General features: G+C 40.3%; 2 protein-coding genes and 1 long non-coding RNA gene across 3 annotated transcripts; 2 read left to right on the top strand and 1 right to left on the bottom strand.

The window, feature by feature from the left end:
- Nucleotides 1-5,441: 5,441 nt before the first annotated feature.
- On the top strand, nt 5,442-105,573 carry USP13 (ubiquitin specific peptidase 13). The gene is made up of 21 exons (XM_063442697.1): nt 5,442-5,689; nt 35,009-35,134; nt 52,559-52,619; nt 68,969-69,087; nt 69,742-69,884; nt 70,852-71,036; nt 71,438-71,532; nt 73,122-73,309; nt 75,382-75,453; nt 76,126-76,219; nt 78,198-78,323; nt 80,309-80,462; nt 80,786-80,960; nt 82,384-82,472; nt 82,598-82,720; nt 87,652-87,678; nt 89,071-89,214; nt 100,549-100,709; nt 101,168-101,327; nt 102,865-102,949; nt 103,689-105,573. The coding sequence occupies exons 1-21, from the start codon at nt 5,579-5,581 to the stop codon at nt 103,774-103,776; spliced, it is 2,526 nt and encodes an 841-aa protein (XP_063298767.1). The 5' UTR covers nt 5,442-5,578; the 3' UTR covers nt 103,777-105,573.
- A 5,150-nt stretch (nt 105,574-110,723) lies between these two features.
- On the top strand, nt 110,724-113,236 carry LOC134586830 (uncharacterized). The gene is made up of 2 exons (XR_010086593.1): nt 110,724-111,037; nt 111,122-113,236. It is a non-coding gene; the product is annotated as an uncharacterized LOC134586830 (long non-coding RNA).
- A 21,012-nt stretch (nt 113,237-134,248) lies between these two features.
- PEX5L (peroxisomal biogenesis factor 5 like) lies at nt 134,249-410,419 on the bottom strand. Its single transcript, XM_063442701.1, has 17 exons — nt 410,076-410,419; nt 203,335-203,400; nt 200,501-200,605; nt 193,353-193,382; nt 177,162-177,273; nt 171,682-171,894; nt 163,479-163,602; nt 162,601-162,697; nt 156,261-156,335; nt 149,541-149,636; nt 146,310-146,426; nt 144,442-144,585; nt 143,241-143,311; nt 141,589-141,786; nt 139,999-140,164; nt 138,451-138,608; nt 134,249-136,083 (listed from the first exon to the last, which is right to left on the bottom strand). Exons 1-17 carry the CDS (start codon nt 410,094-410,096, stop codon nt 135,879-135,881), a joined length of 1,998 nt encoding a protein of 665 aa, XP_063298771.1. The 5' UTR covers nt 410,097-410,419; the 3' UTR covers nt 134,249-135,878.
- Nucleotides 410,420-576,716: the final 166,297 nt, after the last annotated feature.

Consider the following 576,716-nt stretch of genomic DNA (forward strand, 5'->3'; position numbering starts at 1 on the left):
CATGCTTCTTGAGTTTACTTCCACTAAGCTGAACAACCAGGTAGTAACAGGATCAGTTGCCTGAATAACAGCCAGGGTGTGTGACAATGTTAATTTATAAATGTGCTATTTTCTATAGAAATCTGCACTTTTTTGTTAAAAAAAATAAATAAAAAGAGGATACACTCTTCACACATAAAGGAGAAAAAACTTACTTTAGAATTATTTGTCGTTGTCATGCGTAAGGAGACAAGGAAGGGGTGGGGGATGGGAAATAGGACCAGTCATATGCTGTGACTTTGTAAATTAAGTGGCACTAACTACATCAAACACATATCACTGAAAATTGAACAGTTTTATAAAAACTAACGTGTAACATTTACAACCTGCAAACATTCATGTGTTCTTTGACCTGTATCAAGGGACATAAGAGTTACGTTTATTAAAGGGACACTATAGTCACCTGAACAACTTTAGCTTAATGAAGCAGTTTTGGTGTATAGAACATGCCCCTGCAGCCTCACTGCTCAATCCTCTGCCATTTAGGAGTTAAATCCCTTTGTTTATGAACCCTAGTCACACCTCCCTGCATGTGACTTGCACAGCCTTCCATAAACACTTCCTGTATAGAGAGCCCTATTTAGGCTTTCTTTATTGCAAGTTCTGTTTAATTAAGATTTTCTTATCCCCTGCTATGTTAATAGCTTGCTAGACCCTGCAAGAGCCTCATGTATGTGATTAAAGTTCAATTTAGAGATTGAGATACAATTATTTAAGGTAAATTACATCTGTTTGAAAGTGAAACCAGTTTTTTTTGTCATGCAGGCTCTGTCAATCATAGCCAGGGGAGGTGTGGCTAGGGCTGCATAAACAGAAACAAAGTGATTTCACTCCTAAATGACAGTGAATTGAGCAGTGAAATTGCAGGGGAATGATCTATACACTAAAACTGCTTTATTTAGCTAAAGTAATTTAGGTGACTAGAGTGTTCCTTTAAGGTGATCTGGTGGCCATGGAAGGCAGGAAAAAGTGAGATTTACTTACCTTAATCTGTCCCTTAATGGGCACCGCCATCCTTTTTCTTCTGCTCCTCTCCAGTTCCAGGCACTCGTGCATGTTCGAGTGTGAAACATTGAGGTGTATGGAGGATGCTGCAGGATCCTCCAAAGATAGAACAGAATTTATCTACTGGAACCAATGACAAGGGTTGACAGCGATATCTCTGCCTTGTGTCAACCTTTATCAAGAATAGGAAAAATACCACGATAAAGTAGACCTCACTTTGTCTCAGTATATTTTTTTTGACAGGGTTGGAATTTCAGCATAAGATTATATCTCTATGAAATACTCACTTTGGAGAGGGGATGTGGTGACAGTGCCGCCTTAATTTACACACATACACATTTACTATCATACCATTTTATTTTCATGAATATTATTTTTTTTATTTTTACAACTTTGTGAGTGAATGGAAATGTGGGTTACTGATTTTGTTTTTATTTCTTAAAATTTACAAATTCGTGAAATGAAAAAAAAAAGCTACTGCTCCTTATCATATTTAATTGTTCTGCATTTATGATAAACTTAAACCTCGTCACAAAACTGAACATGGTACCATCTGTTGCAAAGTTTTTTTTATTCTATATATAGTCCAGAGAGAGTAAGACAGGGTTCTACACAATGTGTGGATAGCAGACAGGTGGCTAACGATGGACATCTGTTGAGTCTAAGATCGAATGCGTGTGCATCATTTTCCATAGTTAAAGACACATATACTATATTACACACAAGAAATATAGAACTTTTGGAAAAGAGTAAGAATGATATGAGTACAAAGCAGGGACTATTCCCAGTAGAGAGGTGTGACGTATGTGCTTCACAAGCAGACAGTTGATCATTTGCTGACCATTGGAGAGTGGGCTGTAGGATACTAGAGGAGTGTTTGAGACAAATGTTTCCAAAGAAAACCATTACATTTCAATATATTGATTTTAGTACTTTGAGTGTTCCTTAAAGGGACACTGTAGGCACCCAGACCACTTCTGCCCATTGGAGTGGTCTGGGTGCCAACTCCCACTACCCTTAACCCTGTAAGTGTAATTATTGCAGTTTTTTATAAACTGCAATAATTACCTTGCAGGGTTAAGTCCTCCCCTAGTGGCTGTCTATTAGACAGCCACTAGAGGGAACTTCCTGCTCTATAGCACAGGTTTTCTGTGCTAGAGCGTTGCTGGACGTCCTCACACTGTGTGAGGACCTCCAGCATTGCTCAATTCCCCATAGGAAAGCATTGAAAATAATTTTCATTGCTTTCCTATGGGGTGCGCTAATGCGCATGCGCGGCATTGCTGCGCATGCGCATTAGGTCTCCTCGGCCGGTGGGCAGGATCAGTCTCGTCCACCGGCCGACGTAGGCAGAAGGTGGAGCGGCGGGGGAGGAGCAGGCAGCGACGTGGGACATGTCGCTGCCTCAGGTAAGTCACTGAAGGGGTTTTCACCCCTTCAGCAACTGGGGATTGGTCGGTGGGAGGGAGAGGAATCCTGCAGTGCCAGGAAAACGGATTGTTTTCCTGGCACTGGAGATTCCCTTTAAAGGAAAACTCCAAGCACCATAACCACTACCAATCTGCTACAATTTTATATTAGTGATTTTCAAGCTGACTGGCTAGCCTGTAAACACCTTTATTTAAAATATTCATGGGGTTATAGAAAGTAAGTTTACACACTATTGATGCATTGATTATCAATGTCCTGCTTCATTCATGTAAACACTGTACTGCTTCTGCAGATGTTGGTACAATATGAAGAGGATGGTAAAGCGTGATCAGTACCAGCCTTTTCCTGATGATTGCCATTGGAAGTCCATCAAGAAGCCAATGGGGTTTGAAGGAACAAGTGTCTTGTCTATTTGGCCCTGCATAATAAAATAAAATATCTGGGTGTACTCATTCCATTTAACATGGGAACTTCCAATAACATGTCCCTTGCTCTCAATGAGACATTTCAGACACTTATAGAATGGCAGTATCTTCCAGTTTTCTATCTGTGAAGATGCAATTTGATGAAAATTGCTGCTTTGGCTGTTTTATCTATTATAGATGCTGTACATAAGTCAGAGGCAGAACTACCACACGCTGGTGGATCCATGTACTTAAGGTAAGACATCCAGAGGGCACTGCTTATTATCCAGGATATCTGTATAAAGGACTGATGATTACTGTTCCCATTCACGTGGAGTCAGCCAACCTATGACTCCAAGGAACTGGTTTCCCACTTGCTCTGTCCAATGAGGGGACCCTGGCTGGCGTTACTCTAAGGTGAATTTGCCATTAGGCAGGAGCACTGGCCAAAAGGTCAGTATATTACCTTTACAGGACTATCATTGCTTACTCATGTGAGGGAGTTTGTGGTCCGCATCTCTGGCTTATGCAGATGACTGCCATATTTCCCTCTACATATGGCATTTCTCAATGAATGAGAGTGCTGGGTTACCCATTTAGCAGGATTGGAACAAACACTGAGCGACAAGCTCCAGCCACCAAGCCACCCACCACCAATCATGTTCCTTTCCTTGCTAAAAGGTTTACCAATAGGAAGTGAGCATTGGCATTTTGTTTTGTATATGGGGTGGTAATGATTTATCACTCCCTATGCCTGATTTATAAACCTGCCTGTGAAAGCTTATATGGGACTTATTTTTGGTAGCTTATGACAACAACACTAATAAACTAACACACACAATGTTTCGAATAGCATATTCTACACAGGAGGCAATGAGATTTTAATAAAAGATGACAGGACATCTTTAAATCCTGACATCATACCTCTATAGCTCCCAACATTTGAAATGGATAAAGATGGTCACTTTTACAAGGTGTAACTGAAGATGTGGTCAGTGAGGGGAGGGGGGTTGTAGGACAGCGTTGCTGACATCATAGCCTACAGATAGCCTTTTAGCTATTAAAAAAAATAGTTGAGGACACAGACGGAATTGTTTTATTCTCACTATTTTATACTTTTAATTTAGCTTAAAATAACATTATAATACATTGTATTGATGTAAAGTGTTAGAATTACAGTTATTGTCACTGGAAAGTCACAGTTATTGTCAAACCACTTAACAGCTTGACAAAAACTTGGTGTGAGCCCCAACGAATCACTGCACTCTATCCACTACAGTAAGCTGTCCCTATAGTGGGACAGCAAAATAAAATCAGCAGCCTACTTAAACTGTTAGTCTGACAAGTCTCCTGTATGAACCCTTCAAAATACATTTAAATCGACCAAAAGGGAATGATATGCTCCAGAAACAAATTAGCAGCTACTGGAATAATTAAAGGAACACTATATTGTTAGGAATATAAATATGTATTCCTAACAATATAGTGCTGGAGTGGCTGTATGGGTGTTTTCCCCCTTCACCCCACCTCCTTCAGATTGCAGTGAAAAATGTAGTTTTACTCACCTTTTCTCCCTCGCTGCAGGTGACCCCATCTCCACAGCTGAGATCATCAATCTTGATGATCCCAGCCAATACTATAGTTTCCCATCTGAAAGCATTGTGAGGCTATTGTGCATGCACAGCAAAACACTTTGCTGCACCAATAAGCATCTTCTTATAGAGATGCCACTAGAGAGGCCTTACTAGGCAGCAATGTAAACACTCTGAAAAGGCAGTGTTTTACATTGAAAAGCCTGCATGGACATGCTATAGACACCAGAACCACTACATGGAACTGTAGTGGTTCTGGTGACTATAGTATCCCATTAAAGCCTAAAGCTTTACTTTATTAAAATTACCTGCAAGTTTTTCTTCAAGTGCCTAGAAAACGTTAATGTAAAAGCTTTACATCACAGATTGGGAATATAATAATGGCACATTATGTATAACCATTAGAATGTAGGCTCATTTGAAAAGAAGCACTCAGCATCTTCTGTTCCTGTATGTCCAACTTGTCTTGTTGCAACTACTTGTTTGTTAGTCCACCTATTGAATTAGTTGGTGTTTTATAAAATATATAATTATGTAATACTATAATAAAATATAATATAGTGTGTGTGTGTATATATATATATATATATATATATATATATATATATATATATATATATATATATATATAGACACACTCTCTCCTCACTCAGAAATCAGTGTAGTTACCATATGGGGGGTATAATACAGTAGATTACATTTTTACCCAATGTTTACTTGGAAAACAAAAAAGAAAAAGTAGATACTAGGGACACCTTAGAGGTATACCTGTGGTATAACTGTCTACACAGGTTTAACCCATTTTAACCCACAAAGCCCAACAGGAAACAGATGCGATGTGTGCAACACGCATGTCTACAATGATAACCAACTGGCCATGGCTGCGAGCAGTCCTATAAATATAAATAAAAGTTGGCTTCTATAAATAGCCAGGAGCACTGACAGCAGTTACCCTCCCTCTCCCCCGTCTCTCTCCCTCTCAGCAGCAGGACCCAGAGCTGGTGAGATTTGCTATTGGATTAAAATAGCATCAATCCGTCCTTCTCTGTATTGCCTGGGCCGCAGGGTGCAGCCGCAGCGTTGTTTGGGAGCAGCAGGAATGTGAAGATGGCTGCAGATCTGGGAGAGCTGCTTGTCCCTTACATGCCCACCATCAGGGTACCCAAGTCAGGGAACAGGGTCTACAAGACGGAGTGCGCTTTCTCCTATGAATCCCCTGTGAGTGAGCTTGCTTTGTGCTCTCAGCCCCCCTCTCCCCGTACTGATCCCCTCGCATGCATCTTGGTTTTAATCAGGCGTCCGAGTCATCACAGACACGTGAAGGGCTAGAGGAGCTGGTGCACTGGTTCTGCTCTTATTAACGAATTGCTGGGGTTCTGAACAGTCCCGAGTGTTCTATGGTTAGATTCCCACGTGGGTTGCTGCACTGAAACATAGTAACTTTTCTAGTAGACCCAGTCAGTCGTGTGGGGCTCCTTGTGCTAGCATAGTGGGGTGTCACAGCTGGAGCTGGCTGTGTTTGTTATGCTGTCACAGGCACATACTTCGTTTTAGAAAGCCTGTATGTATGGAGTGGGTGATTTTTTTAAATTTTTTTATTTTATTTAAAACTTTTTTTTTTTATTCCAAAACTGACAAGGAAGTCACAGAACAGTGCTGGACTGGCCTTGGTGACTAGAAAGTAAATGATTTCGAAGAAAATGTATAGACCATACGATTTTGGATTAGTATTTGGCATTGCACTGCTTTTTATTTATTTATAAAATGAGATTAATTGACTTTTGGTCCTGAAATTGTTTCATAATTTTTATATATTTTTTTTATTGAGGGATCATATATTTCTATATAAATGATCGTTCAAGAAAAAAATTTATCTAGTATAAATCCGGTAGGTTTATACATTAAGTATCTTGTTTGTTGTTTATTTTTACATAATTGCTGAATTTTATTATTTTTATTTGAATTTAAAAGTGTTATTCAGGTTGTGGCAAGGTTGGCAGTTTATGTCAAATGACAAAGGAGTTGCAAACATTATGCCAATAAAACAATAATTTGTTTTCCGGTTTGGCAATTTTTGATCTAAAATTTTTCTCCTTTTACGATTTACAATAGGAAAATCAAAGGCCTGACACTTTCCGTGGTTAAAATGTTGAGGTAAATCTATAAAAGCACTTTTAAAAACTGCAAAAAAGGTTGGCAGATACATATTTTGTTGTCATATATAAAACTATTATTCTTTAAACTTTATTTTGCAAGCTATTTCTTTATCAGTGCTTTTAGTTTCTGCATTTTAAGCACCCCAAATCTGGTTTAAAAGTGACTCAGCTGTCTGGCGTTTATCACACATGCTCGGCCAGTTATTTTTATCCCTACACTTCAGGTCTCAAGTGTCAGTCAATAGTTTAACCATCTAGCAAAATCTCACAGTTTAAAGATGCCTTTAGGTACCCATACAGCACAGTAACATTTTCACATCAGAGTTGTCCATAATATTTATTTATATTTCTTTCCAAACATAGATAAATCATTCATTATGGTAGACTGGGGCACTGTAGTTGTATAGGATCAAAAATGGGATTTTTTTTTTTTTTATATATTTTATTCATGTTTCTTTCTTAAACTCTGACCTTCCATTTTCTGCTCACCTCTATTCTGTCTTGTTTAGTGACTTAATCCCACAATAATCAATGTACACTGCACAGGCAATTCAGCAAAACAAACGACATAATCTTTAAATAAACATCAACAAAATGTGTATTAATTGGGCTTTAGCTTTATTATGAGAGGCTTACAAGATAAATATTTGAAAACCTTCTAATAATCATCATAAATCATTCATCCATTAAATACAACCTCAATTCATAACTTAAACAAAACTGTATTGGACCTACTGTAAATCTTTCATCCACCCCTTAAAGAAACACTCCAGGCTCCACTACTCCAGGCTCCGCTGTAGTAGCTATGGCACCTTGGCACCTTCTGTTTTTGTAAGTAGTAAAATCATTTTAACTGGTTTGACTTGTTACCTTGGGTCTGCCGTTTCTTAACTCCGCTACTTTGGTTGGAGAGATGGAAGCTTCTAAGCCTAAATGTACTATTGCTACAGCACATTGTTTGTTTGGGTTATGGCCCTTTAATGTGAGGAGACCTAGCCCCAACTTAAAAAGGCTCCCTATTCCCACCACAAATGCACACCCTCCCCCCCCCCCCCCCCCAAATAAAGTAACTATATTACCAAGACAAAACTCGGTCCTATATTTTTATGCCTCACAATGTATAATTTCAACACAAAAAAAAAAACACCACTTTTTAAAACCACAATGACAAACATTAAGTAAAAGTTAAAATAGAGGTCTCACTGGAAGACTCAAATACTCAACATAAATGTGAGTGTGTGTGTATATATTTCATTTTTTTTTTTAATACTTTATTTTGAGTTGACACCGTTACAAATATCAATCACACAAAGAAAGTAGGTTAACACATCATACTATCATAATGTATCTTAATACATCAGTATGTTCGTGTAACCTACATCTGCATCAAAGCTGTCTATTTTTGATTTTATAAAAGTAAAACATAATAATAGTCTAGAAAGAACTGTACGCTCGTTTGAGCTGGGCCCTCATCTACCTATTGTTCCTGTGTCACTGTAATTGTCTCATTTATTGTAAATTTCCCCCTTTCATAATATTGTAAAGCTCTGCAGAATTAGTTGGCACTGTATAAATACCAATAACAATAATAACTGGGAAATGCAGTATAGGGAATTTATTCCTCCACAACTTCTATGCTAATATACCCTGTGGTCTTACATTGAAGCAAGTTGTTTACCATATATACACAGTGTTCCAAGTTGTTGTGAGGAGATAGGAGAAGAGTGTATATATAATATTTCTATCTCTCCAGGAGGGATGCACTCCCCTATACATGCATACATTATGAGGGTACTGCTGGGGCCAATACCTACAAAATACAGTGAATGTGTGAGTGTTCTGATGGTCTGGGTGCCATGCATGTGCTGTTTTAACTCTGCAACTGAAAACATTGCTATTTTGCAGGAACAGTAATGTTACACTGCAGTGTTAAAATTCCTTTTGCCAAAATAACAGTGTTAAACTCCGCTTTTTCGATCAGATGGTCTCGTAGACCATTTGATTGGTGCAGTGTGGCAATTTTGCCGTGCATAAATACTAGTTTTCCAATGCTTTCCTGTGGAAAAACGCTCTCTCTCTCTGTCTCTCTCTGTCTCTCTCTGTCTCTCTCTGTCTCTCTCTGTCTCTCTCTGTCTCTCTCTGTCTCTCTCTGTCTCTCTCTGTCTCTCTCTGTCTCTCTCTGTCTCTCTCTGTCTCTCTCTGTCTCTCTCTCTGTCTCTCTCTCTGTCTCTCTCTCTGTCTCTCTCTCTGTCTCTCTCTCTGTCTCTCTCTCTGTCTCTCTCTCTGTCTCTCTCTCTGTCTCTCTCTCTGTCTCTCTCTCTGTCTCTCTCTCTGTCTCTCTCTCTGTCTCTCTCTCTGTCTCTCTCTCTCTCTCTCCTATAAACTCTGAATTTTAGCAAAGTAAAATTGAACAAAATTTAGGCTAAAATCGCTAATTTTTTCCAGGTCAACTGTTTTATCCTTGGTATAGGAATTTTTATTCACTATGATTCAGAGTTTAACCCCTTAAGGATACATGACATGTATGACATGTCATGATTCCCTTTTATTCCAGAAGTGTGGTCCTTAAGGGGTTAAGGAATACACCTGTCAGTAACAAGACCATACAATCTATGGCGTGTGTATTAGAGCGCTTTACAGCAATGTGTATGAGAGTTTCATAGAGCCACACTGCAATGAAACTTGTCCAAGCTGTCCCTATAGCTGACTAGGGGAATTGTTTCAGATCAGCTGTTTTAGCCTAAGTGCTGCGGTTGTGAGTTGTTCGTGAATTGCAGAATTCCACATTAACACAATAATGGGATACCTTGTGGTGTTTGTCACACAGCCTCACAGCAATAAATATCACAGATATATGAAGTGTGAATTAGGTCATCAGAAAGGAAAGGTAGGTCCATTTAAAAACTTTAAAAGCATCATTCAAGCATGATATGGGAGTACCACACAGAATAAACGTTGTCTGCCAAAACTGAGCGGGGTCACAAATCCTAGGCACCAGGACTAAATTCCTGGTCGCCATGGGATTTGTCAAGACCTGGTATATCAACATGTATAAAATAGCTGCAATAGGGCGAGGTGTTAAAAAAAACTTAGCAATGTTTGCCTTTTAATATTCAAATGCATGCTAATTTACATATTAATTTGACATGCTCTTTTGCGTTATGATTTTTATATTTATTTTTTTCCATTGTGAGTCTGCCCTTCTGTGCCCTTACATTTCTATGCTGTGAATAGGGCATAAAAAAAATTTGTTTAGGAAGGGGTCAGGTAGATTTTCTGTCTTGTTAAATTTGTCTTATTTATTCTCGGTGGGCTTTTTGTGTGCATTTGTGGTCGGAATACGGTGCATTTTCAAGTGGGGACTAGGTCTCCTCGCATTAAAGGACCATAACTGTTGGAAAATATTCCTGTCCTTGGTGATCAGCAGAATTACATGCCAGAATTACATGGTCTTGTAGTTCTTTCCAGAAAAAAAGGACAATGGTTTTATAATGACACGCAATAAAGGGGAGTCTCTGCGAGTATCATTATTTACCAATCAAATATTGACAACTATTAACTGAACAGAATAGACAGCTTGTGCTTATATCATGGTATGGGCATGAAACAAATTATTGCTTTAAAAGTCACTTATCTAGGGGGCATTACTCAGTGGAGACTTCTTAGAATAGGAGGATATAAATGTAGTAGGGTCAACTTAGAATTTTTTTTTTTAAGATGGTCATGTGCCAAGACTATGTATGTGACATCCTTGCAATGTACAAGGTTGTTCGTGGCATGATTCAGCCAAACAACAATTAACCCTATCAATAACCCAGACAACGTGTTGTAGCAATTGTATATTACCTGCGATTGGAAGAGTCCGGCTGTCCAGCTGAAGTAGTGGAGTTGTTAAGACAGATAGTCTCGTGTAAAACGCCAAACTACTTACAGTGGGCATCAGAGAAATCCTGGTACCATCAGCACTACACACTGGGTTCTAGTAATTGCGCTTGGATGTTTCTTTATTTGCTGAAACGTTGCCTGTAAAATTGTGCAGTCAGCGTAATTCTTTATGTCCTCTGAAAGTCTAATATGCTCATTTTTTTTTGTTGGGCGCACCTCACTACCCTCACTATCTCCCATTGTTTGGAAAAACTCAACTACTTTGAGTAGTAATAATGCAGAGCTCTGCAATATACACACACTCACACACAATGCTTTGTGACCCAATTTACTGTGGAACTCTGATACAAGTACCCAATGCGCACAGCATAGATTTTATCCTGTAAAGCTTTGTGATATTGTATACTCATTACTGTAAGCATGGGGGTGGAAAATCTGGACACCCAGGAACAAATCTAGGATAGTGGGATAGGAGCCCGAATTCAAGAAGATTTTGAGGGATCCGGTATACTTGGTAGGTATGTGTCATGCCCAGTGGATATTGTCAGTCATTGATATGTGTAGTGGATGCATGGAATGGCTATTCAGTAGATGTGCCATAATAGTCTTATGAGGTGAATTGTCAGATAAAAATGGAAGTTAGGAAAAAGTGCAGAAACTATTATGGTGCTACTATCACCTAGTGTGAATCACTCTAACACACAAGAATATACAAAGTGCAAATCAAAAGAATGGTGAGAGCACGCAATAAAAATTATGAAAAGTTTACCAATACTGATCTGGACATGTATCTAAAATAACAAAATATAAAAAGAGACCATAGGGTAATATTGTTACAAACAAATATAAAAAGCCATTTATAACTGGTCAAACTCACATATTACTGAGTCACTTAAAAAAGCGGACTCAAACTTAACGGTCTGAATGAATCCTTCTGGATGTAATCGATGTAATCAATCCAGGATACAGGAACAAATGAACACTTCTTTATTGATATAAATGAAATAAAAAAACAATTACAGAATAATGTCCTTAAAATATACCACGATGCGTTTCGGCAATAGTGCCTTTCTCAAGTGGTGCTGTCCGTCCATCTCCGTATGCCTCTCTTTATACAGGAAATTTTGGCGCCCTTCGTTGAAATTTCTATGTCTTCCAGTTTCCGTTTTCGTCATCTTTCGTCATCCGACGTCTTCATTGCGTCTCTTGCGACATGACATCACTCCAGCGACGTTTCCCGGAAGTATTGCTGGCGACATTTTAAAAAGTCCGATATAAGTCCAAATGCCAGTATTTGCCAGGTTCTTATAATTAATAAAGTGCAAAGACATAAACCTCCTTAGAAAAAAAAGAGTATAGAGAAAATATCAACAGAAGAAATTGAATTAAAAATGGCGCCTGCAATACTTCCGGGAAACGTCGCCGGAGTGATGTCATGTCGCAAGAGACGCAATGAAGACGTCGGATGACGAAACCGGAAGACGTAGAAATTTCAACGAAGGGCGCCAAAATTTCCTGTATACAGACAGGAACAGCGGAGATGGACGGACAGCACCACTTGAGAAAGGCACTATTGCCGAAACGCGTTGTGGTATATTTTAAGGACATTATTCTGTAATTGTTTTTTACTTCATTTATATCAATAAAGAAGTGTTAATTTGTTCCTGTATCCTGGATTGATTGCATTGATTGCATCCAGAAGGATTCATTCAGACCGTTACAGAAGTCCTGGGTTACAAAGTTTATCTCCGCTACGTTTAAGTTTGAGTCAGCTTTTTTAAGTGACTCAGTAATATGTGAGTTTGACCAGTTATAAATGGCTCTTTATATTTGTTTGTAACAATATTACCCTATGGTCTCTTTTCATATTTTGTTATTTTAGATACATGTCCAGATCAGTATTGGTAAACTTTTCATAATTTTTATGAGGTGAAATGTTTATGGGAAGCAGTGTTTACATCTTCTTGATGTACAGCAATTTTGTTTCATCCATACTCTGGACTTCTTCAGGGGAAAAGAGTTAAAGTCTGTGTAGCTCCAATCTGTGCATAAGTCTGAGCTACACAGATTTTAAGTCATATATTGTATGCTGCTTGAAATGATACTTCACCTTCTGGACATCATTTTGATGGGAGTTTCAAGTGGAGATTGGTGATAAGCTGTTATTCTTTTAAATCTTGTGAGTGCAAGCCAATACATAGAGGTATTTTATATGTAAAGATCTACTCTGTGTCCCATTTTTGCTTTGTTTTATATGGGGTTTTGCTACTTGGAAATCTGAGAAGAGTGAAGATTTTCCTGGTGCATGATTATATTTCCTTCTATCAATAGTTGTTTGTGAGCGCTATACTTACCAATTCCCACTTTAGACTTTTTATCATTACGGTGTTACATTATTTTAGTTTTTTTGTATTTATAGATACTGGTGTTTTATATGTATTAGGGTTTTGTGTTAACTTTTTAAAATGTTCTGTCTGTTGGTGTATGTAATTTGTAACATGGTTTGTATTTGTGTGTACTGTTCTTTTTATTCATAATAAATGCCTTTTAAGTTTTGCCTTTGTCTAATATAAGAATGTTACATATGAGACATATTGTGGTTTCACAGCACTGCAGGGGTGGGGGAGGTGGGCACTATAGGGAGCTACAGTGCCAGGAAAACTACTGTTTTTTTCCTGGCACTACAGTTTCCCTTTAAACTAGTGATGTAGATATCTTTGTTTTGGTTTATTTTGACTTCAGCTTGAACCTGTTGCAGTGTAGAATATCTGATCTCCTCTTATATAGCCAATTAGTGCTCTGACATAGCAAGGTACAAACACATGCAGGTCACATGATATTCTCTATTTAGAATATTGGTGGGCAGGGGCGTACCTGGAGAATTTGGCACCCGGGACGGATCCTATATTTGGCCCCTCCCACCCCCCCTTAAAAATGTAAAAAAAAAAACACCTGCCCATTTTTAATGTCTTTAGCACTGAGCAGTGTTTTTATTTTTATGTATTTAGCACCAAGCAGTGTTTGTGTGTTTGGATTGTAACAATTAGTCTGTAACAGTTTACCGGTGTGTATCCAACGTGTGTTCACCCCGCCGTCTCTTGCGGTTCATTGATTGGTCACAGAGCAGCCAACCCAGTTTATGATTGTGTTGCTGCTTGGACCATGTGACCGCAGGCTATTACGGTTCAATTGGGTGATACCCACGTGGGAGCGTACTGCTGCACTTGGGGGGAGTGGCTTAATCGCGTCAATCAGTGACGCCGTTATCTTTCAGAGTAAAGCCTCCCATACAGTATGCAGTCTTAAATCTGATCCCCTAAAGGATCCTCTGGTGACGCGGACTGTCATACTTAGTAAGACCTCCCATATTATACGTGTCCAGAACGACCCGTCATAATACTCTGACGGGGAATTTGGTACATAGACGGGTAGGTCGCAAGGTGACAAGTCCATCAAACCTACCTATGGCTGAACAAGCCAGGGTTAATGGTCCAATTGCCACAGCATCCTAGTAGTACTTATACCATTACTAGGACGTCATTAAAGAGGATCCTTATAACACATAGCCGTGTAAAAATGAGTGTTCCCAACATAAACAGAAAACATATAAACGAGAACCCTAGTGATGGGAGTATAATGGAGCCTGCTGTGAAGGAATATTAAGAATTACATACGTCTCTATTATTCTCCCTGTTTTGCAGCATGACAGGTGAACCTAGTAGATTTAGAAAAATACATACAGGAACTGTCAAATTTATGGTCCCTATATTAAATCTCACACTAGAGTCCTCAGTAAGCAAAGCATGCAGAGGGTAATATATACATTTACTTGAACAGTGACTGTATACAAGTGTCCTGCCTACTTACTATATGCATAGGACTTGTTAGGGATGTCCCTAACTATATATTACATCTAAAAGAGTGATCATAAAAAAGCAGTAAATGAGAAGCCCTCGTTTAGTCCAGCGGGGGAAAGGGTCTTCAGTCTATAGATCCAGTAGGACTCACGTTGTTTCAGTTTCGTATCCCAGTCACCTTTTCTCTGAGTCTGAGGGATATGCTCAATTCCCATAAACCTCAATTTTTTAGAGGAATTTTGATGGTGTATTTTAAGGTGACGGGATATGGGAGTTTCTAACGGTCTCCTAACTGAGTTAACATGTTCCCTGATCCGCAGTTTAAATGCTCTAAATGTTTTCCCCACATATTTGATACCGCACGAACAGGTTAGTAAGTAAATCACGCCCTCTGTTCTGCAGTCAAAAAATGATCGGACAGGGAAAACATCTGTATTGTTACTGTCAGTGAATTCCTTGGACTTTCATTCCATAAATTCACATGCGCTACAATGCCCGCATTTAAACGAGCCTTTCGGTAGATAGTTATTGATGCCTCTTTTCCTGGGTGCCAGGTGACTCTGAACCAGAGTATCTCGAAAATTTCTTCCCCTTCTTGCCGTTACTGAGGGGAAAGAAGTAATTACTTGTTTCAGGTGTGGATCCGACTTAAGGATCGGCCAATATCGCTTAAGAGAGTCCATCATATAGTCCCACCCAGCGTCGTATGCGGCGATGCATCAAATCAGTTTTTTGTCTCCTGATTGTGCATTCTCGTCAGTGAGGAGTGTGTCGCGATCAGTCTTAATGGCTCTGGTATAGGCCCTACGTAGGACCCTATTCGGGTATCCCTTTTCCTTAAAAGCTCTCCTTAGTTCCCAGGCTTTGATTTTAAAGTCCTCTGTGGACGAACAGTTACGTCTTAATCGGAGATACTGGCCTATTGGGATGCCAGCCTTGAGTGGCTGTGGGTGGTAACTAGTCCAGTTCAAAAAGCTATTTGTAGCTGTTTGTTTCTTGAACAAAGTTGTTTGCACCACTCCCCCTTCCTTTATTTTGATAGTGATATCCAGGAAGTTAATTATATTACCACCTAGCTCACTGGTAAATCTTAAATCAAAGTCGTTTATATTCAGAATTTTGACAAAATCTTCAAAATCCTTGGCAGACCCTGTCCAGACAATTAGTACGTCGTCGATGTACCTTTTCCAGCATGATATTGACTCAGAATATTTCCGTAAATGTGGCGCTTTTAGGATTTGATTCTCCCAAGTCCCCAGGTAACGGTTGGCGTAGGACGGGGCACACGAAGTCCCCATAGCTGTCCCTTTTATCTGTTGATAAATAATGCCATTAAATAGGAAAATATTTTTGGTCAGTACCATTCTGAGTACATTTGAGACGAAATCAATATAGAGGTTTGAGGACTGGGGCTCTTGTTCCAAAATGGCTTTGATATTGTCAATGCCCTTCATGTGTGGGATGGAGCTATATAAGGATTCCACATCCAGGCTACATAAGCATGCTTGCTCTGGTATGCATAGGTCCTTCAAAAAGTTTATCATCTGCTTGGTATCTCTTATGTGAGACGGTAATTTTGACACCATAGGGGACAGGATTTTATCAAGATATATATACTCAAGTTCTGAGTCAAGTTGCCACAGCCCAATACGATTGGTCTACCCGATGGATTATCTAGAGACTTGTGAACTTTTGGCAAGCTGTAAAATGTTGAAAGTACTGGCTGTTTGACCAGCATAAAATCAAACTCATTTTTAGTGATTACTTGGTCTATTAAAGCTTGATTCAACAAAGTTTTAATTTCAGCAAAATATTGTGAGGTGGGGTCATGACAAAGGATCTGATAGGTTTCCCTATCGTCCAAAAGGTGTTGTGCCATTTGGATATAGTTAGACCGATCCATAAGCACTATATTCCCACCCTTATCGGATGGTTTGATCACCAGGTCATCGTACTCAATCAGTTGTTTTAATGCCATTTTTTCTTTATTGGTCAGGTTGCTGAAGATTTTGATATTCTGATCTCCCAAGTCTGCTTTTTCAATATCCCTACAAACCATATCTAAAAAGACTTCAATATTTTTGTAGTCCTTCAGATGAGGGGTAAATCGACTCTTAGGTGCGAGGTTCGTGGTTGGAATATTGTCTACAGGGTCATTAGACCCTGTTCGATCAAGAAGTTCGATCAAGGTATCTAGGCAGTCCATGTCTGTGACTGTCAGTCCTAGGCTTAATGCTTTTACTTCTTTTTTGTGTGTGTGATACTTATGTAAAGCTAACTTGCGGGCGAACAAATGCAAATCCTTTGTCCACATGAATTTATTAAAAATTGGGGTAGGTACAAAGGATAGACCTTTAGAGAGTATTTTGGTTTGTACTTCTGTTAGGGTAAGTGAGGATAAATTTATAACCCTTAGATCACCAGTTACTGACGTCGGTATGGTCTCCGACCCCTGCCTCTCTGTGACTGTCTCGTTCTGGGACGTTGGACTTCGTCCGCCTGTCTCAACCCTAAAAAATCCACCCCTTTTCTTAATATACTTTTCGGTGCTGCTGGTACAGAGTTACTAGTTATATTGTCACCTTCATTATCTGTTGACTCGTATTCAGACGTGCTAAAATGATCTGAATCAATTCTAATTCTCCTTTTCGTCTGACGATAGATTTTGCCTGTCTCAAAATCTGAGGTGTCTCTTACAAATTTATGGTGTTTTTTAATTTTTATTTGATAAGAGAACTTATCCAGATTAGATTTGAGCTTTACTTCTAGAGTCTGGAACTGAGGTTCATCTTTAAACCTTTGAATGTTTTCAATCTCATCATCTAAGTTTTTTTGAATTTTAGCTAGATGTAATGTCTCATATTTACATATAATTGACATAAACGTGGTGGAGCATTTAGCTGCTGCGTCCTCCCATTCTTGATTAAAGCCTTCTATTTCAATATTCCTAGATGGTGGAACCAGAACTCTTAGTCCTCTAGGTATAATCTTTTTAGTAATGTATGTCTCCAAGGTTGAGATTTCCCAACTTGTTTTAATTTGTTGTTTGAAGACCTTTGTTAGTTTGTTAAAACCACTCTGTATATCTACTGGAGGTAACGTTTTAGGTGGAGAATTGGTAGAAAAAATGGCATCCGCATCTGAGCACCATTGTTTATGATCTACTTTGTTTGTAAGGAATGCCGCCATGGACTTAAATAGGCTAATTAATCAAGTCGCTTTATAATATGCTCTATAAAAAAGATGTTGAGGGCTAAGATTGGTGCATAACACCTGTATTGGGAAATTGTACGAAAAAAGTGAGAAAGCCCTACTAACTCCTCCCTGCTGGGGAATAACCCACAATTATAAACAACAAAAAATAAATAGGTGTGGAACCAAAAAGGTCCCAAATTGGGAGAGTTATAATAAGAAAGGAGTCCCTACCTTTAATAGTCCTAGGGATATAAGGGGATAAAAAATAGTCAGGAAGAAAAGACAGGGCACAAGGAATAGATGTGTAAGTGCACATGCAATTCCAAACAACTACTAAACAGGGAGATTGCCAGACCCAATGTGGTTGGTTCAAATACCTCCAAACTGTAAGGTTGTAAAAGTATGGGTAGATAGAGGACAGAGTAGAGGGTTAGGGGGGAGGGACACCTCCAAGGGGGGAAGGTAGAACAAAATCCCCCATACAAAATCCCCAATCCCAGAAAGGAACCTACTCCCTAAGAGAGGGTCCTAAAACTATTTTACCTCGGCACAGTGAAATTCACAAGCGCCTACCTATTACCGTTCCGTCTTCCTGGCTAAGTAGCTAAAAATACAAATTAACTTAACAAAACTAATCCATAAGTGCTACCTAAGTGAACAAACTGAACAAAATAAATAAAAATAAATGAAGACTCGACGCACATTTCAGCGTGCTAACACGCCGTCGTCAGGAGTAATAAACCTCTGCATGGCTTCATGCTCGTTTATATAGGGATTGTAACAATTAGTCTGTAACAGTTTACCGGTGTGTATCCAACGTGTGTTCACCCCGTGTTACAGACTAATTGTTACAATCCCTATATAAACGAGCATGAAGCCATGCAGAGGTTTATTACTCCTGACGACGGCGTGTTAGCACGCTGAAACGGGCGTCGAGTCTTTCATTTATTTTTATTTATTTTGTTCAGTTTGTTCACTTAGGTAGCACTTATGGATTAGTTTTGTTAAGTTAATTTGTATTTTTAGCTACTTAGCCAGGAAGACGGAAGGGTAATAGGTAGGCACTTGTGAATTTCACTGTGCCGAGGTAAAATAGTTTTAGGACCCTCTCTTAGGGAGTAGGTTCCTTTCTGGGATTGGGGATTTTGTATGGGGGATTTTGTTCTACCTTCCCCCCTTGGAGGTGTCCCTCCCCCCTAACCCTCGACTCTGTCCTCTATCTACCCATACTTTTACAACCTTACAGTTTGGAGGTATTTGAACCAACCACATTGGGTCTGGCAATCTCCCTGTTTAGTAGTTGTTTGGAATTGCATGTGCACTTACACATCTATTCCTTGTGCCCTGTCTTTTCTTCCTGACTATTTTTTATCCCCTTATATCCCTAGGACTATTAAAGGTAGGGGCTCCTTTCTTATTATAACTCTCCCAATTTGGGACCTTTTTGGTTCCACACCTATTTATTTTTCAATGTATGGGTGTGTTTGCACGTATTAGCATTTGAATGCAGGAGTGCATTTTTCTGTAGTGTGGTTTTTGAATATGGTGATGTTTTTTTGTAATGTTGACATTGGATGCAGGGTTGTATTTGTGTGTAGTGTAGGAGAAATGCACATATACATACATACATATACACACACAGGCACACATACACAGACACATAGGTACACACATGCAGTTACATAGAAACAGACAAACACTGGCACATACAGATACAAACACACACACATACAGACACAGAGAGAGAGACGCACAGACACACATACAGATAAGAGAAGAGAAGAGAAGAGACAGCTCAGGTGGGGGCTATCTGCTCCCGGAACTAGACATATATGGTCTTAAGTGTCATTTTAAGCATCACGCCTTTCCCGAGTCTAAGTTAGCCAATTTTTGACATAGCTTGAGCCTTGGAATCAAAGTAAATTATATCACACCCCACATACTGTAACCACTCCTGTACTGTTGGATGATTTGGTTGCTTTTAAAAAAAACGATTTGCTTTTTATAATTAATTTATTTCTACAGGCAGTTACATTTCAACAAGATGCAAATCTATCCATGTTAAGGCTGAAAAAATGTAATATACTTTAAAAATTGTTGAGATTGTGTATGTATATAAAATGCGGTCAGGTAGCGTAAATGGACCTATATCTGTTAGGAAGATCTGTTCTACCCCCACCCCTATGCCAATGTGAGTGAGATATCGATCCATTGAAGGAGAATGTTGCAATTGTTTTGTTGAGGTCTGTAAAATGTTAAAACTATAATTTAAAAATATTATAGATGCGTAAAAATATTGCGGAAAGTGATTGCTGGGTTGGATATCACAAAAATAGTTATTGACAAAAGTTGCAACCTTGAGGTGTAAACTGTCTGCAGTTAAAATCATGAGGTTGGCTTTTTCTTGTACCCTTGAGAGCAGGGGGTTAAGTGTTTTGTTTTTTTAAAGGTTACAAAATGGGGCCTGTTATCATGGCATTCTGAAAGGGATCCTACTAGAAAGATAAGCATCTTGGACCAAGTCCAAGATAGACTAGAACATGCTGGAGGTATACCACGCATACTCTGTCACATGCTTTTTATACATCTGTGGAAAGAAATAAAGGCACTGGGTACCCCATGGTTGTGCAAAGGACTCTCATGCTGGCAAAACATTAGGGGAACTCCAATATCTGGAGTGCCGAAGGTTGTCTACCCCCGCTCTTTCTTGAATGTTGTGGTATTCTTCCTAGTACAAAACCCACCTCATAAGGATGGCTGAGAACTAGTAGAGATGCGGCTTCAGTCTTAAAGCAAGTATTTTAGCATTAAGGGACATAGGGAGACACTCTCTCATATGGTATTTAAGGCATTTTCAAAAAGTGGAGATGTGTATTATGAAACTGTTCTGTCACAGGCACTTTTGCCTAGTAATAAGTATGTAATTATAAGCAAACTTATAAAAAGTGAATTTTCTCCTAGCAATTTGACAACGAGCAAAATCCTAGTTCAGTGTACCCCAAGGAATATGTCTCCTGAAGGAACGCTTTTGTTGTTTTTTACTGTCACACCAAATTGGCAAAACCTTGTGTGAACATTATTAATACTCTTAACACTTAATTCAAAAGGCAGAGACGCAAACTGCAATAGGAACAGAGTTAACTGTTTTTTGATTTGGTAACCGGAAAAGCGAGAGAACATATAGGTATGGATCCTAAATACCACTGGCACCTTACAGCAGGGCTGCCATCAGGTGACAACCATGACCCGGCCGCCTGGGTCCCCCGTGCAACCGCAGAACTGCCGCACGCTGATAGGGCTTACCGGGTGGCCCAAGCATTACCGGGTGGCTCACCCGATGGGCCCTATATCTTCAGGGGCCCGGTCAGCGCTGGGGGCGCGTAATTGCGCGACCGGGCCCTTTTAAAAAATATTGCAGCTGCAAGTAGTGCTGGGAGGAAGTGATTTGAACCTGTTACAATGGTTGAACAGATCCTCCTAATGATGCATTAGCCCACTGAACTATCTCACCAGCCATCTTTAAAGAGAAGGTTCAGTGCCTCCATGCAAAACACGGGGCCTCTGAATGTAGGTGCTGCTCATTGTACAGCATTGAGATAGGCGTCACTTTAGTGGCTGTCATTAAGCAGCAATGTATGGGGTTGTACAATGTGGCAGTCACAAATTTGTTGTCTGGGAGACTTCAAAACCAACAGCGTTAAGGCAGAATATCCAAGATTAACTGATGAACCCTAGATGCTAATGTATCTCTTTCGGGTGTCCGCCTCTTGGGAGAGGAATTAAATATTTTTTTTCTTCTATGTATCTGGTGAGTAAAAGAAGGCGATAATCTGAAAAATAAATTTCCAGAAGCCGAAGTGCCGTGCAGAAGGATGATAAATCATTTGGATGCCACAGTGTGTGGAGTGTGCCCACTTTTTGGACCGTTAAGGAGAAGGAGATACCAATACTGAGGTTTGGCAGTGGACATAAAGTTTTGAGGGATTTTAAATTAGTTATCACTTCCAGAGACGTGACATTTCCTTATTCCTTCACCTCAGTAAATGCAATTTTAGGGGTAAATAACACAGCAAAGGTAAGCGGGGAGGGGGGAAAACTTGCTTTGATTGCAATTCCACATTTTGGCGAATGACTTAAAAGGAAACTATAGCTTCCCCCTCTGCCAAAGCCCCCCTCGTGGTGCAGAAGGACTTAAAAACCTCTTTTGTCACTTACCTGGATCCAGTACTGATGTCCCTCGGTGCTGGCTCGAGTTCAGACATCAGCCGGCAGGGGAGACGTAATGCGCATGCGCAGCAATGGCAAGATGCACTATAGCAGGGATAGGCAACCTTCGGCACTCCAGATGTTTTGGACTACATCCCCCATAATGCTCTTACACCGGTAATGCTGTCAAGGCATCATGGGAGGTGTAGTCCAAAACATCTGGAGTGCCGAAGGTTGCCTATGCCTGCACTATAGGAAGAAGGCTTGCCAGCAGAGGCAGTGTTATGCTCTGGGCAATATTCTTCTAGCAAACCTTGGGTTCTGGCATTCTTGTGGATATTACTTTAACACGTACGACCTATCTAGAGATTGTTGCAGACCATACACACTCCTTCAGGGCAATGATGTTCCCTGTTGGCAGTGACCTCTTTCAGCAGGATAATGCACCCTGACACACTGCAAAAAAAATGTTCAGGAATGGCTTGAGGAACATAACAAAAAGGTGAAGATGTTGACTTGGCCTCCAAAATCCCCAAATGTGAATCCGATTGAGCATCTGCGAGATTTGCTGGAACAACAAATCCGATCCATGGAGGCCCTACCATCGCAACTTGCAGGACTTAAAGGATCTCCTGCTAACGTCTTGGTACCAGATACCACAGGATACGTTGAGAGGTCTTGTGGAGTACATTCCTTTTGTGTGTGTATGTATGTATGTATGTTAAACTATTATGGTTTTCATTTAAGCCACATTTAACCCCTTAACGACGCAGGACGGTTCAGGACCGTCATCGGCATTTTTGCATTGCCGACCGACGACGGTCCTGAACCGTCCTAAATTTAAAATGTACTTACCCGATCGCCGTCGTTCCCCCGGCGGCGATCGGCGGTGCTCCCGTTGTGGGGAGACTGCCTGCAGCCCAGACAGTCTCCCCATGGCGGTTTAGGACCCCTGGGGCCATGTGATCGCCCAACAGGGCGACCACATGGTCACAATAGGTGTCCTAGACTCTGCCTGCAGGGGGACTGTCTGTGCTGACAGGCAGTCTCCCTGCAACTGTAAAATCAAAAAAAAAAATTAAAGTTATAGTTAATAAAAAAATATATATTATTATATATGTGTATATATATGATATATAGACATATATTATACCTATATAATATATGTCTATATATCATATATATAATGTCATGCTAAGTGTATTTTTATATTAATATGTACATATATTAATATAAAAATACACTTATAATTAATTTGCACACGTATATATATAATATATATAATAACTATATATATTGTATATATATATTATTATAAAATACGAATAATAAATAATTTAAATTAAATTAAAAAAATTAAAAATAATAATAAAAAATTGAAAAAAAATTATATATCTATACGAAATTTTATTCTAACTGTATTTTGATATTAATATATATATATTTATATCAAAATACACTTAGAATGAAATTGTATATATATCTATGTATATTTAAATAAATAAAAAGAATGCGAACTATTCATATGTCGATATACAAAATTACATAAATAATTATATAAATATACACGTAGACTTCAAATATATAAATATGCATATATATTTAAATTCTACGTGCGTATTTAGGTAATATTTTTACATAATTAAGTTATTTTATTGATTGCAATTTAAGGGACCTGCCTGCCAACCCAGGCCGAAAGACCAGAGAATTTAATTTGATATCACTGTATTTTACCCTGTAACGTTCTACGACACCCTAAAACATGTACATGGGGGGTACTGTTTTACTCGGGAGACTTCGCTGAACACAAATATTAGTGATTCAAAACAGTAAAACATATCACAGCGATGATATTGTCAGTGAAAGTGACTTTTTTTGCATTTTTCACACACAAACAGCACTTTTACTGATGATATAATTGTTGTGATACATTTTCCAGTTTTGAAACACTAATATTTGTGTTCAGCAAAGTCTCCTGAGTAGAACAGGACCCCCCATGTACAGGTTTTATAGCGTTTTTGAAAGTTACAGGGTCAAATATATAGGTCAAATATTTTTACATTGAAAATGGCCAGGTTGGTTACGTTGCCTTTGAGAGCATATGGTAGCCCAGGAATGAGAATTACCCCCATGATGGCATACCATTTGCAAAAGAAGACAACCCAAGGTATTGCAAATGGGGTAAGTCCAGTCGTTTTTAGTAACCACTTAGTCACAAACACTGGCCAAAATTAGCGTTCAATTTAGTTTTTTACTTTTTTCACACACAAACAAATATGAACGCTAACTTTGGCCAGTGTTTGCGACTAAGTGGCTACTAAAAAAGTCTGGACATACCCCATATTGAATACCCTGGGTTGTCTACTTTTAAAAAAATATGTACATGTGGGGTGTTATTTAGCAATTTATGACAGATAACAGTGTTACAATGTCACTATTGATACATTTTAAAAATGTATGTTTTGAAACCGCAATATCCTACTTGTACTTATAGCCCTATAACATGCAAAAAAAAAGCAAAAAGCATGTAAACACTGGGTATTTTTGAACTCAGGACAACATTTTGAATCTATTTAGCAGTTTTTTTCATTCGCTTTTGTAGATGAGTAAAAGATTTTTCACATAAAATTCAAAAAACGTGTATTTTTTTCAATTTTTCATCATATTTTTTCATTTTTTTAAAATTAAATTAGATGAGATTATATAAATAATGGTATGTAAAGAAAGCCCCTTTTGTCCTGAAAAAAACAATATATAATTTGTATGGGAACAGTAAATGAGAGAGCGGAAAATTACAGCTAAACACAAACACCACAAAAGTGTCAAAAAGATGCCTGGTCGCAAATGTACAACATCGCAAAAAAAGTCCAGTCCTTAAGGGGTTAATATATAAACAGTGGAAGCCCTACATCCAAGAAAAAGCTGTTACATGTTTCTATTGCTATTTATAACTGTGTATGTTTCTACAAACAGCCCAAAACTAATTTCTGTTTCTGACCTACATCTATTCTGACCAGTGCTTGTATTTGTGCTTTTAATGGATTGTTATTAAGATGAAGAGAATGTTTTCTGACTCACAACAGTAGTAACAAGATGTAAATAAAATCCTAGCCATAAACAGCATTTTCCAAACTCTGATCTACTGACAAGACATGTATGACTCTATAACGTGTATGACAAATTTAACCTAGATCATGTTGAAGACCAAACAAGGTCTTGATCATGTGCAAGACAGATGTTTGTTTATTAAGACAAGGAATATTCTTGGCACATGTAGAAGAATATTATGAGATGTGATGGTCAGACTATATTCATGAATTGTTACTGTGCTGTAAGTCAGCCTAAACCAAAAAAAGCTATGCACTATCCTAAATATGACCATTTAAATAACAGGCTTTTGGTATCATTGCAATTACTATTAAAGTGAATGCTTACCTTCCACTGCCAAGACACACCTCTTGAGTCCTAGCTAACACCTCAACTTGCTGTATCTGCTACAGTGTTTCCCTACAAATTTATTGCACTAAGCAAGGGATACACTTGGAAGGTTACAGCGCTGAAACAAGGCTCTATATTCTAAAGCAAACACAGAATTTAACTCTATGCTCAAAGCTCCCTCACATCACAGCAAGGTGGAGTGTTGGTATAAGACTCACCTAAGGCCTCACCTATTATGCGAAGGTACTTTTTGATTGCATTGTTATCCAGTAATGTTGCGGAAATCCGTGTCCATAAAGCACTTTTACCAGTGCAAAAGCAGGCATGAGATAAAAAGGGTTGCGTGACGCTATATGCTAACGGATCTTGTAGAAAGAGCTGAGCAGTGTTTTTCGTGATGACCCAATGCAAATCTCTACTTTACAATGGATCTTAGATACCTGAGCATGACACATGAACTGCTAAAGTGTTTATTCATTGATTTATAGTGAATTAAAAATATATTGAAAATTCTAGCCTCATATAGCCAAGCTGTGACTATAGTTAATTTAAAGTATTTAAATTCTATTGTTTGACTGTTGCTGTTTAAAGTTTAGTGTTCAGCTAATACACCATTGTATCTTGGACTCTTAAAGTTCATGGTTATATCTTTCCAAGAAATATCTTAAATATCTGCTCAGGTAAATATTTTTTTTTTTTTTTTTTTAAGCAAAGTTGGAATTGAACCATTTAGGCATATGGGTAGATCTTCATTATTACAAACTTATCAGAGTTTTATAACAAAAATAAATGATCACAGTACACAGATATCTTAAAGAGACACTAAAGGTACCCAGACTCCTTCATCTCATTGAAATGGTCTGGGTGCAGTGTTTCTGTCTCCCTAGGTCCTGCAATGTAAATCATCGCGGTTTTAGAGAAACTGCAATAACATTGCAATACTAAGACTGCCTCTTATGACTGTCTATCAGACGGCCACTAGAGGCACTTTCTGGAGTTTCACAGAGCTTGACTCCGTGACATGATACTGGACGTCCTCACGCTTTGTGAATAAAGGTTTTAGAGGCGGCTCTAGACTTTGCGAGGCCTTAGGCGAAACTCAAACATGAGGCCCCCACTAACACCATTAGTGAAAAAAATAGGGGTTGATTTGTGTGTGTATAAGGAGCTGTAGATATAATGAAGGGCGGGCTTGCAGCAATGGACACAGAAAGGTAATCTCTGTATTTTTCTTCAGAGGCTGGCATTGTCATGGCTCCCTATGCCGCTGCGTTGTGAGCTCTTTGAATGTAGTTATGGCATAATTTGCTATTATTGCTAATCATTTATACATGATTGCTGGGTATGGTTGTATAGCCTGGCAGTCGTGTATACATAAGTGGCAGTGTAAATGAGTTGTTTGAAACAAAATTAACATTTTGGTTGGGCTTTTAAAAAAGTATTTACCAAATAATAATGTTACAGATAAGAAAACAATGTCATAAACATGTCCCCCACATATATAGGATTCTATAAAGGATTCTATAATCCTTAACATGTATATTATCAGATATGGATTTCCCTATGTATTGTATATGTATGTATGTACATATGTATATATATATATATATAACAAGAAGTAGTGATGGTAGCACTCACGGTCTTCAGTTTAAAAATCTTCTTTATTTGACAAGAATTAAAACATAAGGTCTAGGATCAACGTTTCAGTCCTCTCTCAGGACTTTCATCAACTTTTCATCGATATTGATCCTGATGAAAGTCCTGAGAGAGGACTGAAACGTTGATCCTAGACTTTATGTTTTAATTCTTGTCAAATAAAGAAGATTTTTAAACTGAAGACCATGAGTGCTACCATCACTACTTCTTGTTATATAGCTGTAAGAGATCCTGATGAAAGCCATGTATGTTGGCTGAAACGTCGATCAAGTTTTATACTATGAAATAAAGGAATATCGTTTTAAAGTTACCAGAAGACCGTGAGTGCTTGCCTCTTGTTCCCTATATATGTATATATATAAGCTATGTTTTATGACTTTGTGTGTATTATGATTGTCTTCAGGGGTGTATTTCTGAATGTGTCTGGCATTGTCTACCTGTGTATGTGCCTGAGAGTGTGTGCACTTTCTTTATGGTGAAGCCATGTTTTATGACTTTGTGTGTATTATGATTGTCTTCAGGGGTGACTGACAAGGTGAGTAAATGGGTAAATGTGGCAGGGTTAGTGTGACGGGGTGAGTGGCTTAATGAGACCAGTTTGGGGGGTGGGTATCACAGGGTTGGGCTGTATATGTCATTATTGGAGTGAGTGTGATAGGGCAAGGGGAGGTGAATTCATTGGGCAGACTAGATGGGCCAAAGGGTTCTCATCTGCCATCACATTCTATGTTTTTATGAATCTGACAGAAATAAGGGGATTCATTGACAGGGTGAGTGTGGCAGAGTGATGGGGGTGTGTAACAGGATTAGAGATGTTAATGTGACAGGGTGAGTTGGCAGGGTAGGGGGTGAGTGTGGTACAGTTGGAGGAGGGAGTTTGAAAGGAAGAGGAGTGGGGAGCATGAGAGTGAGAGATAAGGTGAGTGTAACAGGATTAGGGGGGGTTAATGTGAGTGTGGCAGAACGAGGAGAGTTGAGTGCGGTTTGGTTGGAGGGGGTGAGTGAGACAGGATCCGGGGGGTTAAAGTGAGTTTGGCAGGGTAAGGGGGTGACAGTGTGTGGAGGGGGATGACAGGGGGTGACAGGGTGTGTGCAGGGTGTGTGGAGGGGGATAACAAAGTGCGAAATGGGCTGACAGAGTGTGGAAGGGAGGGAATAAGTGTTGAGGGGGTTGGCAGAAAGTGGAGGGGGTGACAGGTGGCACATTGAGGGGATGACAGGGGGCAGAGTAAGGGAACGAGGGGGTGACAGGTGGCAGAGTGAGAGGGGTGACAGGAGGCAGAGTAACGGAAGGAGGGGGTGACAGGTGGCAGAGTGAGAAGGGTGACAGGTGGCAGAGTGAGGGGGTGACAGGTGGCAGAGTGAGAGGGGTGTGACAGGATTAGAGGTGTTAATGTGACAGAGTAAGTGTGGCAGGGTTGGGGGTAAGTGTGACAAAAAGAGAATTGGGGAGCGTGAGAGAGAAGGTGAATGTGACAGTATTAGGAGGGGTTAATGTGAGTGTGGAAGAACTAGAGAGGGTGACAGGTTGTGGAGTGGGGGACAGTGCGTGTGTGCATGGAGGGGGGTGACAGAGAGTGGAGGGGGCGACAGAGGGTGGAGGGGGGTGACAGATTATGGAAGGGAGGGACAGGGGGCAGAGTGAGGGGGTGGCAGGGGACAGAATGAGGGGGGTGACAGGGGGCAGAGTGTGGGAAGGAGGGGGGATAGGGCTGAGTGAGAGGGTGACAGGGGGCTGAGTGAGAGAGTGACCGGGGGTATGAGTAAGGGGTGACAGGGGACAGAGTGAGAGGGTGACAGGGGGCAGAGTGTGGGAAGGAGGGGGGATAGAGCTGAGTGAGAGGGTGACAGGGGGCTGAGTGAGAGAGTGACAGGGGGCTGAGTAAGGGGGTGACAGGGGACAGAGTGAGAGGGTCACAGGGGGCTGCCTGAGGGGTAACAGGGGGCTGAGTGAAGGAGGGGTGTTAGAATGTTATAAATACCTTTTATTTTTTAAAAAAAAAACCATTTCTGTTGGTCTAGTGTCCTGGCTCCCTCGTGGTACGGTGGACTTCCTATCCGGTCTGCAGCTCCTCTGGGTGCAGAGCTGCAGACCATGTGATAGGAGTCTTGCGATCTTCAGAAATCAGAGCATTGCCTTGGTAACCTGCGGCAACGCTCCTGATTGGCTGGGGATCGAGAGACATTTCACAGTCTGCAGCTCACACCCGGCGGAGCTGCAGACTGTGCTGTCTCTCTACACGGGCAGATTGGAGGGGCTGGCTCTCTGGGCAAACGGGAGGGGCCTCGCATCCGGCGACACACCGGGCAAGCTGCCGGGTCCCCTCTTGCTGTCTGGTCCTTGGTCGTGGAATGAGGACCCGCCTTGTAAGTTTGCCCTAAGGCGAATTAGGTGGCCGCGAGGCCCCAGCCAGCGTGAGGCCTTAGGCAGCCGCCTAAATCATGTAATTAGAGAGCTGCCTCTGAAAGGGTTAACCCTTTACATAGCTGAGAGATGGGGGTGTGTAGTGTTTGGAATACACTAACTGCTTTCTGCTGCTAATACAGCTGAACTTGGAAATCATTATCAAATAAAACTGGAATATGGGGACACTCTAATAAAGAGGTTTTGGTGTATAGATTATGCATATATAATCTCTGTGACAAAACCCCATATTTCTTTGTCCCAGTTATTTTTCCCTGCATTCGGTAGACTAATTTACTGAACACCGACCACCCCCCTGGCTCATTTGGCTTAGTGCTCTCACTGTGTGGCCGCCGTTCAAATAACTGAACAACACGTGCGCTGGAAAACGGCGGCCATCTTGTCTCCCGAAAGCAGTCAGCAGTACCTGGTCATTTAGTGACACTAGACCCCGCGAACCCTGGTGATTTGGTTGAACGTCTGCTTCTTTCCACGACGAACCAGGAGAGTTCTGTTTGGTAGGATTGTTCGCACGAACAAGGCGGACAATCGCTACCTATGAGCCAGGGGAACCCTTCGGATTTTGGTTAGTTTGGGAACTCCCAATGGTTACCAACCGCTACCACTGATTCTCTGGAGCTGATTTGGGCACACGCCACGTTTGCGGTCAGTCAAAGCTTTACCCCAGTGGCAATTCGGCTGTGTTCGTGGGATCCGAGCAAAGTACACTAAATTATCTCCCAGACACAGAGACTCCTGGACGTGTTTTACTATGTCTTTGCTTGAGACCCCATGCTGTGGGTGTGTGTTTATAAGTGGGCCATCTGGCCATAATAAAACATTCCTGTTGTACCCTTCATCAAGTCTCAAATGATGCTTAGGTATGCGAATTATGAAGCGATTGATTTGTTCTCAATTGGATTTCGGGAGAATATGAACTAGCATATTAGGCAAACAGGCAATAATCACTTAATCCTCTAGCATTTTGTGAGTGTGCGAACGAACGTACTTTATGAAGTACATGAAGTTCGTTACAGACGTACTGCTCAATTCTCTTCCATGTAGGAGTTACATAACTTTGTTTATGCAGCTTTAGTCCCACCTCGCCAGCTATGGTTTACACAGCCTCCCTACACACTTCCTGTAAAGAAAGCTAATTTCTAAACTTTATTTTATTGCAGTCTGTTTAATTTAGAATTTCATAACCGTTGCTGTGTTAATAGCCTGCAGGAGCCTTCTGTGTGTGATAAAAGTTAATTGAACATAGCAGGAGATAAGAACTTTTAAAGTAAATACACTGTTGTGGCAGAACCTACTGTCAAATTCGTATTAGTTTTTAGTGTTTTAGATTTTTTCCGAACAAGTACCACCCTGGTACCCCATTAGAATGTTCTCACCTTGTAACTTAAGTGCGAAACCGCAAGAGAAGTAATTAATAAATGCTTCCCCTGGGTGGCTGCCATTTCGTATAACCGAATGCACGTGGTCGACAAAGGAGTGCTGGCCATTTTGTCTCCTGAAATTTGGGCAGCGACACTTGGTCGTCGAGTGCCTGGAACTCTTTTAGGCTAGGCACCCTGGTAGACTGCTGCCTGTTCTACTTCCCGACCAACTATGTGAACGACGTTCGGAAGATGGGAACTACCGAACAGGGGGAGCACTCGTACCCTTAAATTAAGAGAATCCCTTGCATGGTGTTCGCACAGGAACCCCTGAACAGAGACCGGCTGGGACACCTATTTGCTTGGAACTGTTTTTTTTTACCCCGGTGGCATTCCAGTTTCACCTGAAACTATCTGAGTGACATTTTGTTTTACAGTCAGATCAGGGCTATCCTGGTATATAACTTTTGTGGGGTTCCTAGTTATGGTGGTGGTTGTTTTTGGGTACTGTATATTTTGTGTAGATTTATTGTACCTAAGATATACTTGAATTATAGTTTTCTCACACAATTATATCTCCGGCACAAAGGATCCTGGGAATGAAAACCCTGTGTTATTGTGTTGGAGACCCCATGTAGGGGTCTGTGCATAAAAACGTGTGTGGCTTGAAATAAATCAGTTGACTTCCAGAACTATGTTTTATCTGGTTACTGGGGGAATAAATGTCTGCTTTTTTTTTAATGGTTCCAGATTGGCTGAGAAAATAAATTTGTGGAGGTAACCAGTCGGGTAACCCGTGGTCCGCTACAACTGTGCTGTAAGATCTAAATGAAACCATTTTGTTCCACGTTGGTTGTGCAAGTCACAGCCAGGGAAGATGTGGCTAAGGCTCCAGCAGCGAGACTGTAAGGGCATGATCTTTACACTCAATCTGCTTCATTAAGCTGAAGTTGTTTGGTGCTTAGAGTATCCCACATTATGTCAAGATTAATATGCTGACTTTGGGAGGTTAAGAAGAAACAAAGGTCTTTATTCCATTCTGTAGACAAAACTCAGTTGATAATTATCAACTGGTTTTGAGCGATATTTTTTTTATTGCAGTTTGACTGGATTTAATGCCAGGTGAAATACTGGTAGTTGAACCCAATAAACAGGTTTGCTGGTCAAAAAAATCCTCTGTTATAAAAAATCCTCAGATATAAGTCATTACAAAAAGAAATGAAAGTACAGCATATGGGGGTCATTGTAAAAACATTGTAAAAATATTGGTTTAGAGTCGATTTTTTTTTGCTTTACTAATTTGGATTTATTTTTTATACAAATCGGTTATGATTTGCACATCAACTTGAAACTTGGTATTGCATTACTTGTACAATGCATACAATAAATTAAGGAGCAAAGTAAAGAAAATTGTGATAACAGTGAGCAGGGGGGGCTGGCAGCCTTAGGCCTGGGTGGCAAATCCAGTCAAGTGCCCCATTGCACCACCAAATCAGTTCACCATCCATGCCCGCCTTTTCCTGGTTTTATAACGGATATTGATGTTATGAAGCAAGACAAATATGATACAATGTGGTTTATGTGGTGGTGATGGTGAGAGGGAGGGGGTGATGGTGTGTGGGAGGAAGGTGATGGTGTGAGGGAGAGTGGTAATGGTGAGAGGGAGGGGGATAATGGTGTAAGGGAGGTGGGTGATGGTGAGAGGGAGGGGGGATGATGGTGAGAGGGGGTGATGGTGTGAGGGGGGGGTGATGGGGTAATGGAGGGAGGTGTTGGTGTGAAGGAGGGAGGTGATGGTGAGAGGGGGGTGATGGTGATGGTGTGAAGGGGTGTTGGTGTGAGGGAATGGGGTGCTAGTAAGAGGGAGGGGGTGATGGTGTGAGGGGGGTTGGTGAGAGGGAGGGGGGATGATGGTGAGGGGGTGATGGGGTAAAGGAGGGGGGATGGTGTGAGGGGGGTGATGGTATGAGGTATGGGGTGATTGTGTGAGGGGGGTGAAGGTGGGGGGGTGATGGTGTGAGGGGTGGTGGTGAGAGGGAGGGGGTGATTTAAGTGGGAGGGGGGATGATGGTGGGGGTGATGGGGTAAAGGAGGGGGGTGATGGTGTGAGGGATGGGGTGATGGTGTGGGGGGTGATGGTGTGATGGAGGTGGGTGATGGTGTGAGGGATGGGGGTAATGGTGAGAGGGAGGGGGGATGGTGAGAGGGAGGGGGCTGATTTGAGAGGGAGGGGGGATGATGGTGAGGGGGGTGATGGGGTAAAGGAGGGGGGTGATGGTGTGAAGGAGGGGGACCAAATACCTTTTGTCATTCCCTGGTGGTACAGCGTGGGCTCCCTGGTAATCCAGTGGGCTCCCTTGTGGTCCGGTGGTGATATCCGGTCTTTCGTGAGACACATGGTCTGTAGCTCTGCACACTGTGGAGCTGCAGACCAGCGGCAAGGGCGCTCTCCGGCCGGGCAGGACAGCCTGGAGTGGCCTCACACCGGCGGCATACTCGCCAAGCTGCTGGGCCCCCTCCTGGTGTCGGATCCTTGGTCACTGACCAAGGACCCGACACAGTCTGCCCTAAGGCGGTTTAGGCAGCCCCGAGGCCTTAGGCAGCCGACTAAACCACGTAATTAGAGAGCCGTCTGCAGGTGGATGCTTTTAAAATGATTTAGGGCAGCCTGGGGGGCAATTGCCTCCCTGCCCACCATCCCAGCCAGCCAGCCCCCGATAGTGAGACATAGCTTAGCATATGTGATGTCTTATTTGGATCTTATTTCCACCCTATTCTCCTAGGTGGACCAGAACCACCACAGGATCCAGGTTTTCTTGAATGATCTGGTCTTTGCACCTTCCTAGCTGAGAGTCCTGTTGTATAGAAGAATTTGGGAACATTGGCAAAAAGATTGTTGTTGACTAACTGTATGACTGATTGGCTAGCATGGATGGAAGTACCTAGGAGGTGAATTGAGTCATTTGAGGTGACCTTGGCTTTTTGGCCTGCAGTGGATCTCTGTTTGTCATTTTTGCCCTTTGACGCTGACTGTTCTGGTGGAATAGATATCATAGAAACAGGATGAACTTGATGATTCATACTATGACCCTATATTCCAGGCTGAAAACTGGTCTTGAGATGCTAATTCCTATTATCTCACGACAGTGGCCTCTTGGACAATACTCCCAAACCGTTGCACATTTATACTCTTGGATAAAAATCAGTGAAACATAGCTTGTATGTGCCTCCTTTTTATCTAGAGATCTGTTCAACTGGACTTACTATACTTTGCTCCATTGATACAGTGACAAGAAATGTGTGTATTTGTTGGCGTTTTATAAATATTAATAATAATAAAATAGTAAGAAACGTAACTTCCTAGTCAGCTCTAATACTGCATTTACATTTGACCAAATATGATATTAGAGATGCTGTTAGTTTGATATAAAAAGAGGAACTATATCTTGAATGTTTCAAGTATTTAGTAAATTACTGCAACCTGCAGATCAATACATTCCAACTGGCTGCTCTTTTCCACAGGTGTTAGTAAGTTCTACCAACCAGCCGTTACTCACTTATGGATCTGTCACTCAGTTTGTGGCGGTACTCGCGAACGGGGAGCAGGCAGTTCTACAGTTCTACAAAACACAAGGAATGAAACACAGGGTCAAGCTAGGGGAAACACACGAAAGGGATGTCAGTACAGTAACACACATTGCGGGGTAACCAGGGCAATTCACAGTTTAGCGGGGTTCCGCTACAGTCTCTACTCCATCCTTTATCACGGTGGTCCAAGAGAAACCCAGCCTCCTGTATCCCTTTAATTTAAATGGTCCAATAATGGGGTAAAGGAGATAACTAGTCTCCTGGGCTCGTTCAGTTTATATGGCTCAAGGTAATATCCATTCTCTAGATCGCTTTATAAATAATGGCCCAAGAGATGTCCAAACACCAGAAATAGTCTATCCGTAATGAGTTTCCCCCTTCCTCCTATCCCCAGTTGGCTAAGCATCAACACCCTAGTACTCTCACAGGTTTATCCACTAAAGTGGGAATTAAAAGTGAATTTATAATTTAAGATCAAAATAACTGAACCGGATAAATTCTCTAATTCAGCTCTTCTTCCTGGTTCAGCTACTTGGCCCCTAAATTTGAAATTCACATTGAATTCTCACTTTAGTTAGCTTACAATTTCCCAAAGTGATCAAAATATATATTGATGGTATACATTTTCTATGCTTATTGGCACTTAATAAACTTTTAAATATGTTATTTTACTATTTCATTTCACAACTACTATGGTATTTGTATTGAATTCATAAATGTTATATTATAGATACCACTCTCAACATTGTATTATTTTCCTTTTTTTCTAGTTATCTGATGGAGGTCTCTATGTGTGCATGAGCACATTCCTGGGATTCGGAAGGGAACATGTAGAAAGACATTACAGGAAAACTGGACAGTGTGTTTACATGCATTTAAAGCGACATCTTAGACCGGTAAGTTCCTAGAAAACAGCAGGCAGATTTAATAACGGATAAAGGAGAAACAGAAAGTTCAAGTATTGTGTGTCTATATTTTTTGATATTATGCTATTAACTAGCACATAGTAGTTATTTATATACAATCATGGGAGTATTATGTTGTAAAGTTGAACAATCACTATGGCAATACCTTTTTCCCTTGTCACCCCCTGACCCCCCCACAATTTTCCACTTCTAGAACTTTTTATAAATATTCATGAACTTCCATGGGGGAATAATAACTAATACTTTTTTATTTTATTAAGTTGAGTTTTATTAATCAGGATAGAAAAAAATGGTAGAATATTGGCAATATAATATATTTTCTTAATTATTAAAGTATATTCTCTATGGGTGTTATTCTTTATTCCATTCCAAGGCCAAAGACATGCCGTGGTAGGATTAAACAAGAGTTCAAAATATATATGTGACTGACACTTTATTGAGCTCTGTTTATGATTTTAATTACAGCTTGCAATAAATGTGGGGAGGAAAAAGTATTTGCTGTTGATATTGTTATTTACTGATGATAGGGGTGAACCTAACATCACTATGGACATGGATGGTTATTGTTTATGCTGCTTGTCTTTATATTTTTATCTGGAATTAAAGGGACACTATGGGAAGACGGACAACTTCATCTAAGAAACTGCAATAATTACATGCAGGGTTAAGACTGCCTTAAGTGGCTGTCAATCAGACAGCAACTAGAGGCACTTCCTGGCAAGCCTCTAGTGGCTATCTGACAGCCACTAAAGGCAGTCGACTTTTGGTTACCAAACTGATGCTGGACATCCTCACTCTCTGCATGAAGACATCCAGCGTCCATGAAATCCCTGTAGGAAAACATTGCTGCAATGCTTTTCTATAGGGAGGGCCTAATGCGTTTGCCGTGCATGCGCATCAGCACCTCCCTCTCCCCATCGCTTGACGGAGGAAGTGAAGTACCAGCACAGTGCCGATGGAGATTGTTGCTGGAATTGTGTAAGTACATTTTTAACCCATTTTTAACCCTTACAATGTGAGGTGGGGGCGGGGGGAGGTACAAGGGAGTGGGGGTGGTAAAGGGAGCGTTAGTGCTAAGAATACATTATATTTGTATTCCTAGCACTATAGTATCCCATAAGATAAAGCTCAGGTATACACATTAGGTTCAGGCACTGGTAAAAAGCTAATTGCCTATGTGATACACAGACATTGATTGGTCTATAAATCGAGCTCTCGTAATTTTTAATTTTAGTTGTATTTACATCCGAGTTCCTCTGGCATTGAATCCAAAAAAACAAAGCAACAGAAACCGAAAAATATGGCTTGCAAATATTATCTTGGTGTCTGTTTACATTTAGCTATTGAAACACTGGAATTATGTACAAGCTATTTAGGCTCAATGGCTGGTGTACATGAACTTTCCACAGTCAGGCAGATTCTTGGCCTGCAATGTAAACACCTGTTACCGTTTCATATTATAAAAACAACTTCTAATCCGGTTTAACCTTATCACCAGTGGATAGAATTTAAAAACTAAGTAACAAAAGTTAGTTCAATGTGTTTTGACATTCTGAACATTTAACAGCTTCATGGTAAGCAGACTAAATTATTATTTCTATATCATTAAGATTGACAAAATGTTATAAAAATATAAATTGTATAATTTATATAGTTACATAGTTACATAGCTGAAAAGAGACTTGCGTCCATCAAGTTCTGCCTTCCTCACATATGTTTTTGCTGTTGATCCAAAAGAAGGCAAAAAACCTAGTCTGAAGCGCTTCCAATTTTGCAACAAACTAGGAAAATATTATTTCTTGACCCCAAAATGGCAGTTAGATATCTCCTTGGATCAAGCAGCTATTACCCCACTAATTAGAAATTATATCCCTGTTTATTGTGTTTTTGGAAACATCTCTATGGACTCTGATAAAACCACCTCTTCAGGCAGAGAATTCCATATCCTTATTGCTCTTATTGTAAAAAAAACCCTTTCTTTTGCTTTAGATTAAACCTCCTTTCTTCCAGCCTAAATGCGTGAACTTGTGTCCTATGTATAGCCCTGTTTATGAATAGATTTCCAGATAAAGATTTGTACTGGCCCCAAATATATTTGTATAATGTTATCGTATCCCCTCTCAGGCGCCGTTTTTTCCAAACTAAAGAGATTTACATTTTTTTAAATGCTCCATTCCTTTTATGTTGTAGCTCGACTTTGCACTTTTTCTAGTGCCATGATATCCTTTTTTAGAACAGGTGTCCAAAATTGTACAGCATATTCAAGGTGTGGTCTTACCAGTGATTTCTAAAGAGGCAAAAGTATATTTTCATCCCGAGAATTTATGCCCCTATTTATACATGACAAAACCTTACTGGCCTTAGCAACTGCAGATTGACATATTGCTACCTAATTTGTATATAACAATTCCCAAATCCTTCTTGTGTGTGGTTATCCCTAATTCACTACCATTTAGGGTGTAAGTTGCTTGTGCATTCTTGACCCCGAAGGGCATTTCTCAACATAAAATGTAATCTGCCATTTTAGTGCCCAGTTTCCCAATCTATCTAAATCCCTCTGCAGCAAAGCAATATCCTGCTCACATTTTATTACTTTACAAAGTTTTGTGTCATCTGCAAAGTCATCACTTACCACTTTTGTCCAGTTTGCAAGTTTACCATTAATGTCAACTCGTTGTACTCTATACTATTCATCTAGACCAATTTCTTTTAGTTTGAACACTAACCTATTGTGAGGAACCGTATCAAATGCCTTGTCAAAATTCAAGTAGATCACATCCACTGCAACACCCTGATCTATACTTCTACTTACTCCTTCGTAGAATGCAATTAGGTTAGTTTGACATGGCCTATGTTTCACAAAACCATGCTGATTATTGCTAATAACAAAGTTCTTCCCAATGAATTCCTGAATATTATCCTTAATAAACCTTCAAATATTTTCCCAGTCACAGAACTTAAAGCAGCACTGTCATGGCCAAATCCTGTTTTTTGTTAACCCCCCCTCCCGACTCCACTACATCTTACTGACCCCCTAGTCACCCCCAAATGCCCCCCAGCCCCCTATATTACCTATTTTTAAATCTTTATTTTGTATCTGGACCTATGTTCTGGGCGCCGCTATCTTTGTGTAGGTAGATTAAGTTCCCGTGGGACATGTCATCTGCCCACACTAGATAGCGCTGCGAGATTCCCGCACATGCACAGATTCCCGCACATGCCCAGTTAAACACTTGGACATGCGAACAGGAATTTCATCCATTCATTCATTCGTCAGAAAGAGGAATGAATGAATAGAAATGTCAGATGAACAAACAAACACTGGATATCAGTGTTTGTTTGTTTGTGCGTTCAGTTTATTACAAGGAGGGAACTACCGGCAAGCAGCTCCCTCCTTGTAATATGTAAAGATAGAAGCGGCAGGGAGCTGTGCTCCCCGCCACTTCCTAAGCCTCCCATGTCCCCCCTTACTCTGTGAGGGTCAATATGACCCCCATAATAGCATAAGGGAGATTAAAAATGTCCTGAATGTCTACTAAACAGTGAGCACCCTGTTGCCCTAGTACCCCCCGGCCCCCACCCCTGAGCGGATGGTGGGTGCCCTAAAGGATAATGAGGGGGGAGACCTATTGTCCTCTCCCCCGGCCCCCACCCCTGAGCGGTGGGTGGGGGCCATAAATAACAATGGGGGGGACCTATTGTCCTCACCCCTGCCCCCACCCCTGAGCGGTGGGTGGGGGCCCTAAAGGATAATGAGGGTGGGACCTATTGTCCTCACCCCCGCCCCCACCCCTGAGCGGTGGGTGGGGGCCTTAAAGGATAATGAGGGTGGGACCTATTGTCCTCCCCCCTGACCCCCACCCCTGAGTGGTGGGTGGGGGCCATAAATAACAATGGGGGGTACCTATTGTGTCGCCCCCGGCCCCCACCTCTGAGCAGTGGGTAGGGGCCATAAAAGACAATGAGGGTGGTCCTATTGTTCTACCCCCGGCCCCCACCCCTGAGCGGATGGTGGGTGCCCTAAAAGATAATGAGGGGGGGAGACCTATTGTCCTCCCCCCCAGCCCCCAGCCCTGAGCGGTGGGTGGGGCCAAAAATAACAATGAGGGGGGGACCTATTGTCCTCACCCCCTGCCCCCACCCCTGAGCAGTGAATGGGGGCCCTAAAGGATAATGAGAGGGGGACCTATTGTCCTCCCCCTGGCCCCCACCCCTGAGCAGTGGGTGGGTGCCATAAATGATGATGAGGGGGAGATCTATTGTCCTCCCCCCCGGCCCCCACCCCTGAACGGCAGGTGTGGGCCAGAAAAGACAATGACGGGGGGGACTTATTGTCCTCCCCCCGGGACCCCACCATTGAGCGGTGGGTGGGGGCCATAAATAACAATGGGGGGGCTTGGGGACCCCTAGTCACCTTGTAAGGGGGGAGGGCAATAGGTTCCCCCATTATCATTTATGGCCCCCACCCACCGCTCAGGGGTGGGGGCCAGAGGGGGGAGGACAATAGGCCCCCCATTGTTATTTATGGCCCCCACAGCTCAGGGGTGGGGGCCATAAATGATAATGGGGGACCTATTGTCCTCCCCCCCAGCCCCCACCCCTGAGCGGCAGGTGAGGGCCTTAAAAGACAATGAGGGGGGGGACATATTGTCCTCCCCCCGGGCCCCCACCCCTGAGCGGTGGGTGAGGGCCATAAATAACAATGGGGGGCCTATTGTCCTCCCCCCTCTGGCCCTCACCCCTGAGCGGTGGGTGGGGGCCATAAATGATAACGGAGGGGACCTATTGCCCTCCCCCCTTACAAGGTGACTAGGGGTCCCCAAGCCCCTAGTCACCCCCACCACCCAAATAAAAAAGAATCCCCTACCTTTACAATAGTGAGGGGGGAATAAAATGACTAACTACCTGTAAAAAAAAAACCCGACGAGGGCACAGCGCAGACTCAGTTCCGCAGAGCGGGAAAGGCTTATAAAGCCTTGCCCCGCCCTGCAATTAGGGTCAGAACACTGATTGGATGGCTTGAAATCCGCCCAATAAGAGTGCTCTGTGTCATTTTACACAGCTTGGGAAAATTCCAAAGAATTAAATATGACAAAGAATAAAATGACACAGAGCACTCTGATTGGATGAATTTCAAGCTGTGTAAAATGACACAGAGCACTCTGATTGGATGGAGTTATTTTATTCCCCCCTCACTATTTTTAGGGTGAGTGTGGTAGATAGGGGTTTATTTTTTATTTGGGTGGGGGGTAACTAGGGGCTTGGGGACCCCTAGTCACCTTGGAAGGGGGTGGGGGCCGGGAAGGGGGCAGGACAATAGGCCCCCCCCTCATTGTTATTTATGGCGCCCACCCACCGCTCATGGGTGTGGCCGGAGGGGGAACAATAGGTCCCCCCCATTGATGTTTATGGCCTCTGCCGCTCAGGGGTGGGGGCCAGGGGGGAGGACAATAGTTCCCCCCACCCTCATTATCCTTTATGGCCCCCACCCGCCACTCAGGTGTGGGGGTACCAGGGCTTTTTTGTTATAGCGAGTATAGCGAGTAGGGGCAGAATTTACTAATACTAAGTAATCTTTACTTACTATTAGTAAATGTGGATGAAAGACCAATTTAGGTCTTTCACCCTTTTGGTAGATAGCTCCCTAATATTGTGGGAATTAGGGAGTTATCTACTAAGCGGCTGCAAGATGCAGCCACGGCAGTAATCAGATCGGAGTTTCATTCATTTGAATGAAATTCTGATCCGAACAAAGTCTCGAATTGCGTTCTAACACGAATGGAGAAACTGTTCTCATTCTGTTAGGACGCAATTCGGTAGTTTTGCCAGCGTCCTGTCTAAGTGACAGGATGTTCGGGAACACTGACAGGATGCATCGCGGGAACAGGGAGGAAAGCTAAGAATTGTGGGAAAATTTCTCTGACCACAGGAAATGAAGCACACTTTGCTTCTCCGCTGGTCAGAGATGGTCATGCGTAGGAAACCTCCATAAGACAAGTAGTCTCTACTTTGTCTTATGCTTTAAAGAAAACTAGAGCAGATAGGAAGAAATGAAGAACAGATCCTAACAGAGGGAGAGAAGAGGAATCGATTAAAGAAAAGTAAGTTCGGCATGACAGTGCCGCTTTAAGCTCACAGGTCTATAATTTCCAGGCAAGGATTTTGAACCCCTTTTTAAATATAGGAATGACATATGCCTTCCTCCAATCCTCCGGTAAAATACCTGAAACAAACAAAAATAAATCTTGAAATATTCACTTATCTTATCTTTCTATTGATGCAATAACATGTAAACTAATCGGATATGAGAACCAATCCAGTCAGATATGAGATAAATATTTCAGAGTAAAGCAGGAAATTAGTATCTTATTTTTATTTACGAATTGTATAACCAATAACCAAAAAGGGTTATTTACAATACAAAATATAGCTAAAAGAACAAAGAGTAGTATTGTACAAAAATTGGGGTGAAGTGAAAATCTAAGAGATGCACTCAAAGTGATTGAAGGCATATCACTTATAATGGTAGAAAATCTCCGTGACAGTTCCAGTACATACGGAAGGAAAGGAAGAAAGCAATAATAGTGCAGAGTATCCAATCACATTAAAGAGCTTTAATAAAGGTTGCACTTACAAGATGAAGGCAGTATTCAAGCACATCAAAGGTAATCGCTGTAGCAAAAAGGAACAAAGCTCCTAGCAGGATCGTTCCAAGATGAGGAGGATTCCTCTTTTATTCATGAAAAGGCAATAAAACAAACATTACAAATGTGAATGGAAAAAGCTAAACAAACTGTTGTCAGCCCTATGCGTTTCGTTCATTTGCATGAACTTCCTCAGGGACATGCTAGTAACAGTCCCTTTCAATTAACATGTCAGAAAGTTATGAGAAATGTTCGTGACATGTGCACAGTCGTCCTTGTCGGCATATGCACAAAACCCCCCACCACATACTTAATTATAATAATGACACTGACACCTGGGTTTTGGCAAAAGTATATCACAGCTTTTATTTATTATTAACATAGAATTATAAAGGTCATTGTCACACAACAGGCCCACGTTGGCCTGCACAGTTTACCACATTAATTTACAATTTAACCCCTTGACAATGACCCACCCCAACGTAACATCATAACATAATACCAACATTGTAACACATTAGCTTAATCTGAAACATGACCATTGCCACCGAAGGGCATCAACCATTGCCACCAAGGGCACCATCCATTGCCACCAAAGGGCACCACCAGTGTAGGGGCATACCGAGACACCCCTACACACCCTGGTTCGGAGCTACCTACGAGCTCGAACCTACCAAACCAGTCCAAAGGCCTACCTATTAGCCCTGAACTCCAAACTGTCCCCCCTAAACTCTTTTCTCCCCCCAACTTTACTCTCCATCCCCCGCCACAGCTCAGAGCTCGACTCCTCGAGTTCCTGAGCGACACCCCCCCCCAGGGAAAATATTGCCCGCTGGAGGCCCTCCTGGAAACCTAACAGGAGAAAATCTAAGCCCACGTCTGAGAGGTGAACCCCATCCCGCCTGAAATAGCCTGGCAGCATATCCTCCAACTCCCTGTGCCTAATTACAACCCCCCCCACTCGCCTCACATATGCCGCCATGATTTTGTTGACCTTACCCTTGATTTTCGCCACCGCGGAAGGGTTCCGCGCGTGCCGCCAATAAAACCTTGGAACCATTTCCGACCACACCACTATAACCCCTGGCACTAACTCCTGCAACTTGTCTACATCCCTCTTCATACTCTCAATCAAAACCTTCTGCGGCAATGACCCCACATCATTGCCCCCTGCATGCAGTACCACAATGTCCGGGACCTGGCCCAACAAAATTTTACGAAATACCTCCCCACAAATAGCATTCCAACCCCAACCCCGGTATCCAAACCACCGGAGTTGCACCACGGAACTTGGAAAGCCCAGCTGTAGACCCCGACGTCGAACTGCAGCTCTCCGATGTGCCCAGTAAATATATGAGTGGCCAACCACCCATGCCGTCCAACCTGTAAAACATAAAACACAATTCCAACCGTGACACAACATTAACATAACAAACCCCTCTGAACCACCCATAGGCCTCACACCAACTTGTCTGGCCTAACATACGACCTGAACCGCAGGGACTCCCACCTGCCGATCCTTTTCACCCTATCATCACCCAACCCCAGCCTCGCCGCTTCCGTAGCCGCACCAATCCTGAAGGAATGGGTCCCAAACTGCCTTGGGTCCACTCCCAACTTGTCCAAAACCTTCCGCATCACCTTGAGGAACTGGAACTTCGACAGCGAAGAACCATCCTCGTGTCGAAAATATGAACCTCCGGCCGCCGCCCGGACTCCGTGGAAGGCCGTGGCGCACTTGACCGGGCACGTGCCCCCACCTGGGAGCTCCCACAGCGTAACCAAGGTCCCCTTCCCCATCATGTCTGTTTTGGACCGCCTCAAATTGATCACCACCTTGCCATTCCACACCTCCACATCCGCTGCCTGAAGCCCCCCCGCCCCTTGGCGGTTGCTGCTGACCAGCTCGCTAATCCGAAACGCCCCGAAAAAGGCGAAACTAAAAACCACAGAGAACAACTGAACTTCGTAACTCGAAAAACACACACCGGGCAAGGCCCCCACAATCCGTTGCAGCAGCTCAAACGACACCGGCCTCCTGGAGTCCACCGACACTTTCCCCCTCCTTAGCCCTTTCAGTGCCTGCCTCACCAGAAAGTGTTTCGTGGCGTCCTCCCAACCATTGAATTTAAACAAGAAAGCTAGCGCCGCCAGCTTTCGCCCTATCACCGCTGCTGAAGATCCTTTGGTAACCGATCTACACACAAGCCACAACAGCGTGTCCAACCGGCCCTCCCGCGAGGGCTGGCCCCCCAACTGTTGCACCAAGTCCTCCCATTCCCCCCACACCTTACTGTAAGCCGTCCATGTAGCGGGGGCCAGGGAGTCCCGTATCAGTCCACCAAGCATGATGTCCCGAGCCGCCACATCTCTTCCGGGCAAGACATCCCCTCCTCCTGTGCGCCCGGCGCCGCCTGCCGAAACCTCTCCCACTGCGAACGAGATAACGCATCGGCAATCACATTCAACAGACCGGGCACATGCCGGGCCCTAAAAACAATATTGAAACGCATACACAACAATACAAAACGGCGGAGAAGCCGAACCACCGGGATAGAGGACGCTGACAGCCCATTCACTGCGTCCACCACTGCCATATTGTCCGAAAAGAAAACGACCTTCTTGTCCCTCAACTGCGGACCCCACAGTGACAGTGCTACGACTAGCGGGAATAACTCGAGGAACGCCAAGTTGCGGATCAGCGGGCTGACCCTCCACTCCATTGGCCAAGTCCCCGCGCACCATTGCCCGGAGAAGTAGGCCCCAAACCCAACGCTACCTGAAGCGTCCATGAACAGCTCCAGTTCCTGAGACGAAGCCACCGGCTCCCGAAAAAACACCTTCCCATTAAACTCCCGCAAGAATTCACCCCAGACCTCCAGGTCGGCCTTCATGGCCGCCGAGACCCGGATAAGGTGGTGCGGGAACGCCACCCCCGCTGTCGCCCGGGCCAGGAACCTGTTAAATACCCTGCCGACTGGGATCACCCGACAGGCGAAGTTAAGCCGGCCTAGCAGCGACTGAAGCGCCCGGAGCGTGACCTTCTTTGCTCCTCGTACCTCCGCCACTGCCTGCCGCAGCGCCACCAACTTATCCTGCGGCAGCCTACACTCCCCTTTGATCGAGTCGATCTCCAAGCCCAAGAAGCTCAAGCACGTCGTGGGACCCACCGTTTTGTCACCCGCCAGGGGGACTCCAATAACATGCGCCACCCGTTCCAGAGTCCTCAATCCCCTCCTGCACTCCTCCGAACCGGGAGGCCCGACGCACAGGAAGTCGTCCAGGTAATGGACCACCATCCTAGTGCCCGCTTCCAACTTCACCACCCATTCCAGGAACGTGCTAAACTTCTCGAAGTATGCGCACGATATCGAGCACCCCATGGGTAAACACAAGTCCACATAGTAAGCCCCCTCAAAATGACAACCCAGCAGGTGATGGCACTGCGGATGGATAGGTAAAAGGCGGAAAGCCGCCTCAATGTCCGCCTTAGCCAACAACGCCCCCCGTCCCGCTCGCTGCACCAGACTCACCGCCTGATCGAACGAAGCGTACGAAACCGAACAGAGGGCCTTGTCGATGTCGTCGTTGACCGACGACCCCTTGGGGTAGGACAGGTGATGTATCAAGCGGTACTTGCCGGGCTCCTTCTTAGGAACCACCCCCAACGGTGAAACCCTCAGATTAGGTAAGGGGGCTCGCTGAACGGCCCCGCCACCCTTCCCAACTGCACCTCCTTAAACAACTTTTCCCTAACCACCCCCGGAAATTCCCTGGCCGACTTCAGATTGCGAAGCCGTGGCACCCCGTCCCGGTCCCGAAACGGTATTACAAACCCCTTGGAAAACCCCTCTTCCAACAACCCAGCATCCGCCCTGTTAGCGTATTGCTTTAGCCAGGGCAGCATCGCGTCGACTTTCACTGGCGTTGCTCCCAGTGGCAGGGGACGCGGCCGAACCTCCGCCCGCTGCGGGAGCGGACTTCCCCTTCTTAAAGCATCTGTGGAGGCCGTGAGTTCCTCCGCACCCTGAGCACTCGTGCTTAAAGCGACAGGTGGCCCCCCACTTGCACTGCCCCTCGTTGAATGACCAACAGTAGCCCCGTTTCTGGTTGGCCGACACGGCGGTAGAAGCGCCCGTGCCGGCCCCGGACTGAAAGGGGGACGCTTTTTGCGCCATCATTAATTTTATCCAGAGCGGTAGGTCCATCTGGTCCCACCGCATCCCCCGGATTAGCGGCCAGACGCTGACGAAATTGCTCGTCGTACCGCCACCATGCTAGGCCCCCGTACGTCCTATATGCTTCCCAAACCCCGTCCAGGTAACAGAAGAGCTGCGAACAGCGCTCAGCCGCCTTCTCGCCCATCACGCTGGCCAAGATGCAAAAAGCTCTGAGCCAGTTCCCAAACGTTTTGGGAATCTTCCTGTACCTCCGTTTCTTTTCCTCCTCCTCCTTTTTTGCGTCTTTTTTATCCTCCTCCTTGAGGTCAATGTATTCCTCAAGGGGGAGAAGCGAAAAGAGCTCCACAAATTCCCCTTTCCAGATCCTCTCCTTCACCTCGGGCTTGAGGTGACAGCCTAAAGGACTCGCAAACGAAACGTGGACGTTCTGTCTCGCCGCCTCCGGGACCCCCCAAGCAAATTCTCACCCTCGGTCCCTACACTGGAAGCCTCCGCCGCGGGGGTCGCGCCCCCGCCTCCGTCTACACTGCCCCCGGCCCCGGAAACCCCCGCTGGACTAGACCCGAGGACCTTCCCTTGTGGAGCCCATACCTGACTACAATCCCCTTCCTTCCTATTCCCCTCACCCCAGGAATCAATCAACTGTCTAATGCCCGCTAAAAGCTCCCCCGACTGCTGCAATGACAGTGCCTCACCTTCCGAACCCCTTGCCGCCGAAGGCCGTGGAGTTGTCATCCGGCTCTGTGCGACCTGCCCCAAGCGTTCAGCCTCTCCGGGCCGTGGGCCAGTGGCGCTGGGTCTCACCCGGTCCACGGGCGACCTTGACGACTCCTGTCCTGCTGCCCGGTCCGCCTCGCCCGCCGGCGACCGCCTGGAAGTCCTCGCTGCGTAGGGTCGCGCCCCCTTGGCGGGTGACCGTCTGCGAGACCTGCAAGGAGAAGAAGACATCTTGGGTAGGCTAGTCGTAGGAACCCTGCCCCGTCCTCCCTCCTCCTGGGACCAGTCACCCAACTCCCTTCTATTCGTCCGCCTTCGAGGGGTAAGAGCCTGCGCCGCAGTCCGCACTCCCTCCGAGGAACTCCCACTCCTGGAACTATCGTCCCGCAGCGTCCGTCCCCTACGCCTGGCGGGGGGCAACCTACGCCGCCCCCGGGTGTGGACCTCCCCGCAGGGGCCCCTGCCGTCCGACTCTGATCCCCTCCGGTGGTGGCTCCGCGACCTGTGTCTCCTAGCTGCTTGCGCTCCGGCCCTGCGGGCCTGCCCTTTAGCGGGCGCCGATCTCCAGCGCTGTCCCTCGCTGGCGCTACCATCCGTCAAGTCTCCGCCTTCCCGACCAGCCTGACTACGCCCCCGGCCTAGTCGCACGGGAGACCCTGGCGAAGCGCTGCGCTCCTGCCCTCTGACTGGGGACCCCCCATGGCGTCTCGCAGTGCTGAATCTGTCTTGTTCCCTCCGAGCCCTAGCAGTCCCCTGCTTACCACCTGCCACCCTACCGTCACCAACCATGCCAGTACCGGGACCCACCCCCGGGGTAGCCCGTGGGCTAGCAACTGAGGGGGCAGTAGCGTTGGAGGGCGACTCACCCGGGCGATTCGCAACCGTGGCTCCTGCTCCACCAGCAGCACTTCCAGCACTCCCGGAACCTGCTGCCAAGCCTGAAGTACCGCTCCTCTTCCGACCGCTGGCCTGCGCCTGCAATGGCCGCTTCCTCGAACTCCTGGCAACATCAGAAACTTCTCCGTCCCCTCCTGTAAAAGAGGACACAAAAAACGAACGTTCGGCAGTTTTGCTGCTTCCACGTTCGGCAGCCGAACGGCCGGCAGTAGAGCTACCTCTACGCTCAACCCCCGAACGTTCGGCAATGGTCTTGCCTCCCCGTTCGGGAAACGAATGTTCGGCAGTATTAGCACCTCCACCTTCGTCTCCCGAACGTTCGGCAGTTTCGGCCCATTCGCCAGATCTCCTACCTCCACGTTCATCTCCCGAACGTTCGGCAGTTTCCGTCCGCACAGCGATCCGCCTACCTCCACGTTCGCTCCCTGAACGTTCGGCAGTTTCCGACTCGGTTCCTGAACCTGCGGCCTGCGATTCCGGCCTCGCCTGACGGCCGTTTCGTGCGGCCACACCGCGACGACGCCCGCGGCCGGTTCCACCTGCGGCCTGCCCGCCAACCGCCTCACTGCCGCCCCGACGACCTCTGGAGGGGCTCCTCGGACGCCGGGAAGCTGGAACCACGCTGGGGCTCAGCCTCTGCGGGGGCCTCGTCCTCCTCACCGGCCTCTGACCCTGGGAGCTACCAGATCCGGACGGCAGAGCATCACCAAGACGGTCCCTCAGCCACTCGAGACCCCTCTCCTGCACAGCAGCCCTGACTCCTTCCAGCCAATCTTCCATCTTCCTGACAACCTGCAGAGGAGACAAAAGAAAACAAAGCCACACAAATCCTGCTACAACGAACAGGTAAGTGTAACTTTGGATTAAAAGTGCCGTTAGACCTAAGATGGCCGCTACTTATACCCCCCTAGTAACTCCTCCCTACTCCATGCCTTAGACCAGCCCCCAACTACTGACAACTAGCTGCCTGCCTCCTGGCAATGTCAAGGCCCATTCCCCTTAGCTGCGCTGCTCCATGGGCTTCAAATATGAGAACAATCAGAGAGCAAATAAAGAGAGATAAAAACTCAAATATGTAATACAGAAAAAAAATCTAATTAAAATAGAATTAATAATGTAAACACTTTGTTAAGAATCATAAAAAACAGACCAAATCAAAATCAGCATTTAAACCCCTAGGGTGCAATGCTTGTAGCCTACGGATCCATAACCATTCTCTCTTTCTCAATTGGATCATTAGGTCTCCTCCTCTATGATCCAAAGACACCTGTTCAATGATGGTAAAATTGAAACTGTTCATATTGAAATGAGAACATTTATTGCAGTGTATGGGAACTGAATTAGAGGATAGACAAGGCTACAGGGAATTGACCAGTCAAAGGCTTCAAATTGCGAAGCCTCTGTGCTGCAGTCATGTGCACGCCATTGCCGATTCCTATCCTTCACAAATAGGGCAGACTCCTGACATATGGAGCACTTCAGCAAGCTAGTGTGCTTTGTGTTTGGGAGTGTTCTGTTAATAATTTGCTGAGTATTGTTGGGTATCCAAATACATCACTTACTGCCAATAAAGGCTCATACTACACCTTTCCCAATTGGCATGAAATCCAGTACCATTCTATGCTTGTTGCTATCACTTTCCAGCAAGCCAGTAATATTTCAAATGACTGTTGGTAAAGGCAGGGCCAAATTTACCCTCCTTGCTGCCCCAAGGCCAAATTTCTCAATGCACCCTCTGCCACCTCAGTCCCTGTACACACATGCATATTAATTAATGCGAGTAATAGTATTTTTTATGTAAAAAATATTTTATTTTTATTTTTGTAATACATATAGATATTAATATTACAAAAAAGATAATACACATATACTAATATACATGCTACATGTGTATATATGTACACATACATAATATTCTACCACAATTTAAAAGTATTTTATTTATTTATTTATATGAAAACTTTGTCCTTTGTACAGAATTCCTGCAGCATGCCCCCTCTTGACTTTATGCCCAGTGTTGGAACCCATGGCATGAGAATGGGCTGTGAAGTCAGGCCATAGCTTCAGTGGCCTTGTGTGTAAAGCTGGGTAAAGCTGGTGACTAGCGGCTGTTAGCAACTGGTAATTAGTGGCTGCGTATGGACAATGGCTTGGTTTGGGATGTAAGCATTTTCGTATTGCAAGTGTTTATTTTGTATTCCTTGTGAATGAGCGCTGTGTGTTAGATCGTATACTGTATCTGTATGATTCAAAGTAGAAAACCATGAACACAGAACGAGTTATTAAATCATTTAAGGCAGACCTTTTAGCAAGTCTGCACCAAATACATGCTACAAAATACTTTACATGGAAGAAGAAACGAGGAAAATACGTTTTGCCAAGCTCGCTGGTACCAAACAAAATTGATCCAGGAAACTTGAAGAGCAGGAACATCGTGTGTGTGTGTGTATATATATATATATATATATATATGTATATGTATATGTATATGTATATGTATATATATATATATATATATATATATATATATATATGTATATGTATATGTATATGTAGATAGTTAATACATTGCTGAACACAAATACACACACCAGTCAAGTCATAAGACTTGCTTTTCCCACAGAAATGTTACTTTAACAGTGCTCTCACTACTGCAAGGGATTCTGGGTAGGCGTATGCAAATGAGCTCATGTGTATATATGTGTGTGTGTGTATATGTGTATATATATATATACATAGACAAATGCTGCTTGAGTCATCCCATATTATAAATGGGTCCTGTTCTTCCTCACTGTATTATTTTGCAGCAAAGAGACAAATTTAAGGCCACTCTAGCAAAAGGAAGAGTGGAAAATCTAGGTGTAGGATCAATTTTTTTCTCTCGCTGACCGGAATGTTGCCTGTATCTTAAGACTGAGCGCCGGGTAGTCACGTGCCCACGGTGTTCCTACGCAGAGGGCGAGTAGGGAGTGACTCCGGGCTGGCTAATATCTGTTCTGTGCGTACAAACATATATTGTCTGTACTTATGCTGACGGAAATCTAATTGCGGCACAGTTCCCTTCATGCCATCCTGTGTCCTGCCTTAGCTCCTTTGCCATGAAATCCCTCCCGCTGCAGTGGGACAGAGTGATATAATGTAAGTAGGATTGGCAACTGGGGGAAGTGTTTCTTTTTATATATTAATAAAAAAAAATGGAGGTAGGGAGAGGCATTCCAACATGGGTAGACATTTGTAACCCATGCTGACATGCCACCCCCCATGTTATGCTCAGGATGAGCTTTTTTTTCTTTATTTTTTTTAGCTTAGGTGTGGTTGCTATGACATCTTTTTGGGTGGTAAAATATATATATATATATATATATATTTATTATTATTATTATTTTTCCTCTATTTCTATTATAATATTTTTATATAAGCATTTAAAATTATTTTTTCAAAATATTAAAATATCAAATATAAATAATTTATCAATGTTAAGATATTAATCCAAAAAATATTAAATCGAGGTAGAAATAAGTCGGAAATTAGTAGCTAATAGTTAATAGCCAGTGACTGTTGTTAATTGTGACCAATTAAGCCAGGTATCTACTGACAAGGGCTTCAATTTAATTAGAGCCGATCGTGTTTATTGGCTCTCAATACGCCATTTAATGGTTTAGATCAGGAGCTGATAAATATCGTTAGAAAAATAGGAACAGATACCTACATTGTCCTGTTGTATAGTGCCAGTACAGTAGGATCATCCGGTTGAAGTTCTAATATCTTCTGTTTGTGAAAGCTGTCCTCCTCCTTTAAGCTTTCTAGCTGGGTGGTAGAAAGTTGGGGCAAACCAGACTGTGAATGCTTCCAGGTGGCATTCTCAAAACCTGTGCTAGAGATCACTGGTTCTGGAGATGGTGATATGTCCAGGAATGGACCCACATGTTGCCTATGCATTCCACAGGTTCCCACACGCACCAGTGCACTGCCTGGGAACAATGTTGGCAACAACATTTTTCATTTTGAAAGTATAATTTGTTTTTTCTCTTCAAGACTCCACAAGGCCTTAAAATCCCCCCAATGCAATCAGTCTTTACTATTTACTTTTTATGCCTATATTTATTTCTGTGGCGAATCATGTTTTCACCGCTGCCATGTTCTCTGCTTCCTCTGCTCTTCCTGCTCCATGCCGTTGGATCTCATACTACCTGTACTCTAATGGTCATGGGAGACCCCATATATGAGCCTGAGGGATACGACAAGCAGGTAAATATTCTAGGAAAAATTCTAAGTGGTCTTCCTACTACATCCCTCTTGTTTGTAACTCTGCACTTCCTTTGGATTGGCAATGTTTTACATTGCAGTGTTTAAATGTCTCTGGTGGTTGTCACCCTGACAGCCACTAGAGGCGCTTCCCACGGAAATAGCCGAGTGAAACATGGCTATTTCAATCAGATGGTCTAATAGAGACCATCTTTGGCACAGTGCATAATTTTGCTGTGCATGCGCACAAGCCTTTTCTGTACAATGACTTAGAATTGTACGTGGTGGCTAGGCCAACCTGGAGTGTACCTATTATCTAGTGAGTTATGTTTGTAGTCAGTTGAACCTGTGTTGATTAACGGTTCCAATCGATATTCTATTTATTAATGGGATGATGTCCTTGTATAACTTTTCACCCTTGTCTGTATCATATACAGGGTGAAGGCCATGCCAGGTTTCTAGAGCCGTGTTTATTAATAGCAAGGGCAACATCCTTTAAGGACTTACTGTGAGAATGTATTTAAGAACTGTTCTTGTATATAGATGCAACATTTTCTTACTGTAAAATCCATAACGTAATGAGTGTGTAAACCCCTAAAATAATAAAATAATAAGAAAACATGATAATAAGTGTTTATTCACTTAGTTGCTGAAAAAGGTTTATTTCCATTTCATCTGTTTACTGATAAATTGCTTGTATTGATTTCCAGAAAGCAACCGGTGCATCTGGTGGAGCCCATCCAAGATTCATAAACGGCAAGGTATTTTTAGGTAAAGTAGAATTTTAATGTAAATGGACATTTTTATATCTGCACCAGTAATTAGAATAGATCACATTAGAACATGTATGTATCATTTTAAGAGGGATCTGTCAGCTGTCACCACACCACTGATATATTTTTAGAAGCATGTGCTTTTTGTTGAACATAAACAGTAGTCTTAAAGCGTTTTAGAGGTCCATTAACTACTCAAAATGTGGATAGAAGACTGGCAAAATGAAAAAAAATTATAATTTTCACAATTATTTTATGCTGTTTACTAAAAACCTGAAAAATGGCATAAAATGGGTTTCCATAGCTAAGCTAGTCTGCAGTAGTCAATAATCACCATGGATTGCAAGTGCTGGAGTGATTTCATGTTTGCCATTGGATACTGGAATAAGGAAGACATGTTCTTTGAAGTGATGAACGTAGTTTACCATCTGGGATATCAATTATGTCTGGGTTTGGTGACATAGAAACCTAGAATGTGACGGCAGATAAGAACCATTCTAGTCTGCCCAATTTTCGAAATACTTTCATTAGTCCCTGGCCTTATCTTATAGTTAGGATAGCATTATGCCTATCCCACGCATGCTTAACCCCTTAAGGACCAAACTTCTGGAATAAAAGGGAATCATGACATGTCTCACATGTCATGTGTCCTTAAGGGGTTAAACTCCTTTACTGTGTTAACATCTACCACTTCAGCTGGAAGGCTATTCCATGCATCTACTACCGTCTCAGTAAAGTAATACTTCCGGATATTATTTTTAAACCTTTACCCCTCTAATTTAAGACTATCTCCTCTTGTTGTAGTAGTTTTTATTCTTTTAAATATAGTCTCCTCCTTTACTGTGTTGATTCCCTTTATGTATTTAAGTGTTTCTATCATATCCCCCCTGTCTCGTCTTTCCTCCAAGATATACATGTTATGTTCCTTTAACCTTTCCTTGTAAGTTTTATCCTGCAATCCATGAACCAGTTTAGTAGCCCTTCTCTGAACTCTCTCTAAAGTAAAAAAAAGTTACCTGCACTCTCTCCTTAATCCCTATGTATATTTAAACAAATGGAGGTCATTTAGTTACTCCAATGGCTACTGGAGGGAATGCCTGCCTGCCAACGTCAATGCAGACTCCCCTAGACGGGTCCTACTTTCACCATTCACCTTGCTTCCTTGAGCTTTTGGCAAAGATATCTCTAATGAGACAGAAGGGGTCATTGTTTATATACACCCCTATATACTTATTAACTCTTAATAGGGAACACATGGGATGGGCGGCAGCATTGTAACCTAGCTGTGTGATACAAAAAGTGAATACAAATACAAAAATAAAAGTCCTGCGCTCACTCCCAACACTCCTGGGTGGCAGCAAAGACCAAAGTACACATCAGCTCCAATACATATAGTAAAATCCATAGGAAAAAAGTTACGTATAATAAAAAGGAGGTTCAATTATTATTTTGTATTAATGTTTCTTTTGGATATGATACTGGAACACAAGGCTGGTTTTTCTCTTTTCCCTTAAAAGCTAATGACCATTAACATATCAAAGAAATCAACCCATCAATTAAGAGGTAGATGCCATATGGCTGAAGTCAGCTAGTTTACTTTGGAACCAGACATCCAGGAATCCCTGCAGAGCCTTTAATTAATCAAAGGATCAATCCATGTTGCAAACCATCTGCCCCCCTTCACATTCCTATACCATTTACATAGAAACATAGAATGTGATGGCAGATAAGAACCATTCGGCCCATCTAGTCTGCCCAATTTTCTAAATACTTTCATTAGTCCATGGCCTTATCTTATACTTAGGATAGCCTTATGTCTATCCCACACATGCTTAAACTCCTTTACTGTGTTTACCTCTACCACTTCAGCTAGAAGGCTATTCCATGCATCCACTACTCTCTCAGTAAAGTAACACTTCCTGATATTATTTTTAAACCTTTGCCCCTCTAATTTAAGACTATGTCCTCTTGTTGTGGTAGTTTTTCTTCTTTAACCCCTTAAGGACGGAGGACGGTTCAGGACCGTCATCGGCATTTTTGCATTGCCGACCGGTGACGGTCCTGAACCGTCCTAACCGTCCAATGTACTTACCCGATCGCCGTCGTTCCCCCGGCGGCGATCGGCGGTGCTCCCGGTGTGGGGAGACTGCCTGCAGCCCAGACAGTCTCCCCATGGCGGTTTAGGACCCCTGTGGCCATGTGATCGCCCAACAGGGCGACCACATGGTCACAATAGGTGTCCTAGTCTCTGCCTGCAGGGGGACTGTCTGTGCTGACAGGCAGTCTCCCTGCTGCTGTAAAATAAAAAAAAAAATTTAAGTGAAAGTTAATAAAAAAAAATATTATTATATATGTGTATATATATGATATATAGACATATATTATACCTATATAATATATGTCTATATATCATATATATAATGTCATGCTAAGTGTATTTTTATATTAATATGTACATATATTAATATAAAAATACACTTATAATTAATTTACACACGTATATATATAATATATATAATAACTATATATATTGTATATATATATTATTATAAAATACGAATAATAAATAATTTAAATTAAATTTAAAAAATGTAAAATAATAATAAAAATGAAAAAAAAATTATATATCTATACGAAATTTTATTCTAACTGTATTTTGATATTAATATATATATATATTTATATCAAAATACACTTAGAATGAAATTGTATATATATCTATGTATATATAAATAAATAAAAAGAATGCGAACTATTCATATGTCCATATACAAAATTACATAAATAATTATATAAATATACACGTAGACTTCAAATATATAAATATGCATATATATTTAAATTCTACGTGCGTATTTATGTAATATTTTTACATAATTAAGTTATTTTATTGATTGCAATTTAAGGGACCTGCCTGCCAACCCAGGCCGAAAGTCCAGAGAATTTAATTTGCTATCACTGTATTTTACCCTGTAACGTTCTACGACACCCTAAAACCTGTACATGGGGGGTACTGTTTTACTCGGGAGACTTCGCTGAACACAAATATTAGTGATTCAAAACAGTAAAACATATCACAGCGATGATATTGTCAGTGAAAGTGACTTTTTTTGCATTTTTCACACACAAACAGCACTTTTACTGATGATATAATTGTTGTGATACATTTTCCTAATATTTTTTTTTTAATTCTTTATTTTTGAAGTGCAAATAATTTACATACAACTTGTCACGCCCCAACAGCTTGTGACAGAAGACAAAATACACAGCTTGTAATCAGTAAGGCAGTGAGAAAACATGCACAATTTTTAAAGTTACAAAGACAAGAGTAGGTACATGCTTGTTATCGTTATTATAGAGTGAGATTAAAACGTAGATTCTTAGGGTATTCAAATCTATCTAGACTCAATAGCGATTGTAAATGATTATTTATATCTTTCTCAAGCAATATAGATTCGATCAGGTTGTTAGTTAAAGCGATACATACTAGCAAAAGTCGTTGTTACAGGAAGTGGATTAACATGACTGGCTGCAGTTAGTGGCATGCTGAGTTGGTACCTCATCCTAATGGGTTAACAAACTATGAGGGTGCATTTCGTCATATATATACACACATCGCTCTCTATCAGACTGTACCATATATGTTATCAAAATACAGTTATGCAGTTTAGCAATACCAGAATACATTTGCTAGGGTTTTAGTCATGAAAGGCCGGTGAAGGGCATAGTACCCAGGCTAAGCAGTGGGTCTAGACACATAATTTGAGTCTGCATCAGTATATGTGGAGATGCCTAAGGCTGCAATGTGGCTGACTAGGCGTTAAAACACATATAGGCTAGGCAATAAACGATGACTGGCATACCGCACAGCGCTCCAGAGGCAACGTGGGGGAGAGCACCGAGTCCATGTGCGCTGTAAGGCCTTTAGTGCGGCCGGTGGCTACCCCCCACAGGTAATCAGTCCAGTGTTGGCTTAACCGACACCCATGTCCGGTATGCTCCTGCTGCGGGCGTTTGACTTCTCCAGGGTCAAGGTGCGTTTTGGGCAGCACTCACCCTTTCGTTGGCTTCGGGTCGGTTCAAGGGCTGGCAACTTCGGGCTCCAGGCCCCATGACCCAGAGTGTCCAAGTCCTGATTTCTACGCAGGCGGTGGAGGGTCCTGTTGCGTGCTTGTTTCTTGCGGCGGGGTTTTTTCCGCCCACTTGGTGGTCTCTGCTGGGTAAGCGCCCCTCTGACCCTCGGTTTGCGTGGGCTGGTCTTGGGCTTGGTAGATTGCTGGGTAGGTTTTGTGCCTGTTTGATAGCCTTCAGCGTTTGGGCTTAGGCCTCTCTGGGTGTCCCTTTGTCTGGGTCGCTGTGTGGGTTGCATTCGCCTCTCCAGCTTGGCCCAGAATCGGGCAAATATCTCGTCGATGCCCTGGAGTGTTTGCTCCACGTGGTCCGCTGATGTGTGTGAGGTGAGTATGTCCGCCATCTTGGGCAGCCCAGGGGAGCGTAGCTGCTGCTGGTCTGAGTCAGCCTGTCTTTCATTGTGGCAGGTGTCTGCCGCCCGGGTGCTTGCCAGGTAGGACCGGGATAACCCCCGCCGGTCCAGGGGCGGAGGGGACCCCTTTAGTCGTGTGTCACCTCCGGTTAGTGCCGTGGGGGCCCAGTGACCGGTAGGCCGCAAAGCCCCGAGTCCGGTTTGCCAGCGGAGGAGCGGCCCGTGAGAGGTATCCCCGGAACCGCCGGCATGTCAGGATTAGGTCGGGTAAGATTCTGCAGCCCGGTAGGCTTTTGGCTCGTTTTGCTGTCGAGTTTAGTATGCCAGACACAGGAGCTCATGCGGCACACGTCTGGACTGCTCCGTGGTCAGGCTCCGCCCCATTTTCCTAATATTTGTGTTCAGCAAAGTCTCCTGAGTATAACAGTACCCCCCATGTACAGGTTTTATAGCGTTTTTGAAAGTTACAGGGTCAAATATATGGGTCAAATATTTTTACATTGAAAATGGCCAGGTTGGTTACGTTGCCTTTGAGAGCGTATGGTAGCCCAGGAATGAGAATTACCCCCATGATGGCATACCATTTGCAAAAGAAGACAACCCAAGGTATTGCAAATGGGGTATGTCCAGTCCTTTTTAGTAACCACTTAGTCACAAACACTGGCCAAAATTAGCGTTCAATTTAGTTTTTTACTTTTTTCACACACAAACAAATATGAACGCTAACTTTGGCCAGTGTTTGCGACTAAGTGGCTACTAAAAAAGTCTGGACATACCCCATATTGAATACCCTGGGTTGTCTACTTTTAAAAAAATATGTACATGTGGGGTATTATTTAGCAATTTATGACAGATAATAGTGTTACAATGTCACTATTGATACATTTTAAAAATGTATGTTTTGAAACCGCAATATCCTACTTGTACTTATAGCCCTATAACATGCAAAAAAATAGCAAAAAGCATGTAAACACTGGGTATTTTTGAACTCAGGACAACATTTTGAATCTATTTAGCAGTTTTTTTCATTCGCTTTTGTAGATGAGTAAAAGATTTTTCACATAAAATTCAAAAAACTTATATTTTTTTCAATTGTTCAGCATTTTTTCATTTTTTTAAAAATAAATTACATGAGATTATATAAATAATGGTATGTAAAGAAAGCCCATTTTGTCCTGAAAAAAACAATATATAATTTGTATGGGAACAGTAAATGAGAGAGCGGAAAATTACAGCTAAACACAAACACCACAAAAGTGTCAAAAAGATGCCTGGTCGCAAATGTATAACATCGTAAAAAAAGTCCGGTCCTTAAGGGGTTAAATATAGTCTCCTCCTTTATGGTGTTGATTCTTTATGTATTTAAAGGTTTCTATCATATCCTCCCTGTCTCGTCTTTCCTCCAAGCTATACATGTTAAAATCCTTTAACCTTTCCTGGTAAGTTTTATCCTGCAATCCATGAACCAGTTTAGTAGCCCTTCTCTGAACTCTCTCTAAAGTATCAATATCCTTCTGGAGATACGGTCATATGTCAGTTGCCACAACTCTGACCATTTTTCTAGTTTACCTAAATAATTTGCCATTTGGCTTATCCCCCTGGAACATCAACCCTATTACATATCTTAGTATCATCAGCAAAAAGACATACCTTATCATTAAGACCTTCTGCAATATCACTAATAAAAATATTAAAGAGAATGGGTCAAAGTACAGATCCCTGAGGTATCCCACTGGTGTCAAGCCCATGCTTCGAATACACTCCATTGACAACAACCCTCTGTTGCCTGTCACTAAGCCACTGCCTTACCCATTCTACAATATTGGAATCCAAACTTAAAGATTGCAGTTTATGGATAAGCCTTCTATGTGCAACAGTGTCAAAAGCCTTACTGAAATCTAGGTAAGCAATGTCTACTGCACCACCCTGATCTATTATTTTAGTTACCCAATCAAAAAAATCAATAAGATTAGTTTGGCACGATCTCCCTGAAGTAAACCCATGTTGTCTCTGATCTTGAAATCCATGTGTTTTTAGATGTTCAACAATCGTATCCTTTAACATGGTTTCCATTACTTTTCCCACTACTGAAGTAAGGCTTACTGGCCTGTAGTCGCCCGACTCCTCCCTACTACCTTTCTTGTGAATGGGCACAACATTTGCTAACTTCCAATCTTCTGGGACTACTCCTGTTAACAACGATTGGTTAAATAAATCTGTTAATGGTTTTGCTAGTACACCACTAAGCTCTTATAATATCTTTAGGTGTATTCTATCAGGTCCCATTGACATATTTGTCTTTACTTTTGACAGTTGAAATAGAACCTCTTCCTCTGTAAACTCACACGTAACAAATTACTCATTTGTCCTTTTTCCTAATTGAGGCCCCTTTCCTTCATTTTCATCTGTAAATACTGAACAAAAATATTCATTGAGGTAGTCAGCTAGACCTTTATCGTCTTCTACATTCCTTCCTTCTTTTGTTTTTAATCTAACTAATCCTTGTTTTACATTCCTTTTCTCATTTATGTATCTAAAAAATGTTTTGTCCCCTTTTTTTATTGACTATTTTCTCTTCTGTGTGTGATTTGGAAGCTCTTATAACTTGCTTAGCCTCTTTCTGCCTAATCTTATAGATCATTATGTCTTCCTCACTCTGTTTTTTTTATAATTAATAAATGCTAACTTTTAGTTTTTTAATATTTTGGCCACACCTGCGAGTACCACAGGGGTTTCTTGAATTTTTTGCTTTTACTGACAAGCCTAATGCAATTTTCTGTTGCCTTCAGCAGTCCAACTTTGAAATAATCTAATTTCTCTTGGACTCCATTAAAATTGCCCCAGTCTGATAATGACTCATTTACACATATTCTAATTTTAGAAATGTCTGTTTTTCTAAAGTCTAAAACTTTTGTTTTTGTGTGGTGTGACTCAGCACTGTTCTTATATTAAACCACACTGACTGATGATCACTGGATCCTAAACTTTCACCTACAGTAATATCTGATACAAAATCTCAATTTGTTAACACTAAATCTAGTATGGCTTCTTTATGAGCTGGCTCTTCAATGACTTGTTTTAGAGACAATCCCATAAAGGAGTTTAGAATATGTGTGCAAGTTCATGGTTCTTATTCTCTAAACTGCAAGAATTTGTAGACATGACTCTAAGCTTATCATTTTTTAACACACTTGCTACAGGCACCTTCTGTCCTTGTTTTTTTTTTTGGGTGGGGGGGGGGGGGGGGGCAATTGGATTGATGTTTTATCACCCTTTTGCCCCCCCCCCTCCCTCCTAGTTTAAATACATCCTAGCAAAACCTCTGAACTGCTCACTGAGAACATTTGTTCCCTTTTGAGAAAGATGCAAACCATCTTTTTTACTTTTTTATACAGTTTATTTCCATTCCATTTTTCCATTTCTACCATGAGAAATGAAGCCAAATCCTTGCTCCCGACACCATTCACCAAGCCACATGTTAAAGTCACCAATACTCATCCGCGTGTCATTCTGAGTGTTATGCACAGGTAGAACTTCAGAGAATAACAGTGTGGAAGCAACCTGCCATATATCATTGGCAAAAACACTAAAAACTTCCTTTACCTCTGATACCTCATTGCATAACACCACTACACTTGGTGCCTGAGCCTGTCTCCACAACACCACTACCGTCAGTGCCTGAGTCTGTCTCCACAACACCACTACCGTCAGTGCCTGAGCCTGTCTCCATAACACCACTACCCTCAGTGCCTGAGCCTGTCTCCATAACACCACTACACTTGGTGCCTGAGCCTGTCTCAATAACACCATTACACTCTGAAAGTGCTGAAAATGAATAATGTAGAGCAACTGTGCAATATGCCTTTTATCCACAAATCTAAGTCTACCAGATCCTACAAGAATCCATCTGCCATTCCTAGTATGTCTCTGCGGCAGTGGCTTTGTAGCAGTTCCAGACTGAGTTTGTTTACCAGATAATTTACAAATCTCAGACTTCAAAAATGCAATCTCCAGCTGCAATATAGAGAACTGTTTACAGATCAGACAGCATCCAAATCTCCAAAAAGTGGAACGTGAAACAAATTCATAACAACTATTACACTGAACTAAGTCTGCCATTTTAATGAGGTGAATAATTTAAAATCAAACAAATCTTAATTTTCTGTAAAAACTTTTTTGTCCTCCTCTATACCTCAGATTACCTTCAGTTTATCTCCAGAATATCTCCAATCACACACTTTGATGTCAGCAGGGCCGGATTAACATAGGGGCTGATGGAGCTGCAGCTCCAGGCCCAGGCCCATGGAATAGGCCCATTTAAAAAAAAAATAGATATATATTTTTTTGTTTTTTTTTTCACACTACTCTGAGTGGTATTTTAAAGCACAGCCGGTATTTGAGGCTGCCTGGCCGTGAAGCTTTTGCAGTAATACCGGCAATACAAATGCAAATATTCTTCTCAGTATAAACGGAGATTACTCTGCAATACCAGCACTGGCCAGTAGGGGTCATTGTGTATGGAGAGAGGCAGGGATAGGAAGTTACAGCTCTACTCACTGATCCATGGGGGAGCAGCCACACAGCACAGAGAGTCCAGACAGCAGCTCCCAGCCTGCAGAGACAGACTACAGCTCAGGTAAGTGTAGGATAGAGGGAAAGGCAGCAGGGAGACATGGGGTCACTGAGACACTAGGGGACACAGAGACGTGAGGACACTGAGACACTTGGGGACACTGAGACACTAGGGACACTGGCTGGGAGGCATGTGGACACTGGGAGACATGGGGACGCTGTGAAACATAGGGAGACACATTGGGGCACGGATACACTTGGGACACAGTGTCTCCATGTCTCCCAGTGTCCCCATGTCTCCCAGTGTCCCCATGTCTCCCAGCCAGTGTCCCTAGTGTCTCAGTGTCCCCTAGTCTCCCAGTGTCTCCTAGTATCCCAATGTCTCTGTCCCCATTTCTCCCAGTGTCCCCATTTCTCCCAGTGACCCCATTTCTCCCAGTGTCCCCAAATCTGTGTCCCCATGTCTCCCAGTGTCCACATGTCTCCCAGCCAGTGTCCCTAGTGTCTCAGTGTCCCTATGTCTCCCAGTGTCCCCAAATGTCTGTGTCCCCATGTCTCTCAGTGTCCCCATGTCTATGTCCACAAGTTCCCCTATGTCTCAGTGTCCCCATGCCTCCCAGCCAGCAACCCTAGTCTCCCAGTGTCTGTGTTCCCATATATCTGTGTCCCTAGAGTCTGTGATCCCATTTCTCCCAGTGTCCCCATGTCTACCAGTGTCTCCATGTCTTACAGTGTCCCCATTTCTGTATCCTGAAGTGCCCCCATTTCTCCCAGTGTCCCCATTTCTCCCAGTGTCCCCAAGTGTCTCAGTGCCCCCAAGTCTCCCAGTGTCCCCAAGTGTCTCAGTGTCCCCGGGTCTCTCAGTGTCCCCATGTCTCACTGTGTCCCCATGTCTCTCAATGTCCCCTAGTATCCTAGTGACATGGGACACACTGAGACATGGGGACACTGGGCAACATGCGGACACTGACACTGTGATACATAGGGACACTGATGCCAGGCTGGCCTTCAAATTCTTTGGTCAGACATGCCCCCTTTTTGGGCATGTTCGCCCCTTTTTGGCAGTTCTGGTCACGCGATTCGCGTCAGTGGCCCACCCTTTTACCTCGCCCATTGACTTCTGCTTCACTGGACACTGCTGTTAGGGGGTATGGATTTACTTGAAAGATTAAAACATAAATTAGAGAGAGATTAGCATAGAGTATGTGTTTTCTTATAGCTGCATCCTTTGAGTTTGCCTCCAACACCAACTCCATCAGATACATGATGCTTGAGAGGTATGACTGTTTTAGTGTTTTTGGTCGATAAGATTCTGTAATTAGGCCCATCATAATTGCCAGCACCAGGCCCACTGGGCTCTTAATCTAGCCCTGGATGTCAGCCAATCTCATTGCGTTCCCCTAGGAAAGCATTAGATTGGCTGAGATTGTCAATTCTGATTATGTCAACTAGGGAGCCTTGCCGGGATGGAGCCAACCACCACCCTGGCCAATCAGGATCTCGTCATAGAGATGTATTGAATCAATGCATCTCTATGAGGAAAGTTGAGTGTCTCCATGCAGACCATGCAGAATAAATTTGTTTAGTAATCAGTAAATATTGTTTTTTCTAAATGACACTTTAGTTGCATAAATTATTTGTAAATCATCTACAATTACTTAGAACAGCCCAGCCCCTAGACACAACCCAACTCATATGCCTAAAATTAAAGTGCCCCTCTTTGTCCATTTTAAGTATTGGGAGGTATATAACCTAGCTCTTTTATACCTCTAATGACCATGTTTGGGCAAATGCCTTGACTTTGTGATAATAAGAAGAGATTAATGAGTCGTGGATAGTTTTTGCTGTAGAAGATCTGCTTTTATTTATTTTTAAGATGTCACTCACAAATCCCCTTAATCATTTGTTAAAAAGAACCATATTTCTTTTAATTCAGGCGTAAGACTCTTCTAGTTGCTCTCTAAACCATCACTGTAGCTTTGAGTACCCAGCGATGCGTAGATAGAAGCTTTCCTGAGTCAGATAACATTTTTAAACTGGAAACAACAGGAACTTTTCTTATCTTGTGTGTCTTTCAGTATGTGATACACAGGAATCTAATGATAGATACTGTCTGTTGGGCCTTTCAGTTGGTAACAGATCTAATTCTGAGTGTGTATTTCCAGTTCAGCATCACTTGCCCTCCCCTTATTTTTCCAGTACGTTCTGATACTTACACGTTAAGTCAGCTGCTGAATTCCCTCAGCACTCACTCTGCACAGTATTTCCTAAAGCGTATCCTGACGCCCAGAATTAAATACACAATTCCCAATAAATGCATTTATATGTTTTTTTCTTTTCTTTTTTTTTTTTTTTTTAAACAGATGCCAATAATCTTTTAGGAGTCTATAGGCATTGTGTTGAGACCTCAAAACGTAACTTGTAAAACTATGTTCTCAATTTAATATTGTTTGATAAGTTTTCCAGATGTTTTCCCCTGGAAGTTAGTGGCGAAACATGCGTCGCGACAGTTGTGTATGAGGGTGACTGAGGATTTGGGACAATGCTGCAGCTTACATTTTGATTGTGTAGACTGCCACCTCATACTATTATGTAGTATTTGTTTGTTTTATTATTTAATTTACACCCACCCCCTTTTTTTCTTATTACCTTTTATGATACTCTAGTTGTGGTTAGGGGTTGGCCATTAGCTTTAGATCAATCGATTTTCTTCCTTCATTATAATAGATAGAAGGGAGGGGGGCCTAGCCTTTTTTAAGGGGTACCCTTGAAGGCACGATAGTAGTATAAACTAGCTTCTCTATACAGTTCTATATTTTGTTTCCACTCATCCACCTCTTCTCCTCCTACATTTCTGTACTTCATTATATATCTTATTAGAACAGCTATATTTCTCCCTTATTTCCACAGCAGACCAATTTTTTTTACTTTAGTTGTTATTTTTGTATTTAGTTAACAGACACATTCGATGGTTTCTTTTTCCTTTTCCTTTCATACCTTTTACACGTTTGAAAGTTACACTGTATTTAATGTCTTAGTCATGGATAATTTCAGATATTGACATTACATTTATTCTCATAATCTTTTTAGTCCCATTAATAGGACATTAGCCAGGATTTACATGACATATTTTTCTTTGGCTATTTTCATATGTTTTAATAAACGTTTATTTTATTATTATTCTATGGGTTGCTTCCTGTCATGAACGATATGGTTGGAGTGGATCTTTCTAATCTCCACTTCTCTTTCATGAGTGGTCCTTAGGTTTCTTCTCATCATTATATTTAGGGGTTACCCTCCATCTTACATCTAGCAACCTGACACATGCTTCCTAAATCAACTCATTTACAGCAAGTTTTCCAGATTTTATATTTTTGGATAAACTTTTTAAAAAATGTAATATTATGAAAAATACCCCCCAAAATTTAATATTTTTATATTTTTAAAAATATACTGATATATCTTTTTATATATACATATATGATGTGTTTTTTTTGACATTTTAATATGTTGAAAAAATAATTTTAAAAGTTTATCCAAAATTATTAAATAATTTGGAAAACGTTTCCATCAATATTAAATTGAGACCTTTTTAGAAAGCTACGTTTTTTGTAATTGTTTATCAATCTCTCACATTTAAATGTTTGCTACAAAAATAACATTTGAGATATATGAAACACAATTTATCTTGGAAACATACTGGGTCAGTGTTTCACTGTTTGTTAATATTTTTCATGCGATTTACCCCAGTTATAAAGAAGTATGTTTCATTTGACCAATATGGAAGATAGAAACGTTTTTGCTACTTTTCATGGGACAATACCACATCCAGCTCACTGAGCTTGGCTGTTTCTCTCTTAAAACACCCAGTACAACGAAAATATTTGAACACATGTCAGACTGTTTGCTGTGTTTAGTACTACAGAACCATAAAAATGTGACTGACACACTTGACCAGGACAGTGGTGATCTGAGACTATACAAGATATAGTTGTTTGTTTTGTTGTGGTTTTTGTTGCATCCATTTATGGATTTGTTTTTCTTGTTCCCTAGTTCATGTTACTATACTAATTGCTGTTTTTCTGGTAGGGTTACTAGATAGCCACTTTCAAGAGTGGCAATATTTTGCTTTCCATATGGTAAAGTGGTAATCCAGATATGGACCCCTTTCTCATGCAGCCTAGAGGGATTTCTGCTATATCTCAATGACAAGACCTAATAACACATAACAAGACTGAAGCGATTATCTGGGGTTGCTCTATCTCTTGTGCATAGGATGCCAGCCTGCATTTTGGGCTGGATCAGTCTGATATGCTAATGGTTTAGGTTCTCTCTGTAATGGCACAAGATGTGCTAAAACCAGTTTGAGAATTAATAGGGAACCCACCAAAGGACACTCTATTTCAGCTGTTGTCTGTCTTAAATATCCTCTTGCATTCTGTTTAAATATTGGCTTTAAAACAAAACTGTCAATGCTGAAATTATACTGTGACAAACGCTCCTTACCCTGGACGTTTGCCATGAACTCCTGGATGAGTGTGGAAGCTGGCCTCCTGCCCACTGAAAATATCATTCGACAGTTTGTTCGTATGGAACTCTCGAAAGTGACCAATCACTACCACTATTTCTCTGGAACTAATTTGGGCAGACGCCACGTGTACGGTCGATCAAAACTTTACCCCTGTGGCGATTTGACTGTGTTCGTGTGATCTGAGCACTATTTGGACAGCTTGGGTTCTCAAATCCAGGCTATCCAGGGATATAATATTTGTGGGTGTTCCTATATGTGTTATATGTATTTTTAATATTTTATGTTTTATACTTTGTAACTGTAGTGCCTGGGAGATAATTAGTTTAACCCCTTAAGGACCAAACTTCTGGAATAAAAGGGAATCATGACATGTCACACATGTCATGTGTCCTTAAGGGGTTAAGCAATGTACACTAAATTATCTCCCAGACACAGATACTCCTGGGTATGTTGTGGGATTGTCCGGGGCATGTTGTGGGAGTAATTTACTATGTTACTGCTGGAGACCCCATGATGGGGGTCTGTGTATATAAGCTGGCCACTGAGCCATAATAAACTAGTCTTCTTGTAGAGAGCAAAAAACGGGTCGCAAGAGTATTCTGAGAACGGACAGCAGCTGAAATAGCCTGCCCTTCGGTGGGTCCCCGCTCAGAACTCAAGCTGGTTTAAGCTCATCTTGTGCCATTACAGAGAGAACATATCTGAAGCATATCAGACTGGTCCTACCCATACGGGCAGTCCAGATCCGAAATGCCAGCAAGTTCTCTCTGCACGAGAGATACAGCAACCCCAGACGATCGTTTCAGCCTTGTTAGGCATCATCAGTGAGGCATAGCTGATATCTCTCTAGGCACCGTGAGCAAGGGGTCCACGTCTGGATTACCCTTTAAACTTATGGAGAGCAAAAAACGGGTCGCAAGAGTATTCTGAGAACGGACAGCAGCTGAAATAGCCTGCCCTTCGGTGGGTCCCCGCTCAGAACTCAAGCTGGTTTTAGCTCATCTTGTGCCATTACAGAGAGAACATATCTGAAGCATATCAGACTGGTCCTACCCATATGGGCAGCCCAGATCCGAAATGCCAGCAAGTTCTCTCTGCACGAGAGATACAGCAACCCCAGACGATCGTTTCAGCCTTGTTAGGCATCATCAGTGAGGCATAGCTGATATCTCTCTAGGCACCGTGAGCAAGGGGTCCACGTCTGGATTACCCTTTAAACTTATGGAGAGCAAAAAACGTGTCGCAAGAGTATTCTGAGAACGGACAGCAGCTGAAATAGCCTGCCCATTCGGTGGGTCCCCGCTCAGAACTCAAGCTGGTTTTAGCTCATCTTGTGCCATTAGTCTTCTTGTACCCTTCATCAAGTCTTGGCTGATGTTTGGGTGTACCAGAGCTATAATCACTGCTTCACTGGGGAATTACAACAGAGGTACTCAGTTGGACTATAGGGGATCCGTTACATATAACATTTAAGAAAAGATCATGAAAACCACCTACAACATGTCCTACCTTTTCTGCATGTGGTTCTCCATTTCTTTTCTTAAGTTATCCATTACATCGGATGAAAAAAGACTTTAAGTTCAACCTTTATCACATCAGTTTTTACTGTTGATAAGCTCTTTCCAATTTTGCAACAAACTACGAAACATTTCCTTCTCAACCCCAGAATGACAGTCAGATCTCTCGTTTGATCAAGAAGCTATTTATGATTAAACGTTTTTCACATAACATAACTTTCCAGGTTGGTCCAGGCATAGCCAGGGCAGAGTATGCAAATGAAGAGGTGAACAGAAAGACTGTTTCATATTCTACTCTTCCACTATGTTCCATGGTTGTTAGAGAACCAAGAGAGATGTGGCTGGTTCCAGAATGTACATGTGGACATGTACCTTTAGTTTTACTTTGCATGCCTCACAAACATATCTTTGGTACATATAGGGGAAAAGTAAATAGAATATTAATAATCCTAGAAAGTGACAATTCCACTTGTTTAATTGCCCATTTGGCAAAACTAGTCTTAGGCTGTTTCTCCAATTCTCCATAAGCAGTTTTGCAATTATTACAAAAGGCATCACTGGTTTCAAAATGTAAAAACAGGGCTGATATCATAAAATGACAAGAAGTTCTTCAATTACTTTTGTCCAAGACACAATGATATTTAACACAATAAGAAGAGATGTCATGCAACTTGCCGACTCTGTCATAATTATTAGGTCCAAAAAAATTGACTGGCAACTTAAAAATGTCAAATGTCAAAATGTCAAAATCCTTTGAAGTTTTTGTTATTAGCTTTTTTTTTCCCTGCTGGCTCTAAGATTGGATTGATTGAGATTTCAAGCTTTAAAATGCTTGGATGCTCAGAGTCTGGCCGGCAGCCACAGACAGTGTTAAACAGATTACTGAGAAGACTGGAAGGAGAGCGAGCAGTGTCACATGAAAACCTAACTCAAATCAACCTTGCAACAGTTATGTGTTATGTCCACCCAGAAGTATTCAGTGTCAAAGGCCAGCTGCATAACGTCCTTGCATTTTTTTCCCCTGTGGATATTAATGCCTGTTTTGTAAATTACACCATGAAGCTTCCTCGATGAGTATGTCAGTGATGGTTCCAGAGATGTTCTAACATAATGTACACGCTAGCTGAGTGTAATGTGAGCGTAGTTCACAAATGTTTACAGTGAATTTTATAGAACATAATAAAAACATATTCAACTATAAACGTTTTTCAGGTTCCATTAATAATTGTTTCTTCCTTTTTCAGATCTAGAAACCACAGATTTGAATGACGAGGATTATGAGTATGAAGATGACGCAAAACTCGTTATATTTCCAGATCATTTTGAAATTCCTTTACCCAACATAGAAGAGCTTCCTGCCCTAGTGAGTGTGGTTGTCCTTGCTACCGCTCTAGGTTTATTGATTAAAAAAAATAAAAAAAATATATATTATTTCTTTAAAAAATGCGCCAGCCCATAATCCTGGATTGGACGGGTAGATGTTTATGTGTTATAGTTTGGATTGGATTAGATTGACTTCATTAGGGTTCACAAAAAAAAAATTGACTTCACCAGGATTCACAAAAAAATTATTATTTTCTGTTGTAAGATTAGTGATACTGATTGTTCCACTTAACACTTACTTCTGTTGAATTGAAAATTAAAATGTAAAATTAACTCTAAAATTTCCAAGCTCTATCTATAGCTGAGATGGAAAATTATTTGCGAAAATGGCTAGAGTGTAAACTGGAGAATTTTTCCATTTTGACCTTTTCAGACTAAAATGTAAAATACCCAAGCCAATAATGTCCATTCACTTCCCAAATAAGCTTTGCATTGCCAATGATATATATTCAAAGACAAGAGCAGTAGAATGTATAAGAGAAATTGCAAAACAGAAATAGTTTAGATCCTTCTAGAACAAAAATGGTTTTATATTTAAAAAAATAATTTCTAAGCTTGTTTTTGACTATGCTCCATATTAACAAGATCTGTGTGATTGCCTTCTGTTCCTCTATTCCTCTGTGTTTCCGTGCAGGTAACAATAGCCTGTGATGCCGTTCTTAATTCAAAGTCACCGTACAGGCAACTGGATCAAGATTCGTGGGAGGAAGAGTTGCAGGTTTCCAAATTTGCTAATAATCTTGTACAGATAGACAATGGTGTAAGGATTCCACCAAGGTAAGGAACACAGAGTAGTATTGCTTGGTAAATCCGTGGATAGGGTGGTAGTAGCAGGTAGAATTTTAGCTTTATAATTAATTGTTCATCTTAAATAAATGTTTTAAATTAATTTTCTTGCATGAGATTTCAACTTCAAAATTTCTGCAACACCATGGGGTCAGGGAGATTCACCAAGAGTTGGAAAACAAATTATACAAAAAAATGCAAAAACATTTCTATGACACCTACTCAACCTCTGGAAAATGACACTTCTGCAAATTGCTATTCATTAATTTTGGAAGCACCCTTTGCATGCATCTTTTGAAGATATTAAGCATTAAATATACATACTGAATTGGAGAACTTTCTATTGTTTTGGCTATTTTGCAGGCGGCAAAAGGGATATCCAGGTAACTATGTCTTTTAGATTTTCAATGGCATAATAGGTAAATAAAATTTGTATAACATTCCTGAAACTGACTTTCTTATCCACAAGTTTTGTTGCGGGTGACAGGGTTTTAAATGTGTGACCAACATATCTAGAGAGGTCAACTAGCATTGTGTTCTGAAAAGTGGCCTAGAGTGCTAAACGTGGGGCAGTCACCATGGAAACCTGTGGAATGAACAGGCACATTGCATTGACGACTCCTCTCCTTGTTCATGCTTGCATCACTTTACACAGCAGACTTTTATACATTATCCTCAGTCCTTCTTCATGTTTAAATACAGTCTGACACTGCCCCATACACTTTATCTTTAAAATGCATCTACTGGTAGTGTCTTCAATTTAGACCATGGTTTATGATAGGATATGCTTGCATTTTGTGTATTATACGACATCATAAATTAGATATTATTTTGCATTACGGGTTCTCCTGAATTAAATGGCATTTAATGAGGTTTAAAACAATAGTTAATTATACTTCTTAGGTTATTTTTTTTTTTTTATTCAAGTAGCCCACTTTATTTATGAATTGCTTTGCAGTGGCTGGAAGTGTTCGAAATGTGATCTTCGAGAGAACTTGTGGCTAAATCTGACAGATGGTTCCATCATGTGTGGGAAGTGGTTCTGCTCGGGCAGTGGTGGAAATGGACATGCACTAGAGCACCATAAACAAATGGGATATCCCCTAGCAGTAAAACTTGGTACGATCACTCCAGATGGGGCAGGTGAGTGGCTAATTATTCAGCAGGATGTTTCATGTGTGCATAAGCTCAATCTATGGTTTAATATGCGTGCAATCTTCAGTTTTTCTGAGTCTCACAAATGCAATGTAATTCTCCAACAATCCCAATTTCGAGTTCCTCATAATGTGAGTCTAACAAACAGTCATTTGTTTCCACAATGCAAAGTTCCCTATATGCAATATGTAGAGTAACTGTGGATTGTGAGGTGTTTTATCATTTTATATTGTGTAGTTTTAGTAATACAAAACCCTTTAGGTATGGATTTTAGGAACTGCTTATTCAGCTTCGTGTGTGCATTTCAGGCTGTATGGTTGAGCTGCAATATCTCCTCTCTATGTACTGTTTTAACAGTGACATTGCATGTTTTTTGTTTTACCTTTCAGATGTTTATTCATTTGACGAAGAAGAAGCTGTTCTAGACCCCCATTTAGCCAAGCACCTAGCTCATTTTGGTATTGACATGTTACAGATGCAAGGGGTTTGTATAACAGTCATCTGCTTCATCATTTGCATTCATTGTATATAGATTTTAAATGCTATTGCGGAACTACATTTAACATACAAATATTCCACATAGGCAGTCTATATAATACTTACATATGGTGTACCTCCATTTTGTTGGTAATATATTGCTATTTTTGCTGTTTTTGTATGTCACATTTGAAGGTTTTGGAATCATGTCTATATTTCTAAGACTATTAAAAACAATGTGGGATTATGTGTTTTTTCTCTCCCACACAAGTAAAACAGATGCAAGAGACCCCTAGTAAAATGCATACAATTCCTGGGTTTCGCATTATAAACGTGTTTTAAATGGTATAAAAAAATAATGCAAAGTCAAAATCAATATTAGATGCAAAGTGAGTTGTTAGCATACTCTAAGTTAAGAAAAAAAAATTAATTACTTGAAAATAGTGTATATAAAGAAGTATATAAACACTAGCAAATCAAATGTGTATGGCAACTAAAAGCACGGAAGGTAGTATGTTTACCTTCTTTGCATTCTGTTTTTCACGTTGTGTGTAAGGGATGCTCAAGATTTAAAGGAACACTCTAGGCACCCAGACCACTTCAGCTTAATGAAGTGGTCTGGGTGCCAGGTCCAGCTAGGGTTAACCCATTTTTTTTTTATAAACATAGCAGTTTCAGAGAAACTGCTATGTTTATTAATGGGTTAAGCCTTCCCCCAAATCCTCTAGTGGCTGTCTCATTGACAGCCGCTAGAGGCGCTTGCGTGATTCTCACTGTGAAAATCACAGTGAGAGCACGCAAGCGTCCATAGGAAAGCATTGTAAATGCTTTTCTTTGCGACCGGCTGAATGCGCGCGCAGCTCTTGTCGCGCGTGCGCATTCAGCTGATGGGGCGGAACGGAGGAGGATCGGAGGCAGAGATCTCCCCGTCCAGCGCTGGAAAAAGGTAAGTTTTACCCCTTTTCCCCTTTCCAGAGCCGGGCGGGAGGGGGACCCTGAGGGTGGGGGCACCCTCAGGACACTATAGTGCCAGGAAAACGAGTGTTTTCCTGGCACTAGAGTGGTCCTTTAATTAGAAAAGTTAATTTAAAATGTGCCTCAAGTATTGCTCTAATCTAGGCTCACCATCTGATGGTCTTTTCTGTGAATACTTTCCAATTGTTATATCTTTTTATACTGAACTCTGGACTAAAATACGTCTGTTTTTTTTATACTGTTCGTGTTTGTCATTTTGTTCTTATTTATAATATCAGCTTTATACTCATTTTCTATAATCGTATTTATTCAAACCTACTTTATACATCAGAGTCCAATATTTTCCACTTACCACTACCCATTGCTTAGTGAAAATGTAGCCCTGACAAGTTAAAATTTAACCCTGCCTAATAGAAATTCATTCATCTTGGTGAGCTTGCCATGGTCCTCCCAGATTGCAGTCAGTGGCAAGTAACATTTTAGTCTTGGCTAGTAGCACATTATGGAATACTAAGAAGATTCAATAAACTGGTAAATAGCACAAGTAAAAAAAATATTTCATAAAATGATGACCATGTGAGTATAAGAGATGTTTGATCTGTTTATTGCCTAAATTCCTAGAATGAGAATGGAGTTTTGGATAATGATGTCAAACCAAGGATTAACGAATGGGAAGTCATTCAGGAAACTGGCTTGAAGTTGAAGCCAGTGTTTGGCTCTGGGTTCACTGGTATTAAGAACCAAGGAAACAGTTCCTACCTCAGCACAGTGATGCAAGTCATCTTCAGCATCCCTGAATTTCAAAGAGCGTAAGTGTTGCATCAGTAGATATTTTTTTTTTTGTGATGCCAGATGCATATATAACAATCCGTAGATTGAAGTAAACCTGTCACCTGAAAAAAAAATATTATATTAGTAAAACTGAGTAAAATAACATTTTTATAAATGGATACCTGCGTCGATATAATGGATGTTTAAATTACCGTATATACTCGAGTATAAGCCGACCCGAATATAAGCCGAGACCCCTAATTTTACCCCAAAAAACTGGGAAAACTTATTGACTCGAGTATAAGACTAGGGTGAGAAATGCAGCAGCTACCGGTAAATTTCTAAATAAAATTAGATCCTAAAAAAATTATATTAATTGAATATTTATTTACAGTGTGTGTATATAATGAGTGCAGTGTGTGTATGAGTGCAATGTGTGTGTGTATGAGTGCAATGTGTGTGTGTATGAGTGCAGTGTGTGTGTGTATGAGTGTAGTGTGTGTGTGTATGAGTGTAGTGTGTGTGTGTATGAGTGCAGTGTGTGTGTATGAGTGCAGTGTGTGTATGAATGCAGTGTGTGTATGAGTGCAGTGTGTGTGTATATGAGTGCAGTGTATGTGTATGAGTGCAGTGTGTGTGATGCAGAGTGTGATGCAGAGCCTTGGTGGGGGGTGGGCAGTTTTATTATTTTTTAATTATTTTTTAATATTAATTGTTTTTTGTTTTATTAATATTTTTTTATTATTATTATTTTTTATTTTATTATTTTTTTTATTATTATTATTTTATTATTATTTATTTATTTTTCGTCCCCTCTCCCTGCTTGATACATGGCAGGGAGGGGGGCTCTCACTCCCTGGTGGTCCAGTGGCATTGGCAGTTCAGTGGAGGGGGCTGACAGAGAGCGTTTACTTACCTCTACTGCAGCTCCTGTCAGCTTCCTTCTCCTCCGCGCCGGTCCGGTCAGCTCCCAGTGTAAGTCTCGCGGCCGCGCTATGACCCCGCGGCTCTCGCGAGACTTACACTGGGACTTGCAGAGGGAGCTAACCGGACCGGCGCGGAGGAGAAGGGAGCTGACAGGAGCTGCAGGAGAGGTAAGTAAACGCTCTCTGCCAGCCCCTTGTCTGTATTTTGGCAATGTAAGTTGCCATAATACAGACATTGACTCGAGTATAAGTCGAGTGGAGGTTTTTCAGCACAAAAAATGTGCTTAAAAACTCGACTTATACTCTAGTATATACGGTACATTGCTGCCATTTCCTTTGTAGAGTTCTGAAGTTTATTGCATTTTAATTATCTTGTGTTTGAAGGATTTTGTTCCACATATTTCCTACTTGTAGGATTAGACAGTGGTCTTACTGTTTAGTCTTCGATCAGGCAATGAATGACCCACACACTGTTCCTGGCAAATGTGCTCTTACTCGGTACCCTTCCGGTGTGTATGTGCTAAATATTTTCTTGTTTTTTAAATGGGAGTAGAAAATACACAACAACATGCTGTTCAATGTATACAGCACCCTTAATATTTACTGTAGAATAATAATTTTTTCCATAGTGGATACAAGTTTGTTTTAGGGAGAGTTTTTGTGATTGGTGGAAAAAATGTTTTTAGTGGGTCCTTGGATTTATTTATTTCTAGGCATATAATTCTAGGTACTGGCTATATAGTGCCCAATGCTTGGTTCTTGAGGGATAAGTTGAGAGTTAAATGGGTAAAGTCAGTAATGTCATATTTGTTACAGAAAAACAAACTAACCATGAACTATCTGTGTGAGTGTTAAGGCAGACTAGAAATCTGTATTGGCAAGTCACAGTATCGAGTAATGATCTCCTACTGACCTTATGTCAAGCAGAATGTTTTACAAGATCTTTGTTTACCCTGCTCTGTACACCTGTCTACATTGTATGCCCATAATTCATAGACTTTGATACTCTTGGTATTTGTCAAGCGTGTTTTTTACATCAGTGTGCTTTAAATTTGTTTACACTACCATTGGCATTAGATATGCCATTTTGTTACATTGGTAAATCTGCACTAAATAACAAATATTAATCAAAATGTAATTTCATGAGATTTTTCTTTCTTTTTTTTTTTTTTTAACCCCGCCAGTTATGTAGGAAATCTCACGCGGATATTTGACTTTGCTCCACTGGATCCAACACAGGATTTTAACACACAAATGTAAGTATGCAAAACTAGTTTGCCAAAAAAATTATGCTGAAGGAATCTGTGTCAGCACATTAGGCTGCAATTCATCACTGTAAAATGCGGCTGAATGTAGACTGCCTGCCAAGTGTCTTTTATCTCTGAAAAGTGGTAATACTTACTGATGTGTGGGTCGAACAGCAGAACAGAAAATGACGTTAACTGACCCGAGTTAGTTCGGAAACAGCTTGCTGTAATTGTGAATATTTATACTTATACTACTCCAAATATGCATCATCTGCCTCTTAGCATTACGTTAGCATTGCTATCATTTTTTTGTAGATTGGATTGGAAATTATATTTTTTTTAAAAAGACATTTCATTTACAAATATATCATTTGAACTTTTTGCTGTGTGTAGACATTTCGCTCAAAAGGTTTCACTATTTTGAATCGTGTTGCCATTTTTAGTAAGCTGTACCGTGAGTAATGCAGCCAGGATCCTTACAAATACATAAAACATGATATGTGACTATATTTTAAATCTCTGGTATATTTGACGCACCTAATGTATGTGTAGAAAATTTGGTTTTGTATATGGAAGATAAATCCTGTTTTAAAATGACACAGGGCTATTTATTAAAGTTTGATTATTAGGGATATTTAGTGTATGGTAACTACATTATTTACTTATTTTGTTTACTTACAGGGCTAAACTTGGACATGCCCTACTCTCTGGACAGTTTTCCAAACCTCCAGTGAAATGTGAGCTGATCGAACAGGTGATGAAAGAAGAATACAAGGTATTGCATTCATTAAATACTAACAGTTTGTTTGGTCAGGTGCCACGATATTCATAGTTGCACTATTTATATAATTTGATTGAAGCATCCAAAATGAGGTGTTTAACTGTTAAATAATAATAAAAGATACTTTAAATGATTTTGTTTTAGCTTTTAAAAGTCATTTTGCTGAAAAGGACAGCAGTAAAGAAGCCATCTTTTTTTCCCATTTAGTAAGGCTATTAATGTAATTTTTATCATGTCACAGATCTTCGAGATATTTGAACGGGGTGAGGGTAACTGTAGTGGAACAGTCATTATTAAACCCTCTGCTGGTTTCTGTAAGAAAGTTTTCCCTCCTCTTAACGGACCCTGAGATTGACTGCATTGGGTGTGATTTGATATGCGTGGTAGCCCACGCTGTGGGCGTAATTGAAAGTGTTCAGGAATGATCCTTCATGGGATGGGGGCAGGGAAGAATTCAGCTTGGCAATGAAAAGATAAACAAAAATAGCCCATCCTCTCTCTGATTTCAGTAACACATAACAACACCAGCAATGTTCTAAGTTCTTGTTGAAATGTTTGTACTCTGAAACTTTTGGGTTGTAGGGTGCTCTAACCCCTCAAATGGAATACTGGTGACTCTCCTGCAGATATATACCCAATTATATTGTCCATCTCCTACTCAGCAAGGGCATCTCAGGACACCCATATGTCGGTCAGCAAAACTGATGCGCGTATCATCTCCTTTTTCCCCAATGCGCTATTAATGTCTGAGTATTGATTTTTCATAATTGAAAAAGCCATATAGATTGTCTTAACCTTTTTTTCCATATGACGCTCCGTTTTCTTTTAAATTTATATTAAAGATTTAACAACTGACATCACAACCCAGTTCATGCAAAGCACAGCCAGGGCACAAATTGCAAATGAGGAGGAAAATAGAAAGATTATTTAATTACCCACAACTCTATATGCCTTGTAACTGACTGCCAGGTGCAAAGTACAGAACATATGATTAATGATAACTATGACTGACAGGGAGCCAAGATGGAGGGGACCAGTTGAAAGTTAGAGGTGTGAATTTGTATTTTTATATTATTTTTACACCTCACAATAGATATAAACATACTACTTTAAATCCTGTGAACTTGCTGTCCTCCATTTTTTTAACAGCTTGAAACAAGTGCAGGAAAAATGAAATGATTTGTAATCTAAGTTTATTTCTTCCATATTAAATGTGTATGGATCACACATTACATTTCTGTATGCTTAGAGGACTTTCTGTTTTAGGCACATTTATTGTAACACCATTGGTTGTTATAGAACTCAAATACAATACATGTTGGAAATTATAATATTTAGCCATTTCTCCTGATTCATAATATATGTTGATACATAGTGTCCTGGTTTGTGTCAGCTGCTTATGGGGATATGTGTGACTAGCAGAGGGCAGTTTTTTTTTTTTTTTTTGCAATTCTGGAAATGAGCAGCAGGTGGCATGATTTTGATTAATCACAAAAACTAGGCTCTGTAGGAAAAGGTTAGTGCGGAGTTGTGTTCAGCAGCAAATGGTGTGAAACTTGCCAATACTTTTAACATTAAGCAAATGTCCTACTTTTTAATGTTTAACCTACTTAAAAATTGTTACAAAAATAAAACAAAAATTAATGAACTGAAATTATGAACAGTACCCATTTGTTAAAAATTGCTGGTTTCAAAATTACAGATTTTCAAATTACTGATTGTGGTAATATGCACAATTGTTACACAGGAAAGGATGAGCAATTACATACATCCTGTATAATTCTGTTTTCTTAGTGATGTAATATGACAAGTAGTGTGTGCCACATGTTCGTAGTCCTTCCTGTCTGAGCATTTTAGAATCACTGAGATCCATAGGGATTTTATATGGAGATACAGTCTACTTAAATGTAAATGCCGCCTTTGGATGTCTAACATGTTCCGATCTTTTTATCTTTTTTTTTTTTTAAATAAGCAACAGGCAAAAGGCATCACAACTCGGATGTTCAAGGCACTGGTGAGCAAAAGTCACCCAGAATTTTCATCGAACAGACAGCAAGATGCCCAGGAATTTTTTTTGCATCTCATAAACTTGGTGGAGGTATGCCATTTTCTGCAATCTTAAAACAGTTTCTGCTTTCGGCAACATTCTAATCCATTGTTTATGTCCCCCTAGAAAAGGCTAAATAAAGTTTTAAACTACGTTTTTACTTAAAGGGACACTATAGTCACCAGAACAACTACAGCTTATTGAATTTGTTCGGGTGAGTAGAATCATTACCTTCAGGCTTTTTGCTGTAAACACTGTCTTTTCAGAGAAAAAGCAGTGTTTGCATTACAGCCTAGCCTAGTGCAGACACTGAACTTTCCTCATAGAGATTCATTGATTCAATTCATCTCTATGAGGAGATGCTGATTGGCCAGGGCTGTGTTTGAATCATGCTGGCTCTGCCCCTGATCTCCTTGTCAGCCTCAGCCAATCCTATGGGGATGCACTGTGATTGGATCAGGCTACGACTTCTGATGATGTCAGCAGACTGCTTGTTTTTTTTTTTTTAGGCAAACAGCATGCAGAGTTACAGCTTCAGGCTTGAATACAGTAAGAGTTTGCCATATTTATGGAGGCATGAGGGGCCCAAGGGGGCTAGATGGTGGTTTTAACCCTATAGGGTCAGGAATACATGTTTGTGTTCCTGACCCTATAGTGATCTTTTAACTTATTCCAGGGCTGGGTTAAGCTCCCAATGCTGCATGGGCAGGGCTGCCATCAGAAATTTTGGGGCCCCTGACAAAGCACAAGGTCTGAAAAACAGAATTGGTCGTAGTGATTGGAGTGACCCTTTCATGTTATAATGTGGATTTAGTGTTACATGTATCAGTTGTACATATACATTGTTTTATGTAAAGCTTTTACAGGGGCTATAGAAGACAAATAGATTACTGGAAAGTTCTCCTGTTTATGTCAGTTAATAAACATTGATGGATAACATTACCATTATCTGACTTTTCAAGCAAAAACTATGTAAAATATTTGCATAGGAACCTCTTACAATGACTAACCAACTCAGAAGACAAATACTGTTATGTTCTGGTTCTCCTGAACTGGCTATCTATGCAAAAAAAAAAAACAGTAAACAACAAAATACATGTTGCATGAACTTCTATAAGGTTTCAGACACCAAGTATCTCATGCAGACATTTGCTGACAAATTGTGTGTGGTGTGAATCCAATAACAATAGATTGATTCGAGCTGGATAATAAAATGAAGCCAGACCAAGTATTGCAAGCAAAGGTGAACCCTCTATGTGCCGATCTGTTTATAAATATGTTAATATGACTCTTCAAAGTAAAAAAAAAAAAAAAAAAATAGTATGGAAGAGTGAGCCTTGAGCATTGTATACCTACTAAATCTGCAGAGTGATGATACTATTTATTAACCTAATTGGTTCTAATTAATATTATTAGCATGTATATAGTGCCAACATATTTAAAATGGCAATATTCGATAACATAGACAAGAGGTAAAGTAGGCCTTCCTTAAACGAACTTACAATCTATGATTGTCCGCATAAAATATGGTCTTAGATACCAAGAATGACTGTGTAAAAAAGTAGATATGAAAATTAACTATATATATATATATTTTTTACTTTTGCTGCATATTTTAATTCAGCATAGCGTGTGTGGCAGGCTTATCTTCATAAAACGGAGTTTGCATTGTTAGTGGGTGAATTGTACAATACAGGCACCAGTTATGTTCCTTTTAAAGATTATGGTGCAACAAGACCCAGGGGGTCTCCTAGTACAGGGTCTCTTAACACCAAAGATGTGAAAAATTACTGCAGTATTTAATTTGCCCATTAGTATTTGACATCAGAGCAACAAGCTATATTTTGCATTTATTTTGCCAGAAATTGTAACTGACATCGAACAATTCACATATGCGACAACATGCCAGAGGAATGTATTACTGGATGTATATTCTGCCATTACAGTCTAAACTTTTTGGCTGTCTTAGGCTATTCTTGAACATTGATCTCCATTTGTTTCATTTTGTTTTTCTTTCTTTCTATATTTGTTTGCAGAGAAACAGCATTGGGTTAGAAAATCCCAGTGATGTCTTCAGGTATTTAGTGGAAGATAGAACACAGTGCTGTCAGTCTAGAAAAGTGCGGTACACACAGAGAGTCAGCTATCTTATGCAGTTGCCTGTGGCCATGGAAGCGGCTACAAATAAAGGTGATCAATAGACACATGCATTATGCTTTTATAAACTGTCTAACACATGGGTCCTCAAACTCCGGTCCCCCAGATGTTGCTGAACTACAACTCCCATGATTCTTTGAATTACATAGATAGCCAGAGAATTGTGGGAGTTGTAGTTCAGTAACATCTGGGGGGCCGGAGTTTGAGGACCCATGGTCTAATAGTATCCAAGGTCCGTACTGGACACAAAAATCACAGATATCAACTAACACGCACCGTGGAAAGGTAGTACATATGTAGTAATTGGAGTATATTAAACATGAGTAATAACCAGCTGTTGGGTTTCTGCATAATAGATGAATTGATTTCCTATGAACTGAAACGAAGAGAGGCAGAGACTGCCAAGAGACCTGCTCCTGAGTTGGTGCGTGCCAAAATCCCATTCCGTGCCTGTCTGCAGGCTTTTACGGAGCCTGACAATGTAGATGACTTCTGGAGCAGTGCTCTTCAAGCAAAGTCTGCTGGTATTAAGTGAGTTATCTTCATATGGCCATGCATTATGTGCACGTTATGTTCTGTGATTTCTAAAGGAGAATGTTCAGGATATTAAACCCTTTTTCTTTTATTGAGACCACAACTAAGACCATAACAATATATACATAAATCCTCTATTTTACACTCCATAAATAGTTAAAACCATCCTTCCTTAAATGACCTTCCAAGTATACAACACGCTATAATATGTTAGCACTTTATATATATATGTCTGCAAAATGGGGATTATTCATTAAACCCAGGATTTGACATTGGAAATCCAAATTTTAGGTAAAAATAGCTGAATTGTAATTCTGTTGTTTTCAATTCAGCTCTTTTGGCCTACAACTTGCCATGCCGTTATAAATACTCCCCATTTCTTAAATTACTGATAAACCCCCAAAGTAAATGTACAAACATGTTAAACTATTTAAAAAATATTGACTTATGTAGAACAAAAAACAAAGTCCATGCAACATTAATGCTGTGTTTCACACTCACCCTTAACTAACGTTAATAAGAAAACAACACAAGTGATGAGTGATATTTTATAAGAAAGTAGTTATAGGGTTAATTGAACCCTAAATTAATGCAGTAAGTGAGTATGTTTCTAAAAAAAACAAAAACAAAACATAATATAAAGTCCTCCTATAGTATGAATAAATTGCAGTAACTGTACTTCTAATAGAACACTACTCAGTGATCTGCACCTTGGCTGGATGGGCAGAATGAGGCCTTGTGTTTAGTAGTTAACCAGCACTTTAGATTTTTGAGATGTGTCACCAGGGTTTTGCTGTATTCTATAATCTGCTGTATAATCCCTCAAAGCTTGTACATCATCCCTGTACGTGATTTGGAAGCTTAACCTAAATTTGCTCTTACAGTTTCACACAAACCGATAGTTGCAAAAGGCAGTTAGGTTACACGGCAGTTGATCACATGAATCTGGCCCAATATGGCTGCTCAGACAGATAAAAAAGTTAAATGTTCTCAAAAATAATTCAATATACAATGTTAACAAGTCTCACTGTTTGATTTAATGCAATAAACTGTTATAAATGAGAATTGAAAATGTGATTACTCTTGTCCTTTAACCCCTTAAGGACACATGACATGTGTGGCATGTCATAATTCCCTTTTATTCCAGAAGTTTGGTCCTTAAGGGGTTAAATTGTGGTTATGGGGTTATTGTGGACAGTACACTTTTATAACCTGTGCTGTAATGATGCGCTCTGTTATAAAATAGGGATGCAACAAACATTAAGGTGCCGTTGATGTAATTACACACACCATTATAAATTAGGCTTTTTGACAGAAATATTTTCAATGTAAATCATATCACAATCACGCTAATAGCACCATTTTCCTGTAATTGACTCTATCCTATTATGCGCATATCTAACTTTGCTCTCTTTCTCAGAACATCTCGTTTTGCTTCATTCCCTGAATATTTGGTAGTCCAGATTAAGAAGTTTACGTTTGGCCTTGATTGGGTACCCAAGAAACTTGGTAAGTATTTTGTATCTGATTGCTCAGTTGTAGGGTAATATGATTACACATGGTTTAGTCGTACAGGTATTAAATATTTCTGGTTCTGTGGAAGAATAAATATTCTATGCTTTTCCTCTCGTTAGATGTATCAGTGGATATGCCAGATATACTTGACATTAATCATCTCAGAGCTTCTGGGCTTCAACCTGGAGAAGAAGAGCTGCCAGATATTGCTCCCCCAATAGTCATTCCTGATGACCCAAAAGGTATATACATGAAAAGCTTTCTATATAAATAACTATGTCCTCAAATACTGCACCATAACAACGGATACAATTATTTAAACCATTTTAAACTCCCAGTTTTGAAAGCCATGTGTATGAAACATTGAAGGCGGTGTTGGGAAATGTAGTCCTGAAAGAGATTCCGGGTTTGCTACTCCTGTACAAAGGGGTTACTTTTAAAGGAACACGATAGCTGTATTCCTAACACTGTAATGTCTCTCTGCCTCATGCCTCCCCTATCTCGCCGCGCCTACAACCAGCAAAGCATTAAAAACCCTTTAAATACTTACATATTTCCAGCACCAAGATTCTTCCATTACTTCTGAAAACAATGCAAGGGGGGAGGGAACCTAATGTGCATTAGGTCTTGCCACTAGGAAAGCAATGAATCAATTGTGAAGATTCTGGACAACCTCACGCAATGCAAAGCATGAGGACGTCCAGCGTCATTTCACGTAGTTAAACTCCGTGAAACTGCAGAAAGTACATCTATAGGCTGAGCGGCGAATGTCGCCTCTCTCATCTGAGGTTTTTTTTGTTTGTTTTTTTATATTATTATTATTATGATTATCATTCGTATAGTGCAAACTTAACAATTATAAAAAGTGGATATTTAGAAGTGAAGTAGGTCCTGCTCAAATGAGCTCGCAGTCTATTGGATTTTGAAGTAGGCTGATGTATCATTTGGTGTAATGTCCATGGACACTTACTGTTGATGTGGTCTGACTGAGATTCAGACCTGGGTGTCCCAGATTTATTTATTTTATTTATTATTGCCATTTATATAGCGCCAACAGATTCCGTAGCGCTTTACAATATTATGAGAGGGGGATTTAACTATAAATAGGGCAATTACAAATAAACTTACAGGAACAATAGGTTGAAGAGGACCCTGCTGAAACGAGCTTACATTCTATAGGAGGTGGCGTGTAAAACACATTAGGACAGGAATTTACAATCAAATAAGGTGGGCTGCCCTTTAGGAGAGGGCAAGAGACAGGTATGTGAGGTAAGGGTTAGTCTTGGAGGCCATAAGCTTTCCTAAAGAGATGGGTTTTAAGGCACTTCTTAAAAGATGCAAGACTAGGGGAGAGTCTGATGGCGGTAGGCAGGCTATTCCATAGGAAGGGAGCCGCCCGTGAGAAGTCCTGCAAGCGCGAGTTGGCCGTACGAGTGCGGACAACGGACAGGAGGTGGTCACGGGCAGAGCGGAGAGACCGAGAAGGGACATACCTATGGATCTGTGAGGAGATATAAGAGGGGCTAGAGTTGTTCAATGCTTTATAGGTGTCAGTTAGTACCTTGAATTGACTCCTATAGCATACAGGAAGCCAATGTAAGGACTGGCAGAGGGGTGAGGTGTGAGAGAAACGACTAGAGAGGAAAATCAATCTAGCAGCAGCATTCATTACAGACTGTAAGGGTGCAGTACGGCTATTGGGAAGACCAATCAGGAGAGGGTTACAATAATCCATGCGGATTACTAGAGCATGGACAAGCTCCTTGGTAGTATCTGGTGCAAGAAAGGGGCGGATGCGGGCTATGTTTTTAAGATGGAATCTACAGGATTTGGCTGGATGTGAGGCTCAAAGGTGAGACCAGAGTCAAGTATGACGCCAAGACAGCGCGCTTGCAAGGATGGACTGATGTTGGTACCACAAACTTGGAGGGAGAGGGAAAGAGGAGGATCAGTATTAGGAGGAGGAAAGACAAGGAGCTCAGTTTTTGAGAGATTGAGTTTCAGAAAGCGGGATGACATCCAGTCAGAGATGGAAGAAAGGCAAGCAGTGACACGTTGCAGGACGGCAGGGGAGAGGTCCGGGGAGGAGAGATATAGCTGGGTGTCATCAGCGTACAGGTGGTAGTGAAATCCAAAAGAGGTAATAAGTTTGCCAAGAGAGGCAGTATAAAGAGAAAATAGAAGGGGACCAAGGACGGAGCCTTGGGGAACTCCAACCGAGACAGGGCAAGGGGAGGAGGTATCATTAGAAAAAGAGACACTGAATGAGCGTTGGGAGAGATAAGAGGAAAACCACGAGAGGACAGAGTCACAGAGACCAAGCGATTGAAGAGTTTGAAGAAGGAGAGCATGATCAACGGTGTCAAAGGCCGCTGAGAGGTCAAGAAGAATTAGTATGGAGTAGTGGCCTTTGGATTTAGCTGCGATTAGGTCGTTAGTAACTTTAAGTAAGGGCAGTCTCTGTAGAGTGGAGAGGGCGGAAGCCAGATTGAAGGGGGTCAAGGAGAGAGTTGGAATTGAGGAAATGAGACACACGGGTAAAGACAAGTCTTTCCAGAAGCTTTGAGGAAAAAGGGAGCAGAGATATGGGACGGTAGTTAGAGGGGGTGGATGGGTCGAGGGATGGTTTTTTTAGTATAGGTACTACAGTGGCATGTTTAAGGTCAGCAGGGACGATGCCAGAAGAGAGCGAGCAGTTGAAGATGTGTGTTAGAGAAGGCACGAGACAAGTGGAGAGAGATCTAATAAGGTGAGATGGGACAGGATCGAGCGGGCAAGTGGTGGGGCGAGAGGAGCAAAGAAGAGCAGCCACCTCTTGGTCAGTAGCTGGGGAGAATGTCTGAAGGGTAGGAAAGGCATGATCTATGTGTGATTGAGAAACAGAAAGGCAAGGAGGGGAGAATTCTTTCCTTAGCTGTTCAATCTTGTCAGTGAAGTAACATGCAAAGTTATCAGCAGTAAGGTTAGTTTTGGGGGTGGCCACAGCAGGGCGAAGAAGAGAATTAAAGGTGTGAAAGAGACACCTGGGGTTGCGGGAACATGAACTAATGAGAGCGGAAAAATAGGACTGTTTGGCAAGGGCAAGGGCTGCACTGTATGAACACAATATGAATCTATAATGGAGAAAGTCTGCCTGGGTGCGGGACTTCCTCCAGGAGCGTTCAGCACAACGGGAGCATCTTTGCAGGTAGCGCGTTGATTTAGTATGCCATGGTTGGGGGCGGGTCCTCCTCGAGGTGCTTGTTTGGAGTGGTGCTGCAGTGTTCAAGGCAGATGTAAGAGTAGAGTTATATATGGAGATTGCCCGTGAAGGACAGGAGAGGGAAGGGATGGACAGCAGTTGAGAATCAATGTCAGCTGACAACTGTTGGAGATCAAGAGAATTAAGGTCCCTCCTGAGTTGAGGGGGGTTAGGCTGAGGTTTTTGGGTGAGGGGGTATGTGAGAGCAAATGATAAGAGGTGGTGATCAGAGAGTGGATATGGAGTGTTGCAGATATTAGATACTGTACATGCATAAGTGAAGATTAGGTCAAGGGTATTGCCAGCTACATGGGTGGGAGAATTTGCCCACTGCGATAGCCTGAGGGAGGAAGTAATTGAAAGTAGTTTAGTGGCTGCAGAGGTCAAAGGTGGGTTTATAGGAATATTGAAGTCCAGATCTATGGATATATAGATAAATCCAGTAGCCAAGTAAGATGGTGTCAAGAGTGCCCTGGTGCCCTCCCAGTGTAAGTTGTCACCTTTCAAAAGAATAGTTTGACAGCTAAACTGGTGTCTGCCAGGCGCCAATCACCCTCCGCCCAGGAAGGAGCTTCCTTTAGCTCCCCTCAAGAAAAGCCCTGCCCTCCCCTGAGAAAATCCGTGGCTGAGAATGTCCGCTGAGTGTTCCAATTAGCTTAGACCTGGACCTGCAAGATCAGGGAGCTCCTGGACTGCTGAAAAGGAGGTGACCGGTTTCCTGCGGACATCAGATAAGTTGTCAAACAATTCTTAAATGATTTGAGTACTTATACAGAGAGCTACCAGGGCACTTCCACCACCATAATCACTAAAGTGGGCTCCAGATTCTCTTAATTTACAGACAGATCATACTAAGTAAATTAATTTGATCCACACACTGCTGTATGTATGCATCTATACATGTGACACTATGTGAAGAGTAACAAACAATAAAAGACAAGGTTATTTTACTAAAGTTAATTTAAAATTAGGCCAAAGTAGTTGAACTTTGAGCACAGGTGGCTTAGAGAAATATTCCAGTATGGCTGTTTTAGTCTTTGAATTCTCATTTTAGTAAACAAGCTTGAGAGTGAGCTCTTATGCCAGTGTGCCTGGGACATCATGGGGTGAGGACCTTTAAGCTTACATGATCTAAATTAATTTGATCTGGAAATTTCAGGTTTTCTGGAATTGTTCATAGTAAATGTCGCCATTTAAGAAATTAAATCAAACTCCTTTATGTGGGAAATACTGAAGAAAAGGTTGATAAATCCTCTGTGTTTACTAGAAGATGTTGTATATTCATACATTTTAAAACTAATTTAAAACATTTTGCTGAAAAGTTTACATAAAAGTTTTGGCAAAACTTTGATAAATCCCCCCCCCCCATTCTGTCAAAAGAAATGATTAATTTCTCAATTTAATAATCTGCCTGAGTGAGATTATTTTAAGGTAGTATTGTTAGGAAAAAAAATGTTGGTGAGCAAAAAGTCATACATGGTTGATATTTGCTATAAAGGAGGTTTGACTATTATCAGAGTACATGCTTCTATTCTATGGCAGCATATACAAAATGAAGAACTGAACCTTTCTTTTTTTGTATATATAAAGTCTTTGAAAATATTCACGGTGGTATATTTTTTGAAGTGCTAAATTAGCAGGGATATGGGGTATTTCAATGTCTATGTTGCATGATAAACCATCTCTTTTTAGCTCTTTGTTATCCCGAAACCTAGACTAATAGCTGGTTAAGCAAAATATCGCTGTTTGGGTCTCATAATATTTCTCAGCTTAACAATTGGTGTTTCATGTAACATTATTGGTAAAAACAAGGTTTTGGACTAAAATTAATAATTATATGTACAGAATAGAAGAAGGACTATTTTGTTATATAGCTTGCGTAAAGATTGAACGGTGTGACTCAATGCTATTTTACTTCTTGTCTTTATACAGATCGTTTTAGAAACCACTACATGGAGCGTAAGTATGCGGACTAAAATATGTTTCCATATATAAAAATCTTCCAAAGAGATAAATGCATTTTATTCTACTAGTCATATTAACTTTATTACCACAAAATGTAATTTTGTCTGATTTTATATTTATCAGAGTAAAATCTCAGAGGGTAGCCCTGTACTTAAAGAAATAACGTTAACCCCAGGACCCCTTCATTATTTCTATGGAAGTAATTACACACTATTTATATAGAAACCTCTACCCAGTCAATGAAATGTCACCCATTGGGTACCATGGATGGATATCAACAGTGGGTAAACTTGCAATTAATAGTTTTATGTAAAGGGCTAAATGGATATTTAATATAGCATTTTACACTAAGGAATCAAAGTCTTTACTAAGCAAAAGCAATTTTGTACAAATTAAATTTTTTAATAAAGTGTACATTTTAGAGATTGCAAGTGATATTGAGGAGATGCTCATCCCTGGGCACTCAGTGATTGATGGTTTCCATATGGTTACCTATCATGATTAACAAGTAAATGTTTTTTTATAAAATATGTCATGTCATTACCTGCATAACGAATACCATGGAGGGTATGCCACCTTGAATAGATATTCTAGCCAAGTTAAGCCATCCTTTACACAACATCAGACATACAATTACCAAATGAGAATGATGACTTTCATAGAGAACTTGTCAAACTAGAGGCATAAATAATGGAAATTGTGATGATGACACTTTACTTCTCAGTGTACCTCCAGTTAAAACCACTCCTATTGGGGCTCACAGATAAATGGATCATACATTTAAGAGTCCCACATTATCAGTTAATCCACGATAGATGGTCATTCCTTAAATTAGATAAATAAATCAAATACTGATTTAATCATAGAAATCATAGTACTCAAAATAAAGTTATCATGTTTATTTTCATTTATGTGAATAATGGCTTCAGTTCCTAATGCAGTGTAGTTTATGTTAACCTTTTTTAAAGCCTAAACTTTATTTTTAACGGTCTTGTTCTACACATTGCTGGATACTATTCATTCGATACATCTCCTTAATTTGAGCTGCTCCTTTAGGTGCCAGCAGATGGCCACTGATGATTAAGGGAAGATTCAGTTTTCATGTACAGATTGAAGTTGAAAGGGAATCTAAAACTGCATTTTATTTGAGTACACATGTAAATAGTTACTGTACTGATATGGTGACTTTAAAATACAATGCATAGATTTCTTGCTCCCACTGTGACATTGCTCATAGTGAAAAGGGTTATACCACGCTATTGTTTGGAACAAAGTGATGGCTGAGATCAGGTACCTGTGTTTTATATGCTATCTTAGTTGGTACATTATGTAGCTATGCATGTGAGCAGCGCAGACTTAAATGTTGACTTCTGCTATTGACCTCAGCTCCTGACATTGACGAGTCTTCAGTGATGCAACTGGCAGAGATGGGCTTTCCCCTAGAAGCCTGCAGAAAGGCAGTTTACTACACAGGGAACCTGGGAGCTGAAGTAGCCTTTAACTGGATAATTGCACACATGGAAGAACCAGGTCGGTCAAACACACACAAGGAAAATCCGAACAAACAGAATTATAAACACACATCAGTGCTGTTGAAACATGTGTTGCCTCTGTTGTTACTGAATGATAAAATGATATCCTTAACCCCTTAAGGACCAAACTTCTGGAATAAAATGGAATTATGACGTGTCAGACATGTCATGTGTCCTTAAGGGGTTAAACAATATGTACAGTTGGATATATAGAAACTACAAGACAAAAAACCTGTACCTGGTTGAAAAATCAATAAAAATATGAATGTAGTTTTTTTTTGTGAATTAAGTTTTATTCAGATTTTCAAGAATAAATTTGCAAACAATAATAAAAGTAAACGTCTCAAGTGTGGTTCGGTGAAACACGCAGGTTTCCAACAACTGGCAGGTACAGGTAATGGGGCACAGTGTTAGCGACTCTGAAGTGTCGGTAAAATAATGCAGGGAAACGCGCAGGTTTCCAGGTCGAAACATGCGTAGTTAAGCATTTAATGGTATACCTGTGGTCTGCTGTATCCTGGTCCGGCTGCGCGGCCCGCAAGTCCACCCGGGAAGGGGGGGGGGGGCGGGGGGGGGGGGAGGGATGGGAGAAAAAATGGGGGGGGGGGATCCCACAGCGTTTGAGAAAGCGTCCTCCCTGCCCTATAGGTTTATGTGGTCCTTCGTCTCTGTCAGGGCCAGAATTGTCGAGTGAACTTCTGTCAGTGGTAGCTTTATGTATGACGTGCGCTGTCTTTTCGGTCATTCCTTATCACCCCTACCCATCGTCTCGGGTCATGTCCCCACTGGTGTCTACTTAGTCTGTGATAAGCGTCTGGAAGTCGGGTTTCGTCGTGGTCAGTATCCAGTGTGTCCAGGTCGTCATATACGACTGTTCTCTCCCCTCTGCGTGTGAGGTGAGTTCCTCTAGTGCCCTGAGCTCTTCCATGCGCTTAAACCAGGTCGACACAGGTGGTGGGGTCTTTTGTTTCCAGTATAAGGGAATGAGACTCTTTGCTGTGTTTAAGATCCTGATCGTTAGGGATTTTTTGTAAGCTGAGCTACGGGTGGAGGTGTGGTGCAGGAGAAAGGCTGCTGGGTCTAAGTGGGGGGGAGTGTCAGAAAATTTGGTGATGATCGTGTGGATCGCTGCCCAGTAGGGTCGTATCAAGGGGCACGTCCACCAGATATGGAAGAGAGTGCCTAGGGCTTTCTCACATCTCCAACAGTTGTTGGTGGCGGTTGGATCGTAGGAATGGGTGACCAGTGGCGTGCGGTACCAGCGAGACAGTACCTTATAGGCCGTTTCTTGTATGCCACTGGATGTTGAACAGTGAAGGGACAGGGTACAGATCTTTTCCCATTGGGCTGGCGAGAGTGTAATTCCCAGGTCGGTTTCCCATTTACTCATGAAGCTCGGTGGGGGAAGTCTCTTTGCGTCCATGAGGAGGCTGTAGAGTGTGGACAGTCCCCTGGCCAGTGGGCTTGGATCATGGCAGAGCCTTTCAAAGTCTGTGAGCGGCCTGTGAGCCTGGATGTCTTTGGTGACTATTAGTAGGTAAGCGGATAGTTGTTTGTATCTGAACTGCAGCATGAACGTCGGTCTCCCCACGGGCAGCAGGGACTCAAGAGTCCGTATCGTGTCATTGGTGGTAGCGTGGCAGAGTCTAGGTAGCGAGTTTCCTAACATTTGTTGGAACGGGCCTGCGTCTAGTCCAGGTGGGAAGGCGTCATTATGCGTCAGGGGTAAGAGTGGTGAAATGGGCGTGGTGAGGGAGGAGGGTGTCCCCACTTTGTGCCAAACCATTAAGGTCGCTCTAATTAGCGGGTGTGGGTTAGCCAGCTGTCTGCCCTGGTGGTGATCTAGCCACGGTAGGAGCCCTATTGGTCTGGATATTTGGTCTGACTCTATTTCCTTCCATAACTTGTGGACCTCCAATTTGGACCATTCCATCACCCTCTGGAGATGGGTTGCCTTGTAATAAACCTGGAAGTCTGGGAGGGCCAGGCCGCCCTTCCGTTTTGGTAATGTGAGAGTGTCGTGTTTGACCCGTGCCTGTAGGTTGTGCCATGTGAATCTGAGTGCCATGGAGCGCAGCGTTGAGAAGTATGCCTCAGGTATGTGAATTGGCAGTGTCTGGAACAAGTAGAGCAGCCTGGGTAGAATGTTCATTTTTAACACTCCAATGCGTCCAAACCATGAAAGGCGGACTTTAGTCCATTCCTCCAAGTCTCTGCGTATTGTGGTTAGGAGGGGTTGAAAATTAGCGGTGTATATTTGTGACAGGTCTCTTGGTATGGAGGTGCCTAAGTATCTTATAGTAGTGTCAGACCATTGGAATGGGAGCGTGTGTTTCAGGGCTGCAACTCTATTGGGTGGGATCGAGACATTCAGAACCGAAGATTTGGCGAGGTTAACTTTGAAATTCGATAATTGGCCGTAGAGCTGGAACTCTGCCATAATTGCTGGCATTGATGTTTCAGGCTGAGTGACATAAAACAGCAGATCATCTGCAAAGGCAGCCACTACGTGTCTCGTCTGCCCTATCTGTATCCCTCTTATGGCTTGGTTGTCCCGGACAGAGTTAAGAAAGGGCTCCAGTGCCAGTACAAACAGCAATGGGGACAAGGGGCATCCCTGTCTTGTGCCGTTCCGGATGGGGAACGGGTTCGTGAACAGTCCGTTCACGCATACCCTTGCTGTGGGTTTAGAGTACAGTGCTCGTATCCAGCTCATCATGTGCGGGCCCAGACCTATCTCTTCCAATACCGCCAGCATGTAGCCCCAATCTATGCGGTCGAAGGCCTTCTCCGCGTCTGTGGAGAGCAAGAGGAGGCCCTCTCGACCGTCTTGTGCCCTGTGGATGAGATCTAGTGTCCTGATGGTGTTGTCTCTTGCTTCTCTCTGGGGCGTGAACCCTGCCTGGTCTCTATGTATGAGATCAGGGAGGTAGGTTTGTAGTCTGCGGGCTAGTATTTTTGTGAAGAGTTTAAGGTCACAATTTAGTAGGGAGATAGGTCTGTAGCTCGCACAGAGTTCCGGGTTCTTACCTTCCTTTGGGATTAAGGAGATGTTGGCCTCTAGAGTCTGTGTGGGTAGGCTGGCTCCGTCACGTAAGGTGTTAAGGGCAGTCAGGAGATGTGGGGATAGTACGTCAGCAAATTTTTTATAGTATCTAGTGGGGAGACCGTCAGGGCCCGGGCATTTGCCCAATTTCGACTCTTTTATGGCCCAGGCTAGCTCGCGAGGTGTGATCGGTTCGTCAAGAGCATTCGTAGCTTCCCTGGGAAGTCGGTTATGTATGCGTGTGTGTAGGTATTGTCTAGTCTCTGGTAAGGCGTCACCTTGGCGTGGTGGCTCCCTGTCGGGGTGTATGGCATAAAGCTCCGCATAGTATTCCCGTATAGCCGCCGCCATGTCTCCCGGGAGTTGTTTCAGTCGCCCTTCTTTATCGCGAATTTTAGGTATGTAGGATTCTGCTCTCTTTTTGGCGATCATACGGGCCAGCAAGGTCCCGCATTTGTTGGCGTGTGTGTGAAAGAAGGCTTTGGTGCGCAGGTGTGCCCTTTGATGGTAGGCATTCATGATGGATGCCAGTTCCCTGCGTAGTGTCAGTAGCTTGGCACCATCGCTCTGGAGCCGTGTAAGTTTGTGCCTGGCTTCCACCACCTGTATCTCCGTGATTATGGTCGCCAGTCTGGCAGCCTTTGCTTTTTTCATGGCTGCGCTTTTAGCTATGAAGTAGCCTCGTATAACGCATTTGTGGGCCTCCCACACGCAGAGGGGTGTCACATCTGGGGTAACATTGTCAGTGAAGTATTGAGTAAGTGCGGTTCGGGATTCCGTGGCTACTGTTAGGTCGTTAAGTAGGGCTTCGTTCAGTCGCCAGTTGCTGCACGTCGGCTTATAGAGGGGAGACGTTAGCGTCATGGTGAGTGGTGCGTGGTCTGACCATGTCGCTGTTCCAATCGTCACAGACTTAACATCTGTCAGGTAGTAGTGTTGTAGGAAAAAGTAGTCAAGTCTGGAGTACGTCTTGTTTGGATTGGAATAGAAGGTGAAGTCTCTGTCGTCAGGGTGTGTCGCTCTCCAACAGTCGGTCAGGCGTTGGTCTCTAAGGGTTTTGTTGATAGTGGTCAACACATGTCTGGGTATCGTCGAGGTGCCCGTAGAGGTGTCTAGGCTCGGTTGTAGGGCCACATTTAGGTCTCCTCCCATGATCAGACAACCCTCCGTAAAGGCCATGATGGCTTTCAGTGATTTAGTCATAAAACGGTGTTGCGCAGTGTTAGGAGCATACAGGTTGGCTAGCGTGTACGTACGGTCAGCTATCGTTCCCTTAACACATATATACCTTCCCCAGTCATCTTTCAGGGTTGCTGTGGGTGTGAAATGTAAGGATTTATGAAGGAGGATGGCCGTGCCTTTGGATTTTCCTAAGGGGTTGTTGCTGAGATAGCATTGGGCGAACCGTTTGTCAGTCATTCTAGGTGTCAGACCTTCCTTGAAATGTGTCTCCTGTATGAATACTATGTGGGCTCTTTGGCTGTGAAAGTGGCGGAACGCCTGTGATCGTTTCTCAGGTTGGTTAAGGCCCTTAGCGTTAATAGAGATAATGTTGATGTCTGCTCTGGTTACCGGTTTCGGGTTCTGCATGACGGAGCACCTGTGGACTACTCTGGGAGGGGTAGTGCGGGCAGATAAATGGTGGGCCTACGGGTTGCAGTACTACTCAGGTGTTGGGTGGGTTCAGGGGAGGAGCGTGTCAGAGGTACAGGGAAAGGGTTTTACCTGGACGGGTGGTCCTTGATGAGGCCCCTTCCCGAGTCCCCACGCGGACACCGCAGCCGGACTTTGAGTGCCTAGGAGTAGGTACAGAGACAAAATAAAATAAACACTATGTAAACAATAAGTAAACAATGAACAATAAACAACACTATACAAAATAATGGCTCGGGTGTAGGCCGAGGTGGAGTCGTCCCGTCCGTACTAGCGGTTCGGTCGAGTCCCCTTGCCTTTCTACCTGACACCCCGACCAGGTGGGAACGTGGCCTACTGGTTACTGAATGCCTCTCGGATATACCCGGTCTCTCTCTGGGGTCCCGGTTCAGAGAGGGGAGAGGAAAGGATAAAAAAGAGAAAAGAAACGAGGTGTTTCCCCGCGGGGTCACCTACAGCGGTGACAACAAAAAAAGAAAAACTCCCACGTGGAAGGCCCCTCTGGCTACCCCCTACCCGCCCCGCCCAAAAAATACTCTAGCCCCTAGGTTATCTGTGGTCTTGTGAGTGGGGTATCTTAAAGATTATGCGTGTCGTGTGGACCAGGCTTCGAGCCTTGTGAGTCGTGTGTGTGTGTGAGCATCATGGCGTGTCAAGTTGGGTGGCGTGTCGTGGTGTGGCCCTGAGCTCTAGCGTCAGGCGTGTGTGTGGTGGTTGTGTCCTCCTCCTGCCTACCCTTCCCCATGATATATACCCATCCACTTCAATAGAGGGGGAGGTTGGGCCCTCCGACAAAGACCCTATATCTCCGTTACTAGTAGTCACAAAATGTGCCGGTGGCACCGAGTCTCCACGTCTCTGCGGCTCGTATTTGGTGGTGTGGCAATGTCAATCCCTCTATGGTACCGCAGCTGGTTAAGAGAATGTTCCCCTTCTGAGTGGTAGTCGGGGCATAGCGTGAGCCGCAGAGTCGTCAAATCCCCCGTTTCAGCCCCCCACCCAAAAGTGTAACAAGAGAGGGAGTCCGGCAGTTCAGTGTGGTTTGTGAGATACCTTATGGGAAGCTCCCCAGCGGGTCATAGTTCATAGGCAGGTACCTCAAACCGTGGGTCTCAGAGTCTCTTAGGAGCCGTGGAACTCAACGGGTGTTGCCGGCTGGTCGCGCCGTCTCCATTCTAGATCTGGTTCTTCTTTGTGGCAGTGGGTCGTCTCGTGCCGGCCTCGGTGGGCCTACGTAGAAGTCTAACGGGTCCGGCCAAGGCATGTTTAAGGGTGGTAGCTGGAGCTCAATGGTGAGATCTTGCAGGTCCTGTTGGTTGCGTACCGGCATGGGACCATTAGGAGTGTGAGCAATTAGGCCGGTCGGGAAAGTCCATCGGTATCTCACCTTCTGAGCCGTCAGGGCTCGAGTGAGGGGTTTCAGAGCCCTGCGGTAGCCCAATGTGGCCGGGCAGAGATCAGGAAATATCTGGATAGGGTGATCCTCATGGGTAATGGATCCCGCATTGCGAGCCGCCTGCAGTATGTCTTCTTTGAGGGAGAAGATAGTTAAGCAGCATATGACATCTCTTGGCGGCGCTCCTTCAGGGCCTCTGGGTCTTAGTGCCCTGTGTGCACGGACAAAGTCAATCGGCGTGTCCGTAGGACGGCCTAGAAGGTCGTTGAATAAGGTGGTAAGTGTGTCGGTGAGCCGGGTTGAGGGTTCTTCGCCTTCAGGTAGGCCTCGGATCCGCAGGTTGTTTCTGCGGCCCCTGTTGTCGAGATCTTCTACATGGCGCGCCATGGCTTGCAAGTGGGCAGTGTGGCTGAGAAGCGTGGACTCAGTGGTTGTGTGGGCCACAGTGAGGTTGTCTTGTTCCTCTTCCAGCCGCGCCATGCGGTCCGCCATACCCTGCATGTCCGCTCTCATCAGTTGGAGGTCGGCCCGGATCGAGGCATGGAGGGCTGATGTGGCTTGGGTCAGATCAGCTCTGGTAGGCAGTGCTCTCAGCAGGGCCATCCAGTCTGCCGGCGGGTGTTCTGTGGGTTCTCCACTCGCGTCGCCGACCTGGGAGTTCGGGCTCATGGATGAGGCCTCCGAGTACAGGAAGGCCTCAGCGGAGGCCTGGGATGATGGGTCCGGCTGTGTGGTCATGTATTGCCTGACCGATGCCTGGATTGCAGGTGGGCGGGTGGCCGCTGGTTTGGGGGTACCCCCAGCCTTAGTGTGTTTCCCCATATTTGCGTTTGGGGCAGCTTTCTAGCGATTTGCAGGGCGAGTACGGAGGAGCTCAGAGATTAGGCAGCCATTCCGCTCCGCTGCTAGGCCACGCCCCATGAATGTAGTTTTGTGCATAATATAGAATATCACATCAGTATTGGTAAAAAAAGAAAAAACCCAGCTCATCACACTGTATCACTAGCAGATAGTATATAAACGGTGAAGCTTTAAATGGTCTTGGAGTAACATACACTATCAGAGCAAGCTTCACATGCCTTTCCCAATTTCATGAATCGTCCATATTGCTCACTCAATGTTCTAAATCTCTTCTTATATGACATATTATGTTAGTAAGAAGAGGCATTACAGGTGATATAAAAACATCATATTGTAATGGGGAAAAAAAAACTCTTTTTTTTTTTTTTTTTTTTTTTACTATCCATTAAATAAAAGTTTACTATCCACTAAACTTTTTTAATTTGTGTAAACGTATGCCTTTGAGATGTGTCTGTTTTAATCAAACATGTTTATGTCCTTTTAAATATTAGTCCTGCAGCTTCCCCCCTTATTATGACCCTCTATTGCTGCTATGGAGAGTGAAAAAAAGCATGAACAAATGTATGGTCATTTACCCAAAAATCTGATTAAATCCTATGAGATGTTGTGTAAATCACACTCATTGGCTGTCTGACAGACACTTGCTGTTCCCAATGCTTCATGTTTGGGGCAGTAAAAATGCTGCCCTAAAAGACAGGCCTGCTTACTGGGCTGCCATAGGCTGTTAGCACCAGTGTCTGGAGTTGGCAGATGCATCCAACATTTGACTCCATGAAGCAGTTTGAATACATAGCTGGAATGTGTAAGCAGGAGGGCTGGGGAGAGCTGTCAAACACAATATCTTCACTTTTCACACTGTGCAGCCCTGTGTATAAAAAAATGAAAGAACAAATGGATGAATTAATAAATTAAGCTGTATGATAACGAGGGGAAGAGCATGAGAAATGCTCATATGACAGTGTTTCAGTGGAAGTGAGGGATTCACAGTATGAAAATTGAAGATACAGTGTCTGACTGCTCTCCCCGACCTCCATGCTTTGAATGCATCCCTGCACTTTCTCCCCTACAGTCTCTGATAAACCTCTCATGGCTTCATGTTCTGAGTCCCTTACTCACTCTCTCCCCTGCAAAAAACTCTCCACTGTAGTCTCATCCAGACAAGACATTTTTAATAGTGACCTCAGATAGTAATGTATCACCTTTAGCGCTGCAGTGCTTGCTGAACACATTTCTCATGAGACTCAGCAAACCATTTAGCTAGTTTATTAAAAATAGAAATGTCATGTATTTGAACTGAAGTGTTACTGGTAAGTAGTGATGTCCCGAACTGTTCGCCGGGAACCGTTCGCCGGCGAACATAGCTTGTTCGTGGCGAACGCGGCGGGCGAACATATGCGCTGGTCGCTCCGCCCCCTATTCGTCATGGAGGTGGTAGGGTCTGGGAGGGAGGGTCGGCTGCTGATTGGCTGGAATGTGTTTGCTGACTGTGAGGTACAGGGTCAAAGTTTACTCAATGGTGACGAATAGGGGGCGGACCGACCATCGCATATGTTCGCCCGCCGCATTCGCCACGAACCAGCTATGTTCGCCGGCGAACAGTTCCCGGCAAAAAGTTAGGGACATCACTACTGGTAAGTTATAAAGGTTCCCTCTCATACTGCACTCACACTGTGCAGAGAGCTCAGAGAGCCCTCTGTACTGTGTGAGCTAGAAAATCCCTCTGCTGATGTCAATACTAACATCAGCAGAGGGAATACCTTTAGAGGTGGGTTAAGTACTAAGATGAGAGGACGGGATTAGGACTAAGATTATAGATGGGTTATGGGTTAGATTACGATTAGATTTAGGGCTGGATTATGGGTTGGATTATGGGTAGGATTAGGTTTCAGATTAAAGCTTGGAATAGGGACAATATTAGGGGAAGCATTAGGGTAAGTTATACATATAGGGTATAATTGTACTTGAGAACTGTGGCTGAATATATTTATGGGGTGTGTTTACAGCAGTGGGACATTTGTGGTCTGTGTTTTTCCCCCCACAAAATCTAATCAAACAAAAAAGAGATGTATTTCCTTTTAATATATACTATTGTGTAGTTTTTGGGATACTGTGACTACAGATTTTGCACAGTTTTTGCAATATTTGTTTTATTACTTCTAAAAATTAATTAAAATTCTAGGTGTATTGGGCAGTTAACAATCAGGACTAATTCGTGAATCTAATTTGAGTTTGTTTTCTTTATTTGGTGTGTAAAAATTATTAATGGAAAACTGAGAAAAATAAATATTTTTTTTAATCCCCCCCCCCCCCCATTTAAAAAAAATATTTTATTCCTTTTTAGTCCTTTTTAAACAAAAGGAAAATAGGGCCAATCTGTATAGCCACAGAACAGCCGTGGGAATATCAGAAAGATCCTAAAAGAAGCCTAACGTAGAGCTATAACAGGGGGTAACCCAATAGTAGTACAACAGAAAAAAAGGGGGTCCTGAAATGTAGCTCAGTAATCACAAAGACGCCCTAAATCTAGTATATAACTAGAATGGGTTAAAGACTATAAGCAGGCATAAAGGGGAGGGAGGAGGAGGAGGAGGGTATCAAGTCCCAATAACAACTGTCAGTCACCCCTACCCTTTAGATATCTCAAACGAGTATAGAGTAAAAACTCCTGCCCATAGTAATGAACCCCCCTCCACACATATGGAATGAAGTGCCTAATATAGGATATAGGTAGATCGAGATAATGACAGCCTCACCTAAACATAAGGGAAACTAGCCCTAATGGTACTCCTGTACCTAGGAGAGCAGCACTTTTTGTACCTGCCAAAAGTAGTACTAAAGGTAAAATAACCTTATATATACCTTAATATTGCGTTATGTACACAAATAGGGTGTCAAAAGAAAGCCCTCTTTATATAGTTACATAGCTGAAAAGAGACATGCATCCATCAAGTTCAGCCTTCCTCACATATGTCTTTGCTGTTGATCCAAAAGAAGGCAAAAAACCCAGTCTGAAGCGCTTCCAATTTTGCCACAAACTAGGAAAAAAAATTCCCTCTTGACCCCAAAATAGCAGTCAGATGTCTCCTTGGCTCAAGCAGCTATTACCCCACTAATTAGAAATGATATCCCTGTATGTTATGTTTTTGTAAGTATTTATCCAATTGCAGTTTAACCCCTTAAGGACACAACTTCTGGAATAAAAGGGAATCATGACGGAATAGTTCTGTCATGTGTCCTTAAGGGGTTAAACATCTGTATGGACCACCTGTTCAGGCAGATAATTACATATCCTTATAGTTTTTACTGTAAAAAACACCTTTCCTTTACCTTAGATTAAATCTCCTTTCTTCTAGCCCAAGTGCGTGACCTTGTGTCCTATATATAGCTCTGTTTATGAATAGATTTCCAGATAATGGTTTGTACTGGCCCTGGATAATTTTGTATAATCTTATCATATACCCTCTGAGGAGCCGTTTTTCCAAACTAAAAAGTTTTACATTTTTTTAACCTTTCTTCGTAACTAAAGTGCTCTATTCCTTTTTTTTTTTTTTTTTATCAATTTTGTAGCTCGTCTCGGCACTTTTTCAAGTGCCATGATATCCTTTTTTAGAACGGGTGCCCAAAATTGCACAGCATATTCAAGGTGTGGTCTTACCAGCAATTTGTAAAGAGGCAATAATAATAATGATATATAATATATAATATTTATGGGTGCACTTAAACACAAAGGGGGGAAAAGCCTGGGTCCTTATGGGGTTAAAAAAAGCATTTTGTTTTATAAAGTAATATATTTTTTTTTTGTGTGTGTGTGTGTGTGTATACACACTGAGTTGCATTAACAACAAAACAGCTGTCCATAGTAGTACATTGGTTTTGCATCTCTTTCTGAGCTGTGTTTCAAAGCTGTTGTATACAGCAAGCATAATCTCCAAGGAACCCATGTTTAAAGTGGAATAGTGAGGCAAAAAGTTGATTCATTGTTAAACTCATTTGCATAGGCCCATCCAGAATCCCTTGCAGTAGTAAAAACATTTGAGATTTTTGTGGGAAAAGCAAGTCTTATGGCTTGACTGGTGTGTGCAGATCTGTGTTTAACAATATATTGACTAGTCTCTGTGTATATGTATGTGTATATGTATGTGTATATATAACAAATTGGGTGCTAGGTAACACTGTAAGTAATAAGATCCTAAGTATATTATTGATAGAATATGAATATTAACACATTAAGTGGGCAAAGTCAAACAGGTTAGAGTCATTGTTTATGGAGAGGGGATCAAATTACAAGGGTGGAGCCTAGTGCTCCTCCATCTAAAAAGTTCACCAGCTGTCACTTGTTGTGGTATAATGAAATTCCTTCTTGTGTGTCTCCTCAGATTTTGCAGAGCCATTATCTATCCCAGGCTGTGCTGCAGCCTCTTCAATATCATCTTATGGACAGAATGTTCAACCAAACCAGCCTCCAGAAGAAATTGTAGCACTCATCTCATCTATGGGCTTCCAGAGAAACCAAGCTATTCAAGCACTGAGGGCAACCGTGAGTGAAACTGTACTCAGAATCTTACTGAACTTGTTCAATGTCCTCAAGTTCTAAATATCTACAGAACTAGCATTTTCCACCTGATGGGACATTTCTGAAACCAATGGAGAGGCTTCAATGGGCCTTATTGATATATGATTTGTAGAGTTAACTTATAGTTAATGTGTTATGGTTTATTTTGTATCTGGCCCACATAGCAATACTGATGTGCATGGTTTTGTAAAATAGCAAATAGAACTGTATAAAACACTTTTTTGTGGATGAACCCTGTGTTATATATATAAAAAAAAACATAATTATTGTTTGTGTTGGATTTAGAAATACACTACATGTCAGACATGACAGTCCCTCCTTAAGAAAGTCATTTCCTAAAGAAATATATCAGTATATTCATATGGCAGTAATTATCCATAAATGTATAAAACAGGCAAGCAATTTTTTTTTTCCACACGCAGAATAACAATTTGGAGCGAGCTTTAGACTGGATATTTTCTCACCCGGAAAGTGAAGAAGATTGTGCGAACCCTTCAGAATCTGTGGACGCGGACAACAATCAAAATAGTATAATCACCCAGAATGAGGAGGAGGGACCTCAAATCAAGGATGGGAGTGGAAGTAAGGAGAGCAAATGAGAATTAATTTGATGTAACCTTGTGCAACCCTTTCTGAGGTTAACAAAATGAGTACTGTATAGCTGGGTAATAGTATCATCATATAAATTAAAATCTATATTATTGTTATTGTTAGTTATATTTTACTATTACTGCTATTTAATGTAGTTTCCAAGATTTCTTTTAATTCTGTCTATCTGTCCATCTGTCAGTCTTAAGTCATTTCGCTATAGCCTCTACAGACATTATAGGGATAAGCTTTTATGCTAACCTCAATACACTGCCGCCTTCCAGGAATCTCACTTAATTAAGGAACGTATATCAGATCACGATTGCAGTTATTTATTAGTCCATTGAAGCCCATGTAATATTACATGTAATCACTGCTGGTCTTATCAATACAATTCAATACAGGATTAATAACCATTGTATATTGCCTTAATAAAGATACGTGTCTACTGCATAAGTGCTGTTATTCATGTTCCTTATATACACATGATTGCATGATGGTGGATGTGCAGTTCTATCAGGATGGAGCACTAGGATGTATATACTAAAGTCTTAAACCTTTCATTCACTATAGATTTGATAGCCTTGTGGATACCATCACAGTTCTGATCTATAAAATGTAGTCATACTATAGTCACTAAAACAACTTTAGCTTAATGAAGACTTTTGGTGTATAGATCATGTCCATGCAGTCTCACTGCTCAATTCTCTGCCATTTAGGAGTTAAATCACTTTGTTTATGCTCCCTGCACGTGACTTACACAGCCTTCCTAAACACTTCCTGTAAAGTGCAATTTAATATTTATACTTCCTTTATTGCACAGTCTGTTTAATTTAGAATTCCCACTGGGAAGAATTCCCTCATAACATATAAATCCGGCACATCCCATGTGGCTTGTCTGCACCTCTAGAAACCCACCTACCCACATATGCTTTCCTTGACTTGGATAGGTTGACATCTTTTCCATAATTTGCTATCCTCTTCTCTAGTGGATTTTTGTCCAGCTTGTGATCTTATTCCTTCCTCCCTTATATTTCCAGGAGGGCACTCTGATACACATTTCCATGGCAAATACTTTTCATTCCACCATAATCACCTGGGTCTACTACTAGTAAATGATCTATTACCTGCTTAATAGAATACCCGTCTTTATTCATCTCATCAGTCGTACTGTCTATTGCTCTAAAATCACAGCTTAGAAAGTCCACACCTGGACCCAGTAATTGTGCATTTTCTTGACTTTTAAAACCGCAGTGTGTTTCCTTATGTTATGTCCACAAATCGGTCATAAAGTTTCACTACTCCATACGATCTGCACAGACATTAATAACAATATACATAGAAGGGCAATACATGTAAAAAATGTTTAGCAAACATGGAATCCATACCATCTTTTACTCAAGTGGTTCATGTAAGGATTTTTTTTTTCTCCTTGATTCCAATTTAGAAATTATTTCCTTAACAAATGTACAAAGGCTACATTTTTCTCTTACTGATTTTGCTTTTGTTGTTTTGTTTTTTTCCCCTTCAGCCTATGAACTATTTGGTTTTATCAGCCATGCGGGGACATCAACTATGTCAGGACATTATGTCTGTCATATCAAAAAGGAAGGCAGGTAAATATTTGCAGGGAAACATTGGTTGCCTGAATGTGACAATACCTTTTTCAGTAATTCTACAGAAGTTAGTGAATCTGTCCTTGGTCTAACATAGGATCGTAATTGCTTTTTTGCAGTTAGTGAACGTATAGGTTAAAGGAAAGCTGTCACTACTTCCCAGATTACCTTTCTGAGTGCTACAATTTAAATGATCTTCAGTCAGATGCAGCACCTACCTGATTGAAGATTGCTGGGTGTTGTTAGCTCTCTACTGAGCTAACCGCATACAACAATGAAAGCTGATGTCTTTGTAAAGTAAATGTGACAATGGGCAGAGTGACAGCTTAAATGACAACGCTCTAGGTTGGAGGAACTCTGAGCAGTAGTGATAGTATTCTGTTAAACCAGAATTAAAAGGGAGCTTTATCTAATAATGTATATATTATGATAGGAAGAACATCTTGGAAAATATAGGTAGGGCTATTCTCCAAATTCACAATGAAAAATGAGAGCACATTAATTTTTAGAAGTTTCAATGTAATTATCACAGTGCGTGAAGACCATAGGACTCTAGCCACTGGACAAGACTCTTTCTAAAATGTTAATTCGTTTAAAGGACATTCTTTATGGTTTATTGAAATACATTTTTTAAGCATAACATTGCATATGAAATCTTTTTTAGTTAACTTTTATATTAACATAAGTCAGACGCCGAGCGTTGATTTGTAGAATGACTCCAGTGCCTTTTGTCTTTCAGATGGGTGATCTATAATGACCATAAAGTTACGTCTTCTGAGCGACCTCCAAAGGAATTGGGATACATTTATTTCTATCACAGGATATGATGCTCATTCTAAAAAGATGTGGAGGCCTGTATAAAGCCATACAGTTTCTAAATCCTCTGCAGAGATACACACATAGAAATTTAAATGCAGTAATATGGGACAGCCAGAGCACCTCAAGATATCTAAAATATTTATAGTTTATCAAATGTGTTCTTAAAAGTTAAACTGGGAATTTCTATTACACAAATATATAGGTGTTTTATTTATTCCCTTTACTGCTAAAGATCTGGAGTTCCAAGTGAGTAGAGCAATTAATTTTAAAATAAGAAATTACTGCTAGAAAAGAAAATGTATGGAGCCTTTGCCTTTTAATGAAAATTTAAAATGTTTTAATTAAAATTGTAAATACACTAAGCAGTATGCCAACACCTACTAAAAGCTCTGGGTTATAAGTGCTCTAAATATGTTTTTAAGGAGAATAGCCTATTTGCTGCAGTTATTATAAGCAAACAGTAGGTGGTGGTATTGTCACAACTATTTACATGCAGTGTAAAGTAGAGCATTTGATTTTTCTTGTATTGTTCAAGATACAGCAAACACACAGCTCCAGTTAAATATTACTTTTTCACATGTAGACAGGCAAACTGTGTATATCCAGTCTTTCATCTCCTTTATTATTTCAGCAATTGTAATCCCAACTAAGTCCTTGTTAAATCCTCAATCTGCAATCTGTTTACTTTGCTGGCAAAGTTGGAGTAGCCGCTCTGGGTACATTCCCATTGACAGTATCACACTGACACAGAGTTTTATTAGTACAAATATGAATAAAAAAAAAACATAGCTTGAGTGTAAAACATTTGAGGAAATTAAATGGGATGCCTTAGCTGGTTTACATGTTACTAAGAAAATAGAATATTAGCAGACCACGCTATATCCAATATAAAATGCATGTGAAAAAATGACGTTTATTGGTCAAAAAGGCTAGAAGGCACTATGTGCTCCTGCGCATCGAGAAATTTCAGCATGCTTAAAATGTCATTTGAGTCATTTTGAGGTTGGAGTGACAAGACACAAATGGATGAAAAGGGATGTCTTGGAAGTTGATGGGCTATTTGAGTATTGGTGTTATTGGGTCGGGTGCCAGCTATGTTTCTGGCATTCCATTGAGTGTTTCACAGCCTCACTGGTTATTCTCAAAGATCTCAAGTAGAAGTTATTTGAACTATAAAATACACATGTATGTGCTTAAAGGTGACATGAATGAAATTACAGGAAAAAGACCAATGTATTACGTTTATAACAAGGCTTGACAGTTTGTCATATAACCTGAAGCATCAAATTCTATTTTTTTTTCACTGTACTTTAGTTACACATAAAAATGATCTCTAGTGAATCTCTGTTACCTAACCTCCCTCCGTCTATGCAGTGTGTTAGCTGATATTCCCAATAATGTAGGTGAAGTCATTGGGAACTTTCAGGTTACTGATTGCTTCTAGAACGAGGCTTCACTGTCTCAAAATGCGGAGAGTATTCTACCAAAAATGACAAAGACCCCAAGTGCTCACATTTTTAGATATTTACTTTATCAAATATAAGCACATGGAAGGGCTATTTGTGGAATAGTGTTAATGTTGTTGTTGGTGTTTTATGACACGAATATTAGCCAACATTGGCCTCAATTTAATAAGCTTTCCAAATCTTATTAAATATTTCCAAATGTTTTATCTACAGAAAGCATCATTAAAGTCTATTGGAATTTTTTGTAGATAAACCATTTGGAAATATTTTATAACCGTATGGAATTATTTGGAATGCTTATTGATTAATGCTTATTATTTAAATGACCACTATAGACACCCAGACTTCAGCTCAATGAAGTGGTCTGGGTGCCAGGTCCCTCTAGTTTTAACCCTGCAGCTGAAAACATAGCAGTTTCAGAGAAACTGCTATGTTTACATTAAGGGTTAATCCAGCCTCTAGTGGCTGTCTCACTGACCGCCACTAGAGGCCGCTTCCACGCTTCTCACTGTGAAAATCACAGTGAGAAGATGCTGGACATCCATAGGAAAGCATTGAGTAATGCTTTCCTATGGGCGGTTTGAATGCGCGTGCGGATGCCGTGCATGCACATTCCTGCCGCGCATGCACATTCAGGGGCAGGAGGAGGAGAGTTCCCCAATGCCAAAGGAGCCCGGCGCTGGAGAAAGGTAAGTGGCTGAAGGGGTTTTAACCCCTTCAGCCCAGTGGAAGGGGGGGCCATGAGGGTGGGGAGGACCTAAGGACTACCTAGTGCTAGGAAAACGAGTTTGTTTCCCTGGCACTATAGTGGTCCTTTAATTCTTGCCTGCTGTACAGTTACAGTTACTTTTTTACTTATACGTGCCAGTGTAAAACACTTAATTATATCTGGGATAAATGTCTTCTTTTATGTGTGTTTGTGTTTGTATAGATATTAGTGTGTGAGTGCGTGGATGCATATTTAATAACTATATATATATATCTATGCAATGATTCTCAAATATACTCGTGTGCAGAATCTCCCTGTAGAAAGTGAAATAACACACTGACACAGCAGATCTCTGTTTTCACAGCTCCCACAAAGCTATGTAGAGTTAGACCACATTTTAGATTTTCATCCCACATTTCTGTAGGCTCCCTTTCAGTACAGATTTTTATGTCAAGATATGTGTTAAGGCCTTAACAAACCCCTTTCTACTTGTTTAAGGCTTTTTTGACCTTTTAGTGCTATTGTCTCTAAATAGAATTCTGACAGCTTGGTGGTAAGCTGTAAAGGAACACTGTAGGATTTGGAATACAATCCTGCATTCCTATCTCTGTAATGTTCCCCTCTGCATTTAGTTTCTCTCCTCCCCCCCTCCCCCATAAATCTTAATTAAAAAAATGGAAAAAGCATCAATATCCAGTCCCTGCAGCCCATCGATCCAACTCTCTTGATGTAACGTTGATTTCTCTTCTTGTCCAACGCAATGCTCTGCAGAGAGGATCATTGGGGACAAAAACACTGCACTCCTCCAAATAAATGGAGGTTAGCTATGAGAACTGCTACCAGGGGCGTAGTTAACCCTGTAATGTAAGCATTGCGGTATCTAGGAAATCCCAGTATTTTACATTGAAGGGTTAAAAAGTTGTAGAACAGTAATTGCACCCAGACCTCTCCACTTTACAATGAATTAAATGCAGTATCGTTTTGTTGATATTCCTTTAATTCACTAGGCAGAATGTGATTTTTGAAAGTGATTTAGATATTAATAAAATACTACATATCTGCATAGAGCACCAAAAGGTCTGAGGATTATGAGCCAGAATGGACAAGTGCAACTACTGGAGTTGTGTATAAATTGTCAGTTCCTGGCAAAGTTCTAAAAGCTGTGCAATCACCATGGGAAACCAATGGAACATATTTTTTGAGATGAATAGCTCTGGGTGCCTTTAGTGCTCCTTTTAATAAGGTTGCAGTGAGACACAATAACTGCAAAATTTGTATTACATGCCACTTTTTGGCAAGTTTGCCAGCGATTCAAGCAGTGTGGCATGACACAAACTGAGAGTGTTATTCAAATGCTTTAGAATTAGGTAATACGCTGCCCAATAAGGTGGTCAACCCAGGTTATCTACATACAGAGAGATTACGAAGCTGTGATGAGTGGGCTGAAATGCCCTATAATTGTTGTTTTGCGAAGCGCAAGTAAGTGTAAACATACATTCACGCACAGCAGTACATTAGCATATTTACTTTAGCCTGGAAGCTTTTCTCACAAATTGATTTTAAAATACTATACATCAAGATGTTATATTAAATTAAAGTCAGATGTTAATTTAAAAAAATAAATATGATATTGAGGGTATATTATACATATAATGTGAGTGCAATTGTCCCCTGCTGTAAGCTAAAAATCACAATGACATATTTGAAAAAAGCTTTCTTGGTAAGATCAGCATAAGAAATATTGGTTATTAATTATGTTTCAACTTGACAAAAGACTTACATCACCAACCCACTAATATGTAGGTTCAATTTTAATATTAAAAGATTAAAAACAAAAACAAATGCAATCTCTTACAAATGATTCTAGAAAGCTTCTTTAATATGGTCTTGTGAAAAATGCATTCACAGAACAGGAGAAATATGTTTTTGATAATGTTGCTATAACAAACATCGTCTGCATATCATTACTTTATAGTTCGCAGACTACATCAAGGGCCATATCACAAAGATTCTGTTCTGTAGAATGTAGAATTTTTTTTCTTGCATTTTCTGCTATCTTGAAATGCCTTACAGCAAAATCCAAAAATGCCAAACTTATTGCAGTCTACTACTAATCCTCATGTGCAAGAAGATACAAAGACGATAGAGGGGTTGTTCACTGAACATTGAATTGTAATTAATTGAAAACCAAATTGCACGAGTTATTTATAAACTCGTTATTTCTGCCTAAATTTTGCAGTCCGGCTTTCAGTTCGCTATGGTTCGATATTTAGGAAATAAAGCCACCCAGTGCATATCCAACAGATTTTGTTTTACATGTGATAGTAAATTCTCTCATTCTGCTCTGTCTACATGTGCTTTTGCTGAGTCAAATTTAAATGAAAGCAAGGTACTTGCTCAGATCTCAGATTAATGCCCGTCTGTGCAGGGAAGCAGATGCTTTAGCTTGATTTTATTGGCATTGTCATGTCAAATGTGTGAGAATAAATGCTGTATTTTGGAAACATTTACAGACTTCGCTGCTGCTATCGCTTGTCAGGAAAACATGAAGCAGTATGGCTAACAGACTTGTCTATAGCAAAACATTTAGCAAAAGGTCAAAGCCACACTGTCACCTTGCAAATAATATTAAAGGACCACTCTAGGCACCCAGACCACTTCAGCTTAATGAAGTGGTCTGGGTGCCAGGTCCAGCTAGGGTTAACTAATTGTTTTATAAACATAGCAGTTTCAGAGAAACTGCTATGTTTATCAATTAGTTAAGCCTTCCCCCTAATTCTCTAGTGGCTGTCTCACTGACAGCCGCTAGAGGCGCTTGCGTGATTCTCACTGTGAAAATCACAGTGAGAGCACGCAAGCGTCCATAGGAAAGCATTATGAATGCTTTCCTATGTGACCGGCTGAATGCGCGCGCAGCTCTTGCCGCTCGTGCGCATTCAGCCGACGGGGAGGAACGGAGGCGGAGAGGAGGAGGAGAGCAGGAGGAGAGCTCCCTGCCCAGCGCTGGAAAAAGGTAAGTTTTTACCCCTTTCCCCTTTCCAGAGCCGGGCGGGAGTGGGTCCCTGAGGGTGGGGGCACCCTCAGGGCACTCTAGTGCCAGGAAAACGAGTATGCTTTCCTGGCACTAGAGTGGTCCTTTAAGCTACTTGCCAACATTTACTGGGTTATACTCTAAAGTTAGGATTTCCTGGAATTAAACGTCGATTCATATAAAATGTCAATATTTTAAGGCCAAAATAGCCAACCTGCAAACCGAATTTGTCGTGAATTTTTACAATTGCTTTAAATTCCCAGCAATTCTCCATTTAGTGAATAACCCTAACCATGTTAAAAACCACGTTAAGTAAAAAGTGTCCCAGTTACGGCAACAGCACAGCTTGCTTGGGCATCAAATCCAATGCAGAAATGTTGGACACGTGCATGCACAATCAGCAGTTTCTCTAGCACTGCCGAATGTCTGTATGCGTCATTCAAAGTTTATTAATTTACATACTATGCTGGTCTTTGCCTGACAAAGAATATAAATGATAAAAAAAAATAAAAAAATTATAAAGGCTTTTAAAGTAATTGTAGAGCCATCGTTTAGTTAGCCACTAGGTTGTTCTCAAATTGACAGCCCCTCATTAAGTTCTGCTTCCAAGTTGACCGTCGTTGAAAAGGTGTCTGTGAACACAAGTTGTAAATGCTTGTGAATATGTGTCCCCAAGCCAAACTGGCAATATTTGAGTAACCAAAATAGCAGTAGCAATCATTCAAATTTTGTTATATTGACTTCCTGTCAAGTAAAACGTCCTGCAGAAACAAATCCACTGGAGTCTGTTACAACTGACTCACTAAAGTAATTTAACCCCTTAAGGACACATGACATGTGTGACATGTCATGATTCCCTTTTATTCCAGAAGTTTGGTCCTTAAGGGGTTAAAGAAGATATAAAATACAGAAAAGCAGATCCCAATACAGAATTAGACAATACAATGAGCTTGATCTAGCAGTGTAGGCTACCGAGGCAAGTATTCCACCATTTATCTTTCTACAGAGATCTGAACTGTTACAGGCCGTTCTATCCAAGGGTCCTGTAAATAATTTAATCTGTCTAAATAGGTAACTTTATTTTATTTAGTGGATATACAACATGTTCAGTACACCTTCACACAATATCATCTCTCAGTGAAAAAAATATAAATCAATGAAGTCATATGCTTCTCAGGAAGGTAATCTAACTCTCTGTAGCAGTTAGTTGGGACATTTCAGTGCCATCTGACCTAATATGTATTAATGTTGTAAGGCTGGTGTTTGTGAGTGATATTTTACTAATGGTAGCATTGGGTATGTCTTGTGTCTGAAAGCATTTAACATTTTTATAGATACTGGGGATTATCTTACAGTCATGTACATCAGAGTTCAGACAATTTGCATAATGGTTTACGGGATTGAAGTCGGTGGTTTCTAACTCAGTAATAGTCTATCCCCGGGAACTCTCTTGTCCTTGACGTGATTGCATGTCACGTTTTTTTCTGTTTCACCCAGCAGGTAGGATCATTTTCACAGCTGCTGCCCTGGATTTGCATTTACTGAAAGAATAGGAAACTGCACTGTCACTAGAGGACAGCAAAGCTGATCAATAAAATGACGCAGCTCTGCAGAAGCTGCTTTGAAAAGGCGAGAAAAACTAGAGAGCCTAGGATTACTTAGAAAAATCTTTATCTTCTCAAGGTGAATTTGGGATTGAAATTAAGTAAAAGAAACAAACGAGAAAATTAAAAGATAAATAGAACCACTGCCTACATTCACAATTATTTCTATTAATGTAGTGTTTTTCTAGAAATGTATAACCTAGCAGAATACATCTTAGTGCTTTGATGCTTGTCTGTGGTTGTGATTGTTTTATCACTCATATGTTAAAATAATATTCTAAAACAAAACCTTTGGTGATGTCACATTGCCTCACACAGCACATTGGATGTCGGATGGTGATGTCATAGTGCTTCACACAGCACATTGGATGTCTGATGGTGATGTCATAGTGCTTCACACAGCCATAAAATGTCTGATGGCGAGATCATATAACCTCACAGCACATTGGATCTCTAATGGTGATGTCATATTGCCTCACACAGTACATTGGATGTCTGATGGTGATGTCATATTGCCTCATACAGCACATCAAATATGTTAAGGTGATGTCATATTACCCAACACAGCCATCCAATGGCTGAAGGTGATGTCAGCATGACCCAGTCAGTCTTCTAATGACTACTGGTGAAGCCACAGCTATCAAATATCAAATCATCAAATTCACAATAGATCTTTGAAGTTGTCATGGTGTATGAGTGCCCTTTTAAAGGGAACTCATAGCAACTTCAGTAGTGTCATTCAGTCATTCAATAGTTGTGAGGACATGGTTTTTACTAGTGTTCCCCAACCCAGTCCTAATGGACCACTAACGTTTATGTATTTCCCTTTTTTATTCCAATGGAGATACTGACAAACCTGGACTGTTGGTGGTCCATGAGGACTGGGTTGGAGATTACATGGTATACATTACACCAAAAACTGGATTATGAACTGCTTTCTATAGACCGAGGTTTGCTAATATTTTTAGATAAAATACAGCAAATGGCCACATAAAATCTGTTGGTTTTTGGAGTTACTTGATATTATGCACAGCTATCCGCTATCAGGTTATTCACTAAAGGGGAAGTTACTTCAACTGTAGGGTCAAAGTAGCTGAACTGGAAAAAATCTCTAAGCCAGCTATGCTTTCCATTTAGCTGCTCTGGCCATAAATTTGAAATTTCCTTTGAATTCACCTTGAATTCTCACTTTAGAGAAAGGCACAATGGGCTGTTGTGGAATTGCCATAGTCTATCCCATTGCACAAAACTCAAAACTTAAAGTCCTATACCACTAGCCAGGCTTAAAAATAACTCACCACTACAAGCCCAGAGAGTCCGTGACACAATCACAAGTAATATATTTCTACTTGTCAGGGCTGAATTGACACTAGCCAAGACTGGTGTGAGCAGATATCTCAAGCCTTGGTCTAGATTCTAGACCAATTGTGTAACGTTAGTGAGAATTCCTTTATGATGTAGTGTGCAGCTCACCATCATTTTCTTGATAATGAAACATTTTGACATGCATTGCTACTTTCAAACTCCTGTATTTATTTCACCTGAATATAAGACTGTGTAGTTTCATGTACTCTACAAAATTACTTTTACTTTACATTTTACTTTCAATATATGAACAGCATATCAGTTGTAAAATGTATCATTCTGGTGACATTTGGTGAATTTGTTATCTCCATAAATTAAATTGCCTTTTTAACACAACAAGCAGATAGCAATGCATAGAATGACACTTTATTTTGTGAAAAGATACCATTTTATATTTTGAATTTACTTAAGTTTACACTGTATATTGTGTGCTTTTATTTCCACATTCTCTTTTGAAAGACAATACGCAAGAAGTTATTTAACCAATGTCATTCAATGTCACTTAAAACAGGAAAGGAAATAGTTAATTGAAGATGCAAAAAACAATTTTCAAATGTTACACATATGTACCTCATAATTCTAAATGGCATTTACTCCAACCTAGGGCAAATGTAATAATAATGTCTGTAAACCGTTAACTGGTGATCTGTGTGTTTTCAGTGTGTTCTTGGTTAATGAAAGGCAATGAAAAAGGAAAAAGATGAGATTAGATTGTAAAGATAACAGTACTATTTATGGCTATTTACCTGTGCTAAAATGTGTGATGCAATAATGGAAACAACTTTATTCATTAATGAACATCTTACAAATTTCTAAGACTTTTTACTGTGTGCGTGTCCCTTCTAGGCCTCTTACAATTTGGCAAGAAGAAAAAATAAAGTATCGCAAAAGATAAGTGCTTCTAGCCTCCAAACTCTGCTTTACCTGCATATCTGTAAGATTCACCTTGAATGTCAGGTACAAGCAGTCAGATGGAACTATACCACCCTACTGCTTCTCTAGAGTTAGTGCTCGAGTAAAGAGAGTTGAGGATGCTGCACAAAGTTACAGTGCCTGATTGGCCACTTAGTTGGCCGCCATGTTGCATACTATGCAAAATATTGAGATTAAACCATCTGTATTAATACATCTGGTATTCCCAGGAAAGTAAGACCCAGTATTGTCTAACACACTCTTGTACTTTTCTTGTAATTCCTCTGTACCACCAATATTGCAAGAAATGAAACAACATTTTATTCTGGAAAAAAGTAAAATATTGCAAATGTTTTAAATTAAAAAGTTTTTTTTTCACAACTATGGCTTTTCTCTTTGTGTGCTGAACTTTGTTTTGTTTTTGTTTTTTAACCTTCTTGAACTGTAATGAACAAACCGTTATCAACCAAGAATGTTATAATTTCACCGTAACTATTGAATCTTTACAAATCCCCAACCAAAAAAGAGTTTCTCACTTATGTAGTTGCTGGATATTCCATGCTGGCACAAAGGGTTCAGGGAATGTAATTAGAACATAAATACGCACTGGATCCTTAAGAACTGCTTGCAGTATAATTGAGTAATGTTTTATTCCTTAATTATAGAAATACAGTAGAACTGAGAATATAGGAGACCAATGGCACAATGAATGAACAATAGAACCAAAATATTAATTCATTATTGCAAATCGTGACTAGTATCAAATCTGTACTCCAGGCTTGAATTGACCCATCATTTTTTCCATGTATAGAGCATTTTAAAATCAGCAGAAGGACCAATTGAAAATACAAACAAATAAAAAGATAACTACTTTTAAAGTTGCAATAGTTTGCGCAGGTATCCAAACATGTTATCAGCCTTTAGAATTTCCCACTCCGGGAACTACAGGTGATACTCGAAAAATTAGAATATTGTGAATAAAGTTCATTTATTTCAGTAATGCAACGTAAAAGGGGAAACTAATATATGAGATGGACGCATTACATGCAAAGCAAGATAGTTTAAGCTGTGATTTGTCATAAGTGCGATGATTATGGCTTACAGCTCATGAAAACCCCAAATCCACAATCTCAGTAAATTAGAATATTACATGCAATCAATAAAACAAGGAGTGTACATAGAACAATATCGGACCTCTGAAAAGTATAAGCATGCATGTGGACTCAGTACTTGGTTTTGGCACCTTTTGCAGCAATTACTGCCTCAATGCGGCGTGGCATGGAAGCTATCAGTCTGTGGCACTGCTGAGGTGTTATGGAAGACCAGGATGCTTCAATAGCGGCCTTCAGCTCTGCATTGTTCGGTCTCATGTCTCTCATCTTTTTCTTGGCAATCTTGCAGTGTGTGCCTCTCCCTTCTTCCTCCAGACTCTGGGTCCTTGGTTTGCAAATGAGATGCAAAAGCTGCTCTCATCAGAAAAGAGGACTTTGGACCACCGAGCAACAGACCAGGTCTGTTTTTCTTTAGCCCAGGTAAGACGCTTCTGACGTTGTTTGTTGTTCAGGAGCGGCTGTGTGTGGTGGCTCTTGATGCACTGACTCCAGCCTCAGTCCACTCCTTGTGAAAGCCCCCAACACATTTGAATGGCCTTTTCCTGACAATCCTCTCCAGGCGGCGGTCATCCCTGCTGCTTGTGCACCTTTTTCTTCCACACTTTTCCCTTCCACATAAATTTCTATTAATGTGCTTTGATACAGAACTTTGGGAACATCAAACTTCAATCGCAATTACCTTTTGAAGCTTTCCCTCCTTATGGAGGGTGTCAATGATGCTTTTCTGCACAACTGTCAGGTAAGCAGTCTTCCCCATGATTGTGATTCCTACTGAACCAGACTGAGAGACCATTTAACCCCTTAAGGACCAAACTTCTGGAATAAAAGGGAATCATGACATGTCACACATGTCACGTGTCCTTAAGGGGTTAAAGGCTCAGAAACCCTTTGCAGGTGTTATGGCTTACTTAGCTGATTAGAGTGGGACACTGTGAGCCTAGAATATTGCACCTTTTCACAATATTCTAATTTACTGAGATTGTGGATTTGGGGTTTTCATGAGCTGTAAGCCATAATCATCGCACTTATGACAAATCACGGCTTGAACTATCTTGCTTTGCATGTAATACGTCTATCTCATATTTTAGTTTCCCCTTTTATGTTGCATTACTGAAATAAATGAACTTGTGCACGATATTCAAATTTTTCGAGCATCACCTGTAGTTGGCACAATTAGAGCCTCTCGGACTTGATTAACTCAGCACTGCAAGGGTTAAATGGCAAAATGAGCTTGAGCAGTTTGACTCTCTTTGTAGGGATTATATTAGGAAAATATGGGGTTTCAGTTTATTACTAAATTAAAAGGATACATAGCCATAGTACTTGTAACACTGTATATTTTGTAAATATGTTTCACCGCCTACTTGTCTAATAAGGTAGTAAATAGCAGATTTCAAAGATTCTTCACAGAGCAGGGGAAATTGGGATACAAACCTGTGTTCCTAACACTATAGTGCTTTTTGATCCCCCCCTTCCTTCGTGCCCCCGGCAGATAAAGGGTTAAAGAAACCTTTATTTATGCTCTGACATCATCAGATGAGGGACCTAATGTGCATGCACAGTGTGTGTTGTGAGCGTATTAGACCCTCCCCATAAGAAATGCTACAGGGATTTCACGGCCGGTAGATGTTCTAATGCAGAGCGTGAGGACGTCTACTGTCATTTAGGGGACCCAGGGTCCTGAAAACTCCCAGAAGCTCTGCTAGTGGCTGTCTGGTAGCTTCAATGGGATGAAGTGATCAGGGTGACTATAGTGTCGGTTTAAATATTTTTGTTTTGTTTTATGTTTGTTCTTTGATGGAAATTCAAAATGAATTCAGAGTGAATTTCAAATTTAAGACCAGAATAGTCAAACTGAAACTGATTTGGCTACTTTGGCAATTCTGACTTTAGTAAATATGTTTTAAAAGGTATAAGGAAAAGAAAAATTAAAGGGACACTATAGTCACCTGAACAACTTTAGCTTAATGAAGCAGCTTTGGTGTATAGAACATGCCCCTGCAGCCTCACTGCTCAATCCTCTGCCATTTAGGAGTTAAATCCCTTTGTTTATGAACCCTAGTCACACCTCCCTGCATGTGACTTGCACAGCCTTACATAAACACTTCCTGTAAAGAGAGCCCTATTTAGGCTTTCTTTATTGCAAGTTCTGTTTAATTAAGATTTTCTTATCCCCTGCTATGTTAATAGCTTGCCAAACCATGCAAGAGCCTCCTGTATGTGATTAAAGTTCAATTTGGAGATTGAGATACAATTATTTAAGGTAAATAACATCTGTTTGAAAGTGAAACCAGTTTTTTTTTTTTCATGCAGGCTCTGTCAATCATAGCCAGGGGAGGTGTGGCTAGTGCTGCATAAACAGAAACAACGTGATTTAACTCCTAAATGACAGTGAATTGAGCAGTGGAATTGCAGGGGAATGATCTATACACTAAAACTGCTTTACTTAGCTAAAGTAATTTAGGTGACTATAGTGTTCCTTTAAAGAAAAAAAATACTGGCAATGTCACTTTACATTAAACCACAATACATACAATAAAAATTAAAATTAAAAACCAAGTGATCCTTATCCTAGAAATTCCCCAGGTTTTGTATTTTTGACTGCAGCGTCCATTTTCATATACAGCCACTCGGGATTCTGACAAAAGAATGTTGTTCAGTACGGGAAACTTGTTTTTTACATTGTACCTAGAGAAATCCTAAGATACTGGAGGGCTTACAGACTCCAAGGAAAGATTTTGCTTTGTCTTACACAATAACAGTAATCTATAAAAAAAAAACTATAAACTATAAAACTATACAAATATGAGCTTAAATCTGACCTGCAGTGGGTATATGATGTACTGAATACTAAAATTCTTGAAATACTAATTTCCTAGAGCACTGTAGACTCCAGATGTGAATCATGTTTCCTTGCAAATAATCATTTTATGACATATATGTTAATTGTGCTTTCTTTATTGTTTGTGCATTAAATGTACAAACTTACTTACTTGTATTAGAAAACTTTCCACATCTCTTGAAATTGTTATTTTGTGATTTTATTAAAAATTAGGACTTCCTAAAAATAATTCAAGGGTTTGTTCACTAACCAGGAAGTATGCCGATTGATGAACTGATCAGTGAATTATAAACATTTACACTAAAGTTACAAATTCCCTTTGTGAATTTACTTGGATCTTTCTTCATTAAACCTGAATTGTAGGAAATTTAAATGGCAAATTTAGGCTAAAATAGTTAAACTGAGACTATAACCGAGTTGGAGAATTGTTCCACACAATTCATTGCTTAGTAAATAACCCTGATGGTCATCTGAACAATGTCTGATTGTTAGAAAGCTCCTAAATTCTTAGTCATTTTTATACTCCTTCCAATATGAGATTATTTATATAGTGCAAAATATTCTGCAACACGTTACAATTCTAGCAAAAAAATGTATATTTGAAGGCCCTGCTCAAAGAGTTTACAATCTGTGAAGATTTGAGGTATGCTAATATAAATCATTTAGTGTCTTGCCCAAGGAAAGTTACTAGTAAGGCGGTATGACTGGGATTCCACTCAGCCGATAGACAGACACAATGTTGTGAAATTGCATTACATTTGGGCCACTGACCCTATTCAATTCCAAATGTACCTTTCTAATGAATTTTTCTCCATGTATTATGCCTGCCACGTTTTTTTTTTCATGAATGGATATAAAAAAAAATAATTACTTGGCAGTGAGTGGATTCATTTAATATATAGGGTCACTTTAAAAGATGCTGTATGTCAATCTTAAGCATTCAGATATTTAACTTAATCAGTGCTTGAGGATAAGAAACCCTTTGCTGAGCATATGTTAATGGTACATTTCACATTTTACACAAATACACTTGCAGTGCCAGATGCAAACACTTCCCGCTCAGCAGAGCCAAAGGCTAGAAATCTTGCCTGTTCATTACTTTAAATTCTAGAAACTGGGCTTTTTAAAACGGACATCTGTTAATAGAAGATTGTAGTAAACGCAGTCAAGGGAGACATGGAACTCAGACAAACAGTACCTTTAAGCAATTCACATGAATTGTCATCTGCTTTCATAAATAATATGACTGGTTTAAAAAAATATTAATAATTGAAAGTGACATCCATCTAAAATAAAATATATCTCCCTCAAATGGAATTTAATGATTACAAAGACACAATATCTACAAGTGTAGGAAAGAAACCATACATAGAGTAGAGGAACTTAATGATCGATGTCTCTTTTCTTCTCTAAACACTTTTCATGTGTCCACCTGTCTTCCTGAATCCATGCCTCTCTCTGTTAATCGATGTCCACATTACTGCTCCAGTTTAAAATATACCTGTTTAGGGAAGCCCACTACAAACTGCCTCTCATACCTTTATAAGGTTTCCACTCTATCAAGCTAATTTCTCTTTTTTCTTTATGACCTTTCTTCTCAGTTTGGCCTTCTTCTTCCAATCATCATCTTTACTTTTTCTCCCTGTTGGCAACTAAATTATAACCCTGCAATTAGTGCCTAGAATCTATTTTGTATAAATCTATTTTGGTATATTATAGTTCTTGGAATGTTTCACTGTATGTCAATGTATGCCAGGGTTCTTTTACATAGCACTGTGGAATTGGAGGATGCTTTGAAAAACAATCTGTAAATTCTTATCATAGCAGTTGTCTTTTGATGTGATATCTTTATTGCTTTCACAGTTTCAAAGTTTTCCCAGTTTGAAACCATTTAGTCCAGGGTTGTCCAATCTGACAATCTTGAATTGTCACAGAGTTTGTCTTTTCAGTGATCCTGAAATCCTTGGGGTAATGACACGCTACCCCAAACAACCCCAACTGCATTACCCATTCTTCAATTATATTATTAGGACTCTGACTTTGGAAATTGTAGATTTGGCTCATTTACCTCTGTCCTTTCTTGACATTTTGGAATTGCCTAATAGTGTTCCATTTATATCTGGGAATACAATGTGATAACGCTAAAACCAGAGAATAGGGGATTGTATTTTATAGACGTGCATTAAAATGTAGTTTATTCATTTGTTAAGGGTGGGTGCTTAGAATTTCGTCTTCTTTTTTCTCTTTATTTAATGTTTTCAAAAACATAAATATACAATCAAACACATATCAAATCATACCAAATACATACATAGATAATATTACACATACACATGAGAAGACTGTTGGCTGGACTCTCTGGGTCGTCTTATCAACATTTATTTTATAATTTGAAATCTTGTTGAATTGCTCAATGCTCATTCTTTAAATATTTGATAGATATTATAGGGTCAGACAGAGTAACTAGCGTATCGTCAGCGTACAAAAATAGTTTCAAATCATTCAAAATTGTTTAATAGATGAATTTATTCCTATTTTTGTGGCAAATGGCTCCCTGGACAATATCTAAAGCAATGATGAGAGAGGGCATCCCTGACGGGGGCCATTACTCAAATCAAACCATTCAGAGCATAAATCTCCAGCAGTTGGACATTGATATATTGATTTTATTGCATTCATTATCCATCCACAGAAACCAAATGCTTCCAAAGCTTTAAACATATATCCCCATCCGACCTTGTCAAAGGCCTTTTCAGCTTCCAATGACAGGATCAGAAGGGATTGCCACTACTCTCTCCCCAATCCATCATATCAATCATGCACCTGGTATTAAAACAAGCTTGTCTATTTGAAACAAAACCAATTTGATCTATTATACTATATATAACTCTGCTCTAGTGGCCCCCCCTTTCCTTGTTTATTTTATTTTTAAGTTTAATCTAGTAGCTTCTGATTATGGCTTTAAAAGCACAACACATCATTGCATGAGACATCCCTTCCGTTACATTCTCTTTAAAATATTGTTCCATAAGGTTTTTAATGTATTCTTGGTTGTCAATTTTAGAAAGTATATTATCATCAAGGCGCCATGTACGAAATGGCTTATATACTTTTGAATCTTTCAGAACAAATATAATATAACTATGATCTGCCCAAGGATGGTCTTTTATCAAAATGTCGGTAGTCTCTTCCACCAAGCTATTTCCCTCTAATATTAAATCGATTCTAGAAAAGGATTGGTGTACCCTAGCTAGATGCATATAGTGTTTTTCGGATGTATGATTTACCCGCCATATGTCTAATAGGTTGTTTTCTTTCATAATATTATTTAAGGAGTTAAATTGGTTTTTAATTTGGTTATTCACCTTACGATTGTGTTTGATCTCTTTATCGAATATGTTTGGGACAAAGTTGAAATCTCCGGCCATAACCAAAGTTCCCATTTTAACCTTTTGTAGCGTCTCTATTACATTTGATTGTCAGAATATTTGGAAGGTAAAGATTAACAAAAGTATACAGTTGAGAGTTCAGTTTACAAACCAACATTTGAAATCTTCCTTCAATATCTAGTTCTGAATTAATTATCTCTTTCTGAACCCTATTTGAGAAAATTATAGCTACCACTATTTTTTTTACCCATATAGCTTATATCCCCACCTTATCTTCTCTTCTCTTTTCCAATGCATCTCTTGTATAAGAGCAATGTGAATACATTCCCTTTTTACCAAATCAGATAAGAGATTTATATTATGTGGGGTATTAAGCACATTACTTCTCTCCCTCATTTATCATTCTCATGAGCCCAGCCTTCCTCTCAGACAAAACATATGCAACAATGAAAATATACACATATCATGCTGAAAACATAGGTGAAAACCATACATCCCAGACCTAGTTAGAGGACCCAAGAAATGTCCTCCTCTTATGTCTCATTGCACTACTCCCAAGAGTGCTCATGTCTATGACTGATCTGCTTTCAGAACTTGAGGCAGGGTACTGATCAGGATTGGTGAGGCGACCTAAACACAATAAAAAAAAAACAAGAAGGGGCGGAGCCAGCTACCGCACTGTTCGGACGCACATCTAAAGAGCTCCGAGCGAGCCTGCAAAAAAACCCTAAAAATCAGCCCTTCCAATACAGCACATCACCGCCAAACGAGTGATATCAAACACACTCGAGATGGGGCGGAAAACTAAAAAATATAAAGCGGATAGGATCCCGACAACCGCCGATATCAGGGATCTCCTGAGGAGGCCGCTAGGAGCGGTGAAGCCTGTCATGGCGCCTCTATCAGACGGACTTTCCTATTCCTCCAGCGAAACATCCCTCCCGGACATGGAGGAGCTGGACACCAACACTAACAGACCGAGAGCCCACCTACCTACTGCGCGGTCGGTGAGCTCTCCAGTGACCGAGGGAACCTTGAAGGCCCTCTTGGACGACCTCCGCCGCAATCTAGCTGCCGACATCAACTCCTTCAAGGAGGAGATCAGCGGGGTGTTGCGACGCCTCCAAGACACGGAACTTACCACAGCTGCTCATGAAACCCGCATATCAACCTTAGAACAAGAACTACGGGAGATGCGGCGAGAACAGGCCCAGACCAAGAGCCGCATGGCGGCAATGGAGGACCGCAGGAGGTGGTAGAACGTCAAGATAAGGGGCATATTGGACCAGATTGGCACAGCCGAAATTCCCCACCTGCTCCGTAGATTATTTACACAGCTTTTCTCAGCCAAGCAGGCCAAACTGATGGCCCTGGACGGATGCTATAGACTCCCTGCGCCCACGACACACTCAGCCGAGGCAAACAGGGATGTCATCGTCCGCTTTCAACATGGTCCAGACAGGCAAATGCTCCTGACAGCGGTGCAAAACAAATCGCCGTATCCCTTTGTAGGTCACAAGCTAGCATTCTTTCCAGACCTATCCAGAGCAACAATGGAGTGGCGAGGGTCCCTGAAACCGCTGACAGCGGTATTGATCCACCACAAAATATCCTATAAATGGGGCACCCCAAAATGTCTGTTGATACCCCGGGACACTGGCAACCTGAAAGTCCAAGACGCCTCGCACATCACTGAGACCCTCCGGCAACTGGGACTACACGCGAACCCGGAAGGCGCCTTACCGACAACACAGAGGCCACATCCACACACTTGGGTTCACCCATTTGTTCCGGCTGCCAGACGAGGCAACGCCGACTCAGCTGCTATCCCCTGAAAACCGCAACATTATTATTTTATTTAAGTAACTGTTTGTTTTCATGTTTAATTCACTGTTGAAATGCCGTTCTATCATTATTATCAGCTTAGAAGACTCCTGTCACTAAGCGCAATACCAGGTGATGCCTAATTACACATACCTGCTAAACGGAGGAAAAACCTCTAACCACCCCTCCCCCACCCCACCCTTTGATCTTACATCAAGGCCATCAAGACACCCAGCGGGTGACAGCCTCTTGTATAGAAAGACACACACTGCTCCCCTATCCACTAAATCAGGAGGCAAAAGGCCTATACCGCCCCGAAAAGTCCATACCAGCACCCATCCACTAGCACATACGAGGCGTTAGGCCTAACAAATACAACACCAGGCTGTATGATCCAGCTTTCTTTGCTCCCACAACTATGTAAATACAGGCCTGGATTGCCCTTCTTACTATACTTATAAAATGTGCCATTTTCACACATGCCATACCTTGTATTTACTATGTTTGCCGTTATTCCACTTGCACCTGCTGTCATGGCAGACCAAGTGTTGTTGTTATATCTTGCACAACAAAAATAAAGAATTAAAAAAAAACAAAAAAAAACCAAGAAAATCAAACAATTTCGCCCTTTCTCAACTACTAATAACTAATTTCTCCCCTCCTACCCCCCGAGCCATTGGTTTAATTCTCGTGGGAATGTCAGAGGGCAGAAGCAGAGGGAGAAGGAAAAAGCAGCTGGACATGAAAAGAGAAAAGATAGAGTGTATGTTATATGTTAATTAGCCAACAAGTAAGAGAATTGATTTCCTATGTAACAGAAAACTGAATATTGACCACTTTGAAAAATAAAAACCTTTCTGGCCCATATAAAGTAGCAATGCATTCACCTTTACCCAAGTCCTTTGGGGCAACGTATAGGTCAGGTTACAAGTAAATATGCTAGATTTAGTGGTTTAAAGATTAAAGTGCACATTTCCAGTACCGCAGTGCTATAATTTCCCATCCCCTTCTTCCACTACAGCACAAACTGACTCACTGATTGATGGCTGTCTAGATAAGGTATTGAAAGCAGCTGGGCATGTGTAGAATTCAGGGCGTGTGGGAAATCTGTCCAGCCTGTGAGCACGCGTCAGACATCGAACTGGATGCTACATAGTTACGAACTGGATGTATGTTGTATTAAATGTTAAAATGTCCTTACAATCCCATTCAAAACCACTCATTTGGAAGTAGCCTTAAGATAGAATACTAAGCTAGTAATGCAAAGGTTGTGAGTTTGAATTCTCAAATGATAGTTGTTTCTTTCTGCTCATCCTGTACACATCAGATTCAAGGTTGTGATTGCAATCCATGCATTGCTATTTTTTCCGCTCATTCTTTATTTTAGTGTAATGTAGTTATTAAGTTCAGATTTTCTTAATATATTTAGTGGATGCTCTTATGGATGCCCCCCCCCCCCCCCCCCACATAATTAAGTAATATTTTTTATCTCCAAGCATCAAAACAGTTAGAGATAAAAATAAATTACGTACAGAACAGATAACAGAACTCTGAACATTGATTTCGTCTTCTGTGATATGAAAGTGGTTTTGTAATATTTTACCCATATAGCAGAAGCTACATTGTCACTAGTCTGAGCATCCTTTCAGTTTTCTTTTTTAAATCTGTCTGTCTTGTCACCAACTACATTCTATCCATCTCATCATCCTTTTATCTTCCTGCTGTCATAATTTATTTATATCATGTTGTCAGCATCATGCTGTGTTTTTTTTCCTGGTAACACACTGACACATTGCACCTCTATGCACATCAGCTAACTTAATGTTTTGCACATTACGGCTACTTACTTGATGCCGATGTGACTTCAGAAGGGAAAGTTGTTATAAATCATAAATGAAAACAGCATTCCCGGAACTGTCCTCACCTTCAGAAAGTAACACATCAAAAGCTGCAGGGTACATCAATAATTAGCCTACGCTTTTAGATATATAGACGACTTTGAAGTGAAATAATGGAAAGTATACATTACAGTTTGTCACTTTATATCAGTACAGCAAGACAACAACAAGTATTTTCAAAGTTTAAATTTTGTCACTAACACTTGGCCTCACACTATAAATATAGAGGAAAAACCTAGGAGACCACTCTCATGGAGAGTGACCACTAGATTAAAATCCCAGTCCAATCTAGATAAAAGGTCTTTAAAAGAAAATAACAAAAACCTTATTAATAAGACTGAAAATACTGAGGTAAACCATAGAGTATAACCTGGTAGAGCAAAGGCAACAGTTAGGAGAGGTGCTAGATGCCTAGCTAATACGTACTATATCTGGTCAGAAAAGTATATGGTATTAGCAATATAGGACAAATAAGCAATGATGAATGACAGCCTGATCCTACCTAATTGCTGTTACCAGCTAATGGAAGTAAAACCCAGCCCTGGCTAAAAATAGCTTAGTATAGAAAGACAAAAGTCCATTAATAGGTAGAAAAGGCAGCAAACAATCCCTAAACACAGGGAACATGAACAGCTACAGAGTTGTAAAAGGAGAAAAGGGTATGACAAGGATAGCCATAAATAAGTAACTACTATACTGACAAAATCAATAATATACATCCCTATTGATAAACCCTATAACTCCTGGAAACACCTTCGAGTGTGTTCTATATAAATGCTGAATCTGAAGTGACAATTCTGTAATCCTATAATGCTACCTCAGTATCAAAAATAGAAGCAAAAATAAAAATAAAAAAGTAACCATAGTGTGCTCAAAAGGGAGATAAAAATGAAAAGCCCAATGCGCATTTCAGCGTGAAACCACGCCGTCTTCAGGGGCAAACAAACTTGGCCTCACACACTGTCAGATTATCAATACAACTCTAATAATTTTGGGTCGGTCACAGGCTTACAGTGAATTCTGGGTGGTGTAGACCAATAACATCTAAGGGTCCACTGTTAAACATCCCAGAGCTCGCAATGTGCAACTGCACAAGCTGAAACATTGAACAACAATGGCTATGTATTAATGTATCTACTGTGGTGTAATCCAGAACAATATCCTTTGAGCTACCTCTCTAGGACCATCTGCTGGCCTCATCGTAATATTCGCAATTTCTTTCTCAATGCTGAGTAAATAGAAATTTGTTGCAGCAATTCTTCCTGCCTGATCAGACACACTGTTATTAAATCCAAATAGTCTGCTAGCCAAAGGACCCATAGCATATTCTAACAGTTCTGTCCATTCTTCTAAGTTAAGACCTCCTTTTTTCGCTCTATTTGCTCCCCTCATAAACCAATGTGTAAAGGTGTTAAAGTCGTCAGTTGGCATACTTCCCCACCATTTCTGGAAATTATCTTTGTCTGTGATTGACATAGTCCTTGTCTGTCTAGAGAAGCTAGTAGGCATTTCTCTTACATTAAAATGTTCAGTTATTATTATAGGGGCTTGTGGGACACAATTCACAATTGGCACATTTCCATTGTGTTTTGTTCCCACTACTGGTTCTTTAATAAAATAAGACTGGCCTGGGCATACTCTAGGAATCTCCTTATCCCATTTATTTGTGTTTTCTTTAATTTTCATTTTATATTCCATGACTAGGTCTTGGAGTTCAGTGATCTTAGCACTATATGCATCTCTCTGTTGTTCTATTTCTCTTAACTCCTTTTCCAACCCCTCAATCATTTTGTTTGTTCTTAGGGCAGCTATTTTAAAACAATCTCTTTCATCAAGAGCATCTTCCATTTTATTAGTGGTTACTAAATTAGCTTGCTGCAATTCGAGTACCATGCTTGCCAAACCCCTTATTGCAGCAACAACCGCTTGTGCCACCAAGCTTTTCCTTTTCTTAATATTGCACTTTTTATTAGTAACAATCTGTGTCAAAACATCCATAAAACCTTCATATTTTCCACAATTGGGGCCTGCTGGTTCTGGAAGCTCATATGGTCCATCATGTTTGTCAATGTCATTCTTGAAGTACTCTAGTACTTCTACAGAAAAATACTTAGTACCCAGAAATGACATTTTAAAACTGAGCTCTCCCTGAGTCTTTAAAACTGGCTCCAAAGAGATTAAACCATTTGAGAAACTTAATTACATTAACCTATTCAAACAAACTCTTGTCTTTTAAGAAAAAAAACTTCAGTTTCAATACAACAAATGCTCACAGATAGCAAAACACAAAACCACCCTTCTGCCTTTGTTTAAGGGGAGGGGGTGGGTGGTTTACAAATAAACATAATGATTTAAAGGAACTGGAAAAACAATCTAACATAGGCACACCTTTACTTTATTTACCTCAAATACAAACTGTTCATTTTCTATTAAACACACTCCAGTGTCACAATGCAAATTATATTTACCTTAGTATGGTGAAGGTAATACTTGCTAATTAACTTCACATGGAAGCCTATTATAATGCAGGGCTAGGCCTGTACTCTGATATTCCAAACACAACAAAACTCAACTTGGATATTTGAAAATATATTCAAAATTGAGGCCTGATGCCCAAGCTTGTATATTAAAATGGAGGTCTGCACTAGGATACAAAAGAATCAAATCAGCATTCAAATACAAAACAAAGCCGCATGGAAGCCTTCTATAGTGTATTAAAATGCAGGGCTAGGCCTGTACTCTGATACCTCAACTCAGATATTTGAAACCCACAAAAACAACCTGTATTATACACCTTTGTTTTATGTATCAAAATAAGCTAGCACAATATAAAGGATTAAAAACAATGTATTCAAAATTGAGGCCTAATGCCTAAGCTAGTATATTAAAATAGAGGTCTGAACTAGACTCCAACCACAATCAGCCCTTGATTTCCCTTGCAGAGGATAATTAAACAAAGTACTTTTTTTTTTTCCTCCCCCCCAAAAAAATAAATCTGACTATCTATTAATGTGTTATTACCTCATAAATAACCTTTTGTAGAAGTCTAAAATTCGTTGGTCGCCATATGTGGTGTAATCACCAAATTAATATAAATATTACACAAGGTTCGTCTACATTAAAAGGTATTTATTTAGAAGGCAACACACAATACTATAAATATATCACAAACACACAACCCAGACCCACGGAGCAACAACCCTTTTAAATCTATCTATCTATATAGTAATCCCCTTCCCCACACGTTTGATCTCACCCACGGTTAGGCCTTCACCATCCACCAAGGAAGAAAAGGAAGCAATAGAGTATAACAGGGTTCACCAAGATAGCACGTGGCGTCTGCACACGTCTGCTCTGCAGCAGAGCCAAAAAGGAACAGAGAGAAATGAAGATAGAGAGGAGTGGCTATCTCTCTCCTGACTTGTAAAGGTATTGAATTACCTACTTAACATATCAAAGGGTAAAGCTTATCCCCCTGTAAGAAAGATCTACATGAACTTGATCACATGACCCCTGGTCACCATGTTAGTTTGATGACAGAATGTCACCACATCTACAACAGGCTATAAAAACAGTCCTTAAAAACTGATTAGTTAGTGGTTTACATGGCAGTCCATATTTGGATCCCTGCAGCACCTTTAGCCCTATTGTAGCTGTACGTGATGATCAAATGAAAGCATTAAAAATATTAAAATACAGCGATAGAGACTGAATGTGTTTTACAATCTCATAAGCAGTTTCTCAACAGTAACTGCTTAGAAATCAAAGATCAAAGACTATTGAATGTATGAATTTCATTAAATAATACACAGCTGTTCCGTTGGTATAATAATATACTGAAAAATACCCAGAGGATTTAAACTGAGGAACTTTCAGGTTTAGCCTGATTATAGCTGTAATCAGGCAGTGGGATTACTTGTTACTCTGGTGACTAGGTTGCTATGACTGTGGAACACTTATTCTGCTTGCCATGAATTGTATTTCATTTGAGTAATTCATGACTCTTCTTTAAAATACCTAGTGTTATAGTAAAAGTAATAAAAGTGCCACAACTAGAACCATCTATGGGCATGATGACGTAACACGCGCACCTCGTGAGGGGAGGGGAACGCTTCAACACGGAACACGGAAGTTAAGGGAAGAGTAAGGGAGAAAGCGGACCACGAGGCATGCTGAGACGCTTAGCCCGAGGAGGAGAGAACATGACTAACAAAGGGGCTTTGGCGAACACCGGTGTGCACTACTATCCCAGACTGATCTCAAAGAGTACGATACAGCAAAAAGGGTGGCTGGAGGAATTTAAAGGTTGTAAAGAGGTACTTTATCGAGACGAAAACAGACCTGCAAGGTATGAGTCACTGCTGATTTCTGTTAAGAGCTTATTGCTACAGAAATAGTCAGGTACAAATGTGTTTTATCATATTACTTGTGGAATAAAGTTAAAAGCACAAATAAAGTGAAAGACGTCCTGAAACTGACAAAGGGATTAAGTTAATGAGACACTACCTAAAAAGAAGAATATCCATAGGCATATCCCTCTAAAAGTGTGACACATTAAGGAAACAAAACAAAGATAGAATCAAAGCAACAGCTCTATTCTTGACCCTGTTATATTAACTACAAAGGACAAGAGCTGCAATTATAATTGAAATTTAAAAAAAGATGGTAAAAATGACATCCAAGAGAATGCAAGAAAATAAATCCAATTTAAAAATTAAGAAAAAAGGACAAAAACAAGAAAAAAGGCTTTCATCCTTTTTTTCCTATACAAGATTCTGAAACAGTGGAAAAAAATACTGCAGATACAACTCTGACACTACCTCAAAGCATACAGCCTCATGCAGCAGAAAGTGACACTGTCTCTCCAAGCTTCCTAAAAGAATGTCTCAATATAGTACTCAAAGATCTCAAAAAATGAAATAAATAATAAATGCATAGATCTGAAATCAGATGACTTGTCTCTTAATCAGAGAATTCAAAATCTGGAAAAGATGGAAGAACAGAGAAGAAGCCGGTTCCAAGATATGCAAGAAAAGCAGAACAAGATGGAATCCAAAATAATACCGCTAGAAGAAAAAATAGATGACCTTGAAAATAGGTCAAGGAGAGCAAACTTAAGATATTGAAGACAACAAATTAAAGGATTTCTTAATGGAACCGTTCAGATGCTTAGAAGTCTCAAATGATAACCATGAACAGAAAATGGACAGATGCCATAGACTCCCACATAATAGCTCAACGCTAGAACATTTTCCACGTGATGTTATAGTGGCCTTCTATTCTTATGATTGTAAATTGAGATTTATACAAGCATTGAAGAGAAGTAATTAATTGGAAGATAAATTTAAGGACTTAAAAATAATGCCAGTTACCAGTTACCAGTTACCAAAAATAATGTCTGTTACCATACGCGTGCAAAGAGAAGATCTTTTTCCTCCATTTTTCCAATTATAAAGCAACAAAATCTAAAATTCAAATGGGGATTTTTAACTTCCCTAAGAATTATGTATAATAGCAATTGATATACATTTCATACCGATGCACAAGTTATTGAATGGATGAAAAATAAGAAATGCTTGTAACATTGAAAATAAGTTAGGGGCTTTGGGAGAGTTTGGAGATGGGGAGAGGGGAATGATGGGTGGGGCATAGGGTGTTAACTAAGGGAGACAAAGAATTGTCACTATAAAAGTTAATTTAATTTAATAGAACTACCCTTAGTTTATAACAGAGAAGTTTAACACAAAGAGAATAGAAAGGTAGATTAAAAGTATTCTAGGATGGTAGATTTATTGGGTGATATACACGAGTTCACTTATTGTGAAACTTAAAAGTTTCACAATATAAACCTCTAGCAGAGGATATATACCTATATATACACTAAGTTATAAGATAATAAATGAATATTTACATGGTAAGATGAAGATTAAAGTTTTAGAAAGACTAGAAAGTTTTTTTTTTTATATATATTTAGAAATAATGTAATAAAATAATTTAAAAAGGGTACGCCACTAATATGATATAACTAATTAAATCACATTTAGGAATTTTTCTTAGTTGATTACACAGGCAAATGTGTGTATAGAAATAATGTTTAATGTATAACAAAATTACTGATTTATTGAAATCACTGTCATTAACCTAAATCTATATCGATATGTTTATGTTTTCTTAAGCGTGTTCAGATCTAACACTTCCGCAATTTTGCCATCTTAGTTTGTTATCATGCTTATTCATCCTTTAATTGATTCATAATTATTGTTGATGTTGCTTGCACACATAACCATTTACTCAGGGTGTTAGTGGTGTTAATTCTGCTCACATGCACACACTTTGCAAATTTAATTTGTCGATAACTCTTCTTAGGAGAGATTGTGATGACTTAATATCGGCTACCTATTTCATTGAACTGATAATGTTAAGTAAATGTCAAAAAACATTAAAGAACGTGATAAGTGTATCAACATCATGACTCATTAGCAGTCGTGAAGGTTTCAATCTTTTTGAAACCATATATTGTAATTAACCACACATAGACAAACAGACCCAAATATCATTACTGGCATAAAAGATAAACAGAATAAACCTTGGTGATAAGTTCCGAAAAAAAAAAAATATATAGATATAACAAAATATAAGAAAAAGACAGTCTCGAAACACACAATTAAAAGTGAAACAGTTTTTATTATCTGAGTGATTTAATCAGGTATGATGCTTATATTTACATTTAAATACAATTTTAATGCATGCTTTGGGTTAATATGTTGGAAAGACACAAATGCGAACTCATGCGTGGTACCTGAGGTTATTGTCATATTCTCTTTACAAAAAAACTAATCTTTATACACTTTGGATGCCGTGGCCCATCAAAGTAGTCATACTTTAAAAATATAGATTTATTATTGTAAATATCACTCTGATTACTCTATTATAGAAATACCATGCTAAATGTAACATGTTGGATTTGTCACAAAAATGCATTCATAAATAAGTCAGATATAGATACATGGCTTTTAAAGACAATGGAGTGCTTTATTAAAGAGGGAAAATAAGGGACAATACTTTAAAATTTTTGTGTCATTTACATACTGGTCAACAAAACCAAAGATTCATTTAAAATTCCCCTCTGCAGCTTTTCCCCAAATAATTGATCTACCCAGTGTCAGACAATGGAACTTATCGCACCATTCTCATCAGAAGAGTAACATATTGGTAGTTCTTGAAATTAACAAGTTTAATCTGTACTGTTTCTTTAGATTCTGATTACCAGTGAAAAGATCTGCTAGGCATAAAACCTATGTATTATAACCAATATGCTGCAGTGGAAGCAAGGCCAGCACAAATGTTTTAGTGCGTTGGAAGGCAGTGCCTGAGTGCTCTACAAGAGTTGTTGCACTACTGATTTTTAGAGCTTTATATTGTGTAGTATTATGTAATTTTAGTAGAAAATATTTCTTATTAGTTGTGGAAAAATGATGGATGTGCAATGTTAAGGCCACCAGATTATTTATTCGTATTAACATTTTAGTTTATTATGGAAGAACACACTATATGGGTGTAAGTTATGTTGGCAGTGAACTAATAATAGGAACAGTTAAGTATAATGATAAATAAATCCTCATTTTGCAATCGGGGCGCTGTAAGTCGTAACTCTACATTGGAATGTTTTCTGAACTCAGACAAACTCGTTCAGCATTCAATATAATGTACGATCAGCACATTTCTTATATTCAATGAAGCATTGCCAATATTTTGAGACTGTTCTGAAGATTATGAGGGCTGATACTACACCATATAGCACAATCACTATATGGAATTTTAGGGCCATATGTTACCTGTTTTAACAAAGATAGATACATATTATCTTTCTTATGTATGTAACCTCATATATCTCTGTGCATAGAATCAACTTTATATTAACAAACAGTGCACAAACATGCATATCAACATGCAATCATTCCACATGACTGTGGAAAGTAACATATGTAACTTTTTTTTTAACACACATACATCAGATACAAGCTCCTGTGTAAAACACACAAGGTGGCCAATGTATTTCAGCATTTATTCAGTTACTTATGATATATTTTCCATTTTAGTTTCATATCTGGTGCCATGGCTGCATAATGGACCACTCGTAGCAGTTAGTACACCAGCTTGCCCCAGAAAATGGCAGTAGAAGTACCAACAAAACAGAACTGTGTTATATAATGCCACGGTTAATAAACATGTTAGATAATAATAATAATAATAATAATAATTCCTAATAGACATATAATAGTGGGAAATTTGCCAATATAAGCCAGATGGAATACCTGTTAGCTAGCAGCAAGTCCTAGCCATAGCATTTAAAGTATTGTACAAGCTAACCTTTAAATATATTTTTTAATCATTCTCCAAGACTCAAGTTGTGCAAAGAAAACCCTATGTTGGATTTCACTCATAAGTAAAGTTGTTATCTAAAGGGAATCTTGCTTTGTATATGAAAATGAACAGCCAGTTCTTGAATTTCATGTGTTGGAAACAGGAAAAATGAGGCAAGCGAAAAGATCTGAGTGTCTTTGGCAAGGGTCAAATAGTGCATCTCCAGAGCATCTCCAAAATGGTAAGTATTGTGGGGTGTTCCCAGTATGCAGTTGTTAGTACCTATCGAACGTGGTGCAAGGAAGGACATTCGGTTAACCGGCATCAGGGTCATGGATGCCTGAGGGTCACTGATGCAAGTAGGGAACGAGAACTAGCCTGTCCTGACCAATCACGCAGAAGAGCTACTGTAGGCCGAATTGCTGAAAAACGTAATGCTGGACATGATAGAAATGTGTCAGAACACACATTGCATCCCAGTTTTGTTGCATATGGGGCGGTGTAAATGTAGACTGAGCACAGGGCCATGATGACCCCTGCCCTCAGACTACTCTTCTGCAACATGGTTGGTTTCAAGATTATGTCATCAGACAGCGCCACGCAACTAAGTCTGATATAAGCCGACACACAAAATGTGAGTTTATATTAAGCACCCCACTAGGGGATTTATTGGTGGAGGTCACTTTACCCAACACCCTACATTTTGTCTTAGCATTATCATGGAGACCCATTCTTCAATTGTAATGAACAAATGTTTGCAAATCACCTTCAGTAGAATTTTCACATTTTCAGAAGGTTCTCATAGGACTGAAGAAGATACAGTTGCTATAATGTATGGAGGGCATGTATGTAGGGTCAGAACAAAATGTTCAAAACTGTGGAGATAACTAAAAACAGCATACAGACCACCTTTAGGGCCCTGACTTCTACAAACTGCTGTTATTATTGCAGCTATTGTAGTGAGATATAAAAATCAGGGGTACCATGTAAATATTCTAAGATTATTTAATTTGATAAAAGGCATTAAAAAGAAAAATACTGGAAAGGTAAGAACCAGACAGAGGAAACTATTTGCTTAAAGTGCCTGATAATGTGTTCATTGTGCCAATAAGAGATGGTAAGAAATAATAATGTATTTTCTTCTGTCAGTTATACTATTCAAATGTGCAGATTAATTTTTTGTGCTTTCAAAACCTCATCAAAACTTCCAGCAACAAGTTTTCTGCCAGGAAATATTTCCTTATCCAAATACTTGACATGTATTCAAAGCATGTGAAATTCGCAATAAGCCCTGGTATACTGTATAAGAACAAGGTGTTGGAAAATAAACTGGCAATTAAAAATAGAGACGCAATCAAAGGAGTGTTATTTTTAAGACCGTCAAGGCAATCACGGTCTCACAGCAAAGCAGAAAGAGGTAATCAGAAAGACGAGTAAGACAGGTCTGGGAAGAGACAAGGACGGTAAAAAAATGCTTGTTAATCTAGGTACAAAGAAACTTTGTCCTGATTAAAAGGAGAACTTCAGATAGGAGGGTATAGATTGGGACTTTGATCTCCCATGCTTACAAAGTAGAATACGTTTTATGAGTACAGAGATGATTTTGGAATATCTTACACAGTTATAAATGCCATAAACCTTAAAATGTAACATTGGGGGCTTCAAGAAAGAGGAGAAGGAAACTAAGTTGTCAATTCTGTAGAGCTCTGTATTAACTGTGAAATATTATTGCAATTTCTGGCAAAAAAAAGTTTGTTTGAAGTCTATATAAACCATTAAGATATTTGAGCTGAAATTCCTACTTACGGTAATTCCGCCATTAATCTGATTTTGGTTTGTACAAATATCTTAATTCTTTAAATGTGGCTGGACCACACAGGACCCATCTGGCTTTAGAAATGTGTTGTTGGAAAGTACACATAACAGAAGAGAAAAAAATATTATGAAGAAAAGAAATTCAAAACAATCACAAATTGTTCCCGAAATGTATCTGAAAAAAGAATTTTAAGGTATTTCAGAAGTGAATTGCAAACAATAAAAAGTACAGGTTTTGAAGGTATAAAAATAGCTCTGGTGTTGAGTATTTACAATTCTGTTTTATAGTAATCTTTAGTAAATAATAGTCAACTGTCTTCTCAATGTTATGGTGAGAATTAAGTAATATACAATCTATTACTAAATTATTAATTGATTATTAAATAATCATCTGTGTTATAACACTTTGCCAATCTACGGAATGCATTTTGTCTGAAATGTTATTGAAAATTTATATTTTGGTGATATTACGGAAACTGGCAGTGATTGATTGGCCTACCTTACTACACAAGATATTGTGTCTTACTATTATATGAAAATATAAAAAGATATGTTCTTTAAAAGATCTATTTTAATTCTTCATGTGTATATTATTAAAAACTAAGCACTTATTGAACCGGTTTCCATCTTTCGGTTGATGTACATGATTCACATATATTTTGTTTTGTTCTAAATTAACTTACATGGGATTCATTGTTTGAGTACAAAAAAACTTAAGCAAAATATTATTTGGTCCGACGTGCCTTATTGGCCAGGATTATTTAATCCTTTAACATTACTTTAAAGGAGATTATTTGCATAAATAAAGGAAAAAAGGCTAAAGTGCACGTGTATAGCCACGTTCAAAATTAGTAGTCTGAGAAAGTTAGTGCAACGTACTCTTTCATACGCTCAACATCCTCACTGTCATCTATAGCAAATTTGCCAGTTGGCCAGCCCAAAGAACAAGACACATTGTCGTGAAAAGACAGCATCTCTACCTCCTGACTTCAGTCTCATCGTTGTGGCCCGTGTTCTCTCTAAAGTGAGCAATCCAACCTGAAACAAGGATTCTGTCTGTATGCATTTTGTAGGTTTAGAAGGACCAAATGCAGATTGGAGGGTGACTTTTGTATAATACTATTTTAGAAGTTTCTGTATTGTACAGCTTACCTTAGGGGGAACAGCACTTGTGGTCCCCGATTACTGTATAGTGTTATTAGGTCATAGAAGTACTGTTATAGGTCCTCAGAAGAGCAGAAGTTTTAAAAACAGTACTAATAAAACTACTCAATATCTATAAACATGTCTAATTATCTTATCAAGTGTATGCAATTATTTTAAGAAGTAAATAGATCTTCATGCACATATCTATCCATATCTCTCACATCATGCATTGCATGTGATCGTAGTCCCAGTTTGTCTATTACGCTCCTTCCGAACAAGGCCTCTGACCAAGCAGCGAGAGGTATTTCATGTAGTTGGAGAATTCGTCTTCAGCCAAATGCCTCCATCTTTTCCCAGAACCCATGAATATCCATTGTTGCTCTAAAATAGTCTTATTTTTATGATTATACATTGATTTATTTGTATGAGTATTACGTTTATTAATATGTTCATCACCATTCTTCATGGTTTTGTGCTTTTTCTGTATCAGACATAACTTGGCAATCTTTGGGGAGGGGGCATAAAAAATATGCCAAGCTATGATCTAGTGGAAGTGCTGAATATCGTGTCTTTCTGTAATTCCAGAGAAAGCCAATTCATTTGTAGAACTGTCATTGAGATACAGAATCAAATTCAAGGATCTATATTGAAAGCTCTCAAGAGAATATCCAAATCTCCTACGTTGGCAGCATGGAAAAGTTCTGGTTTGTCCATCATGGAGAGCGCTATTCTGAGTGCTGCCCAAACATTACCTGAGATCACCGGAGGGTGGAATTGCTGCTGAGTTCTGCTTTTCCTCTGAAGGCTTAAAGCTGTGAGAAAGTTGCTAACGGCTTCTCTGTAATATACAAGAAAGGATAAGAATCATAAAGAAGAACGCCAGGTTAAAAAGCCCACATGGAAATGTATACGTTATATGTTATAACACACAGATTTATACCAAGTAAGAACACATAGATCATAAACAAAACTGCATGTACGTAATGTCTTCTGAATGTTCTCATTGTAAAACATAAATACTAAAAAGGATAAAAACAAATGGGTATTTCACAACTATATTGCAGCAAATCGAAAACATACCTATAGTCTATTAAAGAAATAGAAATGCAACAGTTGGTATATGTACCCCCAATGAAAACATGCATGAAATTATTGCTGTATTTTTTCATTGGGGGTAAATCAGCTTGCAAATGTTGCAAATCTGCTGTCTTCAGCCATTGTAAGCCCTCCCATTCTTTCCCATTCTTTCCCAGCCCAGACTTTCTGTAGCTATCCAATCACAGACTTCCCAATGCAGCTCAATCTTTGCAAGTCAGGTTCTTTGCGCAATTGTCTGTCTTTTCAGTTTAGCTCTTTGGAGCTAACCAACCACAAAGTAAAACGATAGCCTGCTGATTGACTGCCGTGGGGGTGTAACAAGGTTAATTTATTAAAGCGCCAATGTCTATTAAATCTGCACTTTTTGTAAAATGAGCACACTCTTTGTGAGTTAACACACTCTTCACATATAAGGCATTTCAGCAAGCTAAACTGCTTTAGGAGTTTGAAGTGCTCCTTTTATGATATTTTGTTTACTTTACGTGTCTTATGAAGGGGCGGATCCAGAGCCTTATCTCGGGAGGGGCACTCATAGATTATTTAAAGAAACATTCCAGGCACAATAACCACTACAGCTCTCTGTAGGAGTTATGGTTTCAGGAGTGCCGTGGTGCCCTCCCAGAGTAAGTGTGTGTACGGGAGGTAGGGCATATGCGAGGGGTGCAGTGTGTGTGCAAGGGGTGCAGTGTGTGTGGTGTGTGTGTGTGTATGTGGGACAGTGTGAGTATGTGAGACAGTGTGTGTATGTGGGTGCAGTGGGAGCACTGTTTGTAGGAGGGGCAGTGTGTGTTTGTGTGAGGGGTGTAGTGTGTGCATGGGAGTGCAGTGTATATTTGGGTGCAGTGGGAACACTGTGTGTGTAGGGCCAGTGTATGTATGAGGGTGTAGTGGGGACAGTGTGTGTGTGGAGCAGTGTGTGTGTGTGGGAGAAGTGTGTATGGGGGTACAGTGGGGGCAGTGTGTGTATGGAGATGTAGTACGTATATGAGGGTGCAGTGGGGGAAGTGTGTGTATGGAAGAGAAGTGTGTGTATGGGGGTACAGTGGGGGCAGTGAGTGTATGGGGGTGCAGTGTTTGTTTTGGGAGACAGTGGAGGCAGTGTATGTATGGGGGTACAGTGAGGGCAGTGTGTGTATAGGGGAGAAGTGTGTGTATGGTGGGACAGTGGGGACAGTGTGTGTATGGGGGTACAGTGGAGGCAGTGTGTGCATGGGGGTGCAGGGTGTGTGGAGGGGGCTATGGGGGCAATATGTGTGTAGTTGGGGGAGGGGCTGATTAAAACAAAAAAGTATTTTTTTAATTTAAAAAATATGCTTTATATCTCCCCCTCCCTTCTGACCTTTGCCCAGGGTGGGGGGATATTAATTGTGAAGCCCTGGTGGTCCGGTGCATAATCCCTGGCGGTTCTAGTGGAGAGTGAACTCTAGTCTGCAGTTCCTGGGCTAGAGTTCACTTTCGTGAGAAAGGAGTGTTGCGCAATTCTCCGAGCTCGTGAGAGGAGACCTGGCGGAGCTGCAAGCTAGAGCTCACAGGTCTCTTCTCCCTCCCCTGCCGGCTGACAGCAAAGTGCCTGCATACCGGTGAAGGAGATCTCTGATCTCCCCTCTGGTCCGTGAAGGCACCCAGCAGGTGCCACTTGGATAGCACCGGCCCTGCATGAGATAGCATCGGGTCTCGGGGGGAGGCAATTGTCCCCCTCACTGGATCCGCCACTGTCTTAATGGCAAATTCTTGTTCTCATAGTTATAAACAATCTGTCAAAAAGAACAATGTGCTGGTTCATTATTTTTTTGTGGGAGAAACCTAAAAATTAACAAGTATGTTTGAGTTCAGATTTTTACTTACGTGAACATATTATAAAATCAATGAATTAGTTAATCTGCCGTTTGTTTTTAATCTCATCACTTATTAAATATTTTTGAGAACATATTGTGAATGAAAGTGAGGCAAGCACATGCACAATACATATATAAATACCGATATCTCTATTTTTTGTTGGATAAATAAAGACACAAAAAACAAACCATGGGGTGGAACCTCTCATGCAGCTACAAACACTGTTTTGTTTAATAATACAGAAGTCGATAAGTTTTGGATTTTTACTGACCTGTAAGCACCAAGGTTTATGCAGCTTATCCCCAAGTTGTATCGGGACCTGATGAAACCTGGCTGTATTTCCAGTGCTCTTGAATAGGCTTCCACAGCTTCTTCACTTCTGTCTCCATTTGCCAGTGTTGCACCAAGGCGATTCCATAATGAATAGTCCTGGCAAAAAATAATTCCCTTTCAATAGTCATAATTGCAAACACAGATTGCAAACTTCAGATATTGACCATTGCCACTGGATTAAACACTTGTACTGGTTTATTTAGAATTTTGGTTTTATCCATCATACAAATAAAATAGTATTTTGTCACCTGTGAATGAATCCAATGAATGTATGTGTCAATGAATGGAATATTTGGTGCCAGGTATACTGTGCTCTATACACGTCTTCAGAGGACTTTAGGTCTCATGCTAAATAGCTTTTCGTTTTCCTTCACACTCCCTAGCTTTCTATATACAACTTTCCTACCTCACTTCCTGCTCACCCATATTTTACGTGCCTCTGTCTAGCAGCTGCAGGCTTCTTCTCTCTGCAATTGAACTACTTGTTTTGGCTGCATTTTAACTTATCATCCTACCCGGTGTTTTAATGTCTTGTTAAATGCTTTATAATATTTGGTGCCAGCTAGTGCTGTTACCAGTTTGAAATAAGCCACTGAAGACCAAGTTAAACATCAAAGATTAACATCACGTCTTACTACAAAACATAGAACTGTATATAATTGGATTTGAGTTCTATGACATATCATTTTTGGCATGTCAGCTGTGAGATGAATCCTAAAACGAGCATTCTTAACGATTGTAGGAGCAGTATATGCTCATGGAGTAAGTTTGTACACTGGCTCTTGGAGACATGTGGACAGTATGTGTTCTGGCAGTGATTAGATGGTAAGCACTGCAAAGAACTCAGGGAAACTGATCAAAATGTTCCCAGAAATACAGTAATATACTGCACTGTGCCTCTTTAATGCAATAATATTAGTTTATTGTTAATATATATTTTTAAGTCAGAGTTTCACTCTGGGAAAGTGTGTTTAAAGTATGTCAAAAGTATGTAAAAAGTACTTCTCACATTGAATTACTGAATACATTTTAAAGGGATACTGTAGGCAACCAGACCACTTCAGCTCATTGAAGTGGTCTGGGTGAAATGTCCCATGTAACTTAACCCTACAGTGGTAATTATTGCAGTTTTGGAGAAGGGTTAAAATCCTCTACAAGACAGCCACTAGATAGACTTCCAGGTGCTTAGATCATCTAAACGACGTTGGACGTCCTCATGCTATGCACACTAGATTCAGGTAAGTGGCTGAAGGGGTTTTAACCCCTTCAGTGATGTGGGATGGGGGGCAGGAGGGAGGGGGCACTCTAGAATTCTACAGTGCCAGGAAAACTTTGTTTTCCTGGCACTAGAGAATCCCTTTAAGTAGTAGCCCCTTCTTTCTTACAAGAATTAAATGCAATATTGTTAAAAGTTGTTTCATCAGGGCATTAAAGTGTTATTAGAGTAACATGGATTAAGATGCCTGAATCTTCATATTCGATCTACCTCTGGTCGAACCATTAAGGCAGAGTTGAAAGCATCAACGGCTCTGCCAAACTCTCCACTGAGGTTGAATAAGACTCCGAGTCCTGTCTGTAGATCTGGATCTACCAGATCCCCATTCTGGTGTGCTGCTTCCAAGTACAGCTCCTTTACCTCTTCCAGAGATGCACTGCAAAAATAATGATTTGGGGGTCACAAAATATTTACAAAAAGAATCCTAAAAAAATATTGATTTAAACAAAACAGGCCCTCAACCCAATATATCACTTTGAAGCAACATTGTCTGTCAGTCAGTCAGTCTGTCTATCTATTAATTAAAGTGGCTCTGTCACGTTTTTTTTAGGTTAATATGGCCCTTGTATTTTAATGATTAAACTCCTATTTTTGCCACTTGCCATTATTTTTTGTTTTTTGTCTTGCCCCGCATCATAAAACCTGGGAGCCTCCATTTTGTTTTCCTCTGTACATGATGATGGTAGTTTCTCCTTCTGTTGACTGATGGATTGTGAGTAAATTAGCTAAGTAAGAGAAATGGAATTTTGCATACCTTAATACATTTACTTCCCTTGAGAAAAATTAGTCCCTACCTTTTGTTTTGTACAACTAAAAAAAATAAGGTGAATTTAAAAAAATAAAGACCAAGAGAAACAGAGGGACAAAACAGAATTAATTTAAAAACCTGCAAAATGACAAAGCCGCTTTAAGCATTGTAGCAAGTGTCTAGAATTGTGAAAATAGCAATGCAAACCTCAGCACATTATCTAACTTCTAATTAGCTATATTTTCAAACCAATATTAATGAACACATCTAGGCAGTTTACAGTCCATCACACTCAGTCAATCCTGGATTAGTTCCAACATCAAATGCAAATTCATCATGTTTGGGTATATATTACACAAGCTTGGAATGTATAGACCGTACTGCAGTGTGCCCTGCTACTTCTACCTCTAACACAGAATAAGACACAATTTTGTCAAATATGAACATATAATAAAGTGCATTATACACTTTTCATGTAGAATAGCAAAACAACCATATAACGTCACTAAAACACTGTTAGTAAAACTGAAACGATACAAGATATGTGTAGGGCGTCATTAAATAGCATTGCATTTGTACATTGCAGCCATATAACTATTAGAGAAGCTAGGGTGAAATAAATGGTTTAAATTCATATATTTTTTTTTACCAGAAGCACTGTACAGTTTACTTTAGTGTAGCCATTGTTAGATACATTTGTCTGTCACCTCCAACAGAATAATTTTTATAAACATCCTTTATAATCAGATTATGTAATATATATTGGCTAGTTATAGTAGTGGTAACATCACAAGACACCTAATGATATATATCCACCTAAATCAAATATCCTACATCTATCTGTATCTATCCTCATAGATTGTAAGCGTGGTTGGGTTCTAAATATCTCTTTCTATAAATGTAATGCGCGGCAGGACATGTTGGCACTATATAAATGCTAAGAATAAATAAACATGGTGCCCAGTTGTCACCACGGAACTGTAAAACTAAAGAGTCGGCCTACCCACCCGCACACAATACATTTTATTTGAAAAAATACTAATGTTTCACACCTGTCACATATAGCTTTTGACATTTTCCTTGTTGTTGTTGGGGAAGCAGATTTGCTCTTCACAAGGTGCTTATATTTAGGGTTCTGCTTTATCCAGCTTTTCAAAGCTTCGTATGCCTCTTGCTGATGTCCAATATTTGTGTAGCTAACTGCTAAAGCCATAAGAGCTTTTAAGTTATTTGGTTGTAGCTGTAAGCACCTGTGGGATGAAATAATAGTCCTGTTATGCAATGTATTTAATACAGGTAAGTGAAAATCTGAACATTGTCACTAAATTGAAAGTGAAATGTTTTCTTAAAAGGTCACTATAATGACCATCACATACAGAGCACCATGAGCCAACTCAGCTCTGAAAGTTTCCTAGAACTGCTTGTTAACATTGCTGCAACTCTAAGTCTGAGAGTTGTCAATCAGTCTGCCTGAAACAATAGTTCTACACAGTCTCTGTTAACTCTGCAAAACATGTGTGTGTTGTCTGCATGCTGAATACACACAACTTGGGCTGATCTCTAACCTCCCAGGTTCTGCCAATGCCGCACTAAACAGCGAACGTGATTATGGGTAAATTGATAGCAGATGCAGTACCACCACAATCAGTATAGAGAGTTAACTATTGACACTTACCTAATAAACAGTATATTATCTGATAAATTAATACATACATAGAAATTCACTTACACACATGCTCGCATATACACACGCACTCCCACACATGCAAGATACACTCATAAAAACACACACATAAACACACAGACACATTGACAGAAGCAAAACCTTATACACAACAAAGACTGGCACACAGATACAGACAAGCAAACACTTATATATAGTGTACACTAATTGTCCCCCCCTCCTCCTGAGGCTGCTCATCTGTCAGTCTCATCCATGGCATCTAATGGTGTCTAATGGCATCCCTGGTGTCTAATGGGGTCTAATGGCAATGACCAGGGGAGTTGTGCACCATGGAGACCAAGAGAGCACAAAGAAAAGGCTTTGAGATTTTTACAAAACACACAAGCACTGCACACTAATACTCTGTGCATCAAAACAAATCTCACACAGCACAGACATACCCCATAACATCACACACATACAAACACAACACTTGTATACCCATGCACATCATACAAGTCTCCACTTTATCCACTCACAGACATCCTTTATACACACACAAACACACACACACATCCAAAGAAACACAACTCTGTGTTTTCAAACATATGCAACTACACTCCACAAAAATAAAAGCCTGCTTTGGGGAAAGGCCATTACATTTTATTTTGGGATTAGGTCTCTGGTATTTTCTTTAACCTTGAAACACCCTTGTGACCACTGCAATGTCATTGCCTCAATATACTCTGTGGGGTCTTTGGCATCTGCAGTGTAACTAAGCAGGGATATGTGTGCACTTTAGCCTTACTTCTATATCGCCATATACGGTATGTGTGGCACTGTAGGGGTTAAGTTGATTTACACTGTAAATCTGGTGGTGCTAGGACATCCAGGTAAAAAAAGAACAAAATTGCTCAGGTTTTTTTTCTGTTTTTTTTTTTTTTTAAAGGATCATATAAATATCTCAGATATGGCAATTCTGCAATATGATTATAATAAGGAGTGAAGGCATGTCAGATAGAGTATACTGGCTGCATTTACCTCTGAAGTGACACAATAGCAGCCTGTTCATTCTCATTCTCAGCTTGTGTGATCCCAAGGTACTGCCAGGCCTGCAAAATAGTTACACGAATAACCAGAAAATATATAAATATATATTCCAGCTAAAATCTATATATTGTATGTGAGACAGAGCATTCCTTTAAATGTTCTTATGGACTAAGAGTATATTTCAATTCTAATATTAAACTAAAATAAGGCCTTCAATGCTACAAACTACAAGTGTTAATCTTTTATCATTCTACAGTGGAAACCTATTTAAAGGTTCTATCAATCGCCCTGTTTGCAGAGTCAGAGGGGGATTTATTTTTCTTAGCTTATTGCTCTGCTACTTGTTACAATAATGTCAACATTTACCTACTTTACTTATGGTTTCTATACGATTCATAATGATGACCTTTACATTATGAGAACATTCCATTGACCGTTTTGGGGTTTCTGTAGACAACAATAATCAATCACAAGATCAAAGGACACTAGCATCTTATAAATGTCTTCAAAACCCCGAGTAAATGCTCATCATCCACTCTCTCAATATACATTTCACTACTGGAAGATGACAGAATTAATCTGGTGGCAACCGAATAGGAGCTTCATGATTTTCACTTTTACTAATCTCAGCAGACTTGGACATGTGTGTATATTAGGGGTTCCCGCATTGCACTTGAACTTAAACTGGACATTACACTGAATAATGTACTGATAATGTCTGTCCTGTCTATCTATCTACCACTCTAGTTATCTGATTTTAAATGAGTAATCTTTTTTCATGGGTCTCTTAATGAGGGCCGAGTCTAAGCTGTTTCCACCCTGAAGTTGTCATTACCTGGATTAACTGGGGTGATTTCCGACACATTGATTCACTAATTGGTTTTTATACTTTAATACTTGTAACACAGCCTCGTTGAGCTTTCCAATTTGCTTTTCTTGTCTTATTAACATTCAAGCTTTTAACTGAAAGTCAAGAAAACCTAAGCAACCCTTTTTTATTTTCAAAGAGGCTTAGCCTGTGATGGTTATGTGGTGTTTTGTGTTAATAAGGAAAACACATGAGGAGGGATAAGCAACAGCTATCATGTGAGTTTCTAAGCCTGTGACTGACTGAGTCTGACAGGTTATGTGTTCATCGGAAGCCAAAGTGTCCTAGCACGCCTATCCCTAAACTGGAATAAATGTGACATACCTCTGCATCGTTGGGATCCTGTAAAATAGCAGCTTCTAGGTAGAGTATGGTTAGAGGCAAATCCCCTTCTTTCAGTTTCCTCATCCCCTCCTCAAAGGCCCCGGAGCATTCCCTGAAAGGATTTTCCATGTTAAAATAATAGCCCTGAAACACAATAAAATGATTTTGAAGTTTAACTTGTAATTCATTCATCCATCATTTTTAGCTGTAGGTTCATTCCAGAAGAACATGGAGGGTGGTTTATTTACTTTTATCCAAAATGACAAACAGTTCGGGAACTGTAGACCAAAATGGCCGAATACCACATTACAGAGCTAAATTAAAATAGAAGTCCTAGGTCAGCGTGTTACAGCTCAGCTAGTCTATTAGAATTTGCTTAAAGGGACACTATAGTCACCTGAACAACTTCAGCTTAATGAAGCAGTTTTGGTGTATAGAACATGCCCCTGCAGCCTCACTGCTCAATCCTCTGCCATTTAGGAGTTAAATCCCTTTGTTTATGAACCCTAGTCACACCTCCCTGCATGTGACTTGCACAGCCTTCCATAAACACTTCCTGTATAGAGAGCCCTATTTAGGCTTTCTTTATTGCAAGTTCTGTTTAATTAAGATTGTCTTATCCCCTGCTATGTTAATAGCTTGCTAGACCCTACAAGAGCCTCCTGTATGTGATTAAATTTCAATTTAGAGATTGAGATACAATTATTTAAGGCAAATTACATCTGTTTAAAAGTGAAACCAGTTTTTTTTTCATGCAGGCTCTGTCAATCATAGCCAGGGGAGGTGTGGCTAGGGCTGCATAAACTGAAACAAAGTGATTTAACTCCTAAATGACAGTGAATTGAGCAGTGAAATTGCAGGGGAATGATCTATACACTAAAACTGCTTTATTTAGCTAAAGTAATTTAGGTGACTATAGTGTTCCTTTAAGCATTTAGTATGGCGACATTAATTATTGAAATAAAAAATAAAATGCACAGGTCATGAAGAATAAAGAGAACATACCGGTAGATATATACACATTTTACATCCAACATTTATTTATATAAATTGTTCAAAAAGAAAAATATCATTAAAAAAAACAAAAAAAAACAAAACGGTAGACAATACCTTTTTAAATAGAGAAATTAATTTCCAGATTTGATGGCATAACTTCTTTAAAACGATAGTTATTGTATATAAAACATAACAAACAAGACAATATGGGTATCTTGAGTGGATTATTTTTCATTGTATTAGACTATTCTAACAAAAATTTAACGCAAGTATAATTGCTAGAAAATGGAGAGAAACTTTTTCCAATGTTCAGAAGGTATCCTATTTATTACAAAGAAATACGGTAAAATTAATGTTGACCTACTTCAATATTTCTTAGGTTTCAGTTCTGGACAGTTATTCCAGGCAGGTAATACAGTCTCTTCACTCCATTTCATTCCACTCTCAAGAGCTATTAAAAGATTTTAAGGTTGTTCCTGTTAGATCCCTGTTAAGGCTGTGGAACTGACAGCAACACCAATTAACCAAGGCATGCTTGGTCAAGGAGATCCTAAAATATGAGCTTTTAATAGCCCTTGAGGAGTTGAGAACTATATTGCTGATATAGAGCTCACATTTAACCAAGCCATTGTTGTTCAGGGTCTAGCAATACAATGTCTTTTTCTTAACATGCTGTAATCACCAGAAAGGACCCAGAGGATTCTTATCACTCTGGCAATTTGGATGCTTCATGTTGTAAAAAAAAAAATGCTTACTTAAATTTTTTTACAGACAGTAGGAAGCTGTTCGAGTTTAACAATAGAAAGTAAAAAGCAACATTCAACGAAATTTGCAGCAGAACCACATCGAATTCATTTTGCTAATTTAAATACCGTTTCTTTTGACGATGTTCCAATCTGACTCGCTGAGTCTGCATTTTCTGAAATCCAGTTTCTTCGTGCCATTTCTTCCCATTCAGCTTGCATCTTATCCCAAAATTCAGTATCTGACTAAGAGAGATATAATTGAGTCTTTAGCTCACTTCTTCAATTACAAGGCATTTTATTCATGGCATTAACAGTACATACATCATTAAAAGCCACATCTGTCATTAAAAGGAACACCTTAAAATGGTTCAGCCACCTTTTAATGCATTGTAAAACACAATGTGTTAGCAGTAACAAACAAAGCAAACATGTCTTTACTGCATGTTTTCTCATCTGCCTTCTCTCATCTATGCTTCTCTAAGCTATCAGAGAATCTTTCAGGGTTCCTAGACAATCTATGATGTCTCATTGAGGTAAAAGGGAGAATCCCGAAGCTTTCATAAACAAATCTATGGGAGCCTTTCATAGCTCATCCATCGGTACACCAAATGCAGTGCTGCAGCTATCACAAGTAGGCTTTAATTTCCTATCTACCTCACTATCAGACGTATTGCACTATCCTGTTTTGTATCTGTTTTTTCCACATACGAGTGAATTCCTAAGAAGGAGATCAACAAGGAATTTTCCCCTGACCGTGGATCTACAGACTTCCCATTCTCCATAGGAGCATATTCTAGATAAGACTTTCTCTTTTTACTTGGACTAATTGTCGTTTATATATTGATTTCCCCTGGCGCAGCCTTTTTTGTTTTTTCTTTTGTCTTTTAAGGGTATTTGAGGGATTCCCTTATTAGGTTGCTGCCTTTTTGTTACTTAGCGCTTACTCTCTCTCATTGATATAATTTCTTATTATATTTTTATTAAAAAAAGTTTGGTGGCAACATGACATTAAAAAGTATCTAATTTTGTTAATGTCTCCCCTACTCATCTTGGGGATGAAGGTCTACATGTGGTGTTTCACAGACCTGGACCCTTCTAACCTTTGCACCTTTCAGATTTTAATTTATATGTGGCTGTTCTAACCTGCTTTCATCTTTAACTTGTCTTAACGAGCACCAAACATCTTACGTGCCATGTCACACATGTCCAACACATGGCTCAGATGAGCAGGCCTTCCCAGGATTTTGTACAGTCCACTACCAAAAAGAATCCCGAGCAAGGGTCCAGGGGAGGAAAAATTGTCAGTATAAATGGGCAAACAACCTATCTGCTAGAACGCTGTTGGTATTTGTGGAAATATAGTTCCTAAAATGCTATCAGGATGTTAAAATAATGTCTATATCTAGCATAATACTATAATCAGGGATCTATACTATAATGCAGGCAGCTATTGCAGGCTGCAAGGTAATCCTGATGTGGGCTCCTATGACTGTTATTTCCTCAACAATAAAGTGCTTATATTAATTACATTTTTATAAACCCAATATCTAGCTTAATTACCAGTACCGTTTTGCATTATTATTATAAAAATCTAAAGTGCAGACAATTTTCTACATACAGATGCTCTTACAGAATCATTGTGGATGGCTCTTTTTGTTTTGTTTTCATTTGCTAATCAGCCGTCCTTCCAAATATCCATACATTAATATACAGTGCATTTAACACCAAAGAAGAAACATCTTTTTAGGCAGGGTGTCAATTTCACAACACATATTTTTAGATGGCAGCAGTTATTCTTTCTCAGATGTGCAGCAATAATTTGTCACTTTGATATGAAATCTAATCTCTCATTTCCTGCTTGAAAATTGTGCAGTGAATAACATAGCTAAACTTGATCCTATCTGTTTATACCTTTTCTGTCTCCTGGAAAAAAAAATGTTCCATGTGCAGTTTGATTGGCAGAATATTTTACTTTATGATTCTTTTCTGAAACCTGCATATATATGTTTAAATATATTCAAGCATGTAGCATTATATTGTACATACTCCTTGCTGGATTTATTGTACAGGTGTCAGTTTTTACAGTGTAAGTCTTTACAACATGGGACATTTTAAAAAATGAATTAACTCCTATCAGTTGAAAGGTAGAGAAAGTGAAAGCTTAATAACTTCTACTGCTTCTACTTGACAAATAGCAATACGGTATATAACATGACCTCTATTAACTTTTTCTCATGTTTGATTAAGGTTCCAGGATATTGTTTTGTTCTGAGAAATTAATGATCAGAATGAGATGGAATGAAATAACCAGTATTGTAGTCATCCCACCAAGTGCAGACATTTTCCATTCCGGTCTAAAAATACTTCTATTCTGCCTAGCAAAAAATAAATGAAAATGAAATAAGATAATATACAACCCAAATTGTCAAAGTGAACACAAATGATTTTACATAACTGTGGCAAAGTTATAGTTCTCTAGAATTCAACAGACAATGCTTCCATACCCCTGTCATTTTTAGAAAGCCTCCACTCCCCCAAGCATTTTTGAGATATACAATTAGTAGTATACGTTATATGTGGGAAGTGACAGGCTGGTAATCTCTCTTCGGATCTGGCACTAAAATAAGGAAATTTAATATCTGGCTAAGGCATGGGGGCGAGAAGCTACTGTGCAGAGCCATGGATTGGTTGGGGAAATAAAAGCCTCCAGTAACTGGATTTCTGTTCTGTATTCTAAACCTATTTGTCCAAGCAATGAATTTATTATGATAAGGATGCAACGGAAGAGGCTTGTGCAGGCAGAGGCACAAACATCTTCTCCTCTTGGTCCTTGATCACCAACTACCGTGTCCTTCAAGCAAGAGCAGGTGAGACAATAAGTCCTGAGTAGGACTTGTGAGTGACAAACTGGTAATTTGCCTATTGCGGCAAATGCAATCATCCAAACAAAATCACACAATTTATTATGTAGTCAGCAAATAAGACAATGAGTGCACCTTTTTTGGGCAGGGTTCAATAAGATTGACTTTTATAAAAGAAAGTATCAAAGTCTACTGGGATTTGTTAACATGGAAATGATGCACTGGGTCTTTTCTTTTAAATTGTTTTAGAAAAAAATAAAAAGTTTTTTAGCATATAGCGCTAGAATTTGAAAATAAGCAGTTTTTAGTCTTTTATTTCAATTCAACTTTTATTTTTACGGTTATTACATTATTCTCGATATTTCAGCAAATTACTCAAGCTATTACTATCTGAATTATATGATGAACGCATACTTCATTCTCTTTTTGGTATTGTTAGAAATATTAGAGCTATTGATTAGATTATCTGAGATATTGTAATAAACAAAGAATGTACCTCAACTGCAGCTTTCGCTCTTTCAAATTCTTCTTCTAGCGATTGGTTTCTGGAGAGAAATGCTCCCCCCAACCGAGACTCTCTTGTTAGTTGCCCCTGGAAATGATCAATAAATTAAATTTGTATTACGCATGAAGCTAAAAAAAAAACAATAATTGGAAGTGATTTTAATTAAATTGACAGCTAAAAATACAAACAAATCAACATGAAACAACTGCACCAAAATTCACAACATTGTAAACTTTAGACGTTATAGGCACCCAGACTACTTCATCTCAATAAAGTGGTCTGCTTGCCATGCCCCTGTAGTTTTAACCCTGCAACCTTGGCTTTATATAGAAATGCCAGCGCAACCTTTTAAACCGGCACAACCTTTGAAGCCCACACATGGCAAAATCAAGAAAGAAAAACTTTGAAATGTTTATAATACATATTTATAAACTTACTATAAACCTGGTCAAATTGCAATATCAGGCTCATCACTTAGCTATGTGAGTTTCTTCAGCCTCCTCCCCCTCCTCCTCTTACCCACCTAGCTCAGTTACAGACCAGTCCACTAGTGACCAAAACAGGTGATTATTGTGCAGCAGTAAGAGAGAGCAGCCTGTCAAAGGAACATGCTCTGCATGATCACGCCGATCAGACTCCCTCTCTTCTCTCTTGTCAAGATGTTGCAAGGTGAAGAGATCTTTCACATGTGCAAATCTGTCAGACACATTTACAGCATTCCTAGGGACAGGACACTCATTGGTTAAATCAGTGTTACCTCTGGAGTGGGTGCGGAAAGCATAAGAAAGAAGAAGCAGTGAAACGTGACAAAATAAATCATATTTACCTGCTTTTTTTCAGCCTACAGAGTGAGGTAACTGAAAGAGACAGTTATCTCTGAGTGATGCATGTCCCCCTAAACACTTACCGACATTATATTTATTTTGACCTGCTGACATTAAAAGGGCACTATAGTCACTACAGCTTAATGAAGTTGTTCTGTGTATAAAGCATGTCCCTGCAAGCTTTTCAATGTAAAGTCTGCCTATTCACACATGTGCATGGAGATACTGAACATTCTCCATACAGCTACATTGATTCTAGGCATCACTCTGAGGAGATGTTGAACGGCGCAACACAGAGTTATGCCACGAGATGATCTCAGCCATGGAGGTGGGGCCAGCCACGGCAACACCAGTGTGGTGTTGGAGAAAAGGTAAGTTTAAAACCTTTTCACTGCAATCTGATGAGGGCCGGAACCTAAATTGATACTCCAGCCAGTGGTGTATTTCCAATGTGGCTAACAATGCATTTGCCTTGGACGGCACTTTTAGGGGGTGTCAAAAAAAGCAACCCCTTAAGTGCCCTGGCAGATGCCTTGTTAGCCTCTTTCATGGGGAGCCCAAGACTTGGCAAGCTAACCACATCAGGCCCACCTGAGGCTTTCAAAGTGCGGCCAGGGGGAGCGCGAGGGTGATACTTGGAGTGGGATATGACGTTACTCCGGCTCCCAACATCACTGAGCGGCGCGCAAGTGAACTGAGCAGGAGGAATACAGCTCCCTCGCTGCTACAACTATGCACCTGCCTGCACGCCCTGTCGCCAGCAAGCCCAGCCACCAACAGCAAGGGCTCCAAGCCCAGCCACCAGTAGCAAGCCCTCCCAGCCCAGCAGGAGCAGCCAGCACTCCCAGCCCAGCCACCAGTAGCAAGCCCTCCCAGACCAGCAGGAGCAGCCAGCCCTCCAAGCCCAGCCACCAGCAGCAAGTCCTCTCAGCCCAGCAGGAACAGCAAGTCCAGCAGTCAACCCTCCAAGCCCAGTCACTAGCCCATCAAGCTCCACTGGACCCCACGGAAGAATACACTGGGTGGATTAAAATTAAAATGTAAAAAATATATATACTACATTGTGTGAGTGTGGGTGTGTCAGTATCAGGGTGTTTGTCAGTGAATGTGTGTGTGTGTCTGTCAGTGAATGTGTGTCAGTGAATGTGTGTGTGTAACTGTGTATGTGAGTGTGAGTGAATGTGTGTGTCTGTCAGTGTATCTGTAAGTGAATGTGTGCATGTCTGTCACTGTATGTCCGAGTGAGTGTTTCTGTCACTGTGTCTGTGAGTGAATGTGTGTGTCTGTCAGTGTATGTCTGTGAGTAGGTGTGTCTGTCAGTGAATGTGTGTGTTTGCCAGTGTGTGGCAGTCAGTGAATGTATGTCACTATGTATCTGAGAGTGTGTGCTTGTCAGTGAATGGGTGTGTCAGTGTGTGTCTGTCTGTCAAACTGCGTGTTCATCTTAAACAGGTAGGGAGGGGGCAAATTTAGATGGGGAGTTTTGTCCTGCCTAGGGAAGCACTGATCCAAAATACACCACTGACTCCAGCACTATAGTGTTATAATTTGTATTACATTTATTTTGGCCTATTCTACATGATTTTTGTAGACCTCAGAAATCTGTCAGGCTTCTGATGAAATCTCAATACAAAAAGGTGTATAGTAGTATGAGGGAAAATAAAAATCAGGAAATCCAAATCAGATTTTAAAAAAACAACCCTCCAAGAACCATAACTACTATAACAGTTTGACTTCTTATCTGGGGTCCATTGGTCCATATCCCATCTCCACTTAAACAAACAGAGAGCCAGAGGTTCCTATGCAGTAATTTATCTTAGCTCGCCAGAGTTAAATCCTGCAGATGACCATTTTCAGCCAGTGAGCTAATAATGAGCTAATCTCACATTTTAGTTCACTGTAATACGACTCTGTAATTTACTAAAATGAGAATTCTAAATATTCAAAGTGAATTTCAAATTTGAGGTCATATTAGTCGAACTGAAAGCATAGCTGACAATTTTTTCTAATGTTTTGACCTTAATATAAAATTGACGTTGTATTCTCTTTGAAGTGTCACTTTAGTAAATAACTCTGTAAAAGTTCCATATACAAGATAATTGGTTGTGTTTTTGCTATACAAATTGGTGGCTATTGGTAACTCATTTCACACAATACTATTGTGATTTTTGTGCACAACATTCAACATTGAAATTATACACTGAATTTCAAAATAACAGTAGACACGGTTCTGCCTAGGAGACGAAAATTCACCGTGCTTTTTGAGGTTACCTTAAATCAATGAGAAATTGCCATGTTGTTGTGTAGTTCTTTACAAATATATTATATCCTTCCAATAAATGTTATGGCTCTGAAGTACAGGGCAGGGTTTATAATGATCAAAGCTCAAAGCAGTGTGTGTATTATTGTGTGTGGGTTTAGGCATGGGTTTGTGCGTAAGTGACTGTAAATGTGTTTTTGTTGGGGGGGGGGGGGTGTGGGGGCATTTGTATTCAATCAGAATTTTAGGTGACACATTCAACTGAGACAAGAAGATGAACGTGTTTTAGCTCTAAGTGATCAGATTGTTTGTAGTCGTATATTGTATTGGCAATGAACAGAAGGATATACCCTTCCTAATATAGCTGCAGTTTAGAACGCCATCAATATTTCATGATTTACTCCATTACTAACCACAGAATGCAAAGGTCACTTTTCAAGACGTAAAACAGCCACTTCTTCAAGCATTAATAAAACAGCCTATTCTTCAAGCATTACAGCATCAGCTAAAAGATATCAATTCCCATTACAGCTGTTTGTGACCCTGTGGCACTAAATGTATGCTTTAGCTGCATTTGGTACAGCAAAACATGTATCACAGACAAAAAAAGAAACACGTGGATCAGATATATATGTCAACATATATTTTTTGTGCTTCTATGGCTTTCTTCACTAAACAGTGATTTTTGGAGAACTACACATAATCTGCAAAATGTAGACAAATGTTTTCCAAGTTGGAAATATTGATCAGTTTTAATAATTTGGTCCTATATGAAATAGAATATCAATGTAACACAGCACATCAGAACCCTCTCCTTTCATGCATAGTTCAACATTGTTAACTCCATATTTATGAAAATAACCCACTGAGAGAATCATCACTGATATTAATAAATTCCACAACAATATTTTAAGAATGTTTAGGGATGTATTCATTAAACATTGGTTTGATGGGAAGTGACATCTGATTTGTAATATTTAGAGAGATAAGTATTTAACGTTGCTAAATTTGAAATATTTTTCAGATGAGCTATTTTGTTGCAGACTTTGGAAACTACGCAACAACTCAACCAAACTCATTCAGCAGCAACCGTGAGGGCCATCAACTGTGGCCCAGAGAGCTGTCACCCACTGAACCACAGCAGCACTTCACAATTTGAGAAGATAAAAATACCGAACCGAAGGAAGCAAACTGTCTCTGCACTTTGCAGTGACAGAGACAGCTTTCACAGATCCCTTGCAATGATATGAATGTTATAGGAAAGAGTGATAAGAGGAAATCTGATATCACATTATACTATCTCTCAGTGTAGGAATGCATGTGGCGTTTGAAAGAATCTTTTTTCTTCTAGGATGTGCAGAGACAACCTATGTCCTACTTTAGACACCAGTGAGAATTTAAATTGAATTCAAGGTGAATTTCACATTTAAATGGATTCAATAGGCATCCAGGCATTTCAATGAAGTAGTCTGCCTCAGTTTTACCCTAAAACTGAAAACATTGCTGCTGTTCTGTAGGAATTACAATGTGTTCATTGCAGGGTTAACCTGCCTCTAGTGACCGATAGTCACTGCAAAATAATGGAGTTGAACTCCACTATTTTAATCAGATGATGTCAGAGAGACCATCTGATTGATGCAGTGCAGCACTAGATTCTATGAGAAAGCATAGGATTGGCTGAGATCACCAGTCTTAATGATCTCAGCCAAGGAGGTGGGATGGCAGAGCAGAGAGCAGCCCTGTAAGAAATAAAAGGTAAGTAAATCACCTTTCTTCTTCAGAGAGGGGTAACCGGTAACCTAACTAGTTAGAAGGGTACTATAGTGTAAGGAATACATGTTTATATGCCTAATGCTTTAGTGTTCCTTTAAGGCCAGAGTAGCAGAACTAAAAGCATAACTGACTTAGGAATGTTTTTCTTTTCAGCTGTTTTGACCTATTTTGAAAATTCACTTAAAATTCATTTTTTAATTCCAACTTTAGTAAATAACCCTATATCTGCCTCTTTCCTGTTGCTTGGGAGTGGGAGAATGCCAATCTTTAACAATCCATTGAAATAGCCAGAAGAAAGTAGCCTCTGTACGTCATAATTAAGTTTGAGCAGTGACCGACGAATACCTTTATAAATAGGCATTTCTTCTTAATCTCAAAGACTGCTTCATACTTAAAAATGGGAGCCACTGCCCGAAAAAATAGATTTATTTTTAGTAAATAGAGTTGTGATGAATCTACAGTTAAATTGCAAAATAAAGATCAGTTTAATCAAGTTGAATAAAAAAGCTTGAATTGATCAAGATGTGGTTTTTGTAACACACACAACTGTGTAAATGAAATGAAATGTGTTTCACTCTAATTGCAATTAGAAATAGATTTCTCAAATTAAGTAAAATTGTCTTAGGAAATTCTAACCACGGACTACATTTGGTATTTAGTTAATAGATTTTTTTTTTTCAGGACTGGCTTTTTAACAGTATTTCTTTGAATTTATCAGCACAGATATACTATGCTTCATATCTTGTATGCACCTTGAATTCTCATTGCTAATAAGAACACGATGGCAAATCCTAGGGATGGATGTTGAAATGACATATCAATAGGTTAGTGTAAGGATGCACCTTAAAATATCCAGAGCTCCCTTAATGCTTTTTGCAAGAATCTCTTGGCATACTGCTGGCAATGCAGTGCAAGTGTTATGGAATCCTTTGAGATCATATAATGATCCTTATTTTTCCGGAAGGCAGAAACAACTGCCTATAGGGGATTGCTTCTGCCTTTACTGTAAAAATACACAAGAGTATACAAAATGCTGAATAGATAACGCCAGCTGTATTACGTTTGGATGTAAGGTTCTCCTTAGATACAGGTAGCCACTAAAATGATTTCAGTAAATAATTTAAGAATCTAAACATTTGTCTATTTACCTTGTACTCTTTAAACATGCAATGGTATATTGTTTTTAAGATAAAATACAATATATATAAATAAATAAAAATATGTATATGTTCACACTATACTAACAGTCTGTTTTATGTCTAATCATGTAATGTGTTTATTTTCTGCTTATATGGCATAGCAATGGTTTAATTAGACAAAAACATATTTTTGGGATGGTTATTTTGGTTATAATGTTATTTTGGTATATGCTGTATTTATCCGAGTAAATAATATTATGTATATTATTTCGATAAATGCATGCAGAAGTGCATATAAAATCTATTTACCTCAACTGATTCAATTCCTACATTGAAATTCCACCAGTTTTCAAGCAAATCTGTATTTCCCATGATCTCCCATGTTTCTGCAAGTTGTATCATATTAGGGAGATAAAGTCACATGGAATAATTTGGTTTGGGAGTTTACTCCCTTATTATTACAGAAATTGGTTCACAGAGATTAGCCCTAAATGTTCAAATTCACTCTAGATCACTTTGATGTATACCAAAAACGCACACGTTGCTTCTCTTCCGTCTCCGATTGAATGTCCTCACGCTTTCCGCTTTCTAAAACTCAATCTTCTTAAAACTGAGCTTCTTATCTTCCCTACTTACAACACTAATCCGCATTTGTCACTCTCCATGCAAGCTAGCTAAGAGTGCATGCATCAGCCCATCCATGCAAGCTTGTTACCTTGATGTTATCTTTGATTCTGGGTTCACCTTTACACCTCACATCCAGTCTGCTGCCAAATCCTGCCAAGTCCACCTTGAAAACATTACACAAGATGCTAGTAAGGAGCTGCTTTATGCTCTCATGATATTGTGCATTGACTTCTGTTATACAACTGGTATGTCTTTCTAGAAACCATACTGTTGAATGCAGTTACCATCTTTGTTTTTCTCTCCCGTTGCTCCTCTCATGCATCACCCCTCTGTCAATTGTTGCATTGACTTCCAGTGACCCATTGGATTCAGTTCAAAATATAAAAAATTGTGACAGTTCCACATCTCATACCTACAAAGCTGTGAGCAACTCTACCCCCAGCTACATTTCTTCACTAATTCATAGATACAGCCGTTCGTAGCCATTCCTCTCTGGCAGCAACTTTCTCCTTTTTGCAGCTCGCACCTGTACTACTAACTTGCATTTACATGACTTTTTGCCGGCACTTACACACACCTCGTCAGAATAGTATTTGGAGTTCCAGGCTGTTAAAGGATATATGCTAGAACATTTTAATATTATTCTATTACACACACTGTAGGTCTCAATTAAGACCATGCATCATTTTTATATAAAACATTTTTTTCAATATTTTGTCTCACAATTATCCCAATTTTATCAGTGGATCAATTCTTCAGTTCACCATCCAACTCTGCTACTTTCTCATCCTGTCACTTGGTTGCTATCCCCCATACTGCCTTCCGACTGTGTATTTATATCTCACCTCTTCAAAATTGTAAGCTTGTTTAAGCAGGGTTCGTTCATTGCTTTTGTAATAGTTTGTCTCATTTGTACTTAATAATAATAACAACCACTTTATAACATTGTAAAACACTGTGTCGATGCTATGTAAATGCCAATAGTAAGAATATTCTGACATTTAGAAAGCAACAAATTGCTTCCAACTTTTAAGGTTTGGAATTTTTGGAAGTTTTTGTTTTTTTATGCAGAAAGAAGATTTGAATATATATAATTAACTGGCAAGTGGACCATACATAAAAAAATACATATAAACTTAACCTAATAATAATTTGGAAAAAAAAAACATAATTGGGACCCACATCTCCACAGTGGAGCTTAAAGGAGCACTATAGGGTCAGGAACACGAACATGTATTCCTGACCCAATAGGGTTAAAACCATCATCTAGCCACCCTGAGCCCCTCATGCCTCCCTAAATATAGAAATATTACTGTATTCAAGTCTGGAGCTGCTGACTCTGTTCCTGTTTCCTTTAGACCTGCCCACCACTGCCTGCTGACTTCATCAGAAGTGGTGGCCTGATCCAATCACAATGCTTCCCCATAGGATTGGCTGAGACTGACAAGGAGGCAGATCAGGGGCATAGCCAGCATGATTCAAACACAGCCCTAGCCAATAAGCATCTCCTCATAGAGATGAATTGAATCAATGAATCTCTATGAGGAAAGTTCAGTGTCTGCATGCAGAGGGAGGAGATACTAAATGTTTGGATGCATTTTAGGCAGCCATGACCCAGGAAGGATCTCTAACAGCCATCTGAGGAGTGGCCAGTGAAGTTATCACTAGGCTGTAAGGTAAACACTGCATTTTCTCTGAAAATACAGTGTTTACAGCAAAAAGCCTGAGGGTAATGATTCTACTCACCAGAACAAATCCAATAAGCTGTAGTTGTTCTGGTGACTATAGTGTCCCTTTAAGGGTTTAATGGGAGGTCTGAAAAATGACAAACAGCAGGTGAAAGCCACTATCATCGGACTCACATCCACCAACCTCCTGCTTGTAGTTTTGATCTGTGTGTAATTAAAAAACATCCTCTACAGCAGCTACTATTGTATTTTCTTCCTCTCACTATTTTTTATATATATATATATATATATATATATATATATATATATATATATATATATATATATATGATTACAAACTGAAGCAACTATACCTCTTAAACTACAATCTGGTATGGTATTGTAATTTAAGACCAATTATTACACATTTTTATAATTCATCAGTGTTTGTGTTGCTGATGGTTTTCCCATTCTCTTTAACTGTAATATTTAGTTTTAGCTTTTTTTATGCACTTTTTTACGACTTTTTTTACGATTTTATTTAGTCTTCCTGTAAATTGGGCACAATGAAATTGTTTGCAAAATTTGTTAATTAACTGCTTATCTGTTGATACATAAACAGTGTTATATGTTGCCCTTACAACGTCGAATAGTTTTGCTTTTTACCAATATTGGTTCTGATAAAATTCTTATATGTTGGACCTTGACATCTGTTTGGATATTTTACATTTTTCTATACATCACTGCGTGTTAGCGGTTCTAAGTCACATTCTGAAACACTCGCTATAAATTCTCAATATTTGTAACACTCTATTACTATTAAACTAATTGTTTTTCCACATTTCTAAATGATCCCAAGGAGATATTTTACAAGCATTGACATGTGAATATTGCTTTGCCTCAGGGAAACATTGTATGACTTCATAATGGTTTAACATCTCTCCATCACCAGGTATTTATGGGTCAGTTTGGTGTTATACTGTAAAGCAATGCAAAGCAAAATGTTAAAAAATATACCTCATTTACGCTTCTTTCTACATTCTAGTTCTCATGCTCTCCTGACAAAGTAACATATTTGTCTACAGTAGTTCCAGTTAGTTCATTTGCATTATGTAGGGGAACTGTAAATTATAATATTCACCTTTTTTCATACTATAACGGTGTCTGCGAAAGTTCAATAAATTAAAGGAACACTATAGGGTCAGGAACACAAACATGTATTCCTGACCCTTTTTGTTAAACCCACCATTTAGGTGGCTTGCCCACCTCCTACCCCCTTAAAAGCAATTAAAACTTACCTTATTTCCAGCGCCATGTAGGTCTGTGCAGGCTACGCCCCCTTGGTGACATCATCCCATTGGGAAAGCATTGGATTGGATAAAACTGGCAAGAGGGCGGGGCCAAACACTGTTTTGGCAAATCAGCACCTCCTCATAGAGATGCATTGAATCAATGCATCTCTATGAGGAATATTCAGCGTCCCCATGCAGAGCTTGGAGAAGCTGAATGTCAGGGCTGCTTACTGTGCAACTATCAATTGCTATGACAGGTGTTATGAATTATACGCGTGATCCTATAGACTGTAAGCTCGTTTGAGCAGGGTCCTCTTCAACCTATCGTTCCTGTAAGTTTTCTTGCAATTGTCCTAATTATAGTTAAATCCCCCATCTCATACTACTGTAAAGCGGTACGGAATCTGTCAGCGCTGTATAAATGGCAATAATAATAATATTAATATGTAGCAAATGCATCCATGTGGACTCTAAATTCTCGCAGCCTTTGAGGGTGCACATACAACGTTAAAGACAGCCACCATGCACAGTACAATATGAGTACTATGCAGTGTCTTGGAAACAAAAATAATAAAAAAAGACAATTACAAAGCATAACAAACAGAGCTTGGCATTAATAGAAAACAAGCAAACAAAGAAAAACTAAAAATAATATTTGTATTGTGGCTGTTTTGGGCCTACTTCAAAGTATTGGCCTGGAGCTACTGCTCCAAAAGCCTCTAGATTAATCAGGTCCTGAATAATGTCTGTCTGTCTGTATGTTTTCCTTAATGATCAGATTCCTTGATGCAAACTTTAAACCCTGTTTTTGTTTTCACAGTGAGAAATGTTTATTTTATTAAAAATAGATTTTGTACATGGATGCAAAATCTATGTTAAGTTAAACTTTTAAAATGTTTAAGTAATTATGTAATTACTTGCAGGTAGCTCTAAAAGGATGCAAAACGTAGACTTAAAGATATTTTACTAATAAGAACAGATTGATTCTAGCTCAGCATTTTAGGTACTTGAACAAAACAATGCAATTTTCCAATGGGGAGTCATGACAAGCATACAATCCATTACATTTCAATTCCAATCTACACAAACTTCAGAAGTTCAGAATTAAGAAAGAAGTGTCATGCAATACTCTATCTTTATCACTACAGGAGGCTGATTGTGTCTGCCATTCTACAATCAAACTGGGTGTTCTCGACTTGTTGGGACTAGCCTTGAATTAACTGGCTCCTTGCCATAGAACATTTACGTCAAAATTCATGTTTAGCAATTTTTTTTAGAATTAAAGAAAATTGGATTAACTGCAGGTGTAAGGGGAAATTATTTTAGAATGTATACAGCTAATTCAGACTTTTATTTAACACATTTATTACAGAAAAAAAACCCTAGCTGTTTTCAGGACTCATAATTAATTTACCATAAATAACCAGTTATTGTGAATGTTAGAAAGGTGAAAAAATGAACATCCAATATAAATATAATAAATAAAAAAAATATTAAAAACAACATTTTATACAACTGTTATTGCCATTAAATAAATAACACTAACTGTAATATAGCCCACAAAATAAACAAAGAATATATGGTAGCCACCTCCCACCATCCCACCCCAAAAAAATAAGGAACAGTGACATTTATGCTTCTGACATTTTATCCAAAATTATATTCTCGATTTGTTTCCCATTAGTTAATTTATTTTTTTGAGAACTTGGATTGTGCTCACACAAATCATATTTTTGTTCTTACTGAACTAATAACTTAGCAGCATTTTAGGGTTTTCATAAGTGTCTCCATTTGTATCCACCCAGAAAGTCTTGTTATAGATGTCAAGCGTTGTTTGAATGCCAGTGAAATGGAGCTGCATTAATAAGAGAGCAGTGTCATTAGAACACCATTCATAAGGTTTAGTTTTAAATAAGAAGGACGAAAAGATTGTCCGGGGTTGCTTTATTTCTCGTGCAGAGAGAAATTGCAGATATTTTGTTTCTGTACTGCCTTTATGGATGGCATTAGTCTGATGTGCAATGGTACAGGTGCATTCTGTAACGGCACAAGTGAGCAAAAAATATTTTGAGATAATAGCTGTGGTTTACCGAAGGACAAGCTATTGAGTTTCTCTGAGTTATTGTCCGTTCACAGAGTTCTCATATTCTCTGTTTTTGTTGGTTTCAAATAACAACAGATTTCGGGTTGAAAGCTTAGCATTGAGGGTGTTAAGGTTAGGACGAATCATGAAATTATCTATATCTGTTTCTTTCTGTTCTTAATGATATAGCGGTACTTATTCATTGTACAACAGAGGCATTGAAAGAATATAGATCAATGCAACTTGTTTTACACCTGGGTCAGCTTACAATTACAGAATAGAACTTCAGATATAAGTTTGCTTAAAACGCATTTGTTTTTTTGGTAAGAATGCTGCAAAAATGTGAACCTTTCTTGTTTCTGTTTTGTTATTTTACAATTTGTTCACCTCAAAAGAGTTTGTGACACACGGTCACAAAATGATATCAGCAGCACTAATGACGATGTCATTATATCAGGTTTGTCTAATTGTAATGGTACGTAATTGTAGTCCAGGAAGCTTGTGTAGAGTTTAGCTCTGCTACACAATGACCAGGTGAACTGGTACTGGAAGATAAGGCAATATGCACATGTGTGAATTTGTTAACACTGACATACTTTTGAAATAGTATTGTAATAAATCAGCTTTGAATTTTTACAACGCAAACAACGTTTGATGTTTTGAAAAAAATAAATTCCTATTACTTTGCAAAGACTGAATGACCATAGTTATGTAGTGAACAGATGCTACAGCAAATCAAAAGGGATTTTTTTTTCATTATAGTTTTCTGTTAATGTTTGTCAGAATGTTTAATATACATGTACAGTATTGTCCTGTCCTATGGCTGTGTGTCCTAATTTTGCCTCAAGTTAATTGAAAAAGGAAATAACATGTAAATGTGCAACCACTGTATTCCAAGTCAGTAATCAGTTTATTGTATAGGACCCAGTCTACTGGTGTAGGTGAAATCTCCACAATTAAAGTTTCTATAGATATCCTCTGTTTGTTTTTTGGTTCAGTCCTGTTATGAACTTCTCACGAGTGATAGATATCTAGCATGGTGAGTGGGAAGGTCTATGTGCAAGAGCTCCCTGTAACTCCATCATACCTGTTGGGTAGTATAAATATGAGACACCTTAGATAACAAGTTTTCAATCTGTAATGTTCCTTAACTTGAAATTCAACCCATGAAATGTCTCCGTTCAATTTTCTTTGAATGTATTTTTTTTTATATTTAATCCCATTTTGAAATACACGTCTCTTTATGATATTTTTCCTGATCCTTATTTTTAAGCCTCAAATCCTGAAGTTCAATGCTTACCAGTATGATCTCCGAAAAAGGAAGCAATTGCAGGAAGCACAAATATAGTGTGATTGTTATATTTCAATTATTGTAATGTGGCTTACTTTTGTAGAAGGTGCCAATTCCAACTCAGATGCCTGTTCCATTTCTATCTCATTATTTCCCATCGCTGAATCCGCTTGTTGTCTACTGTCTGTGCACCTAGAACCAGAGTTAGAATCACACAGTGATGCCCAAACTAATGCCAATACAGATGCAAATAAATAAAATACACCCATATATTTAAATTCGTTTTTATTGTAAATATATTTGACTGCTATTGTGTAAAATGAAATGACAGACAGACAGATAGACAGACAGACAGACAGGCATACAAATAGATATATTTATATAATGGTTCACTACCAGTTTATTAGTCTGGTCTAAATGTTATATGCCATGGTAAATTCCTCCTGAATCGTGACCAGCAGGAAAGCATATGGCAGTAGGGCATTTTGCCAACCTGTCCCCAAACATCTGACAATTAATTGCACTAGCATATGTGTGCATATTAGGAGTTGCAGAATGCTCAGCAACATAATTTGAATACTCATTAGTTCCACATTTCTTGTTAAGGCTCAACATTTTCACTTGCTAATTGCTATTGCGGTAGCTGAAACTTTGAGACCTGTAAAGATGTACGGAACACAGCTCTAAACATTCCACTACATCACTGTACAACTAACTAGTGCAAGAGTATAAGAGTTCCCTCACATTATTGTGTTCATGCGTTGAATGAGGATGCAGGAATATGATATATCATTGCAGCCTCCATTTCTTCTAGCATTGATTGGGTAAGAAGTGAAGTGTAAGACACCTAAGCCAACAAACACATTTACCTATTGCTCTTTTTAACTAGAGCACAAGAATGCAATCTTTTTGATATGTTTGTCTTTTTCACCAGTATTTTTACATTTTCCATTATAGGTCAACAATTATTTACCATAATAGTTCTTTGGAAGCCTCTTTAGATGAAGATTTTCTTTCTCGTCCTCGAAGACTCTCATTGTTCTTATCTCCTCGAAATCGCCCATCACCCCATTTTTCTAACTGTGTTTGAATGTGTACTAAAAGTAAACAATATATTTTTTACAAACAGGGCAAATTACAATACATCAGTTTATAGAGAAATAAAGGAAATTATTGCATCAGTGTACAAATGAAAATTACAATACATGGTTTAAGGCTATATAGATTGATGTTCTTTGAGGCTCAGGTTTAATGTTGAGAATGTCAAACCAGTCTTCAAGATCTTGTTTCTATCAATCTCCCTGTCTGAGGGCTGGATCCCATTACATGAGATAAACGTAATCTTGTAACTGAAAAAAAAAGCTAATTCTGGAAACTGAATAGCAGTTCTCCTATTGATATCTATAGTGAAATTATTATTACTTAAAAATTAAAAACTAATATTAAATACTATTAATATAATACAACAACCAGACATATGCTTAATAAGCCACCCCTGAATCAAGCAATAACTTCATTCTGAACTCTTGGTGGTCAATATGAATGTTATGGTTTAGTGTGATCAATTATCTACAATTTCATGTTGAGTGATTAAGCCTTGCGAAGAGCAACATGTTTTTGTCTTGCTATTATTTCCTTGTCCATGCTGAGCTTTGTCCAATGAAATCCTTATTATGAGAGGCATTGTGGACAAATCACACTTGAGTGACTGTCCTAACTAACCAATCTAATGAGTTTAATGGAAAAGCATTGGAAGGCCTTTAGAACAAGTGCTAGAGTCAGAGGAGATGGATAATGGCAGGAAAATGAGCTATTTAGTATGGACACATATATATGCTAAAGGGCAAATGGTTCAGATGTTTAAAATATGGGTCCCAGTTGTAACATTTGGGCCAGTATTTTGAGTATTCGGATCCAAATTTTAGTTTTTCAGTTGCGTCTGTACAGGCTGCAATCCAGGCAAAATTCATTCTGGCTCATTCAGAGCTGATATTGCAAAATGTGGACATTGTTAAATAGTGTGAACAATATTAATATTATTATTTTTTTATTTTATTTTTTATTTATAAAGTTCCAACAAATTCTGCAGTGCTGTATTGTAGTGGACTAACCGACAAGAACAAGGCGAGTTGAACGCTCGGGAACAGAGGGTGTTGAGGACCTTGTTCAAACAACTTACATTATAGAGGGAGTGGGGTAAAGAAAGGATGTACGAGAAAAAGTAGGTTACTAGAATAGTTTACAATGAAGGGTCAGATTGTGTGGGAAGGTGTGGGAAGAGAAATCTATTAACAGTTTAATTGATATGCTTTCCTAAAGAAGTGATTTTTCAATGATAATTTTAAGGAACAGAGACTCGATGAGAGTCTAATGGAGCAGGGAAGGGTGTTCCATAGGAACAGCAACGCCCTAGAGAATACTCCCGGATGGATCTGGATGAGTTTTGCAAATACAAACTGGGGAATTTGGATTTTAGGGAATAACCCAATCTCTATTTCAGGAATAATTCAGAGAGCTATTGTGGATTCTAAAGTTTATTATGGAGTTTAAAATTGAAACCATGATCTCCCAATACCAGACAGCAACTCATTTTAAACATAAATTATTCTTATTAAATTATCTGTAAACAAAACATTTTATCTGCCCAATATTTCTGTACAGAATAAACAATGAAAAATTAAAGTTACATTTTTCTCATCTCAGGTTGCCAATAAATGTTACTTATTAAAACATGCTAGTAAATGAGTTAAAGATGTGAACAGCTTACATGTTTCACATATTTGTAAATTAGCACGGTTTTAAAAGGATTCCTGCTTGGACAGAGACTAATTTCAAAATACCCATGGCACTGTTTGGATCACAATGAGTTAAGGAAGATGAATTCTTAAAACCTTGCTGATATTACCATTGAGCTTTTCTTTTGGTCATGTGTATTTCCAACATGTAAATGGTTAATATTTTTCCCTTCAATGTAAAATTGTGTTTATATAGTTTTTGTTTTTCATTTCTCTGAAAGGAGGCTTTGAACTTCAACATGGTTTGAAACGCTTTGATAAACAGATATATTGCTTGCTGTGCATGACTAGTAAAGCGTTGCAGGATAACCTGCCAGGGATAGATTTTTTTTTTTTATCCTGTGGTACCCTGATTGTATATTTAGCAGCTCTTTCAGCTCTTACTTGCATAATGTTTTTTTGTTAAATGATCCCATAAAAGACATCAAAGTAAGTGACCAAAACCAACTGCATCTATTTCCATTTGGCTGCATTATACTACATTTTAAAGGGACCTGCACAGGATATCTAATGTGTGTCTATGTAAGTACCGTATTTTTCGCTCCATAAGACGCACCTAGTTTTTAGAGGAGGAAACCCAGATATTTTTTTCTGAACAAACTGTCCCATAGTGTTTCTTAACACCCCCCTCCCCTGTCCCAAAGTGTTCTTTACCACCCACTCCCCTCTCCTGTCCCATAGTGATCTTTAACCCCCCTCCCCTGTCCTATGGTGATCTTTAACCCCCCTCCCCTGTCCCATAGTGATCTTTAACCCCCCTCCCCTGTCCCATAGTGATCTTTAAGCCCCCTCCCCTGTCCCATAGTGATTTTTAACCCCCCTCTCCTGTCCCATAGTGATTTTAACCCCCTCCCTGTCCCTTAGTGTTCTTTAACCCTCCCCTCCCCTTGTCCAACAGTGTTCTCCTCTCCTCATCCCATAGTGTTCTTCCCCCCTCCCCTTGTCCAATAGTGTTCTCCCCCCTCCCCTCATCCCATAGTGTTCTCCCCCCCTCATCCCATAGTGTATCCCCCTCCCCTTGTCCCATAGTGATCTTTCCCTCCCATAGTGTCTCCCCCTCCCCTTGTCCCATAGTGTCCTTTAGTTACTTACCTGTATTGTAGCATGGGCCGGCAGAACAGCGCGCACCGCGGTACAGGAACTTAAATTTCAGTTTCTGGTTTCCGGATGGACTGAAAGGAAGTGTGCACTGAAATTTAAGTTCCTGTACCGCAGTGCGCGCTGTTCTGCCGGCCCATGCTACAATACAGGTAAGTAAAGCTTCACATTCGCTCCATGAGACACACAGACATTTCCCCTCCCTTTTGAGGGGAAAAAAAGTGCATCTTATGAAGCGAAAAATACGGTATGTATGTGGCAGTGTATATGTATATTTGCATACATCCCATCAATCAAACACCAACACTACATGCAAACACACCCTTGCAATCAAATGTAAACATTACATACAAATGCAACTCTGCTGTCAAATGCCAAAACTATATACAAATACGTCCCTTTATTCAAACACCAATACTACACACAAATGTATACCCACATTTAAAAGCCATGCTATATACCAACATACCTCTGCATTCAAAAGCAAATAATTGATTTAAGTGACAACAGTATATACAGATACACCGTACATGCACAAACACATACTCCATACAATAACATGATTACATTCAAACGCACAAACACTGCTCACAAATAAAACCTTGCATGGATGGGCAGATGGTAGATCACCACTAGCTTAGGGTCGTGGAGGTTTAACAACAGATGGGGATTTAGCGTTTGGCCTCCTTTGCGCTATCGGGGGCCCCAACAAGAATTATCTCATCAGGGCACTCTCTGCGTTAGTTCCACCACTGGTATAATCCATCTGATTATTATTTGGAAAGAATTGTTACAATTAAAATTCCAGTTTGCAAATACAAGCTTAACGTTCACAAGAAACGTTTCTCCTCTTCTCCTTCAAACACTGTAATTATGCAACATGAAATGCTTGGTCTGCGAAAAATAACATGCAAGTGTATAACCAGCATTTTATTGCATAAAATGAAATAGCATTGTGTGGTTTGGGAGTTACCATCTTTAAGGTGATGGGTGACCCATCAAAAACTAATGACCTGTAGCAGCAATATTACAGGTTGAGAACATTGGGATTTCATTTCCCACTATCTGTACTTGTTGTCTCTATGCTTCATTAATCAGGGTAATAAATGGAGCTCTTCTGTACTCTGGTTTCAATATGCAGCGTCTATAAATAATAAACTGGAAAGCAGTGCTAATTCATTATCGGATATTCATTATAGGATTAGCTTAGCCCTATTTTTGTAGCTATTAGTCTTCAAGTGCTTTGGAAAATTAGCTTTAATCCCGTGACTTTTCTTGTACAGGTGACAAAGCATGATTTTCTCATTTTTAACACATGCTGAAATAACTGTAAATGAATTCGGCAATAAAATAATTTTGTTTGCAGTACCATTGAGGATATTATGTTAAAACAAGGTGCGAGCATAGAAATGTATTTGGGTGCAGAAGTAGTTTGTGAGGTTATAGTAAACAGCTAGATTTCAAAGCCACACTCTAGGCGTCATAACTACTTCATTTAATTTAAGTCATCTGGTGCCATCCTAATTTTGAATATTAAAAAGTTTTTAATCAGTTTAACACTAAATGAGGTTATACATAATTTGAGTGGTGCATACATCAAGTAAGTATTCCCATTGGGGTGCTTCAGGAAGGGATTGCAGACACCAAAAAGCTACACTGGAAAGTAAAAATCAGCCCAGGCATACCCAGTAGTTTTGACTTTTATTAAGGGACAGTGTACAGCAAAGTTTTTGCCCTAAACCAAGCTTTTGATTTGAACATACAAACACTCCAGCATATACAGTAGCATTATTAGAAATCATTAGTAATAATTAATGATTGTGCATACCTGATTAGGGTTATATTTTAAAGGCCCACATGTATATCAACTCAAACTGCAAAGAGCAATGACGTCATGCGTTCTGGCATCATGGCTAAGGAAATAAATAAAGAAATAAGAAAAATATGAAAAGACAGGCAGTTGTTCCCTTTAATGAGCATCTTTGGCTCTTTTTTTAGATTGAATGTCTTTTCTTAATTTTCTTGTCTCCTTATTTTTTAATTGCCGTGACGCCTAGAATGCGTGATGTCACTGCACTTTGCACATGGTGCCGGGCATCTCAGCATCGCAGCCGAGTTGGCATGCTTGGGGCTTCTGAATACTACTCATGGTCAGGTATGCACAATCATTAATTACTACTAATAATTTCTAATTATGCTACTGTATATAGTGGGGTATTTTCATGTTCACATTAGGCTTGAACACTGTTCCTTAATCAAATTCTGCCTGACTGATGAAACTAAGAGATGTGCCTGGGCTCCTTTTTACTTTCCAGTGACAATAAAGGGTCCCTGCCTGTCTGAAACCAAGCTTATCTTTGCTGCTAGGGCTAATGCTCCCATTGCTGGTATGAGGTCCAGGACCGGACTGGCCCACCGGGATACCGGGAAATTTTCCCGGTGGACCGCGGCTCATGGGTGCTGCACAACTCTAAGAGGGAGCCCTGCGGCCATTTTCAGTAATATTGTGGCCCTCAGCCGCATGTAGGTGCTGCTGGGTGGCACACTCTGAGGGGGCCAGGGGTCGACCATGTTACATAGTTACCTTGTGGCCGGTGGCCCCATCTCATGTAGTGTATGGTGGGGGTGCTGCAGGGCCGGGTGGCCGCTTAGCTGGTCTGGCGGCACACTCACTGATACTAACGACAGTACAGCTGTCTGCACAGGAGGACTGAAGGAGGGGGCAGAGTGGACTATCATGCTCCCTTGTGGTTCCCACAATTCCCAGTACAGCCACATCATAGAGTAGTGATTACTCTATGATGTGGCTGTCCTGGGAATTATGGGAACCGCAAGGGTGCATGATAGTCAGCTCTGCCCCCTCAGTCCTCCTGTGCTGTCTGACCGACTGTCAGATGACAAGGACAGCATCAGGGGGTGGTGAAGGGTAGACATAGACACAGGGGACAAAGAGACAGAGGGGTAAGAGAGAGACACGGGGGGGGCAGAAAGAGACAGAGGGGGAAGAGAGAGACACATGGGGAGGAGGGACAAAGAGACAGATGGGTAAGAGAGAGACACAGGGGAAGGGGCAATAGAGACACAGGGAGGAGAGAGTCACACAGGTGGAATAGAGAGATAGAGGGTGGATAGAGTGACACAGGGAAAGGGGGGAGAAAGAGACACAAAGGAGCAGCGAGGGGAATAAAGAGACACACAGAAGGACTGGGGGGGAGACAAAGATGCACACAGAAGGTTTGTTGGGGTGACAAAGAGACATACAGAAGGGAAGGGAAACAAAGTGACACACAAGGTTTATGGGTGGCAAAGCTGGGGGAAAAAGAGACAATGAGTGGCTGGGAGAAGAGAAAGAGGGACACAGAGAGTCTGGAGTTAGAAAGAGATATACAGAGGGTATTTGAAAGGGGAGAAAGAGACAAAGGGGTTGGGGCTAAGACATACACAAAAGGGGCTGGAGGGAAAGAGACATACAGAAGCTGGAGATGAAGTAAAATATACACAAGGGAAGCTAAAATAGAATAACAAGAGAATTACAAGGGTGGCTGTAAGAGACAAAGAGGAGACAATTGGAGACAAGATACACTAAACGAGGTAAAAAAAAAATCAAAGGATGGAATAAGAAACAAAAAAAAAAGGAAAGAAATTCAAAAGGGTGTTAAGAGAAACACAAGAGAAGATGCATTTGTGTTGTGCACGAGAGTTTATGCCAAAGAGCTAATTGACAGGTGAGAGAAAGACCTCTTATCAAATAGAATTTACTTCCAATATATACATTTTGCTAGCAATCTTGGTAACACAATGTAATTCTGACTGTAATATATATATATATATATATATATATATATATGCATGTATATTAATGTGTGTATTAGTAATATATAACTATGCCTATAATATTTACACATATATTAATATAAATGTATATTTTCATAATACACACATAAATTTAATTAATATATAACATATATGTAATGAGCACGTATTGGCCCAGTCTTGTTGCTGGGTGCACACTCCAGCACAATAACATATTCAAAGTGAAGAGTGCACCCATAGGACTTCAAAATAAACAAGATAATTTTATTTTTTACAGCTGTGTAACCGCATACATTCACCATTTCAGTCCCATTACTAAAATGTTCTTAATATTTCAAGGTAGTTGGACTGAAACATTGATTACATGCAAATGTACGTCTGCTTAAAATAAAGGGGCTCTTTTGTTTATTTTGAAGTCCTATATGCTTTCTTTCGTTGGAGTAATAGTTTTAAATTTTAAGTTATGTTTCCCACCTCTATTTCAGCACACTATGCTGGCGCGATGCATTATTGGGCTGGTATAGAATTTTTTCCAGGGCTGCTTTTAGTTCCCAATCCAGCCCTGATGAGTCAGCACACCCTCCAGCGGAGGGCAGAGCCAAGAGTGGCAAGGGACTATCATTCAATGTCCGATTGATCAAAAACAGTCTAACAGTGAGACAGCATCTGGGGACTCTGGGCGGTAATAGTGCCTTATGTGTCATTTTTATAGCAGTTTCCAATAGACCTGTTCCTAGCTGGTACACAGTAAAACTATAACATAACAAAATGAGCTTTCATGGACAGTGTAACCATTAAATGGACGCCAGCCATGATATGCATCTGTGTACTTGCAGTAAAATGTGTCTAAGATATTGCACCTGATCTTTACTGTGAAAGATGGATGTATTAAGTTGAAAATTAATTTCCATTTTAGAATCATCAAAAGTATTTAAACGCTCTAGACCAAATGTGATTTTGATGCCTCTCTTCCTTGTACTACAAGGAAATACTTTAAGTTTGGGATGAAAAAACCTTACCAAAGTAAGTAAACAATTACTCCTTATAGCTGTTATGCAAAGCATTGATCTAGCAGACCCTATTAAATTACTCAGAACCTATTGATTTGTATGCCTAGGGACCTTATAGAATCAGTTGCCATGTGTACTTTCCATTCATATCTAATATAGAGGCAATAGAGGCAATAATTGGGTGAGCATGGACCATTAGGGGTACGTAAACTACAAACACTGAGTTGGAATATTTGGGCTTGAAATAAGGTAAGTAAAACTTTTTTATTATTTAATTTAATTTGGAGGGTAAACATCTAAATAGTGAGAAGAACACAGTAGCACTAGGAATACAAGTGTGTATTCCATTTCCTGAGGTTATAGTGTTACTTTAAATAAAAAAGTGCTGTATGATATATTGTATAGATCTGTATATACTTCCCATATATAAACAAAAAAATAAATAATAATTAGTTGTTACCTAAATCCAAGGAAGCCATCTCGGGCATTCTGACACTTTTTGGAACTTTCTCTGTCTCTGTTTTAATGAGGTCAGTCTCGTCCACTTTCTTTTTTATGATTTGACCTTTCGAAGTTTCCCCTTTTAATGCAACATCTGACTTTTTTCCTTTACTTGGAGTAGGCGTGACTGGCTCACTCAGATCTAGGAGGTCCAGCCCGGGTGATGATAATACTGTCAAACATCACATGGCACAAAATGACAGTGAGTCAATATTTCTTCACCCATAACAAACCAAATTAACATATAATCATTGCCATTATTTTGCTTCTGTGCTGTAAACAATTTTGGAGTAAGGGTAGTGTTTTTGGACAGGTTCAATTAAGTCTTCTGAGATACAAGTAAGGATCTTAAATGAATATTTTACTAACCTGAACAATGATGTGAAACTTATAGTAGTATATAAATAATAGTAATATAAATAAGTAACTTGCTTTCAACAGCTTGTAAGTATAAGTATTACAATTTGAACACGAGCATTCAATATAAAGTTTTTAGCATAAAATACAATAGCATATTTACAGTCTTTAAGACTTTATGTGTATGCATTGATATGAGTACCACATAAATAATCTCAATTCTGGCTTGTCCTTGCTGAATTTAGCTGGGATTAGAGGGATGAAAAACAATTCATACAAATTGTGTAGCCTTTACAATTACGCTCCATTGATTAAAGATTTGCTCCAAACAAAAAAACTATGTTTTTCCTCAGAGAAATCAATATTGTACTGGTCCACCCCCTCACACCATTATTTTAAAAAAGCTAAAACTTATCGTCATTCCAGCACTGAAGCAAAGGGACACTAAGGAGGTATGTCATGGTGTTTGGAGCATCCCTTTAAGAACACTGCGTAAATAGTGTTTGTACACTAAAATATTGAGAACACCAGAAAAAAAGGACACTGGTACAAAAAAGCGTGTATTTTAACAAATCGAGTGCCCTACACAAGAAGTAATGCAAAATAAAGAATGATGGAAAAAGTATATTTAAGAAATAGTGGAAAAGATCTTTAGAACTGATAATTAACACCGTAAATAAATCCAAGAATAGTAGCAGGTAACTCAGTAACACTTTGATTTACAGTTGCAAGAAAAAGTATGTGAACCCTTTGGAATGATATGGATTTCTGCACAAATTGGTCATAAAATGTGATCTGATCATCATCTTAGTCACAACAATAGACAATCACAGTCTGCTTAAACTAATAACACACAAAGCATGAAATGTTGCCATGTTTTTATTGAACACACCATGTAAACATTCACAGTGCAGGTGGAAAAAGTATGTGAACCCTTGGATTTAATAACTGGTTGAACCTCCTTTGGCAGCAATAACTTCAATCAAACGTTTCCTGTAGTTGCAGATCAAATGTGCACAACGGTCAGTAGTAATTCTTGACCATTCCTCTTTACAGAACTGTTTCAGTTCAGCAATATTCTTGGGATGTCTGGTGTGAATCGCTTTCTTGAGGTCATGCCACAGCATCTCAATCGGGTTGAGGTCAGGACTTTCTGTTGTTGATTTACTAAGCCATTCTGTTGTTGATTTACTTCTATGCTTTGGGTCATTGTCCTGTTGCAACACCCATCTTCTGTTGAGCTTCAGCTGGTAGACAGATGGCCTTAAGTTCTCCTTCAAAATGTCTTGATAAACTTGGGAATTCATTTTTCCTTCAATGATAGCAATCCGTCCAGGCCCTGACGCAGCAAAGCAGCCCCAAACCATGATGCCCCCACCACCATACTTTACAGTTGGGATGAGGTTTTGATGTTGGTGTGCTGTGCCTCTTTTTCGTCACACATAGTGTTGTGTGTTTCTTCCAAACAACTCAACTTTGGTTTAATCTGTCCACAGAATATTTTGCCAGTACTGCTGTGGAACATCCAGGTGCTCTTGTGCAAACTGTAAACGTGCAGCATTGTTTTGTTTGGACAGCAGTGGCTTCCTCTGTGGTATCCTCCCATGAAATCCATTCTTGTTTAGTGTTTTACGTATTGTAGATTCGCTAACAGGGATGTTTGCATTTGCCAGTGACTTTTGTAAGTCTTTAGCTGACACTCTAGGATTCTTCTTCACCTCATTGAGCAGTTACCGCTGTGCTCTTGTCATCTTTACAGGACGGCCAGGACGGCCACTCCTAGGGAGAGTAGCAGCAGTGCTGAACTTTCTCCATTTATAGACAATTTGTCTTACCGTGGACTGTTGAACAGCAAGGCTTTTGGAGATACTTTTATAATCCTTTCCAGCTTTATGCAAGTCAATAATTCTTTATCGTAGGTCTTCTGAGAGCTCTTTTGTGCGAGGCATCGTTCACATCAGGCAATGCTTCTTGTGAAAAGCAAACCCAGAACTGGTGTGTATTTTTTATAGGGCAGGGCAGCTGTAACCAACACCTCCAATCTCATCTCATTGATTGGACTCCAGTTGGCTGACATCTCACTCGCATTAGCTCTTGGAGATGTCATTAGTCTAGGGGTTCACATTCCTTTTTCACCTCCACTGTGAATGTTTACATGGTGTGTTCAATAAATACATGGCAACATTTCATTCTCTGTGTGTTATTAGTTCAAGCAGGCTGTGATTGTCTATTGTTGTGACTTAGATGATGATCAGATCACATTTTATGACCAATTTGTGCAGAAATCCATATCATTCCAAAGGGGGTCACATACTTTTTCTTGCAACTGTACCTCCTTCTTTCTATTCAAACAGAGCAAGAGGAGCAACATCTTACCCCTTATTGCAGGAGCTCAGCGTATCACTTGTTATTTAAAATGTTTTTAGTGTGGTATCTAAATAGTAACAAGTTATTTCAAAATGGAACTATCACCAGTAATTATCTTAAAATGGAATTATACATTTAATATGTACATTTTACTGGTAAGATAACATTCTTTGATTAAAATATCCCTGAGAATCCCTTCTTCCTCCCATGAATGATAGAAGGAAACACACTGGGAAGAAGGGAGTGCCACAGTTCTATGCCCAAATGATGTGCTTGGCATCCCACAATGCACAAGGCTTACCACAGTGGAATATTGTTGCTTTACTTGGGGGTGCAGTGACTCTCAGGGTTATTCACTTAAGTGAGGATTCATCATGAATTCAAAGTAAATTTAAAATTTAAGATAAAAATAACCATATAACAAGCCGAAAAAAAAATCTAAGTCTGCTACGCTGTAAGTTCGGCTACTGTGGCCTTAAATTTGAAATGTGAACTTCACCTTAAATTCTCTGATGAAAAACCCTACCTGTGAATGCCATTTGTGAAGCAATCACAGGTGCGCTGTAAGATATACATTAGAATTGATCTTTCCCTGTTGTTTTTAAAATTAAAAATATACCAGAGTTTACTGCTGGATAGCATACTGTAGTGATGGGAGGAGGTTTCATTGATTTGCTCGAGTTCTATAGAGCCAAGAACAGGAATCCAAAACCTGTATCATACACACAATATGTCTATATGCACAGTATCTTTATAGTATAATGCAGTTGAGAAGCCAGATAACATTCTGCAAAGTTTGTATATTGAGTCTCCCAAGATGACATTAGCAGCTTACATGTGTTCATACATCTGGACTGTTCTGGGCATCAGACAACCTCTCAAATTAAATATGTAAACGCAACACTTTCTTGCATACACTGGAAGCATCTGGTCCAAGTCATTTGGGGCATCACAGAATATTAAATCCAATAAAACAGTTTTGCAGTAGCATGGTGCTGTTATTATTATTTTATGCAGACTAAACAAGTGTCGTTCCATTAGTGTTAGTAAAAAGAGCTTATTTAAACATGACAGGAATTCCCACTGTGCTTTGAGATCACAGAATTATCTACTAAATTGTGTTACCTTTCAGAAAGAAAACTGACAGGATTATTTACCCAAACACCATTTTTTAGCAAATTAAATCCAAATGCCAAAATTCTCCAACTTGGCTAAATTTTAAAGTTTGGCTATTTTAGCTTCAATTTTCCCATTTGTATTTATTTGCCAAAATGTTCAAGGTTATTTACTAAAGGGATAATTTGAAGTGAAATCTTAAATTTAAGGACACAATAGTTGGACTTTAAACATTCTCTAAGCTAACTATGCTTTTAATTAGTCTACTTTGACCTTACACTTGAAATTCATTTTGAATTCTTACTTTAGTAAGTAACTCTGTTTGGGTTTAGTGAATAGCCCAATTAAATATAAAGTTTCAGTGTTAATCTACGAGGAATCAACCAGTCATCATCTCAAAATCTAGGCTTTATAGAATGCTAAATCTCAATATCCAAACCCAAGGAGGGCCCAGTGCTCACAGCATAGCATTGCTGACCAAGGTTATGTAACATTTGTTGGATAATCCTGAAATTATTTTTCTACAATAACTGGGTGGCTGCAGATGGGCCAGGTTTGGGTGCCATGGTGAGTGGTAATCCAAAATGTTTTGAATGATGACAGGGGATGGCATCCAAAGAAGAATGGCACTATAACCACAACAATGAACGGTGGTGGTTATGGTGCTTTCAATTTATCTTTAAACAAATATAGAGACATAAAAAAAATACACTCTCCATTTAATGGTTCTTATGGAATATATGGGTTAAAAAAACTATACAGTTACTTAGTATGATTGAGCTCACAATATCAGTGCAGTGGTTAGCTCAAAAAATAAAGTTGCTGAGGAGGTTGCCTTTTTTTGAAGACTTATAACAAAAAGAATATGTGTTATGTGGAGGCCCAGATCCTATGGTCATATTAAAATACCAATTCATACCAGCAATGAGTGCTGTGATAGGCTGAAAGTGGTCAGCTGACACTGTCAGCCAATCACAGCTGATTATTGCTGTTCAGGCTAGTGCTTCCTCATTAGCCCAAGCAGCACAGAGGGGATGTTTAGCATTAAACCGTAAAAAAAATGTTTAATTCTGAATGGAAGGACAGCGTTGGGAACTTTAGGCACTATAGATAAGATTAAGCAGTTACAGTGACTAAAGTGTCCATTTAAAAACTGCAATGCCATAAACTATTCAGAACATGGCAGTACAGATAAAGCAGAATGGCTTAACGATTTACCCATTTTTATAGTTTTTTACCAAACACATGAAATGATCACTCAAATTAACCTGAGATGGATACCCACCATTAAGGTGACTGCTTGGGAAAGTTCACTTTAAGAAAACCTGACTTTTTTCAGGCTGTATATTGACAGTACTTGAGTTAAACCACTGAAACATCAGACAGTTCTGTCAGATTTTCTGCACACTATAAGACACATAAAACTCTGGTACACAGCCTACCGTGACCCACTCGCAGCGCACTTGTCAATCTGCTTAGCGTAAATTGGTTTCTATAATTATTGTGCTACAAATTGTGCACAACAATTCGTGTGAGCAAAAGCTGTCATAAGGGATTACTCTATCCGGGAGAAAAGAGTTGATTAAACAATACAATTACCTGCTGTATTTGAAGTTACTGGCCTGGCTTTTGGTTCTGATTTAGTTTCACAGAGAAAGTCATCAATCGAGGGACTGAGAAGGGGTCTGCTTTCTTGTTGCTCATTCACCAGCTGTAAATTAAAATAAATGGCATAGCATTGTAAGAGTAATCAACTGCAAATATCACCAGAGGAACATTGATTTTAATAAGGTGAAATTAATAACGAGTCTCTGCCACACACCTTCACATACATACATACACGCACACTCACACGGTTACTTGCTTTAATTTTAATATGGAAAAATGTAACCTTAAGTGAGAAATTATTAGTCTGCATCAGGGACAGAGAACCTCTATCTAATAAAAGGAGCTAATGTCTGGACTCTCTGGAGTGTTCCTGGGAGTTCTTTAAAATGCATTAAAAAAAGTTTATTATCAGCCATCAACATTTAAATTTTTTTATGACGATTAGATTTCTATATTTGCTGCACTGGAGGCATCTGGGTCGTATTTGTATATTTGTAAATTCATGATTGCAGCCTTCTGCAATGTCTGTTTTATACCTTGGTATTAGATTATGAATTTGCCAGTCATTGATTTGGCAGCCGTGATGGAAAATAGCCATCTGATAATCAATTTTGGCACATATTCAAACTTGTCAAGTTATCCTTTAGAGATTATGCGCCAAGGCGGCTCATCATTTTCTTTGTGTCTGTTGAATTTCTGGATAATCTGATCATCAAGTTGTGGTGTAATCACCAAATTAATATAAATATTACACAAGGTTCGTCTACATTAAAAGGTATTTATTTAGAAGACAACAACACAATATTATAAATGTATCACAAACACACAGCCCAGACCCACGGAGCAACAACCCTTTTAAATCTATCTATCTATATAATAATCCCCTTCCCCACACGTTTGATCTCACCCACGGTTAGGCCTTCACATCTAGTAATGGCTCACTGCTGCAAGTTCAACATCACATCCACCAAGGAAGAAAAGGAAGCAACAGAGTATAACATGGTTCACCAAGATAGCACATGGCGTCTGCTCAGTAGCACAGCCAAGAAGGAACAGAGAGGAATGAGGATAGAGGGGGGAGTGGCTATCTCTTTCCTGACTTGTAAATTACCATATCAATAACCATATCAAAGTAAAGCTTATCCCCCTGTAAGAAAGATCTACATGAACTTGATCACATGACCCCTGGTCACCATGCTAGTTTGATGACAGAATGTCACCACACAAGTAATTAGTAATTTACTGTTATAGACATATAGCGTGTGCACCTCTTTTCAGTGAGAGTTCTATAAAATGTTCCCCTTTTGGGACAGGTATTGTCTGTTTATATCTAAATTGATGGGAATTGATTACAAAATGTGTATTGCGATACAGTGCTTTCTAATTTCAATTAATTGTGTTTGTTCTATTAACAATCACAGCAATACATGCTGCCTAGTGTTACCTTCAAGCAAGCTACTTCGAATTAATTAAAGTATGACGTTTATGCACTATAGTTTTGTATCACCATAGGGATCAGGTTTCCATAGCAAAACCACAGTAACATAATGGTATATCATCAGGATGCAGGTTCCGGTTATGTTTGTAGCAAATATGGGGAGGTTCAAATGTACTGGTAAGTGTTACTTACTAGGAAGAGACGAAACATTAAATACGGATATAATTGTTACAGTTTAAAAGTTTGTTAAATTAAACTTACATACATTCAAGGTTTTTCTATTAATATTGATTTGTTCTGAAGTACGTGTAACATAAGATATATGTTGTGGAATGCAATGCCTACCACACTATATTTAAATACAGGATGATGAGATCTAAATCTTGTCTGGATCATTCCAAGTCAGTGGCTTCGAATGTTTATGTATTCAAGATGGTGACATAGTGAAAGGGTAACATAAATCTTAGGTACTCCCATTAATTACATTTGAGTAAAAGATTAATTAATATGATATATGCTTAAAGGTAGATTGGTGCTTACTGACCTTTGAGTCATGATATGTGCAATGCGTATGAATGTATATAAGCAAACTCAACTAATCATACTTAAGCAATATACTGAAGGAATAAATAAACAAAAACGTAGAGTTATAGGATTGCAGCATTTTATACACGATAATAATAATCTCACTGCTACAGTCATGTTAAAGTGCATATTTTTCCACTCAACAATCTAATTGTATGGGCAGGGGCGTACCTAGAGCATTTGGCACCCAGGGCGGATCCTGTGCTTGGCACCCCCCTCGTCCCCGTCCCCCCCCCCAAAAAAAAATCTGTAAAAATGTTAAAAGTTTTTTTTTTACAATTTGTAAACTTTGCAAAATCGCTGTCAGCCCCTCCTACAAAACCCTTGTCCTGCCCCGCCCCCTCCTACAAAACCCCTGTCCTGCCCCTTCTACAAATCCTGTACTGCCCCATCTACAAAATCCCTGCAACCCCTTCCACAAATCCTCTGCTTATCCCCCCTTATAAAGACTCCTGTCCCAATACAAATCCCCTGCCCCCTTCTACAAAATCCCTGCAGCCCCACACACACATTTACAGGCAGACAGTCACACACTCAGTTACAGACAGACAGTCACACAGTTACAGTTACAGGCAGACAGTCACATATAAATTGACACACACACATGACAGCAGCAGACAGTCACATGCACACAGTCACAGACAGTCACACACGGTTACAGGCAACATCAAACAGTCATAGCCAGACAGTCATGCACACAGTTACAGACAGACAGTCACACACACTCAGTCACAGGCAGAGAGTTACACACACACACACACAGTTACAGGCACACAGTCACATGCAGACAGTCACACATACAGTCACAGACAGTCATGCACACAGTTACAGGCAGACAGTCACATATACATTGACACACACACACACACGACAACAGCAGACAGTCACATGCACACAGTCACAGACAGATATTCACACACGGTTACAGGCAACATCAAACAGTCACAGGCAGACAATAACACACACAGTCAGTTACAGGTAGTCACACACAGTCATAGCCAGACAATCACACAGACAGTTACAGACAGACAGTCACAGTCACAGGCAGAGAGTTTTACACACACACACACACACACACACACACTTACAGACAGACACACACACACTGTTACAGGCAGACAGTCACACACACACACACACAAACACACAAACACACACAAAGTTACAGGCAGACAGTCTCACACACTCACATACACACAGTTACAGGCATACAGTTACATACACACACACACACACACACACACACACACAGTTACAGGCATACAGTTACACACAGACACACAGTCACACAGTCACACAGACAGACACACACTCTTACTTACAGACAGTGGGCTGGAGGAGGACTGGATTCCCTGAAGCCTGTGGGGAAGCAGAGATTCCTTCTTGCTGCACCTCCTAACAGCAGTGGGTGAGGGCCATATTAAGCCCAACCACCGCTCTCGGTTTGGCTCCGCCCCCGATTTCACTTAGCTCCGCCCCCACTTTTCCTCCGTGCGGCCAGTTGAGCTGCTCTTTGCTTGTGTGAGCTGTTCTGGCCGCCCGACACCCTAACTACCAAGCATGATTCAAACACAGCCCTGGCCGATCAGCATCTCCTCATAGAGATGAATTGAATCAATGTATCTCTATGAGGAAAGTTCAGTGTCTGCATGCAGAGGGAGGAGACACTGAATGTTTGGATGCATTTTAGGCAGTCATGACCCAGGAAGGATCTCTAACAGCCATCTGAGGAGTGGCCAGTGAAGTTATCACTAGGCTGTAATGTGAACACTGCATTTTCTCTGAAAAGACAGTGTTTACAGCAAAAAGCCTGAAGGTAATGATTCTACACACCAGAACAAATTCAATAAGCTGTAGTTGTTCTGGTGACTATAGTGTCCCTTTAATATTTACCCATTTTGTTTCCACATAGTGTTTGTTTATGTATGTTCTACCACTCACAGTCTGCACGGTATATATGTCACCAGGAATTTGATATACCAAATTATCTGTATATCAATCAATAAACAATGTAAACTTTTTATAACGGTAAATGTTCATGTATGTCATACAACATCTGTGTAATTTTATTTTTTCATTTTGTACTTAATGGGAAACCTCAATACAAATTATACATGGTAGAATAAAGGGAAAATTGAGATCCCGAGCTTTGTAATGCAAATATTTACATCAAAACAACATATACCATTTAACTTGATGTTTGCTGGTTTCCTTGTATAAGTAAAGCCTGCATGTAATTCAGTCTTGCAATGACTTGAATACATATTCACAACCCTATGAAGTTTCCACATTTTGTAGTGCAATAGGCTGGAACTGCAATGTATTTTATAGACTTGTGTACAGCGAACAAGTTAGTTATGTGCCAGGCAATTTGAGATTTGCCTATGTGCTGCACAGATCAAATGGGAAGTAACCAATAGACAGAAAGAGAGAAGGAGCAGTAAAAAAAAAAAAAAAACTAAATTTATATATTGACATTTTATATATTTAGTATACTATATGATTACATTTATGAAAAAATCCTTCGGAGTACTTTTTTATTTAATATATATATATATTTTAAATATTATAATATATATATATATTAAATAAAAAAGTACTCCGAAGGATTTTTTCATAAATGTAATCATTGTTTCGACCCTATTGGGTCTTTATCTTATCTTGGTCGAAACGTTGATTACAATAATACACTTATGATAAAATCCTTTGGAGTGCTCTTTCATTTATCTCATGTATTTTTGCACTTAAAGCACCCGGGTATCTTTGGAAAAGATTTGTTGTTGTTATGGGGAGGGCCAGAAATATAACTTGTTTTTATATAAATATATAAATAAAAAAATATATACTTTTTATAACAATATATATTTTCACTCTATAGGTCACTTCTCACTTGATCTGTGAAAAGAAATCAGCATTTTGACTGTTCCCTATCAATCAAAGAATCATCTTTTTCTCATAAATTATCTATTTTTTTTTTTGGGCGCCATAGACAAAACTCCAAATCACAAATAAAAGTTAAGTTTCATGATTCGCCCTTAAAACTTTTTGTAGTTAGAGATTTCGGATGAATTGACAGTTGAATCACAATTCGTTTGAAACTCAATGCTCCTGTCTAGAGTGTACCCTAAACATTTTATTTGCAAAGTGAAGCATTGGTGATGGCAGCATCACTGGCAGGGACTGAGAAACTGGTCAGGATTAAAAACAAAATGGTTGGGTCCAAATACAGGAGAATTCTAGGGGAAACCTATTTTGCTCATACGACACATGATAGTGGGATAAATATTTCCCTTGGAGATAAATAATGACCCTATATATTCAGGCAACAAAACAATTGTATAGTTTCAGTAAATTTACCAAACGTGCATGATCCAAACATGCAAACTGGTAGAAACTTACTCAAAATGATCCGCAGCTATATTTTCATAGAAAGGTGGTTATACCAGTCATTGGATCAGGGTTGTGTCATAATAAAAAAAAATATTTTTCACCTTGTAAACTAATATCAATGAAATCCATTTTAAATCCATGCTTTAACACCTCAAAATGTGTACATATCTAGTTTGAGTGGCAGGAAATATTTATGCTAGGCATGGTATGAATTATTTTTCTAAACTTTTCTTTAACAAAACAAAACCAGACCAGGGTATTATGATAGAATCATGACACTAAAACACACTGAATGTGAACAAGTGATGTATTTAGTACACCATGCAATTTGCTATTTACTTTGTTGGTATTGGGAAATGGTAATTTAAAGGGTTAAATTAAAGCACACTGTAGTCGTTATGATGCCATGAGTAACTTTGTCCCACCTCTCAGTACTGGGGCAAACCATTTTGTAATAGTTTTTCCTCTTAACTTGGTCCCTGTTGGGTGCTATGGGTCCTCTATAGCCGATGATGTGCATCTGGCAACTGCAATTTCTGCCAGCCATTCATTAACTGAAAGCATCAGGTGACTGCTCTCAGACAACAACTGCAACAAGTATGCTGATAATTGACTTCAGCCAGACTGGAACTCCATACACCTCTGGCAGAAAATAGGATACACTCTCTGTGTGCGGCGTAGAAAACTGCACATACATACTTCTAGCACCATAAACATTTCGTATCACTAAGGTGGTCATGGTGCTTGGAGTAACCATTTAAATGGTGTTTTATACTATTATTAAAGGATGTACCTTTGATTATGGATCTAGAAGTACAGTGTGACTGAAAATTCCAGATGTATCATGCACAGAGAATACAGAACAAATTTATTCTGTAGAGAGGCTATTTTTAGCAGTGATCTGTACTATTAAGTGAGATATTCACATTGTATCTCAGTAGCAAATCAGCAATGTCAAAGAAAGGTATCATGGGAGAAAAAAACATGTCACAGGAGATAGCATTGGGTCAGGTAAAAAAAAGATGTATCGTAGAAGTCAAAAATAAACCTACTTGTCTGCACACTTCACAAAGTATCAAGCAAACTATTAGAGAAAATATTGAGCTTTAACTTCACAATCAATGGATAATAAAATGTTAAAGTATTTACTCTAAAAAAAAGTGATTTACATTTTTTGCTCTTCTGATAATTTTTCATTGATTTCCCTAAACCTAATTAAGGCCTTGACCACAATCTCTCGATTGACAATTAACAAACACAATCACAAAGTGTTTGAGCATGAGCAGAACAATCACTGCAAACACCTCCCCTGAGGTGATGTAATTTGGCAGTAACATCACAAAACCTTCTGAGCATTTATAGCAAATAAACTATCCAGCTTGATAAAGGTTCTTTTTGATCCAAAACACCGTCTCATAAATCTGCCGTTGAATCCCATACCAGTGCCCAATACTATTTTTTTGTATTACTGATTTTGGTCGTCTCTGGATTGGAGACGCATTTTGGTGACCACTTACCACTTCTTCACTGAGATCTAGGAGACACATGTTTTGTTATGGCAAATTAGATCTTATACTTCTTGATGGATTACATTTGATTCATATATTACATCTCATTCTGAGACTTATGAGAAAAGCTCATGGACTTGTCACATATTGGCAAAGATACTGAACTGTAAGCTTAGCTAAATTGGAATATTTTACTAGTTCAACTATTTGGCCATAAATTTGATATTCACTTTGAGCTAACTTTGAATTCACAATAATTCACATATTAATAAATAATTTGGCAGGGACTCCATTGCATGCTATAGCAGCGATGATTGCATACTATCAATGTTTCAGATGTCATCATCTTTGCTTAGATCAATAACTCACTAGACTCTTACTCTCAATGATACTACGTGCATTTAAAGGATCACTATAGGTCAGGAACACAAACATGTATTCCTGACCCTATAGTGTTAACACCACCATCTAGCCCCCCTGGGCCACTCATGCCTCCATAAATATAGTAAAAATCTGTATTCAAGCCAGAAGCTGTAAATATGCATGCTGTTAGAAAAACAAGCAGTCTGCTGACATGTGATAGCCTGATCCAATCACAGTGCTTCCCCACAGGATTGGCTGAGACTGACAAGGAGGCAGATCAGGGGCAGAGCTACCAAGCATGATTCAAACACAGCCCTGGCCAATCAGCATCTCCTCATAGAGATGAATTGAATTAATGAATCTCTATGAGGAAAGTTCAGTGCCTGCATGCAGAGGTAGGAGACACTGAATCACAGGATGCTGTGCACAGTGCTGCCCCGTGACAGCAGATCTGAGTGGATGGAAGCATATTATGCATCCACCAACTCCGAAATCCCTCTGGTTCACTCTGAGTGACTGCAACTGGAGGTGTTCCTAGCTTTCAATGTAAACACTGTATTTTCTCAGAAAATACAGTGTTTACATGAGAAAGGCTGCAGGGAGCTATAGTTCTCACCTGAACAACCTCATTAAGCTGAAGTTGTTCAGATGACTATAGTGTCCCTTTAAAACATTCCAGTCGAAAATTAGTGTTATAAATGTTCAACAGATACTGTGTTAAACAGATGCTATAGGTATCAAAAACAACTTTAGCCTAATTAAGCAGTTTTAATGTGTAGATCATGTCCCTACAGTCTCATTGCTCAATTCTCTGCCACTTAAGAGTTAAATCATTTTTATTTTTGTTTATGCAGCGCTAGCCACACCTCTCTTGTCTGTGACTCATACAGCCTGCATGAAAAAAATGGTTTAATTTTTTTCACTCAGATGTTAAATTACTTGACTCTTAACAATGTGAATTGAACTGTAATTACACACATGAGACTTCTGCGGGCTCTAGCAGGCCATTAACAGAATACGAAATAATAAATTCTAAATGAAACAGACTGTGCAATAAATTAAGTTAAAACATAAGATCTCTCTTTACAGGAAGGGCTTAGGAAGGCTGTGTAAGTCACATGCAGGGGGTTGTAACTAGGTCTGTATAAACAAAGTGATTTAAGGGGCATAATCTGTACACCAATACTACTTCATAAAGCTAAAGTTGTTTTGGAGGCATAGTATCCCTTTATTAACAGAGCAGTGTCATTATAGATTAGTTTTTTAAGTACACAATTGAAAGTTATATCACTATAATAAGGTTTTATCTGGTAGCATGTTAGGGTTTTATGGTCAAAGTAGCAATAGGGAAACTTAGGGATAGAGCCAGGCATGTGTAAAGTTATGCTGTCTGGGGAGCTCATGGTTAAGGGGAACATTGGGTAATTGGGTATCTGAATTAAGGGACTGTGAATAGTAACTATTCTAATCTTAAATCCTCCTCAACTGTAACTCCATAGCCATAGCCATGACATGTTAAGTGCAGTAGTGTACTTGGTATTGAAATCACACTTGACATTATACAGAGAACTATGATGACAGTATTTATTTTACCCCAGCAACAACAAAGCTTCTCTGTATTTATCAGAAACATATTTAAGAGAGCATTTTTAAATTGAGACTTTTAAAGTAAGTCTAACATCTTTGAAAATTATACTATGAAGCATTTTACAATTAAACTGATCTAGCAAATTTAACATCTGTGACTTTCAAAAGACCATATCCTCCGGGAAAGGGTTTATGGGTTGGAATAAAGGTCTAATTCATAAAACTCTGCCAATTACCACACAACCTATGCATGATCAGCTCACTGGGTTTAACAATTCACCTGCCTTCTGGCAACAAACTACAAGTTTAGCAACATCTTGGTTAAAAAAAGTAACTTCATGAATTAATTAGCTCTTAGAAGTATACACTGAATTAAAAGCATGCCGAGCTCTAAATTAAATCTCGAGTCTAAAAACATTGTTCTCTTGATGTTTTCTTCTTAGGCGATGGAAGAAATATTCCATGTACCTGTACTACCTGGGCGTATAATAAGAGAACGTAACAATTACTGATAAGTAAGAAAGATTTTCTTTTACATGAAAACTCAGTAAGTAAAGAACAGTAAAGAGATGTGCTTAGAAATACAAATACATGATTACCCAGTGTCCACTCGACGTCTCTAGAATGCTATGGTTTACTGAAGGTCTCTACAGTGTTATAATTATCAAATGTCTATTCCATGGTTTATATTAATATGTCAATTAGTTCACAATCAGTTCTTGAAAAGTTCTGGTTTATGCAATTTGCAGGAATGCAGAACTCTCACATGGATTTTGGATATTTTAATTTGTCAGACAAGCATAATCATTTATCACATATGATGAGTCCACACTTCTCAGCATTCCCAGGTTAGACAGGGCAGTCATGGTTGGGTGGCTCATTTTCATCAGTTCCACGTTTGTCCACAGATAGCATAGTGTGTAGATAGCTCTGTTTAGAGTGCTCTGAGACAATTCAGAAGTGTTTTGCCAATGTGCAGCCTTGACTGTGATTATCCAGAATGGCTATAGGTCAGCCTCTTTCATGTCATGGCCTATCAAACCACTTGCATTTGATCCACCGCCCTGCATTCAATGTGCCCAATGTTGGGAGATATGTGAGTGAGAATGAAAAGCTCAAAAAAGCAGGTGTATATATTTAAAGTGAATGTAAAATGTATCCATTTGTCTGCAGGTCGTTATGGTTGTTGACATTACCCATACTGATTGATAATCCATTGCTTTGTGATTGTGATTCAATACAAAGAAAAAATAGTTTTGAGCTACACTAATCTGCTGATGTAAAAAGAAAAAAAAAGTAAATTAGTTTAGACAGGACCGTCACAATAAAATAAATAAAAAAAAGTATTTTTTTTCATTTAACATCAGTAGACTAGATCAGCTCAAAACTGTTTTTTCTTTGTATATATTACATACCAGCTGAGTTATGGTGGGGAAAAAGTGTGGATGAAAACCCCTTCCACCTGAAGTAAGTGGATAGTTAATACACTGCTAAACACAAATACACACACCAGTCAAGCCATAAGACTTGCTTTTCCCTTTAGAAATCCCGTTTTAACAGTGCTCTTACTACTGCAAGGGATTCTGGGTAGGCGTATGCAAATGAGCTCAACAAAGAACCACATTTTTGCCTGATAATTCCACTTTATACATGGATTCCTTGGAGTATGTGTCTTTGAAACACAACTCAGGAAGAGGAGCAAAGCCAGTGAGCCACTCATGTGTCTGTTGTATACATTGCCGCACATGCACATTAGGTCTCCCCCGCTGGCTGGCATTGGCGGAGAAGAAGTGGAGGCGGAGCCTGAACCAGCACCAAGGGACATCGGCGCTGGTCTCAGGAAAGTGACAGAAGGTTTTGTTTTTTTTAACCCCTTCTGCACTATGGGTGGGGGGGAGGCTTAATGGAGGGGGCGCTATAGTCTGTTTTCCTGGCACTATAGTTTCCTTTTAAATGCATGTGTTTGTTCATTGTGGGGTGTTTCTACAAAATAGTGATGATTTTTTTTTTTTATTTGGGTAGTAGAATATCCCTTTAAGAAAACTGTAGACTATGTTGTAAGCAGGGCTCGGCATTTTCACTACCCAGTAGCCATTATCAGATGGAAATTTAGCCCTAGCAATTGCCATGGGCCAGTTCTGCCTCTGAAATTAGATGGGGCCATAGCATATTTTCAGACTTGCACATTAACCCCTTAAGGACACATGACATGTGTGACTTGTCATGATTCCTTTTTATTCCAGAAGTTTGGTCCCTAAGGGGTTAAGCCCTACCCCTCTGTGTTCCTATTTTTTTCCCACCCACTGTTACTGTACTATCTTTATAACCGTTTTTTGTACTCCAGATCATCATAATAGCAGTAAGACTACTAGTTTGCTAATATAGCTGCACAAGGCATACTGCAGTCCTTTCCTATTCCTACATGCTACAAATGTCTAGATAATAGGTGCCCAAAAGGTAGATCCCCAGATGTGGTAGAACAACAACTTCCATGATGCTTTGCATGCCTTTGGAATGCCTTTAGAATGGCAAAGCATCATGGAAGCTATAGTTTAAAAACATCTGAGGATCTACGTTTTGGGCACCCCTGGTCTAGATTCAACAAGACTCACTTGATGTCTATACTGCTATTCGTGCTACTTCCCAGTGGTTGTGATGTGGGGTAGGAGCTTGCATTGGTGAGCAGCTTTTAGGCCATTCTTTTAACATAGGACTTGAAATTGGTACCCTATTTATGAGTATAGTTTTATTTGGGGTTTTGGCTAATTTGAAAGCTTGAATTTAAAATGTTTTTGTTACTATAGTTACTTATATGTGGTGAGATCTAGTTATAGTTATTGTTAGTAAAAGCATTTGAAAGAGTTTTATCAATAAAAGTTGTATTATAGAGATCTGATTGGTCGATATTTGTTGCATATTTTAAAATCACTTTATTAACTATTTTTTATACAAATTCTATTTCACAGCACATCGGATGAGAACTAAAAATATCTGTTCCCTGAAGCAAAGTATTGCAACACCAATCAACACTGGGAATACCATAATTTTACAGTGGTTTTAAGGCACCATTCAGGCCATAGTGTCATCAAATATTCAAGTTCCTAAAACTGCCCTACTCCTCATGTAAATAAATAATTCATATCAGGAATATCAAGTATGAAATTATCATGATCCCACTGCATACTTCACTATATTAATATTGATTTTCTAGAATAATTACTAATGGAATCGGATTTCTTTGTTTTTAAAGTGAATGCCCTCAAATGTACTAATGGAACATGACTGCACTATATATAGACAATATGCTCTCATTGTTCGTATGCACTTTCTACGCACACAATGCATTGTTAATGCATATAAACAGGCACAATGCTTTGTTATAATCAGGATTTAATACACTGATTTAGCATTTTCCTGGGATGAATGGAGACCAAGCACTAAGTCGTTATTTGAAGGATGTTTTAAGCTGCATTTACTTTGACTCTCCTGTTTTTTTAATGGCAAAGAGCTGAGTATACATGTTGACATTGCATAAATAATATATATATATATATATATATATATTTATATTTATTGCTGTACTTATCCAGCATATAATTAAAGAGAAAGGAATATTCTTGAGTCCAGAAGCAAGTGAGGACAAAGAATATATTATTATGGAGAACCTTCTGAAAGTGACAATAATGCCTTGTGATAAGTGAACCTTATATTTCATTAACACTTGATTAAATCCAATTAGGGTTATCAATGAACTGTTCACTTTAAACAACAATTCAAAAGGAATTTAAAGAGAATTTCAAACTCTAGACCAAAACAGTTGATATGAAGGCATAACTGACTTGAGGAATGTTTCCATTTCAGTTATATTGGCCTTGAATTAACTTTAAATTTCTAATGATTCTCCCTTTTGTAAATAAATGCTGTGTGATTTAATTTTTTTTTTTTTTAATATGTTAAATTCTGTATTATAATAATAGAGCTCCACTTAACTAGAATATGAGCAAAATTCCTTCTTAAAGCAACAATGAGGGGACCATATCCAAGAGTTACAAACAACTTTTATACATTTTCAATGGCTACCTGTTTTAGTTGTGAAGGCAGTTAAACAGTTGCATTTCCAACAGCAGTTCACCTGCAGTCTGGGCAATTGAATCCCTTTTTGCATGGTGTTCTGATTTTACATGTAAGTCACTATTACTCCATACCTCAATTTATCAAAACTCTCTACCTATATTTACCAAGTTAAAACAACTGTCCAACTATATATGATCCATTACAACTCCTGTCAGTTTATCAACCTTAGTTAAGTTCCCAGTACAGTGATGAAGCTTTATGGCTAAGAGGGCTTTACTTAATCTACGTCTATGACTACTGACGTAAGCCTTTGATCTTTGTGCACTATATATCTAACCCCTTAAAGACATAGCATTTTTTTGTTGTTGGTATATAGAGACACAGAACAGGCACAAGCAAATTCACATTTTTTCCATATAGTTGTTCAGCCATAACTTTCCTCCTTCTCTTTTAGTGTACTCTCACATATTTTATATATAAATAAAATATAGAAAAGTGAAATAGTGCCAGAAACATATATATAATTTTCATTTTCATAAATTTGACATTTATAGGTCATATATTAAAAGGAACACATTAATGTTTAAAAAGTAGAAATACATAATGCTGGAGTGGAGAATAGTGGAGTGTAACTCCCATCCTTTTGCCTGGCAGAAACCTTTTGGCTGGCATATAATCATGGAACTTACAGTTCATGACATGTTAAAGGCAGGTATACTTCAAACCTAAGTCCTGCCAATTTTGAACTATCCCTAGATCACCAAACCAAACACGTAGCCTTTCCCCCTACCCTAACCCTACACATATTTTATCCCTAAAATAACTAACACTAACATTAAACTTGATTCTAGCTCAGAGGGATTCTCTCTGCTACGTCCTGACATCAACAAATGGATTTCCTGGCTTTCACAGTATGAAGCACACTGTGAGTGCAGCAATGGAGGGAGATTGTCTTCTCTTGCTGCATCAACTGCATACTGTCACTGCCAATCACACAGTGATAATTGCTGGGCAGCACGTACATTCCAGTGCCAATCACTACCAGCAGAAAAGCATACAGGGTGACTCAGTTGGGGTCTTTTCACGACCTTGTGAATCACACTATCTAAGAAGGAATCTCATAATCATCTCAAATTCTGAGTTAATCAGTGTGGCAAAATACAATTGGTCAGTCATTATGTTTTGAAGGGCTGTGTGCAGCGCTCACTTTGAATGCTGCACACAGCCCATTGCTCAGTTTGAGCTTACTATAACTTTCCCAGATGACAAAGCGATGTGCCAGGTATCCAGTGATAGCTGGCATTTCCCACTGCCTGCATAGATTTGACCACTGCAAGCCCAAAATGAAAAGGCATAGTGGCATGGCATGTGTCGGTGCTTAATATTAGTAAATGTTGTACTAGTTTATATTTTTTCAATAATGGCTAAACTATTTTTTTCATTGTTAATTTTTCAACTTGTTGTGTAAGCAATACTCATAATATGTTATAAATACAGCTTGAAAAATGGAAAGTACTTCCCAATAAACCAATAGAAATAAAAATATTAGCATATAAAAATTGATGACAAAGCATACAGAAGTATGCTATATCCAAAATGTGTTATTTTGTCACAGAGCAGGATTAACCATAAAGTGACCTTAGGTGGACACTTAGTGCCCACAAGTTAGAAAGGGGCTTAGAAGCATGAATTTGATAGGCAACATTGACCATCCCTCTGTGAAGAATGAAAGGGTGGCCCAAAACTGGTACCTGCCGAGGGCCTTGTGGGCTGTAGGATTGTAACTTACTCATGACTTAAAATGAACTTGGCTGTAGGGTAATCTTGTCCAGTCAGAGTTACCAGCAGTTTTCTCTGAGACAAGTAGATGGATCCCTTCAACCTTAGTTTTCTATGCCATTTGCTTAGAATATAAATTTAAATCCTCCTCAAATGCATTGAATACATCAGATATCACAGAAGTACATGATGTATTCAATGTAAAATATATAGATATAAACTGACTTCACCTCTGAACCAGCGTTGTCATGTCCTTAATTTTATGTGCTATGCTTCTGTTACACCTCCCGCACTTCACCCACTCACTTTTTCGAATTGTACAAACCTCCTGTGTGATGCCGACATGCTAGTTTCATTGCCAGCATGCTGGTGTCTGTCACTCCTATGTTCCCTAGCCAGCACTAGCAGCATCAATTAAGGCGTTACCATAGCAACTGTCTGCTGTAGTGGATGCAGTGAATGGTGCTCGGCAGACCCCAGCTAAGAAGTCAAACCGTACCTTAAAGGAACCTCTTGCGCCACATGTACTAAACAGGTAAGTGCAAAAGGAAAATGCATGCTGAAAACTAGCACGTGCAATTTGACAGCTGACCCCACTAATAACCAAAGGAAAATTGTACATACAGGTTTAATATAGAAAACATATTTACTCTTATGAGGCTACTAACCATTATTCAGACATTTTTGGAAATCATATTTTTACGGATATGTTTGAAGTTTGACTTGCAATGGTTTTGTGTTTGACTATAGACAAGTATTTGAAACTAGGAGAGTAAAAGAGTATGCAACACATCTCACTATGGTATCGCCTGTGCTGGGATTATGTCATATAACCTCCCCTCCATTAAAAAAAAAAATAAAAAAAAAATCCTATTCTGAATGAAACTTTTCAAAGAAGAAGAAAAAAGTAGAACAAAGAAGCTAGAAAAGGGGTTAAATCCATAATGGGGGCAGATGGCTTTTACTATATTTGTTAGAACTGATAGTTTGCACACTAGGACAAATACATTAATACTGACATGTAATATGTTGTCATTGGCAGTACACTGTCAGACCAACAAATGGCAAAGGATGCATTATATAATTTAATCACAATCTCCCAGTTTACCAAACAGAAGCCTCTTTATTAGATTAATTAGCCAATACATTATGAGAATAAAGAAAACACTGAATTCCAGTCCAAACTGTTCAATTATCCTCTTTTAGGATCTTAAAGCACGACATTGCCCAGGGAAAAACTTCCATGCTTCTTTTTAAATGTAACAGAGCAGGAAAGGTTACAAAATTGGAGATACAAAGACAAAAAGGAAGCAGACAAGGTGCAATCATATCTATACATACCATGTACACCCATGTGTTTTGGGTGAGTAAATGGCATGTATTTGCCTTAGAGTAAACGCTGTTGGCTCTAAATAATATAGTAATAACTAAAAGCCCCCACGGTGAGGTTGCACTTACTTGATTAGCTTTTTGCTTGGTTGTCTTCACCTAGTAGAAGAATTGGAGAGAGATAGGGGTGAAGTTATGACTTTGAACTCCTAACATGCACAGCACAATTTCACAGGGGAAAGTAAGGCATTTTTACACATTGATCTCGTCTACAGTCTACAGTTGTAGACTATTTCGAGAAAAATATTTTCTGCTGAAGTCCAGCCACCATTAAACAGGCCAACACTAAGCTAAACCTAAAAATAAAAACTGTAAAAAAAAAGGGCAATCTCATAAAGGAATCTATATTAAGGTAAAGTTCAAGGGTTTTTGAATAAGGATGAGCATTTTCTTTACGTTCTAATTCAATGTAATTTTTTCATATCAAGATCACCAACCAACATGTACAGTGTCCCAGACACTACAGTGTATCTCACTATTGCTCCCTCTAATATAACTAGGGTTACCAGGTCCACCATGTTTTAAGAGACAAATATAATTTGCATATTTATGAAAACGCATGAAAAGAGTTGCCCTGCAGTATGTATAATGTATATTCTGCAGGATTCTTCATGGCTAACTAATCTTATACACCGTCTTCTGAATTCAACATACTACAGGGCAACCCTGTTCGTGTGCTGCTCATCAATATGCATATGTAATTTGTATTCCTGAAAACATGTTTGATCTGATAACCTATAACCAGAGATTTTGGCAATCAGTATTTTAAGTTACCATCTAGTTTGTAAATGAAGAAGCACACTGTTGCCATAATGTCCTGACATAGTATATCCAAATCAAACAAGTAAAATTCTGTGACAGCCACTCACTAACAGCTTATGTACGTTTAGCATCAGTCGAAATGTTTTATATTCCTGGCTGTTTATCACTAAATTACCATTGCAAGATATTATATTCTACTTGTAGTGCGAACTGCTATCCAAGGAGTACATTACTCTTTACATACTTTTTGAAAGATGAACACCTTCATTTTGTAATTGTGCTACCTGGATGTGGGTAAGGAGTAATATATCTTTGTGTGCAAATGTTATATTAATTAATTTGTTTAACAATTTACATATGTATAACTAGGTATAGTATCACACAGAAAACACAGCTGACTGGATGAAAAACCTATAACCATAAGGCAAGCATCATTTAAATATGAAGTGAACAAAGAATTTAATTGTAGTATCATTGATCACAAATACCCTAAAGAAGTCCAAATAAGGGGGGGCACATGTAAACACATCTAGCAGCTGAGACAACAATACGCAGTAGAAAACGACACAAGACTGTGGATATATATACTTAGATTAAGCAGCATGGTAAAAATAAACAAAGAATGAATGCACATAGGCACCACTCACAATTCAAATCTCATAGGATTAACTTGGCATTGACTGCTGTGTCTCTTTGATCAATGTGGAGAAGAATCCTCTGCTAAGCATTGCATTAGAACATCCAGTGTCTTGAAAAAGACCTTAAGTGTGTGTGGCGCTCACTGTGCGTGTGCATTAGATTCCCCAATCTCAGTGACGTTGTGGGAGGAGGAGGCCGCTGGAATCAGGTAAATGAAAGAAAGAGTTTTTAACCCTTTAATGGCCATAGTGGGGCCGTGGAGTCAGAGGGACACTATAGTGTTAGGAAAACCGTTCTTTTAAGAACAGTGTTCTTTTAACTTCTTTGATATGAATATTAACTGGCCAATAGAAAAGGAAACATTAATGGTATTTTTTCCCCACAATTTGCATATTTCTGAAACTTTACAAACTTACCATAGACAATGGACAAGCTAAAACACTTACACATGTGGCTCACAAAAAGTGCATATACCTATGGTACAGATAATTGCGACACAAAATCCAAGCAGCCATTTGCCATTTGCAAAGTAAAATTTAACAGATGAAGTGATGATCTTGCCATATGCACATGCTGCATCAGACACAGACTGCCAGAATTCCACTTCTAAAAGGTGCAGTAGAAGGATAACAATTTGTAGCCATCGTAATGAACACATATGAATGATACCAGAAATAATTTGCACGGACAATAGGGAAAATACATGAATAAGAAAGCACAAACATACCAGAGAACACACCAGACAACTGCACCATGCAAACCTCAACAAAATGGAATGGCAGACAGTAATAATAAATTAATGTTGTGGTGCTGACCAACTGTACACTGTCAGATATTGTTTTTTCATACCTGCCATCCTATTAAGACCAAAGGGGGAAAGGCAGCAATAGGAACTGTAGATGAACACTTGCATAAACTTAGCATAGACAATGAGCAAGCAAAACGAAAATCTATTTGTTGGTCACTTTTTGATAATAGTGTAAAGACTGGGATACAACACGTCCTTTTAAACTAAAAGATGAGATGAGATACTTAAACAGGCACTTAAAGGAACACTGTAGGCACTATAACCATTTCCTCCATCCATTTAACACTAAATTAGGGTCCCTGGCCACCCTCAGCCTCACTCTTACTGGAGGTATGGTTAAGGCACAGATTACACACTTCGTTATAGCCATGCCAGTTCATACCAGAAATGAGTGCTTTGATAGGCTTAAAACGGTCAGCTCACACTCTCAGCCAATCACAGTGCCCAGGGCCGGATTAAGAGCCCATTGGGCCTGGTGCTGACATTTTTGATGGGGCCTAATTACAGAATCTTATCGACCAAAACACTAAAACAGTCATACCTCTCAAGCATCATGTATCTGATGGAGATGGTGTTGGAAGGAATCTCAAAGGATGCAGCTATAAGAAAACACATACTCTATGCTAATCTCTTTATCTAATTTATGCTTTCATCTTTCAAGTAAATCCATACCCCCTAACAGCAGTGTCCAGTGAAGCAGGAAGCAAATGGGTGGGGTAAAAGGGTGGGCCAGTGACGCAAATCACGTGACCAGAACTGCTAAAAGGGGCGAACATGCCCCAAAAGGGGGTATGTCTGTCCAAAGAATTGGAAGGCCAGCCTGGCATCAGTGTCCCTATGCATCACAGTGTCAGTGTCCCCATGTCGCCCAGTCCCCTAGTCTCCCAGTGTCTGTGTCCCCATTTCTCCCTGTGTCCCCATGTCTCAGTGTGTCCCGTGTCACTAGGATACTAGGGGACACAGAGACATGGGGACACAGAGACACAGGGACACTGAGAGACATGGGGGCACTGAGACACTTGGGGACACTGGGAGACATGAGGGCACTTGTGGATACAGACATGGGGACACTTGAAGACATGGGGACACAGACATTTTGGGACACTGGGAGAAATATGGTCACAGACACTAGGGTCACACAGACATGAGGACGCAGACACTGGGAGACATGGGGACACTAGGGACACTGGCTGGGAGACATAGGGACACAGACATATGGGAGACATGGGGACACAGACATTTGGGAACACTGGGAGCCATGGGGACACTGGGAGCCATGGGGACACTGAGACACTAGGGACACTGGCTGGGAGGCATGGGGACACTGGGAGACATGGAGACACTGTGTCTCTAGTGTCTCCGTGTCCCAATGTGTCTACCTATGTCTCACAGAGCCCCATGTGTCACAGTGTCCCCTAGTGTCTCAGTGTCCCCATGTGTCTCAGTGTCCCCATGTGTTTCAGTGTCCCCACGTCTCCCAGTATCCCCTAGTGTCTCAGTGTCACCATGTGTCTCCTAGTGTCTCAGTGTCCCCATGTCTCCCTGGTACCTTTCCCCTCATCCCTCACTTCCCTGAGCTGTAGTCTGTCTCTGCAGGCTGGGAGCTGCTGTCTGAACGCCCTGTGCTGTGTAGCTGCTCCCCTGCGTATCAGTGAGTAGAGAGAGGGAGGCAGGGAGGGATATGCTGTAACTTCCTATCCCTGCCTCTCTCCATACACAGTGACCCCTACTGGCCAGTGCTGGTATTGCAGAGTAATCTCCGTTTATACTGAGAAAAATATTTGCATTTGTATTGCCGGTTTTAATGCAATACCATCACGGCCAGGCAGCCTCAAATACAGGCTCTGCCTTCAAATACCAGTCAGATGGCAAACCTAAGAGTAGTGTGTAAAAAAAAAAAAAGTTTTTTTTTTTAATGGGCCTATTCCATGGGCCTGGGCCTGGAGCTGCAGCTCCATCAGCCCCTTTGTTAATCTGGCCCTGACAGTGCCTATTGGTGTTAAGGTTAAAGCTTCCTCATTAACCCATGCAGCACAGAGCGCCTGGGCTGCTGGGACTTTCAACAGAAAAAAAAAATGTTTACTGATGAATGGAAGGATGGCGCCAGGAAACATATATTTAAATGTTTTAGTCTGAGTTAATTACAATGATTACAATGTCTGCAAATTATAACAGTAATGAAAATGTTTTTCTAGGTGTCACGGTAATATACCCCAACACGCAGGAATAGTTCACAGTCAAGAGACAAGAAACAGAGTTCGTCTTACCGGACCTTAGAATGGCCGGACTAGGACGAGAGAAAGACAGAGTCAGAACAAGCCGAGGTCAAGGGAACTGAGAGACAGCGTAACGTAGAACAAGCCGAGGACTGGTACACAGAGGACAAAACAGCGGATAAGCAAGCAAGGATAAGGAGAGAGCGGAGTCAGGAACAAAGCCAAGGTCAAGCACCAAAAAACCAACTGAACGATACAAGCACTAAAGGGAACTGGACAGAAACCATGATAGGGCAAAGAGCAAGGGAAACAGGTGAGTATAAATACCCTTAAGGTTCACTTTGATTGGCCCCTGTCATATCCACGCCCCCAAAACGTGAGTGTATGGGGAATGTGGCCTGACAGGGGCCAATGGGAGACTGATTCTAATTTAGTCTCCCACTGTCCCTTTAAGAGCGCGCCCGAGACGCGCGGCGCGCTCTTAGTGTCGGGCGGGACATGTGACCGCTTCTCGCGGTCACTGCCCGCCTGACTGATCCCATCGTTGGCTGAGCCGCGCGCGGCTCGTGCAGGAGCAGGACCGCGCGCGGCGAGAAGGGAGGACCCCGGCCGGCCCCTGGAGAGGGTAAGTACCGCTACACTAGGTCATATTTGAGTTCATTTTCGTGGGCTGAAATACTGTGCAGAAAATGTAATAAATTAATAATTTAACCCCTTCAATATCAGAATTGAGTATAAATGTTTGTATTTATTTATGCATGTTGCAGTATACAATCTTGTCTATAATGAATCACTCGATCATACTCTAGTTATGATTACCAGCCAATAGAGGGATGAATTTCTCTGCCAGAAGTCACTACTCACTCATATAATAAATGTAAAGTCGCTAAAAATGTCTGCTTACCCCCTGCTTTTAAATAGTACAGGACCTTTTACTGTATGATACCATTCTTGCAGTTAGGCAGGGAGGATGAATGAATGGACTATTTCACTGTCAGAATGACATTAGCATTTCAGAGATTGATAAAGATTGCTATAGTAGTAATCTTAAATGCCTTCATTTTCTAAATATTTGATTTAACTATATTTGTGTATGAATGCATTAGGCTCAAATATGGACATTCATTTTACATTCTGTTCAAAACAGTCCAAACCTTTTGGCCAGTTGTTGCCAGTTGACTTTGCTTCTTATATGGCTGGGAGGTATGTCCGTGGGTGCATTAAAAAGAAAGGAGAACCAATAGCGTAGTATTTCTTGATACATGGAGGACGTACAACATAAAGGTTGCCAACACACATATTATAGAGCTTCAGAACCAGCTCCAGTATAAATGACATTCAGTGATATAATCCCCACTTAAGGATATAGATACTTCTTTCGTAGCCAACAGAAATACCTCCCAGCCATCTAAGAAGCAAATCAACTGGCAACAATTTGAACATTTTGGTCGATATCCCTCTGACTTTTTGTTTTTTTATATATAGTTTTTTACTACCTGTATATCATTAGGCACAGCCTGTTGTGTTTTTTTGTTCATCTGTACTGCTAATAATGCCTACAGGGTCCTTACAAATACCTATAAGCAAGGTTTTGACCATGTTTATGTATATATTTTTTTCGCACCTATTGTATGTGAGAAAAATAGCATTGTTGCTTTTTTACTTACATTTTATACCCTGTGTGAAATATTGCAAGTAAAGGACACTGTACACTGTCTGCAAAATGTAATTTCCCAAATATATAATATAAAGGGTGAATGGATAAGTGAAAAATAAAATTGTGTATGTATTTAAATATATTAAATTTTTAAGTTTGCCTGCAAAGCAGTATATACACAAATCTATTATGTTATGGCATGTTTATATGCTAGCTGTGCATACTTGCTTCAAATAACTGTCATGCTAATATTTTACCAATCAAAAAGTTCTTGGTAGTGAAGGGGTTAATGAAAACGGTTAAACTGAGATTGTTTTGTAAACATTACAAAAAATGTAATGTTCTAGAAATAGCACAGACCCAAATTTGTATCCTGATACCTTATCGAGATTAAAAGTAAATTATACTTTTATTATTGCCAACTTGTATTCATTCCATTCCTGATTTGCTTGACACTTTCACATCCAGATAGTATACGGCACTGGATTGCTTACTAGTAACTAAAACAAAACATAAGTATAACACGCTTCTGCTTTACAGCAAATAAAACCTATAAAGATGTCAAGACGCTGAAGATTTCATTGACAGATGGCACTAGATTTACACAGACTGCAGTACATTAGTAATCATTGGGTATATGCAAGAAGCCGCAGTCCTGCACTAAACTGCTGATTTTAAATAAAACACAAAAAGTAATCACAAATGCACACATAACTAGGCTTTAAATGCTGTTTTCTTAATAAAAATAAAATCAGAACTATATAATAGCATATAATTTTCACTGTCTGAATGAGATAAATCACATTGACTTATTAATCGTTTTTAATATCTGCACAATGAAAACAATGGAAACATGATACATTTATAATCAAATAAGGACTGTACTAGGAAACTGACATATACATATTCTGCCCATGAGTGCATCTGGTTAATGCTTTCTGTTTAATTACGTGTCACCATCTGACAGGATTTGTTATTTTCTTTCATGGAAGATAATAACTAGTGCAGACACTCGGAGTGAACTGAATTTAAAATCTTTTATAATGCTATCAAGAACACAAGGTATTTTTGGCACTCATTCTTCACTAAGAGACAGTTGCATGTGTCAGTTTCATGGAATCCTGGAGGCGCCCACCTGTGATGTCATAGTAAGGAGGGGCTTTTCCTCTGCAGACGGCTGCCTCGGTATCTCCTTCATCACCATGGCAACAGCCTTATCTGTCGCCCTAGAGCTTTTCCCCTACAACAGTGAAATCAACAATGACTTGTGTCAGGAAAATTTGATCTTATTAGAAATCCCCAGATTACAACCCGTTAGATCCCGAAGAGGGACCAAAGTGATCTAATGGCAGTGTTATGTTTAATGGGTTTGAGATTTCTGATTAAATATTTTTGTACAGAATATAATTTATCAACAACAAGAAAAAATACTGTTACAAAAAAACCCACATGATTAAAAATAAATATAAATAAATATATAAATATATTTTTTTAAAAAAACAGGTTTATAAATAATAGGAATTCTTATTTATGATACCACACGTAATGTTAAAATTAGGTAATATAGGGCCAAGGCTTAACATAATTTTGACAATTTCCCAAAAATGTTGCAGTTGTAAATCACTATATATTCTATTTCCTCAGTATGTACAATTACGTGTTTAAGCTCCTCAATGGGGCTAATCCTACTGGAGATTTGTTGTTCTGCTCATTAACAGGACATTAACAAATAAGCATTGTGATCCTATGAGGCTTATTCTAATTTCTGTCATGAAAATGTGGTGTTGACTATCCTGATGTAGAGAGCTCCTTAAAACGTTAATCTACAATGCCTTGGTACTGTTTTATCAACTGAAAGTGAGTGTGATACTGATATTATATGTTTGGTGTAATACCATTACTGAACATACGAATTATCTACTTGTCTTCTTCCATCCTATACTGCTATGGACTGTACGGTAGATATGTCCATCTGAGGCTTTCAAAATAGAGAACTACATTTCCTACCTTTAAGATGTTGGTTACATCTACAACGAGCTGGGCTTGTTGACACCTCTACACTAAACAATCTTGGTGTAAAAGATATGATGGTGATAGATAAACCAATATGAATATTGTATCGAAGAAGCCACAAAATCATAAAATGTTAACATCCCTACACACATTATATTATAGTTATAACATATATAACACAGATACAAAGAGGGCTTTTGTATGTCTATGTTACATACTATATCTATTACAAAAACTAGTCACATTATACATACATTTGACACCTGACACCTATAAATACAATTTTTTCAAACCTCATCGCATGACAGTGTACACTGCCAAAACATAACAGTCAGTAGTTCACAATGGTCCGTGCTAGGATTATACTTTTAAAACCAACAGTAGTGATTGAGGATACATTAAAAAAAAATAAGAATAATTGTGAAAGATGAGCAGAAGAATGTAAATAAATAGTGAGACATTTCAAAATTAATTTGCAAATGTTTGCTTTCGTTCCTTGATAAATCCGGTATTTTTATTATGTAGTTTTTTTCAAAAAATTGTTTTCCAAAGAATGCATGTTAATATTAAAGGCAGACTGTATACATTATGTCAGTGATTGAAAATAATTTATTGAGGATATTCACTAATGATATCCAATAATCTAATCTCAATTAATGGCTTTTGCTTTCATTACTTTAACCCCTTAAGGACACATGACATATGTGACATGTCATGATTCCCTTTTATTCCAGAAGTTTGGTCCTTAAGTGGTTAAACATAAGTAAAGTTAGGAAAACAATACTATGGGGAAAATTATAAAATTTTTATCCTTTAAAAATCCACCAGATTTAGCAGGGTATACTCCAGAGTGATATGTTCCAAACCTTCTCTAAGTCAATATAAATGTATTGTACAATATGTAGTACATTCGATTTGTGGCTCATGCCTTTGGTGAATTGTGTAGAAGTGCATTATAACCTGACTCGACTACAAGGTGAAAGTCCCCACAAGCAATTTTTGCCAGTGATGGATTACCCTGAAACGTCACTAGAAAGTAATTCACAAATATTTACAGTAACAAGGTTATCCACCACTGCTTTGTGTTGTACTAAGTCATCGGACGAAAGATAAATGTAAAGACATGCTGTAAAATAATAGACATAACAATTATAATAATAATAAAACTTATTTCTAATCCGTACACATTTCTAAACAATACCCGCATTTTAAAAATCATCATAGCAGCATTTGTCTTTTAACCCTTTTTGTTCTAGAGAGCTAAGAGATGCGTTGGGCATGCTAGCATTGCTTTGTTCTCTATTAATGGATTAAGGGTTGAACAATCAAACAAATACATAAATATTATTTGGCCATTATATGTTAATGCTGTGCATTGTCTTGAGGTAACGTCTTTAGATGCTAAACAAAAATACCTTAAGAAACATTAGACATATATATTCTGAAATTCAGACTTAATGGTGCTAATTTGTATAGGCATTTAGACACCTAAATATGGTATATTTTTGTGGATTTTAGTATGTTAAAACAAGTGCTGCTTTTAAAAGTTCTTTTCATGTTTTTTTTTGACAATTTTTTTTTTTTTAATTCATTTTTACCATTACATTTTTGCCTCTAAAAAAGGAATGGACAAAGGGAATGGCACATTTGGGAAGAGAAATATAAGAAATATCATCTTTCTATATAGTGTTTTACAAGTTTAGACTTACATTTGATCATCATACGTTTCTAGAACAAATGCAGAGTAGGAATGCTAAGTAGGACCTCCGGAGAAAGAGCAGATTCACTATCGATATATCAAACAGTACAATTGATTGCTCAATATTTGGCTACATCTACCAGCATGCTTCTAAATACAAACACTATCATTTCTGCAGTTGATAAAGCAAACCTATAACACATAAATACGTGTGCATGCAAGTGAGCTATTTCCTCTTATAATAAATGAAAACCCACCAAAATTGGGGTCATGTCACTTTTTGGGAGATTGAGCCACTTTTTCTTCAAGGTCACACCTACTACCTGAAAGAAGTCACGACACATTAGATCACATACGCTGGCCTCACAATAGCTACTGAATGGTTTAGAAAGGGTCTAATTGACCAAGGGGGATATTCAATTAACACAAAATTATAGGCAATTGAAAACTGCATTGTAAAATCTAGACTAAAATAGCCAAACTGTAAAACCAAACTGCAGATATAGTTGAGACTATTTTTATTCCCAACTCTCCTGTTTTGGTCTAAATTTTGCAATTCAGTTTCAATTCACAACACTTCATGGTTTAGTGAATAAACCCTCACAAATGTATTTGCCTGCTGTGCTGATAAAACATGCGTAAAATGATCACATCTTGAAGATATTCTAGATATTCTAGTCATATAATAGTCAGTGGGACAATTTATAGAAGAAATAATAAATCAATATAATCTATTCATAAAAGGCCAAACTGAAAGTGCAGAGAATTTGCTTGCTTTAAGATTTTGCTCACATTAAGCTTTATTACATTTCTAGCAAGTGCACATACACACACGTACACACACTGGAAAGCTAAACATTATATTACGATGTGAAAAGGATACAAGGAAAGAATTTTGAAAGAAATACACTCGACTATAAAATTACAGAAAATGTGTATATATATATTTTGGATGCATGAAAGCAGTAATAAAGGAGGTCCAGCCTTTACATTACATGCATGGAATTTATAACGTGCCTAATACCGTAATTAATATTTCTGTTGAAGAATAAATAATTATGGGCTACATAAGTTTTTATTCTTTCTTACGTATGGAACTCTTTAGAAATATTTTCTTTCATGCACATTTTAATTATTCCTTATTATATCATTCCTCTGCATAGAAATGTAGACTCTAACGTGCACAAACCCCACGCATGCATTTTCTTTTTCTTACCATCATTATGTTCCTTGTATGTATGTATCTATGGATCTTATTTTGTATGCAACTGTTTTACTTTAAAATATTGTATCGTACAAAACTATGTAAGCTCATTGAGCAGGGCCATCCACCTCTCTGTTCCTGTACGTCCAGTCGTCTGGTTATAATTACATGTCTGTTAGTCCACCCATTGTACAGCGCTACGGAATCTGATGGCGCTATATAAATAATAAAATAATAAAAAAAAAAATAATAATGATGACAATGGTATGCTCTCCCGTTTATTTTCTGTGTAAACCTGTAACATTTGCTAATTGCATTTTCCTTGTGACCTTGTGCTATAACATCTCTTCAATGAAATCATCAAAGTTTACATAAAAACCTCAAAACATTATTGTATCATGATCCTGTAAACAGTCTGTATTTAAATGTATTTTTTTATAGGTGGTTAAATGTAAATATTTTAATGTAAGTGATGTTTGAAATGTTAGGACAATCACTCTTTGTATGATAGATTTAATATATATATATGGTTGCTGGGCGGGCGGCTGGCTGACGTCATATTCCGGCTCCGCCTCCCAGCCTCACTCTGCGGCGCGCGAGGGAGCTGAGCAGACAGCTCAGAGGAAGTGCTCCCTCGCCAGCCGCCCGCCCAGCAACCAGCCCAGCAGCCCGACCGGCAGCCCCACTAGACCCCAGGGAGAGGGAGAACCCCCCCCCCAGCATTCCCAAAGGTAAGGAGGCTGGGGGGGTAAATTAAAAAAAAAATGAGTTAATGTGAGTGAGTGTGTCTGTTAGTGTGTGTCTGTTAGTGAGTGTGTCTGTTAGTGTGTGTGTGTGTGTGTGTCTGTTAGTGTGTGTGAGTGTGTCTGACTGTGTGTGTCTGTTAGTGTGTGTGAGTGTGTCTGTTAGTGTGTGTGAGTGTGTCTGTTAGTGTGTGTGTGTGTGTGTGTCTGTTAGTGTGTGTCTGTTAGTGAGTGTGAGTGTGTCTGTTTGTCTGTTAGAGTGTGTGTGTGTGAGAGTGTGTCTGTTAGAGTGTGTGTGTGTGAGAGTGTGTCTGTTAGAGTGTGTGTGTGTGTCTGACTGTGTGTGTCTGTTAGTGTGTGTATGTCAGTGTGTGTGAGTGTGTCTGTTAGTGAGTGTGTGAGTGTGTCTGTTAGCAGCTAACAGACACACTCACACACTCACTAACAGACACTCACACACACTGACATACACACACTAACAGACACACACACTAACAGACACACTCACTAACAGACACACTCACTAACAGACACACTCACTAACAGACACACTCACACACAGACACACTCATACACTCACACACACACACTGACAGATACGCATCCATTAGCTAACAGTTAGCTAATGGATGCGTATCTGTCAGTGTGTGTGTATTTAGAAGGCGGGGGAAGGGTTGGGTGGGGGTGGCGGGGGGGGGGGGGGGTGGGGGTGAGGGGGGCGCCTGAGTTTTGTCCTGCCTAGGGCAGCACAAAACCAGGATACACCCCTGGAGGCTAGTATGTCATGCATTCCTGTCCAGTTCTGCCTAGTTTTTGAGGTTAGCTCTGTGTCCCAGTCACAGCTCTCTGCAACTTCTGTCTATCATGTCAACTGAACTAAATATGTTTTAGCTGGATATTTTAAAATCACTGCTCTCCTTTTTCTTATTATCATATAAGTCCCTATCTTAACTTATTTAGCAAATCTCTAGAAGCAACATTTTTCAGGAAGACCGAGATTCCTTCCTCAATCTCTTATTTATTTTGGTGCTCTTAGTGTTGCATACCAAACCCAGGATTATAATAGCAATCATGCAAAATAGACAGACACAATGTTTGAAATGTGCTATTTACATAGGACAGTTGATTGCTACCTGCTATTACAGCAAAGTGTCCATTTAAAAAAAATTCTTTATAAACACACACATTTAAATACTGTAGCTTGTTTGTTGTTGCGTTTCTATATTTGTGCACTGCATCAAATTGCCATTTGTTGTATGTAGGACGCATACAAAATTCCATATTTTTCAATAAAAGTATAATATATTTGCACTGGACATTTTTTCAAGTTTTCATAAAAATGTACCAACATTACAGTTACAATATTTTATCCAGAATATAAATCAAATTATTCTAAAGAATACATTAGAACAAGAACATTTCACAGCTTGGTTGGTATCCTGTGTGTAATCTGTAGTTTTGAAAATAATGGAATAGGAGCCGAAAAATAAAAGGGAAAAATACCAATAATGACATGATTACAATGACATCAGAAGAAAGGAACCTAGGATGTATTATTTGTGAACTTAAAGAGATACAAAAAAAGAAAAAAAGTGGGTTATCAAACAAAAGCCGACATAGAATCGTAGCTGAAAAATTTAATTTTTATGTTGTTATAAGTAAGAATGTATTTCCCCTTACTTAGAGATTTTGTGCAAAATATACAATTATACATCTATAAATTGGATGACTTATACAATCTAACAAAATGACAAAAACAAAACATGTCTAATAAACAATATAGCAACTTACTGTCTGTATTGTAAAACAACATTTATTTGGAGATCCATAAAGACAAGTATACAATAAATTACTTTACCAAGACGGGAACTATTGAAAGAAAATTAATGTACCGTAAACATGTAACTAAAACATTCTAAACATACATAATCATGGGAAATCAATAATATGGGAGTTCCAATATTGAAACAAATTTTCTTCCCCATCACATCTACAGCAATTCGCCACCTCTCAACATAACTTCCATCTTATTTACTCAGAATGATTTCTGAACACAGTTATAATTTACCGACACATTACTGTGAGTATTATTGCTGTGGAGCTCTGTTTTACACCGAGACACACCAACAATATGGAGCTCCTAGAAAAGAGAGACATTAGGATAGAGAAAAGGGACCGCGTGATAAGGGACTGTACGTATTTAGGAGGTGAGGTATTGAAGTTATGCACAAGAACCCTCCTTGTAATTACCCCCAATCAATCACACAGATGCAACACACTGATATGATTGATAAAAAACCCAAAATGTATTATTAAACCTCAGGACTAATTGCACACCTCCGTCTAAAGGAACTATATTTCACTGTCATCAGTAATGCATATTGAAGGCTGTGCTAAAAATTCTAATCAGTTGCTGTGCCTTCAATTTACTGGAGACAGAGCATCATCACATATCCTCAAAATCATGACTGCTGTTTGACTTTCTTAAAGTGTTTTTTGATAGGCTTTTTTTTCACACCCACCGTACCACCACAGTCCAAGCATTAACCTTTTTTTTTTATCTAGTCCCCTTTTTTAAAATTACATTATTTTAATCCAGTTTAGTGCCCACTGGATCTTCTTGCTAGCTGCCGCCATCTTTAAGTGCCTGCCTTCCTCTGCCCTTTCTTGCCCAGCCTGCATGTTCTCTAAGTCAGAATAGACAGGAAGAGAAAAATGCAAGATTTGATGCCATGGGAGGACAGCTAAGAATTATGGGAAATTTAATTTGACAGACAAAGTGGAGCTAACCTAAGTTCCTCCCATTTTCATGCTTAGTCAAGTTACAGGCTAAACATAAGAAAAAGTAGTCCCTACGTTTCAATGAGTTTAAACTAACCTACACAGCTGAAGAATAAAGAAAAACAGAATTGGACACAGGGAGATATGAGGAAGTACACTATGATAATTTATTTTCAGATGACAGAGATGCTTTAAGCTTATTTTGACCTAACAGACACAATATCACATGTCATGTTCCTTTAAGACCCAAGGAATATAATAGAAAAAAAAGCATCTTGGTGACGGCATTGTTGATGTGATTGCTGTACATAGTGTTACAAATAATATAATTGGTCTAGACTGCTAGTTGTACAGATATAGAAGGTCACAATGTTGCTCAGCAAAAGTAGTAGGACTTTGTTTAAACAGATGAGAAATCTAAAGTTACAAAAAATAAAAAAATGAAAAACATCAACAACCACAGTCTAATTCAGATTAACTAATGAGCAGAATGATAGCCTTGGTCATAGAATATAAAAGAAACCCAAAATACAGTGATGCAGAGGAAACTAACAGATGCTTTTAATTATATTGGATAGTGCTGTACAATACTATACAAATAATAGATAACTTTCATATAGGGAAATGATGAAAAACCAGTGGGGGAAATATCCAAATGAGTGTGCAAAACATTAATAATAAAATGTGGCAACTGCTTTGAGTTGATCTTGATCTGCCATTTCAACAGCTTTGAAAATGCCAAGAGTTCATTTACTTTAGGAAACAGAGACATAAAATATTTGAATATACTATACAGAGTTGCCTACCTTTCCACTCCCACATTCTGACATTCATCGTTATTCACCTTCGGTCAGATTTTTAGTTATAGACCCTATGCTCACTAATTTGCAGTCATCAATTTTGTAAAGTCCCTTTGTATACAAGAAATAACATTACTATCCAAAAAAGCAATACATATATCTAGTTAAATACAGTTAAATACATATTATATGTATATACACATACACACATACACAATCCCATAACACAAAGTAAATAAAAGCTCTCAAAATCATATCTGGTCTATTCCTATTTTTATTTTTTTATTTTATTTAATTTTTTTTGCTTCATATGTTTTTCCATAATTTTAAAATCAGAAGAAATAAAAAATGAAACAACAAATGTAATTCATTGCAAAAAATGAATCATGCGTGTATAATGAAAGGAGTACCTACAGAAAAAAGCTTAGAAGCACATAGACATTTAGGGGAGTGGAAATAATAATTCTGTAGACTTTTATGAGCCATAAGAAACTTGAGAACCTTTATTTTAAAGTGAGAAGAATAAGTTGCAATAATGTATTACTGTTTAAAAATGCATGCTTTCACCCCATCAGTGTCCAACACCATTTCCTGATTTCTGACACCGTGTGTCAGGTCAACGAGAATAAGGTATTCTACATTATCATGCCAAGAAAGCCAACTATGGCTTAACATAGACATTCCAGTTTAAGAGATGAGATGAAAAGGCAGCCATCATCACACAATATTCAGATTAAATGATATGTTCTAAAACTATACTATTACAGCTTCCTAATCTTTAATGTTGAGATCTCAATAAAAGTTCCAGAATAGTGCCATATGCCCTTCCATGAAGTTAAAATATTTTCTTTAAGAGCTCCTCGATGTGTGAATATACTTTTTAAGCTCTTTTAAGATAAAACATGAGATATATCCATATGTTACATCACCTGTCCATATGGATTGATCATCAAACCTTTAGTGACCATCGATACCTTGGATGTGTTTGTGACTTCTGGCGTTACCACTGTATTTTCTATTTCTTTGACCTTATCACTGTACTAAAAATGAATTGAGTATGAATTTCTTGATGCAGTCCGTTTTTGTAGTTTATTTCTGTGACTGTACTAGTTTGTATAGATTGCACTTATTGGAGGTTGCACCTTACTTATTGCTGTGACACTTTTGTGCATTTCCTTCAGTAGGCTTTATTTCACTAAGTGACTGGTTTAATTCTAGTACAGAGTGTAAAACTTAAAGTAAATCTTAAGGATGTGACAATTGATTGATCGCAATTCAACCTCAGAATTGCTCCAAACGTGCCATGATAACTATTTCCAATGTGTTTGCTGTGGCTTTTAGATGCACATAGTTTAAAATAAATGCGACTTTGTTAATACAGTATATGTCCACAGTCATATTCTGTCTAGAATTCTATATTTTCCATTTACTACCTAACCCTATTGGATTGAATATCCATCCATGGAAAAATACATTTGTGCTGATGGGATATTTGTGGGCATCATCCAGTAGTTCTGCTGTCTACATGTTGTATTGTTGAATAAACTCTCTTGTACTACTAATTCCTTCTTTATAAATAAATATACTACAGCGGTTTGGTTCTGCATCTTTTTAGTAAGTATGTAAGACGCAATATTACAGAAAGCTTAAGGTTCTCTATTACTTTCACCTGCTAAGCTATAGTAATAAACAAGCTTCTTTCTGTATACTAAAAATGCTAACATAGATATGGGATTCTTGGCATAAACACATGTGATTCTCAATATTAGAAACAGATCTGGGCATCCAGCCAGTGAAACATTGGTATGGGGACACAATCTTGGTGCCAGCTTAAAGTGGAGCATGACTTATAAATATCATGGTCAGCAATAAAGAGTACGCTGACATTCATTTAGAATCCTTAAACTATAAATAATACAATGTCAACTTGTAAATGCAGATATAACAAGACGTCCTGTATGGAGGTGATATCATTAGATCAGTGAAAATGAACCCCCAAAAAGACGAAAAAGCAAAGCAAGGATAAAAGACTAAAAATAATTTATACTTTAATTAAGGAACACATGTAGGGACCAGTATACAGGGATGGTATTGGGCAAAGACAAGAAATGCAATTAGATAGGGCTCATGTTGATTACAGTGATAAAGACAAAAAGAGAATTGGGGCAAACCCAGAAAATACATTTCACAGGAATGGTGCTATAGTGGCCAAAATTAATGCATAATACAGATTAAGGAACAGCTCACACATACAAATACAGCTTTACATTTTATTAAAGGTTCCTTAAAAGCGCCTTTCTCAGCAAACAAATATGGGGTTTCAGTTCCACCACATGGCCATATTGTGTTACGCCACTACTACTTCAGAGTACCCTAATGTTGCTTAAATGCTGTATGGATATCCATCCAAGCTTGAGGCATTTTGTCATTTGCCATGTACACTATATGATCAAAATTATGTGGATACCTAATCATCATACCTACCGTATATACTCGAGTATAAGCCGAGTTTTTCAGCACATTTTTTGTGCTGAAAAACCGGAACTCGGCTTATACTCGAGTCATAGTCTGTATTATGGCAATTTGCATTGCCATAATACAGACTGGGGCTGCAGAGATGTAACTTACCTCTCCTGCAGCTCCTGTCAGCTCTCTCCTCCTCCGCGCCGTCCGTTCAGCACCTCGGTCAGCTCCCAGTGTAAGTCTCGCGAGAGCCGCGGCTCTCGCGAGACTTACACTGGGAGCTGACAGAGGGAGCTGCACGGACGGCGCGGAGGAGGAGAGAGCTGACAGGAGCTGCAGGAAAGGTAAGTACAGCTCTGCCAGCCCCCCTCTCCCCCCACTGAACTGCCAATGCCACTAGACCACCAGGGAAGGAGCCCCCCTCCCTGCCATGTATCAAGCAGGGAGGGGGGACGAAAAAAAAAATAAATGAATAATAAAATAATAATTAAAAAAAAAAAAAAAAATAACATTACAAATAATAAATAAATATGAAAATAATATGAAAATAATAAAAAAAATAATAAGTAAATGTAAAAAAAAATAATAAAATTGCCCCCCCCAAGGCTCTGCAATACACACACACACACACACACACACACACACACACACACACACACTGCACTCACACACACACACTGCACTCACACACACACACACACTGCACTCACACACACACACACACTGCACTCATACACACACACTGCACTCATACACACTGCATTCATACACACACTGCACTCATACACACACACACTGCACTCATACACACACACACACACTGCACTCATACACACACACTGCATTCATACACACACTGCATTCATACACACACTGCATTCATACACACTGCACTCATACACACACTGCATTCATACACACTGCATTCATACACACTGCATTCATACACACACTGCACTCATACACACACTGCATTCATACACACTGCACTCATACACACACACACACACACACTGCATTCATACACACGCTGCACTCATATACACACACACTGCACTCATACACACGCTGCACTCATACACACGCTGCACTCATACACACGCTGCACTCATACACACGCTGCACTCATATACACACACGCTGCACTCATATACACACACGCTGCATTCATACACACACACTGCATTCATACACACACACTGCATTCATACACACACACTGCATTCATACACACACACTGCACTCATACACACGCTGCACTCATACACACGCTGCACTCATACACACACACTGCATTCATTATATACACACACTGGAAATAAATATTCAATTAATATAATTTTTTTAGGATCTAATTTTATTTAGAAATTTACCAGTAGCTGCTGCATTTCCCACCCTAGTCTTATACTCGAGTCAATAAGTTTTCCCAGTTTTTTGGGGTAAAATTAGGGGCCTCGGCTTATATTCGGGTCGGCTTATACTCGAGTATATACGGTATATGAGCTTCATGCAGCAGTAACAGCCACCAAGCTTCTGAGAAACCTTTCCACAAGATGTTTGAATGTGTCTGTGGGAATTAGTGACCAGGCACTGATGCTACATGAGAAGGTCTGGCTCTCACTCAGCATTCCAATTCATCCCAAATGTGTACAAAGCATTTGCACAGAAGCACAGAGTCCAGATATCTCTAATTATTCCACACCAAACTTGTCAAACCAACTCTTCAAGGTCCTTGCTTAATGCAAAGGCCATGACAGGTTCGAGCAGGAAAGCACCCTTCCCAAATAGGTGCCAGAAAGTTAGAAGCACCCAATTATCTAAAATGTCTTTCTATCTTGTATTATTAAGGCAAGTCTTCACTAAAACTTAAGGATCTACCCCAAACCTTCAAAAACATCCTTAGACCATTAAACCTTCTCCACCAAATTCTAAAGTAGGAACTATGCATGCTGGTAGGTAGCCCTCTAGCCAAGGCTTGGCATTTCACAGGTTGATGTGAGGTTTGTGTACAGCCACTCATTCATAGCAATACATTTCATGAAGCTCCCAATGCACAATATTTGTGCTGATGCTGCTTTTGTATGCAATTAAGAACTGAATATTACGCACAATGTTCTCCAGTACTTGGTACCACACTCTGTGAGTATGTATGGTCTGCTACTTTGTGGCTGGGCTAGTTTTTCCTTTAAAATTGGTGAAGCTGAAACACCTGAACTCAATAGTTAATAGGGGTGTCCACATTATTTTGTTCACACAAGGTTTCTTGGCATCCAGACTTTAATATTAGCCATGTTAACTAACATTTAAACATTGCAAAAGTATTGTGGGAACTTGCAGTAGTTTATTAAACCAATTAAAAGAATTTACTAACAGTGTTCTGAAAACAGAAATCATATGATGATAGCCCATAGCCCCTAAAAATTTGTACTCAACAATATTTTCATTTTCGATTCTATTCCCCATTATTATAATTAAATATTATATAGTACCAACAGATTCCATAGCGCTTTACAATATTAGGACTGGGGTATTTAACTATAAATAATACAATTACAAGAAAACTTACAGGAACGATAGGTTGAAGAGGACCCTGCTCAAACAAGCTTACAGTCTATAGGAGGTGGGGTATAAAACACATTAGGACAGGAAATATCAATTAAATAAGGTGGGAGTGAAGCAGAGCTGGAGGAGAGAGAATCGAGTGCTGCCCTAAAGGAGAGAGCAAGCGAAAGGTAGAGGTTACCCTGGGAGGCCATAAGCTTTCCTAAAGAGATGGGTTTTAACGCATTTTTTAAATGATTGAAGACTAGGGGAGAGTCTGATTGGGGTAGGCAGGCTATTCTATAGGAAAGGAGCTGCCAGTGAGAAGTACTGCAAGCATGAGTTGGCCGTACTGGTGCGAGCAGTGGACAGGAGGGAGCAGACATATCTTTGAATCTGTGAAGAGGGCTAGAATTGTTCAGTGATTTATAGGTATGGGTTAGCACTTTGAATTGACTCCTATAGGATACAGGAAGCCAATGTAAGGACTGACAGAGGGGTGAGGTGTGAGAGGACCAACTAGAGAGGAAAATCAGTGTGGCGACGGCATTCACTACCGACTGTAGTGGGGGCCATACGGCTTTTGAGAAGACCAATCTGGAGAAGGTTACAATAATCCATGTGGGAAATTACTAGAGCATGGACAAGCTCCTTGGTAGCATATTTCTTAAGAAAGTGACGGTTGTGGGCTATGTTTTTAAGTTGTAATCTACAGGATTTGGCAACATATTGGATGTGAGGCTCAAAGGAGAGTCCAGAATCAAGTATGACGCCAAGACAGCGTGCTTGCAAGGGTGGACTTATGTGGATACCACTAACTTGAAGGGAGAGCGAGAGAGGAAGATCAGTATTAGGAGGAGGAAAGACAAGGAGTTCAGTTTTAGAGAGAATGAGTTTCAGAAAGCGGGAGGACATCCAGTCAGAGATGGAAGGCAAGCAGTGACACGTTGCAAGGCGGCAGGGGAAAGGTCCAGGGAGGAGAGATATATCTGGGTGTCATCAGCGTACAGGGGGTAGTGGAATCCAAAAGAGGCAATAAGTTTGAGGCTGTGTGAAGAGAAAATTGAAGGGGACCAAGGACAGAGCCTTGGGGGACTGCAACCAAGACAGGATGAGGGGAGGAAGTATCATTAGTAAAGGAGACACTGAATGAGCACTGGGAGAGATAAGAGGAAAACCATGAGAGGACAGAGCCACAGAGACCGAGCATTTGAAGAGTTTGAAGAAGGAGAGCATGATCAATGGTGTCAAAGACAGCAGAGAGGTCACAAAGAATTAGTATGGAGTAGTGGCCTTTGGATTTGGCTGTGATTAGTTCGTTAGTAACTTTGATAAGAGCAGTCTTAGTAGAGTGGAGAGGGGTGGAAGCCAGACTGAAGAGGGTCAAGGAGAGAGTTGGAATTAAGGAAGCGAGACACACGGGCAAAGACAAGTTTTTCCAGAAGCTTTGAGGAAAAAGGGAGCAGGAAAATGGGACGATAGTTAGAGGGGGAGGACAGGTCAAGAGATGTTTTTTTCAGGATAGGTACTACAGTGGCATGTTTAAGGTCTGCAGGGACAACACCAGGAGAGAGAGCAGTCGAAGATGTGTGTTAAGGAAGGCACCAGACAAGGTTGCTATAGTGAACAAACTGTCTTTTGTATTTGGGGGTGCCAAATAAGTATTGATTTAAGGAATCTAAGTTAACAGTCATGTTCTACAGGTGAATGTTCGCTGTGATAGGGTGATATGAAAGATATTTTAAAAAATAAATGGAGCACTGTTAACATGAAAGATGATGCTATTATCTACACAGAGATGCTAGCTAGTTAAAGGACATGACCTGGAAATTTGGTAATGTCAAGAAAGAGTTATAGATGCATGAATATTCTACCAACAGAAAAAAGCAGGAAACAAAATCAGGAATTATACCTCTTCTACTTATTGTGAAGTATTGGCCAGACTAGATGGGCCAAATTGCTTTAGTTGTCATCGACATTTTTCTTTCTAGTTGTGGAAACAGCAATATTGTCAGATCCTTTATACACAAAAAATATAATCTGATTTTCATCATCTTATTTCAAAGCTATTCTCACCCAAGACCTATGCCGGCCTTTTGTCAATCCTCTACAATCTTGCACATGAAGATACTTTGTATGCGGCCGTTATATTAAGAATATTCATCTGGGAAATAGAATCAACCAGGGCTATTCACTAAAGTGTGAATTTTCAGATATTAAAAATCTCAAATTTTGGAGTTTGAGAATTTATCTATTTTGGCAATCTTCTCTTCAAAATTAAAAATCACTTTGAATTTGGTTCAAATGCCCGACAACTTAAAATGTAATTAATAACCTTTGCAACGTTCTTTCTTTCTTTCTACAATAAAATAATAAAAAAAAAAAATGATCTATTTTGGGCGAGATAGATCCACATGGACTTAACCAGGCATACTCTTGGCAATAAACAGCAGTATTTCAAGATGATCCTTATTATGTCAGCTGCAAGAAAACATAATGTTCCTTCTAGATAGCTGCTGACTAATGAGAAATGGTAACTCAGACAGGCACCTGAGAGAGAATAGATTGTCTCTCCTAAAAAAATAAATAGTTCTGACATTATGAAATACTGCAGAGGCAAAGTACACGTTTTCAGCCAGCTGTGTTAGACACCTGGATTTTTCTAGTTCTTACTATTAATATAAAATCCCTTTTAGATTAAGATCTAGTCTAACCTATTTTACTTAGCCATGGCTGTCCTCGTTGTAAGGAGCCATGCAGAGAAGAGGTGAGACGTTTCATGGCAAGAAAAATGCTGACTGCCAATACTGTTTTCCACAACTGCACAGGTGTGTCTAGTCAACAAGATGAACATGTTTATGTATTAAACATGAACACACATTCATGGCTTTTCAATAGAAACGCATTCACCTACTGCTAACACGCATTGATACTAAGCAACAACAGCTGCTTCCTTGCTTTAGCCAATGTCCGTGTGCTGTCCACCTAGTGTAAGTAATTCATGTTTTCATAGCATCAGGTTGTTATAGTACAGTGAAAAAAAGCAGTCCTGAGCTAGTAGCCAATGTATTCATTTCCCTTTGTCTTCAATACAATTTAAAATAACGAAAATAATGGGCAAAAGATTGTACTGCATAAACAGATATTTGTTGTCTACATCTGAGTTGTATAGAAAGTAAATTGTTTCAATTGTACACTAGTTTGATGTGAATGTGAAGTTTGTGCACTATATTTTCTATATTGAGATTGGGCATACAACAGATGGAATGTGACTTGGAAGATTTTAAGTATTTAGCTAGCAGTACACATTACTAATAGGACACACATAGACTTGATTTAGAAATGGTCAATGTTCAGTGCAAGACTATAGAGAGGGATATTTCAGAAAAGGACTGTCCGTGAGTTTGGATTGGTGACATCACATAGCTGTAAAGTTGAGATTAACATCAGATATAATCAACAATATCTATTAGTGCTTACTGTGTAAAAAGTGGGAGTAGACCAGAACCAGTGTAAAAAACAAACAAACAAAAAAAAAAAAAAAAAAAAACACAACTTATTATAAGGGAATGAATGATCAAAAAAAAAAAATATTAATATGTTCCTTATTTACGAAACATAAGTAAAGCTGCAATTCTTTCTACAGAGTGTAAGGTATTTTCCATGATAAAAATCTGAATAACATAAAACTGTAATAAAACATGCACAGACAATATTTTCCAAGCACTAGTGACTTTAGTAGACAAGTAGGAAGTTACAGCTCAGTGAGACCTCCACCCTTCAAACACTAACCCACCCTACCTCCTTTTCATAGGAAGATTAAAATCGCTCATATTAACATATTCCCAATATCTGCATGCAGTAAAGCAGACACCGATGGTTGGGGTAATAGGAAATAACAGGAGGGAAACCAGTGGAACGAATTGAGACACTGGCACAACCCAAAGGGCAGAACTGTCCTGCATATGTCCGTTGGAAGAAAAAGTAGGTCAGCCTAGCAAAAATGACAAGATACTCGCCAGTCACACAATCCGTCCCACGGAGAGCTTTTTCAGCAATCTCTGCATTGTTGTAGTGTCCAGAACATAGACATTCATTGGTGTCCCCAAAAGTGCGACACCAGGGAACAAAGTCAGAATGGCAGAACAGAACCCTAAAATAGGGACTATCCCACCAAAATCAGGGCTACAGGGAGGTATGTTTTTAATTAAAGGCGATCATGTAGAGTGAAATTTCTCCTAACCATGCTCACGAACAGTCCCTAAAAAAATCAATACACAATACAATGTACCTCTGCCTCTGGAGACAAACTGGAAAATGTTTAATCTGTGTTTTATGCTTTGTACTTATATTTAATCTGCTATATTTACGTTGAATTGCAATTGAGTTTAAAATAAGTGAAATGTAATGGAACAGCCTCATTCACACACATTGTATCCTGCAAACAGCAGTAAAGTCTAAAACAAATTGGCTCGGAATGAAAACTAATTACATACAGGAATCTGTAAAGAGCCTGATCACAGTAACATGGTGTAACGGACCGTTTCAGCAATAAAGGGAATAAAATCCGTTTAGGCGATAATCCCCTTTTTGAGAGACAGGCACAGCTACTGCAGAACACCAAACTCCCGAACTATGCCATGCTTGCTCTGCTAAAGTTGATTCTTTTGTAGATAGGGTCGCTGTACGGGTACTAGCGTTGCCCTCAATTTGTAATCCACGGAATGGTGTTGCCCTGTAGCTGTCCTTCTGGGCTGTGGAAATGATCCCACCGCTGCCACCAATTGTAACGGACCGTTTCAGCATAAAAGGGAATAAAATCCGTTTAGGCGATAATCCCCTTTTTGAGAGACAGGCACAGCTACTGCAGAACACCAAACTCCCGAACTGGATACAAGATAACACTCCGAACTGGAACAGCTGAACAAGAAAAGCATACAATCCGCTTACACTCCTGGCAGTCAGCTTACAATCCAATTCCCCCCAAGAACGAGACGACACTTCATTTTGAGGGTTAAACAGGAACTGAGGACTGGCTCATCCAGCCTGGCTTTTATTTCCAACTCACACATACAGGCCACACCCAGGGGAAGGCATAAAAGAACCAATGACATAGATGTTACCTCCCACACATCCCCTCCCCTTAGTGTGACACATAATCCCATTATGCATACAGTTAAAATATACTTTTACACAACTTTCATAACTTTGAAACCATACATCGCATCCACATAAAAATACATATCCACAATCAATCCATTCAGGGGAACAACATATTAAAAAATGGCATGGATCAGACCAGGGGTTCAAAAGTTAGTAAAGTATCTTTTAAAACCCCTAGCTTTCCAGCTCAGCCTTCTCTGTGAAGTAATCCAATTATCTCCAGCACAGAGACAGACTCCATTAACCACATGGTTACAGAAAGACATAAAACACTTTAAAATACAGAAAGTTACTTTTTAACACACAGACATTTCACATATCCCCAGATAGCTGGGATCTGAGCGCACAAAACTACCGAATAGCGCGCAGATCCTATTCACACAGTACAATTACCATGGAGCTAAAGTCTTTCCCATAGTCTTTCATTATATGAATAGGCTCCATGGTATAGCTATCTGGGTTACCACATTCACATAAACTCTGGTCCATAGTCCAAAGGCAAGAGGCGGGCAATCAGCCCCCTCCAAGGACACGTGGTGAGGTCGGTTTCGCCACACTTCTCCCCTTTACCCCCCAGACTAACAGGGTATCTGACCTCCTGCCGGTCAGTGCCCTGGTTAGTCCAGCAACCCACCCACAAAACAGAAACAGCAGTACAGCCCACCCACGATAACTGGTTACTACACCTGGGTAGAGGAGAACTTTGTCCAGGTCCAGGTGTCTCACTACGGCTGTGTGGGGGACTGGTAGTCTGCCTTGGTGGGTTGCTGAGTGGGCAGAGACCAGCGGTACTCTGCCCTGGTGCCAGTACTACCGCGGAAGTAGCCTGGTTGGAGCCTGGTTGTGGGAGGGAGAGACCGACTGTCTCCCTTCTGGCTATACTACTCTGTGGCTGGGGGACAGAACCGACCGTCCCTACCCCTTGGGCGGTAAGTGCAGAGACTACGGTCCCATCTGCACAGTTGCGGGGCTCAACATCTCCCCTTGGTGGGTCAGGCTGCCGCTGGAGAGAGGGTGTAACAAGCTCCTCTCTCTGGACGGTGAACTGCCGCTGGGGAGAGGGGTTAGAAGGCTCCTCTCCCTGCCACTCTCTCTGCTGTTGGAAAAGGGGACCAGCTGTCTCCCCTTTCATTCTCTTGTCCGGCTGCTGGGGTGCGAGACTGACTGTCTCTGCTCCCTGCAGGACACACTGCCGCTGGGGAGGAAGGACGGCACCTTCTGCTCCCTGGGTTACACACTGCCGCTGGGGAGGATGGACGACACCATCAGCACCCTGGGGTACACACTGCCGCTGGGGAGGAAGGACGGCACCTTCTGCTCCCTGGGTTACCCACTGCCGCTGGGGAGGAAGGACTGCACCTTCTGCTCCCTGGGACACACACTGCCGCTGGGGAGGAGGGACGACACCATCAGCTCCCTGGGTTACACACTGCCGCTGGGGAGGATGGACGACACCATCAGCTCCCTGGGGTACACACTGCCGCTGGGGAGGACGGACGACACCATCAGCTCCCTGGGTTACACACTGCCGCTGGGGAGGAAGGACGACACCTTCAGCTCCCTGGGATACACACTGCCGCTGGGGAGGAAGGACGGCACCTTCAGCTCCCTTGGACACACACTGCTGCTGGGGAGGATGGACAACACCATCAGCTCCCTGGGGTACACACTGCCGCTGGGGAGGAAGGACTGCACCTTCAGCTCCCTTGGACTTACTCTGCCGCTGGGGAGGAAGGACGACACCTTCAGCTCCCTGGGATTCCTTTTTGGCCAAATCTACTAGGGATTGCAGGTACTCTCCTACTAGTTTCCTGGCGAGCTGCATGGCTCTCTCCGGGGGGTTGGGTCCATAGTCAGACAGCACCTCATTAACCTCTCTGTAAACTCCTCCTGAGTGTAGTCATATGCCATGCTTGCTCTGCTAAAGTTGATTCTTTTGTAGATAGGGTCGCTGTACGGGTACTAGCGTTGCCCTCAATTTGTAATCCACGGAATGGTGTTGCCCTGTAGCTGTCCTTCTGGGCTGTGGAAATGATCCCACCGCTGCCACCAATTGTAACGGACCGTTTCAGCATAAAAGGGAATAAAATCCGTTTAGGCGATAATCCCCTTTTTTTTTTTTTTATAAATTCTTTATTTTGAAAGATTTTTGTTTTATGGGGTGGGGGTACAGAAAAAAAAATTGGGAATTGGTTTGTGGTACAGTGTTTACATATCATACATCTACTGTTATAGCAGTCGTTCACCATGAGTATAAGTGCTAGTCAACAGTCTTAGTTACAACAGTTGGGTATTGCCTTTTTTTTTTTTTTTATAAATTCCTTATTTTCAAAGGTGCTTATTTAGGCTTACGTACAGATCATGACATGGTGGTACATCAATTAAAGCCGGTTTCCTAACACTGTCTCGTTGTTCATGGTAGTGTTGCTGTTGCTAGCTGCTGAGCCTAAACAGTTCACAAATTTATCCCATGTCCACTCTGATTGATTTGTGTACATTATCCTTTTAACCGGGTAGGGGTGAACTGGGGTACTTGGTCCCGGGGTCTATGAGCTTCTCTTGTTGGCAGTATCTCTTCCCGTTTCTGTTGGGGTTGTGGGGGAAGGGGGTACCGTAGAGGAGGAGGGAGAGAAAGGAGGGGGAGAAGAGAAAAGAAGAAAAAAAAAAGGGGGGGGGGAGAGAGAAGCCAGGGTCAGTGATTTGTTGTGGTGCGCTTGGCTGTCCGCCTAAGCGTGTCGGTGGTGGGGGGGGGGGGTATTCTCACTGTTTGCTTCTTCCTTGGTTGTGTGTGGGGGTGTTTGAATGTGTAGTCAGGGGGGGCATAGGGTGGAGGCCTAGTGTCTTCGGGGTTCTTCCCGTCATTGTGCGGTGCGGGATCCCGCCTCTGGCCTCGGTATCTGGTCTTTGTGGACCATTGCCATGCCTGTTGTAATGGTTGGGGCCGTGGAGCTGTGCCGTGTTGGGTCCTACCTGTCTGGTGCTGAGGCTCTGGGCGGGTGTTCGTCTTGGTTGGGATTCCCATTTTCGTCCCGTGGGGTGGCAGTAGTTCGGTTGTTGTGGTCAGGGGCGGGTATGGGATCTGTCCTGGGGTGCCCCCTTTCTTTCCTGGGCTTCCTCCTCCTCTAACAACTGGGGAGTCCTGTGGTGGGGTTGTGGGTATTGTTCCCCCCGGCCGCCCGCGCCCGCCGGGGCCCCCCCCTGGGGGGGGGGTGAGGGGAGTGGGTTTGTGGGGGAGGGGTGCAGACGTTGGTGGGTCCGCTGTGCGGGGTATGGACATGCCGCGAGGTCCGCCAGGTGGTGGGGCCGGCTGTCCGATGGAGCGTTTACGCTCTGACCATGGTGTCCAGCGTTGGGTAGTTTATGTCCCAGGGATCCCAGGTTCGGTGAAATGCTTTGTAAGAGTCGTGGATCTGCGCGGTGAGCTCGTCCAGGTCTCGGGTTTCTATTATCTTGTTGATGATGGTTGAGAGTGCGGGAATTCGGTGGTCGGCCCACCGCTCCGCGATCGCTCTTCTAGTCGCTAGTGTTATCCTTGCGGCTAGCTTGTTCTCGCTCCTGGTGAGGGAGTCCAGCGGTTTGTTGAGTAGTGCCGTCCACGGTAGCGCCGGGTAAGGTTTGTTGAGTATTTGTTCTATGAGACCGCTGATTGCCGCCCACAGTGGTTTAAGTTTTGGGCAGGACCACCAGCAATGTATAGAGGAGCCAGCTTCGCCACACAGTTTCCAGCACAGGGTGTCTGTTTTTTGTCCCATTTTGTGGAGTCTGTACGGTGTCAAGTACCACCGGAACAGCGTTTTGTACGCTTGCTCCTTGTGGGTGACACACACTGTCAGGGAGTTTGTTGCCTCCCAGATTTCGGCCCAGTCGCTCGGTTCTTCCGGTGGTCCCAGGTCCCTTTCCCATGCAGCAATATAGGTGAGGTTGATGTGTGAGGTATGCGTTGTTAGGGTGGCGTATAAGCTGGAGATTTGCCCCGAGTGCATGGGTGCGTCGAAGCATCTTTTCTCAAATGGCGTTAGGGGCGAGGTCCCCGCTTGTTTGATGATTGGCTGTCCGGCTAGGTCTCTGAGCTGGATGTAGCGGAAATGGTCCGCAGTTGTAAGTGTTTCGTTGTCCGGCAGGTCTTTGTAGTCTATGATTTTCCCTTGTTGATATAGGTGTAGGAGACTGGAGATGTCCCTCTGGTCAAACGCGCGGAAGTGTTTTGCCACCATCCCTGGTGGGAAGAGTTTGTTCCGGTATATTGGTGTTACCGGGGAGATGAAAGAGGACAGTTCGTATTTGAGGTTGAGTTTATCCCACAGCGCTAGCGTGTGAGTGATTGCCGGAGAGGTGGGCGGTGGGAGCGGGCGATGCACGGGGGGCACCCACATATATGATGATGGTAGATCCCATCCCATGACATCATGCTCCAGGTCCACCCATCGCTTCGTGCTCGGGGGGGCGTGCCAATGTTGGACGTGGGCCAATTGTGCTGCATTATAGTATTGTTGGAAGTTGGGAAGTCCGAGGCCTCCGCTGGTTTTGGGGACATACATGGTCGATCTACGAATGCGTGGTCGTTTGCCCCTCCAGACAAATTTGTCAATAGCTGCTTGAAGGTCTGTAAAATCTTTCTTCTGTATGGGGATGGGTAGTGTTTGAAAGAGATACAGGAAGCGTGTTAGTAAATTCATTTTAATGGTTGTGACTCTACCAATCCATGAGATCCCTAATTTGTCCCAGCGTTGGAGGTCCTGGTGAGCTGCTGTTAGAAGTGGTTTGTAATTGAGGTCGTAGGTATCTTCCAAGCGTGGGGGCAATCGGGTGCCCAGGTATGTGAGATGAGACGTAGAGATTTGGAAGGGAAATGATTTGCGTAGGAGTTGGATTTGTTGCAATTCCATTGCCATTGGTATGAGAACTGATTTTGTCTGATTGATTTTGTACCCGGAGAAGCTGGAGTATTCGGCTATTACTTCGAGCGTGGCGTGTAGGGACGGTATCGGGTCCGCGAGGGACAAAAGGACATCGTCCGCATATGCCGCCACTGCGTATTTTTCATTTCTAATTTGGATGCCTTTTATGTCCGGGCGGGTGCGTATGGCCTGTAGAAGTGGCTCCAGGGAGATTGCAAAGATTAAGGGTGAGAGGGGGCAGCCCTGTCTGGTCCCGTTCTGTATGGTGAAGGTTCGGGCCTCGATGTTGGGTAGAAGAAGTTTCCCTGTGGGGCGATTGTAAATTGCTTCTAGGGCGTTCATGAAGCCGGCCGGGAATTTGAGGTGTGTGAGTATTTGGAACATGTATGGCCAGAGAAGGCGATCGAACGCCTTCTCTGCGTCCAGCGAGAGCATGACCGCCGGGATGTTCCGATTCTGGGTGTACCAGATTGTGTTGAAGGCTCTTCTGGTGTTGTCCGATGCCTGTCGCTTCGGAATGAAGCCGACCTGGTCGGGATGTATCAACTGGGGGAGGAAGGTGTTGAGACGGTTGGCCAGGGCTTTGGTAAGGATTTTCAGATCTGTGTTTAGAAGTGATATGGGCCGGTAGTGGCCGGGTTCTAACTGTTCTTTGCCTGGTTTGGGCAGGAGGCATATGTCGGCGGCGAGCATGTCTGGGGGGAGCCGATTACCTTGGAGGATAGAGTTAAAAGTTTTGCACAGGTGTGGTAGGAGCGTTGCCTGGAATGTTTTATAGTAAAGTGCGGTGAAGCCGTCCGGTCCTGGGCTTTTCAGTGGCTTCAGCGTTTTGAGGACCTGGGCAAGTTCCTCGCCCTCCATGGGTGCTTCCATCAGTGCCTGTGCCTGTGTGGATAGGGTGGGCAGGTTGAGCGGTTGTAAGAAAGATGAAATTCGTTCTCTTTGGGACCCGTCCCCTGTTGAGGGGTCGGCATGGTTGTATAGTTTCGTGTAATATCGCAGGAATTCTTGCGCTATCGTGTCTGGGTCCTTCGTGAGCTCCCCCGTGCTGGTTCTAATTTTGGCAATTCGTTTGTTGTCCTGTCGTTTTTTGAGGCAATTAGCCAGGAGGGAGTCTGCTTTGTTCCCCTTTTCGTAAAAGCGTTGTTTGGCCCACATAAGGTTTCGTGCTACGTCTGCTGAGGATAGCCGCCGGAGGTGCTCTCTTATGGTGGTAAGTTCCTGTAACACTTTATCAGAGGGGTTTTGTTTGTGCAACGTTTCGAGCTTAGTTAGGTTAGCCAATGCTTCTGTGAGGTCCTGGAGGCGTCGTTTTTTGTGGGTCGTGGCGATTGCTATCAGGTGGCCTCGGATTGTCGCTTTGTGCGCTGCCCATACTGTTGCCGGGGCCATGTCTTCGGTTGTATTTATCTCGAAATAGGTTTTGAGGTGGTCGGTTATGGTATGTACTGTTTCTTTGTCCCGGAGGATCCACGGATTGAGTCGCCAGCGCCACGGACAGGATAGCCGTGGGATTTGAAGGTCCAGCGTGATCTCCGCATGGTCCGACCACGTTATGTTGCCAATTTGTGAGTGGGTGGTCCAGGGCTGGATCGCCTGCGAGACCAGGAAGCAGTCGATACGGGAATATGACCGGTGTGAGTGGGAGTAGAAGGTGAAATCTTTATCTGCCGGGTGGTGAGCTCTCCAAACGTCCAGGAGCGTGGTCTCGTGGAGGAAGTTGGCATATAACTTGTCATTCCTCGTTGGGGCCGGTATTGTGTTATCACGCGCTCTTCGGTCTATGGCGGGTGTGTGTGTCGCGTTGAGATCCCCCCCTATGATGAGGTGTTTGGCCGAGATGCTGCTGAGTCGGGACTTGAAGGTGCTCCAGAAGGTGGGGTCCGGCGTGGCCGGTGCATAGAGGGAGCATACGGCGAGTGGGGTTGTACCCATGTGTCCTGTGAGGATCAGATATCGCCCGTCAGGATCTGGATACGTGTGTATATCTTCCAAAGGGCAGGAGTTGCGTAACAGGATTGCAACTCCTTTTTTCTTTGGGTCCGGTGAGTTAGCTAAAAAGTGTCGTTTGAAGCGTCTATTGGTTAGAGGGAAACGTTTCCGGTCCGTGAAGTGAGTTTCCTGGAGTAGGATTATATCTGCCCCCGTGCGGTTGGCCCATCGTAATAACCCGTGTCTCTTGCCTGGGGAGTGTAGCCCCTTCACATTGAGGGAGGTTAGGCGAATCTTCGTGGAAGGTGGCGCCATGACCCGCACTGCGCCCTCGGTGGTGGCGGGTTGGAGGTAGGGAGGGGTTGTGGGTTGGGGGGGACCCCGGAGCGCGCGGCGGGTCGGGGGGCTGTCGCTGTAATTGGGGCGGGGGGGTAACTGGGCTTATCAATCTGGCCAGTCGTCTGGTTGGCGGGAGGGCTCGGTCTCCTATCCGCTTAGTGGGATTAGAAGGTGCAAGTCCTGAGGGAGGGTTTTGGCGGGTCGTGGCAGTTCCTGCTTTCGGCCTGCCTAGTACGGGGCTGTGTTGGCTGAGCTCTGAATGAGGACTAGGGGAGTGGTGCGGGGTTGTGTGTGAGTCCATGGTATCCGTGGCTGCCCTGAGTGGTGGGGGTAGCGTGCTCGGGGGCGGTAGCCCCTCGTCCTTGCCGTGGTGGGTGTCCCCGCCTGAGGTCCTGTGACGCCCGTGTTGTAGCTGTTGGTGCCTCTGCATTTATTGGTAGCGTAGTGGGTTATAATGTGTGGGGGGGTGTTGTTCGGGGCAGCTCGGTACCCGGTGTCTTCCTGTGTTTCTTGTTTTATGGGGAGGGAGGGAGGGAGGGGAGGGAGAGGGGGGGAGCACGGGTAGGGATGAAAAGGTTGTGGCCTGTGGCCATAGTAGCTGGCCAACTGCTCTTCCCTAAGGTTTGGAAGGTGTTGGCGCCTCTTGTGGTGGTGCTGAGCTTAGAGGCCTGTCAGTGACAGCTTTTCAACATAGTTTATGCAACATTTTCATAACATCATTAAAACATATTAGTTGTAGCTTTGGTAATATAAACAAGTAAACAAATAAACAAAGAACCTGGTCATTGCAATAATAAGCCTTGTAATATGCATGAGCAACCATCTCGTCACCTGATGTGTTGTGTGGTTTCCTGCATGTGCCATGTGGTGTTGGGTGGTACTGAGGTGCCTGTGGCGTGACGTGGTGTTCGTCCGGCCCCGCCGTGTTTGTTTTCGTGTGTGTATGTCAGCGGTGTTCTGCTACTGTTTGGGTTTGTTGTTTTGTGGTTCCCTTTGTCGGTCACCTGCCGTATTGATATCTGGGCTGAGGGTGCAGGTCAGTTAGCGTGGGTGCTAGGTTTGGTGTGTGCGTCTAGGTTGCTTTAGCAGTTTTGCCCCTCGCGTGGTGTTCCTGGTCTGTTGCTGGCGTCAAGCGCCTCGTCTCGCTGGTGGCCATGCGTGGGTAGGGCCTGAGCTCCCCATCTATGTGTCTCCCCATGTGTTGTCACCCGGGTCCCGTATTGTCCTGTCGTGGTCTCTCTGGTTGGAGGTCAGGGGCCCCTAGTGGTGTCTTGTTGGGACGGCGGCTGTGGTTGAGGGTTCCGCCGGTGGTTGTCTGGGCTCCCCCGTCTAGGTGCTCCAGGTCCCCTGTCGTGTGTGCCCGTCTGGTGGGGGTGGGGGTGTAGCGGGTGTTAGTTTGGCCCATCAGCTGGTCTCTCGGTCGTGCTGTCCGGGGGGGGTCATGGTGTGTGTCTCCGGCCTTGTTGAGCCTGGGTGCCCATCCCGGAGCCGTCTGGTGACTCCGGTCTGCTGGCCCCCTTAAGACGTGCCTGTGGGTACCGCGTGGGCGGCTGGGTGGGTGTGTCCGGTCAGCTGGTGTCTGGGCTTGGCCCGTCTCTACGGGTTCTGTGGGTTGCATAGCGTATGAGGACTTAGGGGGCCCCTGCTCTACGGTCCAGGGGGTAGTGGGCTATAGTGGCCGTCCGGTCCCTTCCGTCTGGTTGTAGCCCCCCGGGGAGCCTAGCTGTCTCGATGCCCATTGTGCTCCGTGAGGGGGGTCCCCCAGTCACCCAGTTGCCTTCCGTATGTTCCCCTGGTGGTAGGGGCCTGTCCATACTCCGGTGTTGTAGCGTCAGTGTTTCCCCCCAAAAACGCTTTGCTTTGGCCCCTGTGAGCCTGTTCGTCCCCCCCCCCATCCGCCCACCCACCCCACATGCCCTCCCCCCTCCCCCCCCATCCGCCCACCCGCTCCACATGCACTCCCGCCTCCCCCCCCCCCAGAGAGTTCAATTACTGTCCCTGGTGTCTTGCATGTATGTATGTATGTCTGCCCCGTTATACTTGCAGCCCAGAGTCCAGTGTCCAGTGTCCGTCTATGAAGGGCTTCAGAGGAAGCTGTCCATGTGGGTGCCTGGTCGTCTGTTGCTGACTTGAGCTTCAGAGGGCTGCGAGTGGGCAAAATGAGTGCGGTCTTCGTCGTGGCATCGGCTTCTGTATCCCAAGGGTGGCCACTGATGGCGGCTCTTTTGTGCCCCGTGGGGCCGGCCTGTGTAGGTGGGTGGTTCAAGTCCTGGTGTCCGGTTGGTGCTCATGCTGTGTCTGTGGCCTGGTTCCTAGGTGCGTGCGATGGCAGGCCTCGGCTGCTCTGCATGGTCGTGGGATCCATCCCGGCGTCTGGGCGGCAGATTGCGGCTGGCTGTTGGTAGTGGTGCTGGGGGGCCTGAGGCCAGGTTGAGTGGCTCTGGGAGCTGTGGCAGGCCTAAGTGTTCCAGGAGGGCAGGGGCTTCTGCGGCGTGTGAGATTGAGTGGAACCTGCCCTCCCTGCGTACGATAAGTTTAAACGGGTGGCCCCAAGCATACCTGAGGCCATGCTGAGTGAGGTGCTGCGTGAGGGGGCGCAGGTCTCGGCGCCTTTTCAGGGTGGTTGGCGCCAGGTCTTGATATAGCTGGACCTGGACGCCTTCCACCTCTATGGGAGTGTCTCTGGCGGCCCTCATTATGCGCTCCTTGACATGATAGAAATGGAGCCTCACGATCACGTCCCTTGGGGTGGCAGTGTTGTTGCTGGGGGCTCTCAGTGCCCTGTGTGCGCGGTCCATTAGCAGATCTGCATTGGAGGCTTCAGGCAAAAGGTTCCTGAATACGTCTGTGAGGGTGTCAGTCAGGAGCTCCGTGGAGACTGTCTCTGGTATGCCTCTCACCCTTATGTTGTTTCTCCTTGTCCTGTTGTTTAAATCCTCATTCGATTCTTCCAGGGAACGCAGCTGTTCGCGGAGGTCCTGCAGCTCTCCTCCATGCGCCTGCACAGTCTCCATAGCCTCCGCCATCTTGGTCTCTGTGGCCTGTGTGCGGGCAGTTAGATCCGCCATTCCCGCCATGATTGGGCCCAGTTTCTTTTCCAGCTCCTCTGCTACTGACCTCCGGAAGTCGGCGAGAAACCCTCGCATGTCCCGCCGGATTAGTGGTGCCTCTGCCCGGTCCGGGATTGCCTGACTGCTCATCTCAGAGTCAGAGTCCGTTGGTGAGTGCTCTAAAGATGGCGCCTGGGCCTTCTCGGCCTTTTGCCGGAAGATCGGCGCCACCACGGATCCTCGCGATTTTCTGTTTCCTCCCATTGGGGGGTGAGTGAGGATGGTGAGGTGGGTGTCCGGGGTATTTTTTAGGGGGGTTTGGGGGCTCAGGTGCTCTCGATGGCGTGTGATTGCGGCGAGGCCTTGGCAGAGCTCGGGGATTATGCCGCCATTTCCCTGCTCGGTCAGGCTCCGCCTCCGATAATCCCCTTTTTGAGAGACAGGCACAGCTACTGCAGAACACCAAACTCCCGAACTGGATACAAGATAACACTCCGAACTGGAACAGCTGAACAAGAAAAGCATACAATCCGCTTACACTCCTGGCAGTCAGCTTACAATCCAATTCCCCCCAAGAACGAGACGACACTTCATTTTGAGGGTTAAACAGGAACTGAGGACTGGCTCATCCAGCCTGACTTTTATTTCCAACTCACACATACAGGCCACACCCAGGGGGAGGCATAAAAGAACCAATGACATAGATGTTACCTCCCACACATCCCCTCCCCTTAGTGTGACACATAATCCCATTATGCATACAGTTAAAATATACTTTTACACAACTTTCATAACTTTGAAACCATACATACTCTCAAAGTGATGTGTCGTCTCATTATTGGGGGGAAGGATTTATTGCAGGCTGTTCCAGTTGACTGCTAGGTGTACAAGCCTATTCGTATGGTTCCTATTCAATGGTCTATAGCATTCATATGCTTGGGAGAATTTAAAGGTTTCTCGGATTCGGTGATTGTGGTGTCTGCCAGAGTGCTTGGAGTCCTCAGGAAACGCTAGGAGCATCCATTAACGGAGGTACCCAGTCGGGGTGCCAGGCGATCCGTTACACATGGTATTTACCCAGTAATTCCTCAGTCGTAATTAAAAATAATGCCCAGTCCCATTTTAACAGTGAATAACATGCAATGAACCTTAAACACATTACTTTTCTTTGTTTTCAAGAGTAAAACTTGTTTTATGAGCCATCATAACAATTGGATTTATATAAGCAGATGGTGGCTCTCTAATTTATTGGGATATGCTTGTGAAAATAAGCAATCTGCAAAATAAAATAAAACAATTAAAACAGAGAAGCTCTTCAATGCAATAGACAGTGGGGTATAAATGCTAAACAGGCTATTGTCATCAGTTAAACCCCTGAAATTAGCACTATATAGCACAGCTTAGGTCTATATTATATCATGGAGGGTAAATGGTATGATCTAGTTATGGAAATTGTATCACTGGCAATGTCTAAATGGGGAGGTCCACTAGAAGATTTGGCTGGTCAGCCTGGCTTAAAGACACATTTTAAATGCAGGAAAACATACTATTCCAAAATAAGATAAACTGTCTAGTAACAATAGGAGATTACTAATTAACTAAAAAAGTTTTAATAGCCAAAACTTATTCTTTGAAGATGTAACACACAAATTCATTTTAACATATGAGAATTTTTTCAATGTAGTTTCTATCTTCCGTTATCTAGACTTTTCTAAAATGGACAATTAATTATTTCAGGAGCCATGGCCCACTTTTAGTTCAGCTTTAACTCACATAAAGTTGATTTAACATGCTCCGGCAGAGATGTCTGATTTATATTCTTGTGCCAATGATTGCAAACTAACAAAAAAAAAAAATTGAAAAAAAAGAAAATGAAATCCAATAGGCCCAATGGTCTACCACTTACTGAGAGGTTTTAGCCCTGAATAATTTGAGAAACAGAAAGAAACAAAAGGTAGTTATTAAGGTTCCAATTTCTAAAACTTTTATCAAGTCATTAAAAATATATTCATAAAAGAATAATACCAAATTACATATTAGAATATTGTATGAAAACCTTGATTAGTCCTTAATAGCGTATGGCTGTGATAAAAGTATAAATCCATGTTTTTCAGGATTAGAGTGCTCAGGTGACAAGTGCAATCATAAAAAGATTAATCCAGCTATTGCTAATAATATACTCTAATCAAGAGTATTCTATATTCACACCAACAGAGGACCTTCATGAGCCCAACAGTATATTGATACATTGGACTCAAAGTTCAAATATAAAGCAGCATTCTGTTAGACCAGCATTAGGAGGCCTTTCAGAATCCCTAGGGAAACCAAATCCTACAGAGAAAGAAATTGGTAACAGAGCATGGCTGTTCTCTAGTTCACCCTGTTCACACTACATTGAAAGTCTGTTGTAACACCTATCCATTCACCAGCTGGTCTGCTCCAATGCAAAGAGTAGAGATAGGGGAAAAAAGAACAAATAGATGTAGCAATCGATGCACATTTTACTCGTCTACCAAGCTCATCAGGAGTAAAGTTAAAACCCATAAAAAATGGATATACATAACCCTGCCCCCAATATTCACTGGGATTGCATAATCACGTAACCAAAGAGTGCTCCTGTGTTATATTACGTTAGGTAGGCTTGATTGCCAGTAGCTGCTTACAGACATGCCTTCAGGGATTGAGAAGGATCATAGCTATTTAAACATTTTCTAAATGTGGGATTCATTGTTACTCTTTGCCAAGACCAACTAACTCCCCATCCATGGCTATGCTTAAGAGGGCATATGTTAACTTTTAGTGCCTGCCCCATAAGACACAAGAGGCAAGCCATATACTTAATAATATGTCACTGGTCAGGAGGAGGGTCAGCAAAGGCACTCACCCTAAAAGTAGAGCCTCCCTTCTACAGTCAGCCACAGGCAGATTGTTCAAAAAACCTCCATGCTGCTCAACATATAATGCACATAGGGAAGTCCAAAGATCAGCATTATTTATGTTGCACCCTTCTACAGTACATAAAAACTATGAGTCAACAAAGGCGTAAACAATCACTTATCTCCCTATTAGAAAACACGGAGTGACAAAAAGGCTAAAACTATTGAATAAAAAGGGGCATGAAACTAACAATATAAATGAAAAGCCATCCGATCATATAGGGATATAAACAAAATACTGTTCCCAGCTTAACAGGGCAAGTTACTCATATAAGGCAACTAGACATAATCCTGTGTATGCAGTAAGTAGAAAGCTCATTCACAGAGGATCCAAATCAGAGAAGGAGGAATAAAAAGCAACATCCATATCACATCCATAATCTTAAAATAAAATTAAAATAGACCAAACAATATAAAAAAGCAATATATGGTAAAAAAAAAAAAGAAGAAAAACAAAAATAAAAGGAAAAGAAAGAAAGAAAAAGATAAAGTTAGTAAAATTAAATCACTAGTCCAAAAAAATAAAAACAACCCACCACTTATATGTGGTTAAACAAATTAGTTAAAAAATGCTGGGTAGTTAAAATATTAATTCAGGCCCAATGGAGAAAGTTCTTTGAATTTTAAAATGTACCTAGATTCATGTTGCAGAATGTTAACATTATTGTTCCCCTTTTGTGGGTTCAGTTTGAAGATTACGTTGACATAATTGTTGGTAGGTTTTGCCAATAAACTGAAGGCTACTTTAGCAGGTAATATGGTATATGCCAAAAGTAGCTGAACAATTCACAAACAATTCACTCATATTTCTTCACTACGCTGCTGATCACCTTATTTGTGGGTTTAATAAGAGAGGAAGTTCTATGTCTTCCACAGTAATAAACACCATTTGGTGGCTTCAAACGAACCAACCTTTACTGGGAAGATGGAGACAGGTGGCTATGAACATGAATATCAGCTAAATTTGGAGATCGTCTATCTGTCACTGATAGAAAAGGAGACACAACCTTAGAGATAACTGGCTCAAATGTAAGAATGGACCAATAGTTTATTTTCAGGATAATTATTAGCAAGACACCATGCCAACACTTATAAAAAGTGGGAATGCAACATTTCAAATATAGGTCTTTGGTAGAATAATTACTGATTATACATTCTTGTTAGTTAATCTCGTTAGCTCAGTTAAGGACCCATTTTAGAAATCTATTGGGAAAGCCTTTTCTACTTGGTAAAATTGTGTAAGTCTTGCAGTTTAACAGAGAAAATCTTCACGCATACTACAGTTACACTGTGCCCATAAGTATTGGTCATACAGAATATTTCTTTTTTTAGGAGACTTAGGAGCATGCAAAAAGCTACTAGTAGTTGTGGATTTGCAATGAAGTCTAGTTAACAGTTAGCTGCTAGGGCTAGTTAAAATCCTAATATCCAAGAACACTATCTCCCTTGGGTCTAAAACCCAAGTTTAGGTTGGGAAGGACTAACCAATAGTTAAATGATGAATAGACCCATCCCATAGTAGTAAGAGGCCATCAATATATCTGGTCCAAAAACAGATGTTTGGAAAGAATTCTTATAGACCAGTCTGCTTCCCACTTTGCCAGGTATTAAGAAGCATAGCCGGGGACACAACAAATCCCCATAGCAATGCCCCTGGTTTGCAAAAAAAATCTGTTAATTAAATGTGAAATAGTTGTGAATACAGATAAATTCCAAAAGTACCAATACGAAGGTGCAACAAAAATCTCACATTATTCAATCTTAAAAAGCAACCGCAGGCTTCTAATCCCTTCTGGTGTGAAATACTGTTGTAAAGGAATACCACACCCATGCTAGCCAGATATGATGTTTAAGAGCATGCAGCCAAAGCTAATCTCTCAAAAGCAGGATCTATATGCAGAGTAGACAAAGGAGTGAAGAGAACAAAGAATCTAAAAACTGTATCAATCAAAATACTACAGTTTTCAGTTTGGGATCTTTTCCCTAAATCTATTGGATGGCCAGGAGAATAAACATGTCCTTACGACATGTTTATTCTTCTGGCCATCCAATGTGAATTTGTATTCATCCTAAGAAATCAAATTGTGGCCTAATGTATTTACCAGTAATGTACATAATGCTTCCACAAAACAAGTAGTGGGGTTATTAAAGAGGATCCTATACCCTTCTCTCTCATCCAGGTGGGCTATACTAATTTTAACATTTAACAGTTCTGCTTTGTTCATCTTTGTGAGAACTATTTTACCACCTAAAGGTTTAACAATCAAATCATAATCTATTCTCAGTTCTCTAATGGCATGCTGTTCTTCTTTAGTAAGATTGTGCTGTGGTTATAGTGTTTGCTATGAAACTTTTTTCAATTTCACTTTATATCAACTTGATAAATACATCAATACTGAACAAGTCAGAAACAGGGGGGGTAAATGTCCTAAGTTTTAAAGTTGTTGAAAACATCCAAAAGGAGGGAGGGTTTGGAGATGGTGGTAATCTTAATAGGATCAACACAGCCTTTAAGCTTCTTTTTCATTCCTTCTGTTGTCGACAACATGGAGTGCAAGTTTTCTGCCAAACAAATTAATATTTAGTAACAAGCAAAAGTCCTTGATTTAGAAGGGACATGTGTCTCTTTTGTAGTTAGATATGTGAAAATTTAAAATCTGATTATGGGCTGCTATCATTTCTTGTGAGATTGCAAGCTGTCCAGGTTATTAGAAAAAATTAAATCACTCTCACCTCCAAGCATAGTGGTTTATAATTTGCTATCATTATTATTATTATTATTATTATTATTATTGAAGCCCATCTTTTTTACATTTTCTAAATACTTTCATTAGTTCCTGGTTTTATCTTAAGTCTAGGATAGCCTTATGCCTATCCCATGCATGCTTAAACTCCATTACTGTGTTAACCTCTACCATCTTAGCTGGAAGGCTATTACATGCATCCACTACCCTCTCAGTAAAGTAATACTGCCTGATATTATTTTTAAACCTCTGTCCCTCTAATTTAAGACTATGACCTCTTGTTGTGGTAGTTTTTCTTCTTTTAAATATAGTCTCCTCCTTTACTGTGTTGATTCCCTTTATGCATTTAAATGTTTCTATCATATCCCCCCTGTCTCGTCTTTCCTCCAAGCTTTACAAGTTAAGTTCCTTTAACCTTTCCTGGTAAGTTATATCCTGAAATCCATGAACCAGTTTAGTAGCCCTTCTCTGAACTCTCTCTAAAGTATCAATACGGTCTCCAATACTGCGTACAATACTCCAAGTGAGGTCTCACCAGTGTTCTGTACAATGGCATGAGCACTTCCCCCTTTTTACTGCTAATACCTCTCCCTATACAACCTAGCATTTCCTGCTGCTCCTTTACATTGTCTGCCTACCTTTACGTCATCAGAAACAATCACCCCTAAATCCCTTTCCTCAGATGTTGAGGTTAGGACTCTATCAAATATTCTATACTCTGCCCTTGGGTTTTTATGTTAAAGATGCATTATCTTGCACTTATCCCCATTAAATGTCAGTTGCCACAACCATTTTTCTAGTTTACCTAAATAATTTGCCATTTGGCTTATCCCTCCTGGGATCAACCCTGTTACATATGTTTGTATCATCATCTCTAAAGTATATGATCAATGTTCTTCCAAGCAACTCAGTCATGAAATACAAACATAAACAACATGTTTTCTTTTTATAATTTGCTGCTTTTAATCACATACAGGTAAAATAAACAACAACAAAAACAAACTACAGAGGACAATAGTAACTTTGTTTGGTCAATGGTATATATTTTCTGTCTGTCTATCTATTTCATAGAGATATTTTTGAAAGTTCTATAGCGTTCAATATTATCAGAATGAGAACACAAGTGAAAATCAATAATTACACCAATCCAATAGTTGTCATAAAATGCAGTTCTGAGTGTTCTGGCAATTTACTGTATACCTACGAGGGAGCAATGTGATCTGCTCTCAGGTATTTCGAAATAACATACTGTTCTCTAATACTATCCAAGGTGACAAAGTGTTCACCAGTATCCATTACACAGATCATTGTTATGGCAATACATTTATCTAACCTCTCTCTATTGAGGGTCAATACATTTCCTTTTCCATTAGATGTCAGCATAGAAGAGTCCTTACATCTTATAGTTATTTAAGGGACATTGAAGGCAACATTGTCAGAATGTAACAACATTGAAAATAAATTATTGTGATTTTTCTTGGTTTTTTTTTATGCATGATTCTAAAATGTATATTTTTTTTGCAATACCTACAAAAAACAAATGCACCTTAACTCCTCCCAGTGTCACCCATCCATTTCCTGAAAGGAGGGGTAATGTCATTTAAAGAATTATACAGCCATACTCATGCACACATACTGGGGCTTATACTGGGCAGCAGGGGCTATATTTTTCTGGGATTCTGGCATATATAGCAAGCAAAGTTATTCTTATTAATGCAATAAAGGTAGAATGTATGTTTAAATCAATTATAATGAAAATATCACTATATATATATATATACATTTCATTAGATTTTCATACAGATTGTGTAAATTAGGACTGGACTTTTGGAAATAGAATATGATTAAAACCAGTTCAGAATATCCGTTCATATTTTATTCAATATGAAGTCTGTATTGATGATGAGTTATGCAGTTACTATGGATAATTCTCATTGTGATTTATGTGAACATGCATTGTTTATGAGAATCCTGCAATGAAACTAAATAATATATTAATGCACGTCACTCTCCTGTATAATCACGGGTTAATGGTACAGGCATTTTTCCCTTTTATTCCAGAAGTTTGGTCCTTCAGGCGTGAAAGGACAACTTCCTTGGATAATTTAAGAATATATGTATTAAACTTGTGCGTGGTGAAAATGTGCAATTCTGAATTTATATGGTTCGATGTTTAAAATTGTGTGGTTCTCAAGAATTTTTTTGAAATTTTTTAGGTTTGCTTTGCTATTATGAGTCAACTTAAAAAAGGAAAAAAGTGTCCCTATAAAAAAAAAAAATCCAAAAAACAGCTTTCAAACTATAAATTAGTGATTCAAAGTTGGTGTTAAAGGAGCACTATAGTGCCAGGAAAACAAACTCATTTTCCTAGCACTATAGGGTTATTAGGTGCCTCCCACCCCTCCCTCAGGGCCACCCTCCCGCTGGGCTGAATATATATATATTTCCAAAAAAGGGGTGCATAACAAAGAAAATTGTCCAATCAATGTTTTCTCAAGATTTTGGGGAAGACCCTGAGGGGTCGAAACGTCGATTGGCCAATTTTCTTTGTGTTGTAAATTTTGGAATAACCTACAAAAATTTTTTCACAGAAAAGACCTGCGAGTGCACCCCTTTTTTGCAAACTTATATATCTCTAATGAGGGATTGCACCAAGGCAGACAACATATATATATGTATATGAATATATAAACATTATTGCACAATGAGAATGTTTTATTGCACTTCTTTTAATTGTTTTTTTTCATGATTACTTGGTTAGAAGGCAGGTATGTTCATGGGTTATATTTTTTGCTTCACTTCACTTTTCAACAATTTTTTTTGCACTTCTGTTTTTATACCTGCATGTGTGCTTTAACTAGTCAAAATATGGACAGTATGTCTTATAGCAAACATCTGTGATGTGTAATGTTCATTCATTGGCAATTAACAAAATCACACAGGAAGGTAACTACAAATGTAACTGGAGAGACATAATTGTCCATTGTACAACAGAGTCATGGTTATCCAGTAAGCAAGGAATTGTCAGGAATCGACTAGAGAACCCAAAACATTGTCTAATACAGCAGAAATGGTAATTTTCTCAACACTTGGCTATTTTTGTGTACATTTTGCAAAAAAATGGAAAATGTCTACAATTCTGGTTTAGTGAAAAACACAGTTATAGAATATATAGTGGTGGTATCTTGCTTAGTGCTACTGAATATTTAACAAAATAAAGTGAACCATCTATTTTATAATCCATGCTGATTAGAATATTGTTTAATAGCTTTTAATTATGCCTTATATCTACTTTTCCTACACACAGCACAGCTGTTTTGGCAGAAGTTCTGACATTACAGTTTAATGAATATTGCAAATTAGGCAGTGGTGCTTTCATTTCTGGGATTTGCTGATCACAGGTATTATACATATATACAGCATTTTAAACATTCTCCCGGGACTAAATATTTTCATTACATTTTATATTTGGAAACAAGTAAGTACATGCTTAAATATAATGAAGAAACCATAAGTTAAAAATGTAGGAGTGATTATAATATTAACTACAAAATGTAGGCAATTAACATTTTAGATGAAGAAAGATTTGCATTTGTCTATTCTAGAAAAAAAGGGTGTTAATATTATTTAAATATAGGCCAATGCAAATAGCTCTCTGATGACCCGTTCATTAACAAAACTGCACAGAGACTTGTGGAAAAGAGATTTCACCTACAGTTTTGTATATAATATACATGCAATATATGACACTTACTGGTCACTATGTGCTAACTCTAATCCCTACAACAGCTTAGTCTGAATTAAGTTGTTTTGGGGGTTGAAGTCACGGGGCACCATCTTACCTTCAGTGGTCTGTTTTCAAATAAGTAATCAAAGTCCCTATTTGCCCAAAAGCTCTGAATCTCTCAGTGAATGACTGGTATCCCAATAGTATGTATTATAATACTCAAACTATCACCAACTCCCAAGACAAAACTGTCTGGACTATATGGCAGAGAAAAGAGGAGACGGTCTGGTTTAAGCCACGTAGAAACGGTTTTAACCCCAACAGAAAGAAGGCACCCAGGCACTCCTGCCACCATAACAACTTCATGTAAGCTGTTAAATGTATTTTATATGTACAAAACTGCCCAAACTTAGATGACACCAGACTAGATGGTTTGGGTAACTTTCACCAAACTCTTGTACCCTATGACAGTGGTGCAGGCTGGATGAATTTGGAAGCATAGACTTTTGAAAGGACATGGTTTCAGTTAAATGGCTCATAAGGGTTTTTACTGGAAAAAAGATGACTACACACAAAGTCTTATACCACTCTAGCCACTACAATAAACTGTAGTAGTTAATATGCTTATACAGCCCCTCTAACACAATGCACTTACAACTAAGAAGAGGAATGAGCACAACAGGTACAATCATATAACGTGTTTTAGACTTAACAAGTGTTTACTCAAAGTGGAGAATTTAGTTTGTAGGGCAAACAAAACGATGTGTCCTAGTTTCCATGCATTCTGGCTTTAGATCTTACAGTCACAAGGGTACGATATGGCAAGGCAAGGCAAGAACCGCTATATGCAAGTGAACTTACCTGAGTGAGGATATACCTTGGGGGTGTCTCACTCGATGATTGATCATTTTTACTATATAATAGTCAGTGGAATCAAAGATTCTATGCACCTTCAGTTGGTGACCACATAAGCAATATGTGAATAAAAACATACAAAATTGACCAAAAGTACTCATCAGCCCCAATAATAACAATAAAAAAACAAAGAAAAAAGTTACTTGTGCATTATCTTAAATCCCTTTGCACATTTAAAGAACTTCAGGTTTTGTAGTATTACTCCACCCCAATGACCATTTAAGTGTAAGCTCACCTTGACATGGGAGGTGATTTTTCCTATGGCTACACTGTACAGATTGGCATTAATTATATTGAATCCACCTTATTGCAGGGAATTAATACAATCCAGGACTATACTATTACTTTTGTGGGACTAGTCAACATCTTTTTGTTTGTCTTGTTAACCTTCTAGAATGAGCCTGGCTGTAGATCATCAGTAATGCTTAAAATGAACACTACATGACTTGTAAATCCTTTGTGTCTTCCTCAACAGCTGTCCAGAACAGTAAGCGCCTAGGCACTCCTGCCACACTATTTATAGAACTTCTTCATATAATTAATTCACTGTGTTATAACCATGCAACACTTCTTTGCGGTTCGTTATATCTTTATGGGTATCATTATCATCAGAATATTAGTATCATAAATTCAGTAATTTGAATAGCACCTTATCATCACAGCAAATTATGTCTGACCTTTGCATGTGGATTTATGTAAACTACATCTCCCATGATGCACTGGCATAACATTGCCTAGGATAGCATTACCGTTCAATGTTATATTAATCAGTCATAATGGGTAGAGAGAATGTGACCTCTTATATAGATATGAATACAGTAAAACTCTGCTATCCTGAATCCTGTGACAATCCCTGCTTGCAAAGATCTGCTAACAAAGCAAATCTATAGATATTAGCTCATGTGATGACCTCCCACAGCTATATCTATGCCGTGTAACATTAAACAGAAGATGAGTTTGAGAGCCAGAAATAGTGATAAGAGGTAGCCTCTGGCTACTGTAGATATCATGCTAATGCTGCAAAATTGAGACTGAGTTTATTAGAATAGACCTCGAACGTATAATAACCATAAACTTTGTCATGAATATTTGGTATACCATAAAAATAGCTTATTTTATTGCAGTATTTTTGTGACATTTACTGTGTAGTTTACTACAAGTAAAAATACAATTCAAATAGGTGATCAATATTAACCATTACTATCTGTAAGAGAAGCTAAAACATAACATGTGAAGTGTATTATTCATAGTACACACGACTCATGTTAAATTTATAAGTAATCAAATTTTGTCTATTTATTCTGCTAGCAGAAAAACATATAGTCCCCGCAACCTGTCAATCAGTTCTTGGCATACATTGTTATACAGAGAGCATAACCCTGAATAATGCCAAGGATTGATTGACAGACAAGAGTATGAGAACGCTCCTTCAGGTCCTTCCCTTGCTTGCCTCCACAGCCACTATATCACATTCTTGGCACTTTAGTGGCTGTGATAATCCACGGTTATTACAAAAGTCTTCTTTGACTTTGACAAGGCATTATATCGACAGAGTGATACAGGATGTATTACTCCTTTCACACACAGATACATTAATAAAGTCAATGTTAGTGTGAGGGGCAACTTGTATTGAGAGGCACTGATCTGCCATTTAGGTCTGAAGTTGGAGGGAACATTGTAGGAGGAATATGGCGCTCGTACACACACACACTGTCATGAAAGGTTCGCTTTAACTAGTGGATAGTACAGACAAGCAGTAACCAACACCTCAAATGTACCTAGTTGTAGCTCTGTAGGGAGCACAACAAGCCTATAATTATTGCTCACCGAGTATCTTTTTGCCTGTCTGTTTGACTGTTTGACCATATGGTTTAAGAATGCTGTTTGATGACATCTCATGCTTATACTATTAACTAATGGCTGGGGCATCTCATAGGGGGTCATTTGTTGGTACAGCAGGCTTAAGTAGGAATGAGAGGAGTGTAGCATTTGTCACTCATGGGACATGAGTGTTCCTTGGAAATTGGTGACATGGAGGGACTCCCACTGTTCCCTCACTATTGATAAGGGTTCACATAAAATCTACTAGAGCCCTAAAAGGCCTCAAAAGTGTCACACACCAGAAACACACAAACACAAGTAAGTGAGTGCAAATATATCTACACAGGCATACTGACTGACTGTGCTCAAATAAACTCTTCTGAGGTTAAGGTAAGGACCTATGTGACAGCCTAGCTAGGGTTCTCCAAACTACAACTCCCATTTTCTTTGAATTAAATAAACAGACAGAGAATCGTGGGATTTGTAGTTCAGCAACATCTGGAGGGCCAGCGTTTTTGAGAACCCTATGTAACATGGCACTTCAGCAAATAACTCCCCATCCCAGTGCACAATCCCTTCTCAGTTTATTCCACCACCTAGCATGTTAGAATGTGTTGTACTCTAAATCTCTGAATGAGCAGTAGGTGGGCTCATGGATCACACATATCCCTTGACCTATTCACCACTGTGCCACACTGCCATGCCTTGCTTTACATGGCACTGCTCATGATTCCATGTATTTCTTTATCGCTGTATTTCTATTATTATTATTATTATTATTATTATATTTATAGAGCGCCAACAAATTCAGTAGCTCTTTACAATGGGTGGACTAACAAACATATAATTGTAACCAGACAAGTTTGATGCACAGAAACAGAGGGCTTGTGGTCCCTGTTCAATGAGCTTACATGCTAGAGGTAGTGGGGTAACGTGACAAAAAAGGTAAGGGAAGTATCAGGGAAGTATATTGTAGATTGGTAGATTAGTATTCAATTAAAACTTAGTGTGTTTTTTCGGAGGGAGTTCCACAGGAACGTTGCAGCCCTAGAGAAATCTTGAAGGTGAGCATCAGAGGTGGGAGTATGAGCAGTGGATAGACGTAGGTCTTCGGCAGAGCGTAGGGGCCTAGATATTTGTGTATTAGGAAGGACAGATAGGTGGGAGTAGCATTATGTAGAGATTTGAAAGCAAGAACCAGAATTTTATATTGAGCCCTATATCTCACGGGAAGCCAATGCAGGCATCTGGTATTAAGTAAGGGCGGATGCGCGCAATGTTTTTGAGATGGAAGCAGCAGTATTTTGGAGATCGACTGGACATGGGATGAAGGAGAAGTTGGAGTCAAAGAGAACACATAGGCAGTCAGCCTGCGTGGTGGAGTTGATTGTAGATCAAGAGTAGATTGGAAATCAATTGAGATTGGAGTAGCAACACTTGAGAGAGGAAAGACCAAAAGTTCTATTTTGGACAAGATAAGTTTAAGGAAGTGGGCAGCCATCCAGTTAGAAATAGCAGAAAGGCAGTCACTGACATTAGTCAAGTGAGGCGGGGAGAGATCAGGGGAGGACAGATAGATTTGCGTGTCATCCGCATAGAAGTGATATTGGAAGCCAAAGGAGTTTACCAAGGGAGGCAGTATAGATCGAGAACAGTAGGGGACCAAGGACTGAACCTTGGGGGACACCAAGAAAGAGAGGTTGGGAGGAAGGGCGTTATGCTGAATAGGCTTCATTGAGTTAGGATCCTTGATAATGTGACTTAGAGTTCATATATAATTTGCTCTGACTGTAGACTGTGACAAATTCCACATTTGTGTATAACATGTTTCAAAATGACACAGCTTGAGGAAATAAAACATGTTTTCATTGGAACATCAGATTTTGAAATGATCCAAAATTGTTTAGAATTACACTTTAAAGGCAACAAATTGCTACTGATATAAAAAGTGAGAATTCAAAGTAAAATCAAAGTGGATCTCAAATTTTAAGGGACACTATAGTCACCAGAACCCTAAAGCTTAATGTAATAGTTCTGGTGTCTATAGCATGTCACTAAAGTCTTAGCATTGTAAATGCTGCTTTTTCAGAGAAAAGGCTGTGTTTGCATCGTTTCCTAGAAATGCCTCTGGGGCAGTCACTCAGATGGCCACTAGAGGTACTTCCTACTTCATTGTACAGCTCAACGCTCGCCATAGATATCCATTGATTGGAGCAGCACAGTGTTCAATATTGATGGTCTCAGCCGCAAAGGTGGACGAGGTGGCGTGGGATAAAAGGTAAGCACCTAAATAGCCAATTTAAAATGATAGTGAGAGGAACACTGTAGTGTTCCGTTAAGGTCAAAATAGCTACATTGGGAAACATTCTCTAAGCCAACTATGCTTTCAGTGTGGCTACTCTGACCTTAAATTTTAAATTTATTTTGAATTGTCACTTTAGTGAATTACCCTGTATGTGAAAGATTATCAACAAACAGGATTAAAACAGTTCATGAAGAAACTGAACACATATAGAGATGTATACTGCAAAGTAGAAGAAATAATAACTGATGAGATGATAATAAAGTATTTAACCAGGTAAGGTACATTCAGATTACTCTGGTTTTCAAGTACGTCCTGGGGATGTTACCTTAGCCCAACATCCAGGGGTTGTTACTATTACCCACAATGTGATGGTACTCATTTTATCTACCTCGGAAGGATGAAGGGCTGAGTCAACCCATCTGGGATTTAAACCTGCAACCCAATGGTTGAACATATTCCCAAGATGAGGCATTAGCCCACTGAGCTATCTCACCGGCAATGCAGTGTTATGTAGTGGTTATAGTGCTTGGAGTGCTGATTTAAACTGGATACGTCAATATTTTACTTTAGATTTACATTTATTATGAAAGCCTACTTATTTTAAATATTCTTGCCAGGGTAATTTGCTAAATACTCTACATTAAAGGCCAGTCTCTTCTTGAAGGCTAACTAAGGCTTAGTCAGAATACAATGGGCATAAACTCTCCTTTTCTTTTACATAGTCACTATATTAAGTTGACTCTTGTCGTCATCAACTGAGTTGCACAGTAAGAGAAGATAGCATATTAATAGTGCTACCAGGAAGGCAAACCCTGTGATTTCAAACAATCTAGGTAGACAACAGTAACTTTACATTGGTAAATATCAGGATTAGGCAACCTTTTAGTATTACCAACTAAACAATCAAACTAACAGATTGCCGCAACTACGATCTCATGGAATATCTTTATCAGTTATTAGATGCCTATCATGTAGATACCATTTAACATACAAGTCCTTGGTGCTGGACTTAGTAAATCTCCAATAGAAAAGCCTATCCCCAAACGATCCCTAATGTCAGGGATCACTCAGACCTTAGTAGTCCATTCCACTGCACACCAAGTTTCTTATAAAAGGTATATTTATTTGCAAATAATACAAAACATGGAAATACAAGCAGAAAACTGCCTAGAACAGTCCCCATATGCGCCAGTCCGATATCATATTGTATGTAAAGGTTGATAAAAAGCTCTGTGATCCTAGCCTGTCATCATATGCCGTAAATCCCACTGAGAAAAAATATATGTCAAAAATATTGGTCAAATGTTTTGGCATTTTGGTTCTTCCCCCTTCTCACAGGTGCCGTTCTTTATTATTTTTGCAAGCATGGCCACTTTATACATGTTGTTTATTCTTAAGCACCAATTATATTGAGCTTAACTTTTCACTTTTCAACATTTAGCATATAACAATATAGCAATAACATTTAGCATATCAGATCCAAACAAAGTTAATTACTACTGCTTTTATAAATTCAAAATCTTGTGACATCACGTCCGCCCTTAAAGTAACCACGTCATCCAAACGACCCCATTATCAATCATTTTGGAGTTGCAGAGATGATGTGGACCAATCAGAAAAATCGTTAGCCTATATAATACAAATGTTGGCACTTATTCATTGCCTTATCCTGGTTTCTGTCTTGATACACGTTTAGTAATTAGTATAGTAAATCTCTTGATATTCTGATTATTGACCTTGGCTTGTATTTGGCTTTGTACATTTTTGGTATCTTCTAACTTTGCGAATTTCTTGTATCCTGACCCAGCTTGATATTTTCTCTATCTGTATTTCTTTAATCCTGACCTTGGCTATTACTGACTTTGTCTTTAGCTTTCTTACGTTAAGTCCGGCCACTCTAAGGCTGGGTAATAAGTCTATTTTAGTCTATTTTCTGTTTGTGGGATTTAACCCCTAAATTGTTCACAATTACTACTCTTTGAATGGCACTACAGATATGGGCAATATATAGGACAAATGTTAAACCAAACAAGTATTATAGTTATAAGATTAGTGCATTTACTTTAACCCCTTAAGGGCACATGACATGTGTAACATGTCATGATTCCCTTTTATTCCAAAGGTTTGGTCCTTAAGGGGTTAAACGAACTGGGATTCGGCGGTTCTTTCAAATCTCCAAACTTCGAAATGGACATTTGTCTTGTGATTCCAAGTTCTGTCTGTGACACTAAAAAAAAATTAAATGTTTGACGGAAAAAAAAGATGATTGATGTTTAAGAGACAGCCATTACATGATTGTATCTACAGATCAAGTGAGCAATGACCAATAGAGGTAAAAATATATATAAATCTAAACTTACATATTTAATAAATAAGTAATATTTAAATAGATATATATTTTAATGCTCCTCCTGTTCTTCCATATTTTGGTTATTTTATTTCTCACCTCATCTGAGAACTAAATAGCATGAAAAATCAGTGTACTGCAAAATATATACATTATATTTATTCTATCTATATCTACATTATATTTTACAGTACACTGATTGGACAATGTTCACACTTTTTTGGTTTGTCTATATCATTTTCCTTAAAGCGATTGCATGGATGAAATTCATCAGAATAGATAGGCCACATGGACAAATCCCAAATTGGCCAAAACATTTTGTTGTTTCAGAAAAAAATTAGTTTTCTGCAGTGCACAAATCTAATAGTTGTCTCAACATTTCCTATGAATATATTAATTCCATATTACTTTAATTTGCAGTTGCAAAGCAACAAGCACTTTGCAAGTGTACTATGAATTGAATGAATTCTTTTGGAATATTCTGTATTAATGGAACACTTGTGTGACTCCAATTAAAAGGTCACTTTTTCAGCCCTAGACACTTTTCATACATTGTATAAATTACCCAGTTGCCTTCTTGTCATTTAAATGCTACAGTTCTTTGAATAAATGGGATTTCTGTACAGGCAAGAGCCGAGTATTACAGATAATTGTTAGAATAAGAGGCTACAGAGTTTCTATTCCTGTCCGTGTACCTTAATGTAAAATATTTTTAATGTTTTATTTTACATATAACTGATGACTGTAAAGTATGTGATAGCCTGTAATACTAAATGTATCTGTCTTAAAATAAGCGTTATGCATTAATTTTACATTAGGCACACTTTGCTAGAATATGTAGTGCATTGTTTCATCAGCATATTTAATATGTGCAGTAGTCAGCTAACCTTTCATCCTCTTTATTGAAAGCCTAAGAGGATAATTTTATTGCAAACCACCTGTTATAAAAAGAAGTAATGCGAGGGGGGTCATGTGACCAGGGTATTTATAAGCTTCATTCAATATCAATGTCAATGTACATAATCACAAATGCAACTAATGTACTTATGAATGAGAAATGTTTCAAGGAAAAAAAGTCTCTGTAAAGAAAATTGAATATTAGCCATAAGCATAATTTCTTCACTAATAATATATTTGTATAGTGCATTTTAGTGTATTGGAAGCATTCTAACATATGCTCTAGTCAACTGATTAATATTACTGCTAACCAACTTAAAGGAACACTGGCCCCTATCTACCCCCTTCCCCCACCCACCCCACCCTTCCCCCCAACAACATTCGCACACTGAAGTTATTATGGATGCAGGAGTGTATTGGCACCATCTTAAAGGGATATTATAGGCATCTAGACCACTTCAGCTTATTGAAGTAGTCTGGGTGATGTGCCCTAGGCCCCTTAACCATGCAATTTTTAGTATTGCAGTTTTTGATAAACTGCAATAACTATATTGCAGGGTTAACTCCACCTCTAGTGGCTGTCTACCAGCCACTAGAAGGGCACCCGGGTGGTTAGGCAACTTTTGGACATGAGGCATGATATGGGCATGAGGACATCCAGCGTCATCCAAAAACCCACAGGAAGGCATTATAGAATGCTTTCCTATGGGGAAGTCCTAATGTGATCGCGGCAATCACCATGCATGTACATTAGGCTCCCTTCTGCCCTTCGGAGGAGAAGCCTGACCATGAATAACACTGGAATCAGGTAAGTGATAAAGGGTTTTTTAACCCATTCAGCACAACTGGTGGGGGGAGGGCAGGGGGGTAAGGATGAGGGATGCACTATAGGGAACTATAATGCTAGGAAAACAACTTTGTTTTCCCAACTCTATCGTTTACCTTTAACTGTAGGGGCAATTCTATTTCTCTCAGGGAGGCAAGTGATAGCCTGAAAGCAACAACAAAAAAATGTGTTTTCAACAAATTTACAATAAATGTACAATAAATGACATTTCTTTTAGTGATTGCTATCAAGGTTCCTACTTTCACAACCTAAATCCACACAGTGAAAGCAACTCCTCTCTTGTCCCTTTCTGCTCATACAAGGAAAGCACTTAAATGCGTCTGTCTAACATGTGTCGGACTATAACTTAACCCCTTCAGGACCGGCCTGTTTTTGCGATGTTTGTACGTTAAGGACCAGAGCAGTTTTAACACTTTTGTGGTGTTTGTGTTTAGCTGTAATTTTCCGCTCTCTCATTTACGGTTCCCATACAAGTTATATATTGTTTTTTTCACGACAAGAAGGGCTTTCTTTACATACCAGTATTTATATTATGTCATATATTGTATTTAAAAAAAATAATGAAATATGGTGAAAAATAAAAAAAAAAACATGTTTTTGGACTTTTACTTGAAAAATCTTTTACTTATCTACAAAAGCTAATGAAAAAAACTGCTAAATAGATTCAAAATTTTGTCCCGAGTTTAAAAACACCCAGTGTTTACATGCTTTATTGCTTTTTTTTGCAAGTTATAGGCCTATAAATACAAGTAGGAAATTGCTGTTTCAATATATATATATTTTAAATGTATCAATAGTGACATTGTTACACCGTTATCTGTCATAAATCCCCGAAACACACCTAACATGTACATATTTTTTAAAGTAGACAACCCAGGGTATTTAAAATGGGGTATGTCCAGTCTTTTTTAGTAGCCACCTAGTCACAAACACTGGCCAAAGTTAGCATTTATATTTGTTTGTGTGTTAAAAATGCAAAAACCGCTAACTTTGGCCGGTGTTTGTGACTAAGTGGCTACTAAAAAAGGCTGAACATACCCCATTTGCAATACCTTGGGTTGTCTTCTTTTGTAAATGGTATGCCATCATGGGGCTAATTCTCATTCCTTGGCTACCATACGCTGTCAAAGGCAACCTAACCAATCTGACAAATTTCAATAAAAAAAAAAAAGTAAAATCAAGCCTTATATTTGACCCTGTAACTTTCACAAACACTATAAAACCTCTACATGTGGGGTACTGTTATACTCAGGAGACTTCGCTGAACACAAATATTAGTGTATCAGAACAGTAAAATATATCACAGCAATAATATCCTCAGTGAAAGAGCTGTTTGTGTGTGAAAAATGCAAAAAACTTCACTTTCACTGACAATATCATCGCTGTGATATGTTTTACTGTTTTGAAACACTAATATTTGTGTTCAGCGAAGTCTCCCGAGTAAAACAGTACCCCCATGTACAGGATTTAGGGTGTCATAGAAAGTTACAGGGTTAAGCACAGTGCTAGCAAATTAAATTATCTGGACTTTTGGCCTGGGTTGGCAGGCAGGTCCCTCAAATTGCAATCATTAAAATTACTTAATTAGGTAAAAATATTACATAAATATGCACGTAGAATTTTAATATATATACATATTTATATATTTGACGTCTACGTGTATATTTATGAAATTATTAATGTAATTTTGTATGTGGACATATGTATATTTTGTATTATTTTTATTTATTTATTTATACATAGATATATATATCATTACATTCTAAGTGTATTTTGATATAAATATATATATATCAATATCAAAATACTGTTAGAATAAAATTGAATATATATATATATTTTTTTTTTTTAATTATTAAAAATTATTTTTATTTTTTGTTATTTATTTTTATTAACATATTATTTGTATTTTATAATAATATATATATACCATATATATAGTTATTATATATATTGTATATATTCGTGTGTAATTTAAATATAAGTGTATTTTTATATTAATATACGTATATATAAATATAAAAATACACTTAGTGTGACATTATATATATGATACATATACATATATTATATTGATACCGGAGAAACTGACGGAAGCCAAGCACAGAGAGATGGACACAGGTTTCTTCAGGAAGGAAGAGATTCTTTATTGGATCACCGATCGGGACTCAGAGGGACTAGCGTCACCAAAATACAGCAAAGTCTGAGCCCCGGACAATAGTGCAGGCTCCTTATATAGGCATATAACTCCTCCCATATTAAGCTCCACCCGCACATTCTCTTAACCAATCAACACAAATAAGAATTAACTTCCTGCTTGACCGCATGGCTTGTCCAGCACAATGGAGGAGGGGAATACTATATCCTGTATTCTTGCACATGCTCCGTACACTACTGATCGTATCTTGCCTCGTGCAACCAACTGATCGATACGTCAGCATATGCACGTACACATGCCACGTGGTAATCTCGGCCTACTAAATTTATTTTTACCGAGATTCCACCACATTCCCCCCTTTGATGCCTCTTGATATTTTACAATTACTTGAGGCATCACTTAACCTTAGTTTGCTTACACCGCAAGTTACCTTGAACCAGACCAGACTTATCTTATGATGTGAATCTTCAACACTCATCTTCCTGCATTGGTTCTCCCTGATCTAAAACCTTATACTTATATATCGCCATTATCTGTGCAGCAGCCTTCCTCTCTGCTATACTTCCTATCAGGCTTTGCACAGACCTAACTACTAAGGGTATAAGACACGGTAGGAGTAGACACAACAGTAAAATCAGTAGGACTCCACCTACCACTGCCTTAAGCCCTCCAAACCACTCATACCAGCTACCAAACCAACTACTTGGATTGTACCCTTTCCATACCTGAGTAGGCACATGCGCTAGTTTAACCATATGGCTAGTAAGCTCAGCTATTGCTTGCCCTTCGTCATCTATTTGAAGACAGCAATTGCTTAGGTTAAACTTCCCACATACACCTCCCTCTACTGCCAAGAGGTAATCCAAGGCTAATCTATTTTGGTAGACTGCTGTCCTCATCCTGGTGTTATGCTTCGCTAGAAGATTGAGCGCTTGTGATGTCTCATTAGTGATAATCTCAACCACCGCCTGTAATCTTATAATACGGTTGAGCATATAAATAGGGGTTCTATAACCAAAAGTACCATCCTCAGCCCACGTGGCTGGCCCATAATAGTCTATAATACGCTGGGGAGGCCATTCATTATCTTCCCAGGTGCCTATCTCTATGGGTCCCCTTTTCTTCCTATGATTCACATCATACACTTTAACACCTAAAGTCTCACCTGTTTCAATCGGTAACAAGAAGAAGGATGGTTTGAGCATACCCAACACACATGCCCCTTCCCAGTCCTGTGGCAGCTCCGAATAGGCTTTCTTACCACAGATCCAGTACAAATTTGCTGGGGCCCTCCAGGTAGATGTGATGGATAGATCAAACCACACATCCTTTAAATTGGCATATCTAGCAAACGGGTTAGATGGTTCTGAGACATTTGAAGCCGACCACCAAGTTGTATTCTTTGTATCATCATCATAAACTTTTTGCCCTAGACAAGTTAATTCTCCTACAGAAGTATTATACATTATTCCTTTCCTTGCTATGCAAACATAACCTATGATGGAGGTCTTTAATCTCCACTCAGATTTACCTCTAACACTCATATGATAATCGGCTTGTGTAAATATTAGTTGGTCAACTGCCTCAGAACCGGACATTACCTCCTTTGCTTCCCAAGGCCATTGGTCTCCCATGTTAGTACCTCCACACACATAGCAGTTGGTAACATTAAGACTACCGGCAATACTTTCGGCTAAATCTATGAACAGGTTTTTAGCGTTATGGGGGATCTTATTATCTATACTCATCTCTTCGTAAAAGGAATGGTATACTTGATGAGTCTGGGAGGATACCGTATCAGTCTCTATTCCTATAAACAATAATGTCCCAGGATCTAAACCCGTCCCGTATATCTGAAACCCAAATAAATTTCCATACTTATCTAAGAACTTGTCGGGGTTATTAATAAGTATATGGACTGGGTTACATTCCATAGACTTACAATATGGGCTAGTCGGCAACTTAGTCACTATCATGTCTTTATCTACTGTCTGTCCCCAAGTCGCCCACCCCACACAAGACCAATATGGACAGAAGTTATAATCTTTATTTGGGCATCTAGGACTCACATATTTATTTTTGCTACTGGGACAAATGTATTTATCGTTAGACCCATACGTCCTCTCCCATCTAAGATCCCCACATACATTCCACGGCTTTCTACCACTCGATATCGCTTTACACGCATCAAATAGCAGAACACCCGAAGAATGTACGGATTCTAACACCGTCTTATTAATTAGGGTCCCCTGAGGATCTCCATTCCTGAGAGTCAACCAAATTGTACGAGGCTGATACTCCGGACTGAAGCACTTAGGTTCTCCTACTCCTAAATGGCACACACTATAATCTATATTTAAGTATCTACATCTTGATACCTCTCCTTTACATTCGTATTGTGAATGCCAAATTAGGGTTTGGGAAATATGGTTACCTGTTCTCGTAGTCTTAATGCATACCTCACAGCTAGGAGTGTCGGTACCTCTACCTTCCTGAATATAAAAACACATGTAAATAAACACAATCAAAAGCACATCTTTCGCCGTCATCCTCAGTCTTCGTCCGTGCGATGGAACCTCAGCTTCCAGGATGTGAGGGCTGCAGGGAATGGAGTTCTGCTCGTCTTCACAGGTGTCCCTTCGGGACTTTCCTGGCTTATACACTATGTGATGGTAAGCGGACAGGCTTTATTATGGCCTTCTCACTCACACCTGTAACAATAAAATTTGTAATCCACAATAATTCCTCGTTACTCCGACTGAGTAGTGCGTTTCAACCGGATCTTGCAGGGATTCTCTGGATCTGCTGTAACTTGCCAAGAATCGACTGCTGCTGGTTTAACCCTGGAGTGATGTATCCACGGAGTCACTTCTGCTACTTTTATCGCTGTAGGGGTAGACAAAAGAACAACATAAGGACCTCTCCACTTGGGCCCTAACGGTACATTATTCCACTCTTTAATCCACACTTGGTCTCCTGGATGATAACTATGAACAGGGGGATAAATATTCACAGGTAATCTATCTTGTACCCATTTCTGTACCTCCTCCATAGTCTTACCCAACTCTACAACCTGCTGCCGGGTAATTCCTTCTCCCAACTGACTCAAATCCCCCCTTAAGTTACCAAGTACGGGAGGTGGTCGCCCATACATAATTTCAAAAGGAGAGAGGCCCATCCTTCTGGTAGGGGTACTGCGGATTCGCAATAGAGCTATGGGTAAGAGAACGTTCCACTTAAGTTGGGTTTCCTGACACATTTTAGCCAACTGGTTCTTTATAGTTCTATTCATTCTCTCTACCTTACCAGAACTCTGGGGTCTATATGCAGTATGAAGCCTCCACTTTATACCAAGCATATGAGTCAGTTGTTGTAGGCACTGGTGAACAAAAGCTGGACCATTGTCCGATCCTATAGAACAGGGTAGTCCATATCGGGGTATTATTTCTCGTAGCAGGAATCTCACAACTTCTCCTGCTTTCTCTGTACGAGTAGGACATGCTTCTACCCAGCCTGAATAGGTGCACACAATTACCAGCAGGTAACGATGTCCACCCGATTTAGGCATCACTGTAAAGTCTATTTGTAGATCGGACATGGGGAGTCCCCCCATAAACTGGACTCCTGGTGGCTTTACTGGTCCTTGTCTTGCATTATTCTTAGCACACGTTACACATCTGCGTACAATGGCCTGAGTCAAGTTGGACAATCTTGGTATGTAGAAATGTTTCCTGAGAGATTCTTCAGTACTGTCTCTCCCAGAATGTGTCCCGTTGTGATAATTTTGGACAATTTCTACCGCTAGCGATGCTGGTATAACTATTCTTCCATCTTCTAGCTGATACCACTTGTTCTCCAGATACTTTCCCGGTTCAGTCTTTAACCACTCCTCTTCTTGAGCTGTATAAACTGGAGTCCATTGAGACAGTGGGGTTGGTATTAGAGCAGCTATATGCCCCACATACTCCTGTCTTCCTGATTCAGCAGCACGCTTAGCTGCACTATCTGCCATCCGATTTCCCTTGGTTACATCACCATCTCCTCTCAGATGCGCTCGACAATGTATGATACCGACTTCTTTCGGCTCCCACACTGCTTCCAATAGTTGTAGGATTTCAGCTGCGTACTTGATTTCTTTGCCTTCTGAATTCAGTAGTCCTCTTTCTTTATACAAAGCTCCGTGGGCATGAGTGGTTAAAAACGCATACTTAGAGTCCGTATAGATATTCACTCTTAAACCTTCAGCCAATTGTAACGCTCGTGTTAGTGCTATTAATTCTGCCTTTTGTGCTGATGTTCCTTTTGCCAGTGGCCGAGCTTCTATCACCTTGTCTATTGTTGTCACTGCATATCCTGCATAGCGGATCCCTTCTTTTACATAACTACTGCCGTCGGTATAATATTGAACATCGGGGTTCTGGATGGGAAAATCACGAAGATCTGGTCTACTTGAGAATACTTCATCCATTACTTCCAAACAATCATGTTGACTTTCAGTAGGTTGTGGCAAAAGGGTAGCTGGATTTAAGGTGTTTACAGTCTCTAAATGCACTCTTGGGTTTTCACACAACATTGCTTGATACTTGGTCATACGGCTGTTACTAAACCAATGATTTCCTTTGTAATCCAACAACGTCTGTACTGCATGTGGGACTCGTACATAAAGTTCTTGACCCAGAGTGAGTTTATCGGCTTCAGCTACTAGCAGGGCGGCTGCAGCTACGGCTCTTAGACAAGGTGGAAGTCCGCTGGCCACTGCATCCAGTTGCTTAGACATGTAGGCAACAGGTCTTTGCCATGATCCCAAGTACTGTGTCAATACTCCCACAGCCATTCTTCTTTGCTCGTGTACATATAAGTAGAATGGTCGTGTGTGATCAGGTAGACCTAATGCTGGGGCACTCATCAAAGCCTTCTTCACATCTTCAAATGCCGTTTGCTGTTCTTGGGTCCATAAGAAGGGGTCGTGTTCTGTACCTTTGATAGCTGCATACAGAGGTTTTGCTAGTATCGCATAGCTGGGAATCCATATCCTACAGAAGCCTGCTGCCCCCAAGAATTCTCGCACTTGTCTTCTATTCTTGGGTGTTGGTATTTGGCAGACAGCTTCTTTTCTCTCTGGCCCCATAATCCTTTGACCTTCAGAGATATGGAATCCCAGATACTTGACAGTTGGCAAACACAACTGAGCCTTCTTTCTAGACACCTTGTATCCTGCCTTCCAGAGAATATGTAGTAGATCGTGCGTTGCTTGCTGACATTTTTCTTTTGTAACCGCTGCTATCAACAAGTCATCTACATATTGTAACAATACACATTCTCCTGGGATAGACTCGAAATCCAATAAATCTTGACTCAGGGCTGAACCAAATAGGGTAGGTGAATTTTTAAACCCTTGGGGCAGTCTTGTCCAAGTCATTTGGCGTTTTGAGCCCGTTACAGCGTTCTCCCATTGGAAAGCGAAAATACATTGACTTTCTGCGGCAATTCGGAGGCAAAAGAAGGCATCTTTGAGATCTAAGACTGTGAAGTAAGTAGCCCCGCCCGGAATTAAAGCGAGCAGGTTATATGGATTGGGTACAACTGGATGTATACTAACAACCGCATCATTGACTGCTCTCAAGTCCTGCACAGGTCGATACTCATCTGTACCGGGCTTTTGAACAGGCAGCAATGGGGTGTTCCAGGGGGAAGTACAGAATTTTAGGATACCATACCGTATGAACCTATCCAGATAGGATTGGATGTTCTTCTTAGCCTTCTGCGGAATGTGATATTGTCTTAGGCTCACTGGATAAACCCCATGTTTCAGTTCAATTTTTATTGGTGGAATATTGCGGGCCAGTCCTGGTGGGTTGTTCTCTGCCCAAACTCCTGGTATGTTAAACAATGTCTCATCACTCCTAGGGTTTTGGCTAGTCAACACTGTATAAAGTCGCCACTCTTCTTCCTTTGGTACGGATAAAGTCATAATACCTGAAGGTCCATTAAACTTCAAAGATGTCGTTCCATTTGGTAGGAACGTAATCTGCGCTTGTAATTTTGATAGCATATCACGTCCCAGCAATTGGACTGGACATTCAGGCATATAAAGGAATTGGTGTTTTACTACGTGGCCTCCCAATGTACAGAGTCGACTTTTAAGAACCGGTCTTTCAGCACTTCTTCCAGTTGCTCCTATCACAGTAATAGTCCTTCCAGATGGAGGAGCAACTAGATTAGTCACCACTGAATGTTCAGCACCAGTGTCGATCATGAACGCACTCCTTTTTCCCCCTATTGATACATCGACCATAGGCTCCGCTCGACCAAGGGGGATGGAGCCCGGTCGGTATCAATAGTCCTCCATGACCGTGTCAGCCAATCCTACGAAGTCCCTACCTTCTCTATCGCGGGACCTTTGCGCTGCTGGAATATACCTGTCTTCCCTAACACTTCCTCTATTCCCATTACTCCCTCTATAACCATTACTCCCTCCGGGGCCTCCTCTACCTCTCGCTCTGCCTCTAAAGTTTCCGTAGCCTGCCCTGGGTTGGTCTCTCTCGTACTGCTCTCTTTGCGGACATTCGTTCCTCCAATGCCCTTCTTCCTTGCAATACGCACACTGATCCCTACTCAAAGGCTCCCTACTCCATCTATTATTTCCTCTATCTGGGCCCCGTTTATCTACGCCTGCGATCGCTACCGCTAGCATATCAGCCTTTTTACGCATCTTGCGCTCTTCCTCTTTCTTGCTTTCTGTTTCCCTATTCATATAGACCTTATTAGCTACCTCCATTAGTTGGGAGATTGACATACCTGCAAACCCTTCTAACTTTTGTAGCTTGCGCTTAATATCTCCGTATGCTTGGCTGACAAAGGCGGAGTTAACCATTCGGGAATTGTCTGCGTCTTCCGGATTAAAGGGGGTGTACAAGCGGTACGCCTCCAATAATCGGTCATAAAAGACACTGGGTGCTTCATCGCTTTTCTGAATCACCTCAACTGTCTTCGACATGTTAATGGCTTTCTTTCCTCCGGCTTTCATGCCAGCAATTATAGCGTCTCTATAGGCTCTGAGTTGAACCATATCAGCACCATTTACGTTCCAATCGGGATCAGTATTGGGATAGTGTGTTGCGGCCCATGCTGCTGGATTAGCTTGATTCAAAGCACGGGCTCTATCTTCTAATGCTTTAATGGCTGCTTGATTTATTCTTGTCCTTTCCTCATTGTTAAATAAAGTCATTAATAACTGCTGGCAATCAGCCCATGTCGGATTATGCGTCTGTACTATTGAGGTGAACAGATCAGTCATGGCTTGTGGTTTCTCAGTATACGAGGAATTATGGGTCTTCCAGTTTAAAAGGTCGGTAGTGGTAAATGGGACATATACGAAGACTGGGTCAGCGTGTGCCATTTGACCTGCGGCATCGATATAAGCTGACCCGGGATTTAGGCGAAGAGGCATCTGATAGTGCTTTAATTGTTGGGCACCAGTCAACTGTCGGGTTTGGATGGGGCTACGTAGGGAGGCGTCAGTCATGGGTTCCGGTCGGGGAGAGCTAGGGTATGGGGATGTGGGAGGTTGGTTTTGGGAAAAGGTGGTAAATAGAACACTTCGGGCCGAGCTAGATGAAGCTTGACCGGAAGTCTGAAGTGGCGCCAAATCAGGATATTCATTTTTAATGGGGGTGGGTTCTGGTTCCGGAAGGGGAGATTTAGTACGAGGGGGTGTGGATCCTGTACTGGAGGAGGAAGCGGAAGTGGATGAGGGTAATGAGGGGAGGGGTGCAGGACTTCCTGCGTTTGCGTCACTTCCTCTTAACGGAAAGTAAGGGGGCGGCAAAGGGATCTCGGACTCAGGGGGCGTGTCCAAAATGGGCCTAACACCAGTCCTAGTGGACGAACAAGTCCTAGCTACCATGAGGCGACACTGCTCCTCGTGGCATGTCTGGAGCCATTTTGGCGAGTCATTTACGGCCTGTCTCCAACAGTCAATATAAGGAAACTGGCCGTAAAGTTCAGGCCTACCTGATACAGCCACGTGTAAGCGCTGTACCAGAGTTGGATCCAAACTGCCACGTGGCGGCCATGCCGCAACCAAAGTAGGCCACTCCCTAGTACATAAAGTGACCAAACGTACAGGAGACATCTTTACCCCAAAATCACAAACCTTGAATCCCTTTTTAAAATTCTTAACCATACATCCTAAGGGATCCGGAATCGTTGACTGCGACGCACCCATATTTAACAATGGAACGTCGTCGACAACGATTACTATACACGCGTACTATTCAACAATCACACCCGTTTCCTCTGGCAACAGCACCACGTGGTACGGTTACCAAGTGAAACGTACACAATAACAATAAACACTCAGGGAATTCCCGTACACACACAGCTGCTACACCAGTCACTATATAATCAATATTATGCCCTTTGGCGTAACTATACAGTCACCCACGCTATAATTCTCTATATACGAATTACCCATCTATAACACACCCCAGTAACATCGTCTTTTACAAATAGCGGTTACAGTACGGTTAGCATAGGTCAAAGTACAAGTTAAGGTCACAATACAATTATTAGTGGTTATGGTGTTAAAACATGCAATTGACGACAATGATTAGTACTTATTATACAATGTCAGTAAATATACAGGGTTATGGTACCGTGCTCTATAATACAGCAACACACTATTAACACTCTCGCTAGACGGCTGAGCTCGCGCTATCTAACAAGATATACACTTTACTAACAATCTTTAACACATTTACAATTCCCAACTAAACTATTGGCCAGTACCTTGAATGGACTACCTAAAAACAATCTACATACGTTTTGGTTAGCCACACTGCCCAATCACCACATATATAGCGAGCTAGAGAACCGAATTTACACAGGCGCCTCTTAGTCGCACTATACAACGAGCTAGAGAACCGAATTTACACAGGCGCCTCTTAGTCGTACTATCAAAAGTCTAGTGGGTTCCAAATTTACACGCCTTCCCACTTAGCCCAGATAGGATGAGAACTAGCGAACCGAATTTACACAGGCGCCGCTTAGTCTCCCGGTCCCTCCGACCTAGCGAACGTAATATACACCCTAGAACGCTAGTCTAGACAAGACACCGGTGTCCGGCTAGGGCTATTTACACCAGGACCCCGCCTGACTAACCAAATCAAACGGTCTGACTAAAGAGCGTTCGATCGAGCGGTGCGCCTTCGCTCCTTCCCTCCGACAGAGGGGGCAGATACAGATTCAAAAACCCCTTTGGGCCTACCGCACAATCGGTATACCCCTAGCGGGTCCTGCCGTCTAAAACAGCAGTTGTCTTACCTCCTCGTTCCTGAACCTGAGTTCACACTCATCGACGGGGACACCCCAGCACTTCTCACGTAGAGGCCGATGATCTCCTGGACAACAGACCAGTGGCGCCGAGACGAAGGGAGGTCCACGCAGAAGTTCAGGGGTGCAGCCGTAGAGAACGTGGGCAAAGATAGACCGTCTCACGCCTCTGCCTCTCAGCTACCGTTGAACGATGAGTTTCCCGGCCAATGCACCAAATGATACCGGAGAAACTGACGGAAGCCAAGCACAGAGAGATGGACACAGGTTTCTTCAGGAAGGAAGAGATTCTTTATTGGATCACCGATCGGGACTCAGAGGGACTAGCGTCACCAAAATACAGCAAAGTCTGAGCCCCGGACAATAGTGCAGGCTCCTTATATAGGCATATAACTCCTCCCATATTAAGCTCCACCCGCACATTCTCTTAACCAATCAACACAAATAAGAATTAACTTCCTGCTTGACCGCATGGCTTGTCCAGCACAATGGAGGAGGGGAATACTATATCCTGTATTCTTGCACATGCTCCGTACACTACTGATCGTATCTTGCCTCGTGCAACCAACTGATCGATACGTCAGCATATGCACGTACACATGCCACGTGGTAATCTCGGCCTACTAAATTTATTTTTACCGAGATTCCACCACAATATATATAGATATAATACATGTATATATATCATATATATATACACATATTATTATTTTTTTTACACTGATTGTTTTTTTTTTCACTTTATTTTTTTATTTTACACTTGCAGGGAGACTGCCTGTCAGCACAGACAGTCCCCCTGCAGGCAGATACACAGACCCCTATTGCGGTCATGTGATCGAGTGATCACATGGCCGTGGGGTCCTGATCTGCCGAGGGGGGACTGCCCGGGCAGACAGGCAGTCCCCCTGGACCGGGAGGAGAGCTGATCGCCGCCGTGGGACCGACGGCGATCAGGTAAGTAGCCCAAAACCGTTATGACGGTTCAGGACCGTCAGCGGTCCAAACGCACGTTTTACCGCTGACGGTCCTGAACCGTCAGCGGTCCTGAAGGGGTTAATATATCTTCCAGTTCAGGGTCCATCTATGGGTTTCCCATCCTCAAGGTGAAACGATTGCTTGTAGCTTCTCAAGAGAACACAATTCCAATCTTCACAGTGTTTACCAGGAATCGAGATCTGAAATGTCTGCTGAGGAATTCCATGTATCTCAGCATGAGTTAGAGACATAAACATTTTCACATAAGTCAAACTCGTGTTATCTGCAATGGATAGTTGGACCAATAAACTGTACATGGACTATTATACTAAGCCTCATGAATCTTGTAAATGCCTATAGATAAGAATTAAAAATTATTTAGTGTGCCATGTTTATATCACACATGGTCAAACTACATTGGCCAAAGTGATTTTTAAGCTGCCAGGAGAGAGATACCATTAAGGACAATATAAAAGAAAAATTGAACTGTTTAACATAGCAAACAACTATAAGCAGCCATTCCACGGGAGTCTTTAGTTTAGATAAATTGATCTGCATGGTACTTTGATGGCCTCTTTATGGCACTAGTTTCACTTGATGGTGTTCCAACTTTTCTCTATTGACGTTTCCATTTTCCAGCATGATAAGCCCTTTATACACTCAGCTATACAAATTCCAGAGCAAGTTCATAAATAACGTGATAAAATCCAATAGAATTATAGAAAATTGTTACACTTGTAAAGTGATCTAGTTAACCCCTTAAGACCGCAGCCAAATGTACAAGTTGTGATCCAAATAAAACGTAAACAAAACCTGGCATTTGCGCTACATGTCTGTCCAACCGTAATTCACCTCTTTCATATTAAATGCACCCACACTTATTATATATCATTTTATTCAGGGGAAACAGGGCTTTCATTTAACATCAAATATTTAGGTATGGAACATAATTTAATATGAAAAAAATATTACAAAAATGAGAGAAAATAAGATTTTTTTACATTTTTTTAGTTCTACGTGACATTCTAACTGTGAATGTCATAATACTGTTTGCTTTTACTGCAATACAATACACATATTTGTATTCAGCGATGTCTCACGTGTAAAACAGTACCCCCTATGTACAGGTTTTATGGTGTTTTGGGAAGTTACAGGGTCAAATATAGCATGTTACATATTTCATTTTTTTCACATTGAAATTGGCCAGATTGGTTACGTTGCCTTTGAGACCATATGGTAGCCCAGAAATAAGAATTACCCCCATGATGGCATACCATTTGCAAAAGTAGGCAACCCAAGGTATTGCAAATGGAGTATGTCCAGTCTTTTTTAGTAGCCACTTGGTCACAAACACTGGCCAAAGTTAGTGTTAATATTTGAAAATGCAAAAAACTAATTTGAACGCAAATTTTGGCCAGTGTTTGTGACTAAGTGGCTACTAAAAAAAAAAAACATACCCTATTTGCAATACCCTGGGTTGTCTACTATTGCAAATGGTATGCCATCATGGGTATAATTTTCATTCCTGGGCTACCATACGGTCTCAAAGGCAACCTGGCGAATTTTAATGTGAAAAAACTGAAACGCGAACCTTATATTTGACTCTGTAACTTTTGAAAACACCATAAAACCTGTACATGAGGGGTACTGTTATACTCAGGAGACTTCGCTGAACACAAATATTAGTGTTTCAAAACAGTAAAACGTATCACAACAATTATATCGTCAGTGTAAGTGCCATTTGTGTGTGAAAAATGCAAAAAATGTCACTGTCACTGACGATATCGTCGTTGTAATATATTTTACTGTTTTGAAACACTAATATTTGTTTTCAGCGAAGTCTTCCGAGTAAAACAGTACCCCCCATGTACAGGTTTTATGGTGTCTTGGAAAGTTACAGGGTTAAATATAGTGCTAGCAAATTAAATTCCCTATAGTTTCAGCATGGGTTGTCAGGCAGGTCCCGCTAATTGTAATTAATAAAATGACCTAATTATGTAAAATTATTACATAAATATATGCGTAGAATTATTATATATATAGGTGTGTATATATATATGTGTGCATATATATGTATATATTTTTTTTTATTATTTTTATTTATATATAGGTATATATTTAGTGATATATACGTATATACTTATGTATATAGATATATATATTATTTCGTTCTACATGTATTTTGATATCAATATATATATATTAATTTTAAAATACAGTTAGAACGAAATTTCGCATGTTTATATATTTTTTATCTATTTATTTTGTATTATTTTTTTTATTTTATTTTTTAACGTATTTATATATTTATTTATTTTTTATTATATATAAATATATATATAATAAAAATTATATATATATTTAATCAATATCATTGTACGTGTATTTTGATATTAATATATATATATATATATATATATATATAATTATGTATATATTAATATTAAAATACATGTAGACAGTGTATGTATATTTATGTGTATATGTGTATATGTGTATATGTATACTTAGATCATATATATAATAAATATATATATGATCTAAGTATATATAATCTTATTTTTACACTGTTTTAACGGATTTTATTTGAATTTCAGACAGCAGGGGGAGTACCTGTCATTACAGGCACTCCCCCTGCTGGCACTGCCTTGGACGGCTATGCCGTCCATGTGATCGCGGGGTCCTCGCAAGGACCTCGCGATCACATGGCCCTGGGGGGCCGAAGAGGACGGAGGGGGACTCCCTGGGCTCCCAGGTAAGTCCCCCATACCGCGATCGCCGGCGTGGGATCGCCGGCGACCGGGTAAGTACATAAGACCGCAGGACGTTCTATGCCGCCCTGCGGATTTTAGAGCCATCTAAATAAGGACGGCATAGAACGTCCTGCGGTCTTAAGGGGTTAAGAACTCTATATAAGAACTGCTACATAGTCTACCTAATCACTAGAACAAATGTACATTTTGGACAGTCATGCAACCAAGTTTAAAAAATAATAATAATAATAATATATATACACTTTTATCTTGCTTCTCTTACAAATAAGCCATCATTTGTGATGGATCATTACAAATGTATTAATTTAATTATTTGTTTAAAAAAAGACACTTAAATGGTAAAATGCGTATTTTGCATCTTGTTGTACAGTTCTCAAATGACAATGATCAAATAACCCCATTAAAGTGTTTAATAGAAACCAGAAAAACAGAAAGAGATACAAACTAACGCAATATTTTCTTTGCTGATTGACACACCAAAAGCAGAAAAGCGTGCCATGCGAAATGAATAGTGAACTATGACATCTGTTACAATTAGCTCATTGAAAAAACTGCCAAAAGCAGCAATTTTGTTGTGCTCCAGACGACCATATCATTAGATACACATTACAGCAGATGGAATCCATGTCATCCTATCAAGATTGCAGACATTTGGATTTCAGCCAATGATGAAATTGTTCAATCAATCAGAAAGCAGCTAGTTAATGAAGGTGAGGAAACATGGAACACATCACTAAATCTGTGCAAGGAACCTGAACTGACAACCAACAGAGGTTGACCTCTTCACATCCGAAGGTTGGTGGTATGATCCCTCCAAGAACATTCCATTGTAAAAATGAGGCCAAGTATACAAGCATTGATTCAGCTTGTCTGATAGCAAGTTAATATTGCAGATGTAATGAATCAGATCACTGAATCACAGTCACCGAATGAAAAAATAAATAAAATATGCAGTCAAGCCCCCCCCCCCCCCCCCCCCCCCCCCCCCCCCCCCCCACACACACACACAAAAAATGCAATTCTTTAAATTCTCTTTTGTTTAATCACTGGTCAGCCATTTGAGAGGAACACATATTCATTAAGTGATCAATTTGGTTAATAAAAATATATTTCTTTGTAAAGAAAAAGGGTTATGTGAAATATCTTTGCCAATTCCTCCAATAACAAAGTGAACAAATGGATGGATTAGATGTTAAACTATTGAGGTATGGCAATGGTGTTTGTTTTATGTTCACAAAGAAAGAATGGCAAACACTATATGTCAGAAGAGAAGCAGTTTTCAACCAGTTAGTGTTAACAACTTTTCAATCCAATTGAGATGGAACTGCCTTAAGTTGGTTCAGATCTGTATTTTATGAAACATTATGCCTTGATCAGCTACAACATACCCCTGCGGTTCTTAATTCGTCACCAGGAATGCAGTACTTTTGGGTACTAACTAGCATAGAAATTTAACATCAGCTACCTGTTTCTCGTTGTGTTATTTTACACCTGGTAACTATAGACTTTAACTATTTAGTACGTTCCTCCTTCTAGAATGCCTCTTAAGAGGGCATATACTTCTCTACATGTCATGTACCTTTTTGGAAATCTGAAAATAATGATATTCTGTGAGTAACCCCATAAAGGGTTACTCTAACCACCATGAGTCAGTTTGTGCATTGTTTCTGTTTGAAATGCTGTACATTCAGAGTAATCTGCACTTTTGTACCAGAATACTGTTCCGAGCTGTCTAATGTCAATTATGTGCAAATATTACATCTTTTGGCAGTGTGCCCAGTGTGCTGGCAACATATATAATACAATAAAAGGGGAAACCTACATCTCTTCTCCGTCAGTGTGTTCCCTCCACACCTCCCTGCATTCATAGTAATTCAGTTTTTTTTTTATTCCCTCAGCTGTTCATCCCTCCATCCCCTACATGACTCAGTGCACATGCATGCACTTTGAGCTGGTAGAATGGTTCACTTCTTTGCTTTTCTATGAGAAGTATTAGATTGGACCATGAGTGGGCAGCAGTGACATCAGAGCAGGGGTTAGAAACCAGTGCAGGGAGCTTCTCCGTGCACTGGATTACAGGAAAGTTTATTTATTTGCAGGTTTATAATGGGGCGAGACCTAATGAATAATGCCCAGTAGGCAGGGGTCAAGTCCTGGGAAAACAAGTGTGGGAACTGACCCTAGATCCATCCGGCCCCCCACCCCCCCCCAAAAAAAAAATCAATAATACGCTCGTTTGCATATATATTTCTCAGAAAATACAGTGCAACATTTATTGTAAAGTGCCAGATTACAAAGACATCTCAAAAATTGACATGCAGTAAACAAATAAATATAGAACAGTTATAACAAAATAAGTTACCTGTGCAATAAACAAATAAATATAGAACAGTTGTAACAACAAAATAAGCTACTTTGTTTGTCATACTAACAGGATAATCACCACAATGTGTGATGATCTTCCCCTCGCAGGGAATTTCTAAAACAAATAGTGTATAAAAAAAAAGAAATGTAACACACAGCCCATTAGAAAATACCCCACAAACTGGAATAACGTTTCCCTTGCCGTGCAAGATTATCAACTTTTCAAGATTTAGTACCATCTGCGCTGCAATGTGTGGTCAGCCATTTTGTGACATATGGTAAAGGATCCCATAAACGCACAGGAGGGCCAATGAGACTAATAAACAAAAGAGAAGACAGGGGTTCAATGCCAAGCCGACTCTTTGGATCTTGAGGAAGACCCATTGGGGTCGAAACGTTGATTGGGACAAATTTATGCACAAAATCTGAATAAGCCACTTTAAAATGTATAAAATAGTAGGTTTATTAAATAAGAAGCTGGAAACAACAGCTATATAAGTAAAAACAAATAAACAAACTTTGTATAAAATAAGTCCTCACTTAACGCCTTTTGCCAAAGACTTTCTCAAAACTGTGGATTTGTGTAGAACAATGATTAAAAACCACCAACCTATCCGGTGGCAAAAAGGAGAAGACGCCCATCATACCACCAATAAAGTTTTGGGGACTAGACCTTTTTAAAGTGGGAATGGGTTTCTAGGCTGTGAGGTTTTATTGCATTATTGTAATTGTTTTTATGAATTTTTGCCCTGAGGAAGTTCTCAGACGAGAACAAAATGCGTGGGACCTGTTTTTAGCACATTTGTGCACTTTACCTTTTAATATTTTATCTGTCAATAAATATCCTTTTGGAAAAAAACTTTGGATTGGTATTTAGTTGCAGCAATACCTGTCAGTTTTGTCTGGTGGCGAGCACAAAGGAGGAACTCTAGCCCTCTATAGACATCGAGGGTGGCACCCATAAAGCACTTAAATCGTCTTAAATCTGTGAGTGCAATCAAATATCTGACTTTTTGTTTGTTACAGGTAATATTGCACTATGCCATACCCTTGTTTTTAGGTACACCAGAAGGATCTCTAAAGTTTCTGTGTTGTATATCTCAGATCATTTGACATCTGAGCAAAAAATCATGTTGTTCAACCCCTCCCCCCAATTTGTCTCTTAAGCCCCCCTTACATTCCTTATACCAGCTTGTGTTTCTTACCCCATGGCAAATCGTACCCATTTTGTATCTCCTATCTCTTCTTTTGTGTCTCATACCCCTCATTGTAGCTAATCTCATGTGTCTCCTTCTTGTGTCTTGTATTTCCCTCCCTCGCATTACTTTTCTGTAGCTTGACCTTAGGGACAGAGGTAGAGGAGCTTTATTATACTCTACCCACTCTGAAAATGTAGTACTTGGCATGCTGTGAGCCTCATATAACCCCTTGGAGTATAGAGTGCTGAGGATTCTGTGGGTACTTTATAAATAAACATTAATAATGATTTTATACTGCCCCATTGAACAAACTGTATTGCTCCTTCCAATGGGACCTCCATCAAGGCTCTGGCAAATTATTGGCTGGGAATGAGAGTTTTAAAAAAAAAATATTCACCAAATATTCTGGGGATTCAAGTAGAATAAAGTGCTGTGAATGTGGAACACAGACCATTGCTGTAATTCTATCTATTCTATTCTATTATGTAATTTTATATCCCTTTATTTTAAGGGTGAGTTTAGTTCATTTAACCCCTTAAGACCGCAGCCAAATGTACAAGTTGTGAACCAAAAAAAATGTAAACAAACCACAGATTTTGACTATATGTCTGTTCAACAATAATTTACCTCTTTCATATTAAATGCACCCACACTTATTATATATCATTTTGTTCAGGGGAAACAGGGCTTTCATTTAACATCAAATATTTAGGTATGGAACATAACGTAATATGAATAAAATATAAAAAAATGAGAGAAAATATGATTTTTTTTAAATTTTCTTAGTTCTATGTGACATTCTAACTGTGAATGTCATAATACTGTTTGCTTTTACTGCAATAAAATACACATATTTGTATTCAGCGATGTCTCACGTGTAAAACAGTACCCCCTATGTACAGGTTTTATGGTGTTTTGGGAAGTTACAGGGTCAAATATAGCATGTTACACTTTTCAGTTTTTTCACATTGAAATTTGCCAGTTTGGTTATGTTGCCTTTGAGACTGTATGGTAGCCCAGGAAAGAAAATTACCCCCATGATGGCATACCATTTGCAAAAGTAGACAACCCAAGGTATTGCAAATGGGGTATGTCCAGTCTTTTTTAGTAGCCACTTGGTCACAAACACTAGCCAAAGTTAACGTTAATATTTGTTTGTGTGTGAAAAATGCAAAAAACTAATTTGAAAGCCAATTTTGGCCAGTGTTTGTGACTAAGTGGCTACTAAAAAAGACTGAACATACCCCATTTGCAATACCTTGGGTTGTCTACTTTTGCAAATGGTATGCCATTATGGAGGTAATTCTTATTTCTGGGCTACTATACGGTCTCAAAGCCAACGTAACCAATCTGGCGAATTTCATTGTGAAAAAACTGAAACGCAAGCCTTATATTTGACTCTGTAACTTTTGAAAACACCATAAAACCTGTACATGAGGGGTACTGTTATACTCAGGAGACTTTGCTGAACACAAATATTTGTGTTTCAAAACAGTAAAAAGTATGACAGCAAAAATATCGTCAGTGTAAGTGCCGTTTGTGTGCGAAAAAGGCAATAAATTTCACTTTCCCTGACGATATCATTGTTGTAATAAATTTTACGGTTTTGAAACACAAATATTTGTATTCAGCGATGTCTCCCGAGTAAAACAGTACCCCCCATGTACAGGTTTTATAGTGTCTTGGAAAGTTATAGGGTTAAATATAGTGCTAGCAAATTAAATTCCCTATACTTTCGGCCTGGGTTGTTAGGCAGGTCCCGCTAATTGTAATTAATTAGGATACCTAATTATGTAAAATTATTACATAAATATATATGTAAAATTATTATATATACACGTGTGTGTATATATATATATGTATATATATGTATATAATTTTTTTACTATTATTTTTATTTATATATAGGTATACATATAGTGATGTATACGTATATACTTGGGTATATACATATATATATTATTTTGTTCTACGTGTATTTTGATATCTATATCTATATATATATATCTATATATATATATAGATATATATATATATTATCAAAATACAGTTAGAATGAAATTACACACATATATATTTTTAATTATTTATTTTTTATTTAAATTTTTTTTACGTATTTACATATTTTTTTATTATAATATATATATATATATATAATTATAATTATGTATATATTTAATCAATATCCTTCTACGTGTATTTTGATATTAATATATATATATAATTATATATATAAATATTAAAATACACTTAGTGTATGTGTAAATGTGTGCGTGTATATATATATATTATATATAGATCATATATATAATACATATATATAAATGATGTAAGTGTATTTTATTTTTAACTTTAATTTTTTTATTTTTTTTTTACATTAAGTGGTTAATAGGGGAGGAGAGGGGCAGAGACAGTGTCAGCCAGTGATTTTACATCACTGGCTGACACACAGGATCAGTGATCACAGTGACAGGCTGTCACTGTGATCACCTCCTGCAGATCGCGGTAATTGGCCACAGGGGGAGTGCCTGGGTGGCCAGGCATGCCCCCCACCGCGATCTGCAGGGGGATCCTGCCTGAAGTTACTATGGGTCAGCCAATAGGCTGACACATAGTAACTCTGATCGCAGTGACAGGCTGTCACTGCGATCAGATCGCAGGGAGAGGCTGTCTCTGCATTCAGATCGCAGAGACAGCCTCTCCCTGCGATCATACTCTGCAGATCGCGGTCACTGACCGCAGGGGGACTGCCTGGGGGGCCAGGCATGTCCCCCGACCGCGATCTGCTGCAGAGAATTCCGCCGGCTCCATGTGTCAGCCGATTTTAAAATCGGCTGACACATGGTAAATACCGATCGCAGTGACAGCCTGTCACTGCGATCGGAAGCTGCAGACCGCGGTCCCCAGGCACAGGGGGGCTGCCTGGGGGGCCAGGCATGCCCCCCGACCGCGATCTGCAGCAGCCATGTTCCGCCGGCCACGTGGGGGGTAAGACCGCCCAGGACGTACCATGCCGTCCTGCGGCGTTTAGAGCCGCCCAAATAAGGACGGCATAGTACGTCCTGCGGTCTTAAGGGGTTAATTAGCGCTCCACTGGGTTCTGTTTGTTGTGACCTTTCTGTCTCATTTTCATTACCCCACTTTTTTGCATGCTATTGTGTTAAGGTTTGGAGGTACCTACACGTGTGTGAGCTGCTTAACAGAAACAGGTTCTTCACCACATTATACTCGAAGCGCCTAAAAGCACGGTTTATTTGTTATTACTTGTCTATTGTATAATACCTCTGTACCTGTGCTGGCTGCTATTTGTAAAATGTCATTGTTTGAAAATAGAAACAGATGTGGCAAAAATATTGATGCCTTGTTTAATGATGAAGAACTCGACACCATTAATACTAACCAACTAAGTAAAATACAACTACAAGATTGTAGATTCATGTTAGAGAAAACATTAGGAAAAGAGATGAAAAATAAGTGGGAAATTGCAACCCTTGAGAAATACAATAGGGAAAAAATTACACCAAGAGGCTTACGGTTTTCAAAGGATCCTTCCTTTGATCAAGAGGAAGAAGACTTTATGACCGAGTGGAATAACAAATTAGAAAGTTTTTCCTTTGGGCTAATGGATCTAATTATTGAAAGACGCCGACATAATCTGGCAAAATTAGATAATAAGATAAATGAATTACAGAATTATCTAATTAACAATACCTCCTCAGAGGAATATACCTCCATTACGGAAGATATAAGAACCAATTTAGAAAAAATGGAAAAAACTGTTATTGAAGTCAAAAAGAGGAAATATTTGAGAGATAAAAATGACTACGCTAACAACAGAGTCAGAACATATTCCAAATATAATCAAAATGATTTTCAAAAAACAAGGTATCCGAAAAGAAATATTTCGGATAGGAGTACTACCTATCATACAAATACCTACAAAGGCCCTGCTGTTAGGAGGTACTCCAACAGAGACACCCTTACTTATAAAGAACCTCAAACAAAAGCAATAAATAGATCAAATTATCAACCAAGGGACAACTATAGCCGTAGTAGAAGAGATTATATCTCTCCTAAAAGAAACGACCATGGGAATGTAGGTGACACATATAGATGGAAAAAACAGGCTGTACATTTTGATAAACATCAATCAGACTCCAATAGAACCAAAAGAAGAATGGAGGACAATGTCCTCTCATACAACAGATTCTCACATTTAGATCGGTCACCAAGACAGGAGGATTTTTGGGAGCTTCAGGAGAGGGAAAGATACAAATGCTCCCCACTAGGAAAGAGGAGGAGATCTATAGAAGAAGGGGAATTAGAGGAGGAATGTCTCTACAACAGAGGAAAAAGAGACAAAAAATAGTTAAAAATGGTATCTTCAACCTTACGAATAGAGTACTTTCAAAATCACAACAGTCACTACTCGAGAAAGGCCTCAAATTCGCCCCGACTAGGACATTAGACAAATTTAGTACCTATCTAGACCTAAATAGGTTCAAAAGGAAAATGTGTTTGAAGAATTTTTTTCACAAAAAGCCATCATTAAGACCTATGATAAGTGAGGATAATGACGAATTCGTACATACCGAGCTTAAAGATAAATCCCACTTCTTCCCCAAGTTTTGCATCTCTAATGAGATGGCAACATTCGAAAAAATGGTTATGAAGGACATCAAACGTATCAAACCTATTGGTAAAAACGAATACAATCTTGCCTTTCAAGAGAGAGATAGCTTAAAGAAATTCAAGAATGACGATAAACTGGTTATTAAACCAGCGGATAAAGGGGGGGGCATCGTTCTCATTGAGAAGAGTGATTACATCGAAGAATCAAATAGGTTATTGGGAGACGTTACAACATATACCATTTTAAATAAGGACCCAACCAGCGAAATTAAGGCCAGCTACACCAGACTGATAGATAAAGGCAAGCTGGAGGGCATTCTGAATAAAAAGGAAGCAGAGTTTTTAAGTATCCATCATCCTAGGATCCCGGTTTTCTACTATCTGCCGAAGATCCACAAACACCTCACTAAGCCCCCAGGGCGCCCAATTATTTCAGGGATTGGATCTATATCCAGTAGGCTTTCCCAGTATATCGATCAATGCCTACAGCCCATAGTGAAGAACTGCACAGGCTACCTGAAGGACACTATCAATGTCCTCCAGGTACTTAAAGATATTGTATGGGATGATGAATGTTGGCTGGTAACAGCCGACGTGAGCTCATTATACACCATCATACAACATAATAAGGGATGCGAAGCGACCAAATTTTTTCTTGAAAAGTCTGAACTTTTTCCACAGTCCCAGATTAACTTTATTTTGGAGGGAATAAATTGGATCCTCCACAACAATTATTTTTGGTTCAACGAGACATTCTATCTGCAAGTCTGCGGCACGGCGATGGGCACCAGGTTTGCACCCAGCTACGCCAATTTGTTCATGTCATACTGGGAACAAATTTTCATTTTTGGCGATAGTAGATGGGGTGCAGGCCTGGTGTCCTATCATCGCTATATAGACGACATCTTTTTTGTTTGGAAGGGCAGTAGCGAATCCCTAGATGTGTTTTTCTCACATATCGAGAGTAACGATTGGGGGATTAAACTCACCAGAAACAGCAGTAAAAATTCTGTTGAATTTCTTGACCTTAACATCTTTATTGAAAATGACACTATCAAGACTAGCACCTTTTTTAAAAAGGTTGATGTAAATAGTTACATCGAAGGTACTAGTTGTCATTACTCACCCTGGTTACTTAATGCACCAAAGGCGCAACTGCTAAGAATAAGACGAAATTGCACAGACCTTGCCATGTTTCATAAACAGGCTCAAAAAATCAAGACGGATTTCTCAGATAAGGGCTACAACAAACAACTATTAAACAGCGCTCATGAGGAGATAAGCCTTAGGGAGAGAGAAACCCTTCTGCAATATAAGGCAAAACCAACTACCTCTGCAGATAAAGAATTAGCATTTATCTGTGACTTTAATGTACAGAGTAAACAAGTCAAAAAGGCAATCCACAAGCACTGGCCAATTCTCAAAAACGATGAGATATTAAATATCCTGTTACCAGAACGGCCAAAAATCATATATAGGGGAGTATCCAATTTAAGAAATAGTCTTTCTAACAATAATTCGACCAGAACTAAAATTTCGAATCCCTTTAATGAATCTAAAGGCTTCTATGGATGCGGAGTCTGTGGAGCCTGCAAGAATACTAATAACCATAAGAGAACAGTTAGGGAATTTTCAGATCCTAATATCCCTAATAAGAACTACAAGATAAAGGACGTTATCACCTGTTATACTAAAAGGGTTATTTACATGCTGAGGTGCCCATGTGGCCTCCTGTATATTGGGCGGACCATACGCCCTCTACAGGTGAGGATACAGGAGCATGTCAGAAATGTAAAAAATGGATTTGTGAAGCATAATGTATCACTCCATTTTAAAAACGTACACAATAGTGACCCAAAAGGCATGTCATTTATGGGTATTCAAAAAGTTGTCACAGATTGGAGGGGTGATGATTTGGTGAAAAAAATGGGCAAGGCTGAGATGAAATGGATTTTTCAACTAGACACTCTACATCCTAGAGGTCTCAATTGTGATTTTGAACTTTGTCATTTTTTATAATTTTATTTTATTTTAGTTTAATTCGATGTTATTTTTCATAATTCCTTTTTTATAATTCTATTTTTATTTATATATTTTTTATTTTTATTTTATTTTATTTTTTCTTCTCTCTCAGCCTCTGCACATGTCTCCAATAAAATATCTGCAATTTAATTCATTTATGCAACAAATGGGCTATGCACCCCTTTACAAACAACTAATATAATAAATATTCATTCTTAAACTTATGTACCCTATGTACAGGGCTAATGTGGTTAATTTCTATATATGGACCACATGAATCTGAGTCTATTTCTATATATGGACCACATGAATCTGAGTTTATTTTAGACTTTACAAATACAAAGATTTGATGTGTATCCCTTTAAGAAAAAACGAGAATAATTATACTCATGTATAGTCATGTACCTGATACAAGGGGGCAACAAGGTAAATTGCCCTACATAGTAAATATTGTTGTTCAAAGGAAAGCAAATATACAATTTCGTTTATGATATATCTTGAAATGAACCCTTTTTGTCTCTTCTCCGATTTTCCTTTTCATCTCTTCATTTTAATTTCTAATGCTCATGAAGTTAATACATCATGATTGATTCCTCCTTTCTCTTTTTCATTCTCCGTTTCTACGTTTACATTACGCATTGAACAATGGGCATATATATGTACAAACTGCCAATGACCAAAATGGCGGCTACGGGAAAAACGGAAGTGACGTTGCGGTAAGCACGATAACTCACTTCCGCAATTACGAACATGCACAACACATGACGAGCACACCTCTCCTTCCATTGGCTGATTTGGAAGGCGACAAGCACCAATAGGAAAGACGTTTGGGCTATTTAAACCGGCGGGATTTTTTGAGCAGGATACCGATTGAAAAAGCCTTTCTATAAGGCGAAACGCGTCTCGGACGAGGACTCACCATATTCTATGGGACTTTTTATTTTATATTTTATGTAAGTGTTTTACTACAATAAATTTTATACTGTCTACATGAGCCTACGTCCTGCATCTAATTTCCTGCTTAACAAAGAAGAGTAGTGCCCTCTTAAAGGCACAATATCCATCACACTGAGAGCCCAGTTTGCATTGGCTCTCTGAAAGGTGAGCAAGTACTTGTATTTGTTTTTCTGACATATTGGGTGAGGATAATACACTAGGACTCTGGTCCATTGTTCCCTTTCTCTCCTTTTCTCTGAGGACCACCATTCAGCTATTGAAGAAGCCTGGTATTTGCTTTAAAATACCCCAGCTTTTATGACCTGAGCCTATCTTTGCCTGGCTCTATACCATGTGAGTTTGTTATATATACAGCTCTTTGTTAAGATCATCCAGTCCAGATATACTGCACTATTGTTCCCATTTTATATTTTTCCTTTTAGATTCTCTCAATTGGCATATCCCTTTATTTTAAGGGTGAGTTTAGTTCATTTAATTAGCGCTCCACTGGGTTCTGTTTGTTGTGACCTTTCTGTCTCATTTTCATTACCCCACTTTTTTGCATGCTATTGTGTTAAGGTTTGGAGGTACCTACACGTGTGTGAGCTGCTTAACAGAAACAGGTTCTTCACCACATTATACTCGAAGCGCCTAAAAGCACGGTTTATTTGTTATTACTTGTCCATTGCTGTAATTCTGACTTTACACAAACCTCATTTGATTCTATTTTTTATTACACCGTTTACCCAGCACGTACAAAAGTAATAAATCAAATACAACATGTGAAAAAGCTTCCTCTAGGTTATTAGAGAACCCTTGGGCATATTTTTACATTATACTCTTATCCATACATTTATATCCACTGTCTGCAGTTAGGGGTGGCTGGACTACACAGACAGGAACACAAGTCATGTTTACCCAACCAATCTAATACATCCTTAGCATTTCCATTATAAATACTCCTTTTGCTGCTGATTTGGACTTCATTAGTAACGTTGTATACTTTCCATTAGCTCTTTAAGGAATATGTCTCTTGCATTCATATTACAAATATAGGTATATTTTGTTTGATTAAAATACTCTTAGAGACAAACTATCAGGGTTTAGATAATATTATTACGCTTGGGCACACAAGCTTAATTTTACTTACATAAGATCAGAATAATTAAATTAAGATCTGACCATGTGGTTCATACACCGAACAAAATTATAAACGCAACACATTCGTTTTTTCCCCCATTTTTCTTGAGCTGAACTCAAAGATCTAAGACTTTTTCTATGTACACAAAAGGCCTATTTCTCTCAAATATTGTTCACAAATCTGTCTAAATCTGTGTTAGTGCACTTCTCCTTTGCTGAGATAATCCATCCACCTCACAGGTGTGGCAAATCAAGATACGGATTAGACAGCATGATTGCTGCACAGGTGTGCCTTAGGCTGGCCACAATAAAAGGCCTAAAAAAACAAAAGTGTTGCGTTGATAATTTTGTTAAGTGTAAGTGTGTTTTTAATTAAGGCTCTGGGGTTTTGCTGAGCTTATTATGTATTATTCACAGGTCAGAAATGTATTTAGACCTATCTTTAATGTAGGATGGTACATCTAAAATAACAGATATAATACAGCAGAAGGAAGACTGAATTTTTCAGTGTACTTGAGCAATGGCAGCTGGTAAAGTTTAAGGTGTTGGGGGGCTAGTCTCAACATATTGGGATTTGAACACACCTATATCCCTGTGGTCTTGCTCAGACAAAACTAAGGGATCCACATCACATCGAGGTGTACCCTCACACATTCACCAAGGCTATGGCTCTATCAACCATCTCTCGGTTTTTCTTGAAACTTTCAAGGGTTATCTCAAGCACCATGAGCACTTCACTGATTTAAAGTGGTCATGTTGCCTGGAGTCCTTATGTTTAATGGTATGAAACACTGAACATACTGCAGTTACTGGTTACTGCTGGAGTTGTAATTTTACCTCAAGCTGCGTCACTGGAGCACTAACGTTTGTTCAAGCATCATTAACCAGGCCATAACATGGGTGGCTAATGTTAATTCTGTGCATATTGGACAGATGCTAGTGGTGGGTTCCAATGGTGGCACAGCCCCCCTCCATGCCACCTATATCCTCCCTTCAGCCTGTTCTTCCCTACATCCTTCCCCCAGCAGCTAGGGGGAGTGGTATCAGCAGGAGGGGATCAGGCTGAGGTGAGAACTTTTGCCTTGGTGCTTGAATGTAGGTATGTTTTAGCTTTATTTAAAAAAAATTGCAAACCTTGACTGGGAGGAAGTGCAAGTAGAATAGGAATGGTCTCCTTCCTCCCCCCTAAGTCATACTCGCCCTGCCGGACGTGATCAGGGGAATCTCTTGCAACACAGGTAGTTCCACTGCAGCCAATCCAGTGATCAGTCACCGTTATCACATGACTCGGGTTGGTTGGATTGGCAGGATTGGCTGCTGGGTTGTCAGACACATCCCCAAATTTATAATTAATACAATAATCTCATTATGTATACATAATATATATTTACACAGTTACAATGAAATTATAAATAGAATTTCATTCTAAGTACAAAAATGCAAACATCAAATATGAACTCTAACTTTGGCCAGTGTTTGTGACTAAGTGGCTACTACAAAAGTACAAAAGTACTACAAAAGACTGGACATTTTGAATACCCTAGGTTGTTTACTTTTTGCAAATGGTATGCGAAGATGAGGGTCATTTTCATTCCAGGACTGCCATCTGGTCTCAGAGGCAAATCTCCCCGGCCCAGTCAAAGCCGCCACCGGCTTGGATGCAGCCCCCGCCACCCGCTGCAACCCCCACACCGATGAGCATGGAGGCCATCAGTGAAATTATGGCGGACCACCACAAGAAAATCTCGGCCGACGTGGCCTCGATCTGGGAGGCCCTGCAGGGCTTAAATGGACGACTTGAGGCTGTGGAGAGTACCACGAGCACCCATGTCTGCCAAATAATGGATCTGCAACAAGCGGTTCAGGATCTAAGACAGCAGACTAAGCTGAATGAGCTACGATTTGCCATGCTGGAAGACAAATGCCGCCTAAAACACCTAAAGATCAGGTGTGATGCCGACAGCATACTAGAAAATTAATTACTTCACTTTACTCGACGGCTCATCACAGCACTACTAACCCCGAAGTCGGCCAAAGTGGTAATATTTAACTGAATATTCCGCATACCAAAGCCTGCTAAGGCCCCATCCACACCTACAAGGGATGTAGCCCTGCAGTTCCAGACCCAAAGAGATAGATCCACAGTCCTGGCGGCCGCCAGAGATCAGCCGACTTACCTCTTTGAAGATATGACTCTCACGTTCTACTCGGATCTCTCTGGTGCAACACTGGCATGGAGGAGCAGCCTGCAACAATTTACCTCCCTCCTGTGAGTGCAATACATCAGGTACCACGCACACTATACGCTGCATGCAAGAGGCACCGAAGATACTGAGGCAGCTGGGTTTCCCCCTGAACTCACTTGACCCATCTGCACCTCCAGACGACCAACCAGAAAACCCTATGCCGCAGCCACAACCTGAAAATAAATTGGGACAAACATACAATCTGCAGGGACATTACCCCACTACATAGAGATTACTATTGTTTATTAATATCTAACAAGTTGAAACCTCACTTTGACGGCCAATACACTTGACTAACTACTGACAAGTAGGCCCCTGTGCTTGCCTAGAGGCCTCTGACCATCTGGAAACTGTCACCTCCCCTCCCCCCCATGCCCCAGGGTAACATGGGCATAAATAACTCCAAAACTGCCTCTGTTTCGCAAGGGGAACGCAAACCCATGCACCTCCCCCTTAAGGAACGTATCCGCCATAGCCTGACCGACTCACTCCCACAGCATTACAATTTAATAACTTCTACCCTATGTGTTCCCTTGGATAAAGCTGTGTCCTCCCCTTACATAGATCAGGTACTCCCATGACATAGCGTCAACAACGGAGTGTTCCGTTTGACTCTTAGACCACCATAGCGATCACACTCACTGTTTCTGATTACCCTATCTTTGCTATAAAATGTGCAAGATACTCCAGCCACCTTGTTTATTATGTTTTACCTTGTCTATTATTTTGTAAAGTACTAACTTGGAAGAGGGCCTCCAGGAAACCTCTCTAGCTAAGATGTACAGCTACTGCTAGTGCTTTACTAGAGTTATAGTGTAAGCGAGTCAAGCACCAAGCACTGTTTAACTAATCACTGACTGCATCTACCTTAGATGCATTACTGTAAAGCTGTTCATGGGCATGCAGGCACTCACTGCTCATAATCCTCGTTCAGCTACAGAGTTAAGTGGCACTTAAATGCTCTCACTATAGCCATAACTTGATATCAACGTTTTATTAGCTACTTTTATTTTTAATGCTTTTTCTTTTTAGTACCTTTGTCTAGCTTTGCTTCCAGAACGGCTACACATAATTTTAAATGTATTCGAGACATACCTGACTAGCATACCTCACTCAACAAAAACAAAAAAAATTGTGCATTTAATATGAATGCCATGCCAATGTCATAACATGTTTGGAAATGTATTGTTTGCTCCGCTGTCGTGGCTCTGCAAGCTGATTTTGTATATTCCCTGTGCAACAAAAATAAAGAATTAAAAAAACAAAACAAAAACATAATCTTTATAAAATACATTGACTGTGCTGAAATTCCATTGAAAGTCCAACACAGTTGAAAGATAGGAACTACTTTGTCTTATGGTAAGGTCTAAAGATGACAAAACCTGACTTACTTTTGCTGTCACATTTTGTAAATTCGTAAAGTCTTTGCTAGCCATAGCTGATGGAATCATGTGTCTTATTATAGATCACAAGCCTTTGTGCAAGAGTACAGCACCGATTTGGCTCCTCGCAGACGAAGGAGCTGAAATACCGATTAAGAAAAAGCATGCACACAAGAAAAATACAGTATTACATTTTACAAAGCTTCTTAAAATCACCTATCTCAGCAAACAAATGTGGGGATTCAGCTCCGCCATATGGCCATATTGTGTTAAGCCCACCACTACTTCACAGTATCCTAATGTCGGTGGGTCCTACACTAATCTTAATATGGCAGATAAACATGCTAACTGCAATACTTACTGCTAAAACTGCTTCCAGAGACTGTGTGGAGAGTTTCCGGAAGCAGTTTAAGCAGTAAGTGTTGCAGTTAGCATGTTTATGCGCGTATGGTGTAAATGAATACCCATATTTGTTGGCTAAGATAGGTGATTTTTAATAGCCTTGTAAAATTTAAAACTGTATATTTTTTGTGTTCTGTCCTTTATTTTATATTTTGTATATATTTTGGTCTTTACAGCAGCACCACTGAAAAAGGCATATGCGGTGTGCCCACAATTCCCCATTTTGTGGGATGAACTGACCCAGGAGCTGAAGAAAGAAGATGGTGGTTGAGGTAACTACTGGGCCATCACACCCCAAGTGTGGATGTCACCTTCAGTGATCTTTGTAAAACATGCACCAAAGGTTACTTAGACACTTTAAAGCAAAACTATTACTTTCCAGGCTTTTTATAATATATTTGTATGTAAAATACTATATATTATGCATCCCTCTATTTAATAAATAAATATTTGAAAGGTGCAGAAAATAAAATTAAACATAGAAATCCACACTCCTTTTTCATTCTACTGGGCGCCTCCATCTTGGCTCCCTGTGAATCGTTGTCGTAAGCTCTGCCCTTTTGCATCTGACTGTCACTATAGAGAGAGCATACGATTGCAATGTTTGCCCTGGCTGTGCTCTGACTGAACTAGATTACGGTGCCATTTGCTAAATCTTTAATTTAAAATTAAAAGAAAGCAGGGGCGTGGCTTGGAGGTCCGCGAAGATGGCAGCATAAACTGAGAGCTCCCCGCCGGCCTAACTTTCAACCTCACCGACCGCACTAACAAAAGCCGAAAATGGGGAAAACACACCGCGCATCGAGCGCCCAAAGACCCGGGGACACCCCGAAACGCACCGTGACCCCCTCCGTGAAGCCGTACCTCGTGGCACCGGCGGACCTAGACCAGGCCTCAAACGACTCCACGGCCTCCGGCCTTTCCCACCCGCGATCCCCTCAGGGTGACCATCCACTACCGACCTCCCAAGCCTCTCTACCTGACATAATGTCTATACTGCAACAACTACCCACGAAAGCGGATTTGAAGACTGCAAACGCGGAACTCCGCGCGTCCATTACCGCTGAGCTACATGCCATGCGAGATGACATACAAGGCCTCAGCCAAAAGGTGACTCAGTTAGAAGCAGACAGCGACCACATGTCTGCGGTTCAGGCAGCAACCACAGACAGACTGCAATCCCATACCAAGATACTGCAACAAATGGCGCTTCACATTGAGGACCTGGACAACAGGGGTAGGAGACAAAATATCAGAATCAGAGGGGTGCCAGAGGCGCTGGACAGGAAAAACCCAATCCAAGACACCTTGCTGGACTTATTCAACAAATTGCTGATGCGACCACTCCAGACACCCATTAGCTTTGTATGAGCGCACCGCGCCCTGAGGCCTCCGGGCCCCCCAGACGGACCACCCCGTGACATTATTTGCTGTTTGGAAAACTTTCCACTGAAGGAGGAAATCCTCCGCAAAGCAAGGGGCACGGATAAAATAATACTGGAAAACTCTGAAGTCCACCTGTTTCCTGACCTGTCCCCAGCCACGCTGTCATTTAGACGAGCTTTGAAACCCCTTACAAGGCAGCTACAAGCAGCTCAAATAAGGTACCGCTGGTGCTTTCCCACGGGCCTACAGGTTGCAACACCCAACGGCCCCTTCACGATCCTAGGGGAAGAAGACGCCCAGGCGCTGCAAAGAGAGCTGCACCTTTCGCCGGAAACTCTGACATGGCCGAACCCACTCAATTTCTACGCTTTTGCCCCCAGATCGCAGGACACGGGCCCTCGCCCTCAGAGAATTCGTCCCCCCCGTACTCAAACGACCAGACCAGTGGGGACACCCAACTGAAACCCGCTCCATTCCTGGGAGGTTACCCCCCCACCCCGAAACCGCCATGTTGACTCCACTAGCGGACTATGAACTGTACCACCCACAGCAGACCACCCTTGGCACTTCACCGCTATTGTGAACTTTGGCTATCATTTTGTCACAGCAAGTATTATGGGAGCCGAAGCTCCACTTTGGGCGTGGGGGGAAAATTAGGCCTAGCTAAGATCGCCCTGGGGGGTGGAAGGGGTACTATACCCACACTGCCACAGAGAGGAAGGGGACCCACGAAGGGCCTAGGCCCGAGAGGTAAAACAATAGGAGCAATGCACCTCACAGCCCCATTACAAGGCCCCCCACACTCTAACACTTAAGGGCCCTCTATATTAGCTGAGATCGGTACATTAGGCTGGGGAAGGAGGGGATGTCTAGCTTTGGGAGTGGGAGAGGGGAAGGTGACGGGGACTTGGGAGGGGGGAGGGAAGCGGCATAGTAGGCCAGTAGACCTGCCAGGTTCTGCCGTACAGGGGGGGGGGGGGGGGAGGGTAATCTTGAAATGTTGATATGTTTTGTGTTATGGCTAATACTATTGCTACTGTTTTTTACTGTATTATATGGTGAGGTTGACATTTATGCAGAATTTTATATAGATTGTGCCGTAAGTCGGGGAGACGATGGATCCTAACTGGGTGGTGCCCCGAGAGGTCACAGTGGTCTGTGATGACCTTTTTGAGAGCGCACTTGACCCCCTGGACCCTACTCACTTGGGATTCCCGGAACTCCTTCGACTGCCCTACTGGAGTGAGCGACCAGAATCAGGTGAGCGGTCCCCCTCCGCCCTCTAGCGGACGGGGGGGTTCCAGCCCCCCTACGCTCTTTTCCGATACCGCTGGTTATAGCGATTTTGTACAGACTTAACGACTGTGACTCTTGACTCCTGACTTTTTCCCTCCCCGCCTGACCCAAGCCTTCCTGTACCCCCCCCTTTCCCTATCCCACCCTCCCGCTTGCCCGCCGGACGGACAAGCCTACGCTGATACACGACTGCTAGAAGAGCCGCGGTCATGTCCATTGCCCCGGCCCCCATCACGATACTATCCCTGAACGCCAGAGGCCTTAATCAACCCGAGAAACGGTCGGGAGCGGTGAGGGAGTTTCTCTCCCGTGAAGCATCGATAGTGTTTGTACAAGAAACACATTTCAGGGAGGGGTCACGTCCCACACTGACTAACCACCACTACCCCGTAGGATACTTTAGCGATTTTCAGGGGGGAAAGTCCAGAGGAACTGCGATCCTCATTCATAGACGCATTCCGTTCACAGAAAAAGACGTACAAACCGACCCGGAGGGTCGATATACCTTTTTAACCCCTTAAGGACACATGACATGTGTGACATGTCATAATTCCCTTTTATTCCAGAAGTTTGGTCCTTAAGGGGTTAAAGGGGGAGATAGCGGGCACGCTTTACACCTTCGCTAACGTTTATGCCCCAAACCGCAGACAATACCGTTTCCTGGCCCGGACACTTCACTCACTGCGGCACTTCGCAGAAGGGGTACTGGTCCTAGGGGGCAACCTAAACGTAGCTCTAGACCCCAAATGGGACTCCTCCTCAGGACGCTCACCCGTCCCTACCCAACACATCGCGGCAATCAGGGCCTTACTGACGAGGGAGAGACTAGTGGACTGCTGGAGAGCACTACACCCTGACGAAAGGGACTATACCTTCTACTCTCACCCGCACAATTCCTACACTCGCATTGACTACCTTTTTCTTTCACAATACCACCTACCACTGGCTCTCCGGGCTGACCAAGGCACCGCAACGTGGTCGGACCATGCACCGGTATCGGTCACCCTGGAGTCTCCCCTTTTTAGACCTAAGGTCTCTAAGTGGAGGCTGAACGAAGCCCTACTTGCCATACCAGAACTGACTGCAGACATAGACACCACACTCCGGGACTACTTTACACACAATGGCGACCAGACGTCCCCCACCATACGATGGGAAGCACACAAAAGTGTTATCAGGGGGCATTTCATACAAAAGGGCGCTCTCCTGAAAAGACAGAGGGAGGCACGCATGACTACACTATTGGCAGACATACACCGCCTAGATACCCTCAACAAACGCCTCCAACTCCCTACACACCAAACCACGCTGTTAGGTCTGAGGAGGGAACTGACCACACTCATACAGTCCCAACACCATAGGGCAGTCCTACGACACAAGGCATTCTTTCATGTTAACGGTAACAAGAGTGGGAAGCTCCTAGCACGCATGCTCAACAAAAGAAGGCGGGACACATACATAGACCGCATTCGGGACAAGGACGGGAACCTCCACAGACACCCCACCAAGATACAGGAGATCATCCGATCATATTATGCAGACTTATACTCCCTACCACGACCGCACACGGACATGCACACTCTCAGACTCCGCGACTCTATAGATGAGTACCTCTCGGCCCATACACTCCCCGCCCTAGCGACAGACGTATCAGACCGACTAGAAGAACCCATCACCACGGAGGAACTTGCGCTAGCGATTAAAAGCTCCAAATCAGGGAGAAGCCCGGGCCCCGACGGGCTACCACTAAAATATTACAGGACATACGCTGACGTACTTTACTCCCCATTGACAGACATGTTCAACGCGATCAGAGAAGGACACGAACTCCCCGGACAGGCTCTAATGGCGCACATTACTATCATCCCCAAAGAAGGGAAGGATCGAGAGCACTGTGGCGGCTACCGACCCATATCCCTCATCAATACAGACATTAAACTCCTGGCAAAGGTCCTGGCGACTAGACTCCAGACGCACGTTCCCGGCCTGGTCCACGCAGACCAGGTTGGGTTTGTGCTGGGTCGGGAGGCTAGGGACAATACTATCAGGGCCCTGACACTAATGCATAGGAACACCGAGACGAACACGGGCCTTCTCCTACTCTCCACAGACGCGGAGAAGGCCTTTGATAGGGTCAATTGGGAATACATGTTCCGGACATTGACACACCTGGGAATGGGACCTCACCTTTTGGGCTGGATTAAAGCCCTGTACTCCAAACCGTCAGCACACGTACTGGTCAACGGGGCCCTAACAGACCCGTTCCCTATATATAACGGTACGCGTCAGGGATGTCCCCTCTCCCCGTTACTTTTCGTCCTAGCGTTGGAGCCATTCCTGAACACCATCAGACATCACCCCGACATTACCGGCATTCACACAGGAGACACGCACCACAAAATTGCCGCTTACGCGGATGACCTACTGTTTTTCCTCACACATCCAGAGGTCTCCCTGCCCAACCTAGTGCAGGCCTTCCACACATTCGGACTCCTCTCGGGATTGAAAATTAACTTCTCGAAATCATATGTCTTAAACATTAGTGTACCCACACCTCGCGCAGACCAACTGCGCAGGAGCTACAAATTCCAATGGGCCTCGGACAAGATACGCTACCTGGGTACCTGGCTGACAGTGAGCGCAACCAACCTGTATGCGACAAACTTCACCCCATTACTGACCCAATTTCGGAAAGAGATGAGGGAATGGGCCTTCCCCCACATATCCTGGTTGGGTAGGGTGCAAGTGGTGAAGATGAATTTTTTGCCACGACTGCTCTACCTCTTCCAGGCCTTGCCTATCCTGATCCCAACATCTTTCTTCACGACACTCCAGGGAGCACTGGGGTCCTATGTGTGGAACGGGAGGAGACCCAGACTGAAATACTCACTGCTCACACGGCCCAAAGACAAAGGAGGACTAGCCCTCCCAGACTTTCTGCTATACTACAAAGCGTGTCACCTACAACGAGTAGTGGAATGGTCCAAACTAGGGGTACACAAGCTGTGGAAGTCCTTCGAGGGACACGCAGCGGGTGTCCCCGCCGCCTTACTCCCGTGGCTCCCAGTGGGAGGTTCAGGGAGGGAAGCCCGTTACACACCCTACACAAGAGCGACTCTGACGGTATGGAGAAGGAGTATAGGGCGTCATGCTCTTAGTACGTACCCCTCACCCTTACTGCCTCTCACCCATAATCCGGACTTCCAACCAGGCCTTGACCCGAAAGCCTTGCAAACTTTAGTAGACGACCCCCTACCCCGACTAAGACATGTCTGTTCCAACCGGGGACTGAAAGACCTGACAGAGTTACGTGGGGTGACCCCTCAGCCCTTCCTGAAGCATTTTCGCTATGCACAGGTACGCAACTACATAAAACTCCTCCCACAGGGACAGGCTTTGGGCAGAGATCTCACAACCTTTGAGAGACTATGCTCAGCCCCTGACCCACTATCACATGGAATTTCACACCTCTACTCCCTTCTCCAAATGCAAACCCCAGTAGAGACACCTAACTTTATGGGGAAATGGGAGGAATCCCTAAATAAGACGTTTAGCGCCCCTGAATGGGAGAAGATCTGCAACACTGTTCACCACTGCTCAACATTTAGCAAGAGTCAGGAGACTGCTTATAAACTGCTCACGAGATGGTACCACACACCAGCTACTGCGCACCACATAAACTCTCAAGACTCCCGCCTATGCTGGAGGTGTGAGAAGGAGATAGGCACACTCTTACACATTTGGTGGAACTGTGAACTGATCCAACCGTTCTGGCACACTATCCACCAAGTCATAGCCCGCTTCTCAGATAACCCCCCACCTCTTGAACCAGCAGCTATGCTGCTCCACCACACACCCACCCCCACGTCCAAATATAAAAAGACACTCACGATCCGGATCATTAATGTAGCAAAACAATTAATCCCACAATTTTGGAAGAAAAAAACGGCCCCGCCCTTATCCCAGTGGTTTGCCCAAATGGAGGACCTCGGAGCAGTTGAGGAACTTATCATGTACGCGGCTGGCCCGCAAAAACAACAGCAGACTTACCTAGACATATGGACGCAGTGGATACTGATGACAACGAAACCGGAATTCCAGTCCATACTAACAGACTACACGACCGATACCCCAAGACCAACAAAAGCAGAGACAGTAGACTAACCCTATCCCCCCTTCCCTACCTGGACCCTGCCCCCCTTTTCCCTGACTCCCTTACTTCGCACCGACTAGAGAGACGGAAACCCGTAACCAAGAGCAAGCAGACACTTTAGGCTGCATGAACATGAGCATTGGGCACTGACGACTAACGTACACAACTATGCCCATCGGCCTAACCGACCTACACACCTGAAGACCTGGTCGGTAGCCGAACTCGCAATGCCCATTACGATCCTATATGCCACCTGACCTAACTCATGATAGCTACGGATCTGGCCAGACAAAATGTTGCTTGTAGACTTCTGAAGAAAACCTGTGAGCTCTGAGCTTCATAGGGCCTGCGCGCCCACAAGACTATGTTATTGTTCTTTTGTTTTCTCCCAAGGGGACACACGCCATGTCCTGAGTCTTAGACGTGATTGTATATACAGTGTGACTCCAGATTCGATCTATCACGTGACAACTATCTTCTGATAATATGGTTATGTGAAGTATAGCACAGAAGTTTTGATCACTGACGAGGACCTGCGAGTCCACTGCTCCATGGGGCCTGCGCGCCCACAAGTTTATATTTGTGCTCTACTGTTTTTCTATGGTTGGACACACGTTGTGTTCTAAATATTGCTAATAACTGTACGTGGAGACTTGCACGTCTCGGAATGAACCCTATAATTTTGAAATAAAAATCATATTTACAAAAAAAAAAAAAAATTAAAAGAAAGCAGAACATCACATGACAAAAACCTAACACAAATTATAGATGATTTCCAATGTTTTAGTCAGTGGTGTAATTCCTTCTTACACAGGACTTTTTTTTTTATAAATGCCCTTTTTGACCTTATTCTGACATGCCTTGTGCTTTCAATACTTCCTCTCCTAACATCCATCAATAAGTAGGCACGGAGATCTGCAGAACTAAAAATGTATTGTTATTACAAAGACAATTTATTTTTTACTTAAAAACAAGTGTGTGTGATTTTCATAATTTTAATGTATTTTTCCACTGTCAAGAAAAGCAAAAAAAAACAAAAAACTGCTGGTGCGTGGCTCAACCCACCCATATGGACAATTTTCTACTTTTGAGTTACATTCATGGTCTGGTATAAAATATTTGAAGTGGGATATTTATCAAAGTGTAGAAATGTTCTCTCATTATTTTGATTGTATTTAGCAAAGTGATCTAAAAGAATGATAGTTTTCTTTAGACTACATTTCTGGCAGTTTTCGTAGAAATTTCCATTTCAGAAAACTGACAATTTTTTAGTGGTGAAAAAAAAGTGGTGAAAAAAATAATAAATCAGTTGCATCTGCAGAAATATGGCAAATGTTAAAAAAATGACAGATAAAAAAGGAACAGATTTAATAAGTTGCACCAAGGTTTTGACAGAAATTCGATGACGATGAAAAAGTGGTTGTGACACTTTGATAAATTACACTTAATGCATTTTATCCAAGCCATGCCTGTAACTGAAAACTGAGATCAGTTTATATAATGCTTTAATAACTGATTTCTGCACAATATAAAAAGTAATATTTAGGTAGAACATTAAAGGGATACTCCAAGCATCCTAATCATTTCAACCCGCTGTACGCAAGTCTTATCATGCTGGGGGACGTGCTTCTGGCTTCTACAAAGCTGCAAAACTTGGAACATCATACATTGGCTGAGGGTGTCCGCTAACAGTTCTCCCATGAATTGTGCCAATGAATTGTGTATTAAAGTTTGTTTAAAACTGACATTAGCAAATGTTCCGGGCTGGCTAATTACACTCCAGGGGCACTGCCGGAGGTTTAGTTACAGCAAAGGGGTTAAACTGTGTGCATGTGATTCTGAAATGCTGTACATACAGTCTCCAGGCACCATGACCACTTTAAATCACTGAAGTAGTCATGGTGCTTGGGGTAATCCTTTAAAGTCACTCTATTTGTGATACTTAGCCATTGGCACATTGTAACAATATGTGTCTTTTGCATATATTTGGGTTGTCATGTTTTTGCAATGCGGGTGATGGGCATCACAAAAATGAACAATTTGATTCTCAGATAAGATCAAGGAACATAGTTTCACATTGAATCTGGTTTGATGCATACAGTAAAGGGACACTATAGGCACCCAAACCACATCATTTGAATGAAATGGACTGGGTGCCATGACCTTGTCTGTTTAACCTGCAACTGCAAACATTGCTACTCTGTAGGGACGGCAATGTTAACATAGCAAAGTTGACATTCCTCTAGTGACTGTCTTTCCTTTTGGGAAACATTGGATTGGCTTGAGATAATCTGCACTGTTAGTGGAGACCGGCAGAGCAAGGACCTAATGGTATGTAATACTCAACTTTCAAACCCGTACACAGGAGTAGACACCATAATATTAATACATGTTTGCATTTCGAACACTGTAGTGCTCCATTAAATACATACACACATGCACTCTAAAAATCACACGCACCATCTCTCTTTATGCTCACATACAATCATCCATTAAACATAAGCGCACACACTCCCCTAATTGTATATAGACACTCACTCTCCTTTACTTACATGTGAAACTTCCTCCTGAGTGTTTATGTATTTGTGTAATAGAAACTAAATATGTAGGTACAGGACCTGCTATTCATGTATCTAATATAAAGATGTGAGATTTATCAACACCAGTTTTTAGGAAGGAATATTCCTGAATTGCTATATGAATCTTATTCTACAGCGATTTGTGAAGATTGTCAAACCTTCCCATATCACTATGTTTAAGAACAAAGGTCTTAGCACAGGGATGTTCAAACATAATTAAGTTGACAGACAGGTTAATAACAATGTGATTTAATTCAGAACGGTAGCCTTAGGCAACAAATAAACCAGTGTGACCTGGCAGCATTATATAGACATTAATCATGGTTTTAACCTGGATCCCTATAAAGGTGAATATAGAGTTGTGCAATTCTAAAATTAAAGGGACACTCCAGGCACCCAGACCACTTCTGCCCATTGGAGTGGTCTGGGTGCTAACTCCCACTACTCCTAACCCTGCAACTGTAATTATTGCAGTTTTTTATAAACTGCAATAATTACTGTAAGGAAACCAAGTTCAGACAAACCGCGTTCGGTAGTTTCCTCCCGAAAGGTCAGAGTCTAAGGTAGTGCGAGCTTGCTGTGATAGTTACAGGAACCGAAATCCATACGGAATAAAACAGCTGCATAAGATAATTCCCTTGTTACAGCATACGAATTCCAAATAACAGTCAGAGTCCAGGTTCAGGATACAAGTAGAACTAACGTTTATTCACACACATGGCTTTTTATGCAGGTCCCCATGCAAGGGGACATCCCACAGGGAGGAGTAACATTTATCCAATCCCGAACAGTAAAAATATAAAACACACCCAATACAAACAGGCAGTTCCCTCCCCTAGTCCTGGAGATAATCAGGTCTGATATAGTAACAACCTAATTATCTCCAGGCTGAAAATTCACTATTTTCCCCAATTTCTGGAACACCCCTTTATACCTGGGGTATCCCCACAAATGCTATATCCCCTGATAGCCCCGATCCGGGTGACCAACATATCCAAATTTCACCCGGATCGGTTCAGGGGTTCGCAAAAAGTATGGAAGTCCTTTGTGACCGGTCCACTGGGGGCGGACTGCCCAAAATAGTTCCAGAGGTTCGTGTGGTTTTGCCGGTCACTTCAGAAAAAGGGAAGAAATGCATAAAAGTACCGAATGAATTCCCCTGGCTCCTAGCAGCGATTGTTCCCCTCATTCGTGTGCGTATTTGTACTGATTAGCGCTCTCCTAGCTAATCGGTATCACTAGTTCCAGCGTTCGCATGATGGGGACCGGTGATTGGGAAGTCGAGTGTCCGATTTTAGTTCCAGACACTCGACGACCAAGTCCCGCTGCCTTTGTTTGGCGAAAACAAGATGGCCGCGGTTTTCTCTGCCACGTGGCGTTCGACAGTACGAACGCTGACCGCACACATAGAGGGTGAAAGTGATGCCGGCTTTGAAGTTAAGTGAGCCAGGGGTGGTCTCTGTTCGGCAGTCCCATCTGCCGAATGAAAAGTACACAAAAAGGCAAGAACTATGCAACAAAATATCTAATAATATAGTCATTTCTTCACACTGCTCCCCTATAAGTCCATAGGTCGGCATACCCGCCTAGACCCTGTCGGGTTGGCTTGGGGATGTCCGAGAAAAGTAGCGGTTTAGGAGTCCAGTTCGGTCTGGCGTGACAGGCCATCCGCATTACCATTTTGTTTTCCGGGCCGGTACTGCATAGTAAAATTATAAGGTTGAAGGGCTAGGCTCCACCGTAATAGCCTGGGATTGTCTCCAGCTACCCGGTTAAGCCATACCAGGGGGTTGTGGTCCGTCATAAGGGTAAATGCCCGCCCATACAAATAGGGCTGTAGCTTCTTGAGGGCCCACACGAGGGCCAAGCATTCTTTTTCTACGGTGGCATAGCTGACTTCTCGGGGTAACAGTTTACGGCTGAGGTATGCCACCGGGTGTTCCATGCCGTCTGTGCCCACTTGGCTTAGCACGGCGCCCAGTCCGAACATGGAGGCATCTGTGTGTACAAGAAATTGTTTAGTGTAGTCGGGTGCTGCCAACACAGGAGCCTCACTCAATGCCGCTTTAAGCTTCTGGAAAGCGTCCGTGCACTCTGGGGTCCAGGAAACCTGTTTGGGGAGGGCCTTTTTGGTAAGGTCGGTGAGGGGTTTGGCCAGGGCGCTGTACTCTGGGACAAACTTTCTATAATAACCGGCCGTCCCTAAGAAAGCTAGTACCTGGGTTTTGGTCCTAGGTTGGGGCCAGTTCGCTATGGCCTCTACCTTCGCTGGCTCTGGACGCTGTCTACCGGAGCCCACCCTGTGGCCGAGATACTGTACCTCGGCCAGACCTACGTGACATTTGTCGGGTTTTAACGTGAGCCCTGCGAGGTGGATTCGTTGGAGTACCCTGGACACATGGCCCAGATGATCTCCCCATGTGCGGCTGTAGACGGCAATATCGTCTAGATACGCGCATGCGAAGTCCTGAAACCCCTCCAGGAGCCTATCGGCCATCCTCTGAAAGGTAGCCGGGGCATTCTTCATCCCAAAGGGCATAACCTTGAATTGGTATAGCCCGAAAGGGGTGACGAATGCCGACTTGGGGATGGCCGCAGGCTCCAAGGGGATCTGCCAATAACCTTTGCACAGGTCCAGGGTAGTCAAGTAGTTCCCCCCCGCCATACGGTCTAAGAGCTCATCTATTCTGGGCATGGGGTAGGCGTCTGTTATGGTACGATCGTTAAGCCTCCGATAGTCTACACAGAAGCGCGTGGTACCGTCGCGCTTCGGTACTAGTACTACCGGGGAGGCCCAAGGACTTTGCGAGGGTTCTATTACCCCTAACTGTAACATATCCCTTAGCTCGGTGAGCATACTCTCACGCACTGCTTCCGGGATCCGATATGGTTGTTGCCGCAGTGGCGTCTCTCCCTGGGTTTCCACGCGGTGTACCGCAGCGGAGGTATAGCCTGGGGTGGCTGAAAACATCTCTTGGTATCTCTGCAGCAGTTGCGTGGCCTCACCTTTCTCCAGGGGGTTTAAATTTTGACCCAAGCTTACTTGGTCAATAGTACAGGGAGCGGTGTCTAGTAAATCGGGGAGGGGTAGTCCCTCACTATCTTCTGTGGCGGGCGCACACACGGCGCCCACATCCTCTGTTCTCTCAAAGTATGGTTTGAGCATATTCACATGGAAGGCTTTGGTCAGCCTTTCATCTGAGCATTTGCTCACGATGTAGGTGGTCTCGCTAACCCGTTCTACCACCTTAAATGGTCCCTGCCATGCGGCTTGTAGCTTATCCTTTTTAACTGGCTTCAAAGCTAACACCTTCTGCCCTAATTCTAGTACTCTATCTTGGGCTCCCCTATCGTACCATTTCCTCTGGTCCTCCTGGGCCGTCTGCAGGTTCTCCCGAACCGATGCGGTGAGCGCCCGCAGACGGTCCCGGAACTCCAGAACATACTGGACGATAGGGACTCCCCCCTCGTCTGTATTGCCCTCCCAGTGCTCCCGTACGAGCTCCAGTGGGCCCCGAACTTTTCTCCCATACAGGAGTTCGAAGGGGGAAAACCCAGTGGAGGCCTGGGGCACCTCACGGTAGGCAAACAGAAGGTGGGGGAGGAATTTTTCCCAGTTCTTGTGGGACTCCGTAAATGTTTTTAGCATCTGTTTTAGAGTGCCATTGAAACGTTCACAGAGCCCGTTAGTCTGGGGATGGTACGGGGCGCTGAACAGGGGTTTCACTCCACAGCTCTGCCACAATTGTTGTGTCAGGGTAGCCGTGAACTGAGTTCCCCGATCGGATAGGATCTCTTGTGGGAAACCTACTCGGGTGAAAATCTGAATAAGGGCTTCGGCCACGGTCTCGGCCTCTATATTGGTGAGGGCGACTGCCTCCGGGTACCGAGTGGCGTAGTCGACCACGGTTAGTATGAACTTTTTGCCCGACTGGCTGGGTCGGCTGAGGGGTCCTATTAAATCTACCGCTACTCGGCGAAAGGGCTGTTCTATAATAGGCAATGGGTGAAGTTTGGCCTTCCGAAGGTCTCCCCTTTTTCCCACCCTTTGGCAGACGTCGCACGTCCTGCAGTAATACTTGAGGTCCTGGGTGACCCTGGGCCAGAAGAAGGTTTGGGTTAACCGGTCTCTTGTCTTTTTAACCCCTAAATGTCCTGCTAGGGGAATGTCATGACTGAGTTTTAACAACTCAGCCCGGAATTTACGGGGTACAATTAATTGTCTTTTGATGACCTGGGTGGCCCCCTGTCCCACCCCCTCGGTCACTCTATACAGTAACCCCTTATACCACTCAAATTTTTCGTGCGGGTTGTTCCCTGGGGTAACGGCCGCTGCCTTCCTATAACCCTCTAATGTGGGGTCGGTACGCTGCTCTTGTTCAAACCCCTGGGGGGTATCCCAGAAAGGAAAGGTAGGATCGGGTAAGGGGGGTATTTCGACTCTTACCTGGTTTTCCTCAGAGTGCAGCGGAGCTTCCAGTCTGGCTTGAGCTCGGGTGGTAACTGGGTATGCCTCGGCAGGGGGGTCTCGGGCCAGTTGAGAGGTCAAGCATCCTACATCATTCCCCAACAAAACCTCGGCGGGTAGTTCTTGCATAATCCCCACCTCCAGCTGTTTGGACCCGGAACCCCAATCAACAAGGATATTAGCGGTGGGCAGTTTGTGAATAGCGCCCCCAGCCACCCTCACAGCGACTGTGCGTCCGGTGCGAGCTTGCGCTCTGATCGTGTGAGGTTGCACCACAGTCAAAGTAGCCCCAGAGTCTCTCAGAGCCCGGGCCCCCACGCCATCTACGGTAATCCATTGGCGGTGGTGGTCCCGGTTGTCACCCCCAGCTTGAACTGGGTTGACCTCGTGTAATACACTCCACTGTTCTTCCTGGTTAGGAACACCGGTTGTGCCTTCCTGTTGCACACAATGAGCAGCTGCCCTGGGTTGTTGTGGGGGTTGCCTTTCCCAGCTTCCCCGGTTTAAGCGAGGGCACTGATTCTTGTAATGCCCTGGTTGCTTGCAATAATGGCACACTGCAGGAGGACGTGGTGTGTTTGCTGGGTTCGGTGAAGGGTTATTCATGGAGGGTCTAGGAGGGGTAGGGGTTGTTGGAGCCTGGTAGTTAGGCTTAAAAGGTGGTCTGCTCACCCCTTGCTCCTTCCTCCTATTATCTTGATACTCATCCGCTAGCCTGGCGGCTTCCTCCACAGTTTTTGGTTTTCTATCTTTAACCCAGTCTTTTATGTCCTCTGCAGAGTGATTAAAAAATTGCTCCAGTAACATAAGTTGCAAAGCATCCTCCAGAGTGGTTGCTTGGCAGCCCTTCATCCAATTGCGGGCCGCCCGTTGTAGCCGAAAAGCCCATTCCGTATGGGAATCTCTCCCAGTCTTCCTCAGCTCTCTAAATTTTTTCCGGTATGCCTCCGGAGTTACAGCATATCTGGCCAACAAAATGTCTTTTACTTTTTCATAATTATGTATGTCCCCCTCAGGTACTGCTCGCAGCGCCTCGGCTGCTCTACCGGACAATTTACTGCTAATGACTGCAGCCCATTTTGTGGAGTCTAATCCCTCCAGCGCACATTGACGTTCAAAGTCTTGCAAGTAACTGTCAATTTCCATCTCATTGTCATTAAACGATTTAAAGGCTGCATAATTTACCTTCTTTGGTATCTCCCCAGTACTTCCCGGGGAGTGTAGTAAATCTCCTTGTGCCGGCCTATCCCGGTCCTCTCGTTCTTTTTGCGCTTGTCTGGCTTGTGCCATGACCTGCAAAAGCGCCTCTGTAGTTGGGTTGGGTCCCAATAGACTGACCATCCATCGGATGTCCTTTTGCATCACGGTTTCTTCCTCTTGATCCATCTCCGTATTACTGGTATTATCGCTCTGTATTAATTCCGCAATTAACGTGGCTTTTGTCTTGTTACTTGCCACTCTGCCTCGAGCTTCCAGTAAATCTTTTAGTGTGGTTCTTTTAAGTAGCTGGTACTGCTGAGCCATTCATTCCCTTGCTTGGTTTGTAACGTCCATTCGGGATTCGAATCCCTCCGCTTGCCACCAGTTGTAACGGACCGTTTCAGCATACAAGGGGAAAAATGCGTTTAGGCGATAATCCCCTTTTCCATAGACAGGCACAGCTACTGCAGAACATCAGAACTCACGAGCTGGATACGAAATAACACTCCGAACTGGAACAGCTGAACAAGAAAAGCATACAATCGGCTTACACTCTTGGCAGTCAGCTTACAATCCAATCCCCCCCAAGAACGAGACGACACTTCATTTTGAGGGTTAAGCAGGAACTCAAGACTGGGACACCCAGTCTGGCTTTTATTACCAACAAGTACATACAGGACACTCCCAGGGGGAGGATGAAATTAACCAATCACATGGATGTACCTCCCACACATTTCCTCCCCTTAGATTAACACAATTATACTGTACACCTTTTTCCCCAATTCCTGGATGTACCCCAAATACATATGCTACACCTCCAAAACAGGTATCCCATGATAGCCCTTATTCAGGGGGACAACATATGCAAGAATCAGCCCATTCGGATAAATGGTTCAGGAGTTATGGAACTTTAAAGTATTGACCGACCGCATGGGTAAAGTATCCGAAATCAGTTCCATGCATTTTGGCCCTGCGGTCGGTCACAAACAAGGGAATGAAAACAGGCGAATTGCCTGTGTTATAGAGCCTGGAGAGGGTTAGAATGAATTCCCTTGTTTGTGGGGTTCTTTCTACCGAACGGCGGGTCATTCGGTAGTTTCCATACGAATTTCTGGAAGTATGGAGGTCTCAGCGGTGTTTGCCTAGTCAAGTGTCCGATTTTAGTTCCAGACACTCGACGGCAAAACACCGCTGTTCGGTAGTTTAAGATGGCCGCCGCCACGTGGTGTTCGACAGTACGAACGCTGACCGCACACATAGAGGGTGAAAGTGATGCCGGCTTTGAAGTTAAGTGAGCCAGGGGTGGTCTCTGTTCGGCAGTCCCATCTGCCGAATGAAAAGTACACAAAAAGGCAAGAACTATGCAACAAAATATCTAATAATATAGTCATTTCTTCACAATTACCTTGCAGGGTTAACTCCTAGACAGCCACTAGAGGGAACTTCCTGATTTTGAGCAAAGATTTTCTTTGCTAGAGCGTCGCTGGATGTCCTCACGCTGTGTGAGGACCTCCAGCGTCGCTCATTTCCCCATAGGAAAGTATTGAAAATCTTTTTCAATGCTTTCCTATGGGGAGCGCTAATGCGCATGCGCGGCATTGCCGCACATGCGCATTAGGTCTCCTCGGCCGGTGGGCAGGATCAGTCTCGCCCACCGGCTGACGGAATCAGAAGGAGGAGTGGCGCGGAGGAGGAAGCAGCGACGAAGCATCGCCGCTGCCTCAGGTAAGTGACTGAAGGGGTTTTCACCCCTTCAGTAACCGGGGATTGGTTAGTGGGAGGGAGAGGGTACGGATTGTTTTCCTGGCACTGGAGTTTCCCTTTAACTGTACTTGGGCAGGCACTTGATGTTACAAGATTAATACCTGAGAAAATTGCTGGACATCAATATGTATTCTATATCTAGTAGGTCTCCTATCACAATGAAGAATGCTCAACAATGTTGGGGGCAGCAATACCATTCAGTCGTTGGTACTCTTTTCTCCCCTTTGTAGCCGCATATTGCTGGGCCTTTCAACATTTGCCCATGTTCCACCCTTGCTATTCCTATAGAAAGGGACAATTGTCTTAACAGCATTATAGCCCCTCCCAGGCAAAGTAGTGCACTGGGGCCCTGCCTACATACCACTCACAGAAATAAAAATGTAAGTTAATCGATAAAATGAAACTTATATTTATTGGTACCTAAAAAATGCAATTACATACATACAATACACATACTGCTAAATACACACACACACAGGCTGCAGTGAGTATGTGACGAGTATGTGATGTGTGTGAGGGCTGATAAGGGAGCAAATGTTTATTTTTCAATATATTAATAAAAAAAGTCTTCCACCCTTTTTCTTGCCTTTGGCGAAGGTTGGAACGACGACATTGCACTGCACTGGTAGTCCGCTGGTGGTGAGTAGAGAGCTTTAACCTAAAACCTGCTGAGTCCTCCTTAACTCCCTCTCCCATAACAAAGTGCCATTGGGCCAATGAGGGGGATCTTTGAGTGAGACCGGCTCTGCATCGGCTAGCATGGGAGAGGAAAGGATCTCCCTTTTTCGCCTTGGCCCATGGGCATCGCGGTAGGGCTCTTAGGCTCATGTGGCCCCGGTCATATGCCCTGCATGCCCATGTGGAAACATGGTCCTGCCTTCAGACAACCAAAGCAGCCATAAATCGCACACCAAAACTTGATACTTAATAAATCTCTTGCCGAAGAGCAAAGGTACATAATTTGTTGCAAAGGAGTACAATGGCACGCCACCGTTGTGTGATTATGGAAATATTTTAACCACAACCTTTTGAGAACAAGGTATCAGGCAAAACCCTTAATCTTATGACAATCCTATCAGATTGTAGTTCATGAAATTGTTAAAGTGGTTGATTTAAAAAAAATAACATAAAAAATATATTCTAATGTCTAAAATTATGCTGCATTGCTGTATTTTATTTCCAATTAAACTAGTTAATTCCTGTAGACAATATTCTAGGATTGCCATTTTAGATATAATTATATTACAATTACAAAAGTAACATGCATTTAATTAATACTAGGTATATACCAATGCAGCCTTGTAACTAATTAGCAATACAACATTTGAGATACTGTATGTGACAGCTAGACTAAAATTAGCCACACAGATAAGTCACATTAACATTTCATTGAATGTACAATTTGTGTGGGAGGATCCATTGAATATTTCAAAGAAAGAATTGTTAACCATTATTCACTACAATTAATGAAATGTCTATACTATTTGAATACATTTTTAAAGGGACTCTTAATGCACCATATCCATTGCATTGTGGTGCTAGGAAGCCACCTCAGCACACTTGCCTTCATTTATCTTGATTTTCAGGTCACTTTTAGGCCCCCAAACTATTTTGGGAATCATGTGCTCCAGGTCGAGTAGACAACAGTGCTGGGTAAGCACACATACTCCTGAAAGTGGTCTGACTTGCTTTAAGTAAGCAAAGTCCTCGAATAGCCGAATGGGGAAATTATACTTCCTCAGTGATGTCAACGTGTAGGAGTAGTGTCTGGGCACCATACATTAATCATATTATCAAGAACACATGAGAGAATTGAAAGGAACATTTGCAAGGACATCTTCCTATCATCATAACCAGTATGATAAGCTGTAGTAATTTATGGTGTTTGCAATGACCCCTAGAATTTATAGTGTAGTTGTTAGTCTGCTCCTGTACAATTGTAAACTATTAAAGTATCATCTGGCCTTCGAGTTATATATTTTTTTAAACATTTAGACATTTAGAAGTACATTAGGTAGAGAAATGCATTTACCCAGGTAAAAAAAGAGTGACCTAAATATATGATGTACATGTTGATCTAACAGCAATCTCTCTGGTGACAAGCAGTGCGTCATTAGACTGGAGGTCAGTGGGACTGAATCCCCAAGTGAATTGGGCAGTCTCTCGTTGAGTTTTTAATGTAGTAAAACGTTTTCTGATTCTCCACTTTATTTTCTTTTAGTAATGTACATAAATAGATTGTAAACTCTAATTTCACAGACCTTTGTGCGTCATCATGGCCCTGCACCAATGATTCTCCAAATGTGTATTCGGTCACAGTAGGCTAGGAATTTATTTCTCAAACGCTCCAATTTACACAGCATATTTTGCTGCATAATTTTTTTAAATATCTAAAAAGCCATACACACACACGCACACACACACACAAAATAACACCATATATATTGTACTGTGTGTATATTTATATATATATATATATATATATATATATGGTATACATAATTATTGCACACCAAAATAAAACAGTTAGTATAAAAGCTTCCTTTATCATTCTATATATCTGTTTCTTGACTCGTCTGTGTTTACACATTTGCCATGTTTAAACTTTGACTTGTTAAAAAAATTTAAGCAAACATAATAATGACATAATTCTAAGCAATTTACGTAATTTGAAAACAAGAACAAGTAAGTGTATTTGTCCCAATTTTCTGCTGCATCTTCTTTCTGTTCTGTGGTCCAACATACTGCCTCTTGTAAGCAGCTGTTTCACTCTAGTTTCCATTTATCACAAACACCCCTATTGTTCCTCTCAATGGCGAACAAGTACATCTTGCACCTGCTGGGCATTTTGTTATGCTTTTTCATGCTGACATTTATTCTTTACATTTTATTTCAGTGTGAACTACTTATTTCTTCTATACTCCTGGTTAAGTATTTTCAGTGTGAAAAAAAATGTAAGAAATAAATAGACAACAGGAATAACAATTTGGTTTTCTGAGTTACTTATAAACCAAAAAAAGTGTGTGTGTGTGTGTGTGTATTGTAGTCATTGCTGCTTCCCAGAAGTAGAGGGAGATTGCAGGGCAGACCTTTATATTTGTGTAATTTCATGTGTAATGGTTTTGAAAAATACCCTTCTGTCTCATTAGAGATTTTACCTTTTAGCTGAAAGCAACAAAGTGAATTGTTAGTGTCGGACTCACCTAAGAGGTTTTGCCTAGACTTTCAGGTGAGCTTGCACTTAAATGGTCATTGGAGTGATACAAAAAAACTCCAGTTATTTAAATATGCAAAGGGTTTTGGGGTAGTGTGCAAGTAACCTTTTCTCTTTGTTCTTTATCATATGTATTGGGGCTGATGTGTTCGATAGCCATTGCTGCCGCCCAGGAGTTGTAGGAGATTGAGATCATTTTGTATGTTTTTATTCGCCCATTTATACTGCCTATGTGGCCATCAACTTCAGGTGCATAGAATATTTAAATCCACAGACTATTTTACAGGTAATTTGTGGGTTAGAAGGGGTAATATGAAGAGTAAAATAACTTTAAAAAAAAGTTAATTGATATGGCTGACTGTCACAATCCTACAAAGAGTCTACAAAGCTCATGTCTGTCATATAGTATTGATATTTTAGACAACATAATATAATAATAATTGCTGCCACCCTGGAGTAGGGGGAGATTGAATGCAGGGCCTAATTTTGTATGTTTGAAGAAACAATGTAATACTAGGCAAACTGTAGTACTAAGCACAGGAAAACCATAAAAATCTCTTCCATTTGTTTTAGTGTTTAGTGTACACGTTCACATTTTTCATTATCCCTTTTACAGGTAGAGAGGATTAATATTACATATTAATATTAATCGGAGGGTATCCATACACAAATAAATGCAAAACACAAATCACATATATAAATCCATCATTTGGAAGATAACTTTTCATAAGTTAACTTATCAATTTATGCATTTCAAGAGAAAAAAAGGAAAAGATTATTTAAAAATATTTATAAAGAGGTGGAAAAAGGGGGAATTAACAATCCCACTTCAGAAAGAAAGAACTACATGTTTTTCTCCCTCTTTCTATCTCCTTCTCTCTCCTCTTGTTTCTCTTTAAACCTTAATAAATTCATTATTTTTCCTTTTTCTGTTTTCTTTCCTTCCCTTCCATGTATTTTCCCTTACTCTTTCCCCTTCTTCTCTATTATTTTTTTCCTTCTCTTCCCCATCTCATAATCACTTTCAATTACCTTGTAGTTTGATTTTTCCTTTGCCTCTTTTTTCTTCCTCATTTCTATTCCCTTCCCTTCCCTTTCCCTTTCTCTAACATCAACCCTCTAAACAAAGCTACTCTTTCTCCTTTTCTCTCTCTACCTCCCTATTCACTTCCCCCTCTTTTAAAAAAAAAAACAAAAAAAACAGGCAAGTCTAGCCAGAACACAACAAACAGAACAATCTACCCATCTCCTGTTATATTGCTCGATTGTTCCCCTGGCATAGTGAAGGAGGTATCCCAAATCTCTTAATTTATTTACACAAACACACCCAGGGCCTCATTCTAAAAAATATTAAGCACTTGCGCGAAAACTGGTGGGCGGTAAGGACATTTTTCTATCAAGAAAGATGCATTAGTTGGCGGTAGATAGAAAAAGGTTGACTACCCCTGATCTAGCTAGTCATTAATGTTTATTCCTTATCTTTAGCAGCTTCTAAATAAGCTCTACATAATGTAAAGCAGTCTTTCCATTGCTATGGATATCTATACTACACATGCACGTATATACTCGGTGAAAAGAGGGATTGTCTAAATGTTTCCATTTATTTTGCAGTGTTAAAAGGCTGAATCAATAAAACATATTTAAAGCTTTGTTATGGAATATCAGTGTGAAATAAAATTAGTAGCTCTGGGGGCAATAAAAAAAATCTATACCCATAAATGTCTTCATACTTTGCTCAAAATACCTAAAAAGCGTATTAATTTATGGGCACTTCCAGATCATATGCATAAGACCTCCTCCTTCACCCCCGCATCTCCAACATGTATCACTAGTAGTTAGTCCAGTTTTATAAAGATCTGCTGGTGCCTTGTACCATCTAGCTCATGGGTTGCCAACCTGGTCCCTACCGCCCACCAGTGGGCGTTTTGGGATTCCAGGTGGGCGTTAGCAGAATCCTCCCTCCATCTAGAGAGATGAACACTTTATTCATCTCTCATGCACTCAGTAAGCAGGAAGTGCGAGGTTGCAGATGCGAGTGCATGAAAGCACGAGCGTGTGTGCCTGAATGCGCATGTGCGCACATTTCGCACGGGTGTATGCACGTACAAATGCGTGTGCTCATGAACGAGTGTAACACGCGGGTAGAGGAAGGGGCGGAGTTGGAGTAGGTAGGGGATACACGATAGCAGGGAGTGGAGTACTTGGAAAATAGGAGAAAGAAGGAGCAGAGTACTTGTAGAATAGGAGAAAGAAGGAGCAGAATACTTGTAAAAAAAAGGAGAAAGAAGGAGCAGAGTATTTGTAGAATAGGAGAAAGAAGCAGCAGAGTACTTGTAAAAAGGAAGAAAGAAGCAGCAGAGTACTTGTAAAAAAGAAGGAAAGTAAAAAATATAAAAAGCAAAAGGAGAGAATTGTTCTTGGCTAATAATAATACGTGGGCTACCTAGCTCAGCCTTCCTGCTGGGCATTGCTATAAGAAAGGTAAAAAAATATAAAAAAGGAAAAAAAAAGGTGGGGAGGGGAATTGAGGAGGGAGAGGAGGGGAGCTGACGCACAGATGAAAAATCATATTATGCGCAAAGAGAGATATCGTCTGAATATCACCGAAAAAGGAGACCTTCATTTGTTCCTTACAAAAATTGAACCAGATATCAAATATTTAGTCTCGCAGCATCAACCTCAAGGATCTCATTAATCACTAGTTAAAGGTAATTTCAATTTACTTTATTGTTTTCTCATTAAACTTTATAAAGTTAAAAACATTATAAACATGCATAAAGTAGAAATAAAAAGATAAATGTACGTACATTTTTAAAAAACATCCTCATTCTAAAAAATATTCAGCACTTGCGCGAAAACTGGTGGGCGGTAAGGAAATTTTTCTATCAAGAAAGATGCATTAGTGGGCGGTAGGTAGAAAAAGGTTGACTACCCCTGATCTAGCTAGTCATTAATGTTTATTCCTTATCTTTAGCAGCTTCTGAATAAGCTCTACATAATGTAAAGCAGTCTTTCGATTGCTATGGATATCTATACTACACATGCACGTATATACTCATTGACAACTTTATAGCTGCTCTCTCATTAACTCAAACATCTAGTTAATTAATCACATGAACATGGTAAAATGACTTAGGTGTTCAAAACTACCACAAAAATCTAAGCTGATGCAAGCAACCCACATGCTTGTTAAGGGCAGTCATTTCTCTGATATGTCCTATCCATTCAGCCTCTCTTTTAGTTTCCAATCCACTAACCACATCTATTCTTCTAGAATTCACAAGTCTAACTACACAGAGGTGTCAAACCTTTCTTCCCCTGTAACAGGTTTTTCTCCTGCGCTCCTTTTGCCTCTAGATTGTAAGCTCTTTGAGCAAGGACCATTTTAACCTCTTGTTTCTGTTCATATTTATTTGCTTATGATATATAGACTATTTTATATTCCCATTGTAAAACTGTAAACCTGTAAAATAAAACAATACTTCTGCGAACGATATCTAGGTATGCAATTCCTGGAATAAATTGCTTACGAGTATCACAAATACAAATATAAAGGAAACATGAGCATGTTTTGTCTGCAGCACATCCTATTAAACTGGATTGGGAATAGGATTAAGGTTTTGAGGCATTGGTTTTCATTATGCTGGTTCAGCCACCTTCCAAACTCTGCAACATACTTTGACCCCTTAAGGACACATGACATGTGTGACATGTCATGATTCCCTTTTATTCCCGAAGTTTGGTCTTTAAGGGGTTAAACTGTAGACTAAGTTAGTATTCTATCTCTACCAATTTTTTTTTATTCCCGTTTTCCCAATAACTGTGACTAGAACCAGAAGAGATGTAAGGCACAAAGTAAGGCTATGGAAAATAGTACCTGTTTACACTAAAGAGCAAAAGTCCCAAATTCATAAAAACTCAGTTTGGCAAAATTTTCTGTTAAATGGCTGATGACAGTGCTAACCTGTCCACAGTACTCACTGCATGATTGCACTGGTAAAAGTGCGTTTCTTCGAAGACACCATGTATTTTCAGTTCCTAAAACAGAATGAGCCAATGTTGTATAAACTAACAAACAATCTTGAAATGTTTTTTCCCATGGTTTTTCTCAAAATAACTTAGGATTCATTCCTCCCAGACAACACAATGAACACTCAGATAACGTCTTTTTTGAAATCTACTTCAGTTGGCACAAATACAATTGGTTATTGTGATGACAAGAACGATTCTAAAGCGTTTTCCATCAGTCGGGTTTCGAACAGAAATGTCAACTGTTCCACCTGACAAGCAGATAGAGTTCTTGCTAACCCTCTGTGCTGTAGTACAGATTCTAAAGGATATGTAGCCAGCAGAGTCACTGACCTAGAAAAGGCTCCTACACTTACACATACAATGCAGGTTCCCAATGCTATAACACATCTTACACAAAAAAAAAAAAATCAATTCTCCCGTTCAGTATTTACAATCCATGTTCCATTACATTAACACACATGTCAAATGAATATATGAATGATTGGTAATCAATAAAGTAATTTAGCTAACAATATGACTATACTTTTTGAAAGATACATGATTGTGGGTTATAGGGATATTACGGATGCGAGTCATTTACTAAAGATAAAAAATAGATGTAAGAAACAGTAGACCTCCTTGATTTTCTCTTGTCTGCAAAATGAAGTAGGTTTTCAAGGATCTAGAGCGAGTTATAATTCTCAGTCAATCACAATTACATAGAAACATAGAATGTGATGGCAGATAAGAACCATTCGGCCCATCTAGTCTGCCCAATTTTCTAAATACTTTCATTAATCCCTGGCCTTATGCTTAAACTCCTTCACATGTTCATCCTAAGACTTCAGCTGGAAAGCTATTCCATGCATCTACTACCCTCTCAGCAAATTAATACTTACTGATATTATTTTTAAACCTTTGCCCCACTAATTTAAGACTATGTCCTTATGTTGTGGTAGTTTTTCTTCTTTTAAATATACCCTGCTCTTTACTGTGTTGATTCCCTTTATATATTTAAATGTTTCTATCATAACCCCTGTCTCGTCTTTCCTCCAAGCTATACATGTTAAGATGCTTTAACCTTTCATTACCGTTTTATCCTGTAATCCATGAACCAGTTTAGTAGCCCTTCTCTGCACTCTCTCCAAAGTATAAAGATCATTCTTAAGATACGGTCTCCAGTACTGCATACAATACTCCAAGTGAGGTTTCACCAGTGCTCTGTACAATGGCATGAGCACTTCCCTCTTTCTACTGCTAATACCTCTCCCTATACAACCAAACATTCTGCTAGCATTACCTGCTCTATTACATTGTCTGCCTAACTTTACGTCATCAGAAAAAATCACCCCTAATTCCCTTTCCTCAAATGTTGAAGTTAGGACTCGATCAAATATTCTGTACTCTGCCCTTGGGTTTTTACGTCCAGGATGCAGTATCTTGCACTTATCCACATTAAATGTCAGTTGCCACAGCTCTGAAAATTTTTCTAGTTTACCTAAATAATTTACCATTAGGCTTATCCTTCCCGGAACATCAACCCCTTTGAAAATGTTAGTATCATCAGCAAAAAGACATACCTTACCATCAAGACCTTGCAATATCACTAATAAAAATATTCAAGAGAATGGGTACAGATCCCTGATGTACCCAACTGGTAACAAGACCATGCTTTGAATATACTTCATTGACTACAACCCTCTGTTGCCTGTCACTCAGCCAGTACCTAACCCATTTAACAATATTGGAATCCAAACAAACTTAATATCCAAAGATTGCAGTTTATTGATAAGCCTTCTATGTGCGACAGTGTCAAAAGCCTTACTGAACTCTAAGTAAGCAATGTCTACTGCACCACCCTGATCTATTATTTTAGTTACCCAATCAAAAAAATCAATAAGATTAATTTGGCATGACCTCCCTGAAGTAAACCCATGTTGTCTCTGATTTTGAAATCCATGTAATTTTAGATGTTCAACAATCCTATCCTTTAACGTGGTTACCATTACTTTCGCCACTACTGAAGTAAGGCTTAATGGCCTATAGTTGCCCGACTCCTCCCTACTACCTTTCTTGTGAATGGGCACAACATTTGCTAACTTCCAATCTTCTGGGACTACTCCTGTTAACAACGATTGGTTAAATAAATCTGTTAATGTTTTTTTTTTTTGCTAGTACACCACTAAGCTCTTTTAATAACGTTGGGTGTATTACATCAGGTCCCATTGACTTATTTGTCTTTACTTGTGACAGTTGAAATAGAACCTTTTCCTCTGTAAACTCACATGTAACAAATGACTTATTTAGCACAAGCAGCTATTTTGGTTTTCCAGTTCAAACCAGGAAGATTAAAGTTACCCATGATGATAACTTCCCCCTTCATTATCATTTTAGATATTTCCTCAACAAGTAGATAATCTAACTCTTCTATTTGTCCAGGGGGGCTATAAATCACACCTACCGGAGTTACTGTGCGATTACCAAATTCCAACGTAACCCAAATGGACTCTATGTTTGCCGCACTAACTTTTATAAGGCTAGATTTTATGCTATCCTTCACATACAGGGCCACCCCTCCCTCTTTCTTGCCTTCTATGCTTTTAAATATAAAGATTACCGTGGTATTGACATGTCCCACTCATTTTTCTCATTATACCATGTCTCAGTTACAGCCACTAAATCTACATTATCAGTTGCCATTATTGCCACAAGTTCACAGATCTTATTCCCTCAACTGCTAGCATTTGCAGACATGACTCTGAGCTTATGATTTTATAACACACTTGCTCCAGGCACTTTCTGTCCTTGTTTTGTCCCACAAATTGCCTATGCCACAAAACCCTGTTTGGCACTAAGCTGTACTACAGATGCAATAAACAGATATGTGCATTTGGTTTCAGACAAATTGCGATTTGTCTGAATTTTGGGTGTTCAGCAAGTCCTCTAAATACCATAAGTTCAAAGTTCCATATGGACGTTTCACAAAACAAATGACACGGACAATGGATAAACAGTTTTGTTTGAATTGTGACTCAGCGTTCTGCCTGTGGCATCTAAAAAAAGAGATGATTTATGGGAAAAAAAAGAGATGATTTATGGGAAAAAAAAGAATGGTAGGGGACAGCCACTAAATGTTGATTTTATTCACAGATTAAGTGACAAGTGACCAATAGAGGAAGTTAGTGCAGGGCAGTAAAACAAAAATGTAATATATATATATATTTATAAAAACAAATTGAATAAATGTAGGCGGGCATTCCCTCCAATGGCCATTGGAGCAACTAAATGACCTCCATTTGTCTAAATATACATAGGGATTAAGGAGAAAGCGCAGGTAACGTTTTTCTTTTCTTTGGTTTTTACTATATATTGGGGCTGATGTGTGTTGTAGTCCTTGCTGCTTAAGCGCAGGACTTCTCTTTTTGTATTTGTATTTACTTTGCATCACACAGCCTGGTTACAATGCTGCTACCCATCCCATGTGTTCCCTATTAAGGGTTAATAAGTATAGGGGTGTGTATAAAAAATACCCCTTTCTGTCTCATTAGAGATATCTTTGCCAGAAGCTCAAGGAAGCAGGCTGAAGGGTCAGTGTTAGGACCCGCTTAGGGGGGGGGGTCTGCCTTGACGTTGGCAGGTGGGCATTCCCTCCAATGGCCATTGGAGCAACTAAATGACCTCCATTTGTCTAAATATACATAGGGATTAAGGAGAAAGCGCAGGTAACGTTTTTGTTTTCTTTGGTTTTTACTATATATTGGGGCTGATGTGTGTTGTAGTCCTTGCTGCTTAAGCGCAGGACTTCTCTTTTTGTATTTGTATTTACTTTGCATCACACAGCCTGGTTACAATGCTGCTACCCATCCCATGTGTTCCCTATTAAGGGTTAATAAGTATAGGGGTGTGTATAAAAAATACCCCTTTCTGTCTCATTAGAGATATCTTTGCCAGAAGCTCAAGGAAGCAGGCTGAAGGGTCAGTGTTAGGACCCGCTTAGGGGGGTCTGCCTTGACGTTGGCAGGCGGGCATTCCCTCCAATGGCCATTGGAGCAACTAAATGACCTCCATTTGTCTAAATATACATAGGGATTAAGGAGAAAGCGCAGGTAACGTTTTTCTTTTCTTTGGTTTTTACTATATATTGGGGCTGATGTGTGTTGTAGGACTTCTCTTTTTATATTTGTATTTACTTTGCATCACACAGCCTGGTTACAATGCTGCTACCCATCCCATGTGTTCCCTATTAAGGGTTAATAAGTATAGGGGTGTGTATAAAAAATACCCCTTTCTGTCTCATTAGAGATATCTTTGCCAGAAGCTCAAGGAAGCAGGCTGAAGGGTCAGTGTTAGGACCCGCTTAGGGGGGTCTGCCTTGACGTTGGCAGGCGGGCATTCCCTCCAATGGCCATTGGAGCAACTAAATGACCTCCATTTGTCTAAATATACATAGGGATTAAGGAGAAAGCGCAGGTAACGTTTTTGTTTTCTTTGGTTTTTACTATATATTGGGGCTGATGTGTGTTGTAGGACTTCTCTTTTTATATTTGTATTTACTTTGCATCACACAGCCTGGTTACAATGCTGCTACCCATCCCATGTGTTCCCTATTAAGGGTTAATAAGTATAGGGGTGTGTATAAAAAATACCCCTTTCTGTCTCATTAGAGATATCTTTGCCAGAAGCTCAAGGAAGCAGGCTGAAGGGTCAGTGTTAGGACCCGCTTAGGGGGGTCTGTCTTGACGTTGGCAGGCGGGCATTCCCTCCAATGGCCATTGGAGCAACTAAATGACCTCCATTTGTCTAAATATACATAGGGATTAAGGAGAAAGCGCAGGTAACGTTTTTGTTTTCTTTGGTTTTTACTATATATTGGGGCTGATGTGTGTTGTAGTCCTTGCTGCTTAAGCGCAGGACTTCTCTTTTTGTATTTGTATTTACTTTGCATCACACAGCCTGGTTACAATGCTGCTACCCATCCCATGTGTTCCCTATTAAGGGTTAATAAGTATAGGGGTGTGTATAAAAAATACCCCTTTCTGTCTCATTAGAGATATCTTTGCCAGAAGCTCAAGGAAGCAGGCTGAAGGGTCAGTGTTAGGACCAACTTAGGGGGGTCTGCCTTGACGTTGGCAGGCGGGCATTCCCTCCAATGGCCATTGGAGCAACTAAATGACCTCCATTTGTCTAAATATACATAGGGATTAAGGAGAAAGCGCAGGTAACGTTTTTCTTTTCTTTGGTTTTTACTATATTTTGGGGCTGATGTGTGTTGTAGTCCTTGCTGCTTAAGCGCAGGACTTCTCTTTTTGTATTTGTATTTACTTTGCATCACACAGCCTGGTTACAATGCTGCTACCCATCCCATGTGTTCCCTATTAAGGGTTAATAAGTATAGGGGTGTGTATAAAAAATACCCCTTTCTGTCTCATTAGAGATATCTTTGCCAGAAGCTCAAGGAAGCAGGCTGAAGGGTCAGTGTTAGGACCCGCTTAGGGGGGTCTGCCTTGACGTTGGCAGGTGGGCATTCCCTCCAATGGCCATTGGAGCAACTAAATGACCTCCTTTGTCTAAATATACATAGGGATTAAGGAGAAAGCGCAGGTAACGTTTTTCTTTTCTTTGGTTTTTACTATATATTGGGGCTGATGTGTGTTGTAGTCCTTGCTGCTTAAGCGCAGGACTTCTCTTTTTTTAAAATTGAATAAATGTATCATATATATATATTTAGAAATGTTACTTCTTTTTTTCTCTCTCTCTGTTGGTAACTTTTTCTCACTTAATCTGTGAACCAAATGGTGGGAAAATGCAGCTATCTATGTACTTCAAAACATATACTTTATATTTATGCATATATTTTGGAGTATATTGTTTAGCCCATTTTTGCGACCTCTAGGTTCCCTTAACAGTTTTTTCACAAAATGATTGCATGGATGATAGTTGTGTGAGTCGAAACACCACATGGTTGATTTTCAGTCCAACTGAACAAATTGTTTCTCAGCCAAAAAGCCCCCCTCACTGTCTACAACACAAGTTTCCCATATTTAAAGGAAGTGCTGAGCAAATCTCATACATCTCTGTATATTTAGCTGCCAGCAGTTCAATTCATAAAATGACCAACAAGGTTTAGTGCAAACTAGCATTAACTGCATTGCAGTTTCTACCAGTTTGAGTGATACTCCTAAATGAAGTGGAAACACGTTCATCCAAGTGTTCTTATGTGACTCTGTCTCTACCAAGTATTGCCCCAGTTTCTTTAATGAATACTCCAAGCCTCCCACCAATGTAAGTAGCCAAACCATTTTAAATTGTTTAAATTCTTACCTGGGGTACAATGGGCACTGATTTCTGCCTTACTATACAAACCATAAAGCAGGAAGTTCTCTATCTGAGCTAAGCACATAGGTGCAGTTGATGCTCTTAGCCAATGAGCTAGCTCCGTAATACAGGGCTTAGCTAGAGAGAGTTAACAAAGGCTTTTATATCTCTCTAGTGGATGTAGAGAAGGTGGGAAGAGGCACTTGGTGGATCCCATGTAAGTCAAACCAATCTGGTCAACAGGATACTCTTGGCAGCATGACCACAACCTGTAGTGTTTGTGGTGCTCAGAATGTTCCTTAAATTTCAGTGTTGCTGCTTGGTACAGAAATTAAACATAGCAGAGCCCACCTCATGGTAGAAATGTAACTGTACTTGCATTGATTTGCTGTAGACTGGCTGATTAATGAGGATCGTCAAAATCCTCTGCATTTAAAAAAAAAAAAAAAAAACTGTTGTAAAACTATATGAAAGCTGTGCTAATGATCATTCATAAAATTTGGACAAAGCAAGAGAAATGAGGAAAAATTCCCAGAGAACTATTTGATGATGTTAAAATCTGCCAGATTCTATTTGCTTACTAATTATACTCTTCTCTCCTGACCATTTATCTTGTTCACTCCTTGCCAATATTTGATCCTTTTGAGGCAGCATTGTAGAATTTATACAGGTGTTTTAGCAATCAGTATTTTTTCATTTATATGTCAATCATACTTAGTCAACATTAATATTTGTCACCACTTTCAAAAGTCAACATTAATACATCATTTCCATTAGTCGACATCATTAATTATATGTTGTGGACCATTTCCTAATTGTTAGACACACTTAGTAAATATTAACATTGCTGCACAAAGCAACATCACAGCACTTTTAGCTTTGCAACTTTTTCTAAATTCATGTTTTACTCATAGCAGGAGAGTGACTTGGTTTTATGAGTTTAAAAAATTCACATTTATCAGAGCACATCCTTTACTAGATTGGTTGGATATTTCCTTTCTGATTGAAGTGGTTTGATTCCATTGTTACATTTGTTTTAGCAGTGAAGAAGCCACTAATTTACAAATAAGCAAACTGACCTTTTTTTTTTTAAACATATGGACGGGAGTGTGTGTAATTTCCTTAAATATGACACCAACAGTTTTAATATCCTGCTCCACTAATGGAAAATGTGAAAGTGAATGCAAAATACATACTACATCCACATGTTAAAATGCATCCCTGTAGTGTCTCTTCATGCTTAGATGACCCTATCACTTGAGGTGGGGGGAGTAACACAATGAAGCCATTTTCACTCCCAGAATAAATATGGATTTTAGGTATTATTTGCATTTGACCTTAGTGTGAATGTGTATCACATAAACTAAAATAAAACATTATTTGGCATGTGGCATTATGTGCATTGCAAATAGATAAATCATGGACCATATAATAGGAAAATCAACACTCCCAGGTTATTCACAGAATGATAATTTACTTGAAAAGATGTCAAAAACTTCCCAACGTTTCAGTTCCACATGGGAACTTTCCTCAAGACAAACACAAGTGAATACAAACAAACATAGCATTTATATTGGGTAACCAATCAATTACTTTTGGTTCATCTGTGTAAGGCATTCATCCTCCCAGAGCGCCTGTGCAGATGCCATGAGCAGCTAGGTATACTAATTACCGTCCCCACACATGGAGTTATGACTCTTAATTTGTTGCTGAGGTAACCAGGATGCGGATTGAGCAATCAACATGACCATCTTGGTGCCTGTGGGTCTCACCCCAAGTCTGTTTCCTTCGGCATGAGCGTTCTGCGTTTCCTTGGTGACCCACACGCATGCGTGGATAGTGCTACCTTATGTGGAGCCGTCTGTGTCTTGGCGTCTATCACCAAAGGAATTAAACGCCGCCCGCCTTACACAGAGGAACTTTCGCATATCCAATAAAAGAAAAGGACTTAATAGGTTATTGTAAAAATAAGCTACAGAGTATAAACCACAGCAATGTATTAACCGCTTGTTACATCAAGCCAGGGTTCAGAACTAGGTATAATTTCGATATTAAATGACACTATATAAAATAAAATATGGGATATATAATGACATAGTATAAAATAAGTAATGCACCTTCTTGTGCTCTGGAAAGTATGATATGAATTGTACCATCACTCTTAACATATTAATACTTATTAAAAGTAAGTGCCTATGAAATACCATGCAGTTTAATAATGGACCATACTGTCCTAAGGTGAATAAAATGCTAGTGACTAAACTGAGAAAACTATAAAAGTGCTTGAAGGCCGGTGAACCATCAACTAATATTAATTGAATATATATTTTAGTGCAATCAAGCACCGGGTGATAAGACTGTGAGTTATATATATATATATATATATATAGAAAAAATCCAAAAGCCAGGCACTCCTCCTTTACAAAAAACTTTCAAATGTGTATATGGGCCTAGGTGCAATCCCGCGTTATATATAGAGAAAAAAGCAATGAAGGGAGCACACTAGGTCTTCGTAATAGTGCAAAGTTATTTACTGCATTCCAAGGAATACATCTCTGTGTTATACAAAACAATCAACGTTTCGACCCTGCTGGGTCTTTATCAAGATCACGATCTTGTGTGATCTTGATAAAGACCCAGCAGGGTCGAAACGTTGATTGTTTTGTATAACACAGAGATGTATTCCTTGGAATGCAGTAAATAACTTTGCACTATTACGAAGACCTAGTGTGCTCCCTTCATTGCTTTTTTTTCTATATATATATATATATATAACCAAAGTTCCCTTACATAATAAATATTTCAGATTAAAAAGTGCAACACCAGTACATTGCCTATTATGTCAAATAATGGACTTTTTGTGTTATTGTTTATTTTTATTATTGTCCTCTTGTCAGATATGCATGTGATCATCAGAGTCCATGTGACAGCTCCCTGCTGCTCACCTGCCCCTGCTGACTTCCCCGTGAAAGAAAAACATAGTTTATCCATTGAAGATCAGACATGCAGACTACTCAGACTATTTGCATGATGTAAACCCAGGTTTACTCAACTGACATTTCTTTAAAATTTAATAAGCCATCATGGAATGCAGTACTTTGCAGAGAGATGAGCAGGCTCCAAGAATATGTGTTCCCAAAATATATATAAACAAGTCAACAGCATAAACGACTCTAGAGTGAATATATTAAATGATTACAGCAAAGCTACCTGACCTGCAATGTGTTAGTATTGCTGCCTCCAGCATCTACTTGTTTTACTTGTGAAATATTTGTCTGGGGAGAGAATCATCAGGGCAGAACAGATTCTATTCCAGGGAAAAGTGATGGATGGTGAGAGACATTCTATTGGTTTTCACTGGTGATTTTTTTTTCTTATTTAGTACTTTGGTTCAGATTAGCATTTGTTTTTGCCTTAATATATATCCACCCGTGAGTTTAATAGGGCTGTGTAACTGTTGTTTTTGGTATACACGTGGAATACTAAAATTATATAGATATATAACATGTTTCATAATGGTGTTAACATAACTTGTGCATGTTGGAAATATTAAATTAGTCCAAATACCACTTCAGAGATACAGAATTTGATCGAAGTGCCAGCCCCTCCATTTATCGCATTCCCTCTCTCCCTAGCCCCTCTGTTTGTCTCATTGGCTCTCCCTCCAGTCCCTCCAGTCTATTTGTCCCATCCCCACTCCCCACAACCTCACCATTTGTCTCATTCCTTCTGCTCCCCTACATTTGTCTCGTTGCCTTTCTCCCCTCTCTCCTACCTCCTCCCCCTTCACTCCTGTACCTTCTGACTCTGTGAGTAGCGTGGCCGAGTGGTACCGGATCTGGCAGGAAGGGCTCTCGGACACACTATTCACAGAGACCAGCAGCAGGGAGGCAACACAGCACAACACTCTCCTCCTGACAGTCAACAATCAATTGAAAGTTGTGGTGGCCCACGGTCACAGGGGTCGCAGCTGCGGATGAGTCCAATGGTAGGTACGCCACTGCCTCTTCATTTATGTTACTGTCAAAAGGATACAACTGAGTTCAGTGTTGCTTTAAAAAAGTTGGTCAAGTAAGCTGAGACATAAAATAAAATAATATGAATGTTAAAGTCAGTACGATATTAAACATATAAAAAGACAATAAGCTAAAACAAAAGTCTGAAAATAAAATGTGAAAGTTTATTTTAAAAAATCAATTTACCAGAAGTGAAAGGAAACTGTAATTCCCAATGGCTGCCCAATGGCAATAACTTAAAGAGAAGAAAACCAAAAGAAGAAATAAGGGATACAAAAGGTGTAATACCAAAGTCAATATCGGCTGTTCATTATGTTTATTACAGTGTACAGTGCTCAATTTAGCAGCAATGTTATAATAAAACCTAACTGGGTCATGACATTAATATTCCTAACAATCTCTAGTATAAAATGATATGATATATTAATAACCTTAAAATCCTAGTATAAAAACTCAATTCACACTGCTTGCCTTCTACAATCAAATATTTATTTAAGGAGGCTAAATAAAAGTGCATATAATACAGTTCCATTCATTACATTGGAAATGTAACTCCTTTTAGTCTAATAGAAAGAACACATACTATATAGAGTACATATGGCTGCTAATGTAAATGTTACCAGTGCATTCATGTGGAGTCCAATGTTCGATCCCAAGAGAGAAGATATTATTTACCAAATTCTAGAGTTATAGAATAGTGGTTCCCAAACTGGTCCTGTGGCTCACCAACAGTCCAGGATTTATGTATTTCCCAGTTTTATTCCAGTGGAGATATTGGCAAAATCTGGATTGTTCGAGGGATTTGAGGACTGGTTTGGGAAACACTGTTCTATGTAATATCAACCCATTGATGATAAGTTAATCACATCCAATGTGATATTCCTTTAAGGGGCACTCCAGACCCCTAAAGCATTTTAGTCTGATAAAATGCTTTATGTGTGAAAAGTGTATTATTCTTTTTTTTTTTTTTATTATTAAATCATTTTACAAAAGTGCAGATTTAAAACAAAATTGACACTTTTATAAATTAACCATGTAACAACCACAGGGCCTTCAATCAGACAACTAGTCCTCTTACTTCCTGGTTGTTTGGGTTATTGGAACTAAACTCAAGAGGCAGCAACAACTTCTCATTGAGCTGCATTGGGAAGTCTTTGATTGGACAGCCAGAGAAAATCTTGGCGGGGTTAGAAGGGGAAGGGCTTGGAAAGGCAGCAGACGAGAGAACAGCAACTTTCGCAAGCTGTTTTTAGATATATATTGTGTTTTTGATTTCATGTATATCATGTTGATGGAAATTACATCATTTGATTTTTGCCAGTCATTTTTTTTTTGTTGTGGGAACAAAAAAACACTCATGTTTCTTTGATTTTAAAATACGTTTTAATCACAAAAACTTTAATTTATTTTATATTTGAATATCCAGCTGACCAAGAAAAAGATTTGTGCTCTCAGAAGCACAATTATCCTACTCTATCATAATCTACATTCTGAAACATACACTAATGATCAGTCCAGCCATTCAATGAAAAGACTGTGAATGCTTCTAGATTTTTACTAAAACACTTGTCACTTTGATTTTCTCTTCATTTTTCAAATACATGCCAATGAATTTAAATACTGAGAAACATTTCTCACGAGCCCTAATATAGGGAGAAATAAGAATATCTGGAAAATAGATGAGGTTACGAAAACTTTTTATGCCCAAAACAAAATCATAACCATCAATAAAAGGAGATCAGTTCTGGTACAATTAAAGGATGAAAACAAAAAAGAGGGGAGTAATCTAGCACGGTATGCTGCAAAGGACGCTCCAAGTACAATAAACACTACAGGACACTCTTGTGGTTATGGTGCTTGGACTGCCCTAACACCTTGCCAATGTAAGTAGTCAAACCGTTTGCCTCACCAGGCACCACTCTCTGCCTTTTTTCTTTCTGCATTGAGAGCTGGAAGCGCTTCTAAGAGCTTCTGTTAGCTCTACTGAGCTCAGGCATGTATTAAAGGGCCTGCTCAGTGGCCCGAGAGTAGAGATGTCCCGAATAGTTTGCTGGCGAATAGTTCCCGGCAAACATAGCTTGTTCGCGTTCGCCACGGATGGCGAACATATGCGATGTTCGGTCCACCCCCTATTCGTCATCATTGAGTAAACTTTGACCCTGTACCTCACAGTCAGCAGACACATTCCAGCCAATCAGCAGCAGACCCTCCCTCCCAGACCCTCCCACCCCCTGGACAGCATCCATTTTAGATTCATTCGGAAGCTGCATTCTTTTTTTTTTTTTTTTAGCCAGTAGTGTGTTATATTTGAGCATGCTAGGCTGAACGTGCGTATATCATGGCTAGTTGCACTGAGGGTATGAGTATATAGCAGTACATTGTTGTGAAAGATGGCTGTCATGTTTAGGGTGTAGCTTGCACGTTATCAACTGTGTATTTATATCAGAAACTCCACCACTAGTTATAAATCAAGTGTGAGTCGCCCCATGAGATGAGACTAGTGAATAACATAATACATGAACGGTTAAGGTAAAGGCATGTAAGGAACAACAACAATAAACTCTTTAGGGGGTGAAATAATGACATGTTTAAACGCTTGCTACTTTACGATTAGTTAATGTGCGGAGAGCAGTTCATGTGACCAAAGGCATGGTGTGGAGGATCGGCTGTAGTGGGACATGCTTGGCAGGCTGCTGGTTACTGCTTGTGCTCATCCGATCCCTTCTGGGCGCGAGGTGCAGACCCTGGGAGTCCCTGATACCTGGAACAACAAAGGCAAGTCTCTGGCTGAGTGCCGGGTTCGCGGCTTGAGGTGGTGGAAGCTTGTTTTGTCGGGTGGTCGGATCTGTCCCGGTGGTGCTTCACGTCCGGTGTGGGATTACGGTGGCTTAAGGTGGAGGCGAGTGCTTGACGTGGGGCAGGCTCTGCATTTCTGTTTGTGCCTCCGGTCCTGTCTTCAACGCCTTTTGCGTTGGTGGATTTTAATGGGGACTGCTTAGCTTAGCTGTGGTGGAGCTTGTTGGGGCTGTGGTGGAGCTTGTTGGGGCTTCCTGCTTGTTTTTTGCATCCAAAATTGATTAAAGAGTCTGTCCAGCTTAGACTCAATATCCTGCCATGCTTTGCTGATACCAGGAGGACACGCGGCTGCCGCCATATTGGGAGAGTCGCAGATGAGTATGTGAGCCTGAGCGGCTGTGCTCTGTGCGTCCATTAGCTCCAGACAGCCTTTCAGGGGTGGACCGGGATAACCCCCACCGGTCCGAGGGGGGGGGGTAACGGAGCTCCTGCCAGGAAGTAGCTGCTCCTGGGCATCCCAGGATCGGGAGATCGGCCGCCTCTCCCGCCCGGTGAGCACCAGGCCACACTTGCCACGCGGAGGTAAGTAAGACTCTGTCGAGTTGCTGACCGCTATTAAGCATGTCGGGTCGGTCAGGTAAGAGCAACATTGCTGGGTCATCCCCTTCTGGGGTGAAATTCGCTTGTTGATAGCTGCTTAAAGTGAGATATTGAGGGAGCTCACACGAAGTGCGTCTTTCCTCCATGACAGCTAGCCCCCGCCCCCCCGAATCTGCATTCTTAGTGAGAGGAGGGACAATGTAGCTGCTGCTGATTTAATAGGGAAATCGATAGCTAGGCTAGTGTATTCAGTGTCCACTACAGTCCTGAAGGACTCATCTGATCTCTGCTGTAAGGACAGCACCCCAAAAAGCCATTTTTAGGGCTAGAACATCAGTCTGCTTTTTTTTTATTTTTCCTGTGTAATCTAATTGCAGTTGCCTGCCTGCCAGCGTGTGTGTCAGGCTCACAGCGTATACTGTGCCCACTTGCCCAGTGCCACCACTCATATCTGGTGTCACAATAGCTTGCATTTAAGAAAAAAAAAACTTTTTTGACTGTGAAATAATAGCAGTCAGTTTCCTTCACACGTGTGTGTTTCAGGGCCTGCCAGGGCACAGTGTCACACCAGTGCAACTCATATCTGGTGTAACAGTAGTGTACATTTAAAAAAAAAAAATTTTTTGACTGTAATAGATTGAATAGCAGTTAGTTGTCTGCAAGCGTGTGTGTCAGGCCTACAGCGTCTACTATGCCAACTTCTGCCAGTGCACAGTGCCACTCATATCTGTTGTCACAGTAGCTTGCACGCATAGTACCACTAATCAAAAAAAAAATGACAGGCAGAGGCAGGCCACCCCGCAGGGGCCGTCGTGGTCGTGGTGCTGTGATTCCCTTTGGCCCTAGAATGATGCCCAGTGTTCAGAGGCCACATACCCTGAACTCAAAAAGTTCTGAGGACATAGTTGACTGGCTAACACAGGACACCCAATCTTCTACAGCTTCCGCTCGGAACCTTGACGTACCATCCTCCTCCAGCTTAACTTCGGGCACCTCTCAAGTTACCACTCGCCCGCCTGCCGCCACCACCAACACTAGCACTACAGCCGCTTCACTTGATCTGTCAGAGGAGTTATTTACACATCAGTTGGAAGAAATGAGTGATGCGCAACCATTATTGCCAGAGGATGTAGATAACAGGGATATGTCTCAGTCAGGCAGCATTACACACATGGACGTACGGTGTGATGATGTTTGTAGGTCGATTTCGGTTCCAGTTGGTAACCCAAAATCAAAAATGGTAAGTCACCAGGTTGTACTGATACACAGGGGGTAACCCTAATTGATTAATTTGAAAAGAAGAAAAAATACTAATTCACCGACACATGTACCCAAACAGGGATATAGTGCCAGGGAAAAAGTAGTACAACCCTTTAGAGCGTGGTAAATCGTTAAAAGAGACAATATTTATTAATAAAGCTTAAAAACACTTAGTCTCCTATCAAATAGATGCTAGAGTTAGGTGGACTTCAAGGCCATAGCACAGCTGCAGGTAATTCTCAGGAGTAACCCAGAAATGCGGATTAGATAGAGGATATAAACCCTGTGTGTGTATATCTTTAAACGCCAAGGCGCTCAGTCTATGTCTAAAACACACAACCTACGGTAATCAAATCTCACTATCTGTACCTCATACTGACTACTAGATTCCTACCAAGGATCCCTGATTACCTCAGCAGTGCAAAATGCCACTGCCTACCATATTACTCCATCTAACGAGGGACTAAAGAGATTACAAAATTCCAAGAGTGCTACCACCCACAACCCCAGTGCATGGTGAAGAGAAATCAATTAAATTAAATTAAATTAAATAAGAAAGCCCGACGGTGTGATGATGTTGTACCCGCTGCTTCCTTTGCTGAGTTGTCAGATACAAGTGAAGCGGTTGATGATTACGATGCGTCCGTGGATGTCATGTGGGTGCCCGCTACAAGAGAAGAAGAACAGGGGGAAAGTTCAGATGGGGAGACAGAGAGGAGGAGGAGACAAGTTGGAAGCAGGGGGAGGTCATCGCAAGGAGCTAGTGGCACAGTCAGACAGCATGCATCGGCACCCGGGGTCAGCCAGACAGCACGCCAATCAACGCATGCTGTGTCCACCACCAGAATGCCGTCATTGCAGAGCTCAGCAGTGTGCATTTTTTTGGTGTGTCTGCCTCTGACAACAGTTTGTGGTGTTTGCAGTGTGTTAAACGGGGAGTTTGGTCTGTCACTGTGAAGCGGGCAGAACCCTTACACTACCTGATCGATACAACATCATACCTGATGTTTTAAAGCACGTTATTCCAAACAATTTAGGAATGTTAGGTGATTTATGCCCTTTATGGATTAAAACCAGACTCTGCATCAACTATGTAATTTCCCATGGGAGTTTTGCCATGGATCCCCCTCCGGCATGCCACAGTCCAGGTGTTAGTCCCCTTAAAACAACTTTTCCATCACTATTGTGGCCAGAAAGAGTCCCTGTGGGTTTTAAAATTTGCCTGCCCATTGAAGTCTATGGCGGTTCGCCCGTTCGCGAACATTTGCGGAAATTCACGTTCGCCGTTTGCGAACGGAAAATTTTATGTTCGCGACATCTCTACCCGAGAGTATCAGCAATTTGCAGTTGTGTGTCCAGTATGTAAAAATGAAAGAAAGTCCATATAAAAAACTTTCCTTGTGTCCTACTTTTATGGCTCGCAAAATTACATTATTAGTTTAAGAGTATTATATCCTCTGGAGATATGTAGACATTACATAGTTACATAGTTAAAAAGCTGAAATGAAAAATGCATTCATAAAGTTCAGCCTTTCTCACATATGTTTTTGCTGTCATCCTGAAGAAGGCAAAAAATCCTCTTTGAAGCGCTTCCAATTATGCAACAAACAAAGAAAAAATTCATTCTTGGCCCCAGAATGGCAATCAGATCTCTCCGTGGATCAGGAAGCAATTACATCACAAATGAAAAACAATATACCTAAATATTATATTTGTGCAAGTATTTATCCAATTCCAATTTATCTGTATAGACTCTGATAAAACCACCTCTTCAGGTAGAGAATTCCATATCCTTATTGTTCATACTGTAAAAACGCCTTCCCTAAACTAATAGATTTTAGTATGAGCATAGATAAGAATAAGATTCAGATTCCATAAGACATTACACACTACCATATTTACTATTTTATTATTGAGTAACATTATTTGAAATAATCGGTGCCACTGACTAATGTCTGTCACAGCTAATTAATAATGAGACTGGATGCCAAATTCCATCAGTTGTCAAATTTATAAAAAGCTAAATAAACATTTCTGCAGAATGAAAATGTAAAAAATGAAAAGAGACATTAAATGTAATTCATATGCACAATGTATTTAGTGTATGCAAGTAAATGCTCCTGAATGACCTACTTTAAAACAACCAATTTACAGGCAGCATGCATAGTATGCATAGTATGTAAACAGGATCCTTTCAATATGTTAGATCAGAAAATAAATGTTTTCGAAAATATTTAACATTCAATCAAAATAAAAAAGCACAAAGTTTAGATCACTATAAATGTGTCTCTTGCTAAGTCTTGAGTGACATCCACATCAATGTTATGAAAAAAGAGTGTGGGTGGTATGTACCTTTCTTACTCATCTTTCTGAATGAGGCAAGTTAAGGCTGAGAGTGTCAGGTGATGATGTAAACTTGCCCAAGGTCATCAACGGAAGAAGCTGGATAGAGCACCATCTTTGCAAGTTGCAGGGAAATTTGTTTGCAGCTAATGGAATGGCAACCCTCCCTCAACCCTTCTAAATGAGATGTTCTACAGCTCATTGAGAAATATTGGAAAACCGCACTCATGGATCTGATTTTCAATCTGATTTCAGTATGAGTCTGTAAAAGTCTGCAGAACATCACAGCAATGGCAGAGTGACTCATTTATCCTTAACTTATTTTTTCTTCTGGTTTCTGTATCCTCTTCCCCATTTCAGCATAAACAGAAACAAAAATGATTTAACTCTTAAATGGCACATGATTGAGCAGTGAGACTGCAGGGGTATGATCTATTCTCCAAAACGTCTCAATTTAGCTAAAGTTGTTTTGGTGCTTAAAGTGTTCTTTTAAGTCACTTCTGTTTCTGTTTATGCAATCCTAGACACATCTTCCCTGGCTGTGAATCACACAGCTGCCATAAAAAAAAGGTTTTCATTTTCAATAAGAGCTTACGGCACAGTGTGTTTACTTTAGAAGTTACTAACTCATTTTCTGTTAATTGAACTTAAAACACACATAAAGCTGGTCAGGCTCTTGCTATTAACAGAGCAGGAGATAAATTCTAAATTAAACACCACTGTGCAATAATGGAAGCAAAATATGTAGGGGAACTGCACATAGGGCTGCATAAACAAAGGTGTGTAACTCCTACTTTCCAACTTCCTGATTTGTTAGCAACTGAAAAGGTTTTAAAGTCAATATCACAACTAAAGTAACAGTTTGTTAGCTCTCTTGTCCATGAACTAGCAATGGATTTATACACCCCCAGACAATAAATAAATGAACAGCCAAAAATGGCATGACCATGCATATTTAATAAAGTGCTTTCATAGTGACACTGGTTAAACACTAGTTAGCTGATATGTATCAACAACATTGTCTGTAATTCTGCTGTCATACACGTTCATAAGCAGGTTTGAAAGTTAAGGAATATGACTGAATCTGCCAAATAAATATCCTGGCTAATTTGTGAATCCTTAAAATGGCAGCTAGATTAGACTGCCTTCAGAAGAATAAGATATTGGTGGTGACAAGTTTCTCTGCCAGTGAGCAAGTTGATTTAATTACCGAAGGCAGATAAGAATTGTAAAGAACTAAATTCCTTGGAGGCGACAGAAAGTATTAACCAATGCCATGATTTATCTTTATCTTAAGTCCTGGCATACAAAAACACAAATTTCTTTTTTTACTTACTTGTTTTGCTACCTTCCTTTCTGTAGAATATGAATACACTGTTCTCAGGTGCTTAAAATCCCATTAATGTTACTGATATACTACCCCGTTGCTATGCCAAGCATATTTTACGTACTCTATTTTATTCTTCTTAACAATACTTGTCTAGCAGAAGTTTTAATAAAAAGACTTTAGCTGGGCTACAGGGCCAGCTGCAGTTTAGTGGTGCCCCAAAGCCTCTCATTTCTCTCTCCATCCATATCTAAGATGCAAAAGATTACAGAACAGCAATTTATTCATAGACCATGCCCATCAACTGCAGTCAACAAATGAAAATTCAGTGGTATATGAAAGGCTTCATATCCTATTGTCATGAATCCCTAAAGATCTTACTGGGAATGTACAGATAAGTATGAGATAGGAGTATGTAAATGGACTGTATCAGGAGGGGGTTTAAATAGCAACTCTCTGAACCAGGGCTAACCAAACTTTTATGGGCCGAGACCCACTTTTGAAAACGCACATTTTGCGAGACCCACTTGCTTTTAATGCATATTTTAAAAGGGAATAAACTTGGCACATCATGGCAATCAGCTTTAGATGCAAAAATTGGCACACCATGGCAATCCGTTTTAGAGGCATAAAATTGGCATACCATGTCAGTCAGTTTTAGATGCATAAAATTGGCACACCATGGCAGTCAGTTTTAGATGCATAAAATTGGCACACCATGGCAGTCAGTTTTAGATGCATAAAATTGGCACACCAAGGCAAACTGTTTTGGAGGTATACAAATTGGCACACTATGACAATCAGCTTTAGATGCATAAAATTGGAACACCATGGAAATGGCTTTAGAGGCATAAAATTGTCACATCATGGCAGCTTTAGATGCATAAAATTGTCACACTGTGTCAATAAACTTTAGATGCAAAAAAATGGCAAACCAGGGCTGTAAGTTTTATAGGCATACAATTGGCACACCATGGCAATCTGTTTTAGAGGCATTAAATTGGCACACCAATGCAATCCGTTTTAGACGCATAAAATTGACACACTATGGCAATCAGTTTTAGAGGCATACAATTGGCTCACCATGGCAATCCGTTTTAGAGGCATACAATTTGCACACCATGGCAATCGGCTGTATAGGCATCAGATTCACACCATGGCAATCCGCTTTAGAGGCATACAATTGGCAAACCATGGCAATCAGTTTTAGTTGCATAAAGCTGGCACATCATGGCAGCTTTAGATGCATAAAATTGGCACACCATGGCAATCTGTTTTAGAGGCATACAATTGGAACATCATATCAATCGATTTTAGATGCATAAACTTGGGACATTATGGCAATCTGTTTTAGAGGCATAATTCTGGGATATCATGGCAGTTTTAGAAGCATAATTTTGGCATGTCATGGCAGTTTTAGAGGCATAAACTTGGTACATCATGGAAATCAGTTTTAGAGGCATACAACTGCTTACTCACGTACTCAGGCAGAATCAGAAGTTGTGTGTCCTGCTCTTTCATCCAGGCACCTCACGTTGAGAATACCAGTGGTGGAACTAATGTAAAGAGATCCATTTCTGCCCACTCCCCCTTTGTATGGAGTATGTGTGTAAATGGAGGTGTTTGAATGGTGTGCGGTGTATACACTTCCACACACATTGAAACACATACAAACACACATACAGAGACACACACACACACACATGCAAATACTGACACACAAAGACACACACTGACACAGCGTTACACGCAGACACACAAAATGACGCATAGTTACCCACACTGACACATAATACACACACCGACACACAACAGTGTGGGTGGGGGTGGTGAAGGTGACAGTATGGGTGGGGGAGTTGAGGGTGACAGTATGGGTGGGGGAGGTGAGGGTTACAGTATGGGTGGGGGAGGTGAGGGTGACAGTGTGGGGGGAGTGTGTGTGTGCTGGTGACAGTGTGGGGGTGGCAGTGTGAGAAAGGGTGACAGTGTGGTGCCAGTGTTAGGAAGGGTTACAGTAGGGGGCAGTGTTAGAAAGGGTTACAATAGGGAGGCAGGGTGAGTAAGGGTCACAGTGGGGTGGCAGGGAGAGAAGGGGTTACAGTGTGGAGGGGGCATGCTGTGGGGAAGCTGTGACCTACCTTTATTTCCATTGAATACATTTCCTGGTAGTCCAGTGCCTCCCTGGTGGTCTGGTGGGTAACTCTCCGGTCTGCAGCTCCTCTGGGTGCAGAACTGCAGACCATGTAATTGAGGTCTGGTGAGCACCCAGAGTGTTGCCATGCGAGACCTCTATCATAGGTTTGGCAGCTCTGCACCCTACAGAGCTGCAGACCAGAGGGGGTATGCTGTTTCCAGGCAGATTGATTGGAGGAGAAAGGCAGCATACAGGGCAAGTCGTCTGGCCCCCTCATGGTGTTGGGCCCACGGTCATGGACCTGTCTCCCGAGTCTCCGGCAGCCCTGAATGAGTGGGTCAGCGCAACCCACCTGAAATCACCCTGCGACCCACCAGTGGGTCGCGAGCCACACTTTGGGAAACCCTGCTCTAAACCCATACCTGCACCATGAGTCTCCTAGCACAATCAAACACTTAAAAATGTTGCAACATCATCTGCAAGCAATTTAAGGGCTACTATATCTACCAGATAAATTCTAGCTTAATTAAGCAGTTTTAGTATAATGATCACGTCCCTGCAGTTCTGCTGCTCAATTCTCTGACATTTGAGAGTTAAATTACTTATGTTTCTGTTTACGCAACCTTAGCCACACTTCCCCTGGCTGTGACTGACACAGCCTGCAGGAAAAACATGGTTTAATTTTCAATTAGAAATTGTTTCAGACATTTTAATGTCCTGCTTTATAAATTGAACTTTAATCACACACAGGGGGATGCTGCAGGGTCTTGAAGACTATTAACAGAGCAGGTGACATTCTAAATTAAACAGCCTGTGCAATAAAGGAAGTTTAAATGTTAGATCTCACTTACAGGAAATGATTAGTAGGACTGTGAGAGTCACATTCATGAAGGTGTGACTAGGACTGCATAAAAAAGTGATTTAACTCCTACATGGCAGATAATTGAGCAGTGAGACTACAAGGGCATGATCTATACACCCAAGCTGCTTCATTAAGCTAAAGTTATTTTGGTGCCCATGGAGTACCTTTAAATCCAGACCTGCATCTTGATTCACTTGTGGAAAATCAAACATTTAAAAAATGTTGCAATATTATCTGCAAGCAATTAAGTAAGTTACTTTCAATCAGGAAAGAAATCAAATTTTTTTTTTCTTTTTAACCTATCTCCATCAATAACCTCCTTTTGTAACTATTAGTACTATATGCCTTGTCACTTAATTTCTGTATAGTTTGTAACAAATACTTTCATATTATGTATGTATATTTGTTTAGGCATATTTTAGGGGGAGATAGAATATGTTTTCCAAAATGTTAAATCATCACACCAAATGTTAAACACCCCCACATACCCCTCCTCCCTCATTCCCTACAGAAAGTCATGTTTGTGGATGTAACGGATCACCTGGCACCCCGACTTGGTACCTCCGTTAATGGATGCTCCTAGTGCTTCCTGAGGACTCCAAGCACTCTGGCAGACACCACAATCACCGAATCCGAGAAACCTTTAAATTCTCCCAAGCATATGAATGCTGTAGACCATTGAATAGGAACCATACGAATAGGCTTGTACTCCTAGCAGTCAACTGGAACAGCATGCAATAAATCCTTCCCCCAATAATGAGACGACACATCACTTTGAGGGTAAAACAGGAACTCTGGACTGGCTCATCCAGCCTGGCTTTTATTTCCAACTCACACATACAGGCCACACCCAGGGGGAGGCATAAAAGAACCAATGACATAGATGTTACCTCCCACACATCCCCTCCCCTTAGTGTGACACATAATCCCATTATGCATACAGTGTAAAATATACCTTTACACAACTTTCATAACTTTAAAACCATACATCACATTCACATAAAAATACATATCCACAATCAATCCATTCAGGGGAACAACATATTAAAAAAATGGCATGAATCCGACCAGGGGTTCAAAAGTTACTAAAAGTATCTTTTGTTCCTTTCTGACTGGCAGAAAAACATCCCCACAATGCACCCTGGTTTCCTCCCTTCTGCCCTGGAGTTAATTGGAGAAGTAATCCAATTACCCAGGACTAAAGGCAGACTCCATTAACCACATGGTTGCAAAACGACATAAAACACTTTAAAATACATAAAGTCACATTTACACATAACACACAGACATTTCACCTATCCCCAGATAGCTGGGATCTGCACGCACAAAACCACCGAATAGCGCGCAGATCCTACTCCCACAGTACAATTGCCATGGAGCTAAAGTCTTTCCCATAGTCTTTCATTATATGAATAGGCTCCATAATATGGCTATCTGGGGTATCACATTCCCATAAAGTCTGGTCCATAGTCCAAAGGCAAGAGGCGGGCAATCAGCCCCCTCCAAGGACACGTGGCGAGGTCGGTTTCGCCACAGTGGAATCTAAACTTCCTTTGCATCCCTTATTTCTTCAGATACAGACCTGCATACTGATTCCCCTCAGCAAAATCAAACATTTAAAACTTTTGCTACCACTACTGGTTTTGCTACCACTTAAAGGATCACTATAGTGTCAGGAAAACAAAGCGGTTTTCCCGTGACGCTGAAGGGGTTTAAACCCCTTCAGCAGCCAGCACGGGGTTCCCCGGCGGTGGTGACTTCTCCTCCCCCGCCGACATTAGCTCCCTCTGCCGACGTCAGTGAAGCCGAATGCGCATGCGCGGCAAGTGCCGCGCGTGCATTCAAGCTGTCAATAGGAAAGCATTTCTCAATGCTTTCCTATGAATGATCTGTGTGATGGAGGCATAATATGCCTCCAGCGTCGCAGATGCGCCTCTAGTGGCTGTCCAGAAGACAGCCACTAGAGGCTGAATTAACCCTGCAATGTAAACATAGCAGTTTATCTGAAACTGCTATGTTTGCATCTGCAGGGTTAAAATCTGAGGGACCTGGCACCTAGAACACTTCATTGAGCTGAAGTGGTCTGGGTGACTATAGTGTCCCTTTAAACTTGATATGTACAATGTATCATAGCAAAATGAAATAGAATTTGGAGTGGAACAGCGCTACAGTACTGATCACAGAGGTGAAAGGAGCTGCACACCTGAGGGGAAGGGCAACCCTCAAACCCTTCAATAAATCTGGGAGCAGGAAACAACAAAAATACAGGGTGCGCTAGGTGGAATGGGAAGTAATAAAAAGACAAGTCTCTGAAAATACACAAGGGGTCTTGGGTAGATCTTCTTAGGTTCTTGATGAGGTCCTCAGTGGTTGATATGAAAAACAAAATTAGACAAAAAGGAAGACCAATAGTGCACAACCGTTAAGGATAGTGTCATGGACAACACAGAAGAGAAAAATGCCAACTCACAATCAGTAGAGCTATGCCCAGCTCTAGGTAAAACAGCATACAGTGGTATTTGAAACTCCCCACATGTAGGTTATAGCTGGACAATAGGTGATTCTTCAATACTTTGTACAACGACTCAAATGCGTGTCAGCATATAAAAAACATAAAGGAAAAAAGCAGACCAATGGTACAATAACGTATGACACCTGCAGCTACAGACAAACACTGAAGTCCTGAGAGTGCTAACTTACAATAAAAAGAGTTATAACCAGCTCTGAGTAAAACAGCATACAGTGGTATTTAAACTCCCCACATGTAGGATATCCTTCTGGTGATGTATGGAGTGCAGGATTTATGAAAGACAAAAGCACAAAAGAGGGCCCATAGTGTTCTCAGTGAATAAAATAGTGCAAAAGGTAAAAATGAAACGTACTTACAATAAATAGAGCAGCCATACTGCTCTATGAACCAGGCGTGAGTGGAATAAGGATTTCTTTGTAGTACTGGATCTTTGAAACAGTAGAAAACAGCCAGGATAAAAGTAGCAAAAAAAAAAAAAATAGAAGGACTGACTATAAGAATTTAGGTAGTCTAAAAATACTTTGATAATAACAAATTTGTAATAACACAACGCGTTTCGCCCAAAATAGGCTTTTTCAAGTGTAGCCAAGTGCTGCTCATACAGACTCCAGGCACCATAACCACTTTAAATTACTGAAGTGGTCATGGTGCTTTGAAGTAACCCTTTAATACTGCTGAGCAGACACTATGACATTAGTGGAAATTCTAATTGACTATACAAATCATGACTGACTAGTGTTTATGTTTACACGTTATCATGCTGCATCAAAATGAATTGCAAATAACGCAATGATTATATTAAATAGGAATCGTTATGATCACAGCTTAGTCGTTGTTATTTCTTATTTGCATAAATCATTTGTGCCAATATTATAGTCAATTTGATATTTGCCTCTCACTATTTTATACTTACAAAGCAACAAACACCTACTCTATTTTGTAAGCAATAATGTGAAAATTGACAAACTACTGATGTGTAAAATAAGGTCAGTCTTTTTTTTTACTTTAGTCTAGTTCTGTCAACTTTATTGTTTTTGTATTTTCAATAACAGATTATTCTTTGTTTTTGTAACAGTCTGGAATGTGCAAAAATGATGAATGGCTGATGAGGACCCATAGTGAATAAAGTCAGTTATTTGTGAAGCTCTGTACATCCCACACTCTCCTGTCTTTTGCTGTGTTGTTGGAAATTGCCTGCTATTGATCTGGGCATAATCTGTGATGCAGTCAAGTTCCTTCTCGGGTAAATTGTTTTCTATTCCCCTACCTCAAACTATCAGTCCGTTCACAGACAATCAGCTCTATTATGCAAGCAAAGTCAACCTCAGCAACAAACTATAGAGAAAGGCCAGACCTAAAAATACTTCACAGTCGGTAATTATTTAGTAGAACTACATTCATATTAAATAATCGTTGTATTAAGCACTTATATTCTTACGATTACAATGTATGGAAATGCAATAATAGATCTCTATTATTCAGATTTTTTTTCAATGTAGCTTATGAGCAAATCATCGGCTATCAGTCTAAGTCACCAACATAAATTCATAAAGAGTGGTTGGGATATGAAACTGAAGTATACATGCATACACAGAAAATAAAAACTATCTACAACTAAAATTATATATCAATAATCCAGTAAAGTAAAGGATGCTTTAAGATATTGCAAGTGAGGCTGTTCTGTAGGGACAAGTAGATCAGTGCCTCCCCAGTTCTGGTTACAGTTCTGCAATTTAATCCTGACTCCTTTATTGATGGCTGCTGAAAGACTGAGCAACTAATCAAGTAAAGATTTTGGAGTAGTTTTTTTTTTTTAAAAATGCCTTATTATCTAGGTATAGACTAGGCTTGGGCATTCATAATTATACAAATGTATGAATACCAAATGCCGAATAACGAATGGGGAGCCGAACGAACAAACGAATGTGCGCCAAACAAAATTCTTCTTTGCACCGTTCTTTTATTTGTTCATTTGCAAGTTGCACCTGGCATTTTGTATTACATTGTCTGTAATTCAAAAGGCCTCTTTAAAATGGTTGTTGTTACCCAAGTATTTGTGTCTCATGATTTATGGTGGCTGTTGTACTTCACCAGGGGCATAGATAGGTAAGAGCTAGGGGGTCTTAAGACACAATTTTGGGACTCTATTAGCACCCCCTTCCTGCGTGCTGGCAGTCTTTTTCAGAGTGTCAAAGAGAGAGAGCCAGGGGATATCTGTGAGGTGCTGATAAGCTGATACATGAGCTATTGGCGCGGGCTCTTGCTGTTAGAGGATACTTCTTATGCTTTCAGAATTAAGATCCCACATCTAGCTTTACCCTTGAGTGGGTTGTGTGTGGGCCAGGCAAATGTGTTGATAATCTGCATGCTGAGCTGATGGAGGTAGCTGACATACAGGATCACAGTATGCATATTGATTCAGTATAGGGAAACACAGTATGCCAACCAACTGATTCAGTGTAAGGAAACCACAGTATGTCAACTGATTTGGTGTAAGGAACCCAAGTATGCCAACTTATTCCGTATAGAGAAGCATGGTATGCCTGTTGATTCAGTGTAGTGAATTGGAGTAGGCCAATTGATTCAGTGTAGACAACCACATTATGTCAACAAATCCAGTATAGGGAACAGAGATTACTATATGGCTAATTTTTGTTGCAATTTCAGATCAGCACTTTTACCTCTAGTGATCATTTTCTGCAACAATATTTACTCTCGTTTTCCTCTGACAGTATAGTGGATTGGATAGTTACTCTGTTTCAATTCTTTACCACTGTTTCTCTTTTTACTCTGACCGGTTCTTTATATCTCTCTAATTACCCGGTACTCTGGCTATCCACCCGTAGTGCAATACTTTAGAAGCGTAAATTCTTTATGAAGCTTAAATTGTTTAGTAATACTGTTCAAATTAGGCAGTTAAATAAAAGTGCCTACAGGTTCACTCCTTTACTTCAGCGCTTTTTAAAAATAAACTTTACTCACAAATATTATTCCCAGGTATGTTTAGTGTTTTTTTGCTAAGTATATTGTGTGTCCTTTTCACTTTATGTTATGTATATTTCAAATTATCTGAATAAAGGTCATACTCAAACATTTATATTTTCTAGATCTCCCCAAAGAAGGAATGACTGGCTGTCTCCCTTCCCCTCAACCAACCTCCAAGGTACAGAAACATAATTGTATTGTGTATATGTATGCCTGGTGTGCTTGTCTGTGTCTGTCTATGCCTATGTGTGCCTGCAAGTAACTGTGAGAGTGCCAATAGGCATGCTAAGTAGTGGAATTGGGGAGGAGCAAGGGTAAGGTCTGGGGAAGGGCCAGATGTCACAAAATTATTTTTGTGCTCAAACCTAGTGTTTTTTGACCCAAGCATGCTATGTAAGGAAGACTTACATAGATGATATAAGAACAACACAATACAACAATAAGGAGGGTGCGGGATCATTTATCTACATATTGTGCTCTTTCTGATGACCCACAACAATACTGATTAACTAATACAGATTGCACAAAGTGACTATGGCTGTGAAACAAGACTAGACTACAAAATACAATTAAAGAAAGATAAAGTAGTGACAGAAATTGTGGTTAACAGCATGTACAAGAACAACTTAAAGGGTTAACTATTTGTTTTCTTCTATTTTTTTTTACCAACTGCTTGCTAAGAGCATAAGGTTTCCCCCTATTTCCCCTTGGGTGTTTTATTTGAGGAAGATTCTCTTTCCCAAAGCTCACTGTTAGCAGCAGTTTGTGTGATCTGCCAATGCAATGTTTACTTCCTGGTTACCTGGTTGCTAGGTAACTGAGCACTAGGGACCGTGGAAGCAGCTTGGATAAACTGGGTGAGAATATATTACCTAAACATACATACAACACTGAAATCCTAATCAAGTATACATCAGCTACAAAAATAGGTTGATAGGACCAGTCTAATGCTGCTGTCAGAACCGAAATAAATGTTTGGATATTGTTGCAGAAGAAATATGTCTTATTCCAGTGTCGTCACTAGGGGTTTCTGGGGGTGTGGACTGCACCAGGTGACACCAATGAGGGACTGCATACGTATTATCCCATAATGCCTTCCATTCCAGGCAATAGCAAACATAAAGTTCCGGACAATCTATCATTTATCCAACGTAGACTTTAATGGATATGAAAGGGCAACATTTTGATTTAAATAAGTCTTTATCAAGCCATAAAAAGACTAATTTGAGTCAAAATTTTGCCCTTTCATATCCAATAAAGTCTACTACGTTGGATTGACCATAAAGCGCCCAGATCTTTATTTTTGTTATTACCTTTAGAGGGGGTGTCACCCTTAGCCATCAATCCCTTTGGCCTCATAGGCCGCTGGATTGCAGAATTGCTGCTTACCTTGCCCAGTCTGCGCTGTGAGGTTCTGCTGGAAGCTGATGAGATTCAAAGAGCAGACCTGGCAGGTAGAGCAGTATCGTCATAAATTTGGCGTGCCCATCTGACTGTGGGGCGAAAAAGATTTGGGGCACATTTTGGCAGCACAGTTTAGAGACCTGAGAATATGAACTCATATCCCTGCACCTCTATCACTGTGTGAGAGTCATGCAGGAGACTAGGACAGACAGGAAGAGCATGAAAATAGTGAGTGATTCACTTTCTCCCAGCAAAAGTATCCCTTTTTTTTTTTTTGTGCAATAAGGTTTACAAACAAGTCTGCGGTGCCACGATAGCAGGTACAGGCATATTAAGTCAAACATTTTTATGAAAAGATTCAGTTGCACATTTTTGTGAGCAGGATGTATACGTATGGTCAGTAATAATAGATTGAATAACAAGAGCATAAACTTTGCCATTAAAACTATACAGGTGCTTAATAACATAAGATAAACAGGAGAGACGGTCTGAGAGGACCCATATAAAGACTATTTTAGAGACTTTGGGTATCATGCTGTTCAGCTCAGAAGCCCTGATATCTGATTTCGTCTTTGTTGGTTACAAAGTGCCAGGCAGGCTGATATTGCCATGTAAGTACTCTCAGGCATACCGACATTGGCTCAGTACGGTAGTGGCATGGCATGTGGTTCACTAGCACAGTTCACTAGCACAGTATACTAGGTGAGACAATCTTGTACAGACATTTCCGCAAGGAATTACGTAAGAGTTAACCTCTGAGATATAGTAAAGAAAGTCATAAGATAACTCTGCCCTTGCCATGTTAATTAAACAGGGTAGAACTTTATATTAAGCACTTGATAAAGATAAAGACATTGATAAAGATATTGATAAAGACTCTTAGTGAGTCGGTTGGGATTGGTGATATACAATTTTTAGTATCAACAACAATAAGCATGTTCAGTTTGCATGAGCTAGGGCAACATATTGTGGTATTTGGCTGCGCCACTAAGACTTAGCTTTCATCTAGGTACCCCTGGGTTTTATTTGTCGAGCGCGGTAAGCTGAGTTAGCCAGGCTCAAAATTTAATTGGGTAGATGACGATCTGCAGGACGCAGCATTAAGTTTTAGATGTCTGGTTAGAAGGCCAAGAAAGGAAGTGGCTAGCGTCTCTTCTAGCGTAGGAACATTGCTTAGGAACCAAATATGCTGGGACATAGTTAAGCGGATACATATTACCATTTACAATTTATGCCCCCCCAACCATTCAGTACAACTCAGCGTTAGCAGTTCGATCTAGGTAAAAGGCTTCCCAGTGCTAGGCTGTTACGTTTTGGAGTGTGGGGGCAAAGGGGTGAAGCTAAATGTACTGTGAACATATACTCTTGAGTGTCAATGCAGTTCAAACTTTTGTTCAATAGTTTTAATACCACATATTGGGTGGCCTGGACTGTCCTCTGCTGTCCACCTATGGAGGGTCCTGGGTTCTGCCTGAGGAGTCTGGCTGGGATCCGGGTCGTTCGTTCCCACCGCTGTACTCCTTGGGTGCAGTGTTATTGCAGGCAGCCCCAGCATGCTGAGGAGCCTAGTTGGGTCTTCTCCTGCCGAAAGGGCCAGCACCGAGTCTCCGTGGCACCACCAGTGTTCCAGACGCTCCCCATCTGTATCGGATGCCGTGATCTCTCAGGGCCCTGGTGGTCGGTTGAAATCTGTGCCTTTCTGCCAGAACCGTAAAAGGTAAGTCATCAAATAGTTTTATTTGGTGGTTCTCCATGGTCACAGAGGCCTGGTTTCTGGAGCGAGACAGGAGGGCTGTCTTGATGGAGATGTCCCGTGTAATCACAATGGTGTCTCGTGGAGCGTCCGCAGGGGCAGTGGGGGCCTTTCGGACCCGAAACACCGATATCAAGGGCTGCGCTCCCTTTTCTGCCCGTACCCCTAGTGCTCCAGCCACCTTAGTGGCAGAGTCCATCAGGGCATCTGGGTTCACGGACTCCGGTATTCCTCGGAGTCTGATATTTCTTCTACGGTGCCTGGCCTCCAAGGAGGCGACCGTTTTTTAGAGTCTCTCGATCTGTAGAGACATGGTAGTCACTTGTGTTTGGGTCTCTGCTAGTCGGCCATCTAGTTCACCCTCTCGGGATTCAACCTCCTCCAAGCGGTGAGTCAGGGTGCCGATCTCTGATTGTATCCCTGCAAGGTCGGCTTTCCACACTGTCCGCAGGTCCAGAAGCAGACATTTAATGTCCCCTTTGGTAGATGGGGATGTGTGAGTGTCTGAGTCCGATTCTGGTGTATGCCGCTGTTTGTCTGCGGGGCAACCGCATCTTCCTCCCCCTCTGAGTCGTCTGAGGTACTTGAGCCTCGTGAACTGCTGGGGGCTATCTTGGTCTGGGCCTGAGGCCGCGGCCCGTCGAAGGACCTGCGGATATCTGTCTGATGGAGGTCCTCTGTGTAGGCTAATTTTCGGTGCTTGCGTCCCATCTTTATGTTGGAGGTATGGGTTACGATTAGCACTATTTCTGCCCTTTTTTGTGGATTTTTGGCTGTTTTCTCGGTCTATGCAGCAGGAGCTCTGCACAGACACGTCTGGTCTTTTACTCTGCTGGCCACGCCCCCCAAAAGTATCCTTTTTTTAAGTGAATGCCTGTGCATGTGTCTATGTCTGTCTTTGCCTGTGGTTGTGTGTGCCTGTCTGTGTGTGTGGCGGATTAGCCACTGTTTATTGTGTTGTCATAAAGATGTGTATATACCTTTAAGAACCAAGTATATGTGTGCTGTATAGGTTCCATGCGAACAGTAGCATTCGTATGCTGGCGGCATGAGAAACCGCCAGCATTCATACAGTTGTTTCACGAACAGTGAATTTCAACACTGTTCGTGAAACAAACAAACTACCGAAGGGAGACCACACACAGGAGGTCGTGTGGCTCCCATTAAGGATTGCAACATTGTTGCAATCGGTAATTAGAGGGATTCAGGGTGGCCGCCATTCGGCTACCGACCACGTGGCGGTCGGCCATCTTGGATCCTTTGTTAGCCCAGCGGTATTTTGTCATCGAGCGGCTGGAACTAAAATCGGCTACTCGACGGCACGAATACCGCTGGACTTCCAAGCCATTCGGGAGCCACAGTCCTTCGGTAAAGTGGTTCCCTAAAGTTAATCGGTAGTTTGAAGGTAACTTGAATATAATACTTGTTTCGTGCGGCATTCGGTTATTTCTGCTGGGATCTGAGCGGTACTTTCACGAAATGTGCACTCAGACCCGAGATATCTACTGAACGTCTATTTGTTTAAATGTGATGAATATTATAAAAGTTATGTATTTTAGTGTAAAATTACGGTTCTGCTACACGGAGGGATAATCCACTTAACTGTATATTCTAGTGGGAGTATCCCTCTCGTCCAGCAATGCCTGATGGGAGAAATGTGCAGAATGCCCCTGTTATGTCAGTAGGGAAACCCCTTGCATGGGGACTTGCATAAATACTGGAATTGTGAATAAAGACCTCAGTTGACTCCCAGCCTATGTGTCGTCTAGTTCTTGGGAAGGAAGGATTCTTGCAACGCTACCGGGATTATTGTCTGCTGTATTGATTTGCCTGGATTATTTTATGTTGTTCCTGTTACCCAGCGGAGATACTGTGGATTATACTACCTCTCCGCTACAGTGTGTGTAACTGTATTAAAGTGTATACAGTGCCTTGCAAAAGTATTCACCCCCTTGTTTGAGGATTTGCATCATTTAATTTACAGAACATGCCCACAACTTTAAAAAGGTTTTATTTTTTATTTTTTTATTGTGAAACAAACAACAAATAGGACAAAATAACAGAAAAAGTCAATGTGCATAATTATTCACCCCCCTAAAGTCAATACTTTGTAGAGCCACCTTTTGCTGCAATCACAGCTCCAAGTCTAGAGATGTCGCGAACATAAAATTTTCCGTTCGCGAATGGCGAACGCGAATTTCCGCAAATGTTCGCGAACCGGGCGAACCGCCATAGACTTCAATGGGCAGGCGAATTTTAAAACAGGGACTCTTTCTGGCCACAATAGTGATGGAAAGTTGTTTCAAGGGGACTAACACCTGGACTGTGGCATGCCGGAGGGGGATCCATGGCAAAACTCCCATGGAAAATTACATAGTTGATGCAGAGTCTGGTTTTAATCCATAAAGGGCATAAATCACCTAACATTCCTAAATTGTTTGCAATAACGTGCTTTAAAACATCAGGTATGACGTTGTATCGATCAGGTAGTGTAAGGGTTACGCCCGCTTCACAGTGACAGACCAAACTCCCCGTTTAATGCACCGCAAACACCGCAAACTGTTGTCAGAGGCAGACACACCAAAAAAATGCCACACTGCTGAGCTCTGCAATGACGGCATTCTGGTGGTGGCAACAGCATGCGTTGATTGGCGTGCTGTCTGGCTGACCCCGGGTGCCGATGCATGCTGGCTGCTTTGCCACTAGCTCCTTGCGACGACCTCCCCCTGCTTCCAACTCGTCTCCTCCTCCTCTCTGTCTCCCCATCTGAACTTTCCCCCTGTTCTTCTTCTCTTCTAGCAGGCACCCACGTGACATCCACGGATGCATCGTCATCATCAACCGCTTCACTTGTATCTGACAACTCAGCAAAGGAAGCAGCAGCGGGTACAACATCATCATCATCACACCGTACGTCCATGTGTGTAATGCTGCCTGACTGAGACATATCCCTGTTATCTACATCCTCTGGCAATAATGGTTGTGCATCACTCATTTCTTCCAACTGATGTGTAAATAACTCCTCTGACAGATCAAGTGAAGCGGCTGTGGTGCTAGTGTTGGTGGTGGCGGCAGGCGGGCGAGTGGTAACTTGAGAGGTGCCCAAAGCTAAGCTGGAGGAGGATGTTGCGTCAAGGTTCTGAGCGGAAGCTGTAGAAGATTGGGTGTCCTGTGTTAGCCAGTCAACTATGTCCTCAGAACTTTTCGAGTTCAGGGTACGTGGCCTCTGAACACTGGGCATTATTCTAGGGCCAAAGGGAATCACAGCACCACGACCACGACGGCCCCTGCGGAGTGGCCTGCCTCTGCCTGTCATTTTTTTTTTGATTAGTGGTACTATGCGTGCAAGCTACTGTGACAACAGATATGAGTGGCACTGTGCACTGGCAGAAGTTGGCAGAGTAGACGCTGTAGGCCTGACACACACGCTTGCAGACAACTAACTGCTCTAACTGCTAACTAACTGCTATTCAATCTATTACAGTCAAAACATTTTTTAAATGTACACTACTGTTACACCAGATATGAGTTGCACTGGTGTGACACTGTGCCCTGGCAGGCCCTGAAACAAAGGAGCTCCGATACCCCCCCCCCCCCCCCAGACCGGTGGGGGTTATCCCGGTCCACACCTGAGAGGCTGTCTGGAGCTAATGGACGCACAGAGCACAGCCGCCCAGGCTGACATACTCATCTGCGACTCTCCCAATATGGCGGCAGCCGTGTGTCCTCCTGGTACCAGCAAATCAATTTTTTTAATCAATTTTGGAAGCAAATAACAAGCAGGAAGCCCCAACAAGCTCCACCACAGCCCCAACAAGCTCCACCACAGCTAAGCGAAGCAGTCCCCATTAAAATCCACCACCTCAAGCCGCGAACCCGGCACTCAGCCAGAGACTTGCCTATGTTGTTCCAGGTATCAGGGACTCCCAGGGTCTTCACCTGGCACCCAGAAGAGATCGGATGAGCACAAGCAGTAAACAGCAGCCTGCCAAGCATGTCCCACTATAGCCGATCCTCCAAACCATGCCTTTGATCACATGAACTGCTCTCTGCACATTAACTAATCGTAAAGTAGCAAGCGTTTAAACAAGTCATTATTTCACCTCCTAAAGAGTTTATTGTCGTACATGCCTTTACCTTAATCCTTCATGTATTATGTTATTCCCTAGTCTCATCTCATGGAGCGACTCACGCTCGATTTATAACTAGTGGTGGAGCTGCTGATATAAATACACAGTTGATAACGTGCAAGCTACACCCTAAACATAACAGCCATCTTTCACAACAATGTACTGCTATATACTCATACCCTCCGTGCAACTAGCCATGATATACGCACGTTCAGCCTAGCATGCTCAAATATAACACACTTCTGTCTAAAAAAAATAATAATAATAATACAAAAAAAAAGAATGAAGCTTCCGAATTATTCTAAAATGGATGCTGTCCAGGAGGTGGGAGGGTCTGGGAGGGAGGGTCTGCTGCTGATTGGCTGGAATGTGTCTGCTGACTGTGAGGTACAGGGTCAAAGTTTACTCAATGATGACGAATAGGGGGCGGACCGAACATCGCATATGTTCGCCATCCGTGGCGAACGCGAACAAGCTATGTTCGCCGGCGAACTATTCGGGACACCTCTATCAAAGTCGCTTTGGATAAGTCTCTATGAGCTTGCAACATCTTACCACTGGGATTTTTGACCATTCCTCCTTGCAAAACTGCTCCAGCTCCTTCAAGTTGGATGGTTTGCGCTTGTGAAAATCAATCTTTAAGTCTGACCACAGATTTTCTATTGGATTGAGGTCTGGGCTTTGACTAGGCCATTCCAACACATTTACATGTTTCCCCTTAAACCTCTCAAGTGTTGCTTTAGCAATGTGTTTGGGGTCATTGTCCTGCTGGAAGATGAACCTCTGTCCTAGCCTCAAATCACGCACAGATTGGTACAGGTTTTGCTCAAGAATATCCCTGTATTTAGCACCATCCATCTTTCCCTCAACTCTGACCAGTTTCCCAGTCCCGGCTGCTGAAAAACATCCCCACAGCATGATGTTGCCACCACCATGTTTCACTGTGGGGATGGTGTTCTTTGGGTGATGTAATGTGTTGGGTTTGTGCCAGACATAGTGTTTTCTTTGCTGGCCGAAAAGTTAAATTTTAGTCTCATCAGATAAGAGTACCTTCCTCCATACATTTTGGGAGTCTCCCACATGCCTTTTCGCAAACTCAATGCCTATGAGGCATTTCATCCTGTGACACTAAGATTGCACACAGGTGGACATCATTTCACTAATTATGTGACTTCTGAAGGTAATTGTTTGCCCCAGAGCTTTTTATGGGCTTCATAACAAAGGGGGTGAATACATACGCACATGCCAATTTTCTGTTTTCTATTTCTAAAAAATAGTTTCATGTTTTTGTTTTTTTTTTCATTTCACTTCCCCAACTTAGACTAGTGTGTTCTGATCCATCACATAAAATTCAGATGAATAAAACATTTCACTTAAGGCTGCAATGTAACAAAATAGGTAAAAAGTCAAGGGGGTGAATACTTTTGCAACGCACTGTATGTTCCTGAATGTTAAAATATTAACATAATATATTTTATCAAATCATTAACATATAACCTTGGGAATAAATTCTATATGAAACACATTAACACCAATACTGCTTCAAAGAATGGTAAACTTTTGCAGAACAGATCGTAAAAGCACACACTCTAATCTCTGATTAGCGTGATGTCTTCAATAGTTAATAATACCAACTGTAAAATGTTGCTACAAAGTCTCTTGAATCAACTGAAGGAATGTACAAAGCTGATCTGTACTGGAAAGATTACGAAAGGCATTTTTTCTTACTAATTGGCAGAATAAATTCAAACATCCCTCAAAGCCATTTACTATACAGCATTTTAATTGATTCGAACTTGTCATAGATAAGAATTCATGGATTTGGACATTTGCTTTTAGTGCAGCTAATCAGTGAGGAAACTTGTGTTGCTATATTTTGTGTTTCTGTATCACAGTTCTTTCAGCACCAGTATAGCCTCAAAAAAATGTCACTTGCAATCAAAATCAGTTTTTGGTTTTTTTCTTTCGACTTCTCAAACAAAAATGAAACTTAAACTCTAAGAATATCTGACACTAGGACACATATGGTTTCAGTGTATTCAAGGTGATAGTTCTGCTTTGAATTAGTTATTTTTATAAAGTGGCCAATACATCTACTAAGTGGTACAGAAGATTGCAAAGATAATATTCTTTGTAAGACAGATTCGCTTAAGTGATAAAATAATTGGTCTGTTGAAGATTGGGGTGATTTCCTAGGTAGAGCCACTGCAAGTGGCCATTGGCAATCCATAAAATGTAATTAACTAGTGTAACCATTTACATTTCTCCTGGATCCTGAAAGTAAAAAATGCTTTATTAACATTAAATCTGCTTTTAATATTGGCAAACTGAATTATTTTATTGAAAAATAGTAATTTTATTATATAACTCATTAAAAACGGGGCTTAGATAGATATTGCAATGTAAACATTGATTTTGATTGTCTCCTTGTATATCACAAGGAATAAAGGAAGATTTGGCAGTAGGCTACAGTCATGGGAAAAAGAAAGTACACCCTCTTGGAATTGTATGGTTTTAAATATCAGGACATAGTAACAATCATCTGTTCCTTAGAAGGTCTTAAAGTTAGGTAAATACAACTTCAGATGAACAACGCATAACATATTATACCATGTGTGACGGAGCTCCTGAACTCCGATCGAGTACCTCGGCCCAGTCCGCTTCCTAGCCGCTTGCAGGCACCCTGGAAAACTTCAGCCCCAGTCGCCGAAGCTTGACTGGGGTCCTTCTGGAGCTTTTCCACCTGACCAGGTTACAGCTCTCCTTCCAGGCAGGTATTGTCCCTCTGCCTCTTCCGCTGCAGCCCTTCTTCCAGGCAGGTATAGTCCCCTCTGTCTCTTCCGCCCTTCTTCCAGGCAGGTATCCACATCCACCTGCAATGTTATAGCTCTTGTCTTTAACCCCTTAAGGACACAACTTCAGAAATAAAAGGGAATCATGACGGAATATATCTGTCATGTGTCCTTAAGGGGCTAAAAAAACACTTGCATCTTTCAGACCTACCTCTCTTGCTTTATCCCACGGCTAGAAGGATCCTACAACCAGATCCGAAGACTCTGTCACTGGGATCTCTCAATATCAATCAATATACAAATAAAAATCATAGCAGACAACATACAGCAACTTATTATAACTTATTATAACTTATTATAACAAAATGACATATTTATAAAGAGGAAGGGAAGACAATAATTAACAGAAAATATCTCTCCTGTCTGCAGAATTATTAATATGCAAATCTACCCGAGTATGCAAGTTAACCAGCCTTGCTATTGAGATAGTGCATATTGCTGCTGCTACCAACAGAGGGCACAACACGGGCTCCATAACCAAATCCACCTTGTTGGTAGAAATCCTCAGCAGTACAGGAGAGCAGGCAAAACATTTAACAGTATACATGTACACCCATTATAAACAATTACATTACACACAGACAGACAGATTATTTATGTAGGTTGCTGGAGCCTTCTTACTTTTCAGTCACCCTGTACCCATTATAGGTGCAGGGGGACTGAAACATAACAAAAGTCCAGCAACCTACATAAATAGTCTGTCTGAAGGTCCATGTCATGATTTATTTAACAAAAATAAAGCCAAATGGAGAAGCCCACATGGAGAATCCGTGTGAAAAAGCTGTGTGAAAAACTAAGTACACCCTTAGTGCTTCTTTAGAAATTAAGAGGCTAAGTAGCAGACAGGTGCTGCTAATCAAATGTCATCATCAAGTGTGACAACCCCTGTAAAAGCTGAAGTTTTAGAAGTTTGCTGGTCTGGAGCATTCAGTTGTGTGTGTTAACATAATGCAAAGGAGGAAAGACATCAGCAATGATCTTAGAGAAGAAATTATTGCTGCCCATCAAACTGGGAAAGGTTATAAGGCAAATATCAAACAATTTAACCCCTTAAGGACCAAACTTCTGGAATAAAAGGGAATCATGACGTGTCACACACGTCGTGTGTCCTTAAGGGGTTAAAGTCCATCATTCTACAGTGAGAAAGATTGTTCAAAAGTTGAAAACAATTGCCAATCTTCCCAGGAGTGGACATGCCATCTCACACTGTACAGGCTTCAGTTAGCATGTAAAATGTAAAAGTTTGTGACAGTACAATTTAGTCATGTGCAATTTGTTTCGGTCCGAATATGAATTTGGACGAATTTTGGGCAATTCGGACATTCGGGTACTTCCGAATGTCCGAATAGCCGAAGTGCCGAATTGCCGAGGTCCTGAAGTTGCCGAAGTTCCGAAGTGCCGAAGTTCCGAAGCACAGTATTGCCTAAGTACTAATATACTTACCCAGTGGAAGAAGAAGAATGTTACACTGTAAAAAGTTACATACATACATGTAAAATGTGAGTTACTTAGCCTGTCAATGGAATGACAGGAATGAATAAGTAGATAACTCCCTAATTCCCACAGTATTAGGGAATTATCTACTAAAAGGCTGAAAGATCTGAATTGGTCTTTCAGCCAACTTTCCTAATACTAAGTAAAGATTACTTAGTATTAGTAAATTCTGCCCCTACTCGCTATACTGCGAGTAGGGGCATGTCCTGCTCACTGTAAAAAAACAAAAAAAAAACACGTCCCCCCTCCCAAGCCCCCACCCGTGCCGCATGAGTGGGGGCTTCTAACCTGAAGGGAGGACCTATTGCCCCCCGGCCCCCACCCCTGAACGGCGGGTGGGGGTCCTAAAGTAAAATAAGGGGGGGACCTATTGTCTTCCCCCCGGCCCCCACCCATGAGTGGTGGGTGGGGGCCCTAAAGTAAAATAATGAGGAGTACCTATTGTCCTCCCCCTGGTCCCCACCCCTGAGTGGCGCGTGGGGGCCCTAAATCAGAATAAGGGGGACACCTAATGTCCTCCTCCCTGGCCCCCACCCCTGAGCGGTGGGTGGGGCCCTAAAAATCAATTAGAGGGGACCTAATGTCCTTCCCTCTGACCCCCACCCCTGAGCGGTGGGTGGGGGCCCTAAATTAGAATGAGGAGGGGACCTAATGTCCTCCCCCTTGCCCCCACCCATGAGTGGTGGGTGGGGGCCCTAAATACTAATTAGGGGGGGACCTAATGTCCTCCTCCCTGGCCCCCACCCCTGAGCGGTGGGTGGGGGCCCTAAATACTAATTAGGGGGGACCTAATGTCCTCTCCTCTGGCTTCCACCCCTGAGCGGTGGGTGGGGGCCCTAAACTAGAATGAGGGGGGACCTAATGTCCTCCCCCCTGGCCCCCACCCCTGAACGGTGGGTGGGGGCCCTTATACTAATTAGGGGGGATGTAATGTCCTCCCCCTGGCCCCCACCCCTGAGCGGTGGGTGGGGGCCCTAAATTAGAATGAGGGGGGGACCTAATGTCCTCCCCCTGGCCCCCACCCCTGAGTGGTGGGTGGGGGCCCTTAATACCAATTAGGGGGGGACCTAATGTCCTCCCCCCTTGCCCCCACCCGAGTGACAGGTGGGGGCCCTAAATACAAATTTAACCCCTGAGCCACAGGCTGCTCACTGTTTACTAGACATGCCCCTACCCGCAGTATAGCGAGTAGAGGCATAATTTACTAATACTAATACTAAGTAAATTTGGCTGAAAAAACAATTTAGGTATTTCAGCCTTTTGGTAGATAACTCCCTAATACCGTGGGAATAAGGGAGTTATCTACCAAGCGGCTGCAAGAGAAGTTCCGAAATTCCGAAGTTCCGAAGTTCCAAAGTATCGAAGTGCCGAAGTTCCGAAGTGTCGAAGTGCCGAAATTCCGAAGTGCCGAATTGCCGAGGTCCCGAATTTCGGAATGCCGAACCGAACCGAAATTTTTTCCCATGCACATGCCTAGTACAATCAGAAAAAGACTGAAAAATAATGCTTTGCATGGAATGGTTACCAGGAGAAAGCCTCTTATCTCTAAAAAGAACATGGTAGCATGGGTTATGTTTGCAAAATTGCATCTGAACAAAACTCAAGACTTCTGGAACAATGTCTTTTGGACAGACAAGACCAAAGTGGAGATGTTTGGCCTAATGCACAGTGCCATTTTTCAGCCATTCGCTTTCGCTCCCCACATACATTAATAAGCCTAGGGTGCCATGAACCCGACGTCGGTTCACCAATTGTCCTTCCTTGTACCACTTTTGGTAACTACTAAGAACTGCATACCAGGTATCCCCTACAAGACTTGCCATTTTGGAGATGCTCTGACTCAGCTAGCCATCACCATTTGTACCTTGTCAAGGTCAGATTTTTTTGCTTGCCCATTTTTCCATGAAATCCAAGAACTGACTGTTCACCTGCTGCCTAATATGCCCCACCTCTTTTGAAAACGTATTAAAAAAAATATTAAAGGGGCACTAATGACCACAAAAGCACTTGCTGAAGTGCTATATGCATGCAGAGTGTGTCCCCTTTCTTCATTTTATAGAAAAATGCAGATTTCAATAGAAATTGACACTTTTCTAAATTAACTTTGTTACACCCCTTTGATGGTTGCTTAGCTCAGTGGAGCTAAACTCAAGAGGCAGACAATTGCTCAGAGCACCTGCCTGGCAAAGACTTCTCATTGAGCTGCATTAGGAAGTCTGTGATTGGACAGACACTGAAAGTCTTGGCGGGGTTAGAAGGGGAGGACTTGCAAAGGTTTCATTCAAGATCTACAGCTTTTGTAAGCTGTTTTTAGAAATACAACAATGAAAAAACATGCATAATTAAACTTTTTACATTTGGGGTACATCTACTAAAAACTGATTTTTGTTTGTATGTTGAAATGTACCTATATACACATAAAAAAATAAAGAATTATACAAATAAAAAAAACACTGGATAATAATGACAAATTTAGCATATTGGAACAAGAAAGAAAATAAACCTTGCTGAAAAGGGATCAGATAATAAAGCGGCTGTAAATTAAATCAAATAAGCTGTTTATTAACACAAACCAAATAATGTTTAGAAAGTGATGCTTAAATATTACACTCAGCGCTCCCTTTATTAGGTACACTTTTCTATTGCTACGCAAGACTTCCATTGCCTCCAGAACAGCGCAAATTCAGTATGGTGTGGATTCACAAGGTGCTGGAATTGTACAGAGTCTGGTCACTGTTGACATAATAGCATCAAATAGTTGCTAAAGGTTTGCCGGTTGCACATTCATGCTGTGAATTTCCTATTGTCACTTCATCCCAAAGGAGCTCTATTAGATTAGAGATCTGGTAAGTGTGGAAGCCTTTGGAGTGCACTGAGCTCATTATTTTGTTCATGGAACCAGTGGGAAATGACATATGGTTTGTGACATAACATGTTATCCTGCTGGAAGAAATTGTTAAAAGATGGGGTTGACTGTAGTCATAAAGGGACGCAATCATATTCAGGTAAGCTGCAGCATTTAAACTATGCTCAGGTGGTATTAAAAGGGTACTCCAACCATCATAACCACTACATCCCACTGTAACGTTGTCAAGGTAAGTATAATAACCCACGAGGCAGAACCTAAACTTAAACTATCCAATAGCATAGTAAAAATAGCAGCACATTACCGGTCGTTAGAGTGGCCAGGATTATTGCAGTACCTATAGTACGCAAAATATAAAGGTCAGGAAACAAGGTCAGGGAATGCCATACCAAACTGGGTCAAGGAGTACAGAGATTTAGGTAGTCATACAAGGTACATTAGATAACCAGAATAACACAGAGCATAATGAATGCACTATTGGGACCACAAGGAATCCACAACAGGACAAAGAGGTTTGGACCCTATATCCGACTCAGTCACTCCTGTGCAACGAAAACGCACCTGTGTATTTGTGATGACATAGGGCTGCTAGCGTTTGAGATTTGATGCATTAATATATACATTTTGTATTGATTTAATTTTTTTAAATGATCAATATTGACTAATGCAAGTCAGGAACCTGGATCTGGGTGGCATCAACACTCAGCTTAAGTAAGGATTAGGACACAGTTTAATTTGATTGCCAACCTTGATGTGAACAAGATCAACTTCACTATTAAAGCAATTATGTTGCAGAGTAGAAGCTGAACAAATGTCAATTCAAACTTAGCGCTGAAGAGGACTTAGAACAATAACGGAATGACACTTTAGATGAGGAAATAGCTACAGGTAATGTTACAAGTGGTCATGATGGTATGAGTACCCCGGCCCCATTATCTGGTAATGGGACAAATCATTTTGTACTGGTTTGCCTTTTTACCTGGGTTCTGCCAGGTTGGCTAATGGCACCCTAATGACATTGCATGAGGAGTTAAATCCAGGAGTAGAGTGGTTAAACTTTGTTGATGCCGTGTTTCAAAGCAAAATGCTGCACATAAAAACTACAGGCAGCATGATCACTTCAAATCACTAAGTTGGTCATGGTGCTGGAGTAACCCTTTAAGGGGGCTAGTGAGTGCCAAGACCATATTTCCCACACCATCACTATCAGCCTGAATAGATAGATGACAGCACAAGACTATAGATTCATGTTGTTTCTGCTAAATGCTGATCCTATTAATTGAATAACACAAGGTTAATCTCTTGCTGCACAGTTTTGGTGTATCTATGTCCATTGTAGTCCAAGTTACCCGTTAGTAGTTGATGGGACAGGATAAAATCTTGCATGGTGCTCTGCTCAGCTGCTTCCAAAATGATGTGCTGTGTTTTTTAGAAATACTCATGACAGTAGCACAGTCGTAATGTATAGTTATTTCAGTTAATGTTGCTTTTCTTTTTTGGATGTTTTTTCCATACATTCTAATCTAGAAATTGTTGTGTTTTAAAATAAAATAGGATCAACAACTTCTGAGATACTCAAAACAGCGTGCCTAGTACCAATAATCACTTAGACCACGTGGCTTCCCCATTCTGAAATTTGGTTCTAACAGCTGAACTTGTTGATTATAGTAAGAACATAATTATGTGTATGTGGACTAACGGACATCTGTCTGACTGCAGTCTTGCAGTATTTTAAATGTTGGTTTACTGAAGCAAAATTTGAAATATACGTTTCAAGTCACTTTAAGGAAAATTATTAACTAAAATAGTGTTGGTTCAGCATCCTGCAAGCATCATCGGTGCAGAAAACACAATGTACTACTGGAAGAAAGGAAGCGTGCAGCCGGCACATGCAATTTTAGAAATATCATGCTTTGTCAAAGAGTGGACATTTTTATAAATTATAGCTCCCGAACAATAAATGTATAGCTTAACCCCTTAAGGACACATGACATGTCTGACATGTCATGATTCCCTTTTATTCCAGAAGTTTGGTCCTTAAGGGGTTAACTGAAGTTTGAGTTTATGATCAAAAATGTAAAATCATTGTTTGCTAATTGATACTGTGCAGGGCCATTGTGGACAGCAAATGTAGGTACTTGCCATATAATAAGCATGAGAAACCCTGAGCAGCACTCGAGTAAGCTCAGGACATAGTTCAGGCTTTCTTACGTTTATTAAGATGAAAGATGTCTGGAGGAAACTTTTTTCCGCCTAAAAGATGTGTCTGTACAGATCATTATCTGCTGAGAGCAGCAAAGTATTGCAGCTCCGGTTATTGCATGCATGTGAGTCAGGCAAAGAAATGGACGCACAAACATGAACAATTCATCAACAGAATAAGACTGCAGTGCCTGTGTGCATTGAAACAATACGAATGCACATGCAATCAGAATATAGCTTACTTACCATCCTAAAATATTTCTCAGAAAACATCTCTGTACAGGAGTTACGGCCTAACTGCATCTGTGCTGTTTCACTCGCTATGCCGGATTTACCACAAAATTCCAAACATACTTTGTAGACTTCACCAAGTAAATTCATATGCGCTGTTATGGCACTCATTTCATAGACTGTTATACTATTGCAAAGTGCAACTCTCTGTTACTGGGTTCACTATGCAGGCTTTGTCACCTCATTTCATACATACAGTTATTGAGGCCTCCACAAAAACAACCACAGCTCATAAGAAAGTCTGAAAAGGGGCACCAACCCTGTTACCATGTTAATGTAAATGTTTAACTATGCTAAGTAGTGTAGTCTTACCATAGAGTGAGGAGTAAAAACATGACTATTTCAAGTGGCTAGAGATGGACAACGGCCTATAAAATATATAGCAAAAGAAAGAAGACTGAAGACAGAAGATCTTCAATCAAGATTTCAAATAGTATTGATTTTGTTGCATTTATATTTATATTTGTCATCCTTCTCAGTATTATTAGTGTGAGAGGGGTAGGTAGAGATACAATGTAGGGTGACTATGAGCTTGGAAACCCGATAAAAACCCAGCGAGGCCACTTTAAGGGACCAGGAGACTAGATATCTCCTAGGCCCTTTTGGTTTCTAGAGAATAAAAGCTAGCTGAGCATCATGGGAAATGTAGTCCAGAAACAATTTATGGTGTCAAGGTTAGCCATCACTGATCTAGACCCTTTGGGTACATATACAATATAGGGGCATAAGAGACTTGGCATCCTTTGGGCCCAAATTTTGATCATACATATCATAAAATAGCAAAGGAGACTGGGCCTCAAATATCAAAGGAGAAGAGAGAGGGAACCACTGGTCTTCTGTTGTCTTCGGTGATGCAATGCCTAAAAATAACTCAACCTGTATTGAATACTATTTATTGTTGCTTTGTGTATAGAGACCAAGGCTTCACAAAGCCTTGAGAGAGTCAAAACTGTTGGATGGTCATCTTTGTGCGACTTATTAAGGCAAATAAAATTACTGTAAGAGTATGGAATATTCCTATTTCTAATGTCAAGACACAATTACTATAATCAACAACCTGAGTGCAATTACTTATGGAGTCACATAATCAGGAACATTAAACCAGAGTGATCACAGTTGGGATTTTCCCTGTCAGATAATGATCAAAGGTGGAGTTTAAAACATCAGAACTATACAAGTAGAACTGACAGGATGAATGCTTAATATGTTAATCGTGGAACTGCTTTCATCAATATTCTTTTTGCTTTCTTGAGAAATGAAAGAATTCATACAGAAACTTTTTTTGCTTTTCTGTATCTTATTTTGTTAGGTGGAACACATCATATAATAACAGAATTAGGGCCATAGGCTAATGATTTTTACTCTCACTCTAAAATGAACAAGGACACTAATCATTATAATAATTTAAGGTATGCATAATATGTGTGTGTTGCAGTATGCTATGTAGAACATGGGGCTATGATATCTACGATTTGAGGGGTTCTCCTGGTTAGAAGAATTCAGAGTATTAGCGTTCAGGCAGACTCAGGGAACCTTAATCACAGGCCCTGCACATTCCCGTTGTTTCAAAGGATGTGCAGTTATGGCCCCCTCCTGTACCTTAATACTGCTGCAATATAATAATGAATAGTGACAGCAAAGCACTAAATGTTCTCTACAGACTCTCTACAGCACTAAACTGTGTTGGGGAAAGGAGTCTGCAATTACTTTCTATTGTGAGATTTATTAGCTAGTACTTACATTTCCCTTAATAACGCCCTGCTGTGGGGACGTTCATATTATCTTTGACATGCATGCACAGTCCTAACTGGTATTCACACATAGATTCACCCTTGAATGAAACCTTCATTATATATGTATATATCTTCATTTATATGTATCATATATATGTATATATTGTCATTTATTATAGTACAATTCCTTTAACACTCAAACATTTAGGAGAGGGAAACCCCCATGTAGAGCAAACCATGCCTTGAAAACCTTTCATACCCTCTGTGTATTAAGATGTGAATTTAGATAGATAGACAGACAGATAGACAGACAGACAGACAGACAGACAGATAGATAGACAGACAGACAGACAGATAGACAGATGGGCATATAGCTAGACACGTTATCTCCTTCCATCTCCCTATCTGTGACCCTCCTAACGTAGCATATACCTAGCATATGGCTGGATATCTCAATTGAAGAATCACAAATGGCTGATAAAGGGGATACAAGAAATGCAAACTACAACATCCCCACTTAGAACTTCCAAAACTCAAAGCCAGATTTAGGGTAGTCAAACTCCAAGCCTTCAAACACATTCAGGTAATGCTTAGACATCTATGTCAGGCATATGGGTGTACATTGATGCTCTGTCAGAGCCTCAGACATGACTGGGAGGAGATATAATGGTAAAGCTATTATTGCAGCTGTTACCCTTATGACATCACAGAATGATTATGATTTCACAGCTAAAGGAGAAAATCTTATTATCGTTATAAATATGATATCAATTTTCTTCCCACTGAGTATCCATGGTATATAAATATAAAAAAGAACATCTTTTTTGACCCAGTATCCTCTCCACATCCTCTTACTGAAGTGTGGTCACTCTTTGGTCAATACATCGCGCTGCTTATACACTTTATTTATTTTATCTCGTCTCTTTCCTCCTTCACTCATACACTCATTCCAGTTTGCCTCAAATGCTATTTTCCCCTGTTCTTATCTTTTATACAGTCAGTAAACAATAAAAGTATGATAATTTTTTAAACCAGTTTGCAAAATCTAAGTTTGAAATAGCCAAGTGGGAGAAATCTTGAATACAGCTAGTTTTTCACAATTTTGGCTTCACATTTGAAACTTATTTTCCTATGGTGATTCTACTTGGATAGAGGCCATTTCATACTGTGTTCCAGTGGCATGTACTGTTTGTCTTGCCCTATCTCTAAATTGTTAATTCACCTGGGGGTCATATGGTGCATTAATCTGTCTCTGGATTTACTACTATAGTTACCAATAGTTTTGCCAGTTGCCCTTTTACTGAGCTGTGTTAGATAGGATAACCTACAAAGATCTGTTCACTTTAACTTACTTAAACCAAATGCCTATCAATAGATTTCTAGATACGCACATCACTACTGCATCACTTTTAATTTGTTTTGTTTTGTTTAGTCATGCTTGCAAAATACACAAAAAAATTATAACACAAAAAAAGCAGCATTTTGAGCATTAAAATTGATGCTTTCAGAAACAACTCTAAGGCTCAAGTTAAAATTTGCTACAATTTATTTCATATAGCTGGCATATAAATATTCAACTGGATATTAAATGGCATATGATAAAAATAAAATAATGTAATTGTTATATTATATTTTCTATTTCATATTTACAATAATAAAGGAGAACAATGTGTGTCAGTGTGTTGTGCATGGTGCGTGTGTGTGACTAGTTACACATCCAGGATATCCTTCTTATGTGTAAAGTTTTATTTCTGATAATGAAGATGAACGTACAAACAACTAATTACATCGAGAAATTACAATGCCATTATTGATAGCAACTGCAGTGACCCACATAAAACAATGAGCCATTTGAAATATTGTGTAAAACGATGTCACTCTCAATCATATTGTTTTCTGTATGTTATGAAACTAGGCTGCAATATAATGGTAAGGTACTATATATATATACTGTGAGGCTCATATTCATTAGAGATCATAGCTCTAATTGATGGATTGAGTTTTAGATCATGTGTGACAGTAAGTATTCAAACCATGAATCTTGGGGAATTTTCCTTATACTCTGTCACTATCATAGAGCACGGGTTCAGTGTTATATGCTGGAAATACATGCCTGAGCACACAATGCAGTGTGATTCTTACATGTGTTTATACAATTCAAACTTTTCTGTAGATTTATTTCATACATTTCACAGAATGCCAAAGGGAAATCAATGTGCTGTTTAAAGACGAAACACTACAAATTATATTGTAAAGCGCTACAGAATCTGTTGGCGCTATATAAAAGGCAATAATAATAATAATAATAATAAGTTATTTCAGGTGAACAGATAAATTGAAGACACATCTACATAAATCCTTTTCTATCTGTGCTCTATGTGTATTGTTTTATGGACATTTTACCAGGCCGTCAGATTAGGACACTTACATTCCCCCATCCTAAGGGAGAGTAAGAACTCCTTATATTCTGTATGACTCCCCGCTCCACCCCCTAACACACTGTTCATTGTGCCCTCCAAATGCCATCAAAGAAGAGAAAGAAATAACAGAAAAATATAGATATCTGTGAACCAAATGGGGGAAAAATGTACCATTAGTGAACTAAAAAATATACACATAATGTAATTTAATGGTGCTGGGAATGTTAAATAAGAAGAGTGCATATTGAAGTTGACTATATTGCTGTTTTGTACCAATAAACATGAACATTTTATAATATTAACACTGGGCCATATTGAAACATTGTTTCACACATTCTTATTATGTGTAGTAGCACAGACATTTTATTTTTCCACATTTTTGTTTTTAGATATCATTCTACATATTAAATGTATTAATGTATGTATTAATAACAATACCCTCAAACAATGCCATCAAACATAGCTTATTTTATCTGTAGCTTATTTTATTTGAAGTTGCAAGTCAAATACTAATAAAGTGCGCTATATTGTATTAACTCATTAAAGAGTAAATATCATAGCTTGCCATCAAAACCCTGTCCATAAAGACCTTATGCCGCAATGGACTGTCGTACTGATTTAGCGTTTGCAGATATACACTGATCAACCACAACATTAAAACCACTGAGAGGTAAAGTGAATAACATTGATTGTATTGTTACAATGGCAAATGTCACGGGCTGGGATATATTGGGCAGCAAGTGAACAGTCAGTTCTTGAATTCCATATGTTGGAAGCAGGAAAAAATGGGCAAGCAAAAAGATCTGAGTGACTTTGACAAAGGTCATATAGTGATGGCTAGACAACTGGGTCTGAGTATCTTCAAAATGGCAAGTCTTCTGGGGTATTACCAGTATGTAGTGGTTAGCAGCTATCAAATAGTACAAGAAAGGACAACCAGTAAACTGGCGTCAGGGTCATGGACACCCAAGGCTAATTGGTGCACATGAGGAGTGAAAACAAGCCCATTGACTCAATTCAAACAAAAAAGCTACAGTAGCTCAAATTGTTGAAAAACGTAATACTGACCATAGAAAGGCGTCAGACAACATTGTACATTGTAGTTTGCTGTGTAGTCACAGAACAGTCAGAGTGCCCATTACGACCTCTGTCCACTTCTGAAAGCACCTTCAATTAGGACATAAGTGTCAGAACTTCACAATGAAGCAATGGAAGAAGGATGGCTGGTCTCATGAATCACGTTTTCTTTTAGGTTGGATGTACGTTGGGTACATGTGTGCTGTTTACCTAGTGAAGACATGGCAGCAGGATGCACTATGGGAAAGAGGCAGGCTGACGGAGTCAGTGGAACGCTCTTAGAAATGTCCTGCTGAAAAACTTTGGATTCTTCCATTCATGTGGATTTACTTTGACACGTACCACCTACCTAGAGATTGTTGCAGCCCACATACACCCCTTTATGGCAATGGTGTTCCCTGTTGGCAGTGGCTTCTTTCAGAAGGATAATGCACCCTGCCACACTGCAGAATTTGTTAAGGAATTGTTTGAGGAACATGACAAAGAGTTCAAGGTGTTGCCTTGGCCCCCAAATTCCCCAGTTTTCAATCTGTGGGATGTGCTAATCCTTTGAGACCCACCTCACAACTTGAAGGACTTGGAAGTTATAAAACTTTTGTTTGTTTTTTAAACTTATTATGAACCTACATTTGACACAAAACATAAATAAAACTAATAAGGAAGGGTAATTGGCTGTGCTCATATATCTTCCAAGAGAAATCTATACAATTTTGCTACCCCGCAGACAATTGGAAGGACCCAGAAAATATATTTTCAACTATTTTTTTTTCTGTACATTTGACATTTGGCACATCTACTCTCATCACGCACAATCAAATATCGCCTTGACATGGATGAAACTGGAAGAAATCATTTCTAAAATAAAGCTGAAAAAATTAGCCATAAGACCAGTTTAGTGTCAGTTAAAATAAGAACTCTGGTAAACATTTTTAATTCTTCTCTTTTGAGACTGTTCTGAGCGACTGTTGAGTTTTCATCAACTTTAGGAGAGAGTAATTTAAAGTTATATATTTTATATTATACTATATTACATGTAATACACATGAGGTCTGTTGAATAAACCAAAATGCTTGTCGATATGCAGTTTCTGTCTTCATCGCCATACACAGAAATCATTATACCAGAAGCTCAGTAGTACTACTGCTGACCGAAGAACTGCTTGTTTAATGGTGTGTGTGATCTAAAAAAAATCTCGTCCCATAACCTTGCACTTGGCTACATTAGTTCATTAACTTCATGCATCTTTCAGCAGGCCATGTGCTGGTAGTTAGTCTCATATGAACTTTACCACCTGGTAGTTTTAGGCACACTGTAGGGAGTATGGGCTACACTACTGACGTTGGTCTTTAGGACTGCATGATTTATTGGCTCTGAAAAGGCCAGAGTCCTGCTGGCGTGTGATTAATTTGCTTGTTTGACTGCTAAAATGAATGATGATAATAATAGAGTGCAGGAGAATTTTGAATTCCATCTGTTATAAATAAATAACATATGTTTGTAAAGTGAAAATACTGGTTAAAATTGTTTTATTTTAATATGATAAGAGTCTTATGTAAAAAAAAAAGGGACACTATAATCACCAGAACCACTACTGCTTAATGTAGTGTCTTTAGCATGTCCCTGCAGTGTTAGCATGGTTAGCAGGGGACCTAAACAGCAATTCCTGCAATATAGTGTCAGGAAATCTTCAATGTGTGTTGGCACTCTGCTACTAGATGGTGCCGGTATTGGAGGTGTTTCCCATAACAGACTCAAAACTAATACAAAAAATATCAATAAATTCAATACCGCACTCAATATCAAAATATTATAAAAAAGAATGGGAAGTCACTTAATGTATATGCAAAAAAATAAGTTAATTTATTATACAAATTCTATATATAAATTCATCGGTAAGCAATCTGATGATCTCCTAATAAATTCATAAATTTTACAAACTTCATCGTATATACATCCCAGAGTATATACAATTATTTACAATCTATGTACATAATATGAATGGAGTTCGACAGTTCATAGGTATTTTCAGGTGGATCCACCACTGAATAGTTATTTATATTAGGAGTGATCCATAAGCTTCTAAGTATTGCAAAAAAGAAAAAAACTGAAAAAACAAGAAAAAAGAAAGAAAAAAGAAAAAATGGCACCAAAAGAAAAAGAAAAAGTCAAAATAGCAAAGAAATATCAATATATATATATATATATGCAAAAATAAACAGTTCAATGTATATGTATTGAAAAAAAAAAGAATAAAAAACACAAAAAACTAAAAAAAGGAGTTGGTTGGATCTCACCAATTGAAGATTGCTATGCCAAGCTTCCAAATATTCCAACAATAGTAGTAGGTTGTCTGATAGTTGTGAAAATTCCCTTGATCTGTCAATAGAGAAACCAGCACTGAGTGTATCCGGTATCAGAACCCCTTCATGTCGTACGGCTGTGCTGGGTATATGTCAATGCTGAGTTGCTCCTACCCACGTCCTGCTTAATCCGTGATAGTTGGGCATCCTGCTCAATCCAAGACTGATGGGCTGCGCGCTCGGAACAAACCAGTCCCTTCAATGGCCCCTGTACATAAAACTGAAAGAAACAATGCTTATATTGCTAGGAAGTGCGGCAAGCCGTCCACTTCCATATTAGCGTGATGGCGTAATGACATCATCACGTGTCCTCGCATCATATTATATCACAAAAAACGTTATTGTTACTACCATAAACAGTACATAACAGTAAAAAACCACATCGAGCAGATTATGATAACCAAACCCAAGCAATTATAGAGAAGATAGCCTAAATGTAGATGTCAAAGGGAAAGTATTCTAAATTAATTAGAAAGTTAGAAACCTAAAGGAGACATAAAAGCCTGAGGGGAAAAAAAAATCAAAGGATTCACTAAAAGGTGGTTGAATTGCACATATGAAGTCCCTTAATGAAAACAAAAAGTAGTAGTCTGGTGGACAAGTACTCATTCATCCTACTTTCCACTTTTATGTAGGAGTTGTAAATAATATTCTTGTCTGTATCACCAAATCCAAGAGTATACTGGATAAGAAGTTATATTCACAGATCCCTAAGCCTTAACTGGGTAGAAAGTAATCTATAAAGCATTCACCCGTCCTATATTACAATGACCAACTGATAATAATATTAGAACAAATCCAAAAGCTTACTATTTTACAGTATACCTACTCTGTACTGCTAACTGGTGTCAGAGGTGAAAGTAGGCCCCAAATTGTCCCCAATATTTTCCACATACAAGATGTCCGGTTGCTCACCAGTAGAAGGATTAGAGGAAATCAATAAAAAAAGGAAAAATGGACAAAAATGAAAAAAATAAAAAAAATGAAAAAATGAAAACACATTTTTATATCTACACCATGAAACAAATACCACGACTATAATGTGAATTAATTGTTTTCAAACATTGATGCCGAAATATTGCTCACCAATAATGTAGTGTCCCCTAGTGTCCATGGATATTCCATGTGAGGGACCCTGCGCCGAAACTGCCAGGTAGCGGACCTATGAAGGTCGAATTTTTGCCACAAGAGAGAACCAGACCAATGATGGTCTAATGGGAGCACTGTAGGGAGCACAATATACAAATCAGCTTAACTTACACAGGAGTATAAACCAATGCTGAGACCAACAGGTATAGAACCTAACATCATAAAAAGTGTTTCAAATCCTAGTCCTCATTGAGTCCTGAGGGTGACAGTGTTTCCAAGACACTGATCCACTTGGTTTCCCTCTGAAGGAGAAGTATCTGTCTATCACCCCCTCTCCTCAAAGGGAGTACTCTATTAATAACTTGAAATCTCAGTTGGTTGACTCCATGTCCGTAAGTCTTAAAGTGTCTGGCCACCGGCGCTTCACTAGTACCTCGCTGTAAAGCTGTCCTGATACTCCTCTTGTGCTCCCCTATTCGCTCTTTAACGGGTCGGATGGTCTCCCCCACATAAACATACCCACACGGACACTTTAGGATATACACCACAAAATCAGAATTGCAGGTATAAAACCCACACAAAGTGCCAACACACATTGAAGATTTTTTGTATATAGTTTTTCCCAAGTGTTGGAGCACCACTACTATATTTACATTATTGGGAATACTACTTAGATTCGTAGCATCACTACTATAGTTATATTGTTAAGAATACTACTTGAAATTTTTTTTGATGATTTCTTTTTAAATTCTATATGGCTACTTTCGCTTATACTGAAGGTGATATAAATAGGATAACATCAGCATTAAGAGGAGCGAGAGAATTTTTAACTAATGATAACGAACGAGGAATAGCTAACAAATTAGAAAGATATCTTAAGAGAAAGGTTGGTTGGGAATTGCACATAAGTACTTTAGGCGAATACCTTAGACAGAAAAGAATAGAGGCCTTAGGGTGAGATTACACCCCACATTGTGCAAAGATAACATTGAACATCGCAACACTTGGTACAAGATTCTTAATAAGTGTTCAGTAGATTTAATGGTACTTACTATTGAGTCCCTTCAGAAGGAATTGACAAAATTGATTAAAGAAATAGCAGAGGTAGAACAGGAGTTGGAACAGCACAGACGGACTTAGAGACTCTCAAAAAACAGATTGAAGAAAAATTGAAGGAATATCAGAAAGAGACAGAAGAATATAAAAAGAAAAAATTTTACAGAGACGCAGTAGACTACCAAAAAGATCAGGTATACACCTGGTATCATAGGATGGATAACAGACAGTACAGACCTAACAGGGACGTGCGTGCACATAGATGGCGGTCAGATATGGAGGAAGCCTCATACTCCTCCTCTGCATCCTCATTTTCAGGGACGACTTTTTTGGAGAGGGACACATGGTACGAAGACCAATCAGGAGGGAGGGGGGGGGTTCAACAAGAGGAACAACAGAGAAAAAGAGAGGGAGACCTCCATTGTCCAGGTGCCATCCTTAATACACAATATCTCAGGTTGGCAATTGACGAAGGAAGAGGAAACCACTTTAAATAAAAGACTTTCCTTTATTCCAACCCCCAAAATACACTGGCATGAGTATGATGTTAGTCTGTATAAGTTTTTCCGCCAATTAAAATGACGGTCTTTTTTCTCCACAGATACCAGCAAATCTGATACAGTAGTCAGGCAAAGTGGTTCCATCACAACACAGCTATCCACTCATGAGGAAGGGAATACTGAAGATTTGGGGACACTATCCTCTCAGAATTATCAGGATATGGCCCTTTCCCTTGATACAGGTTTGAAACCTAGAAGCACATTTACCCCTCAATATGTTAATGCTTCTATAGACATATTTACAAATTTGGTAAAGAGAGATGTTTATAAATTAAGGAAAAAATATTGTACCACTGGTAATGGCAACAAGAGTAACAGTAACATTAACTTCACTAGACGAGACTGGTCTAATATTAACAGTTTAAGGACAGACCGTTCAATTGTGATCAAGCCAGCTGATAAGGGGGGTGCCCTAGTGATTATGGATCGGGCATACTATATTAAAGAAATAGAGACCCAGTTGAGGGACGATACAAGTTATCTGCCCATTTCACAAGATCCAACACATACATTGAAAAGGACATTGGAGACACTTAATAAGTGGGCTTTAGCAAAAGGGATTATTTCAGAAGGTGATACAAGTATATGAATATCAAACATGCTCGGATACCCGTTTTCTACACTCTCCCCAAAATCCATAAAAATCCATAAAAATCCATTGTTCCCCCCAGGTAGGCCCATTGTAAGTGATACCGGTTCTATTTTACAACGACCAGCAGAAGTCCTGGATAAATTTCTAATTAGATATGTGCCCCCACAAAAGTCTTACATTAAGGACACAACAACCTTTTTGAAATTATTAGAGAGTATACATATACCAGCAGGTGAATTCTGGTTAGTGACTATGGACGTTCAGGCACTATATACTTCGATAGATCACCAGAAAGGGCTAGACGCTGTGGACTGGACACTAGATAGGGACCCTACCCTTGCACACCAGAGGGACACTAGAAAATATATAATTGATGTTCTGAGATTTATTCTCACGGAAAATTATTTTCTTTTTGGGGAGATATAATATACAAATTAAAGGTACAGCTATGGGCTCTAATGTCGCCCCAACATACGCCAATATCTACATGAACCAGTTGGAAGAAACATGCATCTATAACCATCCACTCTACACCAAATGTTTGGTGTGGAGGCGTTATATCGATGATGTGTTTGTATGTTGGGGTGGCAATAGAGCCCAATTACAAGAGTTTTTTTAATTCATTGAATGAACAAGACTCTAATATCAAATTTACTATGTATTGTGACAAGGTAACGGTTCCATTCATGGATGTCCAGGTACAAAGAGTAGATGATCATCTACATGGTGATCTTTACACTAAACCGACTGATCGGAACAATCTACTCTTGTACGAGAGTTATCATCCTACACATTTAAAGAACGGGTTACCATATAGTCAGTTACTGAGAGTCATGAGGATCATTTCCCAAGAGGAAAAAGTAGTGTTAGGGATAGATTTTATGTCTCAGAAATTTATGGAGAGGGGTTATCCCACACAAATTATTCAGACACAAAGAGATAGGGTTCAAGGTTTAACTCGTCAGGAAGCCCTGTACGGCTCCCCGAAAGATAACAAAATGGATATAATAGCATTTATATCCCCATACACTACACTTAACAAACAGATATGTAAAATTATAATGAAACACTGGCAATTCTTTGCAGGAGATACTCAATTGCCCTTGGAGTTTCAGAACCCGACGCTTTTTTCATATCAAAGGGCATCCAACTTGAAAGATTTATTAATTAAATCGGATATTGGCAGTTCTAAGAGGCAGATCTATTTTTTTTCAGAACCTAAGAAGGGCACTTTCCCTTGTCTAGGTTGCTCACACTGTAGTAGTGTGATAAAGGGGGAATATTTTGTCCATCCTCGATCTGGCAAGAAATTCCCTGTGAATGGGTTTTATACCTGCAATTCTGATTTTGTGGTGTATATCCTAAAGTGTCCGTGTGGGTATGTTTATGTGGGGGAGACCATCCGACCCGTTAAATAGCGAATAGGGGAGCACAAGAGGAGTATCAGGACAGCTTTACAGCGAGGTACTAGTGAAGCGCTGGTGGCCAGACACTTTAAGACTTACGGAATACGGACATGGAGTCAACCAACTGAGATTTCAAGTTATTGATAGAGTACCCCCTTTGAGGAGAGGGGGTGATAGACAGATACTCCTCCTTCAGAGGGAAACCAAGTGGATCAGTGTCTTGGAAACACTGTCACCCTCAGGACTCAATGAGGACTACGATTTGAAACACTTTTTATGATGTTAGGTTCTATACCTGTTGGTCTCAGCATTGGTTTATACTCCTGTGTAAGTTAAGCTGATTTGTATATTGTGCTCCCTACAGTGCTCCCATCATTGGTCCGGTTCTCTCTTGTGGCAAAAATTCGACCTTCATAGGTCCGCTAGCTGGCAGTTTCGACGCAGGGTCCCTCACATGGAATATCCAGGGACACTAGGGGACACTACATTATTGGTGAGCAATATTTCGGCATCAATGTTTGAAAACAATTAATTCACATTATAGTCGTGGTATTTGTTTCATTGTGTAGATATAAAAATGTGTTTTCATTTTTTTAATTTTTTTCATTTTTTCACTTTTTCCTTTTTAATTGATTTCCTCTAATCCTTCTACTGGTGAGCAACCAGACATCTTGAATGTGGAAAATATTGGGGACAATTTGGGGCCTACTTTCACCTCTGACACCAGTTAGCAGTACAGAGTAGGTATACTGTAAAATAGTAAGCTTTTGGATTTGTTCTAATATTATTATCAGTTGGTCATTGTAATATAGGACGGGTGAATGCTTTATAGATTACTTTCTACCCAGATAAGGCTTAGGGATCTGTGAATATAACTTATTATCCAGTATACTCTTGGATTTGGTGATGCAGACAAGAATATTATTTATAACTCCTACATAAAAGTGGAAAGTAGGATGAATGAGTACTGGTCCACCAGACTACTATTTTTTGTTTTCATTAATGGACTTAATATGTGCAATTTGACCACCTTTTATTGAATCCTTTGATTTTTGTCCCCTCAGGCTTTTATGTCTCCTTTAGGTTTCTAACTTTCTAATTAATTTAGAATACTTTCCCTTTGACATCTACATTTAGGCTATCTTCTCTATGATTGTTTGGGTTTGGTTATCATAATCTGCTCGATGTGTTTTTTTTACTGTTATGTACTGTTTATGGTAATAACAATAAAGTTTTTTGTGATATGATATGATGCGAGGACACGTGATGACGTCATTACGCCATCACGCTAATACAGAAGTGGACGGCTTGCCGCACTTCCTAGCAATATAAGCGTTGTTTCTTTCAGTTTTATGTACAGGGGCCATTGAAGGGACTGGTTTGTCCCGAGCGCGCAGCCCATTAGTCTTGGATTGAGCAGGACACCCAACTATCACGGATTAAGCAGGACGTGGGTAGGAGCAACTCAGCATTGACACATACCCAGCACAGCCGTACGACATGAAGGGGTTCTGATACCGGATACACTCAGTGCTGGTTCCTCTATTGACAGATCAAGGGAATTTTCACAACTATCAGACAACCTACTACTATTTGGAAGCTTGGCATTGCAATCTTCAATTGGTGAGATCCAACCAACTCCAGTTTCTATTCTTTTTTTCAATACATATACATTGAACTGTTTATTTTTGCATATATATATATGTATATATATATATTTTATATTTTTTTGCTATTTTTACTTTTTCTTTTTCTTTTGGTGCCATTTTTTATTTTTTATTCATTTTTTATTTTTTCTTGTTTTTTCACAGTTTTTTTTTTACTTTTTTGCAATACTTAGAAGCTTATGGATCACTCCTAATATAAAGAACTATTCAGTGGCGGATCCACCTGAAAATACCTATGAACTGTCGAACTCCATTCATATTGTGTACATAGATTGTAAATAATTGTATATACTCTGGGATGTATATACGATGAAGTTTGTAAAATTTATGAATTTATTAGGAGATCATCAGATTGCTTACCGATGAATTTATATATAGAATTTGTATAATAAATTAACTTGTTTTTTTGCATATACATTAATTGACTTCCCATTCTTTTTTTTATAATATTTCGATATTGAGTGCGGTATTTAATTTATTGATATTTTTTATATAGTGTCAGGAATACAGGTCTGTAATCCTGACACTATATTTTATCTTTAAAGCAAATCAGATACATAATTTAATTTTAATCACAATGACAATCCAGGGTGCTTAATACTAGGGCTGTAATGTTGCTACCTAGAAAGTTGTTATGTTATCTATATTATATTTATTTCAGAATCACTCATTTAATGCTTCAGTAATTTTGTTTCCATTGAATATTATTATGAAAAAATGCCTATACTGGAGTAGAACTGCACATTACAGGAATACATGTTAAAATTTGTGAATTTTTGTGTGATTCTCCAGAGTAACGGACAGCTCATCAAATTGGCACTTCCTGTTTAAAGGTTAATTACAATTAATGAAACAATGCTATATTTAAAAAAATAATGATGTATTTTTTGGGATGTTATGTCAGACTTTATTGTTATTGGACCATCGGACAGTAGAGTCTGATGGCTCAGCAAGAAAAAAAAGGAAATTCTCTCAAAAAAGTCACTGTGCATAATGTAAAAATATATAATTTCGCTTTACTTGATGTAATAAACTTTTAAAAATGAGAAGTGAATACTTAATGACAGTTGTCCTTTACTACTAATTTATGTCAAGTATCCTGGTCCACCAGGCTTATGTCTGCCATGCCTATGATACAATACCAGTATGAATAAACAAATAATTATAATTTATACATTGTGTCCTGAAGCAAAAGGTGATGGCATATTCGGAAGCTCTAAATGTAGAATATATTACTTTTGTTCTTTCCTAACATAACCCATATGTCCCTTTGAAATCCAGCATATCAACAAATTACAAGGAAAATTACAATTCCAACTCATCTGTGATGGAGTTTTTTCCCCCCTGACTTGACATTTTAGCCTAAATGGTTGGTATAAATTCATCATCATATGCATAGGTATTTGTGGTAGCGCACAGGTAACTCTTTTCTTTGGTTTTTATTGTATGTGTTAGGGCTGATGTGTGCTATGGATGTTGCTGCCACCCAGGAGTATTGGTATTCTGAGCTCAGGACCTATTTTTGTGTATTTGTGTTACCTTTTGTATCACACAGCCTTGCTACAATGCTGCCGCCCAGCCCATGTGTTCCCTATTAAGGGTTAATAAGTATGTAGTGGTTTAGAAAAATACCCCTCTCTGTCTCATTACAGAATTTTTTTTTGCCTGAAGTTGAAGGGAGGCAGGTGAATTGTTAGTGAATCACCGACCTAAGAGGTTTGCCTTGACTTGACAGACGGGTATGCACCTAATTGACATTGGAGTGAAGCAAAAAAACTCTGTTTATTTAGATATGCATAAGGGTTTGGGGTATATCTTTTCTTTGTTTTTTATTGTATGTACTGGGGCTGATGTGTACTATGGTCATTGCCTGAAGCTAAAGGAAGCAAGGTGAATTGTTAGTGTAGGACCCAATTGTTAGCACAGGACTTATTTTTGTGTATTAGTACCATTTTAATTAGCTGCACATCATGACTAGTGTGCCACTGAAGTTCTGCACAGTTTTTCTGCATTAAATTTGAGACCCATGTGGATACTTAGGTCATAGGACAAAATTAATATGGAATATGGCAAACACTTTTCACTTCATTAGTGTTACAGATAGAATATTCTGACCGGAGAATACCCTAAGGATTGGATACTTAATAATCAAATGAAAATCAACAAAAAATATAAATTAAAAATACCCATCAGATAGAAATTGAATGTGGGAAAATAACATACTACTAAATCTGAGCAGGCAACTTTGTTTGGCAGCTTCTAATGCCAGCCAGAGTACAGCTAAATGGGATGATATTTAAAGTCTTGGAGCATTTATTGCGAATCACGTTCCTTAACACTATTCTCAGCTGTACTGGTTTCAGTACTTACAAAAATTGAAATTATGATAGACAGTATAATAACAGATGGATGCACTGAGACACCTTTGTGCTTTCCAGCAAATTAGAAATATTAAGTGGATTGTGTCATTGAACTTCACCTGCTGTCAAACTAACGTACTCTTTCCTTTTGTTATATGAAATAACATATGCAGCCCTATCTCATGCCCAATGAAGAGTGAAAACAGAGAGCGTTCTGCTTGCAGAGGATTCCCAGGAGTATTTTAGTAATTTTCATATTTTGGAAAGTTAATAGTAGCAATGGTTACAATACCTGTGTAGTATGCGTGGATTTCTGTCTATGAAACTGTGCAGTGCTGGACCCATGATCTCCAAGCAGCACTGGTACTGGTCCTGGCCCACTTGAGATAATTGGAACTTACACACCCAAACATCAGTTAACCCTTTAATGCTAGTGGGCTTTAATGTCGCAGGGCAGCATGGTACGCTTGCAGATCGCCGCCACCACACACAACCATACTTGACTAGCGTGGTGACCTGCAGCACTACAATTCTGGAGGATTAGCTGACATCCCCAGCTGTCCCTCTGCGGCCAATCCAGCCCACATGGCCGCAATAGCAGGCTTCAGCAATGCCTGCAGCGTGACTGCATAGGATGTCAGGCAGTCCCCAGACACGGTTATAATATATATACATATCAATGCATGTGGATTCAGCACTCACTCTCCTGGTCTTGGCCTTGCCTGGGTGCAAATCACTAATGTCAAAATATAAATATCACGGAAGGTGCTTCAAGATTCCTGTGAGTGAAACTTCCTTGATATTTAAATATATATATATATATATATAAAGTTGTAATCTAAATTATTCAATCCCCATTGAAAGTCAGGTTTATGGTGTTTGCAATGAACAAATGAAACAAAAGCAATTGAAATAGCTCAACACAATGAATGCTTCAAGTGGTTTCCCCAAATTCAACAAAAAAATACAACTTATAATGACTTCTCTAGACTTCTCTAGTATCCCTCACATCAGCACAAGTATGCAAAACAGGTGTTGTCTTAAGCACACCTAATGTAACTAATCAAGGGCTTCATTAGTTGGCCCAGGTGTGCTTGTACTGGTACTGGAAATACCTGAATTGGCTTGGGCAGTGGTTCCCAAACCAGTCCTCAAGGCACCCCTACCAGTCCAGGATTTAAGGATTAACCAGTTGTGTCTAAGGCGTTGTTTTTCTAAAAAAAACTGTGACACAACCGGGTAATCCCCAAATCTTGGACTGGTAGGGGTGCCTTAAGGACAAGTTTGGGAACCACTAGACTAGGGGTTTGTTGAGTGTCATGTTTGACTGCAGGTTAGAATTTTGGCTAAGTCAAAAAAATGGTCCACAAAGTTAAGGGAAGAGATCATCACCATTCACAAACAAGGAACAGGATACAAAAAGATAGCAAACTCACTGAAGGTTCTTTGAAGCATAGTTCTCAAGTTCAAAGTTGAAGGAAAAGTGGTTACACTACCTGGATAGGTAGAACACCAAGATGTACACCAGTACTGACCCAAAAGCACAGAAAAAGTCAGCTCCAATATGCTTAAACTCATATAAATAATCCACAGAAGTTTTGGGATTCTATTCTGCGAAGTGATGAAACAAACTAAAACGTTTCGGCCCAAAGGATCAGCGATATGTCTGGAGGAGGAGGATTGAAGCAGACGCTGAAAAGAAAATTTTGCCTACAGTTAAGCATGGTGGTGGTTGGGGATGCTATGGGGCTGCTTTGCATTGTCTGGCACTGGAATCCTGCAGTATGTAGAAGGCAAGATGGATTAATTTAAATATCAGGAAATCCCAGGAGAAAACATCATATCGTCTGTGAGAAAGCTGAAACATGGGCGTCATTGGAACTTCCAACAAGAAGCATAGCCTAAGCATAGCCTAAATTCTACCAAGGCTTGGTTGCAGAAGATGTCCAGGAAAATTCTACAGAGGCCATCACAGTCAAAGTGAACCCTATAAAAAAAATCGCTGGTGGGATTTGAAGAAGGTGGTTGCAGCATGCAAACCCAAGAATATTACTGAACTGGAGGTCATTGCTCATGAGCAATGGGCTAAGATTCCTGAGGAACGCTGTCAGAAGCTGGTGTCTGGTTATGCATCTTCTTTGCAGCAAGTCATAACAACAAAAGTGTGCTCTACCAAGTATTAAAGATGCTTGCCATGAAGGGGTTGAAAAATGTTGAGGTTGTAGAGGTCATTATAAGTTGCATTTTCAGTTGAATTTGGTGAAACTATTTGAAGCATTCATTGTGTTGAGCTATTTCAATGGCTGGAAGTCTGTAAATTTTGACACTATACCTGATTCAATAGGGGTTGAATAATTTTGGTTACAACTGTATATATAATGTTTATGTACATATTCTGCATATCATATATATATATATATATATATATATATATATATATATATATATATATATATATATATAATACAGTATATATGATAAAGGTTTTGATTTTATTAGTTCTACTTGCACTCATTTGTGAATAGACACTAGACCTGGCTCAATAAAAAAAATACACTTATATATATTTTTGAAATGAAAGATGCACACGACAAAGCATATAGAGAACAGGAAAAAATTTAGAAGTGCGTTGTGAGAAACGACATTTGTTTTCCGTTGTAACATGTCTATATTTAGATTTATGGTGTTCCTTTGAAGCTTATTAAAATATTTTTTTTATTTGACATGAGGCTTTTCATTTGATATAACTTTTGATTTTACATTGCAATGGCCAGATGCAATTCTCTTGCAAAGGAGTGCATCTCCTCCACTGATGGCAATGGTCATTCTTTCAATGATGTGTCAATTTACCTCACCTTAGAAGAGCCTAACGCCAGCATCTGAAATGCCAAGCCTTGGTCGGAACAAGCCTAAAAATACTTCCAAGAAACGGACAATAAACCTCTGAATCCACATATTCTTACATTTCAGTGCAAGAGCACATATAGAATTTATTATAGCAAATGTGCATTTATTGAACCTTCTAGTACACTAACCTGTAACCTTTTCAGTGCTCAGTAATACAGCTATGTATAATTTAAGTTAGGAAATGTGTATGTAACCTGCAAGTCAGCATTTTAAGAAAAGTATTGTGTGCTGTCAAGCAGGTCTCTGATACTGAAACCACATGGAATTCAGCAACCATGCCTTAATTACATCAACTTCCATCACCTTACTTTGAGTCTGTCATTTGCTTAAAGTGCACAAGAAAAAATACTGTTTTTATGTATTAGAAACATATGTGAAAATAACTTGAAGCAGTTCATTTATTTTATAGAGACAAATTTAAAAGCAGAGTTTTTAGGCACAAAAATACTCAGAACAAATGTAATTGTATTTTTGAATTTCCCAGGTTTGATTCATAGGCTCTGGGTTTGGCTGAAATTTCATGGTCTAATTTAGACTAATTTCTTTCAGCATATAGAAGTTTAAATTAATGAATAGACTTTAACAAACACGTTCTCATTAAAAGAAGTATAGTTAAATATTTTAGTGCATTAGTAATACAATAATAATAATGTGTAAAAAAGGTACCACATTTCTGGTGCCAAACCTCCAAATAAGTCCCATCTTCGAAAATAACTGATTATTCTTTTTAAAAAATTACTAAGCAATGGGGGCGAAGCCTAACAGCCACTCTGACAGGTCGCACTTCTTATGGATTCCGAGGCAAAAGCTATTAAATGGCTTAAAATGCATGACTCACGCCTGAATTTTTCCCTATTGAAGCATCCCAGAGATGGGAGCATACCACTGAGGCAGATTTGCGGCTTACAAGAGGCCTACTCACAGCTCTTGTGGGGGCGGCTGATTCCCCAGCATGTTGCTGCATGCTAATCCTGCAGTTTCCCCTTCCATCTCTCCCCTCCCCCTGCCAGTGACGGATTTCCCGGCATTTTCTATGCATGCTGTGTTGGTGAGATATCAGCAATATATCACCTACTGCGGCCGTTATGCTGCGACCAGCAAAGGCACTACTACTAATCATCAGGGTGTGATGTCTGGTGCTCTGTCTAGGCTGGACAGTCTTTTTGAAGAATTCTGGCAGAAGCTGTGCCTTAGGTGCCCCATGTCTGTACCACAGCCCAGCCTCCCCACTCATCTGTGCAGTCATTCCAAGGCCTATTTGCACTGGGGGTGGTGTCTGACTCTCCAAGGGCGCACCCCGGTGGCAAAGACCATGAAGGCATCACTCGAAACAAGCTCCACACCAGAGGGGCACAAATCATACGATCCCTATGCAGGCAGCGGAAGAGAGAGCTGCACAGCGGGAGTCAGGGAGGCTGGCAAGTTCTCCTGTCACAACATCAACAGCCCTCCTGTTAAGGTGCTGGAACCTCGAATTGGAGCTGCAGCATCTACAGTGGCTTATCTGTGGGATCGGGTTAACTGACCATGGCAGCAAGCCTATATGCCTACCCTATTATTCTCTAGAACTGCAGTGATATACATTTTCTGTTTCTATTTTTGTTCTTTTCCCTGTAGCAATTTAAGCACCCATGTTATACCAAGCTTTATGGCTGTACAAAACCTATGTTCCTTACTAGTCTAGATAACCTCATCTAAGAATGCACATTTGATTTCATATGAATCTAGACTAGCGCCTAGACTGTTTACTAGACTTTATCTATACTTTATCTATTTTCTAGGCGTGTACCCCTCTTACTTTCCACCTAAACATTTGTTCAGTTTTTCCTGTATGCCTACACTGATGTGCACTGTGTTATTTCTTGCCTTGCTTTTGCTGCTGGGGCATAGCAAGGCTGCCTGTTAATTTCATGCACATCAAAAAACAAGAATTACATTTTTTTTTTACTAAGAAATGATGATACTATTTAGAGATATTCTAGAACAGGCATAGGCAACCTTTGGCACTCCAGATGTTTTAAACTACACATCCCATGATGCTTTGCCAGCATTATGGGTGTAAAAGCATTATGGGGGATGTAGTCCACAATATCTGGAGTGCCAAAGGTTGCCTATCCCTGTTCTAGAATATGGTATTCTTGCTGATCATAAAAAAATGAATAAAGAAAATGATAAAAGCTGTTGACTGTTTACACACATTTTCTTTAAAATAATAAATCTCGCCCGCATTATGACTATTTCAAACTCCACAGATACCACTTAATGTGGGCTTTACGATTACACAGCTAGGGCTTCAGGTTACAAGTCATGATAACGAGAAAGAATTGACATAGCCCATGTGAAAATTCTGTGCATCTCAACAGAAATTTCACAGGGACTAGTCTAAATAAAACACATGATCTTTGTATCATAAACAAGCTTCTTCAGCACTCCATCTCCCGCAGGAGATTTCTAATGCTTCTGTAATATCAACTTGGGATCCTGAAAACAACTCTCTGTTTCCAATCCATTTTGAGAACAATAGTGAGCCTTGTGCTTCACTGCATGAGATGATTAAGGTTTAGTCAGCTTATTTTCAGGGAAAGCTTACTTTAAATTCTATCTGTAGTTTGTTTCAATTCAAACTTTTAATCGAGCATTCATGCACACACACCAAAACTTAGTAGCAGAGGAAAAAAAAAAATATGCCTAAAACAATATAATTGTTACTTACATTTTAATTTTTGCAATTAATTCATTAGTTGCATTTTAAAAAGTGATTGATTGGTAAATATACTAACTCTGTATCTTCAAATAACAATATAGATAACATTTTTTTCAATGCAAAATAAAAACTACACAAAGAAATAAAAAACACAAATAAAATAAAATAAATAGAATTATAATTTAAATACATAATCTAATAATAGTAATAATTAAAAGATGGAACATGAAAATACAACATTTTTACATTGAATAGAAAAAATAACCATCTGATTTTTGGGGGCAATTGCTTTGAAAGACACGCAATGGGGTGCCCCCCCCCCCCCCAATTACAGAATTGTTGTGCAATGAAAGTGTTAACATGTAACGACACAGTGTTGACATGATTTTCCACACCACAGAAAACTAATTAGGTGATTGTTAGTAGGATTAACCACAAACAAGGAAACCTCAAAGTATCCTTATTTAATAGTTTACCTCAGCAGATCTAGACAGCACAGTACTTTCAATAGTACATAGAAACATAGAATGTGACGGCAGATAAGAACCATTCGGCCCATCTAGTCTGCCCAAATTTTCTAAATACTTTCATTAGTCTCTGGCCTTATCTTATAGTTAGGATAGCCTTATGCCTATCCCACGCATGCTGAAACTCCTTTACTGTGTTAACCTCTACCACTTCAGCTGGAAGGCTATTCCATGCATCTACTATCCTCTCAGTAAAGTAATACTTCCTGATATTATTTTTAAACCTTTGTCCCTCTAATGTAAGACTATGTCCTCTTGTTGTGGTAGTTTTTCTTCTTTTAAATATAGTCTCCTCCTTTACTGTGTTGATTTCCTTTATATATTTAATGTTTCTATCATATCCCCCCTGTCTCGTCTTTCCTCCAAGCTATACATGTTAAGATCCTTTAACCTTTCCTGGTAAGTTTTATCCTGCAATCCATGAACCAGTTTAGTAGCCCTTCTCTGAACTCTCTCTAAGGTATCAATATCCTTCTGAAGATATGGTCTCCAGTACTGCGTACAATACTCCAAGTGAGGTATCACCAGTGTTCTGTACAATGGCATGAGCACTTCCCTCTTTCTACTGATAATACCTCTCCCTATACTACCAAGCATTCTGCTAGCATTTCCTGCTGCTCTATCACATTGTCTGCCTACCTTTAAGTCATCAGAATTAATCGCCTCTAAATCCCTTTCCTCAGATGTTGAGGTTAGGACTCTATCAAATATTCTGTACTCTGCCCTTGGGTGTTTACGTCCAAGATGCATTATCTTGCACTTATCCACATTAAATGTCAGTTGCCACAACTCTGACCATTTTTCAAGTTTACCTAAATCATTAGCCATTTGGCTTATCCCTCCTGGAACATCAACCCTGTTACATATCTTAGTATCATCAGCAAAAAGACATACCTTACCATCAAGACCTTCTGTAATATCACTAATAAAAATATTAAAGAAAATGGGTCCAAGTACAGATCCCTGAGGTACACTGGTGACAAGCCCAAGCTTCGAATATACACCATTGACTACAACCCTCTGTTGCCTGTCACTCAGCCACTGCCTCACCCATTCAACAATATTGGAATCCAAACTTAAAGATTGCAGTTTATTGATAAGCCTTCTATGTGCAACAGTGTCAAAAGCCTTACTGAAATCTAGGTAAGCAATGTCTACTGCACCACTCTGATCTATAATTTTAGTTACCGAATCAAAAAAATCAATAAGATTAGTTTGGCATGATCTACCTGAAGTAAACCCATGTTGTCTCTGATCTTGAAATCCATGTGTTTTTAGATGTTCAACAATCCTATCCTTTAACATGGTTTCCATCACTTTCCCCACTACTGAAGTAAGGCTTACTGGCCTATAGTTGCCCGACTCCTCCATACTACCTTTCTTGTGAATGGGCACAACATTTGCTAACTTCCAATCTTCTGGGACTACTCCTGTTATCAATGATTGGTAAAATAAATCTGTTAAGGGTTTTGCTAGTACACCACTAAGCTCTTTTAATAGCTTTGGGTGTATTCCATCAGGTCCTATTGACTTATTTGTCTTTACTTTTGACAGTTGAAATAGAACCTCTTCCTCTGTAAACTCACGTGTAATAAATGACTAATTTATCCTTTTTCTTAACTGAGGTCCCTCTCCTTCATTTTCATCTGTAAATACCGAACAAAAATATGCATTGAGGCAGTCAGCTAGACCTTTATCCTCTTCTACATACCTTCCTTCTTTTGTTTTTAATCTAACTAATCCTTGTTTTACTTTTCTTTTCTCATTTATGTATCTAAAAAAAGTTTTGTCCACTTTTTTATTGACTGTGCTATTTTCTCTTCTGTGTGTGATTTGGAAGCTCTTATAACTTGCTTAGCCTCTTTCTGCCTAATCTTATAGATCATTCTGTCTTCCTCACTCTGGTTTTTTTTTATAATTACTAAATGCTAACTTTTAGTTTTTTACTATTTTGGCCACATCTACGGAGTACCACAGTGGTTTATTGCATTTTTTGCTTTTACTGACAAGCCTAATGCAATTTTCTGTTGCCTTCAGTAGTTTTAACTACTTTTAAATAATCCCATTTCTCTTGGACTCCATTTAAATTGCCCCAGTCTGATAATGACTCCTTTACACATATTCTAATTTTAGAAAAGGGTGTTTTTCTAAAGTCTAAAACTTTTGTTTTTGTGTGGTGTGACTCACTTATATTAAACCACACTGACCGATGATCACTGGATCCTAAACTTTCACCTACAGTAATATCGGATACCAAATCTCCATTTGTTAAAACTAAATCTAGTATGGCTTCTTTACGAGTTGGCTCCTCAACGACTTGTTTTAGAGACAATACTAGTAGGGAGTTTAGAATATGTGTGCTCCTGGCACAAGCAGCTATTTTTGTTTTCCAATTCACATCAGGAAGATTAAAGACACCCATGATGATAACTTCCCCCTTCATTGTCATTTTAGCTATTTCCTCAACTAGTAGATTATCTAACTCTTCAATTTGGCCTGGGGGCCTATAAATCACACCTACACGAATTACTGTGTGATTGCCAAATTCTAACGTAACCCAAACGGACTCTATGTTCATCTCACTAACTTTTATTAGGCTAGATTTTATGCTATCCTTCACATACAGGGCCACCCCTCCCCTTTCCTGCCTTCTCTATATAAAGAGTACCCTGGTATTGCTATGTCCCAGTCATTTTTCTCATTATACCATGTCTCAGTAACAGCGACTAAATCTACACTATCAGTTGCCATTATTGCCACAAGTTCATGGATCTTATTCCCTAAACTGCGAGCATTTGTAGACATGACTCTAAGCTTATCATTTTTTAACACACTTGCTACAGGCACCTTCTGTCCTTGTTTTGGGGGACAATTGGATTGATGTTTTATCACCCTTTTGCCCCCCCCCCCCCCTCCCTCCTAGTTTAAATACATCCTAGCAAAACCTCTAAACTGCTCACTGGGAACATTTGTTCCCTTTTTAGAAATATGCAAACCATCTTTTTTGTACAGTTTATTTCAATTCCAAACAGAGCTGCCATGAGAAATAAAGCCACAAGTTAAAGTCCCTAATACGCATCCGCCTGTCGTTCTGAGTGTTATGCACAGGCAGAACTTCAGAGAATGACAGTGTGGAAGCAACCTGCCGTATATCATTGGCAAAAACACTAAACTTCCTTAACCTCTGAAACCTTATTGCAAGCCAAGTCATTTGTCCCTAGATTGACAAGTACATCCAATTCCCCTTCCTGCTTTGCTCGCTTAACAATATTACAGATACGTCTCCTGTCTCTGTGAGCAGTAGCTCCGGGAAGACACCTCACAAGACCACCATTGTCCATCTCCATACCTCTTATGATGGAATCCCCCAACAACAACTGCTTTCTATTAGGCCTCACCATAGTCTCCAAGCCTCTCTCCACAACACCACTAGCCTCAGTTCCTCTCTCCACAACACCACTAGCCTCAGTGCCTCTCTCCACAACACCACTAGCCTCAGTGCCTCTCTCCACAACACCACTAGCCTCAGTGCCTGTCTCCATAACACCATTACACTCTGAAAGGGCAGAAAATTAATTATGTAGAGCAACAGACTGTGCAATATGCCTTTTATCCACAACTCTAAGTCTACCAGATCCTACAGTGATCGTGCGTTAATCTACAGAGCAATAGCTAACACACTTGGCAGACTGAGAAAGGGAGGTTAAAATGCAATATGCAACATTATTCAAATGTAACTTATCTCACTGTGTAGTAAATATGGGAGACAGGTCATACTATCATCTAGCACTGACCTCAGCATAATCCACTCATGTTATATGTTGCATTCATTGTTCTAAGTGCATGGGAGTCTAACAAATAGTCCTAATACGTTGTACAATGAAACTGCCATGTGTTGTATTAAGGGTGGGGGATATAGATAAAATCAATATATTTATTGAATCTTCTAACTCTCATATTAATTTATTCAACATATATCTCCCATATAAATTATATCATTTCTGGCTGCAGTACTAGGTATAGCTGAATTAGCACAAGTTTTATAAAACCTAACCTAAAACCTAACAATACATTTCCATTTCAAATCCTTATTATGTGTACAAATTGAACATTGGAAAGTTAAAAAGTATATCTTATACAATACACACTTTTAACAATATGAAGCAAAAACAAAAAAAACAAAAAAGCATGACACATTTCCCATATTCCATCCCATAGACCCCCCCCCCCCCAATACATCTTCCTCTCTCCCCCTCCTCTCCTCCTAACCTGGCTTGACAGTAGTTCCCTATATTTCTTTCCTTCCATGTTACATATATGAGATCTAATTGTTTTAACTCAAGGTTATAGTTACAATTGACTGGCTTCCTTTTCATTAGACTCTTTAATCCAACATGATCATCTTTTATTATGTTCTATACTTTTTCCATTACTCAGATTTATTATTTGTTCCATTTCATGTATTTCATCCAATGTATTATAATATACTCTAATTGTAGGAATTTGTATTTGTCTCCAGTATTTTGGTATCAGAATCTTAGCTGGATTAACCAATCTAATTGTAATATAATTACCTAATTCTTGACTGAGTGCTTTGTGTTATGTATCAACATGAATGTAGGATTCATTTCCAGTTCCAAATTGCCTAAAGATCTTATTATTTGGTGATTTTTTCCCCCCGAAAAGGGAATAAAATAGGACAGGACCACCAAATGTGTAGGTAAGTACCATTATCATTTAAACAACGTCAGCAACTCTCTGAGATACTATGTGGAACTTTGTGCAAGACATATGGGCCCTGTACCACCTCATCAAGATCTTATAGGAATTCTCCTGTATTGTAGTTTCATTATACCGGAGAGTGTGTTATTGAGTTTCCTGTGATCTCTTGTTTGATTTACATCCTTTATGATTTGGTATCACTGAACTTGGTTTGTTCTCATTTATTGACCTTGCATCAATAGCCCTTGGCTCATTTTTGACTATTCTTCACATGTTACAAAATCCACAAAACAATATCTAAAATGCAGCCACTTGGTCACCAACACTCTCCCCAGTGCAAAGAAAATACAAAAAAATAAATAAATATATATATATATATAAATATATATATATATATAATATGTGTGTGTTTCACCACTGTAGGTATCACTTTAATCACAGTAACTCTAAGATTTGGCAATAAGCTATTATCATATAGAGCATTGACTAGCTTTTTATATAGGTTTAATCCTGACAGTTATAATATTAATAATGTAAATTGATCTGTATTACTGCTGAGATCAAGCACTGGATTTCGCAGCCTACTATACAGTTCTGACAGGGTTATTTATTAAATTCTGAATTATAGCAAATTGAAAGCTAAATGGCATAAAAATATATCAGCTTATTAAATGGCTCAGGAGGTGTACAAAATCCTAGTCCCATAAAGTAGCTCCTCTCCCTTGGGTGTCGGAGGTTCATTTTGGACTGAATGGCAATTTGGCCGAATTCAGGCTGATTGGTTGTTCAGCCAATCTTTCAGATTTTGAACTGCAATGTACTCGCATGTGATACTAACTGAACAGCACAATCCTGAATGCATTTGGGTGAGATTAATTCCACATGTGGCACCAAATTAGAGACGATTGATTGCTAGTGGACAGTCACTATATGTTGATAATATTCACAGATCAAGTGAGAAGTGATCAAAAAACAAGAGGAGCAGTCAAAATCTAAATTTATATATATATATATATATATATATATATATATATATATATATATATATATAAACTGCACTTGTAATGCCTTGGTGCTAATCCGGGCCATAATATAGAATACCTTGTAGGAAAGCACTCACAGGACTTGATAAAAGTCCAGATGGGACTAAAACTTTGACACTTTCTACTTGAAATTTTTGCTGCAATTAAGAAGCACTATTTTTGAACCATTTTAAGTCATGTGAGTGCTTTCCTACAAGGTATTCTGTATATATATATATTACCGCTTCTTCTTTTTCCACTACTGGCTACTATTTCTATCTTGATCTGTGAACCAAATGGCAGGAAAAATGTTCCTGCGAGCTATATACATAATATAATATTCAATTTTCAGGTCATTTTGGTTGGTTGGCCTGGTTTGGCTTCTGAATTAGAATTTGGTTGAACCAAACAGACATTATACCAAACTTCAGGTGTTCAAAAAAATATATTCCAAAAAGAATCGCTTTGGCCCAAACTAAATTTCTGGTCATGCACAGGTCTAGTGTCTAGGATTCCACAAGACCCTAATCATCCTCTCCAAAATATATCCCTACCTACCACCTCATACTAATAATAATAATGTAATGATGAACATCAGTGGAAACATTAATAATGCACATGTATTCACATTGCTTGGCAAGCCTGGCAAGAAGCGATATTTGTGTGTCAGAGAGCTGTGATTGATTGGCTTCCAAGCCAACCAATATCAATGTCCCGACTGAGCATTCAAACCATTTGAAGGCCATTATCAAGGTCTTTTCTGCCTCTAATGCTCCAACTGCATGACACTCTCAGGGGAGTAATTTGAAAATGTGGATTATTTTTATTTAAAAATCTTTCATCACAATATATTTGGCTTTATTTGAGCTAAAGAAATAAGATTGAAGGAAGAAGCAAGATTTCAAGATTATTTTCCTCCATCATTATTATTAGTTTGAGGGAGGAATATATTTTTCTGAGAGGGAGGCTAGGAACTAAGGAATCCCTAATCACACATGGGAAGTGGTCACTTTATGTACTTTTAGACCGAGCAGACTAAGCATCTCCTGGACCTAGACTAAGCAAACTGGGTTTTATATATTTTTGTTTTATAAAAAAAGATATATAATAACTTAGCAGCACTAATATGGATTGGATTTTGAAACAGTCATGAAGGATTGTTTTTCAGGTATTGTAGATTAAAATAAAAAAAAACAACCTTTAACAGATTTGCCAGCTAAATAAATTAAACTGGCATAAAATGAATCAGATCAGTGCATTTTGCATAGGATTTAAAATGCCTTGGACATCTACTTACATTCTCACTTCTCCAATTTTCTTGGAGAGATCTTAAGGCACAAATCCTCATTAGCCTGTTTTTAGACAGAGATATGCATAAAACCAAATGTGTGTGCAGACTTTAAAAAACGCCTTCCATTTTTTTTGCTGAACATTTCACTCATTTGGGAAATCTACAGACACAGGCACTCATTTAACGTTAGCATCCAGATGTTAAATTATTTTGGCTTGTGTTGCAGACATGTAAAAATGTCCAGGAGGTAGCATTCGTATTTCACAAGAAAATCATTTCACAAATGTTAACCCTGGATACATGTCAGTTTAAAGATAAAAAGTGGGTTTTAGTCACATATTAGACAATAAAAATGCTTAGCCTGCCAACTCAAAATATTTAGTTTTGTCTATGTAGATATATAGTACCAGTGTTTGTACTCAACATTATCTACATTTCTCATTATATAAACTTAATGTACACGTACTTAATATTGTATTATAGTTCCCATTCTTCCTTCTACCTGCCCAACCCAGTTTTCTTAATGCATGACTCTCTAGTAATCCAAATGCTTCCTAATTACATCTTAACCTCTTCATAGCCTAATAATTGTATATCCTTAGAGTGTAAGCTCAAAAACCTTCTTGTAAAGTCCACCTTGCTAGATTGTGGCTCATAGTAATCTTCCCTGTTTTGGTATATATATATGTGTTGCATTCTCTGTTCCATCAACAACTGCAAAGTGTTGGCAAATATTTTGTTAATTTATAAGTAATAAATAATATTATTAATATTAATAATGAACTCATGTCAAGCAGTGGCCTTCAAATGTTACATACTTATTTGGACTGAGCATACCTGCATGCATTTTACATATCACATAATCTAAAAATATTTACACCTGTTTTTAGAAGTCCCCAGAGAGCATATAAAAAAAAAAAACAGCAGAAATCTCATTAGGGGTTTAGACAAAGCACCAGTCAAGGTTGCATTTTAAAAAAAATATGCCACGTTTAAACATCCCCAAGAGCAATACTAAGTATCTCTCAAGATTAAAGTTATAAATGCATAGCTGGCAACATAAACTTAACCTGACCTTCTTGTGTCAGGAGTGGGATAAAATGTGTAACATTTGCCATGATGCAGCTTCTAACACTAATTTACTCAAATTACATAAGATTTATGTTCTGGCATCTGACACCTAAAATTCTAGCCAAGTCTTAAAGCAATATCTGCCCAGTAGTGGAGGTTCAGTGCACCATCAAGCTTTCATCTACAATTGTTGTGGGAATTCCCACTTGCTGAACAATTCTGGCATAAGCTTATGGCCTGATGACGACCCTCTTGAATAAGGCAATACCCTACACAGCCAAAGACATTTTGTTAAACCGTTTGCCCAGCTTGTTTTCAAGAGATGAAAAAGGTCTCTTGTGCGATATCTCACTTGTCCTATCCTCCATCATAGCCAAACACTGGAAATCTATTACCAGAAACTCTCTGGCAAGAACTCTTTACATTCTATCCACTAACGTCACATGGTCTAATAAGTCACATCAAATCAAGGCTCATGTCTATTCTATTCATACCAGTCTACAAAGCACATCTTTAACATTATTGAGTAGCATGAGCTATACCTGCACATATACATCTTCCTGTGTTGGCTGTCTGAACCATTGCCAAGACCATAGTATATTGACTACACTGCACATATACTCTTCCCCTCAAAGGTACAATATACTCTTATCTATTAGTGATTCTTTTTAATCAGCCTTTATATGAGTACCTTACACTAATATGATATGCCCCGTGTATGTACCTCCTCTTTGTTCCTCCTCATGTTGCTCCTCTTCTTGCTTTCTGTACCCTTCCGATAACGTTTAAAAAAATCTTTCAATCAAAAAATTGTCCCAGCTGTGACTCTGCCTAGAGTAGGAACAACCAAACTTCAGTGACAAAGTAGGGAGTGCCATAATCAAAGAAACAAATGTTATTTCATGGTAACTCAAAATGAAAAAGAGAGATCTGTCCCTGAAATAAATTAAACCACCCATATAAAAATTGCTGTACATAGTAATTTCCTGTACAAATTTAATTTTTGCACTAAACAGTGAACTACAGCACATTGAAGTTTATGAAGTGATGAAGGAAACCAGAATCTCAAAATTGAGGCCAGAATAAATCAGCAGAGGACAGACTACGATTGGATAATGATTAATGTATGAAGGGTTTACACAGAACACGTAAACAAAGAACACACATATCATGCACACATTTGTCCTTGTATACTTCTGACATTAGTTTCACTGCACTGGCATTCGTGAACAGTAAACATGTCACAGTGTTGTAACATGCTGAGACAGCGGTAACATTTCAGTGACAAATGAAGACAGACTTTGTAGTATAAAATAAATACAATTTCAGTTCCTAGTTTTTGACAATGTTTTAGAGCAAAGAAACAAACGCAGTATTGCAACCAACCATAATCCTTGGAAAACATAAAGGAAATAAATCTGTCAATATATTTACAAGCGGCATTACCCCCATGTGGTCAGAATCCTGCCTATGAGGGCTGAAGACAGAAAGCCTTTTGAGATATCACCTAAAATAGTGTTCCTTATACCTATCGTCAGGACCCAGTAGTATGCCCTAATTAGTTTACCTGCAATAAAGCAGGTACAGTAATAAGGGTTTCGTTAATTTCCCATGAGGTACTTGGTTTTTAACCAGTATACCGTAATGCACTGAGTGCCACCAACACCTTGGCTTCAGGGCTCTAAAAGATTCAATAAAGTACATAGGCCTTTCTTTAATAAGCTCTCCAAATTATTTAATACTTTTATAAAATCTTTTCAAATCATTTATTATTATTATTATTATTAGTAGTACAGTATTGAATCATTTAGAAAGCTTATTAAAGTGAGATGTTAAAGTTTTAAATCCTAGCTCACAAACAATTAAAACTATAGAGTTATGAATATCTTCAAGCCTTCAAGTAAATGTGACATTTATAATCTCCTGATAAAGATTAATCAAATAGTAAGTGTTCTTAGGACATTTTCTTCTCATTGATTTGTACCTTGATCAAAAAAAGTTGGTTTAAAATGCAATATAAAACAAATAATATTAGTTAACATGATGCACCGTAAAACTATGGTATTTATGTTCGGGCCAGAGAGTAATTAATTTTAAATTTAGCATTTTAAATTCATTAGTGTTTATTGTATGTATTGAGACTGGTATATTATGGCCATTGCTGCTGTCCAGGAGTAGTGGGAGTTTGAGCGCCAAACTTTTCTTTGTATATTTGTATCACCTTTTGTAGCACACAGCCATGCTACAATGTTGCCGTCCAGCCCCTGTGTTCCCTATTAATGGTTAATAAGTATATAAAGGTTTAGAAAAATGCCCCTCTCTGTATCATTAGAGATATTTACCTGAAGGAAGCAAGGTGAATTGTTAGTGTAGGACTCCTCTAAGAGGTTTGCCTTGATGTGGCAAGTGAGCTTACAATCTAATGGCCATTGGAGTGATACTAAAAACTTCCAGTTATTTAAATATACATAGGGATTTGGGATAGTGCACAAATAACTATTTTCTAATTTAAAATGGGAGCTGTCACTTTTCTGGAATTAATAGTCTCTCACTCCCATATCAAAGTAAAGGTCATTGAAGCATTTACTGGGCTGAATAGCTTAGCAAAGGTAAAAAAAAAGATGCAGGTCATCTTTTACACATTTCCATTTTCAGGGCAAAATTGTTGCCCTATAATTTTTTGTGTAATCAGCACAGAAACGCTGTATAAGTGCATGACTGCTCAAGCTTTACTCCCAATAGTGTCATAAACATGTAAGTGCCCAGCTGTATGGTACTGTGTGGTTAATGTAATTTATATGGCCACGAGCATGCACCGACAGCCAAGTGTGCTATCTGAATCAGCAATGAAAAAGAGAAATTACAGCTAGGATCTGGTATATACTCAACATAGAAGACAAACTGCTGCAATCAATGGAACTGTTAAAGTTCTCAAAATCTGGAGTCCTTGGATAGTCCTTTGCTCTTCAGAGATTCCCACTAAATATCCCAGTGGTGTAGCCTTTGGGGTTGGGCACCTTCATCTCACCTGGCTTTGGACTGCCCTCTGTTTTTTCTTTTCCCTTAATCTCATCTTTCCATTGCCATGAGCTTAATTACACTATTGTTCTGTTCTAATATATTTTCTTCTTGTCAAGCTTCACTAGGTGATTTGTTGATGCTGTTTCTCCTTTGTATTGCTATGGAAAATGTATTAAAAAATCTTAAGTACGGAAAAAGTTTTTAAGTTAAGTTTATGTTTTTAGCTACTTTTTTGCTTTAGGGCTCTTCAAAATTCTCAGTTCCACGTTAAATTTTGTTCTGAATCGAAGGATGTGGCACTGCTCCTTTGATTTTGGGAACTCTTCATAGCAGTAACTGTTAAGCATTACAGCCGTAATTTTTAGACCTGCTGTTTAATTTTTTTTTTGCCACATTAAATAAAAACCTCAAATTTGGCCAAGTGTAGTGGATAATCAAATTCTAGGTACTATAGTAAAAAGACAGTTAATTGTAATATATTAATTGACCGCGCATCCCAGACACCTGGAAAAAAATATAATAAGTAGATGAATGAAATATGAAGGTGTTGTTCAGCACCCAACATATTCTTATGTGTTTCATTACACACCTGGCTTTGCTACAATTTACAAAACCCTTCAATCTTTGAACTGGAGCTGACTATACAGTTTTCATTGCACTGTGGCCCATAGCAATGGTTCTGTTAATAGCAGTAGATGCTGAGTAGCTGAGTACAAGGAATTAACCTCAATTACATCAGAGGGAGACATTTATATGGAAGAACCCATGGGTATAGGAGCCAGAAGTAAGAAGCACATTGTGCCCATCAGCAACATCTGTGCGACTATTAGTCCTACCTGTGATCCTGATGATTGGCAAGTGCATGAAAGGAAAATCAAAGTGTAAAACATAAATCCACTCAATAAGGCTTAAAGTAATATTTGCCACCGAATTGAAGTTAATAGGGCTGCTACAAAAGTAGAACGATAATATAATAAATGATTAATTATGAGTTGCCCGTCACGGAGGAAAGCAGCTTTTTGAATAACACATTGGCCTCCGCAGAACGTGATGAATATATTACATTTCTTTAGGAATTACACCTTACTCACAGTAAAGGAAACATAGTAAGCATATTAAACAACAATGCTCTGCATCATGTGAGTGACCAATGGCAGGAGCCCTGGATTTCTAGAGGTTGTATCTTTATAAAGTATATCCTGCCTGACCAATGGTTAGTTACAGATATGATTCTTCATTAGAAGTATATTTTTTTTCATTGCAGTCTCGGTATTGTCCCATTCCAATGCTCATGCACCCACTGCAAAACGTTGTCTTGAATGACTAGATTCATTCAAAGAACCCTTGATGTTAGCAGAAAATATGAAAGTACTGTATTGGTGTGTCTCATGGAATCCTTGAATGCTTCACTTATCCATGAAAATTGTTTTGTTTACAATGTGTTTAAACTTTCCATAGATGCATGAGGATGCACATGTATTAGGTCCCCACTGCTTTTAACCCCCATTACTGAGTAGTCATAAAAAAAGTTTTGAAAAGTCCATAATCAATTATATTAATAATCCATCAAAAACCCACCCAATACAATCCTTCTTGACTCCATAATGGTAAGATATGTCACCTTTGATCAATAACCTTTATCCAGTTCTATAATATCTATCTTTAAAATTAGTAGAAAAACCACATCTCATATTCAAGATTGCAAAAATTGCAAAAATATATGTTCATCATGTGATTAATCCCTTCATTTACATTTTTTGATTAAAAAAATGCTAATATAACACGTATTTGAAGCAAGGCCTAGCAGCTAGGATATAAACATATCATATCACAGCAAGTTTGTGTATATATAGCTTTGTCGACATAAGTAAAAATCAGAATTATGTAAATTTGCACAATTTTTATTTTTCATTAATTAGCTTTTACTAAAATATTTAACAGATTTAAAAGTAAATATAGTTAAATCATATATTTCTAAAATAAAAGTACTAATGTAATGCTAAAAGCTAATGTAATGCTAATAGTAAAACAGTAGCATCCATTCACTCACCCTCCACTCCTCCTCCCCCCCACCTCCCTGACTGTAGGAATTATATGACCTATTTTAACTTTTGTACTATTTGGAAGCAGGAGGCAAGCTTACTTTGTTTTAACATTTACAGGCATTAATCAGAGACTAGTGGCTTCTGGCAGAAAAATCTGTTCCTCTACAGGAGCAATAATAATAATTCCTGGATCTCCTGGTGTGACCGTGTATGCAACGTTTTTTGGATTAGGATATAATTCTTGAAAGAAAAGGATCCTGCAAGATTAAAACCAGTGGTTTGGCTATGTTCTCTCTAAGCTCCCTAAGTGCCCATTGGTGAATACCATCCAGTCATTTGTTTACTTTAACTCTATTTAATGGATTTAGCATCACTTTAACCAATTACCAATTTGTTCTAATGCTTTTACAAAGGTATTTTCAAATTTATTAAAATACTATCTTCATTTTTATATACTGAAAAAAAAGTACTTAGCATGTCTACCTTGTCTTGATTCTCATTTGCTAACACCCCATCTCAGATTTCAATGTACTAACACTTTTACTTTTAGTATTTCTAGCATTAATGTACTCAAAGTACATAAATGTACTGAAAAAACCCAACAACAAAAAAACGCTACTTTTTGGGGGGGTTGGTTTTACTCTGTATGAGTTTTAAATTTAAGTATGACCTTTAAATTTAGTCCAGCTAATTGCCTTTTTGCAAGTCTTTATAAGCATTTATATTGTATTTGTAGTGTTGATATATGTTATATTTTTTATATGATGTTGTTGATCTAGCTGACTTAAATGTTTTAAATGCCCTTTTTTATTTTTATTTTTTGGCACCCTTATAAAACCACTCAACTTATATTTGTTTCCCATTGATATATCTTGACAAATACTTTTGTAGAATTTGTTTAAAGACATTCCATTTATTCTCTGTGCTCTTCTCAGAGAATAGTTCCAGGCAATTAGTCATACATATGCTTTTATCCTATTAACATTTTCAAAAGTAAGAGACTTTGTAAAGCCCATATGAATTTGTTTCTTTATTTTCAGCTGATCTCAACTAAATCCATATTGTGGTTGCTGCTTCACAAATGCTTTCTTACTTAAAAAGTTCAATATTATTAGGTTTTATAAGATCCAGACAAACATATTATAGTTGGTGCTTCTACTAGTGTAGACATGAAAGTGTCATTTAACAGGTTTAAAACCTGGTTGCCTCAACTCTACTACTAATTCCTCTGTCTCAGACAATGTTTGAATAATTAAAATCTCCAGTGATTGAAGTATTACCTAGAGGCACAACCTTGTTGAGATAACAGTTACTTCATCATAAGTATTAATGGATCTCAATTAAATTGTTATGGGGAGACGGGGCTCTTGTTGTTGTTTTACGTTTTCAAATGATTCAACACTGAAGTAGGTGCCCTGTACCTTGACAACTCTGCCTCCTCTCTTCCTTATTTTAGCATCCATCCTTTTCAGGAAGGCTGCCTGGGGGCCTGTGATAGACTGGGAGAGTCAACTGCTTTCTGTAACTCATTCTTTAGGACACCCCATCTTCCTCTGGCTTTGTCATTATTTATTATCATGAGCCATGACAACTGGGTCACCTCAATCCACTCCTAGCTATCTATCTACTCTGTTAAAAACATGCTGCAACTGGGAGCAGCAAATTACCCTGTCTCTTCTTAATAATAGAGTTAACATATAAAGGTTGCTCAGCTTCGAAGTTCCTGTAATTGCAGTTAATCCCATAAAGCTCTGCTAAAATGAAAAATCAGTTTACTCGCATTATATACAGTGGGAGCCATGAGCATACCAACAGACTTCTGGGTAGCAGGAAGTTATGGAAAAATGTAGTTCAACACTGGACATGTGTAATACATGATTGAAACCATAACCCAAGCTATTGGTTACTCCATTTGCATGCCCTAGACATCTAGGTCTCTGTAAAAATGTCAGGTAAAAGAGATTGAATAAAGAGGGTGGGTTATATAGGCATAACTTATTGAAGATCACTTCAGTTAGCAATTGTGAGAAACTTGAAGTTTATCAACTAAAGGGAATGCTCCAGACCCGTAAAGTACTTCAGCTTGTTGATAAGCTTTATAAGTGAAGAATGTGTCCTATTTTTTCATTTTGCAAAAAGTGCAGATTTCACCCACTGGCTTTCAAGCAGACAACAGGATATCCTCAGAGCACCTGCCTTGCAAAGACTTCTCATTGGGAAATCTGTGATTGGACAGCCGCAGAAAGTCTGGATTGGGGAAGAAGGGGATGGTTTGCAAAGGCAGTAGACAAGAGAAGTGCAGGCTTTGCAAGACGTTTTTAGATATAACCCCAATAGAAAAATATCAACTAATGATTTATATTTATTTTGTATTTGGGCAGTGGAGTGTCTCTTTAATATTGAGCAAAGCTACATACAAAAAGTTATAATAATTACATATATATAGGAATATGTCTGTTGGTCCAAGGAAAACCTTTTAGGAGCCTCTTTATAGTCACAATTCTAAATTGCTTTAAGGTGAAATTATTTCTTATTTAAGATCAACAGTAGGAGCATGAAAGGTAAAACTTGAGTATTCATTTCAATGTAGACAACTATTGTGAAAGAGAACATTGCTATTTAGTACTGGTTAATATAATATATAATGAATACTAATATTAACTATTATTAATACATTTGTTTATGTTTAAAATAATAAAAATAAAAAAATATAAATATATATATATATATTATTATTATTTTTTTATAATTTTATTTTATGGACAAGCCCCAAAATGTACTTAAAAATAGATCTTGCATATCTTTTTACCAATAACAAATATTGTTTTGTGGTCTGGGAACCTTCTGTATGACTTATCATGAATTTATTTTACCTGTGATAGTCAGTCTATAGTATTTTCCATTATTATCCTCTTATTTTATATTGCTATTTTTATTATAGCAATTTGAATGTAGTTTATATATATTTTTTCTGCAAAAACTAAATTTGTCATCTTGCTGTTGATTGCATCCACTACATGCATACATTTATATCTTCTTTATCAACTATATAGGTAGAAGACAGAGGCGTAGACAAATCATACATTCCGTGATCACGTTAAAATGTGCCTTTGCTCATCAATTCAAAGGAAGCATATAGCTAGAACTCATTATTTGAAGCATTAATACATGGATATTCTAGGGTTTTTTTTTTTTTTTTTACATCTGTGCATCTTTAAGTTATACCAGCCACTTAAATACACTCATTCACCATATCAAACGTTAATTCATCCTTTCTCTTTAAAACCCTCACTACCAAGCACCGTTTGTTTGAGAAAGCATTACCATAACAGCTATTGGAAACAAAGTTTGAATAACTAGAACAGAATTATACAGTAAACAGCAATTTTCCGTACCGATTACTTTTCAGACAAACTTAAACATTATGTAAACTTACACACTTGTATTTATTTTATTCATTCATTCATTTATTCATTCATCCTTTTCTGAAATTTTGGTGGAATGAAAAACTTCAGACAGTATACAGTGTTCTTTATCTTGTAATATTCCACACAGAGTATGCAATTATAGTACAACAATTATTCTCACATACAGTAGCCTGATTAGCGTGATTAATGTTATTTAGTCAGAAGGGTATTACTAGTAGTACAATTTTCTAAAACAGGCAGAATGTAAAAATAATTTCTGCATTTTCACATAATGCCCACAAACAATGAAAACAGTTCAATGATATATTTCTAAAATAAAAATATCTAAATGTAAAATCTTTATTAATCTCTGGGATGCTAATACAATTCTTACAGTGCAATGGTGGGGCCTCCCCTGATTGTAGAAATGGCGGGACTCATAGAAACATCCTTTACTGTATGGAAAGAGGAGGCAAGCTGACATTTGCAGAACTCTTGCAGGCATCAGCTGAGTGACAAGTTACTTGCAGCAGAGAAATTTGTTCCTCTACGAGCTGGTAATATTTCCATGAATATAACTAAAAGCGAGTTAGGATTTATGGATTACATTTTCTTCTGTTATGTACATGCGTGTAAAAAAACATGTATACAGGATTCTGGAGGTGAATGAGTTAAAGGGACACTATAGTCACCAGAACAACTACAGCTTATTGAATTTGTTCTGGTGAGTAGAATCATTACCTTCAGGCTTTTTGCTGTAAACACTGTCTTTTCAGAGAAAATGCAGTGTTTACATTACAGCCTATTGATAACTTCACTGGCCACTCCTCAGATGGCTGTTAGAGATCCTTCCTGGGTCATGGCTGCCTAAAATGCATCCAAACATTCAGTATCTCCTCCCTCTGCATGCAGACACTGAACTTTCCTCATAGAGATTCCTTGATTCAATTCATCTCTATGAGGAGATGCTGATTGGCCAGGGCTGTGTTTGAATCATGCTGACTCTGCCCCTGATCTGCCTCTTTGTCAGCCAATCCTATGGGGAAGCACTGTGATTAGATTAGGCCACCACTTCTAATGATGTCAGCAGACTGCTTGTTTTTCTGAGTTTAACAGCATGCAGAGTTACAGCTTCAGGCTTGAATACAGTAAGATTTTGCTATATTAATGGAGGCATGAGGGGCCCAGGGGGGGCTAAATGGTGGTGTTAACACTATAGGGTCAGGAATACATGTTTGTGTTCCTGACCTTATAGTGATCCTTTAATAAATGTTGATGGGAGGATGTAGCTTCCCTTATACAATAGACTATATAAGTTTGTACCCTTTGGGTAGAATTATTCTACGTTGTCAATGTTGTCATGCCAGTATACTACTTCCCAGTACTTCACATGACTTCCACCATCCAGTCAGTGAGAAAGAATGCATAATCATGGGATATCTGTATAAAAGTTGCAATGTTACATTGTTTAAGGTACTTCTGGTTCTGTATATATTTGAGATTATTCAGTTATATTCACTATGTTGCAAACATCACAGACTTTAATACTAATGGAACCAGGAGCCCAGAATCAGTACTTTTGCATTATCATTGCCTTGTAGAAAAGCAACTACCCAAGCTTTTAACACACAAGTTGGACCTGTGGAGTTAGTGTAATTTTGTAACACTGTTTTCTTATTGCAAAGTGGGTTTAAAAAATGTTGAATCATATTTATATGTTATTTTAAACTAGTGTTGAGTTTAATACTTTTTGAACAATTATTCCTAATATTCAGCGTTCTTGAACCCTGTTATTTGTATATTAATACTAGCCATATTAATATGAAAGGAGTGGAGAATGGACATTTTTTCTATTTGGCAGAATGGTTAAAAATAATTTAAAACAAGGCTTTACAAGAGTGCTATGCCGAATCTCATACTATTACACAATCATCTGAATATTGAAAAAGCAGATAATCACTGGGTTCCACTTCAGGATCATCAAAACTCCATGATTGCATATTGTAAGAGCACTATATGAACATACTGGCGAATCACAGTTTTATATTTGTCCTGAAACAGAAAATCTAAAATAGTGACTGACACAGGACCATGGTGCTTAATATTTTCTCATAAAGGGCATTCCAAAAAGTACTAACAAATAAACATTACAGCAACAACTGTAATGATAACAGAGAATATTTCAGGTGACAGAAACAGAAGCAAATGACTGTGCATGAAGCTGTTTCCAACAAATTACATTTATAATATGCATTATGAGATGCCATGTTTGTCATTTGGGGACACATGGCAACCAAGCTGCGGCTGTTTGTGCAGTTTACGGTGGTTAAAGTGTCGCAGTGCTTATGGTGCTCAAAAGTACTAGGAAGCAGCGATTGACTGAGGTACCCGGTCGGGGTGCCAGGCGGTCCGTCACACCCTCTTTACCTGTATTGTATATCTTTAAAACCTCAATAAAAAATATTGACAAAAAATATATAAATAAATACAAATAAGTGACACATTTCCCTTAGCATTTAAAATGTTAATACACTTCAAAATAATTCTTATTTACTGGTTTTCCTTTCTGTGATATTATATTTTTGGAATGTAGCATTTTTCCTGATGTTTATAAATTCTTGCTTTTTAATATCATGCACCAATGCACCCATTTTCTTCCAGTACTTTCACAGCCCGTGATTTCAACGCTAACACGCAAACAATGCAGTATATCCTTCCCTTGCAGTAATGGTTCAAGAGAAAGGCCATAAAACTGTAAGGAAACTTAGAAAACACAAAGGAATGTATTTATTCATGAGCTTATGTAGGGAGCATTATATTAGAAACAAGTTCATTGTGTTGCCTTAATCTGTCCTAGGGTAGCTATACATCATTTCAATTTTATTTACTCTGTTCTTTCAGGCTCCAAGTACAGTACTTTGACTTCAACTATTCAATTTAGGTAATATGAGAAAGTTTAACATCACTGCCCAATAAAAACTACTATACATTACCCACGTAGGATGAGATTTATATGAGGAGTTTTTCAAAAACATGAAACAAAAGCATGTAATCTGATGTAAGGACAACGATATAAATATATATATTTTACGTTCTTCCTATCAAGGTATGTTAGACACTTGTCTAAAGAATGAAGAAATGTTAGTGCCCATGACATACTCACAAAATATTCATTAGTTAGTTAGAGGCCGGAAAGGCAGAGAGATAATTAGAATTGGCTATACAGTCCAAAATGTGTTGAATCTAGCCCTCATTGTTTTGCTTGTATATATGGGATATCCATTAAATGCAAATTGAATCACCATACAAATATTTGGTTATTCTGAGTGAAATTGAGTTTTTCAAGTTAGTTGCGGAATCCAGTTTATATGAAAAGGGGATTAAGGGATAGGAAAAAAGTAAAACACAACCTAAATTCAGAAAGATTTTGCTTCCAAAGGTATCACTTCTAAATCTTCCAGGCGACCATGGACCAATTGTCTTCCCCTCTTCCCTCAACCTCTTCTCTTTTCAACCACCATCTCTTGTCTTTTCTCTTCCTATACAGTACTACTCTATCTTGTCTGTTCTTATTGTTTACTATTTCTATGTATAGTTTCCATCTTGGTAGTTGCAAATAAGGAAAGATTACTTTTAAGTATTTCTTATCCATGTTGTCATTTGGCACTAGAACTGTTAGATTCAATGCTGTGATGCTACTAAACTCCAGCAATTTGCAATTATCATGTAAATTTATATATACACAATTTTATTATTTAGATATAATTTTCATTTAATAGATACTTGTGTTTGGATTGCCATTTTCCCGTAGAGCTTCATATAATAACTGCTATTGCTTTATCCTTCTGTCTAATCCTTCTTATGTCTGGTGTTGAATTGACAAAGGCTTAGGATCATTTATAGTAGACACAGTTTATTTTCTACTACTTGAAATTAAATTGAATGTTTTAAAATAGATTTTCTCTGCTATTTTTTTTTATATCCTACCAGTTTTTACTGCCTGTGCTTTAAGACTTTACAGCCAATACTAAATTAACATCTAGAGCTGTGTGTGCGTTTGGCTTTGAAATATCCACAGCAAAACACATGTACTGACTTAGCAATAAAACAACGAGAGAATTAATTTACTTGGACTCACTTATACACCACACACAATAAAATAAATCTACTGTAACCTACTTGGTGCAGCTCCATCTTTTGCAGTTGCAATTTTCTATTTTAGCAAGTTCCGAAAAAAAAGACTGAATTTTAGTTTTCAAGCTGACGTCATGTTAAACAGCTTGTGATTACATTGTAAAATAATATATAACCTATACGGTCAGTGAAGTCCAGTTGAAGAGTAAAAAAATAAACCATTGCAACCGTTCTCAATATAACCCTGGATTTATAAATCACATGGTAATGTTTGGGAGCACAAGGCAATGTCCTATGCTGACAACTCCCTATTTGTCCATTTGAACTATTTAGTGTTTGAATTAATTATAAGAAGTTTGAAACAGTCAATATTTCCGTACTAACAGGGATCACAGGCTTGTATGAATTTTGATGGTGTTCACACGATCTGCAATATCTGAGTGTATAACAAACCAGTAATCTCAGCCAGCTCTATAGTGAGTATTTCCTATCGTTGGTGAACAGCCTGACCTTTGTTCTAGGTCTCCAATAAATCTTTCCAAGTTTATGAATGTATGGCTTTTATTGCCCCTTCTTCACTTTTGTTTCTCACTCTGAAATCGCCATACCATAACCAACCTAGCCTTGACGCACATTCCTAATCATTAGGTGACAAGACCACAAGTATGTAACTGTCATGTCATATTGTATAAGAGTGTTTATGTTAATGGAATGTCATCACTCTTTTAATTATGGTCTGTGTACCTTACTATGACTATGTTTGTATTTATGTTTTGTATGTTTTCATTGAAATCTTAATTTACCCCAACAATTATCAACCATCCCACTTAGTTGGTTACTAGTCATATTTGTCATAATTGAATCAGTATAAAAATGCACTAATTTTATTCATTCAGTTTACAATCAATTTACTCATTCAGTTTACAATCAATTTACAAAACAAAAATGTATACCAATGTCAATCTCTGTTATGTTTGTGTATAGCCCTGGCGGGAGTTTTATGTATTTAACTATGAATGGGTCTCTGTAGTACTTAAATCAGGAAAAAAATAATCAAAATTTACATTAAAATTCATAGTAATTCAAGGTGTGCCAGCATTTGATGAAAACGTGTCTAAATTCCATGCAAATGCCACTGAATTGACCCTAAATTTGTACTTCCAATGGCATGTTAGAGATTACTGTCGACAGTACAATATATACTTCTACCTATCAGTACAAAGGATTACAAAAATCCTGTCCATGAGTTTAAAATATAGCAATTGTAGCACTTCTACACAAACTCAATGAGCAAGTTGAGCTCCTGAGCTTACAATCTGAAAACCGTGGATGACACAAAAAGATAATTTAAAGTTTATGGCCAGAGCATTTAAAGACCATGATAAAAAATACTGTCTAGGTTGTGAACTATTATGGAGTTAGCAAGATCACCAGGAGCTAATTAGAGATTATTGCCAACAGATGGGTTAACGCTTGTAGGGACAGCACGATAAAAGCAGGAACTTGGTGAGCAAAGATGAAATGCTTGATACTAGAGGAGAGATCTAAAGTCATATAAATCACTTTAAAAATTATACCATTATGCTTGGGAACATGTGGCACATAAATCATACTTTATCTGTAAAGAACCAGCTATTTGTAATTCTAATCTCACTGAACACATACGTGATTTCAATGACGTGTCTTTCATTATACTATTTTAGCAAAGTTCCAGATTGCCGATGAACAATGCTTTGCTTTGAACTCAAAAGATTTTAGCATTACCCATGTGTGCCTCCAAAATGTTCCTAAATTATGTACATAATGATATCCACCTGCAGAAACTCAGCAGCAGTCAAAATACAGAGCACGCGGGAAACTGTGCTTCATTAAAAGGCAAAATATCAGCATGTAACCAATAAACTTGCCAGCGAGTGTCTGAATTACTACATAGGTTGAAAGTGAATTTGTGATTTAAATCCATAAAAATGTCACCCCACAGCATGAAGAGACATTACCCCATCACACTAATGCAACGTTAAAATTCTACACAGGGGCATGTATAAAACTAGTGAAGAAGCCCTGCTAGAGATCTAGGAGAACAAATCTATTATTATCAAAAAAAGAAACATTAGTGACACTTGGCTCTAAGGTATGAACGTTTTTGCAACAAGTTCTGCGTTATACACCAGTGATGCACATCAACACGAACGAGGTGTCACTTCAACAGAATCAATAAATGTACATACTTATCATAGTTATCCAGAGATTTTAGAGACTGAGACGTATATTAGGACTGGTTGAGTAAGACTTCACATAGCCTATTCCAACTGGCTCACTATCAATATAATTAAATAATGGCTCTAACAAACAATTGCAAGTGGAATTTAAAGTGGAATAGCCCAACTGGTTGAATGTTTTACCTATTTATCCATATCTTTTAAAAATATTGTGGTGTATAAAATATTAGTTATTACATGGTATGTCTTGTAGTATTTCAAAAGGTTTAAAAAAAAATGCTCTGTAGCATAAATATACAATAACACAATATAAAACTGGCTGTATTTCGAAAGACAGGGAAGGTTTTTATTGCATCTGATTAATTTCATGCAACACTGTAACTTCACCATGCTTGAACAGTGCTGGAAGGTTAGTCATAGTGTCTCTACTTTTTAGCAGATACACTGACTGTAATTTCTACTGAGAAAATAGTTGCTACAGAAAGTGAAATCTAGGACAAAGTGTGGAAGGAGGGGTTGAGGCCATATGTAGGTCTACACATGGTTACACTTGGAGAAACATGGGAGGCTTTGACAGGCCTCAGTTTATATATAGTTGGGTCAAAGGGACACCACACTTTTAAAAACAAACAGCTGTAAATTTAGTTTATTGGGATCGGCATAATGAAGCCGTTTTTTTCTAAGTTTTGTATGATGATGTATAGAGCATTTTTAGTTGCAGGGACCCTTTAAACGATCTGTAGTCCATAGTGGCTGTATTTCATCCCTGCCTGTTTGTGTTTGACGATTTCCATTGAATTCATAATTACCTAATTTTTGAAATGTGGAAAAAAAAAATCAATCACATTTTCAGAAAAAAAAAAAAATCATCATGACTGACAAATGCTTTCAACACCATGATTCCACCTAAGTTTAATACAAGATAAATTAGCTCGTCAGGTGCAGCTGAATGGACGCTATTCTTTTGGGATAGAGATGCAACACACTCGCTGTCATGAGAACCGTTTTCCATATTTACCATATTCATAATGACAGTAATAATGTCTTGAAGCTATAGGACACACACCTGCTGCAAAAATACAGATGCTTATTTCAGACTGAGGTATAAATCTGAAAGCTCATTGCTTAACTATATAATACCAGTTGTTATGAAATATCTGTAACATGTAAATGTTCATAAACTGTACACATTTCATCATTTTATTCATGTAAATAGCACTACACTACAATTCCCAGCATCCCCTGCCTTCCATTGTCGCAGAGAGAATAATGGAAAATAAAGTTCCTCTAATATAGCAGGTACACAGTGATATCTGGTAATAAGGATGTTAAAACAGTAATTTTAAAATATCGGCCAAAATTGCCTAACTGTAAAATAGCTAAATGAGGCAATTTTAAGTTGAGCTACTTTCCATAAAGTTAGTTTCCTTTGTCGATTCTCTACAAATATCAATTGACTGAATAGACTATAGTTATATTCACTATATAGAAAAACAAAGAGTTGATGTTTTTCAGTTGCCTATCTCCCATCGATAGCTTACTGCAGATACAAAATACATACATGCATACAATGTACATATATACACTGATCAAAAAATTAAAGGGAACACTTAAACAACACAATGTAACTCCAAGTCAATCACACTTCTGTGAAATCAAACTGTCCACTTAGGAAGCAACACTGAGTGACAATCAATTTCACATGCTGTTGTGCAAATGGGATAGACAACAGGAGGAAATTATAGGCAATTAGCAAGACACCCCCAATAAAGGAGTGGTTCTGCAGGTGGTGACCACAGACCACTTCCCAGTTCCTATGCTTCCTGGCTGATGTTTTGGTCACTTTTGAATGCTGGTGGTGCTTTCACTCTAGTGGTAGAATGAGACGGAGTCTTCAACCCACACAAGTGGCTCAGGTAGTGCAGCTCATCCAGGATGGCACATAAATGCGCGCTGTGGCAAGCAGGTTTGCTTTGTCTGTCAGCGTAGTGTCCAGAGCATGGAGGCGCTACCAGGAGACAGGCAGTACAGGAGACGTGGAAGAGGCCGTAGGAGAGCAACAACCCAGCAGCAGGACCGCTACCTCCGCTTTTGTGCAAGGAGGAACAGGAGGAGCACTGCCACAAATGTGCATGTGTCTGCTCAAACGGTCAGGAACAGACTCCATGAGGGTGTTATGAGGGCCCGACGTCCACAGGTGGGGGTTGTGCTTACAGCCCAACAACGTGCAGGACGTTTGGCATTTGCCAGAGAACACCAAGATTGGCAAATTCGCCACTGGCGCCCTGTGCTCTTCACAGATAAAAGCAGGTTCACACTGAGCACATGTGACAGACGTGACAGAGTCTGGAGACACCGTGGAGAACGTTCTGCTGCCTGCAACATCCTCCAGCATGACTGGTTTGGCAGTGCGTCAGTAATGGTGTGGGGTGGCATTTCTTTGGGGGGTCGCCCAGCCCTCCATGTGCTCACCAGAGGTAGCCTGACTTCCATTAGGTACCGAGATGAGATCCTCAGACCCCTTTGTGAAACCATATGCTGGTGCAGTTGGCCCTGGGTTCCTCCTAATGCAAGACAATGCTAGACCCTTATGTGGCTGGAGTGTGTCAGCAGTTCCTGCAAGACGAAGGCATTGATGCTATGGACTGGCCCGCCCGTTCCCCAGACCTGAATCCAATTGAGCACATCTGGGACATCATGTCTCGCTCCATCCACCAACATCACATTGCACCACAGACTGTCCAGGAGTTGGCAGATGCTTAAGTCCAGGTCTAGGAGGAGATCCCTCAAGAGACCATCCGCCACCTCATCAGGAGCATGCACAGGCGTTGTAGGGAGGTCATACAGGCACGTGGAGGCCAAACACACTACTGAGCCTCATTTTGACTTGTTTTAAGGACATTATATCAAAGTTAGATCAGTCTGTAGTGTGTTTGTCCACTTTAATTTTGAGTGTGACTCCAAATGCAGACCTCCATGGGTTGAAAAATTGGATTTCCATTTTTACATTTTTGTGTGATTTTGATGTCAACACATTCAACTATGTAAAGAACAAAGTATTTCAGAAGAATATTTAATTCATTCAGATCTAAGATGTGTTTTTTGTGTTATGTATGTTATTCTGATACATTCAGCTAAATTGGAACATTTTTTAACTCTGCTGGTTTGGTCTAAATCTTTCAAGTCAGAGGTCAACTTACTGATACCCGCTATTTAGCCAATGAACACTTATGGTATTTGTTCCATCAAAACACATACAAGAAGCATATGCTCTTTTAATTTATGTTGAGGTTTAGTAATTGAATTTTGGAAACCCAATTGCACGGGACTACCAGGGGAATACAGGCATTACTCTAGTAAGGGGCTCGCTCAAGTCGAGGGGCCCACAATGGTGTAGCTGGGTAGACATCACCTCAACTAGACTGCATTAAAGGTATCCCATAAAGAGAACCCTTAACTTAGGAGCACTGCTGGCCACCCTTTTACTCTGCAGCAGGGCTGTGAAGATGTGACATCAGAGAACTTACTCCCACCATACAGAAAGGTGCATAAGTGAGCAAGAGGAGCAGGTAATGTGCACAAGTCACCTGTGCTTGCTGCACCCCGGGGAACCACTCCCCTGCAGCCTATGTATATAACGATTTCTAAGTTTGCGGGTATACGTCTGGAGACATATATGTGTTTGGAAATAACTGAGTGAATCTGACAATGTGTATGTGTCTGAAAGCGAGTGTGTGTACATGTAATAAGTGTATTTGTGTGTGAATGCAGAGTGTGTGCGCATGGTGGTGCCTATCTGTGTATAGGTCAGTGGGTATATATGTGTGTGTATGACAATGCATGTGTATGCATGTATGGGAATGTGTGTGTGTCTCTGTGAGTACGTGTGAGAGCTTCTGTACGAGAGACTGGGAGAGAATGACTGGGGGAGCTTAGCTAGTGACTTTTTTTAAAGGGTCCCAAAAAATCTGATAGCAGCCTTGCTATTGCACATTGAGTATTTACTTTCCTAGACTCTGTGTTGTTATTTCCTATACCTATTAAGATTGACAATGATAGCACATTAGCAGGTTTGCAGTTTTCACCTATGTAAACATTGAGGCTAAAGCATCCAAGATGTGGCTACAACTGTAAGAATAACTATGGAGAAATTTGGAGAAATTCTATAAAACTATAAGAATTTCTCCATATCAGCTGTGTTTATCTATATTTTGAAATTCAGATTTTAGTTTGCGACAATTTGGATCTTGTTGAATAACCCTGTGAGTGTTATAAAAGTGGTTATATAGATTGGAAATTGTGAGAGAATGCTGTTTTACTTAATAAAACCAGAAAAAAAACACAGTGGTCCGCACACATGGGTAAATCCAAACACTCCACAAATGAAAAAAAAAAAAGGTAATGAAAAAGTAGCAATGTTGTTTCCTTGTCTAGATTCAAAAAGATCTGTGTGTAAGATGCATTCATAATTATTTGAAACCAGTAAGTCAAAAATGTATAAACTGCTGTTTCTGAAGTGAGCATTGTAAAACGTGACCTGCTGTGCACACCGGTCGGATATGTAATTCAAATAATGGATTTTGCTGCTACAGCTGAAAATGTAGGTTGGCCATTTTTTTTGTTTCTTTATAGGGCACACACATAAAATACAAACAAACACATACACACACACACACACACACCCATGCTAAGATCTTTTATTTTCTGTTTATTTATTTCCAATATGCCTATATTGCAGAATTATCAGCAAAGGCACACTTCAAATGTAGTTTATATTCTCTGCCATTGCCATTGGTACAAAATTAATACCTTGCTGGTAAGTGGGAACCTCAGGTATCATTTAATACATGGGGCTCCACTTTGTCAGGTGGCACCATTTTTAGTGGCCCCAGACTGACTAATGCTATGTTTGCAGCACTCAAAGTGTCAAAGTGAGTGCTGCAAACAGGCATTTAAATGGGGATTTAGTTTGCTAAAATGTGCACTGATATTAGCAGAGGAATTAGGATTAGGAATTAAATTGGGACTGGAATTAGGATAAGATTAAGGATTAATATTATAGATTAGAATTAGGTTTAGAATAAGTATTATGCATAGTATTAGGTTTATGTTTATTATTAGGTTTATAATCAATTTTAGGATTGGTTTTGAACTAAGGAACGGATTAGCATTAGGGCCAGCAAGGGAATCCCTCTTCTGAAATCAGCAAGGAAATCCTCTACTGACATTAGCAGAGGGAATCCTTCTAACATTGTTGCTAGGGTTAGTATTAATATTAGGATTAAGGTTAGGGTTAAGGGCAGGTGTAGGTTTATTGTACGTGATAGGATTAGGGTGAGGTTTATGATTCACCAGGATTAGGCTTGAATAAGAATTTGTTTTAGGATTAGGGGTAGGATTAAGATTATTACTTTGTAAAGGTTTATATATGGGATATTGTTGTACTCAAGATATGTTGCTGAGCACAGTTAAGATAATTTTATTAAAATGGTACATATGATTTTTTCTAAATAAGCAGCGAAATACATGTATGTAAAAATAAAAAAATAGAAATGAATACCACAAACTTTGAATAGAAAAAAGTAAAAAACGGCACCTTAATAATGTTCATAATATATGATGTGAAAGTCCCCATGGTGTCCAGATTTGCAAAGGGTATGCATGTATGGAGTAATTTAAATATGTGAGCTATTAAAACATCACAATATGCACCATAGAACCATCTTTAAATTGCCATTTTATTTTTTAAAAGCTACCATGAGCAGGTTATAAATTCAGCCTTGTAGTTTCACAAAAACATGGCAAGGGTATGCAAAGGAGGTCATTCAGTACTCAGGAGCTATAGGTGAGCCCAATTTAGGGATTTCTATTTCAGTAGCACATATAAAATTTACAAAATAAACTGCTAAATTGCAATGTGCATGTAAAAATGCAAATATGAAATAATATCACAAACTTTGAAAGAAATTAATGCTGAAATAACTCCATAATAAGGTTCAAAATATACCTTATGACAATTTAAGGGGTAAGTTTCAATGTCAAAATGCTATAATACCCCAAAATGTGGAATAGGCCCATCAAATTCATCTACCAAATTATAACTGTAAAAGCTGAAATAATCAGGTCTCTGATATGGTACAGTAGCTTTGCAATATGCAGTCAAAGACATACAGGAAGATAGGTTAAAGAAATACACATTAGTGAACATATGCTGTTATGATATGATGTTAAAAATCTGTAAAAACACAAACTTTTACTGCAATATTTAGCAGAGATTGGCATGTAGGGTCTATGTAAAAATGAAAATACCCTTAGGTAAATAGCTTGTGATGTCTACTTTATATAAATATATAAATTTTTTGTTGCAATTTTCTTTTCTGTGACGACTGTTAAGCTTACAAGACAAAAAATTCTAAAATTGTTCCACAATAAAATGTCATTTTACTCCTTGTATTTTGTGACCTGTAACTACCAAAAATAAACTGAAATCCTAGAGATTGGATGTACTATGTAAATCAGGACAAAAAAATTAATTTAGTGTTAATTACTTTTCTTAAGCACTAATTATGTTGATATTATTATTGCCAAAACTGTAAATATTTTTTTTGCATTTTTTGTATTACTTTTTTAGATAAATACAAATGTACATGTGTATATGATACACCAAGATAATGCAATTTGTGTTTATTAAAAAACAGTATATAATACAGTATGTGTTGGTGCGATATATGAGAAATATGGAAATTGCGGTTGAACGCACATATAGCAAATATGCCAAAACTGCTTGTGTCCTTAAGTGCGAGACAAGCATCTGTAGTATTTGCAGTGGTGTATCCTGGTTTTGTGCTGCCCTAGGCAGGACAAAACTCAGGCGCCCCCCTCCCGCCCGCCCGCGCCACCCCCACCCAACCCTTCCCCCGCCCCGCCTTCTAAATACACACACACACATTCACTGACAGATACGCATACACTAGCTAACAGAAACACACACACACTAACAGACACACTCACTGACAGACACTCACTAGCAGATACACACACACTCACACTAACAGACACACACACAGTCAGACACACAGACACACACACACACACACACACACTAACAGACACACAGACACTAACAGACATACACACTAGCAGACATACACACACACTATAACAGACATACACAGACACAATAACAGACATACACACACACACTAACAGGCATACACACACACACACTAACAGACACACACTAGCAGACATACACACACAATAACATACACACACTAACAGACATACACACACACACTAACAGATATACACACTCACTTTTTAATTTTTTTTATTTAACCCCCCCCAGCCTCCTTACCTTTGGGAAGGGTGGGTTCCCTCTCTCCCTGGTGGTCCAGTGGCTGCTGGGCGGCGCTGGCGGGTGGGCGGCTGGCGAGGGAGCACTTCCTCTGAGCTGTCTGCTCAGCTCCCTCGCACGCCGCAGAGTGAGGCTGGGAGCCGGAATATGACGTCATATTCCGGCTCCGCCTCCAGGCCTCACTCTGCGGCGCGCGAGGGAGCTGAGCAGACCGCTCAGAGGAAGTGCTCCCTCGCCAGCCGCCCGCCCGAGCCGCCCAGCAGATCGCCCGCCCAGAGGGCTTGTCAGTTAGCCGCAAGGCTAACAAAGCAGTTGCCCTGGGCATTTGGGGGCGGCGTTTTTTGACGCCCCCTGGAAAATGCCGCCTTGTTTGCCTCGCGGCTAATACACCCCTGAGTATTTGTCTTTAAGGGGTTAATACTGTAGAAATTACTGTTGTTGTATATGTCAGTTAGTGATGTCTAAATGTATGTCTCCAAACGACTGCTGTCAAAATGCTGTTGGCCTGATGTTGTTGGCCTGATATAGTCTGTAAATAGACCCCCCCATCCTAATATATGAACGTTAGGATTGTAGTTTAAACAATAGGCATGTAACAGAGATTTGCAGAGGCTGCAGAGCTGCATTTCACATTTTTTTACAAAGCTATTTCATGTACACAAACCTGCTTTTTAGAAAACAATATTGAAGGCCATTGATGTGCTAACAGCATATCCCATATGCACAGTAAAAAAAAACAATCTGTTTATGTCAATTAAATGCCAGACGTGAAGACGTGAAGTCAGCATTAGGATAAATAGCCCCAAAAGATTAAGTTTAGCCAACCACATTATTTTTGATAAGTTCAACATGAATAACAATATCCTCTTTTTATAGACATCAGGCCAAATATTCCATGTGCCGTTAGGATGCTGTACTAGAAATGGTCACACGAAAACTCTTCAATTAGGCATTTTCAGCACAAATCTATTTTTAACAACATAGATTACTTTGTTTACTATCTACGTTTTACATAACTCAGACAGCCAAGAAGAAGGAATATGGGGAGTATTAACCCCTTAAGGACAGATGACGGATATATTACGTCATGATTCCCTTTTATTCCAGAAGTTGTGTAATTAAGGGGTTAAATGTTCATTCTGATAGCTGTGGCAGGTAAAATGAAGATGTTTATCAAAGGTGCAACCTGCAGATTTATTTTGCCTCTTACATGGGTAGTAAAGAAAGGTTCTCTATCGGTTGGAAATCAAATCCTTGTAATAGTTTGTCTCGTACTGTCCCACAGCAACTGGCGACTTAACACTTGGCTACTCCAGGTCAGCATATGTTCAACAATGTGCAACTAATATGCAACACAATATCTTCATTATTAATGACAGTTAAAGAAACTTGTTTTTCCATTGTTTGAAGAAACGCGCAGGAGCAAAGAAAGCAGGAATGTAAAAAATGTGTTTTTCCATTGGTTGATGAATGGCAAATAGTGATGTCCCGAACGGTTCGCTGGCAAATTGTTCCTGGCGAACATAGCTTGTTCGCGTTCGCCACGGATGGCGAACATATGCGATGTTCGGTCCGCCCCCTATTCGTCATCATTGAGTAAACTTTTACCCTGAACCTCACAGTCAGCAGACACATTCCAGCCAATCAGAAGCAGACCCTCCCTCCCAGACCCTCCCACCTCCTAGACAGCATACAATTTAGATTAATTCTGAAGCTGCATTTTTTTATTTTGTTTTATTTTTTATTATTATTCTTTTTTTTGTGTTTGTGTTTATTATACATTATCCTCCATAGCCAGTAACCTGTGTTTATTATACATTATCCCCCATAGCCAGTAACCTGTGTTTATTATACATTATCCCCAATAGCCAGTAACCTGTGTTTATTACACATTATCCTCCCATAGCCAGTAACCTGTGTTTATTATACATTATCCTCCCGATAGCCAGTAACCTGTGTTTATTATACATTATCCTCCCATACCCAGTAACCTGTGTTTATTATACATTATCCTCCCATAGCCAGTAACCTTTGTTTATTATACATTATCCTCCCATAGCCAGTAACCTGTGTTTATTATACATTATCCCCCCCATAGTCAGTAACCTGTGCTTATTATACATTATCTCCCCCATAGCCAGTAAGCTGCATAGACCGGCAGGGGAGATACTGGGTCCTCCCCTGCCAGCCTCGGCCCATGGCCACCGCTGCCCACCGGGCATTTGCCTGGTGTGCCCGATGGCCAGTCCGGACCTGGGGGGGGGGGGGTAATGGAGCTCCTGCCGGGAAGTAGCTGCTACTGGGCATCCCAGGATCGGGAGATCGGCCACCCCTCCCGCCCGGTGAGCACCAGGCCACACTTGCCACGCGGAGGTAAGTAAGGCTCTGTCGAGTTGCTGACCGCTATTAAGCATGTCGGGTCGGTCAGGTAGGAGCAACATTGCTGGGTCATCCCCTTCTGGGGTGAAATTCGCTTGTTGATAGCTGCTTAAAGTGAGATATTGAGGGAGCTCACACGAAGTGCGTCTTTCCTCCATGACAGCTAGGCCCCGCCCCCCGGAAGTTGCATTCTTAGTGAGAGGAGGGACAGTGTAGCTGCTGCTGATTTAATAGGGAAATTGATAGCTAGGCTAGTGTATTCAGTGTCCACTACAGTCCTGAAGGACTCATCTGATCTCTGCTGTAAGGACAGCACCCAAAAAAGCCCTTTCTAGGGCTAGAACATCAGTCTGTTTTTTTTTTCCCTGTGTAATCTAATTGCAGTTGCCTGCCTGCCAGCGTGTGTGTCAGGCTCACAGCTTATAATGTGCCCACTTGCCCAGTGCCACCACTCATATCTGGTGTCACAAAAGCTTGCATTTAAAAAAAAACAAAAAACTTTTTTGACTGTAATATAATAGCAGTCAGTTTCCTTCACGCGTGTGCGTTTCAGGGCCTGCCAGGGCACAGTGTCACACCAGTGCAACTCATATCTGGTGTAACATTAGTGTACATTAAAAAAAAAAAAAAAACTCGAAATTTGACTGTGAAATAATAGCAGTCAGTTTCCTTCAAACGTGTGTGTTTCAGGGCCTGCCAGGGCACAGTGTCACACCAGTGCAACTCATATCTGGTGTAACAGTAGTGTACATTAAAAAAAAAAAATACAGGGGGCTTTTTGTCACCTTTCGGGGACCCTTGGTGTTGTACGTGACTGGGTGGAGGAAGAGACCTTCAATGACATCAGTGAGGACAAGGTACGGGACATGGCTAGCTTGGTATCCAACCTTGTGCAAATGGGGAGTTTGCGGTTGTGAAAATGGACTGTTTGCGGTTGTTTGCGTTGCGTTAAACGGGGAGTTTGGTCTGTCACTGTGAAGCGGGCGTAACCCTTACACTACCTGATCGATACAACATCATACCTGATGTTTTAAAGCATGTTATTCCAAACAATTGAGGAATGTTAGGTGATTTATGCCCTTTATGGATTAAAACCAGACTCTGCATCAACTATGTAATTTTCCATGGGAGTTTTGCCACAGTCCAGGTGTTAGTCCCCTTGAAACAACTTTTCCATCACTATTGATGGAAAACACAGTCCAGGTGTTAGTCCAGGTGTTAGTCCCCTTGAAACAACTTTTCCATCACTATTGTGGCCAGAAAGAGTCCCTGTGGGTTTTAAAATTCACCTGCCTATTGTAGTCTATGGCGGTTCGCTGGGTTCGCCCGTTCGCGAACATTTGCGGAAATTCGCGTTCGACGTTCGCGAACGGAAAATGTTATGTTTGCGACATCACTAATGGCAAAGGAGCAAAGAACATGGCTGTATTTAAAGATTCAAGCCAATATTTGCACAGGTGTAGGACAGATACATTTAATGTGATTTTCAGGAGCTTAGATTAAAAATTGCATAATATATTGTACTCAAGAATGCTGGTCTAGTATTTCGGGAATTCTTTGTGTCTGTTGTTGATCAATGTATCTGGTGGATACGAGCTATTTTTACAAATTCACCCTAATTCTGCTTAGAGTAGAATTGATCCTCGTTGGTTTTGTTTGTACAAATATGTACATTTTTGTTTGTGTTTATGTTATTTCAGTATAAATGATAACATATTTAACACAAAGATGTTAGTTCAGGTTCATATTTACTAAACCAGACTTTTTACGTTTAAAATGGGGCAATCAAGAAAAGGGATGGGAACCCAGCCTATGTAGCTCGCTATATATCTGATCAAGTATTTATAGATGGGAACCAACCTGTGTAACACTGTATATATCTGATCAAGTACTCACAGGGCTTACAAACATCAATGACTTTATTAACACTATGATTATTATCCAGTTAAGATTTTGTTTTAAGACTGTACCATGTGAAAACCATTTTTTTTCAGGGTCAATAATATTTAATCACAGGGTTTGCAATTCTATTTTAATTTGATCCCAAAAGTTTTAATTCATGGGAACTCACAATTTTATCTTTATTAGAATTATATAATATGAGCTTAGCAGATCTACCGAGATGGAGACCTCTTCTAAAAGTCTAAAAGTGTATACAGTCATTGGTATAGCCATCAATACTTCGATGGCTGTGTCATACATGGGCAAGCAATGCACACTAACTTTCTCAACTTGTAATGGAAACATTGTGGATTTTGTTCAGAACACCCCTGCAACCATTTTTTGGGTATTTAAAAAAAAGTTTTATATTAGTAATACTTTTTTCAATTTCCAAGAACTCATTGTGTAACACAGCTCCAAGTTGTTATCGAATGGGTTTGCTTGTATAGATCATGGGGTTGTCTGCATACGTGTACATAGTTAAAGCACTGCAGACAGTGATAAATTAATTATTAAATAGAGGACATGGTATTTCAGTTGCCGTATTGGTCCAGAAATGCAAATGCAATATGAAATATTGCAGTTTCTTTTAATACCTTTTCAATTTGACTCACACATATTTGTAGTGAAATGCTTTTGGTAGTTCCCCCTTTTATCAAGTCTAAAGCATTTTTGACCACAGTTATATAAGCAAGCTATACATATCTGTTACTCCAGTTCTCTAGTTAAAAATTTAGAACAGGTAATTGCAATACTTCATTATTTTGCTTAATTTGAACTTTGCTACATCTGTAATTTGATACTATAGATAATGAACAAAAATTGGGTTCTGTCAGAACTGTGGGATCAAACCCATAAATTATACTGAGTATGTTGTGCAATTGGGCCCAATAGATAATGTGGAATAGACCTGCTGGATCAAGATTGGCCAAACTCAAGAAAGCTGACAAGGTATCATGGGAGTTATGGTTCTGTGATAGCTGGAGATCTACATTTTGGACAACCTTTTTACTGGATTATGTGGAAACTAATGATCAAGCATTACAGCATTAATACAAGTCTCACAACCACGTGATAATCAATAATAAAGATTGCATTTTTAAAAATACAAACAATTAAAAATTCTCAAAATTCTTTAAGTGCAATTTAAGAGGAACATGCTTCCCCTCTAGACATCGTCTGACAAATCTTGACTCACAATAAATATGTAAATGATCCCTTTTTAAGGGATTTTAAGGAGGTTGTGTCGTTTCGCTAGAAAAACATCGATGAGTCTGGCAGAATATTTCATTATGTAACTTTTTTTATTTAAAAACAATATGCTAGTTGCAATTACTGAGTATTTTCTCTTTTTGTGGAGCTTTTTTATAAGGACGGAAAGTGCATCCAGATCACTTTGGTAGTGGTTGATTTCTTATATATAACACTAATGAGATATTTTACATCATGACATTAAAACTATATGCTTTGAATGAATACCCAGTAAACATCCAAGAAGAAGATTTATCTTTTCAACATTTCTATAAAGTCTGATTCTTTAATGTAACTCTTTCAGTCCTGAAGGATTTATCTATGAAATACAGAATTCTGGTGAATAGAAAGCTGAATTGAAATTTCAATATGTGACTTTATCTGATTTTAAGAATTTCTCCAAATCTGCACTTATAGCCTAAATGGTTCATTTCCATGTTTAGTGAATAAGCCCCTATGTGATTATTATAACATTAAGGTTAAATAGAAATCAGATGAATCATAATTCCAACCACAGTAATTAATGCTAAAGTGGCCATAAAGATGGCTAATTATACATTTCAAAGTGTATGAGAACTATCTAGCTTTCTCTAGTGATATCAGTTTATAATGTATATTGTATATATTATCAATGTTTATTTCATTTAGATTGCTAATTGAAACAGCTGTATATTTGCTCCAAACAGTAAGGTGCATAAAAACAGATTTGAAACATCGACAATTACTGCTTTCATATTTCTATTCTTTGTCTCATATTAGCATTGTCTGTATGTCAGGGTATATGTAAGACCACAGACTGTGAAAATTTCCAGCAATTTGCAAGCCTTGTGTAGATTCTAAACCCCCTTCTGTTATGGGGTTATAACTTTAATTGGGTCTGTGGTTGCATATATATCTCTGATTGAATAACACATGCTGTGCTGTTTATGTGCACTAATGCTGAAACACTAAAAGAGTCTCTCATTGACATAGAGCAAGATAGTGTATGATCTTTGACATGTAGTATTTACTGAAACTCTCATTGGTTTTGCTTTTGTAATTGCAGGGAATCCATTTGTTTTGTTTTGGTAGTCTTAAGTGTATAGATCAAGTTGCCCGAAAGGTAGCTCCCCAGATTTTTTTAAACTACAACTACCATGATGCTTTGTCATTCTAAAGATATTTTAAATGCATGCAGAGCCTCATGGGAGTTGTAGTTCTTGTACAGCTGCGGATAAGCCTTTTGGGCACCCCTGGTATAGAAAATATCTTCTGTTTATAGTTCATAAGGGGTAGTGGTAGCTAGCGTTGTCATTCCAGATGTTTTTAAACTACATTTCCCATACTACTTAACCAGCTTTGAAGCTGGCTGATAATTATGGGAAATATCGTTCAAAAGTATATAGAGAAACAGAATGTTTACAAGATGTATTTCCTAATTAGCTCATGTAAAGTCATTGCATGTTATAATTTATTGACTGACACTTACTGTACTATTTGTGATTTTATTGTTAATCATTCTTTTATATTTCTTTCTTGTAGATAGACTGTAAGTTATATGTTCTATTATAAATCATTTCTACATTACAAGCATAAAATGGTGTTTACGAAAAGCATATTCACACAAGGTTTTATCATACTTAGAAAAAAAACACACACACACACTACAATTTGTTTAAGGGTCCACAATTTACTTAAAGCAACAAATGTTTGTTTTTATTTTTTCTAATTAATTATGACATTTCAAACACAATGCTTGCTGAGTTATTTTGGGGAGGTGACATTTATGTGTAGTCTTTGTTGAATTCCAAGCAATAACATGCAGCATTAACACTTGGGCAATGTTTAAGAGAGCAAATGAACATCATAATATAAAGCAACTTAACACTTTATTCCTTGCTGTGTATAGTTACAACTATTGTCACCACAGTGTGCGTATTTCAGAAATATGCCTCACTCATATGGAACTCAACAGAACTTCCAAAAACATTCACTTTCTTTAAAACATGTAATTCTTTATTTACGATCAAATTTTAATTAACCACTGGTCAAGGATAATGTTTTGCAGCAGAATCATAATCCCATTATTTGACTTTGAATAGAAACAAATTCAATCACCACAATAATATGAAGTTGAAACTTTTTTTGTTTGTTGCAGTAAATGGATATTTAAAGCAAATTAAGTAGGACCATGAATTTCAAAAATACTAAAACAAATAGACAAAAAAAAAATGAATAGAGATAGACAGACTGACAGATGGATGGACGGACAGACATGGATGGATAGATGGACGGTACACAACAGTAATTATGGGAAAATAATACCATTGAGAAGTTCTGAAGACATTATAATAAACCACACGACTGAAAGATGAGTATTCAAAACAGTGAGCTGTTTTTCCATCAGGTATCTTTTAGGGTTAGGAATTGATCTAGAAGGGTTTCAGTTAGGGCTATGATTAACTTAATCCTATGGAGATTAGACTGCAGATTGGTGGGTGAGTTATACCCAGGCAGCAGCTGCTATTTGTAGCTTCCTCCAACATTGTCCCATTACTGATAAACTGCAGAGGAGCTGGGAAGACAGACCTGCACTGTTCTGTCTCCTCAGCTCCTCAGCCCCTCTGCTGCCACATTATTGTTAAAAAAAGAGGATTAATTTGAAATGAGAGCACAAGTTCAATAATTTGGGGTAGACAGGCACATGTATGTCTCAATGCTGCCCGAGAATTAAAAAAATAAACTACAGTTTTAACCCAATTCATAGACCTAACCCTAAAAGAATATAAAATATACATAATTAAAAATAAATATAGTCGATACAGAAAACAAGGTACAGATGACCCCAGCTACCATTAAAACCCATTATGTCCATTGAAAACACACACACATGTCTCACTCACTCAATTTGCATGTATATGTGGGTATAAATAAATGTACAGAGAGAGATAACACATGTATAAGGTACCGGATAGTTAATTTCTCATAGGAACTTAATTCAGGGTTCTGAAGAAAGTTCCAATGGAAAGCTGAAACAATGATCACCCAAGCCATATAATAACTTTACATTATGTGACAGTACAAAACTTGTCTACAGCCCAGGATGGAACCCAGACTATTAATGCCAATGATGAACAATGTTGACTCCATGATATCCCATTTCTCTTCTTGGCAAAAAAAATCTAGAGATAATGTGTTTCCTATTGAATGCTGCATGTTTTGAGAGTTAGTGCCATATGCCACTTATCCAGTCTTCAGCTTACTTTACAAGTTAAACCCATACGTGGCCTTGCATTATCTTTAATACACATTAATGTAGGATTTCTTTAATATAAAATGTCAGTGCTCACTTAATATTAAATGCATTATTTGTGTACAACCAATCATTTAACTGAAACAGATTAATCACAACTTTAAAAAAGGTGAGTATATCTAAACCCCACTTTTCCATTAAATTAAACTCTTGCTCCACATGAATTCCATTACATTATACATAAAGAAATGAGTGAGAATGTAGAATAACGTAGCCAGGTATTAAGTGATATTATCTAATATTTATTAAAATAACAGACCATTTGTTTAGATTTGAATGAATGCTTAGACATCATTGGTCTGTGAGAGTTTATACTAACATGATATATTTTTACTTGATAAATCTCACTGATACAGTAGGTCAATGAATTAATTAAAACAATCTGTGTTTTATTCTGTAATACATTTGGAAAAATGAAATAGTTAAAGAAAGAACAGGGTTCTGAAAAGGATTTTCTCCTATGATTATTTATAGTATGGTATTTCCTTTACATCATATCAGACTCTTATTCCCCAGCTATGGAGGGGAGGGCCAAAGTCAAGGTTACAGGAATTAGAAGGCACAGAAGCTTTGCATGGTAAACCCAACCTCACACTCTGTTAATGCTAAATAACAAACTCTACGACATATAGAGGCATTCCTTCTCTTGTCTGTAATAATGTGTACCTTGTGTACCCATGTTTAAATAATGTATGAGCCAGGAAGCAATGAGGAAGAGTTACATAGCACACACAGCATGGCTAAGGCAAATAATTCATATCAAGTCAATCTTGTAACTGCCAACATTTTCGGAACTGCAAAGTAATGCTCCCTGCATTAATTGCCTATTTTAATTAATCTGCACAGAAATATATAGTTTGCCCTTCAACTGACATACACCCAGACATACATTAATGGACAGGCATGCTGAATGCTTCACATGGAAAAAAATAAACATCTGTCAAAAACGAATCAAGTCAACACATCTAATGCATGTACCCACTCAAATGACTTTACTTTGTAAAAGTTGCCAGTGTTCAATAATTATAATAATAAATAATAATCATCAGCACAATAGCACATCATTTAAAGCGTTATTTTCACTTGTTGCCTGATTTCCTGCTCAGTGTGTACATGTAACATGCATGGTATATGTGCTTACCTGGATATGTCCCTGGTACATTGTGCTTCAGGCTCTCCTGGAGAATGATTTCGATTCAAAGTGTGCTGTGTCAGTGAGTGTGAGCAGAGTGACTCTGTCCTTTGCTGGGAACTGTCCGTCCCTGAGTGGTGCTGAAACAGACAGCACTGCTCGGAATTGGAATCATAGAACGTGGAATCTCTGGTGCTGAAACAACTGTATCTAAAAGAAACTCCTTTCTTCTATGTAACTCTTTCTGGCATTCTGCTTGGTTCGTTCATCTCTGTCAGAAGTGTGGACCCTCCCCTGGGATCTCAACGGCACCTCCTCTCCTCACACTGTGCTTACTGCAAGGGCCACACAGAGCAGACAGCATGACATGGAAATACTACACAGAACTCAGGACCAGAATTGGTCTCTCCACTATTGCTCCCCTCCCTTGATGTCATCGGCTGCCCCTCCTCTCATTCTCTCCACCCTTTGCTTACAGACAGGAGAGGTTCTCAGAGAAGAAATCAGATGCTTATCCTTGGTTTTACTGTGATAACTGTGAAGTTACTAACTGTGTAACATAAGATATATTTTGTTGGCAGATAATTCACATACTCACATACATTATATATATATATATATATATATATATATATATATATATACACACACACACACACACACACACATTTTTTTTCAAATATATCCAGGAAAAGAGGGCACTCACAGGTATTGTTTGGTGAAAAGTGCAAAAGCCTTTTATTTATGTACCACCAATGTTTTGGACTTATCCCTGGTCCTTTCTCAAGAGTCGGGGTACCTAAACTGGATTTTTTTTTTTTTAAATGTACTTTGCCGATCAATTCATTTATTTATTTATTTTTATAAATTTGAATTATTTTCTTAAATAAGAAGTCACTGTTAAGTGAATAGACCCCTAAACAAAAAGCACCTCAAGAGACGTTTATTTTAAAGGAAAATTAAATTTCTACCTTAAATTCATTTCTCTAGAAAATAACCTTGATCAGTGCAGGATTAGCAGCTCAGTATTTTTAAAGGCAAGGGAGCTGAAGTTATAATTTCCAAAATCTCGTTAAACTTTGTACCATACACACTCGACTGAATAGGACTGTAATAAGTCAGGTGACTCTGTCATAACAGAGTCTGTGCAAACCAGACTATGTATAAATAAAGTGTGTTGCTTGGAATGCCCAATATAAACATCAACCTGCAATGTTTGACCACAGTCTATTGCAGAATCATTTACATGAAATGAATTGCAATTCTTAGGACTTACTGACTCCACTGGGATCATCAAACGAGTCTGGTTCTAGTCTTTGCAGCGATTATTCTTTAAAATGTCAAATGTAATTAGTAAAAGCAATGCTATGTTTTATGGTGCTTACAAGGTTTTCTTTTATTACCGTTGAAAACTAAAACCTGAATGCAGATGTTTTATATGTGTTGGGGAATTCAAAAGCACAAGCAGGAATCTATAAACACAGTGCGACACGCAAGATCTGTTTGTGGATTACACAGTGCAATACACAGTGCGACACGCAAGATTTGTTTGTGGATTACAAATTCTTCAAATATCTTCCACATTTAGTTAAATGTGTCTACAATAACATTTCATACAGACTCATGCAGAGCATAGAATAGCAGTAAGCTACCTTGCGGTTTCTCGAGTATGCCACGATGTATATCAATATGAGTGCCACGACACACTTTCATGGCAGTTATGTTGTAACAGAAAGATTTCACAGACTACTTGCAAAAATTTCATGCAAAAAGCTTAATGTAGATTTATGGTCATGGTATAAAATTTGACGACAATATATTACTGTAAACCCCTCAACACCAAATACACTGTTATTGCAGCTATTTCTCCTTTAGACATGTCAAATCCCTTGATACTTTGTATCCTAGGCCCTAATAGTTTTTACTACTTTACTATCCCGACTTCTTGTCTTATATACTTCTATTTGATCTAGAGCTATAACAGATATCTTTAGACAGACTGACATTACACTTGTTTTGTCCTTATAGTACCTTGTCTGATGTCGGTGGGGCTACAGACAACTTCTCAAGCCCTGGGGTTTGGCTTATGGGTGTAAGTGGCCTCAGAATTACTCATGTCTGAAAATTGGCTCATTTTTACTTTTAAGGCATTAGGTTCAGTAAAAACATTCAGCTTTTTGTGTCCAAAAACCCATGTACATTTCATCATTTTAAACGTACACTGAATCATTTAAATATTATATTAAAATGTGGTGTAACATGTATTATTCAGTTTGCTCTCTGCTGCCACAAACCTTTTAAATATTGCATTTATTCAAACGTCATTTTTACATGTCACAGCACCATGTCACTCCATGGGTGTGCAATCTATAAATGTACATGACTGTCACTTGAACAGTGACTTTATTATTACTATTATTTATAAAGTGTCAAAAAGTTCTGTAGCACTGTACAATGGGTGGACTAACAGACAAGTATTTGTACCCAGATGAGTTGGACACACAGGGACAGAGGGATTGAGGGCCCTGCTCAATGAACTTACATGCTAGAGGTAGTGGGGTAATGTGACACAAAAGGTAAGGGTAGGGTAGAAAAGTAGGTTGATAGGATAGTGTTCATTGAAGGCTTAGTGTTTTGTCTTGATTACAGTTTCAGAAGAGGAATCAGGAAAGCTGTTCACAGTTTAATTGATATGCTTTCCCAAAGAAGTAAGTTTTCAAAGATTTTTTTGAAGAAGTGGAGATTGGGTGAAAGTCTAACAGAGAGGGAAATGGCGTTCCATAGGAGCGGTGCAGCCCTAGAGAAGTCTTTAAGGTGAGCATCAGAGGTAGGAGTAAGAACAGAGGTTAGACATAGGTCTCCAGGAGAGCATAGGGGACTAGATGGGACACATCTGTGTAATAGTGAGGATAAGTAGGTTGGAGCAGCATTGTGTAGAGATTTGTAAGCAAGTATCAGGATCTTAAATTGAGTCCTATATCTTACAGGAAGCCAATGTAGGGACTGACAAAGGGGGAGACGTGGGAGGTGCTGGCAGACAGGAAGATGAGCCTCGCCGCCGCATTCATTAAATACTGTAACGGGACAAGTTGGGAACACGTAAGACCACTTATAAGTGGATTACAGTAGTCAAGGTGAAAGAGGACAGCGGCATGGACAAGCACCTTTGCCGTATCAGGCATTAAATAGGGTCGGATATGCGCAATATGTTTGAGATGGAAGCAGCTGGATTTGGCAATTGATTGGAAATGAGGGGTTATGGAGAGGTCGGAGTCAAAGAAAATACCTAGGTAGCGAGCCTTAGAGGTAGAGCGGATGGTGACGCCATTGACTTTGAGGGACACAAAGCCTACTTCTACGCTATTTATTGGCCACAAATTGGATGTGTAATAGACTTTGAGATTCATTTTGTTCCAAACTGTAATTCGTCTGAATTTGGGTTAAACAGGTAATCAATTAAATTCCTGCATGCCGTACCAAAATGTATGCGTTTAAAGGGACACTATAGTCACCTGAACAACTTTAGCTTAATGAAGCAGTTTTGGTGTATAGAACATGCTCCTGCAGCCTCACTGCTCAATCCTCTGCCATTTAGGAGTTAAATCCCTTTGTTTATGAGCCCTAGTCACACCTCCCTGCATGTGACTTGCACAGCCTTCCATAAACACTTCCTGTAAAGAGAGTTCTGTTTAATTAAGATTTTCTTATCCCCTGCTATGTTAATAGCTTGCTAGACCCTGCAAGAGCCTCCTGTATGTGATTAAAGTTCAATTTAGAGATTGAGATACAATTATTTAAGGTAAATTACATCTGTTTGAAAGTGAAACCAGTTTTCTTTTCATGCAGGCTCTGTCAATCATAGCCGGGGGAGGTGTGGCTAGGGCTGCATAAACAGAAACAAAGTGATTTAACTCCTAAATGGCAGTGAATTGAGCAGTGAAATTGCAGGGGAATGATCTATACACTAAAACTGCTTTATTTAGCTAAAGTAATTTAGGTGACTATAGTGTTCCTTTAATATATAAAAATGTATTTAAAAATGTTACTGCTAGTTTTTTACACTATTGTTACTTTTTCACGTTTGATTTTTGACCCAAATGGTAAGAAACTGATCCTATTAGTGTACTGTGAATTATATACTTAATAATATACACTGATCATCTACAATAGTAAAATCACCTCAGTAATATCATGTATGTCCCCTTTGTGCTGCCTAAACAGGTCTGGTGCGTGAAGGTTTGGACTCCACAAGCCATCTGAATGTTTCCTGTGGTATCTTGTATCCAAGATGTTAACAACAGATCATTTGAGTCCAGCAAGTTGCTAGGTGTGGCCTCCATGGATTGGATTTGTTGTTCCAGCACATCCCACAAATTCTCAATCATACTGAGACATTTGACAAAAAGGGCAACAACTTGAACTCTTTGTCATGTTCCTCTAACCATTCCTGAATAATTTCTGTGTGGCAGGGTGCATTATTCTGCTCAAAGAGGCCACTGCCATCAGGGAACACCATTGTCATGAAGGGGTGTACGTGGTCTGCAACATTCTCTAGGTAGGTGGTAGATGTCAAAGTAACATCCACATCAATGCCAGGGCCCAAGATTTCCCAGCAGAGCATTGCCCAGAGCATAACACTACCTCCTCCAGCCTGTCTTCTACCCATAGTGCATCCTGCTGCCAGGTTAAGGTATCACATGCACCCAGACATCCACCTAGTCTAAAAGATAACATGATTCATTAGACCAGGCAACTTCCACTGCTCCATGTTCGAGTTCTGACTATCACATCCCTATTTAAAGTTGGTGGTGCACAGGGTCATCATAGGCACTCTTATTTGTCTGTGGCTATATAGCTCAACATGCAGCAAACTGCAATCAATGTACTGTGTGTTCTGACACCTTTTTATTATGACCAGCATTATGTTTTTCAGCAATTTGAGTTACAGTAGCTCTTCGGTGTGATCAGACCAGATCGGCTAGCTGCTCTCCATGTGCATCACTGAGCCTTGGGCGCCCATGAACCAGAGGCAGTTTTTTAGTTTTTTCTGGAATCTGAAAAATCAATTTTCCCACTCATTTGGTTCATCAAATTTTTTCTGTACCGAAATTCTTCTGAGCCAAACTAAAATATGGCTGAAATTCAGGTATCCTGAAAAATGTGCTGTACAGAATTTTCTATAATGTATGACTTTTTTTCCCATTAATCCTATTTCCCTTCACATGTGGAATGAGGAGTGATGGCTTGCTTTGGTTGGCTTTGCAGGCGAGAGTTGTTTTAGGAGTCTTAGGCAGGAGTTGAAGACTAAAGGACCTTTTCTAATTATTACATTTGAGGAGTGGTAATTAAAGATTGCATATAATTGATGGTAGTTTATTGTACGTGGGTTATTAGAGTGATATTCTATGTGACCAAGGGATTTGAAGTCTCATGTCATAGCTGGGCTGACATAGTACCAATAGATTGGGTATCTCCTCATCATGTATGGTTCAATGGCACTGAAGTTATGCCAGAAGGTTTTGAGCTCCCAGTACATAATTATATATTTTAGATCCATTGTATAGCATCCGTTAGAGGATGGAACATTGCACCAATCTGCACCATGGTTATTGAACAAACATACTGCCCACATATTGGGTAAGGGAAGTGAAGAGAAATTTGATGACCTTCATCCTAGTGAAAATATACTTATCAGTGAATAGATGACAAGGGGGGCAGTGAGGAGTGGGGGGAATTGCCACCTGGGCCACTTGTATAAAGAGAACTTTGGGCTGCTGCCTCACATCATTATGTTCTACTGTATTATGTAACTATTATTTTTTTTATTATATTCTAGGTCTTGCAATATTGGTATAAGATTTATTTTTAATTTAGGAAAGGGAGTGGAGCTTGCTGTTTTGGTCTCAAATTGAGCAATTTGTTTATAGTTACCCACCATGTCAACTGTTGCCAGGCCTGCCCTGGTACTTTTTTTATAATGTAAAATGTTGCACAAGGTTGCTATATGATAAATATTTCAATAAAAAAACTGAAATTATAATAAATCCATTGGAATTGTTTTGCTCCTCTAATATCCTTCTGATGTAATTATACGCAAATCATAATTGATCAAATTGATTTTTTTGTCCATTTCATTTGCTAACTAGCTTAGAGTTCTCAAGCCCCTTAGGTGCTAAGAGGGTCTTAACCAGGGCCGGCGCGTCCATAAGGCGGCACAGGCGGCCGCCTTAGGGCGCACCGGCTCCGGGGGCGCAAGATTTCAGTGACAGGCAGGAGGGAAGCTCTCCCTCCTGCCGGCCACCATCTCCGCCCCCAGTGCGGCAGGGCTGCGACCAGGCGCTGCGAGGGAGCTCTAACCTCTCTGCTCTGCTCTGCTCCCTCGCGCGCTGTCTAGTGATGCCGCAGGAGCCGGAATATGACGTCATATTCCGGCTCCCGCGGCATCAGCAGACAGCCCGCGAGGGAGCAGAGCAGAGAGGTTAGAGCTCCCTCGCAGCGCCTGATCGCAGCCCTGCCGCACGCCGCCCTGCAGCCCCACTGGACCCCAGGGAATGATCCACACCAGCTCTCCAGGTAGGGAGGCTGGGTGGATATTATTTATGTATTAAAATAATTTGTGAATGTATGTGATGTGTCTGTGTGTGAGAGTGTCTGTGTGAGTGTGTGTCTGTGTGTATGTGTCTGTGAGTGAGTGAGTACGTGTCTCTGTGTGTGTGTGAGTGTGTGTGTGTGAGTGAGTGTCTGTGTGTCTGTGAGTGTGTGTCTGTGAGTGAGTGTGTGTGTGTGAGTGAGTGTGTGTCTGTGAGTGTGTGAGTGCGTGAGTGAGTGTCTGTTTGTCTGAGTGTGTATGTGTCTCTGTGTGAGTGAGTGTCTGTGAGTGTGTGTCTGTGAGTGTGTGAGTGTGTGTCTGTGAGTGTGTGTCTCTGTGTGAGTGAGTGTGTGAGTGTCTGTTTGTCTGAGTGTGTATGTGTCTCTGTGTGAGTGTCTGTCTGTGTGTGAGTGTCTGTGTGTGTGTCAGTGTGTGTGTGTGAGTGAGTGTCTGTGAGTGTATGTGAGTATGTGTCTGTGTGAGTGAGTGTATGTGTTACTGTGAGTGACTGTGTGTCTGTGAGTGACTGTGTGTGTGAGTGAGTGTCTGTGTGTGTGAGTGAGTGTGTATGTGTCTGTGTGAGTGAGTGTCTGTGTTACTGTGAGTGAATGTGTGTCTGTGAGTGTGTGTATGTGTGTCTGTGAGTGTGTGCGTGAGTGTATGTGTGTCTGTGAGTGACTGTGAGTGTGTGCATGAGTGAGTATGTGTGTATGTATGTGTCTGTGAGTGACTGTGAGTGTGTGCGTGAGTGAGTGTATGTGTGTCTGTGAGTGATTGTATGAGTGTTGCATGTGAGTGTGTCAGTGTATGTGTGTGTCTGTCAGTGTGTGTTTGTGAGTGTCTGTCAAATCAGTGAGAGTATCTTTGTCATTGAGTCTGTGTGACTATCAGTGTGTCTGTCAATGAGTGTCAATCAGTGTGTGTGTGTCAGATCAGTGAGTCTCTGTGTTTGTCATTGAGTGTGTGTGACTGTCAGAAGAACACTAAGGGACAGGGAAGGGAGGGGACCAATAATGGACGGGGAGAGGGGCTGGTTAAGAGGCACATAGGTGAAGATGTTATTTTTGAATGGGGGGGGGGCGGAAAAATACATCTTCGCCTATGTACCCAAAAATCCTTGCACCGGCCCTGGTCTTAACATACAAAATGCATTTGAAATAATCCCTGTTTTTTGAGCATGGGGTTATGCTGTATTATGTTATGTGTTCTCTATTGATTTCTTATGAAATATTGTGAATATATTTCTGCATCTGGAAAAAATGCACTGTTAGTGTGAATTATTATGTTGATCATTAATATTGAAAATTCCTTATTATCTTTATTACTATTAAATGAAGCAAAGCAAATATGCTCACTAAATTCCTATATGCACATACCAACACCATCACAGGTAAGCCAAATATGATATTAGTGGAGATAACAAAAAAAAAACAAAGCAGTCAAATTAATTTGTTTATTTGCTGCACAGAACTTGAGTCAGAGCTATTTTTTAAGAACTAAAAGAGTATATATTTATTTATTCAGTCCAGAGCATATACAGCATGTATGCATGTGAGAGTGTCAAACAATTTCTAAAAAAAAAATGTATTTTAATGACATCTGACATTTAGTAATTCTGTGTCAGTTCTTTACATATTTAAATCATATTTAACGTTTTTCCCATGCATAAATACTTATATTTTTCCATTCCTCTTTCTACTACCCACTTTAATATTTTTTTACTACAAATCTTATTTGCCCTCTTTCCTTTCCAGGCTCCCCTCCTTATTTACCATTAATCTTTTTGTATTATTTTCAATTCCACCTCTCTTCATTCCTTTCTTCATGGTTCATCCATTGCTTTCTTTTCCTCTGCTGTCTTTTTATTTCTTCCTCTTTTTTGCAGAGTTCTTTTTATCTATATTTCCCTCTTTTCCATTGATTACCTTCATTACATTTTGTATAACTCTGTGGTTTCTACTCTTTCTGTTCCATTATTCTTTTACTTTTTTCATCTTCTCATTTCTTTTACTTTCTTTATCTGTCCTGTTTCTCTTTAACTCTCTACATTCCTTATCATTATGTTCCCCATATTTTCATGCTCAAACAGACATTTTTTGAGCTGTCCTTAATGATTTTTCCAATTTCTGACAGTCGTCTCCATTTGTTGTTGGCCCCCATCTCGGTTCAGAGTTTAGCTATCATATTTTCTGAAATCCTAACCAAATAGTTTATTAAAAACAAAATGTATAAAGTAAAACTGAACATGAATAACCATAAACCAACATTCGTTGTCTGCCTAGTACCCAGGGGCTAAAAGGGACCTTGGAACCATGAATATATTTTGCCCAATTCATTATGTGAAGAATGAAGAGGGGGACCTAAACAAGTAACCTGTGTAGGGCCAATGGGATGCTATTAATTCTCTGGTAGAGCACAAAATATAATGAAATAAACTTCTTGTAATTGGTCAAAAAATACAAACAAAACAATAATTGTGTACAACGTTACAATGGAAACATGGAGTAGCAATATTTAATTTGCTAAATTCACATGTGACAGAGCCAGTTTTATAGCAGTTGGCTCTGATGGTAAGTACCTTGAGAGTTGATCTTTCCCCTTTGTATGATTGTTGAAGCAGTTGAATTATTTTGTGTGTTAGTGCATCTTCACAAAACCATTTTTTATAATCATATGCCAACTAATCTAGTGACCACATGCATGTACATTTACTTTTGATCAGGTTTGTTTCTTTACTCCCTTGATATATTTTCTGTTACATCCAGCCAAAATAAGTTTGTGTTTCCATTTTTGGCCAAGGTCTGACCTATATTTATGATTTGGCAACTAATAGCTAGTTCTGCTGGGAAGTAGTAGAAGGAGCTTTTAAATTTTTCCAGTAGATATCTATCTATCTCTCATTGTAATCAAAATTATTCAACCCCCATTAAAAAAAATCAGGTTTATTGTCAAAATGTACAGACTTTGAGCTGTTTGCAATCACAAACAAATCAAACAAAAGCAATTGAAACAGCTCAACACAATGAATGCTTCAAGTGGTTTTCCCCAAATTCTACTGAAATGCCACTCATAATGACTTCTCCAGTCACAAAATTATAGAATCCCTCACAACGACACAAATATGCAAAACAGGTCTTGTCTCAAGCACATCTGATGCAATTAATCAAGGGCTTCATTAGTTGCACCAGGTGTGCTTGAGCTGGAACACTTGAAATACCTGAACTGGCAGGGGTTTGTTGAGTGTCACATTTGACTGCATGTTAGAAATATAACTAAATCAAAAGATTGGTCCACGAAGACCATAAAAAGAAGAGATCATTGCCCTTCACAAACAAGGAACAGGATACAAAAAGATAGCAAAGACACTGAATGTTCCTAGAGACACAGTTGGAAGCATAGTTCACAAGTTCAAAGTTGGAGGAACAGTGGTAATGCTACCTGGACGGGGCAGAAAAAGGAAGCTGTCAATGGCTGCAACAAGATGTCTGAGAATGCAGGTTATGAAAAGCCCTCGCGTGACTGCAAAATAAACATGATTTTCAATGGGGATTGAATAATTTTATCTCTCTCCATCATCTATCTGAACCTATATTTAATACATATTCCTTCTTATAAAATATCGATTTTAATACAATTATGTGGGGAAAAAAGGTAAAATTTATTTATTAGTATAATGCAATCTATTTGAGCTTAATGTCTGATATCAGTCACAAGGAATAAGAATATATACAAATAGGTAAAATTCTGCTAAAGAAACATAGAAACATAGAAACATAAAATGTGACGGCAGATAAGAACCATTCGGCCCATCTAGTCTGCCCAATTTTCTAAATACTTTCATTAGTCCCTGGCCTTATCTTATAGTTAGGATAGCCTTATGCCTATCCCACGCATGCTTAAACTCCTTTACTGTGTTAACCTCTACCACTTCAGCTGGAAGGCTATTCCATGCATCCACTACCCTCTCAGTAAAGTAATACTTCCGGATATTATTTTTAAACATTTGTCCCTCTAATTTAAGACTATGTCCTCTTGTTGTGGTAGTTTTTCTTCTTTTAAATATAGTGTTGTGTTGATTCCCTTTATGTATTTAAATGTTTCTATCATATCCCCCCTGTCTCGTCTTTCCTCCAAGCTTTACATGTTAAGATCCTTTAACCTTTCCTGGTAAGTTTTATCCTGCAATCCATGAAACAGTTTAGTAGCCCTTCTCTGAACTCTCTCTAAGGTATCAATATCCTTCTGAAGATATGGTCTCCAGTACTGCGTACAATACTCCAAGTTAGGTCTCACCAGTGTTCTGTACAATGGCATGAATGCAAGACAACATAGCGTATAACTATGTGTGAAAAGTACACATTTTATTATATATAACCTTTTTTAAATCCACAATTTCTGGGGGGTTAAACGCACATTTATTTTTATGTGTATTTAAAATGAGATCTTTTCATTCTAAGGGAATAGTGCAATAAAACAATATGGGGTAACTTAACTTGTAATTTTTAATAACATATTTCCTGATTTAAATCTCTCCCCATATCCATAGTCACTTCCCTATTCTTTGTGTAAAATGTATGATTTTTTTATTATGTCAAATTGATGTGTGCATACGTTCTGCCTCTTTGCCTACTTCCTGTAAGGTGCACTTGGAGATCAAAGCAGAACGCAAGCATTGTGCTCTTAGCACAATAACGTTATCGCACCCCAAATTCATCAAGAATTGAAGATTGAACTTGGCCAGAGGATGGAGAAGCCAAACAGAAAAAAAACAATTAAGGAGGTCCAAAAAGACATTAGAGGGGAGGGGTCTGTCATATTTATTGTTTGCTTTTATATGCATTTGAATGGTCCCTGAAAAAGTCCCTAGTAAGGACGAAGGACTGTCAGGGATCTTACCTGGAGTGGGAGTCCGGCAGGCAGAGTTAAGGCACCCTTTGCAATTCGGCACAGACCGAGGGGACTCAGGACAGAAATCCCCAAGGCTGTGACACAGTGCACTGGGGCTGAAATAACCAGTGCTTCCTGGAACGCAGTACAGACAAGGGAAATCCAGAAGAGTAGTCGGTAACAGAATCAGAAGTCAGGGCTGGCGGCAAACAGGCGAAAACAGTAGACGATCAGGAGGTCAAAACCAGGAGTCAGATAAACAGCAGTGAAACCAAACGGAACAGGAAACACGATCTGACAACGAGGACCAGACTTGCGAGGTTTAAATAGGGAGTCTCAAGCAATGATCATGGAACAGGTGTGCAAATCCCAGGCAAACAGGCTCAGGCTACAGGATACCAAGAACATCTAGAAACAATCAAAGATGCGTGGAGACAAATGTAAGGATCCTGACTGGGATGCAGGCAACTCAGGTTCGATCCCAGCCAGAGCCAAATACACAATATTGTGTAAAACACAATGATGATCCTGACAAGGACCTAGGACTACCTGTGGGTACTCTTGTTGACTACCCTTGCTGTTTTTAACTTCCATGTTAGTAACTACATTGTTTTAATGTTACGCTTTCTAATTACATTTTAATTATGCAATTTCTTCACTCTGAGTTTATGGCTCCTCACTGCTGATAGTGCATATCAGTCTGGACATTGAACAATGCATCCATCTAATGAGATAATAACTTACCAGGCATTATTTTTACAAACACATTAGAGTGGCCAATTGGTATATAACCTATCCATCACTTTTCATACACAGTTATATGTTATGTTGTCTCACACACAACATAGCAAATTGTTTCATTAGCCAAATTTCACATGTTTGTTGTATATGCTTGTTTGGGAAGACAAAAGGAAGTCTTGTCAGGACAATATCATCTCTATACAAGGGAAGTTTTGTCATGCAAATTATTTTAGTTGTGTTTGCCACATTTTTTGTATATAAGCACAGAGGAACTACTCAAAAATATGAGGTTTTATCATTGTTAATACTGTGCCAAGATATTGTTAACAAATTAATGAATTCCTCACACACAGTTTGCAAGGGTTAAAGCGCTTCTTGTCTCCTGTTACAGTGAATTAATTACACTGCTTTTTTGAAAAAATATATATCTTTTTATATTACTTTTTTTTGTTAAATAATTTAACATTTAACAGTTATTATTTTATTCTATTTTATTGTTTTTGTTTTCATTAAATAATTGACTCTAGCAAAATCTCACTTTCCTCTAAAGATAAAGTTGTTAACTTATCAATAAATGTTAATTGTGTAGTTGTAGAGTAACCATATATGTACCAAGGTTGGATTGGTATCGATATTACGGGTAACGCAAGACAAAATATAGTAAGCTTTGGTAGAGGCAGTGTTTTAGTGCTCACTTAGGTGGTAGTGGTAAAAAATTAGGCATTTGGTGTTGCATTATGCCTGGTTAGGAATTGAGTTAGTAAATCCAAAAGATAAGTACTACAACACCTTCAAACTCACATTTTACCAATTGTTACTACTTGGCAAAAAATCCTGTCCATGGCACCAGGATCCTAGAGTTAAGTGCATTTATTAAAAAAAGAAAAGAAAAGAACATTCTAAAGAAATATTACATTGCAATATATAAGAGCAGAATGATGGGACAAACATTACATAGAAACATTTTTTAGTTTTTCTCACTCATGTGGATAAAGTTAACTTCACTCATAAAATTGTTCATAGCTACAGTTACAAATATAATATAAATGTTTACAAAAATGTCAACCCATTAGTGTTTAACCCCTTAGGATCACATGACAGAAATATTCTGTCAGGATTCCCTTTTTATTCCAGAAGTTGTGTCCTTAAGGGGTTAAACACTAGTTATTGAATGTACACTCCATAATCCTAAATCACATCAACACAATTAATCAGCTAAACTCTAGAGAATAACATTGAACTCCTGTCACGATTTTCATCATGCCATACTTAATATTGTGTTCTTGGGCCAGGCTGGGTTTGAAGCTAGGTCTCCTACTTCACAGTCAGTATACTTACCTGGGGCTCCACCACCCTTAGGATGTCCTGATATCCTGTTATCTGAACCTTTACACCTGGACTACGCACACCTGCTCCTGATTTGTGGCTGATATCTTCCTATCTTCGCCTTGGATATAGCACATTGTTAGATCGTTTTGTTCCTGTTTGGTATTTCTGCTGTTCATCTGACTCCTGGTTCTTGATCCTCTGCTCGTCCTTCGTTTTGCCTGTTTGCTGCCTGTCCTGACTACTGGTTCCGTTCCTGACTACTATTTTGGATATTCCTTGCCTGTACCTCATTCCTGGAAGCACTGGTTATTATCAGCCCCAGTGCACTGTTTCACCACCTTGCGGATTTCTGCCTTGAGTCCCCTTGGCTGATGTAATATTGCAAAGGGTGCTTTAAACTCTGCGTGTTGACTCCCAATCAAGGTAAGATCATTACATAACGATCTGACCATGGAGCCTGCGGAGTTGAAGCAAGCCCTAGCAGCCTTGACCCAGCAGTTCTCCCAGCTTACCCGAGCTCTACAGGGTACACAGCGTGAATTGGCTTCCCTTAAAGGGAGAGTACCCTGTGTACCTGAACATACTGAACCACTGATTATGTTGCCTGAGAAATTTTCTGGGAACCGGTCTAAGTGTTCTACATTCACGTTGGATTGTGAAGTCCTTTTCTCCCTGAAACCAATTACCTATGCTATGGATTTCGTTACGGTGAGGACAGCCATCACCCTACTGTCGGGGCATCCTAAGATGTGGGCTCACCATTTGTTACTCACCAAAGATCCAGTCCTAGACTCCTGGGAGGCCTTTATACAGTCCCTGGAAGTGTGCTGCAATATGGCACGAAAGCCTTGTGTTTCCAGAACACCTTCAGTTACTCCACGGAAAAGGCATCCCAATCTGGAAATGGACTATACTGCCCCTTACACATGAACTGATGCTTTAGCTAACCCAACCATGTCCAAGTTACCCGAAACTTCTGAGATTTTGTATACGCCTACTTTGGATACCATGGAACCCATGGAGATTGGGCTCCGTCCTTGGTCCTCCCCAAGAGGTCCTCCTCCTTATACTGATCCTCCTCTTTCGCTCTCCCTCCAAGTTTGTGGTACCAACATCAGTCCATCCTTGCAAGCGCGCTGTCTTGGCGTCATACTTGACTCTGGTCTCACCTTTGAGCCTCACATCCAGCATGTTGCCAAATCCTGTAGATTCCATCTTAAAAACATAGCCCGCATCCGCCCCTTTCTTGCACCAGATACTACCAAGGAGCTTGTCCATGCTCTAGTAATTTCCCGCATGGATTATTGTAACCCTCTCCTGATTGGTCTTCCCAATAGCCGTACTGCACCCTTACAGTCCGTAATGAATGCTGCTGCTAGATTGATTTTCCTCTCTAGTCGTTTCTCTCACACCTCACCCCTCTGCCAGTCCTTACATTGGCTTCCTGTATGCTATAGGAGTCAATTCAAGGTACTAACTCACACCTATAAAGCACTGAACAACTCTAGCCCCTCTTATATCTCCTGACAGATCCATAGGTATGTCCCTTCTCGGTCTCTCCGTTCTGCCCGTGACCACCTCCTGTCCGTTGTCCGCACTCGTACGGCCAACTCGTGCTTGCAGGACTTCTCACGGGCGGCTCCCTTCCTATGGAATAGCCTGCCTACTGCCATCAGACTCTCCCCTAGTCTTGCATCTTTTAAGAAGTGCCTTAAAACCCATCTCTTTAGGAAAGCTTATGGCCTCCAAGACTAACCCTTACCTCACATACCTGTCTCTTGCCCTCTCCTAAAGGACAGGAATTTACACTCAAATAAGGTGGGCTACCTTATTTGAGTGTAAATTCCTGTCCTAATGTGTTTTACACCCCACCTCCTATAGAATGTAAGCTCGTTTGAGCAGGGTCCTCTTCAACCTATTGTTCCTGTAATTTTATTTGTAATTGTCCTATTTATAGTTAAATCCCCCTCTCATAATATTGTAAAGCACTACAGAATCTGTTGGCGCTATATAAATGGCAATAATAAATAAATAAATAAATAACCACATTCAGACAACCACCCCAGGAAAGGGCAAGAAGAAGGGCTAAAGGTCTGTGTTAATACTATGGGGAGAGGGGACATTTCATTACTTTCTGTCCTATACGCCCATCTAGGCCTCAAGTTCTCCATCTGGGTACTACTCGTACGCTTCCTATGGACCCTGTATGCCAACATGTCACCTGCCCGTGTATGACCAGTCCTCAACCTCCTACGGCTGTTGCTCCTTGTGTCCTGCAGGAACCTGTTACTCCTACAGCAATAGAGGATTCTGCTGCCAAAATGGCAAGTATCGCAACTGCTACTTGTTCTGTGGAAAAAGATCCTCCTCCTGGCTACACTTACACATCTGATGGGACTCTAGTGTTTATTGAACACTTACAAGACTTTGAAAGGGCACTGCAAGCCATTGATATCGCTCATGCTGCTAGCTCCAAAATCCAAGAAGTCTAAAAAGAAACAGTCTAGTCTGTGAGAGAGCATTCCTCTTCTTGCCTATGGTGATTTTTAGGAGAGGATGTTGTCATGATTTTCATTGTGCCATACCTAATATTGTGTTGTTGGGCATTGACTGGGTTTGAACCTGGGTCTTCTACTGCACAGTCAGTATCCTTACCTGGGGCTCCACCACCTTTAGTTACTATCTGATGTTTCCTGGCCTGCTCTTGATTTGTGGCTAATATCTTCCTATATAAATCCTGCCTTGGATATAGCACATTGTCAGATTGTTTTGTTTCTGTTTGGTATTTCTGCTGTTCATCTGACCCCTGGTTCTTGATCCTCTGCTCGTCCTTCGTTTTGCCTGTTTGCTGCCTGTCCTGACTACTGGCTCCGTTCCAGACTACTCTCTTGGATGTTCCTTGTCTGTACCTCATTCTTGGAAGCACTGGATATTATCAGTCCCAGTGCACTGTTTCACCGCCTTGGGGATTTCTGCCTTGAGTCCCCTTGGCTGGTGTAAAATTGCAAAGGGTGCTTTAAACTCTGCGCGTTGACTCCCAATCAAGGTAAGATCATTACAACTGCATTGGGACACCAGTAATTGAATGGACAGGAAGGGGAAGGATTGCAAAGGCTTCAGACAAGAGCTCTACAGCATCTGCAAGCTGTTTTAGATATATCTCCAATGAGAAATATTATAATAAATGCATTCATGTTTTAATTAAGGTTTATCCATAAACAGTGATTATTATTTTTTTTAATCATTTGCGCAGTGGAGTGTCCTTTTAAAGAACATTAATTTTAAGTAGGGGAAATCCTTTGATCTATTTTTTTCATAGACAGTTTGGGGGTAATCTTCACAGGCTATATTAACATTTAAAGTTATTATTCATATCCACCTCTCACCTTGTAATATCCATGAAAATGACATGTGAAATAAAATCATTGTCAGGTTAAAACAGTATAGAGACATGAGGTTGTTAATTAAATGTAAATGGTTGTACTGTACCTAGGGGCAAGCTAAGGCAAATGCATGGGGTGCAATACCCTGATTATCATTACAACCTGTAATTCACAATGAGAATATCTTTCTCTACGTGGTTATATCTTGATTAAAGCAGGAACTGTGGTATTACCTAGATATTGTATAGTGATACTTGCAGCACTTTTTTTGGGCTCTACTCCTTACTAGAACATACTTATTGTGTGGTATGTAAGCAATCAGGTTTCTCAATAGGCACTGATCTATAATTTCTTATTGTGTTTGACATTTCTGTCAATCTCAGCATAATACCAGCATTATTGGGGTGAATCTTTTATAAGGTTAGCGATATAAGCAGATAAGAAGTATGATTTCAGTTTCTTCACCTATACAAATTCATGGTGTTTGCTTTACATGACACAGCTGAATACTAATAAAATTGAAACTTATTAGCTTTTGGAATTGAAAAAGGCACAGACAGTATTCAGAGTCTTCTCTATTGTGGGCAATGATCTAATCAAGCCTGAATGTGGGTGACATTATGGGTTTTATTATTGAATTAAAAAAGTGGCATACTCTGCTAATAGCAGTTTCTATGAAACATGATGGTAAGTAAGCACGTTGGTAGTGTTCAATTATTTGAAATGTTTTTTAAATTTAACTTTGGTTTATTATTTATATTGTCAGGATATTGGTACATTTTATTCACCAGGCTTGACTCTCTAAGAGTGAATACAATTGTCTTAGTAATTGCATATAACTGCCCTAGACAGTCTTGGTGCTGTCCCACTGGCACTTGGCATTGGAATATTTATGGTCTCTGTTTGCCATGTAAAAACTTTAATTAATAATGTAAATTAACATAACAAAACACTAATATTTTCCTACTACATCCACCAATTGTAAAGAGCCCCACATCAGGAGCTTTAGCCCCCAAAGCACCCACCCAGCAACACCTATAAATTTGGCAGTGTTGTGTGTGGGGGGGGGGGGGGGGGGGAGGCTGTGTTGTGTGATGTCTGAGTGTTGAAGGAGTTTTTATAATTGACCCAAATGGTAAGAAACTGATCCTATTAGTGTACTGTGAATTATATACTTAATAATATACACTGATCATCTACAATAGTAAAATCACCTCAGTAATATCATGTATGTCCCCTTTGTGCTGCCTAAACAGGTCTGGTGCGTGAAGGTTTGGACTCCACAAGCCATCTGAATGTTTCCTGTGGTATCTTGTATCCAAGATGTTAACAACAGATCATTTGAGTCCAGCAAGTTGCTAGGTGTGGCCTCCATGGATTGGATTTGTTGTTCCAGCACATCCCACAAATTCTCAATCATACTGAGACATTTGACAAAAAGGGCAACAACTTGAACTCTTTGTCATGTTCCTCTAACCATTCCTGAATAATTTCTGTGTGGCAGGGTGCATTATTCTGCTCAAAGAGGCCACTGCCATCAGGGAACACCATTGTCATGAAGGGGTGTACGTGGTCTGCAACATTCTCTAGGTAGGTGGTAGATGTCAAAGTAACATCCACATCAATGCCAGGGCCCAAGATTTCCCAGCAGAGCATTGCCCAGAGCATAACACTACCTCCTCCAGCCTGTCTTCTACCCATAGTGCATCCTGCTGCCAGGTTAAGGTATCACATGCACCCAGACATCCACCTAGTCTAAAAGATAACATGATTCATTAGACCAGGCAACTTCCACTGCTCCATGTTCGAGTTCTGACTATCACATCCCTATTTAAAGTTGGTGGTGCACAGGGTCATCATAGGCACTCTTATTTGTCTGTGGCTATATAGCTCAACATGCAGCAAACTGCAATCAATGTACTGTGTGTTCTGACACCTTTTTATTATGACCAGCATTATGTTTTTCAGCAATTTGAGTTACAGTAGCTCTTCGGTGTGATCAGACCAGATCGGCTAGCTGCTCTCCATGTGCATCACTGAGCCTTGGGCGCCCATGAACCAGAGGCAGTTTTTTAGTTTTTTCTGGAATCTGAAAAATCAATTTTCCCACTCATTTGGTTCATCAAATTTTTTCTGTACCGAAATTCTTCTGAGCCAAACTAAAATATGGCTGAAATTCAGGTATCCTGAAAAATGTGCTGTACAGAATTTTCTATAATGTATGACTTTTTTTCCCATTAATCCTATTTCCCTTCACATGTGGAATGAGGAGTGATGGCTTGCTTTGGTTGGCTTTGCAGGCGAGAGTTGTTTTAGGAGTCTTAGGCAGGAGTTGAAGACTAAAGGACCTTTTCTAATTATTACATTTGAGGAGTGGTAATTAAAGATTGCATATAATTGATGGTAGTTTATTGTACGTGGGTTATTAGAGTGATATTCTATGTGACCAAGGGATTTGAAGTCTCATGTCATAGCTGGGCTGACATAGTACCAATAGATTGGGTATCTCCTCATCATGTATGGTTCAATGGCACTGAAGTTATGCCAGAAGGTTTTGAGCTCCCAGTACATAATTATATATTTTAGATCCATTGTATAGCATCCGTTAGAGGATGGAACATTGCACCAATCTGCACCATGGTTATTGAACAAACATACTGCCCACATATTGGGTAAGGGAAGTGAAGAGAAATTTGATGACCTTCATCCTAGTGAAAATATACTTATCAGTGAATAGATGACAAGGGGGGCAGTGAGGAGTGGGGGGAATTGCCACCTGGGCCACTTGTATAAAGAGAACTTTGGGCTGCTGCCTCACATCATTATGTTCTACTGTATTATGTAACTATTATTTTTTTTATTATATTCTAGGTCTTGCAATATTGGTATAAGATTTATTTTTAATTTAGGAAAGGGAGTGGAGCTTGCTGTTTTGGTCTCAAATTGAGCAATTTGTTTATAGTTACCCACCATGTCAACTGTTGCCAGGCCTGCCCTGGTACTTTTTTTATAATGTAAAATGTTGCACAAGGTTGCTATATGATAAATATTTCAATAAAAAAACTGAAATTATAATAAATCCATTGGAATTGTTTTGCTCCTCTAATATCCTTCTGATGTAATTATACGCAAATCATAATTGATCAAATTGATTTTTTTGTCCATTTCATTTGCTAACTAGCTTAGAGTTCTCAAGCCCCTTAGGTGCTAAGAGGGTCTTAACCAGGGCCGGCGCGTCCATAAGGCGGCACAGGCGGCCGCCTTAGGGCGCACCGGCTCCGGGGGCGCAAGATTTCAGTGACAGGCAGGAGGGAAGCTCTCCCTCCTGCCGGCCACCATCTCCGCCCCCAGTGCGGCAGGGCTGCGACCAGGCGCTGCGAGGGAGCTCTAACCTCTCTGCTCTGCTCTGCTCCCTCGCGCGCTGTCTAGTGATGCCGCAGGAGCCGGAATATGACGTCATATTCCGGCTCCCGCGGCATCAGCAGACAGCCCGCGAGGGAGCAGAGCAGAGAGGTTAGAGCTCCCTCGCAGCGCCTGATCGCAGCCCTGCCGCACGCCGCCCTGCAGCCCCACTGGACCCCAGGGAATGATCCACACCAGCTCTCCAGGTAGGGAGGCTGGGTGGATATTATTTATGTATTAAAATAATTTGTGAATGTATGTGATGTGTCTGTGTGTGAGAGTGTCTGTGTGAGTGTGTGTCTGTGTGTATGTGTCTGTGAGTGAGTGAGTACGTGTCTCTGTGTGTGTGTGAGTGTGTGTGTGTGAGTGAGTGTCTGTGTGTCTGTGAGTGTGTGTCTGTGAGTGAGTGTGTGTGTGTGAGTGAGTGTGTGTCTGTGAGTGTGTGTGTCTCTGTGTGAGTGAGTGCGTGAGTGAGTGTCTGTTTGTCTGAGTGTGTATGTGTCTCTGTGTGAGTGAGTGTCTGTGAGTGTGTGTCTGTGAGTGTGTGAGTGTGTGTCTGTGAGTGTGTGTCTCTGTGTGAGTGAGTGTGTGAGTGTCTGTTTGTCTGAGTGTGTATGTGTCTCTGTGTGAGTGTCTGTCTGTGTGTGAGTGTCTGTGTGTGTGTCAGTGTGTGTGTGTGAGTGTGTGAGTGAGTGTCTGTGAGTGTATGTGAGTATGTGTCTGTGTGAGTGAGTGTATGTGTTACTGTGAGTGACTGTGTGTCTGTGAGTGACTGTGTGTGTGAGTGAGTGTCTGTGTGTGTGAGTGAGTGTGTATGTGTCTGTGTGAGTGAGTGTCTGTGTTACTGTGAGTGAATGTGTGTCTGTGAGTGTGTGTATGTGTGTCTGTGAGTGTGTGCGTGAGTGTATGTGTGTCTGTGAGTGACTGTGAGTGTGTGCATGAGTGAGTATGTGTGTATGTATGTGTCTGTGAGTGACTGTGAGTGTGTGCGTGAGTGAGTGTATGTGTGTCTGTGAGTGATTGTATGAGTGTTGCATGTGAGTGTGTCAGTGTATGTGTGTGTCTGTCAGTGTGTGTTTGTGAGTGTCTGTCAAATCAGTGAGAGTATCTTTGTCATTGAGTCTGTGTGACTATCAGTGTGTCTGTCAATGAGTGTCAATCAGTGTGTGTGTGTCAGATCAGTGAGTCTCTGTGTTTGTCATTGAGTGTGTGTGACTGTCAGAAGAACACTAAGGGACAGGGAAGGGAGGGGACCAATAATGGACGGGGAGAGGGGCTGGTTAAGAGGCACATAGGTGAAGATGTTATTTTTGAATGGGGGGGGGGCGGAAAAATACATCTTCGCCTATGTACCCAAAAATCCTTGCACCGGCCCTGGTCTTAACATACAAAATGCATTTGAAATAATCCCTGTTTTTTGAGCATGGGGTTATGCTGTATTATGTTATGTGTTCTCTATTGATTTCTTATGAAATATTGTGAATATATTTCTGCATCTGGAAAAAATGCACTGTTAGTGTGAATTATTATGTTGATCATTAATATTGAAAATTCCTTATTATCTTTATTACTATTAAATGAAGCAAAGCAAATATGCTCACTAAATTCCTATATGCACATACCAACACCATCACAGGTAAGCCAAATATGATATTAGTGGAGATAACAAAAAAAAAACAAAGCAGTCAAATTAATTTGTTTATTTGCTGCACAGAACTTGAGTCAGAGCTATTTTTTAAGAACTAAAAGAGTATATATTTATTTATTCAGTCCAGAGCATATACAGCATGTATGCATGTGAGAGTGTCAAACAATTTCTAAAAAAAAATGTATTTTAATGACATCTGACATTTAGTAATTCTGTGTCAGTTCTTTACATATTTAAATCATATTTAACGTTTTTCCCATGCATAAATACTTATATTTTTCCATTCCTCTTTCTACTACCCACTTTAATATTTTTTTACTACAAATCTTATTTGCCCTCTTTCCTTTCCAGGCTCCCCTCCTTATTTACCATTAATCTTTTTGTATTATTTTCAATTCCACCTCTCTTCATTCCTTTCTTCATGGTTCATCCATTGCTTTCTTTTCCTCTGCTGTCTTTTTATTTCTTCCTCTTTTTTGCAGAGTTCTTTTTATCTATATTTCCCTCTTTTCCATTGATTACCTTCATTACATTTTGTATAACTCTGTGGTTTCTACTCTTTCTGTTCCATTATTCTTTTACTTTTTTCATCTTCTCATTTCTTTTACTTTCTTTATCTGTCCTGTTTCTCTTTAACTCTCTACATTCCTTATCATTATGTTCCCCATATTTTCATGCTCAAACAGACATTTTTTGAGCTGTCCTTAATGATTTTTCCAATTTCTGACAGTCGTCTCCATTTGTTGTTGGCCCCCATCTCGGTTCAGAGTTTAGCTATCATATTTTCTGAAATCCTAACCAAATAGTTTATTAAAAACAAAATGTATAAAGTAAAACTGAACATGAATAACCATAAACCAACATTCGTTGTCTGCCTAGTACCCAGGGGCTAAAAGGGACCTTGGAACCATGAATATATTTTGCCCAATTCATTATGTGAAGAATGAAGAGGGGGACCTAAACAAGTAACCTGTGTAGGGCCAATGGGATGCTATTAATTCTCTGGTAGAGCACAAAATATAATGAAATAAACTTCTTGTAATTGGTCAAAAAATACAAACAAAACAATAATTGTGTACAACGTTACAATGGAAACATGGAGTAGCAATATTTAATTTGCTAAATTCACATGTGACAGAGCCAGTTTTATAGCAGTTGGCTCTGATGGTAAGTACCTTGAGAGTTGATCTTTCCCCTTTGTATGATTGTTGAAGCAGTTGAATTATTTTGTGTGTTAGTGCATCTTCACAAAACCATTTTTTATAATCATATGCCAACTAATCTAGTGACCACATGTATGTACATTTACTTTTGATCAGGTTTGTTTCTTTACTCCCTTGATATATTTTCTGTTACATCCAGCCAAAATAAGTTTGTGTTTCCATTTTTGGCCAAGGTCTGACCTATATTTATGATTTGGCAACTAATAGCTAGTTCTGCTGGGAAGTAGTAGAAGGAGCTTTTAAATTTTTCCAGTAGATATCTATCTATCTCTCATTGTAATCAAAATTATTCAACCCCCATTAAAAAAAATCAGGTTTATTGTCAAAATGTACAGACTTTGAGCTGTTTGCAATCACAAACAAATCAAACAAAAGCAATTGAAACAGCTCAACACAATGAATGCTTCAAGTGGTTTTCCCCAAATTCTACTGAAATGCCACTCATAATGACTTCTCCAGTCACAAAATTATAGAATCCCTCACAACGACACAAATATGCAAAACAGGTCTTGTCTCAAGCACATCTGATGCAATTAATCAAGGGCTTCATTAGTTGCACCAGGTGTGCTTGAGCTGGAACACTTGAAATACCTGAACTGGCAGGGGTTTGTTGAGTGTCACATTTGACTGCATGTTAGAAATATAACTAAATCAAAAGATTGGTCCACGAAGACCATAAAAAGAAGAGATCATTGCCCTTCACAAACAAGGAACAGGATACAAAAAGATAGCAAAGACACTGAATGTTCCTAGAGACACAGTTGGAAGCATAGTTCACAAGTTCAAAGTTGGAGGAACAGTGGTAATGCTACCTGGACGGGGCAGAAAAAGGAAGCTGTCAATGGCTGCAACAAGATGTCTGAGAATGCAGGTTATGAAAAGCCCTCGCGTGACTGCAAAATAAACATGATTTTCAATGGGGATTGAATAATTTTATCTCTCTCCATCATCTATCTGAACCTATATTTAATACATATTCCTTCTTATAAAATATCGATTTTAATACAATTATGTGGGGAAAAAAGGTAAAATTTATTTATTAGTATAATGCAATCTATTTGAGCTTAATGTCTGATATCAGTCACAAGGAATAAGAATATATACAAATAGGTAAAATTCTGCTAAAGAAACATAGAAACATAGAAACATAAAATGTGACGGCAGATAAGAACCATTCGGCCCATCTAGTCTGCCCAATTTTCTAAATACTTTCATTAGTCCCTGGCCTTATCTTATAGTTAGGATAGCCTTATGCCTATCCCACGCATGCTTAAACTCCTTTACTGTGTTAACCTCTACCACTTCAGCTGGAAGGCTATTCCATGCATCCACTACCCTCTCAGTAAAGTAATACTTCCGGATATTATTTTTAAACATTTGTCCCTCTAATTTAAGACTATGTCCTCTTGTTGTGGTAGTTTTTCTTCTTTTAAATATAGTGTTGTGTTGATTCCCTTTATGTATTTAAATGTTTCTATCATATCCCCCCTGTCTCGTCTTTCCTCCAAGCTTTACATGTTAAGATCCTTTAACCTTTCCTGGTAAGTTTTATCCTGCAATCCATGAAACAGTTTAGTAGCCCTTCTCTGAACTCTCTCTAAGGTATCAATATCCTTCTGAAGATATGGTCTCCAGTACTGCGTACAATACTCCAAGTTAGGTCTCACCAGTGTTCTGTACAATGGCATGAATGCAAGACAACATAGCGTATAACTATGTGTGAAAAGTACACATTTTATTATATATAACCTTTTTTAAATCCACAATTTCTGGGGGGTTAAACGCACATTTATTTTTATGTGTATTTAAAATGAGATCTTTTCATTCTAAGGGAATAGTGCAATAAAACAATATGGGGTAACTTAACTTGTAATTTTTAATAACATATTTCCTGATTTAAATCTCTCCCCATATCCATAGTCACTTCCCTATTCTTTGTGTAAAATGTATGATTTTTTTATTATGTCAAATTGATGTGTGCATACGTTCTGCCTCTTTGCCTACTTCCTGTAAGGTGCACTTGGAGATCAAAGCAGAACGCAAGCATTGTGCTCTTAGCACAATAACGTTATCGCACCCCAAATTCATCAAGAATTGAAGATTGAACTTGGCCAGAGGATGGAGAAGCCAAACAGAAAAAAAACAATTAAGGAGGTCCAAAAAGACATTAGAGGGGAGGGGTCTGTCATATTTATTGTTTGCTTTTATATGCATTTGAATGGTCCCTGAAAAAGTCCCTAGTAAGGACGAAGGACTGTCAGGGATCTTACCTGGAGTGGGAGTCCGGCAGGCAGAGTTAAGGCACCCTTTGCAATTCGGCACAGACCGAGGGGACTCAGGACAGAAATCCCCAAGGCTGTGACACAGTGCACTGGGGCTGAAATAACCAGTGCTTCCTGGAACGCAGTACAGACAAGGGAAATCCAGAAGAGTAGTCGGTAACAGAATCAGAAGTCAGGGCTGGCGGCAAACAGGCGAAAACAGTAGACGATCAGGAGGTCAAAACCAGGAGTCAGATAAACAGCAGTGAAACCAAACGGAACAGGAAACACGATCTGACAACGAGGACCAGACTTGCGAGGTTTAAATAGGGAGTCTCAAGCAATGATCATGGAACAGGTGTGCAAATCCCAGGCAAACAGGCTCAGGCTACAGGATACCAAGAACATCTAGAAACAATCAAAGATGCGTGGAGACCAATGTAAGGATCCTGACTGGGATGCAGGCAACTCAGGTTCGATCCCAGCCAGAGCCAAATACACAATATTGTGTAAAACACAATGATGATCCTGACAAGGACCTAGGACTACCTGTGGGTACTCTTGTTGACTACCCTTGCTGTTTTTAACTTCCATGTTAGTAACTACATTGTTTTAATGTTACGCTTTCTAATTACATTTTAATTATGCAATTTCTTCACTCTGAGTTTATGGCTCCTCACTGCTGATAGTGCATATCAGTCTGGACATTGAACAATGCATCCATCTAATGAGATAATAACTTACCAGGCATTATTTTTACAAACACATTAGAGTGGCCAATTGGTATATAACCTATCCATCACTTTTCATACACAGTTATATGTTATGTTGTCTCACACACAACATAGCAAATTGTTTCATTAGCCAAATTTCACATGTTTGTTGTATATGCTTGTTTGGGAAGACAAAAGGAAGTCTTGTCAGGACAATATCATCTCTATACAAGGGAAGTTTTGTCATGCAAATTATTTTAGTTGTGTTTGCCACATTTTTTGTATATAAGCACAGAGGAACTACTCAAAAATATGAGGTTTTATCATTGTTAATACTGTGCCAAGATATTGTTAACAAATTAATGAATTCCTCACACACAGTTTGCAAGGGTTAAAGCGCTTCTTGTCTCCTGTTACAGTGAATTAATTACACTGCTTTTTTGAAAAAATATATATCTTTTTATATTACTTTTTTTTGTTAAATAATTTAACATTTAACAGTTATTATTTTATTCTATTTTATTGTTTTTGTTTTCATTAAATAATTGACTCTAGCAAAATCTCACTTTCCTCTAAAGATAAAGTTGTTAACTTATCAATAAATGTTAATTGTGTAGTTGTAGAGTAACCATATATGTACCAAGGTTGGATTGGTATCGATATTACGGGTAACGCAAGACAAAATATAGTAAGCTTTGGTAGAGGCAGTGTTTTAGTGCTCACTTAGGTGGTAGTGGTAAAAAATTAGGCATTTGGTGTTGCATTATGCCTGGTTAGGAATTGAGTTAGTAAATCCAAAAGATAAGTACTACAACACCTTCAAACTCACATTTTACCAATTGTTACTACTTGGCAAAAAATCCTGTCCATGGCACCAGGATCCTAGAGTTAAGTGCATTTATTAAAAAAAGAAAAGAAAAGAACATTCTAAAGAAATATTACATTGCAATATATAAGAGCAGAATGATGGGACAAACATTACATAGAAACATTTTTTAGTTTTTCTCACTCATGTGGATAAAGTTAACTTCACTCATAAAATTGTTCATAGCTACAGTTACAAATATAATATAAATGTTTACAAAAATGTCAACCCATTAGTGTTTAACCCCTTAGGATCACATGACAGAAATATTCTGTCAGGATTCCCTTTTTATTCCAGAAGTTGTGTCCTTAAGGGGTTAAACACTAGTTATTGAATGTACACTCCATAATCCTAAATCACATCAACACAATTAATCAGCTAAACTCTAGAGAATAACATTGAACTCCTGTCACGATTTTCATCATGCCATACTTAATATTGTGTTCTTGGGCCAGGCTGGGTTTGAAGCTAGGTCTCCTACTTCACAGTCAGTATACTTACCTGGGGCTCCACCACCCTTAGGATGTCCTGATATCCTGTTATCTGAACCTTTACACCTGGACTACGCACACCTGCTCCTGATTTGTGGCTGATATCTTCCTATCTTCGCCTTGGATATAGCACATTGTTAGATCGTTTTGTTCCTGTTTGGTATTTCTGCTGTTCATCTGACTCCTGGTTCTTGATCCTCTGCTCGTCCTTCGTTTTGCCTGTTTGCTGCCTGTCCTGACTACTGGTTCCGTTCCTGACTACTATTTTGGATATTCCTTGCCTGTACCTCATTCCTGGAAGCACTGGTTATTATCAGCCCCAGTGCACTGTTTCACCACCTTGCGGATTTCTGCCTTGAGTCCCCTTGGCTGATGTAATATTGCAAAGGGTGCTTTAAACTCTGCGTGTTGACTCCCAATCAAGGTAAGATCATTACATAACGATCTGACCATGGAGCCTGCGGAGTTGAAGCAAGCCCTAGCAGCCTTGACCCAGCAGTTCTCCCAGCTTACCCGAGCTCTACAGGGTACACAGCGTGAATTGGCTTCCCTTAAAGGGAGAGTACCCTGTGTACCTGAACATACTGAACCACTGATTATGTTGCCTGAGAAATTTTCTGGGAACCGGTCTAAGTGTTCTACATTCACGTTGGATTGTGAAGTCCTTTTCTCCCTGAAACCAATTACCTATGCTATGGATTTCGTTACGGTGAGGACAGCCATCACCCTACTGTCGGGGCATCCTAAGATGTGGGCTCACCATTTGTTACTCACCAAAGATCCAGTCCTAGACTCCTGGGAGGCCTTTATACAGTCCCTGGAAGTGTGCTGCAATATGGCACGAAAGCCTTGTGTTTCCAGAACACCTTCAGTTACTCCACGGAAAAGGCATCCCAATCTGGAAATGGACTATACTGCCCCTTACACATGAACTGATGCTTTAGCTAACCCAACCATGTCCAAGTTACCCGAAACTTCTGAGATTTTGTATACGCCTACTTTGGATACCATGGAACCCATGGAGATTGGGCTCCGTCCTTGGTCCTCCCCAAGGCTCCGTCCTTGGTCCCGTTCTATTTTCTCTTTATACTGCCTCTCTTGGCAAACTTATTACCTCTTTTGGATTTCACTACCACCTGTACGCTGATGCCACCCAGCTATATCTCTCCTCCCCGGACCTCTCCCCTGCCATCCTGCAACGTGTCACTGCTTGCCTTTCTTCCATCTCTGACTGGATGTCCTCCCGCTTTCTGAAACTCAATCTCTCAAAAACTGAGCTCCTTGTCTTTCCTCCTCCTTATACTGATCCTCCTCTTTCGCTCTCCCTCCAAGTTTGTGGTACCAACATCAGTCCATCCTTGCAAGCGCGCTGTCTTGGCGTCATACTTGACTCTGGTCTCACCTTTGAGCCTCACATCCAGCATGTTGCCAAATCCTGTAGATTCCATCTTAAAAACATAGCCCGCATCCGCCCCTTTCTTGCACCAGATACTACCAAGGAGCTTGTCCATGCTCTAGTAATTTCCCGCATGGATTATTGTAACCCTCTCCTGATTGGTCTTCCCAATAGCCGTACTGCACCCTTACAGTCCGTAATGAATGCTGCTGCTAGATTGATTTTCCTCTCTAGTCGTTTCTCTCACACCTCACCCCTCTGCCAGTCCTTACATTGGCTTCCTGTATGCTATAGGAGTCAATTCAAGGTACTAACTCACACCTATAAAGCACTGAACAACTCTAGCCCCTCTTATATCTCCTGACAGATCCATAGGTATGTCCCTTCTCGGTCTCTCCGTTCTGCCCGTGACCACCTCCTGTCCGTTGTCCGCACTCGTACGGCCAACTCGTGCTTGCAGGACTTCTCACGGGCGGCTCCCTTCCTATGGAATAGCCTGCCTACTGCCATCAGACTCTCCCCTAGTCTTGCATCTTTTAAGAAGTGCCTTAAAACCCATCTCTTTAGGAAAGCTTATGGCCTCCAAGACTAACCCTTACCTCACATACCTGTCTCTTGCCCTCTCCTAAAGGACAGGAATTTACACTCAAATAAGGTGGGCTACCTTATTTGAGTGTAAATTCCTGTCCTAATGTGTTTTACACCCCACCTCCTATAGAATGTAAGCTCGTTTGAGCAGGGTCCTCTTCAACCTATTGTTCCTGTAATTTTATTTGTAATTGTCCTATTTATAGTTAAATCCCCCTCTCATAATATTGTAAAGCACTACAGAATCTGTTGGCGCTATATAAATGGCAATAATAAATAAATAAATAAATAACCACATTCAGACAACCACCCCAGGAAAGGGCAAGAAGAAGGGCTAAAGGTCTGTGTTAATACTATGGGGAGAGGGGACATTTCATTACTTTCTGTCCTATACGCCCATCTAGGCCTCAAGTTCTCCATCTGGGTACTACTCGTACGCTTCCTATGGACCCTGTATGCCAACATGTCACCTGCCCGTGTATGACCAGTCCTCAACCTCCTACGGCTGTTGCTCCTTGTGTCCTGCAGGAACCTGTTACTCCTACAGCAATAGAGGATTCTGCTGCCAAAATGGCAAGTATCGCAACTGCTACTTGTTCTGTGGAAAAAGATCCTCCTCCTGGCTACACTTACGCATCTGATGGGACTCTAGTGTTTATTGAACACTTACAAGACTTTGAAAGGGCACTGCAAGCCATTGATATCGCTCATGCTGCTAGCTCCAAAATCCAAGAAGTCTAAAAAGAAACAGTCTAGTCTGTGAGAGAGCATTCCTCTTCTTGCCTATGGTGATTTTTAGGAGAGGATGTTGTCATGATTTTCATTGTGCCATACCTAATATTGTGTTGTTGGGCATTGACTGGGTTTGAACCTGGGTCTTCTACTGCACAGTCAGTATCCTTACCTGGGGCTCCACCACCTTTAGTTACTATCTGATGTTTCCTGGCCTGCTCTTGATTTGTGGCTAATATCTTCCTATATAAATCCTGCCTTGGATATAGCACATTGTCAGATTGTTTTGTTTCTGTTTGGTATTTCTGCTGTTCATCTGACCCCTGGTTCTTGATCCTCTGCTCGTCCTTCGTTTTGCCTGTTTGCTGCCTGTCCTGACTACTGGCTCCGTTCCAGACTACTCTCTTGGATGTTCCTTGTCTGTACCTCATTCTTGGAAGCACTGGATATTATCAGTCCCAGTGCACTGTTTCACCGCCTTGGGGATTTCTGCCTTGAGTCCCCTTGGCTGGTGTAAAATTGCAAAGGGTGCTTTAAACTCTGCGCGTTGACTCCCAATCAAGGTAAGATCATTACAACTGCATTGGGACACCAGTAATTGAATGGACAGGAAGGGGAAGGATTGCAAAGGCTTCAGACAAGAGCTCTACAGCATCTGCAAGCTGTTTTAGATATATCTCCAATGAGAAATATTATAATAAATGCATTCATGTTTTAATTAAGGTTTATCCATAAACAGTGATTATTATTTTTTTTAATCATTTGCGCAGTGGAGTGTCCTTTTAAAGAACATTAATTTTAAGTAGGGGAAATCCTTTGATCTATTTTTTTCATAGACAGTTTGGGGGTAATCTTCACAGGCTATATTAACATTTAAAGTTATTATTCATATCCACCTCTCACCTTGTAATATCCATGAAAATGACATGTGAAATAAAATCATTGTCAGGTTAAAACAGTATAGAGACATGAGGTTGTTAATTAAATGTAAATGGTTGTACTGTACCTAGGGGCAAGCTAAGGCAAATGCATGGGGTGCAATACCCTGATTATCATTACAACCTGTAATTCACAATGAGAATATCTTTCTCTACGTGGTTATATCTTGATTAAAGCAGGAACTGTGGTATTACCTAGATATTGTATAGTGATACTTGCAGCACTTTTTGGGGGCTCTACTCCTTACTAGAACATACTTATTGTGTGGTATGTAAGCAATCAGGTTTCTCAATAGGCACTGATCTATAATTTCTTATTGTGTTTGACATTTCTGTCAATCTCAGCATAATACCAGCATTATTGGGGTGAATCTTTTATAAGGTTAGCGATATAAGCAGATAAGAAGTATGATTTCAGTTTCTTCACCTATACAAATTCATGGTGTTTGCTTTACATGACACAGCTGAATACTAATAAAATTGAAACTTATTAGCTTTTGGAATTGAAAAAGGCACAGACAGTATTCAGAGTCTTCTCTATTGTGGGCAATGATCTAATCAAGCCTGAATGTGGGTGACATTATGGGTTTTATTATTGAATTAAAAAAGTGGCATACTCTGCTAATAGCAGTTTCTATGAAACATGATGGTAAGTAAGCACGTTGGTAGTGTTCAATTATTTGAAATGTTTTTTAAATTTAACTTTGGTTTATTATTTATATTGTCAGGATATTGGTACATTTTATTCACCAGGCTTGACTCTCTAAGAGTGAATACAATTGTCTTAGTAATTGCATATAACTGCCCTAGACAGTCTTGGTGCTGTCCCACTGGCACTTGGCATTGGAATATTTATGGTCTCTGTTTGCCATGTAAAAACTTTAATTAATAATGTAAATTAACATAACAAAACACTAATATTTTCCTACTACATCCACCAATTGTAAAGAGCCCCACATCAGGAGCTTTAGCCCCCAAAGCACCCACCCAGCAACACCTATAAATTTGGCAGTGTTGTGTGTGGGGGGGGGGGGGGGGGGAGGCTGTGTTGTGTGATGTCTGAGTGTTGAAGGAGTTTTTATAATTTGCTCCTCTCCTGCTTACTTTTTTGCTGGGGGTGAGTGTCATCCCTGATGGTCCATTCTGGGCAGAATCTTTAATGGTGCAGTGGAGGAGAATTGTGGTCTGCAATTCTTTCAGTACAGATCACTCAAAGATATGGACTGGATATTTAAGCTAGAAATACATTTCATTTTAGTTTATTTTTATAATGTTCTGCTTTTTAAAATGTCTGTTTGAAGTCTTATATTGCTGGAAACAAGTGGAAGTGTTACCCCTATTTAAGACATTACCTACCATTCTTAACATTAGTCTAGACATCTCTAGTACATGTTAGTGTCCCTTTAACTCTTCACACATATCACAATTAGGCAGTTCTGATATATTACATTTTTATGGAATTTGTATTTCACTCTGTGTTTCCAACTACGACTGTCATCAGAGAGGTGAGGTGGAACCAAGTAAGGTGGCTCAAAATGCTGTGAGTTCAAAATTTAAAGACACACTGCACTGTTACTGTTTAAAACAGAATACACTATACGATGTTTATGATATTATTTTAAAGTATATTTGAGCAAAACATGCAATAAAATACCCATATTGTTAAGGTAAATGCAGTATTCACACATGATCCACCTTTTTTATTTGTTTGTAAAAATTCCCTTGATTGTGCATTTTATTTGCTGAATATTGAAGAAAAAATGAGTGTTTTATCAGTGATCTACATTTCACTATTTTGTTTAACTTTTTGAGCCTCCCACACACTCTTGGCACTCAGTTAATGACTCTTACCTGATTGAGTCTTGTGCCTTTTTAACACACATCTTCAACTGCTCTCTCTTTTGGCGTTGTCCCTGCTAACCTTAACCCCTTAAGGACCAAACTTCTGGAATAAAAGGGAATCATGACGTGTCACACACGTCATGTGTCCTTAAGGGGTTAAACATGCCACTGTAGTACCTATCCTGAAAAAAACATCTCTTGATCCGTCTTCCCCCTCTAACTATCATCCCATATTCCTGCTCCCTTTTTCCTCAAAGCTTCTGGAAAGACTTGTCTTTACCCGTATGTCTCACTTCCTCAATTCCAACTCTCTCCTTGACCCTCTTCAATCTGGCTTCCGCCCTCTCCACTCTACTGAGACTGCTCTTATCAAAGTTACTAACGACCTAATCACAGCTAAATTCAAAGGTCACTACTCCATACTAATTCTTCTTGATCTCTCTGCTGCTTTTGACACCATTGATCATGCTCTCCTTCAGACTCTTCGATCAATCAGTCTCTGTGACTCGTTCCTCTTGTGGTTTTCCTCTTCATCTTTCCCAATGCTCATTCAGTGTCTCCTTTTCTAATGATACCTCCTCCCCTCGTCCTGTCTCGGTTGGAGTCCCCCAAGGCTCTGTCCTTAGTCCTCTTCTATTTTCTCTTTATACTGTCTCTCTTGGCAAACTCATTACCTCATTTGGATTTCACTACCACCTGTACGCTGATGACACCCAGATATATCTCTCCTCACCGGACCTCTCCACTGCTGTCCTGCAACTTTTCACTGCTTGCCTTTCATCTCTGACTGGATGTCCTCCTGCTTTCTGAAATTCAGTCACTCTAAAACTGAGCTCCTTTTCTTTCCTCCTCTTAATACTGATCCTCCTCTTCCTCTTTCCCTTCCAGTTAGTGGTATCCACATAAGTTCATCCTTACAAGCGTGCTGTCTTGGCGTTATACTTGATTCTGGCCTCACCTTTGAGACTCACGTCCAGTATGTTGCCAAATCCTGTAGATTCCACCTTAAAAACATAGCCTGCATCCACCCCTTTCTTACACAAGATGCTACCAAGGAGCTTATCCATGCTCTAGTAATTTCCCGCATGGATTATTATAACCCTCTTCTAATTGGTTTACCCAAAAGCCATATTGCCCCGCTGCAGTCTGCAATGGATGCTGCTGCCAGACTGATTTTCCTCTCTAGTCAGTCCTCTCACACCTCACCCCTCAGTCCTTACATTGGCTTCCTGTATCCTAAAGGAGTCAATTCAAAGTACTAACCCATACCTATAAAGCGCTGAACAATTCTAGCCCCTCTTATATCTCTTCACAGATCCATAGGTATGCCCCTTCTCAGTCTCTCCGCTACTCCCCCTATGCGCAGGTCGCACCCGTACGGCCAACTCACGCTTGCAAGACTTCTCACGGGCGGCTCCCTTCCTATGGAATAGCCTGCCCACCCCATCAGACTCTCCGCTAATCTTCAGTCATTTAAGAAGTGCCTTAAAACTAGTGTTGTCGCGAACCCGAAATTTTCGGTTCGCGAACGGCGAACGCGAACTTCCGCAAATGTTCGCGAACCGGCGAACCGCGCGAACCGCCATTGACTGCAAAACAACAGGGACTCTTTCTGGCCACAATAGTGATGGAAAAGTTGTTTCAAGGGGACTAACACCTGGACTGTGGCATGCCAGAGGGGGATCCATGGCAAAACTCCCATGGAAAATTGCACAGTTGATGCAGAGTCTGCTTTTAATCCATAAAGGGCAGAAATCACCTAACATTGACACCTGTCCTCAAAGCCCAGCCCTGATACACACTGACACAGAGCAGAATAGAGACTGTTCCCCCTACATAGGGTCACTTGGCAGATATGGATTGACACCTGTCCTCAAAACCCCTGATACACACTGACACAGAGCAGAATAGAGACTGTTCCCTGTCCACAGAGACCATGATACACACTGACACAGAGCAGAATAGGGACTGTTACCCCTACATAGGGTCACTTGGCAGATATGGATTGACAAATCCCTGACAAACAGCTACCACATGCAAGGAAGGCAGCAGGGGCGCAAATGACCCACTCCCGACGCGGGAAGGTAGTGACGACAAATAACAATACAGGACTCTTTAGAGGCCCTGTAATTGTAATCAGTCCACTTGAAATCCTTTAACTTTGATCAATTGGAGGGAAGTCTGGTGCAGAGCCACTGACCCATGCGCAGGGCCAGCCTTAGGCCTTTGGGCGCCCTGTGCAAGAAATCTTCACCCTGTCACACCCATGTGCAAGAAATCTTCACCCTGTCACACACACACACACAGGCAGACAGCCATACACACGCACATACACAACTGCGACTGACTAGGTTTGTCACCTCCTCAAAAGGACGCATGAGCCTACAGGCATTGAGCATGAGCGTCCAGTAACGTGGCAAAAAAATTCCCAGCTCCCCAGAGGCTGTCCTAGCACCCCAGTCATACAAATATTCATTAACAGCTTTTTCTTGTTGGAGCAGGCGGTCGAACATTAGGAGTGTTGAATTCCAACGTGTAGGGCTGTCGCAAATCAAGCGCCTCACTGGCATGTTGTTTCGCCGCTGGATATCGGCAAAGTGAGCCATGGCCGTGTAGGAACGCCTGAAATGGCCACACACCTTCCTGGCCTGCTTCAGGACGTCCTGTAAGCCTGTGTACTTATGCACAAAGCGTTGTACGATCAGATTACACACATGTGCCATGCACGGCACATGTGTCAACTTGCCCAACTTCAATGCCGCTATCAAATTTTTTCCGTTGTCACACACCACTTTGCCGATATCCAGTTGCTGCGGAGTCAGCCACTTTTCCACCTGTGCGTTCAGGGCGGACAGGAATGCTTGTCCGGTGTGACTCTCTGCTTTCAAGCAAGTCAAACCCAAGACGGCGTGACACTGCCGTATCCGGGATGTGGAATAGTACCTGGGGAGCTGGGGGGGTGCCGTTGATGTGGAGCAAGAAGCAGCGGCACAAGAGGACTCAGCCGAGGAGGTTATGGAAGAGGATGGAGTAGGAGGAGTAGAGGAGGTGGCAGCAGGACTGCCTGCAATTCGTGGCGGTGTCACCAACTCCTCTGCAATGCCACGCATTCCTTGCTTGTCAGCCGTCAGCAGGTTTACCCAATGCGCAGTGTAGGTGATATACCTGCCCTGACCATGCTTTGCAGACCAGGTATCAGTGGTCAGATGGACCCTTGCCCCAACACTGTGTGCCAGACATGCCATGACTTCCTTTTGCACAATCGAGTACAAGTTGGGGATTGCCTTTTGTGAAAAGAAATTCCGGCCGGGTACCTTCCACTGCGGTGTCCCAATAGCTACAAATTTTTTGAACGCCTCAGACTCAACCAGATTGTATGGTAAAAGCTGGCGGGCTAATAGTTCGGACAAGCCAGCTGTCAGACGCTGGGCAAGGGGGTGACTTGGTGACATTGGCTTCTTACGCTCAAACATGTCCTTGACAGAAACACATGACTGTGGGCAGATGAGCGGGAACTGCTCAAGGCGGGAGACGGAGTGGCGGATGGTTGAGAGGGGGCAAGAAGGACAGCAGTGGTTGACGTGGCTTAAGATGCTGGACCAGGAGGAGGATGGCGGCTTAGAGTAGGCGTGCTGCTTGTACTCATGTGTTGATCCCATAGGCGTTTGTGATGTGAGATCATGTGCCTACGCAAAGCAGTTGTACCTAGGTGGGTGTTGGACCTCCCACGACTCAGTTTCCTTTGGCACAGGTTGCAAATGGCATCGCTGTTGTCAGAGGCAGACACACAAAAAAAATGCCACACTGCTGAGCTCTGCAATGACGGCATTCTGGTGGTGGACACAGCATGCGTTGATTGGCGTGCTGTCGGGCTGACCCCGGGTGCCGATGCATGCTGTCTGACTGTGCCACTAGCTCCTTGCGACGACCCCCCCCCCTGCTTCCAACTCGTCTCCTCCTCCTCTCTGTCTCCCCATCTGAACTTTTGCCCTGTTCTTCTTCTTGCCAAGCTGGCACCCACGTGACTTCCATGGACGCATCGTCATCATCAACCGCTTCGCTTGTATCTGACAACTCAGAAAAGGAAGCAGCAGCGGGTACAACATCATCATCATCACACCGTACCTCCATGTGTTTAATGCTGCCTGCCTGAGACATATCCCTGTTATCTACATCCTCTAGCAATAATGGTTGCGCATTTCTTCAAACGGGTGTGTGAATAACTCCTCTGACATACCAAGTAAAGCGGCTGTGGTGCTAGTTTTGGTGGTGGCGGCAGGCGGGTGAGTGCTATCTTGAGAGGTGCCTGAAGCTAAGCTGGAGGAGGATGGTGCGTCAAGGTTCCGAGCGGAGGCTGTACAAGATTGGGTGTCCTGTGTTAGCCAGTCAACTAAGTCCTCAGAACTTTTCAAGTTCAGGGTACGTGGCTTCTGAAAACTGGGCATTATTCTAGGGCAAAAGGGAATCACAGCACCACGACCACGACGGCCCTTGCGGGGTGGCCTGCCTCTGCCTGTAATTTTTTTGGGGATTAGTGGTACTATGCGTGCAAGCTACTGTGAGACCAGATATGATTGGCAATGTGCACTGGAACAGTTCTGCAGAGCACACGCTGAAGGAAGGACTGACAGAGCCGCTTGAAGACAAGTAACTGCTATTCAATCTATAACAGTGAAAAACTAATTTTGGTTTTAAAAGCACGCTATAGAGACACCAGATATGATTGGCAATGTGCACTGGAACAGTTCTGCAGAGCACACACTGTAGGCCTGAGACACCCGCTTGAAGACAAGTAACTGCTATTCAATCTATAACAGTGAAAAACAAATTTTGGTTTTAAAAGCACGCTATAGAGACACCAGATATGATTGGCAACTGTCAAAGCACGCTGGCACAGGTCTGCAGAGCACACGCTGAAGTAGGCCTGACACCCAGACGCTTGCAGACAACTAACTGATCTTCTATTACAGTGAAAAAAAAGGATTTATTTTAAATGTAAAGCTTAACCAATTGTTAAAACAGATATGAGTGGTGGCACTGGGCAAGTAGGCACAGTATCCAATGTGAACCTCACACAGAAGCTGGCAGGCAGGCAACTGCTCTTCTATTACAGTGGAAACAAAATTTTGGTTGTAAAAGCACGCTATAGAGACACAAGATATGAGTGGCAACTGTCAAAGTACGCTGGCAGGGTTGTGCAGGGCACACGCTGAAGGAAGGCCTGACAGAGCCGCTTGAAGGACACTGACTGTCTGCTATTAGCTTACACTGGAAACCTTTTTTCTTTGTAAAAGCACGCTAAAGAGACACCAGATATGATTGGCAACTGTCAAAGCACGCTGGCACAGGTCTGCAGAGCACACGCTGAAGTAGGCCTGACACCCAGATGCTTGCAGACAACTAACTGATCTTCTATTACAGTGAAAAAAAAGGATTTCTTTAAAATCTAAAGCTTAACCAATTGTTAAAACAGATATGAGTGGTGGCACTGGGCAAGTAGGCACAGTATCCAATGTGAACCTCACACAGAAGCTGGCAGGCAGGCAACTGCTCTTCTATTACAGTGAAAAAAAAATTATTTATTTTAAATCTAAAGCTTAACCAATTGTTAAAACAGATATGAGTGGTGGCACTGGGCTAGTGGGCACAGTATCCAATGTGAACCTCACACAGAAGCTGGCAGGCAGGCAACTGCTCTTCTATTACAGTGGAAACAAAATTTTGGTTGTAAAAGCACGCTATAGAGACACAAGATATGAGTGGCAACTGTCAAAGCACGCTGGCAGGGTTGTGCAGGGCACACGCTGAAGGAAGGCCTGACAGAGCCGCTTGAAGGACACTGACTGTCTGCTATTAGCTTACACTGGAAACCTTTTTTCTTTGTAAAAGCACGCTAAAGAGACACCAGATATGATTGGCAACTGTCAAAGCACGCTGGCACAGGTCTGCAGAGCACACGCTGAAGTAGGCCTGACACCCAGACGCTTGCAGACAACTAACTGATCTTCTATTACAGTGAAAAAAATGATTTATTTAAAATCTAAAGCTTAACCAATTGTTAAAACAGATATGAGTGGTGGCACTGACTGTGCAAATGGGCAAGGCATCCAACCTGACACAGAAGCTGGCAGGCAGGCAACTGCTCTTCTATTACAGTGAAAAAAAATTATTTCTTTTAAATCTAAAGCTTAACCAATTGTTAAAACAGATATGAGTGGTGGCACTGACTGTGCAAATGGGCAAGGCATCCAACCTCACACAGAAGCTGGCAGGCAGGCAACTGCTCTTCTATTACAGTGAAAAAAAAATATTTATTTTAAATGTAAAGCTTAACCTATTGTTAAAACAGATATGAGTGGTGGCACTGGGCAAATAGGCACAGTATCCAATGTGAACCTCACACAGAAGCTGGCAGGCAGGCACCTGCAATTACATTACACAGGAAAAAAAAAAAAAAAAAAGCAGCCTGATGTTATAGCCCTAAAAAGGGCTTTTTGGGGTGCTGTCCTTACAGCAGAGATCAGATGAGTCCTTCAGGATTGTAGTGGACACTGAATACCCTAGCCTAGCTATCAATTTCCCTATCTAATCAGCAGCAGCTAAACTTTCCCTCCTCTCACTAAGCATGCATCTTCCGAATGAATCGAAAATGGATGCTGGGAGGGAAGTTGGAGGGTGTGGAAGGGAGGGAGTGCTGCTGATTGGCTGGAATGTGTCTGCTGACCGAGAGGCACAGGGTCAAAGTTTGCCCAATGATGACGAATAGGGGGCGGATCGAACTGCGCATGTGTCCGCCCGCCGCGGCGAACGCGAACACGCTAAGTTCGCCGGGAACTGTTCGCCGGCGGACAGTTCGGTACATCACTACTTAAAACCCATCTCTTCAGAAAAGCTTATGGCCTCCCAGAGTAACTTCTACCTCACATACCTGTCTCTTGCTCTCTCCTAAAAGGCAGCACTTTACTCTCTCCTCCAGCTCTGCTTCACTCCCACCTTATTTGATTGCTATTCCCTGTCCTAATGTGTTTTGTACCCCACCTCCTATAGACTGTAAGATCGTTTAAGCAGGGTCCTCTTCTATCTATCGCTCATGTAAGTTTTCTTGTAATTGTCCTATTTATAGGTAAATCCCCCCTCTCATAATATTGTAAAGTGCTATGGAATTTGTTGGCGCTATATAAATGGCAATAATAATAATAGAGGGCAGACTTAAAAGCTCTCTCGATGAAGTGGGAAAGGGGGTGGGGGATAGGGACAGCACAGAGTAAGTGTACTGACCTGTTGGTTTAGAGAGGGGCCCCTTCACAAACAAAGCTGGATCTTCAGGCTCACTAGGTGCTTTATGGGAAATACGGCTCTGATGCAAGCAGTAACAAAGACACTCGTGTCTCAAACCCTTGATTTAAACCTGGCTGTACCATTTATCCTTTTTACAGAGTAGAGCCTAGAAATAAAGACTCCTGCTCTCGGATCCACTATACAGCCAAATGCAGCAATACATGCTCATTATTCTGTAGACATGATTTACAATGTCCTAACACAATAAGATTAAATTAACCAGGATAGGGACATTTAGCTTTCACTATTTTCCAACATGTTCTAGGCATAATGATTATTACTCACATTCAAAAGCATGAAAGGTTGAGCTGACCCTGACAGGGACTGAACCTGCAGTTTCAATAGGTATAATAGATGCTGCATTTGGAATACTTAACAACTGAGCAATATTATCAGCTTATCATATAATTTATGAAGCGTGTCTTTAAGGGTTGGTCTATGTAAAAGTGACCCAATACTTAAATGCATTATAAAGATAATGGATTTAAAATAAAACCTTTTAAAAAATATAAAAAAAAGAAAACAATTACTTTTGAAAGTGCCTTGGTGTACTGTTTAGCTTCCTGTACTTGTAAGAAAGTACAGGTAGCTAAACAAAATGCCGCTACCTGCACTTTACTTATAACCATTGGATAGAATGTAGCTACCTGTACTTGTAACCATTGGATTGGAATAGGAATGTAATGGAGCTTCCTGTACCCCGGTTGGTTACCTCCGCCGACAGATGCTCCTTGTGCTTACCGAAGGCTCCAAGCACTTCTCCAGAGACCATAAGTACTGCAGACCACACGAACCGCTGCAGCTTGGTTGGGGTCTTGCCGTATGCTTGGTTGGGGTCTTGCCTACGACAAGGCTCCAGGTTCCAGTGGGTAAACCTCTCTTCCTCCAGAGAGTGAAGCAGGAACAAGCTCTTACAAGAGCTTAGTGATTATTCAAGGGAGTATGAAGAGCATAGCAATCCCTTGTAGCAGATTCCCCCCAATAAGAGACAGGGGTCTAGATTGAGGGTGAGGTAGAACTGAAGGTTTATTGCCACAGCCTGAAATATATAGTTTTTCAGGCCAGAGGCACACCCCCTGGACCTGATGGAAAACAGAGACAAAAGGAACATAAACCAATGGGAACAATAATTAGCACTGTAACACTCCCACATCCAGTCAGCAATCCCTCCCCTATGCCTGTGATATAATTAAGGTAGCTAATGTACTAACTTAATTATCCACAGGCAGAAAACACTAATTTTACCCAAAGTACAGAAACACCCCAAATCTCCAACATATCCCCATAAACCTGATCTGGGTTAACAACATATCATAAAATTACCCAGATCAGAGAAGGGGTTCAGGAAATTCCTGGAAGTCTCTTTTGACCGACTACACGCAGGATTTCATGCCCAAAACAGTTCCAGGGAATTAGGCTGTGTGGCGGTATATTTTCAAGGTCTAAGTTCACTTCAAATAGCCGAACAGGAACCGTTCGTGCAAATAGCCAATGTTAAAGTGCCATTCGAATTGTCGAACAGCGTTCGACTCCAGTCAAAGAGTCAAAGTCCAGAGAATGTAAAATTTCAGTGGTGTTCGTTCCGTCGTGTGTCCAATTTGAGTTTCATGAACTCGACAACAAAACACAGCTGACCTCGTTCGACTGAATAAAATGGCACTTCGACTACTTCGACACTTCGGCTGTATTCAAAGTGCCACTTCGAAAGTGTAGATCTGTTCCAACAGTATTTAAAGAGGCAGAAACCGTGCCTTAGAGCCAAACAAGTCACAGGGGCCATAATCACAAGGCAATAGGCTGGCAACTAGGTTATGGTTATGTCCTGAAAGGAACACTGTATTCACTATAACACCTAAATGAACTATAACATCTAAATTAAGTTGTTATAGTGCCTCCAGTATTAGCTCATTTGTCTTGTCCTGTCCCCCAAATACTTTATTTTAATTAGAAGGCTTGGAAGTCTGGCTACAAGCCACGTCTTCAAGCTCTCTGGAATGTTACTTTTCAACTCTCATACCATAACATACCATTACATCACATGTGCAGTGCCATCACAACCAGTCACAGAGAATCAGTGCATGCTCAAGAATTATTAAATTGGACCGTCATCATGGTGGCAATGCATCCAGGATCCCACCGCTCAAGGTCGTATCATCGCAGAGAAAGTGAGTAAATTATGTTGTTGTTTTTTGGTTTGTTTGGTTTTTTTTAGAGTGGGAGCAGAGTCAAGGACCCACTTGGCATTTTATTTAGTGGAATAAATGAGGACATTGGGATTGAAAAATGTACCATAGCAACTCACTTTATTTTTTTTTTATTGAGCTGGATGTAAACAAAATAGATATTCAAATATATGGACAGTAGGTGAATTGTCAGTTGACCTGCATTTAGTGGAGAGTCTAACTGGATGTTTTGTTTTTAACTATTTCTGCTATTGTACATAAAAATTACATTTCAGCTGCCAATTCAGAGCTTAGTCACAAACTGTCAATTTTCTGAATAGCTTGACATCTGTGACTTTTTTCCATTAATTCACCAGATGAATTCTATCCAAATATATAAAATGTTTACATGTCTTGTGTATTCCATAATCAATCCCAAAAATGCATTGAAAAATGTAATTAATGTAATACATTATTTTATTATAGATTTTGTATGTGCCAAATATGTTTAATACAGAAGTCTAGTTTTGCTTGAATCCAGTTTTCTCTCTCTTTCTCCCTCAACACCTATCTGTATTCCCAAGCTAAATGCCCATTGTGACCTTACCTTTAACAGATCAAGATAGAGAATGTTGCACATGGAAAGCTTTGCACAAAACAAAAAGATTAAGAGTAGATAACCTGCAAAGCCACTGGAGCCAGAATTGTATCTAAAATGTTAGAGCATATAAAATTTCCATATTGGTTTCAATACTAAGCTACATTACAGGGATGGCTAAATGTTAGTACTCCAGCCTTTGGAAACTGAACAAAACAGTATAACCAAGTGTTTATAATACATATACAGGGCAAAAATGTGTACACCCTCTTTGAATGCTATGGTTTTACATATTAGGACATAATAACCATCTTCTGTTCCTTAGCAAGTCTTAAAATTAGGTAAATACAATCCGAGCTGAACAACAACACTAAACATATTACACCATTTCATAATTTATTTAACAAAAATAAAGCCAAAATGGAGACGCCATGTAGGAAAAAACAATTACACCCTTACGGTTCGACGATAAGTAGCAAACAGGAGCTGCTATTCAAATGACCGTGATTAATTAATCAGGAAGAATAACCACCTCTAGAAAAGCTTTAAAGTTTTAGCAGTTTGCTGGTCTGGAGCATTCAGGTGTGTGTTAACACAATGCCAAGGAGAAAACACATCAGCTGTGATCTTAGAGAAGCAATTGCTGCTGTCCATCAAACTGGTAAGGGTTATAAGGCCATATCCAAACTATTTCATTCTACAGTGAGAAAGATTATTCAAATGTGAAAAACATTTAAGACAGTTGCCAATCTTTCCAGGAGTGAACGTCCCAGCAAATTCATCCCAATGCTCAGAGAAATTTCCAAAAACCCAAGTTATATCTCAGACTTTACAGGCCTCAAAATGTTAAATGTTAAAGTTTGAAATAATTAGAAAGAAACTGAACAGCTATGATTTCTTTAGAAGGGTTGCCAGGAGAAAGCCTCTTCTCTCTAGAATAACATGGTAGCACAGCTTAGGTTTGCAAAGTTGCATCTGAACAAACCACAAGACTTCTGGAACAATGTCCTTTTGTACAGACGAGACCAAAGTGGAGATGTTTGGACATAATGCGCAGCACCACTTTGTCAAAAAACTGAACACAGCATATCAGCACAAACACTTCATACCAACGGTCAATCACGGTGGTGGTGCAGATATTACTTGGGCTTGTTTTGCATTCACAGGACCTGGGAACCTTGCAGTTATTGAGAGTCAAATGTGAGGCCATCTGTTCGACAGCTTAAGCGTGGTCGAAATTGGGTCATGCAACAGGATAATGCTCAATAGCAAATCTACAAGAGAATGGCTGAAAAAGACAAGAATCAAGGTGTTGCAATGGCCCAGTCAAAGTCCAGACCTCAACCTGATTGAAATGCTATGGCAGGAAGAGAACTGTGCATTAACAAATACCACCAAACCTCAATGAACTGAAGCAATGTTGCAAAGAAGAGTGGGTCAAAATTCCTCCACAATGATGTGAGAGACTAATAAAGGCATACAGAAAATGATTACGTGAAGTTACTATGCAGAATTGAAAGCATAGTTAAATTGGATCATTTCAGCAATAAAATTCGGCAATTGTGGCCTTTAAGTTGAAATTCACTTGACGCTTTTGACAGTTTTCACTTTAGTTCCAAGCCCCACAACCATTTTAAATCAATAAAGTGGTCATGGTACTAGGAGTAACCTTTTAAAGGAACACTATATTGCTAGAGCACATGTTTAGATTGCTGCCCTCCCTTCCTCAGAATGGAGTAAAAAGGTATTTAAACATACTTCTCCCCATTGCAACGCTGATCTCATCACGACTGACTCCCATATAAATGCATGAACATAGATAAAAACACACATGAAAACAAACATACGAACTCAAACAGACAAACCCATACGCACACATTTTTGCACTTCATACACATGGTTTGAGATTCAAGTTATAGGTGCAATTTCCCCAACTATATATGTATTTGCACACCTGCTTAGTCCTGAGAGTAATGATTTCCCTATTGACTACAGTACAGGCAGACAGAAAAGAGGTATTTATGTCTTAGACTCGCTGCATGAACTCACCAGGGGAATCTGTTTGCCTGTGAAATCACATGAGAGCCACCTGGCTAGCAACAGAAGCGAGAGTAGCGGCTACTGGTACAATAAAGAGTGATCTTAATGTGGACACCAAGACCCTGTGCCTTTTCACATCAGTTCCCTATTGTACTTTATGATACGTTTAAGGTATAATGAGAGAAGTTAGTGGCCATTTGGCAAATGCTGTCTCTGTCAATTGATGAGTGAGTAATGATTATAATGTCAGACGTTTCTCTTTCTGCATCTGTCTCTACTGCAGTTTTGATTGTTGGCAGCATATCCTGCTTTAAGCACCACGTGTTTAATCTATTTATTTGTAGCATATTAGAGATATGTAAGTGCATTTTTACCTCATCTTGACTAAGCCAGCATCCTCAGTGGTCATCTCATGTTGCTACTGGATAGAATGTTCTGAGTCTCTAATAAAGAGAGATTAGATATGGTTATAGATCTTGATTGAGTTCCTTCACTCAAAATGTTGATAGAAGTTAAGAGAATGGCATCACTTGGAGAAGGTGAGCCAGTGCCCACACAAAATGCCAATACACATACACACAAGCATGCAAAGTGGTAAAACCATATAAAGTTTGAAACAATATATCTTGATTCTCACATGTAAGCTGTCTTATTATGCAGGCCAGAAAATGTAAAATAATAACAGCATTCTATGGGGGCAATTGGTGGTGCACCAAGTAGGGTCTCTCAGTGCAGTTATCACATGGGAGAGTGACATGGAAACAGTACATTCTTGCAAACACTGGCACTGGATAACAAAGACTCTGACACACCGGCACCAGAGCATAGGAAACATACAGGACCTGTAACTAGTAGGTGATTGCACCTGGAACACATTTTACAATCAACAATCTGACCTGCAACTTAGACTTTTCCTTCCTGCACTACTTTAACATCACGCGATGGCCTGCTGAAACACAAATGCATGAGTATCAATGCAGTTATGGGAATTCTCACAGTCTGATTAAAGCACACTGTATCAATTGTTCATCATGAAGGAATGCAGGTGTTATGCTGGTCTCTCCAGCCAGAATCAATCTGACACCATTCTTAGAATTCCTTTTTTATTGTATATCCTAATGAAGAGAAAGCATGACATCCTGATTGGTGGCCTGTTTATTAATTAGGGTAAAATGTAACAAAACAGAAAACCAGCCTTATCCGGGGATTACCTGACATGATGCGATGGGAAAGAATTCATAGTTAATGGTTACCTAGATACCAAGGGATGCCTACATACATCAGAGGGTTACAGATATCTATTATTACTGTCAAACATTCTAAACTCCAACACCGACATTTAGTAAACCATTTTCTTCGCTTAAATTCATGCCATAATATAAATTACATTCCTTTCTGTCCTTACATTAACATTTCTCGCTCTCCCAAACGTATCACAACATGTCAAAGAGAGTAAATGAATATTGAAAAATTTGTACTTTCATATGTTCCATTAATAAGTAGAGATTGTCTATTAATCAATGACGAATGCTTGAGTTTCCTAGAAGGAAGTTAATTTGCATACACGCTTCTGTATTTCACTAGTCAATACATAGATTTGTTTCATTTCAATTGAAACATGCTTCATAATAATTAATGCAAGGAAGTATGATTGCCAAAGACTGATGAGTCTGGCTGTATAATATATTGTATCTTAATTAGTAACCTTGTAAACAAAATCCTTTTTTTTTTCTTTTTTTTTTTTTACTATTGCAATAAAATTGAATAAAATTAACTTTGTTAGATCAAATATTGGCATACACGTACCATATTGTCTGCATCAGTGTTCCTGAAAACAAAATTGCTGTTTGGTTTAATTTTACGCACATTCGCCCATTTCCCATAGAACATATACATTTCTGAAATGTCTTCATTTACTAGGATACGGATCAGTGATAATGTATTAGAGAGACCTGAATGCGAAGAAAAAAAGATTTTGATGTAGAACCCAGAAAATTGATTTATACATACACACAGCACTTAATAAATCCTTACATGAAATAAACCAGTTATTCTTTGTGCTTGATTTACAGGATTGTACTCTGAAAGACATTATCCTTTGAACTCATTCTGATATTAACTGGGAACGGTCAATATATAAATTTTCTTGCTACAAATGATTTTTTTTAACTAAAGACATAACAGTAATAAATATACCAATTGCTTACATGAATTTGTATCACAGTGTCATTCTAGGACATGAACAAACAAATGCACAATAACTACCAGTAAATATGGGCCAAATGTAACAGATTTTTAAGATTACAGTATTGTCCATAAAATATGTTCTAAGTATTAACCCATTACATTGTACTAATCCACAAAAATCTAATTCACAAATATTAGAAATGAATAAAAATAAAATGCATAGTGACACCTGTAGGCAGGAGCTGAATATTGCAATTATTTTGTATTAACCACTTACAATTAATATTGATAGGCAATACACTACAGTCAAACATTAGTTCATCATGTAACATGTTCAGAAAAATTCCCAAAATATTAACCAAACTTATGGACTGAAGCTATTTACTGAAGGCAATATCAGAGTCATATGAAGAATTCTACAGACGAATCTTGGACTTGCACTATCCTTTTCCTTCACCTTGTGCAAGAGATGAGTGTTTAAATTGCTCCTGCAACTCTACTTTATTTACTGCATAACAAAAATAAATAAAAACCCTGGATCTCCTTTTAAACGGGAGATTTCTATCAGAATGTGACCCATACTACACACTATGGGTGGTAATGAGTAAACGTCTATGAAAATGCTTAAAAACTCAATCACACATTGTGATGGACTGCCTGGCACGTGGACCATGTACCTCCATTAATCGATGCTCCTAGTGCTCACCGAGGACTCCAAGCACTCCACTAGACACCATTAGCACCGTAGACCCGACAAACTGACGCAGCTTGGTTAGGGTCTCGCTGTCCTCCACCCACCCTGGCGCCAAGACCAGGATCCAGCTTCCAGTGGGTGAACCTCTCCTACTCTAGAGAGTGTAGCAGGAACAGCTGGTGATTATAATTACAGGGAGTATAATGAGTATAGCAATCCCCAGAGTGAATATAGCTGTCCCCTCCACACATGAGTCGAGGCTCTATGTTGAGGGTGAAGAGGAACTGATTTTAATGGTGCCACACTTGGTCTTAAATGACAATCCCCATGCAAGGGGTATGCCCACATGCACCTGATGGTAGACTGATTTACAACGTCACAGACCAATAACAATTAGGTTACCAGGCATGGCACTCCCACACACATCACGCAATCCCTCCTCTCTGCCTGGGAGATAATTGAGTTAGATACAGTATTAACTCAATTATCTCAAGGCAGAAAAAAACACATTTCTATAAAGCCCCGGAAGTACCCCAAAACACATAATGTCCCCATAAATGTTACATCCCCTGATAGCCCTGATCTGGGTAGCCAACATATCCAAAAGTCACCCATATCAGTTCAGGGGTTCAGGAATTCTATGGAAGTTATTTATTTGACCGACCGCAGGCATGGTTCCATGCCCAAAACAGGTCCAGAGAATCAGGGCTTGCGGTCGGACTAGTTCGGTAGTTTGATAACGAACAAACTAACGAACAGAGTCAATAGTCTTACCCTGCAGCTTGTTCCCTCATCCAGACGAATTATATCACCGAACAGTGACCTTCTAAGTTGAATAGAACTGAATGCAGGCGATGATGGAAGTGCAGCGGTGTTCGGGAGTTTCTGTATCTGATTTTAGTTCCATGAGGTTCATGCCCAAGCACCGCTGCCTTACAATATAGACCTGTCTATTACTTGACCTGTATTGGACCTCAATATTTCAGCTCAGACCTGAATTTTTATATCTAATGTTGGTCACACAAGATGAAAATGTACAGGTCAAGTACAGTTTATAGACATGACATTGCATCCAGACCACTTCAATGAGCTGAAGTGGTCTGGGTGCCTACAGTGTCCCTTTAAAGGAACGCTATAGAGTTAGGAATACAAAACTTGTATTCCTGACACTATAGGGTCCCTCTGCATATTCTTGAAAGAGTTTTACTTGCCTAATTCTTGTGCCGAGGTCTCTTGGCATTGACACAGTCTCTTCCTCCAATGACATTACGGTGACTGGGAAACCTACTGCGCATGCACGGCAAGAACACATGAGCTTCCCCATAGGAAAGCATTGAATTCACAGGAGTGGTCTCTAAAACTGCAATATTTTTATTGTTTTATATTGTAGTGTTAAGTGGACAGGAATTCTACAGCCAGGCCACTTCTATGAGATAAAGTGGTCTGTGTGTCTATAATGTCATTTTAAATGGTGCAGGATAATTGTTGCAGCAAAATAAGATTGTTTGTCTATTTAGTTAAGGATGACACTTTTTTTGCAGTTAACACACAGGTATTTAGATATTTTAATTTTTTGTTTACTTTTACCCTACATTTAACAAATGAGTGGGTGAGGTTGGAAAAATAAAAATAGATGTAAAAATCAACACCACTGCATTTACCTCTATCAGTGTAGGCAGTGCCCAACCAGTGTTTATGTGGAAAAAATAGTGCCTTTCTGCAACAAACCCCCACCCCCATTGGGAACTGTTTAAAGAAGCTTCCTTGAGATCATCTTAGCATGTAAGAAAAATCTACCCTGTTAGACGTAGTTCTTTGGCAGAGTGTAGGGACCTAGATGGGACATATATGTGTATTAGGGAGGATGGGTAGGTTGGACTGCATTATGTAGAGACTTGAAGCAAGTACCAGAATCTTAAATTGAGCCTTATGTCATAATGTAATGACTAACAGAGGGGGAGGTGTCGGAGGTACAGGAGGACTGGAAGACGGCCACTGCCAGCACATTCATTATAGACTATCATGGGGCAAGCCAGGAACGCTTAAGACCACTGATAAGTGGATTGCTGTAGTCCAGGTGAGAGAGAACTATGGCAGGGACCAGCACCTTGGCTGCATCCGGCGTTTAACATGGGCAGATGCACGCTATGTTTTTGAGATGGATACAGCAGGATTTGGTGATCGACTGGACATGAGGGGTGAAGGAGAGGTCGGAGTCAAAGAGAACACCTAGGCAGCAAGTTTGCTGGGTAGACTTGGAGGGAGACAGACATAGGAGTAGGAACATTTGAGGAAGGAAAGACCAGAAGTTTTGTTTTAGACAGGTTAAGTTTAAGGAAGTAAGCCATCCAGTTGGAATCAAGAGAGGCAGAGAGAAATCAGGAGAGGACAGATAGATTTGTGTGCCATCTGCATAGAAATAATAATGGAAGGCAAACGAGCTGATGAGTTCACCTTTGGAGGCATTACAGATGGAGAATAGTAGGGGGCCAAGGACAGAACCTTGGGGAACACCAACAGAGAGGGGTTGGGTAGAAGAGGCAGAGCCACAGAAAGAAACAGTGAAACAGAGCTGGGAGAGGCAGGAGGAACATGAAGATTTAGCAGCGATTAGATAATTGGATACTTTGATCACAGCTGTTTCGACAGTGTGGCGAATGTGAAATGCAGACTGAAGCAAGTCAAGCAGAGAGTTGGATTCAGGTCTGTCAATCTCGTATACACAACTCTCTCAAGGATCTTGGAGGCAAATGGCAGTAGCAAGATAGGACACTAGTTGGATCAAGAGTTAGGGTCAAGGTGGGGCTTTTTTAGAATCAAGGTTACAGTTGCATGTTTGAAGGGTCTAGGAAATGTGCCAGAGGAAAGGGAGAGATTTAAACTTTTAGTGAGATGGAGAGCAAGAGCAGAAGAAAGAGGGAATGAGATACAAGGGAAAAGGGTCTAGGGAACAGGTAGTGGGACGGGAGGACCAAAGCACAGCAGAAACCTCTTCCACTGAAGCAGATGCCAATGAGCATAGAACAGTGGAGGGAGTTGGGATGGGGGAAGGATTGGTAGGGGAGGGAGAGAGATTAAAGATTTATTCCCTGATATAAATCTTCTCAGTGAAGTGAGTTGCAAAGTTTGTGGCAGACAAGTTGGTAAAAGGAGGGGGATCAACAAGGCGAAGAAGAGAGTTAAAAGTGTAAAATAGGCATTTTGGTTTGCAGGAGAGTGTGCATAGGAGGGTGTTGAAGTAGTATGCTTTTGCAGAGGAATGAGCCAAACTGTAATACAGCAGCATAAATTTATAGTGGAGGAAGTCAGGTGCAGAGTGAGACTTTCTCCAGCAGCGGAACATTTTTGGAGGTATCGGATCAGCTTGGTGTGCCAAGGCTATTGGCCTCTCTATTCAGGGACCATCATGGGCTGATAGCACCAGGGGCTAAGTGTGCACAGGAAAGAGAAAATGCCAAATTTAAGTGTATAATATTCTTTTTTTTCTCTCCCCTAATAGCCCTAGTGACTGCCTGAGGGCAGATTAAGCAAATACATTTACTCAAATATATAATTAATTTTTTTAATTAATTTAAAATATTTTAATATTGAATTCTTATACACAGCACTGTGCTGCCTGTCAGTAATAATTTTAATAACTCCTACTGCGCATACCTACCATCTTCTTTAAAGTGCTCAGTCACTCTACAATTGATACCGGAGACATTCATTTATTGCTAGTTGAAAAGTTGTGAAGCTTCAAACTCCAAGACTGGGGCTGTGTCTCTGAGGACTAGTCTGATTCTGATTTCAGTCTGCTTTAATCTGTAATGATTATTGCTTTTGTTAACCATATCAGCTACTTTTTGGCTTCAAATGACTACTGTAGATTAACCCTGGATTATAGTCATCTCTATGTACGTTATATATATCTTTATGTTGTGCCCAGCTCAATCATCTTTGTATTATGCTCGGCTCTCTGTATTTTATCAGTATCTCTGTACTGTATAGGGAGGAGTAAAATGTTTGGGAAGGAATCTAGCACCTCACCGATCTTAAAATGTCACCAGCCACCACTGACCTCTATTCAACTTAGTTCCCTGCCAATCATGATTTTAAGCTCTGAATTTTTCATCTCTCCATCAGCATAGATAGTGGAGCAGAAACATTGTTTTTGTAGGGTGCCCTGGCTGTGTCCTGACTGAACCTGACTGCACTGGCAATCTTTAAATATGTCATATACATTTAAAAGAAAATTAAGCATTCCATGAAAAAGGTTAAGAAAAGTTATATTGGATTTTGTAATATATTCAGTGGTACATTGTATATTATTATTATTATTATTATTATTATTATTATTATTATTATTATTATTATTGGTATTTATATAGCGCCAACTAATTCCGTAGCACTTTACAATATTATGAAAGGGGGAAATTTAAAATAAATGAGACAATCACATAGTGATACAGGAACAATAGGTATTCATGCTTTATGAACATGCTTGCTAAATATATTATATAATATAAACATATTATACATCACACCCATTATACAGCACTGTAGCATATGTTGGTGCTCTCCACTAAGTAATACCAACATGTACAGAAAAACATTATACTTTATATGTACTGATCAGCCATATCGTTAAAACCACCTGGGACCCCTATGATTTGGATTTGTTCTTCCAGCCCACATCCTACAGATGCTCAAACAGATTGAGATATGGAGCATTTGGAGGCCAAGGTAACATTTTGAACTTGTTTTCATGTTCCTCAAATTATTCTTGAACAATTGTTGCAATGTGGCAGAGTGCTTTATCCTGCTGAAAAAGGAAACTGGCATCAGGGTATAACATTGCCATGAAGGGGTGTATTTAGTCTGTAACAATCTCTATGTAGGTGTCAAAGTAACATTCACATGAATGCCAGGACCCAAGGTTTCCCAGCAGAACATTGCCCAGAGCAAAACAGAGTAAACAACGCTCACGCACCAGCCATACACTTGATCTAAAAGAAAAAGTGACTCATCCGACCAGGTACCCTTCTTAAATTAGTACAAACAAGGAGAATGGATGTAGCGCCAAAATATTAACGTGTTTAACCAAAGTGCTTTTTTTCAAGTGCAGCCACTTTGGTGAAACGCGTTGTGGATATTATTTTAATATTGTTTATTTTATATCAATAAAGGTATTTTGGCTACTTCCTATTGTGAGTGTGCCATTTTACTTTTTTATTTGTTACTATTTTATAATTTTACCTTCTACCTGGAATCCGATTTTACTGTTCCAGTGAGGACTACTACTAAAGAATCCTAGGTGGGGATTATACCACTTACACCTACACATAGAGCCGTCTGCCTGCTCAATTAAATGTGACTAAACATTCATTATTTTATACTCCTGGTACCTTTTATACTGTGAGCACTATTGTTGTCTCTTTTATACTTTTTCAACATCTCCTCACGTATCCTATAAGTGGGGATTGTACCACTGTACCCTATTCATACTAGAGCTAACAAATGTGAGTAGGACCATTAAAACCTTATTTTATTGTTTTTTTACTTTTCTCTGGGGTATACTGCACCATTAGTCTTTTCTCTCTGTTTTTATATACAACTCCAAAGGATACCCTGATCTGGCTCTTTTATAGAAGAATTTCCCTGACAGAACTGGGGCTATATCTTCTGGCAAGTTTTATATTGTGACTTTATATGCACATTTTATTGATATTACTCTACTTTCATCTGTTTATTATATTTTTTCTTATTTACACTAGTGTTTTTTACTATTGTGGCGCTACCTCCATTAACCTTGTTTGTACTAATCTAATTGTTTGTAGGGCTTAGAGGGAGCCCTACTATATGAGGTGTGCTGCCTATTTCTTTCAATATTTTTAATTTTTTTTGGTTTGGTAACTTAGCGCTGGTCCATTTTTCATTTTTTTTTCTAATATTCTTAAATTGCTCATTGCTCCAGTTCTGACGCTCACGTCCCTATTGAAGACACTTTCACTGATGGACAGGGGTCACCATGGGCACTCTGACCAGTCTTCGGCTATGCAGCCCCATAAAAGGCAAACTGTGATGCACTGTATGTTCTAACCCTTTTCTTTCATGGCCCACATTAGGTTTTTCAGTAATTTGAGCATCAATGAGACTAGGGTGCCCATGAACTTGATGACAGTTCACTGGTTGTCCTTCCTTGCACCACTTTTGGTAGGTACTAAACACTGCATGCCGGGAACACCCCACAACCCTTGCCATTTTGGTGATGTTCTGGCGCAGTTGTCTACCCACCTCTATTTGGCCCTTCTCAAAATTACTCAGATCTTTTCTCTTGCCCATTTTTCTTGCTTCCAACCGATGAAATTTAAGAACTGACTTCACTTGCTGCCTAATATATCCTGCACCTTGACCAGTGCTGTTGAAATGATATAATCAATGGTATTTATTTCACCCAATGTGTCCCCCAAATTTTTTCCTCGCTCCAAGTGTGTTTTTGTTTCTCTTCACCAGTGCTCCAAAAAGTCTGCAAAGTCCAGATTCTTGACTTTTTGACATTGTTCTCCAACTAATCGATTCTGAAGAACCAAAGGATCTACACTGCTGATAAGTGTAACTATTGCCCTTATCACAGCTTTATATTGCAACCCAAGGCTGCCCCTGTGTCTCCTGCAGATCTCATCTTCCACGATGTCAGTGATATTTAACTTGACTTATAAATGTATATTTGCTGCGATGTTTAAAACAATAAACCAAACAAACGAAAAACAATAAAACAAACAAAACACAACATATGTTTAAGGGACTCTTTAACTAAATGAAGCAATTATCCTCTGTATTAGAATCTCATCTAACCTATTCCTGCTTTTACTGAATTAATCGATGTGACTATTTCTAATACAGAGAGTCTGCAGAAGAAGTGTAAGACTATATAGAAAGAAATTAATAAAACAAGCATGTATGTAGCTGCAGCTTAACTAAAATCCAAATAATTATTCTGTTGAAGCAAATCATTTTGTTAAGCTCTTAATAATAGCTACACAATAATACATCACAGTGCCTGCACTATAAGTATGGGCAGCTGAATAGTAATAAGTGCTAAAGTGATACATAGGAGACACAAACTAGGACTAGGTTATTAGAAGTAGGAGTGGGTGTTCATTTGTAAAAAGTGGTGCAAAAATGTACAATGGAAGAGACACAACAATTGTAAGTTATTAAAAGAACTTAGTGCTGTACTAGCAAAACCATTTCCGGATTTATTTAACCAATAATTATTAACAGGAGTAGTCCCAGAAGATTAGCAATTCGCGAATGTTGTGCCCATTGACAAGAAAGGTAGTAGGGAGGAGTCGGGCAACTACAGGCCAGTAAGCCTTACTTCAGTAGTGGGGAAAGTGATGGAAACCATGTTAAAGGATACGATTGTTGAACATCTAAAATCACATGGATTTCAAGATCAGAGACAACATGGGTTTACTTCAGGGAGATCATGCCAAACTAATCTTATTGATTTTTTTGACTTGGTAACTCAAATAATAGATCAGGGTGGTGCAGTAGACATTGCTTACCTAGATTTCAGTAAGGCTTTTGACACTGTTCCAGGTAGAAGGCTCATTAATAAACTGCAATCTTTAAGTTTGGATTCCAATATTGTTTAATGGGTTAGGCAGTGGCTGAGTGACAGGCAACAGAGGGTTGTAGTCAATAGAGTATATTCAAAGCAAGGTCTAGTTACCAGTGGGGTACCTCAGGGATTTGTACTTAGACCCATTTTCTTTAATATTTTTATTAGAAGGTCTTGATGGTAAGGTATGTCTTCTTGCTGATGATACTAAGATATGTAACAGGGTTGATGTTCCAGGAGGGATAAGCTAAATGGCAAATTATTTAGGTAAATTAGAAAAATGGTCAGACTGACATTTAATGTGGGTAAGTGCAAGGTACTGAATTTTGGGTGTAAATATCCAAGGGCAGAGTACAGAATATTTGCTAGAGTCCTAACCTCAACATCTGAGGAAAGGGATTTTGGGGTGATTATTTCTGATGACTTAAAGGTAAGCAGACACTGTAATAGAGCAGCAGGAAATGCTAGCACAATGCTTGGTTGTATAGGGAGAGGCATTAGCAGTAGAAAGAGAGAAGTGCTCATGCCATTGTACAGAACACTGGTGAGACCTCACTTGGAGTATTGTACGCAGTACTGGAGACCGTATCTTCAGAACGATATTGATACTTTGGAAAGAGTTCAGAGAAGGGCTACTAAACTGGTTCATGGATTGCAGGATAAATCTTACTGGGAAAGGTAAAGGAACTTAACATGTATAGCTTGGAGGAAAGACGAGACAGGGGGAATATGATAGAAATATTTAAATACATAAAGGGAATCAACACAGTAAAGGTGGAGACTATATTTAAAAGAAGAAAAACTACCACAACAAGAGGACATAGTCTTAAATTAAAGGGGCAAAGGTTTAAAAATAATATACGGGGGGGCGTGGCCGGACCGCAGACTAAGATGGACGTGTAGTCTGTGAGCTCCGCAGCATCCGAGCACAATCTACCCACTATCAGCAGCATCGAGCCCCCAAAACCAGCTAAATTACCCCTAACATGTCAGGGGCGCAGTCCGGAGCTAAATCGCAGCGAAGAAAAAAAGGTGAGCAGAAAGAAGCCGCGGTCTCAGTAGCCGATATGCTTACCTCTCCACGAGGCTCACAGGCCGCACAAGATGGCCGCCGGATCAGCCCGCAACACTCACCGGCAGCCACACCGGGCCCGGACTCACACAACCCCATTCAGCCAGACATAGCCAGCGTCCTGAACAAACTGACAGAAGTCAGACACTACCTGGCAGGGGAGATCTCCAAGAGCACACAAGCGCTGACGGCAGAGATACACGCTCTGGGCACCAGAACCGCAACACTGGAGGCCAGAGCTGACGCTGCTGCACAAGCCCACAATCAAATAGTGGCCCACTCACAAGCCGCTGAAAAGAGAATTACCGACCTGGAGTTAGAAATAGAAGATCTGGCAAATCGTTCCCGCCGGAATAACGTTAGGCTGAGAGGTGTACCGGAGGAACAAAACGAAGGCCCCCTAGCACCAAAGATGGAGCTCTTCTTCCACCAATTACTACCCGACATCCCCAAAGATAATTGGGCGATTGACAGGGCGCACAGGGCACTGCGCGCCCGAAGAGCAGAGGGGATGCCGCCAAGGGACATTATCATCAAGTTCCACTATTACTCCTCAAAAGAAGCGGTCATGCAATACACACGCCAAAACACCCTGCAATACCAGGGTGCAACCATCACTGCATACCAGGACTTATCACCGACGACATTACAGAGAAGAAAAGCATGGAAACCACTGACGGCGCTACTACAACAACACACAATAAAATACACGTGGGGCCATCCCTTCAAGCTGGTGGCATTCAAAGAGGGAGCCACTCACACCCTCTTGCCAGGGTACGACCCAAAGCGCTTTCTTCGCAGCCTACGCATAGAACCCCCACCGACCCTCAACCTGCAAACGAACCAGATGCCAGAACTCTCAACGCTCCAAAGTGACTGGACCGACGCCTAAGTCGCAAACAGACATAACGGACACGATAACTTTACAACTGGGGACACTGAGACCAATCTGGTACAGGCCGCAGCAACGTATCGCAGCTAAGTACCGCTAATTTTTTCCCAGAAGAGAAGGACTTAAAGATTGGGGGGGGGGGGGGGGGGGGATCCTACTCCCAAAGCCCATCACCCCATGACCTAACACCCCAAAGAGAGAAAAAAAAAAGTATGCACAATTTGTTTAAAAAAAAAAAAAAAAAGGGGATGAAAATGTATGTGCAAATGTAAATGTAACGGGTAATGAATAGGGGACACACAGACACCAGAGAGCCACTCCCTACTCCGACCTACAAAATGGAGGGCACTATAGGCCATTTGGCATGTGGGACACACGCTCACTCACTACGAGCAAAGGTTACAAGGCACTCCCCAGGGAAGAGCAAATAGAGAGAAGGGAATGTCTTGTCGCCACAACTACTACTACCCGGTTGGTTGCGGGACTGCACGACAGGGGGCAAAACACACACACCACACAATAGAAGGATGATGTTAGGAGCAAATAGGGGGGGGAGAGGGCCACAGGGTGAAACCACCAGAGGGGGGGACAAACAACCGAACACGGGGCTCACGACACCAAGGCTCGAAAGATGCGAGGAGCATCCACACCTTCCCGGGTATTAACAGAAACACCCGAGAGATAGGTGCGTGCTCACCAGTTACTCTGGCGAATTGTAAGACCAGAGAAAATGTACAACTGTATATATGCAAATCTGTTTATTGTTATGTACTTAATTATTATGTTAACGTTTTATTTGTTTTGAATGATGTCACAAAGTCACAGGTTGTTACGAAACAAACAGAAGAGACTGACCTTTTACAACACCCACCCCGCCCATCACTAGATCACTGGGGACTATACCCATATGATCCGCATAACAGACGACTGACGCCATGACTCTGAACATACTGACAATTAATGCCAAGGGCTTAAACACACCCAACAAACGCAGGACCCTACACAGAGACATTAAGGCCAAACAAGCGGATATCGCTCTAATACAAGAAACCCACTTACCCAGGTCGGCACGCGTACACTTAAAAAATCATATTTATAACACAGTCCACGAAGCGAGGGCTCTGAGGAAAAAAGCAGGAGTGGCCATCCTGATACACAAACGATGCCCGTTTAACCTGACCAAAGCACATATAGATCCAGAGGGCAGATATTTAGCTCTCACCGGCACCATACACTCCACGAGGATACATATAGTAAACATATACGCCCCCAACACTCCTGAGACAGGATACTGGGATTCATTGAAAACACTATTAACGCACCTCACAGGTGGCATCTTAGTGATGGGGGGGGACTTCAACGCGGTCCCCTGCCCGGCAATAGACAGGAGTAGCAAACCAGGAACGACTCGCGCGCAGGGGGGGGGGAGACAAGACAAATTGCTCAACGCTTTTCTTACACACACAGGGCTGTTAGACGCCTGGCGCATACAACATCCACACACAAAAGACTACACATACTACTCAGCACCACACAACACATATTCAAGGATAGACAACATATACCTAAACGGGGCTGGCATGTCCAAATTGAGCCAAACAGAAATACATAACATCACATGGTCAGACCACGGAGCAGTAACAGCGACCCTGACTAAAATACAGCACCACAGTAGCTGGACATGGAAATTAAACACATCACTCCTACAAGACGAAGCCATACTCAATGACACCAAAAAAGCTATAACAGACTACTTTACCACTAATGAGGGGGAGGATATAGGCCCAACACCACTATGGGCAGCACACAAGGCAGTCTTGAGAGGACACTTCATCACAATTGCAACCCATAAAAAGAAAACCAAAACGAAGCAACTCTTCGAGCTGCAGACTAAATTACGGAAAGCGGAAACTAGACATAAACAGGACCCCACCGCAGATAACTTCCAATCACTACAAGACCTTAGACATGCCCTGAAAGAACTGTCCATAGGCGAGATCACCAAAGCCCTTACGTGGTCTAAACGCTTTTTCTATGAAAAAGCGGGCAAAATGGACACATTATTGGCCAGGACCCTGAAACCCAGGCCCGGATTTCGACCAATCACGACCATAAAAACACATACAAACACTATAGCTAGCACACCTGAAGATATCAATAGGGAGTTCACTAACTACTTCAGTCATTTATATAACCACTCCCCCCACAGCGACAGCGAACTCCACCAACACTTGAAAAACATAGAGACCTTCCTTAACCACTCGGATCTGCCCACAGTAACAGAGGGAGAAGCCGACCTCTTAAACGAACCGATCGCGCCAGAGGAAATCGCAGCAGCGATCTCAATACTCAAAGGCAACAAAGCCCCAGGCCCTGACGGCTATGATATCCAATACTACAAAGCATTTAAAACAGAACTGATCCCACAACTGACCAAACTATATAATCATTTTATGACCGGAGGAACCCCAGACCGAGACATGGCCACAGCAAACATAGTACTGCTGCCAAAACCCAACAAAGACACCACTCAGACCGCCAACTATAGACCAATCTCCCTAATCAACACGGATTTAAAGATATTCGCAAAAATTCTAGCGACAAGACTAACTTCACTACTGCCTAAACTAATACACTCAGACCAAGTGGGTTTTATCCCGGGCAGGCAGTTATACGAAAATACCCGTAGAGGGGTAGACTTACTATGGCACATGGGACAGACCAAATCCCCATCACTGGCCCTGTCACTGGACGCAGAGAAGGCCTTTGACAGGGTACAGTGGCCCTTTATGTTCCGACTCATGGAAAAGCAGGGATTCCCAGAAAAATACATAACAGCTACCAAAGCACTCTACACGGACATACAAGCCCAAACTCTTATAACCGGTGCCCAAAAAACACCTTTCAGTGTAAGTAATGGAACGAGACAGGGCTGCCCCCTGTCCCCGCTCCTCTTCGCGATGGTGTTAGAACCCATGCTGCAAGCCATCAGAAACGACCCTAACATCAAGGGGATACAAATAGGAACACAACAATACAAAGTGGCGGCGTACGCAGACGATGTTCTACTCACGCTGTCCGAACCAAAACAGTCACTGGCACACCTGCATAAGCTCCTACTGGAGTACGGTGAGGTGTCGGGATACAGGGTAAACCTCACCAAATCGGTGGCTCTCTCCTTCCATATCACTGATGAGGACAACACTCATCTAACCAACACATACAAAATTAAACTAGCTAAAGAACAATTCACGTACCTAGGGATACAGTTAACAAAAAACTACTCTATGCTGTACAGGCAAAACTACACAACACTAATACACAAACTGAAAAAAGATCTGGAGAACTGGTCGGACAAACCAATTTCCTGGATAGGGAGATTGCACTCAATAAAGATGAATGTCCTGCCCAGACTCCTTTTCCTATTTCAAGCATTACCCGTTAAAGTCACAAAAAAGGATATAGCCGACACCCAAAAAGCAATAGACGAATTTATATGGCAGGGAAAAAGACCCCGGATAGCCAGAGCGGTACTACACAATCCAAAGTGGAGGGGGGGCCTAGGACTACCTCACTTACACCACTACTATCTAGCAGCACAGATAGCGCAAATAGCGCATTGGCACAGCCCTGAGGGACAACATCAATGGGTAGATATTGAAACCACCCTCATGGGCAAAGACCCACCGCAACTACTCATATGGACCCCTAAAAACCACAGGGTAATCCTCAGAACCACCTGCCCAGCAATCCTAAACTCTATAGACATATGGGACAAAACAGCCACGAAATACCAACTCATGAACAACCCCTCCCCCATGACACCGATACTACGTAACAGAGCGTTCCCACCAGGACTATGTACAGAAGCTTTCCTAGGAATTAAAAACACAGGGACACACAGATACGCTCACCTGTACCAAGATAACCAGGTAATCACCTTTGATCAGCTAAAAACCCTAGCACCCCTGACAAACCATGACTTCTTCAGATACATCCAAATCAGAGACTTCGCACAAACAACAGAAGTTAGAACAGCAATACGCAAACGCAAAACCTTTTTCGAGAGCATGTGCCTTAGGGAACACATGCCCACGAAAATGATAACAACACTGTATAACCATATAGGGGAGGAATCAGGAGAATGGGGTACGTTAACCTACACGGACAGATGGGAAACGGATCTGGGAGAGAAGCTAGAGGGGGAAGAGTGGCGAGACATATGGGACGCAAGTTCCAAGATTTCAATATGCACCACCTTACAGGAACAAATGTACAAAATCCTATTCAGGTGGTACACCACCCCGACAAAACAATGCCATATGGGCCTGAGCCCCTCAGACACATGCTGGAGACTATGTGGAGAAAAAGGCACTTACATCCACATGTGGTGGGAATGCCCCAAAGTTAGGATATACTGGAAAGAGGTGACAGACCAAAACTCACGCATATTGCAAAGACCTCTGACTGCAGACCCATGGGCTTGCCTCCTGTCCAGACCGACTGAGGGGTTAGACAAACACAGTCAGAAATTACTAAACTCACTAAATCTGGCAGCCCGCAGGGCGTTAGCACAACATTGGAACAAAACAGACACCCCACCTATCACGCTTGTACGGACGAAAATTAGAGATAACTGTCTGATGGACAGGTTGACGGCCCAGGTGCGAAACACCTCATCTACCTACCGAAAAGTATGGGAACCATGGGAACAGTTTGACACATGATTTAGGGGACCTAACTCTCAACTGGTAAAACCAACGGTTCAGATAATAATGCTGAGCCAAACAACCCTGTAATGCGCAACTATGTGACATATGTTAAATAGTTTATGCTACTTGTTACATTATTGTATTATTTAATTACAAAAAAGAAAAATGGACGGTTACCATGACGGAAACAACGGGCTTCTGCGTAAGCCAAACTAAGCATATGTATTACTATGTAACTGTCAAACCAAAAATAAAGAATTGAAAAAAAAAAAAAAATAATATACGGAAGTATTACTTTACAGAGAGGGTAGTAGACGCATGGCATAGCCTTCCAGCTGAAGTGGTAGAGGTTAACACAGTGAGGGAGTTTAAGCATGCGTGGGATAGGCATAAGGCTATCCTAGACTTAAGATAAGGCCAGGGACTAATTAAAAGTATTTTGAAAATTGGGCAGACTAAATGGTCCGAATAGTTCTTATCTGCTGTCACATTCTATGTTTCTATGTTTCTATGAGAGGAAGGTGCCTGTTAGTTCCAGTGGTTTCCATAATAATTGCTCCACTTTTAGAACTTTAGACTACTTTTTAGAACATAACACTTAAATCGTATCTAATGTCTTTAGATATAAACTATGTGCTAAGTCATATATTATGTTGTTCTTGTCACAAGCAAATTATTTATATATATATATATATATATTTGCCAACAAACTGCCGCTCACCGGTCTTGTAAAAGTCCAAAATTTATTTAGAAATAATTAAAAAAGAGACCAACGTTTCAGAGACCAACGTTTATATATATAAATGGCATGATTTTAGATATAATATATATATATATATATTGTATTTTACTCATTATTAAATCTGAGTAAAAGCCACCTAAAACCCTCATGGTATACACCCTTAATACATTTCTAAAGAGCTGTTGCATTTGAGAAAAATAAGAAAGATATAGGATATAGATAAGGTAAATTCCTACCTTACACAAAATAACCTATGAAAACTCTGGGAATATAAGGACCCTTTTTTTCAGGGTTATATACTAAAGTGATAAAATTAAATTCAAAGTGAATTTCCCATTTAAGGTCAACTAGCTAAAATGGAAACATTCTCTAAGTCAGGGGCGTAAATGTACATCCCCAGATGTTTTTAAAACTACATCATCCATGATGCTTTATCATTCTAAAGGCATTCTAAAGGCTTGCAAAGCATCATGGGAGTTTTAGTTCTACAACATCTGGGGATCTATCTTTTGGGCATCCTTGTTCTAAGTCACCAATGCTTTTAATACAGGTACCTCACCTTAAATTGACTTTGTATTCCCACTTCAGTGAATAACTATGTATGAATCCCAGTTCACTGCAAATTCCACCCATAGGGTGAATAAATCCCAGTAAAATAAATGTCCAAATGCAAGGCGTACAAAATAATAGTGCTTACTACAAAATACAAAAGGGAAATAAACACAAAAGATATACTGTTTTATATAACATACTGTATATATATATATATATATATATATATATATATATATATATATATATATATATATATATATATATATATATATATCAGTTGTGACAGGAAACTGTTCTTCAGATTCAGAATTATCAGACATTCTATCTAGGAATGAGAATAAATGTTATGCTTAATGCAGGAGGAATGCAATTTCAAAGGCATCTACATGAATATATATGGAAGAAGTGGACAAAATGATAACTGTTAAGTGAAACTTAAGTTTAATAGAACACTCCGGGCACCAATGCAACTTTAATGCATTTGACAGATTTGATCGGCATCATTAATATACTGTGTTCTTTTGCATGCTCAAATCTTTATAGTTTTTGCACAAATAAGAAAATGTTTTGCAGAATTCTGCATGATAAGCCTTAGCCATGCCCCCTCATTTCAGAAAGACTTCCTTATCAAAGGTATGTACACAGTCTCAGACCCAGCAGCACTAAGTGAATGGCTGTGTACATACAATAAATAAGGAAGTATTTTCTGGAGTGAGGGGGTGTAGCTAAAGAGGCAGGTTTATGGTACAGAATTCTGCAAAACATTTATTTATTTTATGCAAAAACTATAAAGATGTGAGCATGTAAAAACAAATACAGCATAATAATGAGGCCCAAACCTCTAACTATGAAGTATGTAAAGCACAATTACAAATGTAGCTGCGCAGGTGACTTATATTAATGTGACTACTAATTAGCAGCATGCACCGCCACCATTTATTTCCTGCTTGTAGATCACACACCAAGAGGTTGATCACCAATATGTGTGTCAAAAATGCTAGTGGCAGTAGACACCCTAATCATGCAGGTAATTATACTTAACTAATAATTCTTTGTAGACTTATGAAGCCAGAATTGATTATTCTAGGAAGATGTATTCCTGTTATTGAAATGTGTTTGCTTCACAGCTGTATTCAAGGCTTGGTTGCAGAACATCGAATGTGGAGCAGGACTCTGTGAGAGGTGTCTTGATAAAAAATGTTAATAGTCAGTTGATTGCGAACCTGCTGTGCTTAACAGTGTAAGTTTGAAGACAGATCACGACTGCTGCATTTGGTTTATGGATCTCCATTTAAATGATCCTGTCCTGTCTTGTGTTTATTTAGTCACTTGACAGTGGTCTAGTTTTTTGTTATAAATGTCTCCTTTATTTAGGTGACATTTTGTTAGACATTTCAAGTTCTGTTTATTTCGGAGAACAGACAGAAATGTTACTAAAATATATAACATATAATACATACATAAAAACAAAGAATAGTATTTTTCTGTTTTTGCTTTTTAAACAAACCATTACAGTGGAATGGTTTAACACATGAAATGTAAGATTGTTTTGTTGTTTTGTTTTGTTGTTTTTTATAATGTGTGTCTTATACTTTAGAAAATTTTCTTCTGATTAAAAAAATCCTAACATGATTAAGAGGGATTTCCATGAAATTGGATATAGACTTTTAAAATCATGCCATTTAAAGTAAAATTATACTAACTTTATTAGTATCATTTTGACCACAATTTTTTTTTAAATACAACCCTTCAAGTATGTGATGCTTTAACAGAGGCCTGATTTATTTGGTAAAATAAAGACTAACGTAACTAAGAAAAGATCACAATGTTATTCACTAGAGTGAGAATTTAGAGTAAATTCAAAGGGAAATTCAAATTTAAGGTCAAAATGTTGTTTTTCAAGTCAACTAGAAGTCAGATCAGTTATGAGCTTTGAGGACCCTTAAACAGAAGAATAATATTGTATATGAAATACCTATTGTTACTATAATTGGTTGATTTTTAAAAGGGCACTATTGTCACCAGAAACACTAAAGCTTAATGTAGTGGTTCTGGTGTCTATAGACTGTCCCTGCAGGTTGTTTTTTTTAGAGAAAATGCAATGTATGCATTACTACCTAGTAACGCTTCTAGTGACAGTCACTCAGATGGCCACTAGAGGTGCTTCCTAGTCCAGTGCTGCACAGTGTGCAGCATCAATGTTCAGCATCTCCACGCTCTGTATGGAGACGCTGAACGCTCCCCATAGAAATAAATGTATTCAATGCATCTCTGTGAGGAGGTAGTGTTTGGTGCAGCATCAATGTATTGTTCCTACAATTGCCATTGCTCATCAGTCCAAGCAACAAAGAGGGGATGGAATGCTGGGCACGCTTGTTTAAGGGACCACTGTCACCTCAAAACAATGTTTTAATAAATAATCATTTCATCAAGTATTGAAATAAATGAAAAAATGTATGCCTAATGTACGGATATTTCTATACATACATTTTGAGCAGGTATCTTCAAACTTCAGTCTAATATACTCTTTCTCAATCCTAACGTATGGATAGTGTTGGGATTCAGAATAAAAGGCATGAATAAAACATGTAACAAACACATCTGCCATGCCCCCACCTACATGAAGGGAACCTTATTCCAGGCCTCATTTAAGATGTAATGGTGGAGCCTGGACAGCGGAGAAGCCAGCTGTCTCTATCCATTATTGAGTTTAGCATGGCCACTTTGGAGAAAGGTAAATGCCTCTCTGACTTTTTTCTTGCACTATTAGTACATTGCATACAGGATGAAACATTATCCCTGCAATGCTGAGTTACATACTGCCATTAGTATATATTGAAATCTCAACACTAACTCACTTACTGCTGTTTTATAGTAGCAGTATGAAGTGACTCCGTTAATTGAAAATCAAATAGACGATGGATAAAATAACAAACATGACAAGTAACTAAATCAGAATAAAAAGTGTACATCCAAATGGTCATCATTAGGTTGATTGACAACTAGCAGTGCTGACTATAGAAGAGGTCTGACATTTAGCACATTAATATTAGTTGTCAACGCAACACGAGCCAACCAACAGAATTCCAAAGGAACCAAGTTGACAGTTATAAGAGCGTCGACCATAAATTCTGCTAAATTATTTATTGTGTCAAAGGGAGCAAACTTAAATGTAATGACAGCACATGCTACACATGGACAAATTGAAATGGCAAAAAGGAAGAAAGGTGTCAAGCTGAAGCCGTAAAAGAGAGAAAGGTGCCAAATATCAAAAAGAACACAATCTCAAAAATGAATTACAGAACTAAAATTGGCGTCTGTATCAAAAACGGTGCATCTTGAGCATCACAAATCTGGCATTAGAAACAGCTTTGATCCAAGGCCGAGAAACATAAAAGCTTACATGTAAGAAGCACAACATATTGACATAATATACCGTATTTACTTAAATTTAATGCGCTCTCAAATCTAATGCGGATTAAAATTTTGAGACACAAGCCAAACAAAAAAGCTACTACAGCTGTGAGGTACGAGGTACAGCTTTACTGTGAACAGAAATCAAGTCTTGCTGCATTCCTGTCGCAGCGATGAGAATGCTAATTTGTCCTGGCAACTTTTGCTCCGCCGAATTTTGTCACAGCAAATTTGCATCGTATGCCCGTCATATCGAGCTGTCGTTTTATGAGTAAGTCGTAAGGTGAGGAGCAACTAGGTAAGCAAGAGAGAGTAATGCGCATGTCTGGTTAGTCTTCATTGCATTGTGCTTTCCTTTCTGTTAGTGCTGAAATCAGACTCGAATCTAATGCGCCATTTGTACTCAAATCTAATGAACCATCGAATCAAATTAGATTTGAGTAAATACGGTATTTCTAGGTGTCTTTTATCAGTGAGCTTCTACATTGCATGCATATAATTAATTGTGTTATGCAAGGTATATGACTCCTTGGATATTAGTGTCGCAGGAACAATAACCATTTATTGCATGAAGGAATTAATCCACTGCTGTCCTGACTGGATGTCAATGTGACATTTTTAATTTATCTTTTGGTGGATACACTTAAGTGACACTTCTAGTGTAACTGGAACCTGACTTGTGTGTTCTGAATAGAACTGTCACCATGTTTCTGATAATGGTATGTAGTGAGTGTTTTGCCATTTCTACCGAGGTAAGTTACCTATAGGTCCACCTCCGTATGTCAGTGGACCTGCTCTATTATCAGTGATTACTGGAGCCAGATTATGTATTAGCATCAAGTTTAAATTTTTTTATATTTACTTGTTTCAGTATTCACAATGTGTGACATCATATGGAAACCCTTGGTCCTGGTGATCACTTTAAACCTACTGATATGCAATTGCTACCCATCCCATTATAGTAACTCATGAAATATCGAATCAACTGATTTGCAGATAAGCAGTTTAGCCAATACTAAAATAGGATTTCTTTCTCAAAGGCCACTAGCTAAGTAAATGACATCTGAAACTGTCAGTAACTGATGTAATGGTTTGATTACAAGTTAAATCTTAGAACTCGGGCTGTACTAAGGCCTTCAAAGGCTTAAATCAAGATACTAATCCTACATTAACATGTATGCATCTATGCCATTGGCCCTTGTAACTGTAAAATTCACTTTCTGTTGGTAATTATTATTATTATTATTAGTATTTATAAAGTGCCAACAAATTCTGCAAAGCTGTACAATAGGTAATATTTAGACCTCTGGCTTAGAATCTTATAGCATTTTAAATGCTATAATTCACAAAATTCACTAAAGTGAGAATTCAAAGTGAGTTTTAGATTTAAGGCCAGAGTAGCTGAACTGAAAGCATAGCAGACTTAGAGAATTTCACTAGTTCTGCTACTTTTACTTTTAATTTGAAATTCGCATTGAATTCTCACGTTAGTGAATACATCTCTATGAAATTCTATGTCAGACTTAAGCCTAGTATCAGAATAAATGATATTTTTTGTAGAAATTGTATTTTTTTTTTTTACATTCTTTATTTTAACGTTTTCCAAAGTACATTTTTTTTTTAAATAGTATACAATTTGCCGACAATTCGGGATACAACAGTTTACAAGTAACAATGTATAGTCCAGTCATGGTAACAGTGCCCATTGCATCCCATTATTCCAGCGGGGGTTCCCTTAGTTGTTCGACCCCCCCCCCCCCCCCCCCCCCAAGGGTGAGCTTCAGGGACGACCCAAACCAGGGGGTCTGCTTTCTGTGTGACTGTGTCCCTGAAAGGGGGGTGATAATTAAGCGTTATCGCTAATGACTGGGATAAGTGGCTTATCACCCCTTTGTGGGTCGGAGGAGGGTACCAGCTCTCTGCCCCTCGAGCTGCTGGAGACTACTTTGCCTCTTGGCCTCCCATCCCGGGTCAGCCCTTTGCAGGGCAGGGGACCTTGTCCACAGTTAGCTGATGTGTGTTTATTATCATGTGAGGGTTTGACTGTTCCCCCACTCCTGGCGTCTCTATCAGTGGAGGGCGAATGCCCTTTCGTTTATGTACGCCCCCTCACTCCAACCCGCAGGTCCCTCCGGGCCTCCCGTCCGTGTCCATTGTCTCCCGTCCTCTAAGTCACCGAGAGTTTCTCTCAGGCTGGGAAAACAGGGGTATGCCAGTCTCTTGTTCGTGGGGCTTATGTTTGTGGGTCTGTTTTGTTTGGAGTCGCGGGATCAGTTGTTCTTTGTATCAGTGGGTGTCTAAACTTGGTAACGTGAGTCAGTGGCCAAGGGCGTATTGCAGTTGTGGTTTGTGTGGATGTTCATAGTCAGGTAGCTGTGCATGTGCGTGGATATCTGTCCAAGGGAGAGTCTACTAGGTCCATCAGTCAGTAGATGGTCAGCGAGTTAGGGGGGGGACAAGGGAAAAAGCGAGGGAGGGAGGAAGGGTCCCACCCCGTCACCAGCCAGAGCCCCACGAGTCCCTACTCAGCCGCCTTTTCGGGCCCCGGCGGTGTCCGCCCCGGCCCCCGCCCGGCCACATGCACGATCCAGGGCGCCATCCATTGTGACAAGGTCGGGATGTCTTTCGATTTCCACCTGGGAGGAATTAGGCTTTTGGCGGCGTTGAGTAGGTGTCTCGTTATAGTTTTCTTGTAATTGGCCAGTGGAGCCTGCGTGTGGTTGAGGAGCATGGGTAGCGGTTCAAAAGGCATGTCGGAGTCTAGTATTTTGGTGAGCTTGTTGTGGATCTGCCGCCAGAAGACCGCAATCAGGGGGCACGTCCACCAGATGTGAAGGTTGGTTCCCTCATCTGCCTCGCAGCACCAGCACGTATTGGTCGGCATGATCCCCATTGCATGGAGTCTGGTTGGGGTCCTGTACCACCCGGTCAGGAGCTTGTAGTTAAGCTCTTGTATTTTGGAGCTGAGTATTCCTTGGTAGGAGAGGACATGAATCTTTTCCCATTGTTGGTCTGTGAGAGTCGTTCCGGGGACCTGTTCCCACTTAGAGTGGAAGCAGGTTGGGGGGTCCTGTTCTGCTGCTTGGAGCAGGGTGTAGAGAGTCGAGACCCCCCTGGTTAGGTGCTCCTTGCGTGCGCAGAGGGTTTCAAACTGTGTGGAGTCCCTGTGCAGGAGATGCTTCCCAGTAGGAGCGTTGCACCTGGTGGTATCGATATCTAAGGATGCCCGTAGCCTCTGGCTGGGACAGAATTTCCTCCATCAGTCGTAGTGTATTGTTGACGAGCCATGCGCGAAGGTTTTGAGCCTCACTTCCACCGAAGCCCTCGATGTCTCGCAGCGTCAGGCCTCCGGCGATATCTGGGTTGTGGATGATTGGGGTCAGGGGGGACAGGTTTGTTGTGAGCCCCATCTTGTAACTGATCCTCAACCAAATCCCCAGCGTCACCCCAATATAAGGGTGGGACCTTAGATCACCGTCTCGTGTTGGGTTCTGTGTCCACGTCACTGGGGGAATTCGGCCACCGGCTTGCACTCTTTCAATGTGTACCCATTGCTTGTCCGTCGTGGGGACGTGCCAGTCTATAATCCGCAGGAGGTGGGTGGCTACGTAGTTAGCTCGAAGGGACCGCAACCCCATTCCCCCTCTGTGTCTCGGGAGGGTTAATTGTGTATGTTTAATTCTCGGGGGGCCAGTCGCCCAGATGAACCCAGAGATTGCGGAGCGCAAGGTGCGGAAGTAAGCCGGCGGGATCATGATCGGGATAGTTTGAAATAAGTACAATAGGCGCGGTAGCAGGGTAATCTTCACCGCGCTAATGCGCCCAAACCACGTGACGTACATGCGTCCCCACCTCAGTAGGTCTTTGCGTAGTGTTTGGAGCATGGGGAGGACATTTTTCTGATAGAGCTGCGTGGGTTCCCTCATCAGCCATATGCCTAGGTACTTGATGCTATTTGAGCACCATTTAAAGGGGAAGTTCGCTGTTAGCCTATCCACCAGCTCCCGTGGGGGGGATAGAGGTAGTGCCTCTGATTTGTCCTGATTTAGCTTAAAATTGGAGACCGACCCATATCTAGTGAACGCGGCTAGGAGGTTAGGCAGTGTGACCGCAGGGTTGCGTATGAAAAAGAGCAAATCATCAGCATATGCAGCTATCTTATGTTCCCTGCCGCCATGGGTTATCCCCTCAATGCCCCCATCCCGTCTGACCACCTCCAAAAATGGCTCTAGAGCGAGGGCAAACAGAAGGGGGGACAGAGGGCACCCCGCCGCGTTCTGTTCCGGATGTCAAATGTCTGGGAGAGGACTCCATTTATGCGCAGTTGTGCCTTCGGGGCTTTATATAGAGCCAAAATCCATTTAAGGATCTGGGGTCCAAAGCCCATAGCCCGCAGTGTGGCTTGCAGATAATGCCAGTCCACCCGGTCAAACGCCTTTTCAGCATCTGTTGAGAGGAGAAGACCCCCCGCTTGGTTGTTTGAAAGAGATGCATGATGTTAAGCGCCCAAACGGTGTTGTCCTTTGCCTCTCTCCCGTGGATGAATCCTGTCTGATCCGGGTGGACCAGGGTCGGAACTAGTCGGCCTATTCGCTGCACCAGGATCTTAGTGAAAAGTTTGAGGTCGGCGTTAAGCAGGGATATGGGTCGGTAACTAGAGCATGCCGTGGGGTCCTTTCCTTCCTTGGGTATCACTACGATAGTAGTGAGGAGAGTGTCACTAGGGAATCGACCATCTTCTAATAGTGAGTTCAGGCCGTTAAGTAGCTCCGGTAGCAGAATGTCTCCGAAGGTCTTGAGGTATCGTGTGGGGAGGCCGTCCGGTCCAGGGGCCTTATGGAGGTGTGTGGTTTTCAATGCTGCCGATAGTTCCTCCAACGTGATGGGGGCATCCAGCTCCTCCCTGTGCTCCTGCGTGATGGTCCGAGTCACATTTTGTTCCAGGTATTCTTGCGTCAGTCTTTGTCTCCGTCGTTGCACGTGATCCGTCACTGCTGTTGGTAAGTTGTAAAGCTTTGTGTAGAACTTCTGGAATTCTCCTACAATCCTATTGTTGCGGTCACCGGCCCGCCGAGCCTCACGGTCGTGCCCGACCGGCACGACCGCTCCGACTACACGAGCTTACCTGCTCGTCGGCGAGCCGGGAACCGCGCACGTAGTTCTTCCGGGCATCGCGCCCAGATCCAAGATGGCGCCGACCGCGTGGTCGCGTCTATTGCTAGCCCCGCCCCCGAGAATTATACCAACGTGTGCGTGACGTCACGACGTCAACGCACACGCACGTTTTGGGGTCAGAGGTCGCCCTCTGACCAATCATAGCCTAGAGAGGGGTATTTAAACCCCTAGCTTTCCCCATTACTTTGCCATGTCGTGGTTTCAGTTTCCTGGTTTCCTGAAAGTGCTGATTCTGTGTTTCTGATTTCCTGGTATCCTGATCCTTGGCGTTTCCCTGGTTATTCTGATCTCTGGTTTCCCTGACTTGGCTTGTCTTATCGGTATTGAGTATTTTCTGGCTTCCTTGACCTCGGCTTTCCCTTTGACCATTCTCTGTCTCTAGCGTATTAGTCCGGCCATTCTAAGGTCCGGTTTACGCTCTATCCTATTATTTTCCTTTTCTTACTTATGTATATGTTTACATAGTTTCTGCGTGCTGGACCACATTACTAGTCGTGACATTACGACATGGCCATGGATCCTGCAGAACTATGCAAGCATATGATCGCATGTGAGAGTAGGGTGGAGGATATGGACCACAGGTTAGACCAATTTGCCCAGGCATTTCAGACCTTGCTCCAGAGGACTGCCTATTTAGAGGTTCCTCCGGTACCACCTGTGGTTCCGCCACCTGTAGTGGTTCCCGTACCACATAAACCACCGTCCATAACCTTGTCACCGCCCCCTCGCTATGGAGGTGATTCCAAGGAATTCAGAGGTTTTTTAAACCAAATTGAATACCACTTTGAGGCCTCCCCAGGTTCATTCCCAACAGATAGATCGAAAATTGGCTATCTGATGAACCAATTAACAGGAAAGGCCTTAACCTGGGCTAACCCCTTATGGGAAAGTGGTGACGCAGTAGCCCGTGATTACAATACTTTTCTTACGGCCTTTAAGGCTACGTTTGAACCTAAAGGCAGGGAGAAGAACGCTGCCAAAGCCCTTATGAGAATCAAGCAAGGCAGTCGTTCTGTAGCCGATTATGCAATAGAGTTCAGGACATTAGCATCTGAGGTTGATTGGACCAATAGTGGTCTGGTGGCTGCTTTCTCTGAGGGTCTAGCTGAGAGTATACAAGATGAGACTGCAGCTAGAGACCTTCCGGTTAATCTTAACGAGTTTATTGCATACATGATAGACATTGATAACCGGCTCAGAGAGAGAGAGAAAAACAAACAACGTAACAGACGTTCTAATTTGTCCATAGCCCCTCGTTTTTCTAACCCAGTGGTGAGTAGCCAAACTCCTCTTCCGGAACCTGAACCCATGCAATTGGGTAGCGCTAAACTCACTGAGGCAGAGAGACAACACAGACGTAACGAGGGGTTATGTATGTATTGTGGCAAGAAGGGACATCTAAGATCGTCATGCCCGGTTCGGCCGGAAAACTTGCACACCTAAGGCACGTACGGGGACCGACCTTAGGTGTGATGTATATGTCCCCTAAATTGACTAAGAACCGTTTCCTTGTCAAAGTAACCTTATCTTTCAAAAACACTACTGTCCAGTGTGAGGCTATGATTGACTCTGGGGCAGCGGAGAATTTCCTAGACAAAGAATTCTCTGCAAAACATCTCATGCCCTTAAGACATAAAGAGAAACCTATAGCAGTCGAGGCCATTGATGGAAGGCCTCTTACCCAGCCTTTCATCACACACGAAACTCTGCCAATCACTATTTCAGTGGGTATTCTCCATTCTGAAGAAATGACCTTTCAAATTATATCTTCACCTACAGTGCCGATAATACTCGGTTTTCCTTGGCTCCTGAAACACAATCCACGTTTGGATTGGATTGAAGGAGAGATTGTGAGTTGGGGTGAGAGATGCAAAGATGTTTGCTTTAAGCAAATCCCACAACCTATTTGCACCATCAATGTTCCTGTTACACCTCCTTTGACCACACAAATTCCACAGCAGTATATGGATTTGAAAGAGGTATTTAACAAGGTCCAGTCAGAAGGGTTACCTCCTCATAGACCTTATGACTGTACTATAAACTTATTACCAGGGACTATGCCTCCCAAGGGAGGAATCTATGCCTTGTCCCCCCAGGAAAATCTTTGTTTGGAGGAATATATTAAGGATGCTCTCAGAAAGGGTCATATCCGTAGGTCCTCCTCACCAGCCGGGGCTGGATTCTTCTTTGTCTCTAAAAAAGAAGGAGACCTACGCCCTTGTATTGATTATAGGGGTTTGAATAGGATTACCATTAAAAACGCCTACCCTATTCCCCTTATATCAGAGCTATTTGACAGATTGAAGGGACCTCGAGTCTTTACCAAGCTCGATCTCCGAAGTGCATACAATCTAGTCAGGATTAAGGACGGTCACGAATGGAAGACCGCATTTAACACCAGAATGGGACATTACGAATACCTGGTTATGCCGTTTGGATTATGTAACGCTCCAGCGGTATTCCAGGATTTTATTAACGATGTCCTAAGAGAGTACCTTCACATGTTCGTTCTAGTGTATTTGGACGACATTCTCATCTATTCCCCAGATCTAGAGACACATCACGATCATGTGAGAATTGTACTGAAAACCCTGTTACAAAACGGCCTTTACTGTAAACTGGAAAAATGCCAGTTTGACCAAACGGAGATACAATTCCTTGGATACGTTATATCTCCGTCTGGTTTCCAGATGGATCCTCGCAAACTGGAGGCAGTCTTACAGTGGCCATTACCCAAGGGCCTTAAAGCTACTCAACGCTTTATAGGTTTTGCAAATTACTACCGCAAATTCATAAGGGGATTTTCCTCCGTGATTTCCCCTATAACCAATTTAACAAAAAAAGGAGCAAATTGTATATCCTGGCCCAAAGAAGCAAGAGAGGCATTTGAACAATTAAAATTTTTATTTTCCTCAGCACCTGTCCTGACCCATCCTGATCCATCCAAACCATTTATCCTCGAGGTGGATGCATCAGAGACAGGAGTTGGAGCCATTCTGTCTCAGAGAGAAAGTCCTGATACGCCTTTACATCCCTGTGGATTTTACTCTCGCAAACTCACACCTGCCGAGAGGAATTACGACATAGGGAATAGGGAACTTTTGGCCATTGTACTTGCCCTTAAGGAATGGAGGCATCTCTTGGAAGGTTCCAAAGAGCCACTTTTGATCTTTACTGATCATAAGAATTTGGCTTATATTGGGGACGCTAAGAGACTGTCCTCTCGTCAGGCTAGGTGGTCATTGTTCCTCTCCCGATTCAATTTCGTAATTACGTACAGGCCTGGTACTAAAAACACCAAGGCAGATGCACTTTCTCGGCAGTTTGAGACAGATGAAGTACCAGAACAGGTGATATATCCTATTGTACCTCCTGAATGCCTCATTGCCACTACTGTTTCCGAAGTGTCTTCTCCACTCTTCTGTGCCATAATAGCAGATCAAACTCAGGCACCTGTGGGAAAACCTCCGGACAAACTGTATGTGTCACCTCAGTTTCGAAAGAAGGTACTAGATTTGTTCCATGACAACCTCACAGCGGGCCATCCTGGAGTCCATAAAACTCTCTCAGCCGTCTCCAGGAGATTTTGGTGGCCTGCTCTTAGAAACGATATCAAAGATTATGTTGGGGCATGTCAAATATGTGCCGTTTCTAAAGTTCCTCCTAGGTCACCTCCTGGACTGTTACAACCACTGCCCATACCTAGTGCTCCATGGACCCACTTGGCCATGGATTTCATTGTGGATCTACCCAGTTCAAACGGGTTTAATACAGTTCTTATGGTTATTGATAGATTCACGAAGATGGCACATTTCGTCCCACTTAAAAAATTACCATCTGCCCAAGATCTAGTTCAAATATTCTTGAGAGAGATCTTTCGGTTGCACGGTGTACCCAAAAACATAGTATCTGATAGAGGTACCCAGTTTGTTTCTAGGTTTTGGCGTTCCTTTTGCAAACAATTGGGCGTCGAACTCTCCTTTTCGTCAGCATATCACCATCAAACTAATGGAGCAGCAGAGAGGGCGAATCAGTCTTTAGAAGCTTATTTACGTTGCTTTATAAATGCCAATCAATCTAACTGGTATGAGCTCTTACCCATGGCTGAGTTCGCCAGAAACAATGCCACTCATGAATCTTCTAATCACAGTCCATTCTTTGTTAATCAGGGTTATCACCCCACTGTTTTACCTTCTGCATTCTCAGACACAGATATCCCCGCTTTGAACACCCGTTTAGAATCGATTCATGATACCTGGGATTCCGTCCATTCAGCTCTGGAAAAAGCCTCATTCCGAGCAAAGGTCCAAGCTGACAAGAAACGGGGCGCTAATCCTGTCTATCTTCCAGGTGACAGGGTGTGGCTCTCCACAAGACATATCAAGCTTAAGGTCCCATCCATGAAATTTGCCCCTCGGTACATTGGTCCCTTTCGAGTTACCCAACGTATTAATCCAGTGACCTATTCTTTGGCACTACCGGCTCATATGAGAATAGCGAATACTTTCCATGTGTCTCTGCTCAAGCCCCTTACTTGCAATCGCTACACCAGGGTATCCACTCCTCCTCCGCCCTTGGTAGTGGGTGATCAAGAAGAATACGAAGTCCATTCTATCATGGACTCCAAATTATCCAGAGGTGTCTTGTCCTATCTCGTTGACTGGAAGGGTTATGGTCCCGAGGAACGTTGTTGGGTTCCTGCTGACCGGGTCCATGCGCCCCGTCTTATCCGGTCATTTCACAACCGCTTTCCTCTTAAGCCGGGTCCTTCCCGCCCGGTGCGCGGTCTTCGAGTGGGGGGTACTGTTGCGGTCACCGGCCCGCCGAGCCTCACGGTCGTGCCCGACCGGCACGACCGCTCCGACTACACGAGCTTACCTGCTCGTCGGCGAGCCGGGAACCGCGCACGTAGTTCTTCCGGGCATCGCGCCCAGATCCAAGATGGCGCCGACCGCGTGGTCGCGTCTATTGCTAGCCCCGCCCCCGAGAATTATACCAACGTGTGCGTGACGTCACGACGTCAACGCACACGCACGTTTTGGGGTCAGAGGTCGCCCTCTGACCAATCATAGCCTAGAGAGGGGTATTTAAACCCCTAGCTTTCCCCATTACTTTGCCATGTCGTGGTTTCAGTTTCCTGGTTTCCTGAAAGTGCTGATTCTGTGTTTCTGATTTCCTGGTATCCTGATCCTTGGCGTTTCCCTGGTTATTCTGATCTCTGGTTTCCCTGACTTGGCTTGTCTTATCGGTATTGAGTATTTTCTGGCTTCCTTGACCTCGGCTTTCCCTTTGACCATTCTCTGTCTCTAGCGTATTAGTCCGGCCATTCTAAGGTCCGGTTTACGCTCTATCCTATTATTTTCCTTTTCTTACTTATGTATATGTTTACATAGTTTCTGCGTGCTGGACCACATTACTAGTCGTGACACCTATCAGGGATCTGGGTGAGGGGACCGCTCCGCGTTTTGATCTTGGTGATTTGGCACCTCCGTCTTTTTAGTTGGAGCATCCTCGCCAGCATGCGGCTACACTTGTTGGAGTATTCATAGAAATGTGGGTTGGACTTTCGGAGTGCGTGGGCCAATTTCTGCGATAATAATTGTTGTAGTTCCCTACGGGTCTCCATTAATTCTCGGTATGTGATCTCTGATAGGAAGTCCTTGTGTTCCATCTCGAGTTGGGCAGCCCTCTTATGTAGCTCCACGATTTGCGCACTCTGTGCCTTCTTCCACGCTGTGCAGGTCTTAATAAAATGTACCTTTATTAAATGTACTTAATAAAATGTACCTTATTCAAAAAGAATAAGTTCAAAGTGTGAATGTGAATAAACCTAAGTCAGTGAAAGCAAAAAATTGTTAAGTCACTAAATATGTGTAAAAAGACTTATTAATGATATAAAAAATATCTAAGGTATTACTTGCTGGAGTGTCTGGTGCAGTAATGTACCATATATTTGTCTAGAAAGTGAGTATTTATTAAGTATAAATAGGGAACTATCATGTGCAGTGTGAAAGTGCAATATAAGGATTTAGCTATGAGTATAGAACATGACCTTGAATAGTCTGACTAGAAAAACAGGTTATTAACACCTAGAAACGATACGACTTTTAAATGTTGGTAATATATAGTCACGATTATCCTGTGAATCAGCTGGGCAAGCGTTATAAGTGGATAACTTGTACATAATTGCGTCACATGAAACATTTATATAAAAAATATTTACATTAAAAGAAACTTTTACGAAGGAAGGGATTATATTTCACCAATTTCTAGGGCTGGTTGAATGGTACTCATAAGAATGGGGTGAATGAACATTTTTCATTCAACCCTTTAGGGGACAATGTATCCAGTTCCACTGTCCAATATGTTTCTCGCTGTAGTCTTGCTCTGTCCCCACATCTAGCCATCTCTGGGACATGATCAATGGCCAGACATCTCAAAGTGGAGAGTTGATGTTGTTTCTCCAAGAAGTGTCTGGCCACAGGTTTGTCCGTCTTGCCATCACGGTAGGCTAGGCGGATGCTTGATCTGTGGCCTCTAATTCTCTCGCACAGAGCTGTCTCTGTTTTTCCTATATAGCTTAGTCCACATGGACATGTAAGCTTATAGATCACAAATTCTGTGTGACAGTGTATCCTATGGGCTATTTTGTATACTTTACCCGTGTGTGGGTGGGAAAAGGTTTTAGCCGGAATAATTTGGCCGCAGGTCACACACCCCAAACATCTCACGCAGCCGTTGTTCTTAAACTTTGATGTTCTCGGATTGTAACAATGAACCGGATCTGTCTTTACCAGTATATCTCTCAAGTTCTTATTTCTCTTGAAGCAAAACATTGGTAATTGTTTAAATTGTTCTGGTAGTGTTTGGTCCTGTCGCAAAATATTCCAATTACGTTTGATTGATTTCGTAATTTCTTGACTCGCTGTATGTAATTTCATTGGAAATACCAGTCTCTTATTGCCTTCTTTCTTAGGACTTATGGTCTGCCTGTTATGATGTAACCTGGCCTTCTGTAAGGCTTTGTCTAAATCTTGATGTTTGTAGCCTCTTGTTGAAAATTTTGAATACATAGTCTTCAATTGTTTTTCACATTGATCACTCTGGGAATTGTTCCGACACACCCGTAGAAATTGAGAGAAAGGAAGTGAATTTTTGAGTGATTTAGGATGGAAACTATCGTGATGTAATAAAGTATTACGATCTGTTGTCTTCGTATATAATCTGTATTCCAATTTGTGGTTAACAACCATCAGTTCGACATCCAAAAATTGTATACATTCTTCTTCAATCTGTGAGGTCACTTTTATTGGGGTAGATAGATTGTTGATGTATTCAACCAACGACTGAGCTTCATCTTTAGATCCCTTCCATAAGATCAAAATGTCATCAATATATCTATAGTATTTCGCTATCTGTTCTCTAAATTGTGTGAGGATATATCGTTGTTCAAAATCATACATGTATGCGTTGGCGGCCCCCATAGATGTGCCGGAGATCTGGAGGAACCATTGAGATTCAAAACGAAAATAGTTGTTGCTTAGTGTCAATGATAGGAGTTCCATGATGAACTCTATTGGAGGTCCTTGATAGTATGGTATTCTAGACATATATATGGTACATTACTGCACCAGACACTCCAGCAAGTAATACCTTAGATATTTTTTATATCATTAATAAGTCTTTTTACACATATTTAGTGACTTAACAATTTTTTGCTTTCACTGACTTAGGTTTATTCACATTCACACTTTGAACTTATTCTATTTGATTCATATTTATTCACACTTTTTTCACACATTTTCGTCAGTGGCTTTACATATCCAGATCTTCAATTTACATACACTTTCCACATATCCCATATTGATTTGACTTTTAACACACTTCATATTGATTTGATTCTGCAGATTCAACTATAGATATTGGATCTAGCTAATAGGTAAATAATAATGTTCCCTTGCTTATAATGGGATCACAGAAAGAAAGAACCACCATGTTTGAACATTCATTTAAACATTTATTTAGTTGTAGACTTCAGGCTTTTCCCCCCAGGACACCCTGCTGAAATGACAAATCCACGGACGAGAGGAGAATTTCTCCCGACGGCACACGTAACACGATAGTCCCGCCCATAGCCGCAATGTTATTTCGGCTGCCAGGGCAACGTGACGTGTCCGCGTCACGTGGTACACACAGCTGGGTAATGACAAGGAGGGAGTCCCTGACGTCACATGCATGCGCATAGATGTAGGGAGTGATTCCAGTTTTTCGTGCACGATTGTGAACAGCTGATTTGGTAAGCGTTTGGTGTGATATACAGTCCTACATAAGCTTGTCATTTTGTAATATGATTTTTGTGTGTCCTGATGAAAGCCCTGAACCAGGGCTGAAACATTGACATTGGATTGAAAATTAAACTACAATCATTGGAAGACCTAGAGTGCCGGTATTTTTCTTCATTATATATATATATATATATATATATATATATTATATTTTTTTTCAATTTTTATTTGATTTTAGACAAAAAATAATTTACACACATCTCATACAAGAATACAAAAGTGACAATAAATAGCAAACATTCAATCTCTACACTTACTTCTACCATACATCATTCTTATGACATGCAGAGTGGGTTTAGGATACAGCATACGTAGGCTTTATTATATATTTTTTACTCTATAAACTTTTCATAAATCCGAAGTGAATTAATGAGATTACTCTTAAGTTTCTATGATTTGTAGACACTTTTTTCCCATCTCGTATTTTTGTACATTATCTTTCCTCCTGTAAATACCTATCTCATTCTTAATCTGAGACTTAAGCTGTTTCCCTCAATGTCTACAATCAATTACCTCAGAATTTTTCCATCTTCTCGCTATCAACATCTTCACTGCCATGAAAGAATGTAGAGTCAAAAATTGTTGGTATACTGGCAAATCAGGCCAGTGAAGATGTAGAAGAGTTGTAGCAGGAGATTGATCTATCAGAATTTTATCCCATTCATATAATCTTCTAAAAACCTCATCCCATAGTTTCTTAATTAATTTGCAGCTCCATCAAATATGGATAAAGCTTCCAGTTTCACTCCCACATCTCCAACAAATGTCAGATTCATTATGGTCAATTCTGTTTAATCTACTTGGCACTAGATACCAGCAATAACATATTTTATAGTGCGTCTCAAACAATATCGTATTATGGATATTTTTTTTTAGCTTTAGCATCATATTGCCCCATATCTTGAAATCAATTTTTAAATTACATTCCTTTTCCCATCTTTTTATTTGCTTAGACATTATATCTTTTGGAGTCGATCTTATCAAAGCATAACAATTAGCCAGATTTTTCCTGGGACTTTCGCTTCCAAAAATTTGCTTTATAAGGCCACTAATAGTTGTATTACCCTTGTCAAGAGATTTCCCTACAAAAGATTTTATTCTTAAATACCGATAGGCCTCTACTTGAGAAAGACCAAATTCTTTAGACAAAGTTAAAAAATCTTTCATTTTGTCCCTTATTATTATATCATCCAGGATTTGAATATTCCGATCTTTCCAAGAATCTATTTTTAAGTCAGGCATTAGGGTTTCCAGCAATTCTATCTCCATAAAGCCAAAAATATTTCCCAAAATGTTTAGTTTTTTCCTTAACTTGAACCAATTATTAAACAAATGTTTTAGTATTGTATTTTTAACTTCCTTTCCAGTATTCTTGGGTTGCCAAAGATATTTAAGTAGTTCCTTCCTTTTTAATGATTGGGTCTCAAGTCCAAACCAGCCATTTTTTTTTCAGAATCTTTTTTGCACAATAACTGGGTATGATATATAATAGTGGCTTCATAATGACTTATAATATTTGGGAAGTTAACCCCTCCTTGCCCTATGGTGTTCGTTAATTGGTCTAAGCTAATCCGAGGCCTTTTCCCCTTCCAAATAAAATTCTTAACTAGCCTTTGTATTATCTCTAGCCATGGTACAGGAACTTCCAACGGGACTATTCTAAAAAAGTAGGTCCATCTTGGAACTATATACGCATTTATTATGTTTATCCTTCCCATCCAACTAAAAAACAAATGATTCCATTTTTTTAACAATATCCCAGTGGATTTCAATAGCCTAGTAAAATTAATCTCTACCATTTTTTCTATATTATCCGATATTAATACTCCCAGATATTCAAAGCTACCATTAGCATCCATAAAACCATAATGCTTTATAACTTCATCCTTCCACTCTTTTTTACAATTTTTAAACATCACTATAGTTTTTTCTATGTTTATCTTATAATTTGAAATTTTACTGTATATATATAATGTCATACTAAGTGTATTTTTATATTAATATATACATAATTAAATTACACACATATATATATAATATATATATATATATATATATATATATAATAACAATGTATATTGTATGTATATATATATATATATATATATATATATGTTCTAAAATATAAATAAGTAAATACAAATAAAAAAAGTAAAAATAATACAAAGAAATGTAAAAAAATTATATATATATATAATTGTATTCTAACTGTATTTTGATATTAATATATATATAAATGAAATTTTATATATATATATATATATATATATATATATATATATAAATAATACAAAATATATATATATATATATATATACATAATTACATAAATATAAAAAAATGCATATATATTTAAATTCTACGTGCATATTTATGTAATATCTTTGCATAATTAAGTAATTTGATTGATTGCAATTTGAGGGACCTGCCTGGCAACTCAGGCCGAAAGTCCAGAGAATTTAATTTGCTAGCACTGTATTTAACCCTGTAACTTTCCATGATACCCTAACACCTGTATATGGGGGGTACTATTTTACTCGGGAGACTTCGCTGAACACAATTATTAGTGTTTCAAAACCGTAAAACATGTCACAGCGATGATAATGTCAGTGAAAGTGAAGGTGTTTGCATTTTTCACTCACAAACAGCATTTTCATTGATGATATCATTGTTGTGATACACTTTACTGTATTGAAACACTAATATTTGTGTTCAGCGAAGTCTCTTGAGCATAACAGTACCCCCAATGTACAGGTTTTATAGTGTTTCTGAAAGTTACAGAGTCAAATATAAGGCTTTATATTGTTTTTGAAAGTTACAGGGTCAAATATAAGGCTTGATTTTCTGTTTTTTCACATTGAAATTTGCCAGATTGGTTATGTTGCCTTTGAGAGCGTATGGTAGCCCAGGAATGAAAATTACCCCCATGATGGCATACCATTTACAAAAGAAAACAACCCAAGGTATTTCAAATGGAGTATGTTCAATCTTTTTTAGTAGCCACTTAGTCACAAACACTGGTCAAAGTTAGCGTTCATAATAGTTTTTTGCATTTTTAACACACAAACAAATATAAATGCTAATTTTGGCCAGTGTTTGTGACTAGGTTTCTACTAAAAAACACTGGACATACCCCATATTGCATACCCTGGGTTGCCTACTTTAAAAAAAAAAAATGTACATGTGAGGTGTGATTCAGAGATTTATGACAGATAACAGTGTTTCAATGTCACTATTGATACATTTTAAAAATATATATTTTGAAACAGCAATGTCCGACTTGTAATTATAGAACATGTTAACATTGGGTATTTGTAAAATTTAGAAACTATTTAGCATGGGTGTTTTTTGGCAGTTGTAGATGCGTAACAGATTTTGGGGGTCAAAGTTAGAAAAAATATTTTATAATTTTATTTATAGTAAATTATGATATGATGAAAATAATGGTATCTTTAGAAAGACCGTTTAATGGCGAGGAAAACTGTATATAATATGTGTGGGTACAGTAAATGAGTAAGATGGAAATTACAGCTAAACACAAACACTGCAGAAATGTAAAAACAGCCCTGGTCCTTAACGGTAAGAAAATTTAGAAATGGTCTGGTCACTAAGGGGTTAAGTCAATGAATTCCACGGTAACAAATGCCTAGAAATTTATCCAAGCTGTCTCTCTATTGAACAAACATAAAATGTTTTAAATTCTTTAACAGAAAAGAACATTCTAGCCTCAAAGATCTGAGAAAATATGGCTCGAAGATTATGTCACTGTTTTTCTGACCTTGAACTGTATCACAAAGTCAGGCCCTATAGGCAAAAAGTATCAGAGAATATGTGCTATTTTATTTTCTGTCTACTGTTGTATACCATAACATAAAATACGAAGTGAGCACTATTTTCTTAATATTGCTGGAAAAGTGTGGCTCCCAGAAGAATAAAAAGAAATGATTGTATAAATGTATTTTATTCTATTGACATTGTGTTGCACATTTCAAAAACTGTTTATATTTGGAAAATAAGCAGACAAAATACTGGCAAAATGCGTGATATTTCAAAGCAGTACTTTTTATCAAAAAGCTATCCAGTATGAATGATTTTGCAATGGAAATGTAATTTTTACTGCATTTATATGTTCTTTACTTACACATATATTTCATCTATGAATTCATTGCGTATGGCAATCAAAAGGTTAATATTTTATCTTGTCTGTACTCTACTGCTAACTTACAAGACTGTGTGGCAGGTAAAAGGTTGGTCATGCTAAATATAGCTGATATATGAAAAAGTACACAGTGAGATTAGATACTTTAAATATATCAAAGTTGTGAGACTTTACCGCAGTACATTTTCCTTCCACAAGACTGTGCATTAGAGAAAGCAGAAAACAAGAGCTACAGATTTTTTTTAACATTTTTTCTTACAGGAACACTACAGTGTCAGGAATACAAACATGTATAACTGACAATGTAGTGTTAAAACAGCTGTGTAGGTTTCGGGCCCCCCTCTATGGAGAAATAAGGAGTTTATACTCATCTTTTCTCCCACACGTGCCGGTCTCGCAGAGGCTGGTCCCCTGCCTTGCTTCTCATCCATGGCTGAGATCATCAAACATGACCCACAGGAAAGCAGTGGGATGCTATTGCGTATGCACGTCAAAACAATCTCCTCATAGAGATTCATTGCATCAATGCATCTGTATGGGGAAAATTCAGCACCTCCAAGCAGAGTATGAGACATGGGACACCAGTACTGCACTGGCTCTCTGCAGTAGGACACAGGAAGCACCTCTAGTGGCCATCTGAGTAACTGTAAACACCGCCTTTTCACATTGAGCTGTAGTGGTTCTGGTGATTAGACAAGGAGAAAGCGGCTGCTCCGACAGCTTTTCTAAGCATTTGTATAGTGTGTACCTACTTTTCAGGCTTGTGCTACAAATCTGACAGGCTTCTTTAAGACTTACTGAAATGGTTGTAAAGCCACACTTTTGTCTATACCTCCACTCATAAAAGCATTAACAAAACTTTATTTTGTGACATTTCAGTTGGTTTTAACCATCCAATTCAGTTCCTAATTGTTTGTTTTTTTTTTTTTTTTTAGGGAATACTTGGAATCTTCAATTTGGTCTTTACCTTGATTTGGTCTCCCCATGGCCAGCATTAAAGGGATATTTCAAACAGCTACAATCATTTTAGAGTATATCCTCTTTTTATATTATAGGAAAAGTGCAGATGCTATAGAAATTGGCACATTTATAAATTAACCTTGTTATACACCCTCCACCCCCAACTGTTCCTAAAGCAGGTTGTATTACTTTCTGCTAGCCTAACTCAGTGGAGCTAAACTCAAGAGGCAGACAATTGGCCAGACTTCTCATTGAGCTGCATTGGGCAGTCTGTGATTGGACAGCCACGGAAAGTCTGGGCTTGGTAAGAAGGGGAGGGCTTGCAAAGACTTTAAAGACTTGCAAAGACTTTAGATAAACTCAGATAAAATGCATAATTAAATGTGCACATGTTTTCATTGTGGGAATATATACTAAATATTGATTTATTTATTTTTCCCAGTGGAGTGTCCTTTTAAGTAGCATTATCAGTAATATTAGGTAAATATTCAACATATGTAACATTTTATTCCTGTGTACAAATATATTCCAGTGTGTTAGATTTTTTTCTCTATTTGGTTTCTTTAAAGTGGAACGTGAATAGCATCTCAATTATTCAAACACGGGTTTTTTTTTGGTTTGTCTTCTTAGAACACACAAGCAGGAATAGTGACAGCACAGTACTACAGGCTCCAGTTTTGTAAATATAACAAATAAAATATATACAAAAAAGCAAATCATAAAAGTAGCTTGCATGCCCAATATGAAGTGCACAATAAAAGGGTGAATGACAGAACATTAAACTATGGACAACAAACATAAGAATAAACAGAATTAGAAATAGATGTGGACAAAGGGGAAAGGGAAGTAAATCAAAATCAACCTGCTGTTTATCAATCAAGAGACGGACAGGTATACCAATAATAACTGCTGCATAAACCATGAAGTAGTTCTTAGGGAGGAATTTAAATTCTGCTGGAAAGAGTGATTCAGAGTTTGGTTATAAGTAGACTTGTGACCAGAAAGAAATTTCCGTTCTGCCAAATCGTTTTTTTTTCCATAGACAGAATAATTGTCAAGCTAAATTTTGACCACATGTTGGTTCGGCTTGGCCAAATTCCGATTCAGGAAGCGAATAAGAAGAACAAATCAAAAAGGCATTAAAATGAGCCAATCGGTGTGCTGCAAAATCTGTACATAACACAGGATTATGTATACATTTTGCAGTAGACTAATGGGAACATTTTCCAGCTATTTGGTTCACAGGTCAAGTGAGAAAAATTAACTGGTAGTGAGAAAAATAGGAGCAGTAAAAAAAATAAATTATATATTTAGATATTATTTATTAAATACATTGATTTTTTTTTGTTGCACCTCTTGTTTTTCCCTATAATGCTCACTTCTCTCTTGATCTGTGAATTAAATCAACACATAGTGACTGTACTCTAGCCATCAATGAAGACAAACAGATACACATGCAGACACACACATATACAGAGACCCACACACACATACACGCAGATGACACACACATACATACATACATACACACACACACACACACACATACATAGACACACATACATGCACACATACAGAGAAACATACAAACACACACATACATACACACACACACTCATACAGAGACACATACATTCAGACACACATACACTAACACACACATGCAAAATGTTTTAGTCACCCTCCTTTAGGTGCAGGAGGGTGACTTTCCCTGGAGTCCAGTGGCTCATGCTGATGGGAGTCAGAGTTGCCACTCTGACTCTCTCCTCTCCTTCCTCCTCCCTTGCGGCACTGTGGTTGCTGAGAGGAAGTGACCGGGGCAGTCACTTTCTCCCAGCTCTGACATCACCAGAGGGTGGCCCCTGGAAATTCATTGCCATCGGGTGGCCTTAACAGCATGGGCCACCTGATGAGCCCCTGAATGCGCGGCCCCGGCGTTTACATAGCCAGCGGACTCCCTGGTGGTTCCGCCACTGTATATAGGGTGTCCAGTCCATTTTCAGAAACCACTTTTAAATATATTATTTTATTATTTGGTCATAACATGTTATATTGAACATTAGACACAACATGCATTTTTTCAATGTATCTTGGTTTGGTGGAAATAAGACTGGCTGCATTGAATGTTGCATATTTGATAATAAGTGTGTAGGAGTTTAGAAAAATACCCCTCTCTGTCTCATTAGAGATTCCTACTACTGCGCTAAGCTTGGCTGTCTGGGGCTGCACTCAGCTGAAAGCACTCAGCTGACACTCATAACCAATATGTGGTACCAAAAACACCAAATATAACAGATATGTGTTTAAAATAATAGCAAAATAACTTAACTTAATGACAGCTTCCCTTAGCAACCTTCCCACGTGGATGCCTGGATGAGCAAATATACACAACAGATAGGGGAAAACGCTGTATGAATAGTGTGAAGGTAATCAAAGCGCCTTCAGGGTGCCACCCCTAATCCTTTAGGGGGGTAAAGTATGGATTCACCGAACTCAGGAACCCAGGAACCAAAAAGGAGCAGGAATCGTGGTGTAAAAATAAAATATATTTATTTATAAAAAAGCCACTGGTCCTACGCATTTCGTTCTATGAGATTAGAACTTCCTCAGGGACCATAATTAGTTAGAAGAAAATTATACAAACAAATATGCAGTACAAAAAAATTGCTAGAGGAAATTTTTTTGTACTGCATATTTGTTTGTATAATTTTCTTCTAACTAATTATGGTCCCTGAGGAAGTGCTAATCTCACAGAACAAAACGCGTAGGATCAGTGGCTTTTTTATAAATAAATATATTTTATTTTTACACCACGATTCCTGCTCCTTTTTGGTTCCTGGGTTCCTGAGTTCGGTGAATCCATACTTTACCCCCCTAAAGGATTAGGGGTGGCACCCTGAAGGCGCTTTGATTTTCTTCACTCATAACCAATAAGCTGGCCCTGCACAACAAGGCTTAGCTCAGTGGAATTAATACAAGCTCCTTGCAGAAGATTCTGACTTCAGGGATGGCGACGATGGGCGCCCAGCGGAATCAAGATACAGTAAGTTGTCAAACCATTCTTAAAAGGAAAGGCACCAGGGCATTCCTAAAAGCATAACTACTATAGCTGGCTGCAAAGGCTATGGTGATTGGAGTATTCCGTTAATAGACTGTTACTATGCTAGCTAACTTTGACTATTTTAACTGGTAGCAAGCATTGTAAACCATTCCCAAGTGCCTGAATAGTTTCTTAAAGTGTTGGCTAAATCCTGTTTGTAGAATCTAGTAAACCACAAGTTAAGGAAATAAACCAATATAAAGTTAAAATGGAAACAGAAACAAGGACAGCATAAATGCAAAAAAAATATATCAAAAATCAAGGTTTGTGACCACTATTTACTTCTGTGTTTAGTACCTTGGGAAATACATCAGCTTTTTTTCGAATAAATGAGGTTGCAGGGCTTGCCATTGATGATTACTACATGTTATTCCATATAGGTTGTAGAATCTGAAGGACCTGTCCCATTTTTTGACCTTGACGAGCATTGCTAAGCCATGGTTTATAGATAGAAAGAACATTTACTAAAGCACTTAACTGAAACATCTACATGTCTCATTGTGGTATTTACATTAGTAAAAACCAACATCCTCTCATCAGTATTTATTTATGGAGTCACAATCATCCACAAATGAATAACACTTAAATGTTCTTCTGTTCAGTAATTCATCGCCGAAACAGTTAATAGAAAATTTATAATCAAATTTTTTTAAAACACTTGGGACTTTTCATCAGAACAATAGGTGTTTGGTTCAGCTTAACACAATATATTTTTGTTCAAGATCTGAACTGTTTCCATGATGGAATGTTAAGACTAAAAGCAGAGATAAGAGGCACCCACACAACCTAAAAATTAACTCCTTCATCACCACACACTTTTTGTATATATAAAAAAAAGCATTATCCTACTGTTATTTAAAACTCGGGGTGCATAGCTAACACAAACATGTGGGATGAAACAGCAATTGTGTGTAGATGTAATTTTAATTTGTTCGTCATTTACAGAAATATTGGGGGATGAAAGGTTTGAAACAGTAGACCAATTTTGGTTCCTTAGTCAGGAATTAAGAAACACTATTCTTACTATTTTGGCATATTGCCTTATGCAATCAACATTAGTAAAATATCCACATGAAAATCTAACAATAGGCGCTCAATGGAAGACTGAAAAATGACATTATACTCTTGATCTTGGAATAACAATTTACCCAGAGGTAATGTATTTTGCCTATTCCACAAAGGAAGGTTGTTGAATCCCATAAGGCTTGCTGTGAATATTACTTTGGTACAGATGCTGAGTAGGCAGGTTCGGGCATATTCAGAAGGAACAGATTAAGTGACAACGGCATAGAAATATTATTTTTATTATTAGTTGTAAAAGGATGCACATTCACTTCATGAACCTTTCTTCATATTTTTAATACTGAAAATGGATTTGATTGAATTGATTAAATTAACGTTTAATTTAATGTCATGGAGCACAATGCTTAATCAGCAAACCTAGAAAAAAATAAAAAATAAAAAAAATAGGACGCTATTAATCTTCAGCAACTCACATAGTTATCAAGGGATTCACGTTGCTATTGTAGACATTGTTAAGCAATAGTGTTGTCGCGAACCCGAAATTTTCGGTTCGCGAACGGCGAACGCGAACTTCCGCAAATGTTCGCGAACCGGCGAACCGCGCGAACCGCCATTGACTTCAATGGGCAGGCGAATTTTAAAACCAACAGGGACTCTTTCTGGCCACAAAAGTGATGGAAAAGTTGTTTCAAGGGGACTAACACCTGGACTGTGGCATGCCGGAGGGGGATCCATGGCAAAACTCCCATGGAAAATTGCACAGTTGATGCAGAGTCTGCTTTTAATCCATAAAGGGCAGAAATCACCTAACATTGACACCTGTCCTCAAAGCCCTGCCCTGATACACACTGACACAGAGCAGAATAGAGACTGTTCCCCGTCCTCAGAGACCATGATACACACTGACACAGAGCAGAATAGAGACTGTTACCCCTACATAGGGTCACTTGGCAGATATGGCAGGGTCGTGGGAGGGGGAGGATGACTTTCACCTCTTCCCCTGTTAGATTCCCGTTGTGCTGTGACATCACCCTTATACGCTGTGTAAAGCATACTATTTAATTTGATCAGCATGGCCACTTGAGTTTTTATAGTTTTCACGCTGCTTGTAGTTTATATATGGTTCACAAAAATCAAACAAACGATAAAGTAAACGTGTAAGGATTCAGAATATTCTTTCAAACCCTTACACATTGTGTGTACGTATTTTTTGTCTTAAGTTTGTGGCTTTAAAGAGGTTCACGTTGTTTCTATGATGTGCATAACATGTTCTTGTAAATGTTTGTTACATTTTTCCTGGAATTTTAATTTTTCAATCTGAATAAAGATAGTCAAATCCCTGATACACACTGACACAGAGCAGAATAGGGACTGTTCCCCCTACATAGGGTCACTTGGCAGATATGGATTGACACCTATCCTAATGATCCCTGATACACACTGACACAGAGCAGAATAGAGACTGTTCCCCCTACATAGGGTCACTTGGTAGATATGGATTGACACCTGTCCTCAAAACCCCTGATACACACTGACACAGAGCAGAATAGGGACTGTTCCCCTTACATAGGGTCACTTGGCAGATATGGATTGACACCTATCCTAATGATCCCTGATACACACTGACACAGAGCTGAATAGAGACTGTTCCCCCTACATAGGGTCACTTGGCAGATATGGATTGACACCTGTCCTCAAAACCCCTGATACACACTGACACAGAGCAGAATAGAGACTGTTCCCTGTCCACAGAGACCATGATACACACTGACACAGAGCAGAATAGAGACTGTTCACCGTCCACAGAGACCATGATACACACTGACACAGAGCAGAATAGAGACTGTCCCCCCTACATAGGGTCACTTGGCAGGTATGGATTGACACCTGTCCTCAAAGCCCCTGATACACACTGACACAGAGCAGAATAGGGACTGTTCCTCCTACATAGGGTCACTTGGCAGATATGGATTGACACCTGTCCTCAAAACCCCTGATACACACTGACACAGAGCAGAATAGGGACTGTTCCCCCTACATAGGGTCACTTGGCAGATATGGATTGACACCTGTCCTCAAAACCTCTGATACACACTGACACAGAGCAGAATAGGGACAGTTCCTCCTACATAGGGTCACTTGGCAGATATGGATTGACACCTGTCCTCAAAACCCCTGATACACACTGACACAGAGCAGAATAGGGACTGTTCCCCCTACATAGGGTCACTTGGCAGATATGGATTGACACCTGTCCTCAAAACCCCTGATACACACTGACACAGAGCAGAATAGAGACTGTTCCCTGTCCACAGAGACCATGATACACACTGACACAGAGCAGAATAGAGACTGTTCACCGTCCACAGAGACCATGATACACACTGACACAGAGCAGAATAGGGACTGTTCCCCCTACATAGGGTCACTTGGCAGATATGGATTGACACCTATCCTAATGATCCCTGATACACACTGACACAGAGCAGAATAGAGACTGTTCCCCCTACATAGGGTCACTTGGCAGATATGGATTGACACCTGTCCTCAAAACCCCTGATACACACTGACACAGAGCAGAATAGGGACTGTTCCCCTTACATAGGGTCACTTGGCAGATATGGATTGACACCTATCCTAATGATCCCTGATACACACTGACACAGAGCAGAATAGAGACTGTTCCCCCTACATAGGGTCACTTGGCAGATATGGATTGACACCTGTGCTCAAAACCCCTGATACACACTGACACAGAGCAGAATAGAGACTGTTCCCTGTCCACAGAGACCATGATACACACTGACACAGAGCAGAATAGAGACTGTTCACCGTCCACAGAGACCATGATACACACTGACACAGAGCAGAATAGAGACTGTCCCCCCTACATAGGGTCACTTGGCAGGTATGGATTGACACCTGTCCTCAAAGCCCCTGATACACACTGACACAGAGCAGAATAGGGACTGTTCCTCCTACATAGGGTAACTTGGCAGATATGGATTGACACCTGTCCTCAAAACCCCTGATACACACTGACACAGAGCAGAATAGGGACTGTTCCCCCTACATAGGGTCACTTGGCAGATATGGATTGACACCTGTCCTCAAAACCCCTGATACACACTGACACAGAGCAGAATAGGTTCAGTTCCTCCTACATAGGGTCACTTGGCAGATATGGATTGACACCTGTCCTCAAAACCCCTGATACACACTGACACAGAGCAGAATAGGGACTGTTCCCCCTACATAGGGTCACTTGGCAGATATGGATTGACACCTGTCCTCAAAACCCCTGATACACACTGACACAGAGCAGAATAGAGACTGTTCCCTGTCCACAGAGACCATGATACACACTGACACAGAGCAGAATAGAGACTGTTCACCGTCCACAGAGACCATGATACACACTGACACAGAGCAGAATAGGGACTGTTCCCCCTACATAGGGTCACTTGGCAGATATGGATTGACACCTGTCCTCAAAACCCCTAATACACACTGACACAGAGCAGAATAGAGACTGTTCCCTGTCCACAGAGACCATGATACACACTGACACAGAGCAGAATAGAGACTGTTCACCGTCCACAGAGACCATGATACACACTGACACAGAGCCAAATAGGGACTGTTCCCCCTACATAGGGTCACTTGGCAGATATGGATTGACACCTGTCCTCAAAACCCCTGATACACACTGACACAGAGCAGAATAGAGACTGTTCCCTGTCCACAGAGACCATGATACACACTGACACAGAGCAGAATAGGGACTGTTCCCCCTACATAGGGTCACTTGGCAGATATGGATTGACACCTGTCCTCAAAACCCCTGATACACACTGACACAGAGCAGAATAGAGACTGTCCCCTGTCCAGAGAGACCATGATACACACTGACACAGAGCAGAATAGAGACTGTTCACCGTCCACAGAGACCATGATACACACTGACACAGAGCAGAATAGGGACTGTTCCCCCTACATAGGGTCACTTGGCAGATATGGATTGACACCTGTCCTCAAAACCCCTGATACACACTGACACAGAGCAGAATAGAGACCGTTCCCTGTCCACAGAGACCATGATACACACTGACACAGAGCAGAATAGAGACTGTTCACCGTCCACAGAGACCATGATACACACTGACACAGAGCAGAATAGGGACTGTTACCCCTACATAGGGTCACTTGGCAGGTATGGATTGACACCTGTCCTCAAAGCCCATGATAAACACTGGGGGGAGCTACTGTCCTCCCCAACCCCTGCGCGGTGGGTGGGGGCCATAAATCACAATGGGGGGACCTACTGTCCTCCCCCCCTCGGCCCCCACCCCTGCGCGGTGGGTGGGGGCCATAAATCACAATGGGGGGGCCTACTTTCCTCCCCCCCGGCCCCCATCCCTGTGCGGTGGGTGGGGGGCATAAATCACAATGGGACGGACCTACTGATAGGAGTGGAGTATTGTTCATATCAGTTTAATACCTTCCGCGTCTACTATCAGTGGACGTGTAAATGGCGGAGATTTTTAATTGTTGAATCACCTCCCCTTTTTAGGCCAAGGTGGGAAGATGCTTAGACCACTGGTATATTGGTGCCATCTTGGAGGATTTTTTTTGGGTTTGGTTTTTGAAGCCACAGTGCGGCACCAGTGGGCCTAAAAATTAGGCATGTACACATGCCTGAAAAATTTGGTATTGTTGCAGCCGCTGCTGTAGCAGCGGCCAGAAAAATTGATGTTTGTTTCACAGGCAGAAAGTGCCCTAAAACATGGCGGCTTGAACCCTAGTTGGTGGCGGATAAGTCACGCAAGTCAAACGTCATTCAGAGCTAAAATACAGCAGCGTGTGGACCATTTTTAGCCCAAGGCAGCTCATCTCATCAGGCCTTTTTTAAGCGAATGTATCGCCCAGTGTCAGTCCCTTCGGGATCCATCCCTCATTCATCTTAATAAAGGTGAGGTAATCTAGACTTTTTTGACCTAGGCGACTTCTCTTCTCAGTGACGATACCTCCTGCTGCACTGAAGGTCCTTTCTGACAGGACACTTGAAGCGGGGCAGGCCAGAAGTTCTATCGCAAATTGGGATAGCTCAGGCCACATGTCAAGCCTGCACACCCAGTAGTCAAGGGGTTCATCGCTCCTCAGAGTGTCGATATCTGCAGTTAAGGCGAGGTAGTCTGCTACCTGTCGGTCGAGTCGCTCTCTGAGGGTGGATCCCGAAGGGCTGTGGCGATGCATAGGACTTAAAAAGGTCCGCATGTCCTCCATCAACAACACGTCTTTAAAGCGTCCTGTCCTTGCCGGCGTGGTCGTGGGAGGAGGAGGAGGAGGATGACTTCCACCTCTCCCCCTGTTAGATTCCCGTTGTGCTGTGACATCACCCTTATATGCTGTGTAAAGCATACTTTTTAATTTATTTAGCAAATGCTGCATCCTTTCCGACTTGTTGTAATTCGGTAACATTTCCGCCACTTTCTGCTTATACCGGGGGTCTAGTAGCGTGGACACCCAGTACAGGTCGTTCTCCTTCAGCCTTTTTATACGAGGGTCCCTCAACAGGCAGGACAGCATGAAAGACCCCATTTGCACAAGGTTGGATGCCGAGCTACTCATTTCCCGTTCCTCCTCCTCACTGATGTCATTGAAGGTATGTTCTTCCCCCCAGCCACGTACAACACCACGGGTACCAGATAGGTGACAACGAGCACCCTGGGATGCCTGTTGTGTTTGGTCTTGCTCCTCCTCAAAGCTACACTCCTCCTCTGACTCCTCTTCCTCACAATCCTCTTCCAGAGTTGCCGCAGGTCCAGCAAGCGATGCTGATAAGGCTGTTTCTGGTGGTGATGGTGACCACAACTCTTCCTCTTCCTCTTCACGCTCATCTACAGCCTGATCCAGCACTCTTCGCAGGGCACGCTCCAGGAAGAAAACAAATGGTATGATGTCGCTGATGGTGCCTTCGTTGCGACTGACTAGGTTTGTCACCTCCTCAAAAGGACGCATGAGCCTACAGGCATTGCGCATGAGCGTCCAGTAACGTGGCAAAAAAATTCCCAGCTCCCCAGAGGCTGTCCTAGCACCCCGGTCATACAAATATTCATTAACAGCTTTTTCTTGTTGGAGCAGGCGGTCGAACATTAGGAGTGTTGAATTCCAACGTGTAGGGCTGTCGCAAATCAAGCGCCTCACTGGCATGTTGTTTCGCCGCTGGATATCGGCAAAGTGAGCCATGGCCGTGTAGGAACGCCTGAAATGGCCACACACCTTCCTGGCCTGCTTCAAGACGTCCTGTAAGCCTGTGTACTTATGCACAAAGCGTTGTACGATCAGATTACACACATGTGCCATGCACGGCACATGTGTCAACTTGCCCAACTTCAATGCCGCTATCAAATTTTTTCCGTTGTCACACACCACTTTGCCGATATCCAGTTGCTGCGGAGTCAGCCACTTTTCCACCTGTGCGTTCAGGGCGGACAGGAGTGCTTGTCCGGTGTGACTCTCTGCTTTCAAGCAAGTCAAACCCAAGACGGCGTGACACTGCCGTATCCGGGTTGTGGAATAGTACCTGGGGAGCTGGGGGGGTGCCGTTGATGTGGAGCAAGAAGCAGCGGCACAAGAGGACTCAGCCGAGGAGGTTATGGAAGAGGATGGAGTAGGAGGAGCAGAGGAGGTGGCAGCAGGACTGCCTGCAATTCGTGGCGGTGTCACCAACTCCTCTGCAATGCCACGCATTCCTTGCTTGTCAGCCGTCAGCAGGTTTACCCAATGCGCAGTGTAGGTGATATACCTGCCCTGACCATGCTTTGCAGACCAGGTATCAGTGGTCAGATGGACCCTTGCCCCAACACTGTGTGCCAGACATGCCATGACTTCCTTTTGCACAATCGAGTACAAGTTGGGGATTGCCTTTTGTGAAAAGAAATTCCGTCCGGGTACCTTCCACTGCGGTGTCCCAATAGCTACAAATTTTTTGAACGCCTCAGACTCAACCAGATTGTATGGTAAAAGCTGGCGGGCTAATAGTTCGGACAAGCCAGCTGTCAGACGCTGGGCAAGGGGGTGACTTAGTGACATTGGCTTCTTACGCTCAAACATGTCCTTGACAGACACATGACTGTGGGCAGATGAGCGGGAACTGCTCAAGGCGGGAGACGGAGTGGCGGATGGTTGAGAGGGGGCAAGAAGGACAGCAGTGGTTGACGTGGCTGAAGATGCTGGACCAGGAGGAGGATGGCGGCTTAGAGTAGGCGTGCTGCTTGTACTCATGTGTTGATCCCATAGGCGTTTGTGATGTGAGATCATGTGCCTACGCAAAGCAGTTGTACCTAGGTGGGTGTTGGACCTCCCACGACTCAGTTTCCTTTGGCACAGGTTGCAAATGGCATCGCTGTTGTCAGAGGCAGACACACAAAAAAATGCCACACTGCTGAGCTCTGCAATGACGGCATTCTGGTGGTGGACACAGCATGCGTTGATTGGCGTGCTGTCGGGCTGACCTCGGGTGCCGATGTATGCTGTCTGACTGTGCCACTAGCTCCTTGCGACGACCCCCCCTGCTTCCAACTCATCTCCTCCTCCTCTCTGTCTCCCCATCTGAACTTTCGCCCTGTTCTTCTTCTTGCCGAGCGGGCACCCACGTGACATCCATGGACGCATCGTCATCATCAACCGCTTCGCTTGTATCTGACAACTCACAAAAGGAAGCAGCAGCGGGTACAACATCATCATCATCACACCGTACCTCCATGTGTTTAATGCTGCCTGCCTGAGACATATCCCTGTTATCTACATCCTCTAGCAATAATGGTTGCGCATCACTCATTTCTTCAAACGGGTGTGTGAATAACTCCTCTGACATACCAAGTAAAGCGGCTGTGTTGCTAGTTTTGGTGGTGGCGGCAGGCGGGTGAGTGGTATCTTGAGAGGTGCCTGAAGCTAAGCTGGAGGAGGATGGTGCGTCAAGGTTCCGAGCGGAGGCTGTACAAGATTGGGTGTCCTGTGTTAGCCAGTCATCTATGTCCTCAGAACTTTTCAAGTTCAGGGTACGTGGCTTCTGAAAACTGGGCATTATTCTAGGGCAAAAGGGAATCACAGCACCACGACCACGACGGCCCCTGCGGGGTGGCCTGCCTCTGCCTGTCATTTTTTTGGGGATTAGTGGTACTATGCGTGCAAGCTACTGTGAGACCAGATATGATTGGCAATGTGAACTGTAACAGTTCTGCAGAGCACACACTGTAGGCCTGACACACCCGCTTGAAGACAAGTAACTGCTATTCAATCTATAACAGTGAAAAACTAATTTTGGTTTTAAAAGCACGCTATAGAGACACCAGATATGATTGGCAATGTGCACTGGAACAGTTCTGCAGAGCACACACTGTAGGCCTGACACACCCGCTTGAAGACAAGTAACTGCTATTCAATCTATAACAGTGAAAAACAAATTTTGGTTTTAAAAGCACACTATAGAGACACCAAATATGATTGGCAATGTGCACTTGAACAGTTCTGCAGAGCACACACTGTAGGCCTGACACACACGCTTGAAGACAAGTAACTGCTATTCAATCTATAACAGTGAAAAACAAATTTTGGTTTTAAAAGCACGCTATAGAGACACCAGATAAGATTGGCAATGTGCACTTGAACAGTTCTGCAGAGCACACACTGTAGGCCTGACACACCCGCTTGAAGACAAGTAACTGCTATTCAATCTATAACAGTGAAAAACAAATTTTGGTTTTAAAAGCACGCTATAGAAACACCAGATATGATTGGCAATGTGCACTGGAACAGTTCTGCAGAGCACACACTGTAGGCCTGAGACACCCGCTTGAAGACAAGTAACTGCTATTCAATCTATAACAGTGAAAAATAAATTTTGGTTTTAAAAGCACGCTATAGAGACACCAGATATGATTGGCAATGTGCACTGGAACAGTTCTGCAGAGCACACGCTGAAGGAAGGTCTGACAGAGCCGCTTGAAGACAAGTAACTGCTATTCAATCTATAACAGTGAAAAACAAATTTTGGTTTTAAAAGCACGCTATAGAGACACCAGATGTGATTGGCAATGTGCACTGGAACAGTTCTGCAGAGCACACGCTGAAGGAAGGACTGACAGAGCAGCTTGAAGACAAGTAACTGCTATTCAATCTATAACAGTGGAAAACAAATTTTGGTTTTAAAAGCACGCTATAGAGACACCAGATATGATTGGCAATGTGCACTGGAACAGTTCTGGAGAGCACACGCTGAAGGAAGGACTGACAGAGCCGCTTGAAGGACACTGACTGGCTGCTATTAGCTTACACTAGAAACCTTTTTACTTTGTAAAAGCACGCTATAGAGACACCAGATATGATTGGCAATGTGCACTTGAACAGTTCTGCAGAGCACACACTGTAGGCCTGACACACCCGCTTGAAGACAAGTAACTGCTATTCAATCTATAACAGTGAAAAACAAATTTTGGTTTTAAAAGCACGCTATAGAGACACCAGATATGATTGGCAATGTGCACTGGAACAGTTCTGGAGAGCACACGCTGAAGGAAGGACTGACAGAGCCGCTTGAAGGACACTAACTGTCTGCTATTAGCTTACACTGGAAACCTTTTTTCTTTGTAAAAGCACGCTAAAGAGACACCAAATATGATTGGCAACTGTCAAAGCACGCTGGAACAGGTCTACAGAGCACACGCTGAAGTAGGCCTGACACCCAGACGCTTGCAGACAACTAACTGCTCTTCTATTACAGTGAAAAAAAAATATTTCTTTTAAATCTAAAGCTTAAGCTATTGTTAAAACAGATATGAGTGGTGGCACTGACTGTGCAAATGGGCAAGGCATCCAACCTGACACAGAAGCTGGCAGGCAGGCAACTGCTCTTCTATTACAGTGAAAACAAATTATTTATTTTAAATCTAAAGCTTAACCAATTGTTAAAACAGATATGAGTGGTGGCACTGGGCAAGTAGGCACAGTATCCAATGTGAACCTCAAACAGAAGCTGGCACGCAGGCAACTGCTCTTCTATTACAGTGGAAACAATATTTTGGTTGTAAAAGCACGCTATAGAGACACCAGATATGAGTGGCAACTGTCAAAGTACGCTGGCTGCTATTAGCTTACACTGGAAACCGTTTTTCTTTGTAAAAGCACGCTAAAGAGACACCAAATATGATTGGCAACTGTCAAAGCACGCTGGCACAGGTCTGCAGAGCACACGCTGAAGTAGGCCTGACACCCAGACGCTTGCAGACAACTAACTGATCTTCTATTACAGTGAAAAAAAATGATTTCTTTAAAATCTAAAGCTTAAGCTATTGTTAAAACAGATATGAGAGGTGGCACTGACTGTGCAAATGGGGAAGGCATCCAACCTGACACAGAAGCTGGCAGGCAGGCAACTGCTCTTCTATTACAGTGAAAAAAAATGATTTCTTTAAAATCTAATGCTTAAGCTATTGTTAAAACAGATATGAGTGGTGGCACTGACTGTGCAAATGGGTAAGGCATCCAACCTGACACAGAAGCTGGCAGGCAGGCAACTGCTCTTCTATTACAGTGGAAAAAAAATGATTTCTTTAAAATCTAAAGCTTAAGCTATTGTTAAAACAGATATGAGTGGTGGCACTGGGCAAGTGGGCACAGTATCCAATGTTAACCTCACACAGAAGCTGGCAGGCAGGCAACTGCTCTTCTATTACAGTGAAAAAAATTATTTCTTTAAAATCTAAAGCTTAACCAATTGTTAAAACAGATATGAGTGGTGGCACTGACTGTGCAAATGGGCAAGGCATCCAACCTGACACAGAAGCTGGCAGGCAGGCAACTGCTCTTCTATTACAGTGAAAACAAATATTTATTTTAAATCTAAAGCTTAACCAATTGTTAAAACAGATATGAGTGGTGGCACTGGGCAAGTGGGCACAGTATCCAATGTGAACCTCACACAGAAGCTGGCAGGCAGGCAACTGCTCTTCTATTACAGTGAAAAAAATATTTATTTTAAATGTAAAGCTTAACCTATTGTTAAAACAGATATGAGTGGTGGCACTGGGCAAGTAGGCACAGTATCCAATGTGAACCTCACACAGAAGAAGGCAGGCAGGCACCTGCAATTACATTACACAGGAAAAAAAAAAAGCAGCCTGATGTTATAGCCCTAAAAAGGGCTTTTTGGGGTGCTGTCCTTACAGCAGAGATCCGATGAGTCCTTCAGGATTGTAGTGGACACTGAATACCCTAGCCTAGCTATCAATTTCCCTATCTATTCAGCAGCAGCTAAACTTTCCCTCCTCTCATTAAGCATGCAGCTTCAGAATGAATCGAAAATGGATGCTGGGAGGGAGGTTGGAGGGTGTGGAGGGGAGGGAGTGCTGCTGATTGGCTGGAATGTGTCTGCTGACCGAGAGGCACAGGGTCAAAGTTTGCCCAATGATGACGAATAGGGGGCGGATCGAACTGCGCATGTGTCCGCCCGCCGCGGCGAACGCGAACACGCTAATTAAGCAACCTTTGTAACTCCAGAAGTTGTGGACTACATTTCCCATGATGCATTGCCAGCATTATGGCTGTAAGAATGTTATGGGAGATACAGTCCCGAACATTAGGAGTGCCAAAGGTTGCCTACTATGACATATGTATGCCTATATTTAGTGATGTCCCGAACGGTTCGCTGGCGAATAGTTCCTGGTGAACATAGCGTGTTCGCGTTCGCCACGGATGGCAAACATATGCGATGTTCGGTCCGCCCCCTATTCGTCATCATTGAGTAAACTTTGACCCTGTACCTCACAGTCAGCAGACACATTCCAGCCAATCAGCAGCAGACCATCCCTTCCAGACCCTCCCACCTCCTAGACAGCATACAATTTAGATTAATTCTGAAGCTGCATTTTTTTTTTTTTATTATTATTTTTTTTGTGTGTTTGTGTTTATTATACATTATCCTCCATAGCTAGTAACCTGTGTTTATTATACATTATCCCCCATAGCCAGTAACCTGTAATTATTATACATTATCCCCCCATAGCCAGTAGCCTGTGTTTATTATACATTATCCTCCCCATAGCCAGTAAACTGTGTTTATTATACATTATCCCCCCATAGCCAGTAATCTGTGTTTATTATACATTATCCCTCCCATAGCCAGTAACCTGTGCAGCCAGTAACCTGTGTTTATTATACATTATCCCCCCATAGCCAGTAACCTGTGTTTATTATATATTATCCTCCCATAGCCAGTAACCTGTGTTTATTATACATTATCCCTCCATAGCCAGTAACCTGTGTTTATTATACATTATCCCCCCATAGCCAGTAACCTGTGTTTATTATACATTATCCCTCCCATAGCCAGTAACCTGTGTTTATTATACATTATCCTTCCCATAGCCAGTAACCTGTGTTTATTATACATTATCCCCCCATAGCCAGTAACCTGTGTTTATTATACATTACCCCCCCCCCCCCCCATAGCCAGTAACCTGTGTTTATTATACATTATCCCCCATAGTCATTTATCGTTGGACCTAGGCAGCATGATGTCTTAGGCCGGCCCAGAGAGTGAGTGAGTGAGTGAATAATATAATATATATGTTCAGAAACATATTAGTAATATATGTAAATCGGGTTCATGCAAAGAGGGTGAAAAGGTATTAAAGAAAAACACACTTATTGCATCAAATTTACAAAGCCAAACTTTTAAAAGCTTTCCTCATTTCTTTCTTGGGATGAGAAATATATCGGTTGTAGACTGAGGATTTCCATCTGCCCAATCTTTTAATAATATGCACTGGAGTTTCAGTGTGGAAGGAGACCAAAGCTGCCCCTATTCTAAATGAAACACCCGAGACATGGATACAACCCAATCTTAGGAGTAGTGTTTTGATGTAGAAGATGAATTTAGCCGTAGTCAGAGGGATTCAGTGAGAGTAGTGGTGAAATGTGTGTGGCATGACTGAGTGTGGGTAAGTAAGAGTCAAGTATTTTAACTGGGCACCAATTCTAGGTGGGATAAAGTGGTATAGCGAATGGAGGAGTAGCTTGGTTCGTTTTAGAGGTTTGTAGAGAAAGTATATAGTGATCATGATTTTTAGCGATATCCAATATTTTTAAGGTGGTCCCAGTGCCACCACTCATATCTGGTGTCACAATAGCTTGCATTTAAAAAAAACAAAACTTTTTTGACTGTAATATAATAGCAGTCAGTTTCCTTCACACGTGTGCATTTCAGGGCTTGCCAGGGCACAGTGTCACACCAGTGCAACTCATATCTGGTGTAACAGTAGTGTACATTACAAAAAAAAACTAGAAATTTGACTGTGAAATAATAGCAGTCAGTCTCCTTCACAAGTGTGCGTTTCAGGGCCTGCCAGGGCACAGTGTCACACCAGTGCAACTCATATCTGGTGTAACAGTAGTGTACATTTTAAAAAAAAATACAGGGGGCTTGTTGTCACCTTTCGGGGACCCTTGGTGTTGTACGTGGCTGGGTGGAGGAAGAGACCTTCAATGACATCAGTGAGGACAAGGAACGGGACATGGCTAGCTTGGTATCCAACCTTGTGCAAATGGGGAGTTTGCGGTTGTGCAAATGGACTGTTTGCGGTTGTTTGCGGTGCGTTAAACGGGGAGTTTGGTCTGTCACTGTGAAGCGGGCGTAATCCTTACACTACCTGATCGATACAACATCATACCTGATGTTTTAAAGCACGTTACTCCAAACAATTTAGGAATGTTAGGTGATTTATGCCCTTTATGGATTAAAACCAGACTCTGCATCAACTATGTAATTTTCCATGGGAGTTTTGCCATGGATCCCCCTCCGGCATGCCACAGTCCAGGTGTTAGTCCCCTTGAAACAACAATTCCATCACTATTGTGGCCAGAAAGAGTCCCTGTGGGTTTTAAAATTCGCCTGCCTATTGAAGTCTAAGGCGGTTCGCCGGGTTCACCCGTTCGCGAACATTTGTGGAAGTTCGCGTTCGCCATTCGCGAACGAAAAATTTTATGTTTGCGACATCACTACCTATATTGCCTTTTCCAAATTAATGGAGTGACCAGATTTTGTTTGTGATGTATTTGTTTTAGAAAAGTGTAACATGATATTATCCTACTGGATTTCATTACTAGACATGGGAAGAGTTATTGACACTAATGAATTATTAATGATAAGACTACAGAATATCCACTACCAAACAAATTCATTTAATATTTGAATTTGCAGGTATTTTTAGCTGACTAGGCAGTGTATGTATATTTTTAACATTTAATATGTGCATTGCTGTGCACTAAACTAGTTCTGAGCTGCTAACTGCTTCCTCTTGATAATGCTTTTTATTTTTGAAGCAGTAGAATTTTGTACTCATTACAGTTAAAATTATAGAGATATAGACTTGAAAGTAACAAATACCGTAAAAATGTTAACACGCTTTCTCCTTCCCAAATTTTAATTTGTAGTTTTATCACAATTGCTTCTCGTTATGGCTCTGTCCTTCTGGTAAAAAAAAAAAAAAAAAACAATATATATTTCTCCTTACTTTGCACAATAAAATTCTAAACAAAACTAAAGACATTTATACACATTGTTAAGAAAGTTGTTAAGCTATGAAAATAATTAAGGCTTAGACATTGTTCCTGTGTTTCTTTATTTTTGTTTAATTATAACAAAAATTAATTCAGCAGCTATTTTTACACTAGGTTCCAGAACCACCTCTGCCCAAAACAAAACGTATACCTACTTGTGGTTGAAGAAAAAACTTACACCTATAGTGGAGCCCTAAAGTGCAGTAATAAATGGGGGTAACTTACCCCAAGTATGTAAACAGATATACCAGGAGATTTATCAAAACATAAAAGACAGAAAAAAACACAATATATAGTGCAGATGGTAATAAAACACAATAAAAATCACAATAAAAAAACATGTATTGGATATATCCCTGGGAATATCTGTTTATATACGTGGGGTAAGTTCAGTGGTGTATTTTGGATTTGTGCTGCCCTAGGCACGACTAAATTCTGGCACCCCCAAAATCTAAATTTGCCCCCCCAATTCGTGCCAAGGCCACTTTTTTGACTGACAGACACATGGCCTCATTGATACATGCACTGATATACACTCACTGACAGATACAGTCATTGGCACACACATACAGTCATTGGCACACACTGTTTAACCAACACACACTCTCAGATACACATAAAATTACATACACACACTGAAACACACTCACAGGCACACCCATTCTCACTGAAAGACACACACTTTCACTTACTCACAGACACACACTGACAGCTACACTCACTCACAGTAAGGTGGACAGCCCCAGAACATGAAGCAAACAAGGCATTTGTCTGGGAGATTGGGTGACGTTTTTTGGCTCCCCCCCTGAAAGTGCCGCCCTAGGCAAATGCCTTGTTTGCCTTGTGGTAAATACATCCCTGGGTAAGTTACCCCCATTTATTACTTTTTTAGCGCTACACTATAGGTGTAAGCCAGCTCTATATACGCGTTTTACATACTATCATTGGCATTCAAATGTATAGCATTTCTCATTTACTATTTTCATTACAGGATGTCACAAGAGTCAATCCAAGGAGACGATCTGTCTCTACAGGGCACTTCTACTAGGCCCAGAATGCCTGTTAGACCAAGTTTCCCTACTGAATCTCTCATCTCCACTACCGCCCAGGTCTCTGAGATCCTGGACCATTTCTAAATTAGCAGCAGAGCTACGTCGTAGAAACATCCCTTTCCTGGCCACAGCTAGGAAACCTGAACTCTAAAACTTGCTAGAGGCCAAGTCCAGTTATTCCAGGCCTGCCACAAGTTCACAGGAGTCCCATGCCGGCAGTTTGAGAGTAGTGCAAGAAACATTATCATCAATCTTGCCTACACTTTAGTCACTTAACGAAAGAATGATCAAGATAGGTAGAAACAATCATCCCTACTACAATCAGCGCATTTGATGTTCCAGCCCCTGCACCAGCACCCACAAACACACAGGGTAGTGCCATTAATATTACCCCCCTACCCAACACACGCCATTGTCCCTGCACATTCGGTTCCCGCTTCTAAGAAATACATTCTTGTTGGCTAGGATGTCAACCTAGTATCTCTCCTTATTGCTTCGCAGGACATAGAATAGAGCACTTAATTCTGGATGTATTTTAGTGATCCTCAAAACCAGAGATACACGTTTAAATAATTTAACTCTCCATCCCCGAATTCATCCTCGCCTTTGAATTACAGGTGGTCCTCATTTAGCAACCTACCTGTTTTGCAACAGCTCGCACTTCTGACCAGGTGTAAGTGCAAGCGGTCGTGGGGATTCCCTGCTCTGGTGCGCATGTCTATGTTCGGGGAAACTTCCCTGAACATAGACGAACGCACGAGAGCAGGGAATCTATCTAATCTATGTTCGGGGAGATTTCCCCGAACATAGATCTGAGGAATTCCCTGCTCTGGTGCGCTTTTTTTTTTTTTTTTATTTGATTTTCTCTAACAGTTAAAGGACAACAATATCATTTGGTCGAAGTACACATGAACAATACAACAGTTGAACATCCACTAGGGGTCTTGCCCAAATTTTACATTTAACATATGTCATCATGTCTTGCAGGTATATTCTACTTGAAACAATACTTTAGTCCCACTGACTTGAACTCCGATTTTTGTTGGTTATCATGTGTCAGTCTCTGAGGTCTAATGCAGTTGTCCCGCATTCACTTCCTAATTTAGTGTACAGGTGTGTATTGCTATCTTTACACTATCCTACCTTATTTTGTGTGTGAGTTTAGTAGATAAGACTGCCAAGGTTCCCATATGGCCCTACATTGTTGAGATTGTCCTATCGTAGACATCCTTAACTCTTCCATTCCATGAATCTCATCTATTTTCATGAACCATTCCCTCCTAGAGGGTCTCCTGGTTGTTTTCCACAGCCCCGTTATCACTGATTTAGCAGCGGTTAGTACATAGAACATGAGTGAGCTTTTGAATTTGGGTATGGAGATCGGGGCATTGAAAAATAATAGTGTTTCAGGATTGACAGACAGAGAGATACCACTAAGTATCCCGGTGATCCTCGCCACCTCCCTCCAGTATCCCACAATCCTCCTACATGACCACCATATGTGTTGGTATGTGCCCTGGTTTGTCAAACATCTCCAACACAACGGCGATATATTCGAGTCGAATTTGTTGACATCGACAGGCGTAACATACCATTGTGAGAGAAATTTATAGTTCGTTTCCTGTAATATTATGCTAGAATGTGATTTCATCATTTTGGTGAAGATTGTGTGCCAGATCTCGTCTTCTATCGGGGTTTCGAACCAATTTTGGTTCCTCAAAGTGTAATTTGGGAGACTGTGATTGGTGCTTTCTTGCAACAAACTGTAGCACGTGGTTACTACTTTTGTTTTTGGAGGAAGTGAGCATAACTTTTCGAATTTTGTTACTTCGCGGGGCCTCCAATGTAGGAGCCCTTCTTTGGACAGGAAATGTTTGAGCTGATGGTACTGGTAAGTTTGTGTCATTGTTGGGTGATTTGTGCCTGTGACGTCCTCCAGGGATATAAGGCCTGTCACGGAGACTAAATCCTGTATGGTTACATTTTTGCCCCTCATTCCTGGATGAACCTTGCCCTGTATCACCTGAACATTACCTGATGGAAATAACGGATTGTGCGTTATGGGGTAGTATGGTGACGGAGTTGGTGTAAATTCTTTATGTAAGTGTATGGTTTTCCATGTTTCTAGGGTGGCGGAAATTGTGGGGAGACCTCGTGGTATGTGTCCTCCGCTGGTGGAAAGGGTCCATGGAAGCGCTTTGAGGGGAGTGAGTACTTGTGCTTGTTCTATATCAACCCATGCCTTAGTGACACCTTCCCTGGACCATTCTAATATCCTCGCCAAGTGGATTGCCTTATGGTAATTCCTAATATCTGGACATCCCAGACCTCCTTTCTCTTTGGGTTTAGTCAGTAAGTTGAAGGCTATCCGCGGGCGTTTTTTCACCCAGATGAATGTCGTAAGCATTGATTGGAGCTTACGGAAGAAAGCGGTTGGAATGTGATTGGGAATAGTGTTCAAGAGATACAAGATACGTGGGAGTATGTTCATAGAAATGATGTTTATACGACCCATCCATCTGAAGTGAGGTTTATCCCACCTGTCTAGATCTTTCTTTAGGGCTACTAGTACGTCTGGGAAATTTTCCTTGTAAAGTGTTTTGTGTGTATTAGTAATTTTTATCCCCAGATATTTGATAGAGTGTTTTGCCCATTGGAAAGGGTACGTTTGTTGCAACCTCCTAATCTGTTCTGGGGGTACGTTAATGTTAAGTATTTCGCATTTGTCCATGTTGATTTTAAAGTTTGAGGCCTTGCTATAGTCGTCTAGAACCTCCGTCACATAGGGGAGACTTCGTACAGGATTTTCTATGGTAAATAATAGATCGTCGGCAAAAGCCGAAACTTTGTACTCTTGTTTTTGGACTTTAATGCCTTGTATGTTGGCGTCTTTACGTATTGCCTGTAACAGGGGTTCTAATGATAAGATGAATAATAGTGGTGATAACGGGCAGCCCTGTCAAGTGCCATTGCTTATCTTGAATGGCTTAGAGAGTTGGCCATTAACCTTCAGTCGGGCTGTGGGGTGGGAATAAATGGCTTTAATCCATTGTAGCCATCTGTGCCCAAATCCCAGCATCTCGAGGGTAGCTAAGAGGAAGGTCCAGTTCACCCTGTCAAAGGCCTTCTCCGCATCGATTGCCAGGAGCAATGTTGGAGTTTGTGCCTGATAGGTATGGTTAATTAAATTTATAATTTTGGAGGTGTTGTCTTTCGCCTCTCTTGCAGGGACAAAGCCTGCTTGATCCGGGTGGATCAATCCTTGGAGGAAGGGTTTGAGCCTAGACGCCAGCATCTTCGTAAATATCTTAATGTCAACAATAATAAGGGATAAAGGCCTATAGCTGGCGCATTTCTCTAGATCTTTTCCTGGTTTGGGTAGAAGTGTAATTGTCGCCTCTAATGCTTGACTCGGTATGTGATTTTGGTGTGGGATAGAGTTTATCGCCTCCAGGAGATGCGGGTTAAGTACTGTTTGGAACATTTTGTAATAGGAGGCTGAAAACCCATCTGGGCCTGGGCTTTTGTTGTGTGGGGTTTGTTTTAAAGCCAAGCTAAGTTCATCTGATTTTAATGGCTCTTCTAGCGATCTCGTTGCTGCTGGGGGAAGAGTTAGGTCAAATTTGTTTTCTAAGTATTGGTGCATGTCCTCTTTGTTAAGTTCCTTCCCCTCCAAATTGTACAGTGAGGTATAGTAATCATGGAATGTGTCAGCTATGTCTTCCGTTTTGTGTGCAAACGACTCGTCTAGGCGTTTGATCTTGGGTATGTAGGTGAGTGTTTGTTTCTGTTTTAGGGCTTGTGCCAGGAGTTTCCCCCCTTGTGTATAGTAAAGCTGTTTTGTCCACAGGATGGCTCTTCGCGCTTTATCGTGCAATAGAGATTTGAGTTCTGACCTAAGGGCTATCAGATTACAGTATATTGAGTCAGTCATATCGAGTTTATGAGAGCTTTCTAATTGTTCGATATTTTTGATGAGGTCATCTATCTGTTTAGTTTTTTCTTTTTTGATATGTGAGCCCCATTGTATTAATTCCCCTCTGATCACTGCCTTATGTGCTTCCCATTGTGTGTAGGCTGAGGTATCTGGGGTTTTGTTTTCTTTAAAGTAAAGCGTGATTGCGTTGTTTATTGTGTCCTTGACCCGCTTTGTTTGTAGTAAGGTGGGATTTAGCTTCCATGAGCCTTTAGGGCGAGGGAGGGAAGGGATAGCCAGCGTGAGATATATCGGAGAATGGTCAGACCATGTCATTGGGCCTATAGAGGTGTCCTTGATCAGGCCCAAGTCTCTGTGTGACATCAGGAAAAAATCTATTCTGGAGTATGATCGTTTAGGGGCCGAATAGTGTGTATAGTCTTTTGTGGTTGGGTGGAAAATTCTCCAGCAATCTGTTAGTTGGTGTGTGTGGAGGGTGCGTTGTATTTGTGTAGTAAGGTGGTTGCTGTGTCGAGATTTGCTATCCTTTTTGGCGTCTAATGAAACATCAAAGTCTCCCCCCATAATCAGTATGCCATTTGTATTTTGCTTGACCTTTGCCATAATCTTTCTGAAAGCCCCGCATTGGTGTTTATTGGGAAGGTATATTGCTACCAGTGTGATTGGCTCTGTCCCTATTATCCCTTGGAGAATAATAAACCTGCCCGATTCATCCGCAATATGTTTAGAGTAGGTGAATGGGACCTGTTTTCCTATTAGTATCGCTACTCCCCTTGATTTGCTTTTGTTGTAGTTGTTGTAGTATACTTGTTGGAATTTGGGATGTGTAAGTTTTGGGGCCGAAGGGCCTCGTAGGTGGGTTTCTTCTAGAAATGCTATGTCTGCCTTCCTGGTGGCCAGTTCTGTGAGTACCATCTTTCTCTTTTCGGGGGTATTTAGCCCTCTAACATTGAGGGAGCAGATCTGTAATGTGCTCATAATCTAAAGTAAGTTAGTTTGTATAGCTGTATGAAGTGAACGGCTGCAATTGTGATTTTGTGGGCTATAGGCACGCAAACAGTGAGAGTGCACAAGGCCCCTGACGTGGGTTATTCCCGTTCGTGGATGACCTTAGTGACCTTTAGAAAGAAAACTTAAGAAGCAAAGTTGATCTGAAACACAAGAAAAAAATAACTATGTACAACTTGAGAGTAAGTAGATATGGAGTGTCTAACCTTGTGAAGGAGTTGCCCCAACGGGGGGCTATACCCTCTCTCAAGAATTAGAGGTCTAGGACTTGTCTGTAACTAGATCCTTGCTGAATGTACAGTTGTCTAGACCCCTATTAAGGAGTCGGTACTATCCCTTGAGTAGTCCCAGTGATCTGAGCTACCCCCAGGGCGTTAGTGTGACTATACAACGGAAATTATCTCCAAATTAGTACCGCTCAGGACCACTGCAGGTCCTATTCTATGGTCCGTGGGTGCGTGGACCCTTTTAGATCATGTGGCGTAGCTTCCAGCAGGGGCTAAGGGGTTAAGCCCCGCACTAGTTTCGCTTTGGTATGCGTTAACTTTTGGTCTAACGAATATATACATGTATGGCTCCCCTTAAGGCAGGCGACTGACACTTTACATTGAGTACTGGTTATAGTTTAGGGCGTAGTTATATCCACATAAACCTGGCTCGAGTTTACAGTTAAAGTTGTGGGATAACGTATCCTGACAACTACTCCCATTTCCTAATACAACGTGTATGAGGATAAAAGTAAAGCATTGTACACTGACTTATACTATAGCATAGTCAACAGTTTGCTATTCGGTATATATGATCCAGAGTCTCCATTTATAGTTACCACTTCCCGATCTTCGAGACACGCGGTTTCTACAACATAAGTTCTGTATATGAGGCTCAAGATAGCATCATTTAGATGAAGTCCGAGTAGATGAGTATGTCCTTTTCGTTCAGTTTATTCTCCTTGGGGTTATTGGTTGCTTCCTGTGTCTCAGGAAAGGGGATGCCGGTGGTGTCTTCCACGTTGATTTTCTCTGGGTGTCCGGCACTGTGCCTCTCGGTGGTTGTTGACGTGGTTGTGATGTCTCAGGTTCGGATATATCGTACCAGTCTTGGATCTCTATGTTGGGGAGACCTAGTCGCTGCGTGAATGCTTCCACTTCTGCCGCTGACGTTAGTGTCGCCTGTACACCCTGATGTGAAGCTGTTAAGGAGAAGGGGAAACCCCATCTATACTTGATGTTAGCCTGTTGTAAAGCTTGTGTGAGAGGTCTCAGGATTCTTCTCCCCCTCAGTGTCAGCCAGGCTAGATCTGGGAGGATTAAGATCTTGGCTTTGTTAAATATGATGTCAGTGGTGTCTCTGGCATTCCTCATGATGGCTTATTTTTCTGAGTAGTAATGTACCCTGCAAATGACGTCCCTTGGTGATTCATGGGACAAGCTCCTGGGTCTTAGTGCCCTATGAGCTCTGTCCAGAATGATTGGGGTATCTTCAGGCCTTTGCAGCATTTTATTAAATAGTGACTGCAGTATTAGGTGTAGGTTTTCAGGGGTTCCCTGGGTCTCTGGCAGTCCCCTTATTCTTATATTGTTCCTTCTACCCCTGTTGTCAAGATCTTCTGTGTGTCTCATTACATACAGGAGTTTTGTATCTCTGCACTCTTGATTTCTTTCTAACGCCAAGATTCTCTCTGACATTTGATCCCTATCTTCCTCCAGGTCCCCCACCCTGTTATCCACTTGCCTGATGTCAGAAGACAGTGAGGTGATCTGTTTCTGCATGGAGGCTTCCAGTGTCACCAGCATTGCTGCCAGATCATTCTTAGAAGGTAGGTTCAGCAGGATTTCTTTTATGTCTGCCATGGTCTGGTCTGGTGGTGTTTCGGAGCTTTCCATGCTGTGTGAGGGAGAGCCTCGTGACGAAGATGGCGTCGCTTGGCTGTCTTCCAGGCCTTCTCCGAGCACTTTCACTGTGTCTCTAAAGTATTTATCGAGACTGCCCGGATTTTTCGATACTCCCGGGTCCGGGTTGTTCGAGGAGGTGTATGCCTTCTTTTTATTGCCCATTTCGTGGTCGGAGTGTGGGTTTATTACCAGTTTTAATTGCCGCTCACATCAGTTGCTCGGCCACGCCCCCCTGGTGCTCTTTTCTATGTTCAGGGAAACGTCCCTTCCTCTCACAACCCTAGCATAAATTCACTTATACCTGCCGAAGAGTTATCCCTCTACTACGCCACCGTGGATCATGCCATACAAGCTATTTTACAAGCCGGTGAACATGCCTGGCTAAGTAAAATGGAAATAATGAGCACATTTAAACTTTTACATATTCATCCATGCATATTCATGGCATCAAGTGGAGGGACGAATATTACTTCGCTACCAGGCTCACTTTTGGCTCTAGGAGCAGTCCAAAACTGTATGATATCTATGCAGATACTCTTATTGGCTCCTGAATGTGGTCAAGTGTCCCACAGTTATACACTACTATGATTTCCTACTGGTCGGGACAGGTTCCCACACACCACAAAGCATCCTTAGCACTACAGCCCTGTTGTCAACACTAGGTGTTCCCTTGTCCCCCGACAAGACGTTAGGCCCCACGACAAAATTTGTGTTCCTGGGTATCTCACTAGACACTGTGTCAATGTAGGCATGCCTCCCTGATGCGAAATTGCTACGCATCAGGGAACAACTGGATCAATTCCTTCAAAAAGGTTCTGGTACACAGAGGGATCTTCAGTCTTTCCTGGGATCCCTCAATTACGCGATGTGGATCATTCTGCAGGGGAGATCATTTATCTCCAGATTACTCTGCCTCCTACCTGGCATATAGAGAAGACGGAACCATAGTCCTCAACCCCCCAAGCCCTGGCTGGTTTGTTCGTGTGGAGGCACTTCCTTTCAGGATGCAGCAGCCCACACCGGGTTCACTGCAATTTTTGGGAACCGTTGGTTTAGTGATGTTTAGCGAAATGTATCCTATCATAGCAGCGGCACATACCTGGGGTCATCTTTGGGCTGGCAAAGCAGTCAAGTGTTTTTCAGATAATTTGGCAGCATGTGATATAATCAATAAAGGGTGCTCCTCCTCTTTCACTATAATGCGGTTGGTAAGAAAATTGACATGGCTTGCCGCCAAATAAATTTGTTTCTTGGTTTGTGAACATATTCCGGGAATACATAACACAGCAGTTGACGCTTTATCCCGGTCTAATTTTCAGGAATTTTACAAGGTACAACCCTCCACAACGAACACCCATCCAGAATCCCAGCATTCCCAGAGCTAATTATGGAATTCATGAACCACGCACGATCACTTTCACGAACGCTCTGTCCGCAAACACGAAGACGGCAGGGAATTGACAGTTTTTCACAATTTGGGGGGGGATTTCACATACAGGACAATTATTCTATCAAGACCATGGTGGCTTTTGCCTCTTTCTGTCACTTACACCTTAAATTAGCACATAACACCATCAAACTATATCTCACAGGCATACAACACCACTCCCTCACCACCTTTCCCAATCACCCTCCTATGCAAAAATGTGTTTTCTTCTATATATTTTGCCCTCTTTTTTTACAGGCCTGTAATAAAGACCCATATGTTGGTTTCAGCACAACATTCTCCCTTGCCTCTATTACATATACTATTTAAGTTTTGACCACAAGTAAAAGGCCATAGGCCTGAATTTGTAAAAGGAGTTTTCCCTATATAAACTCAACCCCCCTACTTACCTATGCCATTTCCTGTTCAAGTGACTCCACCCACCACTCCCTCAACTATCTTATTATTACATTATCCCTCGTACATTATCTTTTCTTACAGGCCTACCAATACGTTGATTTCGGCACAACACTACCAACTTTCTCCCTTTCTTCTATTACATATACTATTTAAGTTCTGACCACAAATATATAAAAATATATATATATATATTAGTGTATAAATTATGATTGCTTGTTCTCAAGTATTATGTATGTTTGTATTTAAATGTTTTCACCAGATACTTAAAGACAAGTTATCAGAGGCTCATCCTCCGTGAAAATAAAGTAGTGTGTGCTAGTTGTGTTGGAAACTTTGTCTCTTGTCTGGGGATTCCAGTAGCAGAGTTTTCTAACCTGCTTCCTGGCTATACTATTCACTGGTCCTGGGGGTATTTTAAGAAGGAACTGGCCTTTGTAAAGACGGTGGAAAAAGCTAGGTCTGAATGCCATAAGTGCCCTTGCAAGGTCAGAATTTGGAGGCACAGAGGTTCTTACCTGCCTGGGAGATGAAGGGCTGACAGGGGTTGATACTTGCTTGGGAGGGCAAGCCCTTCAAGAGGACAGTCAAACTGGGGTAGATAAAGCCAGTGGTTTGACTACCAGTCTAGGTAACAGTCTCTCTCCACTTTTAGACCCACATCCCAAGTGGTGTTTTATTACAAATGCTAACCTAATATCTCTGAGTGCAATATCCAGAATCTTTATTTTTTGCAACATTCTGTCAAGCTATAGTTTGCATGTTTTTTGCCATAGGTTTGTCATAGGTTTTTTAGAATTTATGTACTTGAAAAAAACATTTTAGGGTTGGTCTTGCTCTCTTTGGTTATCACTTTCTCATTTTTTAGAGTAGTCCATCTAACTGCCTTTTCAAAGACATTATTGGATTCTCTAAGTTGGCAAAGACTGACAAAGTATCATGGGAGGAGTAGTTCTTCAACAGCTAGAAATTTATATTTTGGCCACTCCTGCACTGAGCTATGTGTTTTTCCTTTATTAAAGATTGTATCTCTCTCTTCTTCTTCAAATCTATAGGTTCACAATAAATTTCTATAAACTATTATGTTTTGTGTACATTAGATTCAAACTGCAATAATTCTAATAATCTATTTAGCTATTTTAAAATAGTAATTATCATATTTCACTGTTTTTGTATGTATCTTTAAAACATTATTAATATTACAACTGAATATGCAGAAATTGCTCACATTTGAAATTGAGACAGAAAATCAATATCATCAATAATGGTGTATAGAGTAACTGTAATGTTAAGTATATATGTTGAAAATTCTGATAAAAATTAAATCTGACTTTATTGTGAGAGTTTGTAGGCATTCGTCTGTGATTTGGGACAGCTTCTCAGGGATTCTGATGTTCTCAATAGATTATTTTGTGTGTCGTTCTTCTGCATACATAACATTTTAAAAGCAAAATTCCCACAGTGTCTTCAAAATGTTATTTTTACGTTTTTTGGAAAATATAATTCAATCTCTTTTCACTTACAGAAGACTATTGGGGTTGAAGTGAAATACAAACATATGACCGCATCTGTGCTTAAGTGCATAATGTCAAAGACTGTCAAACTAAGAAAAAAAATCGAGGACGGCCTGTATAGTGGAGGTTCATTGGGCACCCAGGTGGAGCGATCGGACCAGCGGGAATTTCGAGGTGAGGGCCCAAGAAGGCAGCGGAATGGTGGGATGGTCACGAAGTCCGCCTTCTCTTTAGGTCCAGGCGGATGTCGGATGCAGAGATGCAGACAGACGCAGGGAAGCAGACAGGTGACGTCAGTGGATCGGTGAAGGATGACATTGGAAAGAAGGTCTGCAGGGTGAGATACGCTTCCTTCGATCAGGCATTGGAACTAGTTCAGGAAGCGGGGGCCGGGGCGTTGTTAGCAAAGTCGACATTGAGTCGGTCTTTTGCCTGTTGCCAGTTCACCCTGAGTGCTTCCACCTATCTGGCATGAGAGCAGGTTGGTCTACTAGTTTACATGATGTGTAAAGAGAGGCAGGCCACTCATGTTCATAAAGGCATGATACTCCTTTATGTTAGTATATTGTCAATTCGGATTGTGCACTTCAGATGGTAAACATCAGGTCTGTGTCATGTCTGAGGCCAAGTCTAATGAGCTGGTACATGTGGTTGTCAGTACTGTTACAACAGAACTAAGAAACGTAAACCTTTACAATAATAATAATTGAGGGTGGAACAGATACCAGTTTTGGGGATGTACATGTCAGTGGGTCGTATAAGTTTTAATGTCTGTGTCAGACCTTTGCAGGGTAGAACATATATTGAAGTGCTACTTTGCTCTTATTGGAGTGAGATATATTTGAATCTATTTTGAGTTAATATATTTTAGTTACTTGTGCAGAAATTGGGTGGGGGGAATTATTTTTTTCCTTTTTTTTTTTCCCCTTTTTTTCTCTTTTTTTCCCCATGTTTTACTTTACTCATATTTAGTGTTATTTATACAAACAGGGTATCAAACAGAAGCCTTCTTTAAAAAATACCACATTTCACTCTTTCTTTTTATGTACTCTTAAACAGCAAGGGTGAAATTGTGGTAGAATGAATCCATGACAAAAGTGCCATATCGAATCTCGCAAGAACCTTGGTCCTTAAGAAGTTAAGATCAAATATGATAAAAAATAAATAGAGTAAATTAATATTGTATATTTGGAAATATGAACAAGCAACTTAGATGTTTTTGATATTGACCTTACTTTTAGAATTTCATCACGACTCGTTAAGTGTATAAAGTCTTATGATATAAAATGAGGTTACATAAAAGCTATCTCATGATATTAAGCAATTAAAACATATACATTTTGCAGAGTATATTCTGAAAAATTGACTGCACAATCGCCGTGTAATTTCGAAACGTCTAAGGCAATCACATAAATGACAGATTCATTTTTAATTATATTTGTAGCTTCAGCATTATATTTTTGTAATGTTATTAGTTGTTTCTATTTTAACTCCGATAGTTGACTGATAAATATCACAGATTATGTCTCTGTGTAATATTAATTTAATATGCATCTATTTTCTGACAGATTTCATGATCAATTATAATTTAGCACATACAAACTCATTTCAACATCCCTAAGTACCAGATGTTATATTTTAACAAATACTGCTCAAGCTGCCACAGACTCAATGACTCCAGATGGCACAGTGCCAAGGTTGTGACTGAATGTCTCAATCTCCTTATCTTACTGTTACATACAGCATTTAGTGCCTAGTATGTTTCACATGTGCAAGTTACATTGTACACATTGTATAAAAATAGCTCATTCATCTTGGAAGGGGCTATCATAAAACATCCTGCACTCCATAAATAACTAAAAAGTAAACACAGCTCAGAATGTATCTTAATGTATCTTATATTTAAAAATACTATATATATTTATTTATTATTGCGATTTATAAAGCACCAACAGATTCCGCAGCGCTGTACAATTAGTGGAGTATATATATATATATATATATATATATATATATATATATATATACAGTATCTCACAAAAGTGAGTACACCCTCACATTTTTGTAAATATTATATTATATCTTCTTATGTGACAACAATGAAGAAATGACACTCTGTTACAATGTAAAGTAGTAGGTGTACAGCCTGTACAACAGTGTAAATTTGCTGTCCCCTCTAAATAACTTAAAGGAACACTATAGTCACCTAAATTACTTTAGCTAAATAAAGCAGTTTTAGTGTATAGATCATTCCCCTGCAATTTCACTGCTCAATTTACTGTCAATTAGGAGTTAAATCACTTTGTTTCTGTTTATGCAGCCCTAGCCACACTTCCCCTGGCTATGATTGACAGAGCCTGCATGAAAAAAAAACTGGTTTCACTTTCAAACAGATGTAATTTACCTTAAATAATTGTATCTCAATCTCTAAATTGAACTTTAATCACATACAGGAGGCTCTTGCAGGGTCTAGCAAGCTATTAACATAGCAGGGGATAAGAAAATCTTAATTAAACAGAACTTGCAATAAAGAAAGCCTAAATAGGGCTCTCTTTACAGGAAGTGTTTATGGAAGGCTGTGCAAGTCACATGCAGGGAGGTGTGACTAGGGTTCATAAACAAAGGGATTTAACTCCTAAATGGCAGAGGATTGAGCAGTGAGGCTGAATGGGGCATGTTCTATACACCAAAACTGCTTCATTAAGCTAAAGTTGTTCAGGTGACTATAGTGTCCCTTTAACACACAGCCATTAATGTCTAAACCGTTGGCAACAAAAGTGAGTACACCCCTAAGTGGAAATGTCCAATTGGGCCAAAAGTGTCAATATTTTGTGTGGCCACCATAATTTTCCAGCACTGCCTTAACCCTCATGGGCATGGAGTTCACCAGAGCTTCACAGGTTGCAACTGGAGTCCTCTTCCACTCCTCCATGAAGACATCACGGAGCTGGTGGATATTAGAAACCTTGCGCTCTCCACCTTCCGTTTGAGGATGCCCCATAGATGCTCAATTTGCGCTATATGTCTGTTCACCCGTAATTCACCTCTTTCATCTTAAGTGCACCCACACTTATTATATATCATTTTGTTCAGGAGGGCTTTCATTTCATATCAAATATTCATATATGACACCTAATTTATTATGAATAAAATCTAATAAAGTATGAGAAATTAAGAATCGAAAAAAAACTTAAATTGGCAAGCCTTGTTTTTGACCCTGTAACTTTCCAAAACACCATAAAACCTGTACATGGGGGATAGTGTTATACAGTGAACACAAATATTAGTTTTTCAAAACAGTTAAATGTATCACAGCGATGATATCATCAGTGAAAGTGCTGTTTGTGTGTGAAGATGCAAAAAAGTGTCACTTTCACTGACGATATCATTGTTGTGATACGTTTTACTGTTTTAAAATACAAATATTTGTGTTCAGTGAAGTCTCCCAAGTATAACAGTACCCCCCATGTACACATTTTATGGTGTTTTGGAAAATTACAGGGTTAAATATAGGGCTTGAAAATTAGTCAGGCAAGTCCCTTAAATAATTGTAATCAATAAAATGACTTAATTATGTAAAAATGATTACAAATATATATTTGCTGAATTTAAATATATAGTTGGCCGAATAGGTGATAAGGATGGCGGGGACATTTTATGCCATCTGCCAATGCTTGTGACCGCCCCTTAAGGATGGCAATGCCTGCAGTCCTTAAGGGGTTAACAAGGTGTCGAGATGGGAATAATCAGTGAATTAAAATTTTCTTTCATTCAAATTTTTTATTTCCTTAAAAATAAACCTAATTGTGTAAAATCATACAAATAGTAATATGATTTGTATATGACAAGGGAAAACTCACATGATTTAGAGCTAAGAAACCTAGCTCTGGTGGTAATAGCAGCAGGGTCCGTGTAGAGGTCCCTTCCTTTCTTACTGAGACCTCTCTTCCCTAATGTATCCTAGGAAGAGACTTGAAAAAATATATGCATAGAGTAATATTGTACTTAACAACTTCATTGTATAAGGGTAGAGAAGGATACTCACAAAATTAGAGCCTGGAAAATGTCTCACTGGCTAAGGGCCATACCACTTTTCATTAGAATAAGCAGAAACCGGATGCCATACAATAAACTTAAGTAAATCACAATGCACCTTGGGTCAGACTGTCATACTGAAACAAAATATATTTAAAGGACACTATAAGCACCAAAACACCTTTTTTCTCATTGGAGTGGTTTCGATGTATAGACCATGCCCCTGCAGTCTAACTGCCCCATTTTCTGCAATTTCTTAGTTAAATAGCGTTGTTTATGCAGCTCTAGTCACACCTCTCTGCATGTGTACTACACAGTTTCCCTACTAATTTCAGGTAAAGAATGATCTAATGTCTAAACTTGCCTTATTGCACATTATATGCTTAATTTTAAATTTCTTACTCGCTGCTTGGTTGATAGCCTGCAAGAGCCTGCAGGAGCCTAATTAAAGTTCAAATAACAGAGTAAGAGATACAAACTTCTGAACTAAACACATTATAGGCATATTTAAGCCCACTCCTTTAAGAATTGCCATCATCTATAATCCCCCCCCCCCGTCCGTCCCCCCCCCCCCCCCCCCCGTCCCCCAGTCACCCGAGGCTATTTATTGAACACTTTTCTTCCTGGCTACCCCACTTTCTCTCCTCTAGCACTCCTTCCCTCATACTTGGGGACTTTAACATCCTAATCAACAACCTCAACTGCACTGATGCCTCCCGTCTGCTCTCTGTAACCTCCTCCTTCAGCCTCACACAGTAGTCTACTTCAGCAACTCACACAGCAGGAAACATCTTGACCTCATCTTTACCAATCTCTGTACTACCTCTAAATTCTCCAATGTTCAATTTCCTCTATCTGACCACCATCTGCTGACCTTTGACATCGGCATACCCTGTACTTAAATTTCACCACCCTCAACTCTCCAATCTCGCAGAAACCTCCACTGCCTTGATCACCAGCATTTCTCCACAAAACTCCAAAAAAAAAACTTCTCTTCTTCCCCTTCCAATACATCACCCAACCCCACTCACTCCACTGTTCTAAGCTTATTCGCACCTACTACAACTGAAGAGGTTTCTGCTCTGCTCCGGTCCTCCCGCCCCACCACCTGTTCCCTCAATCCTGTTCCCTCATATCTCATCTGCACCCTGTCTCCCTCTCTTGCTCTTCCTCACACTAAAATTTTAAATCTCTCCCTTTCCACTGGCACATTTCCTTCACCCTTCAAACATGCAACCATAACGTCCCCCCATCCAACTACCGCCCTATATCGCTACTGCTGTTTGCCTCCAAGATCCTTGAGAGAGTTGTGTATGCGAGATTAACAGACTTTCTCGAATCCAACTCTCTGCTTGACCTGCTTCAGTCTGGATTCCACGCTCGTCACTATTTTGAAACAGCTGTGACCAAAATATCCAACAATTTAATCGCTGCTAAATCTCGCGGCCATTACTCTATCCTAATTCTCCTTGATCTTTATGCTGCCTTTGACACTGTTGATCATCAACAGCTTCTTCTCATTCTCCGTAATCTCAGTCTACAAGATATTGCTCTCTCCTGGTGCTCCTCCTTCCTCTCCCAGTGCTTTTTCAGTGTTTCTTTCTCTGGCTCTGCATCTTCTCTCCAATCCCTCTCAGTTGGCATTCCCCAAGGTTCTGTCCTTTCTCCCCTACTGTTCTCCATCTATACTGCCTCCCTTGGTAAGCTCATCAGCTCCTTTGGCTTCCATTATCATTCATATGCAGATCACACGCATATCTACCTGTCCTCTCCTGATCACTCTCTGCCCATTTTAACTTGTGTCTCTGCCTCTCCGCGATTTCCAACTGGATGGCTGCTCACTTCCTTAAACTCAGCCTGTCCAAAACAGGTCTTTCCTCCCTCAAGTGTTGCTACTCCCGTGTCTTTCTCCCTCCAAGGCAACAGTGCCACCATCACCGCTACTCGTTGTCTAGGTGTTCTGTTTGACTCCGACCTCTCTTTCACCCTCATGTCCAGTTGATCGCCAAATCCTGCCGCTTCCATCTCAAAAACATAGCTCATATTTAACACTAGACGTGACTAAGGTGCGGGTCCATGCCGTTGTTCTCTCTCACCTTGACTACTGCAATCACCTTCTCAGTGGTCTTACGTGTTCTCAGATTCCACTGTTGCAATCTATAATGAATGCAGCGGCGAGGTTCATTTTTCTGTCCACCTGCACCTCCCACACCTCAATTTGCCAGTCCCTACATTGGCTTCCAGTTAGATATATTGCTCAACTTAAGATTCTGGTGCTTGTTTACAAGTCCCTTCATAATGCTGCTCTAACCTACCTTTCCTCCCTAATATACAAGTATGTCCCATTGAGGCCCCTGCGCTTTACCGAAGACCTTCGTCTATCCTCTGTCCGTACTGCCACATCTGATGCTTGCCTCCAAGACTTCTCCAGGGCTGCACCTTTTCTGTTGAACTCCCTTCCCTTCTCCATTAGACTTTCACCCAGTCGCCACTCCTTCAAAAAAATCTTTGAAAACACACTTCTTCAGGAAAGCATATTATTTAAACTGTTAGTGTGTTCCCCCCCCACCCCATGACTCCTCTCCTGAAACTGTCAAAAATAACCTAAGTTCTCAGTGAATACTTTTCTAGCAACCTATTTCATTACCCCTACTTGTACCCTTTGTGTCACTATACCCCACTCCCTCTAGCATGTAAGCTCATTGAGTAGGACCCTCAACCCTTCTGCTCCTGTGCATCCATGTGTCTGGTTACAATTACATGTCTGTTAGTCCACCAATTGTACAGTGCTACGGAATATTACTGGCGCTATATAAATAATAAAATAATAATAATAATTATGCTGTCACATCTGATTGAAAATGAAAGCATTTTTTCATGTAGCCTGTGTGAATCACTGTCAGAGGAGGTGTGACTAGGGCTGCATAATCAGAAGCAGGGCTGCCATCAGAAATTTTGGGGCCCCTGACACAGCTCAAGGTCTGGGCCCCCCGACGCCTGCACCCGAGTCGTCCCCCCCCCCCCCCCCGAGTCCGCCCACAGAGATGCAGTGTCTGCAGGGCCGGTGCAAGGATTTTTGCCGCCCTGGGCAAAAGTAAAGTTTGCCGCCCCCCATGTGACATCACAGTGCCCCACCCATATGATCTGCCATGTTAACTAACACAGTGCTGCAGTGCCGCCGTGTTTACAATAAAAGGCCTGCAGGGACAGGCTATAGACACCAGAACCACTACATTAAGCTGCAGTGGTTCTGGGGACTATAGTGTCCCTTTAATGTGAGGTAAATTAGAGATTAGTGCCACGAATAATATACTAGATTGCCTACTTACAACCAGATGAGGATGATGATGGGCTTCAGCTGCCGTCTGGCTCCACTGGTCTGGTGTAGAACAGGCTCTCTGGAGGCGGTTGTAACTGTGGTCACAAAAATCAATGTTCTGGGAGAACGGGAAGCAGCTCCATTTTTTGAGGGCCCTTTACACAGCTCAAGGTCTGGGTCCCAGGGTCCACCTTCATGTTCCACCAATGAGTTTGTTCACAGGGGTGTGTGTGTGGGGGGGGGGGGATGTCCTGATGTGTGTAAGGAATGCATTGTGTGAATCTGTGTTTGTATGTGTAAGGGCTGCAAGGTGAGTTTGTGTATGTATGGGATGCAGTGTGTGTGTCTGTAAGGGATGCACTGAGTGTGTGGAAGGGGTGCATTGTTTGTTGCTGTGTGTAAGGGATGCATTGCTTGTGTATGTGTGTCTGTGTGTAATGCATTGTGTGTTTTTCTGTGTGCAAGGGGTGCATTGTGGGTGTGTGTGTGATGGATGTCAATCTCTCCCCCTACCCCTGTCAGTTTCCTTCTTCTCCCCCCCTCTCCAATTTCCTTCTTCTCCCCCTCCTTCTCATTGCCTTCTCCCCCCTCCAATTTCCTTCTTCTCCCCCTCCCTCTCATTTCCTTCCTTCCTCCCCCTCCAATTTCCTTCCTCCCCCCCTCCAATTTCCTTCGTCCCTCCCCCCTCAAATTTCCTTCCTCCCTCCCCCCTCAAATTTCCTTCCTCTCCCCCTCCCTCAAATTTCCTTCATCTCCCCCCTCACATTTCCTCCCTTCATCTCCCCCCTCCCTCAAATTTCCTCCCTTCCTCTCCCCCCTCCCTCAAATTTCCTTCCTCCCCCCTCAAATTTCCTCCCTTCCCCTCCCCCCTCAAATTTCCTCCCTTCCTCTCCCCCCCTCAAATGTCCTCCCTTCCTCTCCCCCTCCCTCAAATTTCCTCCCTTCCTCTCCCCCCTCCCTCAAATTTCCTCCCTTCCTCTCCCCATCCCTCAAATTTCCTCCCTTCCTCTCCCCCCTCAAATTCCTACCTCTCCCTCCCCTCCCTCAAATTTCCTCCCTTCCTCTCCCCCCTCAAATTCCTACCTCTCCCTCCCCTCCCTCAAATTTCCTTCCTCTCCCCCCTTCCTCTCCCCCCAAATTTCCTTCCTCTCCTCCCTTCAAATTTCCTCCCTTCCTCTCCCCCCAATTTCCTTCCTCTCCCCCCTTCAAATTTCCTCCCTTCCTCTCCCCCCTCCCTCAAATTTCCTCCCTTCCTCTCCCCCCTCCCTCAAATTTCCTCCCTTCCTCTCCCCCCTCCCTCAAATTCCTACCTCTCCCTCCCCTCCCTCAAATTTCCTCCCTTCCTCTCCCCCCTCAAATTCCTACCTCTCCCTCCCCTCCCTCAAATTTCCTTCCTCTCCCCCCAAATTTCCTTCCTCTCCCCTCTTCAAATTTCCTCCCTTCCTCTCCCCCCCAAATTTCCTTCCTCTCCCCCCTTCAAATTTCCTCCCTTCCTCTCCCCCCTTCAAATTTCCTCCCTTCCTCCCCCCCCAAATTTCCTTCCTCTCCCCCCTTCAAATTTCCTCCCTCCCTCTCCCCCCACTTCCTCAAATTTCCTCCCTTCCCTCCCTCCCACTCATTCAAATTCCCTCCCTCTCCCCCACTCACTCAAATTTCATCCCTCCTTCTCCCCCACCCCCACTCACTCAAATTTCCTCCCTGACACCGGGGGGCACGCGAGGGAGCACTCTCCCTGGCTGAGTGCTTCCTCTTCAGCTCCCTCGCGCGCCGCGTACTGATGCCGGAGCCGGAAGATGACGTCATCTTCCGGCTCCGGCATCAGTACGGTGCGCGAGGGAGCTGAAGAGGAAGCACTCAGACAGGGAGAGTGCTCCCTCGCGCGCCCGCCGGGTGTCAGCAGGGCCAGCCTCTGGGGGGCCCTGAGGTGACCGGCTGCTGGGCCCCCCAGGAGAAGAGGCTGGCCCAGTGGGTACATACCGGGGTCGCAGGGCCCCCTGCGACCCGGTATGTACCCACTGAATGTGGGGCCCGGACGACCTGAGCAGTCCGGGCCCCCCAGGACCGCCGGGCCCATGACAACCCTTGCGGTTGTTATGCCCTGATGGCGGCCCTGATCAGAAGCAAAAGTGATTAAACTACTAAATGGCAGAAAAGTGAGCAATGAGACTGCAGGGGCATTATCTATACAACGACACTGCTTTTTTAAAGCTAAAGCTGTTCTGGTGCTTAGAGTTTCCCTGTAAGAGAGAGACTTAGGGAATTTCACCTCCAAACATTACCTTTGGTAATACGCAGTCAGCATGGTAGATTTCTCAAGCCATATGCCAAATTCTAATAATCTGTTTTTCTGCACACTTATTACTTCTGAAAATGTGTTTACACTTCTCCAGAATCCAATGACTGTGAGGTTTACACTACAAGAGACAGTGCTTGCGATTATGCATGGTGATCATAGACGTTTCCGCTCAGTAAGAAACTCATTTCATGAATCTCTGATGAATAGTTCTAGTGATGATGTTACATTCAGCTACAGTTTGGAAAAAAAAGAGCAGTTGGTGGTAAAACTGGAAATACATGATTTCTTTTTTTTTTTTTTAGGGTTCTAGGTCCCAGTCTTTGTGGTTGTAAGACATGCAACTGATGCTCTAAAAATCTCCACCTAACCATAGCAGAACTAACAGTCTACAGTAAAAAAAGTTAGAAAAGAAGAAATCTGATCAACTAGCATTTTGGAAAGTTGGAATCCTATGAACACCAAGGTGAAAGCCACTCTGTCTGGAGCTGCTTCTCTTTATATTCATGTAATGTCTTACCTTCTTCCCACCTGTATCACGACCTTGAAAAAAATATGAAAAGGTTAAACATAGGCTGCTAATGACTAGATTTATTACAGATTACAGGTTGTGCATACTAATGGCTCCAATCAAACATCGAAGATTCATTGACTTAATATCCTTTCCAAATAATTAATACAATGTACCTAGCATATCTGATCACCCTAATGAAATGCTAAATTGAGCTTCATGAACCTAATTATATTAATAATCTAACTATGGCTAAATTATACAATATACTCAAATACAAAAGCGTTGCTTCCCAGATTTGCCAGTGAAAGAGAAACTGTTCATGTGATTAATTAAGCTAATATAAGAACATAGAGGAGATTGAGACCAAATATTGTACGTTTCTTGGCTTCCAGATGCGTTTCCCACATTTTTCACTTTTATAGCATTAAAACTGGTTTAATTTACAAACTGTAAGTCACTTCTGCAATGTCTGTCCTCCTTCTGTGTCACCGGCAGAACTCAATTAGACTTCAGTGCCTTACCCCTTGTATTAATAGCAGCCCAATATGCTATACTATTTGCTCAAGGACCCCTATTTTTCTTCCGCCTTTGACATGCTTTCATTTGCTATGAGCATAATTGAAGGGCATACAGACTAAAATCCATGTTTTTCAATGCAAAAAGTGTATAAATCTTGGAAGAAATTGATTATGTTACACCAACAGTATGTCTTCATTAAAATTATATTTACTGTGGTGTGAGCCGTCCAGCAACCACATATTATCACAAATGTCCAAGACTACTTATTTATTAAGGAAAACCAAGGACAGCAAATTAGAACAGCTAGAAATTACAAGACAATACATTATATCATTTAGTACAAAATATTAGTTCAATGTTTGAGGAATTTTAATAATTATTATGTACCTCAGGTTGAGTTTTCAGATGTGAGTGCAAATGTATACCTACAGCTATATGTTTTGCAAATAACTGCAGTTAAAAGCAACTGTGTGCAAGGAGATAGGGCAGTGGATCTGCTTGTACTATAACCCGTGCCATGAGGATAAGCTGTTATGGTGCCTGGGGCATCCATTTAAATATTTAAGGGACGTGAATCACTTAACAATTTCTTTTTACACCAGCAAGCAAACACTTTTGAACAAGTAGACAAACCAAAAAAAAGCAAGAAAAACTTTGAAAAATATGTAAAAATGTTTTATAAATTTGCTACAAAACAGATTGCAGTGTTGGGCACGCCTGTCAGGTGAGGGAGTTTCTTCAGCCTTCCCCCTTCCTTTTGCCCACCCACTAATCCAGTCCAGACCAGACCACTAATGATAGAAACAGTTAATTATGTAGGAGCAGCATGCTCCTTGTTATGCCTTCACTGACCAACATAGCAGGAGAGAGAAACCCGACACTGGAAGACACTGGAACGTGCTCTGAATGAATCACATTGATCTGACTCCCTCTCTTCTCCCCCTTTCAGGATGGTGAAAGGTGAAGAGATCTTCCTACTTCACATATGTGACTCTGCCAGGCATACCCAATGCACTATTAATTGGTTAAATCAGAGATACCCCCTGCCTGGAATGGGTGTGGAAAGCATAAAAAAGGGCAAGCAAATAAATGTCAAAAAAAATCATATTTACTTGCTTTTTTTAACCTGCAGAGTGAGGCAACACTCTCATTCAAAGCTCAAGGTGTTGTCTCAAAGTGATGCATGTCCCTTTAACTACACATGTGAAGGTTTCTACTTGACATTACTTTTGAGCTTGTATTGTCACTTCATGTAACTTTGTAAGAGTAGGGTTTTGCAGCTTGACTCAACTTGGAACAAAATTAAGATACAAGTCAGAAAATTCACAGTTGAAGTTACAGTTTACTCTGACTTTCCACTGAACTCTGGAGCAAATTTTCACAAACTCAGCAGTTGCAAGTGTCTCGTGAGTTTAGAATCACTCTGAATCTATTTAAAGCCATCTAAAATTGAGGTTCATAGGAATCCTTACAGGTTCACTTATTCAGTCCATAAGAGGTGACTTTGAAAATTGTTGATTTGTATGAGAGTCAGTCAACATAGAGCAGGGGTAGGCAACCTTCGGCTCTACAGATGTTTTGGACTACATCTCCCATAATGCTTTTACAGCCATATTGCTGGCAAAGCATCAAGGGAGATGTAGTCCACAACATCTGTAGAGCCGAAGGTTGCCTACCCCTGACATAGAGCTATCTATTAATAGCAAGTAGGATGGCATTTTATTTTTCTGAATTAATATTTTCTGTGTGTGCGTGTTGAGTTGGACCCTATGTACAATTCTATTTTCATATGTGGCATCTGGTTGTTCTTCGGGTCTTATAAGCGTCAAATGACCAAGAAATTGATACTTTTGCAAATGCCACAATGAATGGCCAATTTTCCTTATAAGCATTAGTGGAATAACAGTGCTCAGAGTGAAAAGGGAAGACATTTCATCTTTATGTCCTTCCTGAGAAAAAAAATTGGGTCAAGTTTAAATTAAAAAAAAAAAAAAGACAAAAGATATTACCAACTCTTGGTGCTTGTGTGCTGATTGTACAGTGTCCAGGAATTGAGAAGATGTTGCTCGGAAATGTGATACAAGAAAGATATTCAATTAACTTTATGTAGTTATTATGATAATATTCTCCTCCTCATCTGTAGATCTCTTAAAAAGGACGTTATGCAAAGATAAAGTTGGTATTTTTCAAGGGCTCACAGTTAAAACTGGTCCTCCAAACTCAGACAGGGTTATTCATAGAAGTGAGAATTCAACGTGAATTTCAGGGCAAAGTAGCCAAAATGGAATCATGGCTGCGTGAAAGGGTGTTTCCAGTCAACTATTTTGACCTTAAGTTTTAAATTTACGTTGAACTCTTGCTTTAATAAATAACCCTGCAAGTGTTTGAATTAAGGCAAAAGTGCTAATAAGACCTTGGTTCCAAATACGTTGCATCTCAAAATAGCATTGGTTCTTAACCCCTTCACGACGGGTGACGGACGAGGTCCGTCATCCTGGGGATGCCCTTAACGACGGGTGACGGACCTCGTCCGTCACGCGGTAAAATTAACCCCAGATCGCCGCAATCGCGGCGATCGTGGGGTTAATGGTGCTCCGGTCTGCCTCTGCATTAGAGGCAGACCGGGAGCACCGGATCGGGCTGTCAGAGTACATGTGCCCGCTCTGACAGCATGCCAGAGCGGGCACATGTGCTCTCTATACTCACCTCCGCCTCCCTGCACTTCCGGGTTCAGTGTGAAGTGCAGGGAGACGGATCTGCAGTGATCCTGCCCCCTGGTGTTAAAAAAAAAGTTAAATTAAAATCCCACCCCCCCTTTACCCATATTAATAAAAAATTAACCCCTTCCCTGCCAATTGATCACTGACTACAGTGGTCAATTGGCAGGGATTACATTTTAATATGATCTGATTTTTTTTTTTAACCCCTGAGGGTTAATTCTTTTTTTTTTTTAACCCTCAGGGGTTAAATTTATTTTATATTATTATATTATTATTTTATATTATTATTATTATTTATTTTATATTATTATATTATATTATTATATTATTATATTATTATTTTATATTATTTTATGTAGCTTCACGAAATAGTGCCATAGACATACAATGGGGGTGTCCTTTTACTCAGAAGACTTAGCTGAGCATAATTTGGGGGGTTTGAACTTAGTGGCACATATGAAATATACAAAATGCCCAGCAAAAATGCAATCCGTATGTAAAAAATTCACAAAATTATTTTTTACCACATACTTTGGCATGTAATGGTAAAAAAATGGGGGCATGTTAAGGCACAATATGCACCTTATGAGATACCCTGGAGTGTCTACTTTTACAAATGGTAGGCCTTTGTGGGGGTTTTGAACAGTCAAACTGTTATAATACCCCAAATGGAAGCATAGGCTCATTATATCCGTCTCTCAAAATTCTACTGTGAATACTGAAAAGGACAGGTCTCCTATATGGCACTGTAGCTTCACAAAATAGTGCCAAAGACATACAATGGGGGTACCGTTGTACTCAGCAGAAGTAACTGAACACATAATAAAACTTTGTACAGGAATAGCACACAACAACTTTACAAAATACACATGAGAAGTTCTTTGTTATACGTTTGTGTGCGAAAACCCCCCAAAAACACAATTTTACTCCAATATTTAGCAGAGGTTGGCGGTAAAATGGCTACGTAGAAAGTGTCAAAACAACCTTAGGTAAATAGCCTGTGATGTCTACTTTATATAAATATATACTTTTGTGTGGCAATTTTTATTTTATGGCTATTAGGCTTACAAGACAAACATACCAAATTCTAAAATCGCTCCATATTAAAATTTTATTTTACTCCTTGTGCTTTGTGACCTGTAACTACCAAAAAAAACTTAAAATCCCAGACACATTATATATTCTGTAAATCAGAACAAATAAATGAATTTATTTTTAATTACTTTCCTTAACCTGCACTAATTATGCACACATTATGATTGCAAAAACTGTAAAAAAAAAACAATATTTTTCATTTTTTTTGCATTTTTCTGTATTTTTTTTATAATAAGTAAGCATTTATATATTTATATGTTATATCAAATTAAAGCCCTTTCTGTCCTTTAAAAAACAGTATATAATATGTGTCGGTGCAATAAATGAGAGAGATGCAAATTGCAGTTGAACACAAACAGCAAGAAAATGCAAAAATTGCTTGTGTCATTAAGCGTAAGTCAAGCTTCTGAAGCTCTGTCCTTAAGGGGTTAAGGGGCTAAAGTATGAATGTCTCTCAATGTGCTGGGAGATTACTCGATTCCTCATATGTAGCCATTGTCCATGAAATGAAGAGAACTTCAGAAACCATAAATTGTAACATTCTATCTACTGACACATATTTTGTAATTTAAAGATGACGTTAGGCAATGTTCTAGTAGGATTCATAGGTAGTGTCTATGATGCATTCATCCTTACGCATCTGTGCAGAGACAAGGCATGCTATTGGATACGTTTGAACACCTGGTCACCTCTCATGATATATAAATGATCAGAGGTGTTCAAAATGTTTGACTGATGTAGTAGTCATATGTTAAGCAAAGGGTAGCCTAGATAAGACATATAAGCCAGAGCCAGCACCACAAACAATAATTGGGTGACATCCAGAAACCAACTTGCACAGTTATCCCTTAAAGTGAGAATTCAACCTGAATTTCAAATACATGTTACATTTATGGCCAAATAGCCAAATAAGAACATTTCTCTAAGGCAGCTATACTTCCAGTTCAGATACTCTGGCCTAAGATTTGATATTCACGTTGACTTCACTTTAAACACTCACTTTAGTGATTAACCCCTTAAGGACTGGACTTTTTTTGCGATGTTGTACATTTGCGACCAGGCATCTTTTTGACACTTTTGTGGTGTTTGTGTTTAGCTGTAATTTTCCGCTCTCTCATTTACTGTTCCTATACAAATTATATATTGTTTTTTTCAGGACAAAATGGGCTTTCTTTACATACCATTATTTATATAATCTCATGTAATTTAATTTTAAGAAAATGAAAAAATATGATGAAAAATTGAAAAAAATACACGTTTTTTGAATTTTATGTGAAAAATCTTTTACTCATCTACAAAAGCGAATGAAAAAAACTGCTAAATAGATTCAAAATGTTGTCCTGAGTTCAAAAATACCCAGTGTTTACATGCTTTTTGCTTTTTTTTTGCATGTTATAGGGCTATAAGTACAAGTAGGATATTGCGGTTTCAAAACATACATTTTTAAAATGTATCAATAGTGACATTGTAACACTATTATCTGTCATAAATTGCTAAATAACACCCCACATGTACATATTTTTTTAAAAGTAGACAACCCAGGGTATTCAATATGGGGTATGTCCAGACTTTTTTAGAAGCCACTTAGTCGCAAACACTGGCCAAAGTTAGCGTTCATATTTGTTTGTGTGTGAAAAAAGTAAAAAACTAAATTGAACGCTAATTTTGGCCAGTGTTTGTGACTAAGTGGTTACTAAAAAAGACTGGACATACCCCATTTGCAATACCTTGGGTTGTCTTCTTTTGCAAATGGTATGCCATCATGGGGGTAATTCTCATTCCTGGGCCACCATACGCTCTCAAAGGCAACGTAACCAACCTGGCCATTTTCAATGTAAAAATATTTGACCCATATATTTGACCCTGTAACTTTCAAAAATGCTATAAAACCTGTACATGGGGGGTCCTGTTCTACTCAGGAGACTTTGCTGAACACAAATATTAATGTTTCAAAACTAGAAAATGTATCACAACAATTATATCATCAGTAAAAGTGCTGTTTGTGTGTGAAAAATGCAAAAAAAAGTCACTTTCACTGACAATATCATCACTGTGATATGTTTTACTGTTTTGAATCACTAATATTTGTGTTCAGCGTTCGCATTCTTTTTATTTATTTATATATACATAGATATATATACAATTTCATTCTAAGTGTATTTTGATATAAATATATATATATTAATATCAAAATACAGTTAGAATAAAATTTCGTATAGATATATAATTTTTTTTTAATTTTTTATTATTATTTTTAATTTTTTTAATTTAATTTAAATTATTTATTATTCGTATTTTATAATAATATATATATACAATATATATAGTTATTATATATATTATATATATACGTGTGTAAATTAATTATAAGTGTATTTTTATATTAATATATGTACATATTAATATAAAAATACACTTAGCATGACATTATATATATGATATATAGACATATATTATATAGGTACAATATATGTCTATATATCATATATATACACATATATAGTAATAATATTTTTTTTATTAACTCTAACTTTACATTTTTTTCTGATTTTACACTGGCAGGGAGACTGCCTGTCAGCACAGACAGTCCCCCTGCAGGCAGAGACTAGAACACCTATTGTGACCATGTGGTCGCCCTGTTGGGCGATCACATGGCCACAGGGGTCCTAAACCGCCATGGGGAGACTGTCTGGGCTGCAGGCAGTCTCCCCACACCGGGAGCACCGCCGATCGCCGCCGGGGGAACGACGGCGATCGGGTAAGTACATCTTAAATTTAGGACGGTTCAGGACCGTCGTCGGTCGGCAACGCAAAAATGCCGATGACGGGCCTGAACCGTCCTGCGTCCTCAAGGGGTTAACCTTGTTAGAGATCAGTTAATAAACACATACATTATTCTATTTTACTCCTCCAGGAGAGGTTCCAAAGTGTTACATTTTTTTTCATGACTCGTTTCCTTAACAATGGAAGCCTCTAGTCAAACAAAGAAAACAAAATTAGATTTTAATAGGGCCAGTTGGTGGAAGTAATCTCAATTACTCCATAAATGGAAAATGGATTTTGTTGTTTCCGCTAGGACAGGCATAGGCAACCTTCGGCTCTGCAGATGTTTTGGACTACACCTCCCATGATGCTTTGCCAGCATTATGTGTGTAAGGGCATTATGGGGGATGTAGTCCACAACATCTGGAGAGCCGAAGGTTGCCTATCCCTGCGCTAGGACAATCAGGCTAAATTTACAGTGTTTCATAAGGTTGGCAGGTAGGATACCAAATAGATCCGTTTTCGGCATCAGCTGTATCCTAGTATTTAGTAAACAAATTCATAAACCAAATAATAGTGTATTCCTGCCCCATCCTCCTCACATATATTACATTTCTCCAAGTTAGAGAACCCAAATTGGGATTATTTTTTTGGAGCCTAATATGTGACCTAAGTAATTTTCAAGTGCACTTCCTGGATGGAGACCATAGATAATTATTTAAGGAGTCATCAGATGTCAGAACAGGGAGCAGAATTAGATATTTACTGGGGTCTGAAGTGTAGTCCGTATGATCCTGGTGTGATCTTATTATGTTTATATTCGTATAAATTGATCTTTATACATGTAACAAGAGAATACGACTTACCACAGGTGGTGGCTATCCAAAACTGGACTAGTCCACCACATATATGGAAATTCACACCTTAAGTGCCACTCCAGTAGTGTCCTGAGGCATAACCCCTAATTATATAAAGAATAGAAACAGATCCTCCTGTTGCTGGCTACTAAGACCACAGACAGGAGTATCAACTGGAAAGATAATCACTCACTTTTCAGTTGTCATTAGATACAATTTTGGCTACAATAATAGTTACTCACTGAACAAGTCCTGTACATTTAAACTCGCTACAGTATCACTCCCATTGTAAATACATCTGAATCTTTTCAGATCATTTGTAGCAGATATCAGTCAGATCTAAATGACCAGAGGTATTTTTCTGATCTTCACTTTATTTTGCAACCTCTAATTACTCTATAAAGGCTACTTATGTAGATCTTTTTGACTACACTAATCTCCATTTAGATACTATGAGTTTATTATAAAGCTCTTTTTCATCTCGAATATTTCTCAAACGTGGACCATTTTTGATTACATTAAAGTCCAGAGTCTGAATACTGTAGATGCTCTTAAGAGCTTTGAAGACAGGAGGTGAGCCACTAGGCTTGGTTAATTTTTTATCCACTTATGACCATTTTTCTATCTTTCTAAGACCTATCAATTGCATTTCATACAGATTTTCTCATTATCTTTCCAGTTGATACTCCTGTCTCTGGTCTTAGTAGCCAGCAACAGGAGGATCTGTTTCTATTCTTGATCTTTATACATCTCTGTCTCTGTTGTATTATGATACCCGCCATTTCCAGCTGGACAGTCTACAATCCACTATTTATATGAGCTTGCCTACAAGGTATGTCTCTATCATTGCTTAATGAAACCTCATATTATTATTAGTTGTAGTAGTGGTAGTAGTAGTAGTAGTAGTAGTAGTAGTAGTAGTAGTAGTAGTATTTATATAGTGCCAAATTAGGGATTATTCTAGCTTTAGTGACTGGCTAATCTAAATTTTATTAACGACAGGAGGCGAATATTTGCTTTATCTGTGTCAGGATCGGGACAGGGATCCAACACGCAGAGTACAAACAGTAGCCAGATACGTATACCGGACCTTAGAATGGCCGGACTAACGTAAGTAGTACAGTATAGAATGGTCAAAGACAAGCCGAGGTCGAGGGTAACAGAAGACAGGTAAGCGAGAGACAAGCCGAATCAAGGGTAACAGAGATAAGCAGAGTAAGGTAAACAAGCCGGGTCAAAACCAAAAGGGATAATAGAATACACAAGCACTGAGTGACTAGAACAAGCTAGAACCACGACAGGGCAATGAGCTAATGAAAGAAGCTCTGTTAAATACCCTGTTCAGAGCAGTAACCACGCCTCCGAGGAGTCCTGATTGGTCCTGCAGCAATTGACTGACAGGTCGTTCCGGGGGAGTGTCCTGATGACTACTTCCTGCCTAGATGCTGTAAAAGGCAGTCACTCCCTCGCGACCGGCCTAGCATGACCGGATAGACCGCGGGGAAGGGAGCCATCAGACCGTCTGGATGGAGGAACAGCTAAGTCTCTACCTCTTTCGGAGGTAGAGACCACAGGTACCCTGACAGTACCCCCCCTCTCAGATACGCCCACCGGGCGGAATGAACCGGGACGAGATGGGAAGCGAGAGTGATACGCCCTGCGGAGACGGGGAGCATGAACATCCTCCTGAGGTACCCAACTCCTCTCCTCAGGACCATATCCCTTCCAATCAACCAGATATTGTACTCTCCCCCGGGAGATTCGAGAATCAATAATAGAGTTAACCTCATACTCCTCCTGACCCTCCACCTGAACGGAGCGAGGAGGGGCTATTGTGGAGGAAAATCTGTTACATATGAGTGGTTTCAGCAATGAAACGTGAAACGAGTTCGGGATGCGTAAGGTATTAGGAAGAGCTAAACGATACACAACTGGATTGATACGGGTCAGCACCCTGTAGGGTCCAATATAACGAGGAGCGAACTTCATGGAGGGCACTTTCAAACGGATGTTCCTCGTGCTCAGCCATACCCTATCACCTGGACCAAAGACCGGAGCCGCCCTTCTACGTTTATCAGCGTGTTTCTTGACCAACATAGAGTTGTGCACAAGGATTTGTCGAGTTTGATCCCACAACTTCCTCAAATTGGCAACATGAACATCAACCGACGGCACCCCCTGGGAAGGAGAATCCGAAGGAAGAATAGACAGATGAAAACCATAATTCATGAAGAAGGGGCTTGAATGAGTAGAATCGCAAACGAGATTGTTGTGTGCAAACTCCGCCCAAGGAATCAAACCGACCCAATCATCCTGGTGTTCAGAAACAAAGCATCGTAAATATTGTTCAATTTTCTGGTTGGTACGTTCAGCAGCTCCGTTAGACTGAGGATGATAGGCAGAAGAAAAGTTTAATTTAATACCAAGTTGAGAGCAGAAGGACCTCCAAAAGCGGGAAACAAATTGGGAGCCTCTGTCCGATACAATTTGAGAGGGTATCCCATGTAGGCGAAAAATCTCCTTAGCGAATATCTCTGCCAATTCGGGAGAAGACGGGAGTTTAGGCAGGGGAATGAAGTGTGCCATCTTAGTAAACCTGTCAACCACGGTGAGGATAACAGTCTGTCTTTTAAAGATAGATAGATCGACAATAAAGTCCATGGCCAAACAGGACCATGGTTTTTCTGGAACCTCCAAGGGTTGCAGGAATCCACATGGAAGCGTATGGGGTTGTTTGGTTTTAGTACAAACTTCACATGCAGCGATGAACTCCTCAATATCCCTCCGTAAAGCAGGCCACCAGAAGTCCTTAGAGATCAACGCGTAAGTTTTGCGAATACCAGGATGTCCCGCCATCTTGCTATTATGTAAACACTGTAAAAGTTCCAGTTCAAGAGCAGGAGGAACGAAATGACGGCCCGCAGGAGTCTGTTTAGGTGCTAGATGTTGCAACTTAATGATCTCGGCCAGTAATGGAGAATGAATCCTGAGATTCGTATTAGCAATGATATTGCATTTCGGAACTATAGAAGAAAGAACTGGTTCAGGTACAGTAGAAGGTTCATATTGGCGAGATAATGCATCGGCTTTAGAGTTTTTAGAACCAGGTCTGTAAGTCAGTACATAATTGAAGTGAGTCAGGAATAAGGACCAACGAGCTTGTCTAGAGGATAAGCGCTTAGCCTCCCCAATATAGGACAAGTTTTTGTGGTCCGTCAAAATCGTAATAGGGTGTAGGGTCTCCTCCAACAAATGTCTCCACTCCTTTAAGGCTTTAATGACTGCTAACAGTTCCCTTTCCCCGATGTCATATCTGCTCTCAGGCCCAGAAAATTTCTTAGAGAAGAAACCACAAGGGTGTAACGGTTTATCCACCCCTAACCTTTGAGACAGAACAGCCCCAACTGCTGTCTCAGAGGCATCGATCTCAAGCAAGAAAGGCAGAGTCGTATCAGGATGGACTAGAATGGGAGCCGAGGCAAAAAGTTCCTTGAGAGTCTTGAAAGCACCAAGAGCTTCCTTAGACCAGAACTTAGTATCAGCCCCTTGTTTGGTCATATTGGTAATAGGCGCAATGATAGAGGAGTATCCTTTAATGAAGCGCCTATAGTAGTTGGAAAAAACAATAAACCTTTGGATAGCCTTGAGTCCTTTGGGCAAGGGCCAGTCTAAAATAGATTGGAGTTTTACAGGATCCATTTTAAAACCCTCCCCAGAAATCACGTATCCAAGAAAGTCTACCTGAGACTGATCAAAACTGCACTTCTCCAATTTGCAATATAGACCATGTTGCAGCAGCTTGTGTAATACCTTTCTGACCTGTCTATGGTGAGTCTCAATCTCCTTAGAGTGTATTAGTATGTCGTCCAGGTAAACAATAACACAATCATGCTGAAACTCCCTAAGTACCTCATTAATCAAATCTTGAAATACTGCAGGATCATTGCATAGTCCAAATGGCATAACAGTGTATTCGTAATGGCCATACCGGGTATTGAATGCCGTCATCCACTCATGACCTTGCTGGATTCTCACCAAATTGTAGGCCCCTCTGAGATCTAACTTGGTGAAGATTTTGGAGCCCTTAAGACGATCAAATAACTCGGTAATCAGTGGGATAGGATAGGCATTTCTGACAGTTATTTTATTCAAGCCTCGGTAATCGATACAAGGTCTCAGCGTGCCATCCTTCTTCTTAATGAAAAAGAACCCAGCCCCGGCCGGAGAAGAAGACCTCCTGATGAATCCCTTTTCTAAATTCTCCCGAATATACTCCTCTAGAACCGAGTTTTCCTGAACAGACAAAGGATATACATGGCCCCTCGGAGGCATAGTGCCGGGTAGAAGCTTAATCTTACAGTCAAATGACCTGTGTGGAGGCAAAGAATCGGCATTCCTCTTGTCAAATACTGCCCTTAAGTCTAGGTAAAGGTCTGGTATTTGTCTTTCTGTGGACTGAGTAGGATTCTCCGGTATGTTAATATTAGCTAATGGAGAAACCTTGCACAAACACCGATCCTGGCAGCCCTGGCCCCACGAGAGTATCTCTCCTAACTCCCAATCGATAATAGGGTTATGTTTTTTCAACCATGGGTACCCCAGAACTATGGGAACGGAAGGAGACGAAATGAGCATAAGAGATAATTTCTCCACGTGTAGGATACCAACATTTAAATCAATGGGTATGGTCTCACGAAAGATAACAGGGTCTAGTAGTGGTCTACCATCTATGGCCTCAACGGCCAAAGGTGTCTCCCTTAGCTGGGATGGGAAATTGTTCTTACTAGCAAAGGCTTGGTCGATAAAATTCTCAGCAGCACCGGAATCTATCAATGCCATAGCCCTTACTACTTCCTTCCCCCAAGTTAAGGAAACTGGTAGCAGAAGCCTGTGATCTTTATAATCAGGAGTAGAGGACAAAATAGAAACACCCAAGGCCTGTCCTCTAGAGAGACTTAGGTGCGAGCGTTTCCCGGGCGGTTAGAACAGTTCGAGAGTAAATGACCCTTGGCTCCACAATACATACACAAACCCTCTCTTCTCCTGTGCTGTCTTTCCTCCTCAGAGAGGCAGGTATACCCTATCTGCATAGGTTCAGTAAGCAAAGATATCGCGGAGTCAGGACTTGGAACAGCAGGAGCTAACCTAAAAGAAGGTCTCTGGTTCCTCTCTCGAGAATTCTGTCTCTCTCTTAGACGTTCATCTATACGAGAGATGAACGAAATTAAATCCTCTAAATTCTCAGGGAGTTCTCTGGTAGCAACCTCATCAAGGATTACATCAGATAGGCCATTCAAAAATACATCCATATACGCCTGCTCATTCCACTTGATTTCTGCCGCCAGAGACCTGAACTCTAGTGCATAATCCACCAGTGTTTGGTTCTCCTGTCTCAGGCGCAACAGTAATATGGCTGCATTAACCTTTCTACCTGGAGGGTCAAATGTTCTTCTAAAAGCAGCTACAAATGCGTTATAGTTATAAACTAATGGGTTATCGTTCTCCCATAGTGGGTTGGCCCATCTCAGAGCTTTCTCAATGAGTAGGGTGATAACAAATCCTACTTTTGCCCTATCTGTAGGATAAGAGCAAGGTTGCAATTCAAAGTGGATACTAATTTGGTTTAAAAAACCACGACACTTCTCAGGAGCCCCACCATAGCGTACTGGGGGGGTAATGCGAGAAGAAGCACCCACTGTGGCTACCTCTAGACCTGAACCGACAGGAGAAACAGGGGTATTACGTATCTCCTCTGGTGGGTTATTGGCACAAGCTAATAGAGCCTGTAGCGCCAGCGCCATCTGATCCATTCTGTGATCCATGGCTTCAAACCTAGGATCAGGAGCAGCCAGCTGACTGTTTGTACTTGCAGGATCCATTGGCCCTGTCGTAATGTCAGGATCGGGACAGGGATCCAACACGCAGAGTACAAACAGTAGCCAGATACGTATACCGGACCTTAGAATGGCCGGACTAACGTAAGTAGTACAGTATAGAATGGTCAAAGACAAGCCGAGGTCGAGGGTAACAGAAGACAGGTAAGCGAGAGACAAGCCGAATCAAGGGTAACAGAGATAAGCAGAGTAAGGTAAACAAGCCGGGTCAAAACCAAAAGGGATAATAGAATACACAAGCACTGAGTGACTAGAACAAGCTAGAACCACGACAGGGCAATGAGCTAATGAAAGAAGCTCTGTTAAATACCCTGTTCAGAGCAGTAACCACGCCTCCGAGGCGTCCTGATTGGTCCTGCAGCAATTGACTGACAGGTCGTTCCGGGGGAGTGTCCTGATGACTACTTCCTGCCTAGATGCTGTAAAAGGCAGTCACTCCCTCGCGGCCGGCCTAGCATGACCGGATAGACCGCGGGGAAGGGAGCCATCAGACCGTCTGGATGGAGGAACAGCTAAAACTGAACCTCCCAGCAGCAAAGGAACAGTTAACAGTAATGTAAAAAGTTCACCCAATCAGATTGTATAACAGTATTATATGATGTCATCAAACTCCTCCCATATCCTCTTTCTTGCTGTGGTCGATGATATGTCTGTGTCAACCGTGTAAACTGTAACAATGAACTGCGGACTAAGTTGGAGTCCTGAAGTAGTCAACATGTGGAATCTTCAGCGTGCTTGAAGGAGCCGAATATACACAAGGTAGGTATTTTTCACACTAGAGAGTATAGGTTCTCATACTAGGTGAATGCAATTTATGGCATGTATGTTAAGAACAAATTGTAGTTACTCTTGAATATAATATTGAATATTTCAAACACTAGATTAGAAGTGTTATGGCGTGAACCTATGGCAGATGGTGTATAAAGTGTGTGTAACCAGTAGACTGGAATGCATAGTAACTTACCTGGGCGGGTGTTTGAAAGTGAAAATAAAGAAGGGGGGGGAAATATTCGCCTCCTGTCGTTAATAAAATTTAGATTATTCAGTCACTAAAGCTAGAATAATCCCTAATTTTATGGCAAGACAGGAGGCTTCATATTTGCTGTTTTAACGCTCCTATATGATAGAAGATGCAGCATGTGTCATAGGTTTGAAATAAAATGTACGAAATGTGGACTCTCTGGACCAATCTGCAGATGACAAAATGTCTGAGAGGGAGCTCCCCGCGCGAAAGGCTGAGGATGCGGCTGCTCCTCTGACTGAATATGCGCCAAAATTTGAGTCAATGCCTGCTTGCGCTAGTATCCATCTGATCCACCGTGCGACGGTGGGTGCAGATACCGGTTTGTGTGGTTTTACATAAGACACAAAGAGGGGTCCCATAGGGGGGCGTAGAGTGGTGGTGGCATCTAAATAATGCCTTACACAGAGTGACTGTCTATTAGGAAAGTAAGGTAGAATACGAAGGAAGAATAGTTTTGTTCGTCTGTTCGCCTTCAGGCGAGAAGACTACTGCGTGGGGATCAAATGCTCGGATATCCGAGACCCTACGGAAGGATACCAGGCATAGGAGTAAGGCCAGTTTGGCCGAAAGTTGACGTAGCAACAAATTTTCATTAGCGGTCCAGGATTCTAAAAGGGAAAAGACTTGAGTGATATCCCAGAAACAGGAGTATTTAGGAAGAGGGGGTCTGGCTAACCTGATCTCTCGTAAAAGTCTACAGACTGAAGGATGTTTCCCTATTGACGCATTGTCAATGGGATTATGGGCCGCAGAGATAGTGGATCTATAGACATTAATTGATCGATAGGATTTACTTTGATCAAATAGGGTAGACAGAAAATTTAGGATGATCATCAGAGGTGCTGAAAAGGGATCGGTGTCCCTTTCCAAACACCAGCTGACCCATGTCTTCCATGCAGCGATGTAAGCTCGACTAGCTACAAGCTGGAGCCGGTCCTGAAGGGCGAGTGGGTGAAAGTGCCCTGTTGGGTTCCTGAGGATGTCGGGTGATCAAGGTAGAAGAATTGGATAGTTCACTGATAATTCTAACAGGGTTGGAAACCAAGTCTGGGTTCTCCTTAGTGGAGTGACAATGACTATCGTCACTATTAGGGCTTTGACCCGGTAGAGGGTGCGTTGGATCATGGAGAAAGGTGGGAACGCATAGGCTCCTGTCTCCGGCCAAGGATGTAGAAAGGCGTCGACTGCCCATGACTGGGGTCTGGGAGCCAGCTGATAAAGGCTTCCGTCTGGCGGTTCAGACGGGATGCAAACAGGTCCAGTGTAAGGGGCCCGCGAAGGCAATGAATTTGGTGGAACACGCGGGGATCTAATTGCCAGTCGCTTACATCCCTCCAATGGCGAGAGAACCAATCCGCGACTAGGTTGTCCGTGCCCGGAAGATATTACGCTTTGATAGATAAGTTCCATTCTAGACAGAATTGGTAAAGATCTTTGGTCAGATTGGATAGTAGCTTGGATTGGGAGCCTCCTAACCGATTCACATAGCGCACTGCAGAGACGTTGTCCATGCGCAGTACTAGTGAACAGTTGAAACAGTCTTTCGCGAAACTGCGAATTGCGAAAGATCCTGTAATCAATTCCAAACAATTGATGTGCAGTGCTTGTTCGGATGGGGACCAAAGTCCCCCTGTGGACCCTTGGGCGCATGTGGCGCCCCATCCCAGGAGACTGGTATCGGATTCCAGAATGAAATCTGGTTGTGATCCGAAGATGGCTTTGCCATTCCAGGTTTCCATATTGTGAAGCCACCAGTGAAGTTCTATACGAACTTCGTCTGTCAGTTGGATGTACTGATCGTAGGAGGTGGAACGGTGTAGGTAGTATGTCTTGAGCTGTTGCATGGCTCGGTAGTGTAAAGGTCCTGGGTAAATGGCTTGGATAGAGGCGGACAGTAGGCCTATAGTATGGGCCAGATCGCGTAAGCGAATCTGATGGGTTGATAACAATTTGCGAATGTCTTGTGCCATTATCAGGATGTCATCCAAATATATGATGGATCGAATCCCCTGTGATCGGAGTAGCGCCATCACTGGTTTCATCAGTTTCGTGAAACATCATGGTGTGGAGCATAGTCCGAACGGGAGGCATGTGAATTGCCAGATTTCCTCTTGCCAAAGGAATTGAAGGAAAGCTTGATGGTTGCGAGCAATAGGAACTGTTAGGTATGCGTCTTTGAGATCGAAGTTGGAGAACCAATCTCGCACGCAAAGGAGGTCCCTGAGTAGATGGATGCCCTCCATCTTGAAGTGGCGATACCTGAAAAAGTGATTCAGGTTTTTTTAAGTTGATAATTGGGCGTAGGTCTCCAGTTTTTTGTGGCCAAAAAAATGTTGCTTAGAAAAGTATGCGGGAAAGGGGATTTCTCTATTGGCCCTTTTTTTTACTAGCTTGCGCAGTTCGGTTTGTAGTGTCAGGTTGTCTGCTGCAGACATCTGTAGTGGTGTAGGTGGGGTGTCCTGGAAGGGGTGGAAAGGAAAACTATTTGAACCCTTGGACTGTGTGTAGGATCCATAGATCCTGAGAAAGTAATTCCCACTGTTGGAAAACTGGTTAATCGACCTGCTATAGGTACATTGAAAGAAGGGAGATTTATTACCTGGAGCAGCTCTTCCGCGTAGGGAGGCAGATCCACGTCCCCGGATAGACCCTCTATTAGTGAATAGTTGCCTGTGGTAGGGTCGGGGTTGTCCCGATTGCCAATAGTTTTCAGAGGGGCGAGGCCTGTAGCCTGTGAAGGCGATTCTGCTGTTCGTTCGGCCTCTATAACGTCCAGCTCTCCCAGAAAAACGGCCTGACTGAGAACGAAAAACCCTGCGCAAGGAGGATTGGGCCTTATTTAGGGTGGTGAACACCGCTACATGTTTGGAAAGGTCTTTCATGAACGAGTTCCCAAACAGTAATCAATTGCCTCTGGTCCCAGTTCTCAGGAGCTCAGATCGGCTAATTTTGCATCCAGTTTGTACAGTGCCGACTAGCGTCTCTCGGTAGACATGGCCACATTAGCGTTGCCTAGTAAGCATAAGGCTCTCTGGGCCCACTCTCTAACTGTGTTTGGGTCAAATCTGGCGTGAGAGCTACCTTGTTTGGAATGGTCGGTCGAGGGCACTCGGCTCTGAGTTTTGCCCTAATTTATTTGTCCAGTGGTTTGCATAACCACATTTTACAAAAGTTGGAAATGTGCTCTGGTGGAGCCCATTCTGCCGACCGTGGGTGTCTGATGACCCTGGGGTCAAATAAAGGGACACCCGAAGCATCCAGAAGGATGTCTGAATCGGGTCCTTTTGATTAGGTAGTATAGCATCTAGATCTTTATGTGTGAGAAAGGTTTCCTTGACAAATTCCGATGGGGTATCCCCTAGCGCATTCGCCGAGGGGTCCTCATCAGAATATGCAAGGAAATAATAGTCAACCCCGTCTAACATGTGGGATGTAGACCCTCTAAGGGGTTAAATTTAGCTTGAACGGGGCAAGTGGCAATCAATTTTTGGGACTTGGCAGGAGCCTTGCCCTTGCCCGCAGACCTACTCTCCCCTTTCCAGGGGCGTTTGCGTGTAACCTCCTGATCCAAGGGTTGAGAGTCCTCGGAATCAGAGAGTTGACGTGCAGTAGGGGTGACTTCAGCCGAAGTCTTCTCATGAAAGGCTGCTAATGCCTTGGGGATGGAATCTGCAATGGTTGAAACCAACCAGGCTCTGAGTACCTGGGATATAGCGGGCTCATTATTGTCAGACATGGTATGTCTTAGAGCGGTTGCCAAACAGTTAAGTATATTAATTTGAAAGAATGGAGTTGAATGGGGTTCACCCAAAATTATTTCAGAGTATAGATGGGGGTCACCCAAAATATTTGTGTAGTTTAATACGTAGGCGGCACTCAATATTTAGTGGGGTTGTCCACTAAAATATACACAAGTGGGATGTACCACTATGATAGTAAACAGTGGGGTTAACCACTTAATTATAACCATAGACAGTGGGGTTCACCACTGAGTAGTAATAAAGTGTTGTATCATTTAATTATAGTGTATTTGTATAAGGGGGTCACCCTTAACAGTAATATTGGTGTTAAAACACCTTAAGAATTGATATTAAAGTGTTGTATCACTTTAATTATAGTGCATTTGTATAAGGGGGTCACCCTTAACAGTAATATTGGTGTTAAAACACCTTAAGAATTGATATTAAAGTGTTGTATCACTTTAATTATAGTGCATTTGTATAAGGGGGTCACCCTTAACAGTAATATTGGTGTTAAAACACCGTAAGCATTGATATTAAAGTGTTGTATCACTTTAATTATAGTGCATTTGTATAAGGGGGTCACCCTTAACAGTAATATTGGTGTTAAAACACCGTAAGAATTGATATTAAAGTGTTGTATCACTTTAATTATAGTGCATTTGTATAAGGGGGTCACCCTTAACAGTAATATTGGTGTTAAAACACCTTAAGAATTGATATTAAAGTGTTGTATCACTTTAATTATAGTGCATTTGTATAAGGGGGTCACCCTTAACAGTAATATTGGTGTTAAAACACCGTAATAATTTATATTAAAGTGTTGTATCACTTTAATTATAGTGTATTTGTATAAGGGGGTCACCCTTAACAGTAATATTGGTGTTAAAACACCTTAAGAATTGATATTAAAGTGTTGTATCACTTTAATTATAGTGCATTTGTATAAGGGGGTCACCCTGAACAGTAATATTGGAGTTAAAAACACCTTAAGAATTGATATTAAAGACACTCAATATAATGAAGTGGCAGATAATAAAATGGTGGGGGTCACCCACAAAGCCTTCCTTTATTTAGTAACAACAATGATAATACAGCAGGTAGGAAATAAAAGGGGGGAAAAAATCACTAAAAGAAATTAAGGTATTAGCACTTTAAGGTGCTATAAACAGAAGAGGAAAATAGTACTTACCAGATCCGAAGTCAGGCGAGTTGATCGCTGCTCTGGTGACTGGAACGCGAATAAAATGGCCGCCGCCAGCAAAAGGGCAGGAAACAATGCACTTGCTAAGTGCTGATGCGAACGGGCGGGGTAACGCGAGGGCGCGAAACTGAGAATAGTAAAAAGCAGTAATGAGTCGCAGGAGGAAAAACCTCCTGCGATTTAAAGGGGAAACCTAAATAAAGTTTAATAGGAAATTGACATAGTAGTCCAAGATTGAATAGAATGAAATTAAAATAAATAGAGCATAAATGTTTCCACAGAAAGTGTTGTTAAAGTGATAAGTGAATATAATGTTAAAGGTATATGACCATTGTAATAATTTTTTTATTTGAAATAGTGTATTAAAGGTTAAATGATACAGCAATATAATTGGAGTAGACTCACCTGGGAGGCAAGCAGCAAAGAAAGAGGATATGGGAGGAGTTTGATGACATCATATAATACTGTTATACAATCTGATTGGTTGAACTTTTTACATTACTGTTAACTGTTTCTTTGCTGCTGGGAGGTTCAGTAAAGAAAGATAAAGCAAATATGAAGCCTCCTGTCTTGCCATAAAATTATTCTGCAGAGATTTACAAAATTATGAAAGGGGGTAATTTAACAATAATTGAGACAATGACAAAGTGTTACAGGAACAATAGGTAGAGGAGGACCGTGCTCAGACAAGCTTACAGTCTAGGGATTAGGGATGGAACATTAGTTGAAAGGAAGTAGGGAAGCCATGCATCAAAATGGTGAATGAGGAGTAGAGGGGAAACAGGGGGCAATGAATAATGGCAAAGTTTGAAGAAATGGGTGCAAACAGGCAAACTGAGTAAATTTCAAAAGATGAGAAAGAGAGGGAAGGGTGTGGGTAGAGGTTTGAAGCAGCATTTGGGGAAAGCAGAAATCCTACACTGCTATTCTTACTGTCAGACTGTCTTGGGTTGTGAGTAAAGGGAAGACCACCAAATGATATCGAGACAGGGTAGCAGTGTCAGAGGAAGAGAGACATGTTTCACTTAGGGCAAGTAAGTTTAGGGAATGAGAGATGAACAAGTCATGGATAGAAGTTGATTTAGTGATATGGCAAACAGAGCATGCATTGCAGAGGGCATTGTGAAAGGCGGTCTTAAAGTGAGGGTAACATGGCATGGAAGATTGGTGTGTTTTCTGGTATTAGGCTTAGCACAAGATAATTTAGTTGAAGAGGGACCAGCTGCAGGGAGAAGAAGGATAGAAAGGAAGAGAAGGTGGGAGGAAGATTTGAATGATTTATTATTTATAGGATTTAGAAGGAGGTTATGGAGAAAGGGTGGATATGTATGAGTAAAGTGCATGGGATGAACAGAGAGAGGAAGGAAGTAAAGAGAGAGCAACGAAGATGGTGTCAGCATGAACAGGTAAGCAGAAGGATAGAGGGATTTTAGTTATGAGAGAAGTGAGGGTGAAAGTGAAAAATAAAAGAGAGAACTTAATTAAGAAATGTGGTATTTTCTCTTATTGATAAGGGGATTCTATGAGCAATTAAAACCTTAAATGAGTTTGGAGGGGTGAAGGGTTAAACCACACGCAGTGTGTGTATTGAAGTATCTCAGGTGAGGAGATGTGGATAGACATGATTGGTGTATCTGGAAAACCAGGTAATTTGCACTATCTATAAATGTAGTGAGTACCCTTGGGACGGTGGGAATTAATTTCCAAAAATGCTACCTCTGCTTAATACTTTCGCTGCAAGGCTTGCTAGCTGTGTGTCCTGGGTGTAAGCTTATGAATGTCGTTGTTTGGGCACAGACTTTAGTATCTTAATAAAAGAAAAAAAAAGGGCTTCATTGAAATACATATTCATATTAATTCTTATTACTTTACAGAAAACGGAGAGATTTCTGCTCTGTTTTTATAGTTTTTAGATTTTCTTTGAACATCATTACACACTTATTAATCAAATAAACGCATGTAGTTAAATGCTGCATTGTTTACAGATAGTATTCACAGTAAGTTTATATTTTATACATTTCTTTAGTACTATGCCAAAATTATAAACAATGATCTAGTGTGCCATCTCTTTTGTAAATATTTCAATCAGAGAACAATTGCTTTAATTCTGCTGTACTGTTATGTTAATGTTTCTTATAAATCTCTGATTCTCTCACATTCAAATGTCAGCTTGCAATAGAGCAACGGGGAACAATTTCAGAGATTCAGGCAGTGTAGAGCGTTTTACCTAACGCAGGAGTAACTGCTATCAATGCATTCTTGATTTCATTCAAAATGTAATTATGATTCAACTCTACATGAACATGGAGAGTAATGGAAGGTTTTAGATTTGGGCTTTTTTTTCACAGTTTTTTTCTTTTACAGAATAAAAGAATTGCAAACCGGAAAGAAATTTAGAAAAAGGAAAATAATTATATATTGAAAGTTTTAAATAAAGCTTTAGAGAACAATATTTATGAAAAGTTCATAATATGATACAGATTAACCTTTTTTTTTCTGATGAACCTTTGAAATGCTGTTTATTAATTTATCTTTTTTTTTTTTTTTTTTTTAAAGTAATTCTTATACAGCACTGCCTTTTTTAAGAACGGTATATTTAGGTTTTTATTTACAATCTCCACTTGTGCTAAACAAAATTATTTGGAGTTAACCATTTATTTAAGTTGACCAAGACCCCCACTTAAAAAGGATTCTGAGTTTAATATATCTCCCTCTATAACATAGATCAAAGCCCAAAACAGGGGGAAATGGTTTGACTACTACAAAGAATAAACTATCTATACCTTATTTAAATTAATAACCCTGGCATAGATGCATTTGTAAGATAAAATACGGATAATAACATTCCGAAAGTGGCTCTAGCTCTAAATGATTATTTTAAAGAAGTGACACTGACTCCGTCCAAATCCCAGATCGCCATGGCTGACCCGATATCTTTTTTATGTTGTATGGTTTTTTTGTTGTTGTTTTTTTGTTTTTTTTATGTAGCTTTGTATGCACTGTAATGTAATATTCATATGTTGATGTTTATCTTATGATGAAACAATTAGTATTGTTTAATACTTGTTTAATCTTCAAAATTAAAATAAAAAATGAAATAAAAAAAAATAAAATAAAAAAGGATTCTGAGTTTAAAGGGGCCATCGTGACTTCCAGCAAGCAAACATTAACAAGGTCATTTACTAAAATTTAAACTGAATTTCAAATATAGGAAAAATATATATAATATATAAGTTTAAAAATCTTTAAGACAGACATGTTTTCAGTTTGGCCTTAAATGTAAAATACAGTTTGAATGCACTTTAAATTCTAACTATCGTTAATAATACTGTAAGAGTCATTGAGATCCTTCATTCTGGTTAGAAACATATCTATGAGTATGGAATTTTGAAAATATTGCTTAGTTTGATGTATCGGAGCTAGCCAGACATATCTGATAGAAGATCATCTGCATTTGATATCACTAAATATCTCATATTTTTGTTCACTTGAATTTTTTTATTTTTTTAATCCTCCATGTTAATAGAGAAATGTAGAATGCACAATGAGCAGCTCTGTGGTATTCCATTCCCTAATGGCAAATGGTCAAGCACTGGTTTTACATACAAAGCTTAGTATAGAAAGTATTGGCCTATTTGCAGAAATTGGAGGGTCTAGAACATAAACAACCAGCCTAACCTGTCAAATACTTTATCTCTATCTGTGGACAACAGGAGGGTGTAGAACTTTGTCTGGTGGGACGTGTGGATTTTATTAAGACATTAAAAGGTTTGAGGCTCTTAAAGGAACATTATAGCATTAGGAGGAATACAAACTTATAATTCTGTAGCAACCTGCGAGGGTTGTGTTAGGTCCTGGAACTCAGGTGCAGTAACAGCTCTCCCTGACAAGCACGATCCACAGAGATCCTGAGAATGAGAACAGGATTCTGTCAGATTGGTAATGACACAGGGGGCTTTAATAAAGAAAAGAAATCCTAAGGCAAGCTAACAGAAGAGGGGTCAGGCAGTAATCACAGTCAGGCCAGGGACCGACCTCCAAGACTTTTCGGGTACCCCAGGCTGGATGAGTACCAGTGGTTTTTGTGACAATTCCTAACACTATAGTTTTAATTTATCTATAGTATTGTCCCCCTTCGCCTGCTATGTGAGGGATGGAATGGTGAGTTTTAGTTACCTTTCAGCCTCAGATGCGCCAGTCTCTGTGTGGATGTTTTGCCTCTTTTACTCAAATTATCAGTGTAGATATTTTAGCCAATCATCGCTTCTCTACAGGAAAGCATTGGGAGGCTTGAGTGCATGCACGGCAAAACATAGAGCTGCACCAATCAGATGACCTCTATGATAACATCTGATTGAAAGAGAAGAGTTTTACTCCACTGTTTTGGGGGCTACTGTCAAAGTGACAGACACTTAAATGTATTTTAACCCTGCAACATACATTCATACAGAACAGCAATGTTTTTAATTACAGGGTAAAACGTAAGGGACTTGGCACCCAAAACACTTAGTTCAGATAAAGTGGTTTCAGTGCCTGTAGTGTCCTTTTAAGATCAACTTTGGGAACTGAGTTTTGATAGCTTGCATATGGATTATGATGTTATTTTCCTTGGAAAAAGGAATATTTGCTATACCTAACTCAGTGGCAATCTGATATTGTTTAGGGCTAAAATTTGTTTAGGATCAATTTCACCAAAAAACTAATTGGTGGCTTGCCCATCTGAAACAGCTTCAATACCTTCTTCAGCAGTGGATTATCTACTACTTGTAGTTTTTATACATTAGATAGTGTAAGTTTACCTGTGGCTCTCAGAGTCCCTATCTCATACTAGTGTTATTGAGGTGTCTATATTAATGCAGATTACTTCTCCTCTTGCACACGTCATTCTGGGATCGATCAATATTGATGCAGATCACTTTTCACACGTCATTTTGGCAACAATATTGGACCACCTCCCCTCATACCTGCATCATTCCGACATGAAAAAATAAGGTAGACTAAACCTATGTTCTTGTATAGCTCATGAAATTAAGACCCTACTTTAAATCAAGCGGCAAGGCAACCAGCATCATTTTAGTGGCAACATGGGCTCATATTTTGAGTGCATAATAAAAACATAACATGTTACTAATGCACGTTCCTATACAAACCCTTAAAACCTTGGTGCACATCCCCTTATTGTGGTGCATTAGTGTCACAATAGTGCGCTTATGGTGATTTGGTTCATCTTGTTATTGGCCTGACTTTTCCCGGCTATTGTCTATAAAGCGGCTTTGCTTGTCGTTCTATCTGCTTTCTGGTAAACCTTGACCTTTTTGTTTCTTTTTTGCTATTCTGTTTTTTTTTTTGTTTGTTTGTTTTTTATAATTACACATTTTATAAATTATATTATTTTATCTTTGTATCATAACCCCCTCCTGCTACAACTGGGTAGGTGTGATAAAAGCATATCATCCTGTATCTACATTATAGCCCCTACCTTCCTCATTTAGTGGATATGCCCCCACCCTCAGCGTGGCCGGTGATATAAGATCTTCCTATAGTTAGATTACATCATATTGACCAGAATGTGTTTATTAAATTACAATGTTATTGTTTAATGTGGTGGCTGGCTAGCAAGTGCTGGACAACTTAAAAAAATTAACCTTTATGCTGTCAGAGTTTCTTTTAACTATTTGAGTCAGAGTTACCACATTTTGACTATTTTTGACTTTAGTAAATATGAGAATTTCAAATCTGGTAATTTCTATATAATTTGACTACTCTATTGCAATTTTGCTTTTCTGGTATTTTAAAGGATAATTGAGCATCTTGAATTTTGACATCTTGTATGAAATGTCGACTGAATGTCTCTACTTAGTAGGTGAGCAAAAGATTCTGAAAGTGCTGTGCACGTATAATGTATGTTATCTCTTGCCTGCAATAATCTTGTAAAGGGTCTGGGAATCCAAACTAAAACACATCATCATAATACTAACATCACCAAAATTGCTATTTTTTAACATGTGTGTTTTCAAAAATGATGTATAATCACTGAAGTGTCATGAAACACTCTTCTGCTGCATACTTCAGACAGAATAAATTGCTGTTTATAATCTGGAAAAAAGAAAGAAATATTCTCATGTATCTTCAATGTCTGTCTGGCACATAGGTAACTGTTAATAAAAAAAATCTATTGACAATGAAAATTGTAAAAGTCTTTAAAGGAAAATCAGACATAAAATTATGCAATTTTTGAAAAAAAATTACTTTACAATGTAACTTTAAAACTTTAGTGACCTTTGTGTCAAATCATCTAAAAAAATTGTGTGTGTATATATTTATTTATTTTTTAATATTCAAAAGACCATTAGTGCATACTTGAGATAAATGAATAAATAAAAAATAAAAAATTAGTTATTTAGGATGTGAAATCTGCATTTCATCCTTCCACATGTTCGATCACCTAGTTCTGAGAGTCTATGCACCTTTTGTGCCAGCTAAGGGGTAGATTTACAGAGTTAAATTTTTGGTGAATTAAATCCAAATAGCAAAATCAAGGCAAAAAATAGCTGATCTAGAAACATTCTCCAACTAAGCCAACATGGCAATAGTTTTACCACTTAGACCTAATTTGTGGAAATCAGATGCTTAGTGAATAAGCCTTTAGTACTGTCCTTGCAGCTTGCATACGTACAAGGTTATTCAATAAAGTCTGAATGGGGCAAAACCATCCGACTCCATATGGGGACATTCAAACTACTGTTGATGGAGATCAGCAATGGCCTGATTTTGTATTTCAGACCCCCAACAGGCTGACGAATGAGGCAAATCCAGTCCTGAAGATTGAATTCCTTCCTGGATTAAAAATAAATAAAAATCTGAGCAATTTGCCTGCTAACAGCACCATACCATTGTCAACCCCTCAAATAATAGTACCCTAGTCAGGGATCCCCCAAAGGGGGCTAAAAAGAAAACCTGTAAAAAAAATGATCCTCACCATCAGAAGTCTATTTTCTTCTAATTCTTCAGTTCTTCAGCCCCAAGAAAGGCCAAATAAAATCCATAATTCCTAACGCCACTACTTAAAATAAAAAAAAGGCCAGAATGGAAAAAAAAACTGCCAAAAAATATAAAACCTACACTACAACAAAACACAATCCAACTTCACCCATGTAGGGCTCACCGTAGAATGTGCACTCATAGTGGACACATAGCCAAGCATGATCTGATTGGCTGGCTTGTAAACCAACTGATCAGGACACTCTGATGGCCAAATCTTGAGAGAACAGATTTTAAATTATTTTGGCCACTCACTATTATTAGGGTGATGGGGGTAGGTAGGGACTATTTTAGTGGCTTAGGATTGGTGGCCCCATGCCATGTAGGCTAGGCTACTAATTTAATTAATTAGGGCCCCCATCACCGGCATGGGTGAGAATCGGGAGAGGGGACAAAAGGTATCCCCTATTTAAAAAATAATAGGGTCCCCAACTGCAGACATGGGTAGGGTCTAGGGGATGGGGACTCTTGTCATTAGGGCCACCACCCACAGGCATCTTTGCGAGCCATGGGATGGGACAATAGATCTACTCTTTATTTTATGTATATGAGGATCTTCATCCACTGGAATGCAAGTGGGGGCATATGGAGGGAAAATACCTCCATTATAGAAATATGGGGGACTCATTGACCCCTATAGGATTTTTATTTATTAATTTTTATCTTCATTTTTCAGTGTGGTGGATTTCTAGCAAGGGAGCGCTGGCCAGCCGCCACATAATCAACCCTCGCGCTGCTGCGAAAGTGAATGATAATTTGCGAGCGTGCTTCTTGCTGGGTGCATTCGGTTTACCATCGTCCGCCATGCGGTCATTGATAAATCTCCAATTCCTGAACTGTAAATTGGTCTGCATACAGATATTAGTGATTTTCTGAACTAATTCAAACCGATGTTACAGAATTGGTCGGGCTTTAATTAGTTGGTAAATAGCCAATGCGGTCGGAATTCTGTTGTTTTCACCACATTTTGAAAAAAAAAATACATTCGGAAAAAATCCAGTGTTTAGTGAATAACCCTATTAAGTCTGTTATAGTATAGCGTTGTTAAGGGCTTTGTATGTTAATTACAGTAGTTTGATTGGATCCTGACTGCATTAATACCATGACATCATGGAAGTTAAAATAAGTTAAGTTAAGGTAAAAATGCACGATATGTCTTTGTCTGCTGGACCATCTGGTAATCATCAGACTCTGTAACTCTCTGTTTGCCTTATGTCATAACCCTCTACTATGAATTAAGTTAGGTTGTATTAACATGTATACTGCGGTTTAACTTTTGTATTTTTTTATTCTTAATGTTTATGGTTTTGTATGAAAGTATATTTTGTTTAAATCATAAATTATTTATCTTACTCCATAAAATTGTTTCATATACAATGCAGATATTCCAGCAAGACAATCAAACAAAACATACCAAAATAAACTAATTTAAGCATTAAAACTGAGGGACTGGAATGGTTTTCACAGTTGCCAAAATAGAATACTACTTAAAATATCTGGGATGATCCCAAACATATAGTACACAAGAGGCAACCTAAAATGTTTCTGGATAGAAGTATTCTCTAAAGAAAAGTGGGTAAGTTCTCAAAGGTGGTATAGAAAAACTTTTATGTTGCCACAAGAATTGTTTCCAAAATCAAGCAAGTGGAAATTAATCAACATAGATCCTCTATGTTTACATTATGTACAACAAGCTTGAATTATTAATCATAAAACTGATATCTACAGATGTAGCACTCGCATGTATATACGTTAAACCCAATAACAATTTAAGTACTTTAGAGACATTGATTTAGTTTAGCTCACTTGCTGTGAAGTTGCTTCCCTCTGCTGGAGAAGGTGTTAATCCTCAATCACTTTTTATGACCATGTTCCACCCTTTCAGTAAATGACGATATAACATGATCCTAGCTTAAGTAGGATATACATTATTTGGTTCCTTCTTTTTTACTAGTGGAGACATTTTGCTGATAATTTAATGTAAAATATTTTTTTTTGTTATATTTTTCCTATCAACATATTTTTTATTAATCAAGAAAGTATTACAGGATATAAAAAATCATAAGAATAACATGGTCCAATATTTTAAAGATTACAATAGGTCAAGTGGTATATCAGGGCATATTATCATGTTAATATATTATAGCACAGAAAGACATGTAAGTTTAAGGACATATATAAAGGATTTTATTTTCATGTATGTTAGAAGAAATAGTATCCTTCTTTGATTTATTCATATTAAGTCATGAACTTACTGTAATAAATGGATCTCTCAAAATAAAAGAAGGCCTAAACCAGTGATGGCGAACATTTTTGAGCCCGAGTGCCCAAACCACAATACAAACCAACTTTTTTCCTCAAAGTGCCAACACTACAATTAAACCTTTAAAACCGGAGGGCTAAGCTGCTCTAAACGCCGCAGGGCGTAATAGTACGCCCTCACGGTTTTTGTTACTTACCCGGTCACTGGCAATCCCACGAGGGCGATCGGGATCGGGGGACTCACCTGGGAGTCCCCCGCGGCAGATCCTGCCTCCTCCGCCCGCCCCCCCGGCCGTGTGAGAGTGAGGTCCTTGCGAGGACTTCACAATCACATGGCCGGGTTAGCTGGCTGCTGCATTGCCAGCAGGGGGATTGCCTGTAATGACAGTTAGTCCCCCTGCTGGCTGGAAATCAAATAAAATAAAGTTAAAATCATTGTACATTTTTTTATATATATTATATATAAAAAAATATATATTATATATATATATATGATCTAAGTATATATATACACATATACATACACACACATACACTGTCTAGGTGTATTTTACTATTAATATATATATAATTATATATATATATATATTAATATCAAATTACACGTAGACTGATACTGATTAAATATATATATATATATAATTATTGTTATATATATATATATATTTATATATAATATAAAAAATATGTAAATACTTTTAAAAAAATAAATAAAAAATAAATAAATAAATAATTAAAAAATATCTAGATGTGTGTTATTTTGTTCTAACTGTATTGTGATATTAATATATATATATATATATATATATATATTTCTATCAAAATACACTTAGAACTAAATAATATATATATATATATCTATATACATAAATATATACGTATATATCACTATATATATACCTATATATAAGTAAAAATATTTGTAAAAAATTATATATATATATATATATATACATATATGTTCACATTAGAGACATTCAGTCGACATTTCATACAAGATGTCAAAATTCAAGATGCTCAATTATCCTTTAAAATACCAGAAAAGCAAAATTGCAATAGAGTAGTCAAATTATATAGAAATTACCAGATTTGAAATTCTCATATTTACTAAAGTCAAAAATAGTCAAAATGTGGTAACTCTGACTCAAATAGTTAAAAGAAACTCTGACAGCATAAAGGTTAATTTTTTTAAGTTGTCCAGCACTTGCTAGCCAGCCATCACATTAAACAATAACATTGTAATTTAATAAACACATTCTGGTCAATATGATGTAATCTAACTATAGGAAGATCTTATATCACCGGCCACGCTGAGGGTGGGGGCATATCCACTAAATGAGGAAGGTAGGGGCTATAATGTAGATACAGGATGATATGCTTTTATCACACCTACCCAGTTGTAGCAGGAGGGGGTTATGATACAAAGATAAAATAATATAATTTATAAAATGTGTAATTATAAAAAAAAAAAAAAAAAAAAAAACAGAATAGCAAAAAAGAAACAAAAAGGTCAAGGTTTACCAGAAAGCAGATAGAACGACAAGCAAAGCCGCTTTATAGACAATAGCCGGGAAAAGTCAGGCCAATAACAAGATGAACCAAATCACCATAAGCGCACTATTGTGACACTAATGCACCACAATAAGGGGATGTGCACCAAGGTTTTAAGGGTTTGTATAGGAACGTGCATTAGTAACATGTTATGTTTTTACTATGCACTCAAAATATGAGCACATGTTGCCACTAAAATGATGCTGGTTGCCTTGCCGCTTGATTTAAAGTAGGGTCTTAATTTCATGAGCTATACACAGTGAGCACCTTCCTATCACTCCGGCCGGGCACCGCGTACCGGAGTGCAGCTTGGCCACGCTACAGGGGAGGGGGTAAAAAGAGAGAGGGAGGGGGGGGTTAAAAGAGAGGGAGGGGGGTTAAAAGAGAGGGGGGGTTAAAAGAGAGGGGGGTTTAAAAGAGGGGGGTTAAAAGAGAGAGGATGGGGGGTTAAAAGAGAGAGGATGGGGGGTTAAAAGAGAGAGGGAGGGGGGTTAAAAGAGAGAGGGGGTTAAAAGAGAGAGGGAGGGGGGTTAAAAGAGAGAGGGGGGTTTAAAAGAGAGAGGGGGTTAAAAGAGAGGGGGGCTAAAAGAGAGGGGGGGCTAAAAGAGAGAGGGTGGTTAAAAGAGAGGGGGGTTAAAAGAGAGAGGGGGTAAAAGAGAGGGAGGGTAAAAGATAGAGGGGGGTTAAAAGAGAGAGGATGGGGGTTAAAAGAGAAAGGGAGGGGGTTAAAAGAGAGAGGGGGTTAAAAGAGAGAGGGGGGTTGAGAGAGGGGGGTTAAAAGAGAGAGGGGGTTAAAAGAGAGAGGGGGGTTAAAAGAGAGAGGGAGGGGGGTTAAAAGAGAGAGGGGGGTTAAAAGAGAGGGGCGTTAAAAGAGAGAGGGGGGTTAAAAGAGAGGGGGGTTAAAAGAGAGAGGGAGGGGGGGTTAAAAGAGAGAGGGAGGGGGTTAAAAAAGAGAGGGGGTAAAAGAGAGGGGGGGTTAAAAGAGAGGGGGGTTAAAAGAGAGGGGGGGTTAAAAGAGAGAGGGGGTTAAAAGAGAGAGGGGGTTAAAAGAGAGGGGGGTTAAAAGAGAGGGTGCTAAAAGAGAGGGGGGCTAAAAGAGAGAGGGGGTTAAAAGAGAGGGGGTTAAAAGAGAGATGGGGGTTAAAAGAGAGGGGGTAAAAGAGAGAGGGGGTTAAAAGAGGGGGGTTAAAAGAGAGAGGATGGGGGGGTTAAAAGAGAGGGGGGTTAAAAGAGAGAGGGGGTTAAAAGAGAGGGGGGTAAAAGAGAAAGGGGGTTAAAAGAGAGGGGGTGTTAAAAGGGGGGTTTAAAAGAGGGGGGTTAAAAGAGAGGGGGGGTTAAAAGAGAGAGGGGGTAAAAAGAGAGGGGGTAAAAAGAGAGAGGGAGGGGGGTAAGAGGAGGGAGTGGGTAAGAAAAGAGGGGGGTAAGAAGAGAGGGATGGGGGTTAAAAAGAGAGGGAGGGGGGTAAGAAGAGTATTGCACTTTTGTTCCTTGTGTCTAAAGATTGTGTAGGGTGCGGCTGGAGGTGGTGCATGGAGGCAGGACATGGGTGGCGCTTGCTGCGGAGTATGGGTGGGGCCTGTAAGGGGGCCCTTGATTTATTTTGCCCGGGGGCCCTAAGGGTTCTTAGTCCGCCCCTGTATATATATACACATATATATACACACACAAATACACTGCTGTCTGTGCTGTGTGAGGGTGCTGTTAGTGTGATGTGTGTGTGAGGGTGCTGGTAGTGTGCTATGTGGGTGAGGGTGTTTGTGTGTGTGTGCGCTTGTGAGGGTGCTGTTAATGTACTGTTTGTGAGGGTGCTGTTTGTATGTGTGTGTCCGCTTGTGAGGTTGCTGTGTGTGTGTGAGGGTACTGGTAGTGTGCTGTGTGTGTGTTTGTTAGGGTCCTGATAGTGTGCTGTGTGAGGGTGCTATGTGTGTGTTTGTGAGGGTGCTATGTGTGTGGGTGCTGTATGTGTGTGGATGCTGTACGTGTGTGGATGCTGTGTGTGTGTGGATGCTGTATGTGTGTGGATGCTGTATGTGTGTGGGTGCTGTGTGCGGGTGCTTTGTGTGTGGGTGCTGTGTATGCTGTTTGTGTGCTGTATGTGTGCTGTATGTGTGTGGGTGCTGTATGTGTGAGGATGCTGTGTGTGTGTGGGTGCTGTTTGTTTGCTGTATGTGTGTGGGTGCTGTGTGTGCTGTATGTGTGTGGGTGCTGTGTGTGTGCTGTATGTTTGGGTGATTTGTGGGGTGGAGGTGGGGCAGATTAGTTAATAAATATCCCCCCTCCCTTCTTACCTTATGTAGGGAGGGGGGACCGTGCTGCTGCCTTCCCTAGTGGTCCAGTGGAGGTGGGGGCAGATCAGTTAATATCCCCCCTCCCTTGTTACCTTATGTATGGAGGGGGGATCCTTTCTGCCTTCCCTGGTTGTCCAGTGGAGAGTGAACTCTTGCCTGCGGGGCTAGAGTTCACTCTCTCGAGATCTGAGCGTTGCCGCAGCAACGCTCAGATCTTGCGAGAGGAACCCGGCGGAGCTGCTGGAAAGAGCTCCCCGGGTCCTCTTCTGCATCCCTCACTGCCTGTGGGTCGGTGAGAGGAGGCTTAGAGCAGAGCCGGCGCTCGGATTGCGCCGGCTCTGCAATGAGCCAACAGGGGAGATCCTGAGATCTCCCCTGCCGGTCTCACTCCAGAGGCGTGCCGCGGGCACACCCGTCCAGAGGTGTGCCCAGGCACACCCGTCACACCTCGTGTGCAGACCTATGTGGGGGGTACTGTTTTACTCTGGAGACTTCGCTGAACACAAATATTAGTGTTTCAAAAAAGTAAAATGTATTACAACCATGATATCGCCAGTAAAAGTGATGTTTTTTTAATTTTTCACACACAAACAGAACTTACACGGAAGATATTATTGATGTGATGCTTTTTACTGTTTTGAAACATAAATATTTGTGTTCAGCGAAGTCTCCCGAGTACAACAGTACCCCTCATGTACAGGTTTTATGGTGTTTTCAAAAGTTACAGCGTCAAATATAAGGCTTGTGTTTCATTTTATTCACATAAAAATTCGCCTGATTGGTTACGTTGCCTTTGAGACCCTATGGTAGCCCAAGAATGAAAATTACCCCTGTGATGGCATACCATTTGCAATAGTAGCATAGGCGTGCGCACGGGGTGTGCCGGGTGTGCCCGGGCACACCCTAATGTAGGGTGCCCACGTGTCCCAGATTGCCCAGACATTCTCACATTTTGTGGGTCCACCTTAATTTTAGGACAATGCTATGTCCCTGAAAGAGCTGGACCCATTATAAGTGAAGAGGGGGCCCGCTGGCTTCCCCACTATGCCAGCGCCGCGGGTCCCCATTTGCTGCCCGCCGGTGGAGATGTCCCTCTCTCCCTCCCCTCCCAGCGCTGCAAGGAAGTGAGGTCACACGTGATGACATCACTTCCTCCCAGCGCTCTTTGCAGACGGCCGCGTGGGAGGAAAGAGAGAGGAGCTCTCAGCACCAGGTAAGTACAGATGTAATGCGGAATTAAAGTTCAGATCAGTCTGTCCTTTTAAAAAGAGATTTACTTTTACAAGGTTGTTTTAAAGATAAGGCACGTTATTTCGTAAGATAAATTGTTTATGCATCTCAAACAAATTGTTGTTTTTTTTCTTTGTGTAATTAAATGCTCTTTGGTTTCCTGCAACAGACTGTGAGAAATTAGAATTATTTATTAGATAACATGAATTATGTACCTCAATGTTATATAAATACTTAGCTGGGCAAGGATTTGAGTGAGATTTTGAGGAAACTAGATCACATGTGATCCCTATGCAACAGGTTCTCAAAATACCTGACATTTAGTGTGAAACTCTTTTAAAGATAAGTTGCTGTGTTTTATAAGCAAATGATTCATTATTCTGTGAAAAGAACATCTTTATATTTTTTTGCCCACAGTCTCTTCCTTACAAGTGTACATGGTGATGGAGATTTTTCTACTGTCTAATGGAGTATTGTAGTTTGGGTTTTATATATATATTTAACCTGTTTGTAAGTGAGATTTGTGTGCTTATTCTCATAATGAGCCCAAGTTAGAGTCTCTTGCATGAAAATGTGAAGTTTGACAAATTGCATTTAGCATACGTGTTGCAAAGGGGAGGCTTGATGGGCTGAAGACCTGGATATGTACAGTTTGTATATTTTATCAGACAGCCACTTATCAAAGCAGCCACCTTTTCACACACAACGTGATTGCTCACAAAAGCCACAGAAGCTGTTCAGAGTTTTCTGGTACACAAACAGATTAAAGTGAAAGGGAGCTGTTTGTGGTGTAGTCTGTGTGTAAAAAAGGTCTGTTTGTGATGTACTATGTGTGACTAGGAATTGTAATGTGTGTGTTTGTATGCACTTCCATGTACAAGAGCTATAGAGATATGTAATTGTTACAAATCGCTATTTGTAACTGGCCCTTTAAATGGAAAATTGCCCTGCTTCCCTGGATTGTGGAGAAGCCTATTTGCCAGCCTCCTTCCTCATGACTATGGCCCCTGGAAGATTGTGCCCCTGAAAACTTATTAACTTTTATTGGGTGTGTATGGCCCTTTAAGAACCGTCTGGGGACATATTGTGACTTTGCTGAACAATACCCCTTTAAGACTATGTCCCCAGACCTGTAAAATAACTTGCCCCTGGCTTTCCCCCACTTGGTTCAGTAAATAGGGCTTACTGAACCAAGTACCACACAGGCGGACCACCCAGAAGTTAAAGTGTGCAGGCAATTTACCTCCCAGGCTGTGAGGTTACTGCAGGTTAATTGCACGTGGCGGCGACCATCTTTGTTCATTCGAATGCGGTCAGCGGTGTATGCTAAAGATTCTGTGGAACTGAAATCGGCTACACATTTTGCCGAACACCGCTGACCCTTACCTTCTTCTACACTTCGTTTTTCAGCTCCAGAGACTAAGTCCCGTTCGAAATGGGACTTCAGGGCCGCCATCAGGGGGTGACAACCATAACGGTTGTCACGGGCCCGGCGGCCCTGGGGGGCCTGGCCGCCCGGGCCCCACGTGTAGCGCATGCTGATGGGGCCCATCAGCTGGCCCACTCACTAAGGGCCACCCCATGGGCCCTGTATCTTCAGGGGCCCGGTCAGCGCTGCGGCCGTGCAATAGCGCGACCGGGCCCCTTAAAAAAAAATCCCAACCGCAAAGTACTGCTGGGAGGAAGTGGCAGTCACTTCCTCCAAGCTCCATTCCCTCCACCCCCCCAAGGCACCGTGCGGGAGGCAAGAAGGACAGGCCTGCAGCCCGCAGGAGCCACGCTGACTCCCATCAGCCACAGCCTTCCACCTGCAAAAAAAGGTAAGAAAAATTAGCTGTATTTGTGTATGTATGTCTGTGTGTATGTCAGAATGTCTGTATGTATGTTAGAATGGCTGTGTGTATGTTAGAATGTCTGTGTGTATGTTAGAATGTCTGTATGTATGTTAGAATGTCTGTATGTATGTTAGAATGTCTGTGTGTATGTTAGAATGTCTGTGTGTATGTTAGAATGTCTGTGTGTATGTTAGAATGTCTGTATGTATGTTAGAATGTCTGTGTGTATGTTAGAATGTCTGTGTGTATGTTAGAATGTCTGTGTGTATGTTAGAATGTCTGTGTGTATGTTAGAATGTCTGTATGTATGTTAGAATGTCTGTGTGTATGTTAGAATGTCTGTGTGTATGTTAGAATGTCTGTATGTATGTTAGAATGTCTGTATGTATGTTAGAATGTCTGTGTGTATGTTAGAATGTCTGTACGTATGTCAGTATGTCTGTGTGTATGTTAGAATGTCTGTATGTATGTTAGAATGTCTGTGTGTATGTTAGGATGTCTGTATGTATGTTAGAATGTCTGTGTGTATGTTAGAATGTCTGTATGTATGTTAGAATGTCTGTATGTATGTTAGAATGTCTGTGTGTATGTTAGAATGTCTGTACGTATGTCAGTATGTCTGTGTGTATGTTAGTATGTCTGTGTGTATGTTAGTATGTCTGTGTGTGTGTCAGAATGTCTGTATGTATGTTAGAATGTCTGTGTGTATGTTAGAATGTCTGTATGTATGTTAGAATGTCTGTGTGTATGTTAGAATGTCTGTATGTATGTTAGAATGTATGTGTGTATGTTAGAATGTCTGTATGTATGTTAGAATGTCTGTGTGTATGTTAGAATGTCTGTATGTATGTTAGAATGTCTGTATGTATGTTAGAATGTCTGTACGTATGTCAGAATGTCTGTGTGTATGCCAGAATGTCTGTATGTATGTCAGTAAGTCTGTGTGTATGTCAGAATGTCTGTGTGTATGTCAGTATGTCTGTACGTATTTCAGTATGTCTGTACGTATGTCAGTATGTCTGTACGTATGTCAGTATGTCTGTACGTATGTCAGTATGTCTGTACGTATGTCAGTATGTATGTAAGAATGTCTGTATGTCAGTATGTCTGTACGTATGTCAGTATGTCTGTGTGTATGTCAGAATGTCTGTGTGTATGTCAGAATGTCTGTACGTATGTCTGTGTGTATGTTAGTATGTCTGTATGTATGTCAGAATGTCTGTGTGTATGTCAGAATGTCTGTGACTGTCTGTGTGTGTATGTCAGTATGTCAGTATGTCTATATGTATGTATGCCAGTATGAATTAATGTATGTCTGTGTGTATGTATGTGATGTCGGTGTATGTGTGTGTAAGTCCTCATGCATGTGTGTCTGTATGTATGTATGTTAGTATGTGTCTATCTGTCACTATGTATGCCTGTGTGTCTGTATATGTGTGTATGTCTCAGTATGTGTGTGTCAGTACGTATGCCTATATGCGTGTATTTCTGTTTCAGTATGTGTGTCTATTAGTATGTATTTTTGTGTGTGTGTGTGTGTGTGTCTGTGTCCTTTTGTATCAGTGTGTGTTTTTGTGTCTGTGTGTATTCCTGTGGGCGGGATTTGGAGGCAGACCCTGTGGGCGGGATTGGAGGCGGGTCCCAGGGGGCCCAGACCCTGAGCTGAGTTAGGGGCCCCAAAATTTCTGGTGGCGGCCCTGTGGGACTTAGTCGTTTTTCGGCATGAAATTGACCGGCCGCAAAGCCCAAATCTATGGAACTGTTTTGGGCAGGAAATTGTGCTTGCGGTCGGTCATAAAGGGACCTCCAGCTAACTTTTGATCCACTGGAGGGATTTGGCTGATTTTTGGAACTGTTTATGTTTCATGTATGCTGAGTTCAAATATGTAATTTTATATGGAGATTGAATGTATAGTTTTAAAGTTACAGTGTATGTGTGAAAACTGTATTTTTACTGTATGCTATAATTATGTTATATGTTTATCTGAGGGGAGGAGACGTGGGGGTGGTACCATGTAGGTGATTGGTTTATTTCATCCTCCCCCTGGGAGTGTCCTGTGTGTACTTTTTGTAATAAAAAGCAGGCTGGGTGTCCCAGACCTCAGAGTTCTTCTTGACCCTTCAAAACGTATCCTTGTCTCGTTATTGGAGGGAATTGCTGTATCACACTGGGGATTGCTATGCTCTGCATATTCCCCTGAGCTTAATCACTTAGCTCTTTTAAGAGCTTGTTCCGGATACGCTCTCCTGGAGGAGAGGTCTTCCCCACACGGTCCTGAATGCTGGAGGTTCATTCCAGGGTGGAAGGAAGACGGCACGGCTCCAGTTAAGCTACGGCGGTTGTGGAGCCTGCGGTGGTTGTGGTGTCGTCTGCAGTGCTTGGAGTCCTCTGAGAGCGCTAGGAGCATCCATCAATGGAGGGTACTCGGTCGGAGTACACGGAGCTCCGTTACAGTAATATTTTTACATAATTAGGTATTTTAATTAATTACAATTAGCATGACCTGCCTGACAACCCATGCCGAAAGTATAGGGAATTTAATTTGCTAGCACTATATTTAACTCTATAACTTTTCAAGACACCATAAAACCTGTATATGGGGGGTCATAGGCATGCACAGCCTATTGCATTAGGGTGTGCACCCTGAAGCACAAGCACACGCTGCGTATATATATGTATGTATGCATATATATATATATATATATATATATACACATATATATACACACATACACTGCTGTGTGTGTGCTGTGTAAGGGTGCTGTTAGTGTGATGTGTGTGTGAGGGTGCTGGTAGTGTGCTATGTGGGTGAGGGTGTTTGTGTGTGTGTGCGCTTGTGAGGATGCTGTTAATGTACTGTGTGTGAGGGTGCTGTTTGTGTGTGTGTATGTGCGCTTGTGAGGGTGCTGTTAATGTACTGTGTGTGAGGGTGCTGTTTGTGTGTGAGGGTACTGGTAGTGTGCTGTGTGTGTGTTTGTTAGGGTCCTTTTAGTGTGCTGTGTGAGGGTGCTATGTGTGTGTTTGTGAGGGTGCTATGTGTGTGGGTGCTGTATGTGTGTGGATGCTGTGTGTGTGTGGATGCTGTATGTGTGTGGATGCTGTATGTGTGTGGGTGCTGTATGTGTGTGGGTGCTGTGTGTGGGTGCTGTGTGTGTGGGTGCTGTGTCTGCTGTTTTTGTGCTGTATGTGTATTGGTGCTGTATGTGTGTGGGTGCTGTATGTGTGAGGATGCTGTGTGTGTGTGTGTGGGTGCTGTTTGTTTGCTGTATGTGTGTGGGTGCTGTGTGTGCTGTGTGTGTGCTGTATGTGTGTGGGTGCTGTGTGTGTGCTGTATGTGTGTGTGTGCTGTGTGTGTGCTGTATGTGTGTGTGTGCTCTATGTGTGTGTGTGCTGTATGTGTGTGTGTGCTCTATGTCTGTGTGTGCTGTTTGTGTGCTGTATGTGTGTGTGCTGTCTGCCAAAGGGCTGCAGCACCCTACCGGGTATCCTGATGAGGTAGTTCTCCTTTGGGAGCTGCACTGATTTCTCAGGAGGGGCAATTGCCCATTGTCCCCCCCTCCCCCCTTTGGATCCGCCACTGCAGCGGCAGCGGCGGTGCAGCTCAGCTCATTCAGAGATACTACATTGTCCTGGAATAAGGTTCCCTGGGACCTGGGACAGACTCTCAAAATGCAGGGGCAGATCCAGAGCCTTATTTTGGGAGGGACACTCATAGAATATTTAAAGAAACAATCCAGGCACAATAACCACTACAGCTCTCTGTAGTGGTTATGGTACCAGGAGTGCCGTGGCACACACCCAGAGTAAGTAAGTGTGTGTACGAGAAGCAGTGCATGTGCAAGTTATTTTTATAAGGAAATTAAAGTGTGTATTAATTCATCATCATGTAGCAATTCTAATGTTCATCAGGCAAAATATGAATTTATTCCACCCTCCTAGCACTTAATTCTAATGACTCAGATTAAAAGGACACTTTAGGCATACTCTAGTCAGCAGCTCAGCCTAAGTACATTTTTTAGATGTTGATCCATACTCATGCTATATTTTGCTCCACATTGAAATATTTTTCGTTTTGCTGAGAAAAAAGCAAAACATTGCCCCCTGAGCCACACCTCCTCCTTTCATAAAGCAGCTTATTTAGAGTATGTACTCAGATCAGCCAATGAGAGATCAGTGTGAGCTGTGTTGCTGACATGACTGATCACTACAACCAATCACTGTATTCATATTATGTGACAATCATGTGTTCTAATTGGGACAGTGTTTTGTAAAAAGGTGAGCAATGTCGAATGGACATGTGTTACTTAACTTTTTTTTCCAAAATAAAAGATATTTAAAAAATAAAATATAGCATGCTGTGAGGACAAATCCAGGAGAATAATTTGTGTTGACATTTAACAAACACTTAAAAATAAAAAGCAAAAGATATACTGAATTGCACCAAAAAGAAAAAGCCAAAAAAGGCACAAAACTATCTGCATCAATGTGACAAGTCTCCTTCTTAGAGTCTTACAATCTGGAGTGCATCTGACAGGTAAGGACTAACAACTTTTTGACCAGGGACAACATCAAATGGTCTTTGTTCAACATACAAAGCTCACAGAGCTCTCATAGGTCTTTGCATGGCTAGTCAATCAATATGACACATGCAATACATGGGTTTGACAGGTGTCACTCAGTTCCTGCTCAATTGAAAGCCTATGATAATTTCATGAATTGCATGTTTCTGAGCTGAGCTTCTACTGAGCAGTTTTAGTTTGTCTGGCAGAATCCCAGCTAACGATGAAACCTGTTT

Source organism: Pelobates fuscus, chromosome 2, assembly GCF_036172605.1.
Source record: "Pelobates fuscus isolate aPelFus1 chromosome 2, aPelFus1.pri, whole genome shotgun sequence".
Classification (NCBI taxonomy): domain Eukaryota; kingdom Metazoa; phylum Chordata; class Amphibia; order Anura; family Pelobatidae; genus Pelobates; species Pelobates fuscus.

Excerpts from the sequence above, each read along its gene's own strand:
- USP13 (XM_063442697.1), top strand. The coding sequence starts at position 5,579 with ATGGCTGCAGATCTGGGAGAGCTGCTTGTCCCTTACATGCCCACCATC. Across the intron at positions 52,620-68,968 it reads AAACGGCAAGGTATTTTTAG|ATCTAGAAACCACAGATTTG; the intron begins GTAAAGTAGAAT and ends TTCCTTTTTCAG. Across the intron at positions 69,885-70,851 it reads GGTGTAAGGATTCCACCAAG|TGGCTGGAAGTGTTCGAAAT; the intron begins GTAAGGAACACA and ends ATTGCTTTGCAG.
- PEX5L (XM_063442701.1), bottom strand. The coding sequence starts at position 410,096 with ATGTACCAGGGACATATCCAG. Across the intron at positions 144,586-146,309 it reads GAACATCGTCAAAAGAAACG|GGCTATTATTTTAACATGGA; the intron begins GTATTTAAATTA and ends ATTGTGTTTCAG. Across the intron at positions 143,312-144,441 it reads AGGATCCCAACGATGCAGAG|GCCTGGCAGTACCTTGGGAT; the intron begins GTATGTCACATT and ends ACTATTTTGCAG.